Source organism: Tachyglossus aculeatus, chromosome 4 (genome assembly GCF_015852505.1).
Source record: "Tachyglossus aculeatus isolate mTacAcu1 chromosome 4, mTacAcu1.pri, whole genome shotgun sequence".
NCBI classification, from domain to species: Eukaryota; Metazoa; Chordata; class Mammalia; order Monotremata; family Tachyglossidae; genus Tachyglossus; species Tachyglossus aculeatus.
In genome coordinates, this window is record NC_052069.1 from 45,497,279 (window position 1) to 46,009,788 (window position 512,510).

Genomic DNA, 512,510 nt, shown 5'->3' on the forward strand with positions numbered 1-512,510 from the left:
TGCCAGGGACTGTAATAATAATAATAACGATGATGGCATTTGTTAAGCACTTAATATGTGCCAGGCACTGTTCTAAGCACTGGGGGGATACAAGGTAATTAATTAATTAATTAATTCAATCGTATTTATTGAGTGCTTACTGTGTGCAGAGCACTGTACTAAGCGCTTGGGAAGTACAAGATGGCAACATATAGAGACGGCCCCTACACAACAGTGGGCTCACAGTCTAGAAGAAATCAGGTTGTCCCACATGGGGCTCACAGTCTGAATCCCCATTTTCCAGATGAGGGAACTGAGGCACAGAGAAGTTAAGTGACTTTTCCAAAGTCACACAGCCAGACAAGTGGCAGAGCTGGGATTAGAACCCATGACCTCTGACTCCCAAGCCCGGGCTCTTTCCTCTGAGCCACGCTGCTTCTCCAATAATAATGGCATTTATTAAGTGCTTACTATGTGCAAAGCACTGTTCTAAGCACTGGGGAGGTTACAAGGTGATCAGGTTGTCCCACGGGGGGCTCACAGTCTTCATCTGCATTTTACAGATGAGGTCACTGAGGCTCAGAGAAGTTAAGTGACTTGTCCAAAGTCACACAGCTAATTTGAACCCATGACCTCTGACTCCAAAGCCCGTGCTTTTTCCACTGAGCCACGCTGGATCCTTATCCTCTACTATTATCCCTATCCCTACATTATTTTAATGGTAGTGGGAAGAGGAGATGTAGAACACTGGGAAACCACTGGGAAACCAATTGTTTATCTATATTTCTCTTTGTATTCTGAATTTTCTAAAGGGTGTCTTAATGCTTCATTCTATTATCTCAAAAATAGTCAGCAATGATGCAGTTTAACTTTTTCTCTGCCCTCACATTTCCTCCATTTCTGGTAGCCAGTAGTAAAGAACATTGATTATACCTATTTTTCACTCCACATAGTACAGATTTGTTAGCCCAGGGAAGGATGGATTCGTTAAATAAAGTCGTAGGTTGCAGATGCATTTTAAACCAGCGCTTAGAACAGTGCTTTGCACATATAAGCACTTAATAAATGTCATTAAAAAAACTATTAGAAATTATAATCCTTGATGAAAAAATTACATGATGAATTATAGATTATGTAGATGTTTTAGAAGAACCACCCTTTTTTATTATCATTATTTCTCTCTGTACTTATCTGTAGTGTAACTTTCCAGTTAAGGGATTCACTGACTGTTTAAAATAAAACGAGAGCAAGGGCAGCTGTTCGCTTGTGCTGCCGCATTTTAGTTGTCCTGGTGGGACGGCATGCCATAAACAAGAATCTATATGATAACATAATTCCCCACTGACAAAACCTTTTAAGGAATCTGCTCTGCTTTCTCCAACAGAAAGATTAAGTAGGGGAAGTTCAAGTTTATGCTCTCATTTGAGTTTCATCAACCACGTGATTTGTCCAACTTTTTTTTTCAAGTTGGAGAAGGAAAACTTTCAAAATTCAGGCTGTTGTGAATTGATTTTAGAAATCATTCTGGAATTTTGCCTTAGAATTTCCAGGTTTATGGATGAGGGTGTCTACATTAATATTTTTCCAGGAAATTCAGCAATTTATTGGTCAGAAAGACTTAAGGGTGTTGTCAAGGAACCTCTCAGAATTGAAAGATCACAGACATTATAAAAACTGTGGTATTTACCTCTGTTCAAAGCTGCGGTGTGCAATTGATTTTAAGGTGTCATGCAGTGATAATTATAGTATTTGTTAAATGCTCACTATATTCCGAGCACCGCTCTAAGGACTAGGGTAGATTCAAATTCATCAAACTGGATATAGTCCTTGTCCCACTTGGGGCTCACAGTCTGAGTAGGAGTAGTACCCCATTTTGCATATGAGGTAACTGAGACACAGAGAAGTCAAATGACTCGTCCCAGGTCAAACAGCAGACAAGTTGCAGAGCCAGAATTAGAACCCAGGTCCTCCGAATCCCAGGTCCGAGCTCTTTCCACTAGGCCAAGCTGCTTCTCAGTAAGAACAATAAGGAGGAATAATATCTGACACATTTTGTCAAACCCATTCCATATGCTTAGCCCCCTCCCTGCTCCAAAAAATACCACCGCTTTGATGCTGTAGCCTCATTTAGTAGGGAATTATTCTCCCCCGCTTCAAAACCTGGCACATGTCCCAGAGGCCTTCCTTATTTAAGCCCTCCTTTCTTCTTCTCCCACTCCCTTCTGCATTGCCCTGGCTTTCTCCCTTTATTCTTCCCCCCTCCTAGCCCCACAGCACTAATGTACATATCTGTAATTGATTTATTTATATATATTAATGTCTGTCTCCTCCTCTAGACTGTAAGGTCATCGTGAACAGGGAATGTGTCTGTTTATTGTTATATTGTACTCTCCCAAGTGCTTAGTGCAATGCTCTGAACACAGTAAGTGCTCAATATATATAATTGAATGAATAAATGAATGAATTATAAGAGAAGCAGTGTGGCTCAGTGGGAAGAGCATAGGATTTGGAGTCAGAGGTCATGGGTTCAAATCCCGGCTCTGCCAATTGTCAGCTGTGTGACTTTGGGCAAGTCACTTAACTTCTCTGGGCCTCAGTTCCCTCATCTGTAAAATGAGGATTAAGACTGTGAGCCCCATGTGGGACAACCTGATCACCTTGTAACCTCCCCAGTGCTTAGAACAGTGCTTTGCACATAGTAAGCACTTAATAAATGCCATTATTATTATCAATTATAACAGGAAGCAGCATTGCCCAGTGGCTAGAGCACAGGCCTGGAAACTTTCTAATCCCAGCTCTGCTGCTCGTCTGCTCTGTGACCTTGGGTAAGTCATTTAGTTTCTCTTTGCCTCAGTTCCCCATCTGTAAAATGGGGATTAAGACTGTGAGCCCCCCGTGGGACAACCTAATCACCTTGTAACCTCCCCAACACTTAGAACAGTGCTTTGCACATAGTAAGCACTTAATAAATGCCATTATTATTATTATTATTATCTGTAAAATGGGGATGAAGACTGTGAGCCCTACATGACTGTGTCCAACCTGATTATCTTGTATATACCCCAGTGCTTAACACAGTGCCTGGCACACAGTAAGTGCTTAACAAATACCAATATTATTATTAATATTATTATTAAGAGGAGCCCACCAGGAAAAGTCATAGTCTTTGCTGTTCATCCAAAGAAGCTGGCTGCTGCTCATGTGCCTTGTTTAATCCTTACAAGTCTCCCCTGTTGCCTACCCTACGTCAGCAAAGGCCCAAGAGTCAGAAGGACTCCGTTTCTAATCCTGACTCCACCACACGTCTGCTGGGTGACCTTGAAGTCACTTCATTTCTCCTTGCCTCAGTTCCCTCATCTGCAAAATGGGGATTAAGAGCGTAAGCCCCATGTGGGACAAGGATTGTGACCAACCTGATTAACTTGTATCTGCTCCAGGGCTTAGAACAGTTTTTGGCACATAGTCACCGCTCACAGGGCTCAGTGGAAAGAGCCCGGGCTTTGGAGTCAGAGGTCATGGGTTCAAATTCCAGCTCTGCCAATTGTCAGCTGTGTGACTTTGGGCAAGTCACTTCACTTCTCTGTGCCTCAGTTACCTCATCTGTAAAATGGGGATGAAGACTGGGAGCCTCACACGGGACAACCTGATTACCTTGTAATCTCCCCAGCACTTAGAACAGTGCTTTGCACATAGTAAGCGCTTAACAAATACCATCATTATTATTATTATTATTATTAACAAGTACCATAATTAACTCCGAAATGGCTCCCAGGCCCCTTCTGTCCCAGGGTGCTTACCCTGCTCACCGACCTCTGTCATCATCATCATCATCGATCGTATTTATTGAGCGCTTACTGTGTGCAGAGCACTGTACTAAGCGCTTGGGAAGTACAAGTTGGCAACATATCCTATCAGCACAATTTCTGCCCCTACATGATATTAGGCCAGCGTGACATGCTGTATTTCTAAGGTGTCTTTGGCAGAGCTCAGGGAAATAAGATTAATCAAAAAGTCACGTTGGTTGGTTGTTCAGAGCATGACATGGGGTTAGATTGCACACTTAGCCCACCTCAGCCCAAAGAAAGTAAACCTACGGAGGTTCACCCGGTCCTCTTAAAATGCCAAGGTTTCTCTGCCAAGTTTGAAGCAGCATGGCTTAGTGGAAAGAGCACCAGCCTGAGAGTCAGAGGTCATGGGTTCTAATCCCGGCTCTGCCCCTTCTCAGCTGTGTGACATTGGGCAAGTTCCTCAACTTCTCTGTGCCTGTTACCTCATCTGTAAAATGGGGATTAAGACCGTGAGCCCTATGTGGGACAACCTTGTATCTCTCCCCAGTGCTTAGAACAGTGCTTGGCACATCGTAAGCGCTTAAAAATTCCATTATTATTATTATTATTCACCATAGGGAAACCTCACATTAAGGAAAGCTTGTGCTATGGTACTGAGCTGTTTCAAGGTCATACAGATGCCAACAACCAATGTCTTCAGTATTGCCAGGTTTGCATTGTCTGAAATAAGTGTCCTAAATCCCTAATCACATTGTAGTCAATCAATCAATCTATGGTATTCATTGGGCTCTCACTCTGTGCACAGCACTGTACTTAGCGCTTGGGAAAGTACGAAAAAAAAGAGTTAGCAGATATGTTCCCTGCCCAGAATGAGTTTATAGTCAAAATGTATAATGGAAATATGTATTATGGAAGAACTGAGCAGACTACACTAGATATTTTAATAAATAATGTCATATTTTTAGATTCCTTGAGAAGCATTCATTCATTCAATTGTATTTATTGAGTGCTTACTGTGTGCAAAGCACTGTTCTAAGCACTTGGAAGAGTACAATATAACAGTGTGGCCTATAGGAAAGAGCATATACTTGGAAGACAGAGGACCAGGCTTCTAATCCTCACTCCGCCACACGCCTGCTGTGACCTAAGCGCTTAGTACAGTGCCCTGCACACAGTAAGCACTCAATAAATATGATTGTATGAATGAATGAATGACCTTGGGTAAGTTATTTAACTTCTCTGTGCCTCCATTTCCTCCATGAGGATTAAATACCTTTCCTCCCTCGACCGTAATAATAATAATAATAATAATAATAATAATGGCATTTATTAAGCACTTACTATGTACAAAGCACTGTTCTTAGTGCTGGGGAGGTTACAAGGTGATCAGGTTGTCCTATGGGGGGCTCACAGTCTTAATACCCATTTTACAGATGAGGTAACTGAAGCACAGAGAAGTTAAGTGACTTGCCCAAAGTCACACAGGTGAAAATTGGCGGAGTCTGAATTTGAACCCATGACCTCTGATTCCAAAGCCTGGGCTCTTTCCACTGAGCCACGTGAGCCCCACATGCGCCAAAGACAGTGTCCAATCTGATTATTTTATATTTACCCCAGCACTGAATACAGTGCTTGGCACATAGTAAGCACTTAAGAAATAACTTCATTATTATTTTCAAAGGTTAATGGAACCTCCTTTGGTTAGACTGAGTGAGCAGGTAATGCCCAAATATTCCCCAATTTAATCCAACCCTGATTCCTCTGGTATCTGGTTTGTGCCTCCTCCTCACTCCCTCCTCCAGGATAAATACTTAGAAATACTGAATGCATGCCTCTGGTTTAAGGAAAATAATTAAACGGGATTCCAGTGTGACTTACCAATTAAAAGGTTCTACTGTCTAAATGCATCTAGGCAGTGTAATAGTGAAAAACGACTAGATTGTCTTTGTTTTGAAAACTCAATATTTAGCATTTCGGCTGTAAAATGCTTGTCTCCTTGTAGGAAAACGGAGTGTCCGCCCACAATACTATCTGGAGAGGACGTTTTCCAAAGTGCATTTTTATATATAGGTTCAAAAATATCAACCCACAAAAATATTTTTACCAGCCCACATAGAGACATAAGGCAAAGGGGCGGGAGAAGGACTGCATTTTCTATTTTCATACTGTTGCTTATGGGTCTCCAGATTTTCTTCAAGATGCGTAGAATTAGTTTCCATGTCCTCGCTAGTGTGCGAATTTCCCCAAACAAATTTAGAGCAGTGGATAGTGGAAAATTACTGTGAGACACAAGAATTGAAATAATTTAATAATTGTACTACTTTTTTGTGAGGAAGTTTTTTCTTCAATGGATCACGTTACATTTAGGATTCATTCTAATCCAGCCTGGGATCAATTCGTTAAAATTAGATGAAATATGCAAGATTGGGCCTCCAACGCAGAGAGGTCTTTACGTAAAGGTTACTCTATTTTATTTGTACATATCTATTCTATTTATTTTATTTTGTTAGTATGTTTGGTTTTGTTCTCTGTCTCCCCCTTTTAGACTGTGAGCCCACCGTTGGGTAGGGACTGTCTCTATATGTTGCCAATTTGTACTTCCCAAGCGCTTAGTACAGTGCTCTGCACATAGTAAGCGCTCAATAAATACGATTGATGATGATGATGATGATGAATACAGCTTCTTCAAGACTCATCCCACATGCCTCATATTTTTAATGGTATTTAAGCACTTATTATGTGGCAGGCACTGTACTGATCACTGGGGTAGATACAAGCTAATCAAGTTGAACAGAGTCCATGCCCCATATGAGGCTCACAATCTTAATCCCCATTTTGCAGATGAGGTAACTGAGGCCCAGAGAAGTGAAATGACTTACCCAAGGTCACACAACAGACAAGCGGCAGAGCCGGGATTAGAATCCAGGTCCTCCTGACCCTCAGGCCCGTGTTGTATCAACTAGGCCACGGACTCTTCATCTTTAGGCCGGTTCTGGGGAATCCAGGACGCAGAAGTGGCAGACGGAGAAGTCATCCCAGATCCAGAAAGATAAATATAACAAATTGCTGTCCAAAAAAGCACAAGTAAACACTCACTCGACTCTGAAGTAAACATGTGGTTTCCCCTTGTGTAAGGGAAATTAACTCTAATGCAGAAGGTAGCCAAGAAGATCTTGCTATTTAGTTTTTATTTACCAACTGGTTTCCAAAGCCCTTTTTGGTCATTTGAGCCTGAAAAGCATGCTGTGAAGGGGAAAGTAATTATTATTATTATCATTTTACAGGAAAAGGAATTGAAACATAAGATAATTTTTAGCTTAAGTTCAAAGAGGAAACTGAGACACTAACAAGTGGAGATCTAGCGATCGGACCATGTTCCAATCTCAGTTCTGCCACTCAATCAATCAATCAATCAATCGTATTTATTGAGCACTTACTGTGTGCAGAGCACTGTACTAAGCACTTGGGAAGTACAAGCTGGCAACATATAGAGACGGTCCCTACCCAACAGTGGGCTCACAGTCTAGAAGGGGGAGACAGAGAACAAAACAAAACATATTAACAAAATAAAATAAATAGAATAGATACGTACAAGTCACTCGCCTGCTGTGTGACCTTGGATAAGTCACTTCACTTCTCTGTGCCTCAGATACCTTATCTATAAAATGGGGATTGAGATTGTGAACCCCACGTGGAACAGGGACTTTGTCCAAACCGATTTGCTTGTATCCACTCCGGCGCTTAGTACACTGCGTAGCAAATAGTAAGTGCTTAACAAATACCATAATTATTATCATTAATATTATTATTATTGATTAAGCATCTAATGGTTGCCCATCCATCCCCACCTTTGACCTCACACTCTCCCTTCTGTCTGGAAGTCCCTTCTACTTTGCAATAAAAATAATAATAATGGTGGTATTTGTTAAGCAGTTACTATGTGCCAAGCACTGTTCTAAGCTCTGGGGTACATAAGGCAATCAGGTTTTCCCACGTGGGGCTCCCAGTTTTAATCCCCATTTTCCAGATGAGGTCACTGAGGTGCAGAGAAGTGAATTGGTTTGCCCAAGGTCACACAGCAGACGAGTGGCGGACCCGGGATTAGAACACATGCTCTGCTTCTCTTTATAAGAAACAGAACACTATTCTTCCCATCATCAAAACCTTCCTAAAATCACATCTATAATAATAATAATAGCATTTATTAAGCGCTTACTATGAGCAAAGCACTGTTCTAAGCGCTGGGGACGTTACAAGGTGATCAGATTGTCCCATGGGGGGCTCACAGTCTTCATCCCCATTTTACAGATGAGGTAACTGAGGTGCAGAGAAGTGAAGTGGCTTGCCCAAGGTCACACAGCAGACGAGAGGTGGACCTGGGATAAGAACCCATGTCCTCTGACTCTCAAGCCCGTGCTCTGCTTCTCTTTATAACCAACAGAACACTATTCTTCCCATCTTCAAACCCTTACTAAAATCACATCTATAATAATAATAATGATAGCATTTATTAAGCACTTACTATGTGCAAAGCACTGTTCTAAGCGCTGGGGAGGTTACAAGGTGATCAGGTTGTCCCACAGGGGGTCGCAGTCTTCATCCCCATTTTACAGATGAGGTAACTGAGGCGCAGAGAGGTGAAGTGACTTGCCCAAAGTCACACAGCTGACAAGTGGTGGAGCCGGGATTTGAACCCATGACCTCTGACTCCAAATCCCGCGCTTTTTCCACTGAGCCGTGCTGCTGCTTGCTATGTGCCAAGCACTGTTCTAAGGACTGGGGTAGATACAGGGTAATCAGGTTGTCCCACTTGGGGCCCACATTTTTAATCCCCATTTTGCAAGTGAGGTAACTGAGGCACAGAGACTTAAGTGACTTGCCCGAAGTCACACAGCAGACAAGTGGCGGAGTCCCAAAGGCCCTCCCTGGCTAAATCCTCCGTTCCCTGCCTAAGCCTTCCCTTCTGCATCGCCTACGCATTGGGATCTGTTCCCCTTAAGCACTTTGATTTTCACTCTATCCCTAACCCTGCATCACTTCTGTACATATCTTTATTCTCTGCTGCTTCCCTTACCTGTAACCTATTAGAAAGTCTGCCTAACTCATTAGGTTACATGTTTCTAATGATGATGATGATGGCATTTATTAAGCGCTTACTACGTGCCAAACACTGTTCTAAGCTCTGGGGAAGATACAGGGTAATCAGGTTGTCCCACGTGGGGCTCACATTTTTACTGCTACCATGCTGATCCAAGCATCCTATAATAATTATAATATTAAATATGGTATCTGTTAAGGGCTTACTTTGTGCCAAGCACTGTTCTAAGCGCTGGGGAAGATACAGGGTAATCAGGTTGTCCCACGTGGGCTCACATTTTTACTGCTACCATGCTGATCCAAGCATCCTATAATAATAATAATATTAAATATGGTATCTGTTAAGGACTTACTTTGTGCCAAGCACTGTTCTAAGCGCTGGGGAAGATACAGGGTAATCAGGTTGTCCCACACGGGGCTCACACTTTTAATCCCCATTTTACAAGTGAGGTAACTGAGGCCCAGAGAAGTGAAGTGACTTGCCCAAAGTCACACAGCTGACAGTTGGCGGAGCCTGGATTTGAACCCATGACCTCTGATTCCAAAGCCCGGGCTCTTTCCACTGAGCCACGCTGCTTCTCATAGTACAAGAGGACAGGAGAGTGGGGAGAGACGGGAGATGGGGACGTCAGTGATGAGGCTGATGCAGTAATCAAGGGGTTCAAATCCCGGCTCCTCCACTTGTCGGCTGTGTGACCTTGGTCAAGTCACTTCACTTCTCTGGGCCTCAGTTACCTCATCTAGAAAATGGGGATTAAGACCGTGAGCCCCACGTGGGACAACCTGATCACCTTGTATCCTCCCCAGCGCTTAGAACAGTGCTTGGCACACAGTAAGCACTTCATAAATACCATTTAGAGATGCAGCATAGCTTAATGGAAAGAGCCCATGCTCGGGAGACAGAGGGCATGGGTTCGAATGCTGGCTCCACCACTTGACGTTGGGCAAGTCACTTTACTTCTCTGTGCCTCAGTTACCTCATTTGTAAAATGGGGATTAAGACTGTGAGCCCCCCGTGGGGCAATCTGATCACCTTGTAACCTCCCCAGCACTTAGAACAGTGTTCTGCACATAGTAAGCGCTTAACAAATACCATTATCATTACTATTATTATTATTATTATAAGACTTGTCTTAGGCTGCCAAGTCATTTCTGACCTATAGCGGCTCCACGGACACATCTCTCCCAAAACGCCCCACTCTCCATCTGCAATCGTCCTGGTAGTAAAACCAAGAAGTAAAAAACTTCTTCCACGCAGTTAACTTGAGTCTCCACCCTCGACTCTCTCCCAAGCCACTGCTGCCCAGCACGGGTGACTAGAGGGGGAAATGGACATTATTATAAGTAATTAAATTGTGGATAAGTACATAGGTGCTGTCGGGGCTAAGGGAGAGGTGAATAAAGGACTCAACAGTGAAGACTGGCTGGGGTTGGCTGGAGGAGATCCACGGAGGAAAAAATGGGGATCATTTTCTAATCATGCCGACAGATTAGGTGGAGAATATGAAGAAATAAGGCCCTTATGTGGGCAGGGGAGGATGGTGTTTATCAACTTTATTGTATTGTCCTCTGCAGATGATAAGGGTTCAATACATACCATTGATAATGAACGCACAGAGACAGACATACAGAGAGAAACACACCCATTTTCTGCCCTGATTACCTTATGGAAATCCAGGACGCGGTCAGCCAAGAGGCCCCGGGGGATCTGGGTCGCCATCAACGACCGACAACAAACTGAGGAGACATGGAGGAGCGGCTTGGGTAAAGGACGTTTGGCCTCCAAGAAGGCTTCTGGGAGACTTTGGTGGAAGATAGAGAACAATCTGAGGAAAGGAAGCAGTGTAGCCTAGTGGAAAGAGCCTGACCCTGGAAGTCACTCTCGGCTTCAAGGCTGTCCATCCCCTCGCCCCCTCCTACTTCACCTCCCTTCTCTCCTTCTCCAGCCCAGCCTGCACCCTCCGCTTCTCTGCCACCGCCTCGTTCTCGCCTGTCCCGCCATCGACCCCCGGCCCCCATCCTCCCCCTGGCCCGGAATGCCATCCCTCTGCACATCCACCAAACTAGCTCTCTTCCTCCCTTCAAAGCCCTACTGAGAGCTCACCTCCTCCAGGAGACCTTCCCAGACTGAGCCCCCTTTTCCCTCTCCTCCTCCCCATCCCCCCCAGCCCTACCTCCTTCCCCTCCCCACAACACTTGTATATATATTTGTACAGATTTATTACTCTATTTTACTTGTACATATTTACTATTCTATTCTACTGTGAGAAGCAGCGTGGCTATGAGAAACAGCATGGCTTTTGAGCCCGGACTTTGGAGTCAGTAGTCACGGGTTCAAATCCTGGCTCTGCCAATTGTCAGCTGTGTGACTTTAGGCAAGTCACTTAACTTCTCTGTGCCTCAGTTACCTCATCTGTAAAGTGGGGATTAAGACTGTGAGCCCCACGTTGGACAACCTGATCACCTTGTATCCTCCCCAGTGCTTAGAACAGTGCTTTGCACATAGTAAGCACTTAACAAATACCATTATTGCTATTATTTTGTTAATGATGTACATATAATTCTATTTGTTCTGACGACTTTGACACCTGTCTACATGTTTTGTTGTCTGTCTCCCCTTTCTAGACTATGAGCCCGTTTTTGGGTAGGGACCCAAAACTTATACAAGTTGTACTTCCCAAGCACTTAGTACAGTGCTCTGCACACAGTAAGCGCTCAATAAATGCGATTGAATGAATGAGTGAATAGAGGGTGCAAATCCAAGTGCAACGGTGACGCAGAAGGGAGTAGGAGGAGGAAATTTGAGCCTAGTTGGGAAAGGCCTCTAACGCCTCTGAGGGCTCTCTAATGGGAAAATCCCTGCCTCCAGAGTATCCATCACAGTTCTGCCCTCCAAGAACCTCTCTCAGCTCCACTGGGTGCAGATTTGCTATTTGCTATTTGCTATTTGCTCCTCAAAAACCTCCAATGGCTACCGATCAATCTGCGCATCAGGCAGAAACTCCTCACCCTGGGCTTCAAGGCTGTCCATCACCTCGCCCCCTCCTACCTCACCTCCCTTCTCTCCTTCTACTGCCCAGCCCGCACCCTCCGCTCCTCCACCACTAATCTCCTCACTGTACCTCGCTCTCGCCTGTCCCGCCATCGACCCCCGGCCCACGTCATCCCCCGGGCCTGGAATGCCCTCCCTCTGCCCATCCGCCAAGCTAGCTCTCTTCCTCCCTTCAAGGCCCTGCTGAGAGCTCACCTCCTCCAGGAGGCCTTCCCAGATTGAGCCCCTTCTTTCCTCTCCCCCTCGTCCCCCTCTCCATCCCCCCGCCTTACCGCCTTCCCCTCCCCACAGCACCTGTATATATGTATATATGGTTGTACATATTTATTACTCTGTTTATTTATTTATTTATTTATTTTACTTGTACATTTCTATCCTACTTATTTTATTTTGTTGGTATGTTTGGTTCTGTTCTCTGTCTCCCCCTTTTAGACTGCGAGCCCACTATCGGGTAGGGACTGTCTCTATGTGATGCCAATTTGTACTTCCCAAGCGCTTAGTACAGTGCTCTGCACATAGTAAGCGCTCAATAAATACGATTGATTGATTGATTGATTGATTGCTCTTCTATTTATTTTGTTAATGATGTGCATTTAGCTTTAATTCTATTTGTTCTGATGATTTTGACACCTGTCCACATGTTTTTTTTTTTTGTCCGTCTCCCCCTTCTAGACTGTGAGCCCACTGTTGGGTAGGGACCATCTCTATATGTTGCCGACTTGTACTGCCCAAGCGCTTAGTACAGTGCTCTGCACACAATAAGCACTCAATAAATATGATTGAATGAATGAATGAATGCAGCGTAATAATACCCTCTGGGCAACCACTTTCCCATCCAGAACATGAAACCCACCCAGCCCCAAAGAATCAAGACCTAATCACAGCAAACAGTTTGCTTCCCTCTAACATTAATAATGATATTTGTTAAACACTTACTATGTGCTAAGCACTGTAGTAGATACAAGGCAATCAGGATGGGCTCTATTTATTTATTTATTTATTTTATTTGTACATATTTATTCTAATTATTTTATTTTGTTAATAGGTTTTGTTTTGTTGTCTGTCTCCCCCTTCTAGTCTGTGAGCCCACTGTTGGGTAGGGACCATCTCTATATGTTGCCAACTTGTACTTCCCAAGCGCTTAGTACAGTGCTCTGCACACAGTAAGCGCTCAATAAATACGATCGAATGATTGAATGAATGAATGGGCACGGTCCCTGTGTCTCATAGGGATATTGAGTCCCCATTTAACACAGTAAGCGCTCAATAAATACGATTGAATGATTGAATGAATGAATGGGCACGGTCCCTGTGTCTCATAGGGATACTGAGTCCCCATTTAACACAGTAAGCGCTCAATAAATACGACTGAATTTAACAGATGTGGAAACCGAGGTGCAGAGAAGCTGGGACTTGCCCATGATCACACAGCAGGCAAGGGGCAGAACCGGGATTAAAACGCAGGTCTCCTGATGTTGCTTCAGCTGGTTCCTTGGGTGGGAGGGGTTCTCTGATCCGGGGCCCGGAGAGGAGAGCGCTACTGTACTCACAGGAGTGCCTGTTTGGGCAAAATCTTGACAACTGTGGTTATCACTTCTCAGGGAGAGCCGGCTCCAGGTTCTGGAAGACATTTCCCTGGGTGATGGATGGTCCTGTCTCCACTTGGTCATTAGCTGAGTGCTCCTTGTGTACACACTTCCACCTCTTTCCTCCTCGGGGACCTGCATTTCGCTCGACAGCCCACTCCTCTTTCCTGCAACGCTTGGCCAGGAAGGATCCTCACCAACCCCTTGGTTTTCCCCGGTCACGGGCTGATCTCCTCGACTCTCAAGCTTTTCTTGACAAGAATGACTAGGAAAGAACTACATTTCTGGGAAACAGCAAAGCCCCAAGAAGTGATCTCCTGCTGGAGACTCCCTAAAGCTCTGGGAACCCAGGAGCCTGTCTTCGTCTCCCATCGAACAGTACAGTGCTCTGCACACAGTAAGTGCTCAATAAATACGATTGATTGATTGATTGATTGATTGATCGAACGGCCCCTAAGGCGGACGGACAGTCCTAGTGTCAGCTAGCGAGGCTGATGCTGTCAAACGTAGCGGAGCCTTCTTGGAAGCCGTAGGATCGGGGAGGGATTTTAAGGCTACGGTCTGTCTGATACGGAGAAGCAGGGAGCTACAAGCTCGGGGAAAAATATGAGCAAGGGGCAGGAAGCAGGATCGTTTATTCATTCAATCGTATTTATTGAGCGCTTACTCTTTGCAGAGCACTGTATTAAGCACTTGGGAGAGTACAATGTGACAATGAGCAATCATATTCCAAATAAATAGACTGTGAGCCCACAGTTAGGTTGGGGCCATCTCTATATGTTGCCAACTTGTACTTCTCAAGCGCTTAGTACAGTGCTCTGCACACAGTAAGCGCTCAATAAATACAATTGAGTGAATATTCCCTGCCCGCTATGAGCTTACAGTCTGGAAGGGGAGACAGACAATAACATAAATAAATAAAAAGAGACCAAGACATACATACCTAGAAGGTCGGCTTGGGAGGAATGATGATGGAGAGTTGGGAAATCATTCAATCAATCAATGAATTTATTGAGCACTTATTGTGTGCAAAGCACTCTAAAAGATTTATTCATTCATTCAATCGTATTTATTGAGCACTTACTGTGTGTAAAGCACTGTACTAAGCCCTTGGGAGAGTACAAAATACCAACAAAAAGACATATTCCTGCCCACAACGAGCTCATGGTCTAGAGGGGGAGATATTGTCACTGCTTATTGTTGAATTGTTCTTTCCCAAGAGCTTAGTACAGCGTTCTGCACATAGTAAGCACTTAATAAATATGATTGAATGAGTGAATGAATAACTGACATTGCTATAAATAAATGAATAGATAAATACATAAACAGATGCTTGGGAGAGTAAAACAGAGGTGGTAGACATGTTCCCTGTCCATGACAAGCTCACAGTCTAGAGGAATAGTGGGGAAGGAGAGCAGATAAAATATCAATCAGTCACATTTAGTGAGCGCTTACTATATGCAGAATGTTGTACTAAGTGCATGGGAAGATACTGAGCCCCCTTTTTCCTCTCCTCCCCCCATCCCTCCAGGCTTACCTCCTTCCCCTCCCCACAGCACCTGTATATATGTTTGTACAGATTTATTACTCTATTTTACTTGTACATATTTACTATTCTATTTATTTTGTTAATGATAATAATAATGATGGCATTTATCAAGCGCTTACTATGTGCAAAGCACTGTTCTAAGCACTGGAGAGGTTACAAGCTGGTCAGGTTGTCCCACGGGGGGCTCACAGTCTTAATCCCCATTTTACAGATGAGGGAACTGAAGCCCAGAGAAGTTAAGTGACTTGCCCAAAGCCACACAGCTGACAATTGGCAGAGCCGGGATTGGAACCCACGACCTCTGACTCCAAAGCCCATGCTCTTTTCCACTGAGCCATGCTGCTTCTCATAATGATAATGCATTCTCATAATGACGTGCATCTAGCTTTACTTCTATTTATTCTGATGACTTGACACTTGTCCACATGTTTTGTTTTGTTGTCTGTCTCCCCCTTCTAGACTGTGAGCCCGTTGTTGGGTAGGGACCGTCTCTATACTTGTACTTAGTACTTGTACACTGTACTTAGTACAGTGGCCTGCACACAGTAAGTGATCAATGAAGACCATTGATAGATTGACTGATATCTCCTGGAATATGGTGGTTGAGAGTGGGGAGGGAGTTTTGAGGAGCAGACACATTCTCCTTCCAGGAGCCACTCGCAACTGCTATTTACAAGCTCCAGACATGTACTTCCCAAGCGCGTAGTACAGTGCTCTGCACGCAGTAAGCGCTCAATAAATACGATTGAATGAATGAATGAATATAATAGTTGGTAGACCTGATCCCTGCCCACGTGGCGATTACAATCTAAAGGTAAGGTGGGGCCAGATGGTGGAGAGTGTTTTGTTTGATGCAGAAAGACAAAGGAAGCCAAGGGAGGGTTTTAAGGAGAGGAGAGAAGTGGTTAGGGTCATGCTAAAGGAACACGATCCATGTACCAGCACGTACTGTAGATTGTAGTGGGGAGAGGTCGGAGAGTGGGAGACAAGAAAGGGGGGCAAATGCAACAGTCTAGCCATGGAAAGACCAGAACTCATTCCAGGGTGGTAGCCATTTGGGTGGAGAGGAAGATCTGGGAGATTTTCCGCAGGAAGAACCAACAGGATCTGACAGCCTCGACCGCCTCTCTGAATAAGGAATGGATTTACACAAACCATACCGAAAAGCCCAGACAGCTGGGGCTTTTAAGAGATCTAGATGTCACACTGTCCCGGGTTAAGAATGCAAGTCAAACTGCCCTTGCTGAACGAAATGTGCTCTATTTTACTTGAATCTTTGATGGGGGAGTTTTGGGCTTAGGGACGGGAAAGTAAGCAGTCGGTATGTTTGGTTTCTCTTCTATCTAATTTGATCAAGGCCACCGTCTCAAGGCCTGACAGTGGAGGCCTTGGTTTAAAACCGTAAATCGCCGCAGCCGGTGGGAGGAACACACTGACAGGGCTGAGCCCTCATGTTTGTTTTCCTGTAATCAAAATTCATAAGCCACTCTTTTCAAATGAAATATTCTTTTTTATCAAAGACTGGTATTTTACAAGTGCAAATCTATCTGGTGTTTCCAGAATTAATATCTATTGGCCGGTTGTTACTGCGTAAGTAATCAAACCACGGTGGTCTTGTTGGGCTGGGAATTTATATTTTCAGCTGTAAAAGTTCAGGCTAGAATGGTCTGAATTTCACCAGGGAAAACCCTGCTGCTTATCAATCCCTTGGTGGGCCGGTCTGGGTCATGGCTGTGCCCATATGAGGAAACGGAGGGGGTTGGATTCATTCATTCATTCAGTCGTATTTATTGAGCGCTTACTGTGTGCAGAGCACTGTACTAAGCGCTTGGGAAGAACATGTCTGGAGCTTGTAAGTAGCAGTTGCGAGTGGCTCCTGGAAGGAGAATGTGTCTGCTCCTCAAAGCTCCCTCCCCACTCTCAACCACCATATTCCAGGAGATATCAGTCAGTCTATCAATGGTTTTCATTGATCACTTACTGTGTGCACACCACTGTACTAAGTGCTTGGGAGAGTTGGTGAACACAATCCCTGCCCACAGTGAGATAACAGTCTAGAGGATGTCCTGTTTAGTTTTTAAGATCCACCCAACCTAGTTCTCAGTGCTTTGGATAGAGGGTCTCACCTGCTCGACATAACTCTGGTGATCCTTGAACCACGGACCAAGTTCCAGAGCACTTTCTCATGTGACTTGGTTTCCCTAGACTGCCCCTCCAAGCCTCCTTACTTGGCTAGATGGTCCATTGGCTTGACACAGTTTGATGTTGCTTCCGTTATATTTCTAGGTGCTAAGCAATCCATCTCAAGCATTTTCACCCTGAGACACCCCTTTTCCCTAATCATCTTTCCAATCCCACTGCCCCAAGAAACTCCCAACAATACCATTAAGAAGGAGAGATTTATGATACCATATATCTGTAGTTGGCCCATTCAGACCAAATCAGGTTCTGACTTGAGAAATAATTTATCTATCTATCAATCAATCAATCAATCAATCGTATTTATTGAGCGCTTACTGTGTGCAGAGCACTGTACTAAATGCTTGGGAAGTAAAAGTTGGCAACATATAGAGACGGTCCCTACCCAACAGTGGGCTCACAGCCTAGAAGTGCTCTATCTATATCTATCTACCTATCTATCTATCTCTCTCTCTCTCTCTCTCTCTCTATCTATCTATCTATCTATCTATCTATCTCTATCTATCATCTATCTATCTATCTATATCTATCTATCTATCTATCCATCTATCTATCACAGTGCTTTGCACATAGTAAGCACTTAATAAATGCCATTATTATTATCTATCTATCTGCCTGTCTGTCTATCTATAGTTGGGGACAGGTTAAAAAGGAAGAGGCATGATAATAGAGGGACATGAAAAGTCTCTTCCCCTCTCTAGGTCCCAAAGCTTTTATGTACATAGCTGTAATTTTATTTATCCCTTTGCTCTTCCCCCCTCCCAGCCCCAAAGCACTTATGTACATATCTTTAATTTAATTTATTTGCATTGATGTCTGTCTCCCCTCCTCTAGACTGTGAGCTCGTTGTGGGCAGGGAATGTCACTGTTAATTGTTATGTTGCCACCTTTTAGACTGTGAGCCCACTGTTGGGTAGGGACTGTCTCTATATGTTGCCAACTTGTACTTCCCAAGCGCTTAGTACAGTGCTCTGCACACAGTAAGCGCTCAATAAATACGATGATTGATTGATTGATGTTGTACTTTCCCAGGAGCTTAGAGTTAGCGCTCAAGAAATATGATTGTATGAATGAATGAAGTCTGGGAATCCCTAAACTACAACTCCTTGTGCCACACTAGGCTTTCCAGCTATCTACTTTGAATATATTCCACCAGTTCATTCATTGTCATATTTATTGAGTGCTCACTGTGTGCAGAGCACTGTACTAAGCGCTTGGGAAGTACAAGTTGGCAACATATAGAGATGGTCCCTACCCAACAACTGGTGCATTGCTTTACAAGCCAACCATTGATCACTTCCTCCAATTGGTTTCCCCCAGACAGGATCTGGTTTGTGGGCACATTTGTTGAGATGCAACTCTTGAATCTGAAGTATTTCCTTTCTGGAAGCCCATGCTGCTGTAAAAGAGGATGCTGTTTGACCAAGCCCTCTAGCTCCTTCTGTTTCCATAATCTCCTTAGTTTAGAGAAGCAGCATGGCTTAGTGGAAATCAATCAATCAATCAATCGTATTTATTGAGCGCTTACTGTGTGCAGAGCACTGTACTAAGTGCTTGGGAAGTACAAGTTGGCAACATATAGAGACAGTCCTTACCCAACATGGGCTCACAGTCTAGAAGGGCGAGACAGAGAACAAAACCAAACATATTAACAAAATAAAATAAATAGAATAGATATGTACAAGTGAAATAAATAAATAGAGTAAAAAATATGTACAAGAGCCTGGGCTTGGGAGTCAGAGGTCGAGGATTCTAATCCTGACTCCGCCACTTGTCTGCTGTGTGACCTTGGGCAATTCACTTCATTTCTCTGTGCCTCAGTTACCTCATTTGTAAAATGGGGATTAAGACTGTGAGCCCCCCGTGGGACAACATGATTGCCTTGCATCTACCCCAGCACTTAGAACAGTGCTTGGGACATAGTAAGTGCTTAACATATACCGTAATAATCATTATTATTATTATTTTCCCTCTTTGTTCCCATGGGGACTGGGCTCTCCAATTTGAGAAACACTGAGCTTTGAGTATGGACAAATTTTTTTAATGGTATTTCTGAAGCGCTTATTATGTTCCAGGTACTGTACCAAGCACTGGGGTTGATACAAGCTGATCAAGATTGGTCACAGTCCTTCTCCTTCATGGGGCTCACAGTCTCAATCCCCATTTTAGAGATGAGGTAACTAAGGCACAGAGAAGATAAGGGACTTACCCAGGGTCACACATCACACAAGTGGCAGAGTCAGGATTAGAACCCAGGTCTTCCCAGCTCCGCCACTTATCAGCTGTGTGACTTTGGGCAAGTCACTTAACTTCTCTGGGCCTCAATTCCCTCATCTGGAAAATGGGGATTAAAACTGTGAGCCCCCCGTGGGACAGCCTGATCACCTTGTAACCTCCCCAGCGCTTAGAACAGTGCTTTGCACATAGTAAATGCTTAATAAATGCTATCATTATTATTCTTATCATTATTTTTATTTCCAGAATCCCAGGCCCATTCTCTATCCACACGGCTTCTCTGAAATTGGAATAAGATTTCTTTTCTCTATTTCAAAAATATTCAACTAGATGCAGGTGGGTACAGTCCACTCAGGGCAGGACTGTGAGTTTCACCCTCTGTGCTGAAAGGCCAGACCTCCCTTTATTCTGTGTGAGGCTTTGGGTAAATCCCCTCATCTCTGGGCAACTCAGGCTCTCTTATTGCAAACTGACCTAGGGGTGGGGTGGGGTTAAAGGAGTTAAAGTTTTACTATCCTTTAGGGGAAGCAAAAAAAGCAAGGCCCTGGGGAAATTGTGCATATAAAGAAACACTAGTTCTGGGACTTGAGGAAGGGAAAAATGAATGTGAAATAACTTCAGTTCAAAGCCTTAGGTGTTTTTGGTGGCAAACTTTAGAGAACCAATGTTTCATAACATGATCTTATCCTTCACCTCAGGTTTCTGTGAGGCCTCCAGAGGGTAATTTTTATCAGATATCATCATCATCATCATCAATCGTATTTATTGAGCGCTTACTGTGTGCAGAGCACTGTACTAAGCGCTTGGGAAGTACAAGTTGGCAACACATAGAGACAGTCCCTACCCAACAGTGGGCTCACAGTAGGCTATCAGTAGATAACCTGATACCTCTTAGCACATGTGTATTTCAGCAATTTTCCTAATACTACATAAAATTTAGTGTCCAATTCTTACATGTAGCCTGGGCTTGGGAGCCAGAGGTCGAGGGTTCTAATCCGGGCTCTGCCACTTGTCAACTGTGTGACTTTGGGCAAGTCACTTCACTTCTCTGTGGCTCAGTTACCTCATCTGTAAAATAGGGATGAAGACTGTGAGCCCCAGGTGGGACAACCTGATTGCCTTGTATCTTCCCCAGAGCTTAGAACAGTGCTGGGGTCATAGTAAGTGCTTAACAAATACCATTATTATTATTATTATTATTATTATTATGCCAAAGGAGCTTCTGTTCTCACCTGCCATTTTATGCTACGGTTCATGACACTCTTGCCTTCCCCTCCTCATTATCATTGGAGAAGCAGCGTGGTTCAATGGAAAGAGCACGGGCTTTAGAGTCAGAGATCATGGGTTCAAATCCCGACTCTGCCAACTGTCAGCTGTGTGACTTTGGGCAAGTCACTTCACTTCTCTGGGCCTCAGTTACCTCATCTGTAAAATGGGGATTAAAACTGTGAGCCCCCCCGGGACAACCTGATCACCTTGTAACCTCCCCAGCTCTTAGAACAGTGCTTTGCACATAGTAAGTGCTTACCAAATACCATCATTATTGTTCTTATTATTATCAAAGGTATTTATTGAGCACTGACTGTGTGCACAGCACGGGGCTGAGAGCTTGGGAGAGTAAAATACAACAGAGTTGGTAGACACATTCCCTGCCCATAATGAGTTTACAGCCTAGAGGGCCTCATTAATTAAAAACCCATTAAATATTTAACAAAGGGCTTAGCAGCAACTTTGCAACGAATAGAAACCAACAAAATATAGCAAGACTCCTAGTCCCAGATGAGCTTGGACCAGATAACCGCCTGGTCAACCAACTGCTCTTTCCAGGTGTCCTCTTGTAAACAGAGCTGGCATCATTCTTTTCATCAACTCCTTCCACAACTCAATTATAGTTTCAGCCACTCACTGTTGGGAGAACTGCTTTTTTCCCTCTGTTTTGTGGGACAATTCTGCTGCTGCTACTGAAATCTGTGGAGTTGAAAAGGATGGGCCTGTTTTATCTGGTTTCCCTTTCACTTTCCAGTGCATCCGTTAGTGACCATGGATACAGTTATAATTTTCCCATTGCTGAGAGCCAGGTGCCCAGGAGACTAAGCCCCCCTTTTCTTCAACTCCCCATCCCCTCCACGTCACCTCGATTCGCTCCCTTGGCTCTTCCCTCCCAATCCCTGCCCCACAGCACTTATGTATATATCTATAATTCTATTTATTTATGTTGATGCCTGTTTACTTATGATGTGTATATATCTATATAATTCTATTTAGTTATATTGATTCCTGTTTACTTGTTATGATGTGTATATATCTATATAATTCTATTTAGTTATATTGATTCCTGTTTACTTGTTTTGATGTCTGCCTCCCCTCTTCCAGTCTGTAAACCCGGTGTGGGCAGGGATCATCATCATCATCATCAATCATATTTATTGAGCGCTTACTGTGTGCAGAGCACTGTACTAAGCACTTGGGAAGTACAAGTTGGCAACATATAGAGACAGTCCCTACCCAACAGTGGGCTCACAGTCTAAAAGGGGGAGACAGAGAACAAAAACATACTAACAAAATCAAATAAATAGAATAGATATGTACAAGTAAAATAAATAAATAAATAAATAAATAGAGTAACGAATATGTACAAACATATATACATATATACAGGGATTGTCTCTCTTTATTACTGAACTGTACTTTCCAAGTGCTTAAGTCCAGTGCTCTGCACACAGTAAGCGCTCAATAAATACGAATGAATGAATTGAATGAATGAGAGGTCAAGAAGAACTCAGGGACCCACTGAGTTTGCCCTCTATATTGTAAGATCCTTGAGGGCAGGAATGATGTCTAGTAAATCTGCTCTTTTGTACTCCCCCAAGCACTTCGTGTAAAGATCTGCACACGGATAGCACTCGAAAAATACGATTGATTGGGCAGAAGAGGCAGGGAGGGATTTATGTTGCCCACTTGTACTTCCCAAGCACTTAGTACAGTGCTCTGCACACAGTAAGCGCTCAATAAATATGATTGAATAAATGAAAATGAATGGAGTGGGGATTGGGGTGGGAATGAGGTTTCTAGGAGACGGGAGGTGGTGGCTGGGGCCAGAGCAATGTATTGTACTCTCCCAAGCGCTCTTCTCATAGTAAGTACTCAATAAGTACATATTTACTATTCTATTTATTTTATTAATAATGTGTATATAGCTATAATTCTAATTCTATTTATTCTGTTGGTATTGACACCTGTCTACTTGTTTTGTTTTGTGGTTTATCTCCCTCTTCTAGACTGTGAGCCCGTTGTTGGGTAGGGACCGTCTCTATATGTTTCCAACTTGTACTTCCCAAGCACTTAGTACAGTGCTCTGCACACAGTAAGCGCTCAAGAAATACAACTGAATGAATGAATGAATAAGTGCAACTGAATGAATGAAAGTACAATGTCAATCAATCAATCAATCGTATTTATTGAGCGCTTACTGTGTGCAGAGCACTGTACTAAGTGCTTGGGAAGTACAAGTTGGCAACATATGGAGACAGTCCCTACCCAACAGTGGGCTGAATGTCCTTATTCTTGATACTCCACTATCAATAAATGGAGTGAAAATTTCTCTCCTCAAAGCATCATTTCATTAGCTGAATCATAATAATACTAATGATGATGAAGGTATTTGTTAAGCGCGTCAAGCACTGCTCTAAGCACTGGGGTAAGTACAAGACATTCAGGTTAGACACAGTCCCTGACCTTCAAGGGGCTCAAAGACTTAATCCCCATTTTACAGATGAGGTAAGGGAGGCAACAGAGAAGTGAAATGACTTGCCCATGGTCACACAGCAGACAAGTGGTGGAAGCGGAATTAGAACCCAGATCCTCCTGACTCCCAGGGCCGTGCTATATCTATCCACTGGGCCATGCTGCTTCCGTGGTGGTCACGAAGGCTTTCTGAGGCAGGTGAAGGTTAATATAATCAATCAATTAATAGATAGCATTTATTAATCAGTGGCATTTATTCAGTGTTTACTGTGTGCAGAGCACTGTACTAAGCACTCGGGAGAGTATAATACAACAGAATTAGCAGACACATTCCCTACCCATAAGAAGCTGAGAGTCTAGAGAAGAAGCTTATTTATTGAACATTTCCTCTGGGTAGGACACTGTACTACCGAAAAGCAGCGTGGCTCAGTGGAAAGAGCCCGGGCTTTGGAGTCAGAGGTCATGGGTTCAAATTCTGGCTCCGCCGTCAGCTGTGTGACTTTGGGCAAGTCACTTAACTTCTCTGTGCCTCAGTTCCCTCATCTGGAAAATGGGGATGAAGACTGTGAGCCCCACGTGGGACAACCTGATCACCTTGTATCCCCCCCCAGCACTTAGAAGAGTGCTTTGCACATAGTAAGTGCTTAACAAATGCCATTATTATTATTATTATTATTACTAAGCGTGTGGGAGAATGTACTAGAGTTATTAGACACAATCACTGTACCCAAGGAACTTATGATCTAGTGGTGGAGACAGACACTAAAATAATTTACAAATAAGGGTAATTTTGGATTCAGGCCAATTAATTGAAAGACAAACAAGGGTAAAGTGTCCAGTGGAAAGAGCCCAGGCTTTGGAGTCAGGGGTCATGGGTTCAAATCCTGGCTATGCCAATTGTCAGCTGTGTGACTTTGAGCAAGTCACTTAACTTCTCTGGGCCTCAGTTCCCTCATCTGTAAAATGGGGATTAAGACTGTGAGCCCCCCTGTGGGACAACCTGATCTCCTTGTAACCTCCCCAGCGCTTAGAACAGTGCTTTGCACATAGCAAGCACTTAATAAATGTCATTATTATTATTATTAAAGCAAAGCAGTGCGGCTCAGTGGAAAGGGCACGGGCTTTGGTGTCAGAGGTCATGGGCTCAAATCCCAGCTCTGCCAATTGTCAGCTGTGTGACTTTGGGCAAGTCACTTCACCTCTCTGGGCCTCAGTTCCCTCATCTGTAAAATGGGGATGAAGACTGTGAGCCCTCTGTGGGACAACATGATCACCTTGTAACCTCCCCAGGGCTTAGAACAGTGCTTTGCACATAGTAAGCACTTAATAAATGCCATCATTATTATTATTACCACTCCCTGTCTCACATGGGGCTCACAATCTAAGAGGGAGAAGAGGTATTGAAGACCCATTTCACAGATGAGGGAACTGAAGCCAAAGGTCCCACAGCGGGCAAGTGACAGAACCAAGATTAGAAGCCATAGAGTATATGCTAAGCACTAGGGGAGGTGAAAGATAAATCATACTAGTGATATTCTCCAGAATGTTTTCTTTCTCTCAGAGGATGGCCATAAATTAGCAAGATTAAATCCATTTGGTACCAGTGTGGAGTCAAAGCTTCCAAATCTTTAGGCATCGGTTATATGTATAAGCGTATCTTCATTCAATCAATCAATCAATCAATTGTATTTATTGAGCACTTACTGTATGCAGAGCACTGTACTAAGCGCTTGGGAAGTACAAGTTGGCAACATATAGAGACGGTCCCTACCCAACAGTGGGCTCACATTCAATCATTCACTAGATTGTGAGCACCATCTATAACCTCATATCTACCTAAGTGGGTAGCACATAGTAAGCACCTGGAAAGCAGCAAGGTGTAATAATAACAATAATAATAATAATAATAATAATAATAATAATAATGCCATTTATGAAGCACTTACTATGTGCAATGCACTGTTCTAAGCGCTGGGGAGGTTACAAGGTGATCAGGTTGTCCCACGGGGGGCTCACAGTCTTCATCCCCATTTTACAGATGAGGGAACTGAGGCCCAGGGAAGTGAAGTGACTTGCCCAAAGTCACACAGCTGACAATTGGCGGAGCGGGGATACTGGACAGAGCACATGCTTGGGAATCAAAAGATTATGGGTCTCTGCCACTTGTCTGCTGGTGTGGCCTTGAGCAAGTCGCTTCACTTCTCTGTGCCTCAGTTTCCTCATCTGTAAAATGGGGAAAGAGAATGTGAGCCCCACATGGGATAGAGACTGTGTCCAACCCGATTAGCATCTATTCATCCCAGCGCTTAGTACAGTGCCTGGCACATAATAATAAGAGCTTAACAAATACCACAGTTATTATTGTTACTATTACTTGATGAATTCCATAATTATTATAAATGGGATAAATTGAGTAACTGAGCAAAGTAAATTGAGTAAAGCACTTAATAAATGTCATTATTATTACTATTATTACTACTACTAATGATAATAATAACGATAATAATAATTTTGGTATTTGTTAAGTGCCACTATGTGCCAAGCACTGTTCTAAGCGCTGGGGTAGATACAAGGTAATCAGGTTGCCCCACGTGCGGCTCACAGTCTTAATCCCCATTCTACAGAGGAGGTAACTGAGGCATAGAGAAGTTAAGTGGCTTGCCCATGGTCACACAGCAGACGAGTGGCAGAGCCGGAATTAATAATAATAATAATAATAATGGCATTTGTTAAGCTCTCACTATGTGCAAAGCACTATTCTAAGTGGTGGGGTGGATACAAGGTGATCAGGTTGTTCCACGTGGGGCTCACAGTCTTCATCCCCATTTTACAGATGAGGTAACTGAGGCACAGAGAAGTGAAGTGACTTGCCCAAAGTCACACAGCGGATGAGCGGCGGAGCTGGGATTAGAACCCATGACCTCTGACTCCCAAGCCCTTAAGCCCTTAGGCGCTTAGTACAGTGCTCTGCACACAGTAGGCACTCAATAAATATGATTGATGATGATGATGATGATATGTTTGTAGGTATTTATTACTGTATTTATTTTATTTGTACATATTTATTCTATTTATTTTATTTTGTTAATATGTTTTGTTTTGTTCTCTGTCTCCCCCTTCTAGACTGTGAGCCCACTGTTGGGTAGGGACCGTCTCTAGATGTTGCCAACTTGTACTTCCCAAGCGCTTAGTACAGTGCTCTGCACACAGTAAGCGCTCAATAAATACGATTGAATGAATGAATGAATGAAAGCCCGTGCTCTTTCCACGAAGTCATGATGCAGAGTACTGAACTATGCACTCAGGAGAGAACATCAGAAGGAAAACCCACAGTTTTGGTCCTCAAGGAGTTGTTCAGTGATCACTTAGGTTTTTGCTCTAGATTCATCCACTGATACTCAGTTAACCACATCCAGTACTGTGTGGCTGCGGCTAAGCATGATTAAATTATTATTAATTTATGGGAAAAGGGCAAAGAGCCAAGATAGGCCAAGATGGATGCTTAATAAATAGTGCCATTTCCTAAACACGAATTTTGTGTTGGTGTGATCTCATTGTCTGTAAAAAGGGGACAATGCCATTTGTTCTTTCTTAACTCATGGGAATGTGGGAGAGTAAGCGATTTGAAAGCAAGCCCAAGCTCCATCACCACTGAGGCTCCAAGGGTTCATGCAAGGGGTGGTTTGAGGCCTGGGGTCACCTCCTCCCTCCCATCCAACATCATGGGGGTCGAACCCCAACACCAACAGTAGCCGGGGATAATTTGAAATTAACCAGAACTCCAGATGGCATTTATTAAGCACTTACTATGTGCAAAGCACTGTTCTAAGCACTGGGGAGGTTACGAGGTGATCAGGTGGTCCCACATGGGGCTCACAGCCTTCATCCCCATTTTACAGATGAGGTCACTGAGGCCCAGAGAAGTGAAGTGACTTGCCCAAAGTCACACAGCTGACAAGTGGCGGAGCCAGGATTTGAACCCATGACCTCTGACTCCAAAGCCCATGCTCTTTTCCACTGAGCCACGTTGAGTTCCCCTCCATTGGGAATGGACATAATGATGGGATTTGTTAAGCCCTTATTACGTACCAGACATTGTACAAAGCGCTGTGGTGGTTACGAGCAAATCGAGTCGGACACAGTCCCTGTCTCATGTGGTGATCAAGGTCTCAGTCCCCATTTTAGAGATGTGGTAACTGAGGCACAGAGAAATAAAGTGACTAGCTCAAGGTCACACAGCAGACAAGTGGGGGAGCTGGAATTAGAACCCATGACCTTCTATCTTTCAGGCCCACGCTCTATCCACTATAATAATAATGATGATGATATTTGTTAAGTGCTTACTATGTGCCAAGCACTGTTCTAAGTGCTGGGGGTGATACAATGTAATCAGGTTGTCCAGCGTGGGGCTCTCAGTCTTAATTCCCATTTTACAGATGAGGGAACTGAGGTACAGAGAAGTGAAGTGACTTGCCCAAAGTCACACAGCTGGCAATTGGTGGAGCCGGGATTTGAACCCATGACCTCTGACTCCCAAGCCCTGGCTCTTTCCACTGAGCCACGCTGCTTCTCTTCACTATGCCATGCTACCCAACATTACTCACAAGTCAGAGGTCATAGGTTATGGGTTCAAATCCCGACTCCACCAATTGTCAGCTGTGTGACTTTGGGCAAGTCACTTCACTTCTCTGGGCCTCAGTTCCCTCATCTGTAAAATGGGACTTAAGTCTGAGAGCCCCACGCTGGACAACCTGATCACAATGTATCACCCCCAGCGCTTAGAACAATGCTTGGCACATAGTAAGCACTTAATAAATGCCATCATTATTATTATTATTACTCAGTATAGCTGAGTCCCACCCTGACATTGACAATATGGGAATGTCATGTCCTGTAGTCTGTGAGCTCCTTGTGGGCAGGGAACATGTCTACCAAATCTACTGTATTGTCCTCTCCTTCACACTTAGTTCATTCATTCATTCAATCATACACTTATTGTGTGCAGATCACTGTACTAAGCGCTTGGGAAGTACAAGTTGGCAACACCTAGAGATGGTCCCTACCCCACAGCGGGCTCACGGTCTAGAAAGGGGGAGACAGACAACAAAACAAAATATATTAACAAAATAAAATAAATAGAATAGTAAATATTCATTCATTCATTTAATCGTATTTATTGAGTGCTCACTGTGTGCAGAGCACTGTACTAAGCGCTTGGGAAGTACAAGTTGGCAATATAGAGAGACGGTCCCTGCCCAACAGCAGGCTCACAGTCTAGAAGGGGGAGACAGACAGCAAAAGAAGACATATTAACAAAATAAAATAAATAGAATAGTAAATATTCATTCATTCATTCAATCGTATTTATTGAGCACTCACTGTGTGCGGAGCACTGTACTAAGCACTTGGGAAGTACAAGTTGGCAACATCTAGAGATGGTCCCTACCCAACAGCGGGCTCACAGTCTAGAAAGGGGAGACAGCAAAACAAGACATATTAACAAAATAAAATAAATAGAATAGTAAATATTCATTCATTCATTCAATCGTATTTATTGAGCGCTCACTGTGTGCAGAGCACTGCACCAAACGCTTGGGAAGCACAAGTTGGCGACGTATAGAGACGGTTGCTTTGCACACAGTAAGCACTCAGTAAACACCATAGATTGGTTCGTTGGTTGTGGCAGTTTGGAACAGAGCAGTTGGAACTGGAGCAGTGAGGAGATAATAATAATTATGGTATTTGTTAAGTGCTTACTATGTGCCAAGCACTGTACTAAGCGCTGGGGAGGTTACAAGGTGATCAGGTTGCCCCCGGGGGTCTCACAGTTTTAATCCCCATTTTACAGATGAGGTAAATCTGTAAATCTTGTAATACAAGCTAATCAGGGCGGACGCAGTCCCAGTCCCACGTGGGGCTCACGGTCTCAACCCCCATTTTACAGATGAAGAGACTGAGGTCTAGAGAAGTGAAGTGACTTGCCCAAAGTCACACAGCAGACAAGTGGCAGAACAAGGATTAGAACCCGTGGTTTTCTGATTCCCAGGCCAGGTCCGTGCTGTATCCAGTATGCCATGTTGCTTCTGAGGAGTTGATCTATCATACTCTCCCAAGTCCTCAATATCGTGCTCTTCTGATAGTAGGTGCTCCATAAACACTGTTAAATTATTAATTTACCTTTATTGTTGCTTCTGTTTTGTCCATTCTTTTTTATCCTATCTCTCTTCTTCACTTTCAGTTTCTGAGTCCCACAAGGTCTCTATGCCATGCATTCTTCCCAGCAGTTTGCTAACTATAAGATGTTAATAAATGCTGGTGTTGCTTAAGTGTTATATTACTTCGAGATATTATTATTATGAAGTACCGTTTCAGCTACAACAAAGACTAGCAATTTTCCTAGCAAAAATTAATTGTTCTGAATAATAATAATAATAATGGTATTTGTTAAGCGCTTACTATGTGTAAAGCACTCTTCTAAGTGCGGGGGAGGTTACAAGGCGATCAGGTTGCCCCACAGGGGCTCACAGCTTTAATCCCCAGTTTACAGATGAGGTAACTGAGGCACAGAGAAGTTAAGTGACTTGCCCAAAGTCACACAGTTGGCAGAGCCGGGATTTGAACCCATGACCTCTGACTCCAAAGCCCATGCTCTTTCCACTGAGGCACACTGCTTCTCCAGTGAAGAAGGTCATGAATCCAGTGTAAAGCAAGCCCTAAAACCCTAACCTGAGTTTGTTCCTGTTCAGCCTCACAGAAATGGACCTCTAAATTGTTAGCTTATTTTGGGCTAGGAACATGTTTGCTAATTCTGTGGTACTATACTCTCCCAAGAGCTTAGAACAGTGCTCTTCACATAGTGTGTACTCCATTCATTCAATCATATTTATTGAGTGCTTACTGTGTGCAGAGCACTGAACTAAGCACTTGGAAAATACAATTCAGCAACAGATAGCGACAATCTCTAACCAAAAATGGGCTCACAGTCTAGAAGTAACAAATACCATTGATTGATTGTATTACTTAAATTACAAGCAAGTCCCAGAATGCTGTAGGATTGTCCTCGATTTTGAAATGGAGTATTAGAGAAACAAGAGGTATAGGGAAAACTGCCCCAACTCCCCAGAGAGGTCTATCTGGGGAAATGCATTTTCTGAAAATTGGGAATTTTTTTTGTCTTCTAAGGCAGCAGGAGATGTAGGGCTCTCCTTTTGAAAGTAACTAATTGATCAATCATATTTGTTGAGCGCTTACAATGTGAAGAGCACTTAGCACTTGGGAGAATACCAACACCATTCCCTGCTCATAATGAGCTTACAGACTAGATGGGGAGATAGGTGTTAATATGAATAAGTGAGTAATTCCTAATATAGTTCAAAGTTAATAATAATAATAATTGTGGTATTTGTCAAGTGCTTACTATGTGCCAGGCCCTGTACTAAGCGCTGGGGTGGATACAAGCAAATCGGGTTGGATGCAGTCCCTGTCCCAGGTGGAGCTCACAGTCTTAATCCCCCTTTTTCAGATGAGGTAACTGGGGCACAGAGAAGTGAAGTGACTTGCCCAGGGTCACACAGTAGACATGTACAGACAGATATGTACATAAATGCTGCGGGGTTGGGAGTGAGCTGCATATCAAATGTGCAAAGGTCACAGATTGAAGTGCAACGCAGAAGGGAGAGTGAGTAGGTGAAAAGAGGATTTAACTGGGGAAGACCTCTTGGAGGAGATGTGATTTTAATATGGCTCTGTAGGTGGGGAGAATGGTGGTTTGGCATATATGGGTGGGGAGCGAGTTCCAGGGTATAGGGAGGACATGGGAAAGGGGTTAGTGATGAGATTGGGGCATAGTGAGAAAGATGGTACTAGAGGAGCAGAGTATATGGGCTGAGTTGTAGTAGATTACTGTGGTGAGGTAGGGTGGGCTGAATTGACTGACTACTTTAAAGCTAATGGTAAGAAGTTTCTGTTTGATGTGGAGGTGGAAGCAGCGTGGCTCAGTGGAAAGAGCCCGGGATTTGGAGTCAGAGGTCATGAGTTCAAACCCTGGCTCTGCCACTTGTCAGCTGTGTGACTATGGGCAAGTCGCTTCACTTCTCTGGGCCTCAGTTCCCTCATCTGTAAAATGGGGATGAAGACTGTGAGCCCCCCGTGGGACAACCTGTTGACCTTGTAACCTCCCCAGCACTTAGAACAGTGCTTTGCACATAGGAAGTGCTTAATAAATGCCATCGTTATTATTATTAACGGGTGGCCATTGGAGGTTCTTGAGGAGTGGGTAGACATGAACTGAATTTTTTTGTTGATAACAGTAATGTCATTCATCTTAAAAAGATTAGGGCCTGATTTTGGCTTCTTCTTGCCAAATCCAATGGCTCATACTCTATCTTAATCCTCCTCAACCTCTCAGCTGCCTTCGACACTGTGGACCACCCCCTTCTCCTCAACACACTATCTGACTTTGGCTTCACAGACTCCATCCTCTCCCGGTTCTCCTCTTATCTCTCCGGTCATTCATTCTCAGTCTCTTTTGCAGGCTCTTCCTCCCCCTCCCATCCCCTTACTGTGGGGGTTCCTCAAGGGTCAGTGCTTGGTCCCCTTCTGTTCTCGATCTACACTCACTCCCTTGGTGACCTCATTCTCTCCCACAGCTTCAACTATCATCTCTACGCTGATGACATCCAGGTCTACATCTCTGCCCCTGCTCTCTCCCCCTCTCTACAAGCTCACATCTGCTCCTGCCTTCAGGACATCTCCATCTGGACGTCTGCCCGCCACCTAAAACTCAACATGTCCAAGACTGAACTCCTTGTCTTCCCTCCCAAACCCTGCCCTCTCCCTGACTTTCCCATCACTGTTGATGGCACTACCATCCTTCCTGTCTCACAAGCCCGCAACCTTGGTGTCATCCTCGACTCCGCTCTCTCATTCACCCCTCACATCCAAGCCGTCACCAAAACCTGCCGGTCTCAGCTCCGCAACGTTGCCAAGATCCGCCCTTTCCTCTCCATCCAAACTGCTACCCTGCTCATTCAAGCTCTCATCCTATCCCGTCTGGATTACTGTATCAGCCTCCTCTTCGATTTCCCATCCTTCTGTCTCTCCCCACTTCAATCCATACTTCATGCCACTGCCCGGATTGTCTTTGTCCAGAAACACTCTGGGCATGTTACTCCCCTCCTCAAAATTCTCCAGTGGCTACCAATCAACCTATGCATCAGGCAGAAACTCCTCAACCTGGGCTTCAAGGCTGTCCATCCCCTCACCCCCTCCTACCTCACCTCCCTTCTCTCCTTCTCCAGCCCAGCCCGCACCCTCCGCTTCTCTGCTGCTAATCTCCTCACCGTGCCTCATTCTTGCTTGTCCTGCCGTTGACCCCCGGCCCACTTCAACCCCCTGGCCTGGAATGCCCCCCTCTGCCCATCTGCCAAGCTCGCTCTCTTCATCCAATCAAGGCCCTACTGAGAGCTCCCCTCCTCCAGGAGGCCTTCCCAGACTGAGCCCCTTTCTCCTCTCCCCCTCCCCCACTCTCCATCCCCCCCACCTTACCTTCTTCCCTTCCCCACAGCACCTGTATATATGTATATATGTTTGTACGTATTTATTACTCTATTTATTTAACTTGTACATATTTATTCTATTTATTTTATTTTGTTAATATGTTTTGTTTTGTTCTCTGTCTCCCCCTTCTAGACTGTGAACCCACTGTTGGGTAGGGACCATCTCTATATGTTGCCAACTTGTACTTCCCAAGCGCTTAGTACAGTTCTCTGCACACAGTAAGCGCTCAATAAATACCACTGAATGAATGAATGAATGAATGTCCCTATTTCTTGTGGTTTGTTACAGATGATTTGTAGTCCCTTCAGGATGAAGGGTATGGGTGAAGGAGTGATCTCTTCACCAGTCAGTAGATTGTATTTATTGATCATTTGTATTGCTTATTGGGTGCAGAGCCCTGTAGTAATTGCTTGGGAGAGTACAATACAATGATAAACAGACACATTCGCTGCCCACAAGGAGCGTACAGTATAGGAGGGGAGATAGGCAGGCAGTCAGAGCCGGTCCTCAGAAATACGTCCTTTTGAATTTATATCAAGGCACTCGCATAAATTAGAAATCTCTTCTCTCTCACACACAAATGCACAACATGGCTAAAATCTGTCCTTTTCTCTCCATCCAAACTGCTACCATGTTAATACAATCACTCATCTTATCCCGCCTGGTTTACTGCATCAGCCTCCTTGCTGACCTCCTAGCTTCCTTTCTCTCCCCACTCCAGTCCATATTTCACTCTGCTGCCTGGATCATTTTTCTACTAACATGTTCAGGTCATGTCACCCCATTCCTCAGAAAACTCCAGTGGTTGCCCATCTACCTCCCCATCAAACAAAACCTCCTCACCATTGGCTTTAAAGCACTCCACAACTTTGCCCTCTTTGCTCTCATCTCGTTATTCTCCTTCTACAACCCGGCCCACACACTTCACTCCTCTGGTGCTAACCTTCTCACTGTGCCTCCATATGGCCTGTCTCGCCGCTGATCCCTAGCCCATGTCCTGCCTCTGGCCTGGAATGCCCTCCCTCCTCAAATCTGCCAGACAATTACTCCACCCCCCCTTCAAAGCCTTATTGAGGGCACATCCCCAAGAGCCCTTTCCAGGCTAAACCCCAATTTTCCTCATTTCCCACTCCCTTCTGCCTTGCCCTTGACTTGCTCCCTTTTCTCTTCCCCCCCTCCCTGCCCCACAGATGTTACATAAACGTCTTGAATTTTGTTTATTTGTATTGATGTCTGTCTCCCCCCACTAGACTGTAAGCCGGTTGCGGGTAGGGAACGTGACTGCTTATTGTTATAGTGTACTATCCTAAGCACTTCATACAGTGCTCTTCACATAGTAAGCGCTCATTAAATACTAATGAATGACTTAGCAAGTCATTCTATGAGATTATAATCATGAAACTGAGACACCACTTTAGACCCTGACCTTTCAATTGGGAGACAGAGATTAATTATGTCGTACTTTTCCTCTTGCTGGAGGTGAATCCTAGGAAGAGATACAGATACAAACATTCCCCACAGGACACAAAACTGCTAATGGTGAGACTTTTGTTTGAAGCCAGGGGAAAACTGATTTGGTCCGTGCTTTATGTAACCCCATGGATGAGTAAATTTCTCTGCTGTATTTCACTGTGGGAACCAGCAACAAAGATATCTGTAATTGGAAAAACCCAAAGCAACAATATAAGGTGTTTTCATCAGCTCGATTTTGTGCGACAGGAGAAAAAAAAAAGCAGGGTGAACTTGTAAAGCTTCCCATCCAGAGCTGGTTTGGCCCAGATGGCTTACTAATTGGAAATTAGCAGGTGGGAGCAATGGTTGACTGAATGTTGCGATGAGCAACACCTGCAGACCTAACTGCAATTCAGCAAATGAGAGGTCAGAACAGGAAAGGAATGAAGAAAGGAATTCTTTCAACCAGATTCTACACTTAGAAAGTTTGGCAGGATGACTCTCCAAGTCAGAGAAATCCAAAGTGTTTTTTTCCTTTCCTTAGGTTAGCTTTCTTTTTGTTTTTTTCAAGAAGACATGATGCCCTGCTGCTGAATGTTTTGGGATCTGGACATTGGCAAGCATTAAAACTGGCCTTTGTGATTTCTTTGTATCACAAATCTGTAGTCCAGCAAAAAGTGAAAAATGGTCATATCCTCCCATATCCACCTTCTTCCATTCAGGACGGGCAGTAAGGTAAGTCATGATTTTCACAGCTAACACTTTACTTCAAGGCGCTCGTGGTCAATGAGCAAAGAATGCATTGTTCTTTGAGTGAAAAACATTAACTTAGCTGAAGCTGAAAGATTCAAAGTCCTGGCTTAGAACTCCAAACTCAGTGTGTTGGGTTAAGAAGCTCATGTTGGAGGCTTTCGGTGAATGGTTAATCAATGTACATGGAAAAGAGGTCAAGCTAACTTTAGCACTGGTGTAGCAATAGGAAGACACAAAATACAGGTTTAAAGACTCACTAGCATATCTCTTCTTAAACACAGAGGGGAGGTATTTTTGTGTCACCCCAGTTTACTACAATGTTCTGCCCACAGTAAGTGTTCAATAATTACAATTGAATAAATGAAGTTAGAACACTGTATGTTTTGGTTACCACTTACAAATGCCAATTTAAATGCATTTTGCTCCCAGACAAGTGAACAAAAAAGCTGTCCTTTTCCTTTACTGCAAGATATGACCTTCAAAGGATTCTTTCCATTCTCCTGTTTATTCAAGCAATCTGGTCTCCCCTAACTGCTGGTAGTTACAAACAAAATGATCTCAGGGAACAGCTTGTTGAGGCAGAGGTTTAATGGTCTTTCTAGAAATCAGATGGGTTGCCACATCTTTTCCCTTATCCAGCTTAATCTGCAATGTGAAATCCTTTACGTATTTTTTTCCAGGTAAGAATTGTTGCAGTATCCATATTCCTTATTCTTTACTGAAACATTCTTAAACAATTTGACTCCCGAGTCAGAATTTCACTCTATAAAACCAGAAATTTTCTTGTTCATCACTAATGAACATTCTTCCTAATGTTTTGTTAATTGAGTGGATTTTTGAATGAATGCTATATTAAAGACTGTTTGCCCAACTAACACAAGTGACTCGTTTTAACCTTAAGGGACCTGAAGCTGCAAATTACGTTATGGCAAAAGGAATTGCTGTTTCCTCTATATAACTTTTTTATTTTCCTCTCTACACCCAATTAGGTGACCTCACTTACTTAGGCAAACTAGCCACATCCAAAAGAAACAACAGCTAGAATTAGGGAAAATCCTGAGAACAGCATTTCATGATGAGATTGTTTTAAGGCTCCAACATTTCCAGTTCTTGGGAGCTTCCCATCAGGATACTCTATCTCTCACAGGATTTGGTTTAAGCTACCAGTTTATGGGAGGAAAAATGGTGGAAAGAGCACAGGCTTGGGAGTCAGAGGTCATGGGTTCTAATGCTGACTTTGTCACAACAGCAGTGTGACTTTGGGCAAGTTACTTAACTTCTCTGTGCCTCAGTTCCCTCATCTGTAAAATGAGGATTAAGACTGTGAGCCCCATGTGAGACAACCTGATTACCTTGTATCTCCCCCAGTGCTTAGAACAGTGCTTGGCACATAGCAAGCACTTACCAAATACCATCATCACCATATTTTGTCTCTGGGTGTTAATGACTTCTGAGGAAATAAGACAGTTGTTCGTTACTCTATTTTTCTGCTTAACATGGATAAGAGAGTCTTATTGGTCAGTTAGGATTCTGGTAGTATGTAGCATATTTGATTTAAGATCTTATTTGCATTTTTAAGACAGCTGGATACTTTCTGGAAGTTGAGTAAGATAAACATGGTCGGAGAGGAAGGATTCTTACATTTAACCCCAATTTGTGGCACTTCGGATAGATAGCTCCAAAGACAATACAACAGAATGATTCTGGAGTATATTGATTTATAACCTCCCTCCTCTCTTCCCTCCCCACCCCCACCCCCAAACACTTTCAGACTAATGACTCTTTAAATCCTGTGGTCAAAAATGTAGCAAAAGAAACTCTAACAAAGAAATGCCTTTACAAATCTGGGACAAATATATGTAGGATTTCCCGGTTCTCAACAAATAATACCTCTACCATACATACATTTAGCTGATTCTAAAAAACTTCCTCTTCAAACGTATAATCAAAATCTAAACTGTAAAGTCTTATCATGCAAGTAAAGATGGAAATTGTGACAACCATATCATCCTCTTTAGAGTATTAATCAAACTGTGAGCCTGTTGTTGGGTAGGGACCATCTCTATAGGTTGCCGACTTGTACTTCCCAAGTGTTTAGTACAGTGCTCTGCACACAGTAAGTGATAAATAAATACAATTGAATGAATATCCTGCTCATCAATTTATGCTAACCAATAGATCTTGGCATTTGCAGCTGAGTGATAACCTTCCCCTGATCACCAGTGGGGAAGCAGCATCATTTAGTTGAAAAACCACGGGCCTGAGAGTCAGAAGATTTGGGTTCTAATCCCGGATCTACCATTTGTGACCTTGGACAAGTTACTTGATTTCTCTTTGCTTCACTTTGCTCATCTATAAAAGAGAGATTAAATACCTATCATCCCTCCCTGTGAGGGACAGAGACTAGAGCTTGCCCTAACGATATTGCATTTAACACATAGTAAATAGCAAATAATAAAATTATTTCCCTCTAGATTGTAAATTCACTGAGGCCAAGGTTCATGTCTACTTTCTCTATTGTATTTTCCCAAGCACTTAATTATTCTGTTCTGCACGGAGTAAAACCTCAATAAATACCACTGATGGATTTTTCTCTGCAAGGGAGTGTCTGTAGTAGTTTATTTGTTTATAAATGCCTACTGTATGCAAAGCATTGTACTATACATAGGGAATATATATACAGGTGACAACTAAGCATAGTTCCTGGCCTCCTCGGGGCCTACAGGATAAGGGGAGAAAGAGAGAGTGTGCAGGTAACAGGCGCATAGGGAATGTGAGGCAATAATTTAGCAATAATATTTATTGAGTATTCACTGCATGCAAAGCTTGGGATCATATAATACAGTAGAGTTGTATTGGGAGAAGCAGCATCTCCTAATGGATAGACCACGGTATTCTGGGATTCAGAAGGACCTGGGTTCTAATCCTACCTCCATCACTTGACAGCTGTGTGACCTTGGGCAAGTCACTTAACTATGCCTCAGTTGCCTCATCTGTAAAATGGGAATTAATACAATGAACCCCATGTGGGACAAGGTCTGTGTTCGACCTGATTAGCTTCTATCTACCCTGCGCTTTATACAGTACCTGGCATACTGTAAGAGCTTAACAAATACCATTAAAAACAAACAAAAAGAGTTTGATGATCCCCGCTTTCAAGGATCCTACAATCTAGTGGAAATAAAACACCAACCAATACAAGAAAAGGGCAGCAATGAATGGAACAACTACTGTGGCCGGAGGAGCCACGACTACAGTCTCAGTCTCTCTGACATTCTAAAAGTTGAGAAGGAACAATTTATTAATAATTAATTATACCCATAATTAATGTATCTGTGATCGATGTTAATATCTGTATGCCCCTCTAGACAGTAAGCTTGTTGTGGGCAGGGAATGTATCTACCAACTCTGTTAAATTGTACTCTCCCAAGCGCTGAGTACAGTGCTCTGCACATGGTGAGTACTCAATAAATGTGATTGATTGCACATTATCTCTGCTTCCTCATCCTCCTGACCCATAGGAGTCAATCATCAATCATATTTATGGAGCGTTGTGTGCAGAGCTTAGGAGAGTGCAGTGTGACAGAGTTGGTTAGACATGTTCCCCACCCACAGTAAGTGTGTGACTATCCTCTTTCCTTGTGGCCTTTCTCTTTTGTACCGGGCCCACTGTAAAGGGATGTTGGGCAGGGAAGGTGTTTGGTCATTATTCTGTACTTCCCAAGTACAGTACATTGCATCAAGTGGACACTCAAAAAATGCAGTTACTTCTACTCCCCTTCATGTTGCCCCTGTTTCCTTGCCCTCCTGTATAATCTATCTGTCTGGATGAACTCTATCTCAGGGAGACCAGGGCATTGTTTTGGTTGAGGAAGTTGAGGCCATTGGTCTTTTTTATTATTAATAACAATAATAATAATGGTATTTAAGTGCTTACTATGTGCCAAGCACTGTTCTAAGCACTAATAGATACAAGGTTATCAGGTTGTCCCACATGGGGCTCACAGTCTTCATCCCCATTTTACAGATGAAGTAACTGAGGCACCGAGAAGTGAAGTGATTTGCCCAAAGCCACACAGCTGACAAGTGGAGGAGCCAGGATTAGATCCACGACCTCTGGCTCCCAAGCCCGTGATCTTTCCGCTAAGCTATACTGCTTCTCTTTTCAAATATAAACTTGCATCCACCTCTGTACTCTATTATTTAAGATTTGGTCAACAACTTTTTCACCTACCTATTCTCTATATCTTCCTATATATGTCTCCCCTGCTAGATTTTAAGCAATTTGGGAGCGGGGTTCATGTCTGCTATATTGTAGTCTCCCAATCGATCGATGATATTTGAGGGCTTACTATGTGCAGAGCACTGTAGTAAGTGCTTGGGAGAGTCCAATCCCAGGTCTGCCACATGTCTGCTGTGTGAACTTGGGTAAGTCACTTAACTTTTCTGTGCCTGTTACCTCATCTGTAAAATGGGGATTAAGAATGTGAACCCCATGTGGGGCAGAGATTGGGTCTAACCTAATCAACCTGCATCTACCCCAGTGCTTAAAACTGCTTGGCACACGGTAAGTGCTTAGCAGCTACTATTATTATATTATTATTATTATTATTATTTATTATTATTAGAAGCAGCATGGCTAAGTGGAAAGAGCACAGGCTTTGGAGTCAGAGATCATGGGTTCAAATCCCGGCTCTCCGGCTCTGCCAACTGTCAGCTGTGTGACTTTGGGCAAGTCTCTTAACTTCTGTGTCTGTTACCTCATCTGTACAATGGGGATTAAGACTGTGTACCCCCTGTGAGACAACCTGATCACTTTGTAACCTCCCCAGTGCTTAGAACAGTGCTTTGCCCATAGTAAGCGCTTAATAAATGTCATTATTATTATTATTACAACAGAATTAGCAATCAATCATTTATTCAGCACTTACTGTGTGCAGAGCACTGTACTAAGTGCTTGGGAGGGTGCAATATAACAGAGTTGGTTGACATGTTTACAGTCTAAAGGGGAGCTTAGTACCCAGTAAGACCTCAATAAATACTACTGATTGATTTCCCAACTGGCTAAAACCTATGGCGCTGGATACTTTAAAGCATCATTTTCAGGTTTCTTAGGGGTGTAGGCCTGTTGAGTCACGGGATGGGGCATTATTTTCCCAGGTCATTATTTGGAAGCATGATCCAGGGCTTTCCACCTAGGTGTCTGAATGTTTCCTCTCATTGGAAACTTTTCCTGACTGGGAAAGGTTGGCTGGGCGGACAGCTGGGCCAGGGAGTATCTTCACTGACTCCAACTAGGGACTTCACCTTTCTCCCTATAAAGGCGGAAAGAACACAGAATAAAGAATAAAAACACAGGAGTCAGGAGGCCTGATTTTTAATCCTAGCTCTGCCACTTGCCTGCTCTGTGGCCTGGGAAAATCACTTGATTTTTCCATGCCTCATTTTCCTCACTGTAAAATGGGAATTCAGTACCTTTCTCCCTCCCCCTTAGACCGTGTGTGAGCCCATTATTGGGTAGGGACCGTCTCTATATGTTGCCAACTTGTACTTACCAAGCGCTTAGTACAGTGCTCTGCACACAGTAAGTGCTCAATAAATACGACTGAATGAATGAATGTGGGATAGGGACTATATCCGATCTGACTGTACTGAACCTACTCCAGTGTTTAGTACAATGCTTGACACATAGTAAGTGCTTAATAAATATCACAATTATCATCAAACAAGTGAGATCTTAGCGACATGAAATGTCACAAGCAGCTCTTAGACGAGCTTCAGAGGGACCAGGCAAAAGTTCAGAAAATCTTATTATAAATTTTCCCCTCTGTAGACATGTGCTTTATGATCAAAGTATCAAGATACTACTGATTTCCCTTCACGTCTTCCCCACAACCTTTTTGCAGTCTACTGTCCAGTGAAAACAAGAAATCATCCTCCATCACATGAGGAGCCTTCCCGGATGCAATGATGGGTTTTTGTAAGGAGCCAATACCTGGAACAGAATATTGTGCATAATGACCTCAGGAGCTACGGGAAGTTCCATTACAACGAGTTACTCATCCTAGGCCTTAGTGAATATTGCTGATGTCAACAGTTGCCTTAATCTGAGACAGAAGTGTTTCACCCTTAGGCACCAAGACATTGTTGCCTTACTCAAGGGCTTGGTGTTGAGTAATCAGGCTGTTTGGCTCAGAAGCTCTCCCTAAGTTTACTCCTCTTCCTCTGTCAAATGACAGTGTGTCCTGCAGATGGAAAAGACAGGGAAGAACCTCCCTATGAGAGATGTTAGGACTTAGTCAAAGGAAGGGGTACTTATACTTTACATGAGGAAGAGCACGTTTTTCTCTTGGCAAGGATCTCTCCTAGCTGGTTCTCTGGGTCTGTGGCCATGTCTTAGGCTTTCAGTCATAAATGAGTCACCCCCGTGATGATTTGAACACCCAGGAGTCCCAGAAGGAGACGTTCGTTGCCAGCGCCATCTGTTTCATTTTCTCATCTTGGCTGAAATTTTTAACCACCTAATGTTTGAGGCCACATAAGAGCTCAGCACCGGACTTTCTTCACTCCTTTCCTTTCATTCATTCATTCAGTCATATTTACTGAGCCCTTACTGTGTGCAGAGCACTGTACTAAGCGCTTGGAAAGTACCATTCAGCAATAGAGACAATCCCTGCCCACAATGGGCTTACAGTCTAGAAAGGGGTAGACAGGCGTCAAAACAAGTAAGGGCATGGTTTTTCACTGTGGGATGGGCAACCACTGGTGGTTCTTGAGGAGTGGGGAAACATGGACTGCGTAGTTTTGTAGAAAAATGATCCTAGCAGCAGAGTGAAGTATGGACTGGAATGGAAAGAGACAGGAGGCAGGAAGGTCAGCAAGAAGGCTGATACAGTAATCAAGGAGGGATAAGACAAATGCTTGGATTAACACGATAACAGTTTGGATGGAGAGGATAAGGCAGATTTAGCAATGATCCTGGCAACAACGTGGCCTAGTGAAAAGATTAAGGACCTGGGAATCAGAGGACCTGGATTCTAATTCTGCTCCATCACCTGTCTGCTGTGTGGCCTTGGGCAAATCACAACACTTCTATGTGTCCGTTTCCTCAACTATAAAATGGGGATTTAATAGCTGTTCTCCCTTCTCCTAAGACTGTGAACCACATTTGACCTGATTAGTTTATATCAACTCCAGTGCTTCAAACAGTACTTGACCAATAGTAGGGACTTAATAAATCTCTGTATGATTAATAATAATAGTAATTATTATAAGTGTAACAATAACTTCTTAATATTAGAAGTAATAGCAATAATAGTATCAGGTAAGTTCATTTGACTCAGTGAAAAGGACCCTCACCTCTTTTACTGATTATGTGCTCAATCAGGCAAAAATATTACCAGCTGAGAAGTTAGCATTACATAGCCCTAAGAATTTGGGAAAGAGGCATCAAAATCTGATTCTCCTCTTCTGGGGAATTCTTTTCATTGGACAGACTGAGAGCAATCAATCAATCGTATTTATTGAGCGCTTACTGTGTGCAGAGCACTGTACTAAGCGCTTGGGAAGTACAAGTTGGCAACATATAGAGACAGTCCCTACCCAACAGTGGGCTCACAGTTTAAAAGAGCAGAATCAAAAGCCAGTGAATCACTCAGAGAGAAATCCTTTTATGCTGATAACTGTGCTCTGGAAGATAGAAACCCAAAGAGGATGTGCAGATTATTTTGAATTGTTCCTCGATCTGCAAAGGGCTATGATGACGACCAGCCTGTATTTAGCAAACTCTTTACTCAAAGATCTCCACTGGCGATGCAGAGCTGAAAGCTGTCTCTCCAAACTACACTAGTACATCTTCTAAGAGAGTAATGGAGTGTGGCACCAACATGGAATCAGGATTCAGACCAAACTGAAGGTCAATAGAATAACTGAACTCACCGACTTTCTTTTGAGATGTAGAACGTGTGTATAGTTGCCACATTCAACTTCTAGAGCAGTTCTGTCAACTGCAGTTTTTTCCTGGCTGGAAATATTCTGGAGGACCTGTCCTTGCCCAGGTCCACTGGGGATAAATCAGGTGACAGAACCTGAATATGGATCCTCAAAGGGGTATAACAATAATAATAGTGATTATGGCATGTAAGTGCTTACTGTGTGCCAAGCACCGTACTAAGCACTGGGGTAGATTCAAGCAAATTGGATTGAACACAGTCCTTGTCCCACGTGAGGTTCTCAGTCTCAATCCCCATTTTACAGTTGAGGAAACTGAGGCTCAGTGAAGTGACTTGCCCAAGGCCACACAGCAGACAAGGGTGGAGCTCATGACTTTTTTTTTAATGGCATTTATTAAGTGCTTACTATGTGCAGAGCACTGTTCTAAGCTCCAGGCCCATACTCTACTAGAGGAAAGAGTGCTGGCCTCAGAGTCAGAGGACCTGGGTTCAAATCCCAGCTCCACCACTTGTCAGCTGTGTGACTTTGGGCAAGTCACTTCACTTCTCTGTGCCTCAGTTACCTCGAGAAGCAGTGTGGCTCAGTGGAAAGAGCACGGGCTTTGGAGTCAGAGGTCATGGGTTCAAATCCCAGCTCTGTCACTGTCAGCTGTGTGACTTTGGGCAAGTCACTTCACTTCTCTGTGCCTCAGTTACCTCAAGAAGCAGCGCAGCTCTGTGGAAAGAGCACAGGCTTTGGAGTCAGGGGTCATGGGTTCAAATCCCAGCTCCACCTCTTGTCAGCTGCGTGACTTTGGACAAATCACTTGGCTTCTCTGTGCCTCAGTTACCTCATCTGTAGAATGGGGATGAAGACTGTGAGCCCCCCGTGGGACCACCTGATCACCTTGTAACCTCCCCAGTGCTTAGAACAGTGCTTTGCGCATAGTAAGTGCTTAATAAATGCCATTATGATTATTGTTACCTTTTGTGTGCAATCTAGGTCAAGTTACTTAACTTCTTTGTCCCTCAGTTCCCTCATCTTCAAAATGGGAATATAATACCTGGTCTCCCTCCTACTTAGACTGTGAACCCCATGTGTGACCTGATTATCTTGTATCTGCCTTAGAGAAGCAGCATGATGTAGTGGATAGAGAACAGGCCTGGGATTCAGAAGGACATGGGTTCTAATCCTGACTCTGCCACTTTCATTCATTCATTCAATCGTATTTATTGAGTGCTTACTGTGTGCAGAGCACTGTACTAAGCGCTTGGGAAGTACAAGTTGGCACTTACAGAGATGGTCCCTACCCAACAACAGGCTCACAGTCTAGAACGGGGAGACAGACAGTAAAACAAAACATGTGGACAGGTGTCAAGTCATCAGAATAAATAGAAGTAAAGCTCGAAGCACATCATTAACAAACTTCATTCATTCAATCGTATTTATTGAGCGTTTACCGTGTGCAGAGCACTGCCACTCATCTGCTTTGTGACCTTGAGCAAGTCACTTCCAGGCCTCAGTTATCTCATCCATAAAATGGAGATTGAGACTGCGAGCTCCACCCGGTACAGGGACTATGTCCCACCCAATTTGCTTGTATCTACCCCATCACTTAATATAGTGCCTGGCACATAGTAAGCACTTAACAAATACCACAGTTATTCTATCAGCAGCAGTAGTAAAGTGCTTGACTTACTACAAGTAGTAGTAGTAATATTGAACTTCCATTTCTCAACCTTTCTTCCTTATCTCATCTCTCCCTCCCTGAAATGATCCTTTTGGGCTCTCCGAATAAGTTTTCCAAAGCCAGTCCAGTTTGGCCTCCAAGCCATACTTAGTATCAAGTGGCAAGACTGGATCACAAACAACAAGATCCTGGAACTCATTCAGACCACCAGCTTCGAAGAAACACTCGTCGCATCACACTTCCCTGGGCTAGACATGTGAGGAGAATGGATGACAGCAATGTACCCAAATAGCTGCTCTGTGGTGAGCCGAACCGTAAACAGGGTGGATAGAAGAACTGCTTTAACGACACAGTAAAGCCAAAGGCCAAATGACATAACAACAAAAAAATGCACTGATGGGGACCTAGCAACAGAGGACGGTCCATCCAGATATGCAACCATCAGAAATAGAGAGTATTGTGATCCCAAGAGGAAGACAAAAGGGCAAGAGTAAATAAAAATTTACAGGACAGTTCCAAGTTCACTTTTTAAATGCTTGAAGTCCCACTTTTCAAAGTTATCTATCTCGGAAACAGCGTGACGAGTGTTTTGTGGAACAAGCAACCCCATCTATGGTGTATTTGTAGGGTCAGGCTGCGGTGTGGGGAGAAGGATTGGAAAGACTCTTGGTAAAAACAACCTAAAGAGAATTTTTCCCTATCCTCCTACCCACTAACCCAATTTCATATACCCTTGCAAAGGGTTTCAACAAGATCTTCTCTCTAGCCAATCCAATCCGGCTTGGGCTAGCAGTCGTCCTGGTGCAGTAACTCTTCTCCAGACAGGATCGGGTCTCTATATGTTGCCGACTTGTACTTCCCAAGCATTTGGTACAGTGCTCTGCACACAGTAAGCGCTTGATAAATACGGTTGAAAGAATGAATACATTCCCTACCCACAACGAGCTTACAGTGTAGAGGAGACAGACATTAATATAAATAAAGAAGTGACAGATACATATAATAATAATAATAATAATAATGGTGGTATTTGTTATATCTAAGTGCCGTGAGGCTGGGAGCAGGGATGGATAAAGGAAATAAGTCAGGGTGACGCAGAAGGGATTGGGAGAAGAGGAAAGGAGGCTTGGTCAGGGAAGCTCTCTTGGAGGAGATGTGCCTTTTAATAAGGCTTATAAAGGTGGGGAGAGTCATTGACTGTCAAATACTTTCCTCTTCCCCATCAACCCCTGCCCTACCTCCTTCCCCTCCCCACAGCACCTGTATATATGTTTGTACAGATTTATTAATCTATTTTACTTGTACATATTTACTATTCTATTAATTTTGTTAATGATGTGCATCTAGTGTTATTTCTATTAATTCTGATGACACCTGTCCACACATTTTGTTGTCTGTCTCCCCCTTCTAGACTGTGAGCCCGTTTTTGGGTAGGGACCATCTCTATATGTTGCGGACTTGCATTTCCCAAGTGCTTAGTCCAGTGCTCTGCACACAGTAAGCGCACAATAAATACGATTGAATGGAATGGAATAGAAGGGAGGGCGTTCCAGGCCAGAGGCAGGACGTAGGCGAGAAGTCAGAGGCGAGATAGAGGAGATTGAGGCACAGTGAGAAGGTTAACAAGATGACATGACAGAGCAGAACTGGGGCAGAGTTATGCTGCTGCTTCCCATGACCCTCTGGGAAGCTTAGCTTCCATGCATTACTGGTAGTCATTCATTCATTCAATCGTATTTATTGAGCGCTTACTGTGTGCAGAGCACTGTACTAAGTGCTTGGGAAGTACAAGTTGGTGACCTATAGAGACGGTCCCTACCCAACAGTGGGCTCACAGTCTCGTCAGTTGTCCAGTCTTAGACCAGGCTGTCTGGCTTCCAGCTGGCTCGTCCTCGCCTCAGCTCCATATTAGAGTGGGTCACTTCGATATCTGACTTTTATGTTTTTGGAGCTAAGTCTCCCTCGCTTGTGGCTCTCGTCACCGAATTGCGTGGCTTGGATAGCGCACCAGACTTCACGTGGACCGGGAAAGGGGGAATTGTCAGAAGCAGCATGGCTCAGTGGAAAAGAGCATGGGCTTTGGAGCCAGAGGTCATGGGTTCGAATCCCAGCTCCGCCACATGTCTGCTGTGTGACCTTGGGCAAGTCACTTAACTTCTCGGCGCCTCAGTTCCCTCATCTGTAAAATGGGGATGAAGACTGTGAGCCCCACATGGGACAACCTGATCACCTTGTATCCCCCCAGTGCTTAGAACAGTGCCTTGCACATAGTAAGCGCTTAACAAAAACCATTATTATTATTATTATTATTTACAAAGACTCTGGAGCAAATAGGAGGGTTGCAGTGGTTTTCCCTGGAGAAACACTGCAGAGTTAAGTGAAATTAGCACATTTCTGCAAAACGGCAGCTGTGGTACTACCCAGCGCTTAGAACAGTGCTTTGCATGTAATAAGCGCTGAAATACCATAATTATTATTATTACTGCTTTAAGCTGCAGGCCTGGGTTTTTTTAAATCCATTTGTTAATAATAATAATAATGATAACTGTTGTATTTAAGGTCACATTATATGCCACTAAGCACTGGGGTGAATTCAAGGGAATCAGGTTGGACACAGTCCCTGCCCCCCATGGGGCTCACAGTCTTAATCCCCATCGTGGGCTGGGAATGTGTATGTTATATCATTGTGTTGTACTCTCCCAAAAGCTTAGTACAGTGCCCTTCACAAAGCTCAATTAAAGCGATTGAGGTAATTGAGCCACAGTGAAGTCACTCAGCAAACAAGTGACGGAACCAGGATTAGAACCCAGGTCCTCCTGAATCCCAGGCCTGTTCTTTATCCACTATGCCACGCTGTTCTCTAATAATTCCTGATGTAATGTGTTGTTGTTTTTAATGGTATTTGTTAAGCATTTACTATGTGCCAGGCACTGTACTAAGCACTGGAGTGGATGCAAGCTAATTGAAGTTGGGCAATGCCTTAGAATATAATCCATGAAGCAGAGCAACCTAGTGGAAAGAGCATAGGACTGGAAACTTGCTGTGTGATCTTAGGTAAATCACGTGCCATCTCTGTGCCTCCGTTTCTTCATCTGGGAAATGGGGATTAAAATAACCATTTTCCCTCTCCCTTAGACTTTAAACCTGATCTGCTTGTGTTATATCGACCCCAGTGCATAGCACAAAATAAGTATTGTTGTTCATTCATTCAATCATACTTATTGAGCGCTTACTGTGTGCAGAGCACTGTACTAAGCGCTTGTTATTATTAGTAGTAGTATTATGTAGTACAGACTGGAGTGAGGGATAAGTTGGAGTCCGTGTGTGATGTTACTATATGCCAAGCACTGTTCCATGCGCTGCAGTAGATACAGGGTAATCGGGTTGTCCCACGTGGGGCTCACAGTCTTAGTCCCCATTTTGCAGATGAGGGAACTGAGGCACAGAAAAGTGGAGTGATTTGCCCAAGATCACACAGCTGACAAGTGGCAGAGTCAGGATTGCAACCCACGACCTCTGACTCATAGGCCCGGGCTCTTTCCACTAAGTCACACTGCGTCTCTTGAAGCACAGTGAGTGAGACAAGTCCATAAGTAACAAGAGTTTCGGGGGGGAAAATACTCTTTTAATTTGGGGCTACTCAGTACCCTGAGACCGCCTTACCTCCTTCCCCTCCCCACAGCACTTGTGTATATTTGTACATATTTATTTTATTTTATTAATGATGTGTATGGAGCTATAATTCTATTTATCTTGATGGTATTGACACCCATCTACTTGTTTTGTTTTGTTGTCTGTCTCCGCCTCCTAGACTGTGAGTTGGCTGTGGGGTAGGGATTGTCTCTGTTGCCGAGTTGTCTTTTCCAAGCGCTTAGTACAGTGCTCTGCACACAGTAAGTGCTCAGTAAATACGATTGAATGAATGAATGATGTCATGGAGGGTGTCTTCATTTGGGGAGGCTATCTGTGGTAGGATTCGTACTACAGCCCAGCCTGCACACTTCACTCCTGTAGCACTGACTTACTCACTGTGCCCCAAACTCATCTACCTCAACAACAACCCCTTTCCTTCTTTCAACTGTATTTATTGAGAGCTTACTGTGTGCACAACACTGTGCTAAGCAGTTGGGAGGGTACAAATCAACAATGAACAGACCCAATTCTTGACCACCCACATCCTCCTCCTGGCCTGGATAATAATAATAATGGTATTTGTTAAACACTTACTGTGTGCCAAGCACTGTTCTAAGTGCTGGGGTAGATAGAGGATAATCAGGTTGTCCCACGTGGGGCTCGCAATCTTAGTCCCCATTTTACAGATGAGGCAACTGAGGCCCAGAGAAGTGAAGTGACTTTTCCAAAGTCACACAGCGGACAAGCGGTGGAGTCAGGATTAGAACCCACGACCTCTGACTCCCAAGCCCGGGCTTTTTCCACTGAGCCATGCTGCTTCTCTTCCTCCCCTCTCTGTATCCGCCAGACTACCACTCTCCCCACCTACAAAGCCTTATTTACGTCACATCACCTCCAAGAGGCCTTCCCCAATTAAGTCCTCTTTTCCCAGACTCCCTCTCCCTTTTCTGTCTATGCACTTGGATCTGTACCCTTTGGGCAATTGATATTCACCCTACCCACTCTTCATCCTCTAATTATCATAATTATGGTATCTGTTAAGCGCTTACTATGTGCCAAGCACTGTTCTAAGCACTGGAGTAATAATAATAATGATGGCATTTGTTAAGCGCTTACTATGTGCAAAGCACTGCTCTAAGTGCTGCAGTAGTTACGAGGTAATCAGGTTGTCCCACGTGGGGCTCACAATTTTAATCCCCATTTTACAGATGAGCTGAGGCACAGAGAAGTTGTGACTTACCCAAGGTCACACAGCCGATAAGTGGAGGAGCAGGGATTAGAATCCATGTCCTCTGACTCCCAAGCCCGGGCTCTTTCCATTAAGCCACGCTGCTTTTCTATTTGATATTTCTCTCTGGGCATGTTACTCCCCTCCTCAAAAATCTCCAGTGGCTGCCTGTCAACCTACGAATCAAGCGAAAACTCCTCACTCTGGGATTCAAGGCTGTCCATCCCCTGGCCCCCTCTTACCTCACCTCCTTTCTCTCCTTCTCCAGCCCAGCCCGGACCCTCCACTCCTCCGCTGCCGCTCACCTCCTCACTGGGCCTCGTTCTCGCCCATCCCGCCATCGATCCCCGGCCCACGTCCTTCCCCTGGCCCGGAATGCCCTCCCTCCGCACATCCGCCAAACTAGCCCTCTTCCTCCCTTCAAAGCCCTACTGAGAGCTCACCTCCTCCAGGAGGCCTTCCCACCCTGAGCCCCCTTTTTCCTCTCCTCCTCCCCATCCCCCCCACCCTACCTCCTTCCCCTCCCCACAGCACCTGTATATATTTTTGTACAGATTTATTACTCTATCTTGTACAAAATTTACTATTCTATTTATTTTGTTAATGATGTACATTTAGCTTAAATTCTATTTGTTCTGACAACTCGACACCTGTCCACATGTTTTGTTGTTTGTCTCCCTAATGATGTGTATATCGCTATAATTCTATTTATTCTGATGGTACTGACACCTGTCTACTTGTTTTGTTGTCTGTCTCCCCCTTCTAGACTGTGAGCCCGTTGTTGGGTAGGGGCCGTCTCTATAGGTTGCCGGCTTGGACTTCCCAAGCGCTTAGTCCAGTGCTCTGCACATAGTAAGCGTTCAATAAATATGACTGAATGAATGAATGGTGTTTGTTAAGCACTTTCTCTGTGTCCCAGCACTGTAATAGGCACTGGCTAAGATATGGCAGCATGGGCTAGTGGTTAGCACAGGCTTGGTAGTCAGAAGGTCCTGGGTTCTAATCAGTGCTTACTGAAGACGCAACTCCTCCAAGAGGCCTTCCCAGACTAAACCCTCCTTTTCCTCATCTCCCACTCCCTTCTTTGTCTCCCTGACTTGTTCTTACTCCTCCCTGCCCCACACCACTTATAGATATCTGTAATTTTATTTATTTAAACTATCTGTTTATTTAATATATATGTATATATGTTTGTACATATTTATTACTCTATTTTACTTGTACATATCTATTCTATTTATTTTATTTTGTTAGTATGTTTGGTTTTGTTCTCTGTCTCCCCCTTTTAGACTGTGAGCCCACTGTTGGGTAGGGACCGTCTCTATATGTTGCCAATTTGTACTTCCCAAGCGCTTAGTACAGTGCTCTGCACATAGTAAGCGCTCAATAAATATGATTGATGATGATGATATGTCTCCCCCCAGATTGTAAGCACATTGTCGACAGGGACTGTCACTCTTCATTGCTACGATGTACTTTCCCTAGTACAGTGCTCTGCATACAGTAAGCACGCAATAAATATGATCGAATAAATGAATGAATCCAGTGCCTTGCACATAATAAGCACTTAAAAAATACCATAATTATTTTTTTGTAAGCAGCATGGCTTAGTAGATAAAGCACGAGCCTAGGAGTCAAAAGTCAGGGGTTCTAATCCCGGCTCTGCCCCATGTCTGCTGTGTGACCTTGGGCAAGTCAGTACAGTGCTGGGCACACAGTAAGCGCTCAATAAATACGATTGAACGAATCAGTCAGTGAACTTCTCTGAGCCTCAGTTTCCTCATCTGTAAAAATGGGAATTAAGAGTGTGAGCCTCTGCATAGGACAGCAGCTGGGTCCAACCTGATTACCTGGTATCTACCCCAGCGCTTAGAACAGTGCTCGGCACATAGTAAGCACTTAACAATACCATAATTGTTACTATTATTACTATTATAATAGTAGCGTGGCTCAGTGAGAAGCAGCGTGGCTCATTGGAAAGAGCACGGGCTTGGGAGTCAGAGGTCATGGGTTCAAATCCCAGCTTTGCCAATTGTCAGCTGGGTGACTTTGGGCAAGTAACTTCACTTCTCTGGGCCTCAGTTACCTCATCTGTAAAATGGGGATTAAGACTGTGAGCCCCCCGTGGGACGACCTGATCACCTTGTAACCTCCCCAGCGCTTAGAACGGTGCTTTGCACATAGTAAGCGCTTAATAAATGCCATCATTATTATTCTCTGTGCCTCAGTTCCCTCCTCTGTAAAATGGGGATGAAGACTGTGAGCCCCATAATAATGACATTTGTTAAGCACTTACTATGTTCAAAGCACTGTTCTAAGCGCTGGGGAGGTTACAAGGTGATCAGGTTGTCCCACGGGGGGCTCACAGTCTTAATCCCCATTTTACAGATGAGGTAACTGAGGCCCAGAGAAATTAAGTGACTTGCCCAAAGTCATACAGCTGACAATTGGCAGAGCTGGGATTTGAACCCGTGATCTCTGACTCCAAAGCCTGGGCTCTTTCTACTGAGCCACGCTGCTCGATAGTGGGGAGAGTAATTGTCTGCCTGCTGTTGGGTATGGACCGTCCCTATATGTTGCCAACTTGTACTTCCCAAGCGCTTAGTTCAGTGCTCTGCACACAGTAAGCGCTCCGTAAATACGATTGAATGAATGAATGTCTGTAGGACATGAAGATGGAGTGCGTTCCAGGCCAGAGAGGAGTGATTGGCTTCTGCCTGGAGGCAGGGTAACAACCCTAAACTGGGGAAATCTCTTTTTCCCCAGTAGTCATTCAAGGGGTCAATCCGAGGCGGTCCTCATTGAACCATTCTCTCCTCTGGGCCCCGGCCCGGTGAGACGATCCGAAACCGAGACGATCCAAAACGTGAGCCCACCTTTTAGACTGTGAGCCCACTGTTGGGTAGGGACCGTCTCTATATGTTGCCAACTTGTACTTCCCAAGCGCTTTGTACTGTGCTCTGCACACAGTAAGTGCTCAATAAATACGATTGATTGATTGCTGGTTTAAGCCATTGAACGGCTGCATTTGGAGCTGGCTCACTGGGTCCACTCTGAAACGCCAAACGGATTGCGGCCGGGGCCTGGGGTTTTGGGGTGGGGGGACGGACAAACAAAAACAACCCTTAGCCCCGGAGCAAAGATTGACAGAGGGAAAAGTCCTGGGAACAGGAGGTTTGAGTTTGCACAGCTTGACGGACCCGTCTTTGCCGACACATCTGCGAGTGGGCCTGATCTTCCGATTGGGACTGATAGCCACTATTGTGTCCCCCTTCGGTTCTTCCTGCCAGGAAATCCCTGTCCTCTGTACTAGGTGACCGATAAGGGAGGCCTGGGAGCTGGCAGGACGGTGGCATCGCATTGCCATGTGGATCCCCTTGTTAGGGGGACGCCCTCAGGGTCAGAGGTTGGCATCGGGGTGCCCGAGTCGCTTCTTGGAAGTTGTATGGTATAGTGGATAGACTGTGAGCCCACTGTTGGATAGGGATTGTCTCTATATGTTGCCAATTTGTACTTCCCAAGCGCTTAGTACAGTGCTCTGCACATAGTAAGCGCTCAATAAATACGATTGATGATGATGATGGATAGACCACAGGCCTGGAAGGTCGTGAGTTCTAATCCCAGCTCTGCTCCTTGTCTGCTGGGTGGCCACGGGCAAGTCACTTCACTTCTTTGAACCTCAGTTAAATAAATACTCTATTTATTGATTTATTTTATTTGTACATATCTATTCTATTTATTCTGTTAATATGTTTTGTTCTCTGTCTCCCCTTTCTAGACTTTGAGCCCTCTGTTGGGTAGGGACTGTCTCTATATGTTGCCAACTTGGACTTCCCAAGTGCTTAGTACAGTGCTCTGCACACAGTAAGCACTCAATAAATACGATTGATTGATTGACCTCATTTGTAAAATGGGGATTTTATGCGTGAGACAGGGACTGTGTCCAGCCCGATCTGCTTGGCTCAGCGCTACTCAGTGGAAAGAGCCCGGGCTTGGGAGTCAGAGGTCATGGGTTCTAATCCCAGCTCCACCACTTAGCTGTGTGACTTTGGGCAAGGCACTTCACTTCTTTGTGCCTCAGTTACCTCATCTGTAAAATGAGGATTAAGACTGTGAGCCCCAGGTGGGACAACCTGATTACCTTGTATCCCCCCCAGTGCTTAGAACAGTGCTTTGCACATAGTAAGTGCTTAACAAATGCCACTATTATTATTATTGTTATTATCCACCCCAATGCTCAGTACAGTGCCTGGCACATAGTGGTTAACAAATACCACAATTATTATTATCACTGGGAGCCCGTTAGCTAATGGGGTCAGACCAATCAATCAATCCATCAGTGGCATTTATGGAGTGCTTACTGTGTGCAGAGCACTGCACTAAGCGCTTGGGAGAGTACAGTAGAGCAGAATTGCAGACACGTTCTCGGCCCACAAGAACCTAGTGAAACACTGGTCATTTCCTCCCAAAAAGGTGCTCTTATACAGAATGCAATCTGGAAGACAAGAGGTCTAAGAGGGATAGAGTGGATTACAGACTATAAATTATTTATATGAATATCCGTCTTGCCCTCTAGACTGTAAGCTAATGGGCAGGGAACATGTCTACCAGATGTACTCTTTCCCAAATCAATCAATCAATCAATCGTATTTATTGAGCACTTACTGTGTGCAGAGCACTGTACTAAGCGCTTGGGAAGTACAAGTTGGCAACATATAGAGACAGTCCCTACCCAACAGTGGGCTCCCAAATGCTTGTTTCAGTGCTCTGTACAATATCAATTGTATTTGAGCGCCTACTGGGTTTGGAAGAGCACTTCATAAATATAATAATGATAATAATTTTGGTATTTAAGTGCTTACTATGTGCCAAAGCACTGTTCTAAGCCCTAGGGGAGATACATGGTAATCAGGTTGTCCCACACGGGGCTCACAGTCTTAATCCCTATTTTCCAGATGAGGTAACTGAGGCCCAGAGAAGTTAAGTGACTTGCCCAAATTCACACAGCTGATAAGTGGCGGAGCTGGGATTAGAACCCATGACCTCTGACTCCCAAGTCTGAGCTCTTTCCACTCCACCACGCTGCTTCTCTGATGATGATGATGGATTGTAAATATGGGTAGAGAATTCCCCCAACCTCCTTTGCCTCCTGAGTTTATTTTTTTGTTCAATTCTCTATAAGCTTAAGTGAACTCAAATTTACATGACCAAGGTCTCAGTCTTAACTCAATCAATCATATTTGTTGAGTGCTTACTGTTTGTAGAGCACTCTACTAAGTGCTTGGGAGGATACAGGAAAGGGAAGAGAAGGGAAAAGAAGGGAAGCAGCGTGGCTCGGGGAAAGAGCACGGGCTTTGGAGTCAGGGGTCATGGTTCAAATCCCGGCTCCACCAATTGTCAGGTGTGGGACTCTGGGCAAGTCACTTCACTTCTCTGTGCCTCAGTTCCCTCATCTGTAAAATGGGGATTAAGACTGTGAGCCCCACGTGGGACAACCTGATCACCTTGTAACCTCCTCAGCGCTTAGAACAGTGCTTTGCACATAGTAAGTGCTTAATAAATGCCATCATCATTATTATTATATTATTATACAATACAAGAGTGTTGCTAGACACATTCTTTTGATGGTACTTGTTAAGCACTTACTATGGTTCAAAGCACTGTTCTAAGCGCTGGGGTAGTTACAAGTCAATTAGGCTGTCCCCCACGGGGCTCACAGTCTAAAGTAAGAAGGAGAACATGTTCTGAATTCCCATTTTATAGTTGAGGAAACTGAGGCACAGAGAAGTTAAGTGACTTAGCCAAGGTCACACAGCCAGCAATTGGCAGAGCCGGAATTAGAACCGCGGTCCTCTGAGTCTCAGGCCCGTGCTCTTTCCACTAAGCCATGCTGCTTCCCTGACCACAGTGAGCTTTCAGTCTAGAGGATACAGGTGCAAGCAAGTATAAAATTACATATACAGATTCCTTTGCTGAGGGGGTCACATTCAGGTGTTTGAAACTGGGACAGTTATGGTATAACATTTCCAATATTGCTCTTAAATTATGCCACCTCTTTTGTGTTTTTTAAAGCCTTCCTTCCTTTCCCCCTCGTCCCCCTCTCCATCCCCCCCATCTTACCTCCTTCCCTTCCCCACAGCACCTGTATATATGTATATATGTTTGTACATATTTGTTACTCTATTTATTTATTTTACTTGTATATATCAATTCTATTTATTTTATTTTGTTAGTATGTTTGGTTTTGTTCTCTGTCTCCCCCTTTTACACTGTGAGCCCACTGTTGGGTAGGGACTGTCTCTATATGTTGCCAACTTGTACTTCCCAAGCGCTTAGTACAGTGCTCTGCACACAGTAAGCGCTCAATAAATACGATTGGTGATGATGATGATATTTATTACTCTATTTTACTTGTGCATATCTATTCTATTTATTTTATTTTGTTAGTATGTTTGGTTTTGTTCTCTGTCTCCCCCCTTTTAGACTGTGAGCCCACTGTTGGGTAGGGACTGTCTCTATATGTTGCCAACTTGTACTTCCCAAGCGCTTAGTACAGTGCTCTGCACACAGTAAGCGCTCAATAAATACGATTGATTGATTGATTAAGGCACTTGTTTGCTAAACATTTCTAATTTTGAAGGTAGAGATTGCAGAATTTCCAACTTCTTTCAGTAGCAGCTTCTAGACCTTACTGGCCACCTTACCGCCAACCCCCACCCACCCCACCCCTACGCATGAGGCATAATGCCTCTTCCCAGCGCTTAGACAAGTGATTTGCACATAGTAAGCACTTAATAAATGTCATTATTATTATTATTATAATGTGTGTTTCACTCTGTATTTTGGCCGGAAAATTGTTGAGGAATATTTACCCAACAGGATGATACTGTTTGGATACAGCGTGTCACAGTGTCAGAAGAAGCAGCTATGTTCAGGTGGATGGCATTGGACATGGAGAATACTATAGCTCACATTTTTCTAAAGGTGCAACTTCATGAGAGAGATCAAACCCCCAAGTTGTAGGTCACTAGCCTAAACCTATGGTGGGGAGGGAACATGTCTACCCTGTTGTATTGTACTCTCCCAAACAATATGATTTTCAGCACATCTATACCCGCTCAATAAATCCCATTGATCGATTGTAGAAGATGCTCCTTGAGGGTAGGAATCACGTTTGCTTATACTAGTGTACTCTCCCAAGCTCCTAGTACAGTTCTCTGCACACGGAAAGCACCCAATTAGCAAGTTGACTGATTGATTGAACTGGCTCTAAGTAGTTGGGGCGGAATTCCTGCAAGTCCAGATTTGGAAAAATATCCAGGAAATGTTTCCCAGAAATTCAAATGCTGGAAAGCAGCACGGGCAAGGGTGGAAGACTCTTTGAATAAGGAAGTCCTGTCATACGGATACACCCTCCCTCAAAATGAAGGCAACCGGTATTTTTAAATAGGGAGTTCAATTTGACCCAAGACGAAGAGCATTTGGTCCAATGTGCATGGTGACAGGCCTTAAGGGGAGATGCCAATCATTGACTTACTCTCGGGCAGGTTTTGAATTCTGAATTTATAAAACCGTTGGCCAGTGGGGATGCCTGGATTCTGGTTGCTTCGCTTTGGGGATTTTTCATTCCTTAACTTCTGTGCATTGTATTTACACTAAATATATATGTGTGTATATGAAGAGGAGGGTGTGTTTGAAGGTAAAATAGGTTTAGGTGCGCAGGTGATATTTCATTATTTCTTTTTCAGAGGTAAGAGAGTGTGGAAAGCACCTGCGGAGGGTGAAAGGAGCATTGTAAAGATGACCTGAGATCCACATTAAGGGGTTAGAAAGGCAGCATTGCTCAGTGGAAAGAGCATGGGACCTGGAGCCAGAGGACCTGGGTTCTAATCCCAGCTCAGCCGTGAACCTGTTGTGTGACCTTGGGCAACTCATTTATCTGTGCCTCAGTTTCCTCATCTGCAAAATAGGGATTCAATACATGTTCTCCTTCCTATTTAGACTGTGAGCCACATTTGGGACCTGATTATCTTGGATCTATCCCAGCTCTTAATACAGAGCTTGACACATAGTAAGAGATTGGTCAGTACCACAATTTTTTAATTTCTCTTATTAACAACTGAACACCAGAGATTGCTCATCCTTCTCCCTAAAGAACATAACCAAGCCATTCCAGGGTCCATCTAAACCAGGATTCTCCCTCTAGCAAATGGCAAAAGAATGCTTGGAAGGATCACAGGGGGAATGAGAAGGGGAATGATGGGGCTGACCAGTGGGATGGCAGTGGAATAAATTCGTTCATTGTCGTATTTATTGAGCGATTACTGTGTGCAAAGCACTCACTGTACTAAGCGCATGGGAGAGTACAGTATAACAATAAACATACACATTCCCTGCCCACAACGAGCTTATGAGCAGGGAGGGAGGTGAAGTTTCATGATCCTAGTTGGGATGGATTTGGGAGGAGGGTGAAGTGAGGTGGGAGGAAAGAAAACATCCATGCCCAAAGCAGAGGGGCCTGAAAGAACATCAATCTCAGAGAGCCCAGGATTCAGGCCATTGGCCAAGATCTCACCAGGGCAACGTGAGTGCTCAAAGGAAATCAAAATCTTGCTGAAGTCACAGTTTTCCCCAGCATCCTCTACTTGTATACAATTCCTCCTTTATGTTTTCTCTTCCAGCCAATGACTGAACAAAGGCTCTTCTTACTATCAGTAAGAGAGCACATTGCTAAGGAAAAAGGAAACGGTCAATTTAGCAGATAAAATACAGCGTCCTGAAATCCGCTTTCAAAGCTCCAGCAGCTTGTCAAGTAGCCTTAGAGAGGGAGTCAACCAAATACAGTTAACGTTTACTCTGGACAAAAGGATATCCTCCACCAAAGAAATACTCTTATCTCCTATTATTCTGAGTTTACAACATGTAATTTATTGTGGTCTAGTTACTCCTCTCCAGGGTGTTTCCTCCACATGAGCTCTACAGAAAACACTAACTAGAATCAGAGACTACTGGAATATTTTGCTTTAAAGTATCTTACCTACTTTGTGCAGTTCAAGGGGCACAAAGCATTTCAAAACTGAAAGGTACATCTGAACGTGGTTGTTTTTCTATGAAGTAATAGGTCCTTTTGGTACTTTGTGTAAATCCCATTTGATGACAATAAAGCTGTTCCCATCTGGCTGTTTTTTTAGCTGGGATGTTCACAGAGTTACTTAGCTGGAAAGTAATTAAATGCTGTGCTGGGCCTTGAATTCTCAGGGCGCTGATTGGTGGAGGAATCCAAGTAAAGCATGAAATTACTAGAGACCTCTATTTTGTTTAAAGTCCATTTAAATATTTATCCTGATTTTGTACAGATGCTATAAACTCTGGGGCAATGACTGCGGAGATTATTTTAATCCAAGAACAAGATTCAGACAGGAGAGATGCAGGTTCACAGAAAAAAAAAATCCCGTAGGAGACGTAGCAGGATCCTGGATTTGGGATTTTCTCATCCTGTGCCAGGATTCCCAAGATTTTCATCACTTGATTTACCTATCTTCTGGGTTTTCACTGTCCTGCACCTTCTCTCAACCTCAGTAAGCTAGCCTTAAGGGCATCAGATGCTGTTCTGAGTTGAATGTCTTTTAAGACCATTCCTATAATTTGAGAGCCCAGAGCAGAGGTTGCTTCTTGCTAGAGATTGCTCTTTGATGCCTAGGCTAGTGAAAAGCCTGCAGAACCTGCATAACAAAAGTGCAGGAAAGGGGAAGAATGCATACGTCCCAAGCACTTAGCACAGTGCTGTGCACACAGTAAGTGCACAATAAATACAGTGGACTGCTAGAGTGATTTGCCAGTCCTGCTCCCAACACCAGTGGTGAGGGAGAAGGGTCAGCTGTTCAAGACTTCCCGCCTGGTTTTTGGCATCAGCTGACAGAGAATGAGACAAAAATGAAACATATTCCCTCGCCCCCTCATTCTTGGGAGACAATTTCAGGGACTCTAGATTCCAGAAACTGGGAGCGCAGACAAGGTATTGAATGACCCAAAACCTGCCACTGAGAGAACTGGTGGTGTTTGCAGTAAAAGGAGGCAAATAGGCAAGATGATCTTTGGGAAATCCAAAGCCTATCATTAAAGAGAATCGGACTAACTCCCAACAGTAGGCCGGCTGATTTTTGGAAAGCAGCCCACTGGATATACATAGCTAGCTTCTGGGGTCCGTCTTCAAAAATTGGAGAGGTTTCTCCCACCCTCCTTGTAGAAGAGGATTCAGTTTAGCCTTCTGGTTGCAAGAAAAATACTGGGCCTTGGATGATTATTATTATTGTTATTTTATTAAAAATAATGATAATGGCATTTGTCAAGCTCTTACTATGTGTCAGACCCTGTACTAGGTTCTGGATGGATCAACCAAATCAAGTTGGATATAGTCCCTATCCCATGCAAGACTCACAGTAGTCTCAATCCCCATTTTACAGCTGAGATAACAGAGGCAAAGAGACTTACAGTGAGCTGCCCAAGGTCACTCAGCAGACAAGTGGTGGAGCAGTGGTCAGGATCCATGACCTTCTGAATAAAATTTATACAGCCATAACGAGGATCTATATGAATATATAGATTAGTACAGTGCCTTATAGACTATGAGCCCATTGTTGGGTAGGGACCGCCTCTATATGTCGCCGATTTGTCCATCCCAAGGGCTTAGTACAGTGCTCTGCACACAGTAAGCGTCCAATAAATACAATTGAATGAATTGAATATAGCTTCTAAACACATTCTTATTACAGTGATGAGCCCAGGTTGATATTTTTTTAAAAAAATTTTACATTTAAAATAATAATAGGATTTGTTAGGTGCTTACATTGTGCTAAGCACAGTACTAAACATTGAGATAGATAAAAGATAACCAGATTGGACACAGTCCCTGTTCCACATGGGGCTTACAGTCTGAGAAGGAGGGAGAACAGGAATTGAATCCCCATCTTTCATATGAGGAAATTGAGGCACGGGGAAGCGAAGTGACTTGTCCAAGATCACACAGTAAATAGGTGACAGAACAGGAAGTAGGACGCAGGACCATGCTTTTTCCCCTAGGCCACACTGCTTTCTAAAACCAATGCAGGTACAAATCTCTGGGTTATCTGGATTTGATGACCACTTAGCAATGTTAAAAATGTATTTGTGGCAGGGACAGGTCTGTACCTAGGGAATATTTTTCATTAACTTTGGAGCCCTGGCCCTCTTGAGAAAACGAACTAACTGGAGCAGAGAGGAAACTAATAACCATTATAAACAGCCCCAGCCCAAACCACACACATAGGTGTCTGCCAGAAGCAAATCTGTTGGTGGATTGAATGCCAATGTCAACGAATCCCCCCCAACTAATGGTAGTAATGTTAATAACCCGGGAAAGGGAACTAGGGACTAGTGTTTCTTACTACTAAAGCAGCGTGGCCTAGTGGAAAGATCACAGGCCTGGGATCTATGTGATCTGGGTTCTAATCCTGCTCTGCCATGGGTCTACTGTGTGACCAAATCGCTTGACTTCTCTGTTCCTCAGCTTCTTTGTATATTGGGGGATTAAATCCTATACCACCCTACTGAGCCCCACGTGGTACAGAGACTGGGTCCAACCTGATTGTCTCATATCTACCCCAGCACTTAGAACAATGCCGGGCACACGGTAAGTGCTTAACAAATACCACACATTTATTATCACCGGTTGGCATAGGAGGACTTGAGAGAGCGGGTTGGGAAGACAGCAGGCCTGTGGGATTGCTCCCTCTTGGGTGTCTCCTGATTGGCCTGATATTACCGGCACTTAATAAATAATAATAATGATGGTATTTGTGAAGCGCTTACTATGTGCAAAGCACTGTTCTAAGCACTGGGGTATACAAGGTGATCAGGTTAACACTGGCCACTGTGATGGCCCCTTCACCTTGCTGCCACCTGCCTGGACTCTTGGGAGGGTCTGAGGCTGCAAAGCTGGCAGCCTCAACGAAGTGGACATGTGGAGAGAAGGCTCTCGAAGCGGGCTCCTAGAGGAGATGGTGACACTGAACTCCTGGATTTGAGTTTGGACTTATCTGCCCAGCTCGGACTAGGGGCAACATCAGTCTGTCTGCTTCAGATTCAGGGCCAAAGCAATCTTTCCTACCAAAAATGATCTTCAAAACACTCTTTCCCTAGACAGACCAGTCCTCTGGGTCCTTTTGTGGGCCCACGGAGTGCATAGCATTGTCCTAAGCATGAACATTTGCGCCTGTCCTCAAGAAGCTTCCAGTCAGTCCAGGAATCAATCATCTTTACTGAGCACTTACTGTGTGCAGAGCACTGTACTAAATGCTTGGGAGAATACAATATAACAAAGTTGGTAGAAACATTCCCTGCTGGCACTTATGTACATATTTGTAATTCATTTTTTTATGGCATTTATTAAGCGCTTACTATGTGCAAAGCACTGTTCTAAGCTCTGGGAAGGTTACAAGGTGATCAGGTTGTCCCATGGGGGGCTCACAGTCTTAATCCCCATTTGTATTCATGTCTGTCTCCTGCTCAAGACAAGCTCATTGTGGGCAGCGAATGTGTCTGTTTATTGTTATATTGTACTCATTCATTCAATCGTATTTATTGAGCGCTTACTGTGTGCAGAGCACTGTACTAAGCGCTTGGGAAGTCCAAGTTGGCAACATATAGAGACGGTCCCTACCCAACAGTGGGCTCACAGTCTAGAAGGGGGATGGAGAGGGGAGAGGAAGGAGGATGGGGAGGGGGAGATTGTACTCTCCCAAGCACTTAGTATAGGGCTCTGTGCACAGTAAGCGCTCAATAAATACGACTGACAATTGGCTAGCGAGTTTGCAGACTAGAGCAAATAGATAAGGAGTGTCCATGCAGAAAGCTCCTCCAGGAAGCATTGATCATCATCCTCAGTGGTATTTACTGAGCACTAAACTATGTGCAGAGCCTTCTAATGATAATAATGGCATTTATTAAGCACTTACTATGTGCAAAGCACTGTTCTAAGCACTGGGGAGGTTACAAGGTGACCAGGTTGTCCAACGGGGGGCTCTCAGTCTTAATTCCCATTTTCCAGATGAGGTAACTGAGGCACAGAGAATCAATCAATCAATTGTATTTATTGAGTGCTTACTGTGTGCAGAGCACTGTACTAAGCGCTTGGGAAGTACAAGTTGGCAACATATAGAGACAGTCCCTACCCAACAGTGGGCTCACAGTCTAAAAGGGGGAGACAGAGAACCAAGACTTGCCCAAAGTCACACAGCTAACAAGTGGTGGAGCTGGGATTTGAACCCATGACCTCTCTGAGCCACGCTGCTTCTCTTGTACTAGGCACTCGGAAAAGTGCAATCCTACAGAGTTGGTAGAAGTGTTCCCTGCCGCCCCCACCACTGAACTGTTGTACGGGACTTTTCTACTTGGGGGAGCCCAGAATGAAGGGGTTGAAATCCCCAACCACAGCTGGAGTAGGGGAGGACCCATATCTGCTTTCGAACTGCCGGCGGGTCCGTAAGTAAAGAGCCAGGCTACAGCGAGTTGTGAGATTCCAGGGCCTCTTAAACACTTGCCAGCTGAGGACATCTGGAGTGGCGGGTCTCTTGAGTCTAGAACAGCTAAATGGGTGGAACCGGGCCGGCTGATTTAGAGATGACTCACCCGGGAGTTGCGTTGGAGGGCCAACCGCAAGGCTAATTTGGAAAAGATGCGAACCGATGCCCAAGCGTGCAGAAGGTTGAGTGACTAGCGCTTGATGCTGCGAGAGGTTTGCTGCTACAAGTTGAGAGGGGAGGGATGGGGATTAAAGTAGATTCTCTTCCAAGAGGCCTTCCCTGTCTAAGCCCTCCTTTCCTCCACTCCCTTCTGCGTCACCCTGACTTGCTCCCTTTATTCATCCCCTCTCCCAGCTTCACAGCCCTTCTGTACACATCTAGACTGTGAGCCCACTGTTGGGTAGGGCCCGTCTCTATATGTTGCCAACTTGTACTTCCCAAGTCCTTAGTACAGTGCTCTGCACACAGTAAGTGCCAAATAAATATGATTGAATGAATGAATGAATATCTGCAATTTATTTCTATTAATGTTTACACCTCCCCCTCTAGACTGTAAGCCCCTTGTGAACAGGGAAGTACTTAGTACAGCACGTCACACACAGTAAGTGCTCAATATATATGATTGAATGAATAGTTCTAGTGGAGGCCTGGTTTTGCCTAGGGAAGAGTTGTGAGGAAAGTGGGAGATAATTCTGCCCGCAAAATGACAGCTCATCATACACCCTCCCTCTCCTAATTAGAAGCAATGCCCTGTATCTTTTTAACGCAGGGGGAGATTGCCGCTTCAAAATTGAAAGATGGAGGGAGACTTGGCTACACAATGCTGCTCTGATTGTTTCTTGAAGTCTTTCCAAATGAGAAATGACCCAGGGAGCTCGGTTGTGAAATGTTTTATCTCCCCGATGAAGCAGTGTGTCCTTCAGCTGGGAGTTCTTTCACTGACCAGAACACATTTTCTCATCTTATCCTTTAGGAGGTTGCACGGAAACCCACAGGATATGATGAGGGCAAGAATCCACCCTGTTACAATCTGTTAAAGGACACCTATCTCATCTCTTCCCTGCTTTTCCAACCCCTAGTTTAATCCTTTGTTAGCTAACCAGCAATTAGAGCTTGCAGATAAAAAGAAATCCCAGAGCTAGGAATTCTCAGGTCAAATTTTTCAGTCTCAGTGCCAGACCTGAAGGAATTCCTACTAGAGGAAGGGTCTTCGAGCCTTAAATTAGCTTTCAGGTGTAGGTTGAATAGGGTGGTGAGAGGGGAGGGTGCCTAGGAATCCTCACATTCTAAATGGAATAATTTGAGAGTCCGGGGAATCATTTCAACTGCGGAAAGGAAATGGAAGTAACTAGGGGAAAAACTAATGGGGCCTAGGGAACTGTACTTGGAACTGAGGAAGTATATTGGACTAGATTCAAGCTGGCTGTTGTCCAGATTCAGATTTCTGGTGTTCTGTGGGGTATTTTTTTAAAAAAAGCTTATTAACTTTGGTTTGAAAAACACAAGATATTTCAAGTACCGATCCCAGATATTCTTTGATGATTCTGCAAAGGGACACAACTCTCGGGAACCAAAAGGCAAGAGTGAGGTCTAATCGCTGGAAGTCTGGAAGGAGAGGCGAGTTCTTGATAATAATAATGATAATCATAATAATAATAATAATAATGTTGGTATTTCTTAAGCACTTACTATGTGCTAAGCACTGTTCTAAGCACTAGATACAGGCAGTCAGGTTGTCCCACGTGGGGCTCACAGTCTTCATCCCCATTTTACAGATAGGGAACTGAGGCCCAGAGAAGTTAAGTGACTTGCCCAAGGTCACACAGCTGACAAGTGGCAGAGCCGGAATTAGAACCCACAACCTCTGGCTCCCCAGCCTGTGCTCTGTTCACTGAACCACACTGCTTCTCTTGATACCACTCTACTCTGCAGCCACGTTGGTAAGATGCAGGTTAAGAGGAGTTAAGTTTGAAATTTGCAAAGTCATGAAGGATGTGATAGGGCAAAAATGGATTTGATGATAATTATGGTATTTGTTAAGCACTTACTATGTGCTAAGCACTGTATTAGGCGCTGGGATAGATAGCAAAATGATCAGGTTGGACATAGTCCCCATCCCATGTGCGGCTCACATACTAAGGGGGAAGAGAAAAATAGATATTGAATCCCCATTTTACAGAGGAGGAAACTGAGGCCCAGATAAGTGAAGTGACTTGCCCAAGGTCATACAGAAGACAAGTGGCAGAGCTGGGATTAGAACCCAGGTCCTAAGACTCCCAGGCTCATTTTCTTTCCACTAGGATACTCGGCTTTATGAGCAACACCCCAGAACAGCTGAGGTTGGAAGGTAATGGGTTCCAAGCAAATATTTAGGAGAAGCAGCATGGCTCAGTGGAAAGAGCCCGGGCTTTGGAGTCAGAGGTTGTGGGTTCAAATCCCGACTCTGCCAATTGTCAACTGTGTGACTTTGCGCAAGTCACTTAACTTCTCTGGGCCTCAGTTATCTCATCTGTAAAATGGGGATAAAGACTGTGAGCCCCACGTGGGGCAATATGATCACCTTGTAAACTCCCCAGAGCTTAGAACAGTGCTTAGCACATAGTAAGTGCTTAATAAATGCCATCATCATCATCATTTCTGGGAGTGAGGTGGGTGAAATTTGTTCCTGCTGTTCAGGTGGAAAATAGCAACTGGTTCAAGGAGGATTTGGTAAAATTCACGGGTGATAGATTCGTAACTGGTTGTTGGGTTGAAAAAAATCAGGAGTGTTAGAAGATGCATCCCAAAGAGTAAGGTTAGTTGAAAGGAGGACAATGTTTTAGAGTGTACCTCTTTGGGTCTTTTAATGCTAAGCAGTGTGGCTCAGTGGAAAGAGCATGGGCTTTGGAGTCAGAGGTCATGGGTTCGAATCCTGTCTCCACCACATGTCTGCTGTGTGACCTTGGGCAAGTTACTTAAATTCTCTGAGCCTCAGTTACCTCATCTGTAAAATGGGGATTAAGACTGTGAGTCCCATATGGGACAACCTGATCACTTTGTATCCCCCCAGCGCTTAGAACAGTGCTTTGCACATAGTAAGCGCTTAATAAATGCCAAAAAAAATGCTATTGTCAGAAGCAGAATACTGGGCTAGATAGAGCAGAGTCTACCAACTCTGTAGTGTTGTAGTCTCCCAAGCACTAGGGGAAGCAGCGTGGCTCAGTGGAAAGAGCCCAGGCTTTGGAGTCAGAGGTCATGGGTTCAAATCCCTGCTCTGCCACTTGTCAGCTGTGTGACTTTGGGCAAGTCATTTAACTTCTCTGTGCCTCAGTTACCTCGTCTGGAAAATGGGGATTAAGACTGTGAGCCCCCACCATGGGACAACCTGATCACTTGTAACCTCCCCAGTGCTTAGAAGAGTGTTTTGCACATAGTAAGCACTTAACACCATCATTATTAGTATTACTATTATTATTACAGTGCTCTGCACCCAGTAAGCGCTCAATAAATATGAATGATCCTTGGTGTGTCCCAAGATGCTATTCATCAATAGAGTTTGGAGATGACATTGTGATGGTGTACATAAGCACTCCATCACTTCGCTCCCTCCTACCTTATCTCCCTGATTTCCTACTACAAGCCAGCTCACACACTTTGCTTCTCAAACGCCAACCTACTGACCGTGCCTCAATCTCGTCACCAACCCTGTGCCCATGTGCTGCTTCTGGCCGGGAACTTGCTCCCCTTCATATAATAATAATAATAATAATAACGGTATTAAGCGCTTACTATGTGCAAAGCACTGTTCTAAGTGCTGGGGAGGTTACAAGGTGATCAGGTTGTCCCATGTGGGGCTGACAGTCTTAATCTCCATTTTACAGATGAGGGAACTGGGGGCACAGAGAAGTGAAGTGACTAGCCCAAAGTCACACAGAGGACAATTGGCAGAGTTGGGATTTGAACCCATGACCTCTGACTCTGAAGCTTGGGCTCTTTCCACTGAGCCACGCTGCTTCTCCTAACATACCCAACAGACAATCACTCTCCCCACCTTCAAAGCCTTATTAAAGTCACGTCTCCTTGAAGAAGCCTTCCCCGACTAAGCCCTCATTTCCTCTTCTCCCATTCCCTTTGGCATCACCCTTGAGCTTGGATTCGTGCCCTTTATTTACCCACTCTCGACCCCACATCGCTTATATAAATATCCACGATTTGTTTATATTAATGTCCATTTCTCCCTCTATTGACAGTGAGCTCCTTATGGTCAGGGAATGTGTCTACCAGCTCTGTTATATTGCACTCTCAAGCTCTTATTACAGTGCTCTGCACACAATAAACAGTAATCACTCAATAAATAGGGTTACTTGATTGATGAATATGAGTACGGTCACTCATTCATTCATTCAATCATATTTATTGAGTGCTTACTGTGTGCAGAGCACTGTACTAAGCGCTTGGGAAGTACAAGTTGACAACATAAAGAGACAGTCCCTATCCAACAATGGGCTATGCTCCTGCACCTACTTGAAGCAGCGTGGCTCAGTGGAAAGAACACGGGCTTTGGAGTCAGAGGTCATGGGTTCAAATCCCAGCTGTGCCAATTGTCAGCTGTGTGACTTTGGGCAAGTCACTGAACTTCTCTGTGTCTGTTACCTCATCTCCAAAATGGGGATTAAGACTGTGAGGTCCCTGTGGGACAAACTGATTGCCTTGTAACCTCCCCAGTGCTTAGAACAGTGCTGTGCACATAGTGAGCACTTAATAAATGCCATCATTATCATTATTACTCAACCTGTCACTGGTGTTGGGATGGGTGTTTTAATACATCTGTACAATCCTCTGGTCTGCGAGGTTCAGCCAAAGGAAGGCACAAATAAAGAGAGTAAGGCGGGAGAAATAAGAATAGTAGCCATGGGAATCCTGGATAATAATAATTAATAATAATTTGGTAGTTAAGTGCTTACTATGTGCCAAGCACTGTTCTAACCACTTGGGTAGATACAAGTTAATCAGCCCCATATGGGGCTCACACTCTTAGTCCCCACTTTACAGATGAGGGAACGGAAGTCCAGAGAAGTGAATTGACTTCTCAAGGTCACACAGCAGACATTCATTCGTTCATTCCATCGTATTTACTGAGCGCTTACTGTGTGCAGAGCACTGTACCAAGCGCTTGTGGTGGGGGTAGTATTAGAACCCAGGTCCTTCTGACTCTCGGGCCTGTACTCTATATACTAAGCCACACTGCTTAGTACAGAGGTCTGAACATAGTAAGCGCTCTATAAATATGATTGATTAATTGATTAAGTCACTGAGTGGAAAGAGCCTATGTCTCACTGAGGTATTTACGTTTCTTCACCTGTATCTCTTCTCTCGGTCCCCCCATGTCTTCTTCCGGACCACCCTCTGCCTCCGATACTGGCAAAGAAACCATTCCTAGGGTACCCACACGGTGCTGGCGTTATACTCCCCACTGACCCTCGTTCCGCGGGCATGGAGATGGGTTCAAAGGGGTCTACCAAGAAGGCACACACCCTACAGTGCCAGGAAAGGGGTGAGGGGCCTGGGACTTCAGCCCTAATTTTAGACCTCTCTGAGCAGTTCTGGTAAACCTCCCCACGTGGCCTCAGCGTGTTCGGAGCAGGAAACACGAGACCGAAAGGCCGGGGGATGAGGGGCGACCCGACAACCCCCTCCCACCTTGGCACCGGGTGGATCTCGCATGTGTCTGGCTCGTTGCCTCCTCGCGGGCCGGGCCGCGCTTTGCTTTTCTGCCGGGAAACTAGCCTTTCCCTGCCAAGCGCAGGCCTTGGGAAAACAAGGGGGCCGTAAATCGTGAGCCACAGGCTCTGTTCTAAGCAGAGGGAGGGAGTGGCTGGGCCTTGAGCGGTTGCCAGCTCTTCGCTGGGCAACGACCCGCATGAGGTAAACCTGTGGGCTGCTCTCCCACAAGCTCTGGGAGGGTTTTTCGCTAATGCTGCTTGTCAGCAGGCCTGGCAAAGCTGTATCTCCGCAGCGGGGGGTAAGGAGGGGGTCTCACAGCCGGCCCGGCCCGTCTCCTGGTGCGAGAACCATCCCGCGGCCTCGGCCTCTATGAGGGTAGCTCCCTGCTGCTCTTCCAACCTGCATCCTGATCTGGAGAAGCAGCACAGTGCTGCTGGAATCAGCCCCCCCAACCACCCCATCTGCCTATTTGGAGGCTAAACTTTGACAGCTGCATCTCACGCTCCTCATCGGCTTGGGTTGTAATTGAGGATGAGCCAAGGGCCTGGTCTGGCCCAGGTTATACACTTCTCCTCCCTCTCCCTGCCTCTGAAAGACTGATTTACAATCATTCCCTTCCCTGTCTATGCGCTCACATACATGTCTGCACTCTTGCTGGCCCAGAAACCCGCTGAAATGGGGCCCAAGGAGGGACAGAGGCACTGGCTACGCTACTAGAAGCAGCGTGGTTTAGTGGAAAGAGCCCGGGCTTGGGAGTCAGAGGACGTGGGTTCTAATCCCAACTCTGTTACTTGTCTGCTGTGTGACCTTGGACAAATCACTTCATTTCTCTGCTCCTGTTACCTCATTAGAGAAGCAGCGTGGCTCAGCGGAAAGAGCCCGGGCTTTGGAGTCAGAAGTCATGGGTTCCAATCCCGGCTCCGACAGTTGTCAGCTGTGTGACTTTGGGCAAGTCACTTAACTTCTCTGGGCCTCAGTTTCCTCATCTGTAAAATGGGGATTAAGACTGTGAGCCCCCTGTGGGACAATCTGATCACGTGTAACCTCCCCAGTGCTTAGAACAATGCTTTGTACATAGTAAGTGCTTAATAAATGCCATTATTATTATTATTATCTTTGCCAGGCTGTGTATTTCTGAGTTCAATTCCTTATGATGTAATAGTAAATAATAATAATTGTGGTATTCAATTAAGTGCTTGCTATGTGCCAGACACTGTACTAAGCGCTGGGGTTGAGAAGCAGTGTGGCTCAATGGAAAGAGCATGGACTTGGGAGTCAGAGTTCATGGGTTCAAATCCTAGCTCCGCCGCTTATCAGCTGTGTGACTTTGGGCAAGTCACTTAACTTCTCTATGCCTCATTTACCTCATCTGTAATATGGGAATTAAGATTGTGAGCCCCACATGGGACAACATGATCACCTTGTATCCTCCCCAGTGCTTAGAACAGTGCTTTACACATAGTAAGTGCTTAACAAATACCAAAATTATCAATATTATTATTAAAAGCAAATCAGTTTGGACACAGTCCCTGTCCCACTTAATAATAATAATGGCATTTATTAAGCACTTACTATGTGCAAGGCACTGTTCTAAGTGCTGGGGAGGTTACAAAGTGATCAGGTGTCCCACGGGGGGGTTCACAGTCTTAATCCCCATTTTACAGATGAGGTAACTGAGGCCCAGTGAAGTGACTTGCCCAAAGTCACACAGCTGACAGTTGGCAGAGCCGGAATTTGAACCCATGACCTCTGACTCCAAAGCCCGGGCTCTTTCCACTGAGCCACACTGCTCCTCTAATGGGACTCAAGTCTCAAATCCCATCTTACAGTTGAGGAAACTGAGGTACAGAGAGGTGAAGTGGCTTGCCCAAGGTCACACAGCAGACAAGTGGCAGAGCTTGGGTTAGAACCCATGACCCTACTGAGAGCTCACCTCCTCCAGGAGGCCTTCCCAGACTGAGCCCCTTCCTTCCTCTCCCCCTCGTCCCCCTCTCCATCCCCCCATCTTACCTCCTTCCCTTCCCCACAGCACCTGTATATATGTATATATGTTTGTACATATTTATTACTCCATTTTACTTGTACATATCTATTCTATTGATTTTATTTTGTTAGTATGTTTGGTTTTGTTCTCTGTCTCCCCCTTTTAGACTGTGAGCCCACTGTTGGGTAGGGACTATCTCTATATGTTGCCAACTTGTACTTCCCAAGCGCTTAGTACAGTGCTCTGCACACAGTAAGCACTCAATAAATACAATTGATTGATTGATGACCTTCTGACTCACAGGCCAATGCGAATTGAGGGCCTTTGTGGTTTCAAGCTTCTGCTTGATGCAGAGATGGATGGGCAACCATTAGAGGACTTTGAGGGATGGGGAAATGGGAATAGAATGATGCCTTAGGAAAATGATGTAGACAACTGCGTGAAGTCTGGATTTGAGGATGGAGAGGCTAGAGGCGTGGAGGTCAATTGTAGACTGTATGCTCATTGTGGGCAGGGAATGTGTCTGCTTATTGTTGTACTCTCCCAAGTGCTTAGTAGATCGCTCTGCACACAGTAAGTGCTCAATAAATATGATTTAATGAATGAGACAACTGGTAGGCTGATGCAAAAGTTAAGATGGGGCATGATAAGTGCTTGGAGCAGTGTGGCAGTCTGAAGCAGAAGGGGTGGATTCTAGAAATGTGAAGGTAGAACCAACATTATTTGGTAACTGACTTGAATGTGTGGGTTGGAAGAGGAGTCAAAAATAATGCCAAGGTCGAAGGCTTGAGAGACTGGGAGGATGACGGCGTAGTCGATGATGTTGGGAAAGTCAAAGTGTAGAGTGGGTTTGGATGAGAAGATGAGGAGTTCTGTTTTCATATCCAAGTGGAGATATCTTGAAAGCAGGAAGAAATTCAAGATGGGAGAGAGGTGGGAACTGGAGAAGTAGATTTGGGTGTCATCTTGGTAGAGATGGTAGTTGAAGACACGGAAGTTGATGAACACTCAAAGGGAAGGGGTGAAGATTCAGAATGGGAGACCCAGAGCTAAGTTCCACAGTTAGAGGGTGGGAGGCAGTGGAGAAGTTGGTGAAAGAGCAGCCAGAGAAGTAGGAGAACCAGGGGAGGACTGTCAGAGAAGCCAGAATTACATAGTATTCCCAGGTAAGAGCATGGTTCATTTGGTCAGTCAGTTAATTTTATTTATTGAGCTCTTACTGTGTGCAGAGGACTGTACTAAGTGCTTGAGATAGTGCAAGAGAAGCAGCGTGGCTCAGTGGAAAGAGCCCGGGCTTGGGATGCAGAGGTCATGGGTTCAAATCCTGACTCCGCCAATTGTCAGCTGCGTGACTTTGGGCAAGTCACTTAACTTCTCTGGGCCTCAGTTCCCTCATCTGTAAAACGGGGACTAAGACTGTGAGCCTCACGTGGGACAACATGATCACCTTATATCCTCCCCAGTGCTCTGAACAGGACTTTGCACATAGTAAGCGCTTAACAAATGGCATCATACAATTACAACCCTCTAGCAGACACATTCCCTGCCCACAGTGAGTTTACAGTCTAGAGGGGGAGATAGACATTAATATAAAAAAATGTCAGATATGTACATAAGTTCTGAGGGACTGGAAGGAGGCTGCTGTGAGATCAAAGGAGGAATAGGGTAGAGTCCATTCTCTCCTATGAATCGATGTCTTATTGCGTCAGGAGAGCTTGCATGTGCTGATGAAGCTTAGAGCAATAATAATAATGGCATTTATTAAGCACTTACTATGTGCAAAGCACTGTTGTGAGAGCTGGGGAGCTTACAAGATGATCAGGTTGTCCCATGGGGGGCTCACAGTCTTAATCCCCATTTTCCAGATGAGGGAACTGAGGCCCAGAGAAGTGAAGTGACTTGCCCAAAGTCACACAGCTGACAATTGGTGGAGCCAGGATTTGAACCCATGACCTCTGATTCCAAAGCCCGGGCTCTTTCCAATGAGCCATGCTGGGTTACCCAAAAAAGGAAAGGGCTAAGCCGAAGTGTCAAAGTCAATTCGCCTGCGTCAGGCTGCAGCAGCATGGGTAAGATTCAGAGGCAGATGATCGAATGATCAAAGCGTTGATTAAAAAAAAACAACTGGCAGAGACTCAAGTTTTTACTGCATGGAAGGTGGCAGTGGTAAACCTATTTTGTATCTTTACCAAGAAAACTCTTGCGATATACATACCAGAATGACTTTATTTATGACAGAAGATGGGACGTTCTGAAGAGGGTGCATCCATGGAGTCGCTGTGGGTCGGAAACAACTTGATGGCATTTAAAGCAGAAGAGTCCATTAGATTTAGCAAGAAAGAGGTCATCCGTGACCTTGGAGAGAGCAATTTCAGCAGAGTGAAGAGGATAGAAGCTGAATTATTCTGGAGAGAGGAGGGAGTAGAAAGAAAGAAAGAAAGTGGAGGCACTGAGTGTAAACAACTTGTTCACGGAGTTTGCGTACCGATGATAAGAGGGAAATGATGAATTGAGGGCTTTGGGTTTGTTAGGCATTTTATCTTTCCCCAATTAACTTCCCAGGACCATGGACCGTATCATCCCTTCAACCAACTCCAACACTAAATAACTTTTTTACACTCTCCTTAGTGCACGTTCCAAACCCCCTGCCAACAAAACACACACATATATACTTTACTCAATTTCTTTATTTTGACCACTTTAATACTAAATACTATGTTTGTCTCCTCTGTTAGCTCTCTGTCAATCAGTGGTATTTACTGAGCCCTTAATGTGTGCAGAGCACTGTAATAAGCGCTTGGGAGAGTACAATACAATAGAGTTGGAAAGCACAATCCCTGCCCTCAACGAGCTGACAGTCTAGATGGGGAGATGGATATTAAGATGTATTACAGATAGGGGAAATGGAAAAGTATATGTAGATAAGTTGTGGAATTGGGGATGGGGTTAACATGAAGTGTATGAGGTCCAGATCCACGTACGTAGGTGACACTAAAGGGAGGGGAAGTAGGGAAAATAAAGGCTTAGTCAGGGAAGCTGTTTTGGAGGAGTTGTGATTTGGGGATGATATGGTTTGAGGTGAAGTGGTTATCTGAAAGATAACCCCCCTTCTAGACTGCGAGCCCATTGTTGGGTAGGGGCCGTCTCTATATGTTGCCAACTTGTACTTCCCAAGTGCTTAGTACAGTGCCCTTCACACAGTAAGCACTCAATAAATATGACTGAATGAATGAAAGGAGGACATAGGTCAGCAGCGAGATAGAAGCAATTGAGTAGGTTAGCATTAGAGAATTGTAGGTTGGGTGTTAGTAGGAAATTACTGAAGTCAGGTAAGAGTGGAAGAGTTGAATGAGTTCCTCAAATCAATCAATCAATCGTATTTATTGAGCGCTTACTGTGTGCAGAGCACTGTACTAAATGCTTGGGAAGTACAAGTTGGCAACGTATAGAGACGGCCCCTACCCAACAGTGGGCTCACAGTCTAGAAGGGGGAGACAGAGAACAAAACAAAACATATTAACAAAATAAAATAAATAGAATAGATATGTACAAGTAAAATAAATAGAGTAATAATTACGAACAAACATATATACATATATACAGGTGCTGTGGGGAAGGGAAGGAGGTAAGGCGGGGGGGATGGAGGGGGGAGGAGGGGGCTCAGTCTGGGAAGGCCTCCTGGAGGAGGTGAGCTCTCAGTAGGGCCTTGAAGGGAGGAAGAGAGAGAGCTTGGCAGATGTGGGGAGGGAGGGCATTCCAGGCCAGGGGGAGGACGTGGGCTGAGGGTCTACAGCAGGAAAGGCGAGAACAAGGCACGGTGAGGAGATTAGCGGCAGAGGAGTGGAGGGTGCGGGCTGGGCTGGAGAAGGAGAGAAGGGAGGTGAGGTAGGAGGGGGCGAGAGGATGGACAGCCTTGAAGCCGAGGGTGAGGAGTTTCTGCCTGACGCGTAGGTTGATTGGTAGCCACTGGAGATTTTTGAGGAGGGGAGTAACATGCCCAGAGCATTTCTGGACAAAGACATTCCGGGCAGCGGCATGAAGTATGGATTGAAGTGGGGAGAGACAGGAGGATGGGAGATCAGAGAGGAGGCTGATACAGTAATCCAGACGGGATAGGATGAGAGCTTGAACGAGCAGGGTAGCGGTTTGGATGGAGAGGAAAGGGCGGATCTTGGCAATGTTGTGGAGCTGAGACCGGCAGGTTTTGGTGACGGCTTGGATGTGAAGTGTGAACGAGAGAGCAGAGTCGAGGATGACACCAAGGTTGCGGGCTTGTGAGACGGGAAGGATGGTAGTGCCGTCAACAGAGATGGGAAAGTCAGGGAGAGGGCAGGGTTTGGGAGGGAAGACAAGGAGTTCAGTCTTGGACATGTTGAGTTTGAGGTGGCGGGCAGACATCCAGATGGAGATGTCCTGAAGGCAGGAGGAGATGCGAGCCTACAGGGAGGGTGAGAGAGCAGGGGCAGTGATGTAGATTTGGGTGTCATCAGCATAGAGATGATAGTTGAAGCCGTGGGAGCGAATGAGGTCACCAAGGGAGTGAGCGTAGATCGAGAACAGAAGGGGACCGAGCACTGAACCTTGAGGAACCCCCACAGTAAGGGGATGGGAGGGGGAGGAGGAGCCTGCAAAAGAGACTGAGAATGAATGACCGGAGAGATAAGAGGAGAACCAGGAGAGCACGGAGTCTGTGAAGCCAAGGAGTCTTTATTTGCTGTTGAAGTGGAGCAACAATTGGAGATTTTTGAGTAGTGGGGAGATAGGGACCGAATGGTTTTTGTTTTGTTTGTTGTTTTTGTTTTTTGTTTTGTGAAAAATGATCCAGGCTACAAAGGGAAGTAACAATAATGATGGCATTTGTTAAGTGTTTACTATGTGCAGAGCACTGTTCTAAGCGCTGAACTGTCGGGAGGGTGTGTGTGTGTGTGTGTGCAGAAGTAGGTGAGGCCAGTGAGAAGGCCGATGCACTAATTAAGGCAGAATATGATAAATATTTGGATCAGCGTGATAACTGATTGGATGGAGAGGAAAGGGCATATCCTAGTGATATTGCCAAGGAATGTGTTAATGGTACTTGTAAAGTGCTTACAGTGTTCCAGGCACTGGACTAAGCACTGGGACAGATACAAAGATTATCAGGTTTGGCAAAGCCCATGTCCCACATAAGAATCACAGTCTTCATCCCCATTTTACAGATGCGGCAACTGAGACCCAGAGAAGGTAAATAACTTGCTCAAGATCACACAGCGGACATGTAGCAGAGCTGGAAATAGAGTCCCAGACCTGGGTTCTTTCCACTAGGTCATGCTCCTTTTCATTCATTATTCATTACTTCCCCAACAGCACAGTCCACTCAATAAATGCTACTACTTTCATTCATTCATTCAGTCGTATTTATTGAGTGCTTACTGTGTGCAGAGCATTATACTAAGTACACTTCAGCAGTAAAAAGAGACAATCCCTGCCCACAATGAGCTTACAGTCTAGAAAGGGGGAGACAGGCATCACAACAAGTTAACAGGCATCACTATAAGTAAATAGAATTATAGATCTATAGACATCAAAACAAGCAAACAGGCATTAATATAAATATACACAAGTGATGTGGGGCAGGGACGTGGGGTAGAGCAAAGGTAGCGAGTTGGGGAGATGAGGAGGAGGGGAGAGATGAAGAAAAGGGGGGCTTATTTTGGGAAGGCCTCTTGGAGGAGATGAGCCTTCTGTAGTGCTTTGAAGGGGGGAAGTGCAATTCCTATTTACTGTCCCCATCTCCATCTCCCTTATACCAGACTGAGCACTCTTTGTATTTATCATGTAATTCAACGAGCTCATTAGTTCATTTTTGTGACCTTTTTTTTTATAACAGGGCCCCACTGTGAGTCCGAGTTTCTAAATGCAAAGCTTGCCCACCCAACCCTAACCAGAATCTTAATTTAGGGCTAGTTCAATCAAGTTATCTGATCTGTAAAATGGAGATTAAGATTGTAAGCCCTGTGTGGGACAGGGACTGTGATCAACCAGATTAGCTTGTATCTACCCCTGCGCTTAGTATAGTACCTGGCACATAGTAAGTGCTTAATGAAAACCAAAGGAGAAAAAAAAGTAGGAAAGGCTTGGGAACTTCCAGGGGATCATTCTGGGCCTTTATGGTATGTAGTGTAACCTCTCATTCAGTCATTCATTCATTCAATTGTATTAATAGAGCACTTACTGTGTGCAGAGCAACGTACTAAACGCTTGGGAGAGTACAATGCAACAATAAAAAAACACACTCCCTGTCCACAACAAGCTTATAATCTAGAGGTGGGGAAGACAGACATCATTACAACCAAATAAATTACAGACATGTACATAGAGAAGCAGCATGGCTCAGTGGAAAGAGCACGGACTTTGGAGTCAGAGGTCAGGTTTTCAAATCCCTGCTCCGCCAATTGTCAGCTGTGTGACTTTGGGCAAGTCACGTCACTTCTCTGTGCCTCAGTGCCCCATCTGTAAAATGGGGATTAAGACTGTGAGCCCCCCAGGGGACAACCTGGTCACCTTGGGACCTCCCCAGTGCTTAGAACAGTGCTTTGCGCATAGTAAGCGCTTAATAAATCATCATCATCATCATCATCATCAATCGTATTTATTGAGCGCTTACTGTGTGCAGAGCTCTGTACTAAGTGCTTGGGAAGTACAAGTTGGCAACATATAGAGACAGGCCCTACCCAACAGTGGGCTCACAGTCTAAAATAAATGCCATTATTATTATTATTATTATTATTATTATTATTATTATTATTATTATTATTATTATAAGTGCCATGGGGCTGGAGTGTGGAAGAACAAAGGGAACAAGTCAGGGTGACGCATAAAGGAGAAGGAGATGAGGAAAGGGGGGTGCTTAGTCTGGGAAGGCCTCTTGGAGGAGATGTGCCCTCAGTAAGGCTTTGAACGGGGGGAAAGTAATTGTCCGGCTGATTTGAGGAGAGAGGGCACTCCAGACCAGAGGCAGGACATGGACGATGGGTAGACAGCGAGATAGGTGAGATCAAGGTACAGTGAGAAGTTAGCACTATAGGAGCCAAGTCTGCGAACTGGGTTGTAGAAGGAGAGTAGCGAGGTTGGGTAAGAAAGGGTGAGGTGGTGGAGTGCTTTAAAGCCACTGTGAGCCCATCACTCACACTAATTGATCCGTTGTATTTATTAAGCACTTATCCTACCACAGAGCACTGTTCTGAGCCTCGTTCTCGCCTGTCCCACCGTCGACCCCCAGCCCACGTCCTCCCCCTGGCCTGGAATGCCCTCCCTCCGCACATCCGCCAAGCTAGCTCTCTTCCTCCCTTCAAAGCCCTACTGAGAGCTCACCTCCTCCAGGAGGCCTTCCCACACTGAGCCCCCTTCTTCCTCTCCCCCTATTCCCCCTCCCCATCCCCCCGCCTTACCTCTTTCCCTTCCCCACACCACCTGTATATATGTATTTATTACTCTCTTTATTTGTACAAATTAATTCTATTTATTTTATTTTGTTAATATGTTTGGTTTTGTTCTCTGTCTCCCCCTTCTAGACTGTGAACCCGCTGTTGGGTAGGGACCGTCTCTATATGTTGCCAACTTGTACTTCCCAAGCGCTTAGTACAGTGCTCTGCACACAGTAAGTGCTCAATAAATACGATTGAATGAATGAATGAATGAACACTTAGGAGAGAACAATAGTTAGTGGACACAATTTCTGCTCTCAAGGATCTTGTAGTTTAGTAGGGAGGGCAGACTTCCTGTAAAATGAATTACAGGTAGGGGAAGACAACTACTTCAAGTAGGGAGAAGTAACAGAATATCAGTGGTATGGACTGGATTCAAACAAATGACATAGTCTTCGGGGACAGGGGAAATAGGTTGGCAATGTCAAAGATTAGTTAAGAAAGGCTTCCTGAAGGAGATATGCCTTATCTCCTTATCTCCCCCTTCTAGACTGTGAGACCACTGTTGGGTAGGGACCGTCTCTATATGTTGCCAACTTGTACTTCCCAAGCGCTTAGCACAGTGCTCTGCACATAGTAAGCGCTCAAAAAATATGATTGATTATTAAAACAACATCTCCAAGAGGCCTTTCCCAACTAAGCCCTCATTTCCCCTACTCCCATTACCTTCTCTGCATTGCCCTCACACTTGAATTACCACTTTACTCACCCCACCCTCAGCCCCTCGTGTCCATATCCATAATTTATTTTAACATGTCTCCCCCTCTAGACTGTAAGCTCCCTTTTTAAGGTATTTAAGTGCTTGTTATGTCCGAGACCCTGGCTCAGTGGAAAGAGCCTGGGCTTTGGAGTCAGAGGTCATGGGTTCGAATCCCGGCTCCGCCACATGTTTGCTGTGTGACTATGGGCAAGTCACTTCACTTCTCTGAGCCTCAGTTCCCTCATCTGTAAAATGGGGATGAAGACTGTGAGCCCCACGTGGGACAACTTGATCACCTTGTATCCCCCCCAGCGCTTAGAACAGGGCTCTGCACATAGTAAGCACTTAACAAATGCCATTATTATTATTATTATTACAAGTTAATCAGGTTGGACGCAGTCTGTGTATCACTTGGGATTCCCAGTCCTAATCCCCATTTTACAGATGAGGGAACTGAGGCACAGAGAAGTGAAGTGACTTGCCCAGGGCCACACAGCAGACAAGTGGCGGGGCGGGGATTAGAACTCAGGTCCTTCCAACTCCATTTCCCCTACTCCCTTCACCTTCTGCATTATCCTCACGCTTCAATTAGCACTTTACTCACCCCACCCTCAGCCCCTCCTGTCCATATCCATAATTTATTTTACTATGTCTCCCCCTCTAGACTGTAAGCTCCCTTTTTATGGTATTTAAGTGCTTCTTACATCCGAGACCCTGTAGTAGACCATGCTGAGAATGAGGCACAGGGAATAGTTTGGCATCAAAGGAGCAAAGTGTTCGACCTGGATTGTAGTGGAAGAGAAACAAAGAGGGTAGAAGGAGGTAAAGAGTGAAAGTGGCCCCTAGTTCAGCCCCCTCTCCCCATCCAGAAGTAATTCAGAAGCTGAGGGGGAGCCGTATTTCCTGGGGCCATGTTGTGGCCAATATCACTTTTTGGGTAGCAAGTCTGTTAGCCCAAAGATACTTATAATAATAATAATAATGGCATTTATTAAGTGCTTACTATGTGCAAAGCACTGTTCTAAGTGCTGAGGAGGTTACATTGTCCCACGGGGGGCTCACAGTCTTCATCCCCATTTTACAGATGAGGGCCCTGAGGCCCAGAGAAGTGAAGTGACTTGCCCAAAGTCACACAGCTGACAGTTGGCAGAGCCGGGATTTGAACCCGTGACCTCTGACTTCAAAACCCGGGCTCTTTCCACTGAGCCATGCTGCTTTTCTATGCTGCTTTTCAAATACCATAATCATTAGCATACTTGTTATGGCTAGGGAATATGTCTACCAACTATTATGCTGTACTCTCCCAAACACAGTATATGCTCAATAAAAACCCTTGATTAATTGATTATATGGTATAAATTCAGTACTTACCAGATATAGGATGCTGTAGAACAGTGCTTTGCACATAGTAAGCGCTTAATAAATGCCATTATTATTATTATACTAAGGTTTTAGGAGATTACAGGAAGCAGCATTGCACAATGGCTACAGCCCAGTCCTGAGATTCAATCAATCAATCAATCAATCGTATTTATTGAGTGCTTACTGTGTGCAGAGCACTGTATTAAGCGCTTGGGAGGTACAAGTCAGATTCAGAAGGTCATGGGTTCTAATCCCGGCTCCACCAGTTGTATGCTGTGTGACCTTGGGTGAGTCACTTCACTTCCCCGTGCCTCAGTTCCCTCATCTGTAAAATGGGGATTAAGACTGTGAGCCCCACGTGGGACAACCTGATTACCTTGGATCTACCCCAGTGCTTACAACAGTGCTTGGCACATAGTAAACGCTTAACAAATACCATAATTGTTATTATTATATTACTCCCCATCAGCTTTCAAGAACACATCCCTCTCTTTCCCAGATATTAAAAGGGCTACAGTGTTTCCTTAATTCTGGAGCAGCTTTGTGAGTCAGGAGGAAAAGAGGTGTACTCTTTTTTTCTATTTAGAGAGGAGGAAACCGGAGGTGCTAAGTGATTGCCCTGCCAGTAAATACTTGAAGTAATAATAATGATAATAACAATGATAATAATAATAATAATAATAACAGCATTTGTTAAGCTCTTACTATGTGCAAAGCACTGTTCTAAGCATTGGGAAGGATAATAATAATAATAATAATAATGGCATTTATTAAGTGCTTACTATGTGCAAAGCACTGTTCTAAGCACTGGGGAGATTACAAGGAGATCAGGTTGTCCCACGGGGGGGGGGCTCACAGCTTTAATCCCCATTTTACAGATGAGGGAACTGAGGCCCAGTGAAGTGATTTGCCCAAAGTCACACAGCTGACAACAGGCAGAGGCAGGATTTGGACCCGTGACCTCTGACTCCAAAGCCCGGGCTCTTTCCACCGAGGTGATCAGGTTGTCCCATGTGGGGCTCACAATATTAATCCCCATTTTACAGATGAGGTAACTGAGGCACAGGTAAGTTAAGTGACTTGCCCAAGGTCACCCAGCTGAGAAGCGCGGAACGGGAATTTGAACCCATGACCTCCGACTCCCAAGCCCGGGCTCTTTCCACTGAGCCACGCTGCTTCTAGTTGATGGTGCAGGGACTACAAAAGCCTCATGACTTCCACCCCAAACCCCTTTCCATGACTGCTGTGTTCAGGGCGGCCAAGCAGGGTGTCCATACCGTCGTCCTGAAGCCCCACCTCAACCAGGCTGAAGAGGAGAAACTCTCAAGGGCCACAGTGGCGGGGTGGAATCCCTTGAGCCAGGAAAGCAGCGTGGCCTAGTGGAAAGGAGTCAAAAGACCTGGGTTCTAATCCTGGCTCTGCCACTTCATTCATTCATTCAATCGTATTTATTGAGCGCTTACTGTGTGCGGAGCACTGTACTAAGCCCTTGGGAAGTACAAATTGGCAACATATAGAGATGGTCCCTGCCCAACAGTGGGCTCACAGTCTAGAAGGGGGAGACAGAGAACAAAACATATTAACGAAATAAAATAAATGGAATAAATATGTACAAATAAATAGAGTAATAAATACGTACAAACATATATACGGGTGCTGTGGGGAGGGGAAGGAGGTAAGGCGGGGGGGATGGAGAGGGGGAGGAGGGGGAGTGGGCTTGCCTGGGCTGTGCCTCAGTTCCCTCATCTGTAAAATGGAAATTCAATTCCTGTCCTCCCTCCTACCTACTCAGTGAGCCCTGACGGGACCTCACCTCCTCCAGGAGGCCTTCCCAGACTGAGCCCCTTCCTTCCTCTCCCCCTCGTCCCCTTCTCCATCCTCCCATCTTACCTCCTTCCCTTCCCCACAGCACCTGTATATATGTATATATGTTTGTACATATTCATTACTCTATTCATCTTGTACATATCTATTCAATTTATTTTATTTTGTTAGTATGTTTGGTTTGTTCTCTGTCTCCCCCTTCTAGACTGTGAGCCCACTGTTGGGTAGGGACTGACTTTATATGTTGCCAACATGTACTTCCCCAGTGCTTAGTACAGTGCTCTGCACACAGTAAGCGCTCAATAAATACGATTGATTGATTGAACTAATGATCTTGTATCTACTCCAGAGCTTAGTACAGTGCTTGACATATAGTAAGTGCTTAACAAATACCACAGTGGGTACTTGTCTCTAAAGAATATTCAGGGCCCTGCAGAGCAAAGGGCATGGAATTTTAAACTCCCCTTTCAGTTACTATTCATTCATTAAATTGTATTTATTAAGCACCTACTGCATACTAAGCGCTTGGGAGAGTATAATATAACACTAGACACGTTCCCTGCCCACAACAAGCCTATTTTCAAATGCTTTCTTAGTTATCACTTTAATCATAATCATAATAATAATGGTATTAAGTTCTTACTAACTTATGTTGCAGAGAAGCAGTGTGGATCAATGGAAAGAGCCCCGGCTTTGGAGTCAGAGGTCATGAGTTCAAATTCCGGTCCACCGATTGTCAGCTGTGGGACTTTGGGCAAGTCACTTCACTTTTCTGTGCCTCAGTTACCTCATCTGTAAAATGGGGATTCATTCATTCAATCGTATTTATTGAGCACTTACTGTGTGCAAAGCACTGTACTAAGCGCTTGGGAAGTACAAGTCGGCAACATACAGAGACGGTTCCTACCCAACAACGGGCTCACAGTCTAGAAGGGGGATTAAGACTGCGAGCTCCCTGTGGGACAACCTGATCAACTTGTAACCTCCCCAGTGCTTAGAACAGTGCTTTGCACATAGTAAATGCTTAATAAATGCCATTATTATTATTATTATTATCATTACTACTATATGCCAGGCACTGTTCTAAGCACGAGGGCAGATACAAGCAAATCAGATATGACATGGTCCCTGTCCCACATGGGGCTCACAGTCTCAATCCCCATTTTACAGATGAGGTAACTGAGGCACAGAGAAGTGAAGTGACTTGCCCAAGGCCACATAGACAAGTGGTGGAGCTGGGATTAGCATCCATGACCTTCGGACTCTCAGGCCATTCTGCTTTTTTGCTCTGCTTGCCATCCATGAAAAGTTTCCATTTTGGGGCACTTAACGAAACTCGAAAAGGAAGAAACAGAAGTTAGCAAAGCATTCATGGAATGACCCACGCAAAGTGACTGGGTTTCTTTCCTTTACTGCTTTAGGAAGCAGTGTGGCTCAGTGGAAAGAGCACGGGCTAGGGGGTCAGAGGTCATGGGCTCTAATCCCGGCTCCCCCACTTGTCTGCTGCGTGACCTTGGGCAAGTCAATTAACTTCTCTGTGCCTCAGTTCCCTCATCTGTAAAATGGGGATTAAGACTGTTAGCCCCATGTGGGACAACTTCATTACCGTGTATCTACCCCAGATCTTAGAACAGTGCTTGGCACGTAGTAAGCGCTTAACAAATACCACCATTATTATTATTATTGTTACTGGCACGGTTACTGAATCACTTTAACTCAAAATCACTCACTCCAACACAAACAGCGTTAGGTGACTGCTTTTCCCGAGATTCCAGATTCCTGGACTTTCAAGGCTATTTAGAAGGGTAATTCCCTTTTTGGGTTTTTTTTTTCTTCTCTATTCATTTAAGGAGACTGTTTAAGTACTCTGGCCCTCCATGGAGAAACTCTTCTCAGTCACTGAACTTTGCCTTCCTTAAATCCTACCCGAAAATCTTGTGTGCTTCTTACAATCGAATCAATCAATCAATCAATCGTATTTATTGAGCGTTTACTATGTGCAGAGCACTGTACTAAGCGCTTGGGAAGTACAAATTGGCAACACATAGAGACAGTCCCTACCCAACAGTGGGCTCACAGTCTAAAAGGGGGAGACAGAGAACAGAACCAAACATACCAACAAAATAAAATAAATAGGATAGAAATGTACAAGTAAAATAAATAAATAAATAAATAAATAGAGTAATAAATATGTACAACCATATATACATATATACAGGTGCTGTGGGGAAGGGAAGGAGGTAAGATGGGGGGGATGGAGAGGGGGGCGAGGGGGAGAGGAAGGAAGGGGCTCAGTCTGGGAAGGCCTCCTGGAGGAGGTGAGCTCTCAGCAGGGCCTTGAAGGGAGGAAGAGAGCTAGCTTGGCGGAGGGGCAGAGGGAGGGCATTCCAGGCCCGGGGGATGACGTGGGCCAGGGGTCGACGGCGGGACAGGCGAGAACGAGGTACGGTGAGGAGATTAGCGGTGGAGGAGCGGAGGTTGCGGGCTGGGCAGTAGAAGGAGAGAAGGGAGGTGAGGTAGGAGGGGGCGAGGGGATGGACAGCCTTGAAGCCCAGGGTGAGGAGTTTCTGCCTGATGCGCAGATTGATTGGTAGCCACTGGAGATTTTTGAGGAGGGGAGTAATATGCCCAGAGCGTTTCTGGACAAAGATAATCCGGGCAGCAGCATGAAGTATGGATTGAAGTGGAGAGAGACACGAGGATGGGAGATCAGAGAGAAGGCTGGTGCAGTAGTCCAGATGGGATAGGATGAGAGCTTGAATGAGCAGGGTAGCAGTTTGGATGGAGAGGAAAGGGCGGATCTTGGCAATGTTGTGGAGCTGAGACCGGCAGGTTTTGGTGACGGCTTGGATGTGAGGGGTGAATGAGAGAGTGGAGTCGAGGATGACACCAAGGTTGCGGGCTTGTGAGACAGGAAGGATGGTAGTGCCGGCAACAGAGATGGGAAAGTCAGGGAGAGGACAAGGTTTGGGAGGGAAGACAAGGAGCTCAGTCTTCGACATGTTGAGCTTTAGGTGGCGGGCAGACATCCAGATGGAGATGTTCTGAAGGCAGGAGGAGATGAGAGCCTGGAGGGAGGGGGAGAGAGCAGGGGCAGAGATGGAGATCTGGGTGTCATCAGCGTAGAGATGATAGTTGAAGCCGTGGGAGCGTATGAGGTCACCAAGGGAGTGAGTGTAGATTGAGAACAGAAGGGGACCAAGCACTGAACCTTGGGGAACCCCCACAGTAAGAGGATGGGAGGGGGAGGAGGAGCCCGCAAAAGAGACTGAGAAAGAACGACCGGAGAGATAGGAGGAGAACCAGGAGAGGACGGAGTCTGTGAAGCCAAGGTCAGATAGCGTGTTGAGGAGAAGGGGGTGGTCCACAGTGTCAAAGGCAGCTGAGAGATCGAGGAGGATTAGGACAGAATATGAGCCGTTGGATTTGGCAAGCAGGATCTTGCCAAATCCAGACTGTGAGCCCACTGTTGGGTAGGGACTGTCTCTATATGTTGCCAACTTGTACTTCCCAAGCGCTTAGTACAGTGCTCTGCACACAGTAAGCACTCAATAAATACGATTGACGACGATGACGACGACACACAAATGCGTCCCCAGTGCTCTTCCAAACAGGCAAAGATTTTGTGGTGTTTTTTTTCTCTCCTAAATTTAACATTATTTTAATACTTTTTTTAAAAAAAGTACAGACTGTTCTTTGCAGGAACTATGTCATCGGCAGTTTTATTAGCAACAGACCAGTAAAAGCAGCTCCACCCAAATTGCTTATTAAGATATTCAGATATGCCTCCTCTACTTGTTAAATGGAGCAAAAATCTCTTTCCTTATTTCAAAACCTGCTCCCATCTCTGTTAAGCTGGCTCTTAAGGCTGTACAAAGCAGTAATTATTAGTGAGGAACCCTCTAATAACACTAGTACATATTTACTATTCTATTTATTTTGTTATTGATGTGCGTCTAGCTTTCCTTCTACTTATTCTGATGACTTGACATCTGTCCACATGTTTTGTTGTCTGTCTCCCTCTTCTAGACTGTGAGCCCATTGTTGGGTAGGGACCGTCTCTATATGTTGCCGACTTGTACTACCCAAGCGCTTAGTACAGTTCTCTGCGCACAGTAAGCGCTCAATAAATATGATCGAATGAATGAATGTACTCGAGTTGGGGGTTAATAGCATGAGTGTTGCACTAGTACAAAAGTTAAAAACAGAAGAGAAAAATATAGGACATACACCCACCCACTTCAAACCCCCTTCCTTTCTGTTCAAAGCAGATCAGGCCTGTTCTGAAGGTTTCAGAGAAACCCCTGAGCAGAAATTGGAGAAAGCCATTAAATTATGATTCAGGCTGATCTTTTCGGGAAAGGGGAGGTGATGTCATTTCATCTTATGTGTGAAATCAAAACTGTAAAAGCGTCGCGTTAACTTTGGGCTTTGGACCAGCAATTCTGAAAATGCTGGAATAAAGTTTAGAAGTAAAGGCAGCAAGCAGATGCCAATACTAATAAATACTGGACTGACAATGAGGTAAATGACATCTATGAAATTAATCAAATCACCGCTTCTTTAGGTTGCGCTGAAGTGAACACCGCTATGGTTTCCAGCCTCTTTTAATCAGAAAAGTCTGGTGTATGTTTCCTCTGAAATTGGCACTTTGTAAAATGCCTTCACTCTCCATCCTTTCCTCTCCCTCCAAACTGCTACCATGGCAATACAATCACTCATCCTGTCCCGCCTGGATTACCGCATCAGCCTCTTTGCTGATGCACAGCTCTTCTAGACTGTGAGCCCACTGTTGGGTAGGGACCGTCTCTATGTGTTGCCGACTTGTACTTCCCAAGCGCTTAGTACAGTGCTCTGCACACAGTAAGTGCTCAATAAATACGATTGATTGATTGATTTGCTGACCTCCCAGCCTTCTGTCTCTCCCCATTCCAGTCCCTACTTCACTCTGCTGCCCCGATCATTTTTCTACAAAACGTTCAGGACATGTCACCCTGCTCCTCAAAAATCCCAATGGTTGTCCATCCACCTCCACATCAAACAAAAGCTCCTCACCATTGGCTTTAAAGCACTTCACTACCTTGCCCCCTCCTACCTCATCTTACTTTTCTCCTTCTACAACCCAACCCACACGCTTTGCTGCTCTAGTGCTAACCTTCTAATTATGTCCCTATCTTGCTGCCGACCTCTTACCGTTTGTCTTGCATCTGATCAGCAATGCCCTTCTTCTTCAAATCCGACAATGACTCCCCCCTCACTTCAAAGCCTTATTGAAGGCCCATCTCCTCCAAGACGCCTTCCCAGACTAAGCCCCAGCTTTCCCCATCTCCCACTCCCTTCTGAGTTCCCTTTGCTCTTTCCCCCTCCCAGCCACCCAGCACTTATGTACAATATCTGTAATTTAATTATTTGCATCCACATCTGTCTTCCGCACTCTAGACTGTAGGGGAGGGGAATGTGTCTGTATTGTTGTACTGTACCCTCCCGAGTGCTTAGTTCAGCACTCTGCAAACAGTGAGTGCTCAATAAGCAGCGTGGCTCAGTAGAAAGAGCCCAGGCTTTGGAGTTCAAGGTCATGGGTTCAAATCCCGGTATAGTTAATAATAATAATAATAATGATGGCATTTATTAAGCACTTACTATGTGCAAAGCACTGTTCTAAGTGCTGGGGAGGTTACAAGGTGATCAGGTTGTCCCACAGGGGGCTCACAGTCTTAATCCCTATTTTACAGGTGAGGTAACTGAGGCCCAGAGAAGTGAAGTGACTTTGTTAGTATGTTTGGTTTTGTTCTCTGTCTCCCCCTTTTAGACTGTGAGCCCACTGTTGGGTAGGGACTGTCTCTATATGTTGCCAACTTGTACTTCCCAAGCGCTTAGTACAGTGCTCTGCACACAGTAAATGCTCAATACGATTGATTGATTGATTGATTGATTGAAGTGACTTGCCCAAAGTCACACAGCTGACAATTGGCGGAGCCTGAATTTGAACCCATGAACTCTGACTCCAAAGCCCGAGCTCTTTCCACTGAGCCATGCTGCTTCCCTAATAATGGCATTTATTAAGCGCTTACTGTGTGCAAAGCACTGTTCTAAGCGTTAGGGAGGTTACAAGGTGACCAGGTTGTCCCGTGGGGGGCTCATAGTCTTAACCCCCATTTTACAGGTGAGGTAACTGAGGCCCAGAGAAGTGAAGTGATTTGCCCAATGTCACACAGCTGACAATTGGCAGAGCCGGTATTTGAACCCATGACTTCTGACTCCAAAGCCCAGGCTCTTTCCACTGAGCCATGCTGTAAGAGCATGCTCCTGGGAGTCAGAGGTCGTGGGTTCTAATTCTGGCTCCACCAATTGTCTGCTGTGTGACCTTGGACTAGTCACTTCACTTCTCGGTGTCTGTTACCTCATCTGTAAAATGGGGATTGAGACTGTGAGATCTGCGTGGGCCAGGGACTGTGTGCAACCAGATTTGCCTGTATCCACCCCGGCGCTTAGTATAGGGCCTGGCACACAGTGAGCACTTAACAAATAGCGTAATTATTATTATCTATCTGTAGCTCACCTCCCAGCTTACTCCCACTTTTATTCATTCAGTCATATTGAGCGCTTACTGTGTGCAGAACACTGTACTAAGTGCTTGGGAGCGTGCAATATAACAATAGCAATTCCCCCTTCTAGACTTTGAGCCCACTGTTGGTAGGCACCATCTCTATATGTTGCCAACTTGTACTTCCCAAGCGCTTAGTACAGTGCTCTGCACACAGTAAGCGCTCAATAAATACGATAAAAAAAAAATTAGCATACATTCCCTGCCCACAGCGGTCGTCGCTGCTATTAGCTTTGGAGCCTAGAGAAGCAGCATGGTTCAGTGGAAAATTCACGGGCTTTGGAGTCAGAAGTCATGGGTTCAAATCCCGGCTCTGCCACTTGTCAGCTGTGTGACTTTGGGCAAGTCACTTCAGTTTTCTGTGCCTGTTACCTCATCTGTAAAATGGGGATGAAGACCATGAGCCCCCCATGGGACAACCTGATCACCTTGTAACCTCCCCAGCGCTTAGAACAGTGAGCCCCCTCCTTCCTCTCCCCCTCCTCCCTCTGTCCATCCCGCCCGCCTTACCTCCTTCCCTTCCCCACAGCACCAGTATATATGTATATATGTTTGTACGTGTTTATTACTCTATTTATTTTACCTGTACGCATTTATTCTATTTATTTTATTCTGTTAATATGTTTTGTTTTATTGTCTGTGTCCCCCTTCTAGACTGTGAGCCCACTGTTGGGTAGGGACCGTCTCTAGATGTTGCCAACTTGTACTTCCCAAGCACATAGTACAGTGCTCTGCACACAGTAAGCGCTCAATAAATATGATTGAATGAATGAATGCTTTGCACATAGTAAGTGTTTAAATGCCATTATTATTATTATTATTATTATTATTATTATTATTATTATTATTATTATTGTTATTACTAGAATTTGGGGCTCCGAACAGTTGTGGGGATAACTGCAGGGATAGGTGACTCTAAACAATATTTTTCTTACAGAGTGACAATAATAATAATAACTTGTTTGGGGCGAGGACTGCATTGCAGTGGGCCTGGGCTCTCATTTCAGGTACCCGAGATAAGGAACCCCTGAAGGACTGAATGGTCTAAATTCAGCCCCAAAGGACAGAGAGTTGTTTTATTTGTTTTACGGTACTTGTCAAGTGCTTACTCTGTGCCAGGCACTGTACTAAGGGCTGGGGTAGATAGTAGGAAAAAGCCAATTTTTTGGAGGGGATCTCGGGATAACTGTGTCAAAAGCCTGTATATATGTATGTATTTATTACTCTATTTTATTTGTACAGATTTATTCTATTTTATTTTGTTAATATGTTTTGTTTTGTTCTCTGTCTCCCCCTTCTAGCCTGTGAGCCCACTGTTGGGTAGGGACTGTCTCTATGTGTTGCCAACTTGTACTTCCCAAGCGCTTAGTACAGTGCTCTGCACACAGTAAGCGCTCAATAAATATGACAATGAATGAATGAATGAATTCACTCTTGGGGAAAGATAGAGGTTTAAGATCAGAGATTCCAAACCCACCTTTTTGGCTAGAGTTGCTCATGCCACTGAGACAGAGGTAATGCCACACTCGTACTCGCGTGCAGCACTATTTTTTCCACCCTGACCCTTTGAGATCAGTGTAGGACCAGATGCGGCGTCTGAGCATCAGAACCTGGACGCAAGATTTGCAGCAGACAGAGGTTCAAACTGAAAAACAAAACAATCATCCAGTGCTATAGTCATTCATTTATTCATTCAATCGTATTTATTGAGCACTTGCTGTGAGCAGAGCACTGTGCTAAGTGCTTGGGAAGTACAAGTTGGCAACATATAGAGACGGTCCCTACCCAACAGTGGGCTCACAGTCTAGAAGGGATCAGGGATCAGTCTAGATCAGACCCAATCTGATCACTTTGTAACCTCCCCAGTGCTTAGAACAGTGCTTTGTATATAGTAAGTGCTTAATAAATAAATGCCATCATTAGAAGAGGGAGACAGACAACAAAACAAAACATGTGGACAGGTGTCAAGTCGCCAGAATAAATAGAATGAAAGCTAAATGCACATCATTAAGAAAATAAATAGAATAGGAAATATGTACAAGTAAAATAAATAGAGTAATAAATCTGTACAAACTTATATCCAGGTGCTGTGGGGAAGGGGAAGGAGGTAGGGGAGGTGGAGAGGAAAAAGGGGGCTCAGTGTGGGAAGGCCTCCTGGAGGAGGTGAGCTCTCAGTAGGGCCTTGAAGGGAGGAAGAGAGCTAGCTTGGCGGATGGGCAGTGGGAGGGCATTCCAGGCCAGGGGGAGGACGTGGGCCAAGGGTCGATTCGCACTATATCAGATTAGCACTATATCGAATAGCACTATATCATATTTGGCCTCCTGTCCATCCATAGCAGCAGCATGGCTCAGTGGAAAGAGCCTGGGCTTGGGAGTCAGAGGTCATGGGTTTGAATCCCAACTCTGCCATCTGTCAGTTGTGTGACTTTGGGCAAGTCACTTCACTTCTCTGGGCCTCAGTTCCCTCATATGGAAAATGGGATGAAGACTGTGAGCCCCCCGTGGGACAACCTGATCACCTTGTAACATCCCCAGCACTTAGAACAGTGCCTTGCACGTAGTAACCGCTTAATAAAATAGAGTAATAAATATGTACAAACATATATACAGGTGCTGTGGGGAAGGGAAGGAGGTAAGGCGAGGGGATGGAGAGGGGGAGGAGGGGGAGAGAAAGAAGGGGGCTCAGTGTGGGAAGGCCTCCTGGAGGAGGTGAGCTCTCAGTAGGGCCTTGAAGGGATTCAATGGGGATTCAATACCTGTTCTCCCTCCCATTTGTATGTATATATGTTTGTACATATTTACTACTCTATTTATTTTACTTGTACATATCTATTCTATTTATTTTATTTTGTTAATATGTTTGGTTTCGTTCTCTGTCTCTCCCTTCTAGACTGTGAGCCCACTGTTGGGCAGGGACCGTCTCTATATGTTGCCAACTTGTACTTCCCAAGTGCTTAGTACAGTGCTCTGCACACAGTAAGCGCTCAATAAATACGATTGATTGATTAAGACTGTGAGCCCCATGCTGGATAGGGACTGTGTCTGACTTAATTGACCTGTACCTACCCTAGCAGTTAGAACAGTATTTATCACATCATTCATTCAATCGTATTTATTGAGCACTTACTGTGTGCAGAGCACTGTACTAAGTGCTTGGGAAGTACAAGTTGGCAACATATAAGTTAAGTAAGTGCTTAACAGATACCATAAAATACAAAACAACAATAAAAACTGGTTCTTGTCTTCCTGCATTTTGATACCATAAAGAGGTGGAGGTAAAATGCTGATCTTTTTCAATTCCAGCATATTTCAGAGATGTTTAAATCAGACCTGTAGATAGCATCTTTTCAATCAATCAGTGGTAGTTATTGAGCACTTACTGTGTGCAGAGCACTGTACTAACTGCTTGGGAGAATTTGATATAACAGATTTGATAGACAATTTTGCTGCCCACAAGGAGCTCCCAATCTAATCTCCAGCCATCCTGGCTTTACCAGAGCAATATTTGTCCACGACTTTGGCTTTTTGAAATGAAATGCAATGTAGCTTTTTTTTTTGAGTGATGGAAGGAATTCTAGACTATAATCTCATTATGGGCAGGGAACATATCTGCTAATTCTGTTGCATTTTACTCTCCTGTGTACTCAGTGTAGTGCTCTGCGCATAGTGAGCACTCAATAAATACGATTAATTGTTTAGCACGGTTTGATTTGCCAGTGGGCGATTCATGTGCAAATGTCATGCAGGCAGGAGGAAATAATAATAATAATAATCATGGCATTTATTATGTGCTTACTATGTACAAAGCACTATTCTAAGCACTGGGGAAGTTACAAGGTGATCAGGTTGTTCCATGGGGGGCTCATAGTCTTCCTCCTCATTTAATAATAATAATAATAATGATGATGGTATTTATTAAGTGCTTACTATGTGCAAAGCACTATTCTAAGCGCTGGGGAGGTTACAAGGTGATAAGGTTGTCCCACGGAGGGCTTACAGTCTTAATCCCCATTTTACAGATGAGGGAACTGAGGCCCAGAGAAGTGAAGTGACTTGCCCAAAGTCACAGAGCTGACAATTTGGCAGAGCGGGGATTTGAACCCCTGAACTCCGACTCCAAAGCCCGGCCTCTTTCCACTGAGCCACGCTGCATTTGACAGATGAGGGAACTGAGGCCCAGAGAAGTGAAGTGACTTGCCCAAAGTCACACAGCTGGCAATTGGCGGAGCAGGGATTTGAACCCATGACCTCTGACTCCAAAGCCCGCGCTCTTTCCACTGAGCCACGCAGCTTCTTTATAAATAGATTGCAGATGAGAGAAATCAAGTCTAGGGAGGTAGATTTGGGAGTCAACTTGTGGGCAGGGAACGTGTCTACCGGCTGTTATATTGTTCTCTTCCAAATGTTTAGTACAGTGCTCTGCATACAAGTGCTCAATAAACAATTGAGCAATTGATTAATCTGCACAGGGGTGGCATTTGAAGTCTTGGGAGCCGATAAACTTCCTCAACGTAAGGCTGGCCTCCTTTCATTGTCGTATTTATTAAGCGCTTACTGTGTATAGATCACTGTGCTAAGCGCTTGAAAAAGTACAATACAACAATAAACAGTGAGAACTACTCTTCTCTCTCCCCCTCCCCTCCCTCCCTGCCCTACCTCCTTCCCCTCCTCACAGCACCTGTATATATGTTTGTACAGATTTACTACTCTATTTATTTTACTTGTCCATATTTGCTATTCTATTTATTTTCTTAATGATTCATTCATTCAATAGTATTTATTGAGCACTTACTGTGTGCAGAGCACTGTACTAAGCTCTTGGGAAGTCCAAGTTGGCAACATCTAGAGACGGTCCCTACCCAACAGTGGGCTCACAGTCTAGAAGGGGGAGACAGAGAACAAAACAAAACATATTAACAACATAAAATAAATAGAATGAATATGTACAAATAAATAAATAGAGTAATAAATACATACAAACATATATACAAATATACAGGTATATATATTTGAGCGGGCTGAGCCAGGCTTTGATCTGGGCTCTGAATTTACGGCCCAGAGGGAGCGTTTCCTTCCTTTTGGGGGCTTCACACTAACAGAATAGACATTTCCTTCCTTAAAAGAGGATCCCAAAACAGCAGCCTTGTCTGCTGGGTGACCTTGGGCAAGTCACTTTGCTTCTCTGGGCCTCAGTTCCCTCATGTTCGTATAACCAGTCTGCGATTCCGTTATAAATGAATCCTCCTTTTCCCGAAGAGGTCAGTCTCAGCGAGCTGCTCTTCACGTCGGGCTGGTAGTAAATGTATGCATCTAGCTTTACTTCTATTTGTTCTGACGACTTGACACCTGTCCACATGTTTTGTTTTGTTGCCCGTCTCCCCCTCCTAGACTGTGAGCCCGTTGTTGGGTAGGGACCGTCTCTAGATGTTGCCGACTTGTACTTCCCAAGCACTTAGTACAGTGCTCTGCACACAGTAAGCGCTCAATAAATACAATTGAACGAATAGTGCAGCTGGAGGAGGACAAAGTAGTAGCCCAAGGTGAGGGTCTTCCCCAATCCCCCAGTCCGCATCATCTCTCCCCCTCGTCCCCCTCTCCATCCCCCCATTTTACCTCCTTCCCTTCCCCACAGCACCTGTATATATGTATGTATGTATGTACATATTTATTACTCTATTTATTTTACTTGTACCTATCTATTCTATTTATTTTATTTTGTTAGTATGTTTTGTTCTCTGTCTCCCCCTTCTAGACTGTGAGCCCACTGTTGGGTAGGGACTGTCTTTATATGCTGCCAGCTTGTACTTCCCAAGCGCTTAGTACAGTGCTCTGCACTCAGTAAGCGCTCAAGAAATACGATTGATTGATTGATCTGGGTTCCCAGCAGTCCCCCATCTCCAGCCCAACAGAGGGAGGATGAAGAGACACGGTCGTGAAGCCCAGGCCTATAGCTAATGCAGGCCACCCAATTTCTAACATGAGAGGGGCCAGCATCACATGGGGCTTGGAACCCAGTAAGACTGGGACTCTGGATTAGCCGCTAGAGCACAATCTGGATGTCAGAAGGTCATGAGTGCTAATCCTGGCTCTGCCGCTTGTCTGCTGTGTGACCTTGGCCAAGTCACTTCAGAGAAGCAGCGTGGCTCAGTGGAACGAGCACGGGCTTTGGAGTCAGAGGTTCAAATCCCGGCTCCGCCAATTGTCAGCTGTGTGACTTTGGGCTCACTTCACTTCTCTGGGCCTCGGTTCCCTCATCTGTAAAATGGGGATGAAGCCTGTGAGCCCCCCGTGGGACAACCTGATCACCTTGTAACCTCCCCAGCACTTAGAACAGTGCTTTGCATATAGTAAGCACTTAATAAATGCCATTATTATTATTATTATTATTATTCACATTTTTGTAACCTCCCCAGCACTTAGAACAGTGTTTTGCACATAGTAAGCGCTTAATAAATGCCATTATTATTATTATTATTATTATTATTATTATTCTCTGTGCCTGTAACCTCATCTGTAAAAGGGAATTAAGACTGTGAGCCCCCCGTGGGACAAGCTGATCACCTTGTAACCTCCCCAGTGCTTAGAACAATGCTTTGCACATAGTAAACGCTTAATAAATGCCATCATTATTATTATTATTCATTTCTCTGGGCATCAGTTACCTCTTCTGGAAAATGGGGATTGACACTGTGAGCCCCATGTGGGGCAGGGACTGTGTCTAACCCGATCTGCTTGTCTCCACCCCAGTGCTTAGTACAGTGCCTGGAACGTAGTTAAATGCTTAACAAATACCATAATTATTATTATTATCATTACCAGCAACCAGACCAGTTTCTCCTAGTCCTGCACGGACACTGAAACCGGAAGTTTGCCGTTCTAACTTTCTGAATTTGTTAGAAAAGTGCTTGGCACATAGTAAGCACATAACAAATGCCATTATGATTATTGTAAGTAAGCTTGCCGACTTACGGGGGACACTCCAAGAGGGCAAGAGGCAGCAGGGAAATCGTTTTCTAGGGCCAGGATCACATCCTTGGCCTAGTAGATAGATCACGGGCCTGGCAGTTAGAACCTGGGTTCATTCATTCAATCGTATTTATTGAGCGCTTACTGTGTGCAGAGCACTGTACTAAGCGCTTGGGAAGTACAAGTTGGCAACACATAGAGACGGTCCCTACCCAACAGCGGGCTCACAGTCTAGTTTAAGCCCATCTCTTCCACATTCATTTAATCGTATTTATGGAGCGCTTACTGTGTGCAGAGCACTTTACTAAGCACCACAAGTCTGCTGTGATCTTGGGCAGGTCACTTCCCTTCTCTGTGCCTCAGTTACCTCATCTCTAAAACGGGGATTAAGCCTGTGAGCCCCATGTGGAATGTGGACTGAGTCCAACCTGCTTAGCTTGGTTCTACCCTGGCACATAGTATGTGTTTAACAAATAAAACCACTAAAAATCCTTCTCCTCTTTATAATTAATAATTTAACTTAGGTCCAGCAGAGCTCGTGGGGGAGGGGGAGAGCCTATAAAAAGCAAATACTGGCCTCCATCGATCTTGTACGGGTTCTAATGAAGTTCAAGCCGTAGAACTATTAATAATTGATATATATCTTTATTATACACCGAAATCAAGAGGACATATCAAAACTATACATACACCTAAGCTTTTTCACAAATTGCTGAAATACCGACACAGAAAGGAATACACTTGGGGTGTTCAAACTGGCCACAGGGATTTGGAGGGGCTTCGTTTTTTAAAACTCCTCAGGTAAAAATCAGCAAGATATCAGGCTCGTTGGAAACGAACCAAAAAATGAGAACAAAGTACTGTGTGTGGGAACTAACCAAAAACCCTTTCAACAAAATATCAATGAATTCTTGAACAACCCCAACACAAGACAAACACAAAAACACAAAGTCACTCAACAAAGTGCTCTGTAAGCACACCAGCAGTACAGTCTTCTTTTGAACCATGAGGTAGATACATTACAGAAAAGGTGGGAACAAACAGAGAAAACAATCAGAAGACACAGAATTTACAATCTTTCCAAGAGAGCCAACCGTCTTTCATCTGGTTAATGCTTATAAAATCCAGAAAGATTTGACCTCATGAATATTATAAAGTAACAGAGAGGTTTAAACCCAAGGATGAAGACCTCCTCTTGCATAGTTGGAACTTAATAGGAGTTCTGCCTTTGGGCTTTATAAGCATTTCAACCAATGTCTCTTACAAGTGAGAAACGGCCCCTGCTCACAGTTCAGCAGACATAAGCGCAAGACTTTGCAGAAGAAAATGTCCAAATGATATAAACCACACCCAATAGTCTTAAAGAAACTTGGAGTAAATATGAATGGCTGTTACAAAGTTAGGGCCTCTACTTATATCACAATTTTTAAATGGAAGCAGTCTGAAATGCTGCTACGAAAGACCTGAAAATTCTCAGAGTGAGAATGCCTGCTTAGAAAAAATCTTTTTTAATAAATGTTTACAGACCAAAATAGCTCAGACATATCTGATGGCATCCAATTTAATGTGATATGGTAATGCTCTGTTAGCTCAGACTTTTTACAGTGAGTGATACCAAAGTACCTTGAATATAATCTCAAAATTCAAATTTTTACCTTTTTATACATAGAAACTTTTGGTGGTAATTCTGTAGATAAACTTTGTTAAAAATAGAGTCAGTTACTGATAGTCATTGATAATGCAGCATATTTCTCTCAAAAATATACATTTAAAAATCTTACAGGAGGTTTTAACCCTGTCCATTGAAGAAACTGATTTTTCAATACTTCCAATGAAAATATTGACGATACTTTTAAAGAGGAAAGGGTTAAAAGAAAGTATTGACAAACAATTCACAGTAACTGAAATTTAACATTTCATACTGAGTAACTTACATTTCTCAAACACTTAAATATCTTTATACACAAATTTTATGTAGTAAAATATAGCTATAAGTGACTTAAAGACTCTAGTCTTCTTTGAAGACATCTTTAAAGATTTTTTTTTATACATAGACTATGCTTACACAATACATTCTGCTGAAGGTTAGGCAAAGCGCATTATTTTTCAAACACAGGTAGCATATTTTCAATTCCCACGTGTTAGAACAATTATTCAAAGATTAAATTCTCCTTTCACCCACACTTTGGTCAGGTTTACGTGGCCACGATTTTCCATAAAATTTCAGGTTAGTAGTTCTTTCTGGCCTTCAGATGGTGGAGGTGGGGAGAGAAGAGAGGAAAGTGTGAGAAGCTGGAATTATCCAATTTGGCCCTCTATGGCCAGTTTTCTACTCCACTTGGGGTTGGGAGTTATTTAGATCCTTAGTATTACTCCCTTAGAGGATGGACTAAATTCTGTTCGCAGATACCCTGTCATTACAGCACCCCTTATTTTTTCGATGAAATGAGTACTTTATAGAGTGAAAAGTGGCCTTGTCCACCAGAGCCATTTTGAATAGTTTCTATGGGAGTTGAGGGTGGTGCATGTAAAATTTTCCTCTTTGATTATTATTTTCTTTAACAGAGGTTCCTCTGTCAGTTGCAGAGTGATAAATTAATAGTCCTCCTACAATGTGGGGGTTATATTTTCAAAGAACCTCCACGTTTAAAGAGTCCTTGCATTGTATTACGCATGCTCTGATTTACACAAGTCTGCACACATGGTTCTTACAATACCACCATCGAGTTCTATCCAGACGGCTGTGTGCTATTGGAAGAACGTTCCCAAATTTTCCAACTGTTTTCAATCCAAAAGATGAAAATCCACATTATGGGAGAACTGATGGTATTTCATTTAATGAAATTCACCTTATTCTCTCTTTTTTAAAAAAATAAGGTTTAGTAAATTCTTAAGGCACAAGTTAAAAATGGTCAAAAGGGTATCTTTTCCTCGTTTCTACACTACTTCTGGTAGAATCAGTTATAACTACCACACCACAAGTCTGCACACATGATTCTTACAATACCACCATCGAGTTCTATCCAGACGGCTGTGTGCTATTGGAAGGACGTTCCCAAATTTTCCAACTGTTTTCAATCCAAAAGATGAAAATCCACATTATGGGAGAACTGATGGTATTTCATTTAATGAAATTCACCTTATTCTCTCTTTTTTAAAAAAATAAGGTTTAGTAAATTCTTAAGGCACAAGTTAAAAATGGTCAAAAGGGTATCTTTTCCTCGTTTCTACACTACTTCTGGTAGAATCAGTTATAACTACCACACCACAAGTCTGCACACATGGTTCTTACAATACCACCATCGAGTTCTATCCAGACGGCTGTGTGCTATTGGAAGGACGTTCCCAAATTTTCCAACTGTTTTCAATCCAAAAGATGAAAATCCACATTATGGGAGAACTGATGGTATTTCATTTAATGAAATTCACCTTATTCTCTCTTTTTTAAAAAAATAAGGTTTAGTAAATTCTTAAGGCACAAGTTAAAAATGGTCAAAAGCGTATCTTATCCTCATTTCTACACTACTTCTGGTAGAATCAGTTATAACTACCACACCACAAGTCTGCACACATGGTTCTTACAATACCACCATCAAGTTCTATCCAGACGGCTGTGTGTTATTGGAAGAACGTTCCCAAATTTTCCAACTGTTTTCAATCCAAAAGATGAAAATCCACATTATGGGAGAACTGAAGGTATTTCATTTAATGAAATTCACCTTATTCTCTCTTTTTTAAAAACATAAGGTTTAGTAAATTCTTAAGGCACAAGTTAAAAATGGTCAAAAGGGTATCTTTTCCTCGTTCCTACACTACTTCTGGTAGAATCAATTATAACATTCAAATAACTACCAGCAATTCAATATATATATATCACTGGGAATTTGCCTCTTTAGCTTTTGTTTTTATCACCATCGATCATCATCATTGGTATTTATTGAGCACTTACTAAGCACTTTTATAAAAAGGGTTGATTCCTTTTGGTGTATCCTAAGCCCCTGACACACACACAAAGTAAGATCCAGGATATTTTCTAGAGTCTGAAAGTAAATTTTCGTTGCCACAATTTAAAAACACATGTACTGGATTACACACTGTATATCTGCAAGTATATAAATGTGAGTCTGTGTGTGTTTGCCACGGACCAAGTTCTGAATTCATATGACCATGCCAAATTCTACTGCCTTTAATAAGCTACTGTACTCTATACTAAATATCAGAAATGTGCAAAAACTACAACATATGGCCATATTCTATTCACATGTGCTCAGAGAAAGTGAGGGAGACATGTAATATTTGCATTAAGACATCTTTGTATTGTGTGTGTGTGTGTTTGTGTGTGTATATGTGTGTAAAGAAACAGAAAATTGATAAGGTGACTGGAGTTTGGGGTTTGTTGCACACATAAAGGAATGTTGCTTCCATATGTCAGTGTAATTTACAAAAGCAGCCATCATTAATCAAACATATCTCAAACTGCATGTGTAATATAAAAGCAGAAATCAGGCTGTAGCAATCAAGCTCACTCAAAGGTCTAAACTGGATGTGGCTAAATGGATACAAAGTTAATTAAACCTTCCTCAACTAATTACTTCGGAGTTTGAAACATCTTGGATCACGTGTGGAGACTTTCTTAGAAAACACATACAAGTCGATTCATTTAGCTAAAATAAGCCCTATGAACTCTGTGAATCGGGGGAAAAGGTCATGAACCCCAATTATGGACGTATGTATTTGGACAAAGCAGCATTTTAAAAACTGGCATGTGTTTCACATTGAGAACCCACCGGCCCTGTGAGGGTTGTGGGATTTGAACTAGTAGCTTTGTCACACGTATCCTAACGTGTTAAAGAGCGGTCCAAAGACCGGGGGGGGGGGGGTGGGGAGGAAAGAAGAAGAAATCAGGTGACTTTTAATAGCAAAATCCCTTCTCAGCTTTCAAAATGAATCGAATTAATCTGTCCAAGTTCAGACAGCGAACAGCAACAAACAGGCCCCTTTGGACGACCGCCCTCCTTCCCGGTGCCTTGGCTTCATCTCTCCCTGGATTTAAGCCGTACTGCTGCTGGAGCAGGGAGTACTCTGTGTACTGCCGATGCTGTGCGCAGCGCTGCTGTTCTCAGAGGCTGGGGGTGTTGTAGGGACCGGCTGTCTTCCCGCTGTCTCTCCTGGGAAGCATAAAAGAGGAAGGGAAAAATATACGTGACTCCCCCTGCAAGAGCATTTTTCGACTGTGAACCCACTGTTGGGTAGGGATTGTCTCTATATGTTGCCAACTTGTACTTCCCAAGCGCTTAGTACAGTGCTCTGCACACAGTAAGTGCTCAATAAATACGATTGATTGATTGATTGTACCTCGACTGAGCATTTCTTATGGTCAGTCAAACAAGCATATTTATCGAATGCTTACTGGGTGCACAGCGCTGCAATAAGTGCTTGGACACATTTCTGTCTCTGAACAGAGGCTAGAAGCAGCGTGGCTCAGTGGAAAGAGCCCGGGCTTTGGAGTCAGAGGTCATGGGTTCAAATCCCAGTTCCGCCACTTGGCAGCTGTGTGACTTCGGGCAAGTCTCTTCACTTCTCTGGGCTCAGTTACCTCATCTGTAAAATGCAAATTAAGACTGTGAGCCCCGCATGGGACAACCTGATCACTCTGTATCCTCCCCAGCACTTAGAATAGTGCTTTGCACATAGTAAGTGCTTAATAAATGCCATTATTATTATTATTATTATTACTGGAATGTCACCTGGAGACACAAACTCAATTGGATAATTAAGTATCATTGTGTAAAAATATTGCTGCTTTTCCTTTTTTCCCCTGGGTTATATAACACGGTAGTAAGCACTTAACAAATACCATTATATCTATACTTACAGCATTTGTAATATAATAATAATGATGGCATTTGTTAAGTGCTTACTATGTGCAAAGCACTGTTCTAAGCGCTGGGGAGGTTACAAGGTGATCAGGTTGTCCCACGGGGACTCACAGTCTTCATCCCCATTATACAGATGAGGTAACCAAGGCCCAGAGAAGTGAAGTGACTTGCCCAAAGTCACACAGCTGACAATTGGTGGAGCCGGGATTTGAACCCCTGACCTCTGACTCCAAAGCCTGTCCTCTTTCCACTGAGCCATGCTGCTTACATATAATACTTATAGCATTTGTAATATAATAATAATAATAATAATGGCATTTATTAAGCGCTTACTATGTGCAATGCACTGTTCTAAGCACTGGGGAGGTTACAAGGTGATCAGGTTGTCCCATGGGGATTCACAGTCTTCATCCCCATTTTATAGATGGGTGAACTGAGGCACAGAGAAGTTATGTGACCTGCCCAAAGACAATTGGCGGAGCCAGGATTAGAACCTCTGACTCCAAAGCCTGGGCTCTGTCCACTGAGCCACTCTACTTCTTGTACCTCAACTGGGCATTTCTTACAGTCAGTCAATCGAGCGTATTTATTGAATGCTTACTGGGTGCAGAGCACTGTAATAAGCACTTGGACACTTATTTCTGTCTCTGAACAGAGGCTACTGGAATGTCACCTGGAAACAGGAACTCAATTGGATAATTTTAAGTCTCATTGATGTGTGAAAATATTGCTGCTTTTCTTTTTTTCCCCCTGTGTTACATAACGTGGTAGTAAGCCCTTAACAGATACTATTATATATTTTTATTATTACAATTATATATATATAATATAATAATTATAGCATTAGTAATATAATAATAATAATGATGGCATTTGTTAAACACTTACTATGTGCCAAGCACTGTTCTAAGCGCTGGGGGGATGCAAGGTAATCAGGTTGTCCCCCATGGGGCTGTCTTAATCCCCATTTTCCAGATGAGGTAACAGAGGCACAGAGAAGTCAAGTGACTTGCCCAAAGTCACACAGCTGACAAGTGGCAGAGCCAGGATTTGAACCCCTGACTTTCCACTGAGCCACACTGCTTCTTGATGGTTGTGGTTATGGTTGCTTCTTTATATATATGTATTATATATAACATAACAGTTATGGTATTTGTTAAGCACTTACTATGTGCCAAACATTGTTCTAAGCGCCGGGATAGATACAGGTTAATCAGGTAGGATGCAGTCCCTGACTCACAAGGCATTCACTCACTTAATCTCCATTTTACAGATGAGGTAACTGAGGCCCGGAGAAGTAAAGTGAGTTGCCCAAGGTCACACAGCAGACATGTGGTGGAGCAAGGATTAGAACCCAGGTCCTTCTGACTCTCAGGCCCAAGCTCGATCCACTGAGACATGGCTGCTTTTCATTCATTCAATCGTATTTATTGAGCGCTTACTGTGTGCAGAGCACTGTACTAAGCGCTTGGGAAGTACAGGTTGGCAACATATATTATATTACATATTTATTACTCTTTATTTATTTTACTTTTATTTTACTTTATTTATTTTATTTATTTTACTTGTACATATCTATTCTATTTATTTTATTTTGTTAGTATGTTTGGTTTTGTTCTCTGTATCCCCCTTTTAGACTGTGAGCCCACTGCTGGGTAGGGACCGTCTCTATTTGTTGCCAACTTGTACTTCCCAAGTGCTTAGTACAGTGCTCTGCACACAGTAAGCGCTAAATAAATACGATTGATGATGATGATATAGAGATGGTCCCTACCCAACAACGGGCTCACAGTCTTCTTTATGGTTGTGAGGGGCAGTGATAGATCTCAATAAATCTCAACAAATCAGTAATCAATCAATCACTCAGGGGATTTGAGCACTTCCTATACGCACAGCACTGTGCTAAGCACATGGGGAGAGTTCAATGCAACAGAGTTGGTAGACATATTTACCATCTAGACTGTGAGCCCACTGTTGGGTAGGGACCAACTCTATGTGTTGCCAACTTGTACTTCCCAAGCGCTTAGTCCAGTGCTCCGCACACAGTAAGCGCTCAATAAATACGATTGAATGAATGAACATATTTCCGGCCCACAAGGCGTCTGGAAGGGGAGAAAGGCTTTAAAATAAAATACAGATATGCACAGAAGTTGTGTGAGGCCTAGGGTGGTGTGACTATCAAATGCTTAAAGGGAACCAATCCAAATGAACAGGTGACTCAGAAGGGAGAGGGAATAGAAGAAATGAGGGCTTAGGGATGGTCTCTTGGAGGAGATGTGATTTTCGGAGGGTTTTGAAGGTGGGCAGATGGATTGTCTGTCGGATATAAAGGGGTAGGGACTTCCGGGCCAAAGGCAGGACACGGGCAAAGGAATGGCAGCGAGATGGACGTGATTGAAATATAGTATATAGGTTGGCATTAGAGGAGTGAAGTGCGTGGGTTGGGCTGTAATAATAATAATAATAATGATGGTATTTATTAAGTGCTTACTATGTGCCAAGCACTGTTCTAAGCGCTGGGGAGGTTACAAGATGATCAGGTTGTCCCACGGGGGGCTCATAGGCTTAATCCCCATTTTACAGATGAGGTAACAGAGGCCCAGAGAAGTTAAGTGACTTGCCCAAAGTCACACAGCTGACAATTGGTGGAGCCGGGATTTGAACCTCTGACTCCAAAACCCGGGCTCTTTAAACTGAGCCACGCTGCCAATCAGCCAGGTAAGGTAGGAGGGCGTGGTTAATATGTTTGTACATATTTGTTACTCTATTTATTTATTTTACTTGTACATATCTATTCTATTTATTTTATTTTGTTAGTATGTTTGGTTTTGTTCTCTGTCTCCCCCTTTTAGACTGTGAGCCCACTGTTGGGTAGGGACTGTCTCTATATGTTGCCAACTTGTACTTCCCAAGCGCTTAGTGCAGTGCTCTGCACACAGTAAGCGCTCAATAAATGCGATTGATGAGGATGATGATGATTGTACTGAATGCCTGGAGAGTACGTCAGAGTAGGTAAACATGATCCCTGCCCTCAAGAAGCTTATAATCTAGTAGGGGAGGCAGACATTAAAATAAATTAGAGGTAGGGGAGGCAATAGAGTATGAGCTGTTGGGGGATGAGGGGTGAGTGATTAGTACAGTGCTCTGCACTTAGTAGCGCTCACTAAATACGATTGATTGAATGAAAGAATGAAGTGAATAGGAGATATAGACTTGGGCACAATGGTGTAGCAGACGGAAGGGGAATAGGATGTGGAAATGAAAGATTAGTCAGTGAAGACTTCCTGGAACAGATGTGATTTTAGTAGGAACTTGAAGACAGGATAGTGGTGGTTAGTTGGTAATGAAGGGGGAGAGAGTTCCAGGAGGGACTCAGAAGGGGTGGAAAGAGAGAGAGATAAGATTGAACCACAGTGAGTGAATCAAAGGAGCAAAATGTGCAGGGTTCTAGTGGGAAAGGAGCTAGGATAAGTACAAGGAAGTGACCTGACTGAGTTCCTTGAAGCCGACGGTGAGGAATTTTTTTGTTTGATGCAGAGATGGGTGGGCAGCCATTGGAGGTTTTTTGGGAAGTGGGGAGATGTGCACAGAATGATTTTTAAGAATAACTCCATAACTTTCCTGCTGTGTGATCTCGGGCAAGTCACTTAACTTCTCTTTGCCTCATTTCCCTCGCCAGCAAAATAGGGATTCAATGCCCATTCTCCCATGTGGAACCTGATAATCTTGAATCTATTCCAGTACTTAGTAAAGTATTGGGCACATAGTACTTAAGTACAATAATAATAATAATCCAGGTGGCAAATAATAAATAATGATGGCATTTATTAAGCACTTACTACATGCAAAGCACTGTTCCAAGCGCTGGAGAAGTTACAACATGAACAGGTTGTCCCACGGGGGGCTCACAGTCTTCATCCCCATTTTACAGATGAGGTAACTAAGGCACAGAGAAGTTAAGTGACTTGCCCAAAGTCACACAGCTGACGATTGGCGGAGCTGGGATTTGAACCCATGACCTCTGACTCCAAAGCCCGGGCTCTTTCCACTGAGCCACGCTGCTTCTCTGGGCTTAGGCTGGAGGCACGGTGGCTAGTGTGAGGAAGCTGATACAGTAGTCCACACGGAATTTAGCATTCTTGGTCCTACTCCTATCAATCAAACAATCAATTAATCAAATCTACTGAGTGTTTACTGTATTCTGGGCACTGTACTAAGGGGAGAGAGGCAGTGTTGAATAGTGCCTAGAGCATCAGCCTGAGAATCAGAAAGCCACTGGTTCTAAGCCCAGCTCTGCCACGTGTCTGCTGGGTGAACTTGGGCAAGTCATGTCACTTCTCTGTACCTCAGTTCCCTCATCTGGAAAATGGGGATTGAGACGGTGAGCCCCACGTGGGACAGGGACTGTGTCCAACCTGATTTGTTTGTATCCACCCCAGCACTTAGTAAAGTGCCAAGCACTTAGTAAGCCCTTAACAAATACCATAATTATTATTATATAGCAGGGTTGGTAGACACATTCCTTGCCCAAAATGACCTTACAGTCTAAAAGGGGAGGCTTTAATTCTATTTGTTCTGACGACTCTGACACCTTTCTACATGTTTTGGTGGTTGTTTTTTTTGTTGTTGTCTGTCTTCCCCTTCTAGACTGTGAGCCCGTTGTTGGGTAGGGACTGTCTTTATACATTGCCAACTTGTACTTCCCAAGCGTTTAGTACAGTGTTCTGCACACAGTAAGAGCTCAATAAATACAACTGAATGAATGAATGAATGACAGACGTTAATATAAATAAATGAAACTACAGATATCTACTTAAGTATCTTGAAGCTGAGGGAGGGGATGAATAAAGGATGCAAACCCAAATGCAAGGTTGACACAAAAGGGCTGGCTACTTCTTCTCAATCTCTTCTGCCTCCTACCCTCTGGGAGCGGGGGTCCCTCAAGTGTCAGTTTTGGGTCCCCTTCTATTCTCCATCGACACCCACTATCTTGGAGAACTCCTTCGCTCCCATGGTTTCAACTACCATCTGTACGCTGATGACTCCCCAAACTACATCTCCAGCCCTGGCCTTTCTCTTTCCCCATAATCTCACGTCTCCCCCTGACTTCAGAACATCTCTACCTGGATATCCTGTCGACACTTCAAACTAAACATGTCTAAAACAAAACTCCTCATCTTCATTCGTTCATTCATTCAATCATATTTATTGAGCGCTTACTGTTTGCAGAGCACTGTACTTAGCGCTTGGGAAGTACAAGCTGGCAACTTGTAGAAATGATCCCTAACCACTAACGGGCTCACAGTCTAGAAGGGGCAGACGGACAACAAAACAAAACATTCATTCATTCAATCGTATTTATTGAGCGCTTACTGTGTGCAGAGCACTGGACTAAGCACTTGGGAAGTACAGGTTTGCAACATATAGAGACGGTCCCTACCCAACAGTGGGCTCACAGTCTAGAAGGGGACATGTGGACAGGTATCAGGCCATCACTTTGCTGTGGGGCTTTGGGCAAGTCACTTCACTTCTCTGGGCCTCAGTGACCTCATCTGGAAATTGGGGATGAAGACTGTGAGCCCCCCGTGGGACAACCTGATCACCTTGCATCCCTCCCACCGGTGAACATCTTCTCAAACACTGTCCTCGCCCTGTAAAAAATGTCTCACAAGCCCTCAAACTTAGCATTGTCCCAGACTCCTCTCTCTTTCAACACACATATTCAATCTGTCACCAAACTCTTGTCTGTTCTATCTTCACAACATCACTAAAATCCACCCCTTCCTTTACATCCAAACTTCTACTACATTGATCCAAACACTTAGAGCAGCAGCGTGGCTCAGTGGAAAGAGCCCAGGCTTTGGAGTCAGAGGTCATGGGTTCAAATCCCTGCTCCGCCAATTGTCAGCTGTGTGACTTTGAGCAAGTGGCTTCACTTCTCTGTGCCTCAGTTACCTCATCTGTAAAATGGGGATTCAGACTGTGAGCCCCCCGTGGGACAACCTGATCACCTTGTAACCTCCCCAGCGCTTAGAACAGTGCTTTGCACATAGTAAGCGCTTAATAAATGCCATCAATATCATTATTATTATTATTAGAACAGTGCTTTGCACATAGTAAGCACTTAATAAATGCCATTATTAATTAATTAATTAATTATCCTATCCCACCTTGACTACTGCATCAGCCTCCTCCCCAGCCTCCTTATCTCTCCCCACTCCGGCCTACGCTTCACTCTGATGCCCAGATCATTTTTCTAAAACAATTTTAGTCCACATCTCCCTACTCTTCAAGAATCACCAGTGGTTATCCATCCACACCTCCACATCAAAAAGAGACTCCTTACCATTGGCTTTAAAGTACTCAATCAACTTGCCCCACCTATCTTAGCTTGCCGACCTGCTAAGGTACATCCTGCACACTTAGCTTCTCTAGTTCCAGCTCACTAATTAGGCCCCCAGCTCATCTATCTCACCACCAACCCCTTTCCCACATCCTCCTTTTGGCTTGGAACTATCTCCCCCCTCCATATATGTCACACCACCGCTCTCCCCATCTTCAAAGCCTTATTAAGGTCATGTCTTCCAAGAGGTCTTCCCTGATTATGCTATCTTTTCCCTGCCTCCTCCTTTCCATGTCACCTCTGCACTTGGATCTGTGTACTTTGGACATTTGGTAGCCACCCCATCCTAAGCCCCACAGCACTTATGAACAAATCTATACATCATAAACTATAAGTTATTCAGATTAATATCTGTCTCCCCTTCTAGACCGTAAACTCACTGTGGGCAGGGAATGTGTCTACCAACTCTGTTGTATTGTACTCTCCCAAGTGCTTAGTTACAGTGCTCTGCGCTTAGTAAGTGCTCAGGAAATACCACTGAGTGATTGATTGCTCTTTCTTAAATACCAAAATTCTAGAAGGCACTGCTTTCAATCAATCAATGGCATTTATTGAGTGTTTACTGTATGCAGAGCACTGTACTAAACACTTGAGGAAGTACGATAGGTTTGACAGACACAATCCCTGCTCACAAAGAACTTGAGAAGCAGCATAGCCTAGTGGAAAGAGCAGGAGCCTGGGAGCCATAAGACGTGGGTTCTAATCCCAGCTCTTCCAACTACTTGCTGTGTGACCTTGGACAAGTCACATAACTTCTCTGGGCCTCAGTTCTCCTATTCTCTTTCCCACTTCAACTGTGAGCCCCAAGCAGGACAGGGACCGTGTCCAGCCTAATTAACGTGTATCTACCCCAGCCCTTAGAAAAGTGTTTGGCACATAGTAAGTGCTTAACAACTACAATTAAAAAAATAAAAGAACTTACAGTTTAGAAGGGAAGACAGACAAACTAAAATTACAGAGAGGGGAAATGGTAGAATATAAGGATATATACATAAGTGCTGTGCTGCTGAGGGTGGGGTGAATAGCAAGTATTGAAGGGGAACAGAGCCTCCGAGTGCACTGGCGATGTAAAGAGGGCGAGTGGGGGAATATGATTAAGTGGGATTTTTGGAGGCTTTTGAAGATGGGGAGAGTGGAGGTCTGCTAGATATAAAATGGGAAGGAGCTTCAGGACAGAGAGAGGATGCGGATAAGGGGCTGGCGATGGAACAGGTGAGATCAAGGTACAGAGAATAGGCTGGCGTTAGGGGGAGCGAAGTGAGCGGGTTGGCTTGGCTACACCTCGCTATTGTAAGGCACAGTTAAAAAACACTATTCTTGCCAAATGTACAAAATGTTAGAGGGAGGAAACTGGGTTACACACATGGTTTGCATTTAGTGCTGACGATATTTTCCCAAAGAAAAGCTGTATACCATTCAATACTTCAATTAGAAATCCCTGCATGCACAAAGGAGTAAATCAAATATTACCAGTTGCAGTTAATTTGAAGAATTAGAGGGTTTCATATATTTGCATAAGCACCCTTTTGTTCCAATTGGTCCCTCTAAACTGGATTTAGGAAAACATTTCCTTTTTTTCTGGTGCTAACGGTCTTATCTAAGTCATAAACAAGCCACCCAGGCCCCGTGCTATTAAAACCATGTGTCTGGATGGGATTATCTTGTATCTACGGTAGAGCTCAGCACAGTGCTTGGCACATCGAAAACGTTAATTAAATAGAATAACCAAAGGCATTAAAGCGGCTGTTTTGGTATCCCAGGAACAGTGCTACCAACCCCTTTCTAGGGCCCCTCAACCCTGCTGCCAAAAAAGAAAGCCGTTCTGCAAAATGTAGAACAGGCCCAAACGTCTTGCCTCTCCGGGACTATTCCAGTCTCACTGTCACCCATTTTACAAACTTCACATATTTCTGCATCCATCATAGCACCTCAGTATGATCTCTGTATATTTAGTCCGGGCTTTGTTTATGCCAAATACCTTTTCTCCTGAGGAAGAAAGTGACAAGAACGGTTGGCTCAGCCTCCCTGGAAGTTGAGGAAGCCACACTGCTGTGTTTTTGTTCCTCTTTTTCAGAAGCTTTCCGCTAAAGCATCTTCTGCCCATTAAGTAGGAGTGAATGTGTGGTTTAGGCAAGGTGGAAGAGATTGTAGACTTTTGTTTTGATGGCACTGATTTCTAATGAAATTGAATTTGCCCTTGAATGCCCTTTTTCCCCAAAGGAAAATCTTGGCTCTTCTGACATCATCAATCTCTACACTGAGAGACTTGACAATTTTCTGTAATTTTTAGACTCCAGATGGAAGATTCTAGTACCTCCCATTATTCATTCACTCATTCAATCGTATTTATTGAGCGCTTACTGTGTGCAGAGCACTGTACTTAGCGCTTGGGAAGTACAAGTTGGCAACATTTTGAGACGGTCCCTACCCAACAACGGGTTCACGGTCTGGAAGGGGGAGACAGACAACAAAACAAAACATGTGGACAGCCTACTAACTTCACCAGGCATTTTGTCTTTGTAGACATATTTATTTAAATATTTTGGATTCACCCTGATGCATGGGTACCCACAAACTATACTTTATTTTTATAAGACTGTGGCACAAATAGTTAATACCAACCCCAGTTCTTGAACACATCAGCCTCCTGATGTTCTGGCTCGAGGGGAGTGGTAATAAGATGGCATGTCTCAGCTATTGACAGTAAACAAGCTTTCACCCCTCTGAAAGGGACATGTGCTTGACTATTCACACTTAGGAAAACTGCCAAGACTATTCACCCTGCCCAGGAAGTCTGAATATTTGCTTTCCGATCTCTATTTGCCAAATATAATTTGTTGCTATGTCAGTTTATTTTAATCAGCTCCTATTAAATAGGCCTTTCAACTTCCAGACTTTTGGAAAGATGTCCTGCAAAACCCTTTAAAACAATAAAAGAAGCAAACTAACAAGATTAAATACTTGGTTTGTCTACAATGCACAGATGCTCCCTTTTAATTTCCAGAGCTGAGTTATTTTTACAATTTGGTACCTGCTTTGAATAATAATAATGATTGTGGTATTTTTATTAAGCACTTGGGGGTAGATACAAGATAGTTGGATTGGACACAGTCCCTGTCCCACATGGGGCTCACAGTCTGAGGCCGAGGGCAGACGGGAATTTGGTCCTCATTTTACAGATGAGGAAACTGAGGCACAAAGAAGGCAAGTGACAGAGCAGGGCTTAAAACTCAGATCTCCTGACTCCCAGTTCTTTTTTTTATGGTATTTATTAAGCAGTTACTATGTGTCAAGCTCTGCTCTAAGCCTTAGGGTAGATCATCTAGACTGTGAGCCCACTGTTGGGTAGGGACCGTCTCTATATGTTGCCAACTTGTACTTCCCAAGCGCTTAGTACAGTGCTCTGCACACAGTAAGTACTCAATAAATACGATTGAATGAATGAATGAATACAAGTTATTCAGGCTTTATACGGTCCCTGCCCACATGGGGCTCCCAATCTGTCATCAAATCCTGTTGTTTTTCCTCCACGATATATCCAAAATCTGCCCCTTCCTATCCTTCCAAACAACTACCATGTTGGACTGGATAACTGAGATATCCCAGGAAGAATACTGTATCAAACTCCTCACTGGACTCCCTGCTTCTAGTCTCTCCCCTCTCCAGTCAATGCTTTTTGTTGAATTTGTCCCCCTTTGCCCTACTAACTCTGCGCTAATTAAACCTTGTGTGATTTCCTCTGAACAATAGGCTCAATTCCCAGGTTCACTAGCAAAGAACTCTTCACAGGGAAGTAAGAGCATCACCTGAGGTTTCAGGTTTGTGAGCCTCACCCTGGAAAGGACGCATTTTATCTTTCTTGGTAAAACTAGCAATAAACTCTCACTGAAACTCTGAGATGGGGTGGAAGTGCCTTGAGTATAAATAATCGAGATGAGTTCAGCCTATTGTTTCCACATGTTAGGAACCAATTCAGTGTTTCATAAGAGGAATGAACTTTCTCCTCCCCCTTTCCTGCTCTTCTTTCACCTTATTTCTTTCCCTTAAGCAACAGGGGAAGTGAGCATCACCCTTCTCTTTGGGCATGCAGCACGGATTCTCTAATATATTTATACAGTTTTAAAATCGCTTTCTTTCCCAGTGGGACCCCTATTGTAAACTTCTGGACTTTTGATTATTGTAAACGGCATCTCCCTTTCTGTAAACACCAATGCTTATCCGTTAACATGCTCAAGTTATTTCTCTCCTGATGTTTGAGCTACAACATATGTCTTTAGGGCTGCTTCTCTACCAAAATGGAGAGTCAGCAACCACTGTTGGGAGAAAAAGGACTATCAAGAATTATATTAGTTCAATATGCTAAACATCTGGTAAGCAAAAACAAGATAAAAATATTCAAAGTGTATAGTTATGCTCATAGGACTATTATTGATAGATGGTCTTTCCTCTCTTACTAACTTCTTATCTCCCTGATGGACTAACATCTGGGGTAAAAATGTTAAAGCATAGGTTATTTTAGGGGTCAACTTCCAACTATTGCGTGGAATTTTCTTCTGGTACTCAAAGCTAACGCTAAGCTAATGCTCTGAGGGTGGCTCAGCCACTTTCAATTAATCAACCGTATTTGAGCGCTTACTGTGTGCAGAACACTATTAAGTGCTTGAGAGAGTACAATGTAACAAGAGTTGGTAGACACATTCCAGCCTATAAGTAGGTTACAGTCTAGAGGGGGAGACAGGCACTAATCTAAATAAAATAAACAAATTATGGACAGGTACATAAGTTCTGTGGGGCTGAGGATGGGATGAATAAAGGATACAAATCCAAATTCAAGGGCAATGCAGAAAGGAGAGGGACTAGGGGAAATGAGAGCTTAGTTGGAGGAGATGTGACCTCAGTAAGGCTTTGAAAGTGAGGACAGCGATCATCTGTCATTATCAGTGGTTTTTACTAGGCGCTTACCGTGAACAAAGTACTGTACTAAGCACTTAATAAGAATTGTGGTATTTGTTAAGTGCTTACTGTGTGGCCTGCACTGTACTAAGCATGGGGGTGGATAGGGATAGATACAACTTAATCAGGTTGGTTGGACACAGTCCCTGTCCCACAGGGGGCTCGCAGTCTTAATCCCCATTTTACAGATGAGGAAACTGAGGCATGGAGAAGTGAAGTGACCTGCCCAAGGTCTCACGGAAGACAGATGGTGGAGCCAGGATTAGAACCTGTGACCTTCTGACTCCCATGGCGCTAGGGAGAATATAAAAGAGTTGGTAGACCCTATTCCTCATTTGTGGTTGACGGTGGGCAAATATCAAAAGCCAAAAATCAAGGTCCAAATGTTTAAATGAGGCAGGAGAAAGAGGATGTTGTCTCTTACATAACTTTTTCTCTCTCTTGCGCCAACCACCTTCTCCATAAGGATGAGTCCCAAATTTGTATCTCTAGCCCTGATCCTTCTCCTTCACCTCCAAAGGTATAGGGAGATATATGTCGGATACGAAAGGGAAGGGATTTCCTGACCAGAGGCAGGATGTGGGCAAAGGGTTGGTGGCGAGATTGAAATCGAGGTACGGCAAGTAGGTTTGCATTATAGGAGCAAAGTAGACTTGGATGTAGAAGGAAATCCATGAGGTAAGATAGGAGTGGGCAAGGTGATTGAGGGCTTTAAAGTCAATGGTAAAGAGTTTCTCAATCCGAATGAAACCACTAAACTGTTGTGGAAAAAATTACTATGGAAAAGAACTTTAGCACTGGATATTTAACAGAATTAAGAGCTGGTTCCTTTGCAGTTGAAAGGAATTCCAATTCAAAAACCTAAAAATATGGGCAGGGAATGTGTCTGTTATAGTTGGGTAGGGACCGTCTCTATATGTTGCCAACTTGTACTTCCCAAGCGCTTAGTACAGTGCTCCGCACACAGTAAGTGCTCAATAAATATGATTGAATGAATGTGGAAGTGGATGGACAACCACTGGAGGTTCTTGAGCAATAATAATAATAATGATGATGGTATTTGTTTAGCCCTTACTATGTGCCAAGCACTGTGAACCACGGACTGAAAGTATTTTTTTTAGAAAAATGATCTGGACGGCAGTTTGGACTGGAGGTGGGAGAGACAGGAAACATAAAGGCTGCATCAAGGAGGCTGAAACAGTAGTCAAGCTGAGGTAGGATAAATGCTTGGATTAACACTGGATTTCTAGACTGTGAGCCGACTGTTGGGTATGGACCGTCTCTATATGTTGCCGACTTGTACTGCCCAAGCGCTTAGTTCAGTGCTCTGCACACAGTAAGCGCTCAATAAATACGATTGAATGAATGAATTAATGAACACGGTGGACTTCAGCAATGTTGCGAAGGTAGAACTGACAGGATTTGGTGACAGACTGAATATGAGGGTTGAATGAGATGAGTGGAGGATCATGTCAAGGTTGCGGGCTTGTGGGACAGGAAGGAGAGCGGTGCTATCTACAGTGATGGGAAAGTCATGGGAGGACAGGGTTTGAGGTATTGGCAGGACATCCTTTCACTACTTTCATCCAGGAGCTGCCATTTTATAGTTTGTGGGAAGAAGCCACTGGAGAGGAAACATACTAGCTGTAAATCTGATGAAGCAGCGTGGCTCAGTGGAAAGAGCACGGGCTTTGGAGTCAGAGATCATGGGTTCAAATCCCGACTCCGCCAATTGTCAGCTGTTTGACTTTGGGCAAGTCACTTCACTTCTCTGGGCCTCAGTTACCTCATCTGGAAAATGGGGATTAAGACTGTGAGCCCCCCATGGGACAACCTGATTACCTTGTAACCTCCTGAGCGCTTAGAACAGTGCTTTGCACCTAGTAAGCACTTAATAAATGCCATCATTATGATTATTATGGGTTCAAATCTCGGTTCTGCCACTTAGCTGTGTGACTTTGGGCAAGTCACTTCACCTCTCTGTGCCTCAGTTACCTCTTCTTTAAAATGGGGATTAAGGCTGTGAGCCCCACATGGGACAACCTGATCACCTTGTAACCTCCCCAGCGCTTAGAACAGTGCTTTGCACATAGTAAGCACCTAACAAATGCCATTATTATTATATTATTATCTGATCAATCAATTAATCAATCATATTTATTGAGCGCTTACTGTGTGCAGACCACTGTACTAAGCGCTTGGGAAGTACAAGTTGGCAATATATAGATATGGTCCCTACCCAACAGTGGGCTCACATTCTAGTCTATCTGATGCCCCTTCACCCTCTCTAGTGTCTACCATTTTTGGTCTGTTGCTTAAGGAGTTAGTTGAGCAAGCTGCTAATGATATCAGAGTTTGAATGGTCTTCTTGATGGCAGTGAGTTGGGAGGTCTTTTTATTGTTTTATTTTATTTGTCTTTTTGGCTAAAACCTGTCAGCTACTATGCCCTGAATCCAACAAAGGCAACGGCTGGACAGGAAACAGCGTGTGTTTGGCCACACCAGTCAGCCACCCTGAAGATATAAAATGGCAAGACACATTAGTTGTAGGCCAGTGGTGTGAAGGTTCACAGGAATGAACTTTCCCAACTCTCTGAGTAGTTTGGGAAGTGAACCAGGGGAGACGTTTTTTAGTGGGAAGACGGCTTCAGGCTGTGCAATCTGGCCAGAGAGCCTGGTCCTCTGTGAGCCTGAGAGCACAACTGGCAGAAATTATGAACTTGGTTTTCGCCTTCCCATTTGGCAGAGGATGTTTGACGGAGGAATATCTAAGGTCATGGGAAACAACTACCGATTCTGAGAATGGGGGTGAATGGGTGGGGAGCTTCAAGAGGTGGAAGTGCCCTAGTAGCCTCCCTTGTAGGGTGAACGGTGAGGTGAAAGGTCCAGGCTGGCCTTTGAGTCCTGTGGATCCCCACATAAAACTCTTGCATCCCGGAGCCCAATTCCAGTTGTGGGGGACAGAGGAGTTTCCAGCTCTCTCCAGTGGGCAGGGAAAGTGTTTGTTATATTGTTATGTTGTACTTTCCCAAGCAAAACAATGCTCTGCACACAGTAAGCAGCATGGCTCAGTGGAAAGAGCCCGGGCTTTGGAGTCGGAGGTCATGGGTTCAAATCCCAGCTCCGCCAATTGTCAGCTGTGTGACTTTGGGTAAGTCACTTCATTTCTCTGGGCCTCAGTTACCTCATCTGGAAAATGGGGATTAAGACTGTGAGCCCCCCGTGGGACAACCCGATTACCTTGTAACCTCCTGAGCGCTTAGAACAGTGCTTTGCACATAGTAAGCGCTTAATAAATGCCATCATTATTATTATTATGGGTTTGAATCTCGGTTCTGCCACTTGTCAGCTGTGTGACTTTGGGCAAGTCACTTCATTTCTCTATGCCTCAGTTACCTCATCTGTAAAACGGGGATTAAGACGGTGAGCCCCACCATGGGACAACCTGATCACCTTGTAACACCCCCCCCAGTGCTTAGAACAGTGTTTTGCACATAGTAAGTGCTTAATAAATGCCATTTTTATTAGTAGTAGTAGTAAGCGCTCAATAAATACGATTGAATGAATGAACTGGAGTGCCCATCTTGATAGCTCCACTACTGACTGGTCCCTACCAGGCTCTAAAGTAGGAAGAAGGTTGGCTTAGGGACCAGGGGTTTAAGCTAGATAGATCTGCTGTCCTCAGACCAAATACTGGGGGGTTATATTGGCAACCCACCCCTAACTCCCCAGGACACCACCTATAACTAGAGTAGCTTTTTTTTTAAAAAAAAAAAAATGATCGTAAAGCCAGTTTTGAAGAATGAAGGAAGGACTTAAACCCATCCTCCACACACAGTTCAGACTTCTACTTTTTGCAGTACTCAGAATCCCATTCCTAGAGACTCCCTTTCCCTCTTTCAAAAACAAAAACACCTGCAAAACTGTAAATCTCCTTGTGGATGGGAATCGGGCCTACCAACTCTTTAGCATTTTACTCTCCCAAGTGCTTAGTACAGTGCTCTGACCACAGTTGAGTGCTCAATAAATACCAGTGACTAACTGAATAAGCCCCCCTTTCCACAGCCAAGATGATGTTCAGTGTTCTGTCAGTTTATCTTCAATTTTTAATGTGCGTGGACTTGGAGGTAGAGCGTGGCTAGAGAAGCAGCATGGTTCAGTGTAAAGAGCTCGGGATTTGGAGTCAGAGGTCATGGGTTCAGATCCCAGCTCTGCCAATTGTCAGCTGTGTGACTTTGGGCAAGTCACTTAACTTCTCTGTGCTTCAGTTCCCTCATCTGTAAAATGGGGATTAAGACTGTGAGCCCCTCGTGGGACAACCTGACCATCTTGTAACCTCCCCAGTGCTTAGAACAGTGCTTTGCACATAGTAAGTGCTTAATAAATGCCATCATTATTATTATTATTATAGAGGGCTCTGTGTGTGTGTGTGTGTGTGTGTGTGTGTGTGTGTGTGTGTGTGTGTATCTGTATCTCCTCCCTGTTCACTGTTTTACATTAACTGTAGTAATACCTCCAGGTAGTTTAGTTTAGTTAAAAGCCTTGAGCTTGTGCAGAATTATCAATCAATCAATCATATTTACTGAGTGCTTACGGTGTGCAGAGGACTGTACTATAATAATAATAATAATAATGATGTTGGTATTTGTTAAGCTCTTACTATGTGCAAAGCAGTGTTCTAAGCACTGGGAGGTTACAAAGTGATCAGTTTGTCCCACGTGGGGCTCACAATCTTAATCCCCATTTTCCAGATGAGGGAACTGAGGCCCAGAGAAGTAAAGTGACATGCCCAGAGTCACCCAGCTGACAATTGGCGGAGCCGGGATTTGAACCCATGACCTCTGACTCCAAAGCCCGGGCTCTTTCCACTGAGCCACGCTGCTTCTCTTAGCACTTGGGAGGGAACAATACACCAGGGTTGGTAGATATGTTCCCAATTACTAGCCTAACAGCAGCATCCCCAGTGGAAAGAGGAAAGGGGTTGTAGAAATTATTCTGCTGAAGAAAGGGCAAATGCCACCCTGTCATATCTTTGCCTTGTTCTGTTTGGGGGTCAGGATTTGCCTTTCTCTTGGACTGATTTACCCCAATTCACTAAGGTGAAACAAAGGTGAAAATTCAAAAAACAACCAGAATTCAGATCTGTTTGCCAGTCAGTCAGTCAGCGTGGCCAAATGGAAAGAGCATGGGCCTGGGGATCAGAGGACCTGGATTATGAGAAGCAGCACGGCTCAGTGGCAAGAGCCTGGGCTTTGGAGTCAGAGGTCAAGGGTTCGAATTCCGGCTCCGCCAACTGTCAGCTGTGTGACTTTGGGCAAGTCACTTAACTTCTCTGGGCCTCAGTTACCTCGTCTGTAAAATGGGGATTAAGAATGTGAGCCCCCCGTGGGACAACCTGATCACCTTGTAACCTCCCCAGTGCTTGGAACAGTGCTTTGCACATAGTAAGTGCTTAATAAATGCTATCATTATTATTATTATTATTATTATTCTAATCCTGGCTCCACTAATTACCTGCTGTGTGACAAGTCATTTCACTTCTCTGCATATCAGTTCCTTCATCTGCAAAATGGGGATTCAATACCTGTTTTCCCACCTCATGTGGGACCTGATTATCTTGTATCTGCCCCAGCACTTAGGGCACTGCTTGGCCTATAGTAAGGATTTAACAGATACTACAATTATAATCATTATTCAAGCACTCATGGCTCTGCACTTCTTGGATAATCAAAGAAACAAAGAAAACAGCAATTGAAATATTACCCATCTGCTTGCTCTGTGTTATTTTAACAGCTTACTTTTCCAATTTGGTATTTGTAGAGATTTCTGGAGTGGCCCCTTACCCTTGGACATCTAATTAGTGATTCTACTTTGCTCTTTGGCATATTTATTAAAGAAATCTTAGCTTCCAAAGTTTCACCTCTAGCTTTACTTCTATTTATTCTGATGACTTGACTCCTGTCCACATGTTTTGTTTTGTTGTCTGTCTCCCCCTTCTAGACTGTGAGCCCGTTGTTGGGTAGGGACCGTCTCTAGATGTTGCCGACTTGTAATAATAATGATGGCATTTGTTAAGCACTTACTATGTGCCAAGCACTGTTCTAAGTGCTGGGGGGGGGTACAAGCTGATCAGGTTGTCCCACATGGGGCTCACAGTCTTAATCCCCATTTTACAGATGAGGTAACTGAGGCACCGAGAAGTTATGTGACTTGCCTAAAGTCACACAGCTAAAAAGTGGTAGACCCGGGAGTTGTACTTCCCAAGCGCTTAGTACAGTGCTCTGCACATAGTAAGTGCTCAATAAATATGATTGAATGAATGAATGAACCTCTTGCCCTTGAATGAACCTATTTGTGCTTTCCAACTTCTTGTAACAATAAGCGAGTTGTTTCAAGTTCCCGGTTTTGAATACTTATTTTCATTATTTAAATCTCTAACCAAGGAGTAAGTATCTTTCCTCAAAGTTTAAACTCTTATAATAATAATAATAATAATTGTAGTATTGGTGAAGCACTTACTATATGCCGGGCACTGTACTAAGATCTGAGTGAATTGGGTTGGACACAGTCTCTGTCTCATATAAGAACAGTGCTTTGCACATAGTAAGCGGTTAAGAAATACCAACATTATTATAAGGCTCACAGTCTTAATCCCTGTTTTACAGAAGAGGTAACTGAAGCACAGAGAAGTGCAGTGACTTGGTGAAGATCACACAGCAAAATTTCAGAGCTGGGATTAGAACCAGATACTTCTGACTCCCGGGCCCAAGCTCTATCCATTAGGCCTCGCTGCTTCTCTAGCATTATCTCCACTGGATAAAGCATGGAAGGATCGTATTAATATTTCTAAGAATGCTTTGGGTGTAATTATTATTACTATTATTATCGAATGCTGTTGACATGGCAACTCTATGGATATATTTTCTCCAGAACATCCTATCTTCTGCCAATCCGTAACCTTGTTAACAGTTCTTCCATCATCATTGTTACAATTTCTATTCATCTAGCTGCTGGTCTGCCTCTTCCACGTTTACGCTGGATCTTTCCTAGCATTAGAGTCTTCTTCAGAGAATTAGTCCTCTGAAGTTGAAGTCAGGTGAACTTGGCCAGAGTTAAACAATCTTTCTGGAGAATGTGATGAAAACTGTGGGAATTCGTAAGAATGTAATGCATAAGCAGAAAATACAATATTGGTCAGTGCGAAAGAGAGGACACAGGCGAGTATCCGTAGGACACGTAAAAAATCACACTAACCTGTATGAGAGTAGATATACCAGAGGGCTCCAGTCAGGAGAGCGCCGATCACAAATGCTGCAAACGCGATGCCCACTACGGTCAGTGTGTCCAGACCATGGAAAATTGCTAGAAAGAGAGAAAGCACACATGTAATGGGTCCTTTTTGGGGCAGGACATGGTTGGTCCTCCTGTTGTACCTCCCCAAGAGAGTGGTCCATTCATTCGTTCATTCAATCGTATTTCTTGAGCGCTCACTGTGTGCAGAGCACTGTACTAAGCTTGCACCGTACAGTGCCCTGCACACAGTAGGTACCCCACAAATGCCTGCTTAAACTATTGAGCACCCGCTGAGTGCAAAGCCCTGAACTAAGCATTGAGCTCCCCCTCCTCCCCTTCCCCATTACCCCGGCTTACCTCCTTCCCCTCCCCACAGCACCTGCATATATGTATATATGTTTGTACGGATTTATTACTCTATTTTATTTGTACATATTTATTCTGTTTATTTTATTTTGTTAATATGTTTTGTTTTGTTGTCTGTCTCCCCCTTCTAGACTGTGAGCCCGCTGTTGGGTAGGGACCGTCTCTCTATATGTTGCCAACTTGTACTTCCCAAACACTTAGTACAGTGCTCTGCACACAGTAAGCGCTCAATAAATACGACTGAATGAATGAATGAATGTAATCTCAAAATAATTGTGGTATTTGTTACATGCTTACTATTTGCCAGGCACTGTACTAAACTCTGGGGTGGATACATGCACATAATAATAATAATAATGATGGTATTTGTTAAGCGCTTACTATGTGCAAAGCACTGGGGAGGTTACAAGGTGATCAGGTTGTCCCACGTGGGGCTCACAGTCTTAATCCCCATTTTCCAGATGAGGTAACTGAGGCCCAGAGAAGTGAGGTGACTTGCCCAAAGTCACACAGCTGACAGTTGGTGGAGCTGGGATTTGGACCCATGACCTCTGACTCCAAATAATAATAATAATAATAATGATGGCATTTATTAAGCGCTTACTATGTGCAAAGCACTGTTCTAAGCGCTGGGGAGGTTACAAGGTGATCAGGTTGTCCCACGTGGGGCTCACAGTCTTAATCCCCATTTTACAGATGAGGTAACTGAGGCCCAGAGAAGTGAAGTGACTTGCCTAAAGTCACACAGCTGACAATTGGCGGAGCCGGGATTCGAACCCATGACCTCTGACTCCAAAGCCCGGGCTCTTTTCACTGAGCCACTGCTGCTTCTCTAAAATAGCCTTGGACACAATCCCTGTCCCACATGGGGCTCACAGGCTCAATCCCCATTTTATAGATGAGGTAACTAAGGCACAGGGAAGTAAGTGACTTGTCCAAGGCCACACAGAAGACAAGTGGCAGAGCTAGGATTGGAACCCATGACCTTCTGAGTCCCAGGCCCATTATACCATGCTGCTTCTCATAGCCACAGCAGGCTTCACTAATCTTTTTTCTTTAATGGTATTTTTAAGCACTTATTATGTGTCACTGTTCTAAGCTCTGGGGTAGAAACAAGCTAATCAAGGTTGGATGCAGTCCATTGTCCCACATCAGTCGCTCACATTTTTTGAGCACTTGCGGTGTGCACAGCACTGTACTAAGTACTTGCAAGAGTACAATATAACAATATAACAGACACATTCCCTGCCCACAATGAGTTTACAGTCTAGAGGGGGAGACAAACATTAACATAAATAATTACACATAGAGGGCTCATAGTCTTCATGTCCACTTTATGATGAGGGAACTGAGGTCTAGAGAAATGAAGTGACTTGTCCAAGGTCACTTGCAGACAACTGGTGGAGCTGGGATTAGATCCCAGATCGTTCTGACTCTCGGGCCTGCACTCTATCTACTAGGTTTTCTTAATATCCTTTAATAATAATAATAATAATAATTATGGCATTTATTAAGCACTTACTATGTGCAAAGCACTGTTCTAAGCGCTGGGGAGGTTACAAGGTGATCAGGTTGTCCCACGGGGGGCTCACAGTCTTAATCCCCATTTTATAGATGAGGGAATTTAGGTCCAGAGAAGTTAAGTGACTTGCCCAAAGTCACACAGCTGACAATTGGTGGAGTGGGGATTTGAACCCATGACCTCTGGCTCCAAAGGCCGTGCTCTTTCCACTGAGCCACGCTGCTTCTTTCATTTCATAGGTGTTGTTAAGAGTCGAATACTTTGTTGTAACTTAAAACTGTAGCTGAATTTATCCTTCATGCACTACTAAGAATAACCACCCAGATGTGGCATATCATTTTGCGCAGGGTTTTGTCTTAAAAAATACAAAAAGAATTCGAACCCCACGACCTTTCAATGGTCATCATTTTATAGGTTGTTTGGACTTAAATGTTACTCTAATCCTGAGTGCCTTGTCAGAAGCATCCAAACTCCAGACATTACAAACTCAAAACTTTAAGCTCCTCCCCTAGATTGCAAACTTCTTGTGTGCGCAGGGAACATGTTTACCCACTCTGTTGTGCTGTACTCTCCCAAGGGCTTAGTACAGTGCTCTGCACGCAGTAAGTGTTCACTAAATATCATTGATCGATTTAATTTTGTTCAGTCTTTGATAAGCAAAAGGCATGAAAGTGCTAGGTGCCCAGGAATCACAGAGACTGAGACATGCTGGAGGGTAAAATGAACTCTACCATCATCAGAGTTTGATAAACTACAATAATAATAATGATGGTATTTGTTAAGCACTTACTATGTGCCAAGCACTATTCTAAGCTCTGGGGTAGATACAAGGTAATCAGTTTGCCCCACGTGGGGCTCACCATCTTAATCCCCATTATTAATTATTATTAATCCCCATTATTAATTAATCTTTATTAATCCCCATTTTACAGATGAGGGAACTGAGGCACAGAGAAGTTAAGTGACCTGCCCAAGTTCACACAGCAGACAATAATAATAATAATGATGGCATTTGTTAAGTGCTTACTATGTGCAAAGCACTGTTCTAAGCACCGGGGGGGAAATAAGGTGATCAGGTTGTCCCACGTGGGGATCACAGTATTAAGGCTTACAGTATTAATTCCCATTTTACAGATGAGGTAACTGAGGCACAGAGAAGTCAAGTGACTTGCCCAAAGTCACACAGCTAACAAGTGGCAGAGCTGGGATTAGAACCCACGACCTCTGACTCCCAAGCCCGGGCTCTTTCCACTGAGCCACTCTATCAATCAATCATATTTATTGAGCGCATACTGTGTGCAGAGCACTGTACTAAGCACTTGGGAAGTACAAGTTGGCAACACAGATAGGAAGTCCCAGCTAGAACTGGAAATATGCCTGATCTGTTATTTTCCATCTATCACAATGCTGAGTGTGTAGTAAATGATTAATAAATACCAGCAGTAACTACATTAGTATTTATGGAGCTTCTGCAATGTACTTGGCACTATACAGAAAACATAAGTTTTGATGCAACTTATTTTTTTTCCAATACTTTTTAATAGTTTTAAGAAAAGGTGGGGGATTGGGGAGAAAATCTGGAGGAGGAACAATAATGTATGCCTGAGGATTATTCTTGTTTTCATCTCATTAAATAATAATAATAATGATGGCATTTACTAAGCATTTACTATGTGCAAAGCACTGTTCTAAGCGCTGGGGAGGCTACAAGGTGATCAGGTTGTCCCACAGGGGGCTCACAGTCTTAATCTCCATTATACAGATGAGGGAACTGAGGCACAGAGAAGTGAAGTGTCTTGCCCCAAGTCACACAGCTGACAATTGGCGGAGCCAGGATTTGAACCCATGACCTCTGACTCCAAAGCCTAGGCTCTTTCCACTGAGCCACGCTGCTTCTCTTAATGAACGTTCCCATACAATTCTCAGTGGAAGTCTGCCTTCTGCTCCCGGCTGCCGCACCCATCTGAAGTGTTTTCCAACCTGAGTCCTCTTTCTAGACGGAGGACGGAAGCGGGGTTCAAGAGGGAGTGATCTCAGTCTCCAAGTCAGCAAAACGCACAAATAGAATCAATTGTTTTTTTACATTTGGCAATGTTTTTTACATCTGAAATTCATTCCAGACCTCAAAAATAGAAAGTTTCCTTTCGGCTATGAAAACCACCTCCTTCTTAAAAAGTTAAAATCCGTTTACAAGGGAGAGGCCAGTGGTGGAAAGGGCAATTTGCAAAGACCCCCATTTCCTGGAAATGGTACACCGGTCTTAAATCACACGGCTCGGCCTTGCGATTTTCTCTCTCACCCAATCGGAAGCAACGTCGATGGCCGTCTGGCAGAATGGGCCCATTTCAGCCTTTCTCCACATATCTCATTCCTGGTATAAAAGTTCCAGAGCCTCCCTTTAACTATAGGGGAAAATACTATGGAGTCAATGTAGCCTCTTTCTATAGCCTTAACTCCGTGTTTTTGGAGTACCATACATTAAGCAGGCTCTGGTATTTTCAGCAGAGTTCATGGATCTCTTTAAGCGAATAATTTTGCTCCATTTTATGGCATATCATCATCATCATCAATCGTATTTATTGAGCACTTACTATGTGCAGAGCACTGTACTAAGCGCTTGGGAAGTACAAATTGGCAACATATAGAGACAGTCCCTACCCAACAGTGGGCTCACAGTCTAAAAGGGGAAGACAGAGAACAAAACCAAACATACTAACCAAATAAAATAAATAGAATAGATATGTACAAGTAAAATAAATAAATAAATAGAGTAATAAATATGCACAAACATATATACATATATACAGGATATACTAATATATACTAGTAATGTGGAGGACAGCAAAGAGGAGAGAAGGAGGCAGAGATAAGAAACCCCTCTAGGAAAGCTTTGAGAAATCTGCAATTAACTCACGCATTCTTATAATAATAATGACATTTTTATTACGCACTTACTATGTGCAAAGCACTGTTCTAGGTGCTGGGGAGGATACAAGGTAATCAGGTTGTCCCACGGGGGGCTCACAGTCTTCATCCCCATTTTCCAGATGAGGTCACTGAGGCACAGAGAAGTGAAGTGACTTGCCCAGCATGGCAGCGTGGCTCAGTGAAAAGAGCACGGGCTTTGGAGTCAGAGGTCATGGGTTCGAATCCCGACTCCACCACATGACGGCTGTGTGATCTTGGGCAAGTCACTTAACTTCTCGGAGCCTCAGTTACCTCATCTGTAAAATGGGGATTGATTGTGAGCCCCACGTGGGGCAACTTGATCACCTTGTATCCCCCCCAGTGCTTAGAACAGTGCTCTGCACATAATAAGCGCTTAACAAATGACATGATTACTATGACACAGCCGACAGTGGGCGGAGCCGGAATTTGAACCGACGACCTCTGACTCCAAAGCCCATGCTCTTTCCATTTCTAGACTGTGAGCCCACTGTTGGGTAGGGACTGTCTCTATATGTTGCCAACCTGTACCTCCCAAGCGCTTAGTACAGTGCTCTGCACACAGTAAGTGCTCAATAAATATGATTGATTGATTGATTGAGCCACACTGCTTCCCCAATAAGAGTAAAGAGACTGTCATTAGGGTGATATCATTTCAGGTGTACTTACGTTGAGGAATTTTGTTTGGTATGGGACCAACTGGACCTGTTTCAGAAATAAAAACATCAATTAGAATGTGCTCCAGAGAGAAACTTGGCATCACACAAGTTAGGTATTTTTTTTTTTTACTGGTATTTAAACGCTTACTATGTGACATGCACTGTACTAAATGCTGGGGAAGACAGAAGCTAATCAGGATAGACATAGTCCAAATCCCAAATGATCCCCATTTTACAGACAAGGTCCCTGAAACACAGGGAAATTAAGTGACTAGCCCAAGGTCGCACAGCAGACAAATGGCAGAGTCAGAATTAGAACTCAGGTCCTTCTGACTCCCAAGCCCGTGCTTGATCCACTAGGCCAAACTGTTTCTAGACTTTAAATTCAGCCCTTTGGAAGTGACCGCGTATGCCAATCATATATCTGCACGAGGGCCACCCTTTATGAAAGCCGCAAATGAATCAGAAATTCTTGGCAAAATACATTGTAACGACATATCACACAGCATAGAAGCAAATGAAATTGGTGAGATGAACAATCTCCCTTCGCTTACGGACACACTATGACATTAATTGGTAGAGAAGCAGCGTGGCTCAATGGAAAGAGCACGGGCTTGGGAGTCTGAGGTCATGGGTTCAAATTGTCAGCTGTGTGACTTTGGGCAAGTCACTTCACTTCTCTGTGCCTCAGTGACCTCGTCTGTAAAACGGGGATGAAGACTGTGAGCCCCCACGTGGGACAACCTGATCACCTTGTATCCTCCCCAGCGCTTAGAACAGTGCTTCGCATATAGTAAGCGCTTAACAAATGCCATCATTATTATTTATTCATTCGATTGCATTTATTGAGCGCTTAACTGTGGGCAAATTACTGTATTAAGCGCTTGGGAGAATACATTATAACAATAAACATATTCCCTGCCCACAGCGAGCTTACAGTCTAGAGGAGGAACTTCCGTGGGATGGGGACAGTGGTTACGTACTATAGCAGTGATACCATTTGTGAGCACCCATTTACTGCAGTCTTGTCTTATGCCATCGAGTCGCTTCCGACCCATAGCGACTCCATGGACATATAATGATAATAATAATAATAATAATGGCATTTATTAAGCGCTTACTATGTGCTTACAGTCTAGAGGAGGAACTTCCGTGTGATGGGGACAGTGGTTATGTACTACAGCAGTGATACCATTTATGAGCACCCATTTACTGCAGTCTTGTCATGCCATCAAGTCGCTTCCGACCCATAGTGACTCCATGGACATCATAATAATAATAACAATAATAATAATGGCATTTATTAAGCGCTTACTATGTGCTTACAGTCTAGAGGAGGAACTTCCATGGGATGGGGACAGTGGTTACGTACTATAGCAGTGATACCATTTATGAGCACCCATTTACTGCAGTCTTGTCTTATGCCATCGAGTCGCTTCCGACCCATAGCGACTCCATGGACATATAATAATAACAATAATAATAATGGCATTTATTAAGCGCTTACTATGTGCTTACAGTCTAGAGGAGGAACTTCTGTGTGATGGGGACACTGGTTATGTACTACAGCAGTGATACCATTTATGAGCACCCATTTACTGCAGTCTTGTCTTACGCCACTGAGTCGCTTCCGACCCATAGCGACTCCATGGACATATAATAATAATAATAATAATAATAATAATAATGGCATTTATTAAGCGCTTACTATGTGCTTACAGTTTAGAGGAGGAACTTCCGTAGGATGGGGACAGTGGTTATGTACTACAGCAGTGATACCATTTATGAGCACCCATTTACTGCAGTCTTGTTTTATGCCATCGAGTCGCTTCCGACCCATAGTGACTCCATGGACATATAATAATAATAATGGCATTTATTAAGCGCTTACTATGTGCAAAGCACTGTTCTAAGCGCTGGGGAGGTTCCAAGGTGATCGGGTTGTCCCTCGGAGGGCTCACAGTCTTAATCCCCATTTTTCAGATGAGGTAACTGAAGCACAGTGCAGTTACATGACTCGCCCAAAGTTACACGGCTGGCAATTGGCAGAGCCGGGATTCGAACCCATGATCTCTGACTCCAAAGCCCGTGCTCTTTCCACTGAGCCACGCTGCTTCCCTTCATATCTCTCCCAGAATGCTCCACCTCCATCTGCAATCGCTCTGGTAGTGGATCCATAGAGTTTTCTTGGTGAAAATCCAAAAGTGGTTTACCGTTGTCTCTCTCTACACAGTCAACTTGAGTCTCCGCCCTCGACTTGTTAATATGTTTGGTTTTGTTCTCTGTCTCCCCCTTCTAGACTGTGAGCCCACTGTTGGGTAGGGACTGTCTCTATATGTTTCCAACTTGTACTTCCCAAGCGCTTAGGACAGTGCTCTGCACACAGTAAGCGCTCAATAAATACGATTGATTGATTGACTCTCTCCCATGCCGCGGCTGCCCAGCACAGGGAAGTTTTGAATCGTAGCAGATGGCCTTCCACTCGCTAGCCACTGGCCGAACTAGGAATGGAATGGGTAGGCCTCTGCTTGACTCCCCCTCCCATAGTCGAGACTGCCCGGGCTTTGGAGTCAGAGGTCATGGGTTCTAATTCCGGCTCCGCCAACTGTCAGCTGTGTGACTTTGGGCAAGTCACTTCACTTCTCTGTGCCCCAGTTACCTCATCTGTAAAATGGGGATTAAGACTGTGAGCCCCACGTGGGACAACCTGATCACCTTGTAACCTCCCCAGTGCTTAGAACAGTGCTTTGCACATAGTAAGAACTTAACAAATACCATCAGTATTATTATTTATTATTAGAGGACTGGAAACTCTCCAGGTGTGACCCTGAGAGGGACCAGTTAATTCAGTACACTGCATTAACTATTTGGCAACTAAAGAATAGCAAACCAATGCTTTCTCTGCCTAAAAGGTGCTTACGTCCTAATGGAGGAGGCAAACAGAAAATATTCCTCATTGGAGTGGCCGCAGTAAACAGCAGAAATAATAATAATAACAATAATAATAATAATAATAATGGCATTTATTAAGCGCTTACTATGTGCAAAGCACTGTTCTAAGCACTGGGGAGGTTACAAAGTGATCAGGTTGTCCCCCGGGGGGCTCACAGTCTTAATCCCCATTTTCCAGATGAGGTAACTGAGGCACAGAGAAGTTGTCACACAGCTGATAAGTGGTGGAGCTGGGATTAGAACCCATGACTCTGACCCCCAATCCCGGGAAGCAGGAAAAGGAGCAAGAGAGAGTGACAGAAATAAATAGATGCAAGTATACATAGCACAAGATGATCTTCCCTCAGATAGAGACAACAGCAGAAGTTTGAAAAGGAGATGCTAGAGTGGGCTCTCATTGATTCGCTCAATCATATTGAGCAATTACTGTGGGCTAAGTACTGTACTAAGCACTTAAGAGAGCACAATACAACATCACCACACATCTGCTCTGGGACAAAGCCCAGATTTCCAATGGGAAGGAACTACCTACAGAATGACTCCACACCACTCCATGAGAAGCATGGAGTACTTCAACTTGTACTTGTACTTGTACTCCAACTTGTACTTCCCAAGCTCTTAGTACAGTGCTCTACACACAGTAAGTGCTCAATAAATATGATCGATTGATAGATTGAAGCAGTGTGGCCTACTGGAAAAAGCTTGGGAGAGTACAATTTATTTCTATTAGTGTCTATCTCCCCTTCTAAACTGTAAGCTCATTTTGAGCAGGGAATATGCTTATTGTTATATTGTACTCTCTCAAACACTTAATAGAGTGCTCTGCACACACTAAGCGCTCAGTAAAAACACGTGGCTCAGTGGCTTGGGAGTCAGAGGTCATGGGTTCTAATCCCGGCTCAGCCACTTGTCAGCTGCGTGACTTTGGGCAAGTGACTTGACTTCTCTGTGCCTCAGTTACCTCATCTGTAAAATGGGGATTAAGAATGTGAGCCCAATGTGGGGACAACCTGATAATCTTGTATCCTCCCCAGCGCTTAGAACAGTGCATTGTATAAAGTAAGTGCTTAATAAATGCCATTGTTATTATTATTGGTAGTATTACAATTGAATGAATGTATGAGTCGGGGAACCTGGGTTCTAATCCCAGCTCTGTCCCTCATTCATTCATTCAATTCATTCAACTGTATTTATTGAGCGCTTACTGTGTGCAGGACACTGTACTAAGCGCTTGGGAAGTACAAGTTCGTCTGCTGTGCGACCTTGGGCAAATCAGTTCCCTTCTCTGAGCCTCAGCTCCCTCATCTGTGAAATGGTGATGCAATACAGTGTGGCTCAGTGGAAAGAGCCCAGGCTTGGGAGTCAGAGGTCATGGGTTCTAAACCCGGCTCCGCCACTTATCAGCTGTGTGACTTTGGGCAAGTCACTTAACTTCTCTGGGCCTCAGTTACCTCATCTGTAAAATAGGGATTAAGACTGTAAACCCCATATGGGACAACCTGATTACCTTGTACCCTCCCCAGCGCTTAGAACAGTGCTTGGCACAAAGTAAGTGCTTAACAAATACCAAATTTATTATTATTATTCCCGGTTCTCCCTCCTATTTAGACTGTGAGCCCCATGTGGGATTTTGTATCTACCCCAGAGCTTGGCGCACAGTACAGTGCTGTGTATACCGTGTACACATTGTACACAGTACACAATAGCACAGTACTTGGCACATAGTAAGTACTGAACAAATACCATGACACAAAAAACCACCCTGTAAATCCCAGGGATCAGGGTGGAAGCCCCTCTTACTTAAGACTGAGAGCCCCATGAGGGACAGGGACTTGATTGTCTTCTATTTTCCCCAGTGCTTAGTAATAATAATAATTTTGGTATTTGTTAAAAGCTTATAATAATAATTTTGGGATTTGTTAAGCACTTACCATGTGCAAAGCACTGTTCTAAGTGCTAGTACTGTGTCTTTCACATGGTAAGCACTTAAATACCACTTAATAATAATGATAATAATAATAATAACATTCTGCTTGGAGGTAAGCTGCAAAAGCAAAGGTACCTCAGCAACATCTTTCTCTTCCTGCCTCTCCGCTGAGACCAAACTATCCTATAGGCCTCCCAAAAACATCACCACAGTGGCCACATGTGGACCACAGCCATGCGTTAGACAGGCCTGATGGATGTAATCATTAGCATTTTGGGAGAGGACTGATAATGGAGCTTCTATTGTACTTGGAATTTCAGCCAACAGCAGAATTATTTCATGTGATTTGTAAATCTCGGACTCATAATTTAGATTCGAGCCACGTCAGTGCCAGGAGCGTGGATGAACTCAACGACTTTCGAAAAGCCGAAAAGAAGGCTGTGTGTTAGGGCCACTCGTGAGACGTGCTCTCTTCTTGTGTTAAATGAGACCATTTTCCTACCCTTTCAATTGACAGTTCATTCATTCTCTGCTTAAGAGGGCACTAAAAGGGAAGCACAGAAGCTTTCCCCAAAGAAAACGAGCAGATTCACGAGAGCCGCGAACAGAGATTAGAGGCAGCCCTTACTTCGGGAGATGAGTGGATAAAATTAGCTATTTGTTCTGGGGCCAAATGAGGGTTCTGGTTGGCCTGGGGTTCAGAAAATTGTGTGAACTCTGCTGACCAGAATTTTCAGCCTCCTCTTCCTTACAGCAAATGAGGCCTTCTAATAATGGGGGCTTGCTCTCAACCCTGACACTGCTAAACCCATCTTGAGCCTGTCTCAACCACCCGAATCCCCTAAAAGCTGGTGGGGAGAAGAGGTTTAGTGCCAGGCTGGCTGAGGGGAGCTTCCTAAGAGTGATTAGCACCCCTGATGAAAATCCAGGAGCAAAGGTCTCTGCTGTCCAGTGGTTAAGTAATGGAGCCACTGTTGGGTAGGGACTGTCTCTATATGTTGCCAACTTGTACTTCCCAAGCGCTTAGTACAGTGCTCTGCACACAGTAAGCGCTCAATAAATGCGATTGATGATGATGATGATGGTATTTGTTAAGCAATTACTATGTGTCAAGCACTGTTCTAAACTCTGGGGTGGATAAAAGATAATCATGTTGGTCACAGTCCCCTTCCCACATAGGGCTCACAGTCTTAATCCCCATTTTCCTGATGAGGCAACAGAGGCACAGAGTAGTGAAGTGAATTGCCCAAGGTCACACAGCAGACAAGTGGCGGAGCTAGGATCGGAACCCAGATTATGATAATAATTACAATTATGGTATTTATTAAGTGCTTTTACTTTGTGCCAAGCACTGTTTAAGGCGCTGGGGTAGATACGAGGTAATGAAGTGGTTCCACGTGGGGCTCACGGTCTTAATCCCCATTTTACAGATGAGGGAACTGAGCCCCAGAGAAGTGAAGTGACTTGCCCAAGGTCATACAGCAGACAAGTGGCAGAGCTGGTATTAGAACCCACAACCTCCGACTCCCAAGCCCGGGCTTTTTCCACTAAGTCACGCTGATTCCCAGGCCTGTGCTCTATATATCCAAGCTAAGGCACTTTGTCTCTCCTGGATACACATCTTTAATGTACAGATTAACTAGGGGTTAATTTGATATATCATAAAATAAATCATTTACTTAAAATAATAATATAGCAAATCAATCAATCAATCAATCGCATTTATTGAGCGCTTACTGTGTGCAGAGCCCTGTACTAAGCACTTGGGAAGTACAAGTTGGCAACATACAGAGACGGTCCCTACCCAACAGTGGGCTCACAGTCTAGAAGGGGGAGACAGTGAACAAAACAAAACATATTAACAAAATAAAATAAACAGAATAGATATGTACAAGTAGAATGAATAAATAGAGTAATAAATACGAACAAACATATATACATATATACAGGTGCTGTAGGGAAGGGAAGGAGGTAAGGCGGAGGGAGAGGAAGGAAGGGGGTTCAGTCTGGGAAGGCCTCCTGGATAATTATTATTATCACTAATAATAGTGATAGTGTTTGTTAAGCACTTACTATATGTCAAGAACTCTTCTAAGCACTGTGATAGATAGAAGTTAATCACATTTGGACACAATCTGTGACCCACGTGGGGCTCAATTTTGAAGTATTTTACTGTGTACACTCTCCCACTGAATCCATAGCCTGCCGAGCAGGGAGTATACTAGCATGCATGCCCCTTCTAGACTGTGAGCCCATTGTTGGGTAGGGACCCTCTCTATATGCTGCCGACTTGTACTTCCCAAGCGCTCAATAAATACAACTGAATGAATGAATGAATGAATGAATACTGTGTGATCAAAGTCACTTCATTTCTCCGTGCCTCAGTTACTTCTTCCATCCCCCCGCCCGGGCCCTACCTCCTTCCCCTTCCCCACAGCACTTGTATATGTTTGAACAGATTTATTACTCTATTTATTTTACTTGTACATATTTTCTATTCTATTTTGTTAATGATGTGCATCTAGCTATAATTCTATTTGTTCTGACAATTTTGACACCTGTCTATATGTTTTGTTTTGTTGTCTGTCTCCCCCTACTAGACTGTGAGCCCATTGTTGGGTAGGGACCATCTCTATATGTTGCTGACTTGTACTTCCCAAGTGCTTAGTACAGTGCTCTGCACACAGTAAGCGCTCAATAAATATGATTGAATGAATGAATGTTTCAAAGGGATTAGGACTGTGAGCCCCATGTGGGACAAGGATTGTGTCCAACCTGATTACCTTTCATCTACCCCAGCACTCAGTAGAGTGCCTGGAAAATATTATTATTATTATTATTTATGGTATTTGTTAAGTGCCTACCAAGTGCTTACTTAGAAGCAGTGTGGCTTAGTGGAAAGAGCCCGGGCTTTGGATTCAGAGGTCATGGGTTCAAATTCCGGCTCCGCCAACTGTCAGCTGTGTGACTTTGGGGAAGTCACTTCACTTCTCTGTGCCTCAGTTACCTCATCTGTAAAATGGGGATTAAGACTGTGAGCCCCACATGGGACAGCCTGATCACCTTGTAACCTCCCCAGTGCTTAGAACAGTGTTTTGCACATAGTAAGCGCTTAACACATACCATCATTATTATTATTATATGCCAGGCACTGTACTAAGCACTGCGGTAGATACAAGCAAATCAGATTGGACACATTCTCCGTCCCACGTGGGCCTCCCAGTCTCGATCCTTATTTTACAGATGAGGTTACTGAGGGACAGAGAAGTTAAGCGACTTGTCCAAGGTCACACAGCAGAGAAGTGGCAGAGCTGGGATTAGAACCAAGCCAGTGCTCTATTCACTACGCCACGCTGCTGCTCATAGAAAATGCGTAACAAATACCATAGATGATGATACTTGTAGGCAAATCACTTCAGATTCCCCGCTCTCCCTGGATTTAACTGGACAAATATAAAAGAAAAAGTGCTATATTATAAATAAGTGCTAATTATAAATAACTGTTACACAAAACGACTTGGGATTCTGCATTTAAGTACCATAGGCAACGAGTGACAACTGAGTTAGAAATGCTCCTACTTATCAGCATACCATAATTTTTACTTCAGAGCTAAAAGAAATGCTGCACTTGGGTTCATGTTCGGCTAACCTTTAAGAAGTCTCTTTAAGAAAGGGCCACTTGAGTCCCTGCAGAACAATTGGCTAACAACAAAGACATCTTGTCAAAGCTCTATTGTGCCTTATGCTGGAAATCTGCAAAGCCCTGGGAACTGTTCCATCCAATAGCTCATAATTGGGCTTTGTCATCCACAGGCCGACAGAATGCTTTATTATGCCATTATTTTCCCTTGAGTTTCTGCAAAAATCTGGTTTCATTTTACCAACGTATGAATTAAAAGTGTAGACTTTTTTTCTGCAATGCCCTGCCTGATGTAAATAAATGCTTTCAATCCTTAATGAATCGACGTTAAGAAGAAATTTCTCAAAATACGAATCTCCGCACGGAGCTAAGAAGGAACAGTTGTTATTTCCCCTAGCAAAGCTCCATAGTTCTCAAAATCTTTTAAACGGTAACAGACATGCACTGTAGAACCGAGGATAAAGGATTTCTGGTCTCCATCCTTGGACACTCTGGAAAGCATTCCAAAATCCCAAATTGCCCTTGCATGCAACTAAAGTATTTTCATCTTCATCGAAACCCTTCAATAAAATTGCACTGTTTAAAAGGAAAAGAGTGCGGACAGTAAAAATGTTTGCTTTACGTTTACGTTTAAGATTGTTTTTTAATCCTTCTTGTTGTTGCAGAATATATGCTACTAAAGTTTCTTTTTCTTTTGCATAAGTAACAGTTTGGATCAGAGTCTTTACAAAGATATCTCAGCAAAACTGGCCAGTCTCCTCCTCCTGATTCCAGGCATAATTCTTGTGAACAAGATGGCTGTGGTCTTTATGCATTAGCAATTAATTCACCAGAGTTTACTGACATTTACATTGACCCTGTCCTGCATTCTAATCCCCATTTTATAAATGAGGTAACCGAAGCCCAGAGAAGTTAAGTGACTTGTCCAAAGTCACGCGGCTGACAGAAGCAGCGTGGCACAGTGGCTAGAACATAGGCCTGAAAGTCAGAAGGTCATGGGTTCTAATCCCAGTTCCACCACTTGTCTGCTGTGTGGCCTTGGGCAAGTCACTTCACTTCTCTATGCCTCAGTTACCTCGTCTGTAAAATGGGGATTAAGACTGTGAGTCCCATGTGGGACAGGGACTATGTTCAACTTTATTTGCTTGTATCTACACCAGCTGGCACATAGTGAGTGCTTAACAAATACCACAATTATTATCATCATTATTATTATTATGTGGGAGAGCCGGAATTAGAACCCAGGTCCTTCTGACTCCTAGGCCTGACAGTTATCTTGACAGATGACACGCAAATTCGTGAAGCGTTCCATATTTTTTCCACACATCCGCCAAACTAGCTCTCTTTCTCCCTTCAAAGCCCTACTGAGAGCTCACCTGCTCCAGGACGCCTTCCCAGACTGAGCCCCCCTCTTTTCCTCTGCTCTCCCCACCGCATAGCCCTGATTCCCCCCCATCATCATCATCATCAATCGTATTTATTGAGCGCTTACTGTGTGCAGAGCACTGTACTAAGCGCTTGGGAAGTACAAGTTGGCAACATATAGAGACAGTCCCTACCCAACAGTGGGCTCACAGTCCCCATGCTCTACACCCTTCACCTCCCTATAGCACTTGTGTATATTTGTACATATTTATTTTATTAATGATGTATATATAGCTATAATTATATTTATTCTGATGGTATTGACACCTGTCTACCTGTTTTGTGTTGTTGTCTGTCTCCCCCTTCTAGACTGTGAGCCCATTGTTGGGTAGGGACCGTCCCTGTATGTTACCGATTGGTACTTCCCTAGCGCTTCATACAGTGATCTGCACACAGTAAGCGCTCAATAAATATGATTGAATGAATAAATGAATGCAATTGGGAGATAGGTGGTGGGGGTAGTGTGTTGGGCAGTTTGGGGTGATGCGTGAAACAGTTTTGAGGTACTTTGGTGACATTGATTCATTCATTCATTCATAATTATTGAGTACTTACTGTATGCAGAGCACTGTACTAAGCGCTTGGGAGAGCAGTGTGACAATGAAGAGAGCACAGGCTTGAGAGTCAGAGGACTGCTGCAAATCCCAATGGTCAATCAATTGTATTTGAGCGTTACTGTGTGCACGTGACCGTACTAAGGTCATGACGCACTCAGTCTGTCTCTCAGGATAGTGTCACAGTAAATACACATTTTGTGAATTTGAACCATAGCATTCTTAGCAGAGAATGTGTTCTGTCATTTGTTTCCCCGTGTTTTCACAGTTTTCGGGCAATAGACTCCTTACTGATGCATCCTGAGAACATATACTACAGGAGGGTGGGGGAAAATTATTTTAGACCACCCAATATGGCTCACAGTTGGAATAATAATAATAATGATGGCATTTGTTAAGCACTTACTATGTGCAAAGCACTGTTCTAAGCTGAGGGGGGGTAGAAGGTGATCAAGTTGTCCCACGTGGGGCTCACAGTCTTAATCCCATCATCTTACCTCCTTCCCTTCCCCACTGCACCTGTATATATGTATATATGTTTGTACATATTTGTTACTCTATTCATTTATTTATTTTACTTGTACATATCTATTCTATTTATTTTATTTTGTTAGTATGTTTGGTTTTGTTCTCTGTCTCCCCCTTTTAGACTGTGAGCCCACTGTTGGGTAGGGACTGTCTCTATATGTTGCCAACTTGTACTTCCCAAGCGCTTGGTACAGTGCTCTGCACACAGTAAGCGCTCAATAAATACGATTGATGATGATGATGACGATAATCCCCATTTTACAGATGAGGTAACTGAGGCTCAGAGAAGGTAAGTGACTTGCCCAAGACCACACAGCGGACATGTGGCAGAGCCAGGACTCGAACCCATGACCTCTGACTCCCAAGCCCATGCCCTTTCCCCTGAGCCACACTGCTTCTCTACTGAGCAACGCAGTCTTAGCCTAAGGGTCAGAAGACCACGATCTACGCAACTGAGCAGCTTTAATTTAAGCCAGACCCAAATCCCACGCATTTTCACTTTCAAAATTAAAACCAAATTAAGAGGTCTGGATTGCCACCAGATCACAAAATGAAATATTAAAAAAAATCCCATTGGGCTCGATTTTATAGCCTGGATCTACTTAAATGTCATGCTTAAACAGATTTGAGACACTCTATAGCCTTGTATTTAGCCCCCAAAATGTTAAAATATGCAAAAATAAATACCAGGGTCAGAATTTCTACGGACAAAGGGGACATTATGGCCTCTCAATCCAGGCTCTGGAAGGGTAGAAAGGCTCCCTGATTCTATGAGGGTTCGCCACTGCAGGCTACTCACTATGTAGTACTTTCCTCTACAAGGTGATGAGCATCATCATCATCATCAATCGTATTTATTGAGCGCTTACTGTGTGCAGAGCACTGTACTAAGCGCTTGGGAAGTACAAATTGGCAACATATAGAGACGATCCTCTGGATGCCCTGAAAAATCAAAGTCTCGGACGAGTGTCTGGAGAAAGCTGATAATATTTTAATAATGGTGGTATTTGTTAAGTGCGTACTATGTGCCAAGCACTGAACTAAGTCTTCTAGACTGTGAGCCCGCTGTCTTCTAGACTGTGAGCCCGCTGTTGGGTAGGGACCGTCTTTATGTGTTGTCCACTTGTACTTCCCAAGCGCTTAGTACAGTGCTCTGCACACAGTAAGTGCTCAATAAATATGATTGAATGAATGAACTAAGCCCTGGGGTAGATAAGAGATAATCAGGTCCCACCTGGGCCTCACATTCTACCTAGGAGGGAGAACAGCTATTGAATCCCCATTTTGTAGATAAGGGAACTGAGGCACAGAGAAGTAACTTTGCTCAAGGTCACCCAGCGGGTAAGTGGCAGATTGGGATTAATAATAATAATAATGATGGCATTTATTAAGTGCTTACTATGTGCAAAGCACTGTTCTAAGCGCTGGGGAGGGTACAAGGTGATGAGGTTGTCCCACAGGGGGCTCACAGTCTTAATCCCCATTTTACAGATGAGGGAACTGAGGCCCAGAGAAGTTAAGTGACTTGCCTAAAGTCACACAGGTGATAGTTGGTGGAGCTGGGATTTGAACCCATGACCTCTGACTCCAAAGCCCGTGCTCCTTCCACTGAGCCACGCTTGGGTCCTCTGACTTCCAAATCCATGCTCTTTCCAGTAGGCCACACTATCCTAATTTTGGGACTAAAGCAGTGCTAGAGCCACTGACTTTACTCCCACTACTGCATTCTCAAAATTTCCAACATATAATAATAATGGCATTTATTAAGCGCTTACAATGTGCAAGGCACTGTTCTAAGCACTGGGGAGGTTACAAGGTGATCAGGTTGTCCACTGGGGGCTCACAGTCTTAATCCCCATTTTACAGATGAGGTAACTGAGGCCCCGAGAAGTTGTGACTTGCCCAAATTATTTTATTAATGATGTCCATCTAGCGACTTGACACCTGTCCAAATGTTTTGTTTTGTTGTCTGTCTCCCCCTTCTAGACTGTGAGCCCATTGCTGGGTAGGGACCATCTCTATATGTTGCCAACTTGTACTTCCCAAGCGCTTAGTACAGTGCTCTGCACACAGTAAGCGCTCAATAAATACGATTGAAAGAATGAATTAATGAAAAGTGGTGGAGCCGGGATTTGAACCCATGACCTCTGATTCCAAAGCCCAGGCTCTTTCCACTGAGCCACTCTGCTTCTCTAATAGTAATTATGGTAATTGTTAAGTGCTTACTGTGTGCCAGACACAGTACTAAGCGCTGGGATAGATACCAACAAAGCAGGTTGGACACAGTCTCTGTCCCACATGGGGCTCACAGTCTCCATCCCTATTTTCCAGATGAGGTAACAGGCACAGATAATTCATGTGACTTGCCCGATGTCACGCAACAGGCAAGTGGAGACACGATTAGAACCCATGACCTTCTGACTACCAGTCAGAAGGTAGTCTGACTGGTAGTTCATTCAATTCATTCATTCAATTGTATTTATTGAGCGCTTACTGTGTGCAGAGCACTGTACTAAGCGCTTGGGAAGTCCAAGTTGGCAACATATAGAGACGGTCCCTACCCAACAGCGGGCTCACAGTCTAGAAGGGGGAGACAGGCAACAAAACAAAACATATTAACAAAATAATACTAATAATGGCATTTATTAAGTGCTTACTATGTGCAAAGCACTGTTCTAAGCGCTGGGGAGGTTACAATAGAATATGTACAAATAAAATAGAGTGAAAAATACGTACACATATACAGGTGATATACATATATACAGGTAGTTCCATCCACTACACCACGCTGCTTCTCTGGACGGTCTCTAGATGTTGCCAACTTGTACTTCCCAAGTGCTTAGTACAGTGCTCTGCACACATTCAGCGCTCAATAAATATGATTGAATGAATGAATAAGGATGGCTGATCTGAGAAATGTCCCTAGTCTTGATCCTCAAATGTTCTTCCCCAAAACTGGGGCAGCTGGGCAGAAATTCCCGGAGTGCACTGGAAAAAGGAAAAGACTGGAGGGCCTTCGGTTTAACGTCTTTTTTGGACTAAGAGTCCTTTTTGTCATTCAAAAGGAAAATACAAGTTTCGGAGAGTGGCAAACCCGGGGAACACACAAGCTAAACACCCCACTGCCCTGTCATCATTGTGCTGAGTCTCTCTGCGAGACAATCCTGGTAGCGTACTATCCACCAGGATGTCAGTCACTCAAATGTATTCACTGAGCACTTACTGAGCACTGTACTAAGTGCTTGGCAGAATACAATATATAAATATAACAGACACCTTCCCTTGCCCACAGCAAGCTTAAAGTCCAGAGGGAGAATGATCAGATGCTGTCCTTGGATGAATTTTGGACAGGGAAAATTGCCACAGTCAGATGCAATACGGCTTGGGAATCAATCAATCATATTTATTGAGCGCTTACTGTGTGCAGAGCACTGTACTAAGCGCTTGGGAAGTACAAATCGGCAACACATAGAGACAGTCTCTCCCCAACAGCGGGCTCACAGTCTAGAAGGGGGAGACAGAGAACAAAACCAAACATACTAACAAAATAAAATAAATAGAATAGATATGTACAAGTAAGATAAAGAAATAGAGTATAGAGTAATAAATAGGTACAAACATATATACATATATAGAGGTGCTGTGGGGAAGGGAAGAAGGTAAGATGGGGTGATGGAGAGGGGGATGAGGGGGAGAAGTAATCCTGGCTCCACACACTGGCTTTGAGGCATTTAGGGACAAAATTTAACCTTGAAGAAGAAAGGGGTGGAGAGTGTTGAGTAAGGACAAGAAGGGTCCACTAACAGGTTGGCTTAAGGGAAGCTGTGTGGCCTAATAGAAAGAACACAGGCCTGGGAATCAGAGGAGCTAGATTTAATCACAGCTCTGCCAATTGCTTGCTGTGTGACCCTGGACAAGTCACTTAACATCTCTGTGTCTGTTACCTCCTCTGTAAAATGAAGATTAAATTCTCCTCCAAATTGAACTGTGAGCCCCATGAGGGACAGGGACTTTGTCCAACTTGATAAACTTGTATCTACCCTAAAATTTAGAACAATGCTTGACAAACAACTGAGCCCCCTCCTTCTTCTCCCCCTCCTCCCTCTCCCCCTCCCCATCCCCCCCGCCTTACCTCCTTCTCCTCCCCACAGCACGTGTATATACGTTTGTATGTATTTAGTACTCTATTTACTTATTTTATTTGTACATATTTATTCTATTTATTTTATTTTGTTAATATGGTTTGTTTTGTTGTCTGTGTCCCCCTTCTAGACTGTGAGCCCGCTGTTGGGTAGGGACCGTCTCTATATGTTGCCAACTTGTGCTTCCCAAGTGCTTAGTACAGTGCTCTGCAATCAATCAATCAATCATATTTATTGAGCGCTTACTGTGTGCAGAGCACTGTACTAAGCGCTTGGGAAGTACAAGTTGGCAACATATAGAGACGGTCCCTACCCAACAGTGGGCTCACAGTCTAAAAAGGGGGAGACAGCAAACAAAACCAAACATACTAACAAAAAATAAATAGAATAGATATGTACAAGTAAAATAAATACACACAGTAAGCGCTCAATAAATATGAATGAATGAATAAATAAATATGAATGAATGAATGAAACAACATTAAAAAAAAAAAGTGGGGCTGCAGAGCCAATGAAGTTTCCCAAGACTGGTGCTTGTCTCTTTTTTTTGTTGGGGGGAGGGAGGGTATGGTATTTATTAAGCACTTACTATGTGCCTGGTGCTGTATTAAGTGCTGGTATAGAAATAAGCTAACCAGGTTGGACACAGTCTATGTCCCATATGGGGCTCACAGTCTTAATTCCCATTTTACAGATGAGGTAACTGAGGCACAGAAAAATGTACCATACCCTCCCCCCCCTCAAAAAAAAAAGAGACAGGCACCGGTCTTGGGAAACTTCATTGGCTCTGCAGCCCCACTTTTTTTTTTTAATGTCGTTTCATTCATTCATTCATTCAATCGTATTTATTTAGCGCTTACTGTGTGCAGAGCACTGGACTAGGCTTGCCTTAGTTTCCACAGCAGAGAAGTAAAAGAGCCGGGAATAGAACCAGGTCCTTCTGATTCCCAGATCCTATCCATTAGGCCACGCTGTCTATCTTGTCCTTGCCTGGCTCTGAGAGTATAGAGCCTTAGAAGGGCAAATCACACAAGATCAGCATCTCCGCTTTCTTAAAAATGCTGGGGGATAGGCAGGAAAACTTTGTCTAGCACCGGCAAAGAGAGATGAATCTCTTCAGCTCCCACAAGGGCATAAACGACTATACTCATTATGGGAAGGGAACACGTCTGTTACATTGTTCACCTCCAAACATTTAGTACAGTGCTCTACACACAGGAAGTGCTCAATATATCCACCTGATTGATTGACAAGGTGCAGACGGAGGCTGTGTGGGGAGGGAAATGCCTATCCCAGCTTGCCCCAGCTCGCTGTACAGAGTTCATAGTACGAAAGAAAAAAAAATCCTTAAATGGGTCCCCTTCTCTTGGAAATATTTTAGGGGATAATCATGATAAACAGAGGCTTTGGATGGGCCTGCTGAACAATAAACAGTCTACTATGGCATATGGTTATGATACCGTTAGTGTTCAAACAAGTCAATAAGCTAAGGTAAATGGGAATTTTTTTTTTCCTTGAGAAGAAATTTAGATCAAACTCAGGGTATCTGGCCTATGTCAGAAAGAAATGTTTTACATAGTCCACAAAACAAAACATGAAAGATAAGGGGGCCCAGGCAGATGAAATAGTCCAGAAAACTTTTTTCTAAAGTATAATGGCCAATGAAGTACATTTAAGTGAAGTCTTGCCAGCTTCGTAAAGCTAAGGTTTGCTGAAATGTGGATTTTTAAAAAAGGTACAAAACATAGCATCACCTAAACTCCCCCACACTTCATCCTTGCCTCCTAAATAAGTACATTTATTTTATATAAAACAGTTTATCCCACTTTGGGGATAAAGGGACCACTGAAGTTTAGAATACTCACTCCAATCTTAAAAGAATATTATTACATTAATACTCAAACAAGGGAAGTTACATAGAAAAATATTACCTTCAGACTCAAAAAAACGAATTATTGGGAGTAATGCTATTACACTATTAATTATGGGCTATCATAACAAAAATGTATTATGGACAAAATTTTGTCCCATCAAATAGGTAAAGTCACAGATTAAAAGTTGAGCAGGCACTACTGATGCTAATTTTTTAAAAAAATTAAAACTAGAACCAGTTGCAATCCTGGTATTCTTATTTCTTTCTTCTTATACATGACACTGAAGGACTAATTTAGTTATTATAACACCCCAAAAGGCCCTACTGAAAATAACTAGCAAACCTGTTCCACGGTTTTGAAAATTAAAACCAAGTCATAAAGAGTTTGTAGAAAAAGAAATCAACCCCCATTTACTATCAACACTCGTAAAAATACTCGGTTTGTTGGAAGAATCAACAAAGTTAACCAAAGGCATATTTTGAGATTCTTTCTTTAACACTAAACAAGGGAGAGAATGAACGAGAGAATCTCACAAGGGGGCTGGAGATATTGGAGAGATTGGGAGAGTGCGACTCAGACAATGTAAATTAATCACGCAAGACCACACAGTTAGTTGAAGAGGCAGGATTAAAACCCTCAGGTTTCCTGACTCAATCCTCTGCTTTTTATCCTAGAACCCTGATACTTCCCTTAGGGGACAGGGACTGTGTCCAACCTGATTATCTTCCATCTACCCCAGCACCTAGTATGGTGCTAGGAACATAGTAAGCACCAGACAAGTATGATATTATTTTTATATTATTATTTTCGTTACTAATAAATGAGTTTAGGCACCCATTTTGACCTTTATGCTTACAACGAATACCTTTATTTCTCTCTTCTTGAGGGATTACAGCGAGCGGTTTGGTGAACGTCTTCTTGTTCTGCATCATGGCCCAGATCGTGGTAGCATCCAGAGAGAGGCAGGCTTCATCAGGAAGAATGCACTAAAGGAAAAACAACAAGTGGAGGGTCAGGGATTCGCTCCAAATCGAAACCCCGCGGCCAGGGCAGCTGCTTCATTATCTGTGTGGCTCAGTGACGTTCACTGAAGAGAAACAGGAGATTTGTGTGTTATCGAAAAACCCAAACAATCTGTGAATTATACTGGCAGGGGAAATGTATTCTCAGCTGCATTTCGAGATGCAGATATTAGTGTATGGCTCATGCTCAAAAAAATAAAAACAGTGCCTCGGAGTTTTAGCAGCCTATTCTATTTCATCATAATTTTCCTTTTAAAGATTTTGGGCATCAACTTAATTAGCAGTGTCCCATCAAGAATTCATGTCGTATGATGGATGTGGCATTCGGAAGCCAGGTTTGGGACATGCCGTCTATTTGTAGTCTGTGCAGAAATTTGTGCATTTGATTTTCTCTACACTGAGTCAAGGAGACTATTGATTTAGTCTATAGTCGATTTAGAACATAGCAGCAAAATCAAACCGTATCCGACTCGGCCACGGAATTTGAGCTCAGTTATAAAAAAACAAGTCAGGTGCTAATTTACTAGAAGATATGTGTATATATGTATATATCCCATGTTTATTGATCTGTGATATGTTCTGAAAACTTAATGTAAGGCTAATGCAAGTTTTTCCTTTAAAGAACTCGGGTAAATGTCCAAGCTTAGAAGTAAAATTAAATTAACAGGCCCATTTCCTTTTTATACCAAGCAGTGCATCAATTGTAGCAGGACTTATTGAGCCCATTTGGTGTGGTGGACTGTACTGGGACCTTAGGAAGTACAGAACAAGGAAGTGACATGTTTCCTGCCCGGCATGGAGTTCTTACGCAAACAGAGGAGATAAGTATAAAAATCTTTTCAGATTAAAAAAATAAATAATGCAGACAAATACATGAGTGCTCGGAAGGGAATAATTACTTATACAAGTGTTAGAGATGCTAGAAGCAGCATGGCGTAATGGAGAAGCAGCATGGTATAATAGATAGAGCACATGCCTGGGAGTCAGAAGGTCATGGGTTCTAATCTTGACTCTGCCACTTGTCTGCTCTGTGACCTTGGGCAAGCCACTTCCCTTCCTCCGTGCCTCAGTTACCTCATCTGTAAAATGGGGATTGAGACTGTGAGATCCACACGGGACACGGACTGTGTCCAATTCGATTTGCTTGTATCCACCCCAGCGCTCAGTTCAGTGCCTGGCACATAGTAAGTGCTTAACAAATACCATCACTCTTAGAGATGGCTGAAGGGACGATAAGGCTCAGGGTGCTGGGTAATTCATTGGGAAAAGCTTGTTGGAGGATCTGGAATTTTAGGCGGGACTTGAAAGTGGGGCTATTTGGACACTGTCTGATAATAATGATAATGATGGTATTTGCTTACAATGTGCCAAGCACTGTTCCAAGTGCTGAATAATAATGATGACGGCATTTGTTAAGCACCTACTATGTGCCAAGCACTGTTCTAAGCACTGGGGTAGATACAAGGTAATCAGGTTGTCCCACGTGGGGCTCACAGTCTTAATCCCCATTTTACCGATGAGAGAACTGGGGCACAGAGAAGTTAAGTAACTTGTCCAAGGTCACACAGCAGAGAAGGGGCGGAGGCAGGATTAGAACCCATGACCTCCTACTCCCAAGCCCATTCTCTTTCCACTAAGCCAGGCTGCTGCTTGGGAAGGGAGCTCTAAACTGGAGAAACAGCAAAAGTGAACCTTTCATTCACCACACCCTCAGCCCAACACCAATTAGGAACATATCCAGAATTTATTTTAATGTCTTTCTCCCTCTCTGGACAATAAGCGCCATACAGACAGGGATACATTTATCAACTCTGTTATATTGTACTCCTTGAGCGCTTAGTACAGCGCTTGGCACGTAGCGCTTAACAAGGATCATTGTTATTTAGTACTGTCAAGGCAAATCTTGCCCATTCTCAATCACTTATTCAATTGTATTTATTGAGCTCTTACTGTGTGCAAAGCATTATACTATGTGCTTGGAAAGTACAATTCAGCAAGAGAGACAATCCCTGCCCACACCTGATTTATAGTCTAGTTCGGACAATTATATTGATGATGGTAATATGCTGGAAGAAATAACTGTCACTAACATTTGACAGTGCTGGTTTTTCTATTTTTTTAGATGGTATTTGGGTTTTCTTCCTTTTTTTTTTTTTTTTTTTTAAATGGTATTTGTTAAGGGCTTATACGTGCCAGCACTGCATTAAGCACCGGGGTAGACAGAAGCAAATTGGGTGGGACACAGTCCCTGTCCCACATGGGGCTCACAGTCTTAATCTCCATTTTACAGATGAGGAAACTGAGGTTCAGAGAAGTGACTTGCCCAAGGTCACATAGCAGACAAGTGGTGGAGCTGGGATTAGAACCCAGGTCCTTCCAACTCCCAGGCCTGTGCTCTATCCACTAATCAGGTTGGACACATTCCTCATCAATCATATTTATTGAGCACTTACTGTGTGCAGAGCACTGTACTAAGCGCTTGGGAAGTACAAATTGGCAACATATAGAGACAGTCCCTACCCAACAGTGGGCTCCATGTCCTACATGGGGCTCAGAGACTGTAAGCCCGGTGTGGGCAGGGATTTTCTCTCTTGCTGAATTGTACTTTCCAAGTGCTTGGTACAGTGCTCTGCACACAGTAAGCACTCAATAAATACAATTGAATGAGTGAATATTCCCCTTTTTGCAGATGAGGTAGCAGGCCCAGAGAAGTTAAGTGACTTGCCCAAGGTCACACAGCAGACAATGGCAGAGCTGGGATTAGAACCCAGCTCCTCTGTGCTCTTTCCACTAGGCCACGGTGCTTCTCTTTCAAAAGGGCTTTGGAATTGAGGAATCCTACTTATGAAAATCAACAGTGCTTTGCACATAGTAAGAACTTTATAAATGCCGTTATTATTATTATTACTATTATTACTATTACATTGGAGTGCCAAGCACTGAAGTACTTGAAACAAAAAAATGGGCAAATAGATTACATGTGGGATAGGCAAACCGAGGCTCGCGAGCCACATGCGGCTCTTCTTTGCTGTTCGATCAAAACTAACAATAATAATAATACTTGCTAAGCACTCACTATGTGCCAAGCACTGTTCGAAGGACTGGAGTAGATACAAGTTAATCAGGTTGGACACAGTCCCTGTCCCACGTGGGGTTCCCAGTCTCAATCCCCATTTTCCAGATGAGGTAACTGAGGCCCGGAGAAGTGCCGAGACTTTCCCAAGGTCCCACAACAGATGAGTGGCAGAGTCAGGATTAGAATCCATGATTTCTCACTTCCAGGCCCATGCGGCTTGTCTTGCCCTGCTTCCTTCCACCTTCTCCCAAGGGCGCAAGGTGGGAAGCCCCACTCTGCTGGTTTGGCTCCAATTCCGCAATCCCCGTGTCTCTGCTCTGCACATAGTAAGCGCTCAATAAATACGATTGATGATGATGATCAAGCTCTACCTATTTGATTCCTGCACAATCGTCCGAGGGCAGAACCCAAACTCATCCTAACCCCACCCAGTCCCTACATTTCTCATTTGCCCTCCCATTCACCACTTTGCCCAGCCCAACCTGCTCAACATATTGGTTAAAGAATCTTCTTTTGTTCTCCACTGTGGCCTCGTGGAAACAGCTCAGGTCTGAAAGTCAGAGGACCTGGGTTCTAATCCTGCCTCCAGCCAGTTGTCTTTTGTGTGACTAGGATAAGTCACTTCACTTCTCTGTGCCTTAGCTTCCTCATCTGCAAAATGGGGGTTCAGTACCTGTTCTCCCCATTACTTAGACTGTGAGCCCCTCATGGGACCTTATCATTTTGTATCTACCCCAGCATTCAGTACAGTTCTTGACACATAGTAAGGGCTTAAATACCACACTTACTACTGTTATTATCTGCATTTCTCAGTTTTAGCTTATTTTTGGTTTGCTGCTCTTCAGTTCATGAGACTTGCCAATCAATCAATCAGTGGTATTTGCTGAACACTTACTGTAATAATGGCATTTGTTAAGTGCTTACTATGTGCCAAGCATCCTTTTACGTGTTGGGGGAGATACAAGGTTATCAGGTTGTCCCACGTGGGGCTCACAAGTCTTAATCCCCATTTTACAGATGAGGTAACTGAGGCACAGAGAAGTTAAGAGACTTGGCCAAAGTCACACAACTGACAGGTGGCGGAGCCAGGATTAGAACCCATGACCTCTGACTCCCAACCCATGACCTCTGATTCTATCCATTAAGTCACACTTCTTGCAAAACATTGCACTAAGCATTTGGAAGAATATACTACCAACAGACATGGTCTCTGGCCACAACAAGCTTACAATCTGGAGACTTGCTGTATATCATTTTAAATTTTTAGCAGAGGCTACAGTAATATTCTAGGTCTTTTAGAGAGCGTATGTTATAAGTGACCTCAAAAGATTTCTGATATCAATTTATGGAGTGTGTGCCTATCACAGGCACCGGGCAACGTACCTAGAACACACTCAAGTTTAGAGAGACTAAACTATAATTAACACAAACAACCTTGGGAGTTGGCAATGGTTCTACATAACGAACCAAGTACCTTAATTTCAAATGGCTGTGAACTTAAATAGACTAGCCAAATATGATAACTTTAATGAAATCCAGAAAATAAAATTCAAATATTTACTAGTTTCCCTTGGAAGTTCTCTTGAGACAAGTCGACCTTACGAGTCACACAGCGGAGGTCAGGAAAAATTGCAAATTGAAATCGCAATTTGGAAGAATCAAGGCTAACCCTGGAGTTAACCTTTAGTCTAATGTGTAATTTTGGCACCATATGCTATCTGAATAGCATAGATAAAGCCAGACCACTCCCTCAATGGAAAACAGATTTGATTTACCACTTGTAAAGTACTACTCAATATAACCAAAGGAAAAACTGTGCAACGTCAAAATACAATCAATAAAGCTTCATGAAACTTTCAGGACGCTGATAGCACTCATATTGCCAAAATATAAATATAAACTTGCAAGGCAATTCATCTGTTCCTCCGTTTGTTTTGGGTTTTTTTTGAGATCTAGAAGTTCAATAAGAGATCTGACAGACACTGACCTTGGGTAATCCTTGGGTCCCTCTTTCCTTCTTCGTACACAGGGTTAACTCACATTGAAGGAAGAGCAATGACGTGTTGAAGATCGGCTTAAACACAAAGCTAAATCGCTTTTTTTCCATCTGTGCATGTAGTAAAGGGAAGTTGACTTTCTGGAGATTATAGAATTTCACAGATTCATCTTTAGGACATATGTTCTCTATGATGGTGTAATCGGACATTCTATCAGGGTTGGAATATGGAGAAATGAAGCACGTTTGGATGGCAAATCCCAGTTCGCGGTCGGCCTTAGTGACAGAAACCTAGGAACAACAAAAAAGAATTATGAACTTGGTAATGAGCCAATAACATCATGGGTTGGCAACCCCGTGCTCTAGATGAATAATGACCTATCAGTTCAAAAAGATGTTTTCAATCTAACGCGAACTGAAAGACAGAAAGATTAAAATCCAAACTGGGAAATCTCTGAATTTCGTAGTACTTCAGCCAACCCAACTTCAAAATCCAGTACAGCAAAACCTCACTAAGTTGGACTGAAAGAAGAAGTAGAGAGTGATGCTGTCTGAAGAGTCTGTATCCTAGAAATAGTTTCTAAAAATGCAGTATTATCACAGAACCGTACGTTTGTGTGGGCTTATGTTAGTCTTAAACTGTTCTTCCTGGTGTCTGTAGTATTGGTCTTTTGTCTAAACATGTCTGTAAATTGTTCCACGGGCAAACTAGAGTTTGAAAGCTTTGGGTGTCTCCCCTCTGCTCTCTCTGTATAACTCTGGCCCTTTTGAAGCTCAGTTTCCACAAGGTCAGAGCCTCCTGGCTTTTAGCAGCAAATGGAGGAGCCCAGTAGAAAGATCCAGTAAAGAGGACTGATTGGAATTAAGTTTTACTGAATGAATATACAGTTTCTTACTTGAAATTGAATTTTCCCAAATAAATAAAATATCAGGGAAAAAAACCACTGAAGCTTATGTTCGTGTAGTTGCGTTATTAAAAAAAATTAAGTGTTCAAACAGCAGAGTGGAGTTTATTTAAGCAAGGAAAGGGGTTGCGATCAAGAGTTGTGGAAAGTAGTAGTCTGTCGAAAACACTCTACAATTGAGGCCTTTTTCCTTTCACAGCTGATTCAAAGATCCCTCTGACTGGAAAGAGGCAAAAAGCCCACATCTAATTCTTTTTATAATGGATGGGGCAATGCAGTTGCTCTCGGGCTTGGCAAAGAGTTGCAACCTGTCCACAGGTCTCTTCTGGGCTTTGCCAAGCACGCTCCCTTCATTTTTAAACCCATGGGCATTTCCAGGGCAATCTAATCTGAAAATGTTTCCGGTTCATATACCTTTATTCTTACAAAACACTTGTATGGGCTAAGTCCAAGCCTTGTTAAATCTATTAAAACAGGAAATTGTTTTTGGCTGAGGGTAAATAGAATTAAAATCCCAACAAATCTGAACTCAGTTGGAAACTCAGGATTTATAGGTTTCTCCATGTGACAAAACTTAAACCGGGATAAAACATGTCACTTGGAATTGTTTGAGTTCCTCCTTCCTGTATCCATCGGGGAGCCTTTACTTTGTGTACTGTACGTTTAGGAGAACGCAATACCACAGAGTTGGTGGACACAGACACTGCCCACAAGGAGCTTACAGACCAGAGGAACTTACCTAGGCTGGTTCTATTTGATTAGACTTAGACATAGTCCTTGTCTTTTTTTTTTAACGGTATTTGTTAAGTGCTTACTACGTGTCCAACACTGTTCTAAGCACTGGGGTAGATACAAATTTCATCAGGGTAGACACAGAAAAGCAGCCCACACAGAGAAGCAGCATGGCCAAGTGGCAAGAACGCGGGCTTGGGAGTCGGATGACATGGGTTCTAATCCCGGCTCCGCCACTTGTCTGTTGTGTGACCTTGGGCAAGTCACTTAACTTCTCTGTGCCTCAGTTAACTCATCTGTAAAATGGGGATTAAGACTGAGTCCCACGCGGGACAACCTGATTACTTTGTGTCTACTCCAGTGCGTAGAACAGTGCTTGGCACATAGAGCTTAACAGATACTATTATTGTTATGGGGCTCACACGCTAAGCGGGGATGGAGTGGAATTGAATCCCCATTTAAAAATCGAGGAAACTGAGGCAAAGAGAAGTTACACAATTTGCCCAAGGTCACACAGCAAGCAATTATCAGAGCGAGAATTAGAACCCAGGCCTGTGCTTTTTTGACTAGGCCATGCTGCTTCTCTACATGGGGTTCACTAAGTTGGAGGGAGCACGGGTATTTTCTCCCCATTTTACAGAGGAGGAAACTGAAGCACTGGAAAGGTAAAGTGGATTGAAAAGGACTTACAGAAGGCAAGTGGCAGAAGTGGTTCTAGAACCTGGGTCTCCTGACTTTCAGCCCCAGATTCATTCCACTCGGCCACACTGCCTCCTAGGTGAGCTTAGAAGGTCATGGGTTCTAATCCTTGCTCCACCATTTGTCTGCTGTGTGGCCTTGGGCAAGTCACTTCACTTATCTGTGCCTCAGTTACCTCATCTATAAAATGGGGATTGACCCACTGTACCTAGGTACGGTGTTCATGACACTGAATTATTGGATGAAAGACCTCTGATAGTCTAGAACGCTAACCTCTGAACCACTGCCAAGATCATGATTTGGAATTTGCTATCTATCCAAGACACTTCTCCAGTTGTATTTATTGAGTGCTTACTGTGAACAGAGAAGTATACTGAGCACTTGGGAGAGTACATTAGAACAGGGTTGTTAGACACATTCCCTGCTCCACCAACTGTCCGTCGTGTGACTTTGGGCAAGTCACTTCACTTCTCTGGGCCTCAGTTACCTCATCTGGAAAATGGGGATTGACTGTGAGCCTCCCCTGGGACAACATGATCACCTTTCATCCCCCCCAGCGCTTAGAACAGTGCTTTGCACATAGTAAGCACTTAACAAATGCCATCATTATTATTCCCTAGCCACAACTGGCTTACAGTCTAGAGGTCCATTTAAATCTCCTGTATTTTTTTCCTCCTTGCCCTGAGCAACGGTTATTGTGCTTCCCTCTGAACATAAGAGCTGTAAATTATGAGGAGATTCCTTAAAGTTCAGCAAAATATCTGTATATATATGAAAATATACCATATATTCCTCTGTGCCTCAATTGTAAAATAGTTATGTTGTACTCTCCCAAGCACTTTGTACAGTGCTTTGCACACAGTAAGCACTCAATTGATATGACTGAATAAATGAGAGCAGATACCTGTTCTCCCTCCTACTGAGACCATGAGTCCCATGTGGGACAAGTGACCACATCTGAGATGATACGCTTGTATCTACCCCAGCCCTTAGAACAGTACTTTACACCTAATAAGTACTTAACAAATTATTATTATTAAGTGCCATCGAGTCATTTCCAATTCATAGTAATCAATCAATCGTATTTATTGAGCGCTTACTGTGTGCAGAGCACTGTACTAAGCACTTGGGAAGTCCAAGGTGGCAACATATAGAGACTACCCAACAGTGGGCTCACAGTCTAGAAGGGGGAGACAGAGAACAAAACAAAACATATTAACAAAATAAAATAAATAGAATAGATATGTACAACTAAAATAAATAAATAGAGTAATAAATACGTACAAACATATATACATATATACAGGTGCTGCGGGGAAGGGAAGGAGGTAAGGCGGGGGGGATGGAGAGGGGGAGCGGGGAAGAGGAAGGAGGGGGCTCAGTCTGACTCCACTCTGTGCCTCAACTGTAAAATGGTTATGTTGTACTCTCCCAAGCACTTTGTACAGTGCTTTGCACACAGTAAGCGCTCAATTGATATGATTGAATAAATGAGAGCAGATACCTGTTCTCCCTCCTACTGAGATCACAAGTCCCATGTGGGACAAGTGACTGCATCTGAGACGATGCACTAGTATCTATCCCAGCCCTTAGAACAGTACTTTACAATAAGTGCTTAACAAATTATTATTATTAAGTGCCATCGAGTCATTTCCGATTCATAGTAACTCCATGGATATACTTTCTCCAGAACGTCCTGTCATCTGCCATAATGCGCAACCTTTCTAACGGTTCTTCCGTTATCATTGTCATGGTCTCTATTCATCTAGCTGCCAGTCGGCCTCTTCCACATTTTCCCTGGGCTTTTCCCAGCATTAGTGTCTTCTCCACAGAATCAGTCCTCCTGATTATGTGTCCAAAATATGCTAATCAAAGTCGAATCATTTGGCTTTCCAAAGACCACTTCGGTTTAATTTGCTCTAAAATCCACTTGTTTGTCTTTCGGGCAGCCCACGGTATTCGCAAAAGCCTTCTCCAATACCACATTTCAAAATAATAATTGTTATAATCATTATTATGTGACAACATTAGTGGTATAGCTAATACTATATAATGGCTTAATCAAAAACAGCTGTTATGTATCCCATAAAGGATGGGCAAAGTGAAATCCTCACAACTTGCATAGAGGCTACACAATAGCTGACTGTGAGCCCACTGTTGGGTAGGGACCGTCTCTATATGTTGCCAACTTGTACTTCCCAAGCGCTTAGTACAGTGCTCTGCACACAGTAAGCACTCAATAAATACGATTGAATGAATGAATAATTAACCAACAAAAACACACCTCTCTCAGATGCTCTCTGCCCTTGTTTGGGTATAATAATAATAATAATGATGATGATGGCATTTGTTAAGCACTTACTATGTGCAAAGCACTATTCTAAGCACTGGGGGAGATACAAGGTGATCATGTTGTCCCACATGGGGCTCACAGTCTTAATCCCCATTTTACAGATGAGGTAACTGAGGCTCAGAGAAGTTAAGTGACTTGCCCAAGGTCACACAGCAGACATGTGGGGGAGCCAGGATTTGAATCCATGACCACTGACTCCCAAGCCTGTGCTCTTTCCGCTGAGCCATGCTGCTTCTCTGGGTATGCCATCTTTGACATAACTGCTCACCATACGAGTTATGTACATAACCATAATTGATTCTAATGTCCACCTCCCCCCTCCTTCCTCTCCCCTCCTCCCCCTCCCCATCCCCCCGCCTTACCTCCTTCCCCTCCCCACAGCACCTGTATATATGTATATATGTCTGTACACATTTATAACTCTATTTTACTTGTACATATTTATTCTATTTATTTTATTAATATGTTTTGTTTTGTTGTCTGTCTCCTGCTTCTAGACTGTGAGCACGTTGTTGGGTAGGGACCATCTCTATATGTTGCCAACTTGTACTTCCCAAGTGCTTAGTACAGTGCTCTGCACACAGTAAGCGCTCAATAAATACGATTGAATGAATGAATCTCCCCCTCTAGTGTGGTCAGGAGACATCTCCCAACTCTTCTGTATTGCATTCTCCCAAGCATTTAGTACAGTGCTCTACACAGAGTAAGTGTTCAATAAATACCTCTGATTGATTGATTTGATGTCTTATTTCAAAATCTCTTACATCCCTATGGCTACTGTTAGCTAATTTTGCAATGGAGAATGAGAAGGGGGACATAAGGTCTCCGATGCTTCCAAAACTTGTAGTTCCAGCAACCGAGCATGTGGGCAAGTAGCAAGCCAAGTTCCCAACACGCATGCTCTGAATCCAGATTTTCTCAGAGCCATGTGACACCCCACCTGCGTGATCAATCAACAACATTTGAGTATCTACTAGGTGCCCTACTCTAAAAAAAGACTCTTCTCCTGCCCTCGGCTTCTGATCCAGCTGCTCCAGTGCTCAGAACAGTGCTAGGCCCATAGTAAGCGCTTAACAAATACCATCATTATTTCAGGAACCCTCACCCTGTCCCCTGTGTACACGAATCTCTTCTTCCCTCCAAATAATAATAATAACAGTAATAATAATAATGGCATTTATTAAGTGCTTACTATGTGCAAAGCACTGTTCCAAGCGCTGGGGACGTTACAAGGTGATCAGGTTGTCCCACGGGGGGCTCACAGTCTTCATCCCCATTTTACAGATGGGGTAACTGAGGCCCAGGGAAGTTCAGTGACTTGCCCAAAGTCACACAGCTGACAAGTGGCGGAGCCGGGATTTGAACCCATGACCTCTGACTCCAAAGCCCGGGTTCTTTCCACTGAGCCACGCTGCTTCTACAAATGGTCCTACGTGAAGGGAAGATGTTCTAGGGCTGTTCTAGCTTGACGATGACTTGTCTCCCAATGATTTCCAAAGTGAATCCATCCATCAATTAACGGTATCTATTGAGCACTTACTGTGGGCAGAGCACTGTACTAAGTGCTTGGGAGAGTACAATACATCAGAATTAGTGGACACGTCCCCTCCCGTAACGAACTTACAGTCTAGGGGGCAGACAGACGTTAACATAAATAAATCATTTATACTATATCATTTAAAGATATGCATATGTGTCGTTCCTCTCCTTGTCCTCCCCCTCCCCATCTCTCCTTCCCCTCCCCACAACACCTGTATATATGTATATATGTTTGTACGTATTACTATTTATTTATTTTATTGTACATATTTATTCTATTTATTTTATTTTGTTAATACGTTTGTTTTGTTCTCTGTCTCCCCCTTCTAGACTGTGAGCCCCCTGTTGGGTAGGGACCGTCTCTATGTGTTGCTGACTGGTACTTCCCAAACGCTTAGTTCAGTGCTCTGCACACAGTAAGCGCTCAATAAATACGATTGAATGAATGAATGACTAGGCAACAAGTCACAAAAGATCTTTAGAGCAGTATCTATCACTTTATTTGTCTAAATAGGGGCAATCAGCACTCCTCACTGACCTCCTCTTTTGGGACCGCTGATACTTTCCTAGGAGTTTCTTTTTATAACACTAAATCTCCTGAAATCAAATCCCATTTTACCTAGTTACTGCTATCCAGTCTCAGTGTATCTCAGTTCCCCTGCAGCTTGCAGCAGTAAATCTAATATGGACATGAGCACTTTGATATTTGCCTTAGCCTACAACATGTATGTACATATCCTCTACTATTTCCCCGATCTGCAATTTATTTTAATATCTGTCTCCTCATATAGACTATAAGCTTCTTGTGAGCGGGGATCACATCTACCAGCTCTACTGTATTTTTCCAAGTGCCTAAAATAATGCTCTGCTCACAGTAAGCGTTCAATAAATCCCATTGATTGGCTGATTGGAAGTGAGAGAACAGAGTCTGAGTGCAGAAAGTAGGGAAGGAGGAGATGGGGGGAAACAGTAAAGGGGCAGGACAGAAAGAGTAGACACGAGAAAAACTTGAACTAAATACAGCAGTTTACCAGCCTACACTAAATCAAACTTCTCTTCCCTATTCTCGTCTACATGAAGTCCAACATGCAAAATCAATGTTCTTTATGACTGGCCCAAGGTCACTGTTCAGAGAGATTCAGCCACTGCAAGATTTAAGAGCTAACTTTGATTGACATTAACTGCTGCTGCATAAATATTCAGGACTGAGCAGCCATGAGACTTTATTAGTAAGGTTTCTGTTTTGCCAATTTTTTTGCCCTGCTCCCCGCAGCATTCTTTCCACTTAGCTTAATCCCTCAGATTCCCCCTTTCCTAAAACTATCTGACTGTTTGTTTGTCCACACAAAGCTGTTAGCCTGGCTGTTGACAGCTAGTAAAGAAGTAACTCAGCCTTTTCAATAAACACAGCCTGACAGCTCAAGATCGCTGCTTGTTTTCTTACCTCAACGTAAATGGGCCCATTCTCGGCCACAGAGAAGAGTCCCTGTACGGGGACCCAGAAGAGGTCAGTTTCATACAGCTCCATGTGGAAGGTGACATTCCTGACGTGAGGTTCAGATGGCAACAAGAAGGAATTGTGAGAGCCATCCGGAATCCCTGCCTGCCGTCGCGTGCAATTAAACTGGAAAAAGAAGAGTACATTAGGAAAACTTGCGGCACCTGGTAAAGGAAGGGAGAGCATCTTATAGCTACAACACCTCTGGCACATCACATGCGATTTTATTTTACCGCCACTTCTAATAAAAATAAACTGCAAAACAAAACACGCCACAAACCACCCACTGAAACCAGATACGTACCACAACAATTTCAGGCTTGCTCAAGAAGGGACTATCTCCTTCATCAACATCCCCTGGAAATCCATTATCACCAGACTCCAAATCTTCATAATCATTTGGCCATCCACTGCTGTCACTTGAAGAAGACACCTGGATGACAATCTAGAGAGACAGGAAACACGAAGAGGAATTAGAAGAATATGGCACCTCACACTCGGTGGCCATCTTCATTATTGTAGGCACTTAGTGAAAGCCTACTGAGTGTAAAGCTAAAGGCAAAATGTTTGGGAGAGTGACACAAAGCAACCAAATACACATTCTCTGCCTTCCAGGAGCTTACAGTCTAGTGGGGTGGAATGGATAGATAGAGAAGAATTATTTTCTGATAGTAGGAAAAGGAGAAAGAATAAGACTATCACGGGGAGTAGTAAAAATGTACCAAGATGAAAAAGCTGTTTAATTGTAATGTACAAATATATATTTATATCAAAGATCCTCATAGGTGGATAAAAGCTGAGGATAAAAACAAATAAGTGCACTAGTTGGTGTTGGAGTGAACGTGATTTGGATATTGTTAATTAGAGAAGGTGATGGTGGGCTTTTAGGAAGGTTTGAATATCAGCAGAGCTGTGGCCTGGTGGATTTTAGGATGACGGGGAAATCCATCAATAAACCAATCTATGGTATGTAGGGAAGCAGCATGGCCTAGTGGATAGAGCACGGGCCTGGTAATCAGAAGGATCTGGGTTCTAATCCTGGCTCCACCACTTGTCTGTTGTATGACCTTGGGCCTCAGTTACCTCATCTGGAAAATGGGGATTAAGACTGTGAACCCCATGTAGGACAGAGACTGCATCCAACCTGATTAGCTTATATCTACCCCAGCACTTAGAACTATGCTTGATACACAGTAAGTGGTTAACAAACATCATCATCATCATCATTATGATTATTGCATGTATTGAGCACTTCCCGTGTGCACAACACTGTAATAAGCCCTTGAGGAAAATACAAGGGGAAGAAAGGAATTTAAAGACAGAAGGAACAGCATGAGCAACAAGTTGGAGATGGAAGAATCAAGAGTGAGCCACAGTTAGGGGATCTTGGAAGGAGTGAAGAGAGCAATCTGAGCAGAAGCGGGTAAAGGGAGTGGATATGTGAGATGGGCAGAGCTGATGGAGAGCCTGAAGTGGGTTGTAAGGAGTTTCTACTCCATGCAGAGAGAGAAGAGTACCAATAGGTCATGGTACGGCCCTGCTCTAAAATAGCACTGACTTTACCCCGGAGAGGTGTTGGCATCAAACTAAATAAAATGAAAATAGAAACCCTTGAGCACTATTTTTGCAAAGGGATTTTTTTAGAGTAGTCTCCTGGGATTCCTGCATTTTAAAAAATCCTGCAGTTTCCCTCCTGGAAATAGAGGAGAGCAACAAATTACTCCACACCTCAGAAAAGTATTCTGGGCCATTATATCAAAATAACCTCTCCTGCTCCTTGCAATCCCTCTAAGAAAATGTCTTTAGAGGACAAATGTCTTTTTTAGCCTCCAATTAAGAATCTAATTCAAGACTAGCCAGAAACTACCTCTAGCAGATTTAGACTAATTACTGCCCCCAATTATTTCCCTCTTCTCCTCTGTCAGTCGTCTCCTTCTTTCTTCCTACCTTGCCACCTCAAGGTGAAGGGAAGGGTTAAATATTTAATCCATTTTAACCAAAAGGGAGTGTGGCGTTAATTGTGGTTAAGTCTTGCATTATCCCTGAATTTTCAATGCTTGCCAAGGTTACCGCTTGAAGATGGAAAGCAACATAAGGAGTTTATTCAGGACCGTGGAGCTAATTCTGTGGAGAAACAGAACTGACATTAGGGGCAGCCAAGGTGGAATTTGCCCAAAATTACCAATTGGTGGGATCTATCAGCTGGGGGGAAGAATGATCTAGTGATGATCCCTGAAAGAACAGCTTCTGGGCTCAGGCTGGGAAATGGAGCCAGTTTAGGGAACAGGATCCTTGCCCACTTGTTTGCTATGTGACTGTGGGCAAGTTACTTAACTTCTTTGTGCTCCAGTTACCTTAGCTGTAAAACAGGGAATAAGACTTTGAGCCTCATATGGGATGGGGACTATTCAATCTAAGCTTTTATTACCCCAGAGCTTAGTACAGTGCCTGGCATATACTCTCTACAGTGCTTAGTACAGTGCTCAGTGCATAGTAAATACCTAATAAATATCATCGATTGGTTGATTGATTACAAATACCATATTTGTAAAAACAAGACTACGGCACTAAGTAATCTTACTCCATAAATTCAACCTAAGTCAGAACCAGCCCCAGGAAGTACTTGGGAAAAGTCAGGGCTCTAGAGGGCCACATAATAGCAATCGCATCAACAGTAATTATTGAGCATGGAAAACTGTACCAAGTGTGGTTGCTTCCCTTAACTGTCGCTCTCCTCAATTAGACTATAAGCTCCTTGAGATCAGGGGTCACTTCTACCAACTGTATCATATTCCCATAAGTGCTGAGGTACCTAGTTTTTATCCATGGTAATGGGGACTGAATATTTACCTGGAGATCTGGGCAACTAAAATCTTTTGTCAGTGCAGGTAAGGTCAGCAGACAGTGGGAGGGTACAATGAGAGAGAAAGGTGGGGGCAGAAGGGATTTGGACTGAGGCATCATGTTTTCTGCAGGCTATTAGAAACAGAATAGATTTCCCAGGTATACTAGATCGTTTAACAGGTTGTTTCTTAAAGTGACTACCTTCCTCTCAAAGACCCTCTTGATTTTATCTTTTTTTTCCCTCCAAACCACAACCACAGAATAAATTGTACACTTGACATCTTTTTCTGGAAGACTGGGGGAAACTAGAACAGAGTACCCAGAGAGCCTTAAGGGACATGTGGGACAGGGACTGCATCCAACCTGATTATCTACCCCAGTGCTTACTACAGTGCTTGGCACAGAGGAAATGCTAAACAAGTATCATAAAAAATAAAATAGATGACTATAACGCTGTCTATCTTGCCGCTAACCTCTCACCCATACCCTGCCTCTGGCCTGGAATGCCCTCCCTCTTCATATCTGACATATGATCACTCTTCCCACCTTCAAAGCCTTATTAAAGGCACATCTCTCCCAAGAGGCCTTCCCCGACTAACCCTTCATTTCCTCTTCTCCCACTCCCTTCTGTGTCACCCTTGCACTTGGATTTGTACCCTTTATTTACCCATCCCTCAGCCCCACAGCCCTCACATATATATCCCTACTTTTTAAATTTACATTAATGTCTGTATCCCCTTCTAGAATGTAAGTGTGCTGTAGGCACGGAACGTGACTACCAATTATATTACATTGTATTTTCCCAAGCACTTAGTACAATAAGTGTACATCTGACTGATTGACATGAACTGAGACAAATTGATAAGCCGTGTGTCTGTTTCTCTTTCCACTCCTCGTCCCCATTAATAATGGGGCCCTGCCCCCTCAGAACTTTACAAAGAGCTAAAATAAGATTTGCAAATAATTTTCCTACATCTTCAGGTTACAAAAAATTCCCCAGAGTCTACAAAAATAACCCTAGACTCACCAACGTAACCCTAACCCAACATTTACCCGAAGGCACTGCTCGGTGCTCAGCTACCCATATTATTTTAGGCCCCGAGCCCACGGACCCATGCTTGTTTTCTTGATGGCATTAAAGTCCAATATTTCTGCAGAAACATTCTGGGCACGTCACCCCCTCCTCAAAAGTCTCCTGGGGTTGCCTGTCAACCTCCGTATCAAACAAAAACTCCTCACTATTGGCTTCAGAGCTCTCCATCACCTTGCCCCTTCTTACCTCACTTCCCTTCTCTCCTTCTACATCCCAGTCTCCATACTCCGCACACCTTTTCACTGTGCCTCGTTCTAGCCTGACCTACCATCGACCCCTGGCCCATGTCCTACCTCTGGCCTGGAATGCCCTCTCTCCTCAAAGCTGCCAGGCAATCACTCTTCCCCCATGTCAAAGCCCTACTGAAGGCTCACCTCCTCCAAGAGGCCTTCCCAGACTAAGCCCTCAGCTTCCCATCCCCTCGGCATTGCCTCAACTCGCTCCCTCGGCTCTGCATCTTCTCCCCGCCCCACAACACTTATGTATACATGTATATATCTATAATTCTATTTATTTATATTGATGTCTGTTTACTTGTTTTGTTGTCTGTCTCCCCACTTCTAGATTGTAAACCCAGTGTGGGAAGAGATTGTCTCCCTTTATTGCTGAATTGTACTTTCTATGCACTTAGTACAGTGCTCTGCACACAGTAAGCGCTCAATAAATACGACTGAATGAATCTCCATTCAGTGCCGAGAAGCAATGGGCCTGGATGTCAGAAGGTCATGGATTCTAATCCAGGCTCTGCCATTTGTCTGCTGTGTGGCCTTGGGTAAGCCACTTCACTGGGCCTCAGTTACCTCATCTCTAAAATGGGGATTTAGACTGTGAGCCCTATGCAGGACAAGGACTGTATCCAACCCAGCTTGCTTGTATCCACCCCAGTGCTTAGTACAGGGCCTGGCACGTAGTAAGTACTTAACAAATATCACAATGATTATTATTATTATTATTATTATTACATCTGAGGAGGGGAAGATGGCTCTGTAGGGCACCAACTCACCGAATTATAGTAAACCACACTGCCCGGGGCAGAGGTTCGGCGCCGGGTCCCACAGGCATACAGGGAAGATTCCAGAATGAAATGGGTCCCGTTCATCTTGGCTTTGCAGTCGGGGTCCAGCAGGGAAAGCTCTGTCCCTACATAGCCATTAGCCTAGGATGGTGAGTACAACCAGAGAAACCATTAGAATCCCACCATAGTGTCAATACAGTTCTGCTTTTGCACAATTATTGGCTTGATTAGTCTGGTTTTCCCAGTAAAGGGTGCTGTAAGTTGTGCTTTCTTTCTCCTCCACCCCCCACCTCCGCCACCCAACCCCCAATAGAAAAATATTGATATATAAAGTTTTGGAGATGACTTCTTACTCCTCACGTGTGATCCCGCCCCGCTTTGTTCTGAACAACAGGAACCAGGAAAGCATGATAGCCAAAGGAAGCAACTAGCATGCAACTGAGAAAACAGTGGTGTCTCTGGGGTTCCAAAAACTTATGGGGAAGAGCAGAGGAATAACAACCACAATCTAGAAGGGGGGGAGGAATAAAAATTTCCTTCCTCTCCTTAGGGGCTGAAGAACTCCACTGACCTGCAGAGAATCTTTTCCTACGGCCACGATCATCTTTTCGTCATCGCACCTGACTGAAAGTGCGACGTCAACCCTCCCTTGAACCTCTTCGGGTTGCTTGGGGCTGGGAAGGAGCTGTATGCTGGGGCCCTGAATGATAGGGTCCTTTCCGGGAGGTGAGCCTTCCTCCCCTTTTTCCTGTTTCCCTTTTCTGTTGATAGACGGGAAGGGAAAAGGGAAGGGGCTTCGGATGGGGGGATTCTCGGGAGACGGTAGAGTGCTTGCTCCTAGTAGTATCGCCAGCTCTGGAGGGATGGAATGGTCCTCTTCATCGCTCATTTCCTCTGGTGTCGGAAAGAGAAAACAGTGAAGCATCAGTAAGTGGATTCCCACCATTAAAGCCTTATTTAAAGAACTGCTCCTCTAAGATTCTCCTCTAACTGAAAATAATCTGTGTCAGGCACAGGGGGAAATTGGAACGGAACGGGTCTATGTATAATTTTGCCTTCACAGGTGACTCTGAATGTGGAGTTGTGAGGCCCGGTTCTTGTCCCCCCTATGTTCTCCAGAGGCTCTTCCAAGGGTCTCCTCCAAAGACCTCCTAAACTGGGGGCCCCAAATGGGATGGGGATTGCATCTGATCCGATTATCATGTATGGACTCCAGCCCTCTGTATAGTGCTTGGCACAGAGTCAGTGCTTAATGAATACCACAATCATTCTTATTCTCATAGGAATCAAAAATGGAAGAAAAACCAACCCCATCTTGTTTTCCTCAGGTTGGTTTTCTAGCAGCTGTTTCTGGAAATTGGTCTCTCAAGACTTCACTGTTTGATCTGAGACTGTCATACAAAACTAGAGGAGAAAGGGCCTCATTTGCTCCAGACTTTTGTGAAATGTTCATTGTCTCTAGAGGGAGGAACAATGTGACATGCTGGGTAGGGGTCCCGGGAAAGAGTTTAATTCAAGATCCCCACCTGGGCCACAAACAAGCTGGGGATAGAGGGCGAAATACCACAGGCATGAAATCCCTTTTAGGCCAGGACCTGGTTAGTAATGGTGTTTAGGAAGTGCTGACTAGGACAGCTAGCACTGTGTTAAGCGATGGGGTTGATACAAGATAACCAGATCAGACAGAACCACTGTCCTTCCCCAGACTCACCATTTGAGAAATAGGAACTTAGAACATGTGCATCAAGCAAAAACTTCCCACTCTCGGCTTCAAGCCTGTCCATCACCTCACCCCCACCTACCTCACCTCCCTTCTCTCCTTCTACAGCCCAGCCTGCACCTTCTGCTCCTCTGATGCTAATCTCCTCACTGGGCCTCGTTCTCGCCCGTCCCGCCGTCGACCCCCGGCCCACGTCCTCCCCCCTGCCTGGAATGCCCTCCCTCCGCACATCCGCCAAGCTAGCTCTCTTCCTCCCTTCAAAGCCCTACTGAGAGCTCCCCTCCTCCAGGAGGCCTTCCCAGGCTGAGCCCCCTTCTTCCTCTCCTCCTCCCCATTCCCCCTGCCCTACCTCCTTCCCCTCCCCACAGCACTTGTATATATGTTTGTACAGATTTATTACTCTATTTTCCTTGTACGTATTTACTATCCTATTTATTTTGTTAACGATGTACATTTAGCTTTAATTCTATTTGTTCTGACGACTTGACACCTGTCCACATGTTTTATTTTGTTGTCTGTCTCCCCCTTCTAGACTGTGAGCCCATTGTTGGGTAGGGACCGTCTCTATATGTTGCCAACTTGTACTTCCCAAGCGCTTAGTACAGTGCTCTGCACACAGTAAGCACTCAATAAATATGATTGAATGAATGAATGAATGATTCAAGTTTCAACCCCAAAATATGAACATTTTGCTTCTCTGTTCCGAACCCAGAAAGCCTCCTGCAATGTCCCAACTTGTTGAACTTTTGATTTTAGGGAACCTCTTAGGGCCTTATATGGGTTTTATAAGCCCCCACTATTGTGGACTCACTGTTGGCACGGAACGTATCTATCAAATCTGTTACACTGTACTCTCCCAATGACATAGTACAGTGCTCTGCACAAAATAAGCACTCCATAAACACAACTGATAGCTTGACTGGTTGATTGGAACAATCACTGAAAGTTCTCCCAATAGTAACTTTGCCCTTGTCTCAATACTTCAAAACTCAGTTTCCCACAGGTCTCACGTATAGACCTTAGTCGGCCAGTCAATCGTATTTATTGAGCACTTACTGGGTGCAGAGCACTGTACTAAGTGCTTGAGAGAGTACAATATAACAACATAACAGACACATTCCTTGCTCACAGTGATGCTATCTCAGCACAACTTAGCAAACGGCCCAATTTTGGAATTTTGTTGAAAATTTATGGAAATTTCAGTTACAGAGGGGATGCATGATTAGCCTCTAAAATCTAAACTCATTCAGGAAAACCCAAAACTACTCTGTCAAAAGGATTGTACTCCCTTTTCATTTGTTGCTAAACTATGAAAGGCCTCCTAAAAGCACAGTGAACAATCACCTTCACGTCACCCAAGCATGTCATTTTTCTAAAATTCCAGATAGGAAGCATAGACTTTTTTTTCCACACCTCGATTTTCTTTCTAAAATAAATTTGTTATTGCCTTTGATCATTGGAGATTGAGAGCAAAAAGGAGTGAGCTCAATGCACCTTTCAAAATAAAGATCAAAAAGCCAAGAGATCTCTGAAATGGTATTTCTTTACCAGGAAAACTAGCTTTCATATGAACAAAAGACGCATACTTACCATTGTTTTCAAGCCTTAGATGAAATCTGTTGGCGACAGGAGCCATTGTATACGATGTAACTGGACTATATCCATGGTCAAAAGCCCACTTAATCAAACTCTCCTGCGTTGAGGGAATGTCGACTCTTACTGATTTTTTCATAGACATGGACCTTTCGTTTTCTTTCCCGAAGCCAATGCTGTTAGGTGCCTGGGAGTAAGAGAAAAAGAAATTGCTCCAAACCCCTTTTAAGGATACTTTATTAAATAACATAAACATGAAAATAACTAAAAGAATTAAGTCCCTTCTTGAGCAGCCAAAGAACACTGAAGCAAAACCTCAATTAATCTTTCAAAATAACATCTAAGAGCCTTCAACAGCCAAAATTGTAAAGGACAAAGACTCCAAAAGTGGATTCCGTTCCATGCCCAATACTTACTGTTTTTTCACGGTTTCCTTTAAAAAATACATATGTACATATGTATGATTCTCGATCAAACATATTTATTAAGCACTTACTGGATGCAGAGCACTGTACTAAGCACTTGGGAGCATACCAAATAACCGAGTTGGAAATTGTAGTATTTCATCCCATTGATCTCACTGTAATCCTATTGATCTCATTACAATGAAAGAGGGCAGTCTTTAAGCTTCAAAACTGGAGTCAACAATGGAATTTATTGATTACTTACTTTATGCAGAGTATTTGTTCAGTTGTATATATTGAGCGCTTACTGTGTGCTGAGCACTGTACTAAGCGCCTGAAAGTACAATACAACAATTAACAGACACATTCCCTGTCCACAACGAGCTTACAGGCTAAAGGACTGTAATAAGTGCTTGGGAAAGTACAATACAATAGAATTGGTAGACACTATCCTTGCCCAGAGGAACTTACAAATTTAGAGCGGGAGACAAACACTAAAACAAACTGTAGAAAGGGGAAATGGCAGGATAAAATAATATGTACATTATGCTGTGGGCGGGATTCATTCATTTCATTCAATTGTATTTATTGAGTGCTTACTGTGTGCAGAGCACTGGACTAAGCACTTGGGAAGTACAAGTTGACAACATATGGAGACGGTCCCTACCCAACAACGGGCTCACAGTCTAGAAGATGGGATGAATATCAAGAGCTTAAAGGGGTACACATCTGAGAGCATAGGGAACAGAGTTGAGGGCGTGTAGGGGAAATGAGGATTTAGTCGGAACATTTTATAAGCTGCGAAGTCACACATTACAGTTCAGCTACAAATTACTGTCAGTTCGGCAACACTATCTTTACTACCACCTCCATTAATCATTCCTGGGTTTATTTTATTACCTTAATCGTTTGAGATTACATGAGTTTTCTAATTTTTAAGAGCTTCACAATGTCTCCATCAGAAAAAATAGTTAATCTCATTTTCCTTTTCACTTGGACCTTTTTCCTTCATTTTCAATCCCTGGTGTTGGAAAGCAAGCACACATGCGCATACGCACACTTTCTTGAATTTCACTCTTCTACAATGACAGCTTAGAGGCACCTCAGAGGCAGTACAAGTGGTACTAAACCTATGTAGATGTGTATTTAGGCATTCTTAAATAAGCAACACTTGAAAAATCTTTTATATTCAAGGTATCGGATAGCAGAACACTTTATTTTCCACAGGTCTAAGGTTGGATATGAGCTGAAGAGGGTGAAGTGACAAGGTCACAGACTGAATCAGTGTCAGTCTTAGAACAGAACCAGGGACTCCATATTCCATTAGCTGTTCTGTTCAATTACCCTATGTATAAAGCAGCAATATGGACTTATTTTTATGTGGGGGGCCTTTATCAATCAATCAATCAATCAATCAATCAATCGTATTTATTGAGCGCTTACAATGTGCAGAGCACTGTACTAAGCGCTTGGGAAGTACAAATTGGCATCATATAGAGACAGTCCCTACCCAACAGTGGGCTCACAGTCTAAAAGGGGGAGACAGAGAACAGAACCAAACATACCAACAAAATAAAATAAGTAGGATAGAAATGTACAAGTAAAATAAATAAATAGAGTAATAGAGTAATAGAGTAATAAATAGAGTAATAAATATGTACAATTATCAAAAACAAAATGCTTAAAGAAGCACCAGAAAATGCTGTCCAGGCTCTATAAATACAACAATTTTGGATATTCCCGAATTGCTAATAAAACCATAGTCCTGCAATGGAAAAAAATAGGTTATATCAGTACCCTCAAACTCAATTTTACAAGCATAAACTGACCCAATATTTCATTTTAAATGGTCTCTGGGTCTGCATTACCCTGAATACAGATACTCAGAGAGTCTTTGCAATTCCCTTCTCCTTCTCAGCCCCCCGTCAAGGAAGCAACAGAGCAGTAACATATAAGAGAGTAGAAAGGCCCAAAATGAACATCTCACTTGAGACAACTTGTACCTGTGAGGGTTTCTGAGAAGGGCTAAGTGGCAGGTTACTAAGTTATCTTACACACTTTTGCACTTAGACTGTGAGCCTCTTGTGAGACAGGGATTGTTTCTGACCTGATTAACTTATACCTATCCCGGGGCTCAAAAAAAGGGTTCAGTACAGTCCTCTAGACTCCAAGCTTTCTGTGGGCAGGGAACGAGCCTATCACTCTACTATAGTGTATTCTCTTAAGCCCTCAGTACAGTGTTCTGTACCCAGTAAAATATAATTACTGTTTACTTCTTTACTTGTTTCGATCTCTATCTCCTTGCTTCTGGACTGTGAGGCCATTGTGGCGTCATCCCCAAAGGCCACCCTTAGTACGGATGTATTTTCAGGCATTTATGTGTAGACCACATATTTCATTGAATACTCAGTTAATTCATGTTGACTTCATATTCCTAGACTGTAAGCCCATTGTGGGCAGGGATTGTCTCTCTTTATTGCTGAATTGTACTTTCCAAGTGCTTAGTACACTTCTCTGCACACAGTAAGTGCTAAATAAATCAATCAATCAATCAATCAATCGTATTTATTGAGCGCTTACTATGTGCAGAGCACTGTACTAAGCGCTTGGGAAGTACAAATTGGCATCACATAGAGACAGTCCCTACCCGATAGTGGGCTCACAGTCCAAAAGGGGGAGACAGAGAACAGAACCAAACATACCAACAAAATAAAATAAGTAGGATAGAAATGTACAAGTAAAATAAATAAATAAATAAATAAATAAACAGAGTAATAAATATGTACAACCATATATACATATATACAGGTGCTGTGGGGAGGGGAAGGCGGTAAGGCGGGGGGATGGAGAGGGGGACGAGGGGGAGAGGAAAGAAGGGGCTCAATCTGGGAAGGCCTCCTGGAGGAGGTGAGCTCTCAGCAGGGCCTTGAAGGGAGGAAGAGAGCTAGCGCGGCGGATGGGCAGAGGGAGGGCATTCCAGGCCCGGGGGATGACGTGGGCCGGGGGTCGATGGCGGGACAGGCGAGAGCGAGGTACAGTGAGGAGATTAGTGGTGGAGGAGCGGAGGGTGCGGGCTGGGCAGTAGAAGGAGAGAAGGGAGGTGAGGTAGGAGGGGGCGAGGTGATGGAGAGCCTTGAAGCCCAGGGTGAGGAGTTTCTGCCTGATGCGCAGATTGATCGGTAGCCATTGGAGGTTTTTGAGGAGGGGAGTGATATGTCCAGTGCGTTTCTGGACAAAGATAATCCGGGCAGCAGCATGAAGTATGGATTGAAGTGGAGAGAGACACGAGGATGGGAGATCAGAGAGAAGGCTAGTGCAGTAGTCCAGACGGGATAGGATGAGAGCTTGAATTAGCAGGGTAGCGGTTTGGATGGAGAGGAAAGAGCGGATCTTGGCAATGTTGCGGAGCTGAGACCGGCAGGTTTTGGTGACGGCTTGGATGTGAGGGGTGAATGAGAGAGCGGAGTCGAGGATGACACCAAGGTTGCGGGCTTGTGAGACGGGAAGGATGGTAGTGCCGTCAACAGAGATGGGAAAGTCAGGGAGAGGACAAGGTTTGGGAGGGAAGACAAGGAGCTCAGTCTTCGACATGTTGAGCTTTAGGTGGCGGGCGGACATCCAGATGGAGATTGAATGAATGAATGAATAACTGACTGATTTACTGATTCCCCAGGAATCAGTATGATGACTGAGGAGCAAATTCAATGGGATAGCAAGTGCTGTTCTACATCAAATGCAGTTTTTTTTATCCACTGCTTCAATCTAGCTCTACAGTCTTCTCTGCATGCAGATTAAGCCATTTTCAGGCCATGTAAAACCTTTTTATTTTCATGCTGAGTTACTCTTCTCTGCATATACGCTGCATTTTTGCTAAATTCCCCATTTGTTTCCCATTTTATGTGCTCTTGATGTGACTAAATATTAATCTTTTCCCACTGTAAAACCATAAAAGCAGCATGGCTCAGTGGAAAGAGCACACAGGCTTTGGAGTCAGAGATCATGGGTTCAAATCCTGTCTCCACCAATTGTCAGCTGTGTGACTTTGGGCAAGTCACTTCTCTGTGCCTCAGTTACCTCAGCTGTAAAATGGGGATGAAGACTGTGAGCCCCCATGGGACAACCTGATCACCTTGTAACCTCCCCAATGCTTAGAACAGTGCTTTGCACATAGTAAGCGCTTAATAAATGCCATCATTATTACTATTATTATTATAAAAATTTACAGGACCTGTTTTCTCTTCGCCAATTCTGCTTCAGGGTGCTGGCTCGTGGACTCTCACTGCTTCGACTAAAGGCTTAATGAGTCTCACCTTTCATTTTCCTATCTCTGTCTGCCTGAAGATGGACCGACTGACCACTCAACAGAACTGCATCAAAAGCGAAAAGATCCACCCAGGGAAGCTTAATAGAGTACAGGAAATAGATACATTATACTTAAAAAATTCTATCATTCTAGGGAAACCCCACTGGGATGAGGAAGAAAACCAAAAGGAGACAAAGAACATCCCGATTTGCGTACCGCTCTTTCTTCTTTTTAATCGTTAGCTGATTTATGCCAACAGAGCAGTTTCTTCCTCACATTTCAAACCCGAGTTGTGACCGCCCGAAACTGTAATGCTACTTTAAACAATGCTGGCTGGCCCCAACTGCCCTATTCTTTTATTGCTCTATAGTCAAGGCAGCTGAAAAAATATCGTATTTCCAGAACGGCATCACGCCTGCCACCTGCCCTTTTTGATGCACGCAGAATGGTCTGATGACACCTTTCCACATAAAAATCTTTGAGCTGTCAGCACTGTCCACGCTGATATGCCTTAGGACTGTTAAGGCTAGAAATCCACTTACACATCAGCAAATAACCGTGCTGAAAAACTGGGAGGAAAATTAATAACGGGGGCCTCGGAATTAAGTCCCGAGAGCCTAAATGGAAACTCTTAGCCACTATCCCAACTCCTGCCTCCAAGTCACAGTCCCTTCTCTGGCTCTTTTGACCCTCTCAGTTATGTAGGATTCATGGAGCTCTCCTTACTACTGTCAACGAGCAGCCCCCTTTTCGGAGGGAGAAGTGTCGAGACAGAGACCACTCTTTCACACACCGATGGGATCCGTCATGCGGACTGGGTGAACGACTGGTCAACCCACAAGCTAAGTGTGAGCTACAAGACATGCAACAGGTTTCAATACCGGGGCCTGAACATTTCACGAAGTCCCCAAATGCAACTTCCCGGACTGAAGATCAGAGGCGTAGAATCAGGTGCCTCAGTTACTTCATCTGTAAAATGGGGATTAAGAGTGTGAGCCCCACGTGGGACGACCTGATCACCTTGTAACCTCCCCAGTGCTTAGAACAGTGCTCGGGAACCTAGTAAGTGCTTAATAAATGCTTTTAAAAAAACCAACTCCAAAGACACCATCACTTCCCTGAGAGGCGGCAATTCAAGCCCAGGAGGATGAGAAATGAGGTATGCAAGGGGAAAAGGAAAATGATTTTTGCCAATCAAAACACATTACCAAGCATTTTTCAGGGCCATTTCACTGAAAGAGCCCAGATTTCCTCTCTCCTTTTATTTTTGGTAGATATTCTCTGTTCGAACCAGCTTTGGTGACCAAAAGGAGAAGGCAAAAGGATCTTTTCTTTCTCTTGGTCTTGGCATAATTCTTTATTTCCCATGTTTTTAGGACATTGTCTGCCTATGTACCCTTACCATTTTGAACACTGGCAAGACCGGGATTTTTAGAGAACATGGCTTTCTTTCCTTTTTCAGTGTTCTTTGGAAGCATTTTAATGTGCTAATATGGACTTGTATTTGGAGAGCTGAATATAAAAGAATAGTAGGTGCCTGTGAATAACTTTGTCTTTCATTTAAGGCTAAAAACTGACTGGTTTTTCCATGTAAATAAATGAATATGGATCTCAACTTCTTGTTTTCTTCTAAAAACTCATGCAAAACCACTCTACTAAGTTACTGGAAACTAGCTTTGCCTTCCTAATTTGCATTCAGTGTTGATTTTTTGCAGGTACCTTTTCCCTAGTCCAGCTGGGATTTGCCCTAAAGGAAAATTGGAAAGGCTGCGGAACTGATTTGGGTAATAAAAAAAGAACAACGTGAAACATTACCTAATTGTTTAGTAACGTTGACACGCATTGTCCAAAATTGGACTTGGAACAGAGTTCAGTCGTAGGGAGGAAAAAACAGAGCCCATTTCTGGATGAGCAGTCTAATTTATAGCCTTTTTGATTCCTATGAAGGGCATTTAAATCTTCCACTCAAAATTGTAATATATCGAACACACGTATTCAGGGAGCCTTTTAGGAGTGACAAAAGAGGGAACGGTTCTAAGGGAACTTCAGGAGGGAATCTAAAAGTACTCTAGGGTTTGGAGTTCTGAAGCATGATCACCTTTCCTGTTTTTGTTATTCTTAAATTTTAACATTCCACTGGTGTGCCATGTTGCAAGTAAAAAGAATGTCTTGAATTACTGGTCCTCCAGTTGGCCAGGGCAAAACAGACAACACATCTACTTTAGAAAACAATTTGGTCTCGGATTGTGCTTTAGCAAACAACTTAATCAATCATCACCACACACCTAACCACACACTCCCCAGCACTTAGAACAGTGCTTTGCACATAGTAAGCACTTAATAAATGCCATCATCATCATTATTATTATTATTACCTAACTACTATGGAAGCAGCATAGTCTAGTTGATAAAGCATGAGAGCCAGAGGACCTGTTTTCTAATTCCGGCTCCACCACTTGCTGCCTGTAGGGCCTTGGCTAAGTCACTTAATGGCTCTGTGCCTCAGTTTCCTCAACTGTAAAATAGGAATTCAATACCGGTTCTCCCCCCACTTAGACTGTAAGCCCCATGTGGATCAGGGAATTTATGTGGCCTGATTAACTTGTATCTACAGCGCTTAGAATAGTGCTTGACACATAGTGAGCACTTAAATACAGAAGTCAGAGGAAGGAATCATTAATAAATGAAGAAACATGGCCTGATGATTTCAGGACCCAATCATCTATTTCTGTAGGTGGACGATTTTTCTGACACTGAACGGCAGAGGTGGCATATAAACTTATTTCCCCAAACACCATATGGTTTAAAGCACCTTTAATCCATTTTCAATAGCAATCACCAGAGAAATGACTGCCAACTATTCAGGTGAACAAAGTGTCGTCTCTATATGTTGCCGACTTATACTTCCCAAGCGCTTAGTACAGTGCTCTGCACACAGTAAGTGCTCAATAAATACGATTGAATGAATGAATGACCTTCAAGAAATAAAATGCTAGGTGATATATATGAAGTTATTAAGAACACACAACATATTTGCAAAGTGCTAACACATTTGTTACTCTTTAAACATAACAAATGGTAGAATGGCAGGAATTCCCAGCCTAGTTAGCTGAGATAGAGGTTAAGTGACTTCCCCAAAGCCACACTGCAGATTCTAACCATGGCTCCAAAACAGTCTTTAGTTTTCGGTTTGCCACTGAACAAATTGTTAAGCCATAGTGAAATGCCTCTTCTTCCTTAGAAAAATGATTACAACAAAGATGATTTCTCTTTCATAGGAGACACAGGTCACTTAGTGGTTGTTCTGGTTAGGCTATTAGGCTTGGCAGAAAATCCTCCTAGATATTGAATTTTTCCTGACAGCTCAGAGGACTCATGGACTAAGTGCATTTTTATCTGGCCCTCCATATCAAGAAGCAGCATGGCTCAGTGGAAAGATCGCGGGCTTTGGAGTCAGAGGTCATGGGTTCTAATCCCACCTCCGCCACCTGTCAGCTGCATGACTTTGGGCAAGTCACTTAACTTCTCTGGGCCTCAGTTACCTCACCTTTAAAATGGGGATGAAGACTGTGAGCCCCAAGTGGGACAACCTGATCACCTTGTAACCTCCCCGGTGCTTAGGACAGTGCTTTGCACATAGTAAGCACTTAAGAAATGCCATTGTTATTATTATTATTTTTATTAAGGGGCAGTGGGACCTCATGGAAAGAGTACAGGCCTGGAAGTGAGAGGACCTGGGTTCAAATCTGCCACTTTCCTGCTTTATGACGTTGGGCAAGACACTTGCCTCAGCTCATCTGTAAAATGGGGAATAAGATTATGAGCCCCCCCATGGGACATGGTCTGTGTCCAGCCTGATTAGTTTGTATCTACCTCAGCACTTGGTACAGTGTCTAGCACAGAGTAAGTGTTTAATTATCATTTTAGAAAAATATATCTGGGGCAGCAGGAATGTACAGTGCTTTTTTTTTGAGGGCAGCAGATCCAACATAGGTAAGAAGCAGGGGAAGTAGATGTAGGATCACTAATTCTCTCTTTCTCAATAGCCACCTGCTCAACTTTAGCCCAAGTGGCTAGGAACAGCTTACTCCATCAGGCCAAAGTTTTCATTTCTAAATGACCTTAGGAAGGCCAAAGAGGAAAAACATATTCAGGGGACTACATGCTTAAGAGCTACAACTCACTCATGTATTAGCAGAGCTGCTAACAGCCTCCCAAAACAGTGAAACGGTTATCAACTTACAATAACTTCCAGGGCGCCTTTAACATCAAATGACTTGATCACCCAATTGACGGATTTTTTACACTTCAAGATCAGAGCAAGATTTTTGACCACATGGGCATCTTTTCGAAACGGTCTGATGTCGACTATTATGTCCACCTGGAAAGCACTGTGGGTGGAAAATGAAGACAATAGTTATGACCTGAATGCCAGAAATTTGCAGCTATCAACCTCCTTTCAATCCGTCATGTTTCCAATGTCTGGCCAGCTGATTAAAAAAACTGGAGTTGATCCCAGGCAACACGACATGTGCAAAACAGATCGTTACTCCACGCTGGCTGAAGTGATTTTTTCATAACAATAGAAACACATGCCCGGATTGAAAATAATTTACTAAAATTTGGTTTGCAAAAACAGTGCTTGCCTAAATGCAGTCCTGTCTATATTTGAAATGAGCTGGACTAAACCACTAGACTTTGCCCTTCTAGAGGAAAGATTATCTTTTCCCATTTCATGATCTTAAAAATCTGACTGCTCCCCCAACTTGCTAAATGTATAAATGAAAGGGGCAATAAAACTTGGGCAAATATCTTGATTTGGTCAAGTTTTGCTTAGGGATTTAAACATGCTGTAGAATTATATTGGCATTTTCTTTCCAAAACTTCTGGATATACAGTTACTCAAAGAAAGAAAGCAGATGTCCCACATGTGATTACTGGAAAATTGATGAAAACAATCCAGACTTTTACGAATTTGGTAAAGGAGAAGAATTTTTTTTACCAAGCAATAACATCTCCTCTTACAGAATATACATATAAGAGAAAAACCTACATTTCTGTTGTGACTTTTGATATTTGTAAATAAAAATAATGATTATTATTATTATTTTTATAGTACTTGTTAAGCGCTCACTATATGCAAAGTAGCGTTCCTAGAGCTGGGGTAGATACAAGTTAATTAGATTGGACACAGTCCCTGGGACTCTCAGTCTTAATCCCCATTTTACAGTTGAGGTAACTGAGGCTTGAAGTTCAATGACTTGCCCAAAGTCACACAGCAGACAATGGTGGGGCCAGGATTAGAACCTAGGTCCTTCTGACACCCAGGTCTGTGCTCAATCCACTAAACTACACTGATTTTTGGATTATTACTTAGGGACATCGGCCTGATTCCCAAGAGTTCTTCCTGGCCTTTCAAATCCATATATAATCCCTCATATGGGGACAGACAGTGTTAATCGTGCCTGTTCCATCTCCACAACATCAACAAAATCCATCCTTTCCTCTCCATCCAGACTGGTACCACGTTAATCTAATCATTTATCCTATCCCGACTTTCATTCATTCATTCATTCAATCATACTTATTGAGCGCTTACTGTGTGCAGAGCACTGTACTAAGTGCTTGGGAAGTACAAGTCGGCAACATATAGAGACGGCCCCTACCCAACAACGGGCTCACAGTCTAGAAGAGGGAGACTGACAACAAAACAAAATATGTAGACAGGTGTCAAAATTGTCAGAACAAATAGAATTAAAGCTATATGCACATCATTAACAAAATGAATAGAATAGTAAATATGTACAAGTAAAATAGAGTAATAAATCTGTATAAATATATACAAGTGCAGAGGGGAGGGGAAGGAGGTAGGGCGGGAGGGATGGGGAGGAGGAGAAGACAAAGGGAGCTCAGTCTGGGAAGGTCTCCTGGAGGAGGTGAGCTCTCAGTAGGGGTTTGAAGGGAAGAAAGAGAGCTAGCTTGGCGGATGTGTGGAGGGAGGGCATTCCAGGCCAGGGGAAGGACGTGGGCCGGGGGTCGACGGCCAGACAGGCGAGAATGAGGCACAGTGAGGAGGTTAGCTGCAGAGGAGCGGAGGATGTGGGCTGGGCTGGAGAAGCAGAGAACGGAGGTGAGGTAGGAGAGGGTGAGGTGATGGACAACCTTGAAGCCCAGGGTGTGGAGTTTTTGCTTGATTTGTAGGTTGACAGGCAGCCACTGGAGATTTTTGAGGAGGGGAGTGACGTGCCCAGAGCATTTCTGTACAAAGATAATCCGGGCAGCAGAGTGAAGTATAGACTAAAGCGGGGAGAGACAGAAGGATGGGAGATCAGAGAGGAGGCTGATTACTGTGTCAGCCTCCTCGCTGTCCTCCCTGCCTCCTGAATCTCCCCACTCCAGTCCATACTTCATTCTGCTGCCCGGATCATTTTTCTACAGAAATGTATGGGCCCTGTTTCCCCGCTCCTCAAGAACCTTCTATGGTTGCCCCATCCTCCTCCAGATCAAAGAAAAACTTCTAATCTTGCCCCCTTCTACCTCACCACTCTCCTACTACAACCCAGCCCACACACTCTGCTCCTCTAATGCTAACCTTCAAACTGTAAATTGATATCATCTATCCCACTGCTGATCCCCTGCCCACGTCCTGCCTCTGGGCTGCAACGCCCTCCCTCCTCAAATCCGACAATTACTCTCCCTGATTCAAAGCCTTATTAAGGGAATGTCTCCTCCAAGAGGCCTTCCCTGATGAAACCCTCCTTTCCTCTCCTCCCACTCCCTTCTGATTGCCCTGACTCCCTTTATTCACCGGAGAAGCAGCATGGCTCAGTGGAAAGAGCCTGGGCTTTGGAGTCAGGGGTCATGGGTTCATATCTCAGCTCCACCAACTTTCAGCTGTGTGACTTTGGGCAAGTCACTTCACTTCTCTGTGCCTCAGTTACCTCATCTGTAAAATGGGGATTAAAACTGTGAGCCCCCCGTGGGACAACCTGATCACCTTGTAACTTCCCCAGTGCTTAGAACAGTGCTTTGCACATAGTAAGCACTTAACAAACACCATCATTATTATTATTCCCCCCTCCCAGCCACACAGCATTTATGTACATATCTGTAATTTATTTATATTAATGTGTGTCTCTCCCTCTAGACTGTAAGCTCACTGTGGGCAGGGAACGCATGTTTATTGTTGTATTGTACCCTCCCAAGCTTAGTACAGTGCTTTGCACACAGTAAGCACTCGATAAATATGATTGAATGAATGAAAGTAACTAGCGGAGAGAGTATTTTTCAGACTAATACAGACAGGCCTTGCAATGGGGATTTTATTGTTTTTAAATGTCAATGTTGTTACGTGAAGAATGTCATTTTTTAGCCAAATTCCTATCCACCACTGGGTGTGGCTTTTGGATTTTACATCTCATATACTTTCTTGAACTGGAAGTTGAAAGTCCCAGAGTTGGGGTGGGGAAAGGTGGGGTGGAGAAGAGAGGCTTTCTGTTAGCATAAAAGAGTCCCCTCAGGTCCACCATGTGGCCATATAAGCCACAAGGCCAGCTAAAGCCATAAAATCAGGTTTCTTTAATGGCAATTATTAAGTGCTTACTATGGGCAAAGCACTGTTCTAAGCACTGGGGAGGTTACAAGGTGATCAGGTTGTCCCACGAGGGGCTCACAGTTTTAATCCCCATTTTACATATAAGGGAACTGAGGCCCAGACAAGTGACGTGACTTGCCCAAAGTCACATAGCTGACAATCGGCGGAGAACAAAACCAAACATATTAACAAAATAAAATAAATAGAATAGATGTGTACAAGTAAAATAAATACATAAATAGAGTAATGAATATGTACAAACATATATACAGGTGCTGTGCGGAAGGGAAGGAGGTAAGACGGGGGGATGGAGAGTGGGACGAGGGGGAAAGGGTTGGCACGTCAGGAATTGAGCCACCATTTTGTCTGGACAGACTCAGCACAGGCAGGCGACAACTGCTTCTCCAAGAGTGGCTCTATTAGCCCTACTGAGATCTCACCTCCTCCAAGAGGCCTTCCCAGACTGAAACCCCTTTTTCCTCTCCTCCTCCCCATCCCCCCGCCCTACCTCCTTCCCCTCCCCACAGCACCTATATATTTGTTTGTACAGATTTATTACTCAATTTATTTTACTTGTACATATTTACTATTCTATTTATTTTCTTAATGATGTGCATCTAGCTTTATTTCGATTTATTCTGATGACTTGACACCTGTCCACATGTTTTGTTGTCTGTCTCCCCCTTCTAGACTGTGAGCGCGTTGTTGGATAGGGACCGTCTCTATATGTTGCCAACTTGTACTTCCCAAGCGCTTAGTACAGTGCTCTGCACACAGTAATCTCTCAATAAATACTATTGAATGAATGAATGTGTTTGTACAGATTTATTACTCTATTTATTTTACTTGTACATATTTACTATTCTATTTTCTTAATGATGTGCATCTAGCTTTATTTCGATTTATTCTGATGACTTGACACCTGTCCATATGTTTTGTTGTCTGTCTCCCCCTTCTAGACTGTGAGCCTGTTGTTGGTTAGGGACCGCCTCTATATGTTGCCAACTTGGACTTCCCAAGCGCTTAGTACAGTGCTCTGCACACGGTAAGTGCTCAATAAATACGACTGAATGAATGAATTCATGTTTTTACCTCCTGCCATGCTATAGCACGAGATTTCTATTTTCACTTTCAAGCTTCTCAGAAACATTGTCTGAATACTTAGCTTTTTAGATTGATTGATTACCTGTAGGGATTCGAATTGGGCGTGATCAACTCGATGACGTGCACTTCCCTCTCCAGAGGCAGACTGGACATCACACACCCCTCTGCGGGCTTGGGCTGAAGATACCCCGCAAGATAATTGAGGGAGAGAAAGTTCTTCTCGATGGTGCAGGTCGGAGGGAACACTTGATCTGAAAAGAAGCATATGGGGATCCAGTTACACACAACTCGACTGTCGTAATAATAATCATTAATCAATCATTAATCAATCGTATTTATTGAGCGCTTACTGTGTGCAGAGCGCTTGGGAAGTACAAGTTGGCAACATATAGAGACGGTCCCTACCTAACAGTGGGCTCACAGTCTAGAAGGGGGAGACAGAGAACAAAACCAAACATATTAACAAAATAAAATAAATAGAACAGATATGTACAAGTAAAATAAATAAATAGAGTAATAAATATGTACAAACATATATACATATATACAGGTGCTATGGGGAAGGGAAGGAAGTAAGATGAGGGGATGGAGAGGGGGACGAGGGGAAGAGAGTGTGGCATTTGCTGAGCGCTTGTTATGTTATGCTAGAGAAGCAGCGTGGCTCAGTGGAAAGAGCCTGGGCTTTGGAGTCAGAGGTCATGGGTTCAAATCCTGGCTCCGCCACTTGGCAGCTTTGTGACTTTGAGCAAGTCACTTAACTTCTCTGGGCCTCAGTTACCTCATCGGGAAAATGGGGATTAACACCGTGAGCCCCACGTGGGACAACTTGATCTCCTTGTATCTGCCCCAGCGATTAAAACAGTGCTTTGCACATAGTAAGTACTTAATACTTAAGTACTTAAATGCCATAATAATAATAATACTAGTATAAGAATTATAATAAGTATAATGTTATGTGCCTGGCACATAATAATAACAATAATAATATAATTATAATAAAATTACATTGTGATCATATAATTATTATTTAATAATATATTATATAGTTATAAGTATATTATTATGTGCCATGCTCAAAATATTATACTTATTATAATAATCATATAATAGTTATATGATTGTTATATAATATTGTATAATTATATTGTTGTTATTATTGTTGTTATTATTATTATGTGCCAGGCATTGTCCTAAATGCTGGAGTGGGTACAAGCAAATCAGGTTGGACACAGTCCCTGTCCCATGTGGGGTGCACAATTTCAATCCCCATTTTACAGATGAAGTAACAGAGGCACAGAGAACACTGATAATAATAATAATAATGATTGTGGTATTTGTTAAGCACTTACTATGTGCCAGGCACTGTACTAAGTGCCGGGGTGGATACCAGCAAATCAGGTTGGACACAGTTCCTGTCCCACGAAGGGCTCACGGTCTCAATCCCCATTTGACAGATGAGGGAACTGAGGCACAGAGAAATGAAGTGCCTTGTCCAAGGTCAAGCAGCAGATGGGTGGCGGAGCTGGGATTAGAACCCACGACCTTTTGACTCTCAGGCCCCCGCTCTAACCTCTATGCCGAGAAGCAAAGCGACTTGCCCAAAGTCACACAGCAGACATGTGATGGAACCAAGATTAGAACCACGACTTTCTGGCTCTCAGGTTCGTGCTCTGTCTCCTCCACTTACGGAAACCTTGGTGGGAAACCTCCAATGGCTACCAATCAATCTGCGCATCAGGCAGAAACTCCTCACCCTGGGCTTCCAGGCTGTCCATCACCTCGCCCCCTCCTACCTCACCTCCCTTCTCTCCTTCTACTGCCCAGCCCGCACCCTCCGCTCCTCCACCGCTAATCTCCTCACCGTACCTCGTTCTCGCCTGTCCCGCCATCGACCCCCGACCCACGTCATGCCCTGGGCCTGGAATGGCCTCCCTCTGCCCATCCGCCAAGCTAGCTCTCTTCCTCTCTTCAAGGCCCTGCTGAGAGCTCACCTCCTCCAGGAGGCCTTCCCAGACTGAGCCCCTTCCTTCCTCTCCCCCTCATCCCCCTCTCCATCCCCCCATCTTACCTCCTTCCCTTCCCCACAGCACCTGTATATATGTATATATGGTTGTACATATTTATTACTCTATTTATTTATTTATTTTACTTGTACATATCTATCCTATTTATTTTATTTTGTTGGTATGTTTGGTTTTGTTCTCTGTCTCCCCCTTTTAGACTGTGAGCCCACTGTTGGGTAGGGACTGTCTCTATGTGTTGCCAATTTGTACTTCCCAAGCGCTTAGTACAGTGCTCTGCACATAGTAAGTGCTCAATAAATACGATTGATGATGATGATGATGATGAATGAGTCTAAATTGGAGACATGTCCACCAGCTCTGTGATACTGTACTCTCCCACGCACTTAGTATAGTGCTCCACACACAGTAAGTGCTCAATAAATACCACAGACTGATTGATGAGGATCTCGGATCACGTTGGCCCCCATCAGTCAACTGTATCACGTAGGAACTTATTTATAAATACCCTTATATTCCATTTTCCTCATCTGTAATTTAGGATAAGCTCCTTGTGGGCAGGGATTGAATCTACCAACTCTATTTATATTGTACTTTACCAAGTGTTCAGCACAGTACTCTGCCCCCACAAACAGCTCAGTGAATATCACTGAGTGTCATTTATAATAATTCAAGTATTTATTTTCACCCCCCTCAAGCTGTTTTTGTCTCCCCCATTAGAATGTAAGCTCCTAGTGGGCAGGGAACATGTTTCATTTATTCAGTTAATCAGGTGCATTTATTGAGTGCTTACTGTGTGCAGAGCCCCTGTAGTAAGCACCTGGGAGAGTACAATACAAAAGAGTTAGTAGACGCGCTCCCTGCCCACAAGGAGCTTAGAGTCTAGAGCTACAGTCTATTCTGTACTTTCCAAGTGTCTAGTACAGTTCACTGACCCAAGTGAGTACTCAATAAATGTTAATAATAATAATGATGATAATGATAATAATAATTGTGGTATTTTTTAATTACTTACTATGTGCCAGGCACTGTTCTAAGCCCTGAGGTAGATATGAGATATTAGGGTTGGACACAGTCCCTGTCCCCAAAGGGTTCACAGTCTTAGACCCCATTTTATAGATGAGAAGCAGCGTGGCTCAGTGGAAAAAGCCCGGGCTTTGGAGTCAGAGGTCATGGGTTCAAATTCCGGCTCCGCCAACTATCAGCTGTGTGACTTTGGGCAAGTCACTTAACTTCTCTGTGCTTCAGTTACCTCATCTGTAAAATGGGGATGAAGACTGTGAGCCCCCCGTGGGACAACCTGATCACCTTGTATCCTCCCCAGCACTTAGAACAGTGCTTTGCACATAGTAAGCGCTTAATAAATGCCATTATTATTATTATTATTATTATGAGGTAACTGAGACACAGAGAAGTGACTTCATTCATTCATTCAATCGTATTTATTGAGCGCTTACTGTGTGCAGAGCACTGCACTAAACGCTTGGGAAGTACAAGTTGGCAACATATAGAGACGGTCCCTACCCAAGAGTGGGCACACAGTCTAGAAGACTAGAAGTGACTTGCCCAAGGTCACACAGCAGACAAGTGGCGGAGGCAGGATTAGAACCCAGGTCCTTCTGACTTCCGGGCCTGTCCTGCTGCTTACACGACCATGGGGAAAGGGAACTGGGTTGGCCTCAACAGCGTAGAGGAGAGGAATCAAACTTTACAGAGGGGAATGTTCGAATCCCAAAAACCCAGTAAGGGTGGGGAAAGCCGAGCTTTCACGCTGGACCACCCTGCCTGGATATGGCAGGAGGCAAGGTGTTGGGATAGCTTCCGTCCGGATATCACTCCATTATATTTATTGAGCTCTTACTCTGTGCAGAGCACTGTACTAAGAGCTTAGGACAGTCCAATATAACCGAGTTGCTAGACACATTAATAATAATAATAAGAATAAGAATAAGAATAAGAATAATGGCATTTATTAAGCGCTTACTATGTGCAAAGCACTGTTCTAAGCGCTGGGGAGGTTACAAGGTGGTCAGGTTGTCCCCTGGGGGGCTCACAGTCTTAATCGCTATTTTACAGATGAGGTAACTGAGGCACGGAGAAGTGAAAAGACTTGCCCAAAGTCACACAGCTGACAATTGGCGGAGCCGGGATTTGAACCCATGACCTCTGACGCCACAGCCCGTGCTCTTTCCATTGAGCCACACTGCACTGCCCGCAGCAAGCTTACAGTCTAGAGACAAGTTTACAGAGAGATGAACCTGCAAACCGCATTCGAAAATTTCCCCCAGCAGTAAACAGTGCCTCTGTAGCCCTGGATTTGATGAGGTTTCCATGCAGCCACTTAAAACATTTAACCAGAAGTGAGTAAAAGTGCCAGCAGGGTTTCTGCCACGAGCAACGGCCAGGGAATTCTCGATGCAGCATGTTTTCATCAGAAAAGATCAGTAATCGGGATGCCGGGATTTGAATTTACTGGGAATTTTGCTTCACTTTTGTTTCTTTCAAATTAACTACCAGGAAAACGCGAAAGTAACTTTGGAGTCTGAATTTACGGGCCCGGCTCAGGATTTGGGGCAAAGAGCCCAATCTATCACAGCACAGCCCATGAGGAAAAACGCAGTGGGCTTAGAGGGTACAGCACAGGCCTTGAAGTCTAGAGGGCCCAGGTTCGAATCCTGACTCCGCCACTTGTCTTCCATGTGACCTTGGGCAAGTCATTTATCTTCTCCATCTTCTCTGTGCCTCAGTTACTTCCGCCACACGTCTGCTGTGAGACCTGTGGGCAAATCACTTATCTTTTCTGTGCCTCAGTTACCTTATCTGTCAAATGGCAATTAAGATTGTGAGCCCTGTGTGGGATACGGAATGTGTCCAACCTAATTAGCTAGTATCTACCCCCAGTGCTTAGTACAGTGACTGTTTGTACATATTTATTACTCTATTTATTTTATTTTTACATATTTATTCTATTTTTTTTATTTTGTTAATATGTTCTGTCTTGTTGTGTGTCTCCCCCTTCTAGACTGTGAGCTCACTGTTAGGTAGAGACCATCTCTATATGTTGCCAACTTGGACTTCCCAAGCGCTTAGTACAGTGCTCTGCACATAGTAAGCACTCAATAAATACAATTGAATGAATGAATGACTGTTACATAGTAAATGCCTAACAAATACCCCCGAAAAAAGACATCTGAAGCATAGTCAGTTGGTCAATCATACTGAGTGTCTACTGTGCGCAGAGCACTGTACTAATAATAATAATGATGGCATTTGTTAAGCGCTTACTATGTGCAAAGCACTGTTCTAAGCGCTGGGGAGAATACAAGGGGATCACATTGCCCCGTGTGGGGCTCACACTCTTAATCCCCGTTTTACAGATGAGGTAACTGAGGCACAGAGAAGCCAAGTGACTTGCCCAAGGCCACACAGCTGAAAATTGGCAGAGCTGGGATTTGAACCCATGACCTCTGACTCCAAATCCTGGGCTCTTTTCATTGAGCCACGCTGGGGTACTAAGCACTTGGGTGAGTACAATTCAAGTTCATTTGGACTCTCCCATCCACCATTTCGTCTATGCTCTGAGGATTATTATTAATAATAATAATAATGGTACTTGTTAAGCGCTTACTATGTGCCACACACTGTTCTAAGCCTTGGGGTAGATAAAAGGGTTCTGAGGCACACAAGGAATGCGAAGGTGGAGTCAAAGCCACTAAGTGGGCTCCGAGAGGCAGCATGGCTCAGTGGAAAGATCCCGGGCTTTGGAGCCAGAGGTCATGGGTTCAAATCCCGGCTCCACCACCTGTCAGCTGTGTGATTTTGGGCAAGTGATTTAACTTCTCTGGGCCTCAATTCCCTCATCTGTAAAACGGGGATGAAGACTGTGATCCCCCCCATGGGACAACCTGATCACCTTGTGACCTCCCCAATGCTTAGAACAGTGCTTTGCACATAGTAAGCGCTTAATAAATATTATCATTAAGTGGGCAGTCATGAGAGGAGGCCTTCCCTTTCTGACTCCACAAAATAGCCTTCGGCATCTCCCGCTGAACTCTCCTTTAAAAAACACCTCGTAGAAAACGACAAGGGACTTGCAACTACCCCATTGCTTGAGAAGCAATGGAGAAGCATTGGAGAAGCAGCGTGGCTCAGTGGAAAGATCCCAGGCTTTGGAGTTAGAGGTCATGGGTTCAAATCCCGGCTCCACCAACTGTCAGCTGTGTGAGTATGGGCAAGTCACTTAACTTCTCTGTGCCTCGGCTCCCTCAACTGTAAAATGGGGATTAAAACTGTGAACCCCCCCGTGGGACAACCTGATTACCGTGTAACCTCCCCAGCGCTTAGAAGAGTGCTTTGCACATAGTAAGTGCTTAACAAATACCATTATTATTATTATTATTATTATTATTGAGAGAACCCTCTTCCGACATCTGCTGTTTTTCCCGCCAGACGAGGCCTGAAAACTACAGCTGCAACTCTGCTGACTTCTCGCCCAGAATCCAGGATGGAAAATGACCTTGAGGTTATCCGAGGCTGAAATCAAATGAATGTATCCACACAGCTCCAAGTATGTGTGTACATACAGCTGGTTAGCCGAAGTTCCATCTGGAAGCCGGGATAAGGACAAGTTACCTCTAGGGTTCCTTTTCTTTATATCTGCCTCATTTCTCACTTGAGATAAACCTACTTTGAGGCTTTAAGGCTTGGAAAATATTGACATTTCTCCCCACAGATGTTGAACTTTTAAAGTGCTTCGAGACAGGGGCTGGGGAACGCTAGAAAAATACATAGAAATGTGGGCAAGGTGACAGGAATATCTGGCTTTGAAAAATAACTCCTCGTACATCTCAATCTCCGAAGCGGGCTTAAATCTCGAAGAACCAGATTCTCCTAATGACCGAGTTAGTCACTGAGAATAAATTGCATTTCTGGAAGCTCAGGGAATTTAGTACTCCTTAATAACCGTATTACTTCATGATGCTCTTGAGCTCTGAAAAAGCTAATGTATCCTGGTTTATTGACCTATAAAATGGAGTTATAATTCCTTTTCATGGGCAGTAGGGGTAATGCTATTTGCGATTCTTTAATGGAATATCAAATTTATGCCCTAAATATTTTCACTTTAGCGTGGTCTAGTGGAAAGAGCAGGGGCCTGGGAGTTAGAGGGCCTGGGTTCTAATCGCGACTCCATCTCTCTTCTGCTGCATACCCTCGGACAAGTCACTTAACATCAGTGCCTCCATTTCCTCATCTGGAAAATGGGGATTAAATCCTACTCCCACCTACTTAGTCTGTGAGCTGCATGTGGGACATGGTCTGTGTCCAGCCTGTTCATCTTGTACCTCCCCCAGCATTTGGTCCAGTGTAAGTGCTTAGCAAGTACCATAATTTTTATCAACATTATTTAAAATAGCATTCATATCCTATACACAGATGTGTTATATTATAAACTTGCCGAGGGAGGGAACCATGTTCTATTATTCCGTACAGTGCTCAGGAAAAGCTGCAGCTGCTTTAGGGGAATGAAACTTGAGCAGTGTCCCCCTTTTCAGTTAGACTTTGAGGACTGGGTGGGACAAGAACTAATAACAATAATGATAATGATAGTACCTGTTAAGCAATTAACTATGTGCTAGGCACTGTATTAAGTGCTGGGGTGAATACAAACAAATCAAATTGGACAAAGTCCCTGTCTCACATGGGGCTCAAGCTCTTAATTCCCATTTTACAGATGAGGTAACCGAGGCCCAGAGAATCAATCAATCATATTTATTGAGCACTTACTGTGTGCAGAGCACTGGACTAAGCGCTTGGGAAGTACAAGTTGGCAACATATAGAGACAGCCCTTACCCAACAGTGGGCTCACAGTCTAAAAGGGGGAGACAGAGAACAAAACCAAACATACTAACAAAATAAAATAAATAGAGAAGTGAAGTGACTTGCCGAAAGTCACACAGCAGACACGTGGTGGAGTCAGCACTAGAACCCATGACCTTCTGGCTCCGAGGCCCATGCTCTATCCACCAGGCCATGCTGCTTCTCTAAGTCTGTGCCTGTCCTGTTCATTTTCCTATATCTTCCCCAGTGCTTAGAGTAGTGCTTGATACATAAGAAGCACTTAGATGCCACAATCATTCTCATTATTATTATTATAATTCACAGGAGAAAGGGAGACTCGAGAACTCTGGCAGGCAATTCTCTCATACGCACTCTTGGCAGGAGTTTTCTTGGGTCACGTGGATAGTACATCAGCTGACAACTTCAAAACTTTAGTAAACTATGAGCTGAAACAGAGCCATTGGCTTTCAGTTAAAGCCAGGAACTCTCTGCCATCTCTCACCAGAGTTTTACCTTTTTCTGCAAGAGCTGTTTTAGCAATCACAGACTTCCTGAGCAGCTGACAATCAATCAATCAATCAATCGTATTTATTGAGCGCTTACTGTGTGCAGAGCACTATACTAAGTGCTTGGGAAGTACAAGTTGGCAACATATAGAGACGGTCCCTACCCAACAGTGGGCTCACAGTCTAAAACGGGGAGACAGAGAACAAAACCAAACATACTAACAAAATAAAATAAATAGAATAGATATGTACAAGTAAAATAAATAAATAAATAAATAGAGTAATAAATATGCACAAACATATATACATATATACAGGTGCTGTGCGGAAGGGAAGGAGGTAAGATTGGGGGATGGAGAGGGGGACAAGGGGGAGAGGAAGGAAGGGGCTCAGTCTGGGAAGGCCTCCTGGAGGAGGTGAGCTCTCAGTAGGGCCTTGAAGGGAGGAAGAGAGCTAGCTTGGCGGATGGGCAGAGGGAGGGCATTCCAGGCCCGGGGGATGACGTGGGCCGGGGGTCAATGGCGGGACGGGCGAGAACGAGGTACGGTGAGGAGATTAGCGGTGGAGGAGCGGAGGGTGCGGGCTGGGCTGGAGAAGGAGAGAAGGGAGGTGAGGTAGGAGGGGGCGAGGGGATGGACAGCCTTGAAGCCCAGGGTGAGGAGTTTCTGCCTGATGTGCAGATTGATTGGTAGCCACTGGAGATTTTTGAGGAGGGGAGTAACATGCCCAGAGCGTTTCTGGACAAAGACAAGCCGGGCAGCAGCATGAAGTATGGACTGAAGTGGGGAGAGACAAGAGGATGGGAGATCAGAGAGGAGGCTGATGCAGTAGTCCAGACGGGATAGGATGAGAGCTTGAACGAGCAGGGTAGCGGTATGGATGGAGAGGAAAGGGCAGATCTTAGCAATGACAACCTCAGCAGTCCTCTAGACTGGAAGCTCCTTGAGGACAGGGACTGTGTCTACCAACTCTATCGCACTGTGCACTCCCACACATAGTATAGTGCTCTGCACACTTACACACCACACACACACAGAGTAAGCACTCAATAAATACGGTTGATTGATGTGCTATTTGAGCTACACTTGGGTGGAGAGTGCTGCGTAGATCCACTCTACTTTGTAAATGTCAGAAGAACCTGGGTTCTAAACCCAGTTCTGCCACTTGTCTGTTGTGTGACCTTGGGCATGTCACGTCACTTCCCCGGCCCTCAGTTACCTCATCTGTTAAATGGGGATTAAGGCTGTGAGGCTGTGAGCTGTGTCCAGCCCGATTAGCTTTTATCCACCCCAGCACTTACTATATTGCCTGGCACATGGTAAATGCTTAGCAAATAATCACACTTACCATTATTATTCACTGCTCTTCTGGGTAGACCAAGGTTTAAAATGGGGATGCCTTGGGCTATTGTTACTGACTTCCAAACAGAAGGGCAAAGATCTTAGCCTGAAGGTTGCACAGATAACTTTTTTCCACCCAATGACCAATATGGTAGAATCCCCCAAAGTGTAACACTCGCTCTGCTCGGTAAGCCTTCTCCTACCCTGACTCTCCTGTTGCCAAGAACTCGAGTTCCACGAGCCATTGTCACTCCTCAACCAGTGGAGCTGAAAAAGCTGATTTCTTTTTTTCCTGAATGGCCCTCCTCGTGCCTGGCATTGAAACCTGGAGCGTGTGCCAAGTAGAAAAGAAAACACAAAGGGGAATCCCCGGGTAGAAATCTGGCAGGTTTGTAAGAAAATTGCCACACGCTTAACTAGATTGTGGGGCCGGTTTCAGAACAGCGAGTGAGGGGACCTGGGCGGGCCTAGAGGTTAGAGGATTAGAAATCAATCCATCAATCGTATTTCTTGAGTGCTTAAAATGCCTACCTCCTGCCACGAGCTCCATACTGAAGACTAGAGCAACCTTTGTCTCTTTGTTGTGTGATGTAGAATGGAAGAGTGGCCAGAAAGTAGACTCAGGGGACTACCTCATCCTCATGGGAACACATCCCTGTTCTTGTCTTATGCTGTCGAGTCATCTCCGACCCATAGTGATGCCATAGACACATCTCTCCCAGAATGTCACACCTCCATCTTTTTTTTTTTAAATGACATTTATTAAGCGCTTACTATGTGCAAAGCACTGTTCTAAGCGCTGGGGAGGTTACAAGGTAACCACCTGCAATCATTCAGGTAGTGTATCTAGAGAGTTTTCTTGGTAAAAATCCGGAAGTGGTTTACCATTGCCTCAATCAATCAATCGTATTTATTGAGCGCTTACTGTGTGCAGAGCACTGTTCTAAGCGCTTGGGCCACTGATACCCAGCACAGGTGAGTTTTGACTTGTAGCTGACTGCCTTCCACTGGCTTGCCCCTGGCCAACCTAGGAATGGAATGGGTATGCCTCTGCAATCAATCAATCAATCAATTGTATTTATTGAGCGCTTACTGTGTGCAGAGCGCTGTACTAAGTGCTTGGGAAGTGCAAGTTGGCAACATATAGAGACAGTCCCTACACAACAGTGGGCTCACAGTCTAAAAGGGGGAGACAGAGAACAAAACCAAACATACTAACAAAATAAAATAAATAGAATAGATATGTACAAGTAAAATAAATACATAAATAAATACAGTAATAAATATGTACAAACATATATACATATATACAGGTGCTGTGGGGAAGGGAAGGAGGTAAGATGAGGGGGATGGAGAGGGGGACGAGGGGGAGAGGAAGGAAGGGGCTCAGTCTGGGAAGGCCTCCTGGAGGAGGTGAGCTCTCAGTAGGGCCTTAACCCTACTCCTTAACCCTCTGCCTGACTGTCCCTGCCATAGTTGAGATTAGTAGAGTACAGGAAACTCTCCAGGTGTGACACTAAGAGAGGAACATATAATAATAATAATAATAATGGTATTTGTTAAGCACTTACTATGTGCAAAGCTCTGTTCTGAGCGCTGGATAATAGTATTTATTAAGCGCTTACTATGTGCAAAGCACTGTTCTAAGCACTGGGGAGGTTACAAGGTGATAAGGTTGTCCCACAGGGGGCTCACAGTCTTCATCCCCATTTTACAGGTGAGGTCACTGAGGCACAGAGAAGTTAAGTGACTTGCCCGAAGTCATACAGATGACAGTTGGCGGAGCCGGAATTCAAACCCATGACCTCTGACTCCAAAGCCCGGGCGCTTTCCACTGAGCCACTAGTAAGGCTAATGAATCTAGTGGATGGTGTGTCAGATTGGAATCTAGAAGGGCAATTAATCAATGGTATTCATTGTGAGCCCCATGTGGGACAACCTGATCACCTTGTAACACCCCAACGTTTAGAACAGTGTTTTGTTCTCTGTCACCCCCTTCTAGACTGTGAGCCCACTGTTGGGTAGGAACCGTCTCTATATGTTGCCAACTTGTACTTCCCAAGCACTTAGTCCAGTGCTCTGCACACAGTAAGCGCTCAATAAATATGATTGAATGAATGTATGAATGAATGAATGAACCGTGCTTTGCACATAGAAAGTGCTTAACAAATACCATCATTATTATTATTATTATTATTGAACATTTACTGTGTACAGAGCACTGTACTTAAACACTTGGGAGAGTATAATCCTCTTCAAAGATCTTATGGGTAGACTCGATCTTTGCCCCTACTTCTGCCAATAGTTTCACTGTGTTATACAGAGCAAGCCACTTACCTCTCGGTATCCGGAATCTTCATCTGAAAAATGGAAGAAATAACATTCACCTATTCCCCCTTCCTCCAGGATTACGGTGAGGAAAATTGGCATACTCTCTAAGAAAGCATTTCGAGCACTGCTGATGAAAGGTTCTTCTAAATCCAAAGAATTCATCCTACTTAGTTACCCCAATCACCATGCAGTTTTCAGTTTTACTTCTTTTCAGTCATTCATTCAACATGATTTATTGAGCACCTACTGTGTGCATGGCACTGTATGAAATACCAGGGAACAATAATAATAATGGTATTTGTTAAGGGCTTACTATGTGCCAGGCACTGTACTAAATGCTGGGGTGGATACCAGCAAATCCGGTTGGACACGGTCCCTGTCCCACATGGGAATCACAGTCTCAATCCCCATTTTACAGATGAGGGCACTGAGGCACAGAGAAGTGAAGTGACTCACCCAAGGTCACACAGCAGACAAGTGGCAGAGCTGGAATTAGAACCCATAACCTCCCTCCCCACATCCGCCAAGCTAGCTCTCTTCCTCCCTTCAAGGCCCTACTGAGAGCTCACCTCCTCCAGGAGGCCTTCCCACACTGAGCCCCCTTCTTTCTCTCCCCCTCCTCCCCCTCTCCATCCCCTCGCCTTACCTCCTTCCCTTCCCCACAGCATCTGTATATATGTTTGTACATATTTATTACTCCATTTATTTTACTTGTACATATCTATTCTATTTATTTTATTTTGTTAATATGTTTGGTTTTGTTCTCTGTCTCCCCCTTCTAGACTGTGAGCCCACTGTTGGGTAGGGACCGTCTCTAGATGTTGCCAACTTGGACTTCCCAAGCGCTTAGTACAGTGCTCTGCACACAGTAAGCGCTCAATAAATACGATCGATTGATTGATTGATAACCTCACAACTCTCAGACCTGTGCTCTAGCCACTATGCCAGGCTGCTTCTCAATGAAGTGGAAATGGAACAGTGGAGGCTAAATCAGCCACTGTTCCTGATCCACACCTAGAGGGGCAGCAGACACACAAGGGAAAACTGAAATGATGAAAATGGCAAACTAAAAGAACATGGACAACGATAAAAACAATAGGCTGCCAGCTTGTTGTGGGTAGGGAATGTGTCTCCCAACTCTTATACTATCAGGCAAAAACTCCTGCATCAGGCAGAAACTCCTCACCCTGGGCTTCCAGGCTGTCCATCCCCTCGCCCCCTCCCACCTCACCTCCCTTCTCTCCTTCTGCAGCCCAGCCCGCACCCTCCGCTCCTCTGCCACTAATCTCCTCACTGGGACTCATTCTCGCCTGTCCTGCCATCGACCCCCGGCCCACGTCCTCCCCCTGGCCTGGAATGCCCTCCCTCCGCACATCCTCCAAGCTAGCTCTCTTCCTCCCTTCAAGGCCCTGCTGAGAGCTCACCTCCTCCAGGAGGCCTTCCCACACTGAGCCCCCTCCTTCCTTCCTCTCCCCCTCCCTATCCCCCCACCTTACCTCCTTCCTCTCCCCACAGCACCTGTATATATGTATATCTGTTTGTATGTATTTATTACTCTATTTATTAATTTTATTTGTACATATTTATTCTACTGATTTTATTTTGTTAATATGTTTTGTTTTGTTCTCTGTCTCCCCCTTCTAGACTGTGAGCCCGCTGTTGGGTAGGGACCGCCTCTATATGTTGCCAACTTGTACTTCCCAAGTGCTTAGTACAGTGCTCTGCACAAAGTAAGCGCTCAATAAATATGATTGAATGAATGAGTGATATCCAAGTACAGTGCTCTGCACTCAGTAAGTGCTCAATAAATATGGTTGATTAAGAGCTGGAGGGTATTTTTAAGTTCTTCAACACTGTGGCAGGTTAGTTCAGAATCCAACAGACACAACCTACCCAGCTATGTGTATGGAGTGACTTCAATGACAGCAGGCTCCCAAAAAGAAGACAAGGACCCTATTTCACTGGACTGCTCCATTAACCCTTTGACTACCTGGAAATCTGCCATCCCTCCCTCCCTCTCGGGATCTTTTCGACTCTCCCATCTTTCCCAGCAGTAACTCAAGAGGAGATCTCCCAGCTCCTCTCAGTAGCAACCTCCACCCACACTTCTAGCCCCATCCTCTGCCCCTTTTCAAAACATTTGCTCTGCAAATGCAGAGTACAGTGCTCTGCACACAGTAAGCGCTCAATAAATACGATTGATGATTTGCTCTGTCCCTTCACCCTCTCTGACAGCCATTTTCAACCGTTCACTTTCCAGTAACTCGTACCCCACTGTTTTGAAATAATAATAATAATGATGGCATTTGTTAAGCGCTTACTATGTGCAAAGCACTGTTCTAAGCACTGGGGAGGATACAAGGTGATCAGGTTGTCCCACGTGGGGCTCACAGTCTTCATCCCCATTTTCCAGATGAGGAAACTGAGGCACAGAGAAGTGAAGTGACTTGCCCAAAGTCACACAGCTGACAAGTGGCAGAGCTGGGATTTGAACCCATGACCTCTGACTCCCAAGCCCGTGCTCTTTCCATTGAGCCAAGCTGCTTCTCTAATAATAATACTAATGGCATTTGTTAAGCACTTACTATGTGCCAAACACTGTTCTAAGTGTGGGGGATACAAGGTAATCAGGTTGTCCCACATGGGGCTCACAGTCTCAATCCCCACTTTACAGACGAGGTAACTGAGGCCCAGAGAAGTGAAGTGACTTGCCCAAAGTCACACAGTTGACAAGTAGTGGAGCCAGGATTAGAACCTATGACCTCTGGCTCCCAAGCCAGAGCTCTTTCCACTGAGCCACGCTGTATGTCTTCCCTATCCTAAAAAAAAAAACTCTCCCTTGACCCAGTAGTTCCCTCCAGCTTTTGTCCCACTGCCCTCCTAAACCTTTCCAAATTATTTGAGCGAGTGGCATATGCCTGCTGACTCCACTTTCTCTCCTCCAACGCTCTCCTTCATCCCCTCCAATTTGGTTTCTGGCCCCTTCTCTCCACAGAACCTACCCTCTCTAAGGTTTAACTCTCCAGCCCTGACCTAGTTCCTTCTCTACAATCTCAAATTTCCTCCTGGACATCTTTACTTGGATGTCCCTCAAGCTTAACATGTCCAAAAAAGAACTCCTCAGCTTTCCACTTAAATCCTGACCTTCTCTGTCCTTCCTTCATTCATTCAATCATATTTATTGAGTGCTTACTGTGTGAAGAGCACTGTGCTAAATCCTTCCCATCATTGCAGATAAAGCCACCATCCTCCCTGTCTCACAAGCTCATAAACTTGCCATTATTCATTCATTCATTCAATTGTATTTATTGAGCGCTGTATTTATTGAGCAATTGTATTTATTGCAGAGCACTGTACTAAGCGCTTGGGAAGTACAAGTCGGCAACATATAGAGACGGCCCCTACCCAACATTCGGCTCACAGTCTAGAAGTTAGTTATCAGTCTAGTTATCCTTGACTCATCTCTCTCACTGAACCCACGTACCCAATCTGTCATGAAATCCTGTTGGTTCTACCTGCACATCTCTAGAATCCCCCTCTAGACTGCGTGCTCACTGTGGGCAGGGAATGTGTCTGTTTATTGTTATATTGCACTCTCCCAAGTGCTTAGTACAGTGCCTGCACACAGTAAGCGCTCAAACAATATGATTGAATGAATGAATAGAATCACCCCTACCTAAATGACTTGTCCAAGGTCACACAGCAAGCAACTGGGGGAGCTAGGATTAGAACCCGGGTCCTCTGACCCCCAGGATCGTGCTCTTTCCACTAGACCATGATGCATGGATGGAGGCACGCCCAATTTGCAAAAACCTCTGATGGGTTCAGGCTGAGGCAAGTTCTGGGATGAAGACTGAATAAGCCCAGACCATGCCCAGCAGAGTATACAACCAATCATTTGCATTAATTGAGCACTTACTAAAAGCACTGGACTAAAAGCTTGGGTGATTAAAATTCATTTATTTATATTAATGTCTGTATCTTCCTCTAGACTATAAGCTTCTTGTGGGCAGGGAATGGGTCTATTGTTATTCTCTCTGAAGTGCTGAGCAAAGTGCTCTGCACACAGTAAGCGCTCAATAAATACAACAGAGTTGACAGACACAATCTCTGCCCTGAAGAAGCTCATAGTCTAGTGGGATACAGCCAAGAAAACCTCTGGGGTCAGCTGGGCAGTCACAGAGTGTGAGCCCGTTGGGTAGGGATTGTCTCTATTTGTTGCCTAATTGTGCTTTCCAAACCCTTAGTACAGTGCTCTGCACACAGTAAGCGCTCAATAAATACGATTGGTGTTGCTCATTAATCTACTTAGAGTCTTTAAAGATCACCAAGGCCAGCTGGGTGGGCCACTTGGGCTTGTGGTGTTAGCGGTCAGAGCGTAGGAGAGCAACAAAAAGCAGCTGACCACAAAGGCTGCAGTTTGGTTTAAATTTTTTGTGGTGGCTAAGAATCAGTCACCATCTTTTTATTATTTCCAAATAACTTTTCTTCTGTGCTAATTATACTCTTTATTCACTTGCCCAAATAAAAAAAACCAAACCAACAATGCTCTTTCAAATGTGTAACTGGTTATTTAGAGCATGCTATAAAGGAAATTAAAATAGGCAATCTCTTATCGAGGCTAAATACCATTTCTTTCTCTAACACTTGGCGGTTAAAATAGAGTATTTGCATTATAAAAAGCATTTCCAAATGGCTTTGTCTGCTATTTTTGTGCATTTAAGTGAAAGGATGGGATGGCAAGTGTTTTCAAACATGTAGATAAAAAATAGCTACCCAGGAACCCTAAAGCCTCGGGAATTTCTATACTGTAAGAATAATTCAGTGCATTTCTATAAGGCTTCTTTCTCATAGTATTTAGTGAAAGATATAATGAATTCTCACATTGTTCCTGTGTGGCACAGGACAACACGGTTGAGTCTTCTAGATAGCGAAGAGTAATCTATCAAAGCAATGCCTAATATAGGCTGTGAAAGGCCAGGACAAATGGACAGATGAGTTGTCCACTGCTTTCCAGCTTTGTTTGAGGGAGGGAAAGTGTTTGAAAAGCTGAACCATTTTCAGAAGTGGATATGGGAGTCTTACTCCTCAAAACCCCTGTCCTGAGTTAAAACTATAAAGTATTTGTCCTGGAGGCAAGCCACTGGTCAAATTTTTTTTAATGGTAATTGTTAAGCACGTCTCCCTTCTAGACTGTGAGCCCGCTGTTGGGTAGGGACCGTCTCTCTATGTTGCCAATGTGGACTTCTCAAGCGCTTAGTACAGTGCTCTGCACACAGTAAGCGCTCAATAAATATGACTGAATGAATGAATTATGTGCCAAGCACTCTTCTACGCTCTGGGGTAGACAGAAATTTATCAGGTGGGACACAGTCTCTGTCCCACATGAGGCTCATGGACTAAGTCAGAAGGAGGAGGATTTATGAGCCTGAAAGCTCCTCTAATTTGGAAACTTGTTGTAGAGAACTCGTCTTCCAACTCTGCTATACTGTACCGTTCCAAGAGCTTTGTACGGTGCTCTGCACACAGTAAGCACTCAAAAAATATGATTGATTTAATCCGTCTTCCAACTCTGCTATACTGTACCGTTCCAAGAGCTTTGTACGGTGCTCGGCACACAGTAAGCACTCAAAAAATATGATTGATTTAATCCTCATTTTATAGATGAGGTAACTGAGACCCAACGAAGTGAAGTGACTTGCCCAAGGTCACACAGCATGCAACCAGCGGAGCCGGGATTAGAACCCAGCTACTCCGGCTCCCAGGCCCACGCTCACTAGGAAACACTAGGCCATGCGGATTGCCTTTGTATTGTATTAAACCACAAGAAGACTCTGGTCACGAGCTCTACTAGAAGCGTCTTTACAATTCTTAAGGGGATAGAGGGAGAAAGGACCCCATCCTTGTACTCAACTATTATTGATTCACCGCCCCCCCCCCCCTTCATCAATGGAAAATTTGAGAAACAATAGAGAGGAAGTTACGCGAACTACCCAAAATATCACAGGGGCCACAGATCTGCAAAAGGTGAAATCGGCGATCATTTGTTGCCAACTTGTACTTCCCAAGCGCTTAGTACAGTGCTCTGCACACAGTAAGCGCTCAATAAATATGATTGAATGAATGAGTTTGAAAGGGAAGAATCCCCAACCCACATGTTCGGGGGCAGATGAAGACAAATGAACAGAAGATAAGCAACCAGTTCATTCTCTCCTAGTTCATTCATTCATTCAATCGCATTTAATCAATCAATTGTATTTATTGAGTGCTTACTGTGTGCAGAGCACTGTATTGAGTGCTTACTGTGTGCAGAGCACTATACTAAGTGCTTGAAAAGTACAATTTGGCAACAGATAGAGACAATCCCTACCCAACAACAGGCTCACAGTCTAGAAGTTTATCCTGGTCAGTGGAAGCCACTCATTTTCAGCCCACGTAGCTCGGGATTTTTGGCTGTGACACCGCATCCTCAGGCATGTTTCCTGAGGGCTCTGTTTGTACATATTTATTACTGTATTTATTTATTTATTTTACTTCTACATATTTATTCTATTTATTTTATTTTGTTAATATGTTTTGTTTTGTTGTCTGTCTCCCCCTTCTAGACCGTTAGCCCATTGTTAGGTAGGGACCATCTCTATATGTTGCTGACTTGTACTTATCAAGCGCTTAGTACAGTGCTCTGCACACAGTAAGCGCTCAATAAATACGACTGATGATGATGAATAAATATGATTGAATGAATGAATAAATACGATTGAATGAATGAATGAATGCTCAATAAATACGATTGAATGAATGAATGACCAACATGTTTTGTTTTGTTCCCTGTCTCCCCCTTCTAGACTGTGAGCTCGTTGCTGGGTAGGGACCGTCTCTATATGTTGCCAACTTGGACTTCCCAGGCGCTTAGTACAGTGCTCTGCACACAGTAAGCGCTCAGTAAATACGATTGAATCAATGAATGAATCCTCGCCACAGAACATACAGTATTCATTCACTCATTCACTCAGTTGTGTTTACTGAACACAGTGTGTTGTAAGCACTTGGGAGAGAACACTATAACAATAAACAGACACATTCCCTACTCACAATGAACTTCAACCTAGAGGGGGAGACAGACGTTAATATAAATAAATAAATTACAGATACGGATATAGATGCTGCGGGGCTGGGAATGGGGGGTGAATAAAGGGAGCAAGTCAGGGCAATGCAGAAGGGAGTGGGAAAAGAGGAAAGGAAGGTTTAGTCAGGGAAGGCCTCCTGAAGGAGACGGGCCTTCAATAAGGCTTCGAAGGGGGGTGCGGAGTAATTATCTGTTGGATAATACAGTACAAAACGAACATCCCAGAGAATTCCCATGGTGGCCCGTCTCTTCATCGGGCCTTAAACCTACCTTCACCCACTTTGATATAAATGTTTCTTGAGATCTTGAGCTCAGTGAAAGAAGTGACTGCTCCATATTCCTTTTGAGCCCATTGCAGCAACTGATCGTTTCTCTGTGGGAAGGTCTTTTCCGCAGTAGTCGCTGACTGGGAGAAGTTACCGGCCTCAAACTGGACCAGGGAACCTCGAGACACCTGGTGGGAACAGAAACGTACTCTTACTCCACAGGTCGCCATCACCCCAAGTTGAAATTCGGTGGTTAGGAAAACCCAGCACATCGTCCACTGATCACACTGCAACCTGGCCATCTTGGTTAATCAGTGGATGTCTGCCGTTGATTCCCTTCCCTTGAGCTATTCACACATTTTCCTTGAGCTATTCACGTTTGACACCCACTCAACCACATTGTTTTTCAAACGTTCAAATAAAATGCAATTACTCTAAATCATGAATACTCCCAAGGAACACAATAAGTGTTGGGGGAATATACTAACAGAATTGGAAGATACGTTCCCTGCCCCTAATGAGCTTACAGTCTTTTACAGTCTCTCTAACTGGAATTCCCTTCCCATCGCATCCGACAGACCATTCATTCATTCAATCATATTTACTGAGCACTTATTGTGTGCAGAGCACTGTACTAAGCGCTTGGGAAGTCCAAGTTGGCAGCATATAGAGACGGTCCCTACCCAACAACTGGCTCACAGCCTAGAAGTGATTAGAAGTGACGGGCTCACGGTCTAGAATACCACTGCTCAACCCATCTTCAGGGCCCTTCTGACATTACTGATGGAGAAGCAGCATGGCTCAGTGGAAAGAGCCCGGACTTTGGAGTCAGGGGTCATGGGTCTAACATGCCCACATGTGACCTACAATTCATGATCCATTCAATTTGCTTTTATGAAGATATGCATGCCATCTCTGATGGTCACCACAGTTTCAAATGAAAACAAAATTGTTAGAGAATAAAACTTTTAAATATTCAGGATTGAACTTCCCAGTGTTCCTAATCAGTCCCGTAGCTACTTAGGTATAAGTATATTAAGACACAGAGCACTATCTTTAACGACAAAGCAGTTCATAAGAAGGAACAAAAACAATCCTTAATAATTTCTCTTACCACTCATCCCTGAAGGCATTCAGCAATAATCACTGGATTTCCCCAAATCACTGTCATAAGCAAAGACCTAAAGAATTCTGTTCGATTTCCAGTTTGGTTTGAAAGGACAAAAAGGACCAGAACTTCCTCCCTGCTCTGAAATTAGAACTAGCACACCCTCAAACTTCCCAAATTTTCCCTTCATTCTTATTTACCAGCAATATTTATGACACTACAAACCCAGAAATTCTGATCAAACAAAGGCATCTACCCTAAAAAGAATCCCTACCCCAATGTCATTTTTACTCAAATCTGGCACCGAAAAAGACAAAAACCCAGAAATCCTTTATCTGTCTGCCAAAATAGTTGCAAATATTTAGGCTAACATCTGCTTAACCTCTGGACGATCCTCCTCACGTGTTCTCCTTCAGACCAAGATCATAAAGCTCTTTCATTTTTAAAAAAATACAGTGAATGTCTAAGAGTGGGACATGGGATAAATCACCTTAGCACACTCCTGAAGGAAGAAATTGAACTGGGTAAATGGGAGAGATAAGTAGTCACAAACTGGGAACAATTAATTCTTGCCTCATTTAAAATCAGGAGAGCACAATGGGACATTTGAGCCTTTGAGGAAGTGCAGAGAAATCTGGAAAACCTAAATAGGAAGAAAGCACTGGGCTTTGGACATTCTTTGTTGTGGAGAGGGGGATTCCGGTAGCAAACCACCTGTATCCAGTTTCCGGGTGAGGTGAACAGTTAAGGGCCTCGAGTTATGCACCAGTGAGAAAGCAGAAATCCAAAAGACAATACGGCCAGAGCTGAAGTCCCTGGCCTGCAAACCAGCATAAGTAGTCCACGCCAGAGTGGCTAAATTCCAGGCCCGACACTCTTTTCTCCAGTCAGTGAAGGGAACCTCAATTCCCTCTCCTACTACCCTTGATCCGGAGAAAGCATGGAGGAAGAAAATGCAGGATTTGGCAGAAATTCTAGTCAACAAACCTAGGACCCAGATAAGATCGTGAGGCCTTCCAAAAACCTGTGATCCCCTTTTTACTTTTTTTTAATGGTATTTTTTAAGTACCTTCTATGTTCCAGGCACTTTACTAAGTGTTGGGATAGATAAAAGGTTGGACATAGTTTACGTCCCACATGGGGCTCACATCTTAATCCTAGTTTTACAGATGAGGTAGCTGAGGCCCAAGGAAGTTAAGTGACTTACCCAAGGTCACCCGGCAGACAAGTGGCAGAACCAGGATTAGAATCCAGGCCCCTCTGACTCCCAGCGCCATGCTCTTTCGACTAGGCCATGTTGCTTCTGCTGATCACGTTTTGAGGTCATTGCCTTCTATACCTTTCCAGAGACCCTGACATCTGATGAGGTAACAGCTGTGGAGGGCAAACTAAACTTTGATTTCCTGAATCAGCAGTTGCCGCCCTGCTCAGGCTACTCTGCTGAGGCTGACTGTCCACCTCTCACGATGTTTGGGTTGTTTGAAAGACAGTCAAGACACAGTGGTTTGGACTTCTAGACTGTGAGCCCACCGTTGGGTAGGGACCGTCTCTACATGTTGCCAACATGTACTTCCCAAGCGCTTAGTACAGTGCTCTGCACACAGTAAGCGCTCAATAAATATGATTGATTGATTGACTGGCTTTGGGAATTGGAATTTCTGCCTGAGTGGAAAAAGTGGAAACAGATGGTAGGAGTGGCAGGGGCCCATTGATGAAGATGATGGGATGTGAGCAAGGAATATGTCCGTTTACTGTTATACTGTACTCTCCCACGCACTTACTACAGTGCTCTGCACACATTAAGCACTCAGTAAGTACGACAGTGAATGACTGTGAATGACAGTGACTGACTTCTAGACTGTGAGCCCACTGTTGGGTAGGGACTGTCTCTATATGTTGCCAACTTGTCCTTCCCAAGCGCTTCGTACAGTGCTCTGCACACAGTAAGCGCTCAATAAATACGATTGAATGAAAGAATGATGATGCGGGGAATGGTGGTGTTTATTAAACACTTTATCTCAAGCACCATACTACACCCTAGGGTGGTTATTGTTGTGTTATCTGTCGAGTCATATCCAACCGACAGCAACGCCATGGACACATCTCTCCCAGAAACACCACCTCCACCTGCAATCGTTCTGGTAGTGTGTCCATCGAGTTTTCTTGGTAAAAATACGGAAGCGTTTTACCATTGCCTCCTTCCGTGCAGCAAACCTGAATCTCCACCTTCGACTCTTTTCCATGACACTGCTGACCCGGCACAAGTGAGTTTTGACTTGTAGCAGATTGCCTTCCGCTGGCTAGCTTCTGCCCAAGCTAGGAATGGAACGGGCATGCCTCTGCTCGACTCTCCCTTCCATAGTCGAGACTGGTTGAGTACTGGAAACTAGGTGCAACCCTAAGAGTTGCACCCTAGGGTAATAATAATAATAATAATAATAATAATAATAATAATAATAATGGCATTTATTAAGCACTTACTACGTGCAAAGCACTGTTCTAAGTGCTGGGGAGGTTACAAGGTGATCAGGTTGTCCCTTGGGGGGCTCACAGTCTTAATCCCCATTTTACAGATGAGTTAACTGAGGCACAGAGAAGTGAAGTGACTTGCCCAAAGTTACACAGCTGACAATTGGCAGAGCTGGGATGTGTACTGTAGGGTAGTACAAGATAATCAGGGTGGGCGTAGTCCCTGTCTCACATGGGGCTCACAGTCTAGTCATTCATTCAATCGTATTTATTGAGCGCTTACTGTGTGCACAGCACTGTACTAAGCACTTGGGAAGCACAAGTTGGCAACATCTAGAGACGGTCCCTACCCAACAGTGGGCTCACAGTCTATGTAGGAGGGAGAACAGGGAAAGATGAGGGAACTGAGGCAGTGAGAATTGACTTGCCCAAGGTCACAGAGCAGGCACGTGGCCAATCTGGGATGAGAATACAGGTCCACAGTCTCCTAATGGACAGAGCACGGAGCTGGGAGTCAATCTGAGGCTATCACTGAATTCACGCTCTGGAGAAACCTTGGGAATACCCCTAATTTCCTTCTTGGAAGCTTCTTTGGTTGCCTGGACCATAGAGTCGATTATTCCTAAAACCAGACTCCCTCTTCTGGGCCTGAGCTGAGACAGATACTCCTCCATCCCTGCATTACGATGATCACTGCACACACTTGGACTCCTACTTCGGGGAAGTTGGCTAGCACCACTTCAGACAGATCCTCTACTAATGAGAATTCTCCTCAGAACTCTCTGCAGGACACATTCATTCAATCGTATTTATTGAGCGCTTACTGTGTGCAGAGCGCTGTACTAAGCACTTGGGAAGTACAAGTCGGCAACAAGTCGATACATTTCCAAATCACTCCAGTAAGGCTGCACTGCCTTGGGAAAATTATTGGTCAGATGTGCTTTAATGAGAGAAGAAGCATGGCCTAGTAGAAAGAGCCCAGACCTAAGAGTCAGAGGACCTGGGTTCTAATCCTGACTCCACCATTTGTCTGCTGTGTGACCTTGGTCCAAGTCGCATTACTTCTCTGTGCCTCATCTGCAAAATAGGGATTCAATACCTACTCTTTCTCCTGCTTAGACTTGTGAGCCCCATGTGGGACTTATATCTATCCCAGCACTTGGCAAATTGTAACCACTAACACCACATTTTTTTATGGTATTTGTTAAGTATTTACTATGTGCCAGGAACTGTACTAAGCTCAGGGGTAGATACAAGGTAATCAGGTTGGGCACAGTCCACGTCCCATATGGGGCTCACAGACTTAAAGAAGCAGCGTGGCTCAGTGGAAAGAGCCCGGGCTTGGGAGCCAGAGGTCGTGGGTTCTAATCCCGGCTCTGCCACTTCTCTGCTGTGTGACTTTGGGCAAATCTCTTAACTTCTGTGAGCCTCAGTTACCTCATCTGTAAAATGGGGATTAAGACTGTGAGCCCCACGTGCGACAACCTGATCACCTTGTATCCCCCCAGCGCTTAGAACAGTGCTTTGCACATAGTAAGCACTTAACAAATGCCATCATGAATTAATTAATCCCCATTTTACAGATGAGGTGCTTGAGGCACAGATTAAGTGATTTGCCCAAGATGACACAGCAGACACAATTATTATTAGTAATCATCATCAAGATCATCATCATCAATGTCTGGGGATAAAAGTTCAGGATCTCAGAATGAAGATTGGTTCACTATTTTTAATTTACTGACAGCATGCAAATGCACCTGTTCAAACAGCTACACTGTTTTACACGTTAGGGTGAGCAGTAAGAGACTGGGAAGATTCTGAAAATATTTAAAGAGGGAAAATGAGCCGCCAGAGGAGGTGATTCAGGCCTTAGTGTCTCCGGTGCTTCAGAAATGCAGTTCCTGGAAACACTGACATTCTCTTTGAATCCTTCCAAGGCAAATGAACACAAATACGATTGAATGAAACCTCGTGTTGGTGGCTCCTACAGATCTCGGGGTGTGTGTTGTAATACACGGCATACTTCCACACACACACTTCTTTCCTTGTAAAACTGACCAGAGGCTTTTAAGGCACTAAATCAGCTCTCTTCCCACTTCATAAATTCACTCCTTTCCCACTACACCCTACGTGCTTCGCTCCTCTAAAGCCAACCTACTCACTGTGCCTTGCTCTCATCTGTCTCTCTCTCTGTCAACTTCTTGCTCGTGCCCTCCTACTTGCCAGAAACCCCTTCCCCCTTCACAAAGGGCTGGCCACCTCTCTTCCCTTCTTCAAATTCCTCTAAATCCTTCTCCGACTAATCTCCCACCCACCATCCTACTTCCTCTCCCGCCTTCCCTGCCACTTCAATAATAATAATAATAAGGATGGCATTTGTTAAGCGCTTACTATGTGCAAAGCACTGGTCTAAGCACTGGGGAGGATACAAGGCGATCAGGTTGTCCCACGTGGGGCTCACAGTGTTAATCCCCCAGATGAGGTAACTGAGGCACAGAGAAGTTAAGTGACTTGCCCAAAGTTACACAGCTAAGTGGTGGAGCCAGGATTTGAACCCATGACCTCTGACTCCCAAGCCTGTGCTCTTTCCACTGAGCCATGCTGCTTCTCATGAGCCATGCTGCTTCTCATAATAATAATAATAATAAGGATGGCATTTGTTAAGTGCTTACTATGTGCAAAGCACTCGTCTAAGCGCTGGGGAGTATACAAGGTGATCAGGTTGTCCCGCATGGGGCTCACAGTCTTCATCCCCATTTTACAGATGAGGTAACTGAGGCACAGAGAAGTTAAGTGACTTGCCAAAAGTCACAGAGCTGACAATTGGTGGAGTCAGGATTTGAACCCATGACCTCTGACTCCAAAGCCCGTGCCCTTTCCACTGAGCCACGCTGCTTCAATATTTATCGATCAAGCAATCACTAGTATTTATGGAGTGCTTATGGTGTGCACAGCACCGTACTAAGTGCTTGGGGAAATAAAACAGAGTTTGTAGTCGCAATCCCTGTCCATGGGAGGTTTGCAGTCTATAGGGGATGATAGACTTTAAAATAGATTGAGGATGGGGGAAATATAGGGTATAAAAATATTTACATAAATATTGTGGGGCTGGGGTGAGCCTCAAAGTTCTTAAGGAACCCAGTCAAATTCATAGTCAGTAAATCATATTTACTGAGCGCTTACTGTGTGCAGAGCACAGTACAAAGCACATGGGAGAATACAATATAACAGTGAACAGACACATTCCCTGCCCACAATGAGCTTAGAGTCTAGGGTGGGAGACAGACATTAATATAAATAAATTACAGATATGTACATAAGTGCTGTGGGGCTGGGAGGGAGACCCTTCAAAGACTTGAAGACAAGTATTAAATCACCCCTCAGGCTGTGGGATTTTTTTGGTTTGTTTTTTGGGTACAAGAGAATCAAGTTGGACACAGTCCCTGTTCCACATAATGCTCAAGTCTAAGTCAGAGGGTGGAGGATTTAATTCCCATTTTACAGACGAGGTAACTGAGGCACAAAGAAGTCCAGTGAGATGCCCAAGGTCAAACAGCAAACAAGTGGTGGAGTAGGGATTAGAATACAAATCCTCTGACTTCCTGAGTCAGTGCTCTTTCCACTAGCCCATGCTGCCTTCTCTTTTCCAGGTAAATTGATCCCAATCCATTTATCTTTCCACAAGCTACTTCATTTTTGTCACTTTGATGGATGCTCCCTAGTTTCTTTTTCTTTTTTTAGTATTCGTTAAGCACTTACTATGTACAAAGCAATGCTCTAAGCGCTGGGGAGGTTACAAGGTGATCAGGTTGTCCCACGGGGGGCTCACAGTTTTAATCCTATTCTAAAGATGAGGTAAACTGAGGCACGGAGAAGTTAAGTGACTTGCCCAAAGTCACACAGCTGACAGGTGGCGGAGTCGGGATTTGAACCCATGACCTCTGACTACAAAGCCCATGCCTGTTTCTGTTTTGTTTTGTTTTGAAATGCAGTAATTAAAACTGGACACTGTGCTTTAACGCTGATCTAAGCAGAGCACAGTCTGATCTTTACTTCTTTGAGACGACCAATATGGTCCCGGGATGTGTTAATGATGACTAATAATGATGATTATAATAAAAAATAATTGCGGCATTTGCTAAGTGCTTACTATGTGCCAGGTATTGCACTAAGTGCTGGGGTAGATACAAAGTAATCAGATTGGACACAGTCCCTGTCCCACATGGGGTTCACAGAAATAATCCCCATTTTATAGATGAGGTAACTGAGGGTACGTGGCTTGCCCAAGGTCCCACAGCAAACAAATGATGGAGCCGGGATTAGAAACCAGGCCCTTATGACTTCCAGACTTGGGCTCTATCCACTAAGCCGCACTGCTTCTTTGTCATGAATTCTTTATGTCTTGAAGTCAATAATGAACCCAAGGACTTTTTCTACTGGGCTCATTCATTCAATCGCATTTATTGAGCGCTTACCATGTGCACAGCACTGTACTAAGCGCTTGGAAAGTACAAATGGGCAACAGATAGAGACGGTCCCTACCCAACAACGGGCTCACAGTCTAGAAGGGGGAGACAGACAACAAAACAAAACAAGCAGTCCCCCCCTTCTAGACTGTGAGCCCGTTGTTGGGTAGGGACCGTCTCTATATGTTGCCAACTTGTACCTCCCAAGCGCTTAGTACAGTGCTCTGCACACAGTAAGCGCTCAATAAATACGATTGAATGAATGAATGAATGAATGAATGAACGAAAGCAAACAAACAAAAAACCAGCGTGGCTCAGTGGCAAGAGCCCAGGCTTGGACATGCTTAGTCAGTCTTTCCCCCCTCTGAGTTTATATTTTTGACCCTAATAATAATAATAATAATGGTATTTATTAAGCACTTACTATGTGCCAGGCACTGCTCTAAGCGCTGGGGTAGACAGGTTTATCCGGTTTTCCCACATGGGGCTCACAGTCTTAAATCCCCATTTTACAGGTGAAGTAACAAGGCCCAAAGAAGTGAAGTGACTTGCCCAGGGCCACACAGCAGACAAGTGGCGGAGCTGGGATTAGAATCCATGTCCTCTGACTCCCAAGGCCCTGTTCTTGCCACTAAGCCACGCTGCTTCTCTGCAATTGTTCTGGTAGTCGATCCATAGAGTTTTCTTGGTAAAAATTCAGAAGTGGTTTACCCTTGTCTTCCTCCTATATTTGATTCTTAATCAAAATTGCTCATGCCCTTCTTCCTGCTTGGAACTCCCTCTCTAAATCAATCAATCAATCAATCGTATTTATTGAGCACTTACTTTGTGCACAGCACTGTACTAAGCGCTTGGGAAGTACAAGTTGGCAACATATAGAGACAGTCCCTACCCAACGCTGGGCTCATAGTCTAAAAGGGGGAGACAGAGAACAAAACCAAACGTACTAACAAAATAAAATAAATAGAATAGATACGTACAAGTAAAATAAATAAATAAATAAATAGAGTAATAATTATGTACAAACATATATACATATATACAGGTGCTGCGGGGAAGGGAAGGAGGTAAGATGGGGGGGATGGAGAGGGGGACGACCACGGGGGGAAAGGCACCTAGCCTGGAAGTACTGCAATACCAGGCCGATGTGCGGAGGGGACGGAGCAAGCTCCCAACCCACTTCCTTTCTCCAAAAAGCTGCTTAACATAGCGTCTTCACATCGAAGACGTAGCAGATATTAACCTGATAAGAACAGATACTACACTTCATCTTAGCCAAAAGGCCGAGAAGCGAAAATGCTAATGGAGGTGGGGCGTTCTGGGAGAGCTGTGTCCGTGGCATCGCTATGGGTTGCCGACAACTCAACAACATAATCCAGCGCTTAGAACAGTGCTTTGCACATAGTAAGCACTTCATTCATTCATTCATTCAATCGTATTTATTGAGCGCTTACTGTGTGCAGAGCACTGGACTAAGCACTTGGGAAGTACAAGTTGGCAACATATAGAGACGATCCCTACCCAACAGTGGGCTCGCAGTCTAGAAGGGGGAGACAGAGAACAAAAGCAAAACATATTAACAAAATAAAATAAGTAGAATAAATATGTACAAGTAAAATAAATAGAGTAATAAATACGTACAAACATATATACATATATACAGGTGTTGTGGGGAAGGGAAGGAGGTAAGGCGGGGTGGATGGAGAGGGGGAGGAGGGGGAGAGGAAGGAGGGGGCTCAGTCTGGGAAGGCCTCCTGGAGGAGCTGAGCTCTCAGTAGGGCTTTGAAGGGAGGAAGACTTAATAAATGCCATTATTATTATTATTATTATTATGATTTAGGAATATGTATTTTCCCAGGGAGAGGACTGGGGGGGAATGGCAGAATATCCATTGTCAGGAAATTGTTTGGTTAAAAGACATCTGGGGAAATGGCCAGTGCAGCGGTACTCATTAATGGGCTGAAGTTCCCTGCTGTAATTTGGAAGTCATCTTCTTGTGCCCTAAAGGGGAGCAGCAGTATCACAGTAGTGGAGAGAGCCCCGGCCAGGGATTTAGGTCATGGGTTTTAATCCCAGCTCTGCCACTTGTCTGCTGTGTGGCTTTGGGCAAATCACTTCACTTCTCTGTGCCTCAGTGACCTCATCTGGAAAATGGGGATTGAGACTGTGAGCCCCACGTGGGACAGGGACTGTGTCCAACCCGATTTGCTCGTATCCACCAAAGCACTTAGTACAGTTCCTGGCACACAGTAAGCACTTAACAAATACCACAATTATGATTATCGCTTACAGAAAAGGAGAGGCTACAGCTTATTTCGACCATCCATTCGGGGTCTCGCTGTCTCCCCTGACTAAGAAATAACTTTGGAGTTGAAGTTTAGACTGTGAGCCCACTGCTGGATATGGACTGTCTCTATATGTTACCAACTTGTACTTCCCAAGCGCTTAGTACAGTGCTCTGCACACAATAAGTGCTCAATAAATATGATTGATGATGATGATGATGATGATGATAGAATAATAGAATTTGATATTTCACTTAACTATTCCAGGCAAAAGGGCCACCTGTCACACTTGCTTAGTTAGTCTGCTCCTCAGAATCCACTAAGTTTTCCTCATTCTTGATCATTAAAATTGAATGCACTGATACTGTGTGACATGATAAATGGCTTCCTGAGGGAGTCATCCTACCCTAAAATTCAAGCAGCTCAATTCTTAGCAAGGGATTAACCGAAGGGAAGACAATCAGGGAAACAAATGAGCAGAAAACAGATCTGGCTGGGGTGGGGGGGATGGGGGAGAATGGGGGACGGTGGCGGCTTTGCGAGTGACAGGAGCTAGCTCAGGCTGTGTCCTTTACTGCATACTTTTCTCTGCTTTAATCCTGCACAAAGTTGGTATTTAATACGCTGGTTACGCTACTAGGTTTCTTAAAGAGGCAAGCATAACGCTATCTGCCATTGCTGGGAGTTTTATTACAAGAATTTAAAACTAAGCTAAGCAAGCCAAGTTTCTTATTTTTGCTGGACCAGGTTCAACTAGCGCTTCCCAAAAAAGAATGAAAAAACAAGAGGCAACTAGCGCTTTTGTTGCCACACCTGCCCTGGAGCATTAACTCCCTATCATATGAAGCAGGCTGATCTCTGAGGGGCCAGGACACTGAGGCAAAGCTGGGGTTGGCAGATGTAGCTACCATTTTCTCAGAAAGGGACCTTTATTTATATAAACACTTATCTCAACACAGCCCGTCAGCCGACTAAGCAGTCCTTGCCAGATGGAATCACGCTCTCCTGCAGGGTCTCCTCACTCCCAGGTTGGTTTTGTCGTCGGGCAAGGCCGCAGAAAGGCCTGGACTTGATTTGGCTCTTAATAAAGCCATTTTCTATTAATCCCCGGGGATGGGGCTCTATGCAAATCCTGCTAATGCAACAGGAATCGATTGCTCGACCTCGGGTCCGGACTTCAAACACTGTCCTGGGGTGAGAGAGAAGCAGCGTGGCCTAGTGGAAAAAGCACAGATCTGTGGGGTCAGAGGACCCGGGTTCTAATTCCAGCTCTGCCATGTATCTGCTGTGTGACCCCTGGCAAGTCACTTCACTTCTCTGTGCCTCAGTTACCTATCTGTAAAATGGGATTCTTAAAATGGGATCTTGCCTCCTTCCCTTCCCCACAGCACCTGTATATATGTATATGTTTGTACATATTTATTACTCTATTTATTTATTTATTTTATTTGTACATATCTATTCTATTTATTTTATTTTGTTAGTATGTTTGGTTTTGTTCTCTGTCTCCCCCTTTTAGACTGTGAGCCCACTGTTGGGTAGGGACTGTCACTAGATGTTGCCAATTTGTACTTCCCAAGCGCTTAGTACAGTGCTCTGCACATAGTAAGCGCTCAATAAATACGATTGATGATGATGATTCAACCCTAATAATAATAACAATGGTGGCGTTTGTTAAGCGCTTACTATCTGCAAAGCACTGTTCTAAGCGCTGGGGAGGTAACAAGGTGATCAGGTTGTCCCACAGGGGGCTCACAGTCTTAATTCCCATTTTACAGATGAGGTCACTGAGGCACAGAGAAGTTAAGTGACTTGCCCAAAGTCACACAGCTGACAACTGGCGGAGCCAGGATTTGAACCCATGACCTCTGACTCCAAAGCCCGGCATCTTTCCACTGAGCTACGCTTCCCTCCTACTTAGATTGTGAGCCCCTCGTGGGGCAGGGGCTGAATCCAACCTGATAAACTTGCATCTACCCCAGCGCTTAGAACAGTGCTTGGCATATAGTAAGCACTTAACAAATACCATAATTATTATTACTATAATGGAGTCCAAGGGTCTATCTGCATACCACCTGGGACGAGAGTCAAAGATCATGCATCAGCGACTGCGACACTTGGATGCCTGTGGCACAATCTTGGAAAACAAAGACAAGAGAGAGGAGGGGGAAAGAAAGAAAGAGAGAGAGGGAGCGAGGCAGAGAAGGAGGAAGGGAGAGAGAGAGAGGAAAAGAGATAAATCAAGGGTATTTACTGAGCAGCTACTGAGTGCAGAGCCGTCTAGACTATAAGCTTGAACAGGCAGGGAATGTATCTACTATCTTTGTAATATTGAACTCTCCCAAGTGCTTAGAACAGTGCTCTGCAACCAGTAAGCACTCAAAAAATACCATTGATACAATATTGGGTAGGGACTGTCTCTATATGTTGCCAACTTGTACTTCCCAAGCGCTTAGTACAGTATTATGCACACAATAAGCGCTCAATACGATTGATTGATTGATTGATTGTCAGACATTCCCTGCCCACTAGGAGTTCACAGTCTATAGAAAGAGAGAGGGAGAGAGAAAGAAAATGAATTTGTGTATGGGTGTGTAGGTGTGTACAGCAGTAGACCATCCCAGCCTACAGCAGACCTGACCATTTGATCCTCAAATGGTGAGTCCAGTACCTTGAAGAGGCCGTCCCATTCATTCAATCGTATTTATTGAGCGCTTACTGCGTGCACAGCACTGTACTAAGCGCTTGGGAAGTACAAGTCGGCAACATATAGAGACGGTCCCTACCCAAAAACGGGCTCACAGTCTAGAAGGGGGAGACAGACAACAAAACAAAACATGTGGACAGCTGTCATCAGAATAAATAGAAATAAAGCTAGATGCACATCATTAAGAAAATAAATAGAATAGCAAATATGTACAATATGTCCCCAAAACAAGCAAGAAGATGGACTCTCTCTAAGGAACCGTTGTCATTCTGTCTATCCCAGTTCTGCGCTGCCATCAAACAACAAAACCAAAATGAGGATGGGGAGGTGGGGAGTCCTGTGTTTTCTAAAAGAAATGTTTTGTGCAGTGATAGCGGGAGCCCACACGTAGATGCCTGATGGTAAAGAAAATCCCATTCAGGCCTCAGGAGAAATGGTTCCAGGAATTATTCGGCCTCAGAGAAAACTGCCCCAGTCCTCCTGCCAAGTTCCACTGTGAGCTGAGTTATCAGCAGAGTGCTTGCCAGCTGCCCAGGTTTATGACTCCTCAGGGGTTGCTTTAGCTTGCACGCCCAACTTGACACGTTTTCATGAGTCGCACTGCTGAAAGTTTAGCAGTTACACAATCAGGACACTCCTCTCCCCTCTGACCTTCTCTTCTTTCCCCTTCAGCCTTTTTCCACCCCTTCCCCAATCCCCAGGCCCGCCGAAACAAGCACTACAGCTGACTGCATCAGTCACATTTTTTGAGTGCTTATTGAGCGCAGGGCACTGTACTGAACGCTTGGGAGAGTACGATACAACAGGGTTGGAAGACACATTCCCTCCCACCACAAGCTTACAGTTTAGTGGGGGACACAAACATTAGTATAAATTAATTAAAATTAGACTGTGAGCCCACTGTTGGGTAGGGACTGTCTCTATGTGTTGCCAATTTGTACTTCCCAAGTGCTTAGTACAGTGCTCTGCACATAGTAAGTGCTCAATAAATACGATTGATGATGATGATGATGATTCATTCAATCATATTTATTGAGCACTTACTATGCGCAGAGCACTGTACTACACACTTGGGAGAGTACATTATAACACTAAACAGACACATTCCCTGCCCACAACGAGCTCACAGTAAAATGAAGACAAGGGGAGGTAAATTCAAAGGTTCCACACAAGAAAACTTTGGCAGTGCAAACGTTAGTTAGTGATAATGATAAAGAAGCAAGTTTTATATTTATGTAAGATATCTAGGGACCTGGAAATTAGGCATAAAAGAACACACGCCCGCATCAAGAAGCAGTGTGGGCCTGGAAGTTAGAAGGACCTGGGTTCTAATCCCACTCCTCCACATAGTTGCTGTGTGACCTTGGGCAAGTCACTTAACTTCTCCAAGCTTCAGTTACCTCATTTGTAAAATGGGGATTAAGACTGTGAACCAATGTGGGACAAGGACTGTGTTCAACCCACTATGCTTGTATCCACCACAGTGCCTAGTAATAATAATGATGATGGCATTTATTAAGCGCTTATTATGTGCAAAGCACTGTTCTAAGCTCTGGGGAAGGTACAAGGTGATCAGGTTGTCCCACAGGGGGCTCACAGTCTTAATCCCCATTTTACAGATGAAGGAACTGAGGCACAGAGCAGTGAAGTGACTTGCCCAAAGTCACAGAGCTGACAACTGGAGGAGCCAGGATTTGAACCCATGAACTCTGACTCCAAAGCCCGGGCTGTTTCCACTGAGCCATGCTGCTTCTCTAGTACACTAGTTCACTACTATGTGCTTAATGAAAACCTCTATTATTACTGCTATTATTATTATGGGGCATTAATAGGGAGATTATGCTGTGATATACTTTGTACAAGCATAAAGATCAAGCAGAGGCTGAAACAGCATAAAGCACTAGGCAAGGTTTTAAAATATTTCCTCTCCCAAATGGGAAGTGGTACTTTTGTTCTAGAAGCAGAGCACACCCTCTGCAATTCCTACATTGGGACTGCTTTTCCTGGCTTCCTCCCATCCCCCCACAATGGGAAATGTGATCGGTAAACGTGTTTTATATTACCACGTTATCATGACTCAGCCCTTAAAGAATTTTTTCTTTAAAAAAAAAAAACTTCATAAACGTAGCTCCATCACTAGGGATTTGCAAGCCTATGAATTCATACACCGCAATATGGAAAGAGGTGTGGACTGTGCAACTCGGATATTTACAAACTGTAAATTCAGAAAAGTGAAGTGTTATTAGCACTGTTTCACCTCTTCCTCTTTACTGCCCTCAAAAACTGGAACTCCTTTCTTCCAAGAAAATCACTAGAAACAATGGCTTTCAAATTTGAACTCGAGTGTTCACGGTGGCTATTCCTTTTTGTTTTTTCCTTGTGCATTACTGACATTTTGAGGACCTAGGAATCAAAAGTGTCGTTTATTACGGCATCGAAAAGTTTGCACATAACCAGGAAAAACATTCCGGGTTACTACCCTCTGAATACTAACACGCGTAAACTTGAAATTTTTCAAAGTGTTACCAATTCTAGTATCCCACATTTTGAGAAGTCTCAGAGCCTAGCCAACAGAATTGGTCAAACGTCTGATCCAGCCAAGCCCAATTTTGTCTGGCTACCGAAACTTTAATTAGTGTGTTACCGACTCTATTGGTCGCACGCCAGCTCTTGTATATGACAGTGTGTGTAGAAATCTCACATAATCTATTTAGAACCTGAATCCCAGAGATTGTGGCATGAATCCTTCCATGAGCTAGTCTTCTAGACTGTGAGCCTGCTGTTGGATAGACACCGTCTCTATAGGTTGCCAACTTGTACTTCCCAAGCGCTTAGTACACTCTGCACACAGCGAGTGCTCAATAAATACGACTGAATGAATGAATGAATGAATACACTGTTTTCTAGGGCAGGCACTGGTAACAGCCCTAAGGCAAGCCTGAATATTGCAGAAGGGAGGCTGGGGGGAAGGGGAGAGGGGTTGTAGAAAGATTCAGCGCTTAGAACAGTGCTTTGCACATAGTAAGCGCTTAATAAATCCCATTATTATTATTATTATTATTATCAAATTACATCCTGCTCCAGCAATCCCACTTTTTTTTTATTTCCTCTCCGACTGTTCTTCCCCCTCAACCCCAGACTCAGCAGGCAGGCACTGGTTTGGACTCCAACTCCACCCAGGTATGGGGCATTTAATGGAGCAGAACTGCTGCAGCAGCTAGTAGCATTGCTCTTTACACTGCCTGTATATATGTTTGTACATATTTATTACTCTATTTATTTATTTATTTATTTTACTTGTACATATCTATTCTATTCATTTCATTTTGTTAGTATATTTGGTTTTGTTCTCTGTCTCCCCCTTTTAGACTGTGAGCCCACTGTTGGGTAGGGACTGTCTCTATATGTTGCCAACTTGTACTTCCCAAGTGCTTAGTACAGCGCTCTGCACACAGTAAGTGCTCAATAAATATGATTGATTGATTGATTGCCTCTTCCCAGCCCAGGATCAGGAAACACTGCTTGCTCAGGGGCTGCTCTCTATACTTGTACTTCCCAAGCACTTAGTACAGTGCTCTGCACACAGTAAGTGCTCAATAAATATGACTGAATGAGTGAATAATAATAATAATGGTATTTGTTAAGCGCTTGCTCTGTGCCGGGCACAGTACTAAGCGCTGGGGTGGATGCAAGCAAATCGGGTCCCTGTCCCACGTGCGGCTCACAGTCTCAATCCCCATTTTACAGATGAGGGAACTGAGGCACAGAGAATAATAATAATTATGGTATTTGTTAAGTGCTTACTATGTTCCAAGCACTGTGTGAAGTGACTTGCCCAGGGTCACACAGTGGACAAGTGGCGGAGTGGCCTTTAGACTCCAAGCCTGGGCTCTAGCCACTCCACCGTGCTAGGCAACAGACAATTAGGGGTTACCAGGCGGCTCAGTGGAAAGAGCCCGGAATTTGGAGTCAGCGGTCAGGGGTTCAAATCCCAGCTCCGCCAATTGTCAGCTGTGTGACTCTGGGCAAGTCACTTGGCGTCTCTGGGCCTCAGTTACCTCATCTGTAAAATGGGGATGAAGACTGTGAGCCCCATGTGGGACAACCTGATCATTTTGTATCCTCCCCAGCGCTTAGAACAGTGCTTTGCACATAGTAAGCGCTTAACAAATGCCATCATCATCATCATCTCACTCTGAACTGAAGGGTAGGCCTTGGAAGGAGCCCCCAGATCGCTCCAAGCAAAGTAAACTTCTCTCAAATTTGGCGACACGAGATGGCCACCCTCAATCTCCTGTTTTTCAAACTGGGGACCCTAAGGCCTGCAGAAGGGGCATAGCCTAGTCCCCATGCCCCCACACCTTACCTCCTTCCCCTCCCCACAGCACCTGTATATATGTATTTATGTTTGTACATATTTATTACTCTATTATACTTGTACATATTTATTCTATTCATTTTATCTTGTTAATATGTTTTGTTTTGTTGTCTATCTCTCCCTTCTAGACTGTGAGCCCACCGTTGGGTAGGGACCGTCTCTATATGTTGCCAACTTGGACTTCCCAAGCGCTTAGTACAGTGCTCTGCACACAGTAAGCGCTCAATAAATACGATTGAATGAATGAATGACCAAGCACAGATCTAGGAGTCGGAATCCAATCCCGGTTCCAATCCCGGCTCTGCCACTTGTCTGCTGTGTGACCTTGGATAAGTCACTTCCCTGGGCTTCAGTCACGTCATCTGTAAAATGAGGAATAAGACTGTGAGCCCAAGGGGGACATGGACCATAGCCAACCTGGTTAGCTTGTATCCACCCCAGCGCTTAGTACAGTGCCTGGGACATGGTAAGCGCTTAACTGATACCCTAAAATAACCAAAAAAAGAATGTCACATAGGCCCTTTAAGTTAGCACCACTTCCTCTTCAGGAACCGGTCACAGATGAGGAGAAAAGATGTGCGCGGAGAAGATCCACGGTGAATCTGCAAGCTTTAATTAGAAGTCTAAAGGCCTGGAGAAGAAAGCACTACAGCTCTTCTCGGATTCCCGATGCATTACATTCCTCTGCTTATGTTCTGCCCTAAGCCCAAGGATGCTGTTAAGGAAATACCTCATTTGTTCGAGTCACATCCAATTTCCTGGCCGAGGTCCATGGATGTAAATTGAGTTTCACACATCCTGGCCCTAGTCTGTTCACATCACTCCTCCAACCAGCCTCCTCACTGTGTTCCCCTCTCTCGATCCCTCCTGTCCTATTTCCAACCTCAACCCTATTGCCTGCTGCTTGTGAAAACACTAGGAAGGAAGTCTATTGCTTGCCACTCTTTCATCACCTTAACTGAGTGATTTCATAGGCAAAGTGAAGAGGAAAACTGAAGCAATTACCCAGATAACTAAAAAAAAAAAAAGGCTACCTCAAAGCCTGCAAATGAGAAAGAATGGACTGATAAAACAATTGGTCAATGATATTTATTGAGCACTTACTGTGTGCAGAGCACTGTAATAATAATGATGGCATTTATTAAGTGCTTACTATGTTCAAAGCACCGTTCTAAGCGCTGGGGAGTTTACAAGGTGATCAGGTTGCCCCACGTGGGGCTCACAGTCTTACTCCCCATTTTACAGGTGAGGGAACTGAGGCACGGAAAAGTGAAGGGAGTTGCCCAAAGTCACACAGCTGACAAGTGGCAGAGCCGGGATTTGAACCGGTGACTTCTGACTCCAAAGCCCATCCTCTTTCCGCTGAGCCACGCTGCTTCCAAGTGTACTAAGCACTTGGGAGGGTATAAAATAACAGAGTTGGTGAACACATTCCCTGCCCGCAAGGATTGGAGATGATTAGTGATTGTTTCTACAGACTGATAGGTTTTGTGCATCAACTTGATGACAAGCAGCATTGTGTAGTGGAAAGAGCATGGGCCTGGGAATAAGAAAGTCATGGGTTCTATTCCCGGCTCGGCCACTTATCTGCTGTGTGGCCTTGGGCAAGTCACTTCACTTCTCTATGCCTCAGTTACCTCAGTAAAATGGGGATTGAAACTGTTGAGCCCCATGGTGTAGTCACTTAACTTCTCTGTGCCTCAGTTTCCTCTTTTGTACAATGGGGATTCAATTCCTATTCTCCCTCCTGATACCAGCTCTGCCATTTCCCTGATAATCTTGGACAAATCACTTAACTTCTCCAGGCCTTGGTTTCCTCATCTGTAAAACAGGGATCAAGCGCTTAGTACAGTGCTCGGCACACAGTAAGCACTCAATAAATACGATTGAATGAATGAGTAACTGTTCTGCTCCTACTTAGACTGTGAGCCCGTTGTTGGGTAGGGACCATCTCTATATGTTGCCAACTTGTACTTCCCAAGTGCTTAGTACAGTGCTCTGCAAACAGTAAGTGCTCAATAAATATGATTAAATGAATGAATGAATGAATGTAGGACAGGGACTGTGTCCAAATGGATTTGCTTGTATCCACCCCAGCGCTTAGTACATTGCCTGGCACGTAGTAAGCACTTAACAAATACCACAATTATTATTAGACACAGTGTGGCCTAGTGGATAGGGCACACACCTGGAAGTCTAAAGGACCTGGGTTCTAATCCCAGCTCTACCATTTATTTGCTCTTTGACCTAGGCAAGTCACTTAACTCCTCTCAATTCCCTCATCAGTAAAATGGGGATTGAATACCTATTCCCCCTTCTATTTAGATTGTGAGCCCCATGAGGGACAGGGACTGTGTCCAACCTGATTTGCTTGTATCTATCTCAGCACTGAGTACAGTGTCTGGCACATAGTAAACACTTACATACCATTACAAAGGATGAAAACCTAGAATTAGCTATGTATTGACTGCATGCACAAAATACGTGTCTTCCTCGCTACTTAGACACTTGACTCCTCATAAAGGATTCATTCATTCAATCGTATTTATTGAGTCAGAGGTCTCACGGGTTCAAATCCCGGCTCTGCTACTTGTCAGCTGTGTGACTTTGGGCAAGTCACTAGGGGCTCTGTGTGCAGAGCACTGTACTAAGCGCTTGGAAAGTACAATGTTGTGGGTCTTCGGCACATGGTGCGACAATACTCTGGGCAGAGTTACCTGGAGTTTGCTGTGATAATCCTAGGTGCAAGGAACACAAGCCCAAGTTTGGATTCAGGCCCTGTGACCCAAGTTACTGAAGCCTGTCATTCATGTAACCTCCACTTTTAAGAGCCTTGTGACCCACTAGCTAAAGCATCAATACATCACACCCCTCAGGATGTGGTTTTTAAGATCAACAGATCCCAGACCCAGAATGTTCAAACCTCCACCACAAAAAGCCATTCCTAAGCCTAGGCCTGACCTAATGTTACCTATATCATTCAATCAATGGTATTCATCGAGTTTTTACTTACTAAGCCGTTGGGAAAGTAATAATAATAATAATAATAATGGTATTTGTTAAGCGCTTACTATGTGCAAAGCACTGTTCTAAGCACTAGGGAGGTTACAAGGTGATCAGGTTGTTGCCAACTTGTACTTCCCAAGCGCTTAGTACAGTACTCTGCACACAGTAAGCGCTCAATAAATATGATTGATGATGAGGTTGTCCCGCCGCGGGGGTGCGGGAGCTCACATTTTTGATCCCCATTTTACGGATGAGGTAACTGAGGCACCAAGAAGTTAAGTGATTTGCCCAAAGTCACACAGCTGACAACTGGCAGATCTGGGACCCCAAAGCCCGGGCTCTTTCCACTGGGCCATGCTGTTTCTCAAGTCAAGTCACTTAACTTCAGTTTCCCCATTATGTGTTCTAGGATTAGAACCTAGGTCCTTCTGACTCTGAGGCCCGTGCTCTAGCCCCTACACTACACTGCTTCGTTGTGGGCAGGGAATACATCTACCAACTCCGTTGTATTTTATTTTCCCAAGTGCTTAATTCAGTACTCAATCTGGACAAAGTAAACGCTGAGGAAATATGATTGATGATTGATCTGTGCACGGTATATTGTGGTTGGTATCATCTGGGAGCCAGCATTTGAACCCGTGACATCTGACTCCAAAGCCCAGGCTCTTTCCACTGGGCCACGCTGCTTCTCAATAATAATAATGGCATTTGTTAAGCGCTTACTATGTGCCAAGCACCGTTCTAAGCGCTGGGAGGGATGCAAGGTAATCAGGTTGCCCCACGTGGGGCTCACAGTCTTCATCCCCATTTTACAGATGAGTTAACTGAAGCCCAGAGAAATGAAGTGACTTGCTCAAAGTCACACAGAGAGGTGGTAGAGTTGGGATTAGAACTCATGACCTCTGACTCCCAACCCTGTGCTCTCTCCATTGGGCCACACTGCTTCTCAACAGTACAACAGAGTTGGTAGATCGGATCTCTGGGAAGCAGCGTGGCTCAGTGGAAAGAGCCCGGGATTTAGAGTCAGAGGTCATGGGTTTATATCCCAGCTCTGCCAATTGTCAGCTGTGTGACTTTGGGCAAGCCACTTCACTTCTCTGGGCCTCAGTTACCTCATCTGTAAAATGGGGATTAAGACTGTCAGCCCCCTGTGGGACAACCTGATCAATTTGTAACCTCCCCAGCGCTTAGAACAGTGCTTTGTACATAGTAAGCACTTAATAAATGTCATCGTTATTATAACTGGTATTGAATTGGAGCTATAGTAATGAACAGTTAAATGTACACCTAATATTTTTAATGGCATTTCAATAGAAGCATCATTATTAGTGGTATTATCTCTGCCTCAGCACTTAGAATCTAATCAGCCAGTCAATCGTATTCATTGAGCACTTACTGTGTGCAGAGCACTGTACTAAGCGCTTGGGAGAATACAATGCAACAATAAACAAATTCCCTGCCCACAATGAGCTCACAGTCTAGAGGGGGATAACCACTCATATATTAGCCTCGTGGTGTTCTACTGGCATTCCAAAGCTACAAAGTTTAATTAGATGGCATCCAGATGGAGGGGTTTTGTTGAACTGCAACACAGTTTTTCATTAGGAGAAAAATGATTACATTATTATTTATTTATTTATTACAAGGTGGTCAGGCCTGTAATAAAGGCTTTCCTAAAAGGGGCTCAGGTGACAGGTCTGGAAAAGCAAGTCCTCTATAATAATATTTATGGTGTTTGTTAAATGCTTACTATGTGCCAAGCACTGATCTAAGTGCTGGGTTAGCAGTGTGGCTCAGTGGAACAAGCCCGGGCTTTGGAGTCAGAGGTCGTGGGTTCAAATCCCAGCTCCGCCAATTGTCAGCTGTGTGACTTTGGGCAAGTCACTTAACTGCTCTGTGCCTCAGTTACCTCATCTGGAAAATGGGGAGGAAGACTGTGAGCCCCAAGTGGGACAACCTGATCACCTTGTATCCTCCCCAGCGCTTAGAACAGTGTTTTGCATATAGTAAGTGCTTAACAAATGCCATTACTATTATTATTATTATTATTATCATTATACAAGGTAATCTGGTTGTCCCACATCAGGCTCACGGTCTCAAATCCCCATTTTACAGAAGAGGTAACTTGGGCACAGAGAAGTGAAGTGACTTGCCCAAGGTCACACAGCAGACAAACGGTGAAGCCGGAATTAGAACCCACAACATCCACCTCCCAAGCCCGTGCTCTTGCCACTAGGCCATGCTACTTCAGGACAGTGCTTTGCACATAGTAAGTACCTAACAAATACCATCATTATTATTATTATTATTATTCAGGAGGATGGGCAGTGATGAGGCAAGCTTCCCAAATAATAACAACAAGGAGTATAATAGTATGTATTATCTCTAGACTGTAAGCTCATTATGGGCAGGAAACTTTTCTGCTAATTCTGTTGTATTGTACTTTCCCAAGCACTTAGCACAGTGCTCTGCACAAAGTACTTAATAAATACCATCGACTGCTCGATTGACTGATATTAAGCATTATGCAAAACGTTGGGGGAAAGACAAGATCATCAGATCATATATAGACTCTGTCCTTCACAGGGCTCACAGTCTATGAGGGAGGGAGGACAAGTAGTTTATCCCTATTTTACAGATGAGGCTACTGAGGCACAAAAATTAAGTGACCCGCCCAAGGTCACAGCGCAAGCAAGTTGCAGAGCTGGGACTAGACCTCAGTCTCCTGACTCTCAACCCTGTAGTCTCAGCCGGCCTCAACTCAACCCTAAAGGAGCGACGAAAAACTAATTATATTTATTTCAGGGCTCAGTCCTTCCCTCAGTTTCTTCCGGGAGTCCAACACAAACACAAACACAACGCAAATTTAACACAAACCTGTGGAACTGGCCTCAATTAGCAAAATCCTTTAGGAAGCATCAATTTAGGCCCAATGTTATGAGAAGCAGTAACCCCAAGATGAAAGGCCAATTTCTTATACTATTTACACCCCCAAAACACTCTTGAGGGTGCTGTCAAAATCAGAGTTTTTGTTCCAGAGGAAAGCAGGCAAAGACTGGAGATTTTGACACTAATACTGATGTATTGTTTTTTTCCTTCCTTTTCAAACTGCTTAAATTATAAAAATTACACAGTGAGCTGAAAGCTTCTGTTGACATATTCTCTCAGTTCCTTAGAAAGAGCACAGTTCTAGGATAGTCCAATGAAAATGAAAAAAAAAACTAATGATTAACTCGGAATTGCAAATTGAAGAAAATTACACATTTGGCACACAAATGGATGCTTCCTCTGCCTATTCAAATTTCATCTAAAAATAATCCTAATTCTCAATACACTCAGGCCCCCTAAATTCTCCTTATGAACACTACGTTAAGAAACGTTCAAGTTTTAGTACCTTAAACCAAGACTGCATGCATTAAGTTGACTGTTTCTTCCCACAACACAATGCATTTTATCCAGCTACGTGTTCACGTCAAGAACATTCCCTAATTTCCTAACAGCATTCTCTCCACATTTGTGTAGTGAAAACATGTGTTTTAAAAGAAAAGAGGACATTTAGCAATAAAGTGTGCAGGACTGTAAACCACAAGGCTGCATAAAACTCATTCATCCTGTTTTATTGGTTACCAAAGTGGAGCTGATGTTTGATAGATCCACATAAATCTCTGCATGTGCAGGCATCACAGATTGCTGAATTAGTGGGGAATAAAGTCTAGGAGGAACTCATTGACACACAGCAGGAATGCTGATTTTAATCAAAATGGCTCAGTGAAATAATTGATTCAGTCTCACTGATGATTGCAGAGACTCATATTTTGTTGTTATATTGTACTCTCCAAAGTGCTTAGTACAGTGTTTGGCACCCAATAAACACTCCATAAATACGACAATGAATGAATGAATGGGCAGGATGGGGATCCAGTCCTGGCTCCATCACTTGCCTGCTATGTGACCCTAGGAAAGTCACTTAAGTTCTCTATGCCTCAGTGTCCTCATCTGTAAAATGGGGATTAAATACCTGTAGTCCCTTAGACTGTGAGTCCGTGTTTATTTATTTTGATGCTATTATACTTGTTTTGTTTTGTTGTCTGTCTCCCCTTCTAGACTGTGAGCCCACTGTTGGGCAGGGACCGTCTCTATATGTCGCCAACTTGTAGCTCCCAAGCGCTTAGTCCAGTGCTCTGCACACCGTAAGCGCTCAATAAATATGATTGATTGATTGATTGATAGGGATTGTCTCTATCTGTTGCTAAATTGTACCTTCCAAGCGCTTAAAGTACAGTGTTCTGCACACAGTAAGCGCTCAATAAATACGATTGAATGAATGAATGAACAGAGACTGTGATCCATCTGATTGCATTGTGTCTATCCACGTAGAAGCAGCATGCCATAGTGGACAGAGCACGGGCCTGAGAGTTAGAGGGTCATGGGTTCTAATCCCGGCTCTGCCACTTGTCTGCTGTGTGACCTTAACAAGTCACTTAACTTCCCCGTGCCTCAGTTACCTCATCTGTGAAACGGGAATTGAGACTGTGAGCCCCACAAGGGGCAGGGACTGTGTCCAACTCAATTTGCTTGTATCCACCCCAGCTATTGGTACAGTGCCTGGAACATAGTAATCATTTAACAAATACCACCATTATTATTATCATTATTACTCAAGTGCTTAGCACAGTTCTTGGCACACAGTAAGTGCTTCAAAAACACCACAATCATCGTTATTATTATTGAAAGTATATATTGAAAGTATATATGTATATATGAAAGTATATATGTATATGTATATATGTATATATGTTTGTACATATTTATTACTCTATTTATTTTACTTGTACATATCTATTCTATTTATTTTATTTTGTTAGTATGTTTGGTGTTGGGTAGGGACTGTCTCTATATGTTGCCAATTTGTACTTCCCAAGTGCTTAGTACAGTGCTCTGCACACAGTAAGCACTCAATAAATACGATTGATGATGATGATGATGATGAAAGCCGTGCTGCCATGCTTTCTTACAGGATGTTTCACCTGAGGACATCCCTGTCAGTGTAGGCGGATCCTAATGAAGAAAGTTCAGTGATTGCACTGATCACCTTCTGGAAATGTTACCAAGAGAGTGTGCTCCCACTCAAACCTTTGACCTGCCTCCAGAAGCTCCAACCTGCTTCGACTTGCCAGAACAGGAAATTTTACAGTAGGGCAAAAGGGTAATCTAAATGAGGAGTTTAAATTCTTCCCGAGTCCCACGCTCCCAATGGGTAAACAAGAATCTTGGATCGGGGGGGGGTGGGGGCTCTTTTAATACCTGACACCAACATTTCACTTTTTTTTCTTTTTTTGGTAAGCACTTACCATGTCAATCAGTCTGTCAATCGTGGTTATTGAGCACTTACCATGTGACAAATACTGTTCTAAATTCCGAGGTAGGTACAAGTTAATTAAGTCGGACATAATCCCTGTCCCACATGGGACTCTAAGTCAAAATAGGGGAAAGGTTATTATTATTATTAAGTGCCAACAGTCATTTCCGACTCAGAGCGACTTCCTGGATACACTTTCCCCAGTATGTCCTGTCCTCTGCCATAATCGGAACCTTTCTACTGATCCTTCCGTTATTGTTGTTATGCTCTCTATCCATCTAACTGCTGGTCTGCCTCTTCCTCATTTTCCCCGGACTTTTCCTAGCATTAGTGTCTGCTCCAGAGAACAGGCATTGAATTCCTATTTTACAGCTGAGGAAACTGAGGGACAGAGAAGTTAAGTGACTTGTCCAAGTTCACACAACAAGCAATTGGCCGAGCAGGGATTAGACCCTAGGTCCTCTGCCTCCTGGGCCCGATGCCCTTTTCACTAGCCATGCTAGTGAAATCAGAATGCTAGTGACTAATCTGGGCACAACTTAGGTTATCTTGAGACTAATCTGCTTCGTGGTGCGAACTGTGTAATTCAGTTTCACCTAGTGGATCCACACAAGTACACCGGTTTCCAAAGCAGTAAGAGCCTGGCAATAGCTTCTTCTACCTGGGCACATGGGGCTCTTTTCCCTTTTTTGATGGCGCCGTTATCTATCCTGCCAACCCCATTTTCAGTTACTAACTTCTTTCCCGACAACTTTAAACTAAAGTAATTACTATCGGCAGTTTCTGATCCCACCGCAGCAGGTTTAGGAATTTGGTCATCGCCTCTCTTGTCTGTAACTCTGGACTCACGGGGGGGTGAATAAAAATGAATCTCACACCTCACCCTGCCTAGTATCGAGCTGATGATGACAGAGAGGATGCTGGGGTCGGATTTCTGATGCCTTCATCCAGGCCGCTTCAGCCATCCGAAATATTTGGGAATCTGAAATGAATGAATTCCCAAATATTCCAGGGTATAACACACATTATTGATTTTATTATGGCATTTGTTATACGCTTACTATGTGTCAGGCACTGTACTAAGCACTGGGGTACATACACGCTAATCAGGATGGACACAGTCCATGTCCCACAAAGGGCTCACAGTCTTAATGTCCATTTCACAGATGAGAGAACTAAGGTGCAGAGAAGTGAAGTGAGTTATCCAAGGTCACACAGTAGACAAGGTCTTTCTACCAGGCCTGTGCTCTCACTGTTCACTGCAGTGCTTCCCAACTGCCCCTCGTGATTCCTGCAAGGATACACAGTGGTGGGAGGGGTAGAGCTTCCACTCTTCAAATCTCTTCCCACTCCCCTCTGAAGTTATAAACGTTGCTGCCAAGAATAACTACTCAGCAATGGGAGAGGTGCCGGTTTTTCAATGCCCCAACACATCGCTCGGCATGAATTATGAGCTTGAGTCATCCCATCTGGGACACTGAACAAAACAAGATGTGATCATTAAGTAACATGGCCTAGTGGATAGAGCATGGTCCTGGGAGTCAGAAGGCCCTGAGTTCTAATTCTGCTCGGCCACCTGTCTGCTGGGTGACCTTGGGCAATCCACTTAACTTCTCTGTGCCTCAATCAATCAATTGTATTTATTGAGCACTTACTGTGTGCAGAGCACTGTACTAAGCGCTTGGGAAGTACAAGTTGGCAACATATAGAGACAGTCCCTACCCAACAGTGGGCTCACAGTGTAAAAGCCTCAGTGACCTCATCTGTAAAATAAGGACAAAAACTGTGAGACAGGGACTGTGTCCAACCATATTTGCTTATATCTACCTCAGCGCTTAGAAAGCACTTAAATACCACAATTATTAAATTATTATTATGATTAATAATAATAATAATAATAAATCTGCCCAGATGATCCATTAATGGCAGGAGACATCCTGGTATGGACCAAAAAGGTGGCTGGTTTCTGACTGTATCTTCAAAGTCAGAGACATCACGAAAAGACAGGGAAGGGCCAAGTAGTTTAAAATGAGAAGTGCCAAGCAGAAGAGTCTCTCTGGTAATAAGCATTCCCAAATCAAACATTCTTCAGATCCAAAACACTCTTCCGTTGCCTTTTTTCAACATCTAACACCCTCATAAAACTACTGCAGTTCGAGCCAGAATGCTCTCCGTATTGTTAACGCTACATTCCTTTCTGCAAATAATGATCATTAATGCTACTTACTGAGCACTTACTGTGTGCAGAGCCCTGTATTTAAGTGCTTGGGAGAGTACAATGCAACAGAGTTAGTAGACAAGTTCCCTGCCCACAACGAGAACAGTAATAAACACTGTCCAAAAGCATGCTGTTTTTAAAGTGGACACAGTGTGTGGTGCTTCTTTGTTGCCAAATTTCTCCAGTTAATGAGACTGCCCTAAGTATATAACAGGTTCAATAAAAAAAATTCTAGGATCAGGCCATATATGTTGGCCACACAGCACTACCCTACAAAGAAGAGTGGACTCTCCCATCGTAAATGACAATATAGCCTCAGTCCAGTCACAGATACTACACGTACGCTGGTGTTGTTCTTTTTAATTAAAAGTGGCATGTTAATTTCTGTTGTTGGAAAAGACAGAGGGAAATATGTGCTAAATGGAAATTGGATTTCCAGGCAAGTGAGCATCAACAGGGAACTCACAAAGCTAACTCCCCCAAACTATGAAAATGGCAAATACCCTTTCAAGTTATTTTTAGCCTTATTTTGGACACAAACTCAGCTTCATTTTACTTGGATCCTCGAAAAAGGCCACTTATTTAGACATGTTTTTAGTACTAGTTCTGCCTTTCCTATCCTGCTTCGTGCTTACACTAGCAGAGGGTACATCTGGGGAGGTTTAGCAACTGATTGGAAAGTCAACCTTCTGATTTCCCGTTAAATACCAGGCACAGGAAAACAAATAGCACTTGTTTTTCAGGGAGTCTTGTCAATCATCCAAACTCTTGTAGTGCCTGTGACTTGGTGGCTGAGGGCCAAAATAGCTGAGCCTTTTTTTTTTTTTTAAAGAAAAGGGAGTCAATCAAATTTAGGCAGCAAATAGAGTTCAGTTTTAACCCTCATCAGCCTTTTCCTCTCCCCCACTCTTAGAAATGCACAAATAGTTTTTAATTAACAGAGTTCATCCTAGCATTAATTCAGTGTTTTTATTAATCTTAAGGCAATAGCATAGAGCTTAGTTTTCTTCCATTATCTGTACTGTGCTGATTTGGTATTTTTCCAAGTTGAGTAAATAGCTAGTTTTTTATGTTAAGTATGTAGTATTCTTTTTTAGTAACACATAATATGGTTATAATTAAAAATAAAAAAACACAAGAGATTTAAGAGAAAAAGATGCTCCAGACTTTTCTGAAGAACTGGTGGTGTGACCTTGGTCAAGTCACTTAACCTTCTCTGTGCCTCAGTTACGTCATCTGTAAAATGGGGGTTAAGACGATGAGCCCCATGTTGGACATGGACTGTGTCCAACTTGATTGGCTTGTAATAATAATAATAACTGTGGTATTTGTTAAGCACTTGCTATGTGCCAGGCACTTTACAAAGCAGTGGGATGGACACAGCAATTCAGGTCTCAATTCCCCATTTTACAATTTACAAATTTTACAAATGACGTAACTGAGGAACAGAGCAGTGAATGACTTGCCCAAGGTCACACAGCAGACAAGTGATAGAGCTAAGATTAGAACCCAATTCCTTCTGAATCCCAGGTCTGTGCCCTATTCATTCATGCATATTTATTGAGCACTTACTGCGTGCAGAGCACTGTACTAAGCGCTTGGGAAGCACAAGTCGGCAACATATAGAGACGGTCCCTACCCAACAGCGGGCTCACAGTCTAGAAGGGGGAGACAGACAACAAAGCAAAATATGTAGACAGGTGTCAAAATCGTTAGAACAAATAGAATTAAAGCCCTATCCACTGGGCCACGCTGCTTCTATCTACTCCAGCGCTGAGAACAGTTTCTGGCACATAGGAAGCACTTAACAAATGCCATTAAAAAAAAGCTTTGAGAAACCAAGTCAAAAAGTTGTTGATGGAGTAGGGGATTTCACCTTTCTGCACAAAAGCGTTCCCCTTCCCCGACCTTAAGCACAGACTCTCTCCTTACACGCCTGCACAGCAATTGGGCTGTGCCCGAGCAGGCTCGTCATTCATTCATTCATTCAATCGTATTTACTGAGCGCTTACTGTGTGCAGAGCACTGTACTAAGCGCTTGGGAAGTTCAAGTTGGCAGCAGATAGAGACGGTCCCTACCCAACAGCGGGCTCACAGTCTAGACGGGGGAGACAGACAACAAAACAAAACATAGAAACAGAATAAAATAAATAGAATAGTAAATATGTATAAGTAAAATAAATAGAGTAGTAAATCTGTACAAACAGAGTTCTGCTTAAGTCAGCAAGGAGGAGGGAGGGGCTCCAACTTTATCTTTGCTTTCCTCCTCTCCCCTTCCTCACTTGTGTTGCCAATTTGTACTTCCCAAGCGCTTAGTACAGTGCTCTGCACATAGTAAGCGCTCAATAAATACGATTGATTGATTGATTGATCACCCATCCCCAACTAGTAGGGCCCTCCCACTGACCAGAAAAAAGGCTTTAATACTAAACTGGAAACGTGACTGATGTTACCTGCCATGGCCTTGCAGCTCTAATGCAAACCCATGGGATAGGTCAGGAGTTATTCATTCATTCAATCATATTTATTGAGTGCTTACTGTGTGCAGGGCACTGTACTAAGCACCTGAGTCCCCAGACCTCCACCTCAGAGAGAACCAAGCATTCTCTTCTGAAGTGTCTCATCTTCAGAATTTCCTCAGCTTCAGAAGCAGCGTGGCCTCGCGGACAGAGTACGGGCCTGGGAATCAGAAGGTCCTGGGTTCTAATCCTGCCTCTGCCTCCTGTCTGCTGGGTGACTTCAGGCATGTCACTTTACTTCCCTGTGCCTCATTTCCCTCATCTGTAAAATGGGGATTATGACTGTGTGTCCCGTTTGGGACACAGATAGTGTCCAAACTGATTGGGTAGGGACTGTCTCTATATGTTGCCAATTTGTACTTCCCAAGCGCTTAGTACAGTGCTCTGCACATAGTAAGCACTCAATAAATACGACTGATGATGATGATGATCTACCCCAGCACTTAGAACAGTGCCTGGCACACAGCGAGTGCTTAACAAATGTCATTTTAAAAAATTACGTTCATTCAATTGCATTTATTGAGCGCTTACTGCATGCACAGCACTGTACTAAGCGCTTGGGAGAATACAACAATAAACAGACACATTCCCTGCCCAACATGGGAAAATGAAACCCACAGTATGGTGTTTCAGAAAACACCCACTTTTTCAAGGAACAGATACATAAGTTTCCTAGGGCATGACTTCAGCTCTTGTTATTTTCATTACTGTTCAGAAACGTGGGTAGAGGAACAATGGGTTATGGGGAGAAGAAGGGGTTTAGCTTCTTTTTGACATACGAGGTTCATTCTATGACTGGGTTAGTCACCTAAGGAAGTAGACGGAAGATTGTTGAAATATTGGGCAGAGTTTCAGATGGAGGATTTCTGTGTGTCACCCACAAAATAGTAAACTTGTGACAGTTCGATAGGCTTTTGTTCATACGGTGAAAGAAACCACCCAGAAGACCGGGGAGGTTAGATTTTAATCAACTGGTGCAGAAGCCAAACCATTCTTCCATCCTTCCCACAAACTCTCAGTGGGTCAGTTTAAAAACTCGGCATCAGGTGCAGTAACTTAAACAAAGCTGTTTGGTTTGTAGGTATTTATTCTAAGGGTGTTGAAATACAGCTCCTTGCATTTCGCCTGGCACAAGATACTCTCTATTCCCATTTTGTGAACAAGAAATTGGTCCAGAGAATAAGAAGCAAATGCCATCTCTGTCATAGGCTTGTCTAAAATGATCAGAGCAGCAAGATTTTAATTCACAATGATTAAATAACAGAAAAATAGAAACAAGTCAGCATTCCATAAATGCCACTGACAGACTGAAGTCCTTCTAAGACCTGGAAAATGTGACCATCTTCAGTACTCTTTATATTTCCACTACTCAAGAATAAATTCAGCAGAGGGTAAAACTCTTCATTTCCTTTATCTTTTTTTAATGTGCTTTTTGATCCAGGTGGTTTGATATATGGTATTTGTTAAGTGCTTAAGGTGTACCAGGCATGGCACTAAGCGCTGGGGTAGATACAAGCAGCATGAAGCATTGTGGCTCAGTGGAAAGAGCATGGGCTTAGGAGTCAGAGGTCATGGGTTCTAATCCTGGCTCCGTCACTTGTCAGCTGTGTGACTTTGGGCAAGTCACTTCACATCTCTGTGGCATTTATTAAGCGCTTACTATGTGCAAAGCACTGTTCTAAGCATGGGGAGGTTACAAGGTGATCAGGTTGCCCCACAGGGGGCTCACAGTCTTCATCCCCATTTTACAGATGAGGTAACTGGGGCACAGAGAAGTGAAGTGCCTTGCCCAAAGTCACACAGCTGACAATTGGTGGTGCCGGCATTTGAACCCATGACCTCTGACTCCAAAGCCTGTGCTCTTTCCACTGAGCCATACTGCTTCTCTGATGCATTACAAATGCCAATGCATTTGTAATGTGCAGAGCTCCATCCTATTTTCGATTCTGCCTCTTGCTACCACGATCTTCCCAAAGTCTCTTCCCTAAGGAGTCACAAATGTTGGCCTCTTGTTTTCAGGAGTCAAGATTGGAAAGATCATCAACCATCAAAAAAGAGTAACAGTTTTAGTTATAATTAATTCAAAATTGTAGGGATGGCTTTCAGAAAGGGAAAAGTACCACTTACACAAAAACGGAAGGAAATGACAAAATTAAATGGAAAGGAATTCTTTGTATAGATTTTTCTCGAAGTAAATGAACTCCTCTGGGGCTACAAAAAGCCAATAAGTATAGGTTAAGGCCAACCCTTTAAATGGGCTTTGGGCTTTATGGTTTTCACTTCATAGGTACAGAAATTTAAAATCTAACACATCGTGTTAGCATTCAGCAGTTAACGACATTAGCACGCAGCTCTGAGAGCTTGACAGAAAATAGGCTTTACCCCTGCAATGCAACGATTCTACTCATCATCAGACATGATATCACTCTTTAAATATTCGATCCAAACAACTCATCCACTTCACTGCAAATAGCAAACTTGAATGTCCTGGCAAACCGAAAGGACATGATTTACAAATACTAGTAATATTTGGATCTTTCCACGTAAGCCATGTTCCAGCTTTGGAGAAAATACGAATGACTTCATTTTGGAGCTTGCTGTGTCCCTTTATCACTTACAACACATCCTCCTATCAGTTCGTGTTATATACAAAGAAGAGACAAGGTCAATCATATTTATTTTGGCACAGACCATGCATCTAATGGCGATTTACAATATTTCCTATAGTTCGTGCCGTCACTAAGTGAGCTGCGAACTGAAATTTGATCACAGGCCACCCAGAATCTCCAACTGCAGTACTTCAAGAGTTTTCACTAAATAGATCTAGTTTCTCATTCACAGCCGAAGCATTTGACAGTATAACTCTGTAATAATACTGTAAAATAATCTGCATTCTCCCAAGCGCTTAGCACAGTGCTCTGCACACAGTAAGAGCTCAGTAAATGTCATAGATTGCTTTGGGTGTTTGCTTTAACTGTGTTCCTAGATCTCATAGATTCTTCCCAAGTTCTTTCTTTTGCAATCTGAACTACATTTTTGATTTTTGATTTTTTTTGGAGGTGGTGTTATTTTTTTGCCAAAAGAAGCCTAATACCTTTCCAATCAAGTGTCTCGTTAACACTCTGTGTTGTGAAAGGGTCAGTTGAGACAGAGAACAGATCTGGAGGCCTTTGAATACTTACAAAGAAATGTCTGGTGACTCCAGCCGCCAATCTCTCTGTCTTTAGCTTCCAGGTCAGGGGCTTAGGGGAGTTGAGCAGGAATATTATTGGCTTGTGGTGAATGTGCACTGATGAAATAGGATTCAGATGCAGTGTGACCTGAAAAGTAGCCCAGGGGAAAAGACATTAGAACAGTGATATTTCATTGCAGAAAACAATTCACCCAAAACACAGTTCAAAGAGTCATGTCTTGTATTAGTTCAGCTCTTATGAATCAGACGTACTAACCTGACCCAGTGGGTTACCCGGCTGGCAACAAAGCAGAGTGGAAACAAAGGAACAAATCAGAGCCTGACAAGATGCAGACCATGAGCCATCCTTTCCTTGCACTACCTCATTCCGGGGTCATGCGACTAAGGTGAAAATTTGAGAACACAATAGGCTGCTCATGTCTCCCCTCTCCTAAGAAAACCTTCCCTTGACTCCGAGACCTCCTCCAGTTATAGTTCCACCTGCCTCCTACCATTCCTCTCCAAACTTCTGGAGTGAGTTGTCTACACCGGCTGTCTCCAGTTCCTTTCCTCCAATTCTCTCCTTGACCCCCTCCAAACTCGCTTCCGCCCCCTTCGCTCCACAGAATCGGCCCTCTCCAAGGTCACAAATGATCTCCTTCACACCAAATCCAATGGCCTCTACTCTATCCTAATTCTACAAGACCTCTCAGGTGCCTTTGACACTGTCAACCACCCCCTTCTCCTAGAAGTATTATCCACCCTTGGCTTCACTGACCCTGTCCTCTTCTGGTTCATTCATTCAATTGTATTTACTGAGTGCTTACTGTGTGCAGAGCACTGTACTAAGCGCTTGGGAAGTACAAGTTAGCAATATATAGAGACGGTCCCTACCCAACAGTGGGCTCACAGTCTAGAAGGGGGAGACAGACAACAAACCATATTAACAAAATAAAATAAATAGAATAAATATGTACAGATGGTTCTCCTCGTATCTCTCTGGCCACTCATTCTTAGTCTCTTTCACAGGCTCTCCTCTACCTTCCACCATCTAATTGTGGAAGTCCCTCAAGGGTCAGTTCTGGGTCCCCTTCTATTCTCCATCTACACCCACTCCCTTGGAGAACTCATTCACTCCCATCTCTATGAGGACGATTCTTCCCAAATCTACACCTCCACTCTCTCTCCTCCTCTGCAGTCTTGCATTTCCTCTTACTTTCAGGATGTCTCTACTTGGATGTCCCTCAAATGCCTTAAATTTAGTATGTCCGAAACAGAACTTACCTTCCAACTCAAACCCCCTGACTTTCCCATGACTTTAGACAGAACCACCATCCTTCCCGCCTCATAAGACCATAAACATTGGTGTTATCATCGTTCTCATTCAAACCACATTTTCGATCCGTCACTAAATCTTGTCGGCTTAACTTTCACAACATTGCTAAAATCCGATCCCACCTTGATTACCGTATCAGCATCCTTGCTTACCTGCCTCCCTCCTGTCTCTCTCCACTCCAGCCCAAACTTCACTCTGCCGCACAAATCATTTTTCTACAAAAACGTTCAATCCATGTTTCCCCACCATTCGGGAACCTCCGGTAGTTGCCCATCCACCTCCCCATCAAACAGAAACTCCTTTCCGTCTGCTTGAAAGCACTCAATCAACTTGCTCCCTCCTATCTTACCTCACTGCTCTCTTAACCACAACCCAGATCTCATATTTTGCTCCTCTAGTACCAAATTACTCACTGTAACTCCATCTCCAATCTTCCCTCCATCCTCTCACTCTGGCCTGGAACACTTTCCCGCTTCCTTTCAAATAGACAATCACTCTCTCCACCTTCAAATCCTTACTGAAGGCCTTTCACCTCCAAGAGGCCTTTCCTAATCCCTCATTTCCTCTTCTCCCTCTCCCTTCTGTGTCACCTTTGCACTTGGATTTGCTCCCTTCATTCATTTGTTCATTTAATCGTATTTACTGAGTGCTTACTGTGTGCAGAGCACTGTACTAAGTGCTTGGAAGGTACAATTCAGCAACAGATAGAGACAATCCCTACTCAACAACGTTTATTCACCCCTCCCTCAGCCCCACAGAACTAATGTTTATACCCTTAGTTTATTTAATCATTTATGTATTACTATCATTATCATTGTTATTATGTATGTCTCCCTCTCTGCACTGCAAGCTTGTTTTCAGCAGAGAACATCTAACAACTCTGCTATATTGTACTCGCCCAAGAGCTTAATACATTGCTCTGCACATAGTAAGTGCTCAATAAATATGATTAATTGATTGAATGCTAAACTTCAGAATTTACAGAGAATGATCCTCTCAACTTGGCCACAGTAAGTGGAATCTACACACCCAGTGAAGACCAAGAGGTTGAAAACAGAGGATCCCAAAGGAACAGTCCAAGTTCTCATTACATCTCCTCTTAATGTCAATGGGTTTTCAAAGAAAAAAACCACAAATAAATAGGAACAGAAAAGAGACCACATTGCCTTGGATTCTTCTTAGAAAGAGGAAATAATACAATAGAACCCTGATTATCTGGCCCTTGGCACAGCCAGAACCTCAGTTATTTTATTATTTTTTGAATGGTATTTGTTAAACACTTACTATGTTCCAGGCACTTTACTAAGTGCTTGGGTAGATAGAAGCTAGTCAGGTTGGACTTAGTCCCTGTCCCATATGGGACTCATAATCTTAATCCCCATTTTACAGATGATCAACTAAGGCACAGAGAAGTGAAGTTACTTGCCCAAGGTCACACAGCAGACAAGTAGTGGAAACAGAATTAGAACCCAGGTCCTTTTAATTCCCAGGCCCGTGCTCTAGGCATTAGGCAGACTGCTTCTCCTATGACAGTTATGACTTGGATTCCACTCCTGGCTCCACCAGCCCCAGATGCTGCATAGCTAGTGGATAAAGCATGGGCCTATGAGTCTAATTCTGGCTCCGCCACTTGTCTGCTGTGTGACCTTGGGCGAGTCACTTCATGTCTCTCTGCCTCAGTTTCTTCATCTGTAAAAATGGGGATTAAGACTGTAGGTCCCATGTGAGACAGGGACTGGGGCCAACCTGAATAGCTTGTATCTACCCCAGTGCTTAAAACAGTGCTTGACAGATAGTAAGCACTTAACAAATGCCATTATTATTATTATTATTATTATTATTATTATTATTACTAGACGAAACAGGTGCAGAACACTGTACTGAGCGCTTGGGAGAGGATTATACTCATTCTAGAAGAGCTCACTCTTCTAGACTGTGAGCCCACTGTTGGGTAGGGACTGTCTCAATATGTTGCCAACTTGTACTTCCCAAGCGCTTAGTACAGTGCTCTGCACACAGTAAGTGCTCAATAAATACGATTGATTGATTGATTTGAGTGTATTTATGGAGCACTGCAGCGTGACTCAGTGGAAAGAGAAAGGGCTTTGGAGCCAGAGGCCATGGGTTCAAATCCCAGCTCCGCCAATTGTCAGCTGTGTGACTTTTGGCAAGTCACTTCACTTCTCTATGCCTCATCTGTAAAATGGAGATTAAGACTGTGAGCCCCCTGTGGGACAACTGGATCACTTTGTAACCTCCCCAGTGCTTAGAACAGTGCTTTGCACATAGTAAGCGCTAATAAATGCCATCATTATTATTATTATTATTAACTAGAGCCGCCCTTGAACCTCATGACTCTTGGTTGACCTGCTGAGGAAACCAATGCTTAATGATGATAATAATAATAATAATAATAATAATAATAATGGCATTTATTATGCACTTACTATGTGCAAAGCACTGTTCTAAGCGCTGGGCACTGTTCTAAGCACTGTTCAATGCTTCTGCAAACATCTTATCCCTTTTGGTTACTGCCAGTCAAGAGGAGAAGGAGGGAGAAAGGAAGGGTTGTGGGGGGTGAGGTGAGATCCAGGGACTGGGACTGGAGTCCAGCGCCAAAGTGATTTTCCAGATATTTGATTCTCTGGATTAATAACGATAATAATGATGGCATTTGTTAAGCACTTACTATGTGTGAAGCACTGTTCTAAGCACTGAGATTTAATCCTGGGCCACCTGGGTTTCCGAGGTCCACTGTGAAAACCAGCAATTCAAAAGTCTACGATTCAATGATCTATAAGCCTAGGCAGGAAACGACACTGGGCAAAGACACTGGGGACTAAAATGCGGGATTTCGGGGTCAGCAGATGGCCATGTGGCCCAAAAACCTTCTCGGACACTTCACTGGACACCTGCTGGCAACATCAAGAGCTTTAAAGGTGCCAACCATTAGGATTGGGTACCAGTGGAGGAAGTGAGTCCAAGGATCAGTAGATAAAAAAGGAAAGCCTGATGGCAGGGATAGAGTTTCAAATTGGGCTCCAGTATGCAGCCAATAACCTAAGTACACAAGGACATGCAGTACTTGAACAGGAAGGAATGGGCACAAATCACACACATATGCTAGTGTCAGACCCAAACAGTGCTCAGGAAATGAGTGCACACTAGGAAAATTCTTATGGAAGAGAAACAGCATGGCCTAGTGGAAAGAGCCTGGTCCTAAGAGTCAGAGGACTTGGGTTCTAATCCTGGTTCCACCACATGTCTGTTACGTAACCCTGGGCAGGTCACTTAACTTCTATGCGCCTCAATTCCTTCATCTGCAAAACTGGGATTCAATACCCAATTGGAGAAGCAGCGTGGCTCAATGGAAAGAGCACGGGCTTGGGAGTCAGAGGTCATGGGTTCAAATCCCGGCTCCGCCAACTGTCAGCTGTGTGACTTTGGGCAAGTCACTTCACTTCTCTGTGCCTCAGTTACCTCATCTGTCAAATGGGGATTAAGACTGTGAGCCCTCCGTGGGACAACCTGATCACCTTGTAACCTCCCCAGCGCTTAGAACAGTGTTTTGCACATAGTAAGCACTTAATAAATGCCATTATTATTATTATTATTATTATTATTATTAATACCTGTTATTCCACATACTAAGATTGTGAGTACCATGTGGAACTTGCTTATCTTGTATCTATTAGACTGTGAGCCCACTGTTGGGTAGGGACTGTCTGTATATGTTGCCAACTTGTACTTCCCAAGCACTTAGTACAGTGCTCTGCACACAGTAAACGCTCAATAAATACGATTGATTGCTTGATCTATTCATCCATTCAATCGTATTTATTGAGTGCTTACTGTGATTTTGGAGCAAATTAAAACCAAAATGGTCTTTGGAAGTCCCAATGACTTGACCTAGATTAGCATATATTGGACACAATCAGGAGGACTAATTCTCTGGAGAAGACACTAATGCTTGGAAAAGTCCAGGGAAAACGTGGAAGAGGCAGACCAGCAACTAGATGGATAAAAACCATAACAGTGATAACGGAAGAACCATTAGAAAGGCTAAGGATTATGGCAGAGGACAGGACGTTCTGGAGAAAGTATATCCACGGAGTCACTGTAAATCGGAAATGACTTGAAGGCACTTAATAACAATAATAATACTGCATGCAGAGCACTGTACTAACCACCTAGGGGAGTACAAAATAGCAATAAATGGACACATTCCCTGCCCAAAATGAGCTTATAGTCCAGAGGGGGAGACAGATACTAATATGAATTAATATAAATAAATTACAGATATGTACATAAGTGCTGTGGGGCTGGGAGGGGAGATGAATAAAGAGAGCAAGCCAGGGCTATGCAGAAGGAAGTGGGAGAAGAGGAGAGGAGGGCTTAGTTAGGGAAGGACTCTTCAGGGAGTTGTGCCTTCAGCATTGAAGTGGGGGAGAGTAATTGTCCATCAGTGCTTTGCACATAGTAAGCGCTTAACAAATACCAACATTATTATTATTATTATTGGAGGAAGGAGGGCATTCCAGACCAAAGGCAGGACGTGGGCGAGGGGTCGGCAGCAAAATAGATGAGATCAAGGTACTGTAAGCTTTGCATTAGAGGAGCAAAGTGTGTTGTGGGCTGGGTTGTAGTGGGAGAGTAGCGAGGTGAAGTGGGAGGGGCAAGATGATTGACCGCTTTGAAGCCAATGGTGAGGAGTTTCTGTTTGATGTGGAGTGGGATGGGCAACCATGGGAGTTTTCTTGAGGAGTGTGGAAACATGGCCTGAACGTTTTTGTAGGAAAATTATCCCAGAGATCAGTAGAGTGCTCGGCCAATAGAAAGCACTGAACAAATACCACAGTTAATATTACTGGGAGGGGCTAAATCTGAGCCCTCGAAAATCAGGACTTGGACACCTGCCCAAAAAAAGATAAAAGATCACAGAAAAAAAGAATTAGAGGTCTGTGGTCGAGGGAGGAGGGAAGCTAGGGCATCTTTTTATCATTACTTGGGATTTTCCTTTTCCCTCAAAAAAGGAATCTTTTCATGTTTAGGAAGAACATAAAGTACTAAAGTAACAACCAATAACAAGGTCAAACATTCTTTTTAAAATAAAATAACAGAAGATAAATCCTCCAAACCCTACTCTGATTTCATTCTGCCTCCAAGGTGAACATATAGGATTCCATTAATATTGGCATTTTTCAAATAGTTTTCTCAACTCCCTCTCCCCAGAATTCTCCTTCCCTATATGATTACTTTATATGGGTTAAAGCTAGGAGTTTAGTGATACTAGCGACTATTAGGAATTATCCAAAAGACAATGATACAAATGCTAGCGAAGTAAAAAACCTAGCTTGAATTGAGAGGAGAGAAAGAAAAGAGAAAAAGGGAGTATGAGACAGACAATTTTGCTTAAAGTCTAGTGTATTCCAGATGGTCAACACATTATAAGACAGTTCATATAAGAGAGGTTACTAAGTGTTATAGCTGTCCATGTTTTCCTGGAATCTACTCTCTCCTGCAGTTATGTGGCAGTGTCTGGCCAAGATGAGGCTTCAACTCTGGCACGAACAGTTCAGGCAAAGCCTTTGGCAAAGAGGAATTCACACTGTGACTGAGAATTAGCAAGAAAAACACCCAATATGGTAAAAAAAATCACTTGAAAGGGACAAAAGAGTTCTCAGAGAAACCGCACTAAGACTCCATTCTTCCCCAAGCTCCTTTCCCCACAATCATTCTGTTCATTTTGTATCAAGTGTGGCCCATGACACGGTGAGATAGAGAGGAACCAATAAAAGCCCAAACTAAGAAGGGAAATTATCCCAATCCAAGTGAGGAGAAAAACTTGCTAAAGAAGACTTTCCTAAGTTTCTTGTGTTATCCCAACTTAGATAAACTTCTTTCATCCAGCTCCCCTAAGGAGAAGCAGACTACAAATACTGGAAAAGCCTGGACCTGGAAAAGCCAGCCAAACGTTCAGCCAGTTTTTCAGGAACCCCACAGAGAACAAAAGTCTGATTCCACCCGGTCACTGGGATTGCACAGTTTGGTCGTCTCTCCCCAAGGTTCTGGACAGGTCCCAGGTCACTTTGGGATTCAAGGACTCTGGGAAGACCTGGACAATTCTGCCCCCCCTTCCTGGGCTCTGATCACCATTTCTGTGGATCTGAGGGTGCCCTTAGATGAGGCATAGCCTAGCGAAAAGAGTATGGGCCTAGAAATAAGAGGACCAGGGTTTTAAAACCCAGCTCTGCCACTTGCCTGTCGGGTGACCTTGGGCAAGCCACTTGACTTCTTTGTGCCTCGGTTACTTCATCTGTAAGATGGGGATTCGATATCTGTTCCCCCTCCTACTTAGATTCAATATCTGTTCCCCCTGTCCACCTGGGACTGGGACTGTGTCTGACTTGATTATCTTGAATCTTCCCCAGTACTTGGTGCTTGATATTCATTCATTCATTCAATCGTATTTATTGAGCGCTTACTGTGTGCAGAGCACTGTACTAAGCGCTTGGGAAGTACAAGTCGGCAACACTGCAAGTACTTAACAAATACCACAATTATTACTACCAATCAAAACCATATCATCAACTATTTACTATAAACATTAAATATGTACAACACACAAAGTATTTTACTAAGCTCTAGGTGAAAGGCTCGTAATGCGGACAAAGAGAACCTGGCATGGCCTAGTGGATAGCGCATGGAACTGGGAATCAGAAGGACCTGGGTTCTAATCCTGGCTCTACCACTTGTCTGCTATGTGATCTTGGGCAAGTCACTTCACTTTACTGGGTCTTGGCGACCTCATCTGTAAAACGGGGATTAAGACTGTGAGCCTCATGGGGGAAAGGGACTGTGTCCAACCCGATTTGCTTGTACCCACCCCAGTGCTTAGAACAGTGTCCGGCACAGTAAGTGTTTAACAAATACCACAATTATGATTATTACTAACCAAGTCTGTATTTACCCTGGAGTTTAAAATGTTCTTTTGGTCATGGTTCTGCTGAACAAATGCTAGTAATGGTGATAGTTATGAAGATGTTGAAATTGAATAATTAAAATTATCAAACACCACTCTGAGCTCCTGTGAAGGGCCAGTCCTGACAGATCTCCTGAAAAATTCTGGGATTTGGAGTCTTCCTAAAATAGTTCAGCTTCAACCTAAATCCAGGAGATTCAGGGAGAGCTCACCCAGAAACAGAAAGCCAATGACCATTCTGCTAGCTGTTCCGGCTCCCTCTCAGGTAGGGAGAGTTAAAGGGGGATGAGAACACAAAATGGGGTAATTTCATGCTTAGGCACATGGTTTGCAAGTGCCCAACAATTCTAAGACTAGTTCATAATTGCTATGCGAAGACAACACAAACATGCATTTGGTAGCTGACAATTTATTCAGATTTGAAAGGGCCTAGCTGCATTATTTATACACAAAAAGAAAATTGAGGCAAGAGGTGAAACTGAGGTTTCTGGCTAAAGAGCTACTCTGCTTAAATTGCAAGCTGCACATGTTCCTAAGGACTACTCCTTAAAGAAAAAAATAAGTGCTGTTCTCTAGTGGGGTTACATAGGCATCAGGTGACCCCAAAAGTTCAGGTGGCCTGAAATAGAGAACGAACTACAGTTACATACAGTAGTAACCTTCCAATCTCAAGCCACATCTAATACCCAACATGTATCACAAACACAGGAGAATGCATGACCTAGGGAAATACTTTTCTATTCAAGTTTATAGATTCCACAGATGCTTAACCTTTCCTCTTTTCTAAACCTGTCCTCTTTCAGATATGAAAAGAAGGAAAGAGGTAAACTATATATTATCTCCAATTTTACAGAACAGTAATCAGGTTGTCCCACATGGGGGGTCACAGTCTTAACCCCCATTTTACAGATGAGGGAACTGAGGCACAGGGAAGTGACTTGCCCAAAGTCACACAGCTGACAAATGGCAGAGTCGGGATTAGAACTCATAACCTCTTACTCCCAAACCCAGGCTCTTTCCACTGAGCCTGCTTCCTATTCCAGATTGGGAGCCCTGTGTTGGACAAGGACCGTCTGACATGATACATGCCCCAGTAATTAGAACAGTGCTTGACACATAGTAAGTGCTTAAAATCACTTTCATTATTGTTATAATTAAAAGCCCAATAAATCACAGCCACACCTTAAGGCCCAATTCAGTGATCACCCCCTCTGAATTGAGCTGTTCCCTTTAGGTACCCAGTGAAAAATGATACATGGATAAAAAAAAATTCATGTCCTAGCACTATTGTGCTGTGAAAAATAATAGCAAAGCAATAGGATGGTCAGGTATGGTAGGTTGATACCAAGAGGCAGAGGACAAGCCTGAAGCCTTCAGATACCATTTGCCTCTCCCACCCAGTCGAACCCTGTTCCCTAGAACACGTGGAGCCCCACGTTAAGGAAAAGTTGTGCTGGGGCAGCAGCTGTCCCTCGTCCAAAATCCCCCCCCCCCCCCCACACACATACAATAGATCGTGCTGGATTACAATAACATTTATTACTTTACTGTGTGCCAACGGGGCAGTTACAAGATGGGAATCTCAGTCAGTGAGGTACTTCCCAAGCGCTTAGTACAGTGCTCTGCACACAGTAAGCGCTCAATAAATACGATTGATTGATTGATTGAAAGGAGAGCAGAGACCTTATCTCCATTTTATAGATGAGAAAACTGAAGCACTAGGAAACAAGGTCACCCACCCATTGCCCCCTCCTTCCTCTCCCCCCCATCCTCTCCGCCTTACCTCCTTCCCCTCCCCACACCACCTGTATATATGTATATATGTTTGTACATTTTTATTACTCTATTTATTTTACTTGTACATATTTATTCTATTTTATTTTGTTCATATGTTTTGTCTTGTTGTCAGTCACCCCCTTCTAGACTGTGAGCCCACTGTTGGGTTGGGACCGTCTGTATATGTTGCCAACTTGTACTTCCCAAGTGCTTAGTACAGTGCTCTGCACACAGTAAGCGCTCAATAAATATGATTGAATGAATGAATGAATATATTGATCCCATGTTTTGTTTTTTTATTTGCCCTGGGAAAAACACACCATCCCATTAATCCTCCACGGAGAAAGACCAGAGAAAGGGGACTTGGAATGCCCAGAATTCACAGATTATGGACGCAAAACTAATTCATTCTGTCACAAGGATTTCGCAAGATTTCTTGTTATTTAGAACTCCTTGGATTTGTTAAATAAACAAAGTTGAGGCAGTGGAGAAACTGATGAGAGATTAGCATTTGTCCAGTTTCACAAATGTTTGGGCAATCTCCAGTCCTACATCTTTAATAGTTACTAAAGGTCCTCAGGGTATTGAAACACAACAAAATCTCCAAGAGCAGATTACACTCTTATCTAAAACCAAACCCAGAACTATTTTGAAATGGGTAATTCGGTAATCAGTTCATCCCACGACACGAATGGCATACCTATAACCGAAGTTATTATACCCTTTATTCATCCATGATCTGACCTCTTTTATTTGGCTACAGCTCTGGCATTGAGTTGCAAGATGAAAACTACTAAACTGGAACTTTCCAGTGTCCAAGCTGCTTTTCAGTTTGGAACTCTAACGTACTGTGTTTCTTTGCAAGTTACTGCTTCATTACCCTAATGGCCTGAAAGAACTGTTACAGCTTCTAGAGTTGTCTTTGGATCTAATCATACCCTTAATTGGCTAGGAGTTTGCCTGATTGACAGTAACTGCTTGGAGAAAGCAGCGTAGCCTAACAGAAGGACCACAGGCCTGAAAGTCAGAGGAACCTGGCTTCTTATTCCGACTCTGCCACATCCGTGGCTCAGTGGAAAGGGCAAGGGCTTTGGAGTCAGAGGTCACGGGTTCAAATCCCAGCTCCGCCAACTGTCAGCTGTGTGACTTTGGGCAAGTCACTTCACTTCTCTGGGCCTCAGTTACCTCATCTGGAAAATGGGGATTAAAACTGTGAGCCCCCCCATGGGACAACCTGATCACCTTGTAACCTCCCCAGGGCTTAGAACAGTGCTTTGCACATTGTAAATCCTTAACAAATGCCATCATTATTATTTCTAGACTGTGAGCCCGCTGTTGGGTAAGGACCATCTCTATGTGTTGCCAACTTGTACTTCCCAAGCGCTTAGTACAGTGCTCTGCACACAGTAAACTCTCAATAAATACGATTGATTGATTGAATGAATGAATCCCTGCTGTGTGACCCTGGGCAAGTCACTTAATAATAATGATAATGATGGTATTTGTTAAATGCTTATTATGTGCCGAGCACCGTTCTAAGCGCTGGGGTAGATACATGGTAATCAGCTTGTCCCAAGTGGGCTCACAGTCTTAATCACAGTCAAGAGAAGCAGTGTGGCTCAGTGGGAAGAGCCCGGGCTTGGGAGTCAGAGGTCATGGGTTCTAATCCCAGTTCTACAGCTTGTCAGCTGTGTGACTTTGGGCAAGTCACTTAACTTCTCTGCATCTCAGTGACCTCATTTGTAAAATGGGGATGAAGACTGTGAGCCCTGTGTGGGGCAACCTGATTATCTTGTATCCCCCCCCCAGCACTTAGAACAGTGCTTGGCACATACTAAGCACTTAACAAATGCCATTATTATTATTATTATTAATCCCTATTTTACAGATGAGGTAACTGAGGCACAGAGGAGTTAAGTGGCTTGCCCAAGGTCACACAGTAAAGTGGCAGAGACGGAATTAGAACCCATGTCCTCTGACTCCCAAGTACGTGCTCTTACCACTGGGCCATGCTGCTTCTCTTCTCTGTGCCTCAGTTCCTTCACTTGCAAAATGGGGACTCAAGACCTGTTCTCTTCCTCCTACCTACATTGTGAGTCCCATGCGGACATGTCAATCAATCAATTGCATTTATTGAGCACTTACTGTGTGCAGAGCACTGTACTAAGCACCTGGGAGGGTATAACACAACTATATAACAGACACATTCCTGCCCACAATGAGTTTACAGCCTAGAGTGTGAGACAGACATTAATATAAATAAATAAATTACAGATACGTACAAAAGTCTTGTGGGACTGGGTGGGGTGGGTATGAATAAAGGAAGCAAGTCAGGGTGACTGACGCAGAAAGGAGTGGTAAAAGACGAAATGAGGTCTTCATCACGGGAAGGACTCAGAGGAGATGTGGCTTTGAAGCCACTTGTACCTCAGGACTAGTCCAGTTGCATCTGATTTGAATCTACTTCAACACTTAGTACAGTGCTTGGCACATAGTAAACCCTTAATGAATACCACAATTATTATTATTAGTTGCTGGTGGCTCTGTTGATGGGAAAGAGGGTTGCACAGTGAGATAACTGGACAACATTTTGATTCAACAAACTCTAGTTTGAGATTACACACCTGGGCCTATAATTCTTCTGCACTCTGATACTCATCCCATCCACAGCACTTAGGTAAATAAGTACTTTGCCCCTAGACCTATCTGAAATTTATTTTTAATGTCTCTAGACTGTAAGCTCATTGAGGGCAGGAATTGTACCTACCAACACTATTGTACTGTACTCTACCGAGTGCTTAGTTCGGAACTTTGCACCCTGTAAGCACTCAATAAATACCGTTGATTATGTATAGTTTGAATTGCATGCTGTTCCCCATCTTCTTATCCATAGAAAATCCCCTTTCCCTGAATTTCTGAAAAAGCCCCCATCTTGGCATTGAGTACATGACAGAAGGTTCTCCAAGGGCTTCTTAACGAACCACTTGACCATTTCTGGAGGAGGACGATACAGGGCAAGAACTTTCACCTCCTAGAATTCCTCCCATCATGTAAAAATGCTGTCCCTGCAGTTGGGAATGTGCTAACGTATACAGAGACAGAGAGTGAGACACACAGAGGATAAAACTGATGTAACTGCCAGAACTGACAAGATTCAAGAATCCCTGGGATTCTCCAAAAATAACCCAGAAAGACCATCCATGTAGAACTTTAAAATCAAGGGCTGAATCTTAGTTCAGAGGAGTGCATGACCCTTTCCATAATACTCTGACTCTCTTAGAAAATAGCGTCATCATAAATATAGGCCTGAGAGTTGGGAAGAGAAGTTCTACACAATTTGGGTAATAATTTTGTGTTCATTGGTATTGGGAGCTTATAATCGGCAGCATCTGAATAGTCAAGATCTTATTGAAGAGCCTCCAGAACGTAAGCTTCTTGTGGGCAGGGAATGTGTCTCCCAACTCTGGTATACTGTACTTCCCCAAGGGCTTAATACACTGCTCTGTACACAAAAAGGGCTCAATATATCCCATTGATGGATTTCTTTCTTTCTTTCATTATAGTAAAATCGAGGAATAAGTAATAAGGTGGTTTCATTTCTCACCTGACGGACTGTTTAGCTTGGAGAGCATAAATTTTAAACTTGAAATTTGACCTGAACGTATAAATCCTGGAACAGACTCGGCTACCACAGTCTGTATCCATTATTTTAAACTATGAATGATCTGGATGGAAATTTCATTGAATCAATGAGAAATTTCAAAAATTTTGACCATATCTTTTCCAGGAACAGAAACACATAAAATGATTATAAGGAAATAATGTAACAAAAACTCCTTGGGTCTTCTCATTTCTTATTAATTCCCAGGCCATAGTTTGTAGATGTAATAATTGTGGTGTTATTAAATGCTTACTATGTGCTAGGCACTACACTAACGGTTAGGGTAGATGCGAGATAATCAGGTCTTACCTGGGGCTCACAGTTTAAGTAGGATTGAGAACAGGCATTGAATCCCCATTTCACAGATGAGGGAACTGAGGCACAGAGAAGTTAAGTGACTTGCCCAGGGTGACACAGCAGACAAGTGACAGAGCTGGGATTAGAACCCAAGTCTTCTGACTCTCAGGCCCGACTAATTTTCACTAGGCTCCGCTGGTTCTCTGTTAGTATCATCTCTGTGTACTTCAGTTTTAAGGAGGACCAGGGTCCATTTCTAGACTGTGAGCCTGTTGTTGTGTGGGATTGTCTCTATTTGTTGCCGAATTGTACTTTCCAAGCACTTAGTACAATGCTCTGCACACAGTAAGCGTTCAATAAATACGACCGAATGAATGAATTCATTGCTCCATAAAAACATTCAATTGCCATTGTCATCCATTGTCATAATCAACAACAGCATTTATTGAGCTCTTACTGTATGCAGAGTACTGTATTAGATATTTGAGCTAATATACAAGTACAGTACTTAGCACCTAAGAGGAGATGCAAACACCACAAAAATAATTCCATATTGTTTACAATTATTCATTCAATCGTATTTATTGAGTGCTTACTGTGTGCAGAGCACTGTACTAAGCGCTTGGGAAGTACAAGTTGGCAACATATAGAGATGGTCCCTACCCAACAACGGGCTCATAGTGTAGAAGGGGGAGATTCAGTGGCAAGTTAAATTCTTGTGTGTGTCAAGTCCTTAGGAAGTTATGGGTTGATTCCCTTCTGTCATTGAAACTCTTATCAAGATTTGAGTAATTAAAAATAATTAATTGCAATTGTCTTTTGTGTCTTCTAGATACCCTGAAGTTCCCCCACTTTAGTTTGTATACAGAAGCATTTTCCTTTTTTCCCTTTGTTGGGGCTTAAAAGTCGCCCTAGCTACACAGGGTAACTGGATATAACACTCCAGATTATTGGTGTGAAAGGTTGTTTTGGAAAATGTGCGACAAATTTATCTCAGGACCTTCACACCAGAGCAGTTAGTTCAATCATACAGATCCTTGGCACTTGATGTTCATCTTTCATAATGAAACTCTGGGGCCGTGACTTGATGCCTTGAAAGTCAGGAAAACAAAAATGGTCCCTGAATCCCAATGTTTACTTTGATCGTTTTTCAACTCTGGTGCCCTTGCCTTTTCAGAGTTCAAATTGCTTTACCAGAGTAGTGGAGCAGGAGGCCCTGGACTGTTTTTGTAGTCTGGTTGCTGTGGTGATATTTAGCTTTCCGTGCAACTGTCATCTCCAGGGAACCAGAAACCTTTGCTGCTGTCTTAACCTTGTTGAGATTGTTGTATCTGGTAGAGTCTTTAATGTAGCTTTTCCCAAACTGCAGCGCTGACCATCATGTGGGCATAAACACCAATGGGAAAACGCAGCCATCTCAGTCAATGGGACTGATCTTTTTAAGTGCTTCAGCATCAAATAATAATAATAAGAAGAAGAATTATGGTATCTGTTAAGTGCTTACTATGTGCCAGGCGCTGTTCTAAGAGCTGGGGTAGATACAAGATAGTCAGGTTGGACACAGTCCCTGTCCCACTTAGGGATCACATTCTTAAGCCCCATTTTGCAGATGTGGGAACTGACACATCCCCACTGTCATCTTCCTTTTTTCACTTGAATCAATGGAGGCTCCAGGTAAGCTGATAAATTTGAAGCCGGCAGCTACTTTGACAGTAATTAGTAAATAAAGAGAAGGCAGATGATTTGAAAATCTGAAAATACCACTGGTTCCTAAGAATACACTTAGAAATACTAGAGAAGCAGCGTGGCTCAGTGGAAAGAGCCCGGGCTTTGGAGTCAGAGGTTCTGGGTTCAAATCCTGGCTCTTCCAGTTGTCAGTTATGACTATGGGCAAGTCACTTAACTTCTCTGTGCTTCAGTTACCTCATCTATAAAATGGGGAGTAAGACTGTGAGCCCCCCATGGGACAACCTGATCACCTCATAATCTCCCCAGCACTTAATGCTTTGCATCATCAATCGTATTTATTGAGCGCTTACTGTGTGCAGAGCACTGTACTAAGCGCTTGGGAAGTACAAGTTGGCAACATATCGAGACAGTCCCTACCCAACAGTGGGCTCACAGTCTATTGCTCCTGGACTTGTCTGTGGCCATAAATGGCTACAGGGTATGAAGATGTAAGATTATAGTTCCCAGGTGAGTGACTGTTCTGTGTCTAGTTTCCACAATTCTTTCTTCCGTTCTTTGGTTTGTGGGATTTTTTTGGTTGGGGTTGTTGTTTTTTTTTTTTGGTTTGCTTTGTTTGTGTTTTAGTCCTGCTTTTCCACTGGTTTTAGCAGCAATTATAAAGATGTCCTCAACCTTCAGAACAGCCAGCCCAAGTTCTGGATTTGTTTCTGTTGTTGCTGAAAGACTTGGGTGGTTTCATCTGGCCTGAAGAGGTCAGAAGCTTAATACAAACACAAACATCACCTGAGAAGAGGATCTTTCCATGCTCAACTCAAGTTCTCCTGAGTTGCAGAGCAAATGGAAGATTGAGAAAACTGAAGGAATACTGCCAAACTGACACAAATGAAGGATAAGTTGTTCCCAACTAATAATAATAATAATAATAATGATAATAACTGTGGTATTTGTTAAGCATTTACTAAGTGCCAGGCACTTTATTAGGCGCTGGGGTAATTACAGGGCAATTGGGTTGGACACAGTCCCTGTCTCACATAGGGCAGACAATCTTAATCCCCATTTTCCAGATGAGGAACGTGAGGCACAGAGAAGTGAAGTGATTTGCCTAAGGTGACACAGCAGACAGGGGACAGAGTCAGGATTAGAACCCAGTCCTTCTAACTCCCAGGCCTGTGCTCTATCTAGTCTTCTAGACTGTGAGCCCACTCTTGGGTAGGGACTGTCTCTATATGGTGCCAACTTGTACTTCCCAAGCGCTTAGTACGGTGCTCTGCACACAGTAAGCACTCAAAAAATATGATTGATTGATTGATTGACTGATTGATTGATCCACTAAGCCATGCTGCCACTGCTTGCGTGGCTTAGTGGAAAGAGCACCAGCTTGGGAGCCAGAGGTCGTGGGTTCTAATCCCAGCTCCGCCACTATGTCAACTGGGTGACTTTAGGCAAGTTCACTTCGCTTCTCTGTGCCCCAGTGACCTCATCTGTAAAATGGGGATTAAGACTGTGAGCCCCACGTGGGACAACCTGATAACCCTGTATCTACCCCGTTGCTTAGAACAGTGCTTGGCACATAGTGAGCGCTTAACAAATACTATTTAAAGAAAAAAGCAAGATGGTTCCTTAAGCAACGAGTAGGTGAAAGGACTAGGCCAGATGCCCAAGTCAACATTGATCCACTCTGCTGGTCCTGAAAGAATGGAACTGCAGTTATAATAATACGACTCCACTGCAACTTCCAGCCATCACCCCATCTCCCTCCTATCATTCTTCTCCAAATTTCTCCAACAGGTAGTTTAATCGCTGGCTGCCTCTACTTCCTCTCCTTCAACTCTCTCCTCGACCCTCTGAGATCTGGCTTTGGCCCCCTCTATTCATTCATTCATTCAATCGTATTTATTGAGCACGTACTGTGTGCAGAGCACTCTACTAAGCGCTTGGGAAGTACAAGTTGGCAACATATAGAGACGGTCCCTACCCAACAACGGGCTCACAGTCTAGAAAGGGAATAAAGCACTGTTCTAAGCGCTGGGGGGATAACAGGTGATCAGGTTGTCCCATGTGGGGCTCAGAGTCTTAATCCCCATTTTACAGATGAGGGAACTGAGGCTCAGAGAAGTTAAGTGACTTGCCCAAGGTCACACAGCAGACATGTGGCAGAGTCGGGATTTGAACCCATGACCTCTGACTCCAAAGCCCATGCTCTTTCCACTGAGCCACACTGCTTCTCTAATCCACAGAGAATGCTCTCTCCAAGGTTACTGATAACCTCCTTCTTGCCAAATCCAATGGACTTTACTCCGTCTTAATCCTCCTCGGCAGGCTTTGACAGTGTGGGCCACCCCATTTACCTGAAAACACTATCGAACCTTGATTTCCCTGACACCGTCTTCTGCCCCTTCACCACCAACCTCTTTCAAAAATGGGTTTCTACTTCCTCAGCCCTCTTTACGGATCGTTTAGTACTCTCCAAATCTGAGAACAAAAAGGACTCAAAAAGGACTTTCTTCTCCTTCTCCCCATCCCCCCCGCCCTACCTCCTTCCCCTCCCCACAGCACCTGCATATATGTTTGTACAGATTTATTACTCTACTTATTTTACTTGTACATATTTACTATTCTATTTATTTTGTTAATGATGTGCATCTAGCTTTATTTCGATTTACTCTGATGACTTGACACCTGTCTACATGTTTTGCTTTGTTGCCTGTCTCCCCCTTCTAGACTGTGAGCCTGTTGTTGGGTAGGGACCATCTCTATATGTTGCCAACTTGTACTTCCCAAGTGCTTAGTACAGTGCTCTGCACACAGTAAGTGCTCAATAAATACAATTGAATGAATGAATGAACTTCAACCTTTGGTTGCCAGTTTTGAAAGAGTGGACATAGCCTTCTCTCCTTTCTGGAAAATGATTGTCTCTCTTTCTAAATATTATTGTCTCAATGGGTATGAGCTATCTTTCTTATGCGCTGAAGAGAAAGCACTCTTTATGCAAGATTGTAAATCCTGGTAAATACCAAGAAGAAGCCATGTGAAAAGCGCCCAGGCCCGAGAGTCAGAGGACGTGGGCTCTAATCCTGGCTCCATCACATGTCTGCTGTGTGACCTTGGGTAGGAACAAAACAGGGCACCTAGGTATAAATCTCCATCCTTGGCTTTTTGCATCCTTCTGAGTTCATTCCTTAACCTCCACATGTCTTCTCAAAGAGTTTCTTCACCTTTAAAGCTGGAATTATAATGCAAGGTCATTGCTTTTCAGGTCTACTGAGCAACTTAATTTTTCTCATTCGCCCAAAAGTACGAGTTTTCTGGGCCTCAGTTGCCTTACCTGTAAAATCTGAGCCCATGTAGGACATGAACTGGGTCCAATCTGATTATCTGGAATCTTGAATTTGTTAATCACTTAGCAAAAACCGTTAAGAAAAAAAAAAAAAAGAAACACTCTCTGGCATTATTCATTCTTTCCTCTTCCTCCTTGTAGGCTTCAAAAAATCATTCCTTTTAAAGAATGATTTAGTTGTAGAGATGGTGAAATGACAACAACAGAGCTACAGACCATCCACATCTGCAAATGAAAAGCAGCCTTTTCCTTGTGGTATTTGTTAAGTGCTTATCATGTGTCCTTTCCCTGGCCTGGAATGCCCTCCCTCCACACATCTGCCAAACTAGCTCTCTTCCTCCCCTCAAAGCCCTACTGAGAGCTCACCTCCTCCAGGAGGACTTCCCACACTGAGCCCCCTTTTTCCTCTCCTCCTCCCCATCGCCCTCCTGCCCTACCTCCTTCCCCTCCCCTCAGCAATTGTACATATTTGTAAATATTTATTACTCTATTTATTTTACTTGTACATATTTACTACTCTATTTCATTAATGATATGCATATAGCTACAATTCTATTTATTCTGACGGTTTTGACAACAGTCTACATGTTTTGTTTTGTTGTCTGTCTCCCCCTTCTAGACGGTGAGCCCGTTGTTGGGTAGGGACAACCTCTATATGTCACCAATTTGTACTTCCCAAGCGCTTAGTACAGTGCTCTGCACACAGTAAGCGCTCAATAAATGTGACAATGAATGAAGCACTGTTCTAAGAGCAGGGGTAGATAGATGCAAGCTAATCAATCTGGATACAATCCCTCTCCCACATGGGGCTCACAATCTAAGTAGGAGGGGAAAAAAACGTATAGAATCCCCATTTTGCAGCTGAGGAAACTGTGAGCCCACTGTTGGGTAGGGACTGTCTCTATGTGTTGCCAACTTGTACTTCCCAAGCGCTTAGTACAGTGCTCTGCACACAGTAAGTGCTCAATAAATATGATTGATGATAGAAAACTAAAGTGACGACTAGCAGGTAAGTGATTAGAACCCAGGTCCTCTGGATCCTAGGCCTGTACCCTTTCCATTAGGCAACACTGCTTCCTTTTGAGATAATAATGATAAATATAATAACAGCATTTGTTAAGTGCTTAATATGTGCGAAGCACTGTTCTAAGCGCTGGGGAGATACAAGGTGATCAGGTTGTTCCAGGTGTTTTACAGATGAGGTGAGAGAGAGAGAGGGGGGAAGGAGGGAGGAAAGAGACGGGGGTTAGGGGGAATACTTTTTTCCCCTTCTCACATGTGATGCCAAGTTTTCAAACACAAGCTGTTAGACCCAACCTGTAAAATGGGTATATCAACAAATGAGGAATAATGGAACACTGTACTAACGCAATCCTAATAATCCATGCCACAGCCATCTCACTTCCACTTTTCTAGGAACCTTTTTCCCAAATAATAATAATAATGGCATTTATTAAGCGCTGACTATGTGCAAAGCACTGTTCTAAGTGCTGGAAATCAGTACAGTGCTCTGCACACAGTAAGCGCTCAATAAATACGGTTGAATGAATTAACCTCTTTCTAGGCAGGGACCTTGTCCATTGTTGGGTAGGGACCATCTCTATATGTTGCCAACTTGTACTTCCCAAGCGCTTAGTACAGTGCTCTGCACACAGTAAGTGCTCAATAAATACGATTGATGGAATGAATGAATCAACTGTGCTGCATTGTACTCTTCCAAATGCTTAGTACTGAGCTCTTCACATAGTAAATGCTCAATAAATACCTTTGATTCATTAATCATTAGGAAAACTATTACTTTTGGGCAGATGAGAGTAATTACTGGAATTAGCAATTCCAATTTTACAGGTGAAGAAACTCATTGATAAAACACCTAGAGGTTAAGGAATGAACTCAGAAGGATACAAGCCAAGGATGGAGATTTGTATCTAGGTGCTCTGTTTCGGTCCTGTGTCAATTGTCCTTTTCAGAAAATACGAATTTATAGACTTTGAATAGGACACCTCTGAAAAACCAGGGGAATATTACTGCATGTGTGTGTATGTAGTTAGAAAATGTCTGAGAATGGCCCAAATACCTATAATTAAACCCGAAAGATTGTGCAATCAAAAGAAAATAAAAGGATGGACTGACGTGGGCTTTGTATAAACTGCTGAAGTGAACACAGCGAAATCTGAGAAAAGCTCTTCCTGTTTTGAGCTTTGATAAATATCCCAAAATGCATCAGATTAGCTCTGCAGACTAGTAGGGACATGAATCCATGTTTCTATTTTTCCTCTCGACTCAGGCTTAGGTGAATTTTGTAATCTTCTATGAAGGGGAACAAAGGCAAGATAGTTCACGTTTCGCTTGTATCTTCAGGGTACATGAAATAAATGAGTCTTTCATAATTTCCCGCTGGTTTGACTTACTGGATATCTTTTAAGAAGATTAATCACTTGCTTACTAATTTCTCTTTAATGAATTAGCCTATTACATTTTTCTGATTCATCCTAATTTATGTTTATTGAGAGCTATTTATAGTTGGTCTCATTCGGGGTTTCAGATAACTAAATGGCTTTATCAAGTATAATAGCTTTTCAAGGCATGCCATATTTACAATTTAAGTGAGTGTCCCTCTCACAAATTGTGAGCCCCAGGGACAAAAACAGTACCTGGCCTGATTATCTTGTATCTACCTCAGAGCTTAGTGTTTGGGCACATAAGCTCTTAACAAATACCACTATTATTATTATTATCTAAATAAATACGACTGAATGAATGAATGTGACCTTGGGAAAGTCACTTCACTCCTCCGTGCCTCAGTTACCTCATCTGTAAAGTGGGGATTGAGACTTTGAGCCCCACTGTGTCCAACTCGATTTGCTTGTATCCACCCCAGCGCTTAGTACAGTGCCTGGCACACGGTAAGTGCTTAACAAATACCATCAACATTATTATTATTATGTCTCATGAGAGCATTTGTTTCCAGACCAGCCAACGCAACCAACTCTCTAGCTGGCGCTCACTGAAAAAAGCACGAGATTAGAGCGGAAAAACATTAATCATCTACTCAATGGGAACTCCTTGATTTTGAAATTCTGAGGGTATTCCTGGCCTCCGACTCCATCAAAATGTTTTTCACAAATTCTTTTTCAAAGCCATCTCCTTGGATTATTTCCTCAAAGGATGAAGTAGTAGCCTATTTCCAAGGCAGGGCATTAGGATGTTAATAATATTTAGACAATGAGAATTCATAACTGAACACAAATAGTTGTTTGGGTAGAATAGCACTATATTTAGTCCTACACTATAAAAAACATTTCTTTCCATGGCCTTGATCTACGGGTGGCAATGTAGCTATTTATGTTTAATTCTTAACAGATGGTTTATGGTACTATACAGGACTTTCCCCAATGTATTTAAATGGAACCAACAACCCTTGCAAAAACTGCTATTCTAGAACAACTGTCCCAACAGTCTTCGATGCTGGGTCACTGGAATATTTTGCCCTTTGACTTTTTGATCTGTAATTTTTTTTTCTTTTTAAAATCATCTGCTCCAAAGACTTTCAATGAACAAGCACAAGGAGGATTTTTAAGGCAATTTTCAAAGGTTCCTTACTGTGCTTCCAAAAAGGTGAGTACTTTCTTAATGGAATAGTAACAATTTTTCCAAGGGAGAAATGTAGACGGAGTATTTCATGCTCTCATCAATTATATGTCGCCAACTTGTACTTCCCAAGCGCTTAGTACAGTGCTCTGCACACAGTAAGCGCTCAATAAATATGATTGATTGATTGATTGATTGATTGATCAATTCCTCATTGCTTCAGGGCATGCCGAACTTTCTGGCGTATCCCAGCTGCACATCAATCAACAGTATTTATTGAGCGCTTACTCTGTACAGAGCAATGTACTAAGTGCTTGGGAGAGTACAACACAACAGAATTAGCACATTTGTGTAAGCAGCAGCATGGCTCAGTGGAAAGAGCACGGGCTTTGGAGTCAGAGGTCATGGGTTCTAATCCCGCCTCCACCACCTGTCAGCGGTTCAATTCAATTCAATTGTATTTATTGAGCGCTTACTATGTGCAGAGCACTGTATTAAGCACTTGGGAAGTACAAGTTGGCAACATATAGAGACGGTCCCCACCCAACAGTGGGCTCACAGTCTAGAAGAGGGAGACAGAGAACAAAACAAAATATATCAACAAAATAAAATAAATAGAATAAACATGTGTAAATAAAATAAATAGAGTAATAAATACATACAAACATATATACATATACACAGGTGCTGTGGGGAGGGGAAGGAGGAAAGGCAGGGGGGTGTGACATTGGGCAAGTCACTTCAGTTCTCTATTCATCTGCAAAATGGGGATTAAGACTGTGAGCCCAATGTGGGACAACCTGATCACCTTGTAACCTCCCCAGCGCTTAGAACAGTGCTTTGCACGTAGAAAGCGCTTAATAAATACCATTATGATTTATTATTATTATTTGTTCCCTTCCCAAATGCAGCTTTTGGCTCCGGGCCTTCCTGGACTCCTAACAAAATAAATAGCCAGCAGAACACAAGGCTGTTTTTTCTCCCACTTCCATTTTTTTTTCCACCCTTGGGATTTTCCATCTTCGTTAAAGAGAGACCTTGCAAGAACTGGCTGAGGCACAAAGTGCGGGCACACGGCGTGCCACCATTTCTAACCAGGCCTGGCTTCATCTTCATCGGCTATTCCGGACACCCGCTGCATGGATGCTGCCAATAGTTGGGTCTTGCTAAAAGCCACGATGGACCGAGATCGGGAAAGGGCTATGCTAAGACCGCCACTCTCACTTTACATCTGACCTAAACCAGACCTAAGCAGTGCTGCTTAGTGGCTAGAGCCCAGGCCTGGGTTCTAATCTAGGCTCCGCCACAGGTCCGTTGTGTGACCCTGGGCAAGTCACTTCACTTCTCTGGGCCTCAGTGATTTCATCTGTAAAATGGGGATTAAGAGTTTGAGCCCTGTGTGGGACAGGGACTGTGTCCAACCTGACAAGCTTGAATCTATTCCAATAATGGCATTTATTAAGCGCTTACTATGTGCAGAGCACTGTTCTAAGCGCTGGGGAGGTTACAAGGCGATCAGGTTGTCCCAAGGGGCTCACAGCCTTAATCCCCATTTTACAGATGAGGTAACTGAGGCCCAGAGAAGTGAAGTGACTTGCCCAAAGTCACACAGCTGACAAGTGGCCGAGCCGGGATTTGAACCCCTGACCTGTGACTCCAAAGCCCGGGCTCTTTCCATTGAGCCATGCTGCTTCTCTAAGCGCTTAACAAGTAACAAGTGCCATAACGGTTATTACTATTATTAATTATTATTATATCATGTTTATAACATTATAACATTATAACATATAACATTGTTACATTATGTTGCATTATATATAATGTTTATTAATAATAATAATAATAATAATAATAATAATAAATGTAATCACCTGTGCCACTTGCACATCTTCCAAGCCAAGAAGAATGGATAGGTATAACATGGCCCATCTACAAGGCAGTTGAGAATCCTCAACCATCCTTATGTGCTCTTTTGGGGACAGACTAGGGCTTTCTGCTATTTATGGCTAAAGTTTAGGTTGCAACGTGGCCTAGTGGAAAAGAGCATGTGGCTGGGAGTCACAGGACTTGAGTTCTAATCCCGGCTCTGCCCCTTGAGAAGCAGCATGGAGGAATGGTTAGAGCATGGCTTTGGGAGTCAGAAGGTCATGAGTTCTAATCCCTGTTCCGCCACTTGCCTGGTGTGTCAAATTGGGCAAGTCACTTCACTTCTCAGTTCCCTCATCTGGAAAACGGGGACTGAGACTGTTAGCCCCACATGGGGCAGGGACTGTATCCAACCCAATTTACTCGTATTCACCTCAGAGCTTAGCACAGTGCCTGGCATACGGTAAGCGCTTAAGAAATATCATAATTATTATTAGTTCCCTTATCTGTAAAATGGAGATTAAGACTGCGAGTCCCATGAGTCCAAACTGATTAGTTTGCATCTATCCCAGTCCAGTACCTGGCACAGAGTAAGTGCTTAACAAATACCACTTTTAAAAATGATGCAGGATAAACATTTTCCTTAAGAGAAGAATAGCAAAGCCTATATGCGTGGGGAAAAAAAAACTAAACAAAGCAAAAACAAAAAACTGAAAACTCCTTGAATCACATTACACTTTCCATAATGTAACAATGTAACAAGCTTTGCAGTATGTAACTTGAATTGAACTACGTATAAATGCATACTTTCTTATACAATTATCTTAGTCCAAATGATGTTGTGGTTCATTAAGTTAATTTTAATGATTACCTTTCCCTAACATGCTTGCACTTCAAAAAACATTTGAAAAAAATAAGCCTGGATTTTTTCCAAGGCCCTGTGTTGATAAAACTGGAGAAATAATTTCTATCAAAGTTATATCACCACTATGTAAAAATCAAAATTTGAATATAAGGCCGAGGAAATTAAAATCCCAAAGACAGTCTGTTCTCTTGGGATTTGGAAACCACCCTTGATCCAGATCCATAAATCCTGTCTAATCCACTTAAGAAACTCACACAATAACTTCAAATAAACTTTGACTAACCACTTCTTGCTGTCAAGAGTTTGCTTGCCTACTGTTCACCGAGGATAATGAGTATATAAAAATATTTCTAGTTCCTAAACTCTAGAATCTCTCTTTCTGAGGGCATTTTATAATCTGTCTGTTGCAATACCACACGCCTGTGAAAGCAGAATAAGATCTGTAGAAGAGAAGCAGCGTGTCTCAGTGGAAAGAGCATGGGATTTGGAGTCCGAGGTCATGGGTTCAAATCCCAGCTCTGCCAATTGCCAGCTGTGTGACTTTGGGCAAGTCACTTCACTTCTCTGGGCCTCAGTTCCCTCATCTGTAAAATGGGGATGAAGACTGTGAGTCCCCCGTGGGACAACCTGATCACCTTGTAACCTCCCCAGTGCTTAGAACAGTGCTTTGCACACAGTAAGCGCTTAATAAATGCTATCATTATTATTATTATTATCTGTAACCAAGACTTTTAACAGAGCTAGGAGTGGATAGAGCACAGGTCTGGGAGGGAGAAGGTTCTGGGTTCTAATCCAACCTCCACTACATGTTGTGGTGTGACCTTGGGCAAGTCACTTCACGTCTCTGAGCCTCAGTTACCTCATCTGTAAAATGGGGATTATGACTTTAAACTTCATGTGGGACAGGGACTGTGTCCAACCTGATTCCCTTGTATCTACCCCAGCAGTTAGAACAGTGCTTGGCACATAGTAAGCTCTTAACAAATACGATTATTGTTATTATTATTATTATCACCAAGTTTTCCTCTCTGCTGCTTTCCCTCTCCATTTCTCTGGTGCTCTGCACACAGTAAGCGCTCAATAAATACGACTGAATGAATGAATGGTAGCAGATAATAATAATTGTGGCATTTGTTAGGTACTTATTATGTGACAACCACTGTACTAAGCCTCGGGGTACACACAGGATAATTAGGTCCCTCATGAGGCTGACATTCTAAACAGGAGGGAGAACCGGTAGCGAGTCCCCATTTTACAGATGAGGGAACTGAGGCAAAGAAAAGTTAAGTGAGATGACCCAGATCACACAGCAGACAAGGGGCAGAGCCAAAATTAGAACCCAGGTCTTCTGACTCCCAATATGCACTCTTTCCACTAGGCCACAATGCCTCCCATAATGATAAGATAATGAGTAACAAATGGCTTTGATGAGGAGGAGGAGGATAATGATGAGGAGGAGGAGAGTGAGGAGGATGATAATGGAGTTTCCTGTTGAGAAGTCTGGGAACCACCCCAGGTGAATTGTTCTAGGGCTAGAAGTTTGTGCAGTGCCGCTAAATCTATCTGTTTATTGTTATCTCATGCTCTCCCAAGCGCTTACTGCAGTTTTCTGCACACAATAAATACGACTGGATGAAATAGGCACTCAATAAATACGACTGGATGAAATGAATCAATACATTGAAGTTCCCACTGAGGTAAGGAATCCAAGTCGCTAGTAGATATGCAGGGTTTTAAAGATGACCAGGAAGAAGAAGTTGAACAAGAAATAGGCCAGGGTAATGCACAAGCTGGATAACTGACAAACAAGAGTGAAAGCCATATAGTGATACATTATCCAATTTAAAACTATACTTAAGGGTGAGTTCAGGCAAGGGACTCAAATGTAAAATCCACTTGACATTTCTTTTGGGCTTATGAAAGCAAATGTTTTATTCAGAGCTAGGGTAAGGAGCAGATCTTTTTGAACATTGTTTAGTATGAGTCATAAAAATGGAAAACATATGTAGAAAGGCCTCACAGTCACGGTACCAGCGACAGAAAGAATTTGAAGAGAGTTTACTGAACACAGTAATTACCCCAATCCTCAGCACAATTATAATAATAATAATGGTATTTGCTAAGCACTTACTATGTACCAAGCACTGTTCTAAACGCTGAGGCACATACAAGGTGATCGGGTTGTCCCACGGGGGGCTTACAGTCTTAATCCCCATTTTACAGATGAGGTAACTGAGGCCCAGAGAAGTTAAGTGGCTTGCCCACAGTCACAAAGCAGACAAGTGGCGGAGCCGGGATTAGAACCAGATACCACTGACTTCCAAGCCCGGGCTCTTTCCACTAAGAAACGCTGCTTGGTCCAATGTCAGTTCACCTTGATCCTCAAGGACATGGAAGGATCTATATCCTTAAGTTATTCATAAAGGTAATCGAGCACCAGAAGAGTTACTCTGAGTTTAGATTCTTTCAATTGCATTTACTGAACGCTTACTGTGTGCAAAGCACTGTACTAAGAATTTGGGGGAGTACACCATTCATTCATTCAATCGTATTTATTGAATGCTTACTGTGTGCAGAGCACTGTATTAAGCGCTTGGGAAGTACAAATTGGCAACATATAGAGACGGTCCCTACCCAAAAATAACAGATACATTCCCTGCCCATATTTGAAGGTTTTTTAATTGGACCTCCTTCCAACTGCAAAGGAATCAGCTCTTAATTCTATTAAATATCCAGTGCTAAAGTTCTTTTCCATAGTAATTTTTTCCACAACAGTCAAGTTTAGTGGTTTCATTGAGATTCTCAGTATATTCGCCACAATTTATCAAGGCACTTTCAATTCCATTCAAAAAGTGATGGAAGGGAGAGAATGTCATAAAGGTTATTTCGGCACTAACTAAAAACAAATACCATCACGTGTGTTCAGCAGGCCTTGATCCTCAACGATGTGGACTGTTCTCCTCAAATACCTTGGAGAAGATCCTTACACTTAAGTATATCCATAAAGATAATTTAATATCAGAAATGTTTCTCTGAGTTTAGATCAATTTGAAGATTTTTGAATTGGAACTCCTTCCAACTGCAAAGGAACCAGCTCTTAATTCTATTAAAAATCCAGTGCCAAAACTCCTTTTAAAACAGTATCTTTTTGACAACAGTAATGTTTAGTAGTTTCATTGAGATTCTCGATGTAATCACCATTAGTATTATTAAGGCATTTTCAATTCCATTCAAAAAATGATGGAAGGGAGAGAACCTCACAAAGGTTATTTCGGCATTAACTAAAAACAAATTCCACCGTGTGTGTTAGGCGGACTTTAATCCTCAATGATATAGACAATTTTCCTAAATACCCTTGGGAAGATCCATACCCTTAAGTGATTCCATAAAGATAATTTAGTATCAGAAACGTTTCTCTGAGTTTAGATCATTTTGAAGGTCTCTGAATTGGAACTCCTTCCAACTGCAAAGGAAACAGCTCTTAATTCTATTAAAAAATCCAGTGCCAAAACTCCTTTCAACGGTATCTTTTTCACAACAGTTAAGTTTAGTGGTTTTATTGAAATTCTCAGTGTAATCACCATTACACAATTAGTACTACCAAGGCACTTTCAATTTCTTTCAAAAAGTGATGGGAGGGAGGTAACCCCATAAAGGTAATTTCAGCATTAAGTAAAAACAAATACCATCATGTGTTCAGCAGACCTTAAACCTCACAGCGTGGCTCAGTGGAAAGAGCCCGGGCTTGGGAGCCAGGGGTCATGGGTTCTAATCCTGGCTCTGCCAATTGTCAGCTGTGCGACTTTGGGCAAGTCACTTAACTTCTCTGGGCCTCAGTTACCTCATTTGCAAAATGGGGATTAAGACTGTGAGCCCCACTTGGGACAACCTGATCACCTTGTATCCCCCCAGCGCTTAGAACAGTGATTTGCACATAGTAAGCGCTTAACAAATGCCATCATCATTATTATGGACTATTTTCCTAAATGCCCCTGGGACGAGCCATACCCTTAAGTACATACATAAAGATAATTTAGCCTCAGAAACGTTTCTCTGAGTTTAGATCAATTTGAAGGCTTTTGAATCACAACTCCTTCTGGTTGCAGAGAAACCAGCTCTTAATGTTATAAAAATCCAGTTCCAAAGCTCCTTTCAACAACAGCTTTTCCACAATAGTTAATTTTAGTGGTTTCGTTGAGATTCTCAGTGAAGAAACAGCATGGCGTACAGGATAGACCACTGGCTGGGGAGACAGAAGGTCAAGGGTTCTAATCCCGCTCCACCATTTCTCTGCCTTGTGGCCTTGGGCAAGTCACTTTTCTCTGTACCTCAGTTATCTGTAAAATGGGGACTAAGACTATGAGCCCCAAGCGGGCCCAGGACTGCATCCATCCTATTTGCCTGTATCCACCTCACTTAGTACAGTGCCTGGCACACAGTAAGCGCTTAACAAATACCACAGTTATTATTGTTTTTAATATTACTCACCATTAGTACTGTCAAGGCAGTTTCAATTCCATTCAAAAAGTGATGGAAGGGTGGGAACCTCCTAAAGGCTATTTCAACATTAACTAAAAGCTAACACTGTCATGTGTGTTCAGCGGATATACCAAGCACAACAAATGGCTTGTGTTAAGACTCTCTGAGGGATACTGGCCTCAACAGAAACTAAATTACCCAGCACTACAAAGTAGGACACTCTAATCGTCTGCATTAGAGGAAAACTCTGAGGATATGCACAACTTATGAAGAAAGCACTGTCATACAGAAAAGATTCCTCTAGGCTGAAGGTAATTCTTTTCTGCCCCTATCCCCACTCCACCAGATGGGCCTATTCACTTGAAATTAAACTCCCTGGTTCCTATGGGTTTTGGAAGATGTCCAAATTTGAGTCATCCTGGCGAACAAATGAGGGAAGCAAGTAAACGTCCCCCTCACACATCTGTCAGACATGCTTCGGAGAAAGTCTTTGATTCCCCTTGATTTCCAGGTGAGTCGTCCTTACCCCCAAACGGCCAGATACCCTGGTCAGCCTTTTGGTTCTAATTCCTAAGCGGGTATTTCTCAAAGGACCAGGAGAAGCCAAGAATGGGAGGAGCTGGTGGGAGGAAATGAACTGCTCATTTTGCTAAAGGTCACCTTGCTCGGAGGACTTTCGCAATACTAGGCTGATCCTTGTAGGGACCTCTCTGGGGCCAATGAGCAACACAGTCAAAACTCCTGTTTTTAATGATATTTGTTATGCACTTACTATGTGCTAAGCTCTGAGGTAAATATAACTAATCAGTTTGGACACAGTCACTGTCCCACATGGGGCTCAGATGATTTTACAGATGAGGTAACTCAGGCACAGAGAAATGAAGTGATTCATCCAAGGCCACACAGCAGACAAGGGGTAAAGCTGGGATTAGAGTCCAGCTCCTTTTCACTCCCAGGCCCATGCTCTTTCCACTTGGCCATGCTGCTTCTCAAGGCACTTGAAAAGAATCCAAAATATCCAAAACTCCTCACTCTCGGCTTCAAGGCTGTTCATCACCTCGCCCCCTCCTACCTCACCTCCCTTCTTTCCTTCTCCAGCCCAGCCCGCACCCTCCACTCCTCTGCTGCCACTAACCTCCTCACTGGGCCTCGTTGTCGCCCGTCCCTCCATCGACCCCATCCCACGTCCTCCCCCTGGCCCGGAATGGCCTCCCTCCACACATCTGCCAAGCTAGCTCTCTTCCTCCCTTCAAAGCCCTATTGAGAGCTCACCTCCTCCAGGAGGCCTTCCTACACTGAGCCCCCTCTTTCCTCTCCCCCCCATCCCCCTGCCCTACCTCCTTCCCCTCCCCACAGCACTTGTATATATGTTTGTACAGATTTATTACTGTATTTATTTTACTTGTACATATTTACTATTCTATTTATTTCATTTTGTTAATATAGTTTGTTTTGTTGTCTGCCTCCCCCTTCTAGACTGTGAGCCCATTGTTGGGTAGGGACCGTCTCTATACGTTGCCAACTTGTACTTCCCAAGCGCTTAGTACAGTGCTCTGCACACAGTAACCACTCAATAAATACAATTGAATGAATGAATATCCCAAATGAATCCTTGAAACATCCTTGAAACAGAGTCCAGGGTGTAGCTGAAAAAAATCAATACCTGCTACTCTCTTCTTCACCTTAAAATTCCCCTTATATGCTCCACTATGGCCTCACTTCCCTTAAACTAGACACATTCCCGTCCATTTCTCCCATGCCCTATACCTGTCTCAAAAGAGATGTGCCGCAAATGGCAGACCCTCCTGTTCTTTATCCAGATGTGATTCCCAAAGGAATTGAAGCGGCATGAGAAGCAGCGTGGCTCAGTAGAAAGAGCCCGGGCTTGGGAGTCAGAGGTCATGGGTTCAAATCCTGCCTCTGCCGCTTGTCAACTGTGCGACTTTGGGCAAGTCACTTAACTTCTCTGTGCCTCAATTCCCTCATCTCTGTAAAATGGGGATTAAGACTGTGAGCCCCACGTGGGACAACCTGATCACCTTGTATCCTCCCCAACACTAAGAACAGTGCTTAGCACATGGTAAGTGCTTAACAAATGCTATCATTATTATTATTATTATAATTGGAAAACCCCTGGGAGTGGACGGAAAGCCGAGACAGCCACTCCACTTGAGGAACACTTATCTCCCAATACATTTTTAATATTAATAATAGTGGTATTTAATAATAGTGGTATTAAGTGCTTACTATGTGCTAGGCACTCTACGAAGCGTTGGGGTAGATACAAGATAATCAGGTTGGACATGATCCCTGTCTCACACAGGGCTTACTGTCTTGATCCACATTTTACAGATGAGGGAACTGAGGCACGGAGAAGCAAAGTGACTTGCCCAAGATCACACAAGACAAATGGCAAAGTCGGCACTAGAACTCAGGTCCTTCTGACTCCCAAGCCCTTGCTCTATCCTCTAGGCCATGCTGCTTCTCCAATAAATCATATCTGCACTGGCCAGAAATCGAACGCAAGCCTCCAGCATAGCAGACAAGAATTCTACCGGTGAACCACCAATGCTATTAAAAAACTAAATATCTGTTCATATTAACATCTGTCTCACCCTGTAGACTAAGCTTGTTGTGGGCAGGGAACGTGTCTACCAACTCTGTTATGTTGCATTCTTCCAAGTGTTTAGTACAGTGCTCTAGACCCAGTAAGTGCTCAATAAATATGCTCGATTGATTGAAAAATAAAAATGGTATTTATTAAGCACTACGTGCCAAGCACTGTAGTAAGTGCTGCAGGACATACAAGATGCTTAGTTTGGACACAGTCCCTGTTCTACACAGGGTTCAAAATGTAAGCAAAACTCCTGCCAATGACAAATCTACAGCCACAGCCCCAACTCAGACAGCCAACTCAAGCAGAAATCAGAACACGTCACCCCCTTTCTCTCTTCTCTGTAACCCCCTCCCTTCTCCTTCCTTATCTCTTCCCTCTCCCAAAAGGTTTAAACTGGGAAGAAACGAGGCACCTTCCACACCCAATGCAGAAGAGAATGTGCCACCGCCTGCAGTGGCAAATCCCAATGTTTGGGGCAATGGAATCGTTTTTCTTTTTTAAAATAAAAGCATTCAAAGCTGAACATAACACAGTGAGTATAAGAAACAAGAGCAATAATATCTAACTGGGGACCTGAGCCACTCATGTGCCAATCTGAAAGAAGAAGATTGCTCCAAACCCCCAACCGAGGGAGACCTTATACTTATCGTAGTCCCCACTGGTCAAGGAATGAATCATGAACAACCCTCTGGGGTGGATTGATAAGGGTCTTCGTCACAGGAAGAGGAAAAAAGCACAGTTTTGCTTTAACTCATCATGTGTTTGGGGTTCATTAGCCCTACAGAAGGCAAAAGCAACAAAAACCACATAATAGCCACCCTCAAAAATAAAAATCTTTTTCCTGTCTCTTTAAGACCGCACTCATAAATGGGTTGCTTCTGCTGGACACCATGCTCTACACAAACAGACTCTTCTGGCCGACACACAACTTCCTCTAGAGTTCTGGTTGGTAAAGCTCAAAAACGCTGCCAAACTTTTAGAAGAGGAAATTTCTGACTGATTGACTAGACTGTAAGCTCGTTGTGGGCTGAGAATGTGTCTGCTTATTGTTATACTGTACTCTCCCAAGTTCTTAGTACAGTGCTTTGCACACAATAAGTGCTCAATAAGTAGGACTGGATGAAGTTAAGTATCTACTGTGGGTTGGTGCTAAAATGGAAGGAATGCAAATGAGCAGCTCAGACCTAGTCTCTGCTTCCCAGAGACTTCTCCCAGATTGGAGGCACCAGGGCACTCCATCACCTAAGAAAATAATAATAATAGATGTATTTGTTAAGCACTTATAAATGAGGCAGAAGAAGCGGCATGACTTTAGTGGATAGAGTACAGGCCGGGGAATCAAAAGGACCTGCGTCCTAATCTTGGCTCTGCTGGGTGAACTTGGGCAAGTCATTTAATTTCCGTGTGCCTCCGATACCTCATCTGTAAAATGGGGATTAAGACTGTGAGCCCCACATCGGACACGGACTGCGTCCAGCCTGATTATCCTGTATCTACTCCAGTGTTTAGTACAGTGCTTGGCACGCAGTAAGCATTTAGCAATTACCATTAAAAAAACAACAGCAACACTTCTATACAAGGTTAGATGCCATTACGCACTTCTCTCCTGCTTCAGCCAATGACTCACTGCGAGCTACTGGAAAAATGATTTAAACTCACTGGGCACCAGTTTCTCCATCTTCAAAACAGGCAGACTAATACCTGCTTACCTCACCAGATGGCCAGGAGGATTAAAGAGATAATGTGTAAGAAATAAGAAGTTCTCAGGTAAAAGGTACTAGAAGAACAAAATACTGGGATATTGTGTTTTGCAATAGAATTTGAGTGTCTCCAGAAGAAAGCACAATACATATAATCAATCCTAGGCTTAGAGAGATTGAAGGGGACTTGAGGGAATCCAGCCTATTGCATTTACCAAATCCAATCCTGCACTTAAAGGAAAATATAAAGAAACATTCCTATTCCAAATGCTTAAAAAAAATATTAGAAAATTATGGTAAATATCTGCATTTTGAAACTCAACCATTTTAAAATCCTACAAAAAATACCTGAACCTCCCTCCTTTAAAGTTTAAATTTGAAACAAGAAACAACATGCCCTAGTGAACAGAGCCTGGGCCCAGGAGTCAGAAGGACCTGGGTTCTAATCCTGACTCTGCTATTTGTCTGCTGTGTGACTTTGGGCAAGTTAATTAACTTCTTAGTGCCTCAGTTACTCATCTGTAAAACTGGGATTAAGACTGTGAGCTCCATGTGGGACACGGACTGTGTCCAGCCTAATTATCTGGTCTCTACCCCCGCACTTAATACGGTGCCTGGCACATAATAACTGCCTAACAAATGCCATTAAAAAAAATTCTAGTCAGTTTATAGATACTGGTGTGGTTTCCCCGCCAGAATTTTAAGAGCTCTGTGTAATTAAGATTTGTTTTAACTCACCATGTGTTTGGGGTTCATTAGCCCCATAGAAGGCAAAAGCAACAAAAACCACATAATAGCTAACCTCAAAAATAAAAATCTTATTCCTGTCTCTTTAAGCCCACACTCATAAATGGGTTGCTTCTGCTGGACACCATGCTCTAAACAAACAGACTCTTCTGGCCGACACACAACTTCCTCTAGAGTTCTGGTTGGTAAAGCTCAAAAACGCTGCCAAATCGAATGACCGGCAACCTCTGGGCTGACTTGGAAAACAAGCTACAAAGTCTTGAGTCCAGAGTAAACAAAGGAAAAAGCCACATTAAACAGGACCAAATTACCATACAGGGACGAGTACCTTCAACTGCTCTTTGAGCAAAAAAAATAAGTTTGAAAGTTTGTTTATTGGCTAGTTGGAGGAGATATTGACTCAAATTTGCTCGGTGAATCGGAGCAGTCAAATTAATTAAAACCAATACAGTTTGGTACATTAATAATTGGGTGGGGGTTGCCACTTAGCTACTGAGAGTAGTACATTCGAAAATGACACAACTTCAAACTGGGTTCGGCCGTCAAAACGATAAACACTATTTACTACTTTTATACTTAATTAGAGGAGAGGGCTAGCTGTTTATTAAAATCTTAGCTGTTCCCAAATGGAGAAGTGAGCAGGGACTTAATGAAAGACAGAAAGCTGCTGGGAAAGGCCTGGAAGCAGATCTAGAGAGCTCTCTAAGCTCAGTAAAATGTAATAGCACGAGATTTAATTAGAGAAAATCTAGAGCAGCAATATAAAATGGAAGACAGCTGGCTAGATAGTAGTGAAGATGAACCGGAGGACAATAGACCCAAGTATGCAAGCACAATAAGAAAGAAAACTACCAAAAAAACCAGAGCAAAGGGGCTTTGTGGAATATCCGGACCTGAGCTCTCTGTTTAGGGCATAAGAAATAGGCAAAGGACAATGACAAGGATAAACCAGAGGTCTCAATGAATATAGCAACATTAAGGAACCAAAATCCACAAAGATTATGAAGAAATAGGACACACTAAATTAAATGTGAATTCAAAACAGAGGAGGTTTTTAAGTGGTAAAATTCTCAGCCTAAGGAAGAAAGGTGGAAACTGGAAAAGAACATTTAGACCCTCGGGTAAATGAACGTATTATCGGTGTATATGCATAAGCAGCCTCTACCTGTGTAGGTTAAATATTCCAAGCCAACTCTCTGGACCACTCATTTGCAGATGCTCACTGGTTTATGTTCCTTTTACAAATCTAAAGGCTTAAAAAAAGTATTGAATTTAAATGTAATGGCAACTTTGAGAAGAACAATCCAAGTAAAAGTACTTAGCATTCAAAAATATAACAATGAGCCAAAAAGCTTAATAATAATGATGATGATGATGGCATTTGTTAAGCGCTTACTATGTGCAAAGCACTGTTCTAAGTGCTGGGGGGATACAAGGTGATCAGGTTGTCCCACGTGGGGCTCACAGTCTTAACCCCCATTTTACAGATGAGGAAACTGAGGCTCAGAGAAGTTAAGTGACTTGCCCAAGGTCACATAGCAGGCACATGGCAGAGTTGGGATTTGAACCCATGATAAGGTGAAAGAGGTAGCTGACTACTAACTCTGTTGTCTTGTACTCTCCCAAGTGCTTAGTACAGTGCTCTGCACACCGTAAGGGTTTAATAAATGTGATGGATTGATTAACTTCATCTCCGAAACGCACACTCTGAGTTTGAAACTTTGGCACTGATCAATTTCAAATGTAGGAAAACAGAAAAACTCCAAAGTTCCCGTAAGAGTTGGGGCCACAATGAGGGGAGTATTGTCAATGCGGTTGTCAAGTCTCTGGATAACATCAACATGAAACCAACTGCGTGACTTTATGTTCCCGTGATGCCTTTCTCTAAGCCAGTTCAACATTCATTTATTCATTCAATCATATTTATTGAGCTTACTGCATGCAGAGCACTGTACTAAGCGCTTGGGAAGACAAGTAGGCAACATATAGAAATGGTCCCTATCCAAAAACGGGCTTACAGTCTAGAAGGGGGAGACAGACAACAAAACAAAACATGTAGACGGGTGTCAAAACTGTCAAAATAAATAGAATTATAGCTATAGGCACATCATTCATTCATTCATTCAATCGTATTTATTGAGTGCTTACTGTGTGCAGAGCACTGTACTAAGCGTTTGGGAAGTACAAGTTGGCAAAATACAGCGACGGTCCCTACCCAACAGTGGGCTCACAGTCTAGAAGACATCATTAACAAAATAGAGTAGTAAACATGAACAAGTAAAATAGAGTAATAAATCTCAACAAATATATACAAGTGCTGTGGGGAGGGGAAGGCACTAACCACTGTGATGCATAATAATCATAATAATAATAATGGCATTTATTAAGCGCTTACTATGTGCAAAGCACTGTTCTAAGCACTGGGGAGGTTACAAGGTGATCAGACTGTCCCACAGGGGGCTCACAGTCTTCATCCCCATTTTACAGATGAGGTCACTGAGGCTCAGAGCAGTTACGTGACTTGCCCAAAGTCCCACAGCTGACAATTGGCGGAGCCGGGATTTGATCTGCTTGGCCATCCAAACAATTCTAGAGAATACTCTGGTTTTGATAGACAATTGCTCAGCCAGTATTGCCAAAGTCAGTTGAAGGGGACGTTGTCACTTACCAGCTGAGCGGGGGTTCCAGTTTGGTCAGGCCCAGTTTGCCTCACAAACTCAATTTCCGCTCTTACCACTTCTAAAACTCCATGGCAGGCTTCTAGGGAAGCACATCTTGTAGTCATCAATCTGTGGTCTGAGCTTGAAAACTTCTGCCCAACGTGTTGAAAACTGTCCCCAGAGCTCGATATGGATCCACTCTCACTGGTTGGCCCTGCCCGCTGCTTCAGAATTGCAAGCTGATCTGATCTGTCATTTTCAGCTCTGATCCTCAAGGCAGATGATTTCTTAACGGTGCTAATCTTTTGCTTCCATATCACAGAATATGATGGAGGCCCCTATCAGTTGGCATCTTCCAAAACCGATCCAATAGGAGAGAAGTTGAAGGAAACAATGGCAGGGGGGTTGGGAGTGGGGGCTTTACTGCTAAGAATTACAGGAGCATGAATCGAGTGCATTCATAAGCTTTTTTTAATGGTATTTGCTAATTGCCTCCTATGTGCCAGGCACTGTTCTTAGCGCCGGAGTAGATACAAGGTTATCAGGTTGGACACAGTCCCCGTCCCACATGGGGTACCCAGTCTTAATCCCCATTTTACAGATGAGGTAACTGAGGCACAGAAAAGTGAAGTGACTTGCCCAAGGTCATACAGCAGACAAGTGGCGGAGCCAGGACCTTCTGACTCCCGGCCCCATGCTCGATCCAACAGGCCACGTTGCTTCCAGCGCTTAGAACAGTGCTTTGCACATAGTAAGTGCTTAATAAATGCCCTCATCATTATTATTATTATTATTCTAAGCAGCATGGGAAGCATGCATGAGAAGCATGGGAAGCAACATGAGAAGCAGCGTGGCTCAGTGGAAAGAGCCCGGGCTTTGGAGTCAGAGGTCATGGGTTCAAATCCTAGCTCCACCAATTGTCAGCTGTGTGACTTCGGGCAAGTCACTTAACTTCTCTGGGCCTCAGTTACCTCATCTGTAAAATGGGGATTAAGACTGTGAGCCCCTTGTGGGGCAACGTGATCACCTTGTATCCCCCCAGCGCTTAGAACAGTGCTTCGCACATAGTAAGCGCTTCACAAATGCCATCATTATTATTATTATTATTCTAAGCTATTTTGAAGATATAGTGTTCTGCGGCTTAATCTATTAAAGGCCCTATCTATTTCAAGGCCCTACTGAGAGCTCACCTCCTCCAGGAGGCCTTCCCAGACTGAGCCCCCTCCTTCCTCTCCCCCTCGACCCCTTCTCCATACCCCCATCTTACCTCCTTCCCTTCCCCACAGCACCTGTATCTATGTATATATGTTTGTACATATTTATTACTCTATTTATTTTACTTGTACATATCTATTCTATTTATTTTATTTTGTTAATATGCTTGGTTTTGTTCTCTGTCTCCCCCTTCTAGACTGTGAGCCCACTGTTGGGTAGGGACTGTCTCTATAGGTTGCCAACTTGTACTTCCCAAGCGCTTAGTACAGTGCTCTGCACACAGTAAGCGCTCAATAAATACGATTGATGGATTGATTGATTGATTAAACGCAGAAGGCTGTCCAGGCCTTTGTTTTGAGTAGATTTAAGGTAGCCCCCGGCTCTCTGATAGATGACTTCAGCCCCGGGTGGCTGCTGAGTTCAGCTGGACCTCACGGTTGCAGGAGACTAGTTACCCCTAGCTCTTTTGGCCCAGGGTGATTGAGGATTTTCCTAAACCCGTCTAGCTTGGGAACAAGGAGCAAGCTGGGCTCTACGCCGTGTGAGCGTGGGGAAGGAGGATATAGTGGCAGGAAAGGACGTTGTTGGATCTGAGCCTGGGGGCCCCTTAGGATGGGGAGAAGGACACAGCAGGGTCCTGATCCTTTTCATCAGTCCGTCCTCTTCTCCTCTTCACCTCACTCTCTTGTCATTCTAGCCAGGAAGGCCTTACTTCCTCTATAATAATAATAATAATAATGATGGTGGTATTTGTTAAGCGCTTACTATGTGCCAAGCGCTGTTCTAAGCACTGGGAAGGATACAAGGAGATCACGGTTGTCCCTCCTGGGGCTCACAGTCTTAATCCGCATTTTACAGATGAGGGAACTGAGGCCTAGAGAAGCTAAGTGACTTGCCCAAGGTCACACAGCTGACAAGAGAAGCAGCGTGGTTCAGTGGCAACAGCCCGGGCTTTGGAGTCAGAGGTCAGGCGTTCAAATCCCGACTCCATAGCTTGTCAGCTTTGTGACCTTGGGCAAGTCACTTCACTTCTGTGGGCCTCAGTTCCATCTGTAAAATGGGGATGAAGACTGTGAGCCCCGCGGGGGGCAACCTGATCACCTTGTAACCCCCCCAGTGCTTAGAACGGTGCTTTGCACATAGTAAGCGCTTAATAAATGCCATCATCATCAAGTGGCGGAGCGGGATTCGAACCCATGACCTCTGATTCCCAAGCCCGGGCTCTTTCCAATGAGCCATGCTGCTTCTCTGACTCTGACTCTCCCCAATTCTTCCCTCTCTCACCTCAGAGCTTCTTCCATACTAATCCCTCTGCCTGGAGAAATCTCCTTCTCCACATCCACCAAGTAACTGCCCTACTCACCTCCTAAACCTTCTTCCATCTTCCTGCAGACTTTCCTGAATGATGATGATGATGGTATTTGTAAAGCGCTTACTATGTGCCAAGCACTGTTCTAAGCACTGCGGTAGATACATGGTAATCAGGTCGCTCCACATGGGGCTCACAGTCTTAATCCCCATTTTACAGATGAGGTACCTAAGGCGCAGAGAAGGTAAATGACTTGCCCAAAGTCACACATCTGATGAGTGGCGGAGCTGGGATTAGAACCCACGACCTGTGACTCCCAAACCCATGCTCTTTCTACTAAGCCAAGCTGGTCCCACATACTACAAATACTATAAAGAAGCAGCGTGGCTCAGTGGAAAGAGCCCGGGCTTGGGAGTCAGAGGTCGTGGGTTCAAATCCCGACAGCCACTTGTCAGCTGTGTGACTTTGGGCAAGTCACTTAACTTCTCTGTGCCTCAGTTACCTCATCTGTAAAATGGGGATTAAGACTGTGAGCCCCACGTGGGACAACCTGATCAACTTGTACCCTCCCCAGCATTTAGAACAGTGCTTTGCACATAGTAAGTGATTAACAAATGCCATCATCATTATTATTATTACGAAGTAACAGGTGGAGATGGAATGCCTCACTATGAAGAAGCAGTGTGGTTCAGTGGAAAGAGCCCGGGTTTGGGAGTCAGAGGTCGTGGGTTCAAATCCCGACAGCCATTTGTCAACTGTGTGACTTTGGGCAAGTCACTTACCTTCTCTGTGCCTCAGTTACCTCATCTGTAAAATGGGGATTAAGACTGTGAGCCCCACGTGGGACAACCTGATCAACTTGTACCCTCCCCAGCGCTTAGAACAGTGCTTTGCACATAGTAAGTGATTAACAAATGCCATCATCATTATTATTATTACGAAGTAACGGGTGGAGATGGAATGCTTCACTTTAGAGAGTCATTCCCTCAGATGAGACCAGGAATATGTGTAAAACTGAAACAAAGCGATAAAACTCAGTGACTTCTAAATTTTTACAAGGTGACAGTCATTGTCATTCTTAACATGTTTGCCAGAGCACTGAATAATAAGGCCCTCTTGGGATTCAGAGAAATGTGACAGAGGTTTCCTGGAAGACCAGGAAGTTTATTACAATGGGATGGTCACCTTAAGAAAGGAAAAGCTGCCAGATTTTCTCAATGCGGAAACCAAATTCCCACCAAAATGATCAATTTTGAAACTCAAATTAATACTCAAGCTATAGCTTCCTGAGTGCATTTCATACAACAATATACATTGCCTTTTTCTATGGTATTTATTAAGCCCTTACTATGTGTTAAGCACTGTTCTAAGAGCTAGGATAGGTGCAAGTTAATTAGGTCAGACACAGTCCCTGTCCAGGATGGGGTTCACAGTCTAATAGGAGGGAGAACAGGTATTGAATCCCCATTTTACAGTTAAGGAAACTGAGGCACAGAGAATAAAGGGACTTGTCCAAGGTCACACAGCAAACATTTGGCAGAGGTAGGATTAGAATCCAGGTCCTCTGTCTCTCAGGCCCATGTTCTTTCCAGTAGGCCACACTGCTTCTCATTGAGGATAAAACTTGTTTAATGGGAAGAAAATCTGACAAGACATAGAGAAGAACAAAAAGACTCTCAGTAGCAAGCTAACTGCAGCAGAAATATCAACTGCCTACGATACAGCCTCCGCCCGAGCGCTTAGTACAGTGCTCTGCACACAGTAAGCGCTCAATAAATACGATTGAATGAATCAGTCAATAGTATTTACTGACATACTATGTGCTGAGCACTGTATTAAGTGCTTGGGAGAGTACAATGCATTGTATTTTTTACTACAGACAAGATTTAGTCTCTACCCAATATTCATGAATACCTTCAATTACCTTGAATGGCAGCTGGGTGGTCAAAGAAAAATAAAGCCCTAGAAGTATTTATGGTTGAAAGATCGTGAATGTAGCACGCACTATGTGAATGTCAAAGCTACTAACGCGTACACCCTGAAAATCCGTCTCTAAACAACTCTAATTGTTTTATGGACTTGGTTTCGATGGAGATTGCCTTTGAAATTGTCTCATCTTGTCAGAAAAATCCAATTTAAGCCCTACTTGGGAGGTTCAACAGCAGCATCCCAGGAGAATTTTGGCAAGTTCCTTGCCAGCAATAGAGAGCAATGAGATCCCACAAAAGTCAGTTTTCTCACATTTCATCTATGCACTTGGATCTGTAACCTTTGGACATTTGATATTCACCTCACCCCCAACCCCACAGCAGTTATGTACATATCTTTAAATTGCATATTACAAATTGTTTATTTATATTAACGTCTGTCTCCCCTTCTGGACTACAAGCTTGTTGTAGGCAGGGAATTTGAGCACTAATTCTCTTGTACTCTCACTGAGTACAGTGCTCTGCACACGGTAAGTGCTTAATAAATACCATTGATTGATTTCTTCTTTATATTGGTGACAATGATGACCTCTCCAAAATCCCCCAACAATTTTTAATGTCCCATACACTACAGAAAACCACTGTAGGCACCTAGACGCTACCTCTTTTTTCTTCCCTGAAGATAAGAAAACAAATTTGATAGCTTTACCATTCTTTATGACTAACAGTAACGATGACATTATTAAGCTTTGGAGCGCAGACTAGAGCTTCCCATGTTGGCAAGTCAATCAATCAATCGAGGGCATTTATTGAGCACTTTGTGCTCAAACTCAGTGCTTGGAAGAGTTCAAAAGAATCATAATCATTATGATTTACTGAGTGCTTACTGGGGGCAGAACACTGTACTAAGCACTTGGGTGAGTACAACAGAGCTGGTAGACACTTTCCCTGTTCACAGTGAGCTTGTAGACGTGATTCCTACCCTCAAGGAGAATAAAATTTGGTGGGGGAGACTAATTAAAATCTGTTACAGGATCAGATAGATCACAACCAACTTTTCCTCTATTCCCTCTCCCTTCTGCATTGGCTATGCACTTGGATGTGTGTCCTTTAAGCAACTGATATTCTCTCCACCCTCAGCCCCAGAGCACTTTTGTACCTAGCCTATAATATAAATATATTTTAATATATTTTAATGCTTGTCTCCCCATCTAGAATGTCAGGTCCCAACTCCATCTGCTGCATCTCTCCCAAGCACTCAACACAGTGCTCCTCATACGGTAAGTGCTCAACAAATACCATTGATTGATTGAAAAGTAGTATCATTTAAAGATAGGTGCATATGTGCTACAGAGGTATGTGAATATCTGAGTGCTTCTGTGACATGGAAGTACTGAAGTGGCACATAGTAAGCCTCAGTTACCTCATCAGTAAAATGGGGATGAAGACTGTGAGCCCTATGCAGGACAGGGACTGTCCAACCTGATTTGTTTGTATCCACCCCAGCGCTTAGTATGGTGCCTGGCACATAGTAAGTGCCAAACAAATACCATTATTATCATTATTAGCATAATAATGGAGTGTAGAGAAGCAGTGTGGTTTAGAGGATAGAGCACCGGCCTAGGAGTCGGAAGGATCTAGGTTCTAATTCCGGCTCCACCATGACTGCTGTGTGACCTTGGGCAAGTCACTTCACTTCTCTAGGCCTCATTTCCCTCATCTGTAAAATGGGTATGAAGACTGTGAGCCCCAAATGGGACAGGGACTATATCCAACCTAACTTGTAGCTACCCCACAGCATAGAACAGTGCTTAGCACATAGTAAGTGCTAGTTAGAGAAGCAGCATGGATCAATGGAAAGAGTACGGGCTTAGGAGGCGGAGGATGGGTTCAACTCCCGGCTCTGCCAATTGTCAGCTGTGTGACTTGGGCAAATCACTTCACTTCTCTGTGCCTCAGTTCCCTCATCTGCAAAATGGGGATTAAGACTGTGAGCCCCCCGTGGGACAACCTGAGCACCTTGTATCCTCCCCAGTGCTTAGAAAAGTGTTTTGCACATAGCACTAGAGAAGCAATGTGGTTCAGTGGAAAGAGCCCGGGCTTTGGAGTCGGAAGTCATGGGTTCAAATCCCAGCTCCACCAATTGTCAGCTGTGTGACTTTGGGCAAGTCACTTAACTTCTCTGGGCCTCAGTTACCTCATCTGTAAAATGGGGATGAAGACTGTGAGCCCCTCGTGGGACAACCTGATCAACTTGTAACCTCCCCAGCACTTAGAACAGTGCTTTGCACATAGTAAGTGGTTAACAAATGCCATCATTAAGTGCTTAACAAGTACCATAATTATTATTACATTGAGTGGGGAGAGGAGAGATTATTGCTTACTGAAGTGATGCCATCTACTTCAGATGTCTTCTGTGCATCTACACTCTGAGTCATCTACACTCTCCAACGATTTGAAGGCAGAGTACTAGTAGAACCAAAAATCAATTAATGATATTTATTGAGTGCTTGCTATGTGCAGAGCACTGCACCAAGGGTTTGAGAGTACAACAGAGTTGATAGACACATTCCCTGCTCACAATAAGCTTACAGTCTACAGGGGGAGACCAACATTAATATAAGAACTGTGTAATATATAATTTAAACATATTTACAATAAGTGCTGTGGATTGGCGGGTGGAGCGAATATTAAATGCCCAAAGATCACAGATTCATTCTTTCAATTGTATTTATTGAGCACTTACTGTGTGCAGATCCAAGTGCAGAGATGACTCAGAAGAGAGAATGAGCTAGGGAAAAGGGGGCTTAATCAGGGAAGGCCTCTTGGAGGAGATGTGACCTTCATAAGGCTTTGAAAGTGGCAAGAGTGGCAGTCTGGCATTTATGGAGGGGGAGGGAGTTCCATGCCAGAGGGAGGACGTGGGAAAGAGGTCGATGGCAGGATAGACCAGAAAGGGGCACAGCGGGTTTGCATCCCTCAGGGGCTGCGTAGATATTGTTGGTTTGGTTTCGGTCAGCAGAGTCTTGGATCTCTTCAGCCTTAGGATCCCACACAAGTTATCCCTTAATTTGCTTGACTTCACGTGCTGTGACTTATCTTCGATCTGTTCCCATCAACCCAGTCCCGACTGTCGCCGGCTAACAGTGGCCATCAGAACTACGTAGACTGTTAGGTTCGCTTTGTAAAACACACTTCTTTCTCCCACAGTCAAGGTTTTTTTGCAGTTCTTTCCAGTGCATCTCAATTTGAGTCTTGCCCTCACAAATGGATCAAATACCATAATGATTATTATTACTATCCCAGAGACAGAGTGCACCACAGTAAGAATATTACCGAAGTGGATCACCCCAAGCCACACCACATTTGAGGGAAATTATTATTATTAATAATAATAATAGTATTTGTTCAGCACTTTTCTAAGAGCTGGGGTAGGTAGAAGATAATCAGATTGGATGCAGTCCCTGTCTAACATGGGGATCACAGTCTTCATCCCCATTTTACATATGAGGGAACTGAGGTCCAGAGAAGTAAAGTGACTTGTCCAAGGTCACATAGCAGGCAAGCGGCAAAGACTAGATTAGAACCCAGATCCTTCTGACTCCCAAGCCGGTGCTCTATCCACTAGGCCACAGGTGATTTTGGAATTAATCAATGGTATTCATTAAGCCCTTTCTGCGTGTAGACCACTAAGCATTTGGGAGATAAAAATGCAAAGTACAAAGATACAATCCCAGCCCACAAGGAGGTAACAGACTAGCCCAGCCCAACAGCACTTATGTACGTATCCGTAATTTATTTATATTAATGCCTGTCTCTCCCTCTATACTGTAAACTCTTTACGGGCAGGGAATGTGTCCATTTATTGTTATATTGTACTCTCCCAAGAGCTTAGTACAGTGGTTTGCATGCAATAAGCGCTCATTGAAAGAATGAATGAACTAGAGGAGGACCTCACAGATTAAAGGGATTTCATAGACTAGAGGTGAAGGCTTGGGAGCCTTCTTGGTACAATTTAGGAAGGATTCACTGAGAAAATGAAATTCAGAAGTTCTTTAAAGGACAGAAGAGAAAGTCGCGGTCGACTGCCTGTCCTCCTGCTCTAAACGGGTCACTGATTTACAGGAGGAAGAACAACTTTTTATATGCTTGAGGCTTGTGAAATTCGGACATATACCCTTGGCAAAATTAAGTAAATGCCAAGACACATGGATAAAAGTATAAAAACATCCCAAGCATTTAGTACAGTGCCCTGCATACAGCATTCAATCAGTACAATTGATCGACTGATCTCAACAGCGGTAAGCCTGTTGTATGCAAGGAATGTGTCTAACAACTCTGTTTCAGTGTATTCTCCCAAGCTCCCAAGAGCAGCAGTGTGGCTCAGTGGAAAGAGCACGGGCTTTGGAGTCAGAGGTCATGGGTTCAAATCCCAGCTCTGCCAACTGTCAGCTGTGTGACTTTGGGCAAGTCACTTCACTTCTCTGTGCCTCAGTTCCCTCATCTGTAAAATGGGAATTAAAACTGTGTGTCCCCTGTGGGACAACCTGATCACCTCGTGACCTCCCCAACGCTTAGAACAGTGCTTTGCACATAGTAAGCGCTTAATAAATGCCATTATTATTATTAAGCTCTTAGTACAGTGCTTCACACAGTAAGCGCTCAATAAATACGATTGATTGATTGGTAAAGGCTCCTGCTCTCCTTCCCAGAGTGACTAGTCATTCCCGGAGCGACTTTTCCTATCCACCTCTTTTTTCCGACGTGATTTCCTGATGAGAATGACCCCGGGGAAGAATGCTCCAGCCCTGAGTAATGGGAGAGGAGGTTCATTGTCCTTTTTGCCCATGCAGGCTGCCTTCCATCTGGGGAAATCTGCCCATCTCCACCCCGATGAGTCGGAATCAGCTAACGCACCCTTCTTCCCATGACCTCAGAACTGTCCCTCCCTTTGCAAAAACCTCCCCTCTCCCACTGGGGCTGGGCCCCTGGCAATTCTTCCAGCGGCTCCTCCTCCGACGTCAAAATAAACAGACTCACAAAAACTCCTTTTCTAAAAGCTGTTTCCAAAAAAACTGGGGGATTTCCCATCAACAACTTTTCATATCCCCCAAATGGCTACAGGATCAGGAACAGACAATGGTACTTAAAAGGAGGGTCACAAGTGAAAACTGAACAACTACAAATGAGAACATTTCCATTTCTGCAGCTAATGAAAGGCTTTCTTTTTTTAACTGGAAATGAATCTTTGGTGTCGCTCTTATTGTTTATGGCTTTAGGAAACACTCCCATGGGTGAAGGCCTGTGAGCTATCAGGAGCTGAGGCAGGCATTCATTCGACTTTTCAAGTCAGAAGAACACAAGGAGTTGATCTTTAAATGATGGAAAAAGATTACATTTGCTCCCCTTTGTTTTTGACTGCTTATTTGAAAAGTAAAATCTAATCTCCGGGGTTGTTTATGCTATTTTGCTGTCCGCTGTCGCCGGACAGTCTTTCTCCTGCTTCCTGTTCATTTGCAGTGAAGCTACTGGAGGAAGGGCCAGATGATACCAACCACAATATACTGTGCACAGATCAATCATCAATCATATTTCCTCAGCGTTTACTTTGGCCAGATTGAGTACTGTATTAAGCACTTGGGAAAATAAAATACAATGGAGTTGGTAGACGTATTCCCTGCCCACAACGAAGCAGTGTAGTGTGGGGGCTAGAGCACGACCTCAGAGTCAGAAGGACCTAGGTTCTAATCCTAGAACACATAATGGGGAAACTGAAGTTAAGTGACTTGACTTGAGAAGCAGTGTGGCTCAGTGGAAAAAGCCCGGGCTTTGGAGTCCCAGATCGGCCAGTTGTCAGCTGAATGATTTTGGGCAAGTCACTTAACTTCTCTGTGGCTCAGTTACCTCATCTGTAAAATGGGGATTAAAACTGTAAGCCCCCCATGGTACAACGTGATCACCTTGTAACCTCCCTGGCGTTCAGAACAGTGCTTTGCACATAGTAAACACTTAACAAATACCATCATCATCATTATTATTATTAATCCCAGCTCTGCTGCTTGTCTGCTGTATGACCTTGGGAAAATCACTTCCCTTCTCTGTGCCTCAGTTATCTCATCTGCAAAATGAAGATTAAGACTGTGAGCCCCAGGTGGGACAGGGACTGTGTCCAACCTGATTAGCTTGTATCTACTCCAGCACTTAGTACTGTGCCTGGGATACTAATAATAATAATAATAATAATAATAATAATAATAATAATGATGATGATGATGATGGTGGTATTTGTTAAGCGCTTACTACGTGCCAAGCACTGTTCTAAGCGCTGGGGCGATACAAGGTGATCAGGTTGTCCCACGTGGGGCTTACAGTCTTAATCCCCATTTTACAGATGAGGGAACTGAGGCTCAGAGAAGTGAAGTGACTTGCCCAAGGTCACACAGCAGGCATGTGGCGGAGCTTGGATTCGAACCCATGACCTCTGACTCCAAAGCCCGGGCTCTTTCCACTGAGCACGCTGATATAGTAAGGGTTTGTTTTTTTAAAAAAGGTATTTGTTAAGCACTTACTATGTGCAAAGCACTGTTCTAAGTGCTGGATTTAACAAATACTTAAGAAAAAAAGGGGGGGAATAAAGAGCATACAGGCTGATGTCCCCTGAGTGAGAAAACCAAAAGGAATTGATGTCAAACCTAGTTTTGAAACCACATATTCCAGAAGAAGCAATGTGATGTAGTGGAAACAGCACAGGCTTGGGAGTCAGAGGATGTGGATTCTAATCCCAGATCTGCCACTTGCCTGCTGTGTGACCTTGGGCAAGTCACTTAACTTCTCTGGGCCTCAGTTACCTCATCAGTAAAATGGGGATTAAGACTGTGAGCCCTATGTAGGACAACATGCTTACCTTGTATCTACCCTAGCGCTTAGAATAGGGCTTAGCACATAGTAAGCACTTAACAAATACCAACATTATTATTACAATAGAAAGTGCCTTGGTCATACACTAATAATCTTCTACCTATCGGGCTGTGCACATTCTTTAACTTATACTTAACTATTTTCCCCAAATGCTGCTATGCATAGATCTGATCATTTTCACAAGCAAGGCAACAGAAAGTTTTCCCTAGCACAGGGTGCTTCAACAAAGAAGAGCAGAAGTTGGGAGAGAATGGACAGAAATGAAGATAAAAGGAGCTTATCACATCGATCAATCAATGGTATTTATTGAGCACTTCCTGAGTACAGTACAGCAGTATTGGTAAACACATTCCCTGCCTTCAAAGAGCTAAAAGTCTAGATGGGGAGACCAACATCAATACAAATAAATAATTTACAAAATGATGACGATGATGGTATTTGTTAAGCACTTACTATATGTCAAGCTCTGTTCTAAACTGGAAGAGATACAAGCTAATCAGATTGGACACAGTGCTTGGCACATAGTAAGTGCTTAATAAATACCAACATTATTATTATTGGACATAGTCCCTGTCCCACAAGGGGCTCACAGTCTTAATCCCCATTTTACAGCTGAGGTAACTGATGTGACATATAGATATGCAATTTACAGATGTGCACTTACACTCTGAGGCTGAGGGTGGAGGGAACAGATTCAAGTGCATGGACAACACAAAAGGGAGATGAAGTCGGGGAAAAGGGAGCTTCATCAGGGAAGGCCTCTTGGAGGAGGTGTGACCTTAGTAAGGCTTTGAAGGTGGTCTGCCATATATAGAAAGGAGGGAAATTCCAGGCCAGAGGAAAGACGTGGGAGAGAGTTCATGGGTGAGATACATGGGTTCAAATCCCAGCTCCGCCAATTGTCAGCTGTGTGACTTTGGGCAAGTCACAACTTCTCTGGGCCTCAGTTCCTTCATCTGCAAAATGGGGATTAAGACTGTGAGCCCCCCGTGGGACAACCTGATCACCTTGTAACCTCCCTAGTGCTTAGAACAGTGCTTTGCACATAGTAAGCACTTAACAAATGCCATTATTATTATTATTATTATTATTATTATTATTACAACAGGGTCCAGTGAGCCAGCTGGCGTTAGAGGAGCAAAATGCGCGGGCTGGGCTGTAGTAGGAGACTATCATATTACTATCATACAATTCGTGCTGTAAAAATAATTAGTCAATGGCCTTTATGGTGTGCAGAGAACCGTACAAAATGGTTGGGAGAGTAATGATAATCTGTTGAAAGCTGTGTGCCTCAATAAACCACTAAAAATATTCATTCATATTGTTTCTACCAACGCTACTGTGTTGTGCTCTCCCAAGCACTTGGGGTAGGGCCCTGGATAAAATGGCGCTCATTAAATTCCATTAATAGATTGACTGGGATTCAAACGCAGGCTCCTTGACACCTAGTCATCCGCTCTTTCCACAGGCAACAGTGCTCCTCCACAATTTGTGCTTCAGTTGAATGGAAAAATACAGGAGTCTAACAGTAGCTAAATTTGACCTGGTGTAAACAGAGAAGTTTCTGTTCCTCAGTCTCTCCCTCTGCTGTCATCCCCTCTCCGCTCCTTGCCTACAACTCATTAGGGTGGAGACAGGGAGAGATGCAGGAATTCAGTGCTCCAGCAGCTTGAGCACTGTGTGCAGAGCACTGTACTAAGCACTTGGAAGATTACGAGACAACTGAATTAGCACTGGATGTAGAGGGATAGGCTGGGGATGGTAGTTGGTATAGCCATAGTCTGTTGGAGTGGTTTTAAGGTGTCTGCTTCTCCCTCAAGACTAAGTGGACAGGCAACATGCCTACAACTCTGTTTTATTGTACTCTCCCAAGTATTCAGTCACCTCTCAGGGTCGCACCTGGAGAGTTTCCAGTAACTATACCAGTCTCAACTATGAGAGGGAGAATCAAGCAGAGGCATATCCATTCCATTCCTAGCTTGGCCAGTGGCTAGCAAGTGGAAGGCAATCGGCTACAAATCGAAACTGGGCAGCAGCAGCACAGGAGAGAGTCAAGGGCGGAGACTCGGGTTTACTGCACCAAGGAGACAATGGTAAACCGCTTCCGTATTTTTACCAAGAAAACCCTATGGATGCGCTACCAGAACGACTGCAGATGGAGGTGGGACGTTCTGGGAGAGATGTGTCCATGGCACAACTCGACAGCACAAGACAACAACGACAACGAGTGTTCAGTGCAGTGTTCTGCACCCAGTAAGCGCTCAATACCACTGATTGTACCAAAATTCACAATGATGGGGCCAAAAATGGCTTCTCCATTTCTAAGGCTCCTACTGAAATTAAGGTCTACACAAAGGCAAATCAGGCTGCACCTATCACTCTAAAAACAAATCGACCGCATTTTCTAGGCCCAATCACATAGTAGTAGTAGTAGTAATAATAATAATAATAATAATAATAATAATGGCATTTGTTAAGCGCTATGTGCAAAGCACTGTTCTAAGCACTGGGGGGGATACAAGGTGATCAGGTTGTCCCGCGTAGGGCTCACAGTCATCATCCCCATTTTACAGATGAGGTAACTGAGGCTCCGAGAAGTTAAGTGACTTGCCCAAGGTCACACAGCAGACATGTGGCGGTGCCAGCATTCGAACCCATGACCTCTGACTCCAAAGCCCGTGCTCTTTCCACTGAGCCACACTGCTCAGTAGTAGCATTTATAGAGCACACATTTGTGTGGTAAACTGTAGCAGGCCTTGGGAAAGTGCAGGATAACAAAGTGACACGTTCCCTGCCACATTCCCTCCATTATCCTCTACCGGAGCCCCATGGAGCGAAAGAAAGAGGTGTGTGTGAGTACTGGGAGAAGAATGAAGATGATAAAGGTGAGTGAAACCAAAGCCAATTTAGGGAACACAGAATTATCACCTAATGATTTTTAAGAACAATTTCCCCATGGCTGCTCCAATCAATCAATCAATCAATCAATCGTATTTATTGAGCACTTACTATGTGCAGAGCACTGTACTAAGCGCTTGGGAAGTACAAATTGGCATCACATAGAGACAGTCCCTACCCAACAGTGGGCTCACAGTCTAAAAGGGGGAGACAGAGAACAGAACCAAACATACCAACAAAATAAAATAAGTAGGATAGAAATGTACAAGTAAAATAAATAAATAAATAGATAAATAGAGTAATAAATATGTACAACCATATATACATATATACAGGTGCTGTGGGGAAGGGAAGGAGGTAAGACGGGAGGATGGAGAGGGGGACGAGGGGGAGAGGAAAGAAGGGGCTCAGTCTGGGAAGGCCTCCTGGAGGAGGTGAGCTCTCAGCAGGGCCTTGAAGGGAGGAAGAGAGCTAGCTTGGCGGATGGGCAGAGGGAGGCCATTCCAGGCCCGGGGGATGACGTGGGCCGGGGGTCGATGGCGGGACAGGCGAGAGCGAGGTACAGTGAGGAGATTAGTGGTGGAGGAGCGGAGGGTGCGGGCTGGGCAGTAGAAGGAGAGAAGGGAGGTGAGGTAGGAGGGGGCGAGGTGATGGAGAGCCTTGAAGCCCAGGGTAAGGAGTTTCTGCTTGATGCGCAGATTGATCGGTAGCCATTGGAGGTTTTTGAGGAGGGGAGTAATATGTCCAGAGCGTTTCTGGACAAAGATAATCCGGGCAGCAGCATGAAGTATGGATTGAAGTGGAGAGAGACACGAGGATGGGAGATCAGAGAGAAGGCTAGTGCAGTGCTCCACATTATAACCCACCTTTTTGTTCATGAAAATAGCATTTGTAGGTGTGTACGTGTTACATAGTAATATAGGAAATGTCTGCTGAGTCCAACCAGCTGAGAATTCTAGTTTTGAGAGTGCTACCATAGGATGTTTTGAGGGACAATCCTACAGGCCAGTCTTATGGCATATCTCCCTTTTCCCTCCTCATAACCTATCATGAACCTACAATTCATGAACTGTAGAGAACTGTAGAGAAGCAGCGTGGTTTCATGAGCCTGGGAGACAGAAGGACCTGGGTTCTAACCCTGGCTCTACCTCTTATTTGCTGTGTGACCTTGGGCAACTCACTTAACTTCTCTGCGCCTCAGTTACCTCATCTGCAAAATGCAGATTGAGCCTGTGAACTCCATGTGGGACATGGACTGTGTTCAACCTGATTAAACTGTATCTACCCCAGAGCTTAGTACAATGCCTGGTACATAGTAAGCGCTTAACAAATACCGTTAAAAATAAATCACCACTGTAATTGCTGAGGTCAACTCTGCGTAGATGAGAGTTCTGCTGCAGGCCTACCAATCCTCTGATATTGTGGCCATTTGTAATGATGTGCTAAAATAAACATACTAGCCAGGAGATTCTGATTTCCTTCAACCCTCCTGAGTGAAGGCCATCAAGCCCTGGTGGGTGGCTGATAACTAATTTATCAATTTGGTCTAAAGAATCCTATGTCCTTCCTATAATTGCATCCAATGCCTAAATTTATCTGCTCAAAAAGAAGGTTTCCTAATAGCTTAGACAGGACTGGGCTAATTGATTGAATTGCTCAGCTGTTTCTCTTTCATCCTTAAATGCACCTTTTAACTGTGTGCACCTAAGGGCCCTGCTGATTCTCTACATATGTGTCTGCTTTTGATAGATTTGTAAAACATTATATTAATTGCTTTGGCATATCTTACACAGTGCTCTACCCTCTTTTGGCCTACCTGATTTCCTGTTTCCACTTGCCTTGCTCTCCTTTAAGGGCTTTCCTTTTCATCTCACTCAGGTTTGATTTCCATTATTCTCTTTCCTGCTCTTTCCTCTGACAATCTCTTTAACTTTGTTAGTTGACCCTGAGGGTTTCTGTTTGATCCCATATTGCTGTTTTGTACAGAGGCGCCCCTTTTTCCTGAGCTTCTGAAATATTTTTAAACCAGCCTCCAGGCTGCTTATAGACTGTTTATTCACTAGTCCTTTTGGCTTTTTCTTAACCGAGGATCACATTCTAATTCCCTTTAGCAAAATTTAATATGCTCCGTTGGAGGGGTGTTTTTGGTCTTCTCTCCCACCGGGATCATTATTACAGAATGACTTGCCACCAGGTCATATCCAGTACTCATAATTAAATCCAGCATATTATCTCTCTTTGGGGGACCTAGTATTAGTTCTTTCAGAAAAGTCACTAATCCTACCAAAAATGTTACCTCTCCTTCTTCGCCCTGAATGAGTGGTTAAGCCAACCGTTAAGGGGATAAGTGAAATCTCCTGCCAGGACTCCCAATTCCGCTTTAGTGGCTTCCCAGATCTCTTCCAACATACCCTTTCATCTTCTTTATCCTGATGAAAGTCTTTAGTACAGTTGGACTCTAATTTTATTGATCTTTTACGTTTCTATCCAAAGGAATTTCACAGGATTTAACTTTGGTAATTTTTCTTTACTATGGTGACCCTTGTAAACCAGAAGTGCTCAACAAATATGATTGAATGAATTATATGTCTATCCATCTTCTCTTTTCTATAACATTTTTAGCCCAACAGTACTGGTTATTTTTCCTTCGTCAAGTTTCAGAAACCAGTTATATCTAGGTTCCTTGTGCCAAGAATTCTAATTAATCCAGTTTATATTTTAGGCTTCCAGTGTCACTGTGGAAGTATTTGGATATTTTGGCTTTGCTTTTTTGCCTATTTCACAACTTCTAATTTGTGCTTCTCTATTACTTTAAATTCTGGATAGGAAAATTATCCCAAATTCCCCTCCAGACTCTCCCAGAACTCTCTTGCCCTCCAACCACCTAAGGAATTCTAAAGGTTGTGTCAATGGGCACGTGTTATCCTCATTTGCCAGCAGTTATCTTATTATTATGTAAATATCCTTATCTCTTATGTAAATATCCATATACACTAGTATTTTTCTTATCTGTAATTTATTTTAATGTCTCCCTCCCCCTGTGGACTGTGATCTCTTGGTGGGCAGGGAGAGCTTCTACCAACCCTGATGCATTATACTTTCTCAAGAACTTAGAAATCCATCAATCACATTTATTGAGTGCTTACTGCGTGCAGAGCACTGTACTAAGCACTCGGGAGAGTACAATATAAGAGAGTTCGGTAGGCACATTGCCTTTCCACAACGAGCTTACAGTCTAGTGCTCTGCACACAGTAAGCACTCGGCTGACTGCTTCTCAATTTTAAAAATCCTCTACAATCTTCTCCATTCTGCAATTTTGGTTCTGGTGGCGACTGCTTTTTTTTCTGTCCCCCAAAGATCCCCATGTATAATAATGAAGGCATTTATTAAGCGCTTACACTGTTCTAAGCTCTGGGGAGGTTACAAGGTGATCAGGTTGTCCCAGGGGGGCTCACAGTCTTAATCCCCATTTTTACAGATGAGGTAACTGAGGCACAGAGAAGTGAAGTGACTTACCCAAAGTCATACAGTTGACAATTGGTGGAGCCGGGATTTGAACCCATGACCTCGGACTCTAAAGCCCGGGCTCTTTCCACTGAGCCATGCTGCTTCTCTAAACCCCTCCACTCTGCTCCATTACCTCATCCTGCACATTGAAAGTCTGGAGCTCTACTTGATTAGGCCTCACATTGGAAGCCGGCAGCATCACAGCTAACTCTCCTCGAGAGATGCTGAACTTTGGACTCCTGCCGGCAACTAAAATTTGTCCTCAGAGACCTCTCACTTATGGTCGTCCTTAGTTACCATCACATTCCTCAACCATAGACTCCTCCTTCACTCCAACAACAATCTACCTCTGGAACGAAATAAACCACCACACGGTCCTCTTGGATATCACTCTCTCAGCTGCACAACAGTTCAATCTCTCATTGGCTTCTAGCTCATCTCCTTCTGGAGTTCTCTCAGAAGACTGCCCTCGGTCAAGAGAAATCTAGGATCAAAATCAGAGGGTGAGTCTCTTCTAAGAGCTGGCTGCTCACTCAATGGTATTTATTGAGTGTTTACTGTGGACAGAGTACCGTACTAAGTGCTTGGGAGAGTACAATATAGTTGGTAGACATATTCCCTGTCTTCAAGGAGCTTACTCTCCTTTCCTGGTCCTTGTAACTCTCATGCCTACAATTAAGCTACACTTTTCTCCTCTCAGCCCCAAGTCCTAGAATTATGGATTTTTTTCCTCAAATGTGTGAAATGTCTCTCTATATTTTCACTATTGCAGAATCACAGGTCTTTAAAAGAATTCCAAAGGTCATCTAGCTCTTTTACCTTACCCCAAACAAGATTGAGCCTTTAACCCTCCTAGACAAACAGGTAGCTTTCTTATTCTTAAAGTTCTTCAGAAAAAAAAAGTCATTCGCATTTTTCTTTGTTAGCCTATTCCAAGACCTCAAAACTCTCAAAGGAAGAAAGTTTTCAATTCTCCCTTAAGTCTAACTTACCGTAAATGCAAAAGACATCATTCTATGAAGGATTGTAAATTATATTTAAGTCCCTTCCCTAGCCCCATCTTTAGTGATCAGTCCCTCGTAGAGAAGCAGCATGGCTTAATGGATAGAGATGGATGGGCCTGGGAATCACAAGGCCTTGGGTTCTAATCCCAGCTCCGCCACTTGTCTGCTGTGCGACATGGGAAAGTCACTTCATCATCATCATCATCGTCATCAATTGTATTTATTGAATGCTTACTGTGTGCAGAGCACTGTACTAAGCTCTTGGGAAGTACAAGTTGGCAACATATAGAGACAGTCCCTACCCAACAGTGGGCTCACAGGGTCTCAGTTACTTCATCTGTAAAATGGGGATTAAGACTGTGAGCTCCATGTGGGACAGGGACCGTGTCCAACCTGATTTGCTTGTATTCACCCCAGCACTTCATTCATTCATTCAATCGTATTTATTGAGCACTTACTGTGTGCAGAGCACTGTACTAAGCACTTGGGGAAGTACAAGTTGGCAACATATACAGACGGTCCCTACTTAGTTCAGTGCCTAGCACACAGTAAGTGCTTAACAAATACCACGATTAACATTATTATTTATTTGTTTTCTGCCTCAATGTCAGATGATTCATCTGCAGGGGCTTCATGAGGAACAGAGAGGCCCAGGCCTGGGAGTTGGAGGACTCGGGTTCTGCTGTGTTACCTTGGACAAGGCATTTAACTTCTCTGTGCTTCATCTGTAAAATGGAGATAAAACTGAGAACCTCAGGTGGGACACGGATTGTGTCCAACCTGATGAGCTTGTACTTACCCCCGCACATAGTACAGTGTCTGGCACTTAGCAATGCTTAACAAACACCATTAAGAAGAAGGAGGTTCATTTTGTAAAATATAGTAAATGCAAAAACATCCCGTTGTCATTACTTGAACTGTTTTCCTTCAGCAGACTGTTTGGATCTATTTTCAGAATAAACAACAGTACTGCACAATTGAACGTCAAGAATTTTCTTCTGCTGCTGTTTCTGAAACAGCCAGAACAAAAATTCTTCAATCCCGCAGAGTAAGGAATATATATATAAATGAGTGATTACTGCTGCCTAAGAACTACTATAGTCAGCAAGCCTTCATATATGAACTATGTTCCCCCTTCCCTCCCATGTAAATTCCTCCCCCTCTCTCCACACAAGTTCAGAATTAAAGATGCATTTCTGGGATGAAGGAATCTGAACTTAGATACTTGTTGCCGCAAATGTGGCAAGCAGCCAGAAGTACTAAGAATAATTTATAACATATTTGGATGGGCTAAATGATCCTTCTTTGAAAACAGCCAACTCTGCACACTCTTAAACTCTTCTTTAGATCACAATCTGTTTCCTCTTTTCTCTTTATTCCCCCACCCCCAAACTCTAGGCCAGCCAAAAGGATGCTGGGGGAGTAGAGGGGGAATTTTAAGGCAGAGGAAGCGTACTAACTAAGGGTTCTAGATACTGAACTTTTCTGACCAAAGATGGGGAAAGAGGTTAAGTCAACGTAAGCAGCTGAGGAAGTTTCTCTCCATTCCGCTACCAAAATACAATACTCAAATGGACAGATTACCCACTATAAAAAGAAGTCTAACACTACAGAGATGGACAAGACAAAGGAAGTCGGTCAGGCCGTCTATTCTACCCCCATTTCTCAACTCCGTCCTCTCCTGGTTCTCCTCATCTCTCCGGTCGTTCATTCTCAGTCTCTTTGGCGGGCTCCTCCTCCCCCTCCCATCCCCTTACTGTAGGGGTTCCTCAAGGGTCAGTTCTTGGTCCCCTTCTGTTCTCGATCTACACTCACTCCCTTGGTGACCTCATTCACTCCCAGGGCTTCAACTATCATGTCTACACTGATGACACCCAAATCTCCATCTCTGCCCCTGCTCTCTCTCCCTCCCTTCAGGCTCGCATCTCCTCCTGCCTCCAGGACATCTCCATCTGGATGTCTGCCCGCCACCTAAAACTCAACATGTCCAAGACGGAACTCCTTGTCTTCCCTCCCAAACCCTGCCCTCTCCCTGACTTTCCCGTCACTGTTAACGGCACTACCATCCTTCCCGTCTCACAAGCCCACAAACTTGGTGTCATCTTCCACTCCACTCTCTCGTTCACCCCTCACATCCAAGCCATCACCAAAACCTGCCGGTCTCACCTCCGCAACATTGCCAAGATCCGCCCTTTCCTCTCCATCCAAACCGCTACCCTATTTGTTCAAGCTCTCATCCTATCCCATCTGGATTACTGTATCAGCCTCCTCTCTGATCTCCCATCCTCCTGTCTCTCTCCACTTCAATCCATACTTCATGCTGCTGCCCAGAACATCTCTGTGCAGAAACGCTCTGGGCATGTTACTCCCCTCCTCAAAAATCCCCAGTGGCTACCAATCAACCTCCGCATCAGGCAGAAACTCCTCACCCTGGGCTTCAAGGCTGTCCATCACCTCGCCCCCTCCTACCTCACCTCCCTTCTCTCCTTCGCCAGCCCAGCCCACACCCTCCGCTCCTCTGCCACTGCTAACCTCCTCACCGGGCCTTGTTCTCGCCTGTCCCGCCGTCGACCCCCGGCCCCCGTCCTCCCCCTGGCCTGGAATGCCCTTGCTCCGCACATCCGCCAAGCTAGCTCTCTTCCTCCCTTCAAGGCCCTACTGAGAGCTCACCTCCTCCAGGAGGCCTTCCCAGACTGAGCCCCCTCCTTCCTCTCCCTCCCCATCCCCTCGACCTTACCTCCTTCCCCTCCCCACAGCACCTGTATATATGTTCGTATTTATTACTCTATTTATTTTATTTGTACATATTTATTCTATTTATTTTATAGTGTTAATATGTTTTGTTTTGTTCTCTGTCTCCCCCTTCTAGACTGGGAGCCCACTGTTGTTGTAGGGACCGTCTCTATATGTTGCCAACTTGTACTTCCCAAGCGCTTAGTACAGTGCTCTGCACACAGTAAGTGCTCAATAAATACGATTGAATGAATGAATGAATATGGGGAGTAGTAAAGTGTATAACAAGATACGAGGGTTGTGTGAACTTAAGGACCTAAGTTGTGTCAATTTACCTCTCTTTCTGTAGTGGTGCAGGAGGGATAGCAAGCAATCACTTGTATATATTGAACACTTACCGTGTACAGAGCACTGTACTAACTGCTTGGGAGAGTAAAGCGTAACAGAATTGGTAGACAGGTTCCCTGATCATGATGACCCCACTGTTGGGTAGGGACTGTCTCTATATGCTGCCAACTTGTACTTCCCAAGTGCTTAGTACAGTGCTCTGCACACAGTAAGTGCTCAATAAATACGATTGATGATGATGATGATGAGCCTACCGTCTGCTTCTCTTAGAGAAGCAGCGTGGCTCAGTGGAAACAGCACAGGCTTGGGAGTCAGAGGTCATGAGTTCTAACCCAGCTCCACCACTTATTGGCTGTGTGGCTTTGGGAAAGTCACTTCACTTCTCTGTGCCTCAGTTACCTCATCTGTAAAATGGGGATTAAGACTGTGAGCCCCCTATGGGACAACCTGATCACCTTGCATCCCCCCAGTGCTTAGAACAGTGCTTTGCACATAGTAAGCGCTTAACAAATGCCATCATTATTATTATTACAGTCCACAGGGATAGACAGACGTTACTCTAAATAACGTGGGGCTGAGGGAGGAGTGAGTAAATGACGCAAATCCAAGTACAAGGGTGATGAAGAAGGGAGAGGGAGAAAAAGAAATCAGGTCTAAGTCAGGGAAGATCTCGTGGAGGAGATGTGCATTCAATAAGGCTTTGAAGGTGGGTGGGGAGGTGATGGTCTGTCAGATATAGCGTGGCTCAGTGGAAAGAGCACGGGCTTTGGAGTCAGAGGTCATGGGTTCAAATCCCAGCTCTGCCAATTGCCAGCTGTGTGACTTCGGGTGGGTCACTTCACTTCTCTGTGCCTCAATTCCCTCATCTGTAAAATGAGGATTAAGACTGTGAGCCCCACGTGGGACAACCTGATCACCTTGTAACCTCCCCAGTGCTTAGAACAGTGCTTTGCACATAGTAAGCGCTTAATAAATGCCATCATTATTATTATTATATGATGAGAGAAGGTTCCAGGCCAGAGGCAGGACATGGGTGAGAGGTCAGGGGTGAGATAGATAAGACTGAGCGACAGTGAATAGTTTGGTATAAAAGCAGCCAAGTGTGCTGACTGGGTTGTAGTGGGAAATCAGGGAGGTATGGTAGCCGGGGGCAAGGTGATTACTCTGTGCAGTCCTCTAGACACAGTAAGCCCTCAAAAATATGACTGATAACACCTAACCAGCTAGGTGGTCCTTAAATAGAGAAGCAGCGTGGCTCAGTGGAAAGAGCCTGAGCTTTGGAGTCAGAGGTCATGGGTTCAAATCCCGCCTCCGTCAATTGTCAGCTGTGTGACTTTGGGCAAGTCACTTAACTTCTCTGGGCCTCAGTTCCCTCATCTGGAAAATGGGGATGAAGACTGTGAGTGCCCCATGGGACAACCTGATCACCTCGTAAGCCCCCCAGCACTAGAACAGTGCTTTGCACATAGTGCTTAATAAATGCCATTATTATTAAATCCAAACCTCTAAACAATCATTGACTTATTGTAATATTATCCTCTCCCAAGTGCTTATTCATTCAATCGTATTTATTGAGCGCTTACTGTGTGCAGAGCACTGGACTAAGCGCTTGGGAAGTACAAGTGCTTAGTGCTCTGCACACAGTAAGCGCTCAATAAATGCGCTTGATGATTGATATGTTCCTCTTCCCTAAATCCAAACCATTTCCCCAAGTGCTTCTTAAGTAAGAAAAAAAGGTAGGTCCGGCCCACAGTTAACAAAATTTCTGTTGTCGTGACAGAGGAGAAGCCCGGTGTAGTGGGCAGAGCATGGGCTGGGAGTAAGAAAGTCATGGGTTCTAATCCCAGCTCTGCCGTTTGTCTGCTGTGTGACCTTGGGCAAGTCACTTCATTTCCTCTGCACCAAAGTTACCTCATCTGGAAAATGGGGATTAATAATAATAATAATGGCATTTGTTAAGTGCTGACTATGTGCAAAGCACCTATCTAAGCTCTGGCGGGGATACAAGGTGATCAAGTTGTCCCACGTGGGGCTCACAGTCTTAATCCCCATTTTACAGATGAGGTAACTGAGGCTCAGAGAAGTTAAGCGACTTGCCCAAGGGCACACAGCAGACATGTGGCAGAGCCGGGATTTGAACCCATGACCTCTGACTCCAAAGCCCATGCTCTTTCCACTGAAGACTGCTTCTCTGACTCTGAAGAATGTTTGATTTGGGAATGCTTATTACCAGAGAGACTCCTCTGCTTGGCACTTCTCATTTTGAACCACTAGGCCCTTACCCATCTTTTCTTTGATGTCCCTGACTTTGAAGATACAATCAGAAACCAGCCACCCTTTTTGGTCCATATGAGGATGTCTCCTGCCTTTAATGGATCATCTGGGCAGATTTATTATTATTGTTATTGATAATAATTTAATAATTGTGGTATTCGTTAAGTTCTTACTAAGCACTGGGGTAGATATAAGCAAATATGGTTGGACACGGTCCCTGTCTCACGAGGGGCTCACAGTCTTTGTCCTCATTTTACAGATGAGGTCACTGAGAAGTTGATTTGCCCAAGGTCACACAGCAGACACGTGGCGGAGCCGGGATTCGAACCCCTGACCTCTGACTCCCAAGCCCGGGCTCTTTCCACTGAGCCACGCTGCATGGGACCAACCTGATATGCTTGGATCCAACCCAGCACTTAGTACGGTGCCTGGCACAGAGTAAGCCCTTGACAAATGCCATAATTAGGTCACCTTGTAAATTCCCTAGCGCTTAGAACAGTGCTTTGCACATAGTAAGCGCTTAATAAATGCCATTATTATTATCATTACATGTGAGCACCTTACCTCTCTTTCTAGCTGGCTGGGCCCATCATCTGGGCTTCGGAGATTGAGAACGTGCACCTCCCACGGCAGGCCAGTTGTGCCTCGGCTTGCGCAGCCTGACAAGACGGTGAAACTCTCCAGCAAGGCTTGGACCGGATGGGAGGAATTGACAGGTGAGAGCGCACATTCTGTCCTGGGCACAGGACCTGACGGGGGAAAAAAAATAAAAATCACAGTCTGTTCAGACACCGGGATTTATCTCACCACTAGGTATGAAGTCATCGCCTTTCGGGAGAGCAAAGCCATTGGCAACTCGCACTGGAGAGCTTCTCCAGACTTAGAATTTACCGCACTAAATGGAAACAGCCGGGCTCTGTTTCCTAAGGACCCATCGGCTCCATTTGGGCGGGGGGGTTATTCCTGTTTTTCACTTCTTCGCTTCCCCAACTTTCTCATTCATTCATTCACTCATTCAATCGTATTTATTGAGCGCTTACTGTGTGCAGAGCACTGTACTAAGCGCTTGGGAAGTATAAGTTGGCAACATATAGAGATGGTCCCTACCTCTCTCCCTCTCCTCCTCTCTCCATCCCCCCCATCTTACCTCCTTCCCTTCCCCACAGCACCTGTATATATGTATATATGTTTGTACATATTTATTACTCTACTTATTTACTTTACTGGTACATATCTATTCTATTTCAATCAATCAATCGTGTTTATTGAGCGCTTACTGTGTGCAGAGCACTGTACTAAGCACTTGGGAAGTACAAATTGGCAACATATAGAGACAGTCCCTACCCAACAGTGGGCTCACAGTTTAAAAATTTATTTTATTTTGTTAGTATGTTTGGTTTTGTTCTCTGTCTCCCCCTTCTAGACTGTGAGCCCACTGTTGGGTAGGGACCGTCTCTATATGTTGCCAGCTTGTACTTCCCAAGCGCTTAGTACAGTGCTCGGCACACAGTAAGCGCTCAATAAATACGATTGATTGATTGATTGATTGTTTTTGAGCTCTCCGCTTAAGTGCCCTGGTCTTGTTTACATTCCCTATCTGACGTTTGTATTCACCTCCTCCTCCAGCATCGAGACTTCCCAAGCGCTTAGTACAGTGCTCTGCACACAGTAAGCGCTCAATAAATACGATTGAATGAATGAATGAATGAATGAGGGCATTTCCCTCCCCTCCAGGAAGGCAATAAAAGTGAAATAACTGGGGGAAGAAGAAAAAAAAGAAAACTGAACTGGTCCCTACCAGCCCCACTGCACTTATGTATATAAGAAGGAGCGTGGCTCAGTGGAAAGAGCTCGGGCTTTGGAATCAGAGGTCATGGGTTCAAATCCCAGCTCGACCAATTGTCAGCTGTGTGACGTTGGGCAGGTCACTTAACTTCTCTGGGCCTCAGGTCCCTAATCTGTAAAATGGGGATTAAGACTGTGAGCCCCCTGTGGGATAACCTGATCACCTTGTAACCTCCCCAGTGCTTATAACAGTGCTTTGCACATAGTAAGCGCTTAATAAATGTCATTATTATTATTATCTGTAATTATATTTATTTATATTAATGTCTGTCTCCCCCTCTAGACTGTAAGCTTGTTGAGGGCAGGGAATGTGTCTGTTGTAGTATTGTACTCTCCCAAGTGCTTAGTACAGTGCTCTGCACACAGTAAGTGCTCAATAAATACAACTGACTGACATAACAGCGCATCTTCATTTCCCCAACTTATTCATTCATTCACTCATTCAATCGTATTTATTGAGCGCTTACTGTGTGCAGAGCACTGGACTAATCAATCAATCAATTGTATTTATTGAGCACTTACTGTGTGCAGAGCACTGTACTAAGCGCTTGGGAAGTACAAGCTGGCAGCATATAGAGACAGTCCCTACCCAACAGCGGGCTCACAGTCTAGAAGGGGGAGACAGACAACAAAACAAAACATCCTAACGAAATAAAATAAATAGAATAAATATGTACAAATAAAATGTAGGCTTCTCCTAGGCTTGCAAACTCATCGGGGGTAGGAAACGGTGCCTGCCAACTCCGTCCACCTGTACTCTCCAAAGCGCCTACTACTACTACTATTAATAATAATAATAATAATGGCATTTATTAAGCACTTACTATGTGCAAAGCACTGTTCTAAGCGCCGTGGAGGTTACAAGGTGATGAGGTGGTCCCACAGAGGGTTCAGTGCTCTGCACTAAGCATGCACTAAATAGGATCAGTTGATTTTTTACGATCATCCGGCAGCCCCACTCGACACAGGCATGGTCGCTCTTGCTCACATGATCTCTAATGTGAACGGAGCGCAGGTACCGCGCCAACAACGCCCGCAGCTATCACCTCACAAACAGATATTGTGGTTTGCCAAGTCTATTTCGGTTCTGTCGGCAATTAGCTCCGCCGATAAAAAGCCACTGGGCTCTAATGGAAGCGTGCGTCTTTTCAAATAATCACCGGCACACGGGGTGGGACCACTGATCCTTGAGCAGTGTGAAATGGTCTACAACACCGTCCAGCTGTAGGAGCAGAGGGTTCTTTACCCAGCCACAAACACAGCTGTTTGTAGATTTGGGATTTCCCCCTCTACTTCCCCCCCATCCATCCCTCCTTCTTCACCAGGGTCAAGGCGGGAGCGGGCTTGTTTAGTCCCGGAAGGCCACAGAAGAAAGGTTCTAATCCTGACTCCGCCACATGTGTGCCGAGTGACCTTGGTTAAGTCACTTCACTTCTCTGGGCCTCAGTTCCCTCATCTGTAAAATGGGGACTAAGAGGGTGAGCCCCAGGTAGGGCAGGGACTGGGGTCCAACCTGCTTAACTTGTATCTTAAGAGGAGCAGCGTGGCTCATTGGAAAGAGCCCGGGCTTTGGAGTCAGAGGTCATGGGTTGAAATCCCGGCTCCGCCACATGTCTGCTGTGTGACCTTGGGCAAGTCACTTCACTTCTCTGAGCCTCAGTTCCCTCATCTGCAAAATGGGGATTAAGACTGTGAGCCCCACGTGGGACAACTTGATCACCTTGTATCCCCCCCAGCGCTTAGAACAGTGCCCTGCACATAGTAAGCGCTTAACAAATGCTATTATTATTATTATTATTATCTATCCCCCCCAGCGCTTAGAACAGTGCTCTGCACATAGTAAGCGCTTAACAAATGCCATTATTATTATTATCTACCCCAGTGCTTAGAATAATGCTTGGCACACACTTTAAGTACCGTAATTATTATTATTGGCTCCCCAATGTAAAGCACTGGGGGATCATTGCCCAAGTGGCCATTCTTTGCTTAGCCTATAAATTTGCTGTTTTCCCGTGGAGCCATAAGTGTTCCACAAACAAATCAAAGCATGAACGGAAACATTTTGCAGCTCCGTTATTTTGTATACAGCTCTGGCAGGCGCGTAGTTTGACCAAATAAAACATCTGCCAAGGGTTTTATGATTTACATCAGGGGTGTCAAACTCAAATTTGCCGGTGGGCTGAATCTCTTCTTATGAAAACACTGGCAGGCTGGCTTGGGTTCAGGCTGGGGAATGGGGGAGGAACATGAACAGGCCTTGTGCGTTACGAGGAAAGAGGTGGTGGGCAAGAGAATGCACTAGAAGCAGCGTGGCTCAGTGGAAAGAGCCCGGGCTTTGGAGTTGGAGGTCATGGGTTCAAATCCTGGTTCCGCCAACTGTCAGCTGTGTGACGTTGGACAAGTCACTTCACTTCTCTGGGCCTCAGTTCCCTCATCTGTAAAATGGGGATTAAAACTGTGAGCCCCCCGCCCGTGGGACGGCCTGATCACCTTGTAACCTCCCCAGCGCTTAGAACAGTGCTTTGCACATAGTAAGCGCTTAACAAATACCATCATTATTATTACACACACACACACACGCTGAAAATTCCAATTAAATACTCTGATTGAAATTCTTAGACAATTATATGCAAGCCCACACTGGGGCATCTTCTCTGTTCTCCCCTGTCCCCCCTCTCCCCCCGAGCTTCCTCCTTCCTTCTCCTCCTCCTTTTGACTTGCAGAAACTGTTTCCTTTTAAGGGGCCAGAGCAGGTTTACAGAATTAAGAATTTTTAGAAAATTGCTCTGCGCACTGGATAGAAACCTCGTGTGGAAAGAAAACAACTCTCAGAACATGATTGAGCCCCCTCCTTCCTTTCCCCCTCCTCCCTGCCTTACCTCCTTCCCCTCCCCACAGCACCTGTATATATGTATATATGTTTGTACGTATTTACTACTCTATTTTATTTGTACATATTTATTTTATTTATTTTATTTCGTTAATATGTTTTGTTTTGTTCTCTGTCTCCCCCTTCTAGACTGTGAGCCCACTGCTGGGTAGGGTTGGGTGGGGACCGTCTCTACATGTTGCCAACGTGTACTTCCCAAGCGGTTAGTACAGTGCTCTGCACACAGTAGGCACTCAATAAATACGATTGAATGAATCAATGAATGATTTTGACACTGATTTTCCTCTACACTCTCTCACAACTCTCCAGAAGGTCCAAACATGTATTAACTTTAAAACTGAGAGCACTGAGAAAAACGGATCCGAGTTGGAGACGTGGTTTCCCAGCAAATTTATAGGAGTTGGACGGTATGATTTCAGAAAGAGGATTAGGTTGGTTAAAATTAGGGTAAAAGCAAATACAGTGAGACAGTACAGGGCCTCGTACAGTGCTCTGCACACAGTAAGCGCTCAATAAATACGATTGATTGATTGATTCTGTGCACGTGGGGCAGGGGAGAAAAACTGCCGCTCTCCCTTTTGGATCCTTCTGCGCTGACCAAATGAAGCACCCAATAACTGCAGCCTCACCACCCTGAACGCTCTCAACAGTACAGCACAATGGTTAGAGCGCGGGGCTACGAGTCAGGAGGTCATGGGTTCTAATCCTGGCTCTGTCACTTGTCTGCTGAGTACCTACGGGCAAGCCTCTCCCCATCCTCCCCCTTACCCGCCTTACCTCCTTCCCCTCAATCAATCAATCGTATTTATTGAGCTCTTACCGTGTGCAGAGCACTGTACTAAGCACTTGGGAAGTACAAGTTGGCAACACACCGCCTGTATATATGTATATATGTTTGTATGTATTTATTACTCTATTTTATTTGTACATATTTATTCTATTTATTTTATTTTGTTAATAAGTTTTGTCTTGTTGTCTGTCTCCCCTTCTAGACTGTGAGCCCGCTGTTGGGTAGGGACTGTCTCTATATGTTGCCAACTTGGACTTCCCAAGCGCTTAGTACAGTGCTCTGCACACAGTAAGCGCTCAATAAATACGATTGAATGAATGAATGAAAGCCACTTCACTACACTGTGCCTCGGTTACCTCATCTGTAAAATGGGGATTAAGGCTGTGAGCCCCACGTGGGATGGAGACTGTGTCCAACCCGATTTGAGTGGATCCACCCCAGCCCTTAGTACAGTGCCCGACACATAGTAAGTGCTTGGTAAATACCAATATTATTATTATTAACCCTCACAACGACAGCCGATCCAACTCAATCTGTCTGCTCCCTGTGTGCTGCAGAAAAGAGAACACCAACTGCAACGTGAGGCATCACATAATAACCGCAGGGTGCTTAGTGACCATGGTGGCCATTAATAATAATAATAATAATAATGATGGCATTTATTAAGCACTTACTATGTGCAAAGCACTATTCTAAGCACTGGGGAGGGTACAAGGTGATCAGGTTGTCCCACAGGGGGCTCACAGTCTCCATCCCCATTTCACAGATGAGGTAACTGAGGCCCAGAGAAGGCAAGTCACTTGCCCAAAGTCACACAGCTGATAAGTGGTGGAGCAGGGATTTGAACCCATGACCTCTGACTCCAAAGCCCGGGCTCTTTCCACTGAGCCACGCTGCCTTTTGTGGCTAGAGCTGTACCATGAGCTCTGAATCACAAGGAGCCTGAAATTTGGCTCTTCTTGCCACAGCTCCCTAATGACCTTTTATTTTGCAAATAGTGTGTTTGGCCTTATCCCTTATCTCACTGTAATGTTATATGCAGCCTGGCTCAGTGGAAAAAGCCCGGGCTTTGGAGTCAGAGGTCATGGGTTCAAATCCCAGCTGCGCCAATTGTCAGCTGTGTGACTTTGGACAAGTCACTTCACTTCTCTGTGCCTCAGTTACCTCATCTGGAAAATGGGGATTAAGACTGATTCCCCCGGTGGGACAACCTGATCACCTTGTAACCTCCCCAGCATTTAGAACAGTGCTTTGCACATAGTAAGCGCTTAATAAATGCCATTATTATTATAATTTATTATTACTACTGATGTGCCTGTTTCTAGTCCTCTCCCCACGACTTTTACTCATGGATTGTGAGCCCCACAAGGGGAGGGAACAATGTATAATTTCAACATGGGTACTAATCATTTTTCATTTATTTAATCATATTTATTGAGCGCTTACTGTGTGCAGAGCACTGTACTAATCCTGTTTCTACTGCTCCCTTCTCAATGACCTGGGACAAGTCCTTTCATTTGTCTGTGCCTCAATTTCCTCATCTGCAAAATGGGTGTTCAATACCTGTTTTCCCTCCCCCTTAGACTGTGAGCCCCATGTGGGATAGAGACCATGTCTGACCTAATTATCTTATATCTACCCCAGTATTCTGTACAGCACATGGCATATAGTTGGTGCTTAGCAAATACCACAACCATTATTATTATTATGGGGCTCACAGTCCTAATCCCCATTTTGCAGATAATAATAATAATAATAATAATGGTATTTATTAAGCACTTACAATGTGCAAAGCACTGTTCTAAGCGCTGGGGAGGTTACAAGGTGATCAGGTTGTCCCACGGCGGGCTCACAGTCTTAATCCCCATTTTACAGATGAGGCAACTGAGAAGTGAAGTGACTTGCCCAAAGTCACACAGCTGACAAGTGGCGGAGCCAGGATTTGAACCCATGACCTCTGACTCCAAAGCCCGGGCTCTTTCCCCTGAGCCACACTGCTTCTCCGATGAAGTAACTGAGGGACAAAGAAGTGGAGTGACTTGCCCAAGTAGCGGTGTCAGGATTGGAACCCAGATCCTTCTTACTCCCAGGCCCGCGTTCTATCCACTGGGCCGTGCTCCTTCTCCATCATTATTTCATTCATTCATTCATTCAACTGTATTTATTGAGCACTTACTGTGTGCAGAGCACTGTACTAAGCACTTGGGAAGTCCAAGTTGGCAACATCTAGAGACGGTGCCTACCCAACAGTGGGCTCACAGTCTAGAAGGGGGAGGCAGACAACAAAACAAAACATATTAACAAAATAAAATAAACAGAATTTATTGAGTGGTCACTGTGAGCGGAGTGTCCCTCATCAGTTCCCTCTCCTGTTTTCCTCACACTGTGAGTACCTTGAGGGGCAGGGGCCTGTCTAAAACTAATTTCTGCCCATGTCTTCTTTCCCAGTGCATAGCTGTGGTGCTCAGTAAGCAGTAATCACTTAAATACTGTTGTTACTACCATTACCTCCTTCTCACCACGTAGATATTCACAGTCGTGTTTCTCCCCTACCACCTGCACATCCGACAATCTCCAGTCTCAATCTCACTGCCTACTTTTTGCTTTCTCTTTCCTTTGCACGGCCCCCACCCCAGGGCCACCTCGGTCTCTCGTTTGACCACATCCTGACCACACTGACCACCACTTACTCAGCCCTTCCCCCCAACTCTCAGTTGATTCTTGTTCAACTTTTTTATGGTATTAAGCGCTTACTATGTGCCAGTACAGTGTGCTGAGCTTAGTAATGATGATGATGACATTTGTTAAGCACTTACTATGTGCAAAGCACTGTTCTAAGCGCTGGGGAGGTTACAAGGTGATCAGGTTGTCCCACAGGGGGCTCACAGTCTTCATCCCCATTTTACAGATGAGGGAACTGAGGCCCAGAGAAGTGAAGTGACTTGCCCAAAGTCACATAGCTGACAGCTGGCAAAGCTGGGGTTTGAACCCACGACCTCTGACTCCAAAGCCCGTGCCCTTTCCCTTGAGCCACGCTGCTTCTCAAGTAAGAGCTCACTGATTAATTGATTGTCAGACATTCATTCATTCATTCAATCGTATTTATTGAGCGCTTACTGTGTGCAGAGCACTGGACTAAGCTCTTGGGAAGTACAAGTTGGCAACATCTAGAGACGGTCCCTACCCAACAGTGGGCTCACAGTCTAGAAGGGGGAGACAGAGAGCAAAACAAAACATATTAATAAAATAAAATAAATAGAATAAATATGTACAAGTAAAATAATAGAGTAATAAATATGTACAAACATATATCCATATATACAGGTGCTGTGGGGAAGGGAAGGAGGTAAGGCGGGGGAGATGGAGAGGGGGAGGAGTGGGAGAGGAAGGAGGGGAGGAGAGGAAGGAGGGGCACTGTCCTAAGCACTGGGGAAGATACAAGGCAATCCCCTGTCCCACATGGGGCACACTATCTTAATCCCCATTTTACAGATGAGCTAACTGAGGCACAGAGAAGTGAAGTGACTTACCCAAGGTCACCCAGCAGACAAGTGGCGGACCTAGGGTTAGAACCCCGATACTCGAGCCAACAGATCCCAGTGGATGGCAAGCTGGGACTGAGGTAAACTAGAGGAAACTGAGGGTGCGATTTGGGAGACCCAGGCTTCACTTTGCTGACAGCTAGAGGGTTGTGTAAAATACAGTGCTTAGAACAGTGCCCGGCGCTTAGAACAGTGCTTGGCATATAGTAAGCACTTAAATACCATCATCATCATCATCTCAAACCCTTGGAGGCCCTCCTACCTCCCCGCTTGAAAAACTTCCCACCTGTTATGACTACCAACTGGCCTCCATTTTCCACCTACCAAGACAAACTCCTTCGACTCAATTTGATAAATGGAATTAGTCTATTATTTTTACTACTAGTAGTAAAAATTGTGGTGTTTCTAAAGTGCTTCCATTTGTCAAGCACTATTCTAAGGGCTGGGGTTGATAAAAGCCAATCAGGTTGGTTGTAATCTCTGTCCCATAAGGGGCTCACAATCTAAGTAGGAAAGAGAATGGGTTTTGAATTTCCATTTGGCAGATGAAGTAACTGAGGCACAGAGAAGTTAAGTGACTTGTCTAAGGTCACACAGAAGACAAGGTGGCAGAGCGGGGATTAGAACCCAGGTTCTCTGATTCCCAGGCCTGGGCTTTTTCCCAGTAGGCCACTTGGCTTCTCTCAGTTGCTTTTAGAATCCAACAATGGTATCTATCAAGTGCTTATATGTTGCCAACTTGTACTTCCCAAGCGCTTAGTACAGTGCCCTGCACACAGTAAGCGCTCAATAAATACGATTGAATGAATGAATTCAATTAAATGAATTAAATTCAATTAAATGAATTAATCAGCATTAAATGAATGAATGTGCTTACTGTGTGCAGAGCACTGTACTAAGTGCTTGAAAGAGTAATAATAATAATAATGGTATTTGTTAAGTGCTTACTATGTGCCAAGCGCTGTTCTAACTATTGGGGTAGATACAAGGTAATCAGGTTGTCCCACATGATGCTCCCAGTCTTACAGCTCACAACTCACAGCTGAGAAGCAGCATGGCTCAGTGGAAAGAGCCTGGGCTTGGGAGCCAGAGGTCATGGGTTCTAATCCCAGCTCTGCCACTTGTCAGCTGTGTGACTTTGGGCAAGTCACTTCACTTCTCTGGGCCTGTTACCTCATCTGTAAAATGGGGATTAAAACTCTGAGCCCCACGTGGAACAACCTGATCACCTTGTATCCCCCCCCACAAAGTTTAGAACAGTGCTTTGCACATAGTAAGTGCTTAACAAATGCAATCATTATTTATTTATTATTTAATTCCATTTTACAGATAAGGTAATAGGCACAGAGAATTAAGTGACTTTTCCAAAGCAAGTAACTGACAAGTAGCAGAGCCAGGATTAGAATCCACAACCTCTGACTCCCAAGCCCATGCTCTATCTATTCTATTTATTTTATTAATATGTTTTGTTTTGTTCTCTGTCTCCCCCTTCTAGACTGTGAGCCCACTTTTGGGTAGGGACCGTCACTATATGTTGCCAACTTGTACTTCCCAAGCTCTTAGTACAGTGCTCTGCACACAGTAAGCGCTCAATAAATACGATTGATTGATTGATTTCCATTAAGTCACGCAGCTTCACAATATAACAGAGTCGGTAGACACAGTCCCTGGCCACAACAAGCTTGCAAGTCTAGAGAGGGGGACAGATGTTAATATAAATACATAATTTTTAGATATGTACAAAAGTGTTGTGGGGCTGAGGGTGGAGCAAATAGAAGTTTTGAGGGAGAGCACAAACATCTGTCTCCTTTCCCTCATTTCCCCAACAATGTTAAAAGAAGCAGTGTGACTTAGTAAGTAGAGATCAGGCCTGGGGGTCCAAAGGACCTGGGTTCTAATCCCAGCTCTGTCACATGCCAGCTGTAAGACCTTGGGCAAGTCACTTAACTTCTCTGAGCCTCAGTTACCTCATCTGTAAAATGGGGGTGAAGTCTGTGAGCCCCACATGGGACAGTCTCTGTGTCCAACCTGATTAATGTGAATCTACCCCAGGGTTTAAAACAGTGCTTGGCACAGAGTAAGCATCTCACAAGTACCATAATTAGAGAAGCAGCATGGCTCAGTGGAAAGAGCGTGGGCTTTGGAGTCAGAGGTCATGGGTTCAAATTCCGCCTCTGCCAATTGTCAGCCGTGTGACTTTGGGCAAGTCACTTCACTTCTCTGGGCCTCAGTTACCTCATCTGTAAAATGGGGATTCATTCATTCATTCAATCGTATTTACTGAGTGCTTACTGTGTGCACAGCACTGTACTAAGTGCTTAGGAAGTACCAGTCGGCAACATATAGAGACGGTCCCTACCCAACAGTGGGCTCACAGTCTAGAAGACTAGAAGACTGAGCACCCCTGTGGGACAACCTGATTGCTTTGTAACCTCCCCAGCGCTTAGAACAGTGCTTTGCACATAGTAAGTGCTTAATAAATGCCATTATTATTATTAATAGTAGTAGTATTATACTAGAAGGGCGCCAGAGATCCCGCCACCTCATGATTGACTAATTTCCAATTCCACTGGAATTATGGAGAAGGCTTGAAAGCAAGACCTTCCCTTCCAATAGAACATGCATAACTCCAGGCTTAGTTACACCACTTCATACCTCATAGCTGGGATCATTTAGAATCAGACCTGGAGTCTCGACAGAAAACAAAGCATTTTTGAACTGGCTTACCTGAAGCTCATCTCACCCGACAGAATGCTATCTCCCTCTACCAACACCCAGAATAAGCACCTTGTTGGAGAGAGGAATCATATGAACTAATTTTCCCTTACAGTAAATACTTTTTAAGCCCTCTTAGAGCAGATGCATTCCAATTTGGTACAAACATCTGGTACCTATTCCACATCATTTTCAGCACTCCGATTTCCCCTATCACCAGGGGTACTAATGAGGAACGTGTGTTCGGCTGCAATAAAAATGGCAATGAGGCAGGAAGAAATTCTATAGCCTGGGATCAACTCATGCCCGTGTTGGATTTTATTTAAACAACAACATTGGCCAATCTGGTTTCTGGTTGTGTCCCCTGGAGGATGCTGCAATGCTCTCAGACGTGAGGAGGGACACATTCTCACAGATGGAGCACTGCTGGCTCCGCCTTTGCCCTATTCCTTCAAAGTCCCCCAAGAATCTGGAATCCAAAGGGATCCAACACAACTTCTCAGCCAACAGCACGCCTGGCTCTAACTGGTTTTTATGGGTGGGAATGTTGCACTTTAGGGTTCATTTTTTAAAAAAGAAAAAGAAAACAACACCTGGAGAGAGACTGGAGGTGGTGAGTCTACTCTGTGGGTTTAGGATGGAACATCTCAAATTACAAGTCAACGGTTCCACAGGCCATCTGGGATCCAGCTAGAACACAGATTCTGGAAACCAGAAAAGACCCCCCCCAACTTTCCCTTAAAATCCTCTGTTCCATCTCTTTCTTTCCTTAATAAAAGACAGCCTGAACAGGGTCAGTGGTTCTAGACAAGCAACGGACAAGCAGAATACCATATGTACTTGCACAATTGTGCCACATTTTTGAATAACTTTTCTAATGTAACAGGGGTGGAGATATTACATAGGTCATGTAGAAATTAAGTCTGGCAATAAGGAAAAGAGGAGAAAAAGGAGGAAAGGAGAAGAGAAGGAGGTGAAGGAAAGAGCACTTGAGACTGTGGTCTATCCTACTGTATTCTCCCAAGTGCTGCAAACAATAGGCACTTAATGAATTAATTCCCACACCTTATTGTGTCCTTGGTGACAGGTTCCCTCTGGATTGTAAACTCTATTTCTCCCTTCACTTGGATCAGCCTGTGTTGTCATTTGGTTCATTTTCATGGAATTTCCCTCTCCTGGAAGCACTGAGGAGGGAAGACAGCCTGCGACTATGTTGTTTGCTTTCATTTGAATGGAATTTTGCTTGCAAACAGCCTCACTGTGCACGTAAGCCACCTCCTGTGCCAGTTTAATACTTTCTTAAATAAAAGGTAGGGTAAGGACTCTGTCTGAACTGATTCTCTTGTATCTAAACCGATACGTACCCGCTCAGGGTCGCACTTGGAGAGTTTCCAGGACTCTACTAGTCTCGATACAGGAGGGAGAGTCAAGCAGAGGCCTACCCATTCCATCCCTGGCCTGGCCAGTGGCTAGTGAATGAAGGCGATCTGCTACAAGTCAAAACTCACCCATGCAGGGCAGAGACTCATTTACCGCACGGAAGGAGGCAATGGTATACCACTTCTGGATTTTTACCACGAAAACTCCATTCATTCGTATTTACTGAGTGCTTACTGTGTGCAGAACACTGTACTAAGCGCTTGGGAAGTACACTGCCAGAACGTTTGCAGATGGAAGTGGGGCGTTCCGGGAAAGTTGTGTCCATGGTGTCGCTATGGGTTGGACACGACGACAGGATAAGACAACAAAAACGACCCTGGTACTTCTAGACTGTGAGCCGGTCGTTGGGTAGGGATTGTCTCTATTGCTAAATTGTACTTTCCAAGTGCTTAGTAGAGTGCTCTGCACACAGTAAGCGCTCAATCAATACAGTTGAATGGTACTTACTACAGGGCTTGGCACGTAGTGTTTAACAAATACTACTGAGCCCGCTGTTGGGTAGGGGCCGCCTCTATATGTTGCCAACTTGTACTTCCCAAGCGCTTAGTACAGTGCTCTGCACAGAGTAAGTGCTCAATAAATACTATTGAATGAATGAATGAATCATTAGTACAAATAGTAGTAGTATTATTAGAAATAGTAGTCATACGTGGAGATTTTCTCAATGGCTTTGCTCTTTTCAGGAGAGAGGGAAAATATAATAATAATAATGATAGCATTTGTTTAGTGCTTACTATGTGCAGATCGAAACAGAAGACTCCCTGTTTCATTCAAACAGTTGTAAGGATAATAATAATAATAACAATAATAATAATAATAATAATGATACTTGTTAAGCACTTAGTATATGCCAAGCATTGTTCTAAGCACTGGGATAGATACAAGTTAATCAGTTTGGACACAGTCCATGTCCTCAATGGGGCTCACAGTCTTAATCCTCGTTTTACAGTTGAGGTAACTGAGGCAAAGAGAAGTGACTTACCCATGGTCACACAGCAGACATGCGGCAGAGACGGGATTAGAACCCAAGTCCTTATGACTCCCAGCCCCGTGCTCTATCCACTAAACCGTGCTGCTTCACAATGACTTTAATCTTATGCCTATGACTTTAATCTTTGCTATACAATAATTATTAGTACTATTATTATGGCATGTGTTAAGCACTTTCTATGTGCCAAACACTGTTCTAAGCACCGGGGTAGATACAAGGTAATCAGGTAGCGCACCACTGCTCTGTAGTAAGAGCTTGGAAGAGAATTACTCTATTTTACTATTCTATTTATTTTATTTTGTTAATATGTTTTGTTTTGTTGTCTGTCTCCCCCTTCTAGACTGTGAGCCCGCTGTTGGGAAGGGACTGTCTCTAGATGTTTCCCACTTGGACTTCCCAAGTGCTTAGTACAGTGCTCTGCACACAGTAAGCACTCAATAAATACGATTGATGATGATGATGATGATTTTCTCAGAGAACTGGCTGAGACGGTATTCTTGGAAACTACTAGAAGTTCCTGAGAACAAACCTCTGGATCCATGCTTTGCTCTTTCAGGGTAGCCTACTGCAGGGATAATAAGAATTATGGTATTAAGCGGTTACCATGTGCCACACCCTGTACTAAGCAGTGGGGTGGACAGAGGCAAATCAGGTTGGACACAGTCCCTTATCCCACGAGGGGCTCACAGTCTCAATCCCCATTTTAGAGCTGAGGGAATTGCTGCCCAGAGAAGTGAAGTGGCTTGCCCAAGGTCACACAGCAAACAAGTGGAAGAGTCAGGATTAGAACCCATGTTGGGTAGGGACCGTCTCTATGTTGCCGACTTGTACTTCCCAAGCACTTAGTACAGTGCTCTGCACACAGTAAGCGCTCAAATATGATTGAATGAATGAAATAAAAGGCTAGGAAATAAATATGTCTGAAAAACAGAGACGCTTTTCCAGGTGAATGTGTAATGTAATGTTTCAAAGCTGAACCTTGGAAAAGTTGGTCAGAGCAATCTCTGCTTTCCTACTCTTATAAGAGGAAAATATATTTGTGCCATTTTGGGTGAACTTCTCAGTCTCTTCCCCTCTCAGGGTCACACCTGGAGAATTTTCGGTACTCTACCAGCCTTGACTATGAGGAGGAGAGTCAAGCAGAGGCCAACCCATTCCATTCCTAGCTTGGGCACTGGCCAACGAATGGAAGGCAATTGGCTACAAGTCAAAACTCACTTGTGCTGGGCAGCAGCAGCATGGGAGAAAGTCGAGGGTGAGGGCCTCAAGTTTACTGCGCGAAGAAGGCAATGTTAAACCACTTTCCTATTTTTACCAAGAAAACCCTATGGATACACTACCAGAACAATTTCAGATGGAAGTGGGGTGTCGCTACGGGTCAGAGACGACTCGACAGCGTAAGACAAGATCTCAGTCTTTTCCATTTCATATGGACTAGTTCCTCCATTTTCAATCAACCAAGCGTATTTATTGAGTGTTTACTGTGAGCAGGGCTAAGCGCTTGGGAGAGTACAACACAACAACAGACTCATTCCCTGCCCACAGTGAGCTTACAATCTCTCTTTTCTAGTAGCAAACCACACTGCAAATAGAAGCTCACCTTCTTCTCCCTTGAAGAGAAGCACACATGCTTACAGTATCAATATGAAATACAAACCTTCAGATTAGCCTGTATCTACCCCAGCACTTAGAACAGTGCTTGACACATAATAAGTGCTTAACAAATACCATAATAATTATTATCATTATAATAATAATAATAATGGCATTTATTAAGTGCTTACTAAGTGCAAAGCACTGTTCTAAGCGCTGGGGAAGTAACAAGGCAATCAGGTTGTCCCACATGGGGCTCACAGTCTTAATCTCCATTTTACAGATGAGGTAACAGGCACAGAGAAGTTAGGTGACCTGCCCGAAGTCACACAGCTGACAATTGGAAGAGCCGGGATTTGAACCCATGACCACTGACTCCAAAGCCCACTGAGCCACACTGCTTCTCATTATTATTATTATTGTTAATAGCATAGGTACTCATAGCTCAGGAGGCAAGAGTCTGCCGGCTGCGACTTTGCTTGAACCAAGCCATAGGAATCAATTGATTCATTGTTATTAATTGATGGTATTTATTGAGCGCTTGTTGTGTGCGGAACACTATACTAAGCACTAGGGAGAGTTCAATACAACAAAATTGGGAGACATGATCCCTGTCCACAGCGAGTTTACCATCTAGGGAGGAGGAATGGCATTGCTGTGTGGTGAAGCCAAAATGGTCTGTTAAAATAGAAATCTGACAAAGAAATCAAATCAACCAGAGAAGCAGCATGGCCTAGTGGACAGAGCATGGGCCTGGGAGTTGGAAGGACCTGGGATCTAATCCCGGCTCTGTCACTCGTCTGCTGTGTGACCTTGGGTAAGTCATTTTGCTTCTCTGGACCTCAGTTACCTTATATGTAAAGTGGGAATTAAAACTGTGAACCCCATGTGGAACATGGACTGTGTCCAAACTGATTCCTTATATGTACCCAAGCGCTTAACTCAGTGCCTGCCACACAGTCAGCACTAAACAAATTCCATAAAAAAGTAAGTGCTCAATAAATACCACTGATTGATTTAGGCAATGAGTGCAGAGGAATGAACTGAGCACTTGGGAAAGTACAGTCATCATCAATAGTCTTTAATAATAATAATAATAATGATAGCATTTATTAAGCTCTTACTATGTGCAAAGCACTGTTCTAAGCACTGGGGGGTTACAAGGTGATCAGTTGTCCCACGGGGGGCTCACAGTCTTCATCCCCATTTTACAGATGAGGGAACTGAGGCCCAGAGAAGTTAAGTGACTTACCCAAAGTCACACAGCTGACAGTTGGCGGAGCGGGGATTTGAACCCATGACCTCTGACTCCAAAGCCCAGGCTCTTTCCACTGAGTATTTATTGAGTGCCTTGTGCAGAGCAATGTATTAAGCGCTTGGGAAAGTACAATCATCATCAGTGGTATTTATTGAATGCTTACTGTGTGCAGACTACTGTACTAAGCACTTGGGAAATCATGGTCATTTCCCTTGCCCTCCCCACAGCACCTGTATATATGTATATATGTTTGTACATATTTATTACTCTATTTATTTTACTTGTACATATTTATTCTATTTATTTTATTTGGTTTATATGTTTTGTTTTGTTGTCTGTCTCCCCCTTCTAGACTATGAGCCCGCTGTTGGATAGGGACCGTCTCTATATGTTGCCAACTTGTACTTCCCAAGCGCTTAGTATAGTGCTCTGCACACAGTAAGCGCTCAATAAATGACAATGAATGAATGAATGGTCATGATCAGTGGTATGTGTTGAGCGCTTACTGGTTGCAGAACACTGTACTAAGTGCCTGGGATACAACAGATTTCATAGATATAATAATATAATGATGGTATTTGTTAAGCGCTTACTATGTGCAAAGCACTGTTCTAAGCGCCAGGGAGGTTACAAGGTGCTCAGGTTGTCCCACATGTGGCTCACAGTCTTCATCCCCATTTTACAGATGAGGTAACTGAGGCCCAGAGAAGTTAAGTGACTTGCCCAAAGTCACACAGCTGACAATTGACAGAGCCGGGATTTGAACCCATGACCTCTGACTCCAAAGCCCGGGCTCTTTCCACTGAGCCATGCTGCTTCTGATATGATCCCCGCTCACAAGGAGCTTGCTTACAATTCAGAGGTTCACTAAATTGAGAACACATTAATTTTTAAAAGTGCTTTTCAGACATGAAAACAGTTCCTTTCTCTAGAGAGAGCCCAGAAATTTTCTTGGATTTTAGCCTTCTTTACAGTAAGAAGAGATAGGAAGTTGCATAGAAACAATGAATGGAAGTGTGTTTTTTTTCTTTAACAAGAGCAGGAAACATTCAGAAGAGTTAATAGAATTCTATATCTGTGTCAATGGCAATAAATAAACCTAGAATCCATATCCTTCTACCCTTTTGCCTCTACACACACACGCTCCCCCCATCCCCATTAACCTCACCACATTTCTATGGAGGAAAAATGATTTCAAAATCATTTTCCTAAAGTGACTTACTGAGCCCTCTCAAACAAAAGTAGACATATTTCTGCTGTCACTGTCCTGCTGAAAATAAACCTTTGAAGTATTAAGGACAACAAATGAAGAAATACCAAAAAATACAGAGCTCAATTCACTGAGTAAAACTAAAAATGCATTTACTCTTTTTACTAAAATGCACGAGAACATTTCAACCAGCAAATAGAACGAGAATAAATGAGCTGGTAGTTCTCCGGCTTTAAATTCTTTCACATATCACCCAAACAACTACTTATTCTTCTCCACAATGAAGAAATAAATATCGGAACAAATCACTTGATTTAATCTCATTCATTCAATCGTATTTATTGAGCGCTTACTGTGTGCAGAGCACTGTACTAAGCGCTTGGGAAGCACAAGTTGGCAACATAAATACATAAATCTCATCTCCCCATCCTCTCTCCCTTCTCCCTGTGTCACCTTAGCACTTAATAATAATAATGCCATTTATTAAGCGCTTACTATGTGCAAAGCACTGTTCTAAGCACTGGGGAGTTCACAAGGTGATAATAATAATAATGGCATTTGTTAAGCGCTTACTATGTGCAAAGCACTGTTCTAAGCGCTGGCACTGTTCTGGTTGTCCCACGTGGGGCTCACAGTCTTAATCCCCTTTTTACAGATGAGGTAACTGAGGCACAGAGAAGTGAAGTGACTTGCCCAAAGTCACACAGCTGACGAGTCCATAACCCCGAAAAGAACTGAACTGGATGATTTACACTTTTTTCCTGATGAGATTTTTGGGGCTGGATTTTTCTTTGTTGTTTTTTTTTTTTTTTTTTAAGGATAAGATCTCTACAACTCAAAACGCTTGACTACAGTCTCGGAGAATAACTGCAGACGTGCAATGCTTTCTGACCCTCCTCCGGCAATACAGAAGACTTGTTCAATAACCCCACTTCCATATTTGTTCCCCAACATTTCAGTTGTCCCACTGCACACATCAGCGTGATCAATGCTCATATCGCAACAGGACGGCCAGTACGGGATTCAATCAATCAATCAATCAATCAGTCGTATTTATTGAGCGCTTACTATGTGCAGAGCACTGTACTAAGCGCTTGGGAAGTACAAATTGGCAATACATAGAGACAGTCCCTACCCAACAGTGGGCTCACAGTCTAAAAGGGGGAGACAGAGAACAAAACCAAACATACCAACAAAATAAAATAAATAGGATAGAAATGTACAAGCAAAATAGAGTAATAAATATGTACAACCATATATACATATATACAGGTGCTGTGGGGAAGGGAAGGAGGTAAGATGGGGGGATGGAGAGGGGGACGAGGGGGAGAGGAAGGAAGGGGCTCAGTCTGGGAAAAGGGGTAGATTCAGTTAATCTACCCATAGATTCCCCCTCTCAGGATTGCACTTGGAGAGTTTCCAGTCCTCTACCAGTCTTGGCTATGGGAGGGAGGGTCAAGCAGAGGCCTAGCCATTCCATTCCTAACTTGGCCAGTGGCTAGCGAGAGGAAGGCGATCGGCTACAAGTCAAAACTCACCCGTGCCGGGCAGCAGCGGCACAGAAGAGAGTCAAAGGCGAAGCCTTCAAGTTGACTTAGTGGAGAGAAGCAATGGTAAACCACTTCCCTATTTTTACCAAGAAAGCCCTACGGATATGCTACCAGAACAATTTCAGATAGAGGTGGGGATTTCTGGGAGGGATTCATTCAATCGTAGTGACGGAGCGCTTACTGTGTGCAGAGCACTGTACTAAGCGCTTAGAGAGACGTAGCCATGCAGTCGCTATGGGTCCGGGATGACTTGAAAGCGTAAGACCCATAGATCACAGCTCTCAGGATGCATTTGGGAATTGGTTTGGCGGAAACAGCCCCAAAGTACATTTTTTTTAAATGGTATTTATGAAGCACTTCCTACATGTCAACCATTGTTCATTCGTTCATTCAATCGTATTTACTGAGCGTTTACTATGTGCAGAGCACTGTACTAAGCGCTTGGGAAGTACAAGTTGACAACATCTAGGGACGGTCCCTACCCAACAGCGGGCTCACAGTCTGGAAGGGGGTGACGGACAACAAAACAAAACATATAAACCAAACCCCAGCCCTTAGAAGTTAATCACACTGGACAAATTCCCTGTCATTCATTCATTCATATTTATTGAGCGCTTACTGTGTGCAGAGCACTGTCCTAAGCACTTGGGAAGTACAAGTCGGTAACATATAGAGACAGTCCCCACCCAACAACAGGGTCACAGTCTAGAAGGGACAGACACAAAACACGTAGACAGGTGATTCCTATAATGATAATAATAATAATAATAATAATGATGGCATTTATTAAGCGCTTACTATGTGCAAAGCAATGTTCTAAGCACTGATATGATATAAGGGATATAAGGGGAGGTAGGCATCATTATCCCCATTTTACAGAAGAGGAAAATAAGGCACAGAGAGAGCTCACAGTGTAAGGAGGACGGAGGGCAGGTAGTGAATCCCCCTTTCACAGGTGAGGAAACTAAGAAGCAGCATGGCTCAGTGGAAAGAGCACGGGCTTTGGAGTCAGAGGTCATGGGTTCGAATCCTGGCTCCACCACATGTCTGCTGTGTGGCACTGGGCAAGTCACTTAACTTCCCTGAGCCTCAGTGACCTCATCTGTAAAATGGGGGCAATCTGATCATCTTGTATCCCCCCCAGTGCTTAGAAGAGTGCATATGCAAAGTGCTGGTCACCATATACAGTCACATAGCAGATAAGCAGTGGAACGAGGATCAGAACCCAGGTCCTCTGACTCTCAGGACTGTGTTCTTTCCACTAGGTCCTGCTGCTTCTTAACATGGTTTCATAACACCAAGTTAAGAAGTTCTGCAAAAAAAAATTGCAATATGATTTAATTAACCCATCTGTCTCCCCCATCTAGACTGTAAACTCGTTGTGGGCAGGTAATTTGTCTATTATTCATTCATTCACTCATTCAATCGTATTTATTGAGCGCTTAGTGTGTAGAGCACTGTACTAAGCGCTTACAGAGACAATTGTCAGAGAAGCAGCATGGCTTAGGGGAAAGAGCCCGGGCTTGGGAGTCAGAGGTGGGTTCTAATCTCACCTCCACCACTTGTCAGTTGTGTGACTTTGGGCAAGCCACTTCACTTCTCTGTGCCTCAGTCACCTCATCTGTAAAATGGGGATTAAGACTGTGAGCCCCGTGTGGGACAACCTGATTACCTTGGATCTACCCCGTTGCTTAGAACAGTGCTTGGAACATAGCAAGTGCTTACCCAAAACCACCATTATTATTATTATTATTATTGTTGTATTTTCCCAAGTGCTTACTACAGTGGTCTGCACACAATAAGTGCTGAATAAATATGACTGAATGAATCAATCTTTGCTGCTCCGTAATTTACTCATTATGAAATCCACAAGCTTCCATCATCTCACTATACAGGGCAGAGAAGTCCAAAGATATTACTTCTTCTAAAATGGCCAAAGATCCTGTGCCATAAAGACAGAACCCACTGAGATGGAGGATTCCCCTCCCAGGCTCAGAGAACCAGAGGCTTTGGAGAGGAATGGGGGCGGTCTGACATCTGTCCTTGTAACTTGATAAACTACTCTTTTCACTAGAACATTCAGCTTCACTGTTTTAATGACTTATGGGCCCAGACTGAAAAGCACCCAGTGACCTATGGAAACTTAAAAAAAAAACAACGGAAACTAGGACAATTCATCCCTCTTAAAGCTGTATTTGGGGATTCTCTCCCCCATAATAGAACATGGGGAGGTTATATTGCATCTAAACCGAAAGCTTTTCCTGATGGTGATTTATTTTCCATAACACTGTACTAAATCCATGGTTTACAATACTAGGACATTGCTGTCAGGATACAAGGTCTTTCAGTATCTCCTTTCTCACCAGACTGCCCTTGCCAGCTCACTAATCATATTCCAGAACAGGATGGCAATTACAGCTTTCCTCTTTCAGTGAGAAAGCTGTGTGATTTACATGATACTGAACATTGTAAATTCCTATATTCTGCAAACAATCTTTCATCCCCATCAATTTCCTTTATCTTTCTTCTAAAAGGCCTGTTCATATCACCCACGGCATTTATCGGATCTGCTAGACTGTAAGATGTCTGTGGATAGGGAACATGTCCACCAACTCTGTTGTCTTGTACTCTTCCAAGCACTTAGTACAGTGCTCTGAACACCATAAGCACTCAATAAATAGTAAATAATTAATAATTAATAAATAAGTAATAAATAAGTAATAAATAAATAATGAATAGTAATTCAATTGTATTTATTAAATGATTACTGGGTGCAGCACTTAAAGTGCTCGAGAGTATACAATATAACAATAAATGGACACATTCCCTGCCCACAACAAGCTTACAGTCTTGAGGGGGAGACAGACGGTAATATAAATAAATGAATTTTCACACATGTAAGTAAGTGCTGTGGGGGTGGGACGAGCAATGAAGAAAGGGAGCAAATCAGGGTGATGCAGAAGGGAGTGAGAGAAGAAGAAAGGAGGGCTTAGCCAGGGAAGGTCTCTTGGAGGAGATGGAATTCACGTAAAGCACTGAACTAGCCATAAAGCGAATATACAGAGATAAAGACATGGTCTCATCCCTCATGGAAGTTACAATCTAATGGAAAAAAAATCATATATCATCTAATGGAATGTTCTTGTTATAAAAACCATGAACATAAATAACAGACCACTGTTGTGAGGAATTAGGAATTCCTCAATTAGGAATAATAATAATAGTGATGGTATTTTGAGGCTCAATGGAAAAGAGCACGGGCTTTGGAGTCAGAGGTCATGGGTTCAAATCCTGGCTCCCCGCCAATTGTAAGCTGCGTGACTTTGGGCAAGTCACTTAACTTCTTTCGGCCTCAGTTACCTCATCTGTAAAATGGGGATTAATACTGTGAGCCACCTGGGGGACAACCTGATCACCTTGTAACCTCCCTAGCGCTTAGAACAGTGCTTTGCACATAGTAAGTGCTTAATTAATGCCATCATTATTATTATTATTATGTGCAAAGCACTGTTCATAATCCAGAGAAACATTTAAATAGAGCTCAATGACAATAATTGCAACACAGGAGTGTTTTAATATGGGACCGCAGGTCATTTCTATAACACTGCAATCCAACGCAGCTCCAAACCCGTATGAAATGACCTGAAATGGTCCAGTCGTTACTATGCAGTGAATCCCAAGTGGTCTCTTAAAATAGAAATCTAAGCAGAAGCTGAAACAACATGAGAAGCAGCGTGGCCTAATGGATAGAGCACGGGCCTGGGTGTCAGAAGGCCTGGGTTCTAATCCCAGATCTGCCGCGTGTCTGCTGTGCAACCTTCAGCACGCTGCTTTGCTTCTCTGGGCTTCAGTTACTTCATCTGTAAAATGGAGATTTTGATGGCGAGCTCCATGTGGGACATGCCTGATTAGTTTATATATAACCCAAGGGTTAGTGCAGTGCCTGGCACATAGTAAGCGCTTAAATACCACCACCACCCCCAAAAAAGAGTGGAGCGCACATAAGTGCTTAGATAGCTGGGAATGGCATAGCTGGGAATGCAAGGAGGGGAAAAATGGGGATTATTTAAGGAATGCTTCATATGGAAGGAGAGCTTTCAATAGGCATGGGACAGTAAGTGGCTGCATCCTACGTATAACAGATTTAGGATAAGGGAGTTGAGTTCAGAGAATGAGGAGGATGAAAACATGGGTGGACCAGAAAGCAGGAGCTGTGGAAAATGAAGGGAGCCAAACGAGGCTTCTTGTCTGCTGTGTGACTTTGAGCAAGTCACTTAGCTTCTCTGTGCCTCACTTACCTCATCTGTAAAACGGGGATTCAGACTGTGAGCCCTATGTGGAACAGGAAGTGTGTCCAACCCGATTATCTTGTACCCATCCCCGCGCTCAGTACACTGCCTGGCACATAGCAAGTGTTTAAATTCCGTTAAAAAAAAGAGGGCTCAAAACAGAGGGATGATCATGAAACCAATGGTCAAATTTTTGTTTTTGAAACAGGAACAGAAGAACACTGTTGGCTTTTGATCAATCAAGCAGTCATATGTATTGAGCACTTACTGTGTGGAGCGTACACTTTAATTGAGTTGATAGTCACGTTCCCTGTCCACAAAGAGCTTACTAAAGTCTTACAGTTTAGTCTACAGTTGTAGCTCAGTACTATGAACACTGCACCTGGGTAACACTGGGTCAGCACTATAATAATAATAATGTTGGCATTTGTTAAGCACTTACTATGTGCAGAGCACTGTTCTAAGCACTGACAGAAACACACATCATTCTCTGAAATTTTACTTCCAAGCCTGGAATTTCTGCAAGTCTGAGGTGGGAGAGTGTGAGTCAATCAGCAACTTCAAAGAGATTCTGTTTGTCTGAACCCCAAACGGCTTCTCCCCTTGTTCCCCATTACCTGTGGTCTTAATCTGAACATGGAGGAGAAAATAATAATAATAATAATAATTTATTAAGCGCTTACTATGTGCAAAGCACTGTTCTAAGCGCTGGGGAGGTTACAAGGTGATCAGGTTGTCCCACGGGGGGCTCAGTCAATCCTCATTTTACAGATGAGGTAACTGAGGCACAGAGAAGTTCAGTGACTTGCCCAAAATCACACAGCTGACAATTGGCGGAGCAGAGATTTGAACCCATGACCTCTGACTCCAAAGCCCATCCTCTTTCCACTGAGCCACGCTGCTTCGCTAGTGGCTGAAGATCTAGTGGTTGCTTCACATCTCTCAGTTAACCAACAGAAATGACATTCGTTGGGTAAACAGAGTTGAAGTTTATCCCTTGGTCAACTTGTCCCATAACGAGAAATTATATAAATATATGTAGATATATCTCTCTATACAATCTTGCCCACAGTTGATATGAATGCCACCTTGAGGGCAGAGTAATGTTGGTCATTTCCCTTCCTACTCAAAACAGTCTACTGCGGAGTACTCTTATTATTATTCTTAACCCAGGTCCTTCTGATTCCCAGGCCCATCCTCTATCCACTAGGCCATGCTGCTTCTCGTTCGTCAAGTGAGACCACAGGGCAACTTTTAATCAATCAATCAATCAATCGTATTTATTGAGCGCTTACTGTGTGCAGAGCACTGTACTAAGCACTTGGGAAGTACAAGTTGGCAACATATAGAGACAGTCCCTACCCAACAGCGGGCTCACAGTCTAAAAGGGAGTCAATTTCAACTATATCATAGCTTGAGGGGGACAGGGATTTGGCATTTGTCAGGAAGGGAGACTCAATCCTGCCTGCCCTGGGAAGGGAAGAAATATGGGAATTTAGGAGTCTGCAGAGGCTAACAGAGTGATTAGAGTGATAAAGTGATTCCGGTGGGCGATATTGGCCATTTAAATAATGGCAGAGACAATTGGCAGAGCCTGGATTTGAACCCATGACCTCTGACTCCAAAGCCCATGCTCCTTCCACTGAGCCATGCTGCTTCTCTGCAGTGGGCAGGGATTGCCTCTATTAGTTGCTGAATTGTACTTCCCAAGTGCTTAGTACAGTGCTTTGCACACAGTAAGTGCTCAATAAATACGATAAATAAATAATGGGGGCTGAGAACCCCCCAAAAATGTCATGTAAGGTCACAGAGCAGTGTCAGAACTAGAAACCATGTCTGCTGACTCCCAGTCGCGCTACTGTGAAATTCCTTCTCTTGTCCACTCTCCCAGAAGACATTCTCCATGCGGAGAAGCGGCGTGGCTCAATGGAAAGAGCCCGGGCTTTGGAGTCAGAGGTCAGGGGTTCAAATTTCGGCTCTGCCAATTGTCAGCTGTGTGACTTTGGGCAAGTCACTTAACTTCTCTGCGCCTCAGTTACCTCATCTGTAAAATGGGGATTAAGACTGTGAGCCCCTTGGGACAACCTGATCACCTTGTAACCTCTCCAGCGCCTAGAACAGTGCTTTGCACATAGTAAGCGCTTAATAAATGCCATTATTATTATTATTAATAAATCCAAAACAAACTAGTGTCAGGAAGGGAGGAGGAGGAGAAGGCAGAGTGTGGAGGGAAAAAATGGGGAGAAGGAAAAAGAACAAAGGATAGTCCCTTGATCTTCCCCCTTCCCCATCCTTCTCCACTTCCTAAATGGCCCGTAATTAAAAGTTGACAATATATTGGGATCATTGTGTTGATGGCACTGTTGGGAAAATTATCAACGGGGACTTGAAATAATACTAATAATAATAAATAATAATAACTGTGGCATTTGTTGAGCACTTACTATGTGCCAGGCACTATACTAGGTGCTGGGGTGGATGCGAGCAAATTGGGTTGGACACAGTCCCTGTCCCCTGAGGGGCTCACAGTCTTAATCCCCATTTTACAAGTGAGGTAACTGTGGCACAGTGAAGTGACTTGCCCAAGGTCACACAGCAGACATGTGGTGGAGCCAGGATTAGAACCCAGGTCTCTTACTCCCACTATCCACGAAGCCACACTTGTTTGCAGGTGGGTGGGTTGAACCATTTTGCCTTTTTCCTATTCATCCAGGGTAAATCAAGATGAGTGAGCTCGGAACAAGGACACTGACTGAAGGCAGAGACTTTTCAGGCGTGTAGAGTTCCCTTATGGTGGCAGGACACCTCCCCGGCTGCTTTTGTCTGATTTTGCTTTATTTTGGTTCACCCTTGGCAATCTGGCAACTGATCCACTTCCAATAGAGGGAGGAGGGGGGATCCATCCATGGCGAACGAGCTCAAGGCCTTGACAGCTCCAACAGAACCCAGTTACCACAGTGATTGGCGCTGGGAGCTGTTACTAAATAAATGAGCCAAAAAAAAAAAAAAGAAAATTAAAGTCATGAGCCGGACCTCCCCTAATCTCCAGAATCTAAGTTTCCGCTTGGGACTTCCGTTCTCATTGAAGCATAGCCTGCTGCTCAAGTGAAAGCCTGGAACTTCGGATGCCCGAGGTCGAAAGTAGCGGCCAAATGGTTAGAGGCCCTCAGGACCATCCATTTCTGGCTCAGCCTTGTTATTGAACCACTGTGCTAATATTGTCCACTCGTGAATGCTTGGCACATAGTAATAGAAATAAATAAATGAATTTCTATCTCCCCCTCTAGACTGTAAGCTCGTTTTGGGCAGGGAGCATGTCAGTTTATTGCTATATTGTAGTCGCCCGAGCACTTTTTACAGTGCTTTGCGCCCAGTCAGTGCTCAATAAATAGGACTGAATGAATGAATGAACATAGATGCCTGGGTGAAATGGGGAAAATGGAAATAACTCTTCGTGGGCAGGTAACATGTCTACAGGCTTTGTTATATTGTACTCTTCCAAGCGCTTAGCACACTGCTCTGCACATAGCCTACAAATCTGCTCTTGTCTCCAAATGAGGTTAAGGTTCGATGAGAGAGGTAGGGCGAATTAGACTCCTGGAAAATTCAGTTTTGTCACGACAGGAGATGTACAATGCAGTAGAGTTGGTGCCATTCACCTGTCATCCTTCCCAAAGACCTCCGCACATCAGAAACAAATAACAGGAGGGCATCAAATCATCCCATGGTGATCTATTCACCAATACCTGCTATTACGGTTTTGTGTGGTTTAACAAAAATAATGATAATTAGCACTTACTGTGTGTCGAGCACTGCACTAATCAATATCAGTGGTCTTCATTCATTCATTCAATTGTATTTATTGAGCGCTTACTGTGTGCAGAGCACTGTACTAAGCGCTTGGGAAGTACAAGTTGGCAACATATAGAGACGGTCCCTACCCAACAGTGGGCTCACAGTTTAGTAGGGGGAGACAGAGAACAAAACAAAACATAGTAACAAAATAAAATAAGTAGAATAAACATGTATTTACTGAGCACTTACTGCATGCAGGGCACTGTGGTAAGCTCCTTGGAGAGCCCAATACAACAGAGCTGGTGGACATGTTCCCGGCCCACAAAGAGTTATTTCCATTTTTCCATTTTCCCCATTTCACCCAGGCATCTATGTTGAGTTAGTACAGCGCTAAATGCTTAGTACAGTGCTCTGCACACAGTAAGCGCTCAATAAATACAATTGAATGAATGAATGAGTCATTCATTCAGTCATATTTACTGAGCACTGATGGGCACAAAGCACTGTACTAAGTACTCGGGTGAGTACAGTCTTCTAGACTGTGAGCCCACTGTTGGGTAGGGACCGTCTCTATATGTTGCCAACTTGTACTTCCCAAGCGATTAGTCCAGTGCTCTGCACACAGTAAGCGCTCAATAAATACGACTGAATGAATGAATACAATGTAGCAATAAACTGACACATTCCCTGCCCACAACTAGCTTACAGTCTAGAGGGGGAGATAGGTAGTAACAGAAATAAATGAATTACTATGTGCTAACCCTTCGCCAGTGGACGATATTAGCAGAGTGGTTCAATAACAAGGCTGAGCCAGAAGTGGACGGCCTTGAGGGTCTCTAACCATTTGGCCGCTACTTTAGACGGGGGCATCCAAAGTTCCTGGGCTTCCATTTGAGGAGCAGGCTATGCGCTTCAGTGGGAATGGAGTTAAGTGCTTGCCCACAGTGAGCTTAAAGTCCAGAAGGGGAGGCGGGAACTGAGATAAATAAATCAGGGCTATGTACCTAAGTGCTGTGGGGCTGAATATCAAGAACTCAAAGGGTCCAGATCCAGGGGCACAGATGACGCAGAAGGGGGAGGGTGTTGGGAAAAAGAAGACTTAATCGGGAAAAGCACTGGAGTAGATGCAAGATAATCAGGTCAGACAGTTCCTGACTCACATGGGGCTTCCCAAACCCTGCCCTCTCCCTGACTTTCCCATCTCTGTTGACGGCACTACCATCCTTCCCGTCTCACAAGCCCGCAACCTTGGTGTCATCCTCGACTCCGCTCTCTCATTCACCCCTCACATCCAAGCCGTCACCAAAACCTGCCGGTCTCAGCTCCACAACATTGCCAAGATCCGCCCTTTCCTCTCCATCCCAACCGCTACCCTGCTCATTCAAGCTCTCATCCTATCCCGTCTGGACTACTGCACCAGCCTTCTCTCTGATCTCCCATCCTCGTGTCTCTCTCCACTTCAATCCATACTTCATGCTGCTGCCCGGATTATCTTTGTCCAGAAACGCTCTGGGCATATCACTCCCCTCCTCAAAAATCTCCAGTGGCTACCAATCAATCTGCGCATCAGGCAGAAACTCCTCACCCTGGGCTTCAAGGCTGTCCATCACCTCGCCCCCTCCTACCTCACCTCCCTTCTCTCCTTCTACTGCCCAGCCCGCACCCTCCGCTCCTCCACCACTAATCTCCTCACTGAACCTCGCTCTCGCCTGTCCCGCCATCGACCCCCGGCCCACGTCATCCCCCAGGCCTGGAATGCCCTCCCTCTGCCCATCCGCCAAGCTAGCTCTCTTCCTCCCTTCAAGGCCCTGCTGAGAGCTCACCTCCTCCAGGAGGCCTTCCCAGACTGAGCCCCTTCCTTTCTCTACCCCTCGTCCCCCTCTCCATCCCCCCATCTTACCTCCTTCCCTTCCCCACAGCACCTGTATATATGTATATATGGTTGTACATATTTATTACTCTATTTATTTACTTATTTATTTATTTATTTTACTTGTACATTTCTATCCTATTTATTTTATTTTGTTGGTATGTTTGGTTCTGTTCTCTGTCTCCCCCTTTTAGACTGTGAGCCCACTGTTGGGTAGGGACTGTCTCTATGTGTTGCCAATTTGTACTTCCCAAGCGCTTAGTACAGTGCTCTGCACATAGTAAGCACTCAATAAATACGATTGATTGATTGATTGATTTTACTTGTACATATCTATTCTATTTATTTTATTTTGTTAGTATGTTTGGTTTTTTTCTGTCTCCCCCTTTTAGACTGTGAGCCCACTGTTGGGTAGGGACTGTCTCTATATGTTGCCATCTTGAACTTCCCAAGCGCTTAGTACAGTGCTCTGCACACAGTAAGCGCTCAATAAATATGATTGATTGATTGATTCACGTATAATCCCTCCTCTTTCTCTTTTCTCTCTAGAATAAAATGATCCCTACTTCTCTCCCCCTCTAATAGAATTTGTCAAGTGCTTACGATGTGCCAGGCACCGCACAAAGCACTAAATTGGTACTAGCAAATTGAGTTGGACACAGTCCCTGTCCCATGTGGGGCTCACGGTCTTAATTCCCTTTTAACAGATGGGGTAACAAGCTCAGAGAAGTGAAGTCACTTGCACAACATACAGACGGTGGAACCAGGATTGGAACCCATAATAATAATTATGGTACTTGTTAAGCGCTTACAATAATAATAACAATAATAATAATAATAATAATGGCATTTATTAAGCGCTTACTATGTGCAAAGCACTGTTCTAAGCACTGGGGAGGTTACAAGGTGATCAGGTTGTCCCATGGGGGGCTCACAGTCTTAATCCCCATTTTACAGATGAGGGAACTGAGGCCCAGAGAAGTGAAGTGACTTGCCCAAAGTCACACAGCTGACGATTGGCGGAGCCGGAGTTTGAACCCATGACCTCTGACTCCAAAGCCCAGGCTCTTTCCACTGAGCCACGCTGCTTCAATGTGCCAAGCACTGTTCTAAGCATTGAGGTAGATACAAGTTAGATTGGACACAGTCCCTGTCCCGCATACGGCTCACATTCTTAATCCCCATTTTACAGATGAGACAATTGAAGCCCAGAGAAGTCAAGTGAGTTGCCCAAGGTCACACAGCAGACATGTGGCAGAGCCAGGATTAGAACCCATGACCGTCTGACTCCCAGGTTGGCGCTCTATCTACTAAGCCATGCTGCTTTGGTTCTAGACTGTGAGCCCACTGTTGGGTAAGGACCATCTCTATATGTTGCCAACTTGTACTTCCCAAGCGCTTAGTACAGTGCTCTGCACACAGTAAGCGCTCAATAAATACAACTGAATGAATGGAGTTGGTAGGCACCTTCCCTGCCCATAAGGAGCTCACTGTCCAAAGGGACAGAGAGTCAAAGTAGTGAGCCTTGAAGCAATCAATCATATTTATCGAGCATTTATTGCCAATTGAGAGGCATTCTTGTTTGATACGGAATGACATGGGAAACTAATAATAATAATTGTAGTATCTGTTAAGGGCTTACTATGTGCTAGGCACTGTACTAAGCGCTGGGGTGTATACAAGGAAATCGGGTTGAACACAGTCCCTGTTCTAAGTGGGGCTCCCAGCCTCAACTTTGGGCAAGCCACTTCACTTCTCTGGGCCTCATCTGTAAAATAGGGATTAAGACTGTGAGCTCCATGTGGGACACGGACTATGTCCAACCCGGTTAGCTTGAATCTACCCCAGCGCTTACAAATCCCGGCTCTGCCAATTGTCAGCTGTGTGACTTTGGGCAAGTCACTTCACTTCTCTGGGCCTCAGTTCCCTCATCTGTAAAATGGGGATGAAGACTGTGAGCCCCCCGTGGGACAACCTGATCACCTTGCAACCTCCCCAGCGCTTAGAACAGTGCTTTGCATATAGTAAGCACTTAATAAATGCTATTATTATTATTATTATTATTGTTATTATTACAGTGCCTGGCACACAGTAAATTCTTAACAAGTACCATAGACCAATATAATTTAATGATAAAACTGGAACATCTTAGGCAAACAAAAATTTTCCAATCAAGACACGAGTTACGTGATTACATTTATGACCCTTTTTGTAGTAGTAATAATAATAGTGGTATTTTTAAGCATTTGCTAAATGCCAAATACTGTAATAGGAGCTGGGGTAGATACCATAATAATAATAATAATAATAATAATAATAATAATAATAGCATTTATTAAGTGCTTACTATGTGCAAAGCACTGTTCTAAGTGCTGAGGAGGTTACACGGTAATCAGGTTGTCCCACGGGGGGCTCACAGTGTTTATCCCCATTTGACAGATGAGGGAACTGAGGCCCAGAGAATTGAAGTGACTTGCCCAAGGTCACACAGCTGACAATTGGCGGGGCAGAGATTTGAACCCATGACCTCTGACTCCAAAGCCTGGGCTCTTTCCACAGAGCCACGCTGCTTCTCTATACAAGATAATGAGGTCCCACAAGGAGCTCACAGTCTAAGTAGGCGGGAGAACAGGTACTGAATTCCCTGTTTGCAGATGAAGAAACTGAGGCACAGAAAAGTGAAGTGACTTGCCCAAGGTCACACAACAGGTGGCAGAGCTAGGATTAGAATCCAGGGCCTCTACCTTTCAGGCCCATGCTCTTTCCACTAGGCCACGTGGCTTTGCAGTTTATATGCTAGGAAAGCCTAAAAATTTCAGAAGGTTCTCCTTAGGCAAATGCTTCAACGACTAGAATTTATTAACGACCTCAAATTAACGTCTGTTTACCTAAGGAAAGAATTTATTTTGTACGCCGCACATCAAAATCCTTCGCAATTAATAACCTATTTTTAAAAGAATGTAGGCTGGGTCCTGCTGAATGCACTGAATTGGACAGGAAAAAAACAAGCAAGAGAAAAATGGGAATTGCTTCAATTTTAGGTAACGTGATACCCTGAATGCATTACACTGAACTCCCTAGCCTTAAGGCTAAAGCACGCTTCTTAACAGGCAAAATAAAAGAGCAATTTGGAAAGATCATCTGGTAACAGTATATTTAAAGAACTAATATACTAAAGAAACTGAGCCCTGAATGAGCATGGTTCATTACAATTTCCCCAGATAATGTATTTTTAATTTAATGTGCATTCGCTACGACCTCAAATGCTCTTTGTAACTAATCTTTCTCTTTCTCTCTCTCTTCTCTTTCCTTCTCCTGCTCCTCCTCCTCTCTCACCTAACGCCCACTTTCCTCTCCTGACCCCTCCGCAAAAAAAAGGGACTGTTATGGCCGGATATGTTGGAATTTTCACATTTTTCTTCCTCATTGCAATAGGCTTTGATGGCTTTTTACAATTTCTGTTTCTGGCAAGCTTTTCGTGTCAGAGTTCCGAAAACCAATCAACTCCTTTATCCATTTCTCCTGCTTGTAAACCGGTTACTATCCAGCTGTGCTGATTCTTATGCCAGCTAATTTTGTTCATGTGTCCGTTTCTCTGCCTCTGATACCAAATTCAAAGCCTTTTTTTTAATGGTTCATGGCATTTACATAATTTTTTTGGGGGAAAAAAGCAGATCTATTTGATATTTTAAACTGACAAGGAATACGAGATCCTATTTTTTGTGAAACAGACTGCAGACTCTAGGCTGTCAAACTCACTGTGGGCAGGGAACGTATCCACCAACTCTGTAGTATTGGATTCCCAAGCACTTAGTACAGTGTTCTGCATACAATAAGTGCTCAATAAATATCATTTATGATGATCATCATAATGAAGAATGGGTCTCAAAATTCTGCATACAATAAGAGCTCAATAAATATCATTTATGATGATCATCATAATGAAGAATGGGTCTCAAAATTCTGGATTTTTTTTCCTCCTCATCATCATCATCAATCGTATTTATTGAGCGCTTACTATGTGCAGAGCACTGTACTAAGCGCTTGGGAAGTACAAATTGGCAACATATAGAGACAGTCCCTACCCAACAGTGGGTTCACAGTCTAAAAGGGGGAGACAGAGAACAAAACCAAACATACTAACAAAATAAAATAAATAGAATAGATATGTACAAGTAAAATAAATAAACAAATAAATAGAGTAATAAATATGTACAAACATATATACATATATACAAAGTCAAAAATACTGCTGGAGATGAATAGGCTGCAAATGGCCAATCAGTGGTTTCTTTTGTTTCGGTTTTAAATTGGTATCTGTTAAGAATTTACTATAGGCCAGGCACCAAACTAAGCGCTGCAGTAGATACAAGATAATCCAGTTAGATATAGTCCCTGTCCCACATCAAGATTACAGTCTTAATCCACATTTTACAGATAAAATGAGAAGCAGCGTGCCTCAGTGGAAAGAGCCCGGGCTTTGGAGTCAGAGGTCGGGGGTTCGAATTCCGACTCCGCCACATGTCTGCTGTGTGACGTTGGGCAAGTCACTTCACTTCTCTGGCCCTCAGTTACCTCATCTGTAAAATGGGGATTAAGGCTGTGAGCCCCACGTGGGACAACCTGATCACCTTGTAACCTCCCCAGCGCTTAGAACAGTGCCTTGCACATAGTAAGCGCTCAACAAATGCCATTATTATTATTATTATAAAATAACTGATGCACAAATTGGCAGGCTATCCTCTACATGGGCAGGGACCTTCTCTCCTAATTCTGTTGTACTGGACTCTCCCAAGCACTCAGTACAGTGTTCTGCATACATGAAGCACTCAATAAATAGCAATGAATAGAAAAGCAGCATGGCCTAGTGGATAGAGCACAAGCCTGGGAATCAGAAGGACCTCGATCCTAAAATCCCGGCTCCACCATCTGCCTGTCATGTGACCTTGGTCAAGTCACTTCACTTCTTCGTGACTCAGTTCCCTCATCTGTAAAATGGGGGTTGATTGTGAGCACCCTGTGGGCCAGGGACTGCATGCAACCTAATTAGCTTGTATCTTCCCCAGTGTTTAATACAGTGCCACACACACACTAAGAGCTTAAACACCATTTTAAAAAAAACAAAACAAAAAGATAGACTGACTTCCAACTGTAAAGGCAGGGGCCAATCAATCAATGGTATTTATTGGGCACTTACTATTTGTACAGCACTGTACTAAGGGCCTTGCAGAGTAGAATAATAACATAATTAGTAGTCCCTGTCCACAATGAGCATGGGCTTTCCCTGCCCTGGGCCGCAGGACAAAGTTACCACCACGGCCGCTTCTCCGGTCACCACACCCCGCAGGGTCAGAGAGAAATCCATCCATGCCAACTGCATTCCCAACAGTGGCATGGAAAAGTTTTTGAATTCTCACATCTCCTCCTGAGGGCCAGCACTTGTAGAAGCCAGAGAACCTCTTTCCAGAATTCCAGTGCAGCAGCATGGCCTAGTGGATAGAGCACGGGCCTGGGAATCGGAAGATGGTAGGTTCTAACAATAATAATGATGATGATGGCATTTGTTAAGTGCTTACTATGTGCGAAGCACTGTTCTAAGCGCTGGGGGGATACAAGGTGATCAGGTTGTCCCACGGGGGGGCTCACAGTCTTAATCCCCATTTTACAGATGAGGTGACTGAGGCCCAGAGAAGTTAAGTGACTTGCCCAAAGTCACACAGCTGACTGCCTCTTGTCTTCAGCGTGACTTTGGGCAATCACTTCTCCGTGTCTCAGTTACCTGAACTGTAAAATGGGGATTAATCAATCAATCGTATTTATTGAGCGCTTACTGTGTGCAGAGCACTGTACTAAGCACTTAAGACAATAAACCCTATGTGGGACAGAGACTGTATCCAACCTGATTTGCTTGTATCTACCCCAGCACTTAGTACAGTGCCTGGCACATAGTAAGCGCTTAAATACCACAATTATTATTATTATTATTATTAACTGTACACGAGAACAATAACAGTGCTACATGTATCCAGAGAAAGACACTGTTGGTAGAAAATATAGGGATTGATGAACTTTTGTTAGTTGAACTGAAAAGTGAAAAGTCCTCTAGACAGGAAGCTCATTGTGGGCAGGGAACATATCCATTCATTCATTCATTCAATCGTATTTATTGAGCACTTACTGTGTGCAGAGCACTGTACTAAGTGCTTGGGAAGTACAAGTCATCAACATATAGAGACGGTCCCTACCCAATAATGGGCTCACAGGCTAGAAGGGGGAGAAAGACAACAAAACAAAACATGTAGACAGGTGTATCCACTAATCCACTAATATCCACTAATTGTTGTACTGTACTCTCCGAAGATTTTAGTACAGTGCTCTGCACATAGTAAGCACTCAATATGATTGATTGTTCTGCACATAGTGAGCGCTCAGTAAATATTATTGATTGATTGATTCTCTCTCCCTCTAGACTGTAAACCTGTTAAGAGCAGGGAACATGCCCACTAATTCAGTTGTATTGTGCTCTCCCAAGTGCTTAGCACAGTGCTCTGCAAACAGCAAGCAGCGTGGCTCAGTGGAAAGAGTCCGGGCTTGGGAGTCAGAGGTCATGGGTTCTAATCCCACCTCCACCACTTGTCAGCTGTGTGACATTGGGCAAGTCATGTGACTTCTCTGTGCTTCAGTTCCCTCATCTGTAAAATGGAGATGAAGACTGTGAGCCCGACATGGGACAACCTGATTTCCTTGTATCTACCCCAGGGCTTAGAACAGTGCTTGGCACATAGTAAGCACTTAACAAATACCATCATTATTATTATTATTAAATACCATTGATTGATTTACTGCATCAGGCTCCTCGCTGACCTTCCTACCTCTTGTCTCTCCCATCTTTATTCAATACTTCACTCTGCTGTCAGATCATTTTTCTAAAAAAAATGGCTGGTCGCCCCCAGAAGACTTTCCCAGACTGAGCCTATTATTTGTCTTAACCACCCTCTTGGATCCATACTCCTCTAACCACTTTGATATTCACCCCACCCCAGCCCCTCAGCCCTTATGTACATATTCATTCATTCAATCGTATTTATTGAGCGCTTACTGTGTGCAGAGCACTGTACTAAGCACTTGGGAAGTACAAGTTGGCAACATATAGAGACGGTACCTACCCAACAACAGGCTCACAGTCTAGAAGGGGGAGACAGACAACAAAATAAAACATGTGGACAGGTGTCAAGTCGTCAGAACAAATAGAATTAAAGCTAGATGCACATCAGTGCTTAGTACAGTGCTCTGCACACATTAAGTGCCCAATAAATACGATTGATTGAATGAATGAATGAAGTAGTGGAGCTGGGCTGAGACCCCAGGTCTTTCTGACTCTCAGGCCCGAACTTAATAATAATAATAATAATAATAATGGTATTTGTTAAGCGCTCATATTCTCTGCCATTTCCTCTGTCTGTAATTTCTTTTCATGTCTGTTTCCCCCTGTAGAATGTAATCTACAGTCTACAGAGAAGCAGCATGGCCTAGCGGAAAGATCACGAGCTTGGGTGTCAGAGGTTTTGGGTTCTAATCCTGGCTCCACCATTTGTCAGCTGTGTGACTTTGGGCAAGTCACTTAACTTCTCTGTGCCTCAGTTACCTCATCTGTAAAACGGGGATAAAGACTGTGAGCCCCATGTGGAGCAACCTGATTACCTTGTATTAACCCCAGTGTTTAAAACAGTGCTTGGCACGTGGTAAGCGCTTAACAAATACCATCATCATTATTATTAAGCTCCTTGTGGGCAGGGATCGTGTCTACTAATTCTACTGCACTGTACTTAGAACAGTGCTTTGCACATAGTAAGCGCTTAACAAATGCCATCATTATTATTATTACATATTTATTACTCTATTTTATTTGTACATATTTATTCTATGTATTTTATTTTGTTAATACATTTTGCTTCGTTCTCTGTCTCCCCCTTCTAGACTGTGAGCCCGCTGTTGGGTAGGGACTGTCTCTATATGTTGCCAACTTGGACTTCCCAAACGCTTAGTACAGTGCTCTGCACACAGTAAGCGCTCAATAAATACGATTGATTGATTGATTATTATTACTTTCCCAAGTGCTTAGTTCAGTGATATATACATAGAAAGCTCTCAAGAAGCGTCACGGGGTAGTGAATAGAGCACAGGCCTGGGAATCAGAAGGTCATGGGTTCTAAGCCCGGCTCTGCCACTTGTGTGCTGTGTGACCTTGGGCAAGGCACTTCTCTTCTCTGTGCCTCAGTTCCCTCATCTGGAAAATGGGGATTAAGACTGTGAGCCCCACATGGGACAGGGATGGTGTCCAACCTGACTTGCTTATATCCATCCCAGCACATAGAACAGTACCTGACACATAATAAGTGCTTAGCAAATATCACAATCATTATTCTTAATAATAAACACCACTGATTGATTCTCTCAAAATTTTTACATCAATCAATCGTATTTATTGAGCGCTTACTGTGCGCAGAGCACTGTACTAAGCGCTTGGGAAGTACAAGTTGGCAACAAATAGAGACGGTCCCTCCCCAACAGTGGGCTCACAGTCTAGAAAATAATCAATAAAACCCTTTCTCTTCAACCAAAAATGAGATGCTACCAAACACAGTCTAAAGGATCAGCATGAATGGTTTAAAAAGGACAGGAATCAAAGTCTTTTTCCCCCACTAAAAAAATTATTCTGTGCCAAATGCTTTTCTATTCTTTCACTGGCATTGGCCAACAACATTCTCTTCCAAAATAAATATCCTGAAAAGTTATGCTTACAAAGCAAGCCCTTCACAGATGGCTGTAAATCAAGGGAATCACCTCAGCGACGACACCTTTGTGGTCAGCCACCCTGTTGCCCCACCAATATATTTTATTGTTGTGCGTGAAAAACTCATTTTAATCTTTGAAGCAGAATATCTGGTTACAAATAAGTTCATCAGCCCAAAAGCGAGTAAAGTGCACTGGGTTTATTTTTTATTTTTTTTTTATAATGGCATTTATTAAGCGCTTACTATGTGCAAAGCACTGTTCTAAGCGCTGGGGAGTTTACAAGGTGATCAGGTTGTCCCATGGGGGGCTCACAGTCTTAATCCCCATTTTCCAGATGAGGTAACTGAGGCTCAGAGAAGTGAAGTGACTTGCCCACAGTCACACAGCTGACAAGTGGCAGAGCCGGGATTTGAACCCATGACCTCTGACTCCAAAGCCCGGGCTCTTTCCACTGAGCCACGCTGCTTCACGCTTGCTTGTTAGATGGCAAAGAACAGTCCATCTCCAATGAGCAGTTTCACCAATGTTGTCACTAATACGTAACAAAGGCAACTGAGATCATTATTAATAATAATAATAATAATAGCATTTATTAAGCACTTCTATGTGCAAAGCACTGCTCTAAGCACTGGGATAAATACGATTGATTGATTGATTGATTGATTGGGAAGGTTACAAGGTGATCAGGTTGTCCCACGGGGGGCTCACAGTCTCAATCCCCATTTTACAAATGAGGTAACTGAGGCCCAGAGAAGTTAAGTGACTTGCTCAAAGTCACACAGCTGACAAGTGACGGAGCTGGGATTTGAACCCATGACCTCTCACTCCAAAGCCCATGCTTTTTCCACTGAGCCATGCTGCTTCTCTAATTAATCCCTGCGGATACCAGAAAAACTAGCTCAAATAAAAACCTGCAAGGTCATTCGATTTCCCCTGAATGAAAACATTCATTTTGTTTACATTACAGCGATGATTGAGTGACAAAGTAGGAGTGAAATGTTTTACTGAGATGATAGGGAAGATAGCAGGATTGAACAATTTTGTGCCTTTTGAACCGAAACAAAAATGCATCTGGACGCCCCATGCTAACTAAAGAAAAATAAGACAGTGTACTTGTCTGGGCAGGGTTTATATCACAAAGCACTGACATTTGCTTGTATCCATCTCAGCGTTTAGTACAGTGCCTGGCACACAGTAAGTCCTTAACATACCTGAATTATTATTTTCTTCAATAACGAGAAGCAGCGTAGTCTACTGGACGGAAGACGGTCTTTGGAGTCAGAAGGACCTGGGTCCTAATCCCAGCTCCACCATTCGTCTGCTATGTAACCTTGGGTAAGTCACTTCGCTACCTCAGTTATCTCCCCTGCAAAATGGGCGTTAAGACTGAGATCCCCATGTGGGATAGCGACTGTGTCCAACCTGACTAGCTTGTATCTGCCCCAGTAATTAGTACAGGATCCGACACGTAAGTGCTTACGTGTCCCCCCTCGTCCCCCTCTCCACCCCCCCATCTTACCTCCTTCCCTTCCCCACAGCACCTGTATATATGTATATATGTTTGTACATATTTATTACTCTGTTTATTTATTTTACTTGTCCTTATCTATTTTATTTATTTTATTTTGTTAGTATGTTTGGTTTTGTTCTCTGTCTCCCCCTTTTAGACTGTGAGCCCACTGTTGGGTAGGGACCGTCTCTATATGTTGCCAACTTGTACTTCCCAAGCACTTAGTACAGTGCTCTGCACACAGTAAGCACTCAATAAATATGATTGATTGATTAAAAGATACTAATTAAAAATAAATAACTAGAGGCCATTCTCCTCAGAACAACAGAGACAATCTTCTTTAAGAACTAACTTCCCGGGAAGCAAAGACCCTGCACTGAATCACTCAGATAGCAACCTCCCTCTCTCCCCGCAAGTCACCTCCTAGGAAACAATAATAACTGGAATAATACTTTGTGTTTGTACAGCGCCTTTCTCCAAGGAACTCACACAGCTTCCCAAACATTATCTCACTGATCCCTACGACATTCCTGTGAAGAGAAGTATTGTTTTCGAACCTATAACAGAGGTATCTTCGTAGAAAAAAAAATTAGAGACGGTGTCAAAAACAGATCGGGGATTTAGCAGTGGAATTTGAAACAGAACCCGGTTAAACAAATAGCCAATCCCAAATTCAAGTCTATAAACTTCACCATCCTTTGAGAAATCCAGTTTAGAAGGAGAGGTACGTGGCTCAGTGGAAAGAGCCCGGGCTTCGGAGTCAGAGGTCATGGGTTCAAATCTCGGCTCCGCCACTTGTCAGCTGTGTGGCTTTGGGCAGAGAATCAGCGTGGCTCAGTGGAAAGAGCCCGGGCTTTGGAGTCGGAGATCATGGGTTCAAATCCCGTCTCCGCCACTTAGCTGTGTGACTTTGGGCAAGTCACTTCCCTTCTCTGTGCCTCAGTTACCTCATCTGGAAAATGGGGATTAAGACTGTGAGCCCCCCGTGGGACAACCTGATCCCCGTGTAACCTCCCCAGCGCTTAGAACAGTGCTTTGCACATAGTAAGTGCTTAATAAATGCTATCATTATTATTATTATTATTAAATCACTTCACTTCTCTGGGCCGCGGTTACCTCATCTGTAAAATGGGGACTGTGAGCCCCCGTGGGACAACCTGATCACCTTGTCACCGCCCCAGCGTTTAGAACAGTGCTCTGCACAGAGTAAGCGCTTAATAAATGCCATCATTATTATTAGTAGTAGGGATGGTATTAAGCATTTACAATAATAACAGTAATAGTTTCAGCATTTGTTAAATGATTACAGCATCCATCAGTATTTGTTGAGCACTATGTACTGAGCGTTTGGGAGAGTACAATATAATAGAGTTAGCAGACATGTTACTCTAGACTGTAAGCTTGGAATGTGTCTATTTATTATTATATTGTACCGTCCCAAGAGCTGCGTGCTCTGCACACAGGAAGCCCTCAATAAATACCTGCCTCAGAGAAGCAGTATGGCTCAGTGGAAAGAGCACGGGCTTTGGAGTCAGAGGTCATGGGTTCAAATCCCGGATACGCCAATTGTCAGCTGCGTAACTTTGGGCAAGTCACTTTACTTCTCTGTGCCTCAGTTACCTCATCTGTAAAATGGGGATTAAGACTGTGAGCCCCCCATGAGACAATCTGATCACCTTGTAACCACCCCAGCGCTTAGAACAGTGCTTTGCACAGAGTAAGCACTTAATAAATGCTATCATCATTATTACTATTAAATACGACAATGAATGAATGAACACATTCCCTGCCCACAACAGGCTTGCTACGTGTCAAGCATTGTACTAAGCACTGGGGAGGAAATAAAATAGTAGGTCATCACACTCCCTGTTCATTCATTCATTCATTTAATCATATTTATTGTGCGCTTACTGTGTGCAGAGCACTGTACTAAGCGCTTGGAAAGTACAATTCCGCAACAGATAGAGACAATCCCTACCCAACAATGGATTTACAGTCTCCTACTTACAGTCTAAGTAGGAGAGGGAACTCAAATTTAATCCCCACATGACAGAAAAGAAAACTGAGGCATGGAAAAATTAAGCGACTTACCCAAAGTCATAAAGCAGGCAAGTGGCTGAGTGGGAATGAGAACCCAGGTCCTCTGCTCCCACCCTTATGTTCTTTCCACGAGGCCACACAATTCCTACTTCTATGGACTAAGTGTTGGGTTAAATACAAGATGATGATGAGATCCTCTTTTATATAGGGTTCGCAACTAATTGGAGGAAGGCAGATGGAGAATAATGAGAATGCAATTTAAAAGCACTAAATTACAAATTTCTTTGGCTTACAACTCTGAGCTGGAGAACCATCTGATTAAATCTGGCTTGGCAATTTGAATTTAAATAACTCAGCAACCTGACAGCAAGAAACGCTCAGGTACATATGCATATTTGAGGGGCAGCATGGCCTAACGGAAAAAAAGCAAGGCCTTGGGAGTCAGGGGACCAGAGTTCTAATCCCAGCTCTGCCACTCGCTTTCTGTATAACGCTGGGCATGTCATGTAATTCCCTGTGCCTCAGTTTCCTCAGCTGTAAATGGGGATTAAATACCTGCTCTTCTTTCCCCCTTAGTCTGTGAGTCCTGTGTGTGGCGGGGACTGTGCCCATTCACTTAATTGTATTTATTGAGCGCTTACTGTGTGCAGAGCACTGGACTAAGCACTTGAGAAGTACAAGTCAATCAATCAATCGTATTTATTGAGCGCTTACTGTGTGCAGAGCACTGGACTAAGCGCTTGGGAAGTACAATTCGGCAACATATAGAGACGGTCCCTGCCTATCTCATATCTGCCCCAGCTCTTGGGGTATAGTGCTTGGCACACAGTAAGTGCTGAACAAATACCACTATTGTATTTGCATTTGACTATCATTTATACACCGATCTATAAATTCGATTATTGTTGCAGTTGTTTTTCCTGATATGTTTGTACTATCTCCTGCCCATACTTATTCTTTCTCTGGCTTTATTTTTTGCAATAATGCTACTACTAATAATAAGCAATAATAGTAATAACAATAAGCAATGGCTTTATTCTTTTCAATAATAATACTACTAATAACAACAATAACATAGTAGAGCCAAGATTATAATACTGATGATAATAATAATAATAATGATAATGGTATTTGTTAAGTGCTTACAATGTGCCAGGCAATGTACTAAGCGCCGGGGTGATACAAGCAAATCATGTTGGACACAGTCCCTTGTCCTAGGTGGGGCTCACTGTCTCAACCCCCATTTTACAGATGAGGGAACTGAGGGTCAGAGAAGTGAAGCGACTTGCCCAAGGTCACCCAGCAGACAAATGGGGGAGCCGAGATTAGAACCCACTGACCTTCTGAATCCCAGGCTGGTGTTCTATCCAATTATCATACTGCTTCTAAATCAGTCCCCCAGTGAGAGCCTTGAAAAGCGACCAAACACAACTCCCAAGTGCAAATTCTCCCATCAATCAATCGTATTTATTGAGCATTTACTGTGTGCAGAGCACTGTACTAAGCGCTTGGGAAGTACAAGTCGGCAACATATAGAGACAGTCGCTACCCAACTGTGGGCTCACAGTCTAAAAGGGGGAGACAGAGAACAAAACCAAACATACTAACAAAATAAAATAAATAGAATAGATATGTACAGGTAAAATAGAGTAATAAATATGTACAAACATATATACATCTATACAGGTGCTGTGGGGAAGGGAAGGAGGTCAGATGGGGGGATCGAGAGGGGGACGAGGGGGAGAAGGGAAATACAAAATGGGGATTGAAACTGTGAGCCCTATGTGAGACAGGGACTGTGTCCAATTCGATGGTCTTGTATCCACCCCAGTGCTTAGTACATTCATTCATTTCATTCATTAAGCGCTTACTGTGTGCAGAGCATTGTACTAAGCGCTTGGGAAGTATAAGCCGGCAACATATAGAGACGGTCCCTACCCAGCAACGGGCTCACAGTCTAGAAGGGGGAGACAGACAACAAAACAAAACGTGTAGACAGGTGACAGAATCGTCAGAATATTGCCTGGCACATCATAAGCACTTAAATACCATTATTATTTGCAAGGAACACATTGGTCATGTTGAAGAGAGTGAGACCAATTCCTCTCAGATGCTCTATGAGATTCCTTAGTTGTTTGGCCCCTAAGGATTCCAAGTTAAAAACCAACCAGCAGCAATGGCCTTCCCCATGCTTGGGGAGATTTAACAATACGGTGAAGTGGCTCTGAAAAGTTTCATTGGAATTCTGTCCTCCTGCATCACATCAATAAAAAGAGGCTAGGTCTAGGTTTCAGAAGTGCTGGTTTAGTCACAGGCAGATGGACAAGGGGAAGGAACTAATAGCATTTTTGTTAAAGCCCAGACTGGGCCTCCGTAGGAAGCTTGAGGAACGAATGTTTTCATGGGGAGTCATATTTTGTAAAAATTATTTTTAGACAGTATATGTCAATCAATCAATGGTATTTTTTAAGTGTTTACTCTTCCTCCCTTCAAGGCCCTACTGACAGCTCACCTCCTCCAGGAGGCCTTCCCAGACTGAGCCCCTTCCTTTCTCTCCCCCTCGTCCCCCTCTCCATCCCCCCATCTTACCTCTTTCCCTTCCCCACAGCACCTGTATATATGTATATATGTTTGTACATATTTATTACTCTATTTATTTATTTATTTATTTTACTTGTACATATCTATTCTATTTATTTTATTTTGTTAGTATGTTTGGTTCTGTTCTTTGTCTCCCCCTTTTAGACTGTGAGCCCACTGTTGGGTAGGGACTGTCTCTATATGTTGCCAATTTGTACTTCCCAAGCGCTTAGTACAGTGCTCTGCACACAGTAAGCGCTCAATAAATATGATTGATGATGATGATGATGATGATGCAGAGCACAGTACTAAGCATTTGGCAGACTACACTACAACAAGGTTGGTAGATACATTCCCTGCCCGCAAGGAGCTTACATTCTAGAGGGGGAGACAGATATTAAAATTTGTAAGGAAGTGCTGTACAGCTGAGGGTGGGGTGAATATCAAGGGTTTAAAGGGTACAGATCCAAGTGCGTTGGACACGCAGAAGAGAGATGGAGTACGGGAAATGCAAGTGTAAATCAAGGAAGACTTCCTGGGGGAGATGTGATTTTTAAGTGTTTAAAAACTTGGTGCTTAAGTGCTTGGCTTTGAAGGTGGAGAGAGTGGTGGGCGGTCATATTTGTTGCCGAACTGTACTTTCCAAGCGCTTAGTACAATGCTCTGCACACAGTAAGTGCTCAATAAATATGACTGAATGAATGACAGGGGGGATCGAGCTTCTAGGCCAGAGGGAGGACACGGGCATGGGGTCAGCGGCGAGATAGACAAGATGGAGGTAATGAGTACTCAATAAACATGATTTAATGAATGAGTGAAATGAGTAGGTTGGCATTAGAGGAGCAAAGTATGATGTGCCTTTTAGACTGTGAGCCCCCCTTTTAGACTGTGAGCCCACTGTTGGGTAGGGTCTGTCTCTATATGTTGCCAATTTGTACTTCCCAAGCACTTAGTACAATGCTCTGCACATGGTAAGCGCTCAATAAATACAATTGATGATGATGATGATGATGTGCCTACTGAGAGCTCACCTCCTCCAAGAGGCCTTCCCAGACTGAGCCCCCTTTTTCTTCTCCTCCTCCCCCTCCCCACAGCACCTGTATATATGTTTGTACAGATTTATTACTCTATTTTACTTGTACTTATTTACTGTTCTATTTATTTTGTTAATGATGTGCATCTAGCTTTACTTCTATTTATTCTGACGACTTGACACCTGTCCACATGTTTTGTTTTGTTGTTTGTGTCCCCCTTCTAGACTGTGAGCCCGTTGTTGGGTAGGGATCGTCTCTCTATGTTGCTGACTTATACTTCCCAAGCGCTTAGTACAGTGCTCTGCAAACAGTAAGCGCTCAATAAATATGAATGAATGTGGGCTGGGTTGTGATAGGAAATCTGAGGTGAGGCAGAAGGTGGGCTAGAGTTGAAATAGTACTATTAATAACAACCCTACTACTAATAATTACAATCTGTGGTATTTGTTAAAAGCTATGCAGCAAGCTATGTACTGAGCACTGGGGCAGATGCAAGATAATCAAGTCCCACCTGAGGTTCAAACAGAGAAGCAGCATGGCTTAGTGGAAAGAGAATGGGCTTGGGAGTCAGAGGTCATGGGTTCTAATCCCACCTCTGCCACTTGTCAGCTGTGTGACTTTGGGCAAGTCACTTCACTATGCCTCAGTTACCTCATCTGTAAAATGGGGATGAAGCCTGTAGCCCCATGTGGGGCAACCTAATTCCCTTGTATCTACCCCAGAACTTAGAACACTGCTTGGCACATAGTAAGCGCTTAAATACCATCATTAATTAATTCATTCTAAGTAGGAGGGAGGACAGATGGCCTAGAATAACAATAATAATAATAATGGTATTTGTTATGTGCTTACTATTCATTCATTCATTCAATCATATTTATGGAGCGCTTACTGTGTGCAGAGCACTGTACTACGTGCTTGGTAAGTACAAGTCAGCAACATATGGAGATGGTCCCTACCCAACAATAGGCTCACAGTCTAGAAGGGGGAGACAGACAATAAAACATATAGACAGGTGTCAAAATCGTCAGAACAAATTCATTCATTCATTCAATTGCATTTATTGAGCGCTTACTGTGTGCAGAGCACTGTACTAAGCGCTTGGGAAGTACAAGTTGGCAACATATAGAGAGGATCCCTACCCAACAGTGGGCTCACAGTCTAGAAGGGGGAGACAGACAACAAAACATACAGACAGGTATCAAAATCTTCAGAACAAATTCATTCATTCATTTAATCAAATTTATTGAGCGCTTACTGTGTGCAGAGCACTGTACTATGCACTTGGGAAGTACAAGTTGGCAACATATAGAGAGGGTCCCTACCCAACAACGGGCTCACAGTCTAGAAGGGGGAGACAGACAACAAAACATACAGACAGGTGTCAAAATCGCCAGAACAAATAGAATTAAATGATCTATGTCCAACCTGATGATCAATCAATCAATCAATCAATCGTATTTAATTGAGCGCTTACTATGTGCAGAGCACTGTACTAAGCGCTTGGGAAGTACAAATTGGCATCACATAGAGACAGTCCCTACCCAACAGTGGGCTCACAGTCTAAAAGGGGGAGACAGAGAACAGAACCAAACATACCAACAAAATAAAATAAGTAGGATAGAAATGTACAAGTAAAATAAATAAATAAATAGATAAATAGAGCAATAAATATGTACAACCATATATACATATATACAGGTGCTGTGGGGAAGGGAAGGAGGTAAGACGGGAGGATGGAGAGGGGGACGAGGGGGAGAGGAAAGAAGGGGCTCAGTCTGGGAAGGCCTCCTGGAGGAGGTGAGCTCTCAGCAGGGCCTTGAAGGGAGGAAGAGAGCTAGCGCGGCGGATGGGCAGAGGGAGGGCATTCCAGGCCCGGGGGATGACGTGGGCCGGGGGGTCGATGGCGGGACAGGCGAGAGCGAGGTACAGTGAGGAGATTAGTGGTGGAGGAGCGGAGGGTGCGGGCTGGGCAGTAGAAGGAGAGAAGGGAGGTGAGGTAGGAGGGGGCGAGGGGATGGACAGCCTTGAAGCCCAGGGTGAGGAGTTTCTGCTTGATGCGCAGATTGATCGGTAGCCATTGGAGGTTTTTGAGGAGGGGAGTAATATGTCCAGAGCGTTTCTGGACAAAGATAATCCGGGCAGCAGCATGAAGTATGGATTGAAGTGGGGAGAGACACGAGGATGGGAGATCAGAGAGAAGGCTAGTGCAGTAGTCCAGACGGGATAGGATGAGAGCTTGAATTAGCAGGGTAGCGGTTTGGATGGAGAGGAAAGGGCGGATCTTGGCAATGTTGCGGAGCTGAGACCGGCAGGTTTTGGCGACGGCTTGGATGTGAGGGGTGAATGAGAGAGCGGAGTCGAGGATGACACCAAGGTTGCGGGCTTGTGAGACGGGAAGGATGGTAGTGCCGTCAACAGAGATGGGAAAGTCAGGGAGAGGACAAGGTTTGGGAGGGAAGACAAGGAGCTCAGTCTTCGACATGTTGAGCTTTAGGTGGCGGGCGGACATCCAGATGGAGATGTCCTGAAGGCAGGAGGAGATGCGAGCCTGGAGGGAGGGAGGGGGAGAGAGCAGGGGCAGAGATGGAGATCTGGGTGTCATCAGTGTAGAGATGACAGTTGAAGCCGTGGGAGCGAATGAGGTCACCAAGGGAGTGAGTGTATATTGAGAACAGAAGGGGACCAAGCACTGAACCTTGGGGAACCCCCACAGTAAGAGGATGGGAGGGGGAGGAGGAGCCTGCAAAAGAGACTGAGAAAGAACGACCGGAGAGATAAGAGGAGAACCAGGAGAGGACGGAGTCTGTGAAGCCAAGGTCAGATAACGTGTTGAGGAGAAGGGGGTGGTCCACAGTGTCAAAGGCAGCTGAGAGGTCGAGGAGGATTAGGACAGAGTATGAGCCGTTGGATTTGGCAAGCAGGAGGTCATTGGTGACCTTTGAGAGTGCAGTTTCTGTGGAATGAAGGGGACGGAAGCCAGACTGGAGGGGGTCGAGGAGAGAGTTGTATCTATGCCAGTACTTAGTACAGTACCTGGCACATAGTAAGTGCTTAACAAAAACCATTAAACAAAAGAAGGGTGGGGGTGGATGGGATCCAGAAAGGACACCCTGGGCAAAAGTAAATTTCCTCATGATCTAAATACTTAGCAGTTTGACCTGAAAACCAAAGGGGCAAGGACTGCCCCTGGGCACTTCCTTGAAGCAATCCTGGAGAAGCGCCCAAAATAGTGCCCTGCCCTTGCTCGCCTTCTCGGTTGAGCTTTCTCGGTGCCCAGCCTAGCCGGGCACAGCGTGCCACCCCCGAGACTCCCATGGACCCAGCAGGCTCCCAGGGAAAGGCCAAGGCAGAGATCTCACCGCCCCTCCTGCCCTCTCCAGGAAGAGATGCTGAGCCAGGGTTCAGTCCTGTCCATCCCCTGTCCAGCGTCTCCTAACTGGGCAGAGGAGAAAAGTGTGTCCTGGGCACCCCTTTGCCTGGAGGAAACCCTTAAATTCCTCAAAATCTCCAGTGGCTACCAATCAATCTGCGCATCAGGCAGAAACTCCTCACCCTGGGCTTCAAGGCTGTCCATCACCTCGCCCCCTCCTACCTCACCTCCCTTCTCTCCTTCTCCAGCCCAGCCCGCACCCTCCGCTCCTCCACTGCTAACCTCCTCACCGTACCTCGTTCTCGCCTGTCCCGCCATCGACCCCCAGCCCACGTCATCCCCCGGGCCTGGAATGCCCTCCCTCTGCACATCCGCCAAGCTAGCTCTCTTCCTCCCTTCAAGGCCCTGCTGAGAGCTCACCTCCTCCAGGAGGCCTTCCCGCACTGAGCCCCTTCCTTTCTCTCCCCCTCATCCCCCTCTCCATCCCCCCCATCTTACCTCCTTCCCTTCCCCACAGCACCTGTATATATGTATATATGTTTGTACATATTTATTACTCTATTTTACTTGTACATATCTATTCTATTTATTTTATTTTGTTAGTATGTTTGGTTTTGTTCTCTGTCTCCCCCTTTTAGACTGTGAGCCCACTGTTGGGTACGGACTGTCTCTATATGTTGCCAACTTGTACTTCCCAAGCGCTTAGTACAGTGCTCTGCACACAGTAAGCGCTCAATAAATACAATTGATTGATTGATTGATTGATTAAAGACTCCCCTCCTTCTAGAGCCTGTTTTTCCTGAACTCAAGCCCGGAGGCTCGTTCTGTTCCCAGGAAGGGACGGGGTGGCAGAAGGGCAGAAGCAAGACTTGGGGTGCTGGCTCTGCTGGGTGGAAATGGTCATGCCAGAGGCTTGGAGACTATGTGCCAAGCACTGTTCTAAGCGCTGAGGGAGATACAAGGTAATTAGGTTGTCCCACGGGGGGCTCACAGTCTTCATCCCCATTTTCCAGATGAGGGAACTGAGGCACAGAGAAGTGAAGTGACTTGCCGAAGGTCACACAGCTGACACACCAGCCTAGGAGTCAGAAGGACTTGGGTTCTAATCCCACCTCTGCCACTTTTCTGCTGTGTGACCTTGGCCAAGTCATTTCACTTCTCTGTGTCTCAATTACCTCATCTGGAAAATGGGGATTAGGCCTGTGAGCCCCATGTGGGACAGGGGCTGTGTCCAACCTGATTAGCTTATATCCACCCCAACACTTAGTACAGTCTCTGGCACACAGTAAGTCCTTTACAAATACCATAAAAAAAAAGGTATTTACTTGGGGCTTGCACTATTAAAAAGAACTGATTTAATAAATTTGAATGTAATAGGTATTTGTCATTTCCACACCACTTATCAAGGTAGTTAAAATAAACACTGCACTACGTAGTTTTTAATCTGTCCATTTTTTTAACTTGAATCGCCAGATCTCAAATTGATTTTTCAGCTCTTCTACTTCCACCAGCAAAGGTCATTGTTATGGATGAGATCCAACAGGAGAATAGACAGAAGTGAAGGGGGAATTTAGGGGAATGATATGGCTGGGAGGAGTATTCCAAAAAGAAAAACAACTCTATTAATGGCACAGTTCCAGAAAGCAATCGAGAAGGGTAATGTCCAGTCTGATCTCTGCACAGGGTTTCTGCCAATTTTTCCCAACCCACAATCACTGGTGGTTGGTTGTTTTTTGTTTAGTTTCTTTTTTTAACCAGGATGAGCTTTGCAAATCGTTTTAAGCAATTAGTGTTTTTTAATTTACTGGGTTGGCCATGCGGTCTTTGACAGGACTTTTTTTTTAAAGCTAACTGAACTTGGCAAAAACAGAAAAAAAAAAGTAGCCTTAATAGCGGGAAGCAGAGCCCCGATCTTGTTGGTAACCAGTAACGTTAATCCAAACCAGCCAAACCAATAGCAAGTCCGGAAGCCTGAAGGGGCTGTTCCTATAAAACGGATCATTTTCCTCGATTGTAAAAATCAGAATCTTTTTGCCCTACCAGTATGTTTTTCTCCAACCGAAAAGTGCTTAACTTGGAGCTTTTTTAAAAAAAATGAGTGTGTCCATCTCACCAAAACAATTGTTTAAAACAAAAAAAAATACTAAAAATAAGTCTTCTCCCTTCAGCCCCACCCCCCCTGCCCCCCGCAAGGCAAGCTGTATAATTTATGATTTCCCCTTCCAAAACCTCAGTAATGTGAGAAATTTAGCAATTCTCTTTCACAGCCGGACACGGCAGAGAATTCGACCAGTTCTGTATTAATGGAAAAACGTAAACAACATTTTGGGAGGCCCAGGAAAAAAAAAAAAGTTAGCAGGAGGGAGGAAATGCAGATCCTGGTACATTCTCTGCCTTTTTTTCGATTCAATCTCCGAACCTAAACAAAACCACCACCGGCCCGTGGGCCCTGGAGACCCGTGTGCTAACTGAGCCCCACAGAGCTTCGGTTGAACGAGGGTGTGAAGAGGTAAGAAATATGGAATAGAAAATGCTATAAATTTTTAGAGAGCAGGAAGAGTGTCTGGTCTACATTCCATTTCCCCATCCCACCAGGGCCCTGTACAATGCCTGTGCCCCACGGTTCTAAACAAATATTAGCTGAATTTCAGGGAAGTATGCTTCTCCTTGAAAACTATTTTAATGGGCCGGTGGCAGACTAAAATGGGAGTCAGAAGTTACCGCGGGTTAGAGTTTCAGCTCTACTCCTTTCTCGTTAAATAGCTCAAGCTCTGGAAAATCATTTCACTTCTCGACTGTCCTAACCTATCTTATAACAGCAGCCCTAGATTTCATGCACTTTGTCTGCTTCATTTGGCGTTAACAGCTCAAAGGGAAGAAACCAAGGTCTGTCGCTGTGCCTGTCATGACCTTGCAGCTTATTAGAGATCATCAATCGTATTTATTGATGAAGAAGCAGCATGGCTCAGTGGAAAGAGCCCGGGCTTGGGAGTTAGAGGTCATGGGTTCTAACCCTCGCTCCCCCACATGTCTGCTGTGTGACCTTGGGTAAGTCACTTAACTTCCCTCATCTGTAAAATGGGGATTAAGACTGTGAGCCTCATGTGGGACAACCTGATTACCTTGTATCCCCACCAGTGCTTAGAACAATGCTAAGCACATAGTTAGTGCTTGATAAGGGCCATTATTATTATTATTATTATTTATTGATGGCTTTCTGTGTGCAGAGCACTGTACTAAGCGCTTGGGAACATGCAATACAACAAAGTTGGTAGGCACATTCTCTACCCACAAGGAGAACTACTTTGGAGTCTGGCAAAGACCTTGCGTCTTATCCAGAGGAAGACTTGGTGACCCTGGACAGAAAGATTGTCCCTTCTTGCCCTTCTCGAGGTACACCAGTGCCCTTAACTCTGACACTGTAGAAACTAGGTCACTTCACTTCTCTGTGCCTCAGTTACCTCATCTGGAAAATGGGGATTGAGACTGTGAGCCCCACGTGGGACAGGGACTGTTTCCAACCTGATCTGCTGGTATCCACCTCAGCACATAATACAGTGCCTGGCACATAGTAAGTGCTTAATACCATAATCATCATTATTATTATTAACAATCAATCCATGGCTGGTATTTCTTGAGGTCTTACTGTGTTGCAGAGCACTGTACTAAACGCTGGGGAAAGTGCAATACAACAGATTTGGTAAATACAATCCCTGCCAGCAATCTACAGGTGAAGACAGGTATTAAAATAGATTGAGAAGCAGCATGGCCTGGTGGAAAGAGCACGGGCCTCTGAGTCAGAGGACCTGGGTTTGAATCCTGACTCTGACATTAGTGTGCTATGTGAACTTGGGTGAGTCACTTCACTTCTCTGTGCCCCAGTTCCCTCATCTTTAAAGTGAGGATTGAGATTGTGAGCCCTCATGTGGGAAAGGGATAGTTCTCCAACCCGATTATTCATTCACTCGTATTTATTGAGCGCTTACTGTGTACGGAGCTTGCATCTACCCCAGCACTTAGTACAGAGCCTGGCACAGAGTATGTGCTTAAATACTACAATTATTATTATTATAGATTACGGATGATAACAGCAGGAAGTAAGAATAAAGGCAGAAGGGAAGATGTGATGAGGAGAACTTCAGGAGTTCCCATGATGGATCGCTCAGTGGTATCTATTGAGCGCAGAACACTGTACTAAGTGGTTGGGAGAGTACAACAGAGTTGGTAGTCATGAGCCCCGACCACAAGCAGGTATGATGGTCTCAGGGATTTTTCTTCTTCACTCTCTCCTCCCCGACACCTGAAATCAGTGGCTCAGAACTGCTGTCATGGTTAGAGCAGCCTGTGGGCATTTACTAAATTATAGTAATAACAATTATGGTATTTGTTAAGCACTTATGAGCTAGGCACTGTACTACGCGCTGGGATGGATACAAGCAAATCGGGTTGGTCCCATGTGGGGCTCACAGTCTCAATCCCCATTTTACAGATGAGGTAACAGGAACAGAGAACTGAACTGACTTGCCCTAGGATTAGAGCCCATAACCTGTTGCCTGACGCACCAGCCAGTGAGGATGAAATTTTTCAGGGAGCTCCAAGGGTCATTAGGGCATCAAAGAGCAAAACCTCTACTTCCCTTGATTTTTGAGCCAATGTTTGGGATTACCCAAGAAATTTAAGCCCAGAATAAACTCCAGAGGGACTTGGAGAAGCAGCATGGCTCAGTGGAAAGAGCCTGGGCTTTGGAATCACAGGTCATGGGTTCAAATCCCACCTCCGCCAATTGTCAGCTGTGTAACTTTAGGCAAGTCACTTAACTTCTCTGGGCCTCAGTTACCTCATCTGTAAAATGGGGATTAAGAGTGTGAGCCCACCGTGGGACAGCCTGATCACCTTGTAACCTCCCCAGTGCTTTGCACATAGTAAGCGCTTAATAAATGCCATTATTATTATTATTATAACTCAGACTCAGCACCTTAAAATGACCCCCACTCCCTTCCTAAACTCAATAACAAGTGCAAAATGTGAGTTGGAGTAAAGAAGAATCATGGCCTAGTGGGAGGAGCACAGGACTGGGAGCCAGGGGACTGGGGTTCATTGGTTGGTTCATTCATTCATTCAATCGTATTTATTGAGCGCTTACTGTATGCACAGCACTAAACCTGGCTCTGCCACTTGTCTGCTGTGTGACTTTAGGCAATTCACTTCATTTCTCTGTGCCTCAATTACCTCATCTGTAAAATGGGGATTAAGACTAAGAGACTCATGTGGGACAGGGACTGTGTCCAACCTGATTAGCTTGTATCTACCCCAGTGCTTAGGACAGTGCTTGACACACAGAAAGTGCTTAACAAATACGATCTTTATTAGCATCATTATTAGACAGTGCTTGACACATAGAAAGTGTTTAACAAAAACCATCTTTATTATCATCATTATTATTATTCTCTTCCTCCTACTTAACCCAACCCGCACACTCCATTCCTCTGACACCAACTTACTCTCTGTACTTCAAATTTCATCCATCCCACCACCTTACCCATGTTCTCCCTCAGGCCTGGAACTCCCTCCCCTCTTCATGTATGACAGCCCACCACTCTCCCCACCTTCAAAACCCTCCTAATAATAATGGCATTTATTAAGCACTTAATAAATCACATCTAAAATCACACCTAAAATGATCCTCCTAAAAATCACATCTCCTCCAAGAGGCCTTACCAGATTGAGCCCATATTTCCCCATCCACGCTCCCCTCTATGTTGACTATACACTTGGCTGTGTAGAGAAGCAGCGTAGCTCAGTGGAAAGAGCCCGGACTTGGGAGTCGGAGGTCATGGGTTCTAATCCCGCTCCACCACATGTCTGCTGTGTGACCTTGGGCAAGTCACTTAACTTCTCTGAGCCTGTTCCCTTATCTGTAAAATGGGGATTAAGACTGTGAGCCTCACTTGGGACAACGTGACCACCTTGTATCCCCCCCCAGCGCTTAGAACAGTGCTTTGCACATAGTAAGCGCTTAACAAATGCCATTATTATTATTATTATTATTATTATTATTATTATTATTATATCCCTTAACCACTTTGTTATTCACCCGAGCCCCACTAGTGCCTATGCAAATATTCTTACACTTTACTATTTCCCCCATCCCTAATAATTATAATAATCATGGCATTTGTTAAACTCTTACTATGTGCCAGGCACTGTACTAAGCACTGGGGTGGAGACAAGCAAATCAGGTTGGACACAGTCCATGTCCAATGTGGGGCTCAGAGTCTCAATCCCCATTTTCCAGATGAGGTAACTGTGGCACAAGAGAAGTGACTTAATAATAATAATAATAATAGCATTTATTAAGTCCTTACTATGAACAAGGCACTGTTCTAAGCACTGGGGAGGTTACAAAGTGATCAGGTTGTCCCACAGGGGGCTCACAGTCTTCATCCCCATTTTACAGATGAGGGAACAGGCACAGAGAAGTTAAGTGACTTGCCCAAGGTCTCTCAGCAGACAAGTGGTGGATCCGGGGTTAGAATCCATGACCTTCTCACCCCCACGCCCGTGCTCTAACCACTACACCGTGCTGCTTCCTCCAAAGTAGGAAGCAGAGTCAAGCCAAATTCACAGCCCCATATTAAAGCCAAGCCATTAAGATGAAAGTCCAACAGGAGACCCTGGGTTATGGATGGCTGAATTCCTCAGTTTCCAACCATATGGTTTTCTAACCACGAGTAATTCAAAGCAGAACTGGACTAGTTCCATTTTGAATAGTATTATCCTTATTTTTTCAGAAGGCTTTTACAGGTGTGCACAAAACCAATCTTCTCTTCTGGTGGAACAGAATAGTTATTCCGGAGTTCGGGCGGAAGGTTGGAATAATAAACACCACTTTTTTTTCTTCTCAAAGGGGCACCTAATGACTAGGTAAAGGAAGAACAAACCATATTTCTCAGAACCGTTTTAATTTCACAGATTCGTCCTCTTCCTCATCCCTTATTTGCGGTATTCTAACTGCATCCCCAGATAACCCTGCCGCTTTCAGGTGTCTCACAGTCTGAGCGTTTCCTTAGCAAAAGAGAAACAGCTTTTCAATAAACAAATAATTAAACAAATCAAGTATGTTTCTCTTCAAAAGGTGGCTTATCCAGCTGCCCCTGAATTCTATTTTGAAGTTGCCAGGCACAAATACAAATTAAAATGAGAAGCACAAGTTTTAATCTAAACTACGGGAGCTACTCAAAATCCCTTTATTGCTACGGTGACTAAGGCAGGAGAGGAATGGATATGGAATGTGTAGCCATTGAGAAGCAGAACCCATTTTTCTTCTGCTTCTCAATCAGCATAACTAAAATCTTTAGCACTGAAACAAAACTTCTGGCTCACGCAGATGGAGGCTGAGAAAACAAGTTGATCACAAAAAATTGAGCAAAAGCACAATAACATTTCTAATGAAAAACATCAGGGCGGGATTTATTCCCCTTAACCACCCCCAAAAAGTCCTATGCTCTGGTTCCTCTTCCCTGTGAAAGAGTCAGGGGTTTATTTGGGGAAGGCAGATATTGGGGTTGAGATGCTCACCCCTTCACCCCACTTGTCTTATGCTGTCGAGTCATTTCCGACCCATAGCGATGCCACGGACACATCTCTGTGTTGCCAACTTGTACTTCCCAAGCGCTTAGTACAGTGCTCTGCACACAGTAAGCGCTCAATAAATACGATTGATTGATTGATCTCTCCCAGAACGTCCCGCTGTAATCATTCTGGCAGTGCATCCATAGAGTTTTCTTAATAAAAATCTGAAAGTGGTTTACCATTGTCGCCTTCCACGCGGTAAACTCGAGTCTCCGCCCTCGACTCTCTCCCACGCCGCTGCTGCCCGGCACGGGTGAGTTGTGACTTGTAGCCGATTGCCTTCCACTCGCTAGCCACTGGCCAAGCTAGGAATGGAATGGGTAGGTCTCTGCTTGACTCTCCCCCTCGCAGCCGAGACAGAGGACTGGAAACTCTCCAGGTGCGACCTTGAGAGGGGGTCACCCCCCTTACAGCACCAAATTCTGACCCACCTCAGAAGCAACAGGCGCTGAAACGCGAAACTCTGCCCATCCGCCAAACTAGCTCTCTTCCTCCCTTCAAGGCCCTACTGAGAGCTCACCTCCTCCAGGAGGCCTTCCCACACTGAGCCCCTTCCTTCCTCTCCCCCTGGTCCCCCTCTCCATCCCCCCATCTTACCTCCTTCCCATCCCCACTGCACCTCTATATATGTATATATGTTTGTACATATTTATTACTCTATTTACTTATTTTACTTGTACAGATCTATTTATTTTATTTTGTTAGTTTGGTTTTGTTCTCTGTCTCCCCCTTTTAGACTGTGAGCCCACTGTTAGGTAGGGACTGTAAATGTTGCCAACTTGTACTTCCCAAGCGCTTAGTACAGTGCTCTGCACACAGTAAGCACTCAATAAATACGATTGATGATGATGATGATGAAACTTGGCCCAAGGCCAGATGACAGATTCCAGATTCCAGGCCTGCGCCCACACTCCCTGGAGAATCTCCTGTCATTGTGGTGCTCAAGAGCAGCGGGAAGCAGCTTGACTCGTGGATGGAGCACGGGCCTAGGCGTCAGAAGGACATGGGTTCTAATCCCAGGTCCACCACCTATCTGCTCTGTGACCTTGGACAAGTCACTTCACTTCTCTCCCTCATCTACAAAATGGGGGTTCAATACCCATTCTCCCTCCTGCTTAGACTGTGAGCCCTAGGTGGAACCCGATTATCTTGTATCTAACCCAGCATTTAGTACAGTTCTTGGCACACAGTAAGCACTTAAATACCACATTATTGTTAGCAGGGGCTTTGGTGTCAGAGGTCATGGGTTCAAACCCCAGCTCTGCCAATTGTCAGCTGTGTGACTTTGATGAAGACTGTGAGCCCCGCCTTGGGACAACCTCATTCATTCAATCGTATTTATTGAGCGCTTACTGTGTGCAGAGCACTCGACTAAGCGCTTGGGAAGTACAAGTTGGCAACATATAGAGACGGTCCCTACCCAACAATGGGCTCACAGTCTAGAAGGGGGAGAAGAGTCTAGAAGGGGGAGAAGAGTCTAGAAGGGGGAAAACAGTGTAGAAGGGGGAAAACAGTCGAGAAGGGGGTTTGACAATTAGAACTTACACAAACAACTGAATCAAAAACAAAAGCTGACTGCAACTAAATTTAATATCAATACCGTAAGTTTCGGTCCAAATAAAATACATAACTCTATCCCCCTCTCCATCCCCCCATCTTACCTCCTTCCCTTCCCCACAGCACCTGTATATATGTATATATGTTTGTACATATTTATTACTCTATTTTACTTGTACATATCTATTCTATTTATTTTATTTTGTTAGTATGTTTGGTTTTGTTCTCTGTCTCCCCCTTTTAGACTGTGAGCCCACTGTTGGGTAGGGACTGTATATGTTGCCAACTTGTACTTCCCAAGCACTTAGTACAGTGCTCTGCACACAGTAAGCGCTCAATAAATATGATTGATTGATTACCTGCAAAGAAACGGTCCAGATCAGATTTATGTTGGGGTAGTGGGAGGGAGGGGGACCCAAAAAGCTTCAGTAGATTTGTCTCTGCCCCATTTTGGCACGCTCAAGTTTGATCGGTCCCCCCAAGAGCTTGGACTCAGATCCGGTCAAGTGCCTCTCACCCCGAGTGGTGGTGGGAGGATGGAAGAAGGGTCACCTTGTGCCAAACACATCCAACGTTACTCCTCTTGCTTGAGGTTGGCACCAAGCCCCTCCAAGCTCTGTTCTTAGAAAAAGCATGTTACGATTCACAAGAGTTTTCCTGGACGAAAACCCGATCACCTTGTAACATCCCCAGCGCTTAGAACAGTGCTTTGCACAAAGTAAGCGCTTAATAAATGCCATCATCATTATTATTATGATCAATCAATGCCATTTATTGAGCACTTAAAGTATGCAGATCACTGTACTAAGAGCTTGGGAGAGGACAAAATAGACTGTGAGCCTGTTGTTGGGTAGGGACTGTCTCTCTATGTTGCCAACTTGTACTTCCCAAGCGCTAAGTACACTGCTCTGCACACAGTAAGCGCTCAATAAATATGATTGAATGAATCATTGAATGAATGAACAGAGTTGGAGACACGTTCCCTCCCTACCATGCGCTAACAGCCTAGAGAAGATATGATACCATATGATAAGAAGCAGCGTGGCTCAGTGGAAAGAGCCCGGGGTTTGGAGTCAGAGGTCACGGGTTCGAATCCCGACTCCGCCACATGTCTGCTGTGTGACCTTGGGCAAGTCACTTAACTTCTCTGGGCCTCAGTTACCTCATCTGTTAAATGGGGATAAAGACTGTGAGCCCCCCGTGGGACAACTTGATCACCTTGTATCCCCCCAGCGCTTAGAACAGTGCTCTGCACATAGTAAGCGCTTAATAAATGCCATCATTATTATTATAAGATACTAGTAGTAGTAACTGGGAGATTTATTAAGCAATTACTATGTGCAGAGCACTATACTAAGCACTGGGAACTAGGCACAGTCCTTGCCCCTTGAAGGTTCTCTCCTGATGGGAGGATCTTATCCCTTCAGGCAAGAGTGCCTGAAAAGACCAACGCAGGCCTCACTCTCTCTACCACAGTGGATTGCTCTGGTAAAGCAAAGCCTTTTTTTTAATGGCATTTATTAAGCGCTTACTATGTGAGCTGACAAGTGGCGGAGCCGGGATTTGAACCCACGACCTCTGACTCCAAAGCCCGTGCTCTTTCCACTAAGCCACGCTGAAAGTAATAGGGGATTGTAAGAGGCAGGCTCAAACACTGAGCAGTCTTGTTTGAACAAATCCAATAGCGAGCACAGCAGGTGTATTTGTGCTTGTTTTAAGGCATGAATTAAGCATTTACTATGTTCCAGTAACTGTACTAGACACTGGGGTAGATACAAGCTAATCAGGTTGGACACAGCCCATATCCCACAAAGGGCTCAAGCGTGGCTCAGTGGAAAGAGCCCGGGCTTTGGAGTCAGAGGTCATGGGTTCAAATCCCGGCTCTGCCGTTTGTCAGCTGTGGGATTTGGGGCAAGTCACTTAACTTCTCTGGGTCTCAGTTACCTCATCTGTAAAATGGGGATTAAGAGTGTGAGCCCCACATGGGACAACCTGATCACCTTGTAACCTCCCCAGCACTTAGAACAGTGCTTTGCACATAGTAAGCGTTTGATAAATGCCATCATTATTATTATTAATCCCTGCTTTACAGATAAAGTAACTGAGGAACCCAGAAGTTAGGTGACTTGCCCAAGGTCACACAGCAAATGGAATAGCCAGGAGGGGAATCCAGATCCTTCTGACTCCCACGCCTGTAATAATAATAATAATAATGATGGCATTTATAAAGCGCTTACTATGTGCAAAGCACTGTTCAAATCGCTGGGGAGGTTACAAGATGATCAGGTCGCCCCACGGGGGCTCACAGTCTTAATCCCCATTTTACAGATGAGGTCACTGAGGCCCAGGGAAGTGAAGTGACTTGCCCAAAGTCACACAGCTGACAATTGGCTGAGCCGGGATTTGAACCCCTGACCTCTGACTCCAAAGCCCGGGCTCTTTCCACTGAGCCATGCTGCTCCTCTATCCCACTAGACTACATTACTATTTTAACTGTTGGTTGTTTCTTCTCTGGTAGACTAGGCAAGATCTTTGACAGTGGGTAATATCTTCCGTTTATATTCTCTTTGTATATTCCCAAGGACCTCGAAGACTACTTTGCCTTAGAAAGCATTCAAGTATGTTAGTAATAAATGATGGCAAGAGATTGGGGATTAATATTGACTTCTGCCCATTTTACACTGGGATCCCCATATGGGACAGGGACTACATCATACCTGACTATCCTCTATCTACCCTAGAGCTTAGTACAGTGCTTGCCAAATATTTAAATATCATAATAATAATTAGCATTCTATTTTAATATAAATTGTTTGTAAACCAATCCCCCCAGATCACTTTCATAGATTGTGAAGCTATTCATTCATTCAGTCGTAATTATTGAGTGCTTACTGTGTGCAGAGCACTGTACTAAGCGCTTGTTTTACTAAGCTATGGAAGCAGCAGCCTGGCCTAATGGATACAGCACAGACTTTGGAGTCAGAGGACCTGGGTTCTAATCCTGGCTCTGCTACTTGCCTGTTGTGACCTTGGGCAAGTCAATTCACTGCTCTGTGCCTCATTTACTTCATCCGTAAAAGGGGGATTAAGACTGAGTTCTATATGGGACGGGGATTATGTCCTACACATTTATCTGTTATCTACCCCAGGGTTTAGTACATTGCCTGGTACACAGCAGGTTCTTAACAAATATCATGGAAAAAAAAGGCAGAGTAGACTTTTCAAAGCAGAGATTTTGCTTCAGCCACTTATTTGTTTTCATTCTTGCTTTCAGTTTGCAAAGAAATTAGCAGAATCTTTTCTTCTCAATCCTGGGATTTGTGAAGGAAAAAATAAAACCGCAGTTCTCGAGGCTGGGCTAATTTAAGATAGCATCCAAAGATGCTGGTTTCTCCTAGGAAAAAATTGAGTTTAAGACCTTTTTACGTCCCAATATCCCTGCCTGGTTTACAATGGCCCCTAAAGAAAATGGAAATACTGCACTTCTAAGGGGCTTGTTTCTTATACACAGAATCACTTTTTATGGAAAACAGTTGCAGGAAATGTTTTGAAGAAAAATATACCAGCAGCCTGCGCACATCTGGCAAAATCAGAGAAAAGCCAGCTGGGAGGTGAAAACACCTATAATGACCTTACGCATGGTGTCATTCCTCAGTGAGGTGCTGATGTTAAAATGTTTCCGGAAACAATTCATTGCTGCTCTATTTTACAACTCTTGTACACAGCTCTGAATTGCAGTCCATTTACCTCAGAGGTGGTCCTCCCTGAATCGAGATCGGCATTTCAGCTGAAAACTTCTAAAAAGCACTAGGGTTAAAAACAGTGAACTTACCGGCAAAGCTGACCAACAGTGACAAGTGGCCTCACCCCACCCTTCTTCTTTCTTGGTCTGAACAAGCCTCCCCCTTCCAAGCCTTATTACTCTATTTATTTATTTATGTATTTTACTTGTACATAGCTATTCTATTTATTTTATTTTGTTGTATGTTTGGTTTTGTTCTCTGTCTCCCCCTTTCAGACTGTGAGCCCACTGTTGGGTAGGGACTGTCTCTATATGTTGCCAATTTGTACTTCCCAAGCGCTTAGTACAGTGCTCTGCACATAGTAAGCGCTCAATAAATACGATTGATGATGATGATCTCCTCCAAGAGGCTTTCCCTGACACCAAATTCCCCTTTTCTCTTCTCCCACTCCCTTCTGCATCATCCTGACTTGCTTTCTTTGTTCATCCCCCTTCCCAGCCGCACAACACATGCACATAACTGTCATTTATTTATTTATAACAATGTCTGACCCCCACATCTAGACTGTAAGCTCACTGTGGGCAGGGAATGTGTCTCTTTAATGCTGTAGTGTACTCTTCTAAACACTCAGTACAGTGCTCTGCACACAATAAGCGCTCAGTAAATATGACAATGAATGACTGAATGAACAGAAGTGTGATTGTTTATCCTTTCCATTCTGAGTTCTCCATAAAATGACTGAGTCCAACTCGAGTTAAAGTCTTCTAGAAAATCTTCAAATAATCAATCATATCTATTGAGCATCTACTCTGTGCAGAGCACAGTACTAAGCACTAGGGAGAGAAGAATAGAGGCAAAAGACACTTCCTGTCCTCAAATAAGTCATTATTATTTTTATTATTATAGCATTTGTTAAGCACTTTCCCACATGCCAAGCAGCGTACTGAGCGCTGGGGAACAGATATAAGTAATTCCGGCTGGACATAGACCTTTTCACACAGGCGGCTCACAGTTTAAGAAAGAAAAGCAGGAATTTAATCCCCTTTTTACAGATGAGGAACCTGAGGCTCAGACAGTCAATTGTATTTATTGAGCACTTACTGTGTGCAGAGCACTGTATGAAGCGCTTGACAAAGTATAACAATATAACAGACACATTCCTTGACTACAGTAACTTACAGTCTAGAGGGGGAAGACAGAGAATAGGGAAGTTAAGTGACTTACCCAAGGTCACACAGTAAGCATCTGGCCAAGCAGGCATTGGAACCCAAGTCATTTGATTCGTAGGCTTATGCTCTTTCCACTAGACCACCCTGCTTATGCTCTTTCCACTAGACCACCCTGCTTACAATCTAAAAATAATGGTACTGTAATTTAATTCCAAGTGAAAAACCACTGTACTTGCCATTGGAAGTGCCTTGTTGTATACTAGTCCTTTCCCTGGATCTCTAACCCCCATGACTCAAGCAAGCACTGGAACACCAGCTTTTCACATCCCTCAAGTTTCTCCTTGTTTGGACTTGGTTTTCCCTTTGGATTTGCACTTGTTACGGTGAAGTGCTCACGGTCAACAAAGCAGCAGAGTTTATGCCATCATCCCACTCAATTCCCTCAGAAGATCGTATCTGCCAAAACCTGCGTCTCTGGGAATGGGAAGCACTATCATGAATGATCATATACTTTCCTTACAGATTGCAAAGCAAATTAATAAGCAATCCACCCAGAAAGCTACAGCCATTGGTAGGTTTTAAAAAAAAAATCACAAATTAAAATTACCCTGAATACACAGGCACTGGGAAATGGCAAAAGATCTTTTAACTAATTTGGACTTCCGTGCTTGTCCAGTACAGCGTGGCTCAATGGAAAGAGCCCGGGCTTTGGAGTCAGAGGTCATGGGTTCAAATCCCAGCTCTGCCAATTGTCAGCTGTATGACCTTGGGCAAGTCACTTAGCTTCTCTGTGCCTCAGTTACCTCATCTGTAAAATGGGGATTAAGACTGTGAGTCCCACGGAGGACAATCTGATCACCTTGTATCCTCCCCAGCACTTATAACAGTGCTTTGCACATACTAAGAGCTTAACAAATGCCATCATCATTATTCTTATTATTTCTACAACAGGCGATGAAGAAAGCCCCAAGTCTTCCCATCTTTCCTCTGGTTGGGCTACCACCTCCACCCTAATTTCCCTCCGATCGGGAACTAGGCTGCAGAATGATTCAGAAGCCGGATCATCATCATCATCATCAATTGTATTTATTGAGCGCTTACTGTGTGCAGAGCACTGTACTAAGCACTTGGGAAGTACAAGTTGGCAACATAGCGCAGCAGCTCAGCCAGCCATGTTTCTGGTGTTGTTTGTCAAAAACTATCATTCGCCAGCTTAAAGCTCCCATTTCATGACTCGTTATGGGCAGGGAATGTGTCTGTTTATTGCTCTATTGTACTCTCACCCGAGCGCTTAGTACAGAGCTCTGCACACAGTAAGCGCTTTGAAGGAGGGTTCACTGGCACTTAGCCTGCTGGCAGAACCCCAAAACAAGGCCCCTCATTTCCATCACCGCTTTGGTCTTTAGGGCAGAGAGGGCATAGACAGGTGTACTTTTTGAACCAATACTTTCTCTAATAATAATAATTATTATTATGATAGTAATTGTGGTATTTGTTAAGCACACACTATGAGTCAGGCACTGTACTAAGCACTGAGGAATACAAGTGAATTAGGTTGGACACAGTCCCAAAGGGCTGATTTTGACTTGAATCTTGCATAGTATCTCTAGACTGTAAGCCCATTGTTGGGCAGGGACCGTCTCTATATGTTGCCGATTTGTACTTCTCAAGTGCTTAGTACAGTGCTCTGCACATAGTAAATGCTCAAAAATACGATTGAATGAGTCAATAATATGAACCTACTACACCTGACCCACATCTGTGGGGAAAACACTTGACAGGTGAGGCAAACCCTTATGCCGCACTCTGTGCTGCTTCCCATCAGTCCCATTAGTTCTTTGTCCATTTCCCAATTAGAGTGGAAGCCCATTGAAGGCAGTCAATATGTCTTGCATTTCTTGTGCTTCCTGTTAGATCTCTAGACTGTTAGATTTCTAGACTGTGAGCCCACTGTTGGGTAGGGACCGTCTCTATATGTTGCCAACTTGGAATTCCCAAGCACTTAGTACAGTGCTCTGCACACTGTAAGCGCTCAATAAATACGATTGATTGATTGATCTAGTGCGCAATAAATGCCATGACAACAACTACTACTTTGGAAGAACCGAGCACTTCTCTGGAAGCTAAAGCCAAACGAACCCTCGGACGTTCATTGTTTCAAAACTTGATTAGTTCAGTGGTTCAGTGGAGATTGGGGAGGCCGCCAGGTCTTTGTTTACCCTGATTCCAAAACACGGGTGTGAGCCAGAACATCACACGGAGGATAGGCGCAGTGTCCCCACTGGAAGCAGAGGCCAAAGCCTTCTTTGCTGGAAACATGTTTCAAAGGAAATGGTGTTTTCCCATAAAACTTCTACTTGGAAGTCCAGGTACATCAGTCGGCGATGAAGAGAAATATATTTGCATGGCACACATTTGCAGACTGGAGGTCAACACACAATCCTTTTCTTAATGGTACTCATTCATTCATTCAATCGTATTTATTGAGTGCTTACTGTGTGCGGAGCACTGTACTAAGCGCTTGGGAGGTACAGGTTGGCAACGTATAGAGACGGTCCCTACCCAACAAGAGGGCTCACAGTCTAGAAGGGGAAGACAGACCACAGAACAAAACAAATAGAATATGTACAAGTAAAATAGAGTAATAAAGATGCACAAACATATATTCATTCATTCAATCGTATTTATTGAGCGCTTACTGTGTGCACAGCACTGTACTAAGTGCTTGGGAAGTCCAAGTTGGCAACGTATAGAGACGGTCCCTACCCAACAGCGGGCTCACAGTCTAGAAGGGGGAGACAGACCACAAAACAAAACATATTAACAAAATAAAATAAATAGAATATGTACAAGTAAAATAGAGTAATAAATATGTACATATATTCATTCATTCATTCAGTCGTAGTTATTGAGCGCTTACTGTGTGCAGAGCACTGTACTAAGCGCTTGGGAAGTACAAGTTGGCAACATATAGAGACGGTCCCTACCCAACAGCGGGCTCACAGTCTAGAAGGGGGAGACAGACAACAAAACAAAACATATTAGCAAAATAAAATAAATAGAATAAATATGTACAAGTAAAATAGAGTAATAAATAGGTACAAACATATATACATTCATTCATTCAATCGTATTTATTGAGCACTTACTGTGTGCAAAGCACTATACTAAGCGCTTGGGAAGTACAAGTTGGCAACGTATAGAGACGGTCCCTACCCAACAAGTGGGCTCACAGTCTAGAAGGGGGAGACAGACCACAAAACAAAACATATTAACAAAATAAAATAAATAGAATATGTACAAGTAAAATAGAGTAATAAACATGTACAAATGTATATTCATTCATTCATTCAATCGTATTTATTGAGCGCTTACTATGTGCAGAACACCGTACTAAGCACTTGGGAAGTACAAGTTGGCAACATATAGAGACAGTCCCTACCCAACAGCGGGCTCACAGTCTAAGTGCTTAATATGTACCAGGCACTGTTCTAAATGCCGAGGTAGATACAAGGTAACCAGGTTTAGCAGTCTTAATCCCCATTTTACAGATGAGGTCACTGAGGCACTGAGAAGTGAAGCGCGACTTGCCCAAGGTCATACAGCAGACAAATGTGGAGCCGGGTTTAGAACCCAGGTCTTTCTGCCTCCCAGCCCTGTGCTCTATTCATTCATTCAATCGTATTTACTGAGCACTTACTGTGTGCAGAGCACTGTACTGAGCGTTTATCCACTAGGCCACGTTGCTTCAGTGCCACCTAAGCAGTTCCAGTGATCCGAACCAGTTCTCTTAAATCTTAAGCGTGGCTCTTATTGAGAAGTCTCCGGTAAACAAAGTCCATGCTACAGATTTCCGCCCACCTCCCCACAGCAAAACTATTACCAAAATCTTATTTTTGAAATGGGAAACCTGAAAAACTTAAATTGGTAAGATATTGGTAGAATATGGGTAAAAAATTATTGAATCCATTTCATCAACTGTTGGGTAGGGACTGTCTCTATACGTTGCCAATTTGTACTTCCCAAGCGCTTAGTACAGTGCTCTGCACACAGTAAGCGCTCAATAAATACGATTGATGATGGTGATGATGATCAACTCACAGCAGAAAAATGATAGGAGCCAAGGTAACGGGTGAACCACAGAGCCGGCATGCTAAGATTATGGTGGAAATTCTAATTATGAGCTCTTGGACACCACGGAGGTATGCCCTTCTTGTTGCTATTTAACACTACAAAACTAGGGAAGGGAAGGAAAAGCTTAATAAAAAAAAAAAAAATGAGCCCTAGAGCAAAATGGCTTGCTTCCTCCTGCGTCATTTATCCCTCACCACAGGCAAAAAAGGAAATATTTTCATTTAAGTCAATCAACGCATAAAACTGGCATAAGCACACTACTATTATCCTGAATTAGCACATTTTTATAGGCTCTGTTTATTTGAGCCCCCAGCAAGCCCTCCTGAATTTCCACCTCCCCCGGGGAGTTTTTCTTCTCGCCAGCGGCATGGTCTAGTGGATAGGACATGGGTCTGGGAATCATTCATTCATTCATTCAATCGTATTTATTGAGTGCTTACTGTGTGCAGAGCACTGTACTAAGCACTTGGGAAGTACAAGTTGGCAACATCTAGAGACGGTCCCTACCCAACAGTGGGCTCACAGTCTAGAAGGGGGAGACAGAGAACAAAACAAAACATACTAACAAAATAAAATAAATAGAATATGTACAAGTAGAGTAATAATAATAATATATAATATTATAGAGTAACAATATTAGAGTAATTAAGAGTAATAATAACCAAAGCAGCACTTCATAATAATAATTAATATTATTATTATAGAGAAACAGCGTGGTTCAGTGGAAAGAGCCCAGGCTTTGGAGTCAGAGGTCATGGGTTCAAATCGCAGATCCGCCAATTGTCAGCTGTGTGACTTTGGGCAAGTCACTTCACCTCTCTGGGCCCCAGTTACTCATCTGTAAAATGGAGATTAAGACTGTGAGCCCCCTGAGGGACAACCTCATCACCTTGCAACCTCCCCAGCGCTTAGAATAGGCTTTGCACATAGTAAGCGCTTAATAAATGCCATTATTATTATTATTATACTGTTAAATGCTTGCTATGTGTCAAGCACTGAACTAAGTGCTGAGGTAGATACAAGACACAAGCACTTAGTACAGTGCTTTGCACACAGTAAGTGCTCAATAAATATGATTGAATGAATGAATAATCATGTTGGACCCAATCTCTGCCCACGTAGGGCTCACGATCTAAAGCGTTCCATATTTTTACACATCCACCAAACTAGCTCTCTTCCTCCCGTCAAAGCCCTACTGAGAGCTCACCTCCTCCAGGATGCCTTCCCAGACTGAGCCCCCCTTTTTCCTCTCCTCCTCCTACCCTCCCCATCACCCCCTCCCTTTGCCCTATTCCCTTCCCCTCCCCATACCTATTACTCTATACTATAATGATGCATAGATAGCTATAATTCTATTTATTCTGATGGTATTGACACCTGTCTACTTGTTTTGTTTTGTTGTCTGTCTCCCCCTTCTAGACTGTGAGCCCATCGTTGGGTAGGGACTATATATGTTGCCGATTTGTACTTCCCAAGCGCTTAGTACAGTGCTCTGCACATAGTAAGCGCTCAATAAATGTGATTGAATGAATGAATAATCTAAGTAGGAGGGAATAGGGTTCAATCCCCATTTTACAAAAGAGGAAACCAGAGCAGAGAGAAGTGACTTGTCCAAGGTCACAAAGGAGACAAATGGCAGAACCAGAATTAGTGCTTCATTCATTCATTCAATCGTATTTATTGAGCGCTTATTGTGTGCCAAGCACTGTACTAAGCGCTTGGGAAGTACAAGTTGGCAACATATAGAGACGGTCCCTACCCAACAGTGGGCTCACAGTCTAGAAACTTACGGTATGCAGAGCACTGTACTAAGCACATGGGAGAGTACAGTAATAATAATATAACAGATACATTCCGAACTCAGGTCCTCTCTGATTCCCAGGACCATGTGCTTTCCACTAGGCCACACAGCTTCTCTATATAAAGTCTTATTTTGACTCTGCTGTCTAAACAACAAAGCTAGCTCCTGGAGTTCTTACCCACAAGGCACTACCTTCCTATTCAACATCGGCAAATAAATAACTGGTCCCAAATGAAGCATGCTGGAACCCTGATTCCATCTCCTAAAATAATAATAATAATAATAATGGTGGCATTTGGTAAGCGCTTACTATGTGCCAAGCACTGTTCAATGCACTGGGGGAGATACAACGTAATCAGGTTGTCCCATGCGGGGCTCACAATCTTAATCCCCATTTTACAGATGAGGGAACTGGGGCACAGAGAAGTGAAGTGACTTGCCCAACGTCACACAGCTGACAACTGGTGGAGCCGGGAGTTGAACCCACGACCTCTGACTCCCAAGCCCGTGCTCTTTCCACTGAGCCACGCTAGTGGTATTTAATAATTATGGTATTTGTTAAGCACTTACTATGTACCAAGCACTGGTCTAAGCACTGGGGTAGATACAGGGTAATCACGTTGTCCCACGTGGGGCTCACACTTTTAATCCCTATTTTACAGATGAGGTAACTGAGGCCCAGAGAAGTTTCCTTCTCCTCTCCTCCTCCCCATCACCTCCCCACAGCACTTGCACATATATTTGTACAGATTTATTACTCTATTTTACTTGTACATATTTACTATTCTATTTATTTGGTTAATGATGTGCATATATAGCTTTAATTCTATTTGTTCTGACTATTTTGACACCTGTCTACATGCTTTGTTTTGTTGTCTGCCTCCCCCCTCTAGACTGTGACCCCATTGTTGGGTAGGGATCGTCTCTATATGTTGCCGACTTGTACTTCCCAAGTGCTTAGTACAGTGCTCTGCACACAGTAAGCACTCAATAAATACGACTGAATGAATGAAGTGACTTGCCCAGGGTCACACAGCAGACAAGTGGCGGAGCCGGGATTAGAACCCATGTCCTCTGAGTCCCAAGCCCATGCTCTTTCCACTAAGCCACACTGCTTCTCTATTTGTTATGCGTTTACTATGTGCCAAGCACTGTAATAAGTGCTAGGGAAGTTACAAGCAAATTGGATTGGACACAGTCCCTTGTCCCACATGGGGCTCACAGTTTCAACAGCCTGGCTCAGTGGAAAGAGCCCGGGCTTTGGAGTCAGGGTCATGGGTTCAAATCCCAGCTCTGCCAATTGTCAGCTGTGTGACTTTGGGCAAGTCACTTCACTTCTCTGGGCCTCAGTTCCCTCAACTGTAAAATAGGGAATATGACTGTGAGCCCCTCATGAGGCAACCTGATCTCCTTGTAGCCTCCCCAGCGCTTAGAACAGTGCTTTGCACATAGTAAGCGCTTAAAAAATGCCATTATTATTATTATTATCATCCTACAGATGAGGTAACAGGCACAGTTATGCTGCTACACAAACTAGAAGCAGAATTTAAACATAAATTTAAACATAAACTCACTCTGGCTTTATAGGCAAGACATAGGACCCCAGAAGTGAGTGGAGTCCCAGCCTAAAATATCATTTCAAAATAACCCACTAAAATCCACATAATCATCTTCTATAAGGATTTCCCAAAGAGTTGCCCAGCAAAGAAATAATAATTAACTTCAGAAAAGTAAAAGAGCCCTATCTTCATGTGAGAACTACTAATCCAATGTGGGATGATGTGTTTGCGATAATACACCTTCCTTCCAAGGATCTCAAAAATGTTTGAAGGGCAAGAGTAGAGTTATGCAAATACTTTTAGCAATAACAAGTCAGGCACGAAAGGGAACGAAGTTTTCGATGAAAATCATTTGAATTCTCTTCAGCTTTCATAGTAGCTCTTTCAGATGTGGTGTGCTTCGTAAAGACGCGTGTTGGACTGTGGGGTGGAAGGGAATAACCCCCTCGGCTCGACAGAAAATGAAACTGCTGACAAACAAAGGAGACTGAACAATTCAAATCCGCACAGCAGCACTGAAGGCACCCGCTTCTGGTCCCATTTTGCTTTTCAGCACTTTTAGACTCTGAGAGAATAATGCTTTTGCTCTCCAATTCTTCAATTTGACCTCCCAAAGTTTTATTGTTGTTTAGCACTACTTCAAATTGCGGTAACAAAGCAATTTTTTTCATGTTTCTAGAGGATAAGATTTATGTATTTTCAACTGATGCTAGTTATGGGCAGGGAATGCATCCGCTAATACTGCTGTATTGTATTCATTCATTCAATTCATCAATTCAATCGCTTTTATTGAGTGGCAGAGCACGGTACTAAGCACTTGGGAAGTACAAGTCGGCAACATATAGAGACGGTCCCTACCCAACAGGCTCACAGTCTAGAAGTCCTGTACTCTCCCAAGTGCTTAGTACAGTGCTCTGCGCACAGAAAGCACTCACTCTTTTAGACTGTGAGCCCACTGCTGGGTAGGGACTGTCTCTATATGTTGCCAACTTGTACTTCCCAAGCACTTAGTACAGTGCTCTACACACAGTAAGCGCTCAATAAATACGATTGATGATGATGATGAATAAATACCACTGATTGATTGACTGTTCAATAAATAGGCATGCCCCAGCCTACAACCACTCCGTGATACAACCTATACTATTTGATGCCCTCTGGCCCTGTCATTCCAGATAATAATAATGGTATTTATTAAGCACATACTATGTGCCAGGCACTATTCTAAGTACTGGGGTAGATACAAGATAACTGGGTTAGACACAATTCCTGTCCCACATAGGGCTCACGGTCTTATTGTCTTTTATATTACAGTCTTTTACAGATGAAGGAACTGAGGCACAGAGAAGTAAAGTGACTTGTCCAAGGTCACACAGCAGATAAGTGGCGGAGCCAGGATGAGAACCCAAGCTCTATCCACTAGGCCATCTACTTCTCTTAATGTCTTCTAGATTGTGAGCCCGTTGTTGGGTAGGGACCGTCTCTATATCCTACCCACTTGTACTTCCCAAGCGCTTAGTACAGTGCTCTGCACACAGTAAGCGCTCAATAAATACGATTGAATGAATGAATAATGAGCAAATACCTCCTCTGTCTCCTCCCACCTTGGGCTGAGATTAATTAATCCACAGTGAATCGATCTTGAAGAAAGTTCTACCCAGAATGGAACAGCTTCTCAAGATGTTGAAGAGACCACTGAGCTGATAAGCAGCGTGGCTTAGTGGTAAGAGCCCGGGCTTCGGAGTCAGAGGTCATGGGTTCTAATTCCGCTCCCTCACATGTCAGCTGTGTGACTTTAAGAAGTCACTTCACTTCTCTGTGCCTCAGTTCATCTGTAAAATGGGGATTAATACTGTGAGCCCCACGTGGGACAACCTGATTACCTTGTATCTACCCTAGCACTTAGAACAGTGCTTGGCACATAGTAAGCGCTTAACAAATACCAACATTATTATAATCAAAGAAACTGTTGAACTGAAAAGGCAACAATGTATTTACCCCAGCACTTAGTAAAGTACCACAGCTATTATTATATTATTATTAGAAATGGATGACAGAGGTATTGATGAGTTAACTGCACTTGGGTCAGAGGGAATCATTTACCAACAAGGACCTCACTGAATTTTGGCAATTTTAGGAAGAAGATAACTGTGGCATTTGTTAAGCGCTTTCTATGAGCCATGCACATAAGCGCTGGGGTAGATAGTAATAATCATAAAACAATGATGGCATTTATTAAGCTCCTACTGTGTGCAAAGCACTGTTCTAAGAGGTGGGGAGGTTATAATGTGAACAGGTTGTCCCACGGGGGGCTCACAGTCTTAATCTCCATTTTACAGACGAGGTAACTGAGGCCCAGAGAAGTGAAGTGACTTGCCCAAAGTCACACAGCTGACAATCGGCGGAGCCGGAATTTGAACCCATGACCTCTGACTCCAAAGCCCAGGCTCTTTCCACTGAGCCATGCTGCTTCTCTAGATACAAGCTAATCAGGTTGGACGCAGTCTGTTTCCCACTTGGGACTCACTGTCTTCATCCCCATTTTACAGATGAGGGAACTGAGGCCCAGAGAAGTCAAGTGACTTGCCCAAGGTCACAAAGCAGATGAGTGATGGAGCCTGGACTAGAACCCAGGTCCTTTGGACTCCCGGACCCATATGCTCACTAGACCACGCTGCTTTTTTCATTCCAAAATGGCCAGAAAAAGAAAGATGATATATTTTCACCAGCTAATATCTTGGGATTAAAAGGCTTATGTCCATGTTTAAGAAAGCATATGTATAAAAAATTTAGACATATGAAGAACAACTTAATGGAGAGGTGTTGAGTGGTCTGAGGAAGTGTTCGTAAAGAGTTATGCTGCTACAAGGTGCTTTAAGAAGAAATGAAAAAGGAACCTAAATTAGACAAACCTTTCATTAAAAATTAAAAAAATCTCAAGAACAACCTTCTACTTCTGCAATCTCTGGCAAAGACTCACAATCATATCACCACTCCTCATTTAGATAATAGTAAGCTGTTAGGCTCTGAATTACCTCAATAAAAGTTTAAAAATAGTTTAGTGACATGTGTCACTACTGTATAACAAGCATGTAAAAGAATTTCATATTACTTTTCCAGAAGTTCTGGACCAGATCCTAATTTTACCGAGCAAATCTACGGATCTACGGAAACCATACTTAATGGTACCATGATGTGACTATTCATGCTACAACATAACCCAGTTGCAGCGTGGGGCGGTCCTGTAGCTGGAATTCAAGTAAATAAATATAATAATGAATAATATTTGACACTGATTCCCAGAAAAAAATACGATGGGTTATTTAACACTACTATACTACACTATATTCTCTGCTTCCTGTCCCTCCCCTCTCCTGTCCAAACTTCACACTGCTACGTGGATCATTTTTCTAAATTTCTAAGTTTCATTCCTCATCTCCCCACTCTTCAAAAACCCCCAGTGGCCACCCATCATTCATTCCTTCAATCGTATTTATTGAGCGCTTATTGTGTGCAGAGCACTGTACTAAGCACTTGGGAAGTACAAGTTGGCAACATATAGAGACGGTCCCTACCCATCAATTTCTGCATCAAGCAGAAACTCCTCCCCATTATTTTTATTAACCCTATTTCCCCTCAATCACCTTGCCCTCTCCTACCTGCCCTCGCTACTCGCATTCATTCATTTATTCGCATTTACTGAGCTCTTACTGTGTGGAGAGCACTTTACTAAGCCCTTGGGAGAGTACACAATAATAATAATAACATTAATAATAATAATAACGGCATTTGTTAAGTGCTTACCATATTCCAAGCACCGTTCTAAGCTCCGTGGGAGATACAAGGTAATCAGGTTGTCCCACATGGGGCTCACAGTCTTAATCCCCATTTTACAGATGAGGTAACTGAGGCACAGAGAAGAGAAGTGGCTTGCCCAGAGTTACACAACAGACAAGTGGCAGAGCCCACATCCTCTAACTCCCAAGCTTGTGCTCTTTCCACTAGGCCACACTGTTTCTAATAGAGCAAAGAACACAGCAATAAACAGACACATTCCCTGCTCCTACTACAGCCCATCATCAATCTCGCCGCTGATAACTTGCCCATGTCTTCCCTCTGTATTGGAACACCCTCCCTCCTTAAATGAGACAGACAATTACCCCTCCTCCCCATTCAAAGCCTTATTGAAGACACATCTCCTAAAGGCCTTCATCATCAATCGTATTTATTGAGCGCTTACTGTGTGCAGAGCACTGTACTAAGTGCTTGGGAAGTACAAGTTGGCAACATATAGAGACAGTCCCTACCCAACAGTGGGCTCACAGTCTAAAGGGGGCGGGGGGGGGGGGGGAGATTTCACTAGCAGAGGATGGTTAGTGAAATCTTCCCTAAGAACAGTGCTTTGCACATAGTAAGCACTTAATAAATGCCATCAAAAAAAAAACTAAGCCCCCCTTTCTTCTTCTCTCACCCTTCCAGATGAGCCTGACTTGCTCCCTTTATTCATCCTCCCTCCCAGTCCCACAACACTTATGTATACGAGCACACTGTTGCGTAGGGACCGTCTCTATATGTTGCCAACTTGTACTTCCCAAGCGCTTAGTACAGTGCTCTGCACACAGTAAGTGCTCAATAAATACGATTGAATGAATGAATGTACATATGTACAATGAGTTTACAGTCTGAGACAGATATTAATATAAATAATTAAATTACAGATCTGAACATAAGCGCTGTGCTAATATACTATATTAACCAGTTGCACTATTTTCCTCACTTATATAGTGAACCAGGTTGCCCGCACGTTTCTCCATCTTGAGCCAAATTCTCAAAAAAATATTCTAGAAACTCCATTATTATTTTTTTCAGGCCACTGGGTACCAGTCAGTGAGTTAGCAAAGGATCAATATTCCACCTGATGGAGCTTGAGGTTTAGGACAACCAGCCCTTCCATATGGCATGTTTTGTCACCTGTCTCCATGTTTCGTTTTGTTGCCCGTCTCCCCCTTCTAGACTGCGAGCCCGTTGTTGGGTAGGGACCGAAGCAGCGTGGCTCAGTGGAAAGAGCCCGGGCTTTGGAGTCTAGAGGTCATGGGTTCAAATCCTAGCTCTGCCAATTGTCAGCTGTGTGACTCTGGGCAAGTCCCTTAACTTCTCTGAGCCTCAGTTACCTCATCTGTAAAACGGGGATTAAGACTGTGAGCCCCCCGTGGGACAACCTGATCACCTTGTAACCTCCCCAGCGCTTAGAACAGTGCTTTGCACATAGTAAGCGCTTAATAAATGCCATTATTATTATTATTGTAACCTCCCCAGTGCTTAGAACAGTGCTTTGCACATAGTAAGTGCTTAATAAATGTCATTATTTTTATTATATGTTCATTCATTCATTCAATCGTATTTATTGAGCGTTTACTGTGTGCAAAGCACTTAAGTATGTTGGCTACTTGTACTTCCCAAGTACTTAGTACAGTGCTCTGCACACGGTAAGCGCTCAATAAATACGACTGAATGAATGAATGGGAGACGCCTTCCCCTGTTGGGCCAGGTTAGTGTGCTAATTTCCTGTTTAGTCTCTCCATTTCTCTTTGTAAACTCCTATTTGTGTTTCGTTATGACTCACTTGGTAAAGGAACGTTAGGAGAGCCAGAGCCCGAAATTACTGTACCTCACTCTTCTTTCCACCCTGCCCGACCTCCTATGGGCAAGGACAGTGTCTACCAACTCCGTTATATTGTACGCTCCCAAATGCTTAGTACAGTGCTCTGCAAACAGTAAGAGCTCAATACACTCATTGACTGATAGTGTGTGTGTTAGCTTACTAAAATGATGATTGAATCTTTGGTCTATTTGCTTCCAAATCCCCGTTCGTGTTTTATTCAAGGTTTCAAGTTGAAGGGAAGCTAAATGTTTCCTGAGCATGCATGGGAGTGAGGCATTGAGTATGAACATTATTGTGAGCACTTCATTCATTCATTCAATCATATTTATTGAGCGCTTACTGTGTGCAGAGCACTGGACTAAGTGCTTGGAAAGTACAAGTTGGCAGCATCTAGAGATGGTCCCTACCCAACAGCGGGATCACAGTCTAGAAGGGGGAGACAGACAACAAAACTAAACATATTCACAAAATAAAATAAATAGAATATGTAAATTTGTAAAAGTAAAATAGAGTAATAAATCTGCATATATCTCAGACAGTCATGTCAAACTCATCCCTGGTCAGCCAAGTATGCAGTTATACATTTAGATATACATAATAATAATAATAAAAATAATGGCATTTGTTAAGTGCTTACTATGTGCAAAGCACTGTTCTAAGCACTGGGGGGGATACAAGGTGATCAGGTTGTCCCACGTGGGGCTCACAGTCAATCCCCATTTTAAAGATGAGGTAACAGAGACTCAGAGACGTTAAATGACTTGCCCAAGGTCACACAGCAGACAGGTGGCAGAGCAGGCATTAGAACAAATGACCTCTCGTTTCCAAGCCTGTGCTCTTTCCACTGAGCCACACTGCTTCTCTAAGCCTTATATGTATAAATGTATACATTTATAGACGTTTCCCCCACTCCTCAAAAAACTCTAGTGGTTGCCCATCTACCTTTGCATCGAATGAAAACCCTCACCATTAGCTTTAAATAATAATAATAATAATGGCATTTATTAAGCGCTTACTATGTGCAAAGCACTGTACTAAGCACTGGGGAGGTTACAAGGTGATCAGGTTGTCCCATGGGGGGGGCTCACGGTCTTAATCCCCATTTTACTGATGCGGTAACTGAGGCCCAGAGAAGTGAGTTGCCCAAAGTCACACAGCTGACAATTGGTGGAGCCGGGATTTGAACCCATGACCTCTGACTCCAAAGCCCGAGCTCTTTCCACTGCGCCACAGCAATACTACCTTGCCCTCTCCTACCCCATCTCACTACTCTCCTTTTACAACCCAGCCCACACATTTCACTCCCCTGGTGCTAACTTTCTCACTGTCCCTCCATCTTCCCTCTCTCCCCCGCCTACCCCTAGCCCACGTCCTGCCTCTGGCCTGGAATGCATTTCCTCCTCAAATCAACGTGGCACAGTAGAAAGAGCCCGGGCTTTGGAGTCAGAGGTCATGGGTTCGAATTCCGCTCCGCCACATGTCTGCTGCGTGACCTTGGGCAAGTCACTTAACTACTCTAAGCCTCAGTTCCCTCATCTGTAAAATGGGGATTAAAACTGTGAGCCCCACGTGGGACAACTTGATTACCCTGTATTCCCCCCAGTGCTTAGAACAGTGCTCTGCACATAGTAAGCGCTTAACAAATGCTATTAAAAAAAAATCCGACAAATACTCTCCCCCCCACTTCAAAGCCTTACTGAAGGCACATCTTCTCCAAGAGGCCTTCCCAGACTAAGCCCCACCTTTTCCCATCTCCCACTCCCCTCTGCATCACCCTGACCTGCTCTTAACTCCTTCCCTTCCCCACAGCACCTGTATATATGTATATATGTTTGTAAATATTTATTACTCTATTTATTTTACCTGTACATATCTATTCTATTTATTTTACTTTGTTAGTATGCTTGGTTTTGTTCTCTATCCCCCCTTTTAGACAGTGGGCCCACTGTTGGGTAGGGACTGTCTCTGTATGTTGCCAACTTGTACTTCCCAAGCGCTTAGTACAGTGCTCTTCAAACAGTAAGCGGTCAATAAATACAATTGATTGATTTGCTCTTCCCCTCTTCCAGCCCCACAGCACTAATGAACTTATCTGTAATTTATTTATTTGTATCGATTTCTGTCTCCCCACCTCTAGGCTATAACCTCCTTGCAGGCAGGGGATATCTATTATTTTATTGAACTCTCCCAAACGCCTAGTGCTCTGCACACAGTAAGCACTCAATAAATGCAACTAAATGAATGAATACTAAGCACTTGGGAGAGCACAATATAATAATAATAATAATAATCGCATTTATTAAGCGCTTACTATGTGCAAAGCACTGTTCTAAGCGCTGGGGAGGTTACAAGGTGATCAGGTTGTCCCACGTGGGGCTCACAGTCTTAATCCCCATTTTCCAGATGAGGGAACTGAGGCCCAGAGAAGTGAAGTGACTTGCCCAAAGTCACACAGCTGACAATTGGCAGAGCCGGGATTTGAACCCATGGCCTCTGACTCCAAAGCCCGGGCTCTTTCCACTGAGCCACGCTGCTTCTATTGAGCGCTTACTTTGCACAGAGTTCAGAAACTAAGCATTTGAAAGAGTTCAGGATATTTACTATTCTATTTGTTTTATTTTGTTGATACGTTTTGTTGTCTGTCTCCCCCTTCTAGACTGTGAGCCCGCTGTTGGGTAGGGACCGTCTCTGTATGTTGCCAGCTTGTACTTCCCAAGCGCTTAGTACAGTGCTCTGCACACAGTAAGCGCTCAATAAATACGATTGAATGAATGAATAACAAGCAGACACAATCCCAGCCCATACGGGGTTTGCAGTCTACAGAAAAACACAGAACCACATAGGAACAAAGAAAGAGTTACTGAAAGGCAGAGACGTAAAGAGATTTTGAGAGATGGACAAAGAATCAATCAATCGTATTTATTGAGTGCTTACTATGTGCAGAGCACTGTACTAAGCGCTTGGGAAGTACAAGTCGGCAACACATAGAGACAGTCCCTACCCAACAGCGGGCTCACAGTCTAGAAGGGGGAGACAGAGAACAAAACCAAACATACTAACAAAATAAAATAGAATGGATATGCACAAGATAAATAAATAGAGTAATAAATATGTACAAACATATATACAGACATACAGCGAGAAGGAACAAAGATGCACAGGAACGTTCAATCAATGGTACTTACTGAGCGCTTAATGTGTGTGCAGCACTGTACTAAGCACTCGGAAGAGTACAGTAAACAAAGCTGGTAGATTCCTTGTGGGCAGGGAATGTGAGATAGATAAACACACACACGGATAGAGCACAGGCCTGGGAATCAGAAGGACCCGAGTTCTAATCCCAGCTCCGCCATATGACTGCTGCTTGATCTTGGGCAAGTCACTTACAAAATTCTCTGGGCCTTAGTTCCCTCATCTGTAAAATGGGGATCAAGACTGTGAGCCCCATGTGGGACAGAGACTGTGTCCAACCTGATGAACCTGTATCTACCCCAGAGCTTGGCTTATAGTAAGCATTGAACAAAGTACCGAAATCTTTATTATGAGAGGAAGGAATTGAATATGGGGAGAATTGTGGGCTGCCTGATCTAAGGAGGAAGAGATAAGAGTAAGGAACCATTAGATGGTCAGTTTAACGTGAACAAAGAAGGCCTGCTGGAAAGTAGCAAGGGAAGAGGGCAGATAAGCGAAAAGACAAGCGAATTGGAGAAGAACCCCGAAGCCAATTGTGAAGGGTTTTTGCTTGTTGTGGCAGGACACGGGAAGCTAGTGAAGGACTCTGAGGAAAAGAAAAGTGTGCTGGGCAATTCCTCAAGATGATGATCACGTTGCAACATGTCGTTCAGATTGGAGGGGGAAGAGGTGAGAGGCAGGGATATCACGGAGGGGATTGTTACAATCTATCAGTCATATTTATTGAGCACTTTATGCACAGAAATGAACTCCATGCTTGGGAGACAACAATACAACAGAGTTGGTAGACCCACAATGAGTTTATAGTCTATAGTCTAGATACAATTATTTAGCCACGATATGGCCAGAGTGGTAGCGTCAGGTACAGAGGAAGGGGCAGATTTGGGAGATGTTATGTTTACACTGTGAGCCCACTGTTGGGTAGGGACCGTCTCTATATGTTGCCAACTTGGACTTCCCAAGCACGAGTGATTGATTGATTGATTAGAAGATTTTTTTTAATGGTGCTTGCTAAGCACTTACTAGGTACAAAGTACTATACTAAGCACTGGAGTATATACGACAATCAGGTTGGACACAGTCCTCTGCCCCCATGGGGCTCACAGTCTAAGTAAGAGGGCTAGTATTTAATCCCCATTTTGCAGATGAGGTAACGGAGAAACAGAGAAGTTAAAGTGACTTGCCCAAGGTCACACAGCAGACAACTGGCAGAACCGGGATTAGAATCCAGGTCCTCTGATTCTCAGGCCCATGCTCTATCCAATAATAATGATGATGATATTTGTTAAGCGCTTACTATGTGCCAAGCACTGTTCTAAGCGCTGGGATACAAGGTACTCGGGTTGTCCCACATGGGGCTCATGGGCTTCATCCCCATTTTACAGATGAGGTAACTGAGGCAAAGAGAAGTGCTCAACTAAGTGCTCAACAAATACCATCATTATTATTATTAATATAGGAACCGGAACCGAGTCTTGTGGGACTCCCTCAGCAAAAGAATGAGAGGTGGAAGAGGAGACAAAATGAAACGGAGGAAGAGTTGGAGAGGTAGGACAAGCCAAAAAAGCCAAAAAAGGGAAAAAAAATAAAAGAAACTCAAACGAGTGGTCCACGGGGTCAAAAGCAGCTGAGAGGTCGTGGGGGATTGGGAAGGAGTACAGCCCTTTAGACCTGGCTTCGAGGAAATCATCAGCAACTTTAGAAAGCTCAGTCCTGGTGGAATGAAAAGGCTGGAATTCTGGCTGTAGTGGATCAAAAAGAGAAGGTTCCGGTTCCTATATTAATAAATAATAATAATGATGGTATTTGTTGAGCGCTTAGTACGTGCAAAGCACTGTTCTAAGCGCTTGGGGGATACAACGTAATCAGGTTGTCCCACGTGGGGCTCACAGTCTTAATCCCCATTTTACAGATGAGGGAACGGAGGCCCAGAGAAGTTAAGTGGCTTGCCCAAGGTCACACAGCTGACAAGTGGCAGAGCTGGGATTCGAACCCATGACCTCTGATTCCCAAGCCCGTGGTCTTTCCACTGAGCCACGCTGCTTCCCCTCATTTGATGTTTACTTTCTTGGGGAACTCGCTCATGGGGCTTTAACTACTACCTTTTTGCAGATGACCGCCCCTCCCCAATCTGTATCTCTATCTTTTTCCTTTATGGCATTTGTTAAAAACCTAGTATATGTCAAACAGTGACAATGTAGACAACAAGTTCTCAATCAATCAGTTGTATTTATTGAGTGCTTACTGTGTGCAGAGCACTGTACTAAGCGCTTGGGAAGTTCTCGGTTAGGAATGGGAGCCACATAGACAAGAGAGGGCTTTTTTTAGCGCAAGGGAGATCATCATCATCATCAATCGTATTTATTGAGCGCTTACTGTGTGCAGAGCACTGTACTAAGCGCTTGGGAAGTTCTCGGTTAGGAATGGGAGCCACGTAGACAAGAGAGGGCTTTTTTTTAGCTCAAGGGAGATCCGTGCGTGTTTGAAAGCAAAAGCCATTGGAGAGTGGGAGACTCTATTACTCTATTTATTTATTTATTATTCTATTTATTTATTTTATTTGTACATATTTATTCTATTTATTTTATTTTGTTAATATGTTTTGTTTTGTCCTGCCTCCCCCTTCTAGACTGTGAGCCCACTTGGGTACGGACCGTCTCTATATGTTGCCAACTTGGACTTCCCAAGTGCTTAGTACAGTGCTCTGCACACAGTAAGTGCTCAATAAATACGATTGAATGAATGAATGAATGAATGAATGAAAGAAAATAGTAATGAGGGGAAATGACAGCCAGTGATTTTAGGAGGTGAGAGCTGACTGGGTCTGAGCTGCATGGAGAGGAGGAGGCCGTACAGTGGATTTCATGGTAGCATGGTGCAGTAAAAATTGTCCACAACTACATGCTTATTCTCAGGATGTATTTTACACACATGGCATTAAATCGCTTAAACAGATGTGCCTCTAACCCCTCAAATAATAATAATTATGGTATTTGTTAAGCGCTTACTATGTGCCAGGCACTCTACTAAGCGCTGCGGTGGATACAAGCAATTTGGGTTGCACACATTCCCTGTCCCATGTGGGGCTCACAGTATCAATCCTCATTTTACAGATGAGGTAACTGAGGCACAGAGAAATGAAGTGACTTGTCCAAGGTCACAGAGCAGACAAGTGGCAGAACTGGGATTAGAACCCATGACCATCTGATTCCCAGGCCCATGCTCTAGCCACGATACCAGGCTGCTTCTCAAAGCTACCCATTCGAGAATGGTTTGCTAGCTGTACTTACAAATGAACTTGTCATGGCTCCCCTTAGGAATACAAGGCCCTACTGAGAGCTCACCTCCTCCAGGAGGCCTTCCCAGACTGAGCCCCTTCCTTCCTCTCCCCCTCGCCCCCCTCTCCATCCCCCCATCTTACCTCCTTCCCTTCCCCACTGCACCTGTATATATGTATATATGTTTGTACATATTTGTTACTCTATTTATTTTACTTGTACATATCTATTCTATTTATTTTATTTTGTTAGTATGTTTGGTTTTGTTCTCTGTCTCCCCCTTTTAGACTGTGAGCCCACTGTTGGGTAGGGACTGTCTATATATGTTGCCAACTTGTACTTCCCAAGCGCTTAGTACAGTGCTCTACACACAGTAAGTGCTCAATAAATATGATTGATGAATACAAAGCGAATCTGGATGACTGATTTAGATTTCTAAAAACCTATATTAACCTGCCAGTGTGTGGATGCAAGTAATCAAAACATTGGACAAAGACAGAAGATGGGACCCACCTTCTAGACTGTGAGCCCACTGTTGGGTAGGGACCGTCTCTATATGTTGCCAACTTGTACTTCCCAAGTGCTTAGTACAGTGCTCTGCACACAGTAAGCGCTCAATAAATACGATTGAATGAATGAATGAATTCTGAAGCAGGAATTGGCACAAGTCACCAGTTCCTACCAACCAGGATCTTCATGGCTCAGTGGAAAGAGCCCAGGCTTCGGAGTCAGAAGTCATGGGTTCAAATCCCAGCTCTGCCACTTGTCAGCTGTGTGACTTTGGGCAGGTCACTTCACTTCTCTGGCCCTCAGTTCCCTCATCTGCAAAATAGGGATTAAGACTGTGAGCCCCCCGTGGGACAACCTGATCCCCCAATGCTTAGAACAGTGCTTTGCACACAGTAAGCGCTTAATACCATCATTATTATTATTATTACTCCTGGATCGGAAGGAGCCTCAGTGACACTTAGTAGAGTTCAAACCACACCTCTGATCATCAAGGTTAATGAGGAAAGTTTTTACTTTGTTTTTACCAGCGTGCAAGGGAATGACACAGACACACTTTCACTCACTCCGCTCTGCCAAGGGTCCAATACCACATGGCTAGAGAAGCAGCATGGCTCAGTGGAAAGAGCACGGGCTTTGGAGTCAGAGGTCATGGGTTCGAATCCCACCTCCGCCACATGTCTGCTGTGTGATCTTGGGCAAGTCACTTAACTTCTCTGGGCCTCAGTTCCCTCATCTGTAAAAAATGGGGATTAAGACTGTGAGCCCCACGTGGGACAACCTGATCACCCTGTATCCTCCCCAGTGCTTAGAACAGTGCTTTACACATAGTAAGCACTTAACAAATGCCAATTATTATTATTAATATCAGTCTGTGGTCAAAGGAACCCATTCTGCCAATGCTTCTTCTTTCTGCTTTCAAGTGCTGCTCTTCCACAGCTCCAATGCTTGCTTCTCTTTGCATCTCAGCGCACCTCTGCGCTGCCTCCGGATCATCATCATCAATTGTATTTATTGAGCGCTTGCTATGTGCAGAGCACTGTACTAAGCGCTTGGGAAGTACAAATTGGCAACATATAGAGACAGTCCCTACCCAACAGTGGGCTCACAGTCTAAAAGGGGAATGCCTCCTCTGTGTTTGCCCTTTGCGTGCCCCAAAGCAACTGCCTTTTATCTGCCTTAGGCGTTGCAGCTGTGGCTCTATATGGTAGTTACTGAGTTATTGATTGGTCCAGGCCCTTTATTGGGTAGAACAAGGGGAGAAATCCATGCCTCCCTACGTGCTCCACAACCCCACAGATGCACAATCACCTGTCTCAGGTAGAGCCCATCAGTGGCTTCGCAAAGTCTCTTCCTTGTTGTTGTTCACGGGATAATAATAATAATAATGGCATTTATTAAGCACTTACTATGTGCAAAGCATTCATTCATTCAATCGTATTTATTGAGCACTTACTGTGTGCAGAGCACTGGGAAGTACCAAGTTGGCAACATATAGAGACAGTCCCTACCCAAAAACGGGCTCACAGTCTAGAAGCACTGTTCTAAGTGCTGGGGAGGTTACAAGGTGATCAGGTTGTCCCACGGGGCCGTCACAGTCTTAATCCCCATTTTACAGATGAGGCAACTGAGGCACAGAGAAGTTAAGTGACTTGCCCGAAGTCACACAGCTGGCCATTGGCAGAGCCGGGATTTGAACCCATGGCCTCTGACTCCAAAGCCCGTGCTCTTTCCACTGAGCCACACATTCATTCAGTCACAGCTACTGAAGAGATAACAGAGATAAGAGATAAGTTAGAAAAGCAGTGTGGCTCAGTGGAAAGAGCACGGGCTTTGGAGTCAGAGGTCATGGGTTCAAACCCCGGCTCCACCACTTGTCAGCTGTGTGACTTTGGGCAAGTCACTTCACTTCTCTGGGCCTCAGTTACCTCATCTGGAAAATGGGGATTAAGACTGTGAGCCCCATGTGGATCAACCTGATCACCTTGTATCCCTTAACAAATGCCATCATTATTATTATTATTCTTGAGCACTTACTGTGTGCAGAGCACTGTACTGAGAGCTTGGAAGGTACGATTCAGCAACAAATACAGACAATCCGTACCCAACAACGGGCTCACAGTCTAGAAATCATAGTCAGTCACTAACAAGGCATTCCTGGATTCACCACAGGAATGTCCATGGGGTTGCTATGGGTCAGAAACGACCCGACAGCATTTGAAGAAGTGTGGATGCAACTCGGATAACTAAAGGAAGAACTCAATTAATTGTACTGATTGAGCACTTACTGTGTGCAATATTCTGTACACAGTACAACACTCTACTAGGCACTTGGGAGAGTATGATATACCAGAGTTGGTAGATATGTTCCCTGCCCACCATGATCTTACAGTCTAGCGAATAAACGAACCTTAATTTGGGGGGCACCGTTCTGTTCAGAAAAAAATAACGCCCCTCCAGAAATAAGCAGCAATTCCACATTCATCAGAGGCCTCACAACCAATAGGAATGAAACAAGGATCAAAACTGGGATTAAATGCAGGTATTTGGGGCACCCCCGCTCAAAAAGTGTGCTTGATTTTCCCTTTACTAACATGGTGTGAGTTACCTAGACACGAGATAACGTTCACACATGCAACTTTTTGAAAAGTTCCATACATTCAGCATTTCAGCACTGCGTTTTATCAACGTTTGCATGAGCCTCAGTTGACCAAAACCCCAATGAGAATCATTAATAATTAGTATTTCCAAAGTGCTCTAAATGCCACCTACCTGCGGTTGCCAGGCACAGACTCATCAAGGCAAGTCCGGTGATTATAAAATTCGAAGCCATTTTTTGTGCCACTTTTCAGATCAGCTCCGCCAACTCAACTGGCAGGTCTTCCTCCCAAGAGACGTCCCTTGAACACCACAAATGTTTCTTTTGAAATCCTGTCTCTCAGTCACCTATGAAAACATGCAAAAATGAATTTTAACTTCAATAATTTAGCCAAAAAAAATATAATAATAATAATAATTGTGGTTTAAGTGCTTACTATGTGTCAAGCACTGTTCTAAGCACTGGGATTGATATGAGGTCATCAGGTTGGATACAGTCCCTGTCCCACATGAGCCTCACAGTCTTAACCCCCATTTTGCTGATGAGGCTCAGAGACTTACCCAAGGTCACACAACAGACATAGGGCAAAGCCGGGATTAGAACCCACGTCCTCGGACTCCAAAGCCCGTGCTCTTTCCACTAGACCATGCTGCTTCCCTAATTTATTTTCATTATTATCACATTCAGTAAAATGTAGACTTTCCTCAAAAGTGTACTGAACATTGTTTTAGTTTATGAGTTGGGTAGAACTAAGGATTAGTACAAAACTATCGCTCAACGAAAATGTTTTCTCCTCTGTTGCCATTTCTTCATTCTTGAGCCAACTGGCTCCTTTCCTGATTCCCGGCATGCACCATTGTATCCCTGACAGAGATCCATGTAATGTATTTTTAAAATGATAATATAGGTACGTAATATACTACTAAAAGAAAATGCTCCCTGTTGGATTGGGGAATGATGTGTAGGGAGTGCCATTTACTACCAGTGACAAGAGGAAAGCACACACTTGGTCTATTTAGAGATCATAATAAGTTCCTGAGGTTTTCTTCAAAAATGTAGGCCCAGGGTGTTTTTTTCTTAAAGTAATAATAGGTATGGGGGGAGGGAAAGCAAAACCCAATAGCGTGGAAAACTCTAGATTTCAACAATTATAGCTTCGATTTTCAGTTCATGATAGGTTTGGAAATGTGCCAAAGTATCCATCTGTGAAAGTATTTCCGCTTTTCCCCAGAGACTGCCCCTCAGAAGACACTGCAGAGATACATTATTCCTGATGTTAAGTGGTCAGTAACATCTCAAAAGTACATCTCTGGCCTAGAACTCCCTCCCCCTCCATATACACTGGACCACTTCATTCATTCACTCATTCATTCAATCGTATTTAGTGAGTGCTTACTGTGTGCAGAGCACTGTACTAAGCGCTTGGGAAGTACAAGTTGGCAACATATAAAGATGGTCCCTACCCAACAACGGGCCCCAGTAGCACGGTCTATTGGATAGAGCAGGGGCCTTGGAGTCCGAAGGATGTGGATTCTAATCCCGGCCCCACCACTTGGTCGGTCGTGTGACTTTGGGCAAGTCACTTAACTTCCCTGGGCCTCAGTTACCTCATCTATAAAATGAGAGATATTATTCATAATAATAATGATATTTAAACACTTACGATGTGCCTAAGCACTTACTATTACTTAGAGAAGCAGCGTGGCTCAATGGAAAGAGCACAGGCTTGGGATTCAGAGGTCATGGGTTCAAATCCCAGCTCCACCAATTGTCAGCTGTGTGATCTTGGGCAAGTCACAACTTCTCTGGGCCTCAGTTACCTCTTCTGTAAAATAGGGATTAAGATGTGAGCCCCCCGTGGGACAATGCGATCACCTTGTATCCTCCTCAGTGCTTAGAACAGTGCTTTGCACATAGTAAATGCTTAACAAATGCCATTATTATTATTACTACTATGTGCATTTAGCACTGAGGTGGATACAAGCAAATCAGGTTGGTCACAGTCCCAGTCCCATGTAGGGCTCACAGTCTCAATCCCCATTTTACAGATGAGGTAACTGAGGCCCAGAGAAATGAAGTGACTTGCCCAAGGTCACAAAGCAGACAAGTAGCAGAGCCGGGATTAGAACCCATGACCTTCTGACTCCCAGCCGTGCGCTCTATCCACTACACAATGCCGCTTCTCAAGACTGTGAATCCCAGGCAGGATAGGGAATGTGCCCAACCAGACAAATTTCTATCTACAGTAACTGGTACATAGTAAGTGCTTCACAAATACCACAATTATTATGATTATTATTGTTATTATAGTCTTGTTAAGGTCACACCTCCAAGAAGCCTTCCCCAATTAAGCCCTCTTTTTTCCTGGCTCCATCTTTCTTCTGTGTCATCTTTGCACTTGAATATGTGACCTTTGGGCATTTGATATTCACTCCACCCTCAGCCCCACAGCATTCAAGCAATAATAATAATAATGGCATTTATTAAGCACTTACTATGTGCAAAGCACTGTTCTAAGAACTGGGGAGGTTACAAGGTGATCAGGTTGTCCCACAGGGGGCTCACAATCTTAATCCCCATTTTACAGATGAGGGAACTGAGGCACAGAGAAGTTAAGTGACTTGCCCAAAGTCACACTGCTGACAATTGGCAGAGCCGGAATTCGAACCCATGACCCCTGACTCCAAAGCCCATGCTCTTTCCACTGAGCCATGCTGCTTCTCTATATCTACATACCTATAAACCACATATTATAAATTATTTATATTCATGTGCGTCTCCCCCTTTGGACTATAAGCCGGCTGTGGGCAAGGAATGTGTCTACCAACTCTGTTGTATTCTCCCAAGTGCTTAGTACAGTGTTCAGTACATAGTAAGCGCTCAATAAATACTATTGAAGAGGAGGGAGAGGAGGAATAACTATCTCTACAGCACCTCTCCCCATGGGAATCCTTAGACTGATACTTGTAAGGTCCTAATGACATTTTGCCAGATGTTGTTGAGTGAAATGTCATTCAAACAACTCTTTTCCATTTCCCTATAATCCTATAGGAACGCAGCTAATCCGCTCAAATTGAACTCAATCATTCAAGAGATTCAACGGTACCTTAAGTTGCTAAATGCATATTTGCTGCCTGTCACCTTTCCTGACATCACATCAGGCTGTTAAAACAAAACCTGCAGTGAGCGTACCTTTCCTCAGAACAGGATTTGGAAGACCAGATGTAAATTAAAAACAGGTTGCTTTATTGGCAAAATCTGAAAAACATGTATAAAAATGTATTTGGCTCCATTTGCAGTAAGAGCACTCCGGCTGTTTTGCTTTAAAATCTCATGCAATGGGGACCCCAGCTCCGTGGAGAGGAAACAATGCCCCATTGTACACAGGCAACTTGTCTACCACCTCTGCTGTTCTGTACTCTCTCGAGTGCCCAGTACCATGCTCTGCAAACAGAAAGCACTCAGTAAATACCACCGATGATGATGATGATCAGTGCTCTCTAGAGCTACCCTACGAATCAAGCAAAAACTCCTCACTCTGGGCTTCCAGGCTGTCCATCCCCTCTCCCCCTCTTACCTCCCCTCCCTTCTGTCCTTCTCCAGCCCAGCCCACACCCTCCGCTCCTCTGCCGCCACTAACCTCCTCACCGGGCCTCGTTCTCGCCCATCCCACCATCGACCCCCAGCCCACGTCCTTCCCCTGGCCTGGAATGCCCTCCTTCCACACATCCGCCAAACTAGCTCTCTTTCTCCCTTCAAAGCCCTACTGAGAGCTCACCTCCTCCAGGAGGCCTTCCCAGACTGAGCCCCCTTTTTCCTCTCCTCCTCCCCATTACCCCCGCCCTACCTCCTTCCCCTCCCCACAGCACTTGTATATATTTGTACAGATTTATTACTCTATTTATTTTACTTGTACATATTTACTATTCTATTTATTTTGTTAATGATGCGCATATAGCCTCCCCCTTTCAGACTGTGAGCCCACTGTTGGGTAGGGACTGTCTCTATATGTTGCCAACTTGTACTTCCCAAGCGCTTAGTGCAGTCCTCTGCACACAGTAAGCGCTCAATAAATACGATTGATTGATTGATTGATATAGCTATAATTCTATTCTGACAATTTTGACACCAGTCTACATGTTTTGTTTTGTTGTCTGTCTCCCCCTTCTAGACTGTTAGCCCATTGTTGGGTAGGGACTGCCTCTATATGTTGTCGACTTGTACTTCCCAAGCGCTTAGTACCGTGCTCTGCACACAGTAAGCGCTCAATAAATACAATTGAATGAATGAATGAATCAACACCCCTGATCTATTCGCTTTAGACTGTAAGCTCATGGTGGGCAGGGAGCCTGTCTTCCAACTCTGCTGCACTGTCATTCATTCATTCAATCGTATTTATTGAGCGCTTACTGTGTGCAGAGCACTGTACTAAGCGCTGCCCTCTTTAAGGGCAGCGCTTTTAGACTTTTAGTCTTTTAGACTGTGAGCCCACCTTTTAGACTGTGAGCCCACTGTTGGGTAGGGACTGTCTCTATATGTTGCCAACTTGTACTTCCCAAGCGCTTAGTACAGTGCTCTGCACACAGTAAGCGCTCAATAAATACGATTGATTGATTGATTGATTGATTTAAGGCACTTAGTACGGTGCTCTGCAGTCAGCAAGTGCTCAGTAAATACCATTGATTGACTGCCCCCAGGTGATTGACTCCAAATGGCTGAGGCTATCAACTTTGAGGGCACAGCTCTTTGAGCAGGGTGAGCAGCTACAGTTCAGTAAGATAATGAAAAACCATCACAGATCTCACGGTTTCAAAAGCTTCATACGACTCCTAGTTGGAAATGTAGTAGCTAAAAGCACTAAAGAAATCTTAGGTATAACCAATGAGCTTGACATGTGAAAGCATACGATAAAAGAGATACGGTGCTTCCCTTCGAGGAGCTTACAATCTAATGGAGAAAAAAAGACAAGGCACAAAAGCACTAAGAGGGAAATACATGCAACTGGTAAAAATAAAAGTCAACAAAAAAATGAATAAACTAATATGTAGTACACCAAAATACACTCATGAACAGGATGGCTACTGGTATAACGACCTGGGTGATGGAAATTAATCTGGTAGGACTTTGAAGGTGGGAAAGACATGGTTTAACAGATTTGCAGGACATAGAGTTCAACACAGAGGAAAGAATCTGTGTAATGGATCCAAGACAGAAGAGTCAAGAATGAGGTACGGTTAAGAGATTTGTTATCAATCAATCCATTGCATTTGAGCACTTACTGCGAGCAGAATGCTTGGAAGAGTTCAATAGACTTGTGGATACAATCACTGCCCTCAAGGAGCTTATGCAATGCTTTAGAAAACTACTGAAGGCAATCTTCTTTTTTAATTTCCAGTGAAGAAATCACAAATAATTAAAATAATTACGGTATTTAAGCACTTGTTATGCATCGAGCACCGTACTAAGTGCTGGGATTGATACGATCATATTGGATTGGGTAGACCCTGCCCCACATGGGGCTCACAGGCTAAGTAGGAAGGAGAACAGGTACTGAATCCCCATTTTACAGATGAGGAAACTGAGGCTCAGAGAAGTGATTTGCCCAAGGTTACACAGACGGCATGTGGCAGAGTCAGGATTAGAACTCAGGTCCTCTGACTCCAAGGCCTGTGCTCTTTCCATTAGGCCATTCTGCAACAAGAGATAATGGTTTCTTTGAAGGGTTTTATCATCAGTTGGTATTCATTGAGTACTTGTGTGCAGAGCACTGTGCTAAGCTTTTGGGCAACAGACGGTAGGCACAAACACTGGAAATAGTTCACATGGGAATAGTTCCGGTATCTCCATTGTCCCATTCACTCGGTGCGTGGAACTTTCCTATCATTATAATCGAGGGACCTAAGCTAGGTCTGTCTCAAACCCCGAGCAAATGAACTCTTACAGACGTAGTCTGTAAAGTTCTGGCAAGAATATTGTCCAATTATTAAAATGCAGCAATCATCAACATAATAGGGCCAAATCAAACAGGTTTGGTGCCCAAAGGCAAACCACAGTCAGTTTATGCCGGATCTTAAACATCCCCGTGAAAGTCCAGGACAAGTTAGAACCACTTGCTGCTTTTTCTGTCAGAGAGAGCTTTTTTGTCTCCTGGCTGAAAAGTCCCTAACACAATGCTCGGTATTAGAAAGTAAGATAAATTGTTTGGGGTTCTCAACTAATCTTCTAGGTGTGGTGACAAGCTTCCAGGGAAGACAATCCAAGAGAAGTCTCTGGTTGTCTTCTGGCTTTTTGTGCAAATTACAATGTTGCTGGCTTTAACCCCATGGGTTTAAAAAAAATAAATTTGATGCTTTCAATGCCTGTCAAGATTTGGACGGCTTGAGGTCCTGTTCCTTGTCATGATTCAACTTTGAGGGGCTCTTGGGGTTCACTGAAATGGAACTCAAAGTAAAGGATGCTTACCTTTCTTCTGTGAATACTGAAAGGATCAACTCTCTCTTTGCACAGACTCATTTATCCAAGTAACAGTAAAAATTCCAATGCTAGGGAAAGGGACTTAAGCCTTTTCTTTCCCAAGGAGAGAATTAGTCCACAATTCTCCCAGGCCTGGGACAGTGAATCTCCCACTCTTTAACCAAAAGCTGCAGCCCTCCCTACCAGCCTAACTTTACACACTTCACTCCTCTACCACCAACTTACATGTGTGGCTCAGTGGAAAAAGCCCGGGCTTTGGAGTCGAAGGTCACAGGTTCAAATCCCGGCTCCACCAACTGTCAGCTTTGTGACCTTGGGCAAGTCACTTGACTTCTCTGTGCCTCAGTTCCCTCATCTGTAAAATGGGGATTGACTGTGTGAGCCCCCTGCGGGACAACCTGATCACCCTGTATCCTCTCCAGCGCTTCGAACAGTGCTTTGCACATAGTAAGTGCTTAATAAATGCCATCATTATTATTATTATTATTATTATTACTGTGCCTCAAACTCATCTCTCTCACCGGAGACCCCTTGCTCCCTCCCCCTTCATTTCTAGACTGTGAGCCCCTTGTTGGGTAGGGACCGTTTCTATATGTCGCCAACTTGTACTTCCCAAGTGCTTAGTACAGTGCTCTGCACACAGTAAGTGCTCAATAAATACGATTGAACGAATATCAATCAATGGCATTTACTGAGCACTTACTGTACACAGGGAACTGTACTAAGCACTTGGAATACAAAGAAGTGGTAGACACATTCCTAGCCCACAAGAACTGTACTAAGTGCTTGGGATACAAAGAATTGGTAGACATTCCCTGCTCCCGCTGAGCTTACGGTCCCACCCTCAACCCTATGGAACCTGTGTACATAGCTATAAATTTATTTATATTAAGGTCCATCTCCCCCTCTAGCCTGGAATGATGATGACGATGGCATTTGTTAAGCGCTTACCATGTGCAAAGCACTGTTCTAAGCGCTGGATCACTGTGGGCAAGAAATGAGTCCAGCAATTCATTCATTCAATCGTATTTATTGAGCGCTTACTGTGCGCAGAGCACTGTACTAAGCGCTTGGGAAGTACACGTTGGCAACATCTAGAGACGGTCCCTACCCAACAACGGGCTCACAGTCTAGAAGGGGGAGATGGACAACAAAACAAAACATGTAGACAGGTGTCAAGTCACTAGAATAAAATAAAGCTAGCTGCACATCATTAACAAAATAAATAGAATAGTAAATACGTACAAGTAAAATAGAGTAATAAATCTGTACAAACATATATACAGGTGTTGTGGGGGGGGGAAGGAGGTAGGGCGGGGGGGATGGGGAGGATGAGAGGGAAAAGGGGGCTCAGTCTGTTGTAGTATACTTTCCCAAGTGCTTAAAACAGTGCTCTGCATATAGCAAGCACTCAATAATTACCGTTGTTTGACTGTTCTCGCCCAGGGGCTTAGTACAGTGCTCTCCATCCAATAAACGCACTATAAATCCCATTATTTACCTCAACACCGCATCTTTATAACACCAGACTCTGCCCAGACCCTATAGGAAGGCAGATGTGCAGCAGACATAGATGCTTGTGTTTGCAACTTAAGGAGCCCTGAAAAGTATTAACGAAAAGTTTAGAAGGATAAAAAGGCCACACTGAAGAAAATCTGCATTAGGTTGATGAATTAAAAGAGGTCTGGGCCATAAATTAATGGAGAATTGAGCAGTTAGCATTTAGAGAAGCAGCGTGGCTCAGTGGAAAGAGCCCGGGCTTTGGAGTCAGAGGTCATGAGTTCAAACCCCGGCTCCACCAATTGTCAGCTGTGTGACTTTGGGCAAGTCATTTCACTTCTCTGGGCCTCAGTTACCTCATCTGTAAAATGGGGATGAAGACTGTGAGCCCCCAATGGGACAACCTGTTCACCTTGTAACCTCCCCAGCACTTAGAACAGTGCTTTGCACATAGTAAGCGCTTAATAAATGCCATTATTATTATTATTATTTGATTTTAAAAATAAAGGAAACCTTAAGTCACTGAGGAAACTTAGTTACTATAACTTGACTAAAATGATATCCACACAGTGATTTCAATTTTCTGATCAAATGTTACCAATAGGCTATCTAGAAGGTAACTTAAGACTGAAAAAACGACATTGTGTTTTTTGCCAGCCATTAAGCACACATTTAAATTAATTTAATCGCATTTATTGAGCATTTACTGTGTGCAGAGCACTGTACTAAGCACATAAAAGAAATTTATGTCACCATAGCACATTTTAGCTAATCTAATATCAGAACTTTCCCACCCACTGTTTGAATACTATCCTCATCTTTACAGGTCCAGTCATTTTTTTTTAATGATTTTTTTTCCATGAAAAAATACCAGATTTGCTTCTAAGTCTCAAATGATAGTTGTCTCTACGTAATGAGGAGATTGTGTCATACACACAGGGCTAATTTTTTTTTAATAATAATTACGGTACTTGTTGAGCACTTACTATATACCAAGCACTGTTCCAAGCACTGGAGTAGATACAAGTTAGTCAGTTTGGACACAGTCCCTGTCCTTCTTAGGGCTCACAGTCTTAATCCCCATTTTACAGCTGATTTAGCTGAGGCCCAGAGAGGTGAAATGACTTACCCAAGGTCACACAGCAGACAGGAGCTGGGATTAGAATCCATGACCTTCTCCCAGGCCCATGCTGAAGCAGCGTGGCTCAGTGGAAAGAGTCGGAGGTCAGGGGTTCAAATCCCGGCTCTACCACTAGTCAGCTGTGTGACTTTGGGCAAATCACTTAACTTCTCTGTGCCTCAGTTACCTCATCTGGAAAATGGGGATGAAAACTGTGAGCCCCTCCAAGGGACAACCTGATCACCTTGTATCCTCCCCAGTGCTTAGAACAGTGCTTTGCACATAGTAAGCGCTTAATAAATGCGATAAAAAAGTCACTTAACTTCTCTGTGCCTCAGTTACCTCATCTGGAAAATGGGGATGAAGACTGTGAGCCCCCCAAGGGACAATCTGTTCACCTTGTAACCTCCCCAGCGCTTAGAACTGTGCTTTGCACATAGTAAGCGCTTAATAAATGGCATCATTATTATTTAATAATAATAATAAGCACTGGGGAGGTTACAAGGTGATCAGGTTGTCCCACGGGGGGCTCACAGTCTTAATCCCCATTTTACAGATGAGGGAACTGAGGCACAGAGAAATGGTGACTTGCCCAAAGTCACACAGCTGACAAGTGACAGAGCCGGGATTTGAACCCCCGACTAAGCCACAATGCTTCTCCAAGTCTTTTTCCGCTAGTCCAACCTCTGAGCTGTGAGATTCAAACGGTCAGCACATCTTCTGATTGCTGTAGAGCCTTTTTGGAATTTTTCCAGCCCCAATCCTGTTTCCATCCAGGGATTTCTGGTGGCCATCCTGAGTTCAGACAGATGGGGTGGGATGTTGGTGACCCAGGAAAAGCTCCAATCCACCAGGAGAATAGCCAGCAACTAGACAGACTCCTGGGCTTGGCAGTTTGCAGGCATGAGGCCATGATTCCATTGAAAAACTATCCCGTCTTTAGGCTCAGCCTTAGGGACCTTCGCTCGACAGGACTGAAATAATAATAATAATGATGGTGTTTGTTAAGCGCTTACGAATTAAAGGTCTCGAATCACACCTCTGAAAAATCTACGGCACGGTTAATTTGCAAATCATCACTAGGTTCTTTAATGATCACAAAGAGAGCGTAAAATATTTTCAATTTTGCCATTTTGTATGTCCTGTGTTAAGTTCTGAGGTTCCAAATGAGTAGAAGCAGTGTGGCCTAATGGATAGAATACAAGCCTCGGAGTCAGAAGGGCGTAGGTTCAAATCCCGACTCTGCCACTTGTCTGCTGGGTGACCTTGGGCAAGTCACTTCACTTCTCTGGGCCTCGGTTATCTCATCTGTAAATTGGGAGTTAAGATTGTGAGCTCCATGTAGGGCAGGGACTGTGTCCAACCTGATTAGCCTGTATCTACCTCAGCGATTAGTAAAGTGCCTGGCACACAGTAAACACCTAACAAATGCCATTTAAAAAAAAAAAAAAAGACTAGGGAACTTTTACGGGTGAATGGAAAATGTTGCCGACTTGTACTTCCCAAGCGCTTAGTACAGTGTTCTGCACACAGTAAGCGCTCAATAAATGAATGTAAACAGCCAACATAGTCTTCTGACTTCAGGCTACTCCTGTCTTTTTTTTTTTTTTTGGTTTGGTTTGATTTTTTTCCGGGGGGGAAAGCCGTGAGGGAGGGAGAAGGGGGGCAAATGCAATTCAATCAATTACCTAGTAGGTCATCTCTAGGAATTTCTGAAAAGATAACAATCGGGAAGGCCAGTATCATCCGAAACCCCCTTCCTTTAAAGAGCATGGACTAAGTGTAGGAAAAGATTGTGAAAAACCTCCTCAGTATTAAGGATTGTTTAAAAACCACAAATGTGTCCCTGCCTTGACCTTAAATTTAAAAAAGGCTTTTTAAAGCATGAACAAAATAGATTTCTGGCATATCACTTGCTAAAGTCCAATGAGAAACTCTTTCACAGTTCCCCCTGAAGGCACTCTCCTAGCTACAACCTTATAACCGCTTTCAAAGAAATCTGACCTAAAACTACAGTAGCTCACACGAGCCACAACTGCCTCCTTCCCTGTAAGATTTCTGACTCAAAATTAATTCTCATGCCAAAGACGTGCAAGTGGCATTACTTTATATTCAGCCGCCTAGTCTACAGGGAGAACAAGGAGAAGCAATCGTATTAATTGAGTGCTTACTGTGTGTAAGATTTCTGACTCAAAATTAATTCTCATGCCAAAGACGTGCAAGTGGCATTACTTTATATTCAGCCGCCTAGTCTACAGGGAGAACAAGGAGAAGCAGAGTCCATCAATCAATCAATCGTATTAATTGAGTGCTTACTGTGTGCAGAGCACTGTACTAAGCACTTGGGAAGTACAAGTTGGCAACGTATAGAGACGGTCCCTACCCAACAGTGGGTTCACAGTCTAAAAGGAGTCCTGGTTTAACCTCTTGATGGGTGGCGGGGAGTTAAAGACAAAGTAACCTTTCCTTTTTTTAAAAAAAAAATAGTATTTGTTAAGGACTTATTACATGCCAGACACTATACTAAGTGCTAATCTGGTATTTTATCATGAAAAAAAAAGTCATTTAAAAAAAATGACTGGACCTGTAAAGATGAGTATTCAAGCAGTAGGTGGGAAAATTCTGACATTAGATTGGCTAAAATGTGCTGTGGTGACAAAAATTGCATTTACGTGCAATAGTACAGTGCTCTACACACAGTAAGTGCTCAATAAATCAGATTGGACACAGTCCACGTCCTGCATGGGGCTCAGAGTCTTCTTAATCCCCATTTTACAGATGAAGTAACTGAGGAACGGAGAAGTGACTTGCTCAAGGTCACACAGCAGCTACGTGGACTACAAATATATACATATACGTATATATATATGTATATACATATATATATGTGTATGTATATACAGTTGTGTCCAACCCAATTTGCTTGGATTAACCCGAGCACTTGGTACAGTGCCTGGCACATAGTTAAGTGCTTAACAAATACCATCATCATTATTATTATTATTATCTACTAATCAATCAGATCCTGTCTGTAGGAACCAATCAGGTTCACAAACTATAAAACCAATCCCTTCAAGCTACATGGACTACAGATAGATACATATATGTATATATACATATGTGTATAATACTTAATAATTATGGTATTTGTTAAGCACTTTCTATGTGCCACGCACAGTTCTAAGTGCTGGGATAATCAATACAAGGTAATCAGGTTGTCCCACGTGGGGCTCACTGTCTTAATCCCCATTTTCCAGATGAGGTAACTGAGGCACAGAGTAGTTAAGTGGCTGGCCCAAGGTCACACAGCAGACAAGTGGCGGAGCAGGGATTAGAACCCAAGTCTTTCTGACTCCCAGGACTGTGCTCTATCCACTTAGCCACGCTGCTTCTCATGATCAGATACAGGCCCCCAGGAATGCCGAAAATCCAATCAAATGCAGTTTAGCCAATGCACACCTGTATTGGATTTCCTTGCTGATCCCAAGTAGGCAACAATAATTGTGGTTTTTGTTAAATGCTTCCTAGGTGCCAAGCACTGTACTAAGCACTGGGGTAGATACGAGATCATCAGGTCCCATGTGGGCTTCACAGTCCACGTAGGAGAGAGAACGGATGAGGGAACTGAGGCCCAGAGAAGTCAGACAGTCATTTTTGAGTGGTTACTGTGTACAAAGTACTGTACTAAGCACTTGGGACAGTACGATATAACAGACACATTCCCTGCCTGCAACGAGCTTACAGTCTAGAGGAGGAGACAGAAGTGAAGTGAAATGACTTGCCCAAAGTCACAGAGCGGGCAAGTGTAGGGACTCCTTGCCCTGCAACCTTAATAACTTTGAGGCGATGGTTTAAAGTCATTTAAATATACACTTCATAAGTCATGTATTAAAGTCCAGGATGAAAGTGTTCCATTCACGTTAGGCATTGTTAAAAAAATTCTGTTGATGTTAAACGGGAAGACAGAAAGACAGTAAGAGAAATATAGTGAAAAATAAAAGCCAAGTCTCCAGGTTCTTGTTTGCGAATGTCAATCAATGGTATTTACTGAACACCTGCTGAGCATTTGGGACGGCACAAAACCACAAAGTAGGTACCGACTATCCCTGCCCACAAGGAACAAGTCTTCAGGATGGTCCTTGAACCCTTAGATACGAAAAGCATTCTAACAAATTTCAGAAGACTGCAATGTTTTCCAATTTACCATGTAATGTATCAGCAGATGACATGGTATTTCTAGTCCCTAATTGGTTAAATGGAAGCAGGCAAGGAACCACAAAAGCCTCTCAGCATGTTACTCAAAGGATCTGAAAGAGAGACTGAGCAAGTGCATCAATATTGAAGTGGGCAGCCACTAAAAAGAGGACAAACTGGATGCTAAACAGATATTGTGAATGTCTGAAGACCTTCAGAAACTGTATGCGCAGCAACTAACTGAAAAAATACAATCCAATAACAAGGAGCAACTGGCCACGTCAAACTATTCCCAAAATTCTGAATGATTTTAATGTTCCTCTTCCCTTCCCCACTCCCCATCTCCTAAAACCATAAAAATACATTTCCAGTGTCTTGTCTTTTTGCATATAAAATTGTTACCTAAATGACTAAAGTCTTAACTCATTGTAGCCTTCTTTCAGCGTGGCTCAGTGGAAAGGGCACAGGCTTTGGAGTCAGAGGTCATGGGTTCGAATCCCAACTCCGCCACATGTCTGCTGTGTGACCTTGGGCAAGTCACTTAACTTCTCGGAGCCTCAGTTACCTCATCTGTAAAATGGGGATGATGACTGTGAGCCCCACGCAGGACAACCTGATTACCTTGCATCGCCCCAGCGCTTAGAACAGTGCTTTGCACATAGTAAGTGCTTAACAAATGCCATCATCGTCATCATCTTCTAATAGACTAAAATCCTTTTTCAATCCCAATTCACCAGAGAAAACCTCTAATCAAGGCTACCCTGGCAGTTTGGGGGACAGCTTCACTTAAGAGAAAGCTGAAAATATTTATTGCTGTTTGAGGCCCTTGATCCTCTGCTTTTCCATTTTTATTCATTTCTTTAAATGCTTTCCATAGCAAGGAAATCATTTTGCCCTTTTCTAACTCCAATTCGTATTATTTTTCCTGTCTCCCACAGCTCCCAGAAAAATGCCTTTCATTACAGCATCTTCTCATCATCCAACCTCTCTGCAACACTCTGGTTTGGTAAATTTTCCAAAGCACAGGGCAGGAACGGTGTGAGTTTGCTCATAATTTGGAGAGCTAGCAAAGCAAACTTATTTGCAAGTGCAAAAAAATGGCTTTTTGCTGCCTGGGTGAGAAATGTTGGAGTTGTACCTCTTTCATTAGCAAGCTGTATGGATGTTAAATATTCAGCTGGGGGAGCCCAAGATAACATGGAAACTCATTCAATAGTCACTATAGAAGCTCCACCCGGGACTGTACAGCGAAGAGCAGAGTGTTCAAATAAGTTGTGGGGAATGGTAGTTTCCATTTTCTGAGAAAAAACTGGGGGACAATCTCATCCCAACTTGAACTATCCAGGGTGCTTGCTCTCCTACAATTTTCTCTATGGTACTCTGCTCTTTTTTAAAAAAACACAGTCCCCTGTCCAGAAATCAACCATAATTGAGCACTTACTGAGTGCAGAGCACTATATTATGCACTTAGAGTACACTATAACAGAGTTTGGAGATATGCTCCTTGCACATAACAAGCTTACAGTCTAGAGGTGAAAATCTGCTTCATACCCCAAAGTTTCCTTATCGGCATCTCATTATCAGTAAGAGGATTTCCACTTTTTTTGCTGAAATTTGTAAGAACTTACTTGGAATTATAAATGGATTTACACCCATTTTTGAAACTGCCCAAGCCCCTTCTGTCACCTCTATACCTCATCTATGCCAGGACATCTCACCCCTACTGGGCTTCCTACCAATCAATAAATCATATTTATTGAGCACTTATTGTGTGCTGAGCACCCTACTAAGTGCTTGGGAAAGTACAATAAAAACAGAGTATGTAGACATGTTTCAGGTTTTTTTGTTTGTGCTGTTTTTAATGGCATTTTTTAAGTGCTTACTACAGGCCAACCACTGTAGTAATAATAATAATAATAATAATAATAATAATAATAATAATAATAATGGCATTTATTAAGCGCTTACTATTTACAAAGCACTGTTCTAAGCGCTGGGGAAGTTACAAGGTGATCAGGTTGTCCCACAGAGGGCTCACAGTCTTAATCCCCACTTTACAGATGAGGGAACTGAGGCACAGGGAAGTTAAGTGACTTGCCCAAAGTCACACGGCTGGCAATTGGCAGAATCGGGATTTGAACCCATGACCTCGGACTCCAAAGCCCAGGCTCTTTCCACTGAGCCATGCTGCTTCTCTGTACTAGGCACTGGGGTGGACACGAGCTAATCAGTTTGGACAGAGTCCGTGTCCCATGTGGGGCTGACTGCCTTAATCCCCATTTTACAGATGAAGTAACTAAGGCAAGGGGAAGTTATGGGTTCTGATCCCGGCTCTGCCACTTGTTTGCTGTGTGACCTTGGGCAAGTCATTTCACTTCTCTGGGCCTCAGTTCCTTCATCTGCAAAATGGGGATTAAGGCTGTGAGCCCCATGTGGGATATGGACTGTGTCCAACCTAATCCGCTTCTATGTACCTCAGATCTTAGTACAGTGTTCTAGCGTATAATAAGTGCTTACCAAATACCATAAAAACCAAACCAAAAAAAAATTAGCCACTGTGAATAACACCAATGGCTCCCTGACTACTCTGCCAACATTGAGTGTTCACTGAAAGAAACACACAAAATAAAAGTGGTATTATGGATTTGAGAAGCACAATGGTGTAGCAGCAAGAGCATGGGTTCTAATCCCAGCTCCGTCACTTGTCTGCCGTGTGACCTTAGGCAAGTCACTTCCCTTCTCTGGGCTTTAGTTCCCTCATCTGTAAAATGGGGATTGAGACTGTGAGACTTAGGTGGGGCAGGGACTGTGTCCAACGTGACTGCCTTGTATCTACCCCCACACTTAGAACGGTGCTTGGCACACAGTAAGTGCTTAATAAATACCATAATTATTATCCTTCTAGATTGTAAACCCGGTGTGGGCAGGGATTGTCACTCTTTATTGCTGAATTGCACTTTCCAAGCACTTAGTAATAATAAGAATAATAATAATGATGATGGTATTTGTTAAGTGCTTACCATGTGCAAAGAACTGTTCTAAGCTCTGGGGGGATACAAGGTGATCAGGTTGTCCCACGTGGGGCTCACAGTCTTAATCCCCATTTTACAGATGAGGGAACTGAGGCCCAGAGAAGTGAAGTGACTTGCCCAAGGTCACACAGCTGACAAGTGGCGGAGCTGGGATTCGAACCCATGACCTCTGACTCCCAAGCCCTTGCACTTCTAGACTGTGAGCCCACTGTTGGGTAGGGACCGTCTCTATATGTTGCCAACTTGGACTTCCCAAGCGCTTAGTACAGTGCTCTGCACACAGTAAGCGCTCAATAAATACGGTTGATTGATTGATTGATTTCCACTGAGCCATGCTGCTTCTCTAGTACAGTGCTCTGTACACAGTAAGTGCTCAGTAAATATGATTGAATGAATAATCTGGATAACAGTGGGGCCACCATTTCCTTTCAAGGTGCTTGGATTAACTAGAACCTTATTACCCTGATGAAGACAAAGGTTGTGACTTCCAGATTTGGAGGTTCTAAAAGAAAGCCTAAAAAAAAAACAATTAAAGTGGCTAATCGTGCCCATTTATTCTCATGGATTTAAGCATACTGCCACTTGTATCCACATTATGGGTTTCAGAGAACCTTGACTTCTTTCTCCTGCTTCTTACACAGGGCAGAGGCAAGAAATGGGGAAGGGCTCCTCCACATGCAAATTAATCTTTTAGAGACTTACGGGCAAGGAATAAACCAAAGTATACTTAAACAGTGATTTATGCCAAACACAAATTAGTCGCTTATTAATAAAATCTGCGTTCTAGTGTGATTTTACTTCATATTGGTAGAGTTTCTTTACGGATAAATTAAGGCAGCCGTAAAACAAAATTCACAACAGACCCAGACTAGATGTCAGGAGCTCATTCTACACTGCATAGCTCCAACACAGGGTTTTCTCAATAAAGCACAGCTAAAGGCTATGGGAACTGGAAAGTTTCCAGGGGAAGATATTTAATGCCACTTGGAAATTCTGCCTCCTCTGCTCCTTATCCTTCCCCCCCACAATCTTTTCTTTAACTCTGTGTTTATTTTCACGTTGCTCCAGCACAAAGGGTTAAAGGGTAAACCACAAAGAACCAGACACTGGCTAGTGCCTGGTAGAGGGGAAAAAAAAGAGGGAAAGGGAGGGAAGGGCAGGGGAATCCTCAATTTTACTCCCTGGGTTCTGGAACAGTACGTTTCTATAGCCTTGGGACAGTTCACTTACAGAATGGCACCTCCTTTGCAAAGCTTGACACGCCCCTTGAAAAATGCTTATTTTAATAATAATAAAATTATGGTATTTGTTAAGTGCATACTTCGCGCCAGACACTATACTAAGCACTAGGGTGATCGAATTGGACACGGTCCTTGTCCCATATAGGACTCACTGAGGCACAGAGAAGCGAAGTGGCTTGCCCAAGTCCACACAGCAGACAAGTGGCGGAGCCGGGATTAGAACCCATGATCTCGTGACTCCAGGCCCGGGCTCTATCCACTATGCCATGAATTATAATAATAATAATAATAATAATAATAATAATAATAATAATAATAATAATAATAATATTTGTTAAGCACTTACTATGTGCAAAGCACTGTTCTAAGTGCTTGGGGGATACAAGGTGATCCGGCTGTCGCACATGTGGCTCACAATAATAATAATAATAATAATAATAATGATGGAATTTATTAAGCGCTTTCTATGTGCAAAGCACTGTTCTAAGCACTGGGGAAGTTACAAGGTGATCAGGTTGTCCCACGGGGGCTTACAGTCTTAATCCCCATTTTACAGATGAGAGAATTGAGGCACAGAGAAGTTAAGTGACTTGCCCGAAGTCACACAGCTGACAAGCGGCGGAGTCGGGGTTTGAACCCATGACCTCTGACTCCAAAGCCCGGTCCCCTGAGCCACGCTGCTTCTCACCATCTTCATCCCCACTTTAGAGATGCGGTAACTGAGGCACAGAGAAATTAAGTGGCTCACCCAAGGTCACACAGCTGACAAGTGGCGGAGTCAGGATTCGAACCCATGACCTCTGACTCCAAAGCCCGTGGTCTTTCCACTGAGTGACCCTTTTTGCTGCCCTGATGTGTGGCAGTTTCAGAAAAATCCATCTTCCCATATCCTAAGGAATCCTGGAGACATTGCTTTCCTCACGTTTGCTTAATGCACCTTCTCCCAAAGTGTTTTGTTTTTCAAATGGCAGTAGTATTTATTCATTCATTCAATCGTATGTATTGAGCACTTACTGTGTGCAGAGCACTGTACTAAGCGCTTGGGAAGTACAAATCAGCAACACAGCATGAGTTCAAACCCTGGCTCCGCCAATTGTCAGCTGTGTGACTTTGGGCAAGTCACTTAACTTCTCTGGGCTTCAGTTACCTCATCTGGAAAATGGGGATTAAGACTGTGAGCCCCCCGAGGGACAACCTGATCACCTTGTAACCTTCCCCGTGCTTAGAACAGTGCTTTGCCCATAGTAGGCGCTTGATAAATGCCATTATAAAAAATAATAACGGACAGTCCCTACCCAAAACAACGGGCTCACAGTCTAGAAGTGGTGGGGGACAGTGAGCACCTATTTGGTACGGTGCACTGTACCATACAATTGGAAAATAATGAGTAACAAAGTGACATATTCCTATTCATATTTCATCCAGGGATAGGGAAAAGGAGGGAGGGAAGGCATCAAACAGAACGAACAACCCAGTGCCCCAGTGAAGGAGCCTAGCTGCCCCTCATCAGGGTGAAGACAAAGAAATGCTGGTGGAATTCCCCAAATCAACTCCGACTCCCTTCTTTAATTCAGACTATGCTTCAAATGAGCTTCGAATCTAGGGCCCATATGCTTCAGTGCCCATATTCATTCAATCGTATTTATTGAACGCTTACTGTGTGCAGAGCGCTTGGGAAGTACAAGCTGGCAACATATAGAGTTGACTGTGAGCCCCTTTTAGACTGTGAGCCCACTGATGGGTAGGGACTGTCTCTATATGTTGCCAATTTGTACTTCCCAAGCGCTTAGTACAGTGCTCTGCACACAGTAAGCGCTCAATAAATACGATTGATGATGATGATATAGAGACAGTCCCATATACCTCTCTCTCTCATGGGGAGTTGCCCCTTTAGAAGCAGCCTGGCCTAGTGGGGAGGGCATGGGAATAAGAGGACCTGGTTCTAATCCAGGCTTTGCCACTTGCCTGCTGGGTGACCTTAGGCAAGTCATTTCACTTCTCTGGGCCTCAGTTCCCTCATCTGCAAGATGGGGATTAAGACTGTAAGCCCCATGTGGGACAAGGACTGCGCCTAACCTGATTATCTTGTATCTGTCCTAGTGTTTAGTGTGGGAGGGGAATGTGCCTGTTTATTGTTATACTGTCCTTTCCAAAGCGCTTAGTACTGGGCTTTGCACACAGCAAGCGCTCAATAAACATGACAATGAATACAGTAAGCAATTAAATTCCATTAAAAAAACCCCCAAGATTGGTTACTGTGCAGATCCCCCCCGTCTTACCTCCTTCCCTTCCCCACAGCACCTGCATATATGTATATTTGTTTGTACATATTTATTACTCTAGTTATTTATTTTACTTGTACATATCTAGTCTATTTATTTTAATATGTTTGGTTTTGTTCTCTGTCTCCCCCTTCTAGACTGTGAGCCCACTGTTGGGTAGGGACTGTCTCTATATGTTGCCAACTTGTACTTCCAAAGCACTTAGTACAGTGCTCTGCACACAGTAAGCACTCAATAAATATGATTGATTGATTGATTATTTTGTATCTGTCATAGTGTTTAGGGTGGGTGCGGAATGTGCCTGTTTATTGTTATGCTGTCCTTTCCAAAGCACTTAGTACTGTGCTTTGCACACAGCAAGTGCTCAATAAACACGATGATGAATACAGTAAGCGCTTAAATTCCATTAAAAAACCCCCAAGATTGGTTACTGTGCAGATGGTCACTATAAGCATCACAAAATTGCCTGAGCTCTTTCCAGTGCCCAGTTAGAAGGTGCATTCATTCATTCAATCATATTTATTATTCAATCATATTTATTGAGCGCTTCCTGTGTGCAGAGCACTGTACTAAGCGCTTGGGAAGTACAAGTTGGCAACAAAGAGAGACGGTCCCTACCCAACAGCGGGTTCACAGTCTAGAAGCGGGAGACAGACAACAAGACAAGACATATTAACAAAATAAAATAAATAGAATATGTACAAATAAAATAGAGTAATAAACATGTACAAACATAAAGAGACAGTCCTTACCCAACAATTGGCTCACAGTCTAGAAGGGGCTCACAAATCACTGAGTGTAACTACCTAGCAACAAGAGTATCAGCAGAATTTGGTTTTTTTGCTTGCTCACTGATTCATTCATTCATTCAATCGTATTTATTGAGCACTTACTGTGTGCAGAGCACTGTACTAAGCGCTTGGGAAGTACAAGTTGGCAACATATAGAGACGGTCCCTACCCAACAATGGGCTCACAGTCTAGAAGGATATCAGCATTCCCTCGAGCCGGAAACGAACCAGAGACCACTGACTCATTACATGGGTCGGAGAAAGGAAATAAAAGACGTTACTAGCTCTACTGGTATCATTAGTATCATCAATGATAGTAGTTATCATCATCATCATCATCAATTGTATTTATTGAGCGCTTACTATGTGCAGAGCACTGTACTAAGCGCTTGGGAAGTACAAATTGGCAACATATAGAGACAGTCCCTACCCAACAGTGGGCTCATGTACTGAGTGTCCACTTGGTACCCTGAACTAGGTTTCTGAGATGTACAAAATCATCAAGCGACATGCTCCCTGCCCACAAGGAGCTTACATTCTAACAGGGGAGACAAAAAATATTTACAACACCGTTAAAATGAATGAATTTAGTGTAGTGTAAAGGAGGGTGTAAATAAGTTCAAAAGACCTACAGAGGACTAAAAGGATCAGGGTGCTGGGAAATTAATCAAGGAAGAGTTGTTGGTGGAGGTGGGGTTTTAGGAGGGATTTGAATGTGGGGAGAGCTGCAGTCTGTCTGATGTGACAAGGGGGTTCCAAACCATTAATAATAATAATAGTAATAATAATAATGGTATTTATTAAGCGCTTACTATGTGCAAAGCACTATTCTAAGCGCTAGGGAGGTTCCAAGGTGATCAGGTTGTCCCACGTGGGGCTCACAGTCTTAATCCCCATTTTACAGATGAGGTAACTGAGGCACAGAGAAGTGAAGTGACTTGCCCAAAGTCACACAGCTGGCAATTGGCGGAGCAGGGATTTGAACCCTTGACCTCTGACTCCAAAGCCCGGGCTCTTTTCCACTGAGCCACGCTGCTTCTCGTGCTGCTCCATACAACTAAAATGTTGGCTTGGGAGGAGAAAAGACAGAAGGTTGAAAAGTAGTGTAGACTGGAGGAAAGAGGATCTGGATTTGTATTTGTTGGCTGTGTGATCTTGGGCAAGCCGGTTGACTTCTCTGGGCCTCAGTTTCCTCATCTGTAAAATGGGGGGTTAATACCCGTTCTTCCTCCTACTTAGAATGTGAGCCCCACATGGGCCAGAGCCTGTGCCCAACCTGACTAATTTGCATCTATCCCAGCACAAATTAGGCACTTAACAAGTACTGAAAAGAAACAAAAATGGTGTGGGTGAGAAAGCACATAGGTAAGGCCAATTACAAGGAGCAGCGTGGCCAGACTGAGCCCCCTCCTTCCTTTCCCCCTTCTCCCCACCTTACCTCCTTCCCCTCCCCACAGCACCTGTATATATGTATATATGTTTGTACATATTTATTACTCTATTTATTTATTTTACTTGTACATATTTATTCTATTTATTTTATTAATTTGTTTTGTTGTCCGTCTCCCCCTTCTAGACTGTGAGCCCGCTGTTGGGTGGAGACCGTCTCTATATGTTGCCGACTTGTACTTCCCAAGCATTTAGTACAGTGCTCTGCACACAGTAAGCGCTCAATAAATACAATTGAATGAATGAATGAATGAAAGAGCACGCGCCTGGGAATCAGAGGATATCATCAATCGTATTTATTGAGCACTTACTGTGTGCAGAGCACTGTACTAAGCGCTTGGGAAGTACAAACTGGTAACATATAGAGACAGTCCCTACCCAATAGTGGGCTCACAGTCTAGAAGGGGGAGACAGACAACAAAACAAATTAATAAAATAAATAGAATATGGGTCCTAATCTTGGCTTTGCCACATATTTGCTATGCGACCTCGGGCAAGTTACTTCACTTCTCTGTGCCTCGGTTACCTCATCTGTAAAATGGGGATCCGGACTGTGAGCCCCATGTGGGACAGGGACTGTGCCCAACATGATTACCTTGTCTCTACCCCAGCGTTTAGAACAGGGCTTGGCACATAGTAAGTGCTTAACAAATAGCACTATTATTACTAAGAGTGTTTGATGAGAAGAAGGAGAGGGAGCCAGGAGATGGTTTTGAGGAGGGGAGAGGGGTAGCAGGAGTAAGGCAATTAGACAGATTAAGGCTTTGGGAAGTTGACCCACATAGCAACAGATAATAATAATAATAATAACAATAATAATAATAATAATGATAATGACGGCATGTCAAGCGCTTACTATGTGCAAAACACTGTTCTAAGTGCTGGGGAGGATACAAGGTGATCAGGTTGTCCCACGTGGGGTTCACAGTCAATCCCCATTTTCCAGATGAGGTAACAGGCACAGAGAAGTTAAGTGACTTGCCCAAAGTCACACAGTGGACAATTGGCGGAGACAGGATTTGAACCCAGGACCTCCTACTCCTAAGCCCAGGCTCTTTCCATTGAGCCACGAGATAGATTGAAGGGGAAAAGACAGGAAGCTGGGGTAAGGCATGACCAGAGCTTCTACCAGGGTGATAGCAGTTTGGGTGGCAAGGAAGGGATGGATTCGAGAGATGCTGTGCAGGAAAAACCAACAGAATTTGGCAGTAGAGCGAATGTGAGACAGCAATCAAACTATTTATTCAACACAAACTGTGAGCAAAGCTCTGCACTAAGCACTTGGGAAAATACAATAAAAAAGAGTTGGTAGACACTGATCCCTCCCCACAAGGAGCTTACAGTCTACAAGGGAAGATAGACATTAAAACAAATTACAGATATTATTTATTCAACACAGTGTGAACAAAGCTCTGCACTAAGCACTTGGGAAAATACAATAAAAAAGAGTTGGTAGACACTGACCCCTCCCCACAAGGAGCTTACAGTCTACAAGGGAAGACAGACATTAAAACAAATTACAGATAGGAGAAACAATGAAGTATAAGGATAATAATAATAACCGTGGTATTTGTTAAGCACTTACTTTGTGCCACGCCCTGTAATAAGTGGTATCACAGGCTTTGGAGTCAGAGTTCATGGGTTCAAATCCAGGCTCCGCCACTTGTCAGCTGTGTGACTTTGGGCAAGTCACTTCACCTCTCTATGCCTCAGTTACCTCATCTGCAAAATGGGGATTTAGATTGTGAGCCCCTCGTGGGACAACCTGATCACTGTGTAACCTCCCCGGCGCTTAGAACAGTGCTTTGCACATAGTAAGTGCTTAATAAATGCCATCATTATTATTATATAAGCAAATCAGGGTGAAGATGGTCCCTGTCTCACATGGGGCTCACAGTCTCCATCCCCATCTTAGATATGAGGTCACCGAGGGACAGAGAAGTGAAGTGACTTGCCCAAGGTCACACAGCAGATGAGAAGCGGGGCTGGGATTAGAACCCATGACCTTCTACTTCCAGACCCATGCTCTATCCGCTAGGCCATGATATGTATCTACAATTCCATTTATTTATATTAATGCCTGCTTGTTTGTACTGAATTCTGTCTCCCCCACTCCCAGACTGTAAGCCCGTTGTAGACAGGGATTCTCTCTATTGCTGTATTGTACTCTGCACACAGTAAGTGCTCAATAAATACAGTTGAATGAATGATTCATTCAATCGTATTTATTGAGCGCTTACTGTGTGCAGAGCACAGTACTAAGCGCTTGGGAAGTACAAGTCGGCAACATATAGAGGCAGTCCCTACCCAACAACAGGCTCACAGTCTAGAAGGGGGAGACAGACAACAAAACAAAACATGTAGACGGGTGTTAAAATCGTCAGAACAAATAGAATTATAGCTATATGCACATCATTAACAAAATAAAATAGTACATATGTACAAGTAAAATAGAATAATAAATCTGTACAAATATATACAAGTGCTGTGGGGAGGGGAAGGAGGTAGGGCGGGGGAATGGGGAGGAGGAGAGGAACAAGGGGGCTCAGTGTGGGAAGGCCTCCTGGAGGAGGGGAGCTCTCAGTAGGGCCTTGAAGGGAGAAAGAGAGCTAGCTTGGAGGATGTGCGGAGGGAGAGAGGGCATTCCGGGCCAGGGGAAGGACGTGGGCCGGGGGTCGACGGCGGGACGGGCGAGAACGAGGCCCAGTGAGGAGGTGAGCGGCGGCAGAGGAGCGGAGGGTGCGGGCTGGGATGGAGAAGGACAGAAGGGAGGGGAGGTAGGAGGGGGCGAGGGGATGGACAGCCTGGAAGCCGATATGTATATGATATGTTTATAACTGCTGTGGGGCTGGGCTGAGTATCAAAATGTTTAAGGCGTGGCTCAGCAGAAAGAGCCTGGGCTTTGGAGTCAGAGGTCATGGGTTCTAATCCCGGCTCCGCCAACTGCTAGCTGCGTGACTTCGGGCAAGTCACTTAACTTCTCTGGGCCTCAGTTACCTCATCTGTAAAATGGGGATTAAGACTGTGAGCCCCACGTGGGACAACCTGATCACCTTGAATCCCCCCAGTGCTTAGAACAGTGCTTTGCACATAGTAAGCACTTTTTGTACTTCCCAAGCGCTTAGTACAGTGCTCTGCACACAGTAAGCACTCAATAAATACAACTGAATTAATGAATGAACAAATACCATTATTATTATAATTATTATCATTATTATTATTATGGGGTACACAACCAAGTGCAGAGTTAAGGCAGAGGGGAGGGTAGATAGGGGAATGAGGGATAAGTCAGGGAAGGCTTCTTGAAGGAGGTGTGATTTTAGGAGGACTTTGAAGGTGGAAATCAATCAATCGTATTTATTGAGCACTTACTGTGTGCAGAGCACTGTACTAAACGCTTGGGACGTACAAGCAACATATAGAGACAGTCCCTACCCAACAGTGGGCTCACAGTCTAGAAGGGGGAGACAGAGAACAAAACCATATTAACAAAATAAAATAAATAGAATAGATATGTACAAGTAAAATAAATAGAGTAACAAATATGTACCAACATATATACATGTATACAGGTGAAGAGTGGTGGACTGTCAGGTAAGGAGTTCCAGGCCAGAGGGAGGTTGTGGGCAAGGGGTTGGTGGTGGGATAGAGAAGCAGCATGGCTCAGTGGAAAGAGCACGGATTTTGGAGTCAGAGGTCATGAGTTCAAATCCTGGCTCCGCCACTTGTCAGCTGTGTGACTTAGGGCAAGTCACTTAACTTCTCTATGCCTCAGTTACCGCATAAGTAAAATGGGGATCAAGACCGTGAACCCCACTTAGGACTGCCTGATTACCTTGTTTCTACCCCAGCGCTTAGAACAGTGCTTGGCACATAGTAAGCGCTTAATTAATGTCATTATTATTACTATGAGATTGAGGCACAGAGATAAAGGTCCAAGTAAATCTAGTTTTGTAAGAAACCTCCCAATTTGAAAACACCCAGGACTGAGTCTTTGAAGTCTTGTAGAACCATCACTTAAGAAAATATGAACTCTAGCACCCTCTAAGCGCTTGGGAAAGTACCATAGAGTGAGTATACATGATCCCTGCGTAACTAAAGACTAAAAGAAATGAACAGGAATCTGGGAACAATCACATTCTTTAAAATTAGAGTAACCCCCACTGCCCACCCTTTCTCTCATCTGTTTATCCATTTGTCTACAACCTTGTCCTCTAAAAAGTTCATTTTCCTTGGCTTATTCTTCCTATTTTTTGTGATTTGTAATTGAAAACAGACCCCTTTTTCCTGGCCTTAAAGCAGCTTATACTTTATGTCTAGGTCTACCGACTATAGTACCTTACACCAACAGCATTTCTCTTCTGGTTTTATTTGTCAGCATGGCTCAGTGGAAAGAGCCTGGGCTTTGGAGTCAGAGGTCAGGGGTTCAAATCCTGGCTCCGCCAACTATCAGCTGTGTGACTTTGGGCAAGTCACTTAACTTCTCTGTGCCTCAGTTACCTCATCTGTCAAATGGGGATTAAGACTGTGAGCCCCTCCGTGGGACAACTTGATCACCTTGTAACCTCCCCAGCGCTTTGCACATAGTAAGCGCTTAAAGTACCATCATTGTCCAATTCTCTAATGACATACCTAAGCCAGTAAAAGATTAATTGGAAAGAAGAGCGAATGACTCCTCACTGTTAATAATACTGTTGGAATCTTTTCATATTCAAACGTAGCTCCCCCAAAATGGTTAAACTAAAAGGGATTTTGTCACTGCCAAACTAAAATAACAAATTTTCCTCTGAGTAGGAGCTTTAAGCTCCAGATTTTTTTTAAAAGCCACTGGCTTTAAAAGCAGTCAGTCACCTTGCCCTCTCCTACCTCACCTCGCTACTCTCCTACTACAAGCCAGCCTGCGCACTTTGCTCCTCTAATAATAATAATGGCATTTATTAAGCGCTTACTATGTGCAAAGCACTGTTCTAAGTGCTGGGGAGGTTACAAGGTGATCAGGTTGTCCCACGGGGGGCTCACAGTCTTAAACCCCATTTTACAGATGAGGGAACTGAGGCCCAGAGAAGTGAAGTGACTTGCCCAAAGTCACACAGCTGACAAGTGGCAAAGCCGGGATTTGAACCCCTGCCCTCTGACAAAGCCCGGGCTCTTTCCACTGAGCCACACTGCTTCCCCAATCTTTCTCTTATGCCAACCTTCTCACTGTACCTCGATCCCGTTTATCTTGTCGGCGACCTCTTGCTCACGATCTGCCTCTGGCCTGAAATTCATTCATTCATTCATTCAATCGTATTTATTGAGAGCTTACTGTGTGCAGAGCACTGGACTAAGCGCTTGGGAAGTACAAGTTGGCAACATATAGAGACAGTCCCTACCCAACAGCGGGCTCACAGTCTAGAAGGGGGAGACAGACAACAAAACAAAACATATTAACAAAATAAAATAGAATAGTAAATATGTACAAGTAAAATAAATAGTACCCTCTCACCTCAATCTGACAATGACTCTTCCCTCCTTCAAAGCCTGATTGAAGGCCCATCTTCTCCAAGAGGCCTTCCCAGACTAAGCCCTCTTTTCCTCTTCTCCCACTCCCTTCTGCTTTGCCCTGACTTGCTCCCTTCATTCATTCCCCATTCATTCAATCGTACTTATTGAGCGCTTACTGTGTGCAGAGCACTGTACTAAGCCCTTGGGAAGTACAAATCAGCAACCTATTGAGATGGTCCCTACCCAACAACAGGCTCACGGTCTAGAAGGGGGAGGCAGACAACAAAACAAAACATGTGAACAGGTGTCAAGTCATCAGAACAAATAAAAATAAAGCTAGATGCACATCATTAACAAAAAATAAATAGAATAGTAAATATGTACAAGAAAAATAGAGTAATAAATCTGTACAAACATATATACAGCCCCATCCCATCCCCACAGCACTTACGAATGTAAATATCTGTAGTTTATTTATATTAATTTCTGCCTTCCCCTCTAGATTGTGAGCTCGCTGTGGGCAAGGAATGTGTCTGCTATATTGCATTCTCCCAAATGCTCAGTACAGTTCTCTGTAATCAGTAAGAGCTCATGAATAAGACTGGTTTGCTTTTTTTTTTTAGTGGGGGAAAAGAAGTGAGAGGTGGTTTAAGTAGATGCCCAAGTGAATCTATTTTCATAGGAAACCTCCCCTTTGAGCATGGAATGTCTCTATTATTTATCTATTATTAAGTGGGCAAGTCACTTCACTTCTCTGTGCCTCAGTTCCCTCATCCGTAAAATGGGGATTAAGACTGTAAGCCCCACGTGGGACAACCTGATCACCTTGTATCCCCCAAGCACTTAGAACAGTGCTTTGCACATAGTAAGGGCTTGACAAATATCGTCATTATTATTATTATATTGTACTCTTCCAAGCACTTAGTGCTCAATAAATATGACTAACTGACTAAATTTCCAGGACTGAGTCTTTGTAACCTTGCAGAGCCATCACTTCACCAATTCATGTTACTGAACCAATACGATAAGAAGGTTCTACAGAGAGGAAAAAGAGAAAAAACTATCAGGAAAATTTTCATTATGCTAAAATGCAGCAGAAAAATAACCAGCAGGGCAAATATTTGAATTGAACAGAACATAATAAAATGTCATACCAATCAATCATATATACTTTTTATAGTATTTGTTAAGCACTTACTGTGTGCCAGGCACTGTTCTAAGTGGTGGAGAAGATACAAGATTCTCAGGTTGGAAACGGTCCCTGTCCCACATGGGGGTCCACAGCTTTAACCCCCATTTTCCAGATGAAGTCACTGAGGCCCAGAGAAGTTAAACGGCTTGCCCAAGGTCACACAGCTGACAAGTTGGCAGAGTCGGTATTAGGACTCAGGTCTTCCTGATTCCCAGGCCCGTGCTCTATCCAATAGGCCACACTAGAAGCAGCGTGGCTCAGTGGAAAGAGCCCGGGCTTTGGAGTCCGAGGTCACGGGTTCATATCCCGGCTCCACCACTTGTCAATCAATCAATCAATCAATCGTATTTATTGAGCGCTTACTATGTGCAGAGCACTGTACTAAGCGCTTGGGAAGTACAAATTGGCAACACATAGAGACAGTCCCTACCCAACAGTGGGCTCACAGTCTAAAAGGGGGAGACAGAGAACAGAACCAAACATACCAACAAAATAAAATAAATAGGATAGAAATGTACAAGTAAAATAAATAAATAAGTAAATAAATAGAGTAATAAATATGTACAACCATATATACATATATACACTTGTCAGTTGTGTGACTTTGGGCAAGTCACTTCACTGCGCCTCAGTTCCCTCATCTGTAAAGTGGGGATTAAGACTGTGAGCCCCCCGTGGGACAACTTGATCACCTTGTAACCTCCCCAGCGCTTAGAACAGTGCTTTGCACATAGTAAGCTCTTGATAAACACCATCATTATTATTATTATTATTATTATTACTAGAGCACCTTTTCTGGGCCCTCTCACAGGTAAGTACTGCTCAATCACTAAACAGTTGAGAGGAAAGCTCCAACAATTTTGTTCTGATGACTTGACACCTGTCCACATTTTGTTCTGTTGTCTGTCTTCCCCTTTTAGACTGTGAGCCCGTTGTTGGGTAGGGACCGTCTCTCTATGTTGCCGACTTGTACTTCCCAAGCGCTTAGTACAGTGCTCTGCACACTGTAAGCGCTCAATAAATATGACTGAATGAATGAATGACATCAGGGTACATACTTGATCTCTTTCTGTAGGAGTGATCATGATTTGTGCCGAGACACCCATATTCTCTGGCCCAGCAGCATACACTGTAAGGTGGCTAGTAGAAACGAACCAGTCTCGAATTAATAATAATTGCGGTATTTAAGCGCTTGCTATGTGCCAGGCACTTTACTAAGCACTGGGGTGGGTAAAAGCAAATCGGGTTGGACACAGTCCCTGTCCCACTTAGGACTCCTAGTCCCAATCCCCATTTTACAGATGAAGTAACTGAGGCCCAGAGAAGTGAAGTGACTTGCCCAAGGCCACACAACAAACAAATGGCAGAGTCAGGATTAGAACACAGCACTTGGAACAGTGCTGGGCACATAGTAAGTGCTTAACAAACACCATACTTCATTAAGAGACAGAGGCAGTCAACTCTCTTAGGGTAACAATCATGCCTGCTAGTTAATAATAATAATAATAATGGTATGCATATATGTATATATACATATATATACCTGTATATATGTATATATGTTTATACATACTTATTACTCTACTTATTTTACTTGTACATATTTATTCTATTTATTTTATTTAGTTAATATGTTTTGTCGTCTGTCTCCCCCTTCTAGACTGTGAGCCCATTGTTGGATAGGGACCGTCTCTATATGTTGCCAACTTGTACTTCCCAAGCACTTAGTACAGTGCTCTGCACACAGTAAGCGCTCAATAAATACGATTGAATGAAGGAATGAATGAATGAATGAATGAAAGTGCTTAACAGTAACAGTGAATCAAGTGAGAAAATGTGCTAGTAAAATTTGTTAATGGTATGCCTCTGCTTGACTCTCCATCCCGTAGCCGGGGCTGGTAGAGTACCTGTATGTATGTATGTATACGATTACTATATACCAGGTAATCGAGTATGTAATTGTTTTGTTGGCAGACTGGGTTCATTCATTCTTTCAATCATATTTATTGAATGCTTACTGTGTGCACAGCACTGTACTAAGAGCTTGGGAAGTACAAGTTGGCAAAATATAGAGATGGTCCCTATCCAACAGCGGGCTGGGTTATTCAAAATGACACAGACATATGAGTAGAGCCCAGAAAAAAAAAATGCTCTCTATCCAGAAATGCTTTTCTTATTTTTAAAAAGATAAGGGTTTTTTTATTATCATTTTAAAAGATTAGTAATGGCATTGAATTTGGTGAGTATTTAACACACAGTAAGCACTTAACAAGTACCATCATTATTACGGAGAAAAGCAGGACTGTTAGCCTTCAGCCGCTCTGCCAATGTTGCCGGCACTTCCAATCCAAACAAGTTTGAGATTATTCATTCAATCGTATTTATTGAGCATTTACTGTGTGCAGTGTACTGTACTAAGCGCTTAATCATTACCTGGCAGGAATCCAGTCCATCTCTCTAGTCTAGCAATCACTTAAAGGAAGAGCTTCCTACTTGGACCAACATAGCGAAGACTTCTGTTAAGGTTGACAATTAGACATGTTTTCAATTGTTTTTACAATTCCACAGGTCAAGAACAGTAATGTATGTTGAAGCACTTTCAGAGAGGTCATCATGGAATCCAAGACAGGTTAATTCTTCATCATCAATCGTATTTATTGAGCGCTTACTGTGTGCAGAGCACTGTACTAAGCGCTTGGGAAGTACAAGTTGGCAACATATAGAGACAGTCCCTACCCAACAGTGGGCTCACAGTCTAAAAAAATTATTCTTAATAAGGCTCTCAGACTGTGAGCCCCATGGGAAACAGAGACTGTGTCCCCCAGATTATCTTGCCTCTCCCCCCAGTACTCAGAATAATAATAATAATAATGGTGGCATTCATTAAGCACTTACTATGTGCAAAGCACTATTCTAAGCGCTGGGGAGGTTACAAGATGATCAGGGTGTCCCACGTGGGGCTCACAGTCTTCATCCCCATTTACAGATGAGGTAACTGAGGCACAGAGAAGTTGGCGGAGCCCGGATTTGAACCCCTGACCTCTGACTCCAAAGCCTGTGCTCTTTCCACTGAGCTTGGCACATAGTATTATTATAACTATTTTAAACAAATGCCTCCTCAAAGAGTTCCTGAGTCCTTTTAATAGGGTGAAGTTCAAACAACACTTGAGCTAATATCACACCTGCAATTTGCCAAAGTAATGGGAGGTTTGAGCCTATCAAACAGGTCAGACTTGGCTTTAGGTAAACGAAACCTGCCCAGCATGTGAAGTCTTAAAGGTGGTGGTCAGAGGAGTTAGGGAAGCAGCACAGGCCTGAGAGTCAGAGGACCAGGATTCTAATCCCATCTCTGCCACTTGACTGATGTGTGACCTTGGGTTCAATTTACCTGTGCCTCAATTTTCATAACTCCCTCCCTCTTCCCATCTGACAGTCACTCTCCCCACCTTCAAAGCCTTATTGAAGTCACATCTCCTCCAAGAGGCCTTCCCTAAGCCCTCATTTTTTTAAAAATTTTTATTTATTGAGCACTTACTGTGTGCAGAGCACTGTACTAAGCGCTTGGAAAGCACAAGTTGGCAACATACAGAGACGGTCCCTATCCAACAACGGGCTCACAGTCTAGAAGGGGGAGACAGACAACAAAACAAAACATGTGGACAGGTGTCATCTTGACAATAGAAGTAACTAGAAGTAAAGCTAGATGCACATCATTAACAAAATAAATAGAATTCTCAATCAATCAATCAATCATATTTATTGAGCGCTTACTGTGTGCAGAGCACTGTACTAAGCGCTTGGGAAGTACAAGTTGACACCATATAGAGATGGTCCCTATCCAACAACGGGCTCACAGTCTAGAAGGGGGAGACAGACAACAAAACAAAACATGTGGACAGGTGTCATCTTGACAATAGAAGTAAATAGAAGTAAAGCTAGATGCACATCATTAACAAAATAAATAGAATACTAAATCAATCAATCATCTATTGAGCGCTTACTGTGTGCAGGGCACTGTACTAAGTGCTTGGGAAGTACAAGTTGGCAACATATAGAGACGGTCCCTATCCAACAACAGGCTCACAGTCTAGAAGGGGGAGACAGACAACAAAACATGTGGACAGGTGTTATCTTGACAACAGAAGTAAATAGAAGTAAAGCTAGATGCACATCATTAACAAAATAAATGGAATACTAAATATGTACATATAACTCCCACTCCCTTCTGCAACACCCTGATTTGTACCCTTTATTCACTATCACCATAAATATAATATATATTATATTTATATTAATATTTATAGGCTGTGGGGCTAAGGGGTGAATAAATAAATTATTATTTATATTAATGTCTGTCTCCCCCTCCAGACTGTAAGCTCTCTGTGGGCAGGGCATGTGTCTGCTGTATTGTTTTTGTTCTCTCACAAGCTCTTAATACAGTGCTCGGCACACAGTAAGCACTCAATAAATGATTGATTGCCTAAGAGAAAATATTATAAAGAATAGAATTTGAGTTCACCAGAATGTGAGCCCCTCATGGGACAGGGACTGCGTCTGACCTAATTAACCTATATCTACCCCAGAGCTTGACACATAGGAAGTGTGTAACAAATACCATAAAAAATAAATTTTTCCTCCTAGTTAGACTCTGGGACCCCTGTTTGGGGCAGGAATCATTTAAAAAAAAATTAAGGACTGCAGTTTAGGCACATTTCTGAGTTAGGAAACTTCTCCCACACATCTTATAAGGATAGGCCTAAAGGAACAACAAAACAAAATAATGAAGTGAGTCAAAGGTACTTCCCCTCAGATGAGTTTTACCTATACTCAATCACATTTATTATTCAATTATTCAGTTGTATTTATCATATTTTATACATGTGCTTGACAATTTACTACCCAGGGTCTAATCTAACAAAATGAGACACGTGTTGTTAAAAGACACATATACAATAAGGCAAAACTTGTAATAAATGATACAACTGATATATAAGCATATTCAGTGTATAACATCAAAGTTGTTTGCACTCCTATCCCAGAAGCTTTAAAGTCAAATAAACCTCTATTTTCTGAATGTTTCTGTTGTCCCTCTGGGAGAAAGAAATTGTTTTTACTTGGCCCAAATTTCAGTCCAATTTACTATAAAAACAAATTAATGCAATAATATCACTTAATACTAGTGTGAGTGCTTTGGGTACTAATGTTTTCTCAATTATTAAAAGCCATTTATGTAGATCTAAAACTCGATTAACTCAACAACAATGCAAATGACGCTGTTACAATATTGAAACGCAGTATTTTCTGAGGTAACAACACTAAAGCTGGGTAAAAAACACAGAAAATGCAGCTACTGCGATTTAAAGAACGCTGACATTGTCAATTTGGGCAATTACATCTTCCGATGGGTCTCAAAATTAAACTCCCGAACACACTTGGTCAGTGGAAAGACTCAAGGACTCCAGTCTATAAGAATTAAGACCCTCGCCCATGAGCTGATCTTTCAAATTGGCTCTTGCACAACAGTAGATCAATAATCTTATATCCACAAGCTTGACCCTCAGCATATCAAAGTGAATTCTGTCAACATTCCTTGAATGTCAAAAGAGCAGATGCATTTTTTCCCCCTGAAAATGTGTCCCTTTGACCTGTGCACTGAAATCCCACTGCTGTCAGCATGAATTGTCCAATAAACTGAGGGAAGCCTATGAAGTTTCTTCTTAAACTCATAACCGAGGACAAGGAAGAATGTAAAAAAAAAAAAAAAAGAGTAGGAAGGGGAGGAAAGAAGACAATTATATCAGAATTAGGACAAAATAAATAAATAATTGTAGTATTTGTTAGGCGCTTAATATGCATCAGACATTGTTCTAAGTGTTGGGGAAGATACAAGATAATGGGGCTGGACGCAGTCCCTATCCCCATTTTACAGATGAGGGAATTGAGGCCCAGAGAAGTGAAGTGACTTGCCCAAGGTCACACAGCAGATATAGCAGAGCCGGGATTAGAACCCATGAGTTTCTCACTCCCAGACCTGTGCTTTATCCATTAGGGAAGCAAGATGGCATAATGGATAGAGCACTGGCCTGGGATTCAGAAGGTCATGGGTTCTAATCCCAGCTCTGACACTTTTAATAATAATAATAATAATGATGGCATTTATTAAGCGCTTACTATGTGCAAAGCACTGTTCTAAGCGCTGGGGAGGTTACAAGGTGATCAGGTTGTCCCATGGCGGGGCTCACAGTCTTCATCCCCATTTTACAGATGAGGGAACTGAGGCACAGAGAACTGAAGTGACTTGCCCAAAGTCACTGCTGCTTCACTTAATAATAATAATAATAATAATGGCATTTATTAAGCACTTACTATGTGCAAAGCACTTTTCTGTTTTGTGACTTTTTTTAGTATTTGTTAAGCGCTTACTATGTGCAAAGCACTGTTCTAAGAGCTGGGGAGGGGGATACAAGGTGATCAGGTTGTCCCACGTGGGGCTCACAGTCTTAATCCCCATTTTACAAATGAGGTAACTGAGGCACGGAGAAGTTAAGTGGCTTGCCCAAGGTCACACTGCTGACAAGTGGTGGAGCCAGGATTCAAACCCACGACTTCTGACTCCCAAGCCCGTGCTCTTTCCACTGCGCCACGCTGCTTCTCAAGTCACTTTACTTCTCTGTGCCTCAGTTACCTCATCTGTAAAATGGGGATTGAAACTGTGAGCCTCTCATGGGACAGGGGCTGTGTCCAACTCGATTTGCCTGTAGCCTTCCCCGTGCTTAGTACAGTGCCTGGCATTTAGTAAGCGCTTAATACCAGCATTATTCTTAGGCCATGTTGCTTCTCAAAAGGATCTGCAGGTTGGATTATTGTTATTATTTACCATTATTTACTTAGAACCCGGAGTACATTGCCACAGTAGACCAAACGCTGAAAAGACTCAATCCCTCTCTTTAAGGTGCTTACAATACTGCCTTCATCCCCAGCTATAGTTTTCTTGAACAGGTGAGATTCAAACAGTCTGAGAGGGACAGATGTGGACCTTATGAAATTAATTTTGGGGTTAAGTGTCTGCTTAGTATTGATTCCCGTCTATAAGCTCACTGACCTTGCCTGGGAGTGAAAACACTTTGCTATACTGAGTTTATGCTTCAAGGACTTTGCATGCAGTGAAACATAAAACTCAGAGGCCTTTTTCAGAGATTTTATCAGATTTTAGAAAGAGTTACTTAACCGGAGACAATATGAAAACCTTGAAGGCCCCCAAAATGCATTCAGGTCTCTACTGTTAATCCCTTCAAAGATGCATGGATATGGGTCAGTTTGACACAAAAGGCTAATTGAGAACATTCTATACAAGGTACCTGAAAAGTCATTGTAACCCTATCAGATGAAAACTATCATGTATGACAAAAAAATATCGCACTATGAGCTGACATCTCATAAAGAAGAAACACCCAACCTAATGTTATGGCCCCAAAACAATGATATATCTGAATGTAATAAAATTCACTGAAGCAGCATAAACTCATTTTTTTTTTTACAAACAGACATGGTATCATACTTCATGATTTACCGCTGCTAGTATTACTACCTTTAGAGTTTGTGGGATTTAAGTTCCGCATAAGCATTTTAAATTTCAGATTCTTAAATCCACTTTTAATTTGCTGTTGCCTAATTATATTTCTTTCAAAAAGAGGTAAAATGCTTTAATATTTTACAACCACTGTTTCAAAGGAATTTGTTAAAAGATAATCATTGCCCGTGACATTTAAAACAAACTGCTTGAAAAATACTAAAGGCAAAAAAAAGTCACCAATTAAGTAATGACTGGCAGTAACAACTTATTGACTAAGTAACATGAAGCCACGTGGGAACGAAGTTTTTCAAAATAGTCTAATGAACTACACGACTTAGAAATTATTAACTTAACAGGCATAGTCACTCCAGGCAAAATATTATTGGCAAAAGTAATACGGTGAAACTGTAATCTTTCAACCGTACTGTCCTTTATGATAAATTTAAATTCCGACCTCCCTTAAAGATTTATGATCCCTGGAAATTGGTCATTACCTTGGTACTAAAGAAATCAGGAGCAATCACCTCTAATAATTTAAGAATATTTAAAATCTTCCTATTACCTCAATTCCAATTCTGTCCTCGAATATGTAGGCAGGCGAGACTACTTACCTTGTAAAATTAGCTAATTAGCACCTGACTTTTACAAGATGCAGCCCAGCCAGATCTGATGTCAGAAGACTAAATCAGTTAAAAACTTACTGTCTACATTAACTGCTTTAACGGGACACTAGTTTTCTTTGACTCCTCTTTCAAGCAATCCAGACCAGCCAATCCACTATTCTACATATATTTTTTTAAATGGTATTTGTTAAGCCCTTGTATGTGCCTGGCACTGTACTCCAGGGTAGCTACAAACTAATCCGGTTAGACTACACCCCATCTCCCATATGGGGCTCACGGTCTTAATCCCCATTTCACAGACAAGGTAACTGAAGCACAGAGAAGAGAAGACTTACCTAAGGTCACACAGCAGATGAATGTTGGAGCTTGGATTAGAACTCAAGTCCTTATTACTACCAGAACCCCGCTCTATCCCCTAGACAATGTTGCTTCCCTATTTTTTCCCCTCTCTCTTTCTCCCTCTCTCCCCCTGCCCCTGTTCAAGTGATAATCATTCAAGGCTGAAAGGGAAACACTTTATTCAATCTACTCTTTCCTGGGAATTACCTCACTACTATCGAACCTATAGCGGAGAAGAGAGCAAAGAGGAAGACAAGGCAGAGCAAAATGGAATATTATAATTTTTCCTTCCAGAATCAATTCCTTCTGATCCCCAAACATCTAACCGGACTTGCCTATAACAAGTCCTAGAATTTAAGAAAAGTTGAACCTCATTTTTTTTCCAAACAATTACTTTAATTCCAAATACTGGAAACAGAAGAGAATTTCGTAGTTATAACCCTTAAAAAATGAGTATCTGCAGTGGAAGTCCTGACAATCTTATCCTAATTTGGTGACTCTAAATACATTTTTAATCCTGAAGGATAGCAGAACGTCTAGCTGGAAATAATGTTCAATAAAAACACAGTGAGCGCATATGAAATAATAAAAGGAGGTAGCATGACCTAGTGGAATGAGAAAAGGACTGCAAGTTAGGAAACTGGATTAATTCTCTCAGATCTGCCACTTGCCTGCTGAGTGATCCTGGGGAAGTCACTTAACTTCTCTGTGCCTCTCTGCCCCTCACCAGTACAATGGATTTAAAATACCTGTTCTCCCTTAGAATGAGAGTGCCGTGTGGGAATAAGAATGTATCTGATCTGCCTCACTTATATCTACCTCAGTGCTTAGCACAGCCTTTGACAGACACCATCATTATGATGACACTGGTCATAAACTCAGTATTTGGGCTATTTTCTGGTTACATAATGATCACTATTCTTGAACGTAAGTATTCACTGCATTCCTGACACTGAAAAAGATAAAATCCCTACCCTCCAGGACCTTATTTTGAAGTGTAGACTCAAATGGGACTTTATAGCAACAGTCTGTTACCTCACCTAATGATGCCCATTATTTTTCCAATTACTTTGTAATGTGTACAAGCTTTCTATTTAAAACAGCAACTTTAATGTTTTGTAGTTCCCCCTGCTGGTTAACATTGAAGCTCACAATTCCCAAGATCTGATCCTCCCTTAAATTGCTAGTGATCAAAAAAAAAAAAAAATATATATATATATATATATATAATTTTTTTGCATGTCTACACAGAAGTTAAAGTTGCGGGGCTTGCATTTACTAAGAGAGTTATCCTGATCATTTCATGTGCCATCATAACAGGAAAAATGAATCTGACATTTGTCACCTTTAAACTGGCAGGCAAAAAAAAAAAAAAAAATACATCGAGGCCTTAAAATGCTAGACAATGCAGAATTAATGCCAAAAAACTGGGAATTCAAAGAGACACAGCAACATCCTCTTGGCTAACAAAAGGAATGAAGTGAATTTTATTTTAATAGCCCTTAAGGGGGTTCAAATTACTGCTCTTCCGCCTATGCCAACCTCAAGCTGTTTCCTAAGAAAATTAAATATTGACTATGTCTGAAAAACAGTGACAGATATTAACAACTGAGTCGCCTTAAGAGAATAAAACCAAAAAAGTTAAGCTTTAAAATGATTCTAATCACCAGTCACAAAATAAGACTGGGTAAAGAGACATATGTGGGAAGGAGGGGTAGATAATATCATTAGATTAGCTATTTACACAAGCATAAAAGTACCTCACCTAAACCCCAAAATACTTCATAACACAGCCTGCTCCGGGTTATTACTATTTGGAGAAAAACCACAAGCATGGTCTTCGTATTGCTGAAGCCTTCAGAAAACATACATTATGAAAAGGGCCATGAATTTACTTCCCCTTCAACCTGAATCCAAGTGCACAGGTTTATCTGGTTCTATTTAATGAGCCAGTGGCTGATTTCATAACCAAGTTCAGCCAAAATTCCCTCCTCGCCAAAATGATTAGATTTAAGGAATAAATCCTGAAACCTGTGTCCCCAGAGTTTCATCTTTGCAGGTTCAGAGACACCTGCAACTATTATCCTTGGGGACCGGAGGAAACTTTCCTCTTTCTAAATTCTTCAGCCCATCAGCGCCTGAGTACAACTATAGTTCTGCCAAGAAAGTGATTCTACTGATCCCACTGTGGCAAGAATCATTTCGACTATTTCACTAACTAGGAATCAACCATCGGGAACGCTCGTTTTCTAGATAAAATGGTTTCAATGCCACTTTTCCATCAAGACGGCTCAGGGTAACGAGTGAACCTATAAACCAGGGCAAATTCCACTTACACCCCTTGCAGTTGTAATGAGAACAAGAGATGCCTGCAGGTCTCTTGTCCTTTTGGTGAATCTCATCACATCCAAGGTCAGGCTGAGCGGATGACGGAGACGGTGAAGAAGGAAAACTGATATATCCACTAGCCCTGATGGGAAAAGCGTTGGCTAATGAGGGATGGAAAATCTGTCCCCAAAAGAACATCCTAAGGGGTTCACAACCACCCTCCTACCTGGAACTCCCTCTCAATTTATATCTGACCACTCTTCTCCCCATCTTCAAAGACCTACTTTAAAAAAATCACACCTCCTCCAGGAAGCCCTCTCCGATTCACCTCATCTCCCCACCATTTTATCATGCCTATGCATTTGGGCCCTTGGGTCTGTCACCCCCTAAGCACTTGGACACTTAACTCACCCACAGCACCTGCAATTAAATGTTCTAATTTATTAATGTCTACCTCTCCCTCTAAGCTGCAAGCTCATAGTGGACAGGGAACGTGTCTGCCAACTCTGCTGTACTGCACTCTCAAATGCTCAGTACAGTGTTCTACACATAGTAAGCCCTTTAATTTATTTTAATGTCTGTCTCCCCGCCTTCCCCCCAGTTAGACTGAAAAGGGAGTGTGGTGAATTTGTCTACCAACTCAATCGTACTTTCCCAAATGATTAGTTCGGTGTTCTGCCCACGGAAAGTGCTCAGTAAATGCTAGAACGAAACCTCAGCAAGAGGGCCGCAAGCAGTCACAACATAGACAAGCAAGGAGAGGGGAAAGGCTGCAGTGAGGTTTCCGAGGCCATGTGAGGAAATTCAGAAAGGCGCACAACCTCTTCAGCGTGGCTAACGGAGAGCGCACGAGCCTGCGGCCAGAAGAACCTAATCCCAGTTCCACCACGTGTCCGCTGTGTGACCTTGGGTAAGTCACTTCACTGTGCCTCAGTTACCTCATCTGGAAAACGGAGATTAAGACTGTGAGCCCCACGTAGGGCAGGGACTATGTCCAACCTGACTAGCTATCTACCCCAGCGCTGCAAACAGTTCTTGACCTATAGTAAGCGCTCACCAATTACCATCATTATTAAGTGGGACAGGGACTGTGTCTGACTTGATTCACTTGTATCCACCCCAGTGTTCAGAACAGTGCTTGGCACATAATAAGAACTTAACAAGTACCAAAATTATTGTCTGTCAACTATTTTTATTGAGTGCTTACCGTCTACAGAGCACTGTATTAAGTGCTTGGGAGAGTAAAATACAACCGAGTTGGTGAACACATTTCCTGCCCAACAAGGAGCTTAGAGTCTGGGGTGGGAGGAGAATCGATATTCATAAATATTAATATAAATAATGTATACGTACCTATATAAATTATGCATGTTATATATAAATCCTATATAAATTATGCATTATGTATAAATCCTATATAAATTATATTATGTATAAATTATGGATGCACAGCCTAGGACTAAAGCAGCATGGCTCAGTGGAAAGAACAGGGGTTTGGGAGTCAGAGGGCGTGGATTCTAATCCTGGCTCCGCCACTTGTCTGCCGATTCCCTTTGGGCAAGACTCTCGACTTTTCTGCGCCACTGTTACCTCATCCGTAAAATGGACATTGAGACTGTGAGCCCCACAGGGGACAACCTGATTACCTTGTATCTACTCCATTCATTCAATCATATTTATTAAGCGCTTACTGTGTGCAGAGCACTGTACTAAGCGCTTGGGAAGTACAAGTGGGAAGCAGCATGGCTCAGTGGAAAGAGCATGGGCTTTGGAGTCAGAGGTCAGGGGTTCGAATCCCAGCTCCACCAATTGTCAGCTGTGTGACTCTGGGCAAGTTACTTAACTTCTCTGTGCCTCAGTTACCGCATCTGTAAAATGGGGATTAAGACTGTGAGCCCCCCGTGGGACAACCTGATCACCTTGTAACCTCCCCAGTGCTTAGAACAGTGCTTTGCACATAGTAAGCACTTAATAAATGCCATTATTATTATTACAAGTTGAAGTACTCCAGCGCTTAGAACAGTGCCTGGCACATAGTAAGCGCTTAACAAATACTATCATTATCGTTAATAATTAAACTCATGTTGCCAGAGAATGTCTGTCATATTGCACTCTCCCAAGCACGCAGGACAGTGCTCTGCACAAAGTAAGCGCTCAATAAATACGATTATATGCTGTGGGGGTGAGGGAGGGATGAACAGAGGGTGCAAATAGTAATTGGGGTATTTAAGCGCTTAATGAGTGCCAAGCCCTGGGGTGGATCCAAGAAGCAAATCAGGTTGGACAACAGTCCCTGTCCCAGGTGGAGCTCCCCATTTTCCAGATGAAGGAACTGGGACTCAGAGAAGTGGAGCGACTTACCCAAGGTCACCCAGCAGACATGTGGAGGAGCAGTGCACATCGCATACACGCACACATAGACACACAGCAGCCTCCAGGGTGGAAGCGCAGCATGCAGCTGGAAAAAAACCTCAGGGGTCATCCCGCAGCCCAGCCGGCCCACACAAAACAGCTGCCTGCCCTCAAGTCGACCCCCGGCCTGACCCAGGAATCCCCCACCTCTCACCGCTTTGGCCCTGCGCTCTCCAAAGGCACCTGGAGCCCGGCTAGGGCCAGTGTCCCCCCTTCTAGACTGTGAGCCCGCTGTTGGGTAGGGACGGTCTCTATATGTTGCCAACTTGTGCTTCCCAAGCGCTTAGTACAGTGCTCTGCACGCAGTAAGTGCTCAATAAATGATTGAATGAATGAATGTTGCCTTTTGGAAACCCAGGTGCCCCCCGCTTCCAGCTCCTCCTTGCCCAGGAGGGAGAGGGCAGGCAGGGCAGTCCTGGATGGGCAAGCCAAGAAAGGGAGGAGGAGATAAAGAAAGGGGGGAAAAGGGAACAAACCCCTTTTTTTGGTATTTGTTAAGCGCTTACTATATACAAAGCACTGTTCAAAGCGCTGGGGTGGGATGCAAGGTGATCAGGTTGTCCCACGTGGGGCTCACAATCTTAATCCCCATTTTCCAGATGAGGGAACTGAGGCACAGAGAAGTTAAGTGACTTGCCCAAAGTCACACAGGCGACAAGTGGCGGAGCCGGGATTAGAACCCCTTGCAACTAGGGGGTCCGGGGGGTACCTGGGGGGAGTGGAGGATGGAAGTGGTCCCACCCAAGGGAAGAGGAAAAGAGGGTCAGAGAGGGCAAATCCTTTTTAACTGGGAGGGTCCAGGGGGCTAGTTAGGGGGAGGGGAGAATGGGGGTGATCCCAAGGAAGGAGGAAAAGAAAGGGGGGCAGAGGGGGCAAACCCCCTGCAACTGGGGGGTCCAGAGGGGCTAGCTGGGAGGGGGAGGAGAGAATGGGGGTGATCCCATGGAAGGGAGGAGGAAAAGAAAGGGGGGCAGAGGGAGCAAACCCCTTGCAACTAGGAGGTCCAGGGGGGGCTAGTTGGGAGGAGGGGAGGATGGAGGTGGTCCCAACCAAGGAAAACAGAAAAAGGGGGGCAGAGAGGGCGAACCCCCTACAACTGGGGGGCCCAGGGGGCTAGTTGGGGGGAGGGAAGGATGCGGGTGGTCCCAACCTAGGAAAAGAAAGGGGGGCAGAGGGAACAGACGCCCTGCAACTGGGAGTTCCAGGGGGACTAGTTAGGGGGAAGAGAGAATAGGGGTGATCCAAAGGAAGGGAGGAGGAAAAGAAAGAAAGGGGAGCAGAGGAAGCAAACCCCCTGCAACTGGGGGGTCCAGGGAGGCTAGTTGGGGGTGGAGAATGGAGATGGTCCCAACCAAGGAAAGGAGGAAAAGGGGGGCAGAGAGGACAAACCCCCTGCAACTGGGGAGCCCAGGGGAGCTAACTATGGGGAGGGGAGGATGGGGGTGATCCCAAGGAATAAAGGAGAAAAAGAAAGGGGGGTAGAGGGGGCAAACTCCCTGCAACTGGGGGCTAGGTGGGAGAGGGAGGGGGAGAATGGGGGTGAGCCCAAGGAAGGGAGGAGAAAAAGAAAAGGGGGCAGAGGGAACCTGCCGACTTGTACTTCCCAAGCGCTTAGTCCAGTGCTCTGCACACAGTAAGCGCTCAACAAATACGATTGATTGATTGAACCGGGAGGTCCAGGAGGGCTGGCTGGGAGGGGGAGGGGAGAATGGGGGTGGTCCCACCGGGGGGTCAGGATGGGGAGGGGGCACCTACCTCGGCAGCAGGGTGTTGGGTGGGCAGCTGCGATGCTGGGATGGTCCAGGGGGCCGGGAGGAAGTGGAGGCGGACTACGCCATCCGGATGGGGCGGCCGGGCCGGGCCGGGCCGGGTCGGGTCGGGCCAGTCCTGTCCTGCTCTGCTCTGCTGGGGACCCCTTGTCCCTCTCACTGTCGGGGAGGAAAACGACTACTACTGCTGCTGCTGCGGCTGCCAGGGTCCTCCCAAGGTCCGAAGGCCCCCATGGGAGCGGGCGAGGAGGAAGGGGGGAGCGGGGCCGGGCGGGGACCAGCCTGCAGCCCCATCAATCAGAGGGGCCGGGCCTAGGACCAAATCTCCTCCTCCTCCTCCCCGCCCTCTCCCCCTCCTCCTTCCTCCCCAGACCTCATGGAGCGAGGCCGACCTCCGCAGGAAAAAATCATAAGCATAATTGAAAAAGCAACTCCAGTCTCCCTCTTCTAAAAAAGAAAAAAAATGGAATTTGTGAAGGGCTGGGGCACAGAGTAGAGAAGCAGCGTGGCTCGGTGGAAAGAGCCCGGGCTTGAGAGTCAGAGGTCATGGGTTCTAATCCCTGCTCCGCTACATCAGCATTTTATTTGTACGTATTTATTTTATTTGGTTAATCATCATCAATCGTATTTATTGAGCGCTTACTATGTGCAGAGCACTGTACTAAGCGCTTATGTTTTGTGCTGTTCTCTGTCTCCCCCTTCTAGACTGTGAGCCCGCTGATGGGTAGGGACCGTCTCTAGAGGTTGCCAACTTGGGCTTCCCAAGCTCCGCCACTTGTCAGCTTGTGTGACCTTGGGCAAGTCACTTCACTTCTCTGGGCCTCAGTTCCCTCATCTGTAAAATGGGGATTAAGATTGTGAGCCCCCTGTGGGACAACCTGATCGCTTTGTAATCTCCCCAGCGCTTAGAACAGTGCTTGGCACATGGTAAGCGCTTAATAAATGCTATCTGTTATTATTATTATTATTACAGTGCTCTGCACATAGTAAGCGCTCAATAAATACGATTGAATGAATGAATGAAAGTGCTTAACAGTAACAGTGAATCAAGTGAGAAAATGTGCTAGTAAAATTTCTTAATGGATATGCCTCTGCTTGACTCTCCATCCCGTAGCCAAGGCTGGTAGAGTACCTGTATATATGAATATATGTTTGTACGTATTTATTACTCTATTTATTTATTTAATCTGTAAATATTTATTCTATTTATTTTATTTTGTTAATATGTTTTGTGTTGTTCTCTGTCTCCCCCTCCTAGACTGTGAGCCCACTGTTGGGTAGGGACCGTCTCTAGATGTTGCCAACTTGGACTTCCCAAGCGCTTAGTACAGTGCTCTGCACACAGTAATCGCTCAATAAATGCGATTGAATGAATGAATGAATGAAAGTGCTTAACAGTAACAGTGAATCAAGTGAGAAAATGTGCTAGTAAAATTTGTTAATGGTTATGCCTCTGCTTGACTCTCCATCCCGTAGCCGGGGTTGGTAGAGTACCTGCATATATGTATATATGTTTGTACGTATTTATTATTCTATGTATTTTATCTGAAAATATTTATTCTATTTAGTTAATGCCTGTATATATGTATATATGTTTATACGTATTTATTACTCTATTTTATCTGTAAATATTTATTCTATTTTGTTAATATGTTTTGTTGTCTGTCTCCCCCTCCTAGACAGTGAGCCCACTGTTGGGTAGGGACCGTCTCTAGATGTTGCCAACTTGTACTTCCCAAGCGCTTAGTACAGTGCTCTGCACACAGTAAACACTCAATAAATACGATTGAATGAATGAATGAATGAATGAATGAAAGTGCTTAACAGTAACAGTGAATCAAGTGAGAAAATGTGCTAGTAAAATTTTATAATGGATATGCCTCTGCTTGACTCTCCATCCCGTAGCCGAGGTTGGTAGAGTACCTGTAGATATGTATATACGTTTGTACGTATTTATTACTCTATTTATTTATTTTATCTGTACATATTTATTCTATTTATTTTATTTTGTTAATATGTTTTGTCCTCTGTCTCCCCCTTCTAGACTGTGAGCCCACTGTTGGGTAGGGACCGTCTCTAGATGTTGCCAACACATACATGCTCAATAAATACGATTAAATGAATGAATGAATCAGCTGTGTGACTTTGGGTAAATCACTTCTGGGCCTCAGTTACCTCATCTGGAAAATGGGGATTAAGATTGTGAGCCCCATGTGGGACAACCTGATCACCTTGTATCCTCCCCAGGGCTTAGAACAGTGCTTTGCACGTAGTGAGCGCTTAATACCAAAATTATTATTATTATAATGATTAGGATACTTGTTAACTGATTACTGGGAGCAGGCACTGTTTTAAGTGCTGGGACAGATGATGATAATCAGAATAATTAGGATACTTGTTAAGGATTACTTGTTAGAGAAGCAGCGTGGCTCAGTGGAAAGATCCCGGGCTTGGGAGTCAGAGGTCATGGGTTCGAATTCCGACTCTGCCACATGTCTGCTATGTGACCTTGGGCAAGTCACTTCACTTCTCTGAGTTCCCTCATCTGTAAAATGAGGATTAAGACTGTGAGCCCCACGTGGGACAACCTGATCACCTTGTATCCCCCCCAGCGCTTAGAACAGTGCTTTGCACATAATAAGCGCTTAACAAATGCCATTATTACATTATTAATAATTACGAGGGAGCAGGCACTGTTCTAATCGCTGGGGCACCTAATAATGATTATGATACTTGTTAAGCACTTACTACATGGCAGGCACTGTTCTCAGTGCTGGGGCAGATGATAATAATAATTGGGTTACTTGTTAAGCACTTACTAGGGGGCAGGCACTGTTCTAAACGCTGGGGCACCTAATAATCATCATCAATCATATTTATTGAGCACTTACTGTGTGCAGAGCACTGTACTAAGTGCTTATGTTTTGTAAGTATCTTAATGATTAGATACTTAAGCGCTTTGTAGATGGCAGGCACTGTTTTAAGTGCTGGAGTAGATAATGATAATAATTATAATTAGGATACTTGTTAAGCATTCAGTGGGGGCAGGCAGTGTTCTAAGAGCTGGGATGCATAATAATGCTTAAGATACTTGTTGAGCACTTACTAAGGGGGCAGGCACTGTTTTAAGTGCTGGGGCAGATAATGATAATAATTAGGATACTTGTTAAATGCTTACCAGGGGGCAGGCACTGTTCTAAGCCCTGGGACACATAATAATGATTAAGATACTTGTTGAGTGCTTACTAAAGGGGCAGGCACTGTTTTAAATGCTGGGGCAGATAATGATAATAATTAGGATACTTGTTAATCAATCAATCAATCGTATTTATTGAGCGCTTGCTGTGTGCAGAGCACTGTACTAAGTGCTTGGGAAGTACAAGTTGACAACATATACAGTTAAGCGCTTACTAGGGGGCAGGCACTGTTCTAAGCGCTGGGACAGATGATAATTAGGATACTTGTTAAACACTTATTAGGGGGCAGGCACTGTTCTAAGCGCTGGGGCACATGATAATAATAATTAAGATACTTGTTAAGCCCTTACTACTAGGCAAGCACTGTTCTCAGAGCTGGGGCAGATAATGATGACAATAATAATAATTAGGATACTTGTTAAGTGCTTACTGGGGGCAGGCACTGTTCTCAGCACTCGGGTAAATAATAGTAATAATGATGGTGATGATGGTACTTGTTAAACACTATGTGCCAAGCACTGTTCTAAGTGCTGGGGTAGATGATAATAATAATGATATTTGTTAAGTACTTACTATGTGGCAGGCACTGTTCTAAGCACTGGGGAAGATGAAAATTATAATGATGGTATTTGTTAAGCACTTACTATGTGTGCCAAGCACTGTTGTAAGCACTGGGGTAGATAATAATAATGATAATGGTACTTGTTGAGTGCTTACTATGTGCTTGTAAGTAACACTAAGAGAAGCTGCGTGGCTCAGCGGAAAGAAGATGGGCTTTGGAGTCAGTGGTCATGGGTTCAAATCCCCACTCTGCCAATTGTCAGCTGTGTGACTTTGGGCAAGTCACTTCACTTCTCTGGGCCTCAGTTACCTCAGCTGTAAAATGGGGATTGACTGTGAGCCCGCTGTGGGACAACCTGATCACCTTGTAACCTCCCCAGTGCTTAGAACAATGCTTTGCACATAGTAAATGCTTAATAAATGCCAGTCATTCATTCATTAATCGCATTTATTGAGCGTTTATTGTGTGCAGAGCACTGTACTAAGCGCTTGGGAAGTACAAGTTGCAATATATAGAGATGGTCCCTACCCAACAGTGGGCTCACAGTCTATATTTTTATTACCACACTGCTCTAAGCACAGGGGTAGATACAGTCAGGTTGGACATAATCCCTGTCCCCTTTGGAGCTCACAGTCTTAATCCCCATTCCACAGATGAGATAACTGAGGCCCATAGAAGTGGAGCGACTTGCCCAAGGTCACAAAACACATGCGGCAGAGTGGGATTAGAACCCTTGACCTTCTGAGGCCCAGGCTCTACCCACTAATCTATGTAATTTAGGTAGGTTGGACACAATCCCTGTGCCACATGGGGCTGATGGGTTTATTTCTCATTTTACAGATGAAGGAACTGAGGCCCAGAGAAGTGATGTGACTTGCCCAGGTTCACACAGCAGACAAATAGATTAGAATGCAGGTTTTTAGGACTCCCAGGAGTGTGTTGTATCCACTAGGCCACACTGCTTCCCTTCCATCTTTTATCTTCCCCATGCCAAGGAGGATATTTCCTTCTCCTCCTCCTCTCTGCTGGGCCGCCAACCCCCAAGGGAAATGTACCTTGGGTGGCAGATGGGGAGACTGCAGTCTGGTGTTTGTAGTTCTCCGTAATTTTTTTTTTTTTACGTTGCTACAACTTTCCATGTCGTTGGTTTGGGGGTTTTATTGGGTTTTTTTTTTTCGCCTTCCAGCATCTTGAATAATAATTTTTTTAAAAACCCACAAAAAACAAGTATCCCACATCTTGATATGATCAGAACTTAAAACAAATGATTCACCCCCGGTTTCCAAACGAAACTTTTACCCTCTCAGAACATCCGTTGCTGTTTCCTCTGGCTCTACCAATTTTCTCAAGAAAATCTTTCATGGGGAAAAAAAAAAAAGAGTATCAGATCCTTATCACATGCTCCCGTGACAACCATGTAAAAAAAATTCATTCATTCCTTCAATCGTATTTACCGAGTGCTTATTGTGTGCAGAGCACTGTACTAAGTGTTTTAGACTGTGAGCCCACTGTTGGGTAGGGACTGTCTCTATATGTTGCCAATTTGTACTTCCCAAGCGCTTAGTACAGTGCTCTGCACATAGTAAGCGCTCAATAAATACGATTGATGAAGTGTTTGGGAGAATACAATATAGCCTAGCAAAAGTTATAGGGGCTACAAACTCACTATGGGAAAGGAATGCGTTGTATATTTTACTCTCCCAAGCACTTAGTACAGTGCTCTGCACACAGTAAGCGCTCAATATGATTGAGTGAATGAATGAATCTGTAGCTTCTTAATATAAATAAATCGTATTTATTGAGCAATTATTCATTCATTCATTCAATCAATCATATTTATTGATAATTGTGTGCAGAGCACTGTACTAAGTGCTTGGAAAGTAAAATATATGACACATTGCCTTCCCACAATTAAGCACAATGCTCCGCACACAATAATCGCTCAATAAATGCAATTTATATTAAGAAGCTATGGATTCATTCAATCACATTTATTGAGCACTTACTGTGTGCAGAGCACTGTACTAAGCGCTTGGGAAGTACAAGTTGGCAACATATAGAGACAGTCCCTACCCAACAATGAGCTCACAGTCTAAGCAGCATGGCTCAGTGGAAAGAGCCCGGGCTTGGGAGTCAGAGGTCATGGGTTCTAATCCCATCTCCACCAAGCTGTGTGACCTTGGGCAAGTCACTTCACTTCTCTGAGCCTCAGTTCCCTCATCTGTAAAATGGGGATTAAGAATGTGAGCCCCACATGGGACAACCTGCTCACCTTGTATCCCCCCCAGTGCTTACAATAGAGCTTTGCACATAGTAAGCACTTAACAAATGCCATCATTATTATAATTAATAGAGCAACAGCTGCATTTATTGTGGTTCCAGTGTGTGCAGGGTAATGCATTTGGCCTTTATGCATTCAATCGTATTTATTGAGCACTTACTGTGTGCAGAGCACTGTACTAAGCATTTGGGAAGTACAAGTCCATAGAGACAGTCCCTACCCAGTGACGGGCTCACAGTCTAGAAGGACTTTAGAGAGGTAAAATATAAATTGATGTCACCTGTGCCCTGGGGGAGATTGCAATCCGAAGAGGGAGCAGGGCGCCCAAATTACAAGGCTGAGGAGCCATGAATACAGGTGATAAAAATGAAAAGAAGCAATTAAATGATGTTATCCATTAAGTACTATCTGTCAAACACTAGGATAGAGTCACACTAATCAGATCAGACACACGACTGTTGCACTTGCGAGACATTAGTGGGAGATCTGGGATGAGAATCCAGGTTTTCTAACTCTCAGACCCATGTATTATCCACTAAACCATGGTCAGCTGATTTAATATTCATTCATTCAATCATACTTATTGAGCGCTTACTGTGTGCGGAGTGCTTGGGAAGTACAAATTGGCAACCTATTCATTCATTCAGTAGTTTTTATTGAATGCTTACTGTGTGCAGAGCACTGTACTAAGCGCTTGGGAAAGACAAGTTGGCAACATACAGAGGCAGTCCCTACCCAACATAGGGGTCGCAGTCTAGAAGGGGGAGACAGACAACAAAACAAAACAAGTGCAGGTGTCAATACTATCAGAATAAATAGAATTAGAGCAATATACACATATTAATAAAATAAATTCATTCAATTGCATTTATTGAGCGCTTACTGTGTGCAGAGCACTGTACTAAGTGCTTTAGTAAATACAGCAAGTATGTCCAAATAAAATAGAGTAATAAATATGTAGAAATACATACAAAATGACATGACCAGGTTTGTGAGAATTAAATGGGGACTGCCTTTTGAGGAAGTGGCTTTTCAGGAGGACTAAAGGCGGGGTTTGATACATTTGAGGAATAAGGGACTTTCACGCAGGAATGCAAAGCATTGGAGGGAGGAGAGTCAAATGGAAGTAAAGTTAGGTGTACTTGGGATTGAAGAGGGAAAGCTGAAGGGTAACAGAAGAAGGGAGTGGATGGATGAGGAGATTGCTTTGGGAGCAACTCAAATCCAGTGGTAAGGAGTGCTTGTTGATGGCAATCCCAGAGAAATTGGAGGTTTTGGAGGAGGTGATGATGCATCCTTACTTCCTGGACTAACCTCTCATTTTCCTACCCTGTTCTCCCTCCCTTCATTCATTCAATTGTATTTATTAATCACTTACTGTGTGCAGAGCACTGTACTAAGCACTTGGAAAGTACAATTCCAAGGTCACATAACACACGTGGCAGAGCTGGGATTAGAACCGTTGACCTTCTGATGCCCAGGCCCATGCTCTATCCGTGTAATTTAGGCAGGTTGGACACAATCCCTGTTCCACATGGGGCTCAGGCTAGTCACTTAACTTGGGCAAATCATTTAACTTCTCAGTGCCTCAGTTACCTCATCTGTAAAATGGGGATTAAGACTGGTTAAAATAAAGATTAAGATAAATGGGGATTATATGTTACCAACTTGTACTTCCCATGCACTAGTACAGTGCTCTGCACACAGTAAGTGCTCAATAAATACGATTGATTGATTGGTTGATCGATTGACTGTGAGCTCCACGTGGGACAACCTGATAACCTTGTATCTACCCCAGGGCTTAGAACATAGGAAGCGCTTAACAAATAACACAGTAAGCGCTTTACTTGTTTTGTTTCGTTGTCTGTCTCCCCCTTCTAGACTGTGATCCCGTTGTTGGGTAGGGATTGACTCTATCTGTTGCTGAATTGTATTTTCCAAGCGCTTAGTACAGTGTTCTGCACACAGTAAGTGCTCAATAAATACGATTAAATGAATGAAGGAATAGTCGTAGTAGTAACAGGAAATCCAGAGCAGCAAGATAAGGTAGGAGGGGGCAAACTGATTGAGTGCTTTGAAACCTATGGTGAGGAGTTTCTGTTTGATGTGGAGGTGGATTGGCAACCACTGGAGGTTCTTGAGGAATGCGGAAACATAGACTGAACGTTTCTGTAGAAAAATGATCCTGGCAACAGAGTGAAGTATGGACTGGACTGAAGAGAGACAGGAGACTGGGGGGGTCAGCAAGGAGGCTGATGCAGTAATCAAGGTGGAATACGATAAACACTTTAATTAACATCATAGCAGGATGTGAAGAAAGGGCAGATTTCAGTGACGTTGGGAAGGGTGAACTGACAGATCCGGCAACAGATTAAATATGTGGGTTGAATAAGAGATGCGTCAAGGATAACGCCAAGTTATGGGTTTGTTAGGAAGGGTGGTGGTCCTGTCTAAAGTGACAGGAAAGGCACAGGGAGGATGGAGTTTGGGTGGGAAGGGGTTCCATTTTAGATATGTTAAATTTGAAATGTCAGCGGTACAACCAAGTAGAGACGCCCTGAAGGCAGGAGGAAAGGCGAGACTGTGGAGACGGAGAGAGATCAGCCCTGGAGATGTAGATTTGGGAATTGCCTGCGTAGAGATGGAAGTTGAAGCCGTGTGAATAAATGAGTTCTCCAAGGGAGCGGGCATAGATGAAGATTAGGAGGGGACCCAGCCAGAACTGCACCTTGAGGAACTCCCACGGTTAGGGGGTCTGAAAAAGCCTGAGAAAGAGATTCATTCATTCATTCAATTGTATTTATTGAGCACTGACTGTGTGCAGAGCACTGTACTAAGCGCTTGGGAAGTCCAAGTTGGCAACATATAGAGACAGTCCCTACCCAACAGTGGGCTCACAGTCTAGAAGATGGGAGGAGAACCAAAAGAGGAGTGTGTCAGTGAAGTCAAGATTGGGTAATGTTTCCGGGAGAAGGAGGTGGTCGACAGTTTCAAAGACAGCTGAGAGGTCGCAGAGGATTAGGATAATAATAATAACAGTAATGATAGCATTTAAGTGCTTATTGTGTGCAAAGCACTGTTCTAAGTGTTGGGAAGGTTACAAGCTGATCAGGTTGTCCCACGGGGGGCTCACAGTCTTCATCCCCATTTTCCAGATGAGGGAACTGAGGCCCAGAGAAGTGAAGTGACTTACCTAAAGTCACACAGCCGGCAAATGGCAGAGGTGGGATTTGAACCCACAACCTCAGACTCCAAAGCCCGGGCTCTTTCCACTGAGCCACGCTGCTTCTCTAAGGATGGAGTAGAGGTTTGGGATTTGGCCAGAAGGAGATCATTGGTGACCTCTGAGAGGGTGGTTTCCGTGGAGCGAAGGGGACGGAAGCCAGATTGGAGGAGAGAATGGGAAGAGAGGAGTTGTCTACATGATACACCCCTTGATAGCAAAACTGTGCCCACCGCCTCTGTTGTATTTTACTGCTGGGCTTCATGTTCGCAGCACCTGGTGCTGTTTTCTCTCTTACCGCTTTCTCTGTCTTTTCAGGCGAAAGCTTTTGCTCAGAGAGCCACTCCTGTCTTAGTGGCGGTGTGCCAAACACGTCTGCCCTCAGCAATCAACTCCCGGTTGTCAGCAAGGCTACAACATTGCCCGATGCTTTGTTTGACGGTTTCCTGGGTGAACGGTGCAGGGGGTGGAGGCCCGGAGAGAAAGTCGGGGGATGGGGAAGTTTCCTCCCAGACATTAATCATTTTAACCTGGGAGGACTGATCCAAAACAGTCATACCCCTTATGAAATAATGACAACATGCATCACACATGGGAACTCCTCCCTTCCGCCAAAGAGCCCGGGCTTTGGAGTCAGAGGTCGTGGGTTCGAATCCCAGCTCCGCCTCTTGTCAGCTGTGTGACTTTGGGCAAGTCACTTCACTTCTCTGGGCCTCATCTGGAAAATGGGGCTGAAGACTGTGAGCCCCACGTGGGACAACCTGATTACCTTGTATCTGCCCCAGTGCTTAGAACAGTGCTTGGCACATAGTAAGCGCTTAACAAATACCATTATTATTATATTATTATCCTTGCTTTGCCCATCCCTCCCTCTTTCCAGCCTCCTTTCTGGGCACCCAAACCCACTGTGTAGTGAACAGTACTGCAAAGAATAGCTGTTTTTGGTTCTTTCTTTACCATTTAATTCATTTCTTTCTGGCTTGCAGAACCACTTCCTGGCAAGACTCAAAGCCTCGGGGAAAGAGGCAGTGACCTAGGATTAGAGTAAGGTAGATTCATTCATTCATTCAAATGTATTTACTGAGCACTTACTGTGGGCAGAGCACTGTACTAAGCGCTTGGGAAGTCCAAATTGGCAACATATAGAGACGATCCCTACCCAACAGTGGGCTCACAGTCTAGATTCACAATCATCAGATCAGACACAGGGGCATATTACCCCCGGGTGACTTAGTGGAAAGAGCACAGGCTTGGTAATCAGAGGACGTGGGTTCTAATCCCGGCCCCACCACTTGTCTGCTGTGTGAAGTTGGGCAAGCGGCTTAATTTTTCTGTGCCTCAGTTCCCTCATCTGTAAAATGGGGATTAAGACTGTGAGCCTCACATGGGACAACCTGGTTACCTTGTATCTACCCCAGTGCCTAGAACAGTGCTTGACACATAGTAAGCGCTTAAAGAATACCATAATTTATAATTGCGATTATTATTATGCCAGACAAGCCACATGGCATAGTGGATAGAGCACAGGCTTGGGAGACAGAGGGTCATGGGTTCTAATCCCGGTTCTGCCACCTGTTTGCTGTGTGACCTTAAGCAAGTCACTTTACTTCTCTGTGCCTCAGTTCCTCATCTGTAAAATTCATTCATTCAGTTGTATTTATTGAGCGCTTACTGTGTGCAGAGCACTATACTACATGCTTGGAAAGTACAAATCGGCAACATATAGAGACGGTCCCTACCCAACAACGGTATAATGGGAATTGAGACCGGGAGCCCCATGTGGGAAAGGGACCGTGTCCAACCCTATTTGCTTGTATCCACAACAGTGCTTAGTACAGTGCCTGGCACATAGGAAGTGTTTAACAAATACCACAGTTACTATTATTAAGGGGAGATCTGGACCAGTTACCTCATCTGGAAAATGGGGATCAATCAATCAATCAATCAATCAATCGTATTTATTGAGCGCTTACTATGTGCAGAGCACTGTACTAAGCGCTTGGGAAGTACAAATTGGCATCACATAGAGACAGTCCCTACCCAACAGTGGGCTCACAGTCTAAAAGGGGGAGACAGAGAACAGAACCAAACATACCAACAAAATAAAATAAGTAGGATAGAAATGTACAAGTAAAATAAATAGAGTAATAAATATGTACAACCATATATACATATATACAGGTGCTGTGGGGAAGGGAAGGAGGTAAGACTGGGGGATGGAGAGGGGGACGAGGGGGAGAGGAAAGAAGGGGCTCAGTCTGGGAAGGCCTCCTGGAGGAGGTGAGCTCTCAGCAGGGCCTTGAAGGGAGGAAGAGAGCTAGCTTGGCGGATGGGCAGAGGGAGGGCATTCCAGGCCCGGGGGATGACGTGGGCCGGGGGTCGATGGCGGGACAGGCGAGAGCGAGGTACAGTGAGGAGATTAGCGGTGGAGGAGCGGAGGGTGCGGGCTGGGCAGTAGAAGGAGAGAAGGGAGGTGAGGTAGGAGGGGGCGAGGTGATGGAGAGCCTTGAAGCCCAGGGTGAGGAGTTTCTGCCTGATGCGCAGATTGATCGGTAGCCATTGGAGGTTTTTGAGGAGGGGAGTAATATGTCCAGAGCGTTTCTGGACAAAGATAATCCGGGCAGCAGCATGAAGTATGGATTGAAGTGGAGAGAGACACGAGGATGGGAGATCAGAGAGAAGGCTAGTGCAGTAGTCCAGACGGGATAGGATGAGAGCTTGAATGAGCAGGGTAGCAGTTTGGATGGAGAGGAAAGGGCGGATCTTGGCAATGTTGCGGAGCTGAGACCGGCAGGTTTTGGTGACGGCTTGGATGTGAGGGGTGAATGAGAGAGCAGAGTCGAGGATGACACCAAGGTTGCGGGCTTGTGAGACGGGAAGGATGGTAGTGCCGTCAACAGAGATGGGAAAGTCAGGGAGAGGACAAGGTTTGGGAGGGAAGACAAGGAGCTCAGCCTTCGACATGTTGAGCTTTAGGTGGTGGGCGGACATCCAGATGGAGATGTCCTGAAGGCAGGAGGAGATGCGAGCCTGGAGGGAGGGGGAGAGAGCAGGGGCAGAGATGTAGATCTGGGCGTCATCAGATCTGGGATCTGATGTCATCTGGGATTAAGACTATGAGTCCTGCATGGGACAACCTGATTCATTCATTCATTCAATTGTATTTATTGAGCGCTTACTGTGTGCAGAGCACTGTACTAAGCGCTTGGGAAGTACAAGTTGGCAACATATAGAGATGGTCCCTACCCAACAGTGGGCTCACAGTCTAGAAGGGGAAAAGGTGAAGAGAAGAGGTCCCACTGGGATTCAAACCCAAGATCTTCTGTTTACTACACAGGTGCTTTAACCATGTAAGCCACGGAACCTGATCACCTTGTATCCTCCCAGCGCTTAGAACAATGCTTTGCACATAGTAAGCACTTAACAAATGCCATTATTATTATTATTATTTATTACTATCTGGAACTATAAAGAAGGCAAAGCTGTGAGGGTAAAGAGTGAGCTAAGATTAAAAGGGGACAGCTTCTAACTCTAGAGGACAGCTCCTTGGCCTTATCCTTGGGTCCACTCTCTCATTCAACCCACACATTCAGTTAATCACTAAATCCTGTCAGTTCGGCCTTCACAACATCGCTAAAATCCTCTCCATCCAAACCGTTACCACGTTAATCCAAGCATTTATCCTACACAACATCACTAAAATCCTCTCCATCCCAACTGTTACCACGTTAATCCAAGCATTTATCCTAATCCACCTTGATTACCGTATCAGCCTCCTTGCTGACCTCCCAGTCTCCTGTCTGTCCCCACTTCGGTTCATGCTTCTCTCCGCTGCCCGGATCATTTTTCTACAAAAACGTTCAGGGCGTATTTCCCTCAAGAATCCCCAGTGGTTGCCCATCCACCTCCGCATCAAGCAGAAGCTCCTTACCATCGGCTTTTAAGCAATCGATCTAACTTGCCCCCTCCTACCTCACTTCGCTGCCCTTCTAATTCAACTCAGCCCCCACACTTCACTCCTCTAATGCTAATCTTCTCACCGTACCTTGATTTCACCTGTCTCACTGCCGACCCCAGGCCCATGTCCTGCCTCTGGCATGAAGCACCTCCCTCCTCACATCCCACAGGCAATTAATCCCCCCTCCTTCGAAGCCTTATTGAAGCCACATAATAATAATAATAACAAGGTATTTGTTAAGCGCTTACTATGCGCAAGGCACTGTTCTAAGCGCTGGGGAGGTTACAATGAGAATAATGATGGTATTTGTTAAGCACTATGTGCAAAGCACTGTTCTAAGCACTGGGGAGGTTACAATAATAATAATAGAGATGGCATTTGTTAAGCGAATAATGATGGTATTTGTTAAGCACTATGTGCAAAGCACTGTTCTAAGCACTGGGGAGGTTACAATAATAATAATAGAGATGGAATTTGTTAAGCAAATAATGATGGTATTTGTTAAGCACTATGTGCAAAGCACTGTTCTAAGCACTGGGGAGGTTACAATAATAATAATAGAGATGGCATTTGTTAAGCGAATAATGATGGTATTCGTTAAGCACTATGTGCAAAGCACTGTTCTAAGCACTGGGGAGGTCTCCTCCACAGAGTCTTCCCTGACTAAGCTCCCCTTTCCTCTTCTCCCCTTCCCTTCTGTGTCTCCCTGACTTGCCCCCTTCATTCATCCCGCTCTCTCCCTCTAAACTGTAAGCTCACTGTGGGCAGGGAACAAGTCTGTTATACATTCATTCAATCAATCGTATTTATTCATTCATTCATTCAATCAATCAATCGTATTTATTGAGCGCTTACTGTGTGCAGAGCACTGTACTAAGCGCTTGGGAAGTCCAAGTTGGCAACAGATAGAGATGGTCCCTACCCAACAGTGGGCTCACAGTCTAGAAGGGGGAGACAGACAACAAAACATGTAGACGGGTGTCAAAATCGTCAGAACAAATAGAATGAAAGCAAAATGCACATCATTAACAAAATAAATACACTAGTCAATATGTATAAGTAAAATAGAGTAATAAATCTGTACAAACATATATACAGGTGTGTTGTAGTCTCCCAAACACTTAATACAGTACTCTGCACGCAGTAAGCTCTCAATAGGTACGCTGACTGACTGACTCTGTGTCTCAATTTCCTCATCTGTAAAAGGGGAATAAAATATGTTATGAACTCCAAGTGGATACAAGGACTGGGTCCAGTCTGATAATCTTGTGTTCACCACAAAGTACTTAATAAATGCCATTTAAGACTGTGAGCTCGTTGTGGGCAGGGGATGTCACTGTTGACTGTTGTACCGTACTTTCCCAAGTGCTTATTAGTACAGTGCTCCGTGCACAGAAAGCGCTTAATAAATACGATGGAATGAATGAATGAATGTCAGTAACTCTACTCATAGTCATTCATTCAATCATATTTATTAATCGTATTTATTGAGCGTATTTATTGAATGAATATGGGTAGATTTACTGACATTCATTCATTCAATCATATTTATTAAGCGCCTTCTGTGTGCAGAGCACTGTACTAAGCATTTGGGACGTACAAGTCGGCAACATATAGAGACGGTCCCTTCCCAACAACGGGCTCACAGTCTAGAAGGGGGAGACAGACAACGAAACATGTAGACGGGTGTCAAAATCGTCAGAACAAATAGAATGAAAGCAAAATGCACATCATTAACAAAATAAATACAATAGTCAATAGGTACAAGTAAAATAGAGTAATAAATCTGTTCAAACATATATACAGGTGTGTTGTAGTCCCCCACTTAATACAGTGCTCTGCATGCAGTAAGCTCTCAATAGGTACGCTAACTGACTGACTCTATGCCTCAATTTCCTCATCTGTAAAAGGGGAATAAAATATGTTATGAACTCCAAGTGGATACAGAGACTGGGTCCAGTCTGATAATCTTGTGTTCACCACAAACTAAGTACTTAATAAATGCCATTTAAGACTGTGAGCTGGGAATGTCAGTGTTGACTGTTGTACCATACTTTCCCAAGTGCTTTTTAGTACAGTGCTCTGTGCACAGAAAGCGCTTAATAAATGAGATGGAATGAATGAATGAATGTCAGTAAATCTACTTATAGTCATTCATTCAATCGTATTTATTAATCGTATTTATTGAGCGTATTTATTGAATGAATATGAGTAGATTTACTGACTGTGAGCCCACTGTTGGGTAGGGACTGTCTCTATATGTTGCCAACTTGTACTTTCCAAGCGCTTAGTACAGTGCTCTGCACACAGTAAGTGCTCAAAAAATACGATTGATTGATTGATTGAGATTCATTCATTCAATCGTATTTATTAAGCGCTTACTGTGTGCAGAGCACTGTACTAAGCATTTGGGAAGTACATGTTGGCAACATATAGAGACGGTCCCTTCCCAACAATGGGCTCACAGGTCTAGAAGGCTCTCAAAGTGTTCTAGGAGAGTTTTTTTTTTAAAAAAAAAAAAAACAGGGGACAGTGCTGTAGAAGCGAAGTATTTTTCTCCGTTACGGTTGGCTTGCTAGATTTAAGAGAAGGGCAAGTTTGCACATTCTTTCCCTCACGAGGCTGCCAGTGCAGAATGCAGAAGGCGGGATGGCCTAGTAGGGTAGGGACCGTTTCTATATGTTGCCAACTTGTACTTCCCAAGCGCTTAGTACAGTGCTCTGCACACAGTAAGCGCTCAATAAATACGATTGATTGATTGATTGATAGTATAAAAAAGTGCGGGTTCTAATCATTCATTCATTCAATCGTATTTATTGAGCACTTACTGTGTGCAGAGCACTGTACTAAGCGCTTGGGAAGTCCAAGTTGGCAACATATAGAGACGGTCCCTACCCAACAGTGGGCTCACAGTCTAGAAATCCCAGCTCCACCACTTGTCTGCTGTGTGACTTTGGGCAAGTCACTTAACTCCTCTGTGTCAGTTTCCTCACCTGGAAAATGGGGATTCAATGTAATAATAATAATTATTATGGCATTTGTTAAGCGCTCACTATATGCCAAGCATTGTTCTAAGCGCTAGGGTAGATACAAGAAGCAGCGGGGCCTAGTTAAAGCAGCGTAGCCTAGTGGAAAGAGCCCGGGCTTGGGAGTCAGAGGTCGTGGATTCTCATCCCGGCTCCGCCACTAGTCAGCTGTGTGACTGGGGGCAAGTCACTTAACTTCTATGGGCCTCAGTTCCCTCATCTGTAAAATGGGGATTAAGACTGTGAGCCCCACATTCATTCATTCATTCACTCAATCGTATTTCTTGAGCGCTTACTGTGTGCAGAGCACTGGACTAAGCGCTTGGGAAGTACAAGTTGGCAACATCTAGAGACTGTCCCTACCCAACAGCGGGCTCACAGTCTAGAAGGGGGAGACAGACAGCAAAACAAAACATATTAACAAAATAAAATAAATAGAATAAATATGTAGAAATAAATAAATAGAGTAATAAATACTTACAAACATATATACAGGTGCTGTGGGGAGGGGAAGGAGGTAAGGCGGGGGGAATGGGGAGGGGAAGGAGGGGGAGACAAAGGAGGGGGCTCAGTCTGGGAAGGCCTCCTGGAGGAGGTGAGCTCTCAGTGGGACAACCTGATCACCTTTTATCCCCCCACAGTGCTTAGAACAGTGCTTCGCACATAGTAAGTGCTTAAAAAAAGTCATTATTAGAGAAGCAGCGTGACTTAGTGGAAAGAGCCCAGGCTTGGGAGTCAGAGGTCATGGGTTCGAATCCCGGCTCTGCCACTTGTCAGCTGTGTGACCTTGGGTAAGTCACTTAACTACTCTGTGCCTCAGTTACCTCATCTGGAAAATGAGGATTAAGACTGTTAGCCCCACGTGGGACAACCTGATAACCTTGTATCTATCTCAGCGCTTAGAACAGCACTTGGCACATAGTAAGCGCTTAACAAATACCGTTATTATTATTATTATCATTACAAGGTAGTAGGGTTGTCCCACGTGGGCCTCACGGTCTTAATCCCCAATTTACAGATGAGGGAACTGAGGCCCAGAGAAGTGAAGTGGCTTGCCCAAAGTCACACAGCTGGCAAGCGGCGGAGGTGGGATGTGTTCTCCCTCTCCCTTAGACCATAAGCTCCATGTGGGACAGAGCTGTGTCCAGCCTCATTAAACTTGTACGTGCCCCAGTACTTAGAATAGAGCTTGTCACATAGTAAGTGCTTAACAAAGACCATTAAAAAAAGAGGGAAGCAGAGTGGCCTAGGAGTTCTAATCCTGGCTCCTCCACTTATCTGCTCTGTGACCTTGGGTAAGTCACTTAACTTCTCTGTGCCTCAGTTACATCATCTGTAAAACAGGTATTAAAACTGCAAGCCTCATGTAGGACAGGGACTGTGTCCATCCATTCTCCCCCTTTTAGACTGTGAGCCCAATGTTGGGTAGGGACTGTCTCTGTATGTTGCCAATTTGTACTTCCCAAGCGCTTAGTACAGTGCTCTGCACATAGTAAGCGCTCAATAAATACGATTGATGATGATGATGATGATGATTCAATTCATATTTATTGAGCGCTTACTGTGTGCGGAGCCCTGTCCAGCCTGAATGTCTTGCATCTGTCTTGCCTTATGCTGTCGAGTCTTTTAGACTGTGAGCCCAATGTTGGGTAGGGACTGTCTCTATATGTTGCCAATTTGCACTTCCCAAGCGCTTAGTACAGTGCTCTGCACATAGTAAGCGCTCAATAAATACGATTGATGATGATGATGATGATGATGATTCAATTCATATTTATTGAGCGCTTACTGTGTGCGGAGCCCTGTCCAACCTGAATGCCTTGCATCTGTCTTGCCTTATGCTGTCAATTTTTTATAGACTGTGAGCCCACTGTTGGGTAGGGACTGTCTCTAGATGTTGCCAACTTGTACTTCCCAAGCGCTTAGTACAGTGCTCTGCACACTGTAAGCGCTCAATAAATACGATTGATGATGATGATGATGAGTCGTCTCCGATCCATAGCGGCGCCATGGACACATCTCTCCCAGAGCACCCCACCTCCATCTGCAATTGTTCTCGTAGTGGATCCACAGAATTTTCTTGGTCAAAATCCAGAAGTGGTTTACCATTGAGTCTCCGCCTTCAACTCTCTCCCATGATGTTGCTCTCTCCCCCTTCTATTCATTCATTCATTCATTAAATCGTATTTATTGAGCGCTTACCGTGTGCAGAGCACTGGACTAAGCGCTTGGGAAGTCCAAGTCGGCAACATCTAGAGACGGTCCCTACCCAACAGGGGGCTCACAGTCTAGAAGGGGGAGACAGACAACAAAACAGAACATATTAACAAAATAAAATAAATAGCATAAATATGTACCAATAACTGTCAGCTGTGTGACTTTGGGCCAGTCCCTTCACTTCTCTGGGCCTCAGTTACCTCATCTGTAAAATGGGGATTAAGACTGTGAGGCCCCCGTGGGACAACCTGATCACCCTGCATCCCCCCAGTGCCTAGAACAGTGTTTTGCACATCAATCAATCAATCAATCAACCGTATTTATTGAGCGCTTACTGTGTGCAGAGCACTGTACTAAGCCCTTGGGAAGTACAAGTTGGCAACATATGTGAGCCCACTGTTGAGTAGGAACCGTCTCTATATGTTGCCAACTTGTACTTCCCAAGCGCTTGTACAGTGCTCTGCACACAGTAAGCGCTCAATAAATATGATTGAATGAATGAATGAATGCTGCCCAGCCCAGGGGAGTTTTGACTTGTTTTGATTGCTTTCCACTCGCTAATAATAATAATAATTGGCATTTGTTAAGCGCTTACTATGTGCAAAGCACTGTTCTAAGCGCTGGGGAGGATACAGGGTGATCAGGTTGTCGCACGTGGGGCTCACAGTCTTAATCCCCATTTTCCAGATGAGGTAACTGAGGCCCAGAGAAGTGAAGTGACTTGCCCAAGATCACACAGCAGACATGTGGCAGAGTCGGGATTCGAACCCATGACCTCTGACTCCAAAGTCCGGGCTCTTTCCACTGAGCCACGCTGCTTTTCCACTGGCCAAGCTAGGAATGGAATGGGTAGGCCTCTGCTTGACTCTTCCTCCCATAGTTGAGACTGGTAGAATACTAGAAATCAATCAATCAATCAATTAATCGTATTTATTGAGCACTTACTATGTGCAGAGCACTGTACTAAGCGCTTGGGAAGTACAAGTTGGTAACCAGGTGCGACCCTGAGATGGTGTCTTGTATCTACCACAGCCCTAAGCATGGAGTCTGATACATAGTAAGAGAAGAAGAAGGACGAGAAGAAGAAAAATACAGCACTAGACACTATTATATATATATATACCTGTAATTTATATTAATATCTGTCTTCCCCTCTAGACTGTAGGCTCGTTGTGGACAGGGGATGTATCTGTTAAATTCTTGTGTTGTACTTTCCCAAGCTCTTAGCGCAGTGCTCAGTACACAGTGAGCGCTCAATAAGTATGATTTGATTGATTGATTCCTTTCCTCTCCATCTAAACTGCTGCTCTGTGGAACCTCTAGACTGTAAGCTCCCTCTGGACCATAAGCTCTTTGTGGGCAAGGAATGTATCTGTTAAATTCTTGTGTTATACTCTCCCAAGCTCTTAGCACAGTGCTCAGTGCACGGTGAGTGCTCAATAAGTATGATTTGATTGATTGATTGATTCCTTTCCTCTCCATCTAAACTGCTGCTCTGTGGAACCTCTAGACTGTAAGCTCCCTCTAGACCGTAAGTTTGTTATGAGCAGGGAACGTATCTGTTAAATTCTTGTGTTGTACTCTCCCAAGCTCTTAGCACAGTGCTCAGCGCACAGGGAGTGCTCAATAAATATGACTTGATTGATTGATTGATTCCTTTCTCTCCATCTAAACTGCTGCTCTGCAGAATCTCTAGACTGTAAGCTCCCTTTAGACTGTAAGCTTGTTATGAGCAGGGAGCGTGTCTGTTAAATCCTTGTGTTGTACTCTCCCAAGCTCTTAGCACAGTGCTCAGCTCGCAGTGAGCGCTCAGTAAATATGAATTGATTGATTGATTGATTCCTTATCTCTCCATCCAAACTGCTGCTCTGCAGAACCTCTAGACTGTAAGCTCCCTCTAGACCGTAAGCTTGTTATGAGCAGGGAACGTATTGTGTTGTACTCTCCCAAGCTCTTAGCACAGTGCTCAGCACACAGGGAGCGCTCAATAAGTATGATTTGATTGATTGATTGATTCCTTGCCTCTCCATCCAAACTGCTGCTCTGTGGAACCGCTAGACCGAAAGCTCGTTGTGTGCCAGGAATATATCTGTTAAATTCTTGTGTTGTACTCTCCCAAGCTCTTAGCACAGTGCTCAGCACACAGTGAGCACTCAATAAATATGATTTGATGATTGATCGATTCCTTGCCTCTCCATCCAAACTGCTGCTCTGGAGAACCTCAAGACTGTAAGCTCCCTCTAGACCGTAAGCTTGTTATGAGCAGGGAACGTATCTGTTAAATTCTTGTGTTGTACTCTCCCAAGCTCTTAGCACAGTGCTCAGTGCACAGTGAGCGCTCAATAAATATGATTTGATTGATTGATTGATTCCTTGCCTCTCCATCCAAACTGCTGCTCTGTGGAACCTCTAGACCGAAAGCTCGTTGTGTGCCAGGAATATATCTGTTAAATTCTTGTGTTGTACTCTCCCAAGCTCTTAGCACAGTGCTCAGTGCACAGTGTGCGCTCAATAAATATGATTTGATGATTGATCGATTCCTTGCCTCTCCATCCAAACTGCTGCTCTGGAGAACCTCAAGACTGTAAGCTCCCTCTAGACCGTAAGCTTGTTATGAGCAGGGAACGTATCTGTTAAATTCTTGTGTTGTACTCTCCCAAGCTCTTAGCACAGTGCTCAGTGCACAGTGAGTGCTCAATAAATATGATTTGATTGATTGATTGATTCCTTGCCTCTCCATCCAAACTGCTGCTCTGTGGAACCTCTAGACCGAAAGCTCGTTGTGTGCCAGGAATATATCTGTTAAATTCTTGTGTTGTACTCTCCCAAGCTCTTAGCACAGTGCTCAGCACACAGTGAGCATTCAATAAATATGATTTGATGATTGATTCCTTTCCTCTCCATCTAAACTGCTGCTCTGTGGAACCTCTAGACTGTAAACTCCCTCTAGACCGTAAGCTCTTTGTGGGCAGGGAATGTATCTGTTAAATTCTTGTGTTGTACTCTCCCAAGCTCTTAGCACAGTGCTCAGCACACAGTGAGCACTCAATAAGTATGATTTGATTGATTGATTGATTCCTTGTCTCTCCATCCAAACTGCTGCTCTGTGGAACCTCTAGACCGAAAGCTTGTTGTGTGCCAGGAATATATCTGTTAAATTCTTGTGTTGTACTCTCCCAAGCTCTTAGCACAGTGCTCAGCACACAGTGAGCACTCAATAAATATGATTTGATGATTGATTGATTCCTTGCCTTTCCATCCAAACTGCTGCTCTGGAGAACCTCAAGACTGTAAGCTCCCTCTAGACCGTAAGCTCTTTGTGGGCAGGGAATGTATCTGTTAAATTCTTGTGTTGTACTCTCCCAAGCTCTTAATACAGTGCTCAGCACACAGTGAGCACTCAATAAGTATGATTTGATTGATTGATTGATTCCTTGTCTCTCCATCCAAACTGCTGCTCTGTGGAACCTCTAGACCGAAAGCTTGTTGTGTGCCAGGAATATATCTGTTAAATTCTTGTGTTGTACTCTCCCAAGCTCTTAGCACAGTGCTCAGCACACAGTGAGTGCTCAATAAGTATGATTTGATTGATTGATTGATTCCTTATCTCTCCATCCAAACTACTGCTCTGCAGAACCTCTAGACTGTAAGCTCCCTCTAGACCGTAAGCATGTTATGAGCAGGGAACACGTCTGTTAATTCTGTTGTATTGTACTCGCTCAAGTGCTTAGTTCAGAGTCTGCACGTAGTAAGTGCTCATTAAATACCACTGATTGATTGATTGATTGATTCTGCATCGGCCTCCTCACTGACCTCCCTGCCTCCTTACTCTTCCCACTTAGGCCATTCTTCACTCTGCCACCCTAATTAACTTTCTAAAAAGAATGATCAGTCCATGTTTTCCCACACCTTAAAAACCTACTGCTTCTAGCTGAAGTAGGGAGGGGAATAAGAGCACGCATTCGTTCATTCATTCATTCATTCAATCGTATTTATTGAGCGCTTACTGTGTGCAGAGCACTGGACTAAGCGCTTGGGGAGTACGAGTTGGCAACATATAGAGACGGTCATTCATTCATTCATCCGTATTTACTGAGCGCTTACTGTGTGCAGAGCACTGGACTAAGCACTTGTGAAGTACAAGTTGGCAACATATAGAGACGGTCCCTACCCAACAGCGGGCTCACGGTCTTGAAGGGGGAGACAGACAACAAAACAAAACATATTCACAAAATAAAATAAATAGAATAAATATGTACAAATAAAATAAATAGAATAATAAATACGTACAAACATATATACATCTTTACAGGTGCTGTGGGGAGGGGAAGGAGGTAAGGCGGAGGGGATGGGAAGGGGGAGAGGAAGGAGGGGGCTCAGTGTGGGAAGGCCCCTCAGCCATATTTATTGCGCACTTACTGTGTGCAGGGCACTGGACTAAGCGCTTGGGAAATACAATTCAGCAATAAAAAGAGACAATCCCTACCCAACAATGGGCTCACAGTCTAGAAGGGGGAAGACAGACAACAAAACAAAAAACAAAACAAAACAAGTAGACATCATGTGAAGAAAACAAGTATGTGAATGACCAAAGGCTGAATGGTGGCACGGAAAATGTCTACCAACTCTGCTGTACTCTTCATAATAATAATAATGGCATTTATTAAGCGCTTACTATGTGCAAAGCACTGTTCTAAGCGCTGGGGCGGTTACAAGGTGATCAGGTTGTCCCACGTGGGGCTCACAGTCTTCATCCCCATTTTGCAGATGAGGTAACTGAGGCACAGAGAAGTGAAGTGACTTGCCCAAAGTCACATAGCTGAGAATTGGTGGAGCCGGGATTTGAACCGATGACCCCTGACTCCAAAGCTCGGGCTCTTTCCACTGAGCCACACTGCTTCTTGAGCAGTGCTTAGTATAGTACTCTTAGTATAGATGCAGAGCAGCAGTTTGGATGGAGAGGCAAGGAATCAATCAGTCAATCAAATCATATTTATTGAGCGCTCACTGTGCACTGAGCACTGTGCTAAGAGCTTGGGAGAGTACAACACAAGAATTTAACAGATACGTTCCCTGCTCATAACAAGATTAGTATAGTACTCTTCCAAGTGCTTAGTATAGTAGCCCCCTGTGGGACAACCAGATCACCTTGTAACCTCCCCAGCACTTAGAACAGTGCTTTGCACATAGTAAGTGCTTAATAATTGCCATTATTATTATTATTATTATTATTATTATTATTACTCTGCACACAAAGCAGCATGGTCTAGTGGTTAGAGCACCAGCCTGGGAGTCAGAAGGAGCTGAGTTCTAATCCCACCTCTGCCACTTGTCAGTTGTGTGACTTTGGGCAAGTCACTTCACTTCTCTGGGCCTCAGTTACCTCATCTGGAAAATGAGGATTAAGACTGTTGGGTTACCCACTGTTGGGTAGGGACTGTCTCTATAGGTTGCCAACTTGTACTTCCCAAGCGCTTAGTACAGTGCTCTGCACACAGTAAGCACTCAATAAATACGATTAATTGATTGATTGACTGTGAGCCCCCTGTGGGACCACCTGATGGCCTTGTAACCTCCCCAGCGCTTAGAACAGTGCTTCGCACATAGTAAGCGCTTAATAAATGCTATCATTATTATTATTATGGTTGAATGGAGGGGGGCCGCAACAGCAGCTGGGCCTCAGTTTCCTCATCTGCAAAATGAGGATTCAATACCTGTTCTCCTCCTACGTAGACTGTGAGCCGTAGGAGAGACCCGATGATTTGTGTCTACCCCAGTGCTTAGAACAGTGCTTGTTTCCTTTTCTTCCTCTCCCTTCTGCATCACCCCGGCTTGCTCCTTTCAGTCACCTTGCACAGCACGTATGTACTCATTCATTCATTCATTCAATTGTATTTATTGAGCTCTTACTGTGTGCAGAGCACTGGACTAAGCACTTGGGAAGTACAAGTCGGCAACATCTAGATACGGTCTCTACCCAACAACGGGCTCACAGTCTAGAAGGGGGAGACAGACAACAAAACAAAACATGTAGACAGGTGTCAAAACCGTCAAAATAAATAGAATTATAGTATGTATGTATCAGTAATTTATTTATTTCTATTAATGTCCGTCTTGAAGAAGGCAGCGAGGCTCTGGGGAAAGAGCCCGGGCTTTAGAGTCAGAGGTCATGGGTTTAAATCCCGCCTCTGCCGATTGTCAGCTGTGTGACCTTGGGCAAGTCACTTCACTTCTCTGGGCCTCAGTTCCCTCATCTGGAAAATGGGGATGAAGACTGTGAGGCCCCTGTGGGACAACCTGATCACCTTGTAACCTCCCCAGCGCTTAGAACAGTGCTTTGCACATAGTAAGTGCTTCATAAATGCCATCATCATCATAAATGCATATAGTTCATCCATATAGCTGTAGAGAAGCAGCATGGCTCAGTCCAAGAGTCCGGGCTTGGGAGTAAGAGGTCATGGGTTCAAATCCTGGCTCCGCCACTTGTCTGTTGTGTGACCTTGGGCAAATCACTTAACTTCTCTGGGCCTCAGTTCCCTCATCCATAAAATGGGAATTAAGACCGAGAGCCCCATGTGGGGCAACTTGATTACCTTATAACCTCCCCAGAGCTTAGAACAGTGCTTTGCACATAGTAAGCGCTTAATAAATGCCATCATCATCATAAATGCATATAGTTCATCCATATAGCTGTAGAGAAGCAGCGTGGCTCAGTCCAAGAGCCCGGGTTGGGAGTAAATACGATTTTACTCGTATAAATACGATTGATGATGAAGTAAGAGGTCGTGGGTTCAAATCCTGGCTCCGCCACTTGTCTGTTGTGTGACCTTGGGCAAATCACTTAACTTCTCTGGGCCTCAGTTCCCTCATCCGTAAAATGGGGATTAAGACCAAGAGCCCCATGTGGGACAACTTGATTACCTTGTATCTACCCCAGCGCTTAGAGCAGTGCTTGGCACATAGTAAGTGCTTAACAAATACCACCATTATTATTATTATTATAATGCCTGCAGATCCATGAAAATGACTCTGCAAATTATTGGCTAATAAGAGACACAGGTTACCTTGGGGAAATCATTCGTTCATTCATTCAATCCTATTTATTAAGCGCTTACTGTATGCATAGCACTGTACTAAGTGCTTAGGAAAGTACAGTGTACAGGAAAGTACAGCTTAGTAAGTATTAAGTACTAATATTAAGCATTACAATTTCCTTAGTGGTATCTATTAAGCGCTTATTGTGTGTCAGACACTCTTCTAAGCAGCATGGTCTACTGGATAGAGCACAAACCTAGGAGTCAGAAGGACCTGAGTCCTCATCCTGGCTCTGCCCTTTGTTTGCTGTGTGACCTTGGACAAGTCACTTCACTTCTGTGCCAGTTGCCTCATTGAAAAAATGGGGATTAATCTCCATCTGCCCCAGGACTTAGTACAGCGCCTGGCACATAGTAATAATAATAATAATAATGGCATTAATTAAGCGCTTACTATGTGCAAAGCACTGATCTAAGCGCTGGGGAGGTTACAAGGTGATCAGGTGGTCCCACAGAGGGCTCACAGTCTTCATCCCCATTTTCCAGATGAGGGAACTGAGGCCCAGAGAAATGAAGTGACTTGCCCAAAGTCACACAGCAGACGTGTGGTGGAGCTGGGATTTGAACCCATGACCTCTGACTCCAAAGCCCGGGCTCTTTCCACTGAGCCACGCTGCTTCTCTAAGCACTTAACAAATACTGTTAAGAAAGAAGTGGTTTTTTTTTTCGAGCGCTCACTGTGTTCGGAGAACTATACTAAGCGTTCAGCAGAGTACAACATATCTGGGTTGGTAGACACATTACCCAGTCACAACTTTAGCGTGGCTCAGTGGAAAGAGCCCGGGCTTTGGAGTCAGAGGTCGTGGGTTCAAATCCCGGCTCCACCAATTGTCAGCTGTGTGACTTTGGGCAAGTCACTTCACTTCTCTGGGCCTCAGTTCCCTCATCTGTAAAATGGGGATTAAGACTGTGAGCCCCCCGTGGGACAACCTGATCACCCTGTATCTCCCCAGCGCTTAGAACAGTGCTTTGTACATAGTAAGTGCTTAACAAATACTATTATTATTATTATTATTATTATTATTATTATTATTATTATTATTATTATTATTATTATTATTACAGCATACAGCTATAAACAGTGATATTCCCTTCCCAGACTGGAGGCCTTCCCAGACTGAGCCCCTTCCTTCCTCTCCCCCTCGTCCCCCTCTCCATCCCCCCCATCTTACCTCCTTCCCTTCCCCACAGCACCTGTATATATGTATATATGTTTGTACATTTTTGTTACTCCATTTGTTTATTTATTTTACTTGTACCTATCAATTCTATTTATTTTATTTTGTTAGTATGTTTGGTTTTGTTCTCTGTCTCCCGCTTTTACACTGTGAGCCCACTGTTGGGTAGGGACTGTCTCTAGATGTCGCCAACTTGTCCTTCCCAAGCGCTTAGTACAGTGCTCTGCACACAGTAAGCGCTCAATAAATACGATTGATGATGATGATGATTCCCTGCTCACGACCAGCTCGCAGTCTAGAGACAACGAGCTCACATTCCCACTCCAACCTCGCCCTAGAATTTTGCCCTGGAGCTTCACGTACACCCTTGCGTTTTGGAGATTAAATTTAACCTTGTTGAAACGTAGGTTCCCTTCCATTTTTTCAGAGATAGTCAACATTGTTTATATTTTCAAATCCCTGATTTGGAAATGGAGACCCAAGGTCCCAACACGGCCTCTTCAGATATTTGCCTTTCCTTAATGGCTCTAAATTCTCCTCTCTCTGGAATTTCAGAGAGGCCTGGAGTGGTGAATTTAAACTCAGTTGCTTTTTCTTTCAAGCTTTCTCTTTCATAGGCAGTCGCTGTTCACCGACAGACGATATAACTTAAGAAACTTGTGCAATTCTCTTTTTAAGATTATTGTAAGTCCTCTCTTCCTGTTAACTCATTTGTAAATATAGCACTCTCACTCGATCGTATTTATTGAGCGCTTGCTGTGTGCAGAGCACTGTACTAAGCGTTTGGGAGAGTACAGAACTACAACAAGCAGACACATTTCCTGCCCACAACAAGCCGTTCTCATCTCATTTCTGTCACTTGCCTGCTGTGTGACCTTGGGCAAGTCACTGAACCGCTCTGTGCTTCAGTTTCCTCACCTTCTATCATCATCATCGTCATCAATCGTATTTATTGAGCGCATACTGTGTGCAGAGCACTGTACTAAGCGCTTGGGAAGTACAAGTCGGCAACATATAGAGACGGTCCCTACACAGCAGTGGGCTCACAGTCTAAAAGGGGAGACAGAGAACAAAACCAAACATAGTCACAAAATAAAATAAATAGAATAGATATGTACAAGTAAAATAAATAGAGTAATAAATATGTACAAACATATATACATATATACAGGTGCTGTGGGGAAGGGAAGGAGGTAAGATGAGGGGGATGGAGAGGGGGACGAGGGGTCTTCTAGACTGTGAGCCCACTGTTGGGTAGGGACCGTCTCTATATGTTGTCAACTTGTACTTCCCAAGCGCTTAGTACAGTGCTCTGCACACAGTAAGTGCTCAATAAATATGATTGATTGATTGATTGATTGATTGACTGTCAGGCAGCCTCCCTGTTCTCCCTTTCTCTTCCACTGTAAACCCTATGTGAGACCGTGACCTTGTTTGACCTGATTACATTTTAACTACCTCAGCGTTTAGTATAGTGCTTGGTGCATAGCAAGCATATAATAAATACCACAATTAAGGGAAGCAGTATAATACTACTTTATTTTGTTAGTATGTTTGGTTTTGTTCTCTGTCTCCCCCTTCTAGACTGTGAGCCCGCTGTTGGGTCGGGACCGTCTCTATAGGTTGCCAACTTGTACTTCCCAAGCGCTTAGTACAGTGCTCTGCACTCAGTAAGCGCTCAATAAATAAGATTGAATGAATGAATGAATGACAATAATAATAATGTCATTTATTAAGCGCTTACTATGTGCAAAGCACTGTTCTAAGCGCTGGGGAGGTTACAAGGTGATCAGGTTGCCCCTCGGGGGGCTCACAGTCTTAATCCCCATTTTACAGATGAGGTAACTGAGGCACAGAGAAGTTAAGTGACTTGCCCGAAGTCACACAGCTGACGGCTGGCGGAGCCGGGAGTATGGCCTCAGGGAACCAGCGTGACCTAGTAGAAATGAATCAGTCAATCAACTGTATTTATTGAGCGCTTGCTGTGTGCAGAGCACTGTACTAAGCGCTTGGGAGAGTACAGAACTACAATAAACAGACACATTTCCTGCCCACAACAAGCCGTTCTCATCTCATTTCTGTCACTTGCCTGCTGTGTGACCTTGGGCAAGTCGCTGAACTACTCTGTGCTTTAGTTTCTTCATCCGTAAGATGGGTATTCACTGTCAGGCAGCCTCCTTGTTCTCCCTTCCTCTTCCACTGTAAACCCCATGTGGGACCGTGACTGTGTTTGACCTGATTGCATTTTAACTACCTCAGCGTTTAGTATAGTGCTTGGTGCATCGCAAGCATATAATAAATACCACAATTAAGGGAAGCAGTATAATAATAATAATAATAATGTCATTTATTAAGCGCTTACTATGTGCAAAGCACTGTTCTAAGCCCTAGGGAGGTTACAAGGTGATCAGGTTGCCCCACGTGGGGCTCACAGTCTTCATCCCCATTTTACAGATGAGGGAACTGAGGCACAGGGAATCAATCAATCGTATTTATCGAGCGATTACTGTGTGCAGAGCACTGTACTAAGCGCTTGTTTAACAGGGAAGTTAAGTGACTTGCCCAAAGTCACACAGCTGACAGTCGGCGGAGCCGGGAGTATGGCCTCAGGGAATCAGCGTGACCTAGTAGAAATCAATCAATCAATCAATCAATCAATCAATTGTATTTATTGAGTGCTTACTATGTACAGAGCACTGTTCTAAGCGTTTGGGAGAGTACAATCTAACAGAGTTGGTAGAAATCAATCAATCAATCAATCGTATTTATTGAGCGCTTACTGTGTGCAGAGCACTGTACTAAGCGCTTGGGAAGTCCAAGTTGGCAACATATAGAGACGGTCCCTACCCAACAGTGGGCTCACAGTCTAGAAGGGGGAATGAGTCTAGAAATGTTCCTGACTCATAACGACGACTGGCCTGGGACCCATTAGGACCTGGGTTCTAATCTGACCTAATAATAATAATAATAATAATAATAATAATAATAATAATTGGCATTTGTTAAGCGCTTACTATTTGCAAAGCACTGTTCTAAGCCCTGGGGGGGATACAGTGTGATCAAGTTGTCCCATGTGGGGCTCGCAGTCTTAATCCCCATTTTTCCAGATGAGGTAACTGAGGCTCAGAGAAGTTAAGTGACTTGCCCAAGGTCACACAGCAGATTTATCTACCCTGGCTGAGAGGAATACACCCACTTGTCTGCTGTGTGACCTTGGGCAGGTCACTTAATTTCTCTGTGCCTCAGTTTCCGCATCTGGAAAATGGAGGTGAAGTCCTACTCCTTCCTACTTGGACCGTGAGCCTCGTATGGGACGAGGCCGTGCCCAACCCAAATATCATCATCAATCGTATTTATTGAGCGCTTACTATGTGCAGAGCACTAATATCTTTCCAGAGATCTTTTAACCTATCTCAGTCCTTAGTACAGAGTTTGACACATAGTAAGCGCTTAAGAAGAAGAAGCAAAGGAAGCAGAGGAAGAGGGAGAAGGAGGAAAAGAAGACAGCACTGAAATATTATCTATATTCCTATAATTTGTTTATTTATATTAATGTCTCTCTCCCCTTCTAGACTGTATGCTCGTTGTGGGCAGGGACCATGTCTACCCACTCTGCTGTAGTGTACTCTCCCAAGCGCTTAGTACACTGCTCTGCACACAGTAAGCACTCATTAAATATGATTGATTTCTATAATTTATTTATTTATATTAATGTCTCTCTCCCCTTCTAGACTGTATGCTCGTTGTGGGCAGGGACCATGTCTACCCACTCTGTTGTATTGTACTCTCCCAAGCGCTTAGTACACTGCTCTGCACACAGTAAGCACTCAATAATTATGATTGATTTCTATAATTCATTTATTTATATTAATGTCTCTCTCTCCTTCTAGACTGTATGCTCGTTGTGGGCAGGGACCATGTCTACCCACTCTGCTGTAGTGTACTCTCCCAAGCGCTTAGTACACTGCTCTGCACACAGTAAGCACTCATTAAATATGATTGATTTCTATAATTTATTTATTTATATTAATGTCTCTCTCCCCTTCTAGACTGTATGCTCGTTGTGGGCAGGGACCATGTCTACCCACTCTGCTGTAGTGTACTCTCCCAAGCGCTTAGTACACTGCTCTGCACACAGTAAGCACTCAATAATTATGATTGATTTCTATAATTCATTTATTTATATTAATGTCTCTCTCTCCTTCTAGACTGTATGCTCGTTGTGGGCAGGGACCATGTCTACCCACTCTGTTGTAGTGTACTCTCCCAAGCGCTTAGTACACTGCTCTGCACACAGTAAGCACTCAATAAATATGATTGATTTCTATAATTTATTTATTTATATTCATGTCTCTCTCCCCTTCTAGACTGTATGCTCGTTGTGGGCAGGGACCATGTCTACCCACTCTGCTGTATTGTACTCTCCCAAGCGCTTAGTACACTGCTCTGCACACAGTAAGCACTCAATAAATATGATTGATTTCTATAATTTATTTATTTATATTCATGTCTCTCTCCCCTTCTAGACTGTATGCTCGTTGTGGGCAGGGACCATGCCTACACACTCTGCTGTATTGCACTCTCCCAAGCGCTTAGTACACTGCTCTGCACACAGTAAGCACTCAATAAATATGATTGATTTCTATAATTTATTTATTTATATTAATGTCTCTCTCCCCTTCTAGACTGTAAGCCCATTGTGGGCAGGGACCATGTCTGCCCACTCTGTTGTATTGTACTCTCCCAAGCGCTTAGTACACTGCTCTGCACACAGTGAGCACTCAGTAAATACGATTGATTGTGACCCAATTTTGGCTCAGCAAATTGAATTTAGATTTCAAAGCAGCTTGGCCTAGTGGAAAGATCACAGGCCTGGGAGTTAGAGGAGCTGGGTTCTAGCCCTGGCTGTGCACTTACCTGCTGTGTGACCTTGGGCAAGTCACTTCACTTCTCTGTGCCTCAGTTCCCTCATCTGCAAAAATGGGGATTCCTATTTAGACTGAGCCCCATGTGGGACTCACATAAATAATATTTATTTATTTATTTATTTATTTATTTGTTTGTTTGTTTGTTTGTTTATTTATTTATTTATTATTTATTATTTATTTATTGTTTATTTTATTAGTATGTTTGGTTTTGTTCTCTGTCTCCCCCTTTTAGACTGTGAGCCCACTGTTGGGTAGGGACTGTCTCTATATGTTGCCAACTTGTACTTCCCAAGCGCTTAGTCCAGTGCTCTGCACACAGTAAGCGTTCAATAAATACGATTGAAGATGATGATGATGTGGGACAGCCTGATTATCAAGGATCTACTCTTATTACAGTGCTACGCACATAGAGGTAAGGACCATCTCTATATGTTGCCACCTTGTACTTCTCAAGCGCTTAGTACAGTGCTCTGCACACAGTAAGCGCTCAATAAATACGATTGAATGAATGAATAGTAAGCATCTAACAAATGCCGCAATTACTAAAGAATCATACTTGCTCATCAATGCTCTGAGTTCTTTTTTTCTTGTAATTAGTCAATTAACATAACTTCATCCACATAATTTAATGTATAGGGGCCTGGGAGTCTAATGGGTTCAAACTTGTACTTCCCAAGCACTTAGTACAGTGTTTCGCACACAATAAGTGCTCAATAAATACGATTGAATGATTGATTGTGACCCAATTTTGGCTCAGCAAATTGAATTTAGATTTCAAAGCAGCTTGGCCTAATGGAAAGATCACAGGCCTGGGAGTTGGAGGAGCTGGGTTCTAGCCCTGGCTGTGCACTTACCTGCTGTGTGACCTTGGGCAAGTCACTTCACTTCTCTGTGCCTCAGTTCCCTCATCTGCAAAAATGGGGATTTCTATTTAGACTGTGAGCCCCATGTGGGACTCACATAAATAATATTTATTTATTTATTTATTTGTTTGTTTGTTTGTTTACTTATTTATTTATTCATTCATTCATTCATTCATTCATTTTATTTTGTTAGTATGTTTGGTTTTGTTCTCTGTCTCCCCCTTTTAGACTGTGAGCCCACTATTGGGTAGGGACTGTCTCTATATGTTGCCAACTTGTACTTCCCAAGCGCTTAGTACAGTGCTCTGCACACAGTAAGCACTCAATAAATACGATTGATGATGATGATGATGATGTGGGACAGCCTGATTATCAAGGATCTACTCTTATTACAGTGCTCCGCACATAGGGGTAAGGACCGTCTCTATATGTTGCCAACTTGTACTTCTCAAGCGCTTAGTACAGTGCTCTGCACACAGTAAGCGCTCAATAAATACGATCGAATGAATGAATCTAACAAATGCCACAATTACTAAAGAATCATACTTGCTGACCAATGCTCTGAGTTCTTTTTTCCTTGTAATTAGTCAATTAACATAACTTCGTCCACATAGCTTAATGTCTGGGAGTCTAATGGGTTCAAACTTGTACTTCCCAAGCACTTAGTACAGTGCTTTGCACACAGTAAGTGCTCAATAAATACGATTGAATGAAGGAATGAAATCCCAGCTCCACCACTTGTCTGCTGTGTGGCCTTGGGCAAGTCGCTTCACTTCTCTATGCCTCAGTTACCTCATCTGGAAAATGGGGATTGAGACTGTGAGTCCCACGCGGGACAGGAACTGTGTCCAACCTATTTACTTGTATCTACCTCAGCGCTTAGCACAGTGCCTGGCACATAGTAAGCACTAAACAAATACCATTATTATTGTTATTATTATTTTATTATTTATTTTATTTGCACATATTTATTCTATTTATTTTATTTTGTTAATATGTTTTGTTTTGTTGTCTGTCTCCCCCTTCTAGACTGTGAGCCCACTGTTGGGTAGGGACCGTCTCTATATGTTGCCAACTTGGACTTCCCAAGAGCTTAGTACAGTGCTCTGCACACAGTAAGCGCTCAATAAATACGATTGAATGAATGAATGAATGAATACTATGCTTACTACCAGTGCTATGAGTTCTTTTTTCCTTGTAATTAGTCATTATAAGAGAAGCAGCATGGCTCAGTGGCAAGAGCCCAGGCTTTGGAGTCAGAGGTCATGGGTTCAAATCCCGGCTCGGCCAGCTGTCAGCTGTGTGACTTTGGGCAAGTCACTTCACTTCTCTGTGCCTCAGTTACCTCATCCGTAAAATGGGGATTAAGACTGTGAGCCCCCCGAGGGGCAACCTGATCACCTTGTAACCACCCCAGTGCTTAGAACAGTGCTTTGCACATAGTAAGTGCTTAATAAATGTCATTCATTCATTCATTCAATCGTATTTATTGAGCACTTACTGTGTGCAGAGCACTGTACTAAGCACTTGGGAAGTACAGATCGGCAGCACATAGAGACGGTCCCTACCCAACAACAGGCTCGCAGTCTAGACGGGGGAGACAGAGAACAAAACAAAACTTGCGGACAGGTGTCATCAGAACAAGTAGAATTAAAGCTAAATTCATTATTATTATTATTATTATAACTTCATCATACTTTGGGAAGTGGCTCCTTCCCTTGGGCTAGAGATTAATTAGTACGGGAGAAAGTCATCAGTGGAAGGGCTGCATTTAATTCACCTTCTAATTTTGTGGGAGAAGAAGGCAGAGGAATATCAGAGAAGCATAATATTGCACAAGCTTCTGAAAGGCATCATTGTTCCTAAAATGCTCTGCGCCACGAATTTTTTTCTTGAGTCCGTTGCTTCATTAAGCTTTAATTCAACCTTTCAGTTATGCTGTTGCGGACAGATTAAATTTATGGACAATTCTAAAGCCCTGAAGATCGCCCGAGAGGCCCAGGGTACTTGAATACTTTCACCCTTCAGTTATTTTTAGGTTGGCAGAGTGAATGTGCCGGGGGAACTATGCGATGACTTACACGTGTTTTAGTCCAAGACCAATTTATTACCATTGTACCATCAGAAATGTACACAGTGTACGGGACCTAAATGTGGCTATCAAACATGAGACTGGTGGGGAAAGAAAGAGCACATATCAAAAGCAACAATAACCAGAACAGCGCTTAGAATTAACCATATATGTAGAATTAATCTCACTGGGTCACTGACTCTTTGAAATGTAAAATGTAATTTCCTCAATCAATCAATCAATCGTATTTATTGAGCGCTTACTGTGTGCAGAGCAAGTCGGCCGTGAAGAACAAAACACATCTAAAATCAAATGAAGTAAGCCGGGCGGCGGTACTTCAGTTTATCTTTCATTTCTAGGTGATGATGATGATGATGGTATTTGTTAAGCGCTTACTAGGTGCAAAGCACTGTTCTAAGCTCTGGGGGGATACAAGGTGACACAAGGGGATACAAGGTGACTTTGGGCAAGTCACTTAACTTCTCTGGGCCTCAGTTCCCTCATCTGCAAAATGGGGATGAAGACTGTGAGCCCCCCCCCCGTGGGACAACCTGATCACCTTGGAACCTCCCCAGCGCTCAGAACAGTGCTTTGCACGTAGTAAGCTCTTAATACATGCCATTATTATTATTATTATTATTATCAGGTTGTCCCACGTGGGGCTCACAATCTTAATCCCCATTTTACAGATGAGGGAACAGAGGCACAGAGAAGTTAAGTGACTTGCCCAAAGTCGCACAGCCGATTAGTGGCGGAGCCGGGATTCGAACCCATGACTTCTGTCTCCAAAGCCCAAGCTCTTTCCACTGAGCCGCGCTGCTTATCATTCCTAGGTCTAAAAGTACTGTATTGAAAAATGATGTAAATGAATAATTTGCTCTACAGTTTGTTTAAACAGTAGCGCTGCTGTCGACTTGGAGATCAAACACCTGAATGATATCGTGTCCTATTGTGCAGGGATTTTTACAAGACCTAGAGATATTGTATTTTTTTATCTGTTTTGAGTCTCATTCTAATGCCTCTCCATCCCCCCATCTTACCTCCTTCCCTTCCCCACAGCACCTGTATATATGTATATATGTTTGTACATATTTATTACTCTGTTTATTTATTTATTTATTTTACCTGTACATATCTATTCTATTTATTTTATTTTGTTAGTATGTTTGGTTTTGTTCTCTGTCTCCCCCTTCTAGACTGTGAGCCCACTGTTGGGTAGGGACTGTCTCTATATGTTGCCAACTTGTACTTCCCAAGCGCCTAGTACAGTGCTCTGCACATAGTAAGTGCTCAATAAATATGATTGATTGATTGATTGATTTCCACTTCTTTTTTTTTTAATGGTATTTGTTGAGCACTTACTATGTGCCAGGCACTGTACTAAGCCCCAGAGTAGATCCGGATAATCAGTTCAGGCATAGTCATGTCCCACATGGGACTGACATCTTACCCCGGCTCCGCCACACGTCTGTTGTGTGACCTTGGGCAAGTCACTTAACTTCTCCGAGCCTCAGTTCCCTCATCTGTAAAATGGGGATTGACTGTGAACACCACATGGGACAACCTGATCATCTTGTATCCCCTCCAGCGCTTAGAACAGTGCTTTGCACATAGTAAATGCTTAACAAATGCCATCATTATTATTATTATTTTCCCCATTTTACAGATGAGGTAACTGAGGCGCAGAGAAGCTGACTTGCCCGAGGTCACACAGCTGCCACCTGAAGGGGTTGGGATTAGAACCCATGTCCTCTCGACTCCCAGGACCACGCTCTTTCTAATGCAGAGAAGCAGTGTGGCTCAGTGGAAAGAGCACGAGCTTTGGAGTCAGAGGTCATGGGTTCAAATCCCTGCTCCGCCGCTTGTCAGCTGTGTGACTTTGGGCAAGTCACTTCACTTCTCTGGGCCTCAGTGACCTCATCTGTAAAATGGGGATGAAGACTGTGAGCCCCCCGTGGGACAACCTGCTCACCTTGTAACCTCCCCAGCACTTAGAACGCTGCTTTGCATATAGTAAGCACTTAATAAATGCCATCATTATTATTATTACAGTGACTGGCACGTAGTATTTTTTGAAATACCATTCAAAAAAGTTGCCATAAAGAAACAGTCTTTTCTATAATGCATGTTTTCAATATGCAGTTCGGATAGAATGCGAAAGAGCAATTAAGAAACGTGCCTCCCTGAACGTGTGTCTGTCTTCATACAATTTTCTGGAAGCCACGTCGAAAATTCAATCATCATCATTATCATCAATCGTATTTATTGAGCGCTTACTATGTGCAGAGCACTGTACTAAGCGCTTGGGAAGTACAAATTGGCAACATATACAGACAGTCCCTACCCAGCAGTGGGTTTTGTAGGCCAGTCTGACATCCTAAGGAATTGCCGCATGCTATGAATCCCATCCTCCCATCTTCTCTTCGGAGGAAGAGTGCATTTCATTAAAGCAAGGGGCGAAAACCTGTGTGCCTAACCCTTGGTGGGAGAACGCAGAAGGGAATAGCGAGAAATGTAGCCGACTTGTACTTCCCAAGTTCTTAGTCCAGTGCTCTGCACGCAGTAAGCGCTCAATAAATAAGATTGCATGAGTGAATGAATGAAATTAATCGATCGATCGGTCAATTAATGGTATTTATTGAGAAGCAGCGTGGCCCGGTGGAAAGAGCCCGGGCGTTGGAGTCAGAGGTCACGGGTTCAAATCCCGCCTCCGCCACTTGTCATCATCATCATCATCAATCGTATTTATTGAGCGCTTACTGTGTGCAGAGCACTGTACTAAGCGCTTGGGAAGTACAATTTGGCAACAGACAGAGACAGTCCCTACCCAATAGTGGGCTCACAGTCTAAAAGGGGGAGACAGAGAACAAAACCAAACATACTAACAAAATAAAATAAATAGAATAGATATGTACAAGTAAAATAAATAGATAAATAAATAGAGTAATAAATATGTACAAACATATATGCATATATACAGGTGCTGTGGGGAAGGGAAGGAGGTAAGATGGGGGGGATGGATAGTGGGACGAGAGGGAGAGGAAGGAAGGGGCTCAGTCTGGGAAGGCCTCCTGGAGGAGATGAGCTCTCAGTGTGACTTTGGGCAAGTCACCTCACTTCTCCGGGCCTCCGTTCCCTCATCTGCAAAATGAGGATGAAGACTGTGAGCCCCCCGTGGGACAACCTGATGACCTTGTATCCCCCCAGTGCTTAGAACAGTGCTTTGCACATAGTCAGCGCTTAACGAATGCCATCATTATTATTATTATTATGTGCAGAACACCATACTAAAAAATTTAGGAGACTATAATACAGTTGGAAGACACAATCTCTGTCTTCAAGGAGCTTATAGTCTAGAAAGGATCTATCACGACGCCATGGGCACGTCTCTCCCTGAATGCCCCACTTCCATCCGCAATCGCTCTGGTGATGTAGAGCTTTCTTGGTAAAAATACAGAAGTAGTTTACCATTGTCTCCTTCCACGCAGTCAACTTGAGTCTCCACCCTCGACTCTCCACAGGGGAGTTTTGACTTGTAGAAGTTGCCTTCCACTCGCTAGCCACTGCCCAAGTTAGAAATGGAATGAGTTTGCCTTTGCTTGACTCTCCCTCCCATAGCTGAGACTGGTAGAGGACAGGAAACTCTCCAGGTGCGGTCATCATCATCATCATCAATCGTATTTATTGAGCGCTTACTGTGTGCAGAGCACTGTACTAAGCGCTTGGGAAGTACAAATTGACAGCATATAGAGACAGTCCCTACCCAACAGTGGGCTCACAGTCTTAAAGACTGGTCCTGAGAGGGGCTAGAAGGGATAGGTCATTTTAAATTCAGCTTTTTCAATTAATATTTAAAATTAACCCGGAGAGGACAGTGAGGCCCAAGTTGGATACCGTTTCCAGGAGAAAGTGGTCGACGGGGTCAAAGGCAGCTGAGAGGTCAAGGAGGATTAGGATGGAGCAGAGGCCATTGGATTTGGCAAGAAGGAGATTTTGTATGAATTTATTACTCTATTTTATTTGTGCATATTTATTTATTTTATTTTGTTAATATGTTTTGTCTTAATATGTCTCCCCTTTCTAGACTGTGAGCCCGCTGTTGGGTAGGGACCGTCTCTATATCAATCAATCAATCAATCAATCGTATTTATTGAGCGCTTACTGTGTGCAGAGCACTGTACTAAGCCCTTGGGAAGTACAAGTTGGCAACATATAGAGACAGTTATATATGTTGCCCAAGCACTTAGTACAGTGCTCTGCACACAGTAAGCGCTCAATAAATACGATTGAATGAATGAATGAATGAATGGTGCCCTTTGAGAGGGCAGTTTCTGTGAAGGGGACAGAAGCCAGATCGGAGGGGGTCAAGGAGAAAATTGGAGGAGAGGAATTTGAAACAGGGGGTGTAGACAACTCACAGATTTGTTGTGGGCTGGAAACACGTCTACCAACTCTGTTGCATTGCACTCTACCAAGTGCTTAGTACAGTGCTCTGCACACAGTAAGTGCTCGGTAAATACCACTGATTGATTGATCCATTTTGCATCATGAAATCTGCCCGTCTCAAAAGTGGCTAGCAACTGCAGTTATGAAAATGCCCTTAGGGCAAAATCAATTTAGCTGACATTAAGTGAGACTTGGATGAGGCAGGATTTCATCTCCCAGAACTCAGATCTGTGGCCTTCTTTGTGGATTTGGGAAGAGAGGCTGGGAAATGCATCCTGAGCTTTCTGATACTTTCTGTAGCAGAAACGTGTAGCAGAAAAGTATATAATAATTTTGGTATTTCCCAAGCGTTTACTATCTGGCTGGCACCGTACTAAGCTCTGGGATGGATACAAGCAGATGGAGTTGGACAAAGTCCCTGTCCCACGTGGGGGCTCACAGCCTCCCCACTTTACAGAGAAGCAGCGTGGCTCAGTGGAAAGAGCACGGGCTTTGGAGCTAGAGGTCATGGGTTCGAATCCTGGCTCCGCCCCGTGTCTGCTGTGTGACCTTGGGCAAGTCACTTAACTTCTCTGAGCCTCAGTTCCCTCATCTGTAAAACGGGGATTAAGACTGTGAGCCCCACGTGGAACAACCTGATGACCTTGTATCCCCCCAGCACTTAGAACAGTGCTTGGCAGATAGTAAGCGCTTAACAAATGCCATTATTATTATTATTTACAGATGAAGTAACTGAGGCACAGAGAAATGAAGTGACTTACCCAAGGTCACCCAACAGACATAGGATTAGAACTCAGGTCCTCCTGACTCCGGGGCCCATGCTGTATCCATTAAGCCACACTGCTTCTATGTGTGCACATGTCATGCACATGTCTTTCCCTCTTTCCCTTCTTCCCCCCCTTACCTTCTTCCCCTCCCCACAGCGCCTGTATATATGTTTGTACGTATTTATCACTCTATTTATTTATTTATTTTGTACATATTTATTCTATTTATTTTATTTTGTTACAGTGCTCTGCACATAGTAAGCGCTCAATAAATATGATTGATGATGATTTTGTTAATATGCTTTGTTTCATTGTCTGTCTCCCCCTTCTAGACTGTGAGTACGTTTCTCGATAGGAAACAAAGTGCACATTGAAGAGTCTTTCTTTCCTCGTTCCTGTGCTGGAGGAGAGAACCCACTCACTGACTATGTGGGAGGGAAAATTTCCGTCTTTCTTTTTCGGCACTATGCAAACAGATCTCAGGATTGTTACTTAGTTCCCTTCTGAGGTTTGGAGTGCCCATGGGCTCAGTTTGGCTACAGGCTGCGGGAGTGGGCTTCCTGAAGCCCCTTAAAAACCCACAGGTCCCAGGAGACCCGAGCTTGTGGGGACAGGCAGGCTATTCATTCAAACCAGATGAAGTCCTGCTCTGGCTGGACTCTGGCTCATTCCCCCCACATCCAAAACTTCCCAGTGTCTTCAAAGTGACAGCTCCCCATTCACCAGCCAGGACAAAGAGTCTTGGGGTGTTCTCAATGATGTTGAGAGCTCACCTCCTCCAGGAGGCCTTCCCAGACTGAGCCCCCTCCTTCCTCTCCCCCTCATCCCCCTCCCCACAGCACCTGTATATATGTGTATATGTTTGTACATATTTATCACTCTGTTTATTTATGCATTTTATTTATACATATTTATTCTAATTATTTTATTTTGTTAAGACGTTTGGTTTTGTTCTCTGTCTCCCCCTTCTAGGCTATGACCCCCGGCCCACGTACATATTTATTACTCTATTTATTTATTTATTTATTTTACTTGTACATATGTATTCTATTTATTTTATTTTGTTAGTATGTTTGGTTTCGTTCTCTGTCTCCCCCTTTTAGACTGTGAGCCCACTTTTGGGTAGGGACTGTCTCTATATGTTGCCAATTTGTACTACCCAAGCGCTTAGTACAGTGCTCTGCACATAGTAAGTGCTCAATAAATACGATTGATGGTGATGATGATGATGAGCCCCCTGTTGGGTAGGGACCGTCTGTATATGTTGCCAACTTGTACTTCCCAAGTGCTTAGTCCAGTGCTCTGCACACAGTAAGCGTTCAATAAATACGATTGAATGAATGTTGGGTAGGGACCGTCTCTAGGTGTTGCCGACTTGTGCTTCCCAAGCGCTTAGTGCAGTGCTCTGCACACAGTAAACACTCAATAAATACAATTGATGAATGAATGAATGAATGAAGAAGAAGAATGGTATTTGTTAAGTGCTTACTATATGCGAAGCACTGTTCTAAGCACTGGGTAGTACAGCCAGGCTTCCCTGATTGGCAAGGGGCCAGAAAAGATGTGCGCAAAGTGTGCAAGTGTGTAAGAGAGTCTTTCTCAAGAACGCTCACCCAGAGGGATGCAGTCTCAATCAATCAATCGTATTTATTGAGCGCTTACTGTGTGCAGAGCACTGTACTAAGCGCTTGGGAAGTACAAGTTGGCAACATACAGAGACAGTCCCTACCCAACAGTGGGCTCACAGTCTAAAAGGGGGAGACAGAAAACAAAACCAAACATACTAACAAAATAAAATAAATAGAATAGATATGTACTAGTAAAATAAATAAATAAATAAATAAATAAATAGAGTAATAAATAAATAAATAGAGTAATAAATAAATAAATAGAGTAATAGTCTCCCCATCAACAAGGTGTCCTAACCGAAGGACAACTCAACTGTAGAAATGGCCCTGGGTAATCACTGTGAAGAGTTCCGATGGGGAAAGGGAAAGCAAGGAGGGCAGGGAAAGCCAGGAGGGCGGAGGAAAGAAAGAAAGGGTTTCAAGGATGTAGACAAACGAAACCTCAGACCACGTTGCGTTTCAGCTAAAAACTGGAAGTCAGTTGCTGAGAACAGACCTGCATAGGGCACCGTGCCATCAGGGAGGGACTGGCTCTCACGAACTTAAAGTTTCTCACGCAAAGGAGAGGAAAAGAGGCAAAAGAGAAAACAGCGCCAAGTGCTGCAAACATTAACCGCAACAGCGCGACAAAGGTAATTTTTTGGGCGTCCAATGTGGCCAGGACTGTGGATCCCACAATAACCTTTTTGGCCACATACAAACACACATACACACACACGCACACACACATACACACAGGTGAGTTTTGCCATCAGTGGTGCAGTGTCTTCTTCAAATGCGAAAGACAACTATGCATATATATGCATCTATATAATTGTATATAGCATCAATGGTGCAGTGTCTTCTTCAAATGCGAAAGACAACTATATATGTATATTGTATATAGCATCAGTGGTGCAGTGTCTTCTTCAAATGTGAAAGACAACTATATATGTATATTGTATATAGCATCAATGGTGCAATGTCTTCTTCAAATGCGAAAGACAACTATATATATGGATATCGTATATAGCATCAGTGGTGCAGTGTCTTCTTCATATGCGAAAGACAACTATATATATGTATATATACATGTATGTGTATATGTACATATATATAATATACTTATACATGTACATATACATGCATATACATACATACATATACATATATATACATTATATACACATATAATATAATATACATGTATATATACATATATATAGTTGTCTTTGGCATTTGAAGAAGACACTGGACCATTGATGCTATATACAATTATATATATGCATATATATATATATAGTTGTCTTTCGCATTTATATATATATATATATATATAATGAATGACTAAACACACATATATACATATACACATATACATGTATATATGTGTGTTTGTGTGTGCATGTTCATTCATTCATTCAATCGTATATTTTGGGCACTTACTGTGTGCAGAGCACTGTATTAAGCGTTTGGGAAGTACAAGTTGGCAACATCTAGAGACGGTCCCTACCCAATAATGGGCTCACAGCCTTGTATATGTGTGTATGTATGTGTGTTCTGCACATTGTAAGCATTCGATAAGCATCACTGATTGCTTGATTGATTTGTATGGCAGAGACAGTATTAGAATCCAGGCCTTAAATATCAGATACCTATCACCGATGGCTTGCACTTTGGGTCTTAGTAATAATAATAATAATAATGATGATGGTATTTATTAAGCACTTACTATGTGCAAAGCACTGTTCTAAGCGCTGGGGAGGTTACAAGGTGATCAGGTTGTCCCACGTGGGGTTCACAGTCTTAATTCCCATTTTACAGATGAGGTAACTGAGGCACAGAGAAGTTAAGTAGACTTCTAGACTATGAGCCCACTGTTGGGTAGGGACTGTCTCTATATGTTGCCAACTTGTACTTCCCAAGGGCTTAGTACAGTGCTCTGCACACAGTAAACGCTCAATAAATACGATTAATTGATTAAGTAAGTAACTTGCCCAAAGTCACACACCTGACAATTGGCGGAGCTGGGATTTGAACCCATGACCTCTGACTCCAAAGCCCGGGATCTTTTCCACTGAGTCACGGGTCTTCTTACACCTGGAGACACAAACGTAAGACAGACTTTTACTTTCTTTTTTTTTTTTTGCACTGAAATACCAACTTAATTTCCCCTCTCCGGGTCGCACCTGGGGAGTTTCCAGTACTCTAACAGTCTCATCTAAAGGAGGGAGAGTCAAACAGAGGCCTTTCCATTCTGTTCCATTCCTAGCTTGGGCAGCGGCAAGCAAATTCATTCTTTCATTCAATCAATCGTATTTATTGAGCACTTACTGTGTGCAGAGCACTGTGCTAAGCACTTGGGAAGTACAAGTTGGCAACATATAGAGACGGTCCCTACCCAACAGCGGGCTCACAGTCTAGAAGGGGGAGACAGACAAAAAAAAAAACCATATTAACAAATTAAAATAAATAGAATATATATGTACAAATAAATCAATCAATCGTATTTATTGAGCACTTACTGTGTGCAGAGCACTGTACTAAGCGCTTGGGAAGTACAAGTTGGCAACATATAGAGACAGTCCCTACCCAACAGTGGGCTCACAGTCTAAATAAAATAAATAAATCCATTCATTCAATCGTATTTATTGAGCGCTTACTGTGTGCAGAGCACTGTACCAAGCGCTTGGGAAGTACAAGTTGGCAACATATAGAGACGGTCCCTGGAAAGAGCCCAGGCTTTGGAGTCAGAGGTCACGGGTTCAAATCCCGGCTCCAACTGTCAGCTGTGTGACTTTGGGCAAGTCGTTTCACTTCTCTGGGCCTCAGTTACCACATCTGTAAAATGGGGATTAAGATGAATGAAAGGCAATCTGCTGGCTCAGTGGAAAGAGCACATGCTTTAGAGTCAGAGGTCATGGGTTCCAATCCCGGCTCCGCCAACTGCCAGCTGTGTGACTTTGGGCAGGTCGCTTCACTTTTCTGGGCCTCAGTTACCACATCTGTAAAATGGGGATTAAGATGAATGAAAGGTAATCATCAATCATCATCATCAATCGTATTTATTGAGCACTTACTGTGTGCAGAGCACTGTACTAAGCGCTTGGGAAGTACAAATTGGCAACATATAGAGACAGTCCCTACCCAACAGTGGGCTCACAGTCTAAAACTGCTGGCTCAGTGGAAAGAGCACAGGCTTTGGAGTCAGAGGTCATGGGTTCAAATCCCGGCTCTGCCTACTGTCAGCTGTGTGACTTTGGGCAAGTCACTTCACTTCTCTGGGCCTCAGTTGCCTCATCCGTAAAATGGGGATTAAGACTGTGAGCCCCCCGTGGGACAACCTGATCATCCGGTAACCTCCCCAGCGCTTAGAACAGTGCTTTGCATATAGTAAGTACTTAGTAAATGCCATCATTATTATTATTATTATTATTATTATTATTATTATTACAAGTCAAAATTCCCCAGGGCCGGAGCAGCAGCGGCTTGGGAGAGAGTCAAGAGGGGAGACTCAAGTTGACTGCACGGAAGGAGGCAATGGTAAACCACTTTTGGATTCTTATCAAGAAAACTCCATGGATCCGCTACCAGAACGATTGCTGATGGAGGTGGGATGTTCTGGGAGAGATCATCGTCATCATCATCAATCGTATTTATTGAGCGCTTACTGTGTGCAGAGCACTGTACTAAGCGCTTGGGAAGTACAAGTTGGCAACATACAGAGACAGTCCCTACCCAACAGTGATGTGTCCGTGGTGCCGCTATGGGTCGGAGACGACTCGACAGCAGGAGACGAGGCAAGACCAACTTAATTTAGTGCAGTTTGAGTGGAACCAAACTGAACGGGGAAAAAATTTCCCCAAGTTTAACTGTAGGTTTAAATAAGTTAAAACCACACTGATATTGAAAAGATATTGAAAAGGGGCCCCAGACTGAGCCCCCTCCTTCCTCTCCCTGTCTTCCTCCTCCCCATCCCTCCCGCCCTACCTCCTTCCCCTCCCCACAGCACCTGTATATATGTCTGTATAGATTTATTACTTTATTTTACTTGTACATATTTACTATTCTATTTATTTTATTTTGTTAATATGTGTTGTTTTGTTGTCTGTCTCCCCCTTCTAGACTGTGAGCCCGTTGTTGGGTAGGGACTATCTCTAGATGTTGCCAACTTGGACTTCCCAAGTGCTTAGTACAGTGCTCTGCACACAGTAAGCGCTCAATAAATCATCATCAATCGTATTTATTGAGCGCTTACTATGTGCAGAGCACTGTACTAAGCGCTTGGGAAGTACAAATTGGGAACATATAGAGACGGTCCCTACCCAACAGTGGGCTCACAGTCTAAAAGGGGGAGACAGAGAACAAAACCAAACATACTAACAAAATAAAATAAATAGAATAGATATGTACAAATAAAATAAATAAATAAATAGAGTAAAAAAAATATGTACAAACATATATACATATATACAGGTGCTGTGGGGAAGGGAAGGAGGTAAGATGGGGGGGATGGAGAGGGGGACGAGGGGTAGAGGAAGGAAGGGGCTCAGTCTGGGAAGGCCTCCTGGAGGAGGTGAGCTCTCAGCAGGGCCTTGAAGGGAGGAAGAGAGCTAGATTGGCGGAGGGGCAGAGGGAGGGAATTCCAGGCCCGGGGGAGGACGTGGGCTGGGGGTCGATGGCGGGACAGGCGAGAGCGAGGTACAGTGAGGAGATTAGTGTTGGAGGAGCGGAGGGTGCGGGCTGGGCTGGAGAAGGAGAGAAGGGAGGGGAGGTAGGAGGGGGCGAGGGGATGGACAGCCTTGAAGCCCAGGGTGAGGAGTTTCTGCTTGATGCGCAGATTGATCGGTAGCCATTGGAGGTTTTTGAGGAGGGGAGTAATATGTCTAGAGCGTTTCTGGACAAAGATAATCCGGGCAGCAGCATGAAGTATGGATTGAAGTGGAGAGAGACACGAGGATGGGAGATCAGAGAGAAGGCTAGTGCAGTAGTCCAGACGGGATAGGATGAGAGCTTGAATTAGCAGGGTAGCGGTTTGGATGGAGAGGAAAGGGCGGATCTTGGCAATGTTGCGGAGCTGAGACCGGCAGGTTTTGGTGACGGCTTGGATGTGAGGGGTGAATGAGAGAGCGGAGTCGAGGATGACACCAAGGTTGCGGGCTTGTGAGACGGGAAGGATGGTAGTGCCGTCAACAGAGATGGGAAAGTCAGGGAGAGGACAAGGTTTGGGAGGGAAGACAAGGAGCTCAGTCTTCGACATGTTGAGCTTCAGGTGGCGGGCGGACATCCAGATGGAGATGTCCTGAAGGCAGGAGGAGATGCGAGCCTGGAGGGAGGGAGGGGGAGAGAGCAGGGGCAGAGATGGAGAGCTGGGTGTCATCAGTGTAGAGATGATAGTTGAAGCCGTGGCAGTGAATGAGGTCACCAAGGGAGTGCGTGTAGATGGAGAACAGAAGGGGACCAAGCACTGAACCTTGGGGAGCCCCCACAGTGAGAGAATGGGAGGGGGAGGAGGAGCCCGCAAAAGAGACTGAGAAAGAACGACCGGAGAGGTAAGAGGAGAACCAGGAGAGGACGGAGTCTGTGAAGCCAAGGTCAGATAGCGTGTTGAGAAGAAGGGGATGGGCCACAGTGTCAAAGGCAGCTGAGAGGTCGAGGAGGATTAGGACAGAGTAGGAGCTGTATTCATTCAATAAATACGATTGAATGAATGAATGAATAAATAAATATGATTGAATGAATGAATGAATGAAATCAATTGTATTTATTGAGCACTTACTGTGTGCAGAGCACTGTACTAAGCACTTGGAAGAGTACGATGTAACAGAGTTGGTAGCACGGCCCTTGCCCACAGTGAGTTTACAATCTAGAGAAAGTTTGGAAGACATACTTTAGGAATGAAGTGATTGTTATTATTGTCATTATTATTATTAGAGAAGCAGCGTTGCTCAGTGGAAAGAGCCCGGGCTTTCTTGTGTAGGGACTGTCTCTACGTGTTGCCGACTTGTACTACCCAAGCGCTTAGTACAGTGCTCTGCACACATTAAGCGCTCAATAAATACGATTGATTGATTGATTTGGAGTCAGAGGTCATGGGTTCAAATCCTAGCTCCTCCACTTGGCTGTGTGACTTTGGGCAAGTCACTTCACTTCTCTGTGCCTCAGTTCCCTCATCTGTAAAATGGGGATTAAGACTGTGAGCCCCCCATGGGACAACCTGATCACCTTGTAACCTCCCCAGCGCTTAGAACAGTGCTTTGCACGTAGTAAGCGCTTAATAAATGCCATCATCGTTATTTATTATTATTATTATTATTATTATTATTATTATTATCAGGTTTATCCTACCTTATCTTCTGCCTCGTCCCAAAAACGTGGCTTAAAATGAATCTCAGTTGTAAAAGCAATATGTTAAAGAAGGTATTTTACGTAATGTGGATTTTTGGCTATTCAACTCAGATGGTCTTTATCCTTCTGTATTTATATCTTGATATGTGAGTGAGCCCGCTGTTGGGTAGGGACCGTCTCTCTATGTTGCCGACTTGTGCTTCCCAAGCACTTAGTCCAATCAATCAATCAATCAATTGCATTTATTGAGTGCTTACTTTGTGCAGAGCACTGTACTAAGCGCTTGGGAAGTACAAATTGGCAACATATAGAGACAGTCCCTACCCAACAGTGGGCTCACAGTCTAAAAGGGGGAGACAGACAACAAAACCAAGCATACTAACAAAATAAAATAAATAGAATAGATATGTACAAGTAAAATAAATAAATATAATAAATATGTACAGTCCAGTGCTCTGCACACAGTAAGCACTCAATAAATACGATTGAATGAATGAATGAATGAGTGCAGCTTCCATCAGTGCTAATAGAAATTACATACACACGCTTAGCTGGGAAAATAATCCCTTAAGTGTTCAACCATTTAAAAGCCTTGACTTCCTAGAGTAGCATACCCATTCTGAGAACAGAAGCCTGCTGGATTGAAAATAACTGCTATGGAGTTTTAGAGAGCTTTACGTTTCTAAACGTCTTTACTTTTGTCAGCATTTTGAAATCTTGGACTATCCAAACAGATAAATGTTGGAAAACTGGTTGTCCAAACGTTGGGTCGTCCAAGTAAAGATTGGAAAGCTATGTTTCATTTGAAAAAAAAAAATAGAACAAATTATCCCATTTGCTTATCTCTTTCTGTCTCTTACTTTCTTGCTGAAGACATTTCTTGAGTCTCCTGGCTGTGGTGTTGGTTAAGTGCGTGCTATGTGCCAAGGTCTGTACTAAGCGCTGAGGGAGATACAAGTTAATCGGGTTGGACATAATCCATAATCCATGTGAGTCTTAATCCCCATTTTATAAATGAGGCAACTGAGCGACAGAGAAGCTAAGCGACTTGCCCAAGGTCACACAGCAGACATTTATAGATGTTAAAGCCTGCCTTCCCAATCAATCAATCAATCATATTTATTGAGCGCTTACTATGTGCAGAGCACTGTACTAAGCGCTTGGGAAGTACAAATTGGCAACAAATGGAGACAGTCCCTACCCAACATTGGGCTCACAGTCTAGACTGTGAGCTGGTTTGGGGCAGGGAACCTCTCTGCTAACTCTGTCGTATTGTAGTCTCCCAAGTGCTTGGTACAGTGCTCTGCTCATATAATTGGAAGAAGAAAGGGAGTATTACGAAGCGGAGGTTCACCGCACTTTGAAACGCAGCAATCGTCCGGAGCAGTGACAGAAGAGATGGTCCCAAAGGTCCAGAATCCGACGGCGAAACGGGTAATCTTCAAAATTATGGACTTTGGTGGCTCGGAGTTGAAACAAGCATCCATCTACTTCGTTAAAAATGAAACTTCTCCTTACTCTGAACATTTTACCTTCCGAAACTTGAATCTTCTTCATAGGAGCCTTTTTTAAATGGTTAATTTTTGAATCAATCAATCAATCCATCGTATTTATTGAGCGCTTACTGTGTGCAGAGCACTGTACTAAGCGCTTGGGATTAACAGCTGATTTTTGAAGAATAAATCAAGGGAAAGCTTTTTTGGTTACCTTAAATAGATTAATAGCCCTACTGAGAGCTCACCTCCTCCAGGAGGCCTTCCCAGACTGAACCCCCTCCCTCCTCTGCCCCTCCCAATCCCCACCACCTTACCTCCTTCCCCTCCCCACACCACCTGTATATATGTATATATGTTTGTACAGATTTATTACTCTATCTTTTTTGGACATATTTATTCTATTTATTTCATTTTGTTAATATGCTTTGTCTTGTTGTGTCTCCCCCTTCTAGACTGTGAGCCCGTTGGTGGGTAGGGACCGAATCTATATGTTGCCAACTTGTCCTTCCCAAGCGCTTAGTCCAGTGCTCTGCACACAGTAAGCGCTCAATAAATACGATTGAATGAATGAATGAATGAAAAGCACTCAATAAGTATTGCTTGATTGAAGTGGCAGAGCCGGGATTAGAACCCAGGTCCTCTGATGCCCAAGCCCGTGCTTTTTCCACTGGGCCACGCTGCTGCTCTCACCTCCTCCAGGAAGCCTTCCCAGACTGAGCCCCCCTTTTCCTCTGCTCCTCCTCCCCTCCCCATCATCCCCACTCCCTCCCTCTGCTCTACGCCCCTCCCCGCCCCACAGCACTTGTGTATATATGTACATATTTATTATTCTATTTATTTTGTTAATGATGTGCATAGGTCTATAATTCTAGTTATTTGTATTTATGTTATTGATGCCTGTCTACTTGTTGTTGTTTTTTGTTTTGTTGTCTGTCTCCCCCGTTCTAGACTGTGAGCCCGTTGTTGGGTAGGAATTATCTCTATTTGTTGCCAAATTGTACTTTTCAAGCGCTTAGTACAGTGCTCTGCACACAGTAATTGCTCAATAAATATGATTGAATGGAGAAAACAAAATGGGCACTCTTACTTTCATTCAATCGTATTAATTGAGTGCTTACTGTGTGCAGAGCACTGGGCTAGGCGCTTGGAAAGTACAATTCAGCAATAAAGAGAGAAGCGGCGTGGCTCAGTGGAAAGAGCACGGGCTTTGGAGTCGGAGGTCATGGGTTCGAATCCCAGCTCTGCCACTTGTCAGCTGTGTGACTTTGGGCAAGTCACTTCACTTCTCTGGGCCTCAGTTACCTCATCTGTAAAATGGAGATTAAAACTGTGAGCCCCCTGTGGGACAACCTGATCACCTTGTAACCTCCCCAGCGCTTGGAACAGTGCTTTGTACGTAGTAAGTGCTTAATAAATGCCATTATTATTATAATCCCTGCCCACAATGGGCTCACAGTCCGGAAGGGGGGAGACGGATTGGCGATGCCATCTTTGAGCCGTGTGACAGGTTTTCAGTCTACCCTCAATATAAGCAAAGTCCCCTTATGTACAATCGATCAATCAAATCAATCAAAGGCATTTATTGAGTGCCTAATAAGAGCCACTCACTATACAAAGCACTTAGGAGTTAATGAATATGTCCCCTGACCACAGGTAGCTCAGAATCTAGAGAAGGACTTGGACATCAGTATAAATAAATAATTTATGGATACATACATACGTGCTGTGGGGCTGAGGGAAGAATAAATACCAAATACCCAAAGGGTCAGATCCAAGGGCTTAGATCAATCAATCAATCAATCGTATTTATTGAGCGCTTACTGTGTGCAGAGCACTGTACTAAGCGCTTGGGAAGTACAAGTTGGCAACATATAGAGACAGTCCCTACCCAACAGTGGGCTCACAGTCTAAAAGATGACATAGATGACATGAAACAGAGAGGGAGTTGAGGAAAATAGGGTTTAATCGGGGGAAGGCCTCTTGGAGGACATGAAATTTTGAGGAAAGTTTTGAAGGTGGGAAGAGTGGTGATCTGAGGGTGGGAGGAATTCCAAGTCAAAGGCTTTGGGCATTCATTCATTCAATCGTATTTATTGAGCGCTTACTGTGTGCAGAGCACTGGACTAAGCACTTGGGACGTCCAAGTTGGCAACATCTAGAGACGGTCCCTACCCAACAGCGGGCTCACAGTCTAGAAGGGGGAGACAGACAACAAAACATATTCACAAAATAAAATAAATAGAATAAATATGTACAAATAAAATAAATAGAGTAGTAAATACATACAAACATATATACATATATACAGGTGCTGTGAGGTGGGGAAGGAGGTAAGATGGGGCGGATGAGGAGGGGGAGGAGAGGGAGAGGAAGGAGGGGGCAGTTAGTAATAATAACAACAATAACAACAACAATAATAACAACAATGACGATAATAGCAAAAATAATGACAACAATAATAACAATGATAATGATGATAATATTAATAATAACAATAATAATAGTAACAACCATAATAACAACGATAATAAAGTCTCACTTTTAGACTGTGAGCCCACTGTTGGGTAGGGACTGTCACTATGTGTTGCCAACTTGTACTTCCCAAGGGCTTAGTACAGTGCTCTGCACACAGTAAGCGCTCAATAAATACGATTGATTGATTGATTGATTAATAACAATGATAATAATGATGATGATAATCGTAATAATTATAACAATAACAACAGCAACAATAATGATATTAACAACAATAATGATGATGATGATGATGATGATAACAATGATAATGATAATAGTTATAACAATAATAACCATAACAACAATAATAGTAACAACAACAATAATAATAACAGTAATAATAATAATAATAATAATGGCATTTATTAAGTGCTTACTATGTGCAAAGCACTGTTCTAAGCGCTGGGGGGATACAAGGTGATCAGGTTGTCCCACGGGGGGCTCACAATCTTAATCCCCATTTTACAGATGAGGTAACTGAGGCACAGAGAAGTTAAGTGACTTGCCCAAGGTCACACAGCAGACAAGTAGCGGAGCCGGGATTCGAACCCATGACCAATAATGATAACAATGATAATGATAATAGCAATAATAACAATAACAACAACAATAATAATAGCAACAACAATTGTGGAAGGTCGATGATCTCCTGGTTTGGTGCAGGATTTTGGTAGGAGCCAGTTGATGAGAGTTTACAAGAGAAGCAGCATGCCTAGTAGATATAGCACGGGCCTGGGAATCAGAAGGATCTGGGTTCTAATCCTGACTCCCACCACTGTCTGCTGTGACCTTGGACAAGTCATTTCACTTGTCTGTGCCTCAGTTCCCTCATCTGTAAAATGGGGATTAAGACTGGGAGCCCCATGTGGGACATGGACTGTATCCAACCTGATTAGCTTGTATCTAGCCCAGTGATTAGAACGGTGCTTGGCACATAGTAGATGCTTAACAGTTACCATTGCAAAAAAAAAAAAAAACATAGGAAAAAAATTGGAGAAGCAGTGTGACTCAGTGGAAAGAGCCTGGGATTTGGAGTCAGAAGTCATGGGTTCAAATCCCGGCTCCGCCACTTGTCAGCTGTGTGACTTTGGGCAAGTCACTTCACTTCTCTGGGCCTGTTACCTCATCTGTAAAATGGGGATTAAGACTGTGAGCCCCCCGTGGGAAAACCTGATCACCTTGTAATCTCCCCAGTGCTTAGCACAGTGCTTTGCACATAGTAAGTGCTTAATAAATGCCATTATTATTATTATTATCATTATTATTAGTCAAGTCACTTCTCTGGGCCTCAATTAACTCATCTGGAAAATGGGGATGAAGACTGTGAGCCCCATGTGGGATAGGGACTGTGTCCAACCCGATTTGCTTGTATCCGTTCCAGTGCTTCGTACAGTGCCTGACACATAGTAAGCACTTAACAAATATGATTTTTAAAAATACTGTAGAAAAACTAATTTGCAACATCCCAAGTCCACTCTCTGGTAGTCTTATATCTTTACTCTCACTACTGCCCCAAGCAAAGCCACTTCTTCTTTTTTTTAATGGTATTAAAAAAAAATAGAGCTTAGCTCATTTTTCAGGAAATACTGATTCAATAGATGCCACCATTCAACTTTTAAGTCTGATTTCTACTAAAATGATTATGTACTCATATTATTCTGAATAGTGTTTAGTCTCAATCAATCGATCAGTGTTATTTATTGAGCACATACTGTGTTCTGAGCACTGTACTAAGCACTTAGGCAGCAGGGTTGGTAGAAACGTTCCCTGCCCGCAAGTTTACAATCTAGATGGGGAGACAGATAATAATAATAATAATAACAATAATAATGATAAATTAAGCGCTTACTATGTGCCAAGCACTGTCCTAAATGCTGGAATTGTAGACTGTGAGCCCGTTGTTGGGTAGGGACCGTCTCTATATGTTGCCAACTTGTACTTCCCAAGCCTTTAGTACAGTGCTCTGCACACAGTAAGCGCTCAATAAATACGATTGAATGAATTGAATGAATGAATGGAATATATGCAAGGTAATCAGGTTGTCCCAAATGGGGCTCACAGTCTTAATCCCCATTTTACAGATGAGGTAACTGAGGTACAGAGAAGTTACGTGACTTACCCAAGGTCACACAGCAGACCAGTGGCAGAGCCGGGTTAAGAACACACGTCCTCAGGCTCCCAAATCTGTAGTGTTGCAACTAGGGCACACTGCTAATTTACAGATGTGTACATAAGTGCTGTGGAGCTGAGAAAGAGGTGAATGCCAAATGGCCCACTGTTGGGTAGGGACCATCTCTATATGTTGCCAACTTGGACTTCCCAAGCGCTTAGTACAGTGCTCTGCACACAGTAAGCACTCAATAAATATGATTGAATGAATGAATGAATGAAAATACCCAAAGATCACAGATCCAAATGCATAGATAACAATAATAATAATGATGATGGCATTTATTAAGCGCTTACTATGTGCCACGCACTGTTCTAAGCACTGGGGAGGTTACAAGGTGATCAGGTTGTCCCACGGGGGGCTCACAGTCTTAATCCCCATTTTACAGGTGAGGTAACTGAGGCCCAGAGAAGTGAAGGTTGCCGACTTGTACTTCCCAAGCGCTTAGTACAGTGCTCTGCACACAGTAAGCGCTCAATAAATACGATTGAATGAATGAATGAAGTGACTTGCCCAAGGTCACACAGCTGACACCTGGCGGAGCCGTGATTTGAACCCATGACCTCTGACTCCAAAGCCCGGGCTCTTTCCACGACGACTCAGAAGAGAGAGGGAGGCGGGGAAAGAAGGCTTAATCAGGGAAGGCCTCTTGGAGGAGATGTGCCCTTATGATCAATCAATCAATCAATCGTATTTACTGAGCGCTTACTGTGTGCAGAGCACTGTACTAAGCGCTTGGGAAGTCCAAGTCGGCAACATATAGAGACGGTCCCGACCCAACAGTGGGCTCACAGTCTAGTAGGTGGGGAGAGTGGTGGCTTGGCATATATGGATGGGGAGGGAGTTCAGACCAGAGGGAGGACATGGAAATTAAAGCCCATTTTAAGGAGTTTCTCTTGGATGTGGAGGTGGTTGGGCAACCACTGGAACATCTGGAGGCCTGGGGAGACCAGCATTTTCATTCAGTCGTATTTATTGAGCGCTTACTGTGTGCAGAGCACTGTACTAAGCGCTTGGGAAGTCCAAGTCGGCAACATATAGAGACGGTCCCTACCCACCAACGGGCTCACAGTCTACGATTTCCCCACTACCTCTCCCACAGAGTAGGTGAGAGAAATTTGTCAAATATTAGTCGATGTTTGACTCTCCACACTAAGGAGGGAGAATTGGAAATGATATAAAGCGTTCTTTAGAAAAATGAGCCGGGCAGCAAAGTGAAGTAGGGACTGCAGTGGGGAGAGAGAGGAGGCTGGGAATCAGCAAGGAGGCTGTTGCAGTAATAATAATCATAATAATGATGGCATTTATTAAGTGCTTACTATCATCAATTGTATTTATTGAGCACTTACTGTGTGCAGAGCACTGTACTAAGTGCTTGGGAAGTACAAGTTGGCAACATATAGAGACAGTCCCTACCCAACAGTGGGCTCACAGTCTAAAAGACTACACACAGACTAATCACAGTCTACTATACCATACCATAATTGTAATAATGGTAATACCATTATTATATTCATATTGATATTATATTAATAATATATTATATTAATAATACCATTGTTATTATTATTACTATGTGCAAAGCACTGTTCTAAGTGCTGAGCACTGTTCCAGGTGGGCTAGGAAAGATGCTCTCCCCCTTTTAGACTGTAAGCCCACTGTTGGGTAGGGACCGTCTCTATATGTTGCCAACTGGGACTTCCCAAGCGCTTAGTACAGTGCTCTGCACACAGTAAGGGCTCAATAAATACGATTGAATGAATGAATGAATGCTTGGATTAACATTGTAGCGGTTTAGCCGGAGAGGAAAGGGTGGATTTTAGCGATCTTGTGAAAGCAGAACTGACAGGATTCGATGACAGTTGGAATATGTACATTGTATGAGAGAGATGAGGCAAGGACAGTGCCAAGGTTATGGGTGTTTAGAAGTTGGGAGATTAGCCTGGTGTTCTTTTGATTAAAGACCCTGACATTTACGTAGTTTAATCATCCAGTGCCTTTTTTCACTTCGGATTTTAGCTTTCTTCACTTGGAATGGCGAGCCTTCCAACTAAACCCTTTGATTTGAAATCTCTGACCCCAGTGATTGGTCACTGTCCAGTGTTTGGAGAGATGGGAAAGATCAATTAGGTCACTGAAATCCTCCTCCAGAGGAGCTGGCTAGATTCTCCCCAGCTAGAGGTCAAGTAGAGCTGAAGTGAGCCAGAGGACCAAGAAATTCTTCCATGTGTAAATGTTTCCTCTTGTTTTTTCAGTCTTTTTACAGCACCTGCCAATTTTCAGAGACAATTAGGCCAGGGCCATCAACCTTTCCATGTCCAAGACTGAACTCCTTGTCTTCCCTCTCAAACCCTGTCCTCTCCCTGACTTTCCCGTCACTGTAGACGGCACTACCATCCTTCCCGTCTCACAAGCCCGCAACCTTGGTGTCATCCTCGACTCTCACTCATTCACCGCTCACATCCAATCCGTCACTAGAACACCTCCACAACATCGCCAAGATCCGCCCTTTCCTCTCCATCCAAACCGTTACCTTGCTGGTTCAGTCTCTCATCTCATATTTATACATATGTATTACTCTATTTATTTTACTTGTATATATTTACTACTCTATTTTATTAATGATGTGTATATAGCTATAATTCTATTTATTTTGATGGTTTTGACACCTGTGTACATGTTTTGTTTTGTTGTCTGTCTCCCCCTTCTAGACTGTGAGCCCGTTGTTGGGTGAGGACCGTCTCTATCTGTTGCCAACTTGTACTTCCCAAATGCTTAGTACAGTGCTTTGCACATGGTAAGCGCTCAATAAATACGATTGAATGAATGAATGAATGAACCTTTCTTCTAGAAACAGCATTCCTGCTTTCTAAATAATTAATCTGAGGTGCCTGCCATTTAACAATCAAGCTCCCCCAGACCACCGCTCAGCTTCGCCCATTCACACAAAGGGAATATTTACCTGACCCCAACAATCAATCAATGAATCAATCAATGGTATTTATTGAATGCTTACTATGTGCGGGGTGCTGTACTAAGTGCTTGGGAGAGTACAATATAGCAGAGTGGGTAGACACTCCCCCTTTTAGACTGTGAGCCCACTGTTGGGTAGGGACTGTCTCTATATGTTGCCAACTTGTACTTCCCAAGCACTTAGTACAGTGCTCTGCACACAGTAAGCGCTCAATAAATACGATTGATGAGGAGGAGGATGATAAACACATTCCCTGCCCACAAGGAGCTTACAGCCTAGAGGGGGAGTTAGACATTAATATAAATGATAAATTCTGGATATATAATAATAATAATGATGGCATATATACATAACTGCTGTGGAGCTGAGGGTGGAATGAATAAAGGGTACAAATCCAAGTGCTAGGGTGATGAAGAAGGGAGGAGAGGAAATGAAGATTTAGTCAGGGAAGGCTTCTTGGGGGAGATATGTTTTTAATAAGGCTTTGAAGGTGGGGAGAGTGATTGTCAGATATTGTAAATTCATTGTGGGCTGGGAAATTGTCTCAACTCTTTTATAGTGTAATAATAATGGCATTTGTTGAGTGCTTACTATGTGCAGAGCACTATTCTAAGCGCTGGAGGGGATACAGGGTGATCAAGTTGTCCCACGTGGGGCTCACAGTCTTAATCCCCATTTTACAGATGAGGTAACGGAGGCTCAGAGAAGCTAAGTGACTTGCCCAAGGTCATGCAGCAGACGTGGGGGGGGGCGGCATTCGAACCCATGACCTGTGACTCCGAAGCACGCGCTCTTTCCCCTGAGCCGCGCTGCTTCTCTGTACTCTCCCAAGCACTGAGTACAGTGCTCTGCACAGAGTAAGGGCTCAATAAAAACACGATTGAATTAATGGATGACTAATTGATTGATTGATTGATTGACTGATTGATATAAAGGGGGAGGGAGTTCCAGCCAAGATGTAGACCAGCAGGAACTGGAGCAAGTGAAAGGAGAAAGCAGCTCTGCTTCCCACCACTGCCAGCTCCCCCAGAGCGGAAATGGAGAGGCTGTTTAGTGGAAAGAGCCCGGGTTTGGGAGTCAGAGGTCGTGGGTTCTAATCCCAACTCCGCCATATGTCTGCTCTGTGACCTTGGGCAAGTCACTTAACTTCTCTGAGCCTCAGTTCCCTCATCTGTAAAAGGGGGATTAAGACTGTGAGCCCCATGTGGGACAACCTGATCACCTTGTATCTAACCCGGCGCTTAGAACAGTGCTTGGCACATAGTAAGTGCTTCATGGGCTCTAATCCCGTCTCCGCCATATGTCTGCTCTGTGACCTTGGGCAAATCACTTAACTTCTCTGAGCCTCAGTTACCTCATTTGTAAAATGGGGATTAATACTGTGAGCCCCATGTGGGATAACCTGATGAACTTGTATCTAACCCGGCGCTTAGAACAGTGCTTGGCACATAGTAAGCGCTTAATGGGCTCTAATCCCGGCTCTGCCACATGTCTGCTCTGTGACCTTGGGCAAATCACTTCACTTCTCTGAGCCTCAGTTACCTCATCTGTAAAAGGGGGGATTAAGACTGTGAGCCCCACGTGGGATAACCTGATCACCTTGTATCTCCCCAGTGCTTAGGACAGTGCTTTGCACATAGTAAGCACTTTACACATGCCGTCATTATTATTATTAACAAATACCATTATTATTATTATTATTATTGCTGCACTCCAAGCAGAGTTAACTCTGGAGTCAGAAGCAGAAGCCGTTTCTCTTCCCCGCTGCTCCAATCAATCAATCGATCAATTGTATTTATTTAGCGCTTACCGTGTGCAGAGCACTGTACTAAGTGCTTGGGAAGTACAAGTTGGCAACATATAGAGACGGTCCCTACCCAACAGTGGGCTCACAGTCTAGAAGTCTACTTAACTGCTCTGTGCCTCAGTTACCTCATCTGTAAAAGGGGGATTAAGACCGTGAGCCCCACGTGGGATAACCTGATCACCTTGTATCGCCCCCAGCACTTAGGACAGTGCTTTGCACATAGTAAGCGCTTAACACATGCCATTATTATTATCATTATTAACAAATACCATTATTATTGTTATTATTGCTGCACTCCAAGCAGAGTTAACTCTGGAGTCAGAAGCAGAAGCAGTTTCTCTTCCCCGCTGCTCCAATCAATCAATCAATCAATCAATCAATCGTATTTATTGAGTGCTTACTGTGTGCAGAGCACTGTACTAAGCGCTTGGGAAGTACAAGTTGGCAACATATAGAGACAGCCCCTACCCAACAGTGGGCTGCTTCTCTTCTTCTTGTTGGACTTCCCAAAGCTTATGCCTGGCTCCATCACCTGCCCGCCATGTGACCTTGGGTAAGTCACTTTACTTCTCTGGGCCTCAGTTACTCCTGGAATAGCTCAGGTAGAGAAAGAAATAAATTATTGCCTGAAGATCTCTTCTGGCTGGATCTCAGGGAGAGGAATGAAAGGACTCATCACAGTCAACAGCCAGCTTCCCCACCCTCACTTCACTTTGCTCTGCTTTCTGGATAAATCACCTGGAGCCCCGGAGAAGTTCAGCTTTGCCCTTGTTAGCCGAGAATCCGGCCGCCCTTCCCAGTATGTTCCATACAATTCCAGCGGCTTCTAGAATATTCCAAACCGTTCTAGTGGGGGAAGTTGCCCATCTGCCACTCTAGTGTCTTTGCTACCTAGCACTCATATTACCTTCACTCCTAATCAGTCAATGGTATTTATTGAGCACTTACTGTGTGCAGAGCATTCATTCATTCATTCATTCTTCATTCAATTGTATTTATTGAGCGCTTACTGTGTGCAGAGCACTGTACTAAGTGCTTGGGAAAGTACAACACAACAATCCCACGTGGGACAGGGACTGAGTCCAACCTGATCTGCTTGTATCCACTCAATTTTATTAATGATGTGTATATATCTATAATTCTATTTATCTATTTTGATCAATCAATCAATCAATCGATAGTATTTATTGAGCGCTTACTGTGTGCAGAGCACTGTACTAAGCGCTTGGGAAGTCCAAGTTGGCAACATATAGAGACAGTCCCTACCCAACAGTGGGCTCACAGTCTAGAAGGGGGAGACAGAGAACAAAACCAAACATACTAACAAAATAAAATAAATAGAATAGATATGAACAAGTAAAATAAATAAATAAATAAATAGAGTAATAAATATGTACAAACATATATACATATATACAGGTGCTGTGGGGAAGGGAAGGAGGTAAGATGGGGGGATAGAGAGGGGGACGAGGGGGAGAGGAAGGAAGGTATTTTGATGGTATTGACGGCTGTCTATTTGTTTTGCTTCGTTGTCTGTCTCCCCCTTCTAGACTGTGAGCCCGTTGTTGGGTAGGGACTGTCTCTCTCTGTTGCGAAATTGTACTTTCCAAGCGTGACTGTGAGCCCCACGAGGGACAACCTGATCACCTTGTATCCCCCAGCACTTAGAACAGTGCTTTGCACATAGTAAGCGCTTAACAAATGCCATCATTATTATTATTATTATTAGTAGTAGTAGTAGTAGTAGTAGTAGTAGTAGTACAGTGCTCTGCACACAGTAACCGTACAATAAATACGATTGAATGAATGAACAGAGTTGGGAGATGAGATACCTGCTCACATAGAGCTTACAGTCTACAGGGAGAGACCGACATTAAAATAGATCACAGAAAGGGGACATAATAATAATAATGATAGCATTTATTAAGCGCTTACTATGTGCAAAGCACTGTTCTAAGCGCTGGGGAGGTTACAAGGTGATCAGGATGTCCCATAGTGGGCAAATAGTCAACTACTCCCCATTCTCCTTCAATACTAGTAGTCATTATGTCACCTAATCTTTCTGGTTATTCCTCCACAATATTCATTCATTCATTCAATCATATTTACTGAGCGCTTACTGTGTGCAGAACACTGTACTAAGTGCTTGGGAGAGTACAATATAACAATAAACAGACAAACTCCCTGCCCACAAAGGTTTCCCAGATCCACCCTTTCCTCTCCATCTGGGTGGACACCACACTTGTCCAGGCTTGTGAGATACACAAGCGCTTAGAACAGTGCTTTGCACATAGTAAGCGCTTAATAAATGCCATCATTATTATTATTATACACATCCTGACGACTAAAGCTAGCTCTCTTCCTCCCTTCAAGGCCCTACTGAAAGCTCACCTCCTCCAGGAAGCCTTCCCAGACTGAGCCCCTTCCTTCCTCTCCCCGTCGTCCCCCTCTCCATCCCCCCATCTTACCTCCTTCCCTTCCCCACAGCACCTGTATAGATGTATATATGTTTCTACATATTTATTACTTTATTTATTTATTTATTTTTTATTTATCTTACTTGTACATATCTATTCTATTTATTTTATTTTGTTAGTATGTTTGATTTTGTTCTCTGTCTCCCCCTTCTAGACTGTGAGCCCGCTGTTGGGTAGGGACTGTCTCTATGCGTTGCCGACTTGTACCTCCCAAGTGCTTAGTACAGTGCTCTGCACACAGTAAGCGCTCAATAAATACGATTGATTGATTGATTGATTGATCAGCCTCCTCACTAATCAGTCAATTAATCAGTAGCGTTTATTGAGTGTTTACTACGTGCTGAACACTACACTGAGCACCTGGGAGAGTGCCACTTAGCTGTGTGCTTTGCGCGAGTCACTTCACTTCTCTGTGCCTCAGTTCCCTCATCTGTAAAATGGGGATTAAGACTGTGAGCCCCACGAGGGGCAACCTGATCACCTTGTATCCTCCCCAGTGCTTAGAGCAGTGCTTTGCACATAGTAAGTGCTTAACAAATGCCATTATTATTATTAATTACAATGCAACAGAATTAGCAGCTACATTCCCTGCCCATAACGATCGTAGTCTAGAGGGCTTCCTGCTTCCAGCTTCTCCCCTCTCCGGTCTGGATGATTTTTTCGAAAATGTCGCTCCGCGCAGCCGTCTCTCCACTTCTCAAAAGCCTCCAATAATAATAATAATAACAATAATGGTATTTCTTAAGCGCTTACTATATGCAAAGCCTGTTCTAAGCGCTGGGGAGGTTACAAGGTGATCAGGTTGTCCCACGGGGGGGTTCACAGTCTTCATCCCCATGGTTGACCATTCCTCTCTGCCTCAAGCAGAATCTCACTCAGCTCTCTCCCTTCTAATTAACCGCTCTTTTCAGCCCCTACAGCTTGTACTCTTGGTTTTTCTCAAACTTACTTACTCAGTGGGCCCAAGTTTTCATTCAAGCCCTTCTCCTTGCCTAGTGCTACATCTCCCATCCTCGTGTCTCTCTCCACTTCAATCCATACTTCATGCTGCTGCCCGGATTATCTTTGTCCAGAAACGCTCTGGACATATTACTCCCCTCCTCAAAAACCTCCAATGGCTACCGATCAATCTGCGCATCAAGCAGAAACTCCTTACCCTGGGCTTCAAGGCTGTCCATCACCTCGCCCCCTCCTACCTCACCTCCCTTCTCTCCTTCTACTGCCCAGCCCGCACCCTCCGCTCCTCCACCACTAATCTCCTCACTGTACCTCGCTCTCGCCTGTCCCGCCATCGACCCCCGGCCCACGTCCTCCCCCGGGCCTGGAATGCCCTCCCTCTGCCCATCCGCCAAGCTAGCTCTCTCCCTCCCTTCAAGGCCCTGCTGAGAGCTCACCTCCTCCAGGAGGCCTTCCCAGACTGAGCCCCTTCTTTCCTCTCCCCCTCGTCCCCCTCTCCATCCCCCCGTCTTACCTCCTTCCCTTCCCCACAGCACCTGTATATATGTATATATGGTTGTACATATTTATTACTCTATTTATTTATTTATTTATTTATTTTACTTGTACATTTCTATCCTACTTATTTTATTTTGTTGGTATGTTTGGTTCTGTTCTCTGTCTCCCCCTTTTAGACTGTGAGCCCACTGTTGGGTAGGGACTGTCTCTATGTGATGCCAATTTGTACTTCCCAAGCGCTTAGTACAGTGCTCTGCACATAGTAAGCGCTCAATAAATACGATTGATTGATTGATTGATTGATCCCATCAGATTTACCAGACCTCCGCTTTTCCCCATCTTCGCTTGTCTGCTGTGTGACCTTGGGGAAGTCACTTCACTTCTCTGGGCCTGAGTTACCTCATCTGTAGAATGGGGATTGAGACTGTGAGCCCCACACGGGACAGGGACTGCGTCCAACCCGGTCTGCTTGTATCCACCCCGGTGCCTGGCACATAGTTAAGCGTGCAACAAATACCATTATTATTATTTAGACTGTGAGCCCACTGTTGGGTAGGGACTGTCTCTATATGTTGCCAACTTGTACTTCCCAAGCGCTTAGTACAGTGCTCTGCACACAGTAAGTGCTGAATAAATACGATTGATGATGATTATTCAAAGCCCTTCTAAAATAATATCTGCTCTAGGAGGCTTTCCCCAATTACATTTGTTCTTCCCAGGCTTTTTGTTTGTTTGTTTGGGTTTTTATGGTATTTGTTAAGCACTTACTATGTACCAGGCACTGTAGTAAGCATTGGGGTAATTGCAATGGAATCAATCGATCAATCAATCGTATTTATTGAGCGCTTACTGTGTGCAGAGCACTGTACTAAGCGCTTGGGAAGTACAAATTGGCAACGTATAGAGACAGTCCCTACCCAACTGCACAGAGCACTCACAGTCTTAATCCCCATCTTCTAGACTGTGAGCCCGCTGTTGGGTAGGGACCGTCTCTATATGTTGCCAACTTGTACTTCCCAAGTGCTTAGTACAGTGCTCTGCACACAGTAAGCGCTCAATACATACGACAGAATGAATTTTATAGATGAGGTAACTGAGGCCCAGAGAAGTTCAGTGACTTGCCCAAGGTCACACAGCAAATGGCAGAGTGTCGGGATTAGAGTAGCAGTGTGGTTTAATGGAAAAAGCCAGGCTTGGGAGTCAGAGGTCATGGGTTCTAATCCCGGCTCCACCTTTTATCAGCTGTATGACTTTGGACAAGTCACTTAACTTCTCTGGGCCTCAGTTACCTCATTTGTAAAAGGGGGATTAAGACCATGAGCCCCACGTGGGATAATCTGATTACTTTGTATCTACCCCAGCATCTAGAACAGTGCTTGGCACAGAGAAAGCGCTCAACAAATACCATCATTATTATTATTCATTCAATCGTATTTATTGAGCTCCCCCAATTGTCAGCTGTGTGACCTTAGGCAAGTCACTTAGCTTCTCTGTGCCTCAGTTACCTCATTTGTACAAGGGAGATTAAGACCATGAGCCCCACATGGGATAACCTGATTACCCTGTATCTACCCCAGCACTTAGAACAGTGCTTGGCACAGAGAAAGCGCTTAACAAATCCCATCATTATTATTATTCATTCAATTGTATTTATTGAGCTCCCCCAATTGTCAGCTGTGTGACCTTAGGCAAGTCACTTAGCTTCTCTGTGCCTCAGTTACCTCATTTGTAAAATGCGGATTAAGACCATGAGCCCCACGTGGGATAATCTGATTACTTTGTATCTACCCCAGCATTTAGAACAATGCTTGGCCCAGAGAAAGCGCTTAACAAATCCCATCATTATTATTATTCATTCAATCGTATTTATTGAGCACTTACTGTGTGCAGAGCACTGTACTAAGCACTTAGCACTATACTCATTATTATTATTATTATAGAACCCAGGTCCTCTGACAACCAGGACTGTCTTCTTTCCATTAAAACACACTGCTTCTCATATTGCATCCACATTGCATCCTTCTAATTATAATTTCAAACACTTCTGCTTCCCCAGCATGCCTGTGCTCTCTCAACCATCTGTAGCACTTCTGAACACATTTTACATACCCTATTACTTTAAGCCCCACTTTTCCTTCATCCCCTTATCTGTCTTCCCTGCTAGTTTGCAAGCTCCTTAAGAGCAGGGATTAGATCTAATTCTAACTAACTTGAGCTAAATTCCCCTCTCAAGGTCGCACCTGGAGAGTTCCCAGTCCTCCGCCAGACTCGACTACGGGAGGGAGAGTCAAGCAGAGGCCTGTCCACTCCATTCCCAGCTTGGCCAGTGGCTAGCGAGTAGAATAATAATAATGGCATTTATGTTATTATTATTATTATTATTATTATATCTAATATCTAATATTATTGTATTACAGTATTATAATATTATAATATATTGTATATTATATATTATATAATAATAAATGATGTAATATACCATAATATGATGTAATGTAATATAATATAATATAATATAATATAGTGTAATAATATAATATAATATAATATAGTGTAATAATATAATATAATATAATATAATATAGTGTAATAATATAATATAATATAATATAATATAATATAAGATATGATATGATATGTGCAATATATAATATATGATAATAATATATAATAATAATGTAATAATGTATTGTATATAATATGATATGTTATATGTAATATATATTATTTTAATGTTATTGTATTATAATATATTATAATAATATATATTATTATTATTGTGATTGTCATCATCATAGTAAGCACTTACTATGTGCAAAGCACGGTTCTAAGCGCTGACTAATAATGATGGCATTTATTAAGTGCTTACTATGTGCAAAGCACTGTTCTAAGCACTGGGGAGGTTATAAGGTGATCAGGTTGTCCCACAGGGGGCTCACAGTCTTAATCTCCATTTTACAGATGAGGGAACTGAGGCCCAGAGAAGTGAAGTGACATGTCCAAATTCACACAGCTGACAACTGGCGGAGCCGAGGTTTGAACCTGTGACCTCTGACCCCAAAGCCCATGCTCTTTCCACTGAGAAGGCAATCTGCTACAAGTCAAAATAATAATAATAATAATAATGGCGTTTGCTAAGCGCTTACTATGTGCAAAGCACGTTTTAAGCACTGGGGAGGATACAAGGTGATCGGATTGTCCCGCGTGGGGCACACAGTCTTCATCCCCATTTTACGGATGAGGTAACTGAGGCACAGAGAAGCTAAGTGACTTGCCTAAGGTCACACAGCTGACAATTGGGGGAGCTGGGATGTGAACCCATGACCTCTGACTCCAAAGCCCGGGCTCTTTTCATTGAGCCGTGCTGCTTCTCAAAACCCACCCGTGCTGGGCAGCAACAGCATGGGAGAGAGTTCATTCATTCCTTCAATCGTATTTATTGAGCGCTTACTGTGTGCAGAGCACTGCACTAAGAGCTTGGGAAGTACAAACTGTAAGCACTTCAGAAATACCACAATTATTAAACAAGTGGTTCTTTTCAAATCCTCGTACACCATAACATCCCCCTCTAAACTGTAAGCTCCTTATGGACAGAGAAGGCATCTATCAACTCTGTTGTACTGTACGCTCCAAAGCACTTATTCAGAGATCTTCACCCAACAGGCACGCAATAAATATCATTGATTGATTGGTCAATTGTATATATGCCTGTACATATTTATTACTCTATTTATTTATTTATTTATTTATTTTACTTGTACATATCTATTCTATTTTATTTTGTTAGTATGTTTGGTTTTGTTCTCTGTCTCCCCCTTTTAGACTGTGAGCCCACTGTTGGGTAGGACTGTATACATGTATATATGTTTGTACATATTCATTACTCTGTTTATTTATTTATTTATTTTACTTGTACATATCTATTCTATTCATTTTATTTTGTTAGTATGTTTGGTTTTGTTCTCTGTCTCCCCCTTTTAGACTATGAGCCCTCTGTTGGGTAGGACTGTATATATGTATATGTGTTTGTACATATTTATTACTCTATTTATTTATTTTACTTGTACATATCTATTCTATTTATTTTATTTTGTTAGTATGTTTGGTTTTGTTCTCTGTCTCCCCCTTTTAGACTGTGAGCCCACTGTTGGGTAGGACTGTATATATGTATATATGTTTGTACATATTTATTACTCTATTTATTTATTTATTTATTTATTTATTTATTTATTTATTTATTTTACTTGTTCATGTCTATTCTATTTATTTTATTTTGTTAGCATGTTTGGTTTTGTTCTCTGTCTCCCCCTATTAGACTGTGAGCCCACTGTTGGGGAGGGACTGTCTCTATATGTTGCCATCTTGTACTTCCCAAGTGCTTAGTCCAGTGCTCTGCACACAGTAAGCGCTCAATAAATACGATTGATTGATTACAAGTCGGCAACATCTAGAGACGGTCCCTACCCAACAACGGGCTCACGGTCTAGAAGGGGAGAGTTGAGGGCAGAGACTCCAGTTTACTTCATGGAAGGAGGCAATGGTAAACCACTTCCTGATTTTTCCCAAGAAAACTCTATGGATCTACTACCAGAAGGATTGCAGGTGGAAGGGGGGTGTTCTGGGAGAGATGTATCCGTGGCATCGCTATGGATTGGGGAAGACACTATGGTCGGGAAGATTTAGCTCTCTTCCTCCCTTCAAGGCCCTACTGAGAGCTCACCTCCTCCAGGAGGCCTTCCCACACTGAGCCCCCTCCTTCCTCTCCCCCTCCTCCCCCTCCCCACAGCACCTGTATATATGTATATATTTTTGTATGTATTTATTACTCTATTTTATTTGTACATATTTATTCTATTGATTTTATTTTGTTAATATGTTTTGTTTTGTTCTCTGTCTCCCCCTTCTAGACTGTGAGCCCACTGTTGGGTAGGGACCGTCTCTATAGGTTGCCAACTTAGACTTCCCAAGCACTTAGTCCAGTGCTCTGCACACAGTAAGCGCTCAATAAATACGATTGAATGAATGAATGAATGACTTGACGGCATAAAACAAGAAGCTAAATAAATTCTAGGCAGGGAATGTGTCTATCAACTCTGTTATATTGTACTCTTCCGAACACTTAGTACAAAGCTCTGCACCCAGTATGCACTCAACAAATATGACTGATGGATTAATTGATTGATTATTGGTATTATCCTGTACACAAGGCCTCCAACTTCTACTTCTTCACCCATTCTTCAACTTCTCTCCATCACGTCTTGGCTTTTGTTGACTTCTTTGTCTACCTGAAAACTAGAATTAGTGAACCAAATGACTGCCTTCTCTTTATTCATTCTGTCTCGCCTTCTAGACTTTAATTCATTCAATCGTATTCATTGAGCATTTACTGTGTGCAGAACACTGTACTAAGCGCTTGGGAAGTACAAGTCGGCAACATATAGAGAGGATCCCTACCCATATGTACATAGGTGCTGTGGGGCTGAGGGAGGGGTGAATAAAGGGAGCAAATCAGGGTGATGCAGAAGGGAGTGAAGCGTTCTGAAGCATCTGCTCCCCTGCCACCGCTAACCTCCTCACTGTACCTGGTTCTCGCCCATCCCGCCGTCGACTTGTACTTCCCAAGCGCTTAGTACAGTGCTCTGCACACAGTAAGCGCTCAATAAATACGATTGATTAATTGATTGATTGACCCTCGGCCCACATCCTCCCCCTGGCCCGGAATGCCCTCCCTCCTCACATCCGCCAAACTAGCTCTCTTCCTCCCTTCAAAGCCCTACAGAGAGCTCACCTCCTCCAGGAGGCCTTCTCAGACTGAGCCCCCTTTTTCCCCCTCCCCATCCACCCACCCTACCTCCTTCCCCTTCCCACAGCACTTGTATATATGTTTGTACAGATTTATTACTCTATTTATTTTACTTGTACATATTTACTATTTATTTTGTTAATGATGTGCATCTAGCTTTATTTCTATTTATTCTGATGACACCTGTCCACATGTTTTGTTTTGTTGTCCGTCTCCCCCTCCTAGACTGTGAGCCCGTTGTTGGGTAGGGACCGTCTCTATATGTTGCCAACTTGTACTTCCCAAACGCTTAGTCCAGTGCTCTGCACACAGTAAGCGCTCAATAAATACGATTGAATGAATGAATTCAGAATCCCCGAAGCATTCTGCCTGAGAGTTGAGAGAGTTTTACGGAGGCCAGCTAAATCCTGAAAATAACCTAAGCTGCCACAGGACACGAGAAATATGTCCACAACATCACTATGGGTCGGAGACGGCTCGATAGCATAAGACAAGTCACAGGACACAGGGCGATTATTTTTCATTTTGAGAGCAGAGGCAAACAGGGACTGGGGCTTTTAGGAACAGAGAGCCAAATATTAAAGATTTAACATTAGCTCTTCAAAGGCAAGGAATAATAATAATAACAATTGTATTTGTTAAGTGCTTACTATATTCCAGGCACGGTTCTAAGCACTGGAGTAGATACAAGATAATCTGGTTGGACAAAGTCTCTGTCCCACATAGAGTTCACAGTCTAAAGACCCATTTTACAGATAAGGAAACTGCCTTTCATCGGCAGATTGGGAAGGGGGTTGGTCAACTCCTTAAGGGTCCCAACTTTGCAAACTTTCATGGATCACATTTAGATAACTGAGGTTATTGAATTATAGTTTTAACATCTGTAGTGCTTCTCTTTCCATGATTTTCTTCTTTTAATGCCTTAGTACCCAAGTTAAGTATACTTAAGGGGAGGAAAGGGATTTTTGTAAAATATACGGCCTACCATTTAATGAATACAAATAACTAAATTTAACATTCAGCCTTTTAAATTATTTTCTATGAAATGTTGGCTTGTTAACCTGAGCTAACATGGGTGATTTAAGGAAAAAAATTCACTATGAATAGAAGCAGCGTGGCTCTGTGGAAAGGGCACGGGCTTTGGAGTCAGTGGTCATGGGTTCAAATCCCGGCTCTGCCAATTGCCAGCTGTGTGACTTTGGGCAAGTCACTTCACTTCTCTGTGCCTCGGTTCCCTCATCTGTAAAATGGGGATGAAGACTGTGAGCCCCCCGTGGGACAACCTGATCACCTTGTAGCCTCCCCATCGCTTAGAACAGTGCTTTGCACATAATAAGTGCTTAACAAATGCCATCATTATTATTATTATTAACTACATTTCCAACTTTCATGCACTGCTTTACAGTCTGTAGTTACAAACTGTAAACAGTGCCAAAAGATTGCAGCCTGATGCTTCGTAGCACTTATATGGCTTTTTATATATAGCAATACATACCGTTATAATATAATATTGCTTAAGACTATTTTCAGTCTATTTCAGTGTAACACCATCATTATAATAATAATGGTATTTGTTAAGCGCTTACTATATGCCAGGCACTGAGGTGAATATAAGCAAATCTAGTTGGACATAGTTACTGACCCATGTGGGGCTCACAATCTCAACCCTCATTGTACAGTTGAGGTAACTGAGGCCCAGAGAAGTGAAGTGACTTCCCCGCGGTCACACAGCAGACAAGTGGCAGAGCCGGGATTAGAAATTTACAGATTTAATTTTAAAAGACAAACTCATATATACATAGAACTTTATAGTAGGCAACACATTTACTTTGGCTCATTTTCTATATTGTAATGAAGCCTGGTAAAAAGCAGAAAACATATTTATTATAAACTCTGAGGTACAAAGAGCTGGAAATTCTCCTCTAGCCAAAGTCCCCTAGTGATTTTTATTTTATTTTGTGGATTTTTCCATGTCTTTTATTTTGTTTTAGTGTTTTACAGTTTCATCACTCCTATGTGTCTTTCGTCCAGTCCCTTTCCCCTCATGCTTTTTGGTCTCAAATTGTGAGCCCCTTCAGGGCTGGGGACCATGTCTCTGCACACTTTCCCAGTGCTTACTACATTGCTCTGCAAACAATAAATACGATTATACTACCCTTCTGCATCACCCTAACTTGCCCCCTTCATTCATCCTCCCTCCAAGCCTCACAGAATTTCTGTACAGATCTGTCATTTATTGATTTATATTAACCTCTGTCTCTCCCTCTAGTCTGGGCAGGGGATGTGTCTGTAATATTGATATGGTGCTTAGTACAGTACTCAGCCCCTTCCTTCCTCTCCCCCTCGTCCCCCTCTCTATCCCCCCCATCTTACCTCCTTCCCTTCCCCACTGCACCTGTATATATGTATATATGTTTGTACATATTTGTTACTCTATTTATTTATTTATTTATTTATTTTACTTGTACATATCTATTCTATTTATTTTATTTTGTTAGTATGGTTTTGTTCTCTGTCTCCCCCTTTTAAACTGTGAGCCCACTGTTGGGTAGGGACTGTCTCAATAGGTTGCCAACTTGTACTTCCCAAGCGCTTAGTCCAGTGCTCTGCACACAGTAAGCGCTCAATAAATACGATTGATGATGATGATGATGATCAGCACACAATAAGCGCTCAATAAATATGATTGACGGACTACTTCTAATCTGGCAATTATTTGCTCTTAGTTGTGACACAAACTCCATCTGGTGGAATAAAACAAACCTGTTGTGTGGAAAGCCATGTGATTTTGGCGTAAGAAACGAGCTATAAAAGCCCCTTTAATAACAATAATTGTTGTATTTCTTAGGTGTTTATTATGTGTCAAAAACTGTACTAAACTCTAGGGTAGGTAAGAAGATGATCAGGTGCCTCAAGGGACTAACAGTAGTAGGGGGAGAATAAGCATTAAATCTCCATTTTGCAGATGAGGGAACTGAGGCCCAGAGAAGTTAAGGGGCTTGCCCAAAGTCACACAGCAGACAAATGGCAGAGCAAGGATTAGAACTCAAATCCTCTGATTTTCAGGCCCGTGCTCTCCACTATGCCATATTGTGTCTCACTAAGCCATGTTGCTTCCCTTTGAAATGCATGGTTTAATTAATAGTGTGATAAATTGCAGTGCAAGAAGTTTTAGGGACTATCTAAATAGAAAGTAAATGTGGTCTCAAGTTTTCTTTAGTAATAATAATGATAATAATGATGGTATTAAGCGCTTACTATGTGCAAAGCACTGTTCTAAGCGCTGGGGGGATACAATGTGATCAGGTTGTCCCACGTGGGGCTCACAATCTTAATCCCCATTTTCCAGATGAGGGAACTGAGGCCCAGAGAAGTGAAGTGACTTGCCCAAAGTCACACAGCTGACAATTGGTGGAGCCGGGATTTGAACCCATGACCTCTGACTCCAAAACCCGGGCTCTTTCCACTGAGTAGATTATTACAAAGATACTCCAAGTAGTCATAATGAAGATTTGTAACTTTTCTCCTCCCAGTTAAATTATTAACTCTGAATAAAGTAGGGAAATCTACTGTCTCATTATTTTATTTTACACACTGCAACAGTGTTTAATCAATTAATATTTGCCATATATTTTTAGATTAAATACAAAATTATGGAAGACTGAGGATTTTTTTGGCGTCAAATGGCACCCAGCATCCAAAAGGCATTATAAATGGCTAAATTCTCGTCCCTCTTTTCATTCATTCGTTCATTCAACCGTATTTATTGAGCGCTTACTGTGTGCAGAGCACTGTACTAAGCGCTTGGGAAGTACAAATTGGCAACACATAGAGACAGTCCCTACCCAACAGTGGGCTCACAGTCTAGAAGGGGGAGACAGACAACAAAACAAAGCATGTGGACAGGGGTCAAGTTGTTAGAATAAAGAGAAATGCACATCATTAACAAAATGAATAGAATAGTAAATATGTACAAGTATAATAGAGTAATAAGTCTGTACAAACATATATACAGGTGCTGTGGGGGATGGGGAGGAGGAGAGGGAAAAGGGGGCTCTAAAATAAAAATAGCTCCCTTCTACGTGATTAATTTTCACTTAAAATGGCTTCTTTCTGGACATTTCTATCAGAATTAAGATATTTTATTTATATTTTATTTATTTGTATTTTATATATATATATGTTCATATTCTTTCCGTTTCAGCCGTTGAGAATTTTAATCAAGGTAGACCCAAGAAAGTCCTGATTCAATTACTTTATTTCTGAAATGAATAAATTGGATTAAACCCAGTTCTGAGCTGACATCTACTGGTAGAACTTGGGGTTTTCCGTGGTCAAGAAAATTCCAATATTCATCCAAATTATGTGTTCCCAAATTTCTTGGAGAACGAATCCTCCTAGCCCACATTGAAGACAAATGTACCGTTTATTGATCAAATATATTGATAACTAAAGGAACACAACGTTCACAACAGCCACATATTTTAATAAATTCAACAGGGAAAGAGGCAGCAGGTCTGCCATAAATCAGGAATCCTGGATCCTTCAATGAAATGCAGTGGTAGACACTTATTCCGAGACTGGTTTTCATAGTAAAAATAACCCGTTATTATATTTAGCTCTTAATTCTACACTATTATTAGTAAACTCTAGCTTCCAGGACTATTCCAAAGAGCCCTGAAATGGGTTCCTTTTTGTTTTCAACTCTTTTGAAAAACAAAACAAAACAGCTAAAACTGGAATATCACAGTGTGACTCTGAAATACTCTGCAAGATAATGCAATTAGTTTGTTGTACTAGCATAGTACGGGAGTATCTCTTAAAATCAGGAGTAATCCCAGATGAAAAAGCATTCAGGTTCTCATTAGAAAATGATTTCATTTATTTTCATATATTATGAGTGACAGCAGAGTTTGAAAGCAACAGTCATAAACTAGGCAAGCACATTTCACTGAGATGAATGTTACCACTGCATCAGGAAAAAATTAATAAATACTCTAGATTACAAAGTGCTTAACAGTAACAGTGAATCAAGTGAGAAAATGTGCTAGTAAATCAAGTGAGAAAATGTGCTAGTAAAATTTGATAATGGATATGCCTCTGCTTGACTCTCCATCCCATAGCCAAGGCTGGTAGAGTACCTGTATATATGTATATATGTTTGTACGTATTAATAACTCTATTTATTTTATCTGTTCATATTTATTCTATTTATTTTCTTTTGTTAATATGTTTTGTTCTGTTCTCTGTCTCCCCCTTCTAGACTGTGAGCCCGCTGTTGGGTAGGGACCGTCTCTATATGTTGCCAACTTGGACTTCCCAAGCGCTTAGTCCAGTGCTCTGCACACAGTAAGCACTCAATAAATATAATTGAATGAATGAATGAATGAATGAAAGTGCCTAACAATAACAGTGAATCAAGTGAGAAAATGTGCTAGTAAAATTTGTTAATGGACATGCCTCTGCTTGACTCTCCATCCCGTAGCCGAGGCTGGTAGAGTACCTGTATATATGTATATATGTTTGTACGTATTTATTACTCTGTTTATGTGTTTATTTTATCTGTACATATTTATTATATTTATTTTCTTTTGTTAATATGTTTTGTTTTGTTCTCTGTCTCCCCCTTCTAGACTGTGAGCCCGCTGTTGGGTAGGGACCGTCTCTATATGTTGTCAACTTGGACTTGCCAAGTGCTTACTACAGTGCTCTGCACACAGTAAGCTCTCAATAAATATGATTGAATGAATGAATGAATGAATGAAAGTGCCTAACAGTAACAGTGAATCAAGTGAGAAAATGCGCTAGTAAAATTTGATAATGGATATGCCTCTGCTTGACTCTCCATCCCGTAGCCGAGGCTGGTAGAGTACCTGTATATATGTTTGTACGTATTTATTACTCTATTTATTTAATTATTTTATCTGTACATATTTATTCTATTTATTTTATTTTGTTCTCTGTCTCCCCCTTCTAGACTGTGAGCCCGCTGTTGGGTAGGGACCGTCTCTAGGTGTTGCCAACTTGGATTTCTCAAGCGCTTAGTCCAGTGCTCTGCACACAGTGAGCGCTCAATAAATACGATTGAATGAATGAAAGTGCTTAACAGTAACAGTGAATCAAGTGAGAAAATGTGTTAGTAAAATTTGATAATGGATATGCCTCTACTTGACTCCATCCCGTAGCCGAGGCTGGTAGAGTACCTGTATAGATGTATATATGTTTGTACGTATGTATTACTCTATTTATTTTAACTGCTCATATTTATTATATTTATTTTATTTTGTTAATATGTTTTGTTTTGTTGTCTGTCTCCCCCTTCTAGACTGTGAGCCCGCTGTTGGGTAGGGACCGTCTCTATATGTCGCCAACTTGGACTTCCCAAGCGCTTAGTCCAGTGCTCTGCACACAGTAAGCGATCAATAAATACGATTGAATGAATGAAAGTGCTTAACAGTAACAGTGAATCAAGTGAGAAAATGTGTTAGTAAAATTTGATAATGGATATGCCTCTGCTTGACTCCATCCCGTAGCCGAGGCTGGTAGAGTACCTGTATATATGTATATATGTTTGTACGTATTTATTACTCTATTTATTTTATCTGTAAATATTTATTCTATTTATTTTATTTTGTTAATATGTTTGGTTTTGTTCTCTGTCTCCCTCTTCTAGACTGTGAGCCCACTGTTGGGTAGGGACTGTCTCTATGTTTTGCCAACTTGTACTTCCCACGTGCTTAGTCCAGTGCTCTGCACACAGTAAGCGCTCAATAAATACGATTGAATGAATGAATGCATACTGGAAAATCTCCAGATGCCATCCTGAGAAGGGGAGAAGGCAATTAGGAGCATCCGTTCTCAACTGAATTTGGATTTTAAGAGCTTGATTCCATCAGGATCCTCTTCAGGTCAGCTTTAGGCATTTATATATGTATATATGGTTGTACATATTTATTACTCCATTTATTTATTTATTTATTTTGCTTGTACATATCTATCCTATTTATTTTATTTTGTTAGTATGTTTGGTTTTGTTCTCTGTCACCCCCTTTTAGACTGTGAGCCCACTGTTGGGTTGGGACTGTCCCTATATGTTGCCAATTTGTACTTCCCAAGCACTTAGTACAGTGCTCTGCACATAGTAAGCGCTCAATAAATATGATTGATGATGATGATGATGATTGAGTGAGTGAGGCAAGACGTTGGTGGTTGAAAATTTGAAAATACCCAATCTGTGTCTGGAGCCTGGTTCAATAAATCAAATTTATTATGCAGAGCACTGTAGTAATTGCTTGAGAGAGTACGATATAACAGAGTTAGTAGACATGTTCCCTGCCCACAAGGAGTTTATAGTCTAGGGGGTAATAAAATGGTTCTTGTTAAGTGGTTACTATGTGCCAAGCACTGTACTAAGCACTGGGGTGGGTGATGATGATGATGATGATTAAGCGGTTACTATGTGCAAAGCACTGTTCTAAGCGCTGGGGAGGTTACAAAGTGATCAGGTTGTCCCACAGGGGGCTCCCAGTCTTAATCCCCATTTTACAGATGAAAGAACTGAGGCCCAGAGAATAATGATGGCATTTGTTAAGCGCTTACTATGTGCGAAGCACTGTTCTAAGCGCTGGGGAGGTTACAAGGTGATCAGGTTGTCCCACGTGGGGCTCCCAGTCTTAATCCCCATTTTACAGATGGGGTAACTGAGGCCCAGAGAAGTGAAGTGACTTGCTCAAAGTCACACAGCTGACAAGTGGCGGAGCCGGGATTTGAATGAATGAAGTGATTTACCCAAGGCCACGCAGCAAAGTGGTGGAGCCAGGATTAGAACCCATGACCTTCTGACTCTCAGACTGGTGCTTTATCCACTATGCCATGCTGCTTCTCTGACAGACATTAATATAAATAAATTATGAATATGTACATAATCAATCAATTGTATTTATTGAGCATTCACTATGTGCAGAGCACTGCACTAAGCACTTAATGATGGCATTTATTAAGCACTTACTATGTGCAAAGCACTGTTCTAAGTGCTGGGGAGGAGGATGATGATGATGGCATTTATTAAGCGCTTACTATGTGCAAATACACAAAGTGTATAAAGATAATACACTTTGTATTATTTATCAGATAGTACAAAGTGCTGGAGAGCTTACAAGGTGATCAGGTTGTCCCACGGGGGGCTCATCAGACTTTATTGGGAAGTCCAAGTTGGCGACATATAGAGACGGTCCCTACCCAACAGTGGGCTCACAGGCTAGAAGGGGGAGACAGAGAACAAAGCAAAACATATTAACAAAATAAAATAAATAGAATAAATGTGTACAAATAAAATAAATAAATAGAGTAATAAATACATACAAACTTCTAAGCACTGGGGAGGTTACAAAGTGATCAGGTTGTCCCACGGGGGGCGGGGGGAGGGGGGGCTCACAGTCTTAATCCCCATTTTACAGATGAGGGAACTGAGGCCCAGAGAAGTGAAGTGACTGGCCCAAGGTCATACAGCTGACAAGAGGGAACTGAGGCCCAGAGAAGTGAAGTGACTGGCCCAAGGTCATACAGCTGACAATGGGCAGAGCCAAGATTTGAACCCACGACCTCTGACTCCAAAGCCCGGGCTCTTTCCACTGAGCCATGCTGCTTCTCCAGCTTTCTCCAGAGAAATGACAAAGGTGCCAGGATTCCAGTTAGAAATTAATAACAATAATGGCATTTATTAAGCACTTACTATGTGCAAAGCACTGTTCTAAGCGGTGGGGGAGACACATGGTGATCAGGTTATCCCACGGGGGGCTCACAGTCTTCATCCCCATTCTACAGATGAGGCAACCGAGGCCCAGAGAAGTGAAGTGACCTGCCCAGAGTCACACAGCTGACAAGTGGCGGAGCCGGGATTTGAACCTACGACCTCTGACTCCAAAGCCCAGGCTCTTTCCACTGAGCCATGCTGCTGTTTATTATAATGATAATAATAATGATGGCATTTATTATTTACTACTCTTTATTTATTTTACTTGTACATACCTATTCTATTTATTTTATTTGGTTAATATGTTTGGTTTTGTTCTCTGTCTCCCCCTTCTAGACTGTGAGCCCACTGCTGGGTAGGGACCGTCTCTATATGTTGCCAACTTGGACTTCCCAAGCACTGAGTACAGTGCTCTGCACACAGTAAGCGCTCAATAAATACGATTGATTGATTGATTGATTAAGCGCTTACTATGTGCAAAGCACTGTTCTAAGCGCTGGCGGAGATACAAGGTGATCAGGTCATCCCACGGCGGGTGTGGAACGTTATTGTGTACGTTATTGTGAAGGCCAAACGTAATTAACGGTCACTCATTAGGCTCTAAGCTCGTTGTGGGCAGAGAATGTGTCCCTTGTATTGTTATACTGAACTCCCCCAACTGTTTAATGCACACTGTAAGAGCTCGAGAAATATGATTGACTATATATGATTGACTGTGAGCCCACTGTTGGGTAGGGACTGTCTCTATATGTTGCCAACTTGGACTTCCCAAGTGCTTAGTACAGTGCCTTGCACACATTAAGTGCTCAATAAATACGATTGATTGATTGATCGATTGACTATATATTGACTGTATATGATTATATATGATTATGACTATAGATGATTGGAGAAGCAGCGTGGCTCAGTGGAAAGAGCCCGGACTTTGGAGTCGGAGGTCAGGGGTTCAAATCCCGGCTCTGCCAACTGTCAGCTGTGTGACCTTGGGCGAGTCACTTCACCTTTGTTTTATTTTATTTTATTTTATTTTATTTTATTTTGTTAGTATGTTTGGTTTTGCTCTCTGTCTCCCCCTACTAGACTGTGAGCCCACTGTTGGGTAGGGACTGTCTCTATATGTTGCCAACTTGGACTTCCCAAGCGCTTAGTACAGTGCTCTGCACATAGTAAGCACTCAATAAATACGATTGATTGATTGATTGATTGATTCTCTGAGGTCTCAGTTCCCTCACCTGTAAAATGGGGATGAAGACTGGGAGCCCCAAACCAATCTGGACTGTTCAAAGATGGCAGCCACATAATTTCTCTTGAGGATGGCGGCCCCAATGGCCTTTCTGATAATAATGGTGGTCTTTGTTCATTCATTCATTCATTCATTCATTCATTCATTCATTCAATCGTATTTATTGAGCGCTTCAGTAGACAGAAGGTAATCAGGATGGCGACAGCCCCTATCTCACGTGGGACTCATTCATTCAATCATATTTATTGAGCGTTTACTGTGTGCAGAGCACTGTACTAAGCGCTTGGGAAGTCCAAGTTGGCAACATCTAGAGACGGTCCCTACCCAACAGTGGGCTCACAGTCTAGAAGGGGGAGACAGAACAAAACCAAACATATTAACAAAATAAAATGAATAGAATAAATATGTACAAATAAAATAAATAAATAGAGTAATACTGATGCAGCAGAGCAGGGATTAGAACCCATGACCTCTGACTCCCAAGCCTGGGCTCTTTCCACTGAGCCACGCTGCTTCTCTATTATGTGCCCCAACCCTTCACAAATTCCATTTTTTTTCTATTTAACTCTTAAAAAATGTGCTTTGCATTCACGGGTTCAAATCCCGGCTCCGCCACTTGTCAGCTGTGTGACCTTGGGCAAGTCACTTAACTTCTCTGAGCCTCAGTTAGCTAATCTGTAAAATGGGGATTAAGACTGTGAGCCCCAACGTGGGACAACCTGATCACCTTGTATCCCCCCCCCCAGTGCTTAGAACAGTGCTTGGCACATAGTAAGCGCTTAACAAATACCATTATTATTATTATTATTATTATTATTATTTGGAGTCAGAGGTCATGGGTTCAAATCCCAGCACCGCCACTTGTCAGCTGTGTGACATTGGGCGAGTCACTTCACTTCTCTGAGGCCTCAGTTCCCTCATCTGTAAAATGGGGATGAAGACTGTGAGCTCCCTGAGGGGCAACCTGATCACCTTGTAACCTCCCCAGCGCTTAGAACAAGTGCTTTGCACATAGTAAGCGCTTAATAAAAATGCCATTAAAAAAAAAAACAAAAAAAAATACCGATCTTGAGACACCACTCTGGACTGTTCAAAAATTGCAGCCACATAATTTATCTTAAGGATGGTGACCCCAACTGCCTTTCTGATAATAATGGTGGTATTTGTTAATTAATTAATTCATTCATTCATTCATTCATTCATTCAATCGTATTTATTGAGCGCTTCAGTAGACAGAAGGTAATCAGGTTGGTCACAGCCCGTATCTCACGTGGGACTCATTCATTCAATCGTATTTATTGAGCGCTTATTGTGTGCGGAGCACTGTACTAAGCGCTTGGGAAGTCCAAGTTGGCAACGTATAGAGACGGTACCTACCCAACAGTGGGCTCACAGCCTAGAAGGAGGAGACAGAGAACAAAACAAAACATATTAACAAAATAAAATACATAGAATAAATATGTACAAATAAAATAGAGTAATAAATCCGTACAAACATATATACATAAATACAGGTGCTGTGGGGAGGGGAAGGAGGTAAGGTGGGGGGATGGAGAGGGGGAGGAGGGATAATAATGATGGCATTTATTAACCGCTTACTATGTGCAAAGCACTGTTCTAAGCGCAGGTGTTAAGTGCTTACCACATACCAGGCACTATACTAAGAAGCAACGTGGCTCAATGGAAAGAGCACGGGTTTGGGAGTCCAGAGGTCATGAGTTCAAATCCCGACTCCGCCAGTTGTCGGCTGTGTGACTTTGGGCAAGCCACTTCACTTCTCTGGGCCTCAGTTCCCTCATCTGTAAAACGGGGATGAAGACTGTGAGCCCCCCGTGGGACAACCTGATCACCTTGTAACCTCCCCAGAGCTTAGAACAGTGATTTGCACATAGTAAGCGCTTAACAAATGCCATCACTATTATTATTACCAAGCACCGGGGTAGATACAAGATAATCGTGTTGGACACAGTCCCACATAGGGCTCACAATCTTAATCCTTGCTTTTCTGATGAGATAAATGAGGCACAGAGAAGTTGTGACGTCTGAATTCACACAGCGGACAAGGGGCAGAGAAGGGATTAGAATCCAAGTCCTCTGAGTCATCATCATCATCATCATCATCAATCGTATTTATTGAGCGCTTACTGTGTGCAGAGCACTGTACTAAGCGCTTGGGAAGGACAAATTGGCAACATATAGAGACAGTCCCTACCCAACAGTGGGCTCACAGTCTAAAAGGGGGAGACAGAGAACAAAACCAAACATAATAACAAAATAAAATAAATAGAATAGATATGTACAAGTCAAATAAATAAATAAATGAATAAATAATTTCCACTGAGCCACACTGCTTCTCCATGAAGGCAGCGGGACAGAAGGGATCTGCTAGCTGGGTGAAAGTCAGGGTGCGGTTAGCAAGCGGCTCAGTGGAAAGAGCCCGGGTTCTGGAGTCCGAGGTGATGGGTTCGAATCCCGGCTCCACCACCTGTCTGCTGTGTGACCTTGGGCAAGCCACTTCACTTCTCTGAGCCTCAGTTCCCTCATCTGTAAAATGGAGATGAAGACTGTGAGCCCCCCGTGGGACAACCTGATCAACTTGTAGCCCCCCCAGCGCTTAGAACAGTGCTTGGCACATAGTAAGCGCTTAACAAATGCCATCATTATTTATTATTATTATTATTTGAGGGGCAGAAGCAACGGAGACAGAGAGACGCTCTTCAGCACAATGGTGTATATACTGGTGGAATGAGCATTGGGCCGGTAGTTAAAGAATCTGGGTTCTAATCCTGGTTCTGACACTTACCTTCTAGACTGTGAGCCCACTGTTGGGTAGGCACCGTCTCTATATGTTGCCAACTTGGACTTCCCAAGCGCTTAGTACAGTGCTCTGCACACAGTAAGCGCTCAATAAATCCGATTGATTGATGACCTTGACCATGGGCAAGTCACGTTATTTCTCTGTGCCTCTGTCTCTTCATCCACAAAATGGGGGTTCACTTCTCTTACTTAAACTGTGAGTCCAGCGTGGCTCAGTGGAAAGAGCCCGGGCTTTGGAGTCAGAGGTCACGAGTTCAAGTCCCGGCTCCACCACTTGTCAGCTGTGCGACTTTGGGCAAGTCACTTCACTTCTCTGGGCCTCAGTTCCCTCATCTGGAAAATGGGGATTAAGACTGTGAGCCCCACGTGGGACAACCTGATCACCTTGTATCCCCCCAGTGCTTTGCACATAGTAAGTGCTTAACAAATGCCATCATTGTTATTATTTTTAGAGAAGCAGCATGGCTCAGTGGAAAGAGCCCGGGCTTTGGAGTCAGAGGTCATGGGTTCAAATCCCGGCTCTGCCAGTTGTCAGCTGTGTGACTCTGGGCAAGTCACTTAACTTCTCTATGCCTCAGTTACCTCATCTGTAAAATGGGGATAAAGACTGTGAGCCCCCTGTGGGACAACATGATCACCTTGTAACCTCTGCAGCGCTTAGAACAGTGCTTTGCACATAGTAAGCACTTAATAAATGCCATTATTATTATTATTATTATTATTCTCTGTGCCTCAGTTCCCTCATCTGTAAAATGGGGATGAAGACTGTGAGCCCCCCATTGGACAACCTGATCATCTTGTAACTTCCCCAGCTCTTAGAACAGTGCTTTGCACATAGTAAGTGCTTAATAAATGCCATTATTATTATTATTATTATTATTATTATTATTATTATTATTATTATTCCCATAAGGGATAGGGACTATTATTATGATACTTGTTACAGGCTTCCTAGGTGCCAAGCACTGTTCTAAGCACTAGGAAAGAAACAAATTAATCAGGCTGGATATAATCCCTGTCCCACATGACGCTCACCGTCTAAGTAGGAGGGAGTAGGATTTAATCACCATTTTGCAGGTTAGGGAAATGAGCCACAGAGAAGATAAATAATAATAATAATGATGATGGTATTTGTTAAGCGCTTACTATGTGCAAAGCACTGTTCTAAGTGCTGGGGGGATACAAGGTGATCAGGTTGTCCCACGTGGGCCTCACAGTCTTAATCCCCATTTTACAGATGAGGGAACTGAGGCCCAGAGAATAATAATAATAATAATAATGATGGCATTTATTAAGCGCTTACTATGTGCAAAGCACTGTTCTAAGCGCTGGGGAGGTTACAAGGTGATCAGGTTGCCCCACAGGGAGCTCACAGTCTTCATCCCCATTTTACAGATGAGGGAACTGAGGCTCAGTGAATAATAATAATAATAATGGCATTTATTAAGCGCTTACTATGTGCAAAGCACTGTTCTAAGCGCTGGGGAGGTTACAAGGTGATCAGGTTGCCCCACAGGGAGCTCACAGTCTTAATCCCCATTTTCCAGATGAGGGAACTGAGGCCCAGAGAAGTGAAGTGACTTGCCCAAAGTCACACAGCTGACAAGTGGCAGAGCCGGAATTTGAACCCATGACCTCTGACTCCAAAGCCCGGGCTCTTTCCACTGAGCCACGCTGCTTCTCTTGGGTAAATGTCTCACCCAAGGTCACACGGCAGACAAATGGCAGGGGCTGGATTAGAACCTATGTCCTCTGATTCCTAGGCCTGTGTTTTTACCCCTAGGCTATGCTCCTTCCTTACTTGTGTCTGACCTGATTTTCTTGTATCCACAGTAGTACTTAGTATAATGCAGCCTTACCTCCCTCCCTTCCCCACAGCACCTGTCTATATGTATATATGTTTGTACGTATTTATTACTCTATTTATTTATTTATTTTACTTGTACGTATCTATTCTATTTATTTTATTTTGTTAATATGTTTGGTTTTGTTCTCTGTCTCCCCCTTCTAGACTGTGAGCCCACTGTTGGGTAGGGACCGTCTCTATATGTTGCCAACTTGTACTTCCCAAGCCTTTAGCACAGTGCTCTGCACACGGTAAACGCTCAATAAATACGATCGATTGATTGATTGATTGAAGAGAAACAGCATGGCCTAGTGGTTAGAGCATGGGCCTGGGGGACAGAAGGACCTGGGTTCCAATCTCACCTCTGCCATTTGTCTGCTGTGTGACCTTCAGCAATTTACTCCACTTCCCTGTGCCTCAGTTACCTCATCTGTAGAATGGGGACTTTAAGCCGGTGAGCCCCATGTGGGACAGGGACTATATCCAACCCAATTGGCTTGTACACCACCCCAGCACTTAGTACACTGCCTGTACTTCCCAAGCGCTTAGTACAGTGCTCTGCACACAGTAAGCGCTCAATAAATACAATTGAATGAATGAATAGCATGTAGTAAGTGCTTAACAAATACCATTATTATTATTATTATTACCGTTATCATTAATCATAATTATTACATTATTGTATCATGTATAATATATTATAATATAATATTGTTCTATTATAATTATTAATTAATAATAATGGCATTTATTAAGCGCTTACTATGTGCAAAGCGCTGGGGAGGTTACAAGGTGATCAGGTTGTCCCACGGGGGGCTCACAGTCTTAATCCCCCATTTTACAGAGGAGGTAAATGAGGCCCAGAGAAGTTAAGTGACTTGCCCAAAGTCACACAGCTAACTGGCGAAGCCGGGATTTGAACCCCTGACCTCTGGCTCCAAAGCCCGGGCTCTTTCCACTGGGCCACGCTGCTTCCCCAAGTGCTGGGAACCTTGTATGTGCTTAACAAATACCACAGTTATTACTGTTATCATTATTACTATTATTTATGTTATGTTTGATAGTGACCCACAGAATATGGAAGGGTTTTTAGTGCCACTTCAGAGAGGCTGAATGTCGGAAGCCAGCCCTCCACGTGGCATAACAAAATGATACCACATATGACAGAAATGGCAGCCAATTTTTCCCCACCTTTAGACAGCTCCGTGTTGGAAGGCACCCACTCAATCAATCAATTTATTGAGCGCTTACTGTGTGCAGAGCACTGTACTAAGCGCTAGTCAGTCAATCATATTTATTCATTCATTCAATTGTATTTACTGAGCGCTTACTGCATGCAGAGCACTCTACGACTACTACTACTAATAATGTTGGCATTTGTTAAGCACTTACTATGTGCAAAGCTGTACTGTACTTGTACTTCCCAAGCGCTTAGTACAGTGCTCTGCACACAGTAAGCGCTCAATAAAGACGATTGATGATGATGGGGGGGATACAAAGTGATCAGGTTGTCCCACGTGGGGCTCACAGTCTTAATCCCCATTTTACAGAATTTAGGCTCAGAGAAGTGAAGTGAGTTGCCCAAGGTCACACAGCAGACATGTGGCGGAGTCGTGACTCGAACCCATGACCTCGGACTCCAAAGCCCGGGCTCTTTCCACTGAGCCACGCTACTAAGCACTTGGGAGGTACAATTCGGCAACAGAGACGGTCCCTACCCGACAACGGGCTCACAGTCTAGAAGGGGGGAGACAGACAACAAAACAAAACAGACAGACGTCAATAGCATCAGTATAAATAAATAGAATTATAGGTATATGCACATCATTAATAAAATAAATAGAATGATAAATATGTACATATAAACACAAGTGCTGTGGGGTGAGGACGGGGGTAGAGCAGAGGGTGGGAATGGGGGTGGTGGGGAGGGAGGAGGAGCAGAGGAAAAGACGGGCTCAGTCTGGGAAGGCCTCCTGGAGGAAGTGAGCTTTCATAATAATCAATAATAATAGCATTTATTAAGCGCTTACTATGTGCAAAGCACTGTTCTAAGCGCTGGAGAGGTTACAAGGTGATCAGGTTGTCCCACATGGAGCTCACAGTCTTCATCCCCATTTTCCAGATGAGGTAACTGAGGCCCAGAGAAGCGACTTGCCCGAAGTCACTCGGCTGACAATTGGCGGAGCCGGGATTTGAACCCGTGACCTCTGACTCTATTTATTTATTTATTTATTTTATTTGTGCATATCTATTCTATTTATTTATTCTATTTATTTTATTTTGTTAGTATGTTTGGTTTTGTTCTCTGTCTCCCCCCTTTTAGACTGTGAGCCCACCGTTGGGTAGGGACTGTCTCTATATGTTGCCAATTTGTACTTCCCAAGCGCTTAGTACAGTGCTCTGCACATAGTAAGCGCTCAATAAATACGATTGATGATGATGATGATGATGACTCCAAAGCCCGGGCTCTTTCCACTGAGCCACGCTGCTTCTCACTTAATATCAGTTAATCAATAGTATTTATGGACTATCTACTGTGTGCGGAACACTATACTAAGTGCCCGAGAGTATGATTGCTAGATGCAGTCCCTGGCTTCAAGGAGTTTGCACTCTGGCTGGGGAGACAGACACTAAATTACCCTGAATCAATCAATCAATCGTATTTATTGAGCGCTCACTGTGTGCAGAGCACTGTACTAAACGCTTGGGAAGTCCAAGTTGGCAACATAGAGAGATGGTCCCTACCCAACAGTGGGCTCACAGATAGAAGGAATAAGAAAAAAGGGAATGTATTTAAGTAATAAGGTAACAATAACAGCGCTTGGCACATCATCGTCATCATCAATCGTATTTATTGAGCGCTTACTATGTGCAGAGCACTGTACTAAGCGCTTGGGAATGGTAAGCGCTTAACATTATTATAACAATTGTGGTACTTGCTAAGTGCCTACTATGTGCTACTTACTATACCAAAGGATGGCGTAGATAAAAGATCATCAATCGTATTTATTGATTAAATAAAAGATAATTTATAATAATGATAAATTATATTAAATATATAAAATATATATTAAATATAGCATATTATTATATTATATATAATTAGATATGTACATCAGTGCTACAAAAGACTGAGTGTTGTAGTGTTCTGGTGAGGGAGAAGGACAGAAATGGTAGTTGGAATTTAAACAGGGAAAATAAACATTACTATTGCTCCTTCCCAATTCAGCTTCCGCTTAAATGTTCACCTACTCTGTTGTACTTCCCCGTGTGCTTAGAACAGTGCTCTGCAAATAATAATAATAATGATGATGGTGGTATTTGTTAATAATAATAATAACAGTGCTCTGCATATAATAATAATGGTATTTGTTAATAAGGATAATGATGGTATTTGTTAATAATAATAACAGTGCTCTGCATATAATAATAATGGCATTTGTTAATAATAATAATAATGTTATTTGTTAATAATAATAACAGTGCTCTGCATATAATAATAATGGTATTTGTTAATAATAATAATAATAATGATGGTATTTGTTAAGCACTTACTATGTGCAAAGCACTGGGGAGGTTGCAAGGTGATCTGGTTGTCCCATGGGGGGCTCACAGTTTTAATCTCCATTTTACAGATAATAATAATAATGATGGTATTTGTTAATAATAATAATAACAGTGCTCTGCATATAGTAATAATGGTATTTGTTAATAATAATAATAATAATAATAATGGTATTTGTTAAGCACTTACTATGTGCAAAGCACTGGGGAGGTTGCAAGGTGATTTTGTTGTCCCATGGGGGGCTCACAGTTTTAATCTCCATTTTACAGATAATAATAATAATAATGATGATGATGGTATTTGTTAATAATAATAATAATAATAATAACAGTGTTCTGCATAAATAATGGTATTTGTTAATAATAATAATAATAATGGTATTTGTTAAGCACTTACTATGTGCAAAGCACTGGGGAGGTTGCAAGGTGATTTGGTTGTCCCATGGGGGGCTCACAGTTTTAATCTCCATTTTACAGATAATAATAATAATAATGATGATGGTATTTGTTAATAATAATAGTGCTCTGCATGTAATAATAATGGTATTTGTTAATAATAATAATAATAATGGTATTTGTTAATAATAATGATAGTGCTCTGCATATAATGATAATGGTATTTGTTAATAATAATAATAATAATGATGGTATTTGTTAAACACTTACTATGTGCAAAGCACTGGAGAGGTTGCAAGGTGACTTGGTTGTCCCATGGGGGCTCAAAGTTTTAATCTCCATTTTACAGATAATAATAATAATAATGATGATGGTATTTGTTAATAATAATAATAATAATAATAGTGCTCTGCATGTAATAATAATGGTATTTGTTAATAATAATAATAATAATGATGGTATTTGTTAATAATAATGATAGTGCTCTGCATATAATAATAACGGTATTTGTTAATAATAATAATGATGGTATTTGTTAAGCATTTACTATGTGCAAAGCACTGGGGAGGTTGAAAGGTGACTTGGTTGTCCCATGGGGGCTCAAAGTTTTAATCTCCATTTTACAGATAATAATAATAATAATAATAATAATAATAATGGTATTTGTGCTTACTATGTGCAAAGCACTGTTCTAAGCACTGGGGGGGTTACAAGGTGATCAGGTTGTCCCACGGGGGGGCTCACAGTCACAGCAATCCCCATTTTACAGCTGAGGTAAATGAGGCACAGAGAAGTTAAGTGACTTGCCCAAAGTCACAAAGCGCTTACTATGTGCCAGGCACCTTATTAAGCGCTGGGGTGGATACAAGCAAATCATTCATTCATTCATTCATTCAATCGTATTTATTGAGCGCTTACTGTGTGCAGAGCACTGTACTAAGCGCTTGGGAGGTACAAATTGGCAACATATAGAGACCGTAACATCCCTGACCAACAGTGGGCTCACAGTCTAGAAGGGGGAGACAGAACAAAACAAAACATATTAACAAAACAAGTAGAATAAATATGTACAAGTAAAATACATAAATAAATAAATCAATCAGAGGCAAAGTGAAATGTTACGCCGACAAATTAAAATAATGTAAAAAGACCATCTTCTAAGGTGAAAATGAGGGTTTTGCCACACAGCAACACTGCCAAATACGATGCTTTACTGAACCTCTAATTATATAGCATTACATGTGGAAGAGTAAAACATTGATTTATGCTGAGAAATGAGGCAGAAGAATTTGCAAAATAAACAGACATCAATACAAATTGTCTCTCTTTATTGCTGCATTGTACTTCCCAAGCGTTTAGTACAGTGCTCTGCACAAATCAGGTTGGACACAGTCCCTGTCCCTGTCCCACATGGGGCTCACAGTCTAGTAAGTACGTTCATTCATTCAGTCATATTTATTGAGCGCTTACTGTGTGCAGAGCACTGTACTAAGCGCTTGGAAAGTACTAGTTGGCAACATACAGAGACGGTCCCTACCCAACAGTGGGCTCAAGTAAGTCTAGTAAGCAGCGTGGCTCAGTGGAAAGAGCCTGGGCTTTGGAGTCAGAGGTCATGGGTTCAAATCCTGCCTCTGCCACTTAGCTTTGTGACTTTGGGCAAATCACTTCACTTCTCTGTGCCTCAGTTACCTCATCTGTAAAATGGGGATTAAAACTGTGAGACCCCCTGTGGGACCAGCTGATCACCTTCTAACCTCCCCAGCACTTAGAGCAGTGCTTTGCACATAGTAAGTGCTTAACAAATACCATCATTATTATTATTATTATAACCTCCCCAGCGCTAAGAACAGTGCTTTGCACATAGTAAGTGCTTAACAAATATCATTATTATTATTATTATTATTATTGTAACCTCCCCAGCGCTTAGAACAGTGCTTTGCACATAGTAAGCACTTAATAAATACCATTAAAAAAATACCACTGATTGATCATTTGCTCCTGATGAGTCACATGTTAGCAGATCATTTATCCTTAAACACTTGGTTAAAATATTCAACAAGGTTATAAAAATCCATTCCTGGATTTGGGCTTCGGTGAATGTAAACTTTGAGTAGCAGTCAACTTATATAATAATGGTAACATTTATTAAGCGCTTACTATGTTCAAAGCACTGTTCTAAGCGCTGGGGTGGTTACAAGGTGATCAGGTTGTCCCACGGGGGGCTCACAGTCTTCATCCCCATTTTCCAGATGAGGGAACTGAGGCCCAGAGAAGTGAAGTGACTTGCCCAAAGTCACACAGCTGGCAATTGGTGGAGCCGGGATTTGAACCCATGACCTCTGACTCCAAAGCCCGGGCTCTTTCCACTGAGCCACGCTGCTTCCCAATGATAATGATAATAATGGTATTTGTTATATGAATAATAATAATTGCGGTGTTTGTTAAGTGCTTACTATGTGACAGACATTGTTCTAAGCACTGGGGGGGTTACAAGGAAGTCGGTTGGACAGGTCCCTGTCCCTTACCGGGCTCACAATCTTAATCCCCATTTTACAGCTGAGATAACTGAGGCACCGAGAAATTCCTCACGATCTTAATCCCCATTTTACAGCTGAGATAACTGAGGCACCG

At 43.6% G+C, this 512,510-nt stretch overlaps 1 protein-coding gene and 2 non-coding genes across 3 annotated transcripts; 1 reads left to right on the plus strand and 2 right to left on the minus strand.

The window, feature by feature from the left end:
* Positions 1 to 99,434: 99,434 nt before the first annotated feature.
* Positions 99,435 to 423,022, minus strand: TGFBR3 (transforming growth factor beta receptor 3). Its single transcript, XM_038744742.1, has 17 exons — positions 422,783 to 423,022; positions 379,165 to 379,338; positions 293,612 to 293,796; positions 231,320 to 231,457; positions 197,627 to 197,810; positions 178,276 to 178,444; positions 173,739 to 173,886; positions 164,786 to 164,975; positions 162,047 to 162,369; positions 161,464 to 161,616; positions 156,828 to 156,968; positions 156,470 to 156,649; positions 148,789 to 149,088; positions 143,569 to 143,689; positions 125,672 to 125,707; positions 120,130 to 120,237; positions 99,435 to 100,808 (listed from the first exon to the last, which is right to left on the minus strand). The coding sequence occupies exons 2-17, from the start codon at positions 379,223 to 379,225 to the stop codon at positions 100,690 to 100,692; spliced, it is 2,556 nt and encodes an 851-aa protein (XP_038600670.1). The 5' UTR covers positions 379,226 to 379,338; positions 422,783 to 423,022; the 3' UTR covers positions 99,435 to 100,689.
* On the minus strand, positions 206,770 to 206,960 carry LOC119927696. Its single transcript, XR_005450674.1, has one exon. It is a non-coding gene; the product is annotated as a U2 spliceosomal RNA (small nuclear RNA).
* Positions 282,164 to 282,302, plus strand: LOC119927529. The gene has a single exon (XR_005450524.1). It is a non-coding gene; the product is annotated as a small nucleolar RNA SNORA7 (small nucleolar RNA).
* Positions 423,023 to 512,510: the final 89,488 nt, after the last annotated feature.

What these genes read in the sequence shown, in the direction of transcription:
- TGFBR3 (XM_038744742.1), bottom strand. Translation starts at nt 379,225, where the DNA reads ATGGCTTCGAATTTTATAATCACCGGACTTGCCTTGATGAGTCTGTGC. An exon ending in GAGTCACCAGACATTTCTTT is followed by an intron (nt 197,811 to 231,319) that starts GTAAGTATTCAA and finishes TGTTCCCACCAG; the next exon opens with GTGTCTCGAGGTTCCCTGGT. An exon ending in ATGGGCCCATTTACGTTGAG is followed by an intron (nt 149,089 to 156,469) that starts GTAAGAAAACAA and finishes TGTTGTTCCTAG; the next exon opens with GTTTCTGTCACTAAGGCCGA.